Genomic DNA, 551,158 nt, shown 5'->3' with positions numbered 1-551,158 from the left:
GGCCTCCTGGTGTTGGGTTTTACTTTGCTACCATTATAACCAGCAGATCACACACACCAGCTCCACATAAAAGTTTAATGTAATCTGTAACACATACTAAATCGTTGTCAACTTAAAGGTGAGGCAACACTTTTCTGAATCAGCGGAATCTTTTTTTAATTTTTTTTGATGTTCGTAGTCTCAAGGATCTACAGTGGCACACGTCAGCCTCCACAGCCGACCGATGTGAGTCAGAACAGAGGCCTCCTGAGTCTTAATGTGGACCCAGTAGGGCGACCCTTAACCCCAACCCTGTTTGACCCCACCTCGGCTTCTCTTCTTCACTGTTTTGCATCTTACAAGTGGGAAGATGGCAGATAGCAGAAAAGGGAGGAGCAGCGGGGGATTCGGATGCTCGTTGTTAGCGGCGTTTCAAGGAAGTGCTGAGGGCCTCCGGGGAACGAGAGCATCCACATATGCACGGTTCCAATCAACCGCTCGCCTAATTAAGTCTGTGACGGCGCGCAGCCCCCCCCCCCATTTGTCCTGGAAACGCGTGAAAAGATTCCGCCATTGACGTCCTCGCTCTCGTAACATGAAATACGAGATACATCACGTCAGTGGGAGCGAAAGAGTCTCAGCACAGCACACAGTTGAAGGCTGATGTCCCCCCTCCCACCCCGATTCTTTACCCTAAGGCTGTGTTTTCAAGTCTTTGCCTCACATTCCATCACCCCCATCTCTCCCCGCTTCACCATCTCAAACCACCTTTAAAAAAAAAAAAAACCCCACACATGCATTCTGAGGCAGTTTCATGTGTCAGAGATGTGTGGAGACCCCTTTAGATGTGCACCATTGGTATTCTACACCTGTAACCACCCCCCCCCCCCCACCTCCATTATTCCCCCATTTCCAACACATTTCATACTAACACCCAAAAATTCAATTCTCTCTTAGTTGACTGTGAAACCAGGCTCAATATTCACCTGTACACCCCCTCACACACACTAATCTGCATTATCACCCTTCTTTAACCCCCCACCCCCACCCGCACACACGCATATTCTCCTCATTTCTGTCCCTCATTCTTCCAGTTTTGTCTTTGTGCTGGGGGGGGGCACGATGAGGCACCTGATGCATATTCATTTAGGGCTCCCCTTTGCCATCGGCACCTCCCCACTCCAGGGGACTACGCCAGCACTCATGAAAGTTTTATCACCCATCTCTGGCTTCGCCATCATTAAATAAGAGAGCGCAGGGGGGGGGGGGGGGGGGATTCTGATCAGGTTCTAGACCTTCCGGTATCTGGTGACTCATCTGGACCAGGTCGACGCTCTGACTCAGCTGCTGATCACGATCCAGAAATCCAGAAGAGTCGCTAGCGAGATTTCGCATTTGCGCCCCCCGACGTCGTTTCTCTGGTAGACATCTGCAGGATGGGGGGGGGGGGGGTCATCGGTCATCTTTGAAGTGACCCTGTCTGTCAGTGGAGGAGGGAGGAGTTCTGGAGAGACAGGAAGTCATCCTGGAAAATGAAAAATTCCTTCCTAAAGCTCAGCTTGTTGCCCTCCGGCTCATATTAATGATGCAATGTTAATGTTTCTATCAGTCGGCCCCACTAACCCGCCAAAGCTCTCAGTAGCAGCTGGTTGTATAACATACGTGCACGTTACATAAATTTATCCTCATGTCAGACGGAGTTAACAGGCTTGTTCTCTTAAATTTTTGGTCCCAAGGAGCGCTGCGATACTTCAGCTATTCCAGTCTCTGCTCCACCCCCAGTCTTCAGCTCCTCATCCATCCTTCCCTGAGTTGTCCACACACACCACACATGACTCATCCAGATGACTCAACCCTACCCCACCCTCCTCTCTCCCCCCACTACACACACACACACACATCTTTGTATTATCTCTCCCTGTTAACCTTGACAGAGAAACACAGAGAGGTGCTGGTATTGTAAGATGGAGACGGAGATCTGCAGCAATCTCCATGTTTTATATGCTGTAGGACCCCCCCCCCCCCCCCCTTTTTTTTCCTTTATTAATAAATCTCTTGAAATCGGCATAACATATACCACACGCCCCTGCTATGGAGACGACAAATCGCTCTGCGTTTTACCAACTTTCAGATTCAGGGCTCTCTTCTCTGCGCTAAATGTTGGCGGATGGAGACACCAAAGGTGCCATTTTCTTTCGCTGTATGTGCGTGAAATTGCAGATTTGAAATGGGCACAATTATGCACTTTTACTTTTGCGCAGTGGGTAAGAGACGAAACAATATCCCCATTAACACTATTGTCACCTAGTCTGAGAGTGCTTAAAATTAAAGTCACATATAGCTATTTTTCCACCATTTGGTTTTTAATTAAATTAGATCTTTAAACAGAGAGACTTAATACACTTGGATATCTGCGCTTAAGTGTTTAAAAATAAATGAGCAAAGAGAAACTCGTCTTGTTCCCAGTCCACTGGCATTCCAGGCCGCACCATCTCAGACGCGTCAACATGCTCTGCATGTTCTTACACTCATCCGCCGGCAGATGTCAGTGTTGGGCTGGTTAAGCTTCCAGGCAGCTCCAGTTTAATCACCCATCCGCCGGCGGGCTGGGGCCTCTCCGAGCTGACGCTGGGTCACAGGCGTGTTACAACCGCTTCAACACGGCTCTGACAAACACTGAGTGACACTTACACTTACAGGCTGTTTAGATGATTTCAAACTAAACTGTCTTTAGGCTGTGGAGGGATACGCCTGGAACGCCTGATGCATAGGAATCTTTGATCTATTATGTATTCATTTTCCACAGGGAAGAGAATTCAGACCAGCGGTCTTGTTTCATACCGCTTATCTTTTCTTGGGAAGTGGGCCTGATGTCTGCTGTCATCCTTTGAAAGTGTCCGATCTCTGTCATGTCCCATTTATAATTCACCACAATGGTGAACAAATGGGATTCATGCATCCTTAAAATCTCAGCATTCCCAGTCTGCATGTGCACTGGAAGATCTCCAGTGGATCTATTTTTAATGACACATATTGCAGGTGTGTCTTGCACCATGCATGCAGCTGCAGATTCTTGTATCAGGCCCCTTGATCCAAAGGTTTTATTACATTTATAAATTCTTGTAAGAATAATGCTAGTGAATCCTAATGATTCTAGATTAATCTCTCAGCCTTACATCCGCGGGGCTAGGGCATAGGAACATTCACCTACATTCACCCCCAATGGGATTCAAACCTAAAACCTTCTTGTTGTGCTGTAAAGGGCCATCTACTTTAGCATACATTAGCATTTAGCTACCTGCTAACTGGTCGAATCAGACAAGTAAGGCAGGGAATTGTGTTATTTACATAAAGGATATTGCTGGCCATGATCCCTGCACCGTATAATAACATATAAATTAATAAAAAGCTGAGGTCAAGTTCCGGTCAGTGACCTCTGTGGCCCTGTTGGATCATGTTACTGGATCATGTGACACAATCCCACATGCTACAAAAAAGAGCAGATTGAGGCTAGAGTGACTCTGAAGCCTCGAGACAGTGAAGGGCTGCCGCTGTGTCCGAGTCGTGCACTGTGCACAGGCACGTGCCATATGTGCGCCCTTGTGGTCTGGCCCAAGTCACGTCCTCCAGTGTGACGCTTGTGGGAATGTGGCGAGTGCGGCGAAGCCCAGCTCATAAAACTTTGCACCCTGGCACTATCCTGCTTCCCCTACAGACGGGGAACCAGTGACCACACAGGCGGTCAAAACCAGGAGCTTCCTTCTACAGCTGCATTTTCCACACGTGGGGGTCAGGACCTTTCGGCTATTGGCAACAGCGGCTTCGTCTCTGAGAGCGGTTTCACTTCAGCTTAGCAGAGGACGTCTGACTTCTTATGCAAGATGCATTCGCGAGCGGCTCTAAACGATCCAAACGTGTCGCCTTCTTTAACATTAGAGTCTAAAAACGGAATTTCCGCCTCCTTGTTGGATCCTGAAATTGGTGTTGGCGTTGGAAAAGTCCAATTTTGGAGCAGCCCCTGACTAACGTGAACTTAAAATCCAAGATGGCCGCCGTTCCTCCTGTAAGGGGTTGGTAGCAGCTAACATCTCTAGAGACAGTAACAGAGGCTTTTCTGGGGGGCAAAACATGATTGTGAGCTAATATCTAACTTCCATGATTCCAGATCGTGGTTGCGAGCACCATGCCAAATACCCCCTCCACAACATGTGGCATTAAAGTCCTCGGTGTGCTCAGAAGTAGCCACAAATGCAACATGAGAAAGTTCACACTGAAGTAAACGTAACTGAAAGCTTGTGGCTCTCAGCTGACCTCTGGTTCATTTCGAAGTAGCAGAAGTGACGCTGTGGTTTTCTGTTTGTGTTGCTATACAAACCAGTGAGGGTGGAAGTGCCTGTGCCCCGTCAGTGCACCCCCACGTTTTTAACACGTGCGCGCTATTGCTCTTCCTTTCTCAGAGGCGTCACAAAAAATAAGACGGGGGGGGGGGGTTGCTGAAATAAATCAGTGGTTGTTGGGTGTTTTTCCACCACAGGAGTCAATCATTCCTGTCATCTCTCTCTCTGTCCAGTGTAAAGATGCTAAATCTAGACGCTCCGTTCTTTGTGCGCCTTTTTTGTGAGCGTGCCAGGGCAGAAGACGTAGCCGCCGCCGGCTCCAGTGTCCCGACCTCAGTTAGATGGCTCCATTCGGGGTGCCCTCAAACTCTTGGCAGGCTCCCTCCCTGCCAGTAAATGTCACTGTCCTTCCTGGGAAGATATACAAACCTGCAGCCGTCTGCCAAGTGACATTATCTTAAATCAGCGGCGCTATCTTCTCATACCTTCTGTGTGTGTGTGTGTGTGTGTGTGTGTGCGTGCAGGATGTGGCGAGGACTCTTCACTCTATAAGCATTTCTATATTCTTGTGTCTCACATCCAGCTTCCGCGTACCCAGCCACCATCCGCCACAGCAAGCGTGCCTCTTTCCTCTTTAGGGAGGAATCTCTTTTACGTATCCTCTAGTTGATCGGAGCGGGAGCTGGGACACAGTGTGGGTACCACTGGAACCAGTTTGGCATTAGGTAATCAGCTTAACACCTTCCGCCGTGCGCCGAAATAAATTAAGCTGCCCACAACGCGGGCTCCTCTTTTTTCTCCTACTCTCCCACGTCCCTGTGGAAGTTTTTCCGCTTTTATCAGGCGTTTGGCAACGATCTTCCCATCAGCTCAAACGTGCAAAACTGTCCTTGTTTGATGACCTGAATAGAGCTGCAACTAACCCGTTTGAACCAGGCAGCTGTCGTGTTGCTTTAAGGCCTCTTGATCTGGTTTATTCACCTCTTTCCACGCCTCGGTGTTTTCATTGACTGTGAACTGTGCTCACACTTCCTATAGGCTACATGCGCACAAGTCACACGCTCACATTTTTGCTGCATGTAATCCTCCAGTACAATGCAGTCCGACATCAGGGAGACACATGTGTTTCTGCTAAGATGCCCCCCCCCCTCCCTTTTCACTCTGCTCGCCATTCCAGACGCAGCGATTGAGTCTTGAATGGATGTATGGATGTGATTGTGACGGGCTGTCAGGGGTCCGGGGCCAGATGCGTCAGATCGAGGTGTACGAATGCCAAAGCAGCTGCTCTTGGCACAACCTGAGTTTGGGGGGGGGTCTTTTTTTAAAGAAGACTTTATCCTAAATGCATAATGGACAGACGGGGGAGGGGGACGAGAGGACCTGGATCACGATTTTTGGCCCGTGAGATTAAAACAATTGTCAGCCTGCGCACGTTTATCAGAGAGACGGCTGGACTCAGGAGGAAAAGCCTTCAAACGGTACCAGCGAAGGAGGCAGATCTGGAAAAACACATCCACATGCTCGCGGACGGACAGCGCGTTACAGCCCAAATGGACGATTCGATTTGCACTTTAAAAACAACAGAGCCAGTCCGAACATCTAAAAGAAAAGTTTGAGCGAGGATGACGATGTCGTGCACTCCGACACGTACCGCTCGTCCGAGGGCTGCAGATGTCAGGCGGGGTGAAAACCACAGGAAAAGCCGTGATGTCATGTCTGTGGAGCTTCTTTCCTTCACAACCAGGTCAAGTCTTGTCAGATTTCTGAGACCAAAAGCTGCCTCTATCTTTAACTGAAGTCATTTGGGGAGAACAGATTATCTATTATATTATTACTATTATTATTATATTACCTTATCAACACAGGAAGGTGGAAACGTTGCCTTCTTTCCCCCATCTGTGTTCTAAACGTGCAGGGGAGACGACGTCACCGGTGCGCCGCCGTGATCGGCGTGGCCGGCCGCCCTGGAAGATGATGATCACCATCGTGACTCACCAGAGGAGAGAGGGAGAGAGAGGCGGTGCGAGCCATGGGTGTCGGTAGGCAGAGAAAAGAGAAAAGAAAGCTGCACCTTGGCAGCTGTTGCCAGGGTTACCGTCTCTCTTCAGCGGCGGCAGACACATAGAAACAAGGACAGGACGCTCAACAATACCTACCTGTTGGACATGAGGGGAAGAAGGTACATAAATGCCTCCTGACGTGTCGGTGCTCCCACTTTAACGTCTGGCTTTCCACCTGTCATGACTCTCCGAGTCTTTCAACACCCCTTCAAAATATTCCCAAATAAAAGAAAGGATGCAATGTGGTTCTGGTCAACCTTCTCACGGATGCACCTGCAGAGGTTGGGAGTCTGTTTGGACGGGGAGTCGGCCAAGGACGTCAGAGGAATGCCGTCAGGCTCAGCAGAAGCCAGAGGTTCTTCCCAACGTGATTAAATCTTGAAACTCCGCTGGATCCCGATTTCTTTTGCCTGACATGAGCACGTAAACAGCGTGCACGTGTGGCACCGAAAGGGACATGTGATCACGTGCTCCGCCAGCACTTTGGTGCCATCCATAGGTCCGATTTCAAGCACTTCCTGCTGTGTATAATAACTGATTAAACAATTAAAAGGAAAGACCTTGATGTGTTGGATCTTTTCATGAAATAGAGTTGAGTGTGTGTGTGTGTGTGTGTGTGTGTGTGTGTGCCCGTGCCCGCACCCACGTCTCCCTCCAAAGGTAGCACTTAACCTAATGGGGATTAGCGTTTGACTGGGGGATAAACAACCTCGCCACTTGTGTTAGCTGAAGTGCCAGACCTGCTCGAGGTCGTCCCTTTAAAAAAAAAAAAAAGAAAAGCTCACAAGTGAGTGTGTATAATCTATAGAAAACACTCTTATAGTGTGTTGATACTGAAGGTGATTTATAGGAGGCTCCACAGAGGCTACTGTGTACTATTGTTTTAATCCAGCCTGCTCCGGGTCACTGCTTTGTTGAGGTCTTTTAAAATAACTGTTGAAGTTAAAGGCAGCCATTAACTCTTGACTGATGGCTGCATCTTCGTGCCCTCGGCCACTTTTTTCTTAACTGTCTCCGGCTGCTGTTGCTCCTCTCCTCACAGATTAACCTTCATGTGCTGAGGAGTCGGTCGGAAGTTAAAGAACCAGGTTGGTCTCATTTCCACTGACCTTCCCGACTGCATTCAAAGCGCCTCTTCAACCCATCAAACCCAGGCCTCTGTGTTCTGACCACTGGAAACAGCCGTATTCCTCATCCAAAATGTGCTTTCCTTTAACATGTCCGACCGTTTGGATAAACGATCCGGACCTTCCTGACATGTAGGCTTTGGGATCTTGGGATGTATACATCTTTGTCTGCAGACGTGTCAAACGATTGCACCACCCTTATCCTGGAGGTTTAAAAGTGCGCGGCACGTCATAAATATGAAGGCCTAATCTCCGTCTCAAACCCCGTGAAAAATTTATGGCGCAGGAGACTTGGATGGATGAGGACGTGCACGCGGGCCGGCATCATTGCCAGCGTTGTTTGTTTTACAGCTGACAAAATGGGACGGTATCTGCACAGTATAAATCAGTTAGTAGCCCAGCTCGATTCACACGGGCCCGGAGGAATCTGACTTTTGTTCTGACTCACATTATGGCCGAGTCTTTCCAACATTCCTCCAAATTTGTGCAAGCGAGTTTTGAACACATTTAGGCTGAAGACCTGTGGCTATATATATATTAAAAATTGCCTTATTTGATGTATTATTTTAAGACTCACCCTCATATAATAACTGTCCCTTCCCTGCTTTTGCTAATTGTGCGTCTTGAGACGTCATCACACATGCGGGTGTCGGGTTGTGTAAACGACCGGAAGTGCAGTTCAAAGGGCTGTCAGCAGGGGGCACACTCCTCCTGTGGAGGAAGAGAAAGTTGATCTGGTGTCGCTGGCTGCCTTTTTGCAGTATCTGCCACTGACACACTGACTCTTAAACACAGCGTCGGTTTCTCTTTTTCTTTCTTTCTGCCTTCTTATCAGATCTTCCCGGCTCTCTTTGTTGCTTCTCTTCCTTTCATCCTCTCTCGTTCCTCGTCAGCCTGGGTGTGCGTTTGTGTGTGTGTGTGTTCTATCGAGTCTCAGTGACATTGTCTGGGAGATAACCAATCACAAGACATGAGCAGAGTCCAGAGAGGGCTCAGGGGCCATGAGAAACACTCGCCCACCCCTCCGCTGAGCTAGCGCTGCTCTCACCCCTGCCGACGCTCCAACACAATGTGTCACATGTGCTTAACACAAACAGAAGCGTGCACGCGCACACACTTCTTTCACATGCGTCAAACTCTTTTGAAATGCTTTTGTCTAAAGCAATATCAGGCTTTATTTTTTTTCACCATAGCCAAGGGTCAAAAGGTCACAGCTAAGCACCATGACTTGTAAAAAAAAAAAAAAAAAAGTCTGATAATGCAAATAAGACAAATGTGTCCCTTTGCCCCAGGGATCGACTTCCCCATCTCAGCCCAACTGTGCACCTTCACCACAGACGTATGTATCACGTGTGTGTTTCCCCGCAGCGACAAGGGTCAAGCCTCGGCACCGGCTTACTTCGTTCTGATTATAACAGGTTTGATGCGTGCCCACTTGCAGAGGGACACACGTCTCCATTGTCTTCATCTGGTTACCCAACAGGCAGAAACAACAGCCCTCTGTGGGCCAACAGTCTTCTCATTTGAGCTTCCTTGAGGTTGGTACGGTTATGGGGTTAAGCAGGGATTGGTGAGACCGGTTAACGTATGGGTGTGTGTCCCTTTCGGTCCCAGTAGGCTTTCCCTCCCTTTTCTTTTACATGGCCATTTTATTTTATTGAACACTAATAAAAGATGTAGCGCACCTGAATATTCATGCACGCCATGACCTGTTTTTAGCATAAAGCGGCACGGCCAGTGGATGTGTGCGAATGCCATGACCTGTATGTGAACCTTCATCTCAGGGCACTGGTGTTTCAAGAATGCTGCCACACCAAGCAGAAGTGAAACTTGTGGGTTTGTGACTTTGTGTCAGTCTTGTGTGTGAGTGTGTGAATGTGTGTGTATTTCTAAACATGCGGCTGCACATGTCTGTTCGTACCCGCACTCACACAGACAGCCAATGCTGCACCTCTGACGCCCGCCTCTCTTTTTGTTCTCCAAATCTCTCTCATTTTCTGCCTCTGTGGCAGACGAGTTCAGTTCCGTGCGGTCGCGCTTACGCACATTTTTGTAATCACTTTGGGTCTGAGAATCCGACGCACCAGAATTCACAGAGACGGCGGGGCAAGTCGGCACGTACGCAGCTCGACTAGCACACGTATGCTCTCTTTGCCCCATTGCTTTTGTTTCCCCTTTCACATGAGACGCCACGGGAGGCGAGCGTCCGATGTTGCATTCACACAAAACACTTTTACCCAACTGCTCACGAACAGAAAGGGGAAGAGAGTAATAACCGGAGGGCTAAATGATTTTCATGAAAATTAGTTTCCAGTCTCCTAGAAAATCTTGTGAGTCAGTTACTGGTTTTGCTTGAGTCATTTGACAAGCGTCAAGGTTCAACTGATCCAACTGATCTACAAAAATGATCTTGCGAAGCTATTCTGACTATTGTGAGCAAACTGCCTTTTGAATATGCAGTATTTATATATAATATTTGAGCCTGTCGGTGCTGTGGTTCATCCTGCCACCTCACAGCAGGAAGATCCTGTGGGAGAACAAGCCAAGAGAGCAGCAATGGTTAATAAGGGGGGGGGTCATATGCAACTTCCTGGGTGGATACCCAGGAAGTTGACCCCCTGCAGGTTGACCCCCTGCAGGCCCCCGCAGGCCCCATGTGACCACAAAACAGTGGTGTAGCAATTAGCACAGTCGCTAACCCCTCTGGCTCAATCCTCTAAGTGGAGGTTGCATGTTCTTCCCCTTGCGGGGCTTTTTCCAGGTCCTCTGCTCCCAGAGTCCAAAAAAACATGCACACCAGGTTCACTGGAAACTCCAGCATGGATTTATAGGCCATACATGATGTGTACATACGCCATCCATCTCTGTGCCACATTTAATCACTGTAATGAAAATATGAAAACAAAGGTATTCGGACCAGATATCGAAGGCCTTGAATTGACAGGCCGGGTATTTACTTCTCAGGGAAAGCACAGCTGAGAGTGATTCAGCCACTGATGGAGTTTCCAGCGATCGGCCTGCTCAGTTTTCCACGGCTTTGCCAGCAACCACCAACCCCTCTCTCTTTTCTGGCATCCGAGCCAACTGAGCGCGGCCAGAATTAGGCCAAGTGCGGCAACATGGGGATCAGAGTCCTCCACAGGAACTGGTGCGTGGGTGGCAGTGCCAGGGGAGTTTTTGAAAAGAGGAGGGGAAAGAAGGATGGGGGGGGGGGTCACAGAAGTGGGAGAGGAAGATTTACCAGTAAGTCGGGTCTAGCGTGATGTGATTCAGACTCCAGTAATGGGGGGGGGCGGTGGGCAAGAGGGCAAAAAAAGGATGCAGAGGGGGGCTGGCGAGGCCTGAGTGGAAAGAGGGCCTGTGTGCTGCGGAGACGGAGGAGGAGAGGTGGAGGGGATGACAAAGCAGGGAGAAGTGGACAGATTACAGACACCAGCGTCCAGGCCCAGAGCACAGGAAGTCATTCATATCAGGAAGCGCTTGCCAGCCCCCCCGTGTCCACACACACGGCTCCCCGAGGTTGGACGATCCAATGAAAGAGGAGCCGCCTGGACACACAGCGTTGGACAGGACACGACGTCCCCACACGCCAACGGCGGCATCGAGAGTTCGGCAACGCTGCCGATGGCTGAACAAAGACTTTGTGACTCTTTGTGACACACACACACACACACACACATGCTAAGCCCCTCTCTTAAGCCCATTTCCTCTGCACAGGGCATGGGAACTCCCCTGATCTCTCTCCTCCCACTTTCTTCCTCCACATCATCCCCTGTCCTCTCGCTCACCCTCCCTCCTCTCGTCCACTCTCCATCCATCTCTCTTCCCTCTTTTTTTTTAACCTCTCTCCATCACATCCTCACATTGTCCTGCCCTCGCTCGGTCACTCTCTCTGGTCCCCCCCCCCCCTCCTGGTCCTCCTGTCCTCCTCCTGCGCTCCTTTCTTCCAATGCCTTCTCCCCTCATTCTGTTTTATTTCCTGCCTACATCTGTGCCCAATTTATTCCGAGCACGGTCTGTGTTTTTTCCTGATAATTTGTTTTTGATTCCTCAGAATTAGAAAAGCATTGTGTGCACTTTCACTACGGCAACCGCACACACACACACACACAGAGACAAGCGCGTGCACACACATGCATCCGCGCACACGTATGCACACATTTTTATTGTATTATTCTATAAAAGTTCCTATAAATCACTGGTTATTAATCGGCCCCAGACGGCCACCCCCCCCACACACACCCCCCTCGCTCCCCCTCTCCCTCTCTGCACAAACACAGACCAGATGCATAGGAAATGGGATGGCAAAAAGGGCACCCAAGAGACAAGCTGCATTTTTTTTCCTCTTTTCTCCCCTTCTCCTCCTCCTCCTCCTCCTCCTCCTTCCTCCCTGAGAATGTCCATTTATGCAGCCGTGCCCAAAACAAGGCCTAAACTTTCAGATGGAAGTTTCAAAGTGACGAATCGCAATAAAAATAAAAAAATACAACGGATCAATAAATGCAGCTGATGGTTTGTTGCAGCCTCGTCGTTACTTTACATGTCCGGCCGAGCACCTTGTCCTATATTTTTACCGAACTCTTTTAATTGCTTCGCCACATTCTGGTGCGCGCCGCTATATCGTGCACAGATCTTGCACCTGTGCGGCAAGAATGATTGTAAAAGTGGTTTCTTGTCTGCCTGAGACATCTGTGGGCCCCCAAACCGACTCCTGTCTGCGTGACAGCGCTGGTTTCCCCTCCTCTCCTGTTAGCAGCCTTCCCTCATCGCGCTGCAGCGGAGCAGAAGCTCGGCACACCTGTGCACGGCGGAGAGGGGCAGGGAACCACCGGAGAGAGGGATTTGGGCGGAGTGAGTGAATTACGGAGCGGCTTTGAAGACGGAGGAAGCAAGGGATGTGGCTGTAATGGAAGAGAATGGATTCATCCCAGGCGCTGGGAGCCTGGGTGATGTGAGGAGGCTGGAGAGACGTGTGTGCAGAGTGCAGGCAGAAAATGTGAGAAATGTGCATGTTGGCTGGTTTGTCCGGCACGCAGGGACGGCCTGCGGAGTTCTGCCAAGAGAAATATGGCGCTGTGTTCCTTGCAAGAGATATAGGGGTGAGAGGAGAGAAGGGGCAAAAGACAGAGAGAGAGGGATGAATGTGTGCGTTTGTGGTTTCCGTGTGTGTGTGTGTGCGCGCGTGTGTGTGAGGGAGGTGTTTTTGGACAGGCCAGACAAAAGGTTCCCAGGGGCATTTCTCAGTCAAGAGACCTTGTGGGGAAACACATTCGCTCATGAAATATACCCTCCTTGGTCTTATGGTTAATAAACGTATATTATGTGCTATTCCGCTCCGCGTTTAGGTTTATTTTACGTGTTCCGAAAAAGATAAAATCTTAAGCTGTCCATTGAGATGCACGGAGCTGTCAAACCCGTAATGTTCTTTCGGGACGAGATAGGACGATAAGGACGAGGGAGTGAGCCAAAGCCAAGTCCCAGATGTCCACTTTCAGCTGTCCTGGATGACCAGCGGCTCGCCTGCCAACACTCGACTGAGTATCCCCACATCACTACAAATATGTAAATATGTTGACTTGGAAGGATGTCCTCTTCTGGTCCGACCTTGTAGCACTTTTGGAGAGAAGCAAGACAGTGGAGAGGAGAGAAAACAGCTCCAGAGCTCCATATAAGGTCCTGCTTTGGGCTCCAACACCAACTTCTCATCATTTTCTGCACTGCTGAGCTGTTACACAACTCGGGTAACGCGTACAGGAACCCTAACAGTCAACATTTGCTGCTTTTATACACACCTTTCAAACCGAGCGGTGAGATGTGGAGCTCAGATCAAAATGGAGCCTTTGAATAGGGAACATTTTGTTGCAGGTGCTTTTATTACTGCTCAGTTTTTTGATAGTTTTCTAATTATAATTGCAGGATTTCAATTTCACCTTAAACTTTAACCTAAAGTAATGCACTTTTAAGATATCCCAATCAACCACAACATAGAAGTTGGAATCTTATCTTCGAGGGTCTAAGGAGGCGGATGGGGGACAAAACAGGTTAAACCAGGTTATTTCCTTAATAAGTGCCCCAATGAATAACTCCAGGTTGGATGTTTGTTGTAGATTTATTTAAGATGGGAATGGCAATGGGATTTAAAATTGTGCTAATTGCCCAGTCTAACAAAAGTTGAATTCAAGGCTGTTTGGCCCTCTCTGGCTTCCGTAGCAACATGGTGGAGCACGGAGAGGGAGCGCCACTTCCTATCCTTATTAATATCCTACTTTAAACAGTGCAAAAATGCACCAATTACTGTTTCAATCTCAGGCTACAGTTGCTAATCACATTTGTGGACCTTTCAAATGTGCTATTTTTGATTTTGGCGTCCCCGTGTGATGACATCGGACGTGACGCCCCCAGCGAGGGAGCTGGTCATCGCCGGTTGTGTCACCATGCGCGTCCTGGTCCTGGCGTCCTGTGACAGACGTGTTTCAGAGCAGTCACCACTTCCCAGGCTGGGACGTGGAGCATAGAGCGAGACGGTTGCTCATCTCTGTAGCGGCACCTCCCCACAGTCAATCCTCCTGAACTCTCAGTGCCCTTTCAGACCCAGATGATTAAAAAGAGGAAAGAGAAGACAGAGAAAGACAGAAACCTCACTCATTCTCAGTTTCCAGGAGAGTACCTCTTTTACTTGGTATGTGTGGTTGTTTGACTGGGTACGTGTGTGTGTTTATTGGGGGTATTCATTCAGGCCTTTCTGGCTTGTGGGTATTTTCTTGTGGTTTGGGTCTCGGTGAAGAGCGAGGGTGAGGGTGGCGGAACACCATGGCTGCCACAGTGCCACAGACATACTGGCACCACTAAGTTCCTCTTTCCAACATACAGAACCGCCACATTCTGTGTTTGTGCTGTTGGGGGGAGGGTTGTGTGTGTGTGCGTTTGTGTGTGCGTGTGCGTGCGTGCGTGTCTATGTGTGCGTGCATGTTTTGACATCTCAGTTTAGAAACCGATGTGCTCTTTGCAGTTATTGAACATAAATGTTTCTTTAAGACCCCCACATCAGTGTATTTGGAATGCATTGTGAAGATGGTGGTGTGTGTGTGTGTGTGTGTTTGTGTGTATGTGTGTGCGTGTATGTTGGGGGGGGGGGTAATTTGATGACAATGAACTGCAGCATTGAGGTAAATACAGGTGAAGAGGTTACCCATTTACCCTTAAGTTATTTTACAGATACTATGGGTATTTGCCAGCTCTTTATCTTTTCCTCCCACTCAGTGTTCCGATGTGTGTGTGTGTGTGTGTGTGTGTGTGTGTCTCCAATCTCCATCCCTCCCTGGGGCTGGCAGCGGTGTCTGGGCACTCGTTTTACTGTTGGCCCTGAACCCAGCAGGATGTGGAGATCAGTGCTTCAGCGTGTGTTTGTGTGTGTGTGTGTGTGTGTGCGTGCATGAACACAGGCATGTGCTTCTTCTGCACACACCCCCCCCCCCCCCCCCCCCCCCTTCCATTTTTCTGATTTTGCGTCTTGGCTGACTTTTTTACCTCTCGAAGAATTTGGAAGGGCTGTGAGTTTTTTTTCCTCCTGCATGACTCTCAGCAGCACTCCCTCTCTCACTCTGCTCCTCTGTTGTTCTCTCACTCCCTCTCACCCTGCGTCTGCTGTGGCTCCGCGCTAATAGATTTCATATGTTGCTGCAGCTGACATCAGTCCTAAACTATTCTACATGTGATCTGCGATATTTCCTCAGGAAATCTGTCAGATGGCTATTAAAGGCCAATAAAATAAACCTCAATTATTGTCATCTTCACCTTTCTGTCCTTTGTATTTATCTCTTTTTATGCCTTAGACTGTTGTGCTGCTCTGGTTCTATTATTATCTGTCCTGCTTCGTAAATAGGCTTTATGAATTCCTCCCATTCATAAGAAAGAGCGCCTGTCCGACTGCAGACAGGTTGCAAATGTGTGAGCTACTGGGGAGGGGGGGGGGTCTTTCCTGCTCAGTTTTATCTTGTCTTTCATTCACTGAGGTTGATCATTGGAAAATAACCCCAGCGTACGACTGTTAGTGCTAGTGTTCCTAATAATGTATCGTGTTCAACCCTTTTTTTTTCTTCATCCGGTTTTCGCATCGTATCCGTGGAAACTTCCAGGTCTTGGCGACGATTTCAAATAAAGTGCTGCGGCTTTGCTGTAACCCAGTAATGAGCGACCCAGCGGAAGGTCATTTGACACACTAAACCTGCGTGTCTTGTTTTTCCTCTTCCTCCTCGCCGTTCCCTCCATTCCCCATCGGCCCGTGTCAGCACGCGGCCTGACGGAAACAAGCCGCCATTTTCCCGCCTCCTCCTTCTCCCTTCAAGTCCTATGCCATACGTTAGCGTCGGGGTGCGACGGGCCGGCTTGCCTGGAGCTGCCTCAACACGAGACAGCGGCGGACGCACTACCTTATAAAGACAGGTATTCGCGCTTAGCATAAAGCGCTACTGCACTGTGTAAAAGGAGACAGACCCCATCGAAGTGATACAGTACAAGTCACCGTTTTGAACGGGCGCCATGGTGTGACTGAGCACGCTCAGGTCGTGTCGCGGCGGTGGTGAAGCTAACCACCGCCACCGTCCTGTGGCGTTTAAGCGATGATGAGGACGCGCCCACGCTCAGAGGGCCTAGTTCCCTTTTTCCTCTAAGAAAAGACATGAGCCGCTTCCCCGAAAAAAACGGGCTTTGGATGCGAAGAAGCGTCGTGGTAGACCCGTCTCACCGTAGACTTATTGCGACAAGAGCAGAGTTGCGCGTCTGTGTGCGATACATCAGCGTTGCCGTTTGTTTTCCCTCTCTGTCACTGCCCGGAACAGCAGTGATGGAAAACAAACACATCAGCACTTGGCATTCTGAACTTTTAAATTGCCCTCCCTTCATCTCTCCCTCCTCTCTCTTCCCTTTCATCCCTCTCCCAGCAGTGTACTTATTCGGGTCTTTCTCGGGTCCCCTGACTCCAGGGCCCATAACTCACCCCGGAGCACCAACATCCACTCCCACCTCTCGCTTTACTTTACCCAGATGCTAAAGAAGGAATGGGGCAAATACTTTAATACGCAATTTGGTGTAGGGACCGGCAGCGAGGCTAGAAGGTGGTGCGGTAGAAGCAGAAGCCGGAGAGCAGATGGGAGATGCTTCTCTAACGTCTTCTCCGCCTGTCTGTGTTGAATTTATGTGTTTGTTTGTGCCTGGAGCCTCAACGTTGTCACTTCTGTAACGTCTTCCATATTTCCTGTTGTCACCAGCAACAGCTCGCTGCCATCTCTTTGTCTCCCCGTCACCGCCACTCTACCGTATCCCCTCATCTACCAACGCCTCCAAGGCCGCGTTTTCTCTCAATCACGTTATAATTACAGAAGTATGTGTTAACTGCACACTCAGTGATGCATGGGCTCTTCTGCTTCCAAGTTATGACTGCAGTTTGGGGGTTGGAGCTGGAATTTGGATTGGATACGTCCCCAGTGTGCTTGATGGGATTCAGGTATACATCGCGAACTACACATGGTTTTATTTGTTTTGTGCGTACAGTCTTGTGTAGCTGTTGGCCTGTTGCTAACTGGAACATAAAGGAAACAGATAGAGACATTAAATCTGCCTTGTATCATATGCTAACAAAATACCAATAGTATTTCCAGGTCGCTGATGACGTATCCAACATAAAAACTGGCAACAGGGTTGCGCATCAACGTCTGTTGCCTGCATTTAGTTTGAATGCTGAATGTCCACTTCATCTCTGTAAAACTTAAAGTGTAATCACCCCCCCACCCCAGATAAATAAATAGCATGATCGTCTGTAAAAAGGAGGCAGCCGTACAGCAGAAGGAGAGTTTTATCGCGTTAGTGGCAAGTAAATAATCTAAAATTAAAAAAATCAGCCTGCAGAGACAAAAGCATCAGCGTGACAACATTTATGATGTTTCTGGAAAAGCAATGCCAGTGGGTGGGTGGGTGGGGGGGGGGGATCTGTCTGTTACGGATCCACACAAAAATGTCTGAATATGAGGGAATTCAGCTTGTGAAATGTGACCCGCCTGCGCTTTTATACTCAACCATTGCAAACACCCGATTAACAAGAAACTGGTGTGAGTCGATTCCAGGGAAAAAAAAAAAGTTAGCTGCGATGTTCCGCGAGAGGGAGGATGCGGTCGGGGGGGCCTCTTGCTTCACTTTCCGCCAACGCTCACCGGCGTACGGGCACGGCGCCGTCATAGCGACCGAGCGCTGTAAAACAAAGGGAGTGTTTGGAGAATGGGTATGCGCTGCGTTGCTGTAAAACAGTGTGACTGAGAGGTTAGATACCATATGGCAATGAAGTCATCTGGTCTGGCCGTTCTCTGGAAGCCCCACCCGAGCCCCTATGAGACACAGGGTGCAGAGACCAAACGGGGGGATGGGGGGGGGTTGGATAAATAAAATAATCGATTATGATAACCACCATCTAAATCAAATCCCTTCCCCTCTTCCGTCCTCCCCTGCTGCACTCCCTCCACACTCCCTCACCTCTCCTGCTTATTCCACCCTACCCCAGGGTATTCTGCTTTCTTGGCAGGACGCTCAAGCGAGCCACCTGCAGACCCCCTCCCCCCTTCAATCGCACATATTCACACACAACAAAAGTCTCTCGGATCAGCCAGAAGACAAAAACCCACCTACGTTCCCATACGTGTGTGTATTTGTGTGTGTGTGTGTGTCCTCTTGAGATGCTCTTAACTCCGTTCCAAGATGTGGAATTGTACACGTGTAGTTTTTTTTTTTTTTTATCAGCGCATCAGAGCCAGGCTACATACTTCTTTTTTTTTGCGCAATTTTTTCCTTTGAATAATTCCCCTCCGTTCAGACACACAGTCCATCTGTCATGCATTCAGACCCGGGAAAACAAGTGCAGCTACCTCTGACATGAAAGAGGCACATCTGAGTCTGCCCTCCAGCGCATTAAAACGTCCCCCTCTGAGACAAAACGGGATTTTCCCTCGTATTCTTTTTACGCCGCCCTATTTCTTACCCCTTCCTTTGAATGTTTTACAGCCACTTTCTGCTAACCCTGCCAGCCATTTCCAAGTGGAAACCTAGCCGTATTGTACCGAGATCTGTTTGGCTAGCAAGTGTGAGAGGAGCTTTGATTCTGAACTTCTCCGGGTTTTCCGAGATGATTCCACGTCGTGACCTGTGGTATCCACCCTGCCATAAGTGCATTAACGCTCCTCCGTCCTTGTGACAAATGTGCAAAATCTGCACCAAGCTAGGAGGAAAATAAGCAGAAACGCCAACAGAAGACGTTCCAGGTCTGAAATGTTTAAATTCCAGGCCGTCTTCTCCCACAGGACCCCTACCTGAACACGTCGTAAACGGGCCTGCGTTGACTTACCCCGGGTCACGGGAACGAAGTGACTCGACTTAGCAAAAAAAGGCATCGCGGAGAGTCCGAGCTGATTGGGCCTTTGCTGGATCCGATCGCGCCAGATCCGTCTGGCGTGCATAGCGCAGTGTCGCAGGTCGCGGGGCTGACACGTCTGTGTTTGACTGATTATAAACCAGCGGTCACTGGGTTGTCTCAGCGTTCCCTTTACAGCCTGGGACAGACGCGCCGGCTGGTGGTTGGGCTCATCCAGCGGAGTTATAGCTCATCCTGGCCGACTGCCTCGCCTGAATGGGCGCCCGGGTTAGAGGAGATGTATACAGACGGCAGCGGCTCACCTTTATTGTGTTTACTCTGGTGTCAAGCTGCTCTTAGGTATTACTGAGAAGTCATCAAGGGAACAGTTTACACTTCCATTTATCTGGGTGTTTTAATGTAAGAGCGAGCGGCGATTCATGCCGTGCGCGCACGAACAGTAGGACCAGTATCGTTTAGCCTCCTAAATAGGAAGATTTGTTCTTAATATGCATTTTTGGACACGGCTCTCCACCGGATCTCGGTCACGGCTGCTTTTGGAGGTTTCACACAGGTTAACAAATTTAAATATAGTAAGAAGTTCAGTGTCAGAGATTTAGCATTTTTATTGAGCTGATGTCAGTGACCAACGTTTAGAAAGTGCAGTAATGCGATGCTAAGTCTGCGATGTAGTTAGCGTAGCTCCATGCATGCTAATTACCCGTTTTAACCGCCTGGAGCATCTGCAGGGAATACTTTGCAACATGCTGCCGTGTTGTCAGAATCAATTAGAAATTGCCACCTCGGCGACGCTGGCATCAGATGCGCCGCTAAACGCCAGATGTTATTGCGCTACCTTCCATGTTGGAATGTGCTGTCTTCCTAAACAAATGACAGCTACGACTGTCGGTCGATTTTGTCTTCCACAATTGAGAAAATCGTAAGCACACTCTGGGATTTTGGCTAAAAACTCTCTGGTCTAAACGTAGAACGTGAACCTCTGGGGGGTCGTGTTACTGTAATTCAAGGATTGTAATTAGAAAATGGTTATTACGCTTATATGGTGACATTATCTGAATACGTCACGACTGAATACGAATAAACACACAAGAGGAATTTTCTTGATTTCAAACACCATGGAAATGCAGAGTTTGCAGCTTTATCCTTCATTCTGTCCTCTGCTGTTTGTCTCTTGCTGCATCGTTTGCTAACCGTCTCACCATGCGGGTCTGGGCACGCATGTCCAGAGGACAGTGGGCTCTGGGACGGGAGCAGGCTCCATCACTTGTGTGTCCCACAGGGGAGAGGATAGAATGCTACAGCGGCAGCTTACATATGGAAGAGAGCTGAAGCGCTCCAAAGTAGCGTGATGACGGCATCTGCTAATGTCATCCCCGCCAGGCCCACGGCCGGGAGCGGGGCTTCCCAGTGGATCCCTGCTCCATTCAGGAAGACGCTGGATTTTCCAGGTCTGGGTGTTCGTACAGTTTTTTTTGCTCTAACTGGCCGTCAGCTCCGGAGTTGCTTTTCTAATCCTCAAGAGTGAGTAATCGCGCTGTGATTTTCGAGCTTCACCTAGCTCTGCAAACTGGTGCAGTCCACCAAACACACACTCGCACACGCACGTGCACACAGAACCAGAAGTAGTGATGCAACACGCACGGCGAAAGCAGAGCCTTGGGAACTGGTGTCACTGAAACTGCAGCCCTGCGTCTTACATCCTCTTCTGTCCTGAATGTGCGCTGGTTTTTAGTCAGCAGGTCACAGAGTTTCAGTAGGGACGCAAGCGGTCCAGCGGCCCCCGGTCGAGAGCAGAGAGCGCGGCGACGAGAAGAACGCCGCCACTTTTCTTTCTACGGAACGCGCAAAATCACTGAGTCAACGCTCTGACTGGAAGAGTGGACGAACGCCGGGGCGTGTGACAAGCGGAGGGAGTTTCTGCTGCCTCCTTTACTGTCATGTTTACCACATGACCGTGACAGAGCGTTAGCTTCTGAGCCTGTGCAGGTGCACACAATCACATGTTGACTCACCCATAAAACCTCAGATGTTGACCTCGGTTTCCATCACAGTATGTTTGTCTGCTAGCTACGCAGACGAGCCATTCCGGTTGCATTAGGAGGATTTCTTTAAAAAGAACAACAAAGAACAGCCCATTACATGTTGCGCAACGAAATACATAGATATTACAATCACTTACCAGAACTGGCATTACCCAACGATGTATCAGCATGATTCAGACGTGATGCAGCTTCTCGGATTTCAGGGCCTAAAACCAGGCAGAGAGACGACAGTCGGAAAAAAACGTCGGAATTTTGAGTGCGGTGAGTACGAAAGCCTGATGTAGGACTGCGGGACAAACAATTATCAGCCCCCCCCCAACTCTTTACATCTGTGTCGCATCATAAAGGGACGTTTCTGTGTGAGTTCAGATGGCCGCAAATCTGAGGAAGCGAACACTCGACGCCACGCCACGCGGCAGCTGGAAGAGGGAGCCCTCGTTTCCGGGTTCGATCGTCAGCCGCGATGCTTGAAATTCAGGCAAATGCGACGGTTGGGCTGTGATGCGTAGGTGCGAGCCAAGCGTGCGTCCGTCGTGGGTGGGTTGAAGTGGCCAGCCTGCTCATCTGAGGCTGTACATAATTACGCAACCTTTCAGACTAAACAAATAATAGATATTTCCTTCTATTTTTGGTTATCTTTCACTGAAACCCATGAGCAAGATGTAGATTCAGCATGGGGTGTGTGTGTGTGTGTGTGTGTGTGTGTATGCGCGTGGGCATGGGTGTGTTTTTGCCTGTAAGAGGCCCTGTGAGTGGGAGAGCCAGGCTCTGCTGGGACTCACAGCTGCTTCGTGGTGCCGTTCCAGGAAGAGCTGTTGGATTTGTTCGTGTTTACTGGCAGCCAGTTTGTGTGCCTGCGCGCGTGCACGTGCGCGCGTGCGTGTTTGTGTGCCTCAGCTCGGATGTGCGGGTGTCGGTCCAGTGGCGTTGATCTCCTCAGCCTCTCTGAGCAGCACCGGGCGTACCTGCAGCACCTTCGTTAGGACGCAGCTGACATGACAGGAGGTGATGATTTACGTCAGCTTATCGTCACCCTCACAGCTGCCTTTAGATCTCATCGCAGACACTCTAAAACTGGAGTCGTGCTCACTCATCTGCTCTTTCAATCTCTAGTTCATCAAAAGGTCAAATGATAGAATGAAACATCAAACATGCTGCGTTTTCTGTGTGTTTAGGTCGTTTCTGCAGCGCCAAGCTCTTGAACGCAGCACTGTTGGTTTCCTTCAACTCAAGTAAATTGACTAAAATGCTGTAAAAATCAGGAATCATTCAGATCAGGCAGGCTGATTTCTCCTGGTATGAATTGTTGTTCATGGGAGAACTGTTGAATGGCACCAGGGATGCCGGAACCTGCTCATGCAGATTCCTTTTTTGTTTAATTCGGCATGATGTTCACAGACTGATATCTTTCAGTTCCACCCTCCTAATTTCCAGATCATTTATATGAATAATGTTTCGCACCGAGGGAGTCGCCTTAAATGCGTTGTCGACTTCAACGCCGCTCAAAGAGTGAAAAAGCGGACCGGATTTATACGTCAAGTTAACAGCAACTCCAATGAGACTTGGCAAATTGTGTAAATCTAAGTTTTAAAACCAGATATTTTCTGTTAAAGCCTGAGCAAAATGCCTTCTCTTACAATAAGTATGAAATATAAGTTAAAAACACGTTAAAGCCAGGCTCGTTCCAGGACTTCTTCTAGCTACATATATCAGGGTGACAGAGGGTTGTGTAAATAATCCACTGAACATATGCCTGCAGTAGAAGAGCTGTGAATCTATCATGACACTGTAAGTCCACTTAGTTACTCTTCATCCCCTCATGGGTCTTGTCACATTCAGAAGGAGCAGAGCAACAGACTAAACATGGTAAGACTGGCCTTTCTCTGCAGCTCAGAGGTGTCTGGACCAGGTGCAGCCAACATGCATGCGTGCGTGTGTGCGTGTGCGTGTGTGCGTTGCACTCGTTCAGGTGATGAGCGAGAGAGGACTTGATAGCTACCAGGACATGAAGGCAGTTTGAAGTGAGAGGGTCCGACGCGTTCGCCATCAATTTGGTTCTCATGGAATGTTTCTCTTCACTTTCTGCCTGTGTTTTCTCTCAGTTTCATGTTCAAAGGAATTTCCCTTGAAACCTTCTGTGTTGCACCAAAAACCCCTAATGTGTGTGTGTGTGTGTGTGTGTGTGAGGGAGAGAGGGAGAGAGAGATTGGTCCTTGAAGTGTGTTAAAATAAGTTAGTAAGTGATCATTCACAGGAACCCGGCTGCAACAGTTGGGACGGATTAAAGCTAGTTTATAAAATAATTCCAAATATTTTTTTAAGTTCACCAAAGCTTTGCCATTGGTTGTCAACACAGTCCTCCCCATCGGCCGGCTCGGCATTACTCAAAAGAAAGGAAATTGATTATTATCGCGCAGAATATACACAAGTTCCCCAAAAACGAGAACGTGAAAATGCGGAAAGTCGGTCTGAGCGTCGCTGTTGGTGAAACCGGCTGTTTTTCTAAATCAGTTGTTTGACGTTCAAGCCCAGATTTTAGGGATCTCGACACCAGATCCCCTGTTTTCCTTCCTGATTTGATTAATTACGGCGATGCAGGATGAAGACAGTGACGGTGCAGTGAAATAAACGCGCATTAACGAGCCTCATCTCTGTCCACATTCAGTCCAAACAAAGCTCCACGTTCAGGTTTCAGGACAAGTGGTTATTTCTCGCTAACATAATAATCCAAAGAACCACCTTCATTTGAGCTCTGGCAGTGAAATGTGACGGACTTTTGCGGGTCTCGGGGCGTGAAACCTTCTCTATGTTCTTTGCGAAACACTGCTGCCATTTTTAGGTTTGCTTTCCGAGCTTTTTTCGTTGCTGCTCAGTTTCGCTGCAATAAAATGGAGGCTCAAAGACCTCACAAGTGAACACAAACATGGCTGCGTGAGCGCCCTCCTCGCGCTCGCGTCGGGGCTCTGCGAGATCCAGATTACACGAAGATAAGGCCGGCAGAGCTGTCCGCGGCCCGGCGTCCCACGTGGACCTCTGTGAAGGAAGCAGGGGGAAAGAATGGGCGCAGCGGCCGGACTCAGCTGTGTGTACGTTCAGCGGGGTTCAGAAAAAAAAAAAAAGCAGCCGTGCACGTACCCCCCCCCCCCCACCCCCCCACCCGCCCGCTCCCCTCTCTCCCTCCTTGGCTCCGCTGGCCAGCGCCACTCTGTGGGTCTCAGGGCAGATTTCTCTCACAGTTGGGAGTGCTGGGTTGTGTGGCGGCCTGTTTATACTGGAGCGTGGACTTCCTAGTGGCAGCCTGCACCTATCTAAACATCCCCCCCGGCCACTGCTCTGTGTTCCCGGCCTCGCACAGCCCCCCCTTCCCTCCCTCCTCCCGCCTCATCTCCAACCGGCTGCTCTGCCTCACACCCTCTTTCCTACTTTATCACTCCTTCAACTCACTGTCCAATCTTCTCCTCTACGTTCCCTCTCTTCCCCGTGCCCCGTCTTTTCTTCTCCTCCCTGGACTGGGTTTTTTCTCACGGCTCCTCCTGCACTTTCACCCCTGACTCCGTCCTCACGTGGATGAGAGCAAAAGCAGGACGGTGTGGTTGAGGAAAGAAGCCTTCCAAGCTCATTCACAGGAGATTACACAGTGCAAAACAATGGCTATACAGTTGGGTTTGGTTGGTCTGAACGAAAAATAACTTCAACGCGTTTCTGAGTGTTGGGAATCATTTTGCTCTTTCCGTGCATGCTGCAACAACACACTACTGGCCCACACTAGGGTATGTCGACCCAGTTAGTAGCAGTTCTGGTGCACAGTGTGTTAATACTCTCGCTCTGTGGGCCTATTTTCTAATTAGCTTTAGCATAAATGTTATTGTGGGTAATTTGTCTTTAAAAAGTGTCGTTATTAAGTCTGGATCATAACACGAAGCCAGTTAAACCCACGAGATGTGACCAGAGGGGAATGCATCTTCTCGCTATGAAAGCCAAGTGCAAAACTACCAAGATAATCTGTAGTTGCTGCCTCTTTGTTTGTTTGTACGATTATCATCTCATGTCCAAAAGTGCAGCAGCAGGATATCTGGTGTAACACAATAGCTGGATCCGTTCCCCGGGGAGCTCCGCTCTGCTCTCGGCACTAACACCGCAGGAGCGTCCAGCTCTGGAACGCTCGCGCCGAGACAAACTGAGACTACTGGTGTTTACGCGGCTCGGGCAACTGGTTGCGCTCCCACTGTTTCCAGCTTCTGCACTGGTGAGCCCCTTATCTCAGTCATGGCTTCACGCTGTTGAAGTATTAGCTCTCTCGGGGGACGCCTCCTGTTGAGGGCTGTTTGGACGACGTGAGCTGTGCAGATTGAATGATTCGTCGTGGTGTAGTTAGTCTGAGGTGAAGCATGCAAACGGCTGCGAATTCCGCGGGGACGTGTGTGCATGTTCGCGATCACCCCCGAGTGATGAATGTGCGTGTGAAGCCGAGAGCTGGAGCTGAGGTCTTGGCGAGAGCAGGGCCAGAGAAAGCCTCAGTGAAAGCGTGCCCCCGCTGACAGATGAATTGCCCTAATTAGAAACCCATAACATCCTGCCACATGGCCGCCTTATCCCCAACACACTTCCTGCTCTGGGCCAGGCTGACGACAGCCAGCCCCGCTCCTTCCGTCACTCAGAGCGAGGGAACGAATCCTCCAACAAGTTTGGTGTCTCCTCCGGCAGATGTCCTAGGCAGTCATATCTGTCAGTACCCCCCCCCCCCCCCCTTTTTTTTCTGCTTGGACCATGTGTGTGTGTGTGTGAGAGAGAGAGAGATCCAACCCCTTTGTGTCTGGGGTCTTGCTCAGCTGGCTCTGTCTCTGTCTCTATCACTTCCTCTGTTTTTGCCACTCTCAATCACACCGCCACTCTATGCCTGCGACTTGCCCCATCTCCCCCCTCCTCCCCCCCGCCGCCCAAATTGTGTCAGGATGAGGGGGGACAGAGCCCAGTTGAGGCAGTCCAGAGACCCAGCGGAAGGTAATACAGTTGATATTAGAGGCCGCTGCCACGGTTCTCCAGCGAGGAGAGCTCCTCCATGGCAGGAGCCCTGATGCCAGCTTAGATATACAACAGACCAGGAGGCAATCTGCTCTGCACATCAAGCAGGTCATAACAGAGATCCATGACCCATTAAAAACATTATGCAAAGCTTAATGGCCCTGCTGGACTATCTCTGTCCTTTAATGAGGTGAAGTGTGTCTGGCGAGTGCTGCGCCGCTCCTGTAGTTACCAGCCGCTCAACTGGTTTTACAGCTCGCCACTCTCTTAACGCTGGGTTAATAACTTTGCATTTTCTATGATCACATAGAGCTTCGTTGCGTAAAAAAAATGTGCAGGTGCGTTCCGATTCCTGTCCTGCTTGCATTCTTCTTAATGTGCTAGCAGTGCGGCGCTAAAAGAGATGCGCCCCCCCCTGCACGCCGCTAGATGACAGCTTGCTGGTCCAGTGCTGGCACAGACTGTCAACCAAGGTCAGCCCAGGCGAAGGTTTCCACTCTGCCATTGTTTGGGGAAACAATGACCTAAACCGGTGCAAATCTTTCCGAATCACTGGAATTGGCATCACAGTCGTGGGCTTTCGTTGTGTATTTTAGGACCAAAAACCAGACCAGGAAAAAAAAAAGACCCTAAATCCATTAAATGTCATCTGGCCTGCACAGACACACTCCCGTGATGCGTCGTATTAGCATCCGCAGAGCAGATTTACAGATGGCGCATCGATATGAGAGCGTATTTCAGAGCAGTGACAATATTTGTGTTGAGTGTTTTGATGTGTTTTTAAAAGATAATCAAGCACACATAAACCAGAGCAGCGTGCGCATGCTGACAGGGTAACAGAGGCGGACTTATGGCTTCATGTTTGAGGTATGCAGCCTTACATGTGTGTCAGTCAAAGAATAAGCAGGCAACAGAGAAGGGAAAAGTGGGACAGGGAAGGTTTTCGGGGGGAAAGAGCCACGAAACAATGCTGCTGCGAGCAGCTGTGGCACTCCCAGATCTCCCCCCTGATTGCTTTCAGCTGGTACTTGAACCCTGGGCCTTTTGGGTTTTGGAGGCCGGCCCAGACCCCACAATCCCCCCAGCGCCCCATCCAGCTGCCTGACCCCTCCCTGACCCCATAGCGAGGATAGGAAAATACGAGCGGTGCCAAGCCAGAGAGACTCTTTTATTTTGCCTGCTGGCATCCTGCCGGTGACCAGGGCTTACATAATGGGAAACATAGCAAGACCCAGAAGAAAGTACTCCCCTACCCCCGTGCATCCCCCTTTTTCCTCACTGATCAATCCTCCCATTTCTACCTCATATCCTTTCCCTTCTTCTTCATTTCTTTTCCAACTTAGCTACCCCCCCCCCCCCCCACCCCCTTCTCCATCCTCTTCCTTCCATGTGCACTCTGTCTCCCCTCCTGTTTGTGATATATTTTTTCGGGCCCACTCGCCCGGGCATATTTATTACAGACAGCCCTGACACAATCCTGAAGCCGAGCCACCGGCCGTGCAGCGGCGCAGGGCGCACGCACAGACACACATGTGGGGGCGCGTGAGTGCACACTCTGGTCGTGGGATATCCAGCAGCACGGACAACAGCAAAAATGAAAGGGATTATTTAATTTATCATTTTTCTTTTGATTTAACGTAGGGTGTTTTGTCCAACTATCTACTCAAATAGTCACCAGTGCATGTTTGCGACACCACTGCCATTAATGCTATAAAGGTTGAATTAGCATTAGCGTTAGCGTCATACCTACCTACTGTGGAGGTGGAGATAGCTTGAGGTTTCAAAAATGAGGATAAATGATGGTTGGATTCATGTTTGCTTTCATGTTAAATTATCAATGATTAGGCACATTTTCTGTTAGCAAGATGATAGCAGGTATTTAAGCTAATGGCAGGGCAGCACCTAGGGCAGTGTTAAGGTTGGGGTGGATTTATATTTGATGTGAGGATTTTCCATTCGAAAAACCACAGCCAGGCAGGTGCTGGAGCTCCTGACCACGAAGCGATGTGTCCTCTGCGTCATCTTTGAAAGAAACAAATGAAGTAACTGGATTAATAAAGCCAATTTCACTCCTTCCTTTACGCTGAGGCAACATCTGCTGAAATGGTCCAATCAGCTGAATGAGCAAAGCTCATGCGTGTGATTGATGCTAGCTAAAACACATCTGCTCGCATTAGCCGTGATAGACAGCAGTTTCTTTCGCATGATTAGAAAGTCCATTTGTGTCCTTACATCAACTTTTAACAAATGTGTAAATGTGCCCCGTGTTTATGCCTCTTTTTCAAGTCCCTATTTTCCACGAACCACAGGCAGCTAGTTAGATATATAGCCGATGAAATCCCCATTCTGGCTCTCAGCACTGGCTTTTCCTCCAACTGGCTGAATGTGTAATCGATACCAGAACTATTCCTATTGCTTAATGTGAGCAGTGAGTCAGGGGTGATAATTAGGGTAATAACACAGCATTGTTTGTTTTTTACTTTGAAATGAAGGTTTGCTGACCTTCAGGCTTCTTTAACACCTGTGTCCTCTTCTCTACATGTGCACTCCAAAGGGGAAGTTCAGCCGCTCCATTAGGTTGTAAAAGAGCAGAGGAGCCATGAATCCACACAAAACCAAATGAAAACTGTCCACAACTAAAAATGCCACCATATATTTATGAACTGTGAAAAGTTTTGGCCTTTCGGGTTGGAAAATATGGCCTGCAGCCACAGACTGGCTGGGGGAGTCAGGGTGTACTGAGATGTGGAATCCACTGCTGATTTGGGTTATTTTGATTGGATTTGTTGGCACGGAGATTTAAAAAGTGGCCAGCCTCATCCTATGACTTGTTGAGCGCTTTGTTAGCAACGGCTGCCCAAACTGCCAAGGCTGCTAGTAAACACCAACCCTCCAGCGGGCTCCTCGTGAATATGGCTTTATCTTTTTTCCTTACTCTTCCCTTCTCCTTCCCTTCCTTCACCTTCTCCTCACCCCATTCTCCATTACCTCCTTCTCGCCGTTCTCCTTTTTGTCTCTTACTTCGCGCAACAAATCCTCATTCCTGGGAAGGTCTCGGCAGAGCGGAATAAGATTAAGTCATGGATGGCTGTTGAGGGAAAACGCTGACCTTCTCTCCTCCCTTTTGCTCTTTCCTTCATTTTTCAGTCTCTCTTTGTTGGCAGTTTTCTCCCCTCAGCGCTCCTTTTATTCTCACTCTCCAGAATCGCCCCCAGTCTTCCAGATTGTAATAATAGTAATAACGATAATAACGGCGATGGGCCTTGTGACGGTGATGTAAAGAAACATAATATTAGAATAACAAACACTCTCTCTAACCAATGGCCATCCTCTGACCTCTGTGGACGTGAGCGTACATGGAAGTGTGCAGATGTGCTTCTGAAATCTCGGATGTGTGTGTGTGTGTGTGTGTGTGTATGTGTGCGCGCGTGCTGACGAAAAAAGAAAAGATAGAGAAAGACAGCGAGGGAGAGGGAGTTTGCTGGCATGCTGTATATACGGTCACTTCCTCTCCAGTTTAAACAGAGCAGGCTGTGCTGGCAACCTTCGCTCCCTCCTCCAAATGGTTTGCATCATGTTTAAACCCCCCTGCCATCACCCTTCTCTCTCCCTTTTCCCCTCTTTCTCTCTTCCTTACGCTATAAATCATCAAAATCCCAAACTTTTTTGTGCTGCCTGGGGGAAAAAAAACTGGACAGCTCTTTACTGTCTCCTTCCAGAAGGGCATAGGAAAAGGCTGTAAAAGCGTCTTTCGACTTCAAACGCTGCTCTTTCCAAACTTCCCTCCGTCCCGCCGACCTCCGGCTCCTCTCTTGTCCCCACCGGCTCCTCAGCGTGGACTTCCGTCCTCATCAAGTGGAGAATGAAGGTCAGCGTGTCTGGACAGAACCTCGTGGAAGCTCTGATGGGACGAGTGAAGCGTGAGCCACGTTTACGGCGACGCCTGAGTTCACAAACCTACAATTTTCATACGGCACCAGTGTGGAAGCAAAGCTCAGCTCTGGATCAGAATATCAGATCGTGGATCAAGTGATTCTGTTAGGCTGTTCTCATCTTTTCACGCTGTCTGTGAAGGGTTTTCTCTCCTTTAGGCTCCGCATCTGCAGGCTGGAGACCACAAACTGAACAGCATCCGTTCATTTAAATGAGAACAGTCCGGTGTCGTGGAGGTTCTGGGTCACCCCCACGAACAGACACGTTCTTCTGATCAAATCAATGATCTGTTAGCCAACTTAATGGTTATTATTAAAGCTGTTTAAAGATGTTTAAAGGCTTCTCAGGCATTCAAAGGGGACAGAAAAGAGTCAAGGCTAAAAACCACCGACAGTCTAGCATGTTGCGCACCTGCACACAAATCTATTTCCTCTCGTATCGCCGACCACAGCGATCTCTCACATCTTTCCCACAGCCGCGCTGTTAATCAGAATCCAGTGATCTCTAAAGCACTCTTGTATGTTTCCTCTTGATTATACTGTTTCCTTTTCTCTTCTCCTGATTCGGACTCCTGCCCAAAAGGTTTAGGATCCAAATCAGTCTCATCAGGCTCAAGCTGCGTTTTTTGCATAACCTCCCATAAAATAACCCAGAAATGCAGTTGATGATGTGCCAAAATGGATGAATCCGGAGGATTAAAGCCTCGACTTGTCAGTTCCTGGCCCATTATATCATTTTCCTTTGATTTCCTCCCTTTTGTACTTATATTCAACCAGGTACGTGTGATTAATGTTTGATGGTGCGCTGGAGTGTGTCTACGTTGAGCGCACATCTGCGCGCATGTGTGAGCCGAAGTTGGCATCACTTAAGTCATTAAACTTGGCTGTCCCTGCGCAGACCCTTTGCTTTATTTAGTCATGAAGGGGATCTCTCCAAAGCCTGAGGAGAAGCCATAAATCAGCACAAATATTTTGCGCATCGCCTTGCTGACTGGCACACACACACACACACGCACACACACACACACACGCACACACACACACACACACACACACACACACACTGCAGACAGACAGACTACATGGGTGGGCACACATTACTGTCAGCTTCAGAGATGGAACTGATGGAACTGATAAAAGAAGGCCCACAGCGCTGCAGATAAGGAGCCACGGTGAGGGCAGCCGTCTTCAAACAGAGGCGCACATGAACGCAGACGCACCCGCCCCCTGGGTGTTGGCTCTCTGCTCCATCAGAGCAGATCATATTTCAACACCTCACCTCCAGATAAAGATGCTTATTGAGGGCTTTAAAGTCTGTCTGCTGAGCTCAGGTTTGTGCTTCAGGTCACTGAAACCCACTAGCTGGGTTTCCATTACAGCTTTTCGCAAATTAAAAGAGATCTTCCTGAAATTTGGATAAAGCACAATTGCTCTTTGTGCGTGTTTCCATTGAAGGGCGTTTAGGGCGCAAGATTCTTGTTTTCCGCTCTAAGAAATAAGGACAACATTCAAAAACCTGTTGCGTGTTCGTACGGCGGTGGTTATGTTAGCAACAGTTGCCTGTTAAATACTGTAAATATTGTGTTTTATGATTGCTAATAAAATTTGGGGCCTCCTCGCTCCATATGTAGTGCACTGCCATACTGTCTCATAGATAACTGGTCACATGACTGCTTACGTCACGTCCTGTGTCACGTACATTTTCTGCACGTTTGCGACATGAAATGTCTGAAATTTCTCCTCACGAGAGCGCAACAAAACTTCGAGCGCTATTTGAGAGGTTTTCTAAATTTCGAAAACCGGCGTTTCCATTTCGAGTATTTATTGGGCTATTTATGTTTGTCACATTTCTACGGGTAATGGAAACCCAGCTAGTGTCAACAACTCCTCGTTCCTGTGACCCATTAAGAAAAAAATGAGTTCTTTGGAATGGATTCACGCTAATAAATTAGGAAGGAATTAACATGGTGAGCCGGAGTGCTAAAAGAGGAATAAGGACACACTGATTTCCATTTCAAAGGAGTTGTGGTGCCCTGCGAGCATAGCTCCTTTGAATTAATTTCTCACTCGGCAAAACTGGACTTGGATCAAACACCTCTTTGTGTCCCGAACCCACAATTTTAGAGGTCGACCCATCATCAGAGGTGGGGTTTCAAGTGACAGGTGCGCGAATGTTCCATGATTGTTATTTTGGATTGTGTGAACTTCAGAAGGATGATAGGTCGTCCTGTAAAATATAAGATCTCCCTAAAAAAAACCTGGTTGATCCACCTTTTCTAAAAAAAAGAACTACAATACCCATAATCCTGGACTATTGTAGAATTTTCGTCCTCATTTCCACCCACTCATGTAGAAAAACATTATTAGAACTTGTGACGCATCCAGAAACCACATTCATAAACCTGCCGCTGTGGCTGACTAATTTTAAAAGCTGTATGCCTCATTAAGTCCAGTGTGTTCTAACACAAACAGAAACATCTCCTTGCGACGTTCTTAAACACTGATTAATATGCTGGTGCGCGTGTGCTGTGCTTATTTGTATTTCTTTGCCAGATTCATGACAATGGAAGAATGTGTGCTTTGCGAGGCTAAAGTTTGGATTTAGTGAAACTCTGGCACTAAACTTGTCTGGTTTCCCTGTGAACTACAGGTGCTTCACATTAGAGCTCGTAAAACTTTAAAAATTATGGCCACAATTTGTTAAAGTGGGAGGGAAGGGTGAGGGGGCTACATACAAGAGCCGAGTTTGGACACAGCATCGTGGGGCTTCATGTGCAGCCTGGTGGGCCTGTGCTGTTTCCCCTGAACACTTCATCATTCCAGTCATTGACCAGGAAGGCATTATTGTTTTCCAAATGTGCTTGTGTGTGTTTTTTGCATGCTAGCTGGCACAGTCCTTGTGTGTGTGCCATGCATGCTGAGGAAGGCTGAGGAGGGTCACAGGGCCACAGGGTCGTTGAGAGTGCACCATGTAGAGAGGAAACAGGCCTTAGTCTCAGAAAGGCTGGCAACTTCCTGTTCTGAGGCGAGGGTATACAGAGGACACTGTCTTAGCTCTGGATACCCAGTTAGCAAGTTTACTGTGTAATTCAATCAGAATTGCTTCATTAATACCCTAATACCTTACCCTAACAGGGAAAGGGTGGAGGCTCTAACTAGGACAGCACTTACTTTATCACCCTGCCAGATTTTGAAATTAAAAACCAGTTTTACCGTTGTGTCTATTATTTCTACTGTTTGTGCAGGAAATCAATGCTTAAGCTCCTTTTTCAAGATGCAGCCATGCAGTTTAGGATGTGGCAGAACAGACAGCACCCTCCTCTGTTCTTGACAGGGTAGAAGTCAAAGACACGCCACTGGTGCATCTCTACTGCTGAGTTAGGCATTGGAATGGACTTTTATTTACCCTATTTCTGTGCATTTGGCCTAAATTAGAGGTTAAACCTGAAATGGTTGGACATATTTCCCACTCAGCAGAGCCGTTACCCTCGCTCTGGCTGCAGGAGGTGTTGTTTCAATTGGATTCCAGCATGACCAGAGAAAAGACCGGCCTGTTCATGGGCGCAGCAGGTATGTGGAGTTGTTCGACGGGGTAAAACCAATTTTGGATGACGGTCAGGGCACATGTGAGGGTTCACAGAGTTGAGGATTAGGCAAGACTTGATGCGCTGCAGCACTCTGGATGAGCCCCAAGTGTTAAAGTGGGAATGCAACCCAACCTCCAGACTAAACATTCATCTGGGACAATTTTTAAAAACCTGGATTATGTTCAGGATGACACTCTTTCTCCTTTCCTGCCAGTATTTTTTATTTCAATTGAATTTTATGTTATCAGTATAGCAGCTCTGTGATCAACTTGATATCAAATCTTTCATATTGCTGTTGCCATGGAAACGCTATTTCATTCTAAATTGTCGAACATGCAGTTTTTGACAATGGATAGCTTCTCCGGTATGATCAGATTTAAATGTAAGCTTTTAGAAACACATTAGAAAGTGGTACTGTAATTAAACGTTATAAAACGGACGGAGTTGGAGCCATTGCTGGATGGAACTGTGCACGTACACATCCTAACCGAGTCACGTCTATCTGTAGTTGTTGCAGAAACTGCCACAGCTGCTTATCTGCCTCATCGCTGTCAGTCCTTTATCAGCGTGATCATGTCCTCTGTGACTAAAACCACCATTTATAACATTTAGCAGATAGTGAACGCGTAACCTTTTGACTTTTAACTCTCACCATCGAGCTCAAGCGCATGTACACGGCTTTTATCTGTTGCTGTTCGCTGAGCAGCACAGACAGCAACGTTCGGCAGGTTCCAGCCGCTCTCTTTGAGCGACGTGCTGCTCAGGATTTGGTGCCGGTGCCGGATGACATCACTCGGCACCGCCGGGTGTTAGCGCTGACCCGCGTTTTACAAAAGCCTCTCTTGGTTCGGAGCGGCGTCTGCACTTCTTCCAAACGCGCCGCTGAAAAGTCCAAGTCAGAGGCGAGAGACTGTCAGGTTTTCAGCGGATTCTTCCGGACCAACCCGTGTTCCAGGTGCTTGACTGACACCTCTTTATTTGCATTTTTAAGCTTTGCTGGTTTAAAAGCAGCCACGGGCGTTGAAAATATAGCATGACCTGACGTGTGTGCCTGCAGACATTCACCTGCTTCAAGTCACTGTGAGGAATATAGGCACCTTTTTGACCTTTGACCCAACCGTGACACAATATTCACCCTGCGTCGATTTTTAAGCACCATTTAAAGGATTTCTCTGTACTGTACTGCATTTATTTTACCTTCCACCCTTGCAAGCTGTTCAGGACCTGCTGCAGACGCGTGCACGTGTCAACGCGCTGGTGTGTTTGGTGTCTGCCCCGGCAGCAGCGCTAGCAATGTACGGGTTGGTCATTTTAGTGCCCTCTAGCAAGATCAGACGAGATCAAGATCAGGCAAATTTCTGACAAGGAGGAAACCGTCACTGACACCATCACCTGATCTGTGTGTGTGTGTGTGTGTGTGTGTGTGTGTGTGTGTGTGTGTGTGTGTGTGTGTGTGTGTGTGTGTGTAATGTTGAAAGGTGCAGCAAAGCAACCACCTGATATCAAACACTATTCAGGAGGGCTCAGTGTGATGAGCTCAGCTGCTCCCCCAGCTTCCAGTGACGCCTCCCACCTCCCACCAAGAGAGTGTCGTCAAAAATCATTGTTTGGGTTCAGCACCAGGGGGGTGGGGGGGACACCAGGGGGACAAGAAACAGCTGAGGAAACAATTATTTCTGACCAATGAGCGACAAGAGATAGAGCTGTGGCATTACGAGGTAATTAAGCTATAAATTGTCATCCATGGAGGGTGCAGAGAAGATGAACTGGGGAGGAAGCTGGGAGATATGGAAACAGAAAACATGATGAAATAAATCTTTGACATGTTTGGCAGCCCTAAGGGTCTCCGTCCGCCCACTTACACCTGAGCCAGAAATACAGTTCGGGGCTGGCGGGCAGCTGCTTGGCTCAAGTGTTTCCTGCAGGGCCCACGGACACCAGGAACTGCTGCTGGCCCTCAGCCTTCGGGGGTGGAAAGTCTATGTCGTAGGCTGCGCTCCCACCTCCCTCCTCCTGGCCTGGGAACGGAAGTAGCCAGCCGCCAGGGAAAACAAGCAGACAATCAGGTAGGGCCCGAGCCCCAGCCAGAGAAAGAGAGGATAGGAGGGGGGGCGGGGCCGCGAGGTATGTCAAAGCCCCGAAAGACTCAAATGAAGCTCAAGGAAAAGGGATGGAGGTTTTTGTTTATGTGTTTGTGCGAGCGTTTCCTCATCCATCAAAGAAAGTGAAAGGATGTGTGTGTGTGTTTTCATACAGCCCAGCACGCATGTGCATGTTCTCGTCCACGTAGATTAATTAGAAGCAAAACAGGGCGAGGATGTTTTGGATGTGTGCGGTTTGCGTCTGGTTAGTGACAGCAGCCGGCAGGGGCCAGGCTGAGCTCAGGGCAGGGTGGGATAGGTGGGTCAGAGCTTTCAAAGAGTGTTTGAGTACTTCAGGGAATTTTCCCTTTAAAGGCAAATGTTTTGAACAGGGCCTGATGTTAATTAAAGGCAAGAAGAGACAAGTTTTGAACTCCGTGGTGCGTTTGTTTCTGTACCTTTACTTATTTGCAGTTACAGAACATTAGAACTGCCACAACAAGTGTTCCAGAGATCAGACCCAGTCGTCACACCAATAAATCCCAAACTGTGATTAGCATTTTGCTAATGGGGCCTCTTCTGGAAGATCGATGATCGCTTCAGTGGCACTAAACTGTCAATTCTGTCACATGGACCTTCTAATCTTCCAAACGGCGGTCTTGTTTTTGTGAAAACATAATATTTCATGTGCTGTTTAATACAGCAAACTGTTATTTCGGCCACTGTTAGCTAATATATATATTTTTTCTTTAATAATTAACATAACAGATAACTAGACACAATGATCTGGATTCCATTACGTTATTCTGAGGTGGCCCAACAAGGCAGACCATGCTCGAGAGCTCTTTATGCTTTATTTGGCCATAAATATGTCACTTGCTTCCTCTAAGTAGTGATATTGCTTTTAAGACATCAGTGAATGTACTTCATAATCCAATGCTCGTCATAAATTGAGAATCGGAGGGGTTGGTTTATAAAGCTCGCAGGAAAATCCATGGTTTTACGAGCCAAAGGGACTGATACATGATGACACCTGATACCAGCGAACTCGGCTTCGCTTTCCCACCTTGGCTCCTTTGGTCGGCACCTGTTTTCATGAGCGAGCGTAATCAAATCAGCCGCGTCTGGTTTAAATCAGCTGTCTTTTTTTCATTCCGAGGTGTTTCAGAGGCAGGTTTTACAATTACAGTGCAGCTTTTTTTAATCAAAATCGATTCCTCGAAATATATGTGTGATGAAGTGACCTCGTTGTCTGCAATAGCTCGATTGCAGCATTTCACATCCTCGCTGAGATGCTTGTTGGTACGTGCTCCACTGAGGGTCCCGGGTCACAGTGGGGCTGAAGCCGAGCTGAGAAAGGGGAAGGCAGAGGAGATGGACACGACATCCCCAGCTGGCCCGTGACATCATTCCAACAGGGACAGGAAGTGAGGGAGTTGGGAGGCTGGGGTAAAGTTGGTGACCGTCTGGGTCTCTTGGAGCTCCAGCTGGGCAAACCAGACAACACCCCCCTTCACCTCCAGGCGGTCACCCCCATTTTCCACTTCTTTAAACTACCTGTCCTCTCTGACTCACACACTTGCCATGTGATGCCATGTGTTTCCTCAAGCATTCTTCTCTTCATCTAGCCTCTCTTTTATGTGTGTGTGCGCCTCTGTGTTTATGTTTGTGCGCGCGTCTGGACCTCATCCGCTCACTTTGACCTCACATTTCCATTGAATGTGATCAAGCAGGCCCCCCACTGTCCTACACGCTGTCAGAAATATACAGAACATGAGCAGAAACACAGATATTCACTTTTTTTTTCTTTTTTTTTTTACTAAAGATAAGAGTAAATCCCCCAGAAAAATAACTTAGTTGCATTCAGGAAGCCTGAACTGGAGCTCTAACTTACGTTTTCAGAACAGATATGCAGTCTTGACTTGATTTACATGGAATCATATGCACATAAGCTTGTGTTTAGAGGCTGATGCAATGCTAAAACAACACAGTTGGCATTATGAGAACAACAGCAAATGTTCTCATTTTGGAGACAACAAGCAGATAACCCTTTTTTGTGGGGGGGTGGGGTGGGGGGGGGTTGTGATCGAGGCCTCTCACAGAGCCCAGAACATCCGCTAGATATTATTCTGCAAGGGAGACTGCGAGCGAGTCGGCTGCCAGTCACTCTGTTGGCCGTTGGTCTGCACATCTCCACTCCGAATGTGAAACACATGTTAATGTGTGGGTGGGAGTCAAGAGAATAGAGGAGAGGGTATCCATGTCTTAATATGAAAACGCCCATGTCTGTCCATCTGCAGGAACATTTAATAAGGCTTGCACACCAACAGATTTTTTTTCCATCCCCCTGCGTCTCTCATTCTGCAGCCTCACACTTGCCTTATCTCTGACCACTTTGTAGAAAAAGGTCTCCCCGCGTCCGTGTGTCCCAGAGTCCATTTCCAAATATGTAACATGGAATAAACTCAGTGGGTTGACTTCTCTGTTGTGCATCTTCAACCTTGTGTGCTTCACAGTTCAGACCGAAGTAAGGATATGGAAGTGTTTTTGAATCTAGGCACTGTATCACCCCCCAGCCCCCCCTCAAGTGCTCTATTATATGTGTCTTAGGGCTGTGCAGAACTTTTATAATGTCTGGCAGAGCGTGTAGAGAGACTGCAGATGGCAGGAGCAAGAGAGAACAGGAGGCAGGGAGAAGGGGCAGGAGGGAGAGGTGTGTGGTTGCATTAATACGGTCTGCGATTCTCGTTAGCGCTAATCAGGGGCTTCCTGTCCTGGGAGGAGCATGAGTTCACCTTCCCGAGTACCCCAGCACAACACACATACAGCAGAGACACATGGACACATGCACACTGACTGTCGGAGAACAATACACACCCCCACACACAAACACACACGCAATTCCGACCTTCCATTTCTGTTTCTCTGTTTCTGCTCCCTCACTCTGACCTGACATTTGTTTGCCTGGCTCCACATACGCTGAAACCGGCCATAAAATAAGTTGGAAGGAACCGCGAGCATCTGAAAGCGGAGCTTTTTCCACTCTCGGGGGGTGACTTACCATATGCTCAAAGTCATGTGAGACTGCCGTAAAGAGTTTACTCTCCCTCAGAATGGACGCCGTCCCAACATGAACTCCGAAAGGGTCATGAACTCAGCAGCGCGGTTTCGGAGGGAGAACTGGCATTCAGGGCGGAGACCGGCGAAGACGGGTTGGTTGGCACGACAATCCGTGGTGCAGATCACATCCTGGAATGTGGAACATAATGAATCACTTGTGAGCTGTTAATCATTTGCTGACACTGGCATATTACAGGAAAAAAAAAGTACCTAAGCCTGACAGGAATCAAGTCATCTGCATGTGTGCAAAGCGTGTAATACCATCTGTGAGCGTTTAGCAGCTCAGAGCCTGTGTGGTCATGATGGCATGTGGAATTTCTGGGCAATATGTTGACCACAGAAACAATAGAAATCAAATTCCACAATGAAAATGTCATGAGTGCCCTCACCCCTTTTCCTCTCTCTCCTCCCATCTCTTCCTTTCCTTTCTTCCAAGTTCGAAAGAGCCCAGGGGTAATATAAATTAATATATTGAAGATGTGGAAATCAGATATTGAAATCTTTACCCTCCGCCTCCTCCTGCTTCTCCCTTAAACCCCAACCCCAGCCCCATAAAGAAAGCTAGAGTGACTGAAGGAAGCTGTAGACTTTTCGCAATGCTCCTTTGACATTAAACCTTTTTTTTTCCTCCTCTGCTCCTTTCTAGCTGATAGCCTTCTTAAAACTCCGCCATCATCACCACCACCCTCTTTTTTAAAAATAAAAAAAAAATCTCTTTCCTTCCACACCTTCCCACCCTATGCTGAACCCTGGCCAGCCGGAACAGATGTGCTGCCTGAACAGATGTGAAACAGAAAGACACAGATGATGAGGACAGAGGGAGAGAGGACAGAGAGAGGCCACCTCCTGCGGCGAATGAAGGCCGAAACGGAGGAGGGAGACGGGAGAAGCAGAAAGACAGTTCCACAGGGAAGATAGGAGAGATAACGACGGGGCAAGAATAACATGTCTGTAATCAAATATGAATGGGAAAACATACAGTCTAATTTGTTTCCATTGAGACGCTGGCTGCCCTTGATACAGACCACCTACTCGGACCACACAAGACCCCAGAGTGGTCAGTCTTCACGTGTCCCCAGATTCACTACATCTGTACTTTGATGCCTCTTTTCACACCTTCAACCACAACCGAAGTCCAAAATAAGAACCGAACCCTCGAAAAGCACCTAAAAAGAAAAAGGAAAGAGAGAGAAAATGGTGTTGGGTTCAGTCGGGAGGTTAGTGGAGTCCACATGTATCCAGGCTTTTCCCTGGGCAGAACTGATTTATGTAGCAGCTCAGAGCCGTAAGCCCCGGGTCTGCACTCACATCATACTCCTGGGGGCTGTCTGATTAGAGATGGGGGAGAGAAACCATGCACTCACACGCCCCGCCATTTGGTTTTCATTACACACATGTACAGTACATGCACACGCCCAGAACGCACTCGCACCACGACACATGCACGCTTACACACAGATGCAGAAACTTGTGCAATCTCAAACGTGCACTGCCATCCCTGAATTGTATGTATGTGGTGCGTTGACAGGATGTTGCAATGCTTGAATTAAATTGGCAAAATAACTTAATGAAGCAGAACTTCTCACTAGCCCTAAATCCAAGTTCACCTTGTCATCCCCGTTCTCCATCTCATTGGGTTTTTTTTGTCTTTTACAGCACTACATAAAGCAGTAAAAGGCCTTTTGCATTTATCTCCTACTTTTGTGGCTTATATAGTTGCTTTGTTGGGTACCACCCAGTTAATGTTACAAGAAAAGTTCATTTCCGTGCATTTTGGGGGGAAAAAAACCTGTCTGGGTACAGGATGATACCCCATGCTGTTTAACAGCAAGTGCTAATATGAGAGGACTGTAAACACTCGGCTGTAATCACAGGCTGCAGCATGTGGCGGCTTGACCGCAGTGAAATGAGGGGATTCATGTTATAGGTCGAACCAAAGAGCCAAAAGGGACACAGAGACTAATTGATAACAGATAATGTTGATTTTAACAGCTGATAAATGCTTGACAGCAGCATTTAAACCGAAACAGAGCGTGTGCGAGTCATTAAAGGCTCTTTGTGGATCACGCACCATTTGCAGTGCATTGTTAAAACCTTGTTAAAAACTGTAGCCACACCGTTGCTCAAACAGTGCCGCGCTGCGGGGTGACCAGCGAGTGCCCTCGGCCCCTTCTGGAGTTGCGATCGTTCCTTAGCGGAGGGATCGCATCCTCGCCGACGGCCTCCAGACGCTTCCGCTGTTCGCTCCTTCCCCGACACTTCACCCTGAGTGACATTAAGCTCCCGCAATAGGCGGAAAGGCATCACACGCGCACAGCCTTGTCGTGCCGTGCCCCGCGAGCAGGTCATAGACATGACGCGGGAGCTCTGATGGGTAAACCAGATGCACACGTAGACAAACACAGCTACAGCCACACCAGCCTCTTATAGATGCATACAATGAGGACATACATCACAGCTGCAGTCCAATGGGACATGTCAGTAAATGAGGTCAGATAGGTTCTGCCATTGCTTCGTCGGCCATTTTTATGCATGTGGTTACGTTCAAAATCCTAAAAATGTTGATAGATGATTACTTAAATGCTCTTAAAAAGTAACATTGTTGCATCTGTTTGGAGTTTCTGAGTTCAGTTGAAGGCTCTGGCTTTACTATGCAGAAAAAACCCTCCCAAACTCTCCACAACCATGATGGATGGATGGATGGATGGATGGATGGATGGATGGATGGATGGATGGATGGATGGATGGATGGATGGATGGATGGATGGATGGATGGATGGATGGATGGATGGATGGATGGATGGATGGAATGATTGACAATTATATCATATCTGTGTCTCAAAGCGAATTTCAAGTCAGTTTTTTAAAGTTTTCCTCACAATTCCAGTGATCTTTCCCCAGGTCATGTGACCAGACCCTGAACAGGGTTAACTGTAAAGACCACACCTTCATCACCGGTTTGTCATGTGACCGACGTGTATCTCTATGGATTTCACAAAAAAATTAAATTAAATTAAAAAAAAGCCAACAGCAACAGTTTAGTCAAAGTTTAACCACAGTTTTCGGACCTGCTGAGACAGAACTAAGAATCTCCTCTCTCAAAGTTCTTAAAATTGGAAAAAGTTACTGCAGTGATGCAGAAAGAGGCAGGAATGTCTGATAGGTTCCTGCCAGAACTTTATCAATATTTGTATAGACTTTGTTTACAGACATTTACAGTCCTCCTAATCCACACAAACACATGCAATCCGTCAGATAGCCCATTTACCCGCTGTGTAAATGATTGTACAATGTAATTAGCGACAGCTACAGCAAAATGAAATCAAAAGGTTGCGTCACGCTTTAGTGATCGTGCTTAAATGGGAGTACTACGATGGACATAATGGAGACGGATCAGGCTCCCCCTCCCCCCCGTTCTCCCTCTAAGTGGGTGTCGCTGTCTGACAGGAAGTATAGTTCAGAATACTGCGTGCGTGCGTGTGTGTGGCCCGGTCCACACCAGCCGGTCAAGGCTGCGCAGCCTGCAGGAAATGACCCAAAACATGACACGGAGATTTAACCCCACGCGTCCCGTGGCGTCGTCCCCTCTCTGCTGTTAGCACCACAACCGTCCTCACCTCCGCCAGTTGCGTGTCTGTAAAAATCAGCAGCGTTTCATCGGGGGAAAGGACTTTTTTTTCTCTTTTTTCCCCCCCGTGACTAACGGCGGTTAGACGCTGACGTAACCTTTGGAGCTGGTGGAGCTGTATACGTGATCACCCAAATACACGTAAGAATATTTGAAATAGCTGAGCGGAGGTGCTCTAAATTTAGCCCGCCTTTGACTTTCCCATCGCCCCCCTCCCAACACTTTGGTCTTCCAGTCTGAAACAATGGACCCCCTATGTCCCAGCACAATCCACCCGGCAACCACACACACACACAGACACACACTCAGACGAGACGTAGCATATCTAATAATGTCAAAGTGTGTGTGTGTGTGTGTGCTCTTGAACTTACTCTGGCCTCTGGAGCCTCATAAGGAAGAGCCAAAGGTTTAGCAGCGCCTATACTCACCCCACAGCGTCGTTTCTTGCGGCGATGGGGACGCTCGGCCGACAGGAAGTCGCTCTCGAGGGGGGGGGGGGCGAAGAGATTCTCAGATGGCGGACCCTGACTGACGTTATGGGGGCAGAAATATGCCATTAGAGTGTGATATTTATGGACAGGATATCTCTGCCTGTCCGTAGACACGTTTACATCAGTCTTGTCCAACTCGGGCTGACCCGTTAACTCATCAGGTTACGTAAGCAGCCCTGTGAATGTGCAGAGGACACAATGCACCCGATTTGTGTGTATCTGTCTGTGCTCCTTCATCCTGCTGCCACTTCGTAAGGGCACGGCCGTCTACAGTAGCGCACAAACAGGAGTTGATGGGGTGATTCTGAGGTTCATCCTGTTTTGGTGTGTGGCTGCAACCTTGAAACATGTCATTTTCCTGAAGTGTCTTAGTAAAAAACAGATGGTTGTTATCATCAGCGTTTGTGAGGAAGCCTTGCTGGCAGCTCATTAGTTCATCCCGACTTTCCTGCTCTCTCCTCGCCTCCTTGTCCTCTCCTGTCAGCTGGCAGTGAAGCTGAACAAAAGATGTTCCACAGAATTAATAGCTTAAACATCTGAAATCTATTTTACTTTCTGTCGGGATTATAAAACTGTTGCAGCCCTTCCTTTTTACACAGAGCAGAGCAGGTAAGGTTTAGCTGCAAGAGAAGGGCAGATGAGAGACTAGAGACAAAGACGGGAGGCGTTTATTGCTTAAAGATTCACACCATAACTTTTCTTGTTTTAATTAAGTGTAGGATTCTGTGATAAATGGAGAAGAAGAAAATGTTTTTCTTCTAAGAGCACCAGCTCCATCCAAAGATTGCTTTAGATTACTAATCAGGCACTGATAAGAAGTCATACAAGAACTAACTCAGCTCTTTCTTCAGGGTGATGTGTAAACCACAGAAAAAGCAACTGCAGGTTACATAAATGTGTAATCAGGCCGAACAAATGTCACGTGAAACACCAGCAATCACTTTTAAAGGTTCCGAACAGTTTATACACTTAAATAAAGCTGACATCACTTCTTAGCCATAAACCAGTTTGCCACCCATAACCACTGCTGAAGGTTAGCGCTTCAGTTAGCATCCTACTTTTAACACTTTCTATTTTAATTTTTTAGCATCACAGTAGTGAAACCAGGGAAATGTATTTAAAGGAAAGCGGATCTCAGGGAAGCTTCCTAATTCCCATCACTGCTCGGTGTGAAGTCCCCCATGATCTCGGACCAGTACGGTCCTGAAGTCCCTCCAGTTCACCTTGTGGTAGCCCCTGAACACTTCACCAGTGCTGGTAGAAATCCCCTAAATTTCACCATCGTCCAGTTTTGGGCTCTTTCAGTCTTTAGCATAAGTTAATTTCTTGACTATGGACTAAAAAAGCAATCAGATCATCTGTTGAACTATAGTTTAAAGGTTTGGGAAATCCTATTACTCTACAAAGGACCTCTTAAAATGTTTTCATTTTGCTCCTAATGTGATATTAAACAGTAAATAAAACCCAATGCCAGCCTTTCGGGCTCTAAAGTGCAAATGAAACTGCAGTTCTCTGGGTTTGTCCACCATGAGTTCCTAATAACTGTCCCCTCTGCAGCCTCGGGCGTGTTTTTTTATAGGATGCTCTTGTCCGTTACCACTCCAGTCTGCCTTTGCCTCTTTTTTTTTTGGTTTCACTGTAATGTGTGCGTATGTTTGTGTGTCTAAAGGTTGTGTCCATCTCGCCGTGGCAGCGTTCCAGTAAAGCTAAGCCTGTGAGGGGTCTCTGTCTCACATCCCTCTTCAATCAAACACAAACACACACGTCCGGCCAGCCTGGCCCACGCTATCTTTCCCTGCCTCCCAGTGCCAGATGCACACACCCTGTGCTCTCCTCCTCCTCTTCCAGCATTCCTTCCCTGCCTCCTCTCCCTCTCCTCTGCTTACCCCCACCCCGCCCCCGCCCTCCGGTTCAGCACCCCTGCACATCACATTGTCTCCCGCCTCTTCATCTCTCCCCACTTCCTGTGTCCTGTACTTGTGCCCCCTACAGCCCCCCCCCCTTCCTAGTCCTGTTTCTCCGGGCTACTCTCCCGCCTCTGGACGTGACTGCGAGCACAGATAACGGGGCGGCTGCCAGCAAACTGGGGCAGAACTGACTGAAGATGTGCGTCCGTGACTCTCGACCAGACATAGCAACACAGAGGGAGACGCGGCTTCACCGGTAACCATTCGGTCATCAAACACTAAATTAAAGGTCATTGTTCTGAAGAATCTGCTCACACCCTGCTGATGCTAAACATGTTCAACATAACATGCTAGTTTTCAAGCTGCCTTGACCTGAATAAATTCAGACTTGTAATCTTCAACCGCAATGAATTATTATTAGAGTGATTAATGAAGATTATGGACTATAATGATATATTATGTTAATTGGAGAGTTAAATTGAATTAAGTTATTGTTTTAAACTGTTATGTTAATATTGATGTAGCCATAAAATAATAATCCTAATTCCAGCCAATTATCCATTTCCCCATCTGTGAAATACAATTGCATCATTAAAATTTCCGAATTCCTTTCATTCAGTGAAATCTAAGTAAAATAAATCGCGGGACATCTGCGCGTTGATTCTGAAGAGAATGCGGGTGGCGAGCGGTTCAGCCAAATAATGATGAAAGAATGAGATTTTGGAATGGGCCAAATCAAAAACTTGACCTTTAGAACTTGTTGTTCATGCAAGGAAACCAATCAACAAGCCTGAATTAAAGCTGCTGAGCACCAAGAACTGGCATAAGAGGTTCTCCAAACAAGATTTGCACAACTAATCAACATTTCCTGGAAACACTTAGTTGCAGTTATTGCTTCACGTGGAGGTCACACCAGAGCTGAACACAAAGCTCTACGTGCTTTTACCACCGAGAGAACTGCTGATGGATCATTTGACTCCATATGTAAATATTATTTGTGTGGATTTGTGTAAAAATGGAACTGAGGTCACATTGTAAGCATGTGATTCAGAGAAAGAAAGAGGAGTTGGGGGTGTGAAAGAAAGACTGAAGGAAACAAGTTGCAGCTGGTACAGGAAGTGCGCCTGGTGCCAGTGGAGGGCATGAGAGCGATCACCAGCGTTCTCACAGGAAACACCACAGCTTCATACACGTGGTGCAGCGCAGCCTCGCTGTCCAGACATGTCAAAGTATGTGTGTGTGTGCGTGCATGTGTGTGTATGTTTCCAAGTGGTTATCAGAAGTTGGAGACAGAAGAAGTTGGGCCATCCCTCTCTTTGTGTTTACTCTCAGTCTAAACAGCAGACCAGCCACTGAGGCTAATGGGGTCCTAATCTACAGCTGGACGACACACACATGTTGTCCTCCGAGCTTCCCAAACAGCCAGTAACCCCTCCGTGCCACATGACAGAATACCACAACAATGTATGTCTTTTTTTCCCATGTGACTATGTAATTGGAGCATGTAGAAACCGCAACGTTTCAACATCTTTCCAGATACATGTTGGCGGACGATGGTTTCAGAGAACATTCTTTTTTTGGGGGGTTTTGTTTTTTACACAAACATGGTGTCTCACAGAAGGACGGATGGACAGAAGACGCCGGGGATTGAACTAACAACCTACCGAAACATACAGCTTCGCCTAGAGTCGGCCTCGTTTTCGTAGCTGTTCTTTGTTGTCGAGGGTGGGAGGGGGGAATTACATCGAGATGAAAATGTGACTAAATTGATGCACAGTGTAAAGGTGTGATCGAGTGAGCACTCTCACTCACGCTCTCACTCAGACAGTAGGTGGCACGCAAAAACACCTTCGCTTTTTTCTTCCTGTTTTACATGTCATTTACTGGCTCTTGATCATCCACTGTGCACATGCACAGACACATGCAAAGTGAGCGTGATGCAGCACCATCAGGCGGAACTGAAGCTACAATCACACACACACACAATCACACGCACACACACACACACAGAGTATGTTGTGCCCACGTTCACCTTTCGCTCTCACAAGTGTGATGTCGAATGAGATCAGCTTCCGGGTTCCAGCCACAGATGTGGTGGTCCCGCCCTCACACCTTGTGTCAGAGGCAGAACACACCTCAGAGCTCATGAAGTGTTCCTTCATAATTGTGGTCAGGGCAGGTTATTCTGTAGGTGGTTGGGGAATCCTGAGATACTCGAGGCTGCGCCTTTCTTTCTTTTGCAAACCGCACATGTTGCTGCAAAACCTTTATTTCCCCGATAATGCAAAGTGTGTGTATGCATTGTGTGAGCGGAGAGGAACAGGATGGGTGGACATTTTAGGGCAGGTGCCCACATGTTAGTCAATCTTCAGGCAGGATATTGCACTGGCAGCGACACAAACACACATATTGCCCACAATATACACCCAGTTTGTCACTTGGGCCCCGGCGGGGGCTGAAGCAATGCTTCCCTCCTTGTACTTATGAACCCACTCTGCTTCTCATACCAAACAGCACTTAGCAACCTTTAAACCCCATTTCTGCGATTCTGTTTGTTATCAAATGAAAAGTTGGACAACTATATATGGTATAACCTGCCAGTAAAAACAGACAAACACTCCCTTTAGTCCGAAGTTTCAGGGTCTCTACATCTTAGGGAGATAATTACAGTAACTTTCCTTCCAGATTCCTCCATAAGAGTTGGCCTCTGCAGATGTTCTAACATCTAGACCACCTATACAACGAGTGATTTGTTGGTTCTATCCATAAGGAGCCCGTTATCAATCGTTTAGTCTTGTTAGATTTAATGCGAAAAGTTCCTCTTATTCTGCTGTCATCAACATTTATAAGAGGTAAATTGACCGCCTCCATTTTTGGAGCTCAAGTCCCAAGAGTATGGACCTTCTGCCTGTGACATCACGCCTGTTTCGCCATTGTCCCTTCAGATCCACATCAAATCTGTGGAACAGGGAGGGCTCGTATGAACGCGCAACATAATTGACTGGTTTAGACAAGATTATCTTTAGAATATCATTAGTTCCGTGCCCCCATTTTAGGGCATTAAAAACCCTTTTATTTACACCCTCAGGACAGCAGGTGAACCACACCTGGAATGTGACCTTGACTCCCAGTTAACTCCGTTCCCTCTCCTCCACAGGGCTTGGCTTTTTCTATCTGTTTTAAGTCATCCAATGCAGACCTCGGCACAACACCAGTGTATCACTGGGGAGTCGTGTTGGGAAACAAAGTGAGGGAAAGGAGGAGAGGCAGCGCAGTACCATATGTGGGCGAGAAACATGTTCTCATAAAAGCTGTTTTTCTTTTGTTTCAGCTGTGTAGCCCCACCTAAATGAGGACAGGGAGCGAGGGAGCTCACTGGACAGGAGAGGTAGATGGGGGATTCAAAGAAGAATTGGGCATAATGCGCTCTGGGCAGTCCCCAAACCAGCTGTTTTCCATTCGGTGGGAGTCCAAGCTGTGAAATGTAGCAGGGCTGGGATAGAAAGAGCTCAGGAAAAGCAGTGAAGATGAGGAGAAGCCTGTAAAGCGTGGCGTGAGAGAGAATGTGTGGACGTGGAGGCGATGATTCGTTCGTGACCTCTTGCTTTACTTTCACACACTGTATTAAAACATAATTACAGCAAAAATACAAAAACACCTGCTGCTTCAGTACGAACATAAACAGAGATTAACGCACCTCCCGGGGTCTTTTGTTAGCGTTGACAGGATAGGAACTGGAGGGGCGTGTGTGTCTCCATCCGACAGAGTTTAAATGGGTCAGCTCTCATCCTTCTCATGTCCTCTCGAGATGTCTTCCACGCTGGACAAGCGTTATCCACATTTTAACATTTTACCAAGATATTTTTCAATTCTGGGGGAAAGCTCCGGAATGTTAAACAGAATGTTTGCGCTGAGGTCAGGGGGAGGGGGGCCGACAGTTGGTGGGGTGAGCTGTCACTGTCCCCACACGTCACTGGGCTGAATCTGGACACCAGCAGAGTGACACCAGTCACTCCTTGGCTATTTATTACGTGATGCGTTCAGGGTCCTGCTGTAGGTCAGCTTCAGCAGTCAGGTGTGTGATGTCTGGGTTGCCAACGATTAGATTCACATTAATATTGTTCAGCATTTTCCAAATGTCTACTTTCTCCTCGCATCAGCAGCTCGCGTCACTTTTTTTGGGGGGAAGAACAGTTTTTCCACCTTTTAAAAAAAAGCGCATTTGTGCTTTGTGCTGACTTCTAATCATCTCTTATCGCTCCTAATTCATTAACGACGTGCAATCCATCATCTAGTCTGACCTTTTCTATGTTTCCACATTAAATAAATGAATAAATAAGCTGACATTATAGCCTGATTGAGTGATATACTAAACATTACTAAGTCACGTTTATCACTGCAACATGAGCGAGACGCCAACACACTTATGGGCTGAATAAACTGGAGCTTTGGAGGAGAGCGTGAAACCATGAATAACGTGTTTCACCCCCTGTTCAAATGGCAGAAGTTGTTCCGCGTCCTTCATTACAGCGGGCGAATATGGCGAGCTCCTGAATGTTGACGATTTACAGCACCTGAGAGGAGAAATGCTAATTTGTTCAATGTCAGGAGGGATTTCATATTAAACATCTGGAAGGCGGCTTCCAGCATCCTGGTGATAATAAGGAAACTTTAGGACTCTGCATCTGTGTGTGTGTGTGTCTGTGTGTGTGTGTGTGTGTGTTGCTGGTTTTCCTCCTGTTGACAGAGTAATGGATCTGTTCATTGTTGCATGCGGACTGTGTGTGATGTATGAGATTCATTTGAAATTCTCTGTCTTAAATGAGGCACTCACTTGTCTCCATATGGGCGAGTGCGGACTTAAAGGCAAATGGATCATAGCAAAGTTGTGCTTTTTTGTGGTCTTGCTAAATGGTCTTGATCGTGGTATTTTGTGTCACTCTTTCTTTTCATTGAACGCTAGTCTCGCATCAGGCGCAATAAATGTCTCAAAAATGTAAATAGTTGGAGGCTTTAGGGTGAAAATGAATCATTTTGGTGATCATTTTTGTTTTCTTGAACAACATATATTACATTTTATAATCTGTGTTTTGTGGCTCTGTGGCAAAGTGCTGGGCACGATAGATCAGAAAAAAAAAACAGAGATTTTGTTATGCAATTTATTTTATTGCCAAGTAGATTTTGAGTATAGCAACAAACAGAGGGGGGAAATTGACACAATTCACATTGGCTTTTAAAAATAAAAGCCTTATCAACATGATTTAATCAGGACACCATAATTAAATGAAATTTTAAAAAAAAGAAATGGTTTAAAATTTACATAAAAATGAACTATAAAACATTTTTGACATGCAATAAATACATTCATTTCACTAAAGCAAAAGAAAGATCAATATTGACAGGAAATGCAGATAGAGAGAGAAAAAAATACTGTTTGGTTTCATGTATTGCTTTCAGTATTGTGATATCAACCACAGAATACTGGACGTTGCTGGTGTTTCTTGAACGCTGCTTCATGCTCAGTGGCGTAAAAATAAGTAAACAAACCATCGAATCACTGAAAATATGCACTGCCCTGTACGTGTCCCCTCACGTGAACCACCTCCGAACCTCACGGTCTTCATCAAACCACCGCGTCTGCCTCCTGTGTGTGTGTTTGTGTGTGTGTGCAAGTTTGGCACGAGTTTCAGCAAAGCGTTGGGCTGAAGCCGTCAGCGGGATCTTTTTTTTTTTTCATTTCTTTAATAATGGCTTTCCCTACGAGAAGTGACACTCCAAACAGAGCGAGGCAGGCTAATTAAATCTGACCTAATCTGGAGGCGCAATCTGCCATCCAGCTGTGTGTGCGTGCGTGTACATGTGTGTGTGTGTGGGTGGGTGGGTGTCTACGCGAGGGTGTGTGCATCAGAGACTTTCACTCTTCCAAATTCCTGCTTGTTTTCCTCCTGCTTGTCTTTGAGTTCACACCCCTGCAGCCGATATTTGCAAATTGCAGCTAAAAGGCTTCGACTCACAAACGTTTAGTCTGCTTTATATGCCTTCGGAGCAGAGACGGAGAGACGGATCCAAGCAGACGGAGACGACACGAGCAGCCAGAAACCCCTTCCCCGTCTAACTACAAAGGGCCTCCTGTAGAGCAGCTGCTGATTGGGCGATAATTGTTGGGCCTGGAAAAGGGATGATGCCTCTTACGGGCACGCTGACACACGTATTTACATGGGGAAATAAAACCTGCCGCAATTCAACCACAAAGAGGGGGAAACATTTCCTAAAAGGTGGAAATGAGACACAACGCGGCGAGGAATAAAAGGCACGTCGAAGCCGTCGGCTGGGCTGTGACACTCGCGGCGTTTCTCCCCCCGGTTCTGCTTCTTCTCCTCTCAGCTAGTTTCTCTTTCTTGTTCTTTCCACCTCAGTGCATGACTTGGCCGGCGCGGCCCAGGCTCGGCTCAGTTGTGCAATTTCATACATGTTTACTTTGCTGGCATCTCTCTGAGCATATTTTCCCCGCTTCAACATTTCCCCTGACATTATTCTGCATTTCCTCCACTCTGATATGCCGCGTTTCATCTCCCCTTTGTGAGGGCGGAATGTCGGGACGCCGCGGGCCCCCCCGCCGTCCATGTTTTAAGGTGTGCCACGGGGTTCAGTTTTGGAAATCGATCAGAGATGGAAGAAAAAGAAAGTAGCGAACCGCGTAAACATTTAGACAACTGTCTTCTGCAGCATGAAAAGCAGCTGGAAGTAAGTGGATCGCGGGGGTGGAGGGGGGCGAGGGAGGGGGGAGGCCGCAGGGGCGGCGGGTCAGCGGTTTGCATCGAGTGTGAGAAGGGACAGGGAGAGAGGTGAGTTGGGAAACAGCGCAGGAGTGGGGAGGACGGATCCTTTGATTTCTAGAGGATCATAAACGTAATAAAAACACAATACAATGATTTTTCCAGAAAAGTGCAATTCGGGGGGGGAGCAGCTGCTTGTCATAAAAACTCTAAAACTGTAAATCTCTGGCGCTGCACTGAGAGAAAGGCACTGAGGAGGGACAGAATTCTGGATTACTAATTCAATTATTGCTAAGTCATCAGCCCTGGGTGCAGAAAAGGCACATTTGTAGAGCGACTGGAGAGGCACGTCTGAACGGTTCGCTGGTGGAGATTATTTGAGGCTAGCTTACATTTCACGAGCTCTCGTAAAAAACAAAATATGTACACTGGACAGTTGTGGCGTGTCAGCCTTGTGCTTTCCGGATAAACCACGTGGATAATGGCTTTCGCAGCGAGGCAGATGCAGAGTCGGGAGCAGAGAGCGACGAAGCGACCTGCAGAAAAACGCAAAGACGGCGGCGGGTTTTTCTGTTTTCGAGCGTCTGCTAAGTGCTTCAGTCATCCTGGCGCACATCGCAAAACACAATAAATGTCAACCATCGGAATGAGTGTAGATCAGGAACCTTCAGGCTGTCAGGGGGTCAAAGGTGATCCCCTGCAGCTGCTGGTGGAAAGCTTAAAGGTGTACCCCTGGTTTTTATTTATTTCTTTTTTAAATGCTTCAACTCTTTGGAAATCATCAAGATCATTTTTTCTACCTCTGTTTTGTTAGTGTTATAAAATTTATGGCCTTTACTGTAATAACATTCGAAAGGGATGAAAAGGACTAAAAAAGATAAAGTGCTCACTTATACATTTTTTTCGTCTGCACTATTTTAATTTTTGGATTTTTTTTTAGGGGGGGGTTAAAAATGCTGACATCATCACCAATTGTGCTAATTGAACGCCATTTTTTTTCTCCCTGTAATTTTTTTTTTTTTTTTTAAAGTTCAGTTGAAGAAAAAAAAAGATTTAATTTCAGGTAAAACGTCCCTTCGCCACCACACTGAGCTTTTTTCTTTTTTTTTTTAATTCACAAAGAGCCCAAGGGGGAAGGAAAAGAGAAGATACAGCGTGTGTGTTTTCTGAATGGAGGGTTTCAGAAGTACGGACATGCTTTCTTGCAGAGACAATGGCTCGGGTCCACCCCGCTGCGTTCTCCCTGCTCCTCGCCCTCCCCGTTCGCCATCTCTCTATCTCCCCCTGAGCAGAAACACACGGCACATCCTGCTCGAAACAACACCCCCAGCCAAAAGTTCACTTCCTGCGCCCCGGCTCCTCTCCTTCGCACCGACCCTATTCCCAAGACGTGCCATGACAGCCCACCTTACAATGAAGCGGCACTGGGACGCTCCAGCGGCTCCAGGAGCGGTTAAAACATCCCGCTGACCTCCACTCTGTCTGACACTCTCAAGCTGGAAGCCGTTTTTAAACCGTGCACGCACAGAACGCTTCTGCCGCTATCTTTGCTCTTCCCTCCTGCTCAGATTCAGAGTGACAGTGAAAACACTTGTGAAAACATGCGCGTGTTGTTTTAATGATGGGGCAGGGAAGAGGAGATTTTTATTTGAGCTCGTCGGAGGGAGCGAAGGGCTCCGAAATTCCCACGGCCGACATCCGTCCGTTCTTGCTCTTTAAACACGTACGCGCATCTGCTTGCAGCCCATAATCTCTCCTCGAAGCTTAGCAACGGTGCCGAAAACTTGAAGCGACTCGAAACTTCTGCCTCACCCAACCCCCACTGTTTTAAATTCACCTAAGGAGAAAACAACCTTCTAGCGGCTGAAACCGAGCGCCGACGCCATGTTTGCCGAAGCCGGTGGTTGAGGAGTGCACAGGTGAACAGCCAGATAAGATGCTACCAAAACGGCTTTGCCTTGGGTTATAGTAACGACATTGGTGAGAGCATCACAAGCCTCTTGGAGGACATCACAATAGATAACATATACCGCGTAGTAAAAAATAAAAAAGAAAGAAAGAAAGGGAAGCAATTAATATCACGTTATTTCTCCATCATACAACTGTAACAAGAGATATATAAACACAGAAAAACCACAGGTTTAACAAGACAAACTTGTCCTGGCAATAAAAAAAAGTGTGTGTAGGTGAGTGCATGTATGTGTGTGTGTGTTGGCATTGTTATTCAAAGTTTTAGTAAAGCTTAGCATCCCCACGCTGGGTTCAGTCCTGAGGTAAGCACCTGTTTCACGTGCGCCGTTGAAAAGTTTTTCGATTAAGTAAAGAAAAGTGACGCGGTTGATATGACTGTATGCTACAGAAAGGAAGCCCTTGAGTTACGCTTTTAAAAGGAAGATCCCAAAAGTCAGGCACATATTTGTCGTATTTTTAAGTCGTTGACTATCACAGTGTATTTATGGCTTCAGTCTTCACATTCACCCACTGAGGTTGGCGTTGGCACTATAGTGGTCAGAGCATTAAAGACCAGTAAAAGTGGTTAAAGGGAAAAAAAAAAAAAAAAAAGAAAGGTCAGCTTTTTCTGAACAAACACTGAAATGCAAAAAAATGTGCCGTTTACCCACAACCTTTAAGTGCTCTTTTGTTTTTAAGCTGCTGGTCAGCCAACACAGAAATCTGTCTCTTTTTTTCCCCCCGAGGAAGTCTGGGATTTCAGTTGCTCTCTTTTCTGAATTTTCTCACAATAAAATCAAATAGAATTTTAATTGGCGGGCTGCTAAGGGAGTGCTGGCACGCGTGAGATGGGACATTGTGCCTGCGAGTGGTCTAACTTGTCTTAGAGAAAGTGAGATCTGAAAGGGGATTAGCGAGGCGCAGCAGCTGGGAGCGTGCAGCTCGCCCTCTGGCTTCCAGGGAAGAGCCGCAAACCCCTTCTTATGTTCATATCTCTGACAGATTAGCAGCTCACTGCGTGGGGGCGTGAGTGCTGAACATGGGGCTCGCTTTGGCTTGATAGCGCTAACGTGGAGCGCAGACGGCTAACGCGCAGAGGTCAGACGAGGGGGGTCAGACGCGGAGACACAACGCAGCAGAATTAATCACAGCGCAGCTACGTGCAGAATTCCCTCTTCACACTAAATGACAGATTTCTGTGTCGTTGCTTCTGACCTGAGCTCCTCTGCTCAGCCAAATCCACCATTGTAAATATTACACAACGTTAGCGGCAACACCCAAAAGCTTTTTGCCACTTGCGAGATGAAGCTACGCTCATCGCGGACAGAAATTAGTGTGTCATCGGTTGGATATTTACAATCGGGTCCCAGTTGTGAGATCACAGGGCTGCGTTCGCTGCGTCGCAATAACAGGGGAGGAAGTTTTAGCTCAAGAGTGGTTAGCTAGATTAAGCTACAATTACTGTCACATCATATAAGCCTTCACACAAATTGGCGGGGGAGGGGTCTACTCTGAAACACAAAAAGAGACTTCACCAGACATTCTGCAGCGATTCTTCATATCATTCAGTAATTTCTTTGCAACTTTGAAGCATTAATAGCATTTGGAGAAGCTGGAGGGCGAGATTCATCAATTATCCAGTACCCCAAAAGCAGAAATAAAACAACAATGTTTTTTTTTTTTTTTTTAAAAACTCCTCCCCTTACTTTCACTCCAGAAGACTTGGCTAATACATCTGCTGAATGTCCCTCTTGGGTCTGGACTAAAACCCAGAATCTTGTCCTTGTGTGCTTTTTTTTGTACACATCTGTGCACAGGTTTGGGGTCAGATTGCAAAGTTTCCTTGCAACAGTTGCTCTTTGGGTTTCACCATAACACAAAAATAAATAAAACAAATTTGATTTGGTTTTCAATTTGTCACTTTGGCTCAACGACTGTACTTTTTTTGCATACCCGGTCCATAAATACTATAGTTCTTCGAGCGAGTGTCCCTTGGTCACAGAATAACACAGAGCTCCTTTATGAAGGAGAACTTTAAGATACACTGAATGCATAGAAAAAGGCACTTACAGTCTGCACACTTTGGTGTGCGTCAACAGACCAAATCCCATTTTTGGTCTGAGTCCGAGGTGCAGAGGAGATACTGGTTTGAGGTGAGCCCCTTTTAAATACTGCAAGCTGTGTGTGTATTGATGACTGCTGTTCATGCCGGATAGGAGGCCTTAGCTGGGGGAGTAGCGGTCGATGGTGTGGCCTTCAGCCAGAGCCTGTGGCGGTGGGGGCAGGGGGTGCCCCATGATCTCCATCTTGTCGTGGGTGAGGCCCAGGTGTTCAGAGGCCAGTTTGGAAAGTGGATAGAGGCTTTCTATGGCTTTCGCGTCCGCCACCAGTTGCTGCTGGGCTTGGATGAGGAGCTCGTTGGCCTTCTCCTGCTTCAGGCCCAGGTGCTCCGCTGTGTATTTACTCAGGGGGTAGATGCCCTCGGCAAAGTCCAGCTTCAGCTTGCCGTCCGAGGTCAGGCCCCCTCCGCTCCCTCCGCTGCTGTGCATCTTCATGTGGCTGATGAGGTTGCGTTGCTGGGCGAACTTTCCTCCGCACACCTGACACTCATACGGCTTCTCTCCCGAGTGGATGCGCATGTGCTCGGTGAGGCGGTACTGCCGGGTGAAGCGCATGCCGCAGGAGTCGCAGGCGAAGGGTTTGAGGCCGAGGTGGCTGCGCATGTGGCGCGTCATGGTGCCGCGCTGCGTGAACTTCTTGCCGCAGATGCTGCAGGGGTACGGCCGGGTCAGCCAGTGGGTCTTTTCGTGCTGACGCAGAGTGGCCGGATCTTTGTAGGATTTGTCGCAGGAAGAACAGCGGTAGGGTCGGATCATCTCCCCGATGCCGCCGGAATTCAGCTCCTCCCTGGACTTGGTCTCCAGGTGGGACAGGCTGTTCAAGCTGCTGCTGCTGTTCAGGCCCCCGTAACCGTTCGTGTTGCTGCTGGTGTTTTTGCCGCCGTTGTTGTTGCCGTTTCCGATCTCCCCACCCGAGTTGCTGTACAGCTCCTCTTCCGTGTGCGTCTCCACGTGTGCATTGAGCTGCTCTGAACTGGGGAAGCCTTTGTCACAGGGAATGCAGACATACAGATTGTCTCCGAAGCTCTCGGGCTCATAGGGCATGTGGAACCTCCCCATCGATCCAGGAGGGGAAGGGCGCCCTTCGCTGCTGCCTGTCTCCTCTGTCCCGGACCCGCTTTTGTCGTCCACACCTTCGCTCTCCTCCCCGGGCTTGTGGTGGTTATTATGTTGGTCGCCATTTTCACCTCCTTCTTCCTCCTCGTCCTCATCGTCGTCCTCAGCTGGGTAGGAGAGCGGCTCGTGCTTCACCCAGCGGTAAATCTCTTTGCCCACGTTGCCACCCTCTGTGGGCGTGTCGGGGCTCGCGGGGCACGGGTAACGATCTGTACCCTGGGAGCCTGAGCGGTGCAGATGGGGCAGGTGTGGGCCAAGAGGCTGATTGAGATGTGGAAAAGGGGGAGGGGTGAGAGCACTCGCCTGGTCGCTGGACTCCATTTTCTCTGAATGAAAGACCCTCCCATTTGTCCCCTGCAGTGGACTGGTACGGTCACTCAGGGTACCGTCACGCTCCTCATCATTGTGGGCGTTTGCCAGATGGGAGAGAGAGGAGCTGTGCTGCGTCTGAGAGTTGGGGCTCTTCTTCGAGAGATCAAGGCCATAGTTGGGGGAGCGGTTTCTCTCAGAGAGGGTGGGCCGCCCCAGCTGGGCGGCCAGAGCTGGCTGCAGGGACGGAAACACCTGAGAGCCCTGGGTGGATGTGGGAGCGTACAGCTCCCCTGCGTGGAGGGCCAGTCGATGGGGAACCAGCTCCTCGAGCGGTGGTGCTCGGTTTGTGTGGCTGTTCAGAATTCCACCTGGAGGGCAAGGCTGGATGACGGGAGTAGAGACCCTGTATCTGCCGGCTGCTAAACCCATACTGGTGGGTCCCAACTTTGGGTATGGCAGAAAAGCGGGACTTTGGCGTGGAGGGTATTTGCAATTTCTTTTCAACTTCTTTTTGCACAAAGCCACTAAATCAAGTAGCTGAAGGTAGCTGGCCGCCGCCAAGACGGCTCCGAGATTGGGCTCAGTGGGAGAGGTGGGGTCTCCGTCGCTCAGGCGGCCTGTGTAGATGTAGTCCAAAATGACCCGGAAGATCCCCGGACTGACCATTTCATGGTCGAGGTTGATGAGATTGTCGTGGACCACCAGAGATTTCAAGTAGAGGCTGCTGGCAGCCAGAATGTTCTTATGAGCTCTGAAGAGGGCGTTCTGGACCACAATGATAACGTCACACAGGAAACCCTTGGTCCTCTGGCTGTTGAGCTGCAGGAGGAGATCCCTAGCGTGACTTGGAACTTCCATGGCACCCAGCATCGTCTTCAATCTGCCACCTACAACAACAGACATCTGTCAAACGGCGTGTGGCAGCCAGCTTTTCAGCGCACAAATCCAAGAAATTCGAAAATGACACACAAAAACAGCTTTAAATGATATACGTTTGTTTTAAAAATCAAATAAACGAATCTTTAATGAGGGGAAAAAGGCTAAATTAAACAGCTGATTAAATTTGCCCTGATTTCACTCTGATGTGCTAGTTTCCTTTTATTAGAACAAACACAAATAGCACATCTTGATCAATCTGACACATGGGAAGTGCAGCTGGTTACTCAATAAGTGAACTTTTGCTAAAGGCGAGGGGTCACAGTGGTTTTCTCATTATCAGAAGCTGGGCTCATTCACTTCCTCCAGCCCGAGCTGAGGAGGCCTGAATTTAGAGAAGAGGTGACGGGCGATTTCTAAGTACTGTCTTCCTGATAAAGTACGCTCGAAGGCGCCCTGTTGTGCAGACGTTTAAACAAGCCGCTGGACGAATGTATCACGAGCGTGATGAACCGCAGGTATAAACCTGTGGGAGGAGAACACATCCTAAAAGAGGTCGCTCTTTCAGTCCCCCCCCCCCGTTTTCCTGCCCGGTCATATAAGGAACACTGGGAAGAGACTGAGAATCAGGCCTACGCGGTTTGGTGCGTTGGGTTGAAATGCCTTCCGGGGATCCAAACCCATTCCGAACCTCACCCACGCTGCAATATTAACACTAATTGTTTCATCAAGTCTAATATAAACTATGTCGGCTGCATGCCTGAAGCGCCACGTATTGTTCAACCAGTGGCATCTGGGGATAGTTTACTTGCAAGATTAAATGTCTCAAAACGTCCCTAAGGGCTTACTCATAGTGATGGGAAACAAGCAACTAAATAAATATCTTGTCATCCATCTGATCATGCTCTTCCTGACACCATTCCGTTCACTTCTTGTTTATTTCATCGGGCCCGAGGACGGGGCGCGAGAAAAAGGGAAGCGCGAGTCTAATTTTTAAAAAGAAAATACCTTGAGAAATATTTTGAAGGAAATGTGGGGAATTCTAAATTTAAGAAAAAAAATAAAAAAGAAGAAGAGAGCAGTGACGTTGCAGCCCTGCAGGCAGCACTAAAGCCTGGATGAAAAGAGGTGTCCATGTCAGACTCAGTGGCGTTTACGCTCCATCACGTCCCCAGTTGTCATTTAAAGTCTTTCCACTTCTGGCTTCTCTCTGGCTTTGATTACCGAACGCTCACATTTTACGATAAATCTCAACATCGGTCAGATCAAACATGTTTGGATATTAGTGCGCCGTGAGCCAAGCGGTTTCTACACGTTGTTCGACTCTTGCAGACGCTCCATTCCATGAGGCTGCACCCGGCCTGCTGATTCTCTGTGTGTCTGAAAGCGTGCACACACACGCACGCACACACCTTCTCTGGATTTTGTCCACACGTGATTGCAAATTGCAATTATTGGTGTAGCATTAAACCCTGATTTAGGCTCTTAGACGCAAAGGAATAAAATTAAATATAGCAGGGGGGAAAAAACAAAATGCTCTCGCAGGGTTCAGCCTCTGTGCACCTGCAACAAAGTGCGCACGCTTACATAGAAAAAACAACAAAACCAAAAAAAAAACAGCGAGTGTGTTTCGCCCTTTGAGTTTCCCACGTAGGCGAGTCTGTCGCTGCGACTAGAGGAATTGAGAATTTAACTTGGACTATAAAAAGAGAGGAAATGTGATCAAAAGAGTAAATCTGGACAGCAGATCAGCGCGCGGCCGCACAGGCATTAAGAGGAGCCTGCTGCGCTAATGCAAACACAACCAAAGACCGCGTTACGGTTTGATTTGCTGTTTCACGTGAAGTCACTTTTGCAGGCTGCACAGTCAGCAGGGAAACAGTCAGACCAGTCCTTCTTTTGAAAGGCCTTTTTTATGATCAACAACACGCTAATGGTCATGTTTGCTGCCTTCTTCGCACTGGCGTTGCTTTTGAAGCATATTTTCCTACCAAAGTGAAGCACAGAGCATTTGTACCATTTCTCTTTAACGACCCGGAGGTCAGACCGTTCACCAATGTTCACGTTCAGCAAGGAAATGCTGCAGCGGCGTCAGTTGACATGCATGAAAAGGTATTTTGCCGTCACTTCAGATAACCTTTCTCTCTTTTTTTCAATTTAATTTCAGTATTTGTGACATCCAAGCAGTGGCTGAACATGGACACTTTTATATCCCAGTAAGCAGAAGTAAACCATGAAGCACTAACAGATCAATAAATCAGGGCAGCATGCAATTTCTTGTGGGCATGTTTAAAAATAACTGGCACTTAATGAGGCATTTTAGACACACAGCAGCTTAGTTTGGGCTCAAAATGAGTCCAATTAAAGCAAAGATTTTAAGATAAAACGTTTACTGAAACAGGTTTTTGTTTGTTTGTTTTTTACCTCTATCAGAACTCCAGTAGATATTCCTCTGCAGGTCCTATGGTGACCTTTACGCTCTTCTAAAAACGCAGCATTTGGATATTTCTGGTCGTCATGAGACGTTCGCCTCGCGTTTTTCACACTTTTTGCAGCGTCAAGTTGCCGTTAAATGTCGTGGAGAGGAGGAGGGTGACGGGATCTCAACTGTTTCACTTTTCACTCACTGTTACAGTAAACGGAACGTTTTCGTTTGAAAAAAAAAAAAACAAAAAAACATAGGCATAATCGAGACCCCCCCCCCCCCCCCCCAGCAAAAAAAAAAAAATACGGCAGGAAGTAGACATTTCCACCCCAGTCGGTGTATAGGTGGGTCAGACAGCTGTCAACAGAAGCATCTCTGGCGTAAATTTGAAAACCGTACTCTCAAATCCCCTCAAATAATCCTGGAACTCATCCTCTTTTTACCCAGTTTGGGTTATTAGGCCTGTACGCGCCCCATTGCGCACGATGAAAGCTCAAGTTTATATTTCAAACCTAATATTTGTTTTACTGGATTAGGTTGAAACCTGAAAGGAGACTAAAAACTGTCCGGCATGAGTGGAGGAAAGTGCGTAAAAAAGATTCAATGTGATAAAGGTTCGAAGCGTGATCACGCTCGGATTAAGGCGGCTTTTGAAAACACACTTTTGGAGCTAAAACGCTCGCGGTAGCATCAAATGCAGGGAAGGGTCCCGCACGCACAAACCAACCTAAAGTCATTCCAATCGATTTAAATGAAATGGGAACGTGGTTGCGCGGAGCCTCCCAGCCGATACCAGGTTCACCCCGAAACGGTTCAAAATGCAGCGAAATGCGGACACGACCGTGCGCACGCTCGCCGTGTTTCGCGGATAAACCCAGAAATGTCACCATCCCCGTTAGTTCGCAGCCTCCTGGCTCTTACCTGCATACCCGATGTCTTCTGCCATCCGATCTAAGTCTCCCTTAATGATCATCTCGGCAGTCTCCAGAAGTCATATCTGACGCTTCACTTTTGAACTGCCAGCCTCCAAAAAACCATGCCAGTTTTCCGTGCGCGTCTGCCAGCGCTTTTTTTATGATTATTAATTGATATGAATTTCTTGTCGCTCCTTCGGTCCGTCCTCCCACCCACTTTCCTCCCTCTCCCTCTCTTTCTCTGCCCCTCTGCCCCTCCTCTCCGTCCTTTTTCTCATCCCCTCCTATGAAAAAAAAAAATACGTGCTTAGAGCCGCATCAGTTTCCTCTTATTTTTTCTTTTCGTTTTTTCTATTTTCCTCCCCAACTAATTTCCTTAGCTATTTTTGAGTCAGACCAATAACGCGCACCGGGATGATAATGCAGCCTCTATGCGCCATAAGTGTTTTAGCGCCCCGTGTGATGTCAGTCTATAATAAAACTAAAAGGTAACATCGAGGGCAGGAACTTTAAGTGACCTCGACATGAAATTCTCAACACATCGTCTTAAAGAGACATGCAGCCGCTGTATACATGTAGGTACACAGGCGCGGTGCGCGGTCGTGTCCGGGGAAACTTGGGGGGGGGGGGAAGGTTTAATGCTGAAAATCCGCAAAGACTGAAATTAGAGAGTCTTAAAAAATGAAAAATATACAGATATTAGTTGAATAAATCCAGAATTGTTGATGCTATTGGTGGATTTTTAGAAATTGGGACCGTAGTTCTCCTTAACATCTTCACTTAGGGGCTACAATTAGCTAAGTGGAGGTCACGTAAACCACTTTAACAGCCCTCACACACACACACACACACACACACACACACACACACACACACACACACACACACACACACCAGTACACCTGCTGTGCCTGAAGAACGGGAAAATTTTGCAATGGGAAATGCAAAAAACACAGCAAACAAGAACTATTTTATGATTATAACAACGCTTCCAGCATTTTTTTTTTTTTTTTTTTGCATTTTTTAAACTCTTTTTTTCCATTATCCGCCGTGTTTCACACGTTTTGTCTCTCAAAATCGCGGTCAGACACCTATCAAAATGAAAGCTCAAAAGCCTCCTCCTTCCCCCCGCTTTAATGCTCAGATTATCAATTATTATTAGTTTATCAAATTTTACGTTAAAACTCGAAAGCTCTTAAAACGTTTAGTCTGTCGATGCCTTTTAATATCAAACAATGATTGATGAACGCAAGTTTTATAGCCGCTGGGAGCCGATGTGTGCCAGAGGAGCTTTTTTTCCTTTTTTTATCGGATGCGTCCATGTGATCCAGATGTTTGTAGTCTGTCACTGAGAGCCGCATCAGTTCAAACTGAACACCCACTCGAAGCTGAAGGAAACGCATGTGCTGCACTAAAAAGCTGCTAAAGGATGTCATGCGCGCCTTTCCGCGGTGTCAACAGGCTCACCTCGGACTCATGTCTGGTGCTCACGGCGCACGTCTGCTCTCCTCTCCGTCAGTCCCACACCAGGAGCTCCGCGCGTAGCTCCAGCTCCCGTTCTCCCTGTCACCCACCAGAATAGCCCGTATATGCGTTTGATGAGACGGCTGACACTTCACATTGTGCCGGGGTCCGCTCGCTCCGATCCTGCCGGTGGAGAGTTTACGCGCACAGCGACACCCAACGGCGCGCACCGCGGCAGCGGGTCACAGTGGGCTCATCAGGGGGGGAAATGATGCTGATAAGATGGAAATTGGAGGGGGAAAGTTAAATAATTGAGACCTTTTTATAATATGTTTACCACGACGTTTTAAAACAAATATGTATATATATATCATCCAGGTTTATTTGAATTATTTTTAATTATGGCCCTTTTTTAGAGCGAATGTTCCTTTAAAAAATCAAATTATTCAGAGTAGTCTTCAACCTTAAAGAGAGGATATTCAGTTACAGATGACATTTGTATTTTACAAAGCAGCAAAATATAGTGAGAATGTTGAGAACATTTGCAGAAACTGCGGCCAATGTTTATGAGAGGTTCCTCCTCGAGAGGTGAAGGCCAAGATGTTTTGTGCGTGAAGCAAAACTGAGAGTCAAATGAAGCAAACAAACACACCCCGCAGAGGACACAAATTAATCTAATAAGGGCTGAGTGACACTGGATGAGTAAATATTAATAGTGTTGTTTGTACCGAAGTATATATTGTTTGCAATGACGCAGAAAAATACTTGATCACCAACATGACATCAAAACAATACAACGTCTCCAAACTTTCCATTGTTGCTCCAATCGCGACGCACTCGTCTTTGTTATTTATTCAGCAGGAAGAGCCCGTTTTGCATTCTTACAATATGTCTCTTCAAATATTTCCAGAGTCATCCCTGGGCCTTCGAAACGGCGCAGATTGAAATCAATCAAAGTAATTATTTCTCCATCGCCGAGGTCACGATATAGACAATGGACGCGGTCCAACGAACACAGTGCGCAGCAGGCTTGGGTGTTTGTTTTGATCACAACAGCAGCTGTCATTCTCATAAAGCGTCCACGCTCTTTTCCTCTTTAAATCACCAGCGTCTGAGGCGCAGGGCCCTTGTTCGCTGCAGAGGTCCGAGCGGGCCCAGGACCGCGGTGGGCGGCATTGTCTGCGACTTCCAGGTTCCGCCGATGAACTGGCGATAACCTCGGTGACAGAGATAGGCAGCGCAGTGCGGGGGGGAGGATAGGTCGTGTCGAGGAAGTGAGAGGATGTTTCGATTCAGGTTCCAAAATAGTTTTATTCCACGTTTTTAAATTTGCGTGCCAGGTGGAGGAGGGGGGGAAAAGCCTCCAGCCCATGACTGGTTCTGGTTCTGGGAGTCATGAAACGGAATTTAGCTCATTTAAAGTATCACATTCAAATGTGTGTCACAGTTTCTGAGCTGTTATGTAGATTGTAGTTTATGTTCCCCTGCAAAGGGACTTTGAAGCAGAAGAAAGAAGCTTTTTCCTGCATCAGCAGTGATTTCTATCAGGGAAAATGATTCATTCAGTTGACAGCAGCTTTTCTTTCAGTCCTGGTGCTGAGCTGGGTGGAAAACGTGCTTCATTAATGTAAAATTGGGCATCCAAGTTAGTTTGAGGGGTTAAAAAAAAAAGGAGATAGGAGAGAAAAACAAAACAATGGAAGGCAGAGTGACTGGATTTCAGTCTGGTTCTGTGTCTTTGGGTACAGCTGCATGCAGACTTTATCTGACTAATCAATCAGCCTCCGGGGCCTCGTGCAGGACATTTAACTTCAGCCTGTCAAAATATAATTTAACACACCATAATCTATAGCAGAGAAAACCCCAAATGCTGAACTCTTAATGAACCGGAGTGGAGGGGGAAAAAAGCCTCAAAATTGCTTGTTGTAAGCAATCATTCAATTAAAGCTGTGGGAGCTGAGTCCCAGTCACAGCGCGGGGAGCCCATCCCAAATGTGCTCTCCTCCAAACACCCAGGCTTGGAGCAGATAAGGCGGCCCGGACGGCTGAAATGGGCCCTCAGCCTGTAAATCAAACACCTTTTTGGCCATTCCTCCTCGTGTGACCGCCGCAGGTTTTGATATGTGACATATATCTTGCAGAAGCATTGTGGGTTGGAGGCGGCGAGCGGTCGTAGCCAGATTTCCAGACATCTGCGAGCGGATATTTTGCAGGGTCACCTCATGTTTGAAGCACCTTGTTCCAATTAGCTTCTCAGAAGGGAATATTGCAATCACCTTATTATTGTTGCTGGGGTGTTGTCAGCCAGCAGAGAGCTGGAACCAGAAACAATAAAGACTTTCTCCGCAGTAAAGCACCCGAGTGTGACGTTCCGGGTTTATTTCATTCATGATTCATCCCTTCACTCCTCTCGGAACGTCGCGGCACACATGCACGCACCGCTCTCGCTCCAGATTCCCTCCTCACCGCTGGAAATTGAATGGTAGGCTCACGCGGGCCGCTTTAATTCAACCTAATGAGCAGCTTTGCGACAGTTTTAGGGCAAAGGCGTGGAGGCCATTAGAAATGTGAGCAAATTTAAAGGGAGAATAATTGTGAACGAAACTTCTGGTTCGAGGAACTCTCGCATCTGGTTTTTTTTTTCAACGTGATCCGAATATCTTTGGCTTTGTTTCCTGACAGTTGGATTATTATTATTTCTAGAAGTATTTTGGGGAGAAGCCAGGCGAGCTCCATGCTCCTCCGTCCAGTTTTTATGCTAAGCTATGCTAATGGTGCTACCTTTGACCCAGCCACTGTTTTCAAGGAAAGCAAAGTGTACAACAATGATCATGTGATCCATCCTGATGGCCACCCCATGCTGGAACAGAGGCTTCGGCACTCCGGCGGGATACCCCCGCCAGACCACAAGTGCTATCCACGAATATCTCCAAAAACATAACAAAGGGACCAAGCTAGCGATCTGGAAGAGGCTCCTAAACGTCCCAGAACCCAAAACCAACTGTGTTCAGAGGACAGGAGACAGCAGGGAACCTCATCCCACCCCCTGAAGCCCAAACCCACCATCTCAGAAATCTTAAATATCTGTTGTCAACGTCCTCTTTGCCTCAGGAAATGTGCTCAGGTCCCCTGACGTCATCCCGACAGGTCGGAGCAGCTTTTGGCAGCAGGTTAGATGTCATAGATACCTACACACTTGTGACCTTTGACCCCTTACCCGAGTCAAACGGCCAACGGCGGCCCAAATCCCCGCAAGACTCTCCAGCTTAGGAGCGATTTGCTCCGCGCTCGCCGTTATTTATCAGCGTGCTTTATTAGTTTAGTCCCGCTGACTCTTGGACAACAGCGAGGATCTACGACTGTTTTAACTGTGTGTGCAAACATGTGTTTGTGCGAGGGCCAGCGCAGACCTGCGCCTGTGCGGCACATGGCGCTCGCCGCTCCTCACTCTCTCCTCATTTGCCTCACACAGTTCAGCCCCCCTCCCCTCCCCTCCCCTCCCCTCCCCTCCACCCACCTCCCCGCGTTCCTCTCCACCTTCCAGTCGCAGGAGGAAGAGCTCCGCTCTTGTTTTCCGCCTCCGCCGCTTCTCCGCTCTCCCTCTCCTTTCGCTCTCCGCTGACTAAATCGCTTTTCCGGCTCGATGCTGCTGAAAACCATATGGCGTGTGACATCACCGGGACAGGAAGCGAGGAGAGGGGAATGGTAGAGAGTGGGGTGGCGTCGGCAGGGGGTGGGGGTGGGGGGGGGAGAGATTGGCTTGCCAGGTTTCTGCGCGGTGATGTCAGCAGAAAAGCACTCTGGGAGGCCCGCTGGGGGGGTGAGAGCAGAGCAGGTTGGAAACTATATCCCTTCCTTTCAGATTTCACTCCCACCTGGATAATCAGGGACTGATGGAGGGCGAGTGCAGAGGCAGCACGCACCTCGACGGTGATTTGTTAAAGGTCGCGTTCCCCTTTTTTTTTGAGGGGGGGGGGGGTTACGTTGGAGCGCAGGTGCTGGATAACACCTCGGCCTTAAAATCATCGCAGGAGCCTCAGTCCAAATGTTTGAGCATCATTCCAGCCGCGCCGTAAACTCCTGCGGATCATCCAACGGCCTCTTCCTGCAGTTGCTGGCAGTCCCAATCTGGTCACCAGGCCTTCTGTCTGTCAAGCCCCCCCCCCCCCTCTCTTGTTCTCTGGGTGAACTCTCCAGCTTTGTTGTGAGATTCTGGTCTCCATACCATCAGTGTCAACCCTTCCAGCGCTCTATCAGCACACATAAACACTGGGTTAGTCACTCACGGAGTCGCCATCCCTCCCCATCACACGCTCAAGTCCCCCTCCTCTGAGGAGAGCCTGCAGCTGCGGGTTTGGAGCCGATCTCCACGCACCCCATCGCTGCCCCCTCTCTCGAGCTCCCCGGCGGCTCCTCCGGGGACACACCGCCTCAGCCAGGCCCCAGGAATTAGGGAGTCGGGACCAGGCTGAGGGGAGGGGGGAAAGGGGAGCGAGGGAGGGATGGAAGGATAACAGAAAGGAAAAACAGCTTTCTGAATGCAAATGTGTTATTAGGCAGGAGCCACGAGGACAACCCGGCGTGAGGTGTTCCCCAAAGCAATCGGTGCCCACGTTGACATTTGGTTCTAGCGGAGGCACGTCGTTGGGACAGCCACGTCACGTTCTTCTCCGTCATGCTCGCCCCACGCCGAGCCTTGCCAGAATCCGCTCCTGTCAACGTGGAGCTCCGCTCAAAGCGGCAGATTCTCCATCTGCAGGTCTGCAGCGAATTGTTGGCGGAGAAGCTGCGCATGACTCGGCTTCTTCTTCACACAGATGGCTGAATCCATTTATCATAGTGGCAATGGAGGCATCCAGGGCTCCTCTTGGACCGCCTTAGACTCCAGAGCTGAATTTCAACCCCTTTAGATTTGTGTCCGTTTTCTTCTGTTTTTAGTCATTTATTGGCTGTTTAACTGCACATTATTTCTGTAAGCAAATACGCAGCTTTAAAAAATAAATAGATTTACATGAACCGAATGCTCCGTTCAGCCAATACAGAAGGACTCGCTGTGGAGCTGAAGGAGGTCGGATTTCTAAATGGGTGAAGCGCAGAAAATAGATTTAAAACGGACAAATTATCTCGGCGCGCATGCATCTTTTATCAGTATTAATACGTCCACAGAATTAATACGTTCAGACATGGAAATCCCCCCTTTAGAAGAGTTCATCCCTGACAAGAGCTCATCGGGTCCTGGATGCTTCCTGTTATGAATTAACCCATGGCTTTTTCTGGTAGCCTGCCTCAAAACTTCCAGGATGTTTGGGCGTGTGTGAAGCCAAAGCCTGACGCGCTCGCCTCCCCTCGCTTGCAGGCCTGGTTTGCGTGCACTCGGGCCTGGTTTTCTCTCCCTCCTCACCCTCACTACCCTCTGCTTTATGGGCTGCGGTGCGGTGACCTCCTCCTCACCTCGGTGCCACCCAGCCGGTGAAGGATTCAGGCGCGCACGGCCTCTGCCAAAACCCCACAGCACCACATCTGCAATCCATAAACGCCAGCCACTCTCGCTCTGTTCCCTCGCCCACACTGCCTGTGACTCCCCCCCCCCTTCCTCTAGTTTAACTTCTAAAGTCTTTGCATCCCCTCTTTTCCGTCCATCCCTTCTTCCTCGCCGCTGGTTTTATTCATGAATCCATCACTTCCTCGCTGGATCCCTTCGCTCTCCCGTTTCTTCGCCCGCATCCAGTGGAAAAAGCTCTCACCCATTATGTCTTCAGTGGGAGCCAAGCGAGCGCGGCGGCAATGGAGTGGGAACCGCAGGACATTTCTGATGCAACCGGCGCTCAGTCACCAGCGCTACCGTCTCCCGACTGTGACCTCCTGCCAACCATGGGATCCGTTGGTCCCGCCGCAGCTGAGAGCTCATCTGTTTCAAATTGATAGTGTCGGAGGGGGGAATGGTGCACACATCTACCATGTTTGTCCATCTGTTACCTAAGACCACTCCATCGAGGGGGTATTAAATTCTCTCTCCCCTCGCCATGAACCTCTGGCCAACGCTGCAGAGTGCCCCCCCCCCCACCCCCTCCCCATAACTAGATGTATTCAACACATCCCTGTGCCCTTAAAACACGGGGGGAAAGGAAATGGAAGGGAATAAATTGAGTGTTATAACAAATTGTCCAGAGCTCCCATGCAGCTTGCCCCCGATGGGCAATAGAGGCATTACTCTTTTTCGATTGTATTATCATTTTTCATTCCAACCTTTTCTCACTGTAATCAAATCGAAATGCGCACGCTGAACTTTTGCTCCGCTTCGTTTTCTTGGCCCCCTCCATCCTAAAGTCTTCACCTTCTTTCCCAGGCAGTATTGGCATGTCTCCGCAGTCCCAGCACAACTGAGCGATGATTCATGTGGATGCGCGCACGCCAGATCAGTTTTATGATGAACGTTACGATTCCTACATCTGTTTTCTTATGCGGGGAAGCAGGAGGTCATTGGCGACGCGGACGGAGGTGTTCCAGCCTCGCGTCGGAGGTGAGGGCGCTCTGACAGGGAAAAGGGGATTTAGGTCGTTCCAAATTTGCCATGGTGATGAATCTGGGCCATTAAATATATCCATATATATATTTTTTTCCCCCCAAGTATCAAAGTGTTTTTTTGGGGGGGGGCGGGGGTGTTGTTGTGTCTCGCTTGTGCAACTTTATCTAGTTCCTACATGTAATCATTTAGTCTCTCTGTGCGGCTTGAGTGGCAGCGTATGAATTACGCAGAGGAATATTATTCACCTGCCGGTTACCGTGGAAACAGCAGTTGTTATCCATTCACAAAGTGTTGCACGACCATACACAGTCCTGGTTCTGAAACAGGGTTTTGGGGAGAATAAAGTGAAATATTTATTCATTGCCGCCACCTAGTGGCCAAAGACAGCAATGGCAATATCACGATTTCCGAGTAGATTTTTTTCAGATATTTTGTTGCCACCCATTTGCAAATCAGTTCAGTCAAAACATGCCCTAACTTCTTGTTCTCCATTATTCCATGTCCAGGTCATCCAGCTCGACAGTCCCTTCTTTCTTGACCCAGGGCAGAGGTGAGGGTACGTAGGGGTCATATGTCCAACGGGGATACACCCGCTTGTATAAATTCATCAGGACTGTGTCTTGAGAGCGTAGCTGGCTGTCGAAAACACACTTCATATGTCCGTGTGTACCTGAAAAAATACGATACAGTCAGAATTCACTTATTAGATTTATCCCAGGTTTTTTCTCTCCAATTTTCTCACCCAATGCCTCCTTGATGTGGCCTCTGCGACCCCACTTAGTTTTTAGTTCTACTGGCTTGAACCACAAAATATCATCTGACAAAGGAAGAAAAAAAGGGCATTAAATTCCAGAATAGTCAAACTTTATTGCCATCTTCTTCAAAGCATCTCACCTCTGTTGAAGAACATGTAACGGACGACGGCGGAGCGGCGGTTGATTTTGAACGGGTGTCCGCTGAGTACAATCCTCTTCAACATCACGCGCTGAGGATCACAACTGAGCAGGCTACCTGTAGCCACCAGGTCCTGGATGCCTGGAAAGATGCAGAAACCCAAATCAAGGCTCTGAGACAACAGAAGTGCACAAATCCTAAATCAAGCTAAACCGGATGAGATGCTTTTATCCTACCATCACTCCTTTGCTTAAAGAGCAGGACTCCAGCTGGAGAGAAGGTAATAGGAGCATACACTGACACCACGGTGGGGGCGTCTGGTCTGAGGAAGCGCTCCATCTTATGTTTGTCCGCTGTAGAAAGGCAGAGTTGCGCCTTAATGCGTGCGCTTATTGTAATGGCCGGATTAGGGGATACGACGGAGCACCTGTGGTGTGCTGAGAGAAGATGGGCGAAGCGCGGAACCTCCGGAACCCACAGTGAAACACCAGCTCCTCTTTAGACTTGATGGGTTCTGTATTGCTGGGGTGTCTCCTCACCAAGATGTGCATCACAGACATCTGTTTCCAAAAAGGGAAAGGTGTTGAAAACATCGACACCAACCAGCTGGTGGAGTCGGTGTGACTCGGCGTCACACTCACACACCTTCTGCTCATGAGGTAGGAGAGACACGAGGGTCAAAGGTCTGCCCGCCTGCACGCCATCCATCACAGATGAGGGTACGTCCATGATGTGGAGGGTGACGTACCAGCCCACCTGAAACACAAACAGTCTTTTATACACGTGTAATAGATGCAGGGTTACGCGTTGCCTTTTTTTCCCCTCTCACCATGGCGCCGTCCTCCTCGGCCGCAGCCTCGGCCAGAATGCGACGGCGAGTGCGTTCAAAGTTTTGGAACTGGAAGATGCGGGAATAGTTCTGTGGCAGGTTCTCCATGGGGTCCCAGGGTGAGGTGCGGAAACTTTTCAGGCCTCTGTAACGTTGGAACCTAAAGCCCATAGAAGAGTTACAGGACCAGTCCAGATATTTCTGACCCCGCCCTGCACGGCAGCGGGACTCACCTGATCCTGGCTGACGCGTCGATGGGCGTGTCCACCTCATCGGGGAACATTTCATTGGCCCGAGCCTCGCGATAACGCCTCAGGCCTTCTTCCTCTGCTGCTTCATCCATGTGCTCATCGTAGCGCTGATCTGCTCCAGTTCGCTCTGTGGGGCAAACCTCTTCTTCTTCTTCCTCCTCCTCCTCCCCCTCTGAGGTCTGGCCAGAGCACAAGGGAGGACGATTAGCATCTAGCTTTCCTGGAGCATCTGCTTCCTTTTCTTATTATTTCCAGGGTGACTGTTAATGATCACGTCCACAGACATTCACCTCACCAGTTTCTGCAAATGCATCTTTCTTTAGTTGATATCTGAGGAACTCAACCATCAAAGATGACAACTTATAGATCTATATTTACTGAAAAACCAGACCTATGAAGGGAAAACACTCAACATGGGGCTGAATCACAACCTCTCCAACACCCCTGCTGCAATAACAATAATCATTATCATTTGAAGTGCTCTTTTCCCCATTGTTATCCTCTCAGATATATTCCTGTGCACTACCATCAACATCAAACACGTTATTAACAATTACTGGTCGTAATGAACCCTTTCATAGAGAGAGTTTCCCCAGTTTCTTTCAAGCAGGGTTTGAAATAAATAAATGGTCCGCCCCTCCCTACGTCCAGACAGGAAGTTCTGTTCTCGGGACAGGAAGACGGGAGGCTTCTCTCGGGACTCCTGCTCCAAACACTATTGTTGTGGTGAGCAGCCTGGCACTACACGCCAGAGACAGACAGTGAAAAAACAAACTTTGCCTCTCAGATATGAGATGCACAGACGGTGGGTCACGTATGCAGCTCCAGACTCCACAAACAGGCCCGACTCCACATTTTAATGCTAAAATTTTGAACATTAAACAACAAAAATTCTTCAAAAGCCTACAGCATACACAGGGCAGCAGAGAGGATGAGTCAAATGTAATCGAACAATGTTATTTGGCAACAGAAACCCTCCCACTTTTAGAAGCCCGGAGAATATAATTACACCAAGGATGATGATGGTGCAGCAGCAGCTATTCTCCCATCAGATGCTACTAAGTTTAGCAATAAAAAACCAAAGTACCTGAGAACAAATATCCTCATCCTCGTCATCCATGGCCTCATCCGGCATCTCATCGTCATCATCCTCTTCCTCCTCACTGCTTTCTTCCTTCAACTCTCCGTTGTCGTCATCAACGATCCACGTGGCCTGGTAATCTGATGTTCCTTTAGGGACCTTCATGACTCGTTTGTTCTTCCTGGCCTCTGTAGGATAAAAAGAGCTGAATAGCGGTCTCGGTTTCTGTGGTTTAGGTCGGCCTAACGCAGGCAAGCATTTTAAATTTTAAAAAAATGCTGAAGTTGTAGACTGTGTGTCTGCACCTTCGGCCTCCAGCAGCTCCGATTCTGTCGGCCACGTCTGTTCTCCTTCCATGGGATCGACCTCGGCCTCAGCCTGCAGGCTCTCCCGGGTAGTCGGATCCGCCTTCATGAGCACCCGTACCGGAGCCTCATTGTCGCCTCCGTCCTGAAGGTAACACAGATGCCGCTTATTTTACCATGACTCGCACATGGAAATCACATCGTTCATGAACACAAGCTTCATCATTTGATTGTTGCCATTTCTGAACAGTTAAAGTTAAAAGTGTGAAGGTTTGAGCACCTACTTGCATGTCAACATCTCCTCCCCTGCCCGATTTATTTGATCTGCCTGTTGCCAAGTTGAGGGGCAGCGGGTCTGACGGAGCATCAATCTGGCTGAGCTGAAAGTCTCCGTGACCGCTGATGTGCACCAGTCTGTCCACCCGTAGAGGGCGCCCACGGACATACCCGGACACGCAAAGAGTGCCGAGGCCACTGGGACCACCACCGGACCCCTCACTGTGGTCGCTGGGGGTGAATGTGACACACTGAGCCAGGAGATGAGAACGTCTGGACCGGAAACCGAGCTTCCTCTGTTTCTGGCTGCCCAGGTGTCTGAGGAGGAGAGTTGCGTCTTGATCCGAATCAAGCGGGAAGAGACGGGTGTCGGGAAAGCGGACCTCGACGATCTTTGAGAGGGCTCTCCGGGCCTCCACCCTCTTCTTCACAGGGAGGTCAGACACACCAAGACACACCAGTGCTACGCAGGATAAGAACAGACAATAAAGAACATCCCCACACATCTTAGTATTGTGGTCCAAAGGAGGGAAGCAAGTTGCAGTCAGGGTTATACCCACCGTGGCTGGGGAGGCCCTGAGCAAAAAGGCAAGAGAGACAGTAGTCTCCGTAATCGTCCCAACCTTCAGCAGCATCCAGCACAAACAGGAGGCTGTCTGCAATCTTTGCCATATCCAGTAAGGAGTGCATGTCAGCTGATTAAGACCAGTCACCAGGACACGACACCATAACAAACACAAAAAAGGGAGGCGTTGTAATTCAGAGGACCGTCTCGATGTTCGTGTTACGCCTCTGCGCGAGTGCAGCTTACCCGTGTCCTGGTGTAGGAAGGTGAACCGCTGTTTAAAACGTGGCAGAATCAGCCCAAAACTGTCACCGAGTCCACTGACACACTGCTCCTGGTGCACGATGCCCCCAACGGTCTCCCGACGAAGCATTTTGGTAACACTGCTGGCGTCCGCGTCCGTGTGGAGGGACACCACGGCGATCAAGTGAGGAGGACCATCCCTGCCGCCCAGACGTCTTTTTTCTGTCAGGATCTGAAAAGAGAATAGCTGTTTTGCCAAGTGGGAATTCAAAGGTTTTTTTTTTTTTTTTTTGCATTTTTTCCCCTGTAAAATGAAAGAAACTTTTTATACCATGTCTTTTTTATTCCTGCGGAGCTGATTGGCTTTGTTCCTTCTGTCAATCTTCTTTTGTTCTTTCCTCTGTTTTTTAGTGAGGGCTGTCACTGACACTCTCCCTTTGAGAGAATCACAAGAAATGTTCGTTATAAATTTCAAAATGATATAAAGTGCAGTTTTAAATCCCAGTTGAGTTTAATATTCAATGTTGCACATTTTTATACTACTCCTAAATCGTCTATATCTAAACTCTGGGCGTATGTGTCAGCATATTACACGATATTAAAACAGAAAATAACATTATGAATTAAATGTATTATAGGAATGCTTATTTTAACACAAACTAGATCTTTTTTTATTTAGGATGAGGGTTCTGATTGATCCGTAAGGTTTAAATAGTCGTGTCAACAGCAGAAGAGGAATAAGACCGTTATGTAGACTTGACATGTTCCACAAGACGTTACTATGAAGTGACAGTACCCTGAATAGACTAGAAACACGTGCAATTGCAAAGATGAGACAAACCAAAAGTGCCACCTTAAACATCACTGCAACCCTGAATGCACCTTACCTTTATTCTCTCTTTCAACTTCCCCTTTGGTTCGGTGTTTGCCATGTTTGTGGACTTTATTTTTCTGTTTAAAGGCGCCGGGTCTGTGGCCCTGTTGTTTTTCCTCCGTCGCAGCCATGTTTAACCACGTGGGAGAGCGAAGTGGCTTAACTTCCGCGTTGGCGTGACGTCACGCAAGAAACGCGTCGCCGGACCTTCCGGAAAACTTTTACTCTTCAAGATAAAAGCCTATGTTGTGTTTTTTTGTTTCCCTTTTTTTTAAAGTTTAAATACACAAGTATTCGAATGAAATGGGTAATGGGTACAAATATTGCAAGCACGCACATGCAAATTATTGATGTAATAAATGGCAATACGTATATTTAATATTTACTTACAAAATACTTAGAACGTTTTGAATAAAACACATGAATCTGTTTGTTTCTCCAGCGAAAACAGCCAAAGAGAATCACGAATCAGAGGTGTTAAAGCGCCGCTTAGCGACCGATCAGTAGAAATGAGAATCGATTTCCGTCAGAAGATAACAGAAGTTGTTTGTGAGAAGTGCGTGCGTGATGTCACTGCACCCATGGCCTGTTGTAATATTCCACATGCACGCATTTCCCCCAGAAAAATCGCCTTCACCGTCGAACAGAGCCTCGAACCTGTGGTTTTGAATCGTACGTGTCTCTCATGTAAAGCCAGTCGTGACGTAATAAACACAGAACAATCAAAACCCGCAGTTTTTACCGCAAAGGGGATTAAAATGAATCTGACATATAATCAGAAGTAAGTGTGAAAGCCACTAAACGGCGATTAAAGCAACATGTGCAGTACTAAACTCTCACATGCTTTTCATATTTCAATGTGCGCGGGTTTTATGGAAATATTTGGAATAAGTTCGGCCGTGACGCGGCGGTTTAATGGCGATGTCCCCGCCTCTGGATGGTTTTTGGGTCAGGGAGAGTTTACTGTACCCGTGCAGGGCGGAACTGTAATGTCGTAGGAAGACGGACACTTTCGGGCGCAGCTACCGCTTTTTAGCCGCCGAGTTCTCAACAAACTGTCCGTCACCGCCAAGTAAAACTCCCCGGCCCCCCCGAACGACACCGCGGCCGTCGTTTGCGGGTATTCGGGAGGCGTTTGAACTTCCCTCACATTCTCCACGACGTATTTTTTCGCGAAGGGAGGCGGCGGTGGAGCGCACGGCAGCCATCTTTGGAGCAGCCTGGGAGTGGGATTCGACTGCTCTGGCACCCCGGACACTCCGAGGGTGGAGATTTTCTTTTTAAAAAAAAGAGGAGAAAAAAAAAAGCCTATAACAATTTCATGAACCTCTCGGTTACAATCGACTGACAGCATTGGGGCACCGGAGGGTTCGACCCAGCCAGTGACATTGATCGGCGGGGATGAATCCCGGAAAACAGTTTTACGATTGGAAACTGTTTTGAAACGCACGACAGTGAGTCCAGTGAAACCTGGCCTGTCAAGAGAGAAGGGTGAGTTCCAGCTAACTGGCTAAGCTAACGTAGCAAACATTACAGTGGTTTCCTCGCGAATCCAACTGGTTTACTCGGGTGTTTTTGCATTTCTTCTTAGTTCCTGTCGTTTCCGAAGCGACCTGCTCACGCAAACAAGCTGTAAATAGTCGCTGGTGGGATTTATCCTATGACACGTAACTTAGCTAAGATGTTTAGCTGTTAGTCAATGGTTAGATCACTGGTTGGATTTCTTTACATTTCAGACGTGGCTGTTTTGAATTACTCGTGACAGCGGGGATATCCACTAGCTCCTGTCATGTCCCATAAAAACTCTTTATGTTATGACCTTTTATTTTCGATCTTGGAGAACTATTGCCACCCAAAGTTGAACTGGATGGAATCGAACGCAGCCCATAAGGCGAGGCAGCTAGCAGAAGGAGAACCTTTCCTCACTTTAAAGAAGCTCTTATTTACCCTCAAAGTCGAAAGCACCAGCTACGACGTCAGATTATCAGATAAGTTATGGGCTTGTTAGTCTGAAACCCCCCCCTCCCCAAAACTGGAATGTTAAGGGCCTATTTTGTTGTTTTATACTGATACCAGCATTGGCTTGAATGGGGAGGCCAATACAAATTAAATGGAGACATTTACTGACACATTTCAGATCTGCCAAGTGTTGGCATTTGAATCCCACTTGGGTTCATGCAGTGTGTGTTTCATATTTGAATCTGCCAGGGTGTCTGAAGGTACGTGCACGTATGAAAGCCATTTCATTTAAGTCCACACACGTTGCTGAGGGGGGAAAAAAAATCTCAGCAGGGCCCCTTCCCACCTCCCTATAGCAGTGTGAACAGGAAATGCAGAGCAGTGAGGACATACATTGGGAATTTCAGCCCTCCAGCTTTGTTGTCCTGTCCTGCTGCATTCTTGTGAATGTGTGTGTGCACGCTGGTTGGAAAGGCAAAGGTGTTTTACGAGCGTATCGGTTATTGTTGCTCCCTTTTGTGCTCACGTGCGTGTCCCCCCCCTCCCTCCGGTTTAAATCGCCGCCGTGAGATATGACAACAAGGCTCATTCATGGGCAACAATGGCAATAAAGAGGCACAGTCTCTCATGGTAATGAGGCTTTATTTCAGAGCTGTGGCTGCATCTCTGCGGAATGGTGAGCTGTTCAGGACCTCTGGGAGACAAATGTGTGCTTGAACTGTTTCTCCCAGGCTGGCGAAGAGGTCTTGTGACTCGCGTCAACTCGGTATCTGATCATCTGAACCAATCAGGCTCTATTGAGTTTCCCCACTGAGCTGTGAGCCACTTCCTTAGTGTTTGGGGATATAGATACAGTATATAAACCCACTGTCTGGCAGAAGCAGCGTGGGAAATCGCACCTGGACCTTGCAAGCACTCTTAGAAAAGTTACATGGACAATGTTTGGTATGTTTGAGAAGATGTGTTTACTGAACTCTTACAGGTTTAACAAGTAGTCCCATCACTGGGATGCTTTGTTTCAGCTGGACGTCCCCCACAGTGAAGCGGTTAGATCTGAGTTTCTGTCTTCCAGTTGGACATATTTGGCTGTATCCTCATGACAGCTGCCGTGCCCGTTCCTGGCGGCATCGTAACTATGGCAACGGGAGACCTAACTCAGACATCTTCTCACCATTTGAAGCTGATGTCATGATTTGCGTAGCTCTCTCTTCCTAACCTAAAGAGGCCCCAGGACAGTGTGTGAGGAATACTTCTGACAGAGGTTTTTCTTACCTCATAGGGATGATAAATCATGACTAAAGTTGACTGGAGACTCTGAAATGTCCACATTTACGTCCCAAACTCCCCCAAAACTGTTAGAACTGTTTATTCTTCAGAAAAACGTAAAGTGACACAGTAAAAAGAGGAAGTGCAAGAATATACTGAATTTTCTGTCTTTCTCTTTCAGCTGAACACATATGAGACACTTGTCCTGCAGATGAGCCATCGGTGGGGGCTTTGGAGTCGCTGTCGCAGACCCAGATAGTTCCTGGCGGCAGCGACATCCCCCCCCCCGCTCCCCATTATGCCCAACAGCAGTCGGGCGGGGAGCCTGAAGGACCCCGAAATCGCCGACCTCTTCTTTAAGGAGGACCCAGAAAAGCTCTTCACTGACCTTCGTGAGATCGGACATGGCAGCTTTGGCGCTGTTTATTTTGTAAGTGAATTTATATTAAAAATAAAGATCCGCGTCATCATTTTATTAAGAAATAAAGCTCACAGCGATGCGCTCCGCCCGCCAGGCACGAAATGGGCGGACAAATGAGGTGGTGGCCATCAAGAAGATGTCTTACAGTGGGAAGCAGTCCAACGAGGTGATGTCGGCTCTCAAGAACCTCAATAACATGAGCCGCTGAGGCTTTTCACCGGTTTTCTGTTGCTGTTGCACCATCTGCCGTCCTCAGAATTTCACTGTTTTCACAGAAATGGCAAGACATCATCAAAGAAGTCAAATACCTGCAGAAAATCCAACACCCAAACTGCATAGAGTACAAAGGATGTTATCTACGGGAGCACACTGCTTGGGTAAAAGTGTAAACCACGGTGACCACCGTTATTAGCACTAAATAAATGCTAAACCATGAAACCAACCTTTGTCTGCAGCTGGTCATGGAATATTGCCTTGGTTCTGCTTCGGATCTGTTAGAAGGTGAGTTGCGAGGCTTTGTTTGGTTCTTGGGCTGTTTGTGAAGCGGCGAGATGAAACACTGCGGCTTTTTTCTCAATTCACACCCCCGCCTTTGAACGTTTCTGCCTCCAGTTCACAAGAAACCGCTGCAAGAAGTCGAAATCGCCGCCATTACTCACGGCGCTCTGCAAGGGTTGGCTTACTTACACTCCCATAACATGATTCACCGGTGAGTGTTTCAGGTCCGGGGGGGGGGTGTCTGGTGCTTCTCTGGGTTGTTTGTGAGTCTTTGAAATGATATTTTTCCCTCATGTTTGACAGTGATGTCAAGGCAGGGAATGTCTTGCTAACGGAGCCAGGGCAGGTCAAACTAGCAGATTTTGGTTCAGCATCCATCGCCTGTCCGGCAAACTCCTTCGTCGGGACGCCATATTGGTACCTTCCATAAACCTTCAGATATTAGAATTCTGATTTGCTCATCTTAATGGAATGTCTCTGTTTTGTCAGGATGGCCCCAGAAGTCATTCTAGCCATGGACGAGGGTCAGTATGAAGGAAAGGTAGACATCTGGTCTTTGGGAATCACCTGCATTGAATTAGGTGCATAACATTTATCTTGTTCATGCCTCCGCAGCATTATTGTGGGGCTACACGGGTTAATCATCTTGTTTTCTTTTCATTTGCCTCGTTTGGCAGCTGAGAGGAAGCCTCCACTGTTCAACATGAATGCGATGAGTGCCTTATACCATATAGCACAGAACGAGAGCCCTATGCTGCAGTCTATTGAATGGTGAGCTTTCAGGTCTGTGCTCTTTGTTTAATCGCCTGAATCACAATTTCTTTATTTGTGTTTTTTTTTTATTTTCCTTCGCCAGGACGGATTATTTTAGAAACTTTGTAGATTCTTGCCTTCAGAAAATTCCTCAGGACAGACCAAACTCTGAAGAGCTGTTGAAGGTGAATAAACAGTTGCGCTTCATTCCTGTAGCGGTAACTCGGCTATTGACTTGTCTTTTCCGTGCATTTCCCTCAGCACGCATTTGTCCAACGCGAACGACCAGAGTCGGTGCTGGTTGATCTCATCAATCGGACGAAAGATGCCGTGCGCGAGCTGGACAATCTTCAGTATCGCAAAATGAAGAAGATCTTGTTTCAGGAAGCTCATAACGGCCCGACAACTGAGGCACAAGATGAAGAGGAGGTCTGTCTCATGACCGGCTGCTAGCACTTTTCCCCACTCTTTGTCCATTTTTGCCACATCCAGATGGAAAAGAGTGATACAGCGCTGTGTTATGAGAGACCTTATGAATGTCTGTCGTGCCTGATGGGTTTTTTAGGAGCCGGAACACGTTGTTGGCAGGACTGGTACAGTGAACAGCGCAGGAAGCAACCAGTCCATACCCAGTATGTCAATCAGCGCCAGCTCCCAGAGCAGTTCCGTCAACAGTCTGACGGACGCGTGCGACGACAAGAGCGAGGCGGACATGGAGGGCGACCACACGGTTATGTCCGTCATACACCTCAAGCCGGTACGACGTCCCAGCTAAAGGCGTTTTAACACGCGTTGTGCTACTGCTCACACGTTCTGTCTGCCTTTCAGGAGGAACGGACGAATGACGAGGAGACGGAACCCAACAACCGGCCGACGGAGCCTCAGTCCCAACCAGCGCAAACTCCACGACCCAAGCGCAACCGCGAGCATTTTGCTACGATACGCACGGCCTCAGTGGTAATAACACACTTCATAAATGACTCATTAGATGTTTATTTAAAGGAGAAAAATGATTATACAGATGTTTAACCGAATTTCCCCCCCCCCCATTTCTTTTCCAGCTCACCCGCCAGATAAAAGAACACGAGCAGGATTCCGAGTTAAGGGAGCAGATATTAGGGTACAAGCGGATGAGGCGGCAGCACCAGAAACAGCTGATGGCTCTGGAAAACAAGCTGAAGGCGGAGATGGACGAGCACAGGCTGCGTCTTGACAAGGAGCTGGAGAACCAGAGGAACACTTTTGCCCAAGAGATGGACAAACTGATAAAGAAGCACCAGGCAGCCATGGAGAAATATGTTAGTTGTCATCTCCTTCATATCTGAGCCCTCTTTTTTTCTTTTGTCTTGGCCAGAACCAGGTGCTAACTGTGTGTGACCCTCTTACAGGCAAAAACATTCAGCAACGATGAAAAGAAGTTCCAACAGCACATTCAGAGTCAGCAGAAGAAGGAACTAAACAGTTTCCTTGAATCTCAGAAGCGGGAGTACAAGCTGCGTAAGGAACAACTCAAAGAGGTAGGTCATTGCTGAAGATGGTGTCGACTCGCCCATTGGCTAATGGAGGTCCGGAGTCACGATTGTCTCTGCTGTTTTCCAATTAGGAGCTGAACGAAAACCAGTCAACTCCCAAGAAAGAAAAGCAGGAGTGGTTTTCGAAGCAGAAGGAGAACTTCCAACACTACCAAGCAGAGGAGGACGCCAACCTACAGCGCAGGCAGAGACAGTATCTGGAACTGGAGTGTCGCAGGTTCAAACGGAGGATCCTGATCGCTCGCCACAACATCGAGCAGGATTTAGTTCGAGAGGTGGGAGCGCGTCTAATTCTGTGTCGCTGGGCTGAAGCTTTCGAGAAAAGCGCCTTTTAAAAAAAAAAATCATTTCCTGTCCGCGTACTTAGGAGCTGAACAAGCGTCAGACCCAGAAGGATTTGGAACACGCCATGTTGCTCCGGCACCACGAATCTATGCAAGAGCTGGAGTTCCGCCAGCTCAACAACATCCAAAAGACGCGGACCGAGCTGGTCCGTCTGCAGCACCAGACCGAGCTCACCAACCAGCAGGAGTACAACAAGAGGAGGGAGCGGGAACTCAGACGCAAGCATGCCATGGAGGTTCGCCAGCAGCCCAAGAGTCTGAAGGTGAGAGCCAGGCCTGCCTCTACACGTCGCTAAAATTAGCGTTCAAATGACGCTAATCCCAGTCACAACATGTCGGCTGTGAGCTGTAGAATTTGCCCACGATGAGGTTTTATGTCTGTTTATGACGGGAAAGAAAGATGCAGATTGTTTCCTTGTTTCTTTAGTCCAAAGAGCTACAGATCAAGAAGCAGTTTCAGGATACTTGCAAGATCCAGACCAGGCAGTATAAAGCACTGAGAAACCAGCTGTTGGAGACCACGCCAAAGTCGGAGCACAAGGCTGTCCTCAAACGGATGAAGCAGGAGCAGCACCGCAAACTCGCCATCTTGGCCGAGCAATACGACCACTCCATCAATGAGATGCTGTCAACTCAGGCGGTGAGCGTAGAATTAACCCTTGGCAGCTCCACTAGAATTTGGCCAGACGTCATTATTGCGCAATACCCACCTCCAGGCTTTGCTGAAGGCTCAGCCCTAATCTGGGTGTGAGAGAGAACCGAAAGCTTCGGAGCTCCACAACAGGATTTGTGATCTGTTTTTTTTTTCTCTGCAGCTACGTCTGGATGAGACTCAGGAGGCTCAGTGCCAAGCCCTACGAATGCAACTCCAGCAGGAGCTGGAACTCCTCAACGCCTACCAGAGCAAGATCAAGATGCAGACGGATGCTCAGCACGATCGTGAAAGGAAGGAGCTGGAGCAGAGGGTGTCGCTCCGGAGGGCCCTGCTGGAACATAAGGTCAGAAAAAGGATTTTCTCTTTAGCATCAGTGGTAACGTAGAGCTCTGTCCAGGCTTTGGACGGGGAAGAATCCATGACACAGCTTCCTGTTTCCCCTCTTATGTCTTCATAGTTCCTCCTGTTATTTTATGGCTTTTAAAGCTACTTGCTCATCTGTGGCATTGATGTATAATCGAGGATTTTTGGGTCCTTTAGATCGAAGAGGAGATGATGTCCTTGCAAAACGAACGGCTGGCGCGAATCCAGAGCCTGCTGGAGCGTCAGGCCCGAGAAGTTGAAGCTTTTGGTTCGGAGAGCATCCGTCTGGGCTTCAGCAACATGGTGCTATCAAATATCTCCCCGGAGGCCCTGAGCCACAGCTTTCCTGGGGCCACGGGTGGGTGGAGTCCTCATCAGCAACAATCTGGGAGCCCTCAGGGGCCACGCTGGGGCAGCAGCATTCTGAGCGCAGGGTCAAGCCACCATTATCACTCCAGTCCAGGAGGGCCATCTATGCAGCAAGGCTGGGGCCCGGGCATGCAGGGAGACGGGGGCCCGTCACCATTGGGCCATCCGTCGGCAGTGTCCCGCCTCAGCGGCGGTTTACAGAACAGCCCTCAAGCGATGGGACGGACGCCCACGGGAGCGCGCAGCGAGCAGGGCATGAGCAGGAGTACGAGCGTCACCTCTCAGATATCTAACGGATCCCACCTCTCCTACACATAGATGCCCCATCAGCCCAAGCATCAGAGGTCGTCGGCGAAGAGGTAGAGTCTGTCGACCAGGCGCCGTCTCCAGCGGACGCGTGGACGCGTGACGGAACAAATGTCGCTCAGGTCAAAAGGACTGAGAGCTGCAGTCCATCCTCACAGCAGTTCACCGGCACACGCGCAGGTCCCGGAATTAGAGTTATATAAGCAGTTTGTGTGTCAAAAGAGAATATTAGCATTTGTTTTTATTTACAGCTTTGTTCCAGTTCTAAACACACGTTTCGTGCTATACACCGCCATTGCTTTCATTTTGCACAAAGAACACTGTTTTGAAAAACAAGACAAATTTTTTTTTCCCCCACAGGTCGTTAACTATGTCCTCAGAAATGTGGTCTCGAACAATCTCAGCGAGTTCAGTTTTATTTAGCTCACCTTTTCCTTCTGCAAGCCGCTGACAGCAGACCGCACCAGAGATGCGCTGTCATCGCGCTGCCAGCCTGCTGTAATGGTCATTTTGATAAATTCGGTGGCGCCCTGTCGTCACTTCTCTACGTTCCGTGTTTGTTAGTCAGCCGCTGTGAGACTTTCAAAGGTCGGAGCCAAATAAACCAATATGCTAAGCTTAGAAACAGTGCCTTTAGCATCACAGCACAACTTGGTCTCAGATGTTTAATGTTTCTAATATTTTTGGTTTTATCCAACTGATGCTCGTGTGTACAGATCAAAAGAGTTTCTAAATACTTTTCATAGGTTCCTATATGTTAAAAAAGTTGGTTCAAGTCTCATAATCATGTATATAAAGGGGGTTTTTGGTGGTACTTGCACATGTGACAGCTGATGTCTGTTTAGATGGACGGAAGAAATCAAGATTTGTTTGCCTTCAGAATCAATCCTCATATTGATCTATTGTCTTTTACTAGTGCCTTTAAAAAAACGCTGCCTTTTTAAAGCACTTTATTCAAATTGTGTTGTTGTTTTTCACGAGGCATCCTGGAGATGAGCGTCTGGTCGGTACGCGCCGTCAGAGAGGAAAGAAGCAAAGGCGCTTTTTTCTCTCTTTCGTTCCGAGCGGAGAGCGTGCCAAGCGTTTCTCTCAATGCATTTTCCCGCGTTCCTGCAGCTCCTTCCCTGGCGCCGTTGCTCGTCGCCTCTTCGTGTTTTGCCAATTTTTGCTTGAATTCTGGACGTAAGGACGCTGCCCTCAGTCTCGTGGGCCTCTGCTGACGTTAGTCCTTTACACCCGGGAGGGTACATTAGCATCATCGCCTTGACCATGACAGCAGGTTGGCACTCCTGAGAAAATAACAGTGCCATTGGACCACTCAGAAGCTGAGGAGAGTCATCGGATCTAGCATTAACACCATGAAACGCCCTCAATAAAACACAAGGCTTGAAGCACTTAGGTTTCCCTTTGATGGTCGGAACAGATCTTTAGATCAGACCCTTTAGTTTTGTGGTTGGAGTCCTGCAACTGGCATCTGTTCAAGTTTTATTCACCGGTTTAAGAGTTTTACACATTTACGTTGAGAATTTTTACACTTTGAAAAAGGCTTTTAAGAGAAAAGTTCACACACACCCACCCCCCAATCCCAGAGCTGGAGTCGACCCTTGTTCATATGTGTATATTTTATTAAAGAAAACATTTAAAGACCTAACTCATATTATAAGAAAATAATTTTTTAAACTAACTTTATTTAACTTGCTGACCACACTGTTATCAAAGCCTTCACTCTCAAAGCTCATCAGATTGTGTGTTTGCGTGCACGGATTCGTGTTTGCCACCTCTTCTACGTGCCAAGTAACGAGCCCGCCAGCCGCCTCCTCGGCATCACCCACCACCACAGCCTTCCTCCCCCCTTTTCCACTTTGATTCTGCCACTTTTTACTGAGGCTGGTTTCTTTTACGAATGTCACGGCGTGATAGATGCTGGGGTCTTTTTCTCAAGTGGGATTTAAATTTTCCGCGTGTACATACTAATCCCACCCAGAGAGATGGCGTTAATATCATGTTACATGGTTTGGCCCCAGAACTACTTCCTTGTTTTATTGCCAGCTTACAAAAGTTCTATTCATTTGTTTTCCTGTTTGTTGACCTGTGTCAAAGAAAAGGGGAATGTTTTTTTCATGATTGGAGTCTAACCTGTAGTCGGCAGCGAAGGGTTTGAATGTTAGTCCGGTCAGGCCTCACATACATGCCAACCTAAAGTTTGTATGCACAAGTTTTCTTTCTTTTTTTCTCGCTCACTTTTATGTTCACTGTAGTGTGTGATGATGTCTAGATATTTTCAATCATTGTGAGTCATAGGATTGTTCCATCAGCTCAGATTCCCCCCCCCCCCCCCCCCCCTTTGAATTCTGATGTCAATTTTTGTTGTTTCTGACTGAACTGTGGGACTGGCCGAGTTCTTCCTCCGGCCAGATGCGATGCCAAGCCCCTCCCGTACCGCTGCATCCTTTAGGCCGCATCTTCACCGGGCAGACGGCCTAAAATGCAGGGACTATTTTAAATAAAGCACGTTGGTTCTGGCGACAGGAAAAAGATGGTGTGCGGGAGGCATATCGTGAAGAGATCACATTTCTTTGAAGATGTCAGTATTCCTCTTTGGCACATTACCACTACAACTCATAACCTGCATTATAGTGTATAGATGGGTGAACCTGTTATTGAATGTCAGAGAGACTTCAGAGATGGTAAAGTACTAATGGTGGATTTAAAGTGTGTGTATAAAGGTTCATAAAGAAGAATTTAAAAAAAATAGGATCAAATTTACTATTTTGATTGTATTATATTTACCATTGTGTTGGAAGAGGGATATTGAATCAGCTGTAATAAAGTAATTTTAGTATACATGGTCTTGTGACTTTTTTTGTTCTTTTATCTTTACGTCTGGATAATAATTACTGTTCATTTCAATCTTTAAACAAAAATTATTTAAAATAGCCGATCTCAGGATTAGAGTTTGAATTTATTGAATTTATCTCGCTCCTATGAAACTAAAGTGAACTCCCCACTCATTGGTTGGTAATTTATTTGCCAATCCTGTAGACGTCGCTCGTGAGTAAAATACGGGAATAGTAATTGTTGATTCACTTCCGGGTCGTAGACACATACTACCGGGTTAAAAATAACTTCCATCGTATTCTAGTTGACGTTAAAATGAATTACTCCATGTAGCTTTATTTTAAGCAAAAAGTTTGCTTTATTCGATTTGATGCAGTTTTTCCGACTAAATTTCTATTAATTTTGATTTTCCTGCCATAAATATGGCTCCAACGATTCAGACACAAGCCCAGCGTGAAGAGGGTCACAGGTAACGTTAGTTGTTTTTCTGGTTTATGAACTTGAATTATTGTCTTCTTTGGACACATTGTCGCAATATTTTTAGTTTAAAACCACAATAGCAGCCAAGATAATCAACCTTGCGATTAGATCGGTCAGGTCAACTATGTGCAATGTTAGCTGGCTATGCATGTTAGCTCGCTACGCAAACTAGCGTGTATTATATTAATTAATTAACTTTGTTTTGCTTCATGAAGCAGAGCTAATTTTTCTGTTTAATGAAAAGTAACGTACTTAGGAAAAGCAAAGCAGGTGGATCCAATTTAGATTTTCTAATGTAAATTGTGAGTTACCTCATAGCTGAGGAGGATTTTGTTTTGCCTTTCAGTAGACCAACTTCACATAGAACTATCCCAGAAAGGTAAGTAGAGTTATCACCATGATGCATGCATCCATTAACTACTGTGTAAAGTAATTGATGCGGTGTTTTTATTAGTATTAAGGCATGTCTGGTTTCACAAATCATGTATGTACTGTGTGTGTGTCCAGGTCAGGGGTGGTGTGTCGTGTGAAGTACTGCAACAGCCTCCCTGACATCCCTTTTGATCCGAAGTTTATCACCTACCCGTTTGACCAGCACAGGTAACGCTCAGGCTTCTGCAGAAAACATAGTAGAACAAACGTGCACAAAGCTTGACTTTAAAATGCCATCATCATGCTTGCAGGTTTGTTCAGTATAAAGCCACTTCTCTGGAGAAGCAGCACAAGCATGACCTTTTAAGTGAGCCAGACCTCGGGGTCACGATTGATCTCATCAACCCAGACACCTATCGAATAGACCCCAATGGTAAGTGAAGTTTCACCAGCTCCAGCTGTCATTTCACTGCCGTTCAACAGTCGGGACAGGGTTTTTTTTTTTTTTTTATCCCAAGGTTGTTCTAAAAAGCGTAGACCCCTTCTCATTATACAGATGCTTGTATTGCCTGAAGAACTTTAACTGTCTTTTAAAGCAAACTGTGCCTAAACGAAATAAATTTAGTGAAGCACCATTTAGCATTGTAAGCATTGGTGTAATTAATCTTTTTCAGTGCTGCTGGATCCCGCTGATGAAAAGCTGTTGGAAGAAGACATCCAGGCCCCCTCCAGTTCAAAGAGGTAGGACTACCACCTTGTCAGTTTTACGTGATTATGGCTTGATATGGAGTTTCATGTAAAGTTTTCTTTATCTTTTTAAGATCCCAGCAGCATGCCAAAGTGGTCCCGTGGATGAGAAAGACAGAATATATTTCAACTGAGTTTAACAGATATGGTGTTTCCAATGAGAAAGTGGAAGTCAAGTAAGTTACTGCAGCTAAGAATAATCTACAAATGTGTTGTTTAGTAAACCACAATGCAATTTAGATATTTGTTGTTTTTAGGATTGGTGTGTCCGTCAAACAGCAATTCACAGAAGAAGAAATCTACAAGGACAGAGACAGTCAGATCTCTGCGATCGAGAAGACGTTTGAGGATGCTCAGAAATCGGTGAATATGCGTTACGAGTTGACCGTTGACCTCAGCGTCCTTTGCTGCTTTGGCTGTCTAAAATGGTCAGATGGCAGATGCAAATCCACACATGAACCCAAATGCAAATGTAACATTTGTTAGCCAGTTGAAAAGTGAGCCTTCCCTTATTCAATTCAATTCAATTCAATCTTTATTTATATGGCACTTTTCATACACTGGGTAGCACAAAGTGCCTCACAAAGGATAATAACAACAAAGAGAAACAAGAGAATCAAGAAAAAGGACACACACACAGATACACATGCATACACACACACAAACAAGCTGAGACATGGCTGGGCACCGAGACCTGAGGCGAAGGAGACGCCACCTTTGGGGGCCCTCAGGCTGAGGGAGGTCACGGTCCGTGACCACAGGTGGTACCGCCACAAAGACCACCCAGACAGACCGGAGGCTCCTCACCAAGGCACAGAGCCCCCTAACCACCCAGGCCAGAGCCGTCCACGGGACAGCACCCCCAGCAGTAGACCGGAAACATCTCCCAGCCTGGCAGGCCCCCATGAGGAAACACTGGAGCTAAAAACTGAAGGACTAAAACAGTAAATGGGATAAAAGGTGTAAAAGCTAAAAACTGAAAAACTCAGAACTGAGGGAGTAAAACAGTAAAAGTATCAAGTAAAATAAGGATAAGACATTAAAAAAAAAAGCATAAGAACATAAAAATCTCCAATCTTATCTCCAGATCACGCAGCACTACAGTAAACCCCGTGTCACACCAGTGGAGGTGTTACCCGTGTTCCCTGACTTTAAGGTAAACTATTATTTCAGTCCGACTTTTTTAGGGTTTCTGCAAATTATTTAGCAGGAAAAACTCGCATAATAAATGTGGATGTGCGGTTAAAAACTGTTAACTTTGAAATGTCTAATTATGGTACTGCTTTTCATTTCACTCTTCTTTCATATCACCTCCCTTCTTAACCAGATGTGGATCAATCCATGTGCTCAAGTCATTTTTGACTCTGACCCTGCACCCAAGGACATATCGGCACCAGCAGGAGTGGAAATGATGTCTCAGGCCATGATCAGGTGTCTGTCGTGTGCAGTTGTATCAAAGCACAGCCGGCTGCATAAATACTATTAACACATCTGTTCTTTACAGAGGAATGATGGATGAGGAAGGAAACCAGTTCGTGGCTTATTTCCTGCCGAATGAAGACACACTTCGCAAGCGCAAGAGAGACTTTGAGGAGGGGATGGATTACATGCCTGAAGATCTGTAATTAAGGCTTTTGCTAAATTCAGCAGAGACCCTGCTGCATTGTTTAGCTTGTTTACCCATGGAGGGGTTATTGAGTTTTATTGTTGTGACTTAGGTACGATTACAAGATCGCAAGAGAGTACAACTGGAACGTGAAGAACAAAGCCAGCAAGGGTTATGAGGAGAACTACTTCTTCATCTTTAGAGATGGAGATGGCGTTTACTACAATGAGCTCGAGACGAGGTGAGACCATGAAGAGAGAAGGAGCTAACGCAGCTGCGGCGTCCCGCGTGACACCTGTTCTTGTTTCCTTCAGAGTGCGTCTGAGCAAGAGAAGAGCCAAGGCTGGAACCCAGTCGACCACAAACGCCGTGCTGGTGTGTAAACACAGAGACATGAACGAGAAGGAGCTGGAGGCCCAGGTGAGTGCAACGGATACGTCACGGAGTATTTCCTGTTACAGCCAACTGTTCTGATGGCGTACATCCTCGTTATTGAGGATTTATACTGGTGCCCTGCTGACCGTTTTGCTCCTGTTGTGTTTATTAGGAAGCCCGTAAAGCTCAGCTGGAGAACCACGAGCCAGAAGACGAAGAGGAAGATATGGATAAAGACATCCAGGAATCTGGTTAGATTTTTAACCTTCCTTCATTTTTTTCCCAATATTCCTTTTAAGCTTGTAAAGTTTTGGAGTGCACCTGTAAAAGCTTTTTTGGCGTTTCAGGCGACGATGAGGAGAAGGGCAGCGGCAGCGAAGCAGAAAACTCCGGCAGTGAATCGGAGAGGGAAGACGAAGATCGGGAACAGAGGGAAGAGGACGACGAGGACCGAGGGAAGCGCAGGCGGAAGGCGAGTGGCAGCGGGAGCGAGAGCGGCGAGGAGCGGACCAGAGAAATGCGAGACGAGATCTTCGGAAGCGACGACGATGACGACGACAGCGACAACGAGCAGAAGAACTCGGGCAGAAGCAGCGGGGAGGAGGGCAGCGGAAGCGAGGACGAAGGCGGGAACAGAGGAGGCAGCAGGAGCCGCAGCGCCTCCCCGGCGCACAGCGACCGCAGCAGCGGGCACTCGGAGAGGGGTCAGAGTGGAAGCGGCAGCGAGAGGGCGTCGGACTCCAGCGACGCAAGTGACAGTGAATAAGATTTGTTGCGAGGACAAAATGACCATTAAGCTTTGGTGTAGGTTTGTCTTCATACCACCGCAGCGGGGCTCTGACCCTGACCCCCGACCCCCGACATCAGCTCAGTCTGGGCCTGTTGTTGCGAAATCAGAGAATGACCTTTGTTTCTGGAACAAGGACAACTCCTTTCTAAACTGTTTTAATCGTGGATTGAACCTTAGTCGTCTTATGTACAGTAGTCTGTTATTGTCTGTGACATTAATTACAAAATGCCACTTTATTCTCTTTTGACGCCTATGTTACTGCTTTAAACAGGTAATAAAACATCAGTCGTTACTGCCTGCTTTCTTTACTTTACCATATCTACAGTTTAGTGGTTTAAACCCAAAAGCCTAAAATAAATGCCGAGTTTGGCTTTTAAATAGAAAATAATTCAATATCAACACAGATGACATTCACAAGGATTTGCTTCATGGTTTCAATCCACGAGCCACATGCATGATTAAAAATGAGTGTCAACTAGACAGAAATGCACCGGAAAGCCATAAATCAAGGAGGCTGGCATTCCCAAAAGAAGGGAAATATTCTTTGTCTTCCTGCGAAGAATTCCTCTACAGCTTGTCTCAACCTGTCACATTTACACAGTTGCTTCTGATCTCCTTCCCATCGACAGCAGCTTATAATGACTCCGAGAGAAAACCTTCTGAGCTCCTATCAGATTTAATGAGAACAAATTTAATTGTAGTGAGGATGAACAAATTCAGTTAAAAATTAGTTTATAAATGTCACAATAACACCTTCCCAAAGAGGTGCTATATAGAACATAATTATCAGTCAAGCTGAACAGTTCATTTAAACACCTTTACATTAAATATATGAAAGTTTAAACAATTACCATTGTTAGTTTAGTGCAACTTGACATGCATGAGGAACAGAATGAGAGAAAAATTACTTAGAAGACTTCAAATTAGCACAAATGTGTAATATTGCAAAAGCTAACCTCTTCACGACGATGTCTTTTAGAAGCGATTGTATTATTTTTCAGATAGTGGGCGGGGCCAGGTGACGTACAGCGTTTGCGTATGACGTCGCATGCACGTCTTACGTCAACTCAAAATCGAAGTAGATTTCTCCAGGCGTACACGTTATTTTCTGCATTTGCAATAAACATTTTGTACATACGTTCCTAAATATGGCTTGTTTGGAACCACATGGTCTTGCCGCTGAACGGGAATGGCCTTAAGGAATATTTCGTATGGGATCGGAATCTACGCTTCTCTCAGCTAAGCTAACGTTATTGCATCTATTAGCGAAACTTGCTACCTAAGAAGCTAGCGCTAGCAGTTCTGCTAGCCAGTCCTACCCTACCGTCGAGCTTCCGTGCATTAGCATTATAGCACATCTAGCTAACTACTTGCAACTGGAAAAGGTAAACAGCACATCCAAACACTATATTTGACTTACTATCCCTGTAGCTAGCTGTTCACTAGGCTACACCCTGCGACCTAAACTGGGGTTTGTCCTCCTTGGCCGCACCGTGAAGTACGAAGCGGCAGTTCAGCTGGGTTCATGAAAAGAATAGAAATCCAGAGCCCCTTGTCGCCAACTAAGCAAAAACAGGGACTTGGTAAATGAAGCGACCTAAAGCTTTGTGAATAACTGTTAAGCAACAGTGTTAAAATGGTTGATCGTTTCGCAGGGCAAGAATTGCGACATTTAATGGGAAAACCCTTGTGGGCGCATTCGTATGATTGGATTAAATGTGACTCCTGGACGAGACAGGCATTTTTTGAAACTGTCATATCGTTGTGTTGGACCTTCCAAAGCAGTCAGTTGAGAGGATTCCATCCAAAATTGTGACAGGTTGTTGGCGACCTCTGAGAGGCCCCGGTTGCTTTGGTCACGTGGTTATTTTCCTGTTTGCTGGGTTCTGTTTTGGAAGCAAAAACCCAGAGAACCAAACTCGTTTGCAGCTAAATGTGTGCTTCCCCCACCCAACCCTGCTTCTTGCTGCATGTGTTGCAGAATGATTGTGTTCCATATTTTGGCTAGTGGAAGCGCTATGACTTGCCTTGTGTCTGAACAGTTCTATATAAATAAACTTTCCTTTTGTAAATAAGTTGTGCTGTAATGACTGCTGCTAATGATTCAAGTAACATGTGTAAGGTGAAGCCTCTGTGATTTGGATTGCTGGTTTGACTTCAAATATGAATGTAAGGTGTGTTTGCAGTGCAGGTTTTTCAGGAACGTCCAGACCATATATGGACTTTGATTTAATATTCACAATACACTATGCTAGCACTGAAACTCCACGTGCACGGTACTTGTCAGAGCTGCTATTTGCATATCTTCTTATACTTGGAAACGTTTTTGAATTCTTTTATCTGTTTCGGTGTTTCTCTTACTAGGATACACATGATGGGACCCTGATCATGTCAAACGGTCTAAAGCCTGTTTGTGTCGTTAGCCACTGGTATTGACAAGCTCTCAACATCACTTCACAAGACATCTTCCTGACAACCAAAACGGCACTCCTGTTTGCACTTCCATCTCCCTGTGAACCATGTGAGGGGCCCCTGCTCCAGTCTGAGAGGATCTCAGGACAGTCAGGAAACCAGACCGGTTGTTGTGGGGGGGCATGACTGACCTCGTCTCTGCCTAAAAGAGCAGTCTTAGCAGCACCACCTCCTCCGCATCCAAGACATTATTGTTCTCCTTCCCGAGGAGGCGCGCCATGATGTTCAGAGACCAGGTGGGCGTCCTCACAGACTGGTTTAAGGGCTGGAATGAGTGCGAGCAGACGGTGGCGCTGTTGTCCCTCTTGAAGAGGGTCTCCCGCACCCAGGCTCGCTTCTTGCACATCTGCCTGGAACATTGGCTGGCAGACTGCACAGAGATCCACATCCTAGAAGCCGAGGCCAACAATGCAGGTAGATTCAAGTATTATTGAATATTCACGGCCGTCAAACACTGCTCGGGATATTTATTTACGAATGGATACGTCCTCCCTCTCCTCCCTCTCCTCAGCAATCGTCAGCCAGTGGCACCAGGAGCCGAAGGAGAAAGTTGTGTCTCTGCTCCTGTCCCACCTGCCTCTGCTGCAGCCCCGCAACAGCGAAGCCAAATGCGAGTACATGAAGCTGCTCCAGAAAGTGTTGAGTCACACCATCGACAGTAGCCTGTTTGTGGAGGAAAGCAGGCAGCTGCTGTCCTACGCCCTCATCCACCCCGCCACCACACTAGACGACCGCACCTCTCTGGCCATGTGGCTGAGCCACCTGGAAGATCACCTGTCTGGCGGCTACGCCCCCCGGGCCCCCTCGAGCCCCTACCACCCGCACCAGGGTTCGGACGAATGGCACACTTCTGCAGAGGCCCTGGATCCTGGAAATGCCTGGAATGAAAAATCCCGCACGTCTCCAGTTGGCCAGAACGGACACATGACGTTCCTCGGCGGAATGTCGTCCCCGATCAACAGCAATAACGCAGGTAACCTTCGCCGCAGACAGGAAGTAGTTTGGCTTTTTGCGTACAGTCCTTAAAAGTCTGCTATTTTCCTTCAGGTCTGGGTGGGCAGATGCAGCCCAGCCCCGTGAAGAAGTCCACAATTCCCTCCGGTCTTCAAGCGTGCGGCTCCGACTGGGGCAGCCAGGACGACGGGGGAAGCCGGCAGAACTTCGCCTCAACGGATCACGCGCCTCTTTCCCCCCAGAGCAGCATCGCGTCGTCGGGCAGCGAGCAGACGGAGGAACATGGCTCCGCCCGCAACACATTCCAGGAGGACGGCAGTGGCATGAAAGGTCAGGGGTCATCGCCTGAGCGAACCGGGAGCTTGCCCTGATATTTGGCGCCGGACGCAGCTTTGTTGCAACGCACGCGTTAACACCTGCGTTTCTATCCTAGATGTTCCCGCTTGGCTGAAAAGTCTCCGGCTTCATAAGTACGCGTTGCTTTTCTCCCAGATGACCTACGAGGAGATGATGATCCTCACAGAGCAGCACCTGGAGTCGCAGGTTTCTGAACTTCTGCTGCAGACGTTGTCATAGCTGTCATTTCTCACCTGTCAGCGATGCGTTGGGTCACACCGGCCCGCGGCTTTCATGCGGCAGGGACGTTTGCTTCACTGCTTGATCCCGCCTACTTTCCTTTTAGAACGTCACGAAAGGAGCGCGGCACAAGATCGCCTTGAGCATCCAGAAGCTGCGAGAGAGGCCGAGTGTGCTCAAGTCTCTAGAAAAGGTGGCTAAACTCATTTTCAATTCCACGTATGACCTTGTCGATGGCAGCTCGACACCGTCTTTGTAGCAACAGCTATTGTGCTGGTTGGCATGGAAACAGGTAGACGGGAATTATTAGACAGTTTAAAAGTCTTTTAATCACAACAGTCATCTGGTTGGAAAACTGAACACATGTTAAAGCAAATGCTAGGAAATATTTTAATTGTTGACTATATTTTTACAGCCCCGACAGGTGATAATTTGCTTGTTTGTTGCCAAACTGCTGACTGGCGCTAATTCTGTAGCATTCGATAGCTGCTGTACACAGCAGAGATGATGACGGGCAGCTAATGGGGCTCGTTTAGCTGTTTACGTCTAACTCGCTTCAGCGGCCCCATTAGGCGACTCAGCCGTGGGTTTTTTTTGTAGGCTGAAACCTCGCAGCACATCTCTCCCAGACTCATGTTCTCATTTCCTGTCAGGATATTTTGGAAGGGGGAAACCTAAGAAATGCCCTTCAAGAGCTCCAGCAGATCATCATCACACCCATCAAGGCCTTTACCCCCCCCCAGTGCAGGACAGAACGCCCCAGACCCGAGCGCCAGTCAAGAGTCGGCGCCCTCCTCTTTAGAAGTTACAAAAACGGGAGCGGATAAGGAGCCAGCCTCAGAGGGCTTCCAACCCCAAACCCCACCTCCCTGTGATGGAGACTCTTCGGCCACACCCATCTCAGAGGAGGACATAGCCGGGCAGTTCACCCGGGTCATGGGGAAAGGTGGCAGCTTCCTTCTAGACTCATGAATAGACAGTTTTACACCTGACAAGCTAAAGTACATTTAAAAAAAACCCAACAGTTATTAATGACGTAACCTCTTCCAGATGTGTGATGTGGCAGGATTAACACGCGTAAGTCTTCTTTCAGTCTGCACTCAGCTGTTGGTGTCGCGGCCAGATGAGGAGAACATCAACTGTTACCTTCAGCTCATTGAGAAGTGTCTGACCCACGAGGTGAATATTCTGCCTCCCAATAACCTCCCACAAATATAAAAGTATAAAAATGAAACCACAAACTCCAGAGGCGTCTCATCAGCTCTCGCCGGGTGTCTCTGAGTTCTTCCTGTCTGTTTCAGGCCTTCTCAGAGACTCACAAGAAAAGGTTGGTCTCCTGGAAGCAGCAGGTCCTCAAACTGCTCCGCCTGTTCCCCCGGAAAGCAATGCTGGACATGCCTGTTTATCGCCAGAAAGGGTAGAACGGCGCCGCCACACTTTCTCGTCTTGACGGGGAGCGTCTCTCAGGGTGCAGCGCTTTCACGTGTCATTGCTCTGACAGTGTTCCTCTGTTTTTGTTCGATGCACCAGCTGGACTTACGGGTCCAACTCCCTCCCCACAGCGGGTTCTGTGAGCGGAGGCCTAGCGCGGCGGGGTCAGAGGCAGTTCCCCATGACCCCCCGCGGTCTCCCGGCCGGGCGCATCGGTCTCGTGAGTCCCAGCGGAATCGGAGGAGTGTCTCCGCGCCACACGCTCACCAGTCCTGTGATGGCAGGACAGGGACGACAAGTCAGTGTTTGGAATATTTCTATTGTACAGTGGGACCTCTACTTACCAAATTAATTGGTTCCGGAAGTTGTTTCGTAACCTGAAAATTACGTAAGTAGAGACACGTTTTCCATGTAAATGCCCTAATCCGTTCCAAGCCCCCAAAAATTCGGACATAATTTTTTTTATAAATCATAAAAATGCATCAAAACATGTAACAAATTCATGTTACAATTAGGTTACCGCACAATAAATGTAGGAATTCAGTGCAAGGCTTCTGCAGGAACAAAATGAACTCTATTACAGGCTAATCTTACATTAGCCGTCATTACTAGCAACGAACGTTAACACTTATGGTAACAACGCCATCTAATGAACAAACATTCGAACACCCACAATAAATCCCGAAGACTACGAAGGCGACGCTGGGATACACACAAACTTGTACATATTGACGTCCCTCCTAGCCAATGGGATGACAGGAAGATGCTAGGCGATAGCCAATGGCAGAGCAGCTACAAGCACATTTGCGTTCGCTAAACTGAGTAGCAGCGGTAGCGTATTTTTGCCTTTCGTATCCTGAAATTTCTTTCATAACGAGGAAATATTTTCCCATCGAGACGTGTCGTAACCTGAAAATTCCGCATGTAGAGACGTTCGTAAGTAGAGGTCCCACTGGAACTGATATTGACGCTTTTATCTGCTGTCTTTAAACAACCATTTGTTCTAAAACAAAAGCAGTTTTATTACAGACATCAGTTTAAAAATGACTCACTAGAGGCTGGGCTATGTAGTAGCCAATAGGGGATTATCCCTGGTTAAGTGGCATTTGCTAAAAAAAAACGCTTTCTTTTTCTAGAGCCTGTGGTTCGCCAACCCTGGAGGCAGTAACAGCATGCCCAGTCAGAGTCGCAGCTCCGTGCAGCGGACCCACTCCCTCCCCGTGCACACGTCCCCTCAAACCATGCTCATGTTCCAGCAACAAGGTGTGACAGGAGGTTCAGCCTCCGCTGCCTATCTTTCATCCACACCACGACTTTATACGCCGCCTCGATCCGCTACAGCAGGTTCTGTACACGTTAGAAGTGAATGAATTGAAATCAGGCAGATGTTTGTTCAGATGTGGAGAACCCAGATGTGCTCCAGTCAACCTTGCCCTACATGCATGCATTTTCCGCAGCCTCTCCAGTGGGCCGGACTCGTAGCCCTGCAGATTCATCTGGAATGCTGCTGCTGTTTGCAGTAGTCGTTCTAGGACAGAGGACATATATCAGGCTGATTTATGCCGTCAGATATCTTTAGTTTCAGACTCAGCGTCCTCCGTGCAGCATGAATAATACAGCATAAATGTTTCCATCGTAATCAGTTCTGTCTGAAAGACCTTCACAAGGTCATGCAACAATAGCCCGAAATGTGGCTGTTGGAAGTTACCGTGCTGCGCGGTCCATGCTAACTTAGCCTGTTAGCTCCTCAGTTTCGGCTCGCCGCTATTTCGAAGGTGTGACCTCAAAACAACATCCGCGTGCTCATAACCTGAAGCCAATATTGGACCTGAGGCTGAAGCTGCAGCGTGTTGACGTGCACGATCACCTCTTGTGCCCGACAGCGCCGGTGGGGGCTGGTTTGGTGGGACTTAAACAGTTCCTGTGTTTGACGGCTGCGTCGCCTCCTCGTTAGCGAGGGTTCAGCGTGTGTGACAGCCAAGCGTGGGTTGGTCGCTAAAGGCAGCGTCTCCTGCCAGAACCCAGATTTAAAGATGATTATGATGCTTGTTTGGTGGTTTAATCAACCGCAGGATTTTTTTTTTTTTTTAATCAAATTGTAGGAGATTGAATACGTTTTTTTTCTTTTTCTGTAGAATGCCAAGTTCCAGGTTCTGACCCAGAAATCAACCCTACGCTGGAGTCCCTGTGCCTCAGCATGACAGAGCATGCCTTAGGCGGTGAGTGTCCTCAGCAGTGAGGAAATAAAGGCAGCACCGCTGCAGGAGCCCGTTTTTACGCAGCTTGTTGCCTTTTTTCTACATTCCCGTTGGATTCGTTAGTGTCGGATCTCCTGAAAGGCCGCAGGGTCTGAAACGCGCCGCCTTCCGTGGCGTGCGTGTCTCCGCTGACCTGAAACCTCCTTTCCGCTCTCCTCCTCAGATGGAACAGATCGAACATCGACAATATGAGCCGGAGAAAGAGAAACGAACGCTTCAGTCGAAGGCCTGTTAAGTTCTTCATCACCCAACACAAAGATATTTGGATGTTTGATGTCAGGCCAAGCAGTCACTACAAAATGACAAAAAAACATGTATATGTCCTCTAATATTTTTGTACTTTATTATATACGACTAAATTTATTAAAAGTGAGATACAGATGATTATTATATTCCAGCGAAGAGGAGAGGAGAAGGCAAACGGCTGCGTGTCACCTGCAGGACTGTGACACGGGGGTTTGCAGAGGTTTGCTGTGATCTGAGAGAAACGGTGGATTTGGTGCTCAATTTAAAGGGTTCTGCTCTTCTTTCCCTCTCGTCTCGGAGCCGGGCCGGCCGCCGCGGCGCCCTTCCCCGCACCACTCGATACGGCACTTTTACCAAATCCAACCTGACAGTTGCCGCCGCTCTGCGATTGGCGGCAGCACGCACTAAAGTTCCACGGGCAGAGACCAAACTGTCCAGAGGCGTAAAGAGGCGATTGTCTTCATCTAAATGTCTACGAAGCCAAAGAGAAGGCGGTTCGCTCCAGGAGGACGCCCGACTCGCCGGCGCTCCAGAGAATTTACTCCCGCCTCCGTTTATTTTACGCCGCGCTACGTAAATGATGATGAATCTCATTTTGCGCCGAAGGAAGCCCCGCGAGGGCCGGGCGAGATTCGCCGAGGTTTGGCGTCGGGCGCGAGGAGACGCCTAATGAAAGCAACGTGGGCCCTCCGGCCTCCTCACGATTGGCTCCAGAAAAGGACTCGACCTTTCTCATAAACGCTCCGACGCCCCCCCACCCCACCCCACCACCCGGCCTCGTGGCGGCCCTACTTCCTCACGGCCAAAGCGATGATTTAATGAATCATGGTGCTCCAACGTGTTTTGTTGTTTTCCTTGCCCTCCCGTTTGTGTCTTCTCGGAACAAAAAACCTACCGTAGTTTCAGTGTTGAGCGGCGGCAGAGGTGCATGTAGGTGTCTTAACTTTTGTATCACTATTGGTTGCATTTTGAGGCAGGGATATCATTCACTATTATTATTATTTTTCAGCAGAGCCATGGGAGGTCTGTTTAGTAAAAGGTGGCTATTTACAGATACCGTTTCTGTTTTGATGCTTATTTTCTATAACTGCATGTTTTGCCCCACTAATACAGCACTGTTGTAGGTAGGGGACAAGGTGGTCGATGGTCACCAACAGACTGAGAGCGGAAGAAGTAACGCATGTCGTATCGCCTAAATGTCACTGTTTACGTCTACCTGAGATAAAGCCCACTTCCTGTCATGTGATGTCTTGAATGCTCTGCGCGCACCACATTAAAGAACTGACGACTTCCTCGCACCTGAGCCGGCTTAGTGGAACCGGAACGGACAGGTTCTGATGGACGGGATCAGTCGGGTGGCGCTTGGACCAGGGATAGTCATTGATTTCTTCAGAGCAGGCTCTTGGATAGATCTGACTTACTCCAAAGCATCGCTCTCATGGCCGAAAGAAGGTCCTTTAAGACTCGGCGACCCTATTTTTAACCGTTTAGTTTAAATTTTTACTGACTGTTATGTTACAAATGGCTTCCCCCCCCCTTTTCATAACCCAGGTTGGCTTTGGACCGCCTGCATTGCTGACGATAGACGCGTCCCGAGCGTGCAGCAGGCACTGACAAAGCTCCTCTCAGCCACAAACGATGCGATTATGGGAAAACCAAACACTAATGACAGGCCAAGGATCATGTTTACTCTGTGTTTACATTCCACTGATGCATGACATATGTTGGGATATGCACTTCATCAATTCTATAGTGGGAGTGTGTGTTTTTTTGTTTTTTTTTAATACAGACCATCCACTTGATAGGAGGTTAAAAAGCCTGTATCTTACAGCAATTTGAAAACAAATGATGTGGCAGGTTTGGTTATTAAATTCACAAGGCTGGCTGTAGGCTACTTTGCATGTCTTTGTCTTGTACAATTTCTACTCCCGATGACTTCCCCCAGACATTTTCTAATATTTTCTGAACACTTTACATCCCTTGGTTACCTTTTCTACTGTCATTCAATGTGTGAGTGGTCTGAGATGCAGCATCCGTCGGATCATTGACAGTCCAAATAAAGAGGTTCAGTTCTTTTAAAACATCATTTTATGACTTGTGTGTTCATTGATGTTCTTCCGAATAGTCGCGTTATATCAAAATTGTAAAAAATAAATAATAATAAAACAAATGTCAGAGACGCTCCAATTTTGTTTTACTTCCGGGTTACACGAGTTTCACAGCTCATTTGTTTAGCTAGCATGCTACAGGAGCCACTGTTGCTAGCTATCTTTTGCCACCGTCATTAGTTTATCCAACAAGAAACGGAAGCTTTTTTAGTTTTTATCAAGAAATGTGACAGCAACTGCTGAGGTATGTTCACATTTTGCCCCGAGTGCTAATGAGTTGGAATAAACGCCGCTATGAAGACAGGGGAACCTTTTCTGAGATATTAACATAAATTTAGTAGCTAGCTTGCTGCCCTGTTAACCTGGTGTAGCACCAACAATTATGTTGCCAACGACAGTAGCAGCTAGCTACTGTAACAGGTTTAAAAGTGTGCGCGTCACTTTAACTGGATAACAGTCATCGAAGTGAACTAAACAATTAACATCCTTAAAGTTAAAGAAGGCTAGCTTGGTAGAAAGTGTTGGAATTATCTTTTTGGCCAGTAACTTTCTTTCGGTGTCAAACCCGGTCACATATTTTCGACACAGCGATTCTTTCTCAAGGCCAAATCTTTTTGTTCTAATGTTTGTTTATTTGTTTGTTTGTTTTTCTAAAACTTGCGACTGTTGGACTTCGAAACTTAAACTTTGCATTCACTTTTTTTAAACGCGTCCCAGTAGAATCAAAACGGCGCAGAAAAGTGGAACAAAACGGAGCTGAAACAGTAAAAAAATATAGAGAAACAGCATTTTTATGCAAACATTTCCACTCTTCAGACGGTTGCAGACCACATAGATTACGACAACTTTTGTCAGAATAGAATTATGCTGAAATGTGCTTTTTAAGATGTGCACCTGTGGTCTTCCACAGGCATGAATATGTAGAAAGTCCTATGTATTATAAAGTGCTTCATTCCAACTCTCTTTTTCGTGTTTTACAGGGTTTTTAACGTAAGCGGCGATGCGCGCTCCACATCAGTGACATGAGAGGTAGACAGGAAACATCCCTCCAGGAGTTGCAAGTCATCCTCAAGCCGCAAGGAGTGTTGCAACCGTCTCGCTGCGTCGTCCATCATGTCGTTACCGAAAGAGACGGGCAACAGAGATGAGGTTCCGGACAGAGGCGCCCGGCCCAAGGTGAGGCAGAGCCGCTCGGAAGAGAGACGCGACGCAGGCAGAGGACGGAAGAGCAGCAGGGGGAAGAAAAAGGGCTCTGCTTCTAACGCGGCGGCGGCCGAGAGGCCCGTCAGCGATGGCTTCGAGTACGGCGAGTTATTGGGTGACCTCCACACAAGGGACCAGTCCTCTTCCTCTCCTCTGAAGGAGAACTGGAGAGGGTTCGATGCAGCCACCTCATTACCTGGACCCGAACAGGTGACGTCCAGGCTGGGATTGGGACCATTTAGCTCCAGCATGGAGCCGTCTGCGCCCAGCGAGAGGGAGAGCAGAGGGTCAAACAGCAATCGCACTCTCCGACAGAAGATCCAAGATGCAATGGGGCAATGTTTCCCTATAAAAACGCACGCTGCGGCGGCGGCAGCGACTCCCCAGGCGCTCGCTCCATCAGCCGCCTCCGCCTCCGCCTCCTCGAGGCGCAAGATCCACCTCAGTGAGCTGATGTTGGACGACTGCCCGTTCCCCGCGGGCTCCGAGCTCGCTCAGAAGTGGTATCTGATTAAGCAGCACACAGCCCCCATTACCCAGCCTCCCGTGCTGGACTCCCCAGCAGGGCCCAGCACCCCCGTCTCGTCCCTGCCGACCGCCGTGGACGACGTGGACGACAGGCTGCGGGAGCGACGGCGCATTAGCATCGAACAAGGCGTGGAGCCCCCTCCCAACGCGGAGATCCACACGTTCGAGGTGACGGCCCAAATCAACCCCCTGTACAAGCACGGGCCCAAGCTCGCTCACGGCATGAACGAGCTGGCGGGGCCCGACGCCGCCCCCCTCCCCCAGCAGCAGGAGCTCCTGCTCCAGCGGCAGCAGCAGCACCAGCTCTTGCTGCAGAGGTGCTTGGACACGCTGGACGAGGTGGTGGCCTCGGCGTCCTTCCACGCGTGCAGCGCTAATTCTGACGCCCAGCCGGACGCAGAGCTGGCGGCGAGCGGCACGCCGCCCGGGGTCGACCCCCTGCAGGCGGAGCATCTGAAGCCGCAGCACGGCTACCGCGTCCACACTCAGATCGACTACATTCACTGTTTGGTCCCCGACCTGCTGCAGATCAGCAGCCTCCCGTATTACTGGGGGGTGATGGACCGCTACGAGGCGGAGACGCTGCTGGAGGGGAAGCCGGAAGGCACCTTCCTCCTGCGCGACTCCGCCCAGGAAGACTACCTCTTCTCCGTCAGCTTCCGCCGCTACGGCCGCTCGCTGCACGCGCGCATCGAGCAGTGGAACCACAACTTCAGCTTCGACGTGCACGACCCCAGCGTCTTCCACGCGCCCACCGTCACGGGGCTGCTGGAGCACTACAAGGACCCCAACTCGTGCATGTTCTTCGAGCCGCTGCTGTCCAACCCCATCCACCGCAAGCAGCCCTTCCAGCTGCAGCACATCTGCCGGGCGGTGATCAGCAGCCGCACCACCTACGACGGCATCAACGTGCTGCCCATTCCAAACGTTCTGAAAAAGCACCTTAAAGAATACCACTACAAACAGAGGGTGCGGGTCCGGCGGATGGACGCCTGACGGGAAGCCGCACGCACCCAGAGCTCGTTACTTTTCTAACCACCGCGCGTTTCCGCTCCGACGCCACTGTACTAATTTATTGTGTTCCTGCTGTAACGGCCGTACTAAACCACCCAGAAGTGTAACGTGTAGTCCCGCAGCTCCTTCTGCTGAAATAAACAGTTATTTAAATACGCCGCTCCGACGCCTCACCTGTTTTTCCAAGCGCGCCTTAATTTTCCGCGGATGGGAATGGGCTTCCCGGCGTGAGCGGAGATGATTGTAATGGCTGCTCATCCCCGGCGTGCTGAGAGGCTTCAGGAAGGACGGCTTTGTCTCCTCATTACCGAGGCAGCACGGTGCGTCGTGTGCTGTAGTAATCAGGTTTTTTTGTGGTGGGGGGGCTTTTTTATTAAAAGGAAGATGGAATCCTGACTGGGGTGGTTGCATAAATACACCGACTGAGGGTAAGAGGGGTGGAGGCCCGGGTCGGGAAATATGACGGTGCATAAACGGGAACAGCTGGAGGATTTGCCACCTTTAGAACCGTTACCCCTGGGGGGGGGGGGCTTCATGGTAAAGCACCTAACTGCCACATAATGATAAACGGGGCAGATGAGCAGCAAGAGAAGATCATTAAAGTTCAAGTCCTCCGACGCATATTAATGCTGACTGTTGACCCCTGCCAGCCCATAAATATGGATTTATATTTAAGTACTTGCAACACTGTAAACATTCCTCAAATCTAAATAATGAATAAACATGTCACAACATTAACATAAGGGCAAAAAAACCCTCCTAAAAGTTTGGGCTCAGGCAGAATTCTGCTCTGATTATTTAGCTACTCGGTGATTAGTTGCGCCGGGGTCAGTCGCTTTAATGTGACGCGTTAACGGCCTGAGCGTGCACAACGAGCCCCCCCACACACGCACACACACACGCACACACACCTCGAGATGAGTGATTGGATATGCGGGATGCAAATCGTGCGTGACAAGCCAGCCGCTCGCTAATGAAGCTGTTGGAATTTGAATTGCACTTTCCGAGGGGACGCAGAGCCGCGACCTTTGGCCGCCGTCAAACCCAGGCCTGCGAAGGGCCCCCGGAAGCTTTCTCCTAATTTAACACTTTGTTTTCAGTCGTCTTTCACATCCGGCAGCCCCCTGCTGTGCTCCATCGAGCACAGCAGGGGGCTGCAAAGAGCTTCGCTGCGCTCTGCAGCCCGCGCGCCCCCGCGGCCTGAACATGGCCGCTGGGGCGCTCATCTTGCAGGTATTCCAGGCCTTCCCCGGGGATGGGGAAGATGACTTCTCTCCGCTCGGATCCTCCGGTCCAGAGGGAGAGCAGGCTCATGCGAAGAGAAAGCTGATTGGCCACACGTGCTTAGCGTGTTTGTGTCTGTTGGCCGCCGTCTTTTTTTTCTTCCTCCCGCCGAGGGAAGAGATTTTCCTCTCAGCCTAATCTTCACAGCCGAGCAGCGCGGGGTGAAGAACAGGCCCGGACCTCTTGTAACACCTGGGGACGATTACTTTTCCAAATAATCTGCTCGGGTTGGCACAGAAGAGGCTGAAAAGGTGACAGACTCCTCGCGTGTGTGCGTATTCTTGTGCTTGCTATGTACTGAGCACTAAAACACTCATTCTACTAGCAAAGAGGGGACATTTTTGGGAAATGGGGACATTTTAACTGGGCTCCGAGGCACCAAAGGACAGTTTGAGGGGTAAAGCCTTGGATTTAGGGGTGCGGTAAGAAGAAGGGGAGGATGGTTAGGACTGGGAGAATGTATTATTCCTATGAAGGTCCTCACATGGATAGGAGTACAAGGATGTGTGTGTGTGTACTCGCATGGAAATCGGCTGTCATTAGATGCACAATGTATGTAGGTCATTAATTCAGAGGAGGGTGTATCTAACTGATTTCAGATCCTCGCAAGATGCACACGGGATGAGATTCCTCTCAACCGACTGTGAGGGGGGGGAGGGACGTGTTTTCGAGAGAGCGCCGCAGCTCAGAAGGAGAGAGATTTACGGCCAGTGAAGGAACGCGGCTGCAGCTCAGCCTTGAATATCATCGCAGCCTCCTCGCCTGTTCACAGCCGAACCCTCCTGGTCCAAACCACGCGAATGATTCTGGGTTATTAAAGTTTCCCCCTCCCCATGTTGGCATGCTTACAGCTGATGTTTTGTTTCCCTGGCAGCCAGCCTCCTGACAGCCTAATATCCCCCCCCCCCCATCCTGTTTAAACTCCGAACGCACGTCTGCTCTCAGCCCGTAAGAGGCCGATGCCGAAAAGGCACCTGTGTTCTAATTTCCGAGGAGCTGTTTTTTTTCCCTCTCCCCGCCGCCTCTGTTCTTCACCCTCCTCCACGGTGACAGGGTTCTGATGGAATAATGGGGGGGTGGGTGGGGGGGTGCTATACCTAAGCCGGTGGAAACAACACAATTTGATGGAATCGCAGGCTGAGTGACACGCACGTTGTGCGCTGTAAGTCATTAACCGGCAGCCTGGGAACGATGCCAGGATCCACGTTAGCCTGGGAATGAGGCCTTTTCTCCAGGTGCCACCTTATCGGTCTATAATATGATATTATTTTAGCGCACGTGATCATCCTGGTGCACGACGAGGACGTTCTCCTGCCTTTGTTTGTTTTGCCAGCAAGTCATTAATTAAATTGAGCTTTTGCCACGGGTGGAGGGAAACACATGCATCATGTGCAAAAGGTCTAAAACACATGTAATTGCATGAATGATGAATTATGGCCCATAACTTCTGTCCTCTGTGGCTAATTACGCCGCTGCGTTTATCAGCGCGTCACGCCGAAAATGTACAAATGAGATAAGGACGCGGCCGCCTCTGAAATAGATCCGTCTAACTGAAGTTTGGAGCCGGAATCTTTGAAATAATTGGTGCATTTGTCATGTTTTGCTGCGGCTAGCCGAGCATCTCGTCATAATTAGGCTCCGCCAGACGGGGACAAACGGAGAAAAGGAGGTAGAGGTCACGATTGAGAGCGATTTCACCACCTACACGGTGGATGTTTGTCATCCCACCCCCTAAAATCACTAATGTACATGTCGTATTTACATCCCAGCGCTTTCACGGCGATGTGATAATGTCCTCTCAGCAGGATGCCCCCCCCACCGTCTCAGGAAGTAGCCCCGGCGCCTTTGAAATGCAGATCGCCTGGTGTGTCTGCTGAAGTATCCTCGGGCATCGCTCCGAAGCCGGCGGGCACCATTTTGATGCCGTGACGCCATCAGTGCTCCAATGAAGCGCCTTATATAACGAGCGACGGGTAAGGTGCGCTAACACGTGCGTGTTTGGGTTTCAGTGGTTAGCATGTGCCTCTTAACATGACATCATTGTTCCTGTGATTAGCTTTTATTGAGAGGTATAACCAAAAGACAGACAAATGAGCACAACGCGTTATTAACAGCCCTCCGACATCAGATAAATCCGTCCGATGTGTGTGTGTGTGTGTGGGGGGGGCATTTTCGGGGAATCTTTTTGTTCATGGGAAACACATCTCCACTTGCCTCCTGGTCCTCCAGATAGCATTTCTCCCTCCGGCTGATTTCATTCCATTTCCACTTTTTGCTCTTTTTGTGTTACATTGACACAAAAGATGTTTCCAGTGTGACTTTTATCTCTAATGATCCTCTTTCACCACGACTTCCTCCAGCTTTTTAGATTTTGCTTCATGGTTTTTGGATTTTTTGGGCCTTTTTTAGCTCCTTTTTTTGATGTTTTAAGATTGTTGTCTAATGTCCGTTGTTTCAAATCATGCAGTTCGTCCTTCAGATATTTGGCTTATGTTTCACATCTCAGTCCAGGAGCTCCTCTCTCACCTTCTCTTCATCCTCCAACTCGCCTTCCTTATTTCCTGTGGCCTCGAAAAAATAAAAGGATGATGACTCAGTTTCCATTATTAGTTCAGACCCAAAATCCTGTGTTTTTTTCCCTTTTATTGACAATATCACTTAATTAATAACACACATTACCTCCACACGGCACCTGCTCACGCTGTTTAAAGGCTGAAGTTAGCTGTAAAAGTTCTTTTAGACAGCGATTTAATGTTCTCCATAGGAAGCCTATTTGTCCCGCAACAACCATTCAATAACAAGGGAGCATTCAAACAACATTTTTATAGATGTATGAGCTCTTTTTTGGACGTCCAAACCGCATCAAATTTACATAATTGCAAAGAAGAGACGGCGTGAATGTAAAACAGGCGTTTTCAGATGCCGACATCACAGCAGCGACGGCTGCAAGAGGCAAAGGAGGAAACGTAAAGCAACATTTCACTCGGATTAAACAAATATCATTACAGCGACGGTTACGTGTCCATCTGGAACCCGAACAAAAGAATAAAATAAATCACAGCAAGGTGTTCTTACAGACCAAACAACAAAAGACAAACAGCAAAAAACAGCCGCTCTGTTGGAGCCCTTGTTTTGGCTCAACTTAGACCTACAACACAATCAATAAAGTAAGACCTCTGAGCCGATGGAGGCGAGTAAGTGGTGTTTTCAACATATCATTTATTTTAAATAAGAACACGCTGAGACAGATTTCATATTCTGTGAAATTTTAATGGCCGGTGCAGCGTGAGCACCATTTCTTGATTTATTCACAGAGATTTCGAATCATTTTTGATGCAAACACGGGTGTCATGTACCATCGCGGAAGAGTCATTTGTAAACAAAGTCAATATATGTTCAAATTGATGACTACCTTGGACCAAAAAACACCACCCACAGGGAGGAGAACAGAAATCTGGACATGTGAGCTGCATTTTCAGAGAAAGTGTGCTGCAGTGAAGTGGTTCCAGACTGGTTGTACCCTCCAGTGAGTGGATAAGGTTGCTCAAAGGCGGCTTGACTGATAACCACCAACCTTATCAGACACAGCTCGACACGTACTCCCCCCTTAACCCGTGTACACAGAGGCCGGAAAACAGTGGCGTCTCCCCCCTCTACGGGGAGACAGAATATTAAATGATGTTGTTAGCTTGTCGGCTCCTCGCTTTCGCCTCCATCTGACGCCGAAATATTACAGAAGCTACAAAAACGCACGACACATAAACGCCACAGCAGACAGACGCCTCACGTTTTTCCTTCACAGTTTAGCATCTGCCCGTTAATACCCGATCTAACTCGAATTCAGTGCCGAAGCGGATGCGAAGAGCACAAATTCATTTGGGTTTAAATCAGTTGAAGGAAGATCTCTGTCGGAGGACGTGTCGGCCGGTTCCCGGAGGATTTCTGGGCTTTTCCACGGCAGGAGGAAGATTTACTGAGGGGGACTGGAACCTCGGGGAGCAACAAAGCAGAATCTAATGTCACACTGTAAAAAGCGCAGTTTAGAGGACAAAATTCCATTCCCAAGTATATAGAAGATTTCTATCTGATTTTACTCCGCAGGAAAGGAAAGCCCGGAACCTCTTCAGTCCAGAAAAACCCATAAATGGCGGCGGTGAGGCCTGAGAAATGTTATTTCTACCCTCCAATATTTCCTTGTTGTCATTTGCCTTTTTCTTCCCAACGTAGACTAGAAGAAGGTAACCTGGTGGGGTGCAGCATGGTTCTGTGGTCAAACTGTGCTGTCTGACATTTGGGTTCTGATCTGACGGGCAGAACGCAGCTCTAATTCAGTGCAACAAAGGCAATATCAACGTGCAGCCATGATCCCGCCTGGTTGGCTGCTGGCTGGTGCAGAACATTATCAGTGAGTCTTTTACTGTGTTCTGCAGAGACTTAATGGTTTATTCGCCTGTGCTATTGATTGTTGTTCAGCATAATGGAGTGTTAAATAGAATCTGAGTTAGCTGGCAGAATAAAGCATCGGCCTTACACTTGAGAGCCACGACTCTAAAATTTTACACGGACAAATGGCGGCGTTGCTCTTATTATGTTCTGGACCATGGGCCCGGTTCAGCAGTTTTCTCACTGCTGTGGTCAGACAAGACCGGTGGCGACAAATGTTCTTTTACTGCGTTTCAAATGATCCGTTCCTGAGCACTTGTGAAGCTCAGATGTGCCCATTCACACTGTCGCCAGCTTTGTTTTTTCGACATTCCCACAGTGGATGTATCCAAGTCTACCAGCGCTGGGCGTTTTCCTGGATAAATAATGCATCTTCAGAGGGAAAGTGGAAGGAAAACCACATTCTTAGTGTGAGTGACCTTTTTATACTAAAGTTTTTTACCACGTAGTTACAAAATGTGCTCTATTATTTCCAGGTGACTTTCCACCTAAAATGTCTCAGCTGCATGCTAGCTTCCCTCCTTACGGCATTCACCTGCACCCAAACGCGGAACGCCGTTCTCGGCACTTCAATTCCGAGGTCAGAGAGGCGAATAAATAGTGCGCTAAAACGCAATTATAAAAAAATGCCTTCAAGAGTTCCCTTCAGAACATTTCTGATAGAAAAAGAAAAAGAAAAGTCCAGCGCCAGAGGAAAGCATCGTCTGCTTATGTCTTCACCAGAGAGAATGATGTAGTTTTATTACTTTACAGTCAAACAGAACATTAATCGGCATTAATTATTTACAGGTTCATGATGGTCAGAATGTTATAAAGTCCTCTGGAGCAGCATCCTCAGCACGACCTCAAAGGATCGGCAGATTACTGCATCGCATTATTAGCTGTATACGTTATGTTCGAGGACGACAAACCTTTTGTCAAACTAAATTACATTTTCCCAGAAATCAAAGGAGTTGTGATTGCTGCGGCGACGGGGGACACGTGTTCAGAGGCGCCGTCACGCTCCCACGATTTTATTGCTAGATAATAAGGTGTAAAAAGCGGTTCTCTGCAAATACGCACACTTCTATTCATTTACCCAGAAGAAGACGTAGGAGATGCAGTTTTTAATAAAACGCCCAATATTGCGAACAGAAAATGCACAAAATTAAGGTTCACTGTTTACTATGACTTTTATTGACATCAAACACGGCAGGCGTAACTTTTCACACCCCCACATGTGCAGTCTCTGACAGAAAGCAGACAGTTTGTTGCAGTTCATGCAGGTTTAAATTTGAGACCTGTTGCCGGCGACAACGGTACCGAATCCCTGGATCTGATGAACCGGTCTCGCCGCTGAGGAAGACGGCTGTGAAGCCTCTCAATCATGGCGGGCTCCGAGGGCCTCGCGGGACATTAATCTCCAGCACAGCGGCACACAAAGCGAGTGCCATGATGGGTTTGGGATGGACGGACCTTGTCGTCCGCTCTTCCCCTCTCCTCCCCTCTCACTCTCAAACGTCAGCTTTTGCTCGTGTTGTTTTGGGTTTCTCAGGTATTGCGTGTTGACCTCTGACCCCACTGACCCATTCAGCTTTAGTTCTGCATCTTCACTAGGAGCAGGAGGGTATGAGCCTGGTCCTGCTCAAGGGTTCTTCCTGTTAAAAGGGAGGTATTTTTCCCAGCAGAGCGACACTCCAGCAGACGCTTTAAAACAAACGTTAATTGAAATGTTGAGATAAGGCTCAATTCCAGCTGTTTGATTTGTGAAAAATATAGAAGGGGCCTTGAACCGTCATCAAAGTGATATTTTGGAAACTGCTGCTAGGTTTGTTTTTTTCGGTCCAGGATTAAACGCGGGAACGTCTACAAACCTGAGCTCCGACCCGCTGTGGAGGTGTTTTCGGTCCAGCTCAATATTTCCCTCAGAGCGGCCTGGCTGCTTATCTCCAAACACTTCAACTTTTCCGTGTAGCGGCGGTGTGAAGGTCGCCGTTATCTGGCTGCTTGTGCCCAAAGTGTCCGATAGATTCAAATATTGTGTCAACTTCCAGCCTCGCCGGGACGGGAAGGGCGAGGGATGACAATTAAGGCCTGATTGGAGCGAATCATCCGCACTTCTTATTTTCCTAAATCTGGCATCGATGTGGTGAATAAGCGTGTGCACGCGTCCGTGCCACAAGACCTCTCCGTGTGATGACAGTCTGAAGAGTTACAAACCAATTACGCCTGCCGGGGCACTTCTGTGACGCACGGGTGAACCCTTCCCTCAGTTAATCAGATAAGATGACATTTTGATGCAGTAGTTTCACTTCTCTGACTGATGTGAAGCTGCCTGAAAGCAGCCTCCTAATCAGAACTTTGTGTCCTTCAAAAGTAGACGGAGACGCGTCCGACACCCTGTCATGCCTTTGGTCGTCTATTTGCATTTGATTCGATATATAATATTGCGGCTTCCTTCCTGTGAATGCTAATCTATCTGCGCGGTTCATACAAATGATTGCAGATCATTTTTAATTTGCCAATAATATGTTGCACCGCCGCCGCCGGGAGGCATTAACGGTCCCAGTAAGATGGTACTTTAATTAACAGTCGTGTCTGTTTATTACATGTGTCATAATGCGCAGGAATGAGAGCTCACTGCTCGTCTGTCCTCGGTGATGATCTTTAAAACCCGGATCGGGTTCAACGGGAAGGATGGGTTAAACTCTGTCCAGATCCTGGTCATTATCTTGGACAGCAAGGAGGCTCTGGGTTTCAGCTGCAGTCACGAGGCAGCAGCAGCAATCAGGAGCTCTGCTCTCCCACTTTTGTCCAGTAATTAGGAGGGAGAAGGGAGAGAAACGCCGCCATTCAACCTTCCCGCGTTTTTTTAGGCCGCGCGCTTCCAGTATTTAATAAATAAAGCTTGAGCAAAATTCTAACATAAGATCCATTTCCGTTCGAGAGAGCGAGTTGTGAGGTTTTGCTGCTTATCTGCAGCGCCGATGATTCTGCATGCCAACCGCGATGCCTGGCTCGGCGCCCTTCGCCGCGCGCACTGAGGGAATCCCAAATTCCAGCCGTTAAAGCACAGGAAGCTGTGACCTCCTTTGAAAGGCTATGAATCATCCTGTTATCTGCAGCTCCGCGGCGGCGGTGGCGGCGGTGGCGGCGGCGGGGGGGTTGGAGGGGTGGCCGGGGAATCTTTCCCGGCATGATAGAGCGTCCGGCGAGAAAGCCGCGGCCTTTTTCAGGTCGGACACGCCAGCCGCTTCACGCAAAAGAGGCGAACAGGAGGCCGAATGACGTAAAGATCGAGACTGTTTTCAGCCGGCTGTTCGCCAGGCCGAAGGAAGGAAGCGTGCGGTCGTTAGCATGCATGCTGTGATGTGTGTCTAGTCAAATTACCTCTTGGCTCCGGCGCCACGACAGCTGATTAAACGCAGGAGATCCCGCTTGGACTGATTTTCTCTTAATTGTCGGTCAGAGTCATCCGGCAACGTTCTCACGCGGTCTCAAAAGGATTCCGACTTGCTCGGGACTCTGAGCACCCGGAAACCCGAAGACTTCTATGAAAATGTCAATTAAAGGAGAACTTTTGCAGCTCCTGGAGGGGAACTCTCTGGGATCCATTAGTGCTTCCGCCTCCTCGCCGCAGCCTCATACCGGTGGGCTGGTTCACTTTGTTTGTGCTCTCCGTGTCCTCCAACGTTCCTCTGGATAGAACAGGATTTACAGCGCAGAACGCCTCCGAGTAAACACAGTTACCTGCAAAATGAATTATAGGGTATAGCTTTTTATTTTTTCGCAGCTCCAAGTTAATCCAGTTTTCCAGGTGAGTTAGGCCTCCAAACAGCCGAGACAGTTGATTGATTAAAAGAGATGTTTGTGCTCCTGGTTTTAATCAGCGTGCAGGAACATGATGTTTTCAAAGGTCACTTTCCCACCCCGGGCAGACATAATGGATATGTCACTTCTGTCTGTTTTTTCTGTCGCTATGAATAGAATTCCTCCGAGTATCCGCCACAAATCATTTCTGAATTCCTGAGCATGAAATTATGTTTTCTCTCCTGCGGAAACTTCTGCTCCGTCCTCCCGAGCACCACGAATCAAGGCTGCCGCCTGTTACTGGGCGACGTACACCCTGGACAGGTCACAGCACACCCGATGGAAATTTAGAACCTGATTTTGCATTTTTATTTGTTTATTTTTTGGGGAGTACCGACTGAAAACCCACACAATCCAGGGGAGAACATGCAAAGTCTGCAATTGAATTCCAGGATTAAACCAACAACCTTCTTGCTAAAAGTTGCTGCACTTAATTTACAAAATTAGTAAAAAGAAAGTATTCCCTTTTTTCCATTTTGTGGTCGGAAATCATCTGCACAAAACGCATCCCAATAGGAGCCCTGTGGAAAGACAGCCAACATCCCTCCGCAGGCAGTTGTTCTCGGGCCTAATGCCAAATTGAATTCAGCAAAAATGGGTTTAAGCTGGCCTTGTGCCAGAACCGCGAGTAAATCTAGCTTCTTCCACATTACGATGTTATCCTGGCTGGATTCGATACGGCTGCTGTGGCGTAATAATGACTGTTAAGAATGATACAGAAGATTTTGGATCAAATGGCTGCTGAAGAACGATATCTACATGCTCGCCTCTGTCACCTTAAGATTAGATTTTCCTTTTTTATCTTAATGACTATGAACATTCCACCAGACCTTTCTAATTGACACAGAAAGAAAAAGATAACCTTTTAGAGAGCGCAGGGTATGAGGTCATTCGTCCTCACATTAGCATTTTCAACAGCCCTTAAACTTGCGTTAGCATATAGCTTCGAACGGCATAGACCAGCGTACCGAATACCTGCGCGATTTCTTCCAATGCTAATTAATTCACTCCTGGACGAGAACCTCCACAGCCTGCTTGTGCTCCTCTCCCTCTCCTTTGATCAGCGTCTCTCAGTGGGAGGGAAAGCCAAACGCGTTACCGCAAATCCCCCAGAATGCACTCCTGTTCCATTCTCCAGAAGTGAATATTTGCTACGCTTAAAGCAAAGGTTCAAGTGAAGCGCCTGACACAGGGACGGAGCTTTCGGCCTGGTCCTGGCGTGCGTCAAACTCCCCCACAACGCGGCCCAACCGCTGCTGAAATAATTATCACCTGACATCAGCTCGCTCTGCGTGCAACCTAAAATAATCTCTAGAGAATACTGTCAACACATCGCGCTAATACAGTGTTCTGGCAGGGACAAGTGCGATGCTGCTCACGTAAGCGTGTTATTAGATATCAAGACTGCAGTTTGTATATTAGTAATGACGGGGAAGATCAGGCATTTCTCTTTCACTGTAACGTTAAGCGTATTTTCCCCTCACACTTGCACGCCCAAGAGTGAACTCTAGCAAGTGTATTTTACATGTAATTAATAAGAAAGGAACCCGGAGCGCCGACTTGCATTGACAGGCTGTGGGGTGTAAACTGTCTCGAAAGTGTCTGATTCTGGAATGTTGCCAGACAGCTGCAGGGAATGGCAGCGCCTGGTCCACGTCGGTGAGTCAGTGGCACCGGAGCCTCCAGTCCAGACCTTGTGTCATTCTCATTTAATACTTATATTAAAGTGATTACACGCACAACCCTTTTGTAAAGTTCACGCTATTGTTATTGCAACTTTAACGCGCTCGCCCCTCAGGAAATTAAGCGGCTGATGTTAACCTTTGGTGGGATAAAGATAAATCCCCGACTCAGGAAATTTTCCTTTCCTTGAGGACATCTGAAGTGGAATAAACCGATTTAAGATGCCGGAGTTGTGCGAAAATACCAAAGTGATGCCGCCAATTCAACAATTCCAAATTACTTTCTCCTTTTTTGCTCAAATGAAAGTCCATTCTCAAAGTATTATCGCAGTAATGCTTTTGCCATTATTTCTGCCTATTATTGTGGGATGCCGCAAAATAAGTGCTTTTATCTAATTTGCTGTGCTGATCCAAAAGTTCACCTCTGCATTAATGTTAAGTCCAACCATCGCTCGTCATTTCAGGCAACAAAAGAAATAATTAAAGGAATTTGAAGTTTTTCGGTAATGCACATCAACAAGCAGCCCAACGTGTTTCGGGCGCACTAATTAAAGCTGGTCTTTCAAGAGAAACAAAGGAATGACAGCGGCGTAAAAGCAAAGTGAAGTGCACCTGTGGGAGTCGCTTAAGTGTCCCCTGACACGCTGTCAGCAGCTTGTTGCTTAATGCGCAGCCGCTCGGCCCGTCGCTCTGTTGCCAGTCACAAAGGAAGGCAAACAGCTCGGGCCCAGCCGGACACGGGTCTGGAAAAGCCTACCACTGGTACTGTCACTGTCGTGGTACCACTGGACTGTCACTATTTTGCTTGTTATTTGGATATGTGCATTCCTTCCCCCTGAATCCAACAGCCTCCAAATGGCAACAATTGTTGAACCTGGGAAGCTTCTGTCACCTCTGACAGCTATTTTTCCCAGTTATCGGCCTGGAACTTTTTCCATAAATCCTGCTCAGCTCTTACAGGTTTTTCCACGATCGCAGTGATTTATTAGCATTCATTAAACTGTGTGGAAGGAGTTCTGTGTGAATACCAACCGATGGGATGGTTTAGATAAATGCAAGCATGCCTGAGGATTTATGCCTCCAATGGTGCATTTCAGGTTAAAAGCACTGAATAATAGGCTCCTTTGCTGCATGTCAGACTAAAAGGCTACAGAACCTAGTTGGGGGTGTTTTCAGCAGAGTAAATCTGACAATAGTTGGAATAAAAAACTGCTTGCAAATGCATCACTTAAAAAGGAGGAGGTCCAGCTGGAGGAGGGTGCAGACACTTACTCCAAAAACTCCTGAAGATGGCGGCCTGTGGGGCCTGATAAGCCGAGTCCAGCGGCACCTTCACTATCTCCATGAGCCGTGCTACTGTGGCCCCCAGATATCGGTCCGATAAACACGGAAAAGGCTGAGTGGAGGAGAAAAGAAGAACATCGTCCGTGATATAGTGTGTCTCCCCTACCGCCGCCGTCACGCTTTAAGATGCAGCGCAGAGAGAGTTGCTCTGCCTCTGCAACAAGTCTCATGACAGGTGTGAGGACGAGACTGTCAGATGTTGACACGGAGGAACCAACAGGGACTCTCCACAAAAGGACCGGACCTGAATATGAATAAGCAGCTGCTGTGAATGGCAGAAACAATAACCATAAAGACTCTGTCTGCAACTTTAATTACAGCCAGACATTACTTATTAATGAAGAACCACGGGCAAAAAAAATGAAATCATCTTATAATGGAAGGGGGGGGGTGGCTGCTGCCAAACTCTGATTTTAACATGGCCTGCAGGATACAGCCAACGTTTGATAAGGTTGAGCCTTTGATGGCGTCAATAGAGTCAAATACAAGCTTTTCTTCCCGGGTTAAATGGGGACGAACAGGATGAATCTCTGCTCCGTAACCCCCCCCATCCTTCACCCCTTTTTGTCGTTTTACGAGGCGTCACGCAGCTGACAAGATGCTTCAACTTCTACACCAGATGCGAAGCTTTAGGGCAGAAATGAAATTTAGCTTCATTTATAATGTCTGTTAAGAGAAACGCTCTTTTAACAGGAGGAAACCTTGAGCAGGACCAAGCTGGTATGAAAAGGGGGGTGAGTGGGGGGGGTTAACCATGCCAGTGTTTCTTGAGACAAGTTTTATTTAAGAGGGTCAATTAGTGCTTCTGGCCATGTGCATGTTGAGCTTGGGGTGTTGAACTTAGGGGATGATGACAGAGAAACCTGGCAGTGCTCCAGAAATGTCCCGGCCAAGTCCCCTAAATACCAAAAGGTATCGTTCCCATACCGGGAGTCGAACCCGGGCCGCCTGGGTGAAAACCAGGAATCCTGACCGCTAGACCATATGGGACACTGACTGGGGGGGACAAAGGTCTGTCTCCACACATGAACGCGTTTCTATAGGCTCTCATTTCTCAAGACGTGTGATTTGTTGACAAAATTCCTGGAACGACTGTGCTGAAGAACAAAGGCGTCTAGTAAAAGATTTAGCAGATGTTAAGAATATTTCATCAAAGGGGCACGAATGAATATTTATCTGCCGCACATTAATAAATTACAACAGCATTTGCACATTAACCGTCACTCCAGCTGCAAACAGCCTCGTATCTGCATCTTTATAGGCGCAGGTTCAGTCAGACATTTGTATTGTTCCTTTCCTTATCTTAAAACATTCTTTTTCCGCTGTTCTGGCTGTTCGCAGCCAAGCTGCCAACTGATCCTGTCAGCCACTTCAAATTGTGCCTCATCCCATCAAGACAGCACAGAGCAAAAATGTGCAGACTGAAATAAACATGTGACACACACACACACACACACACACACACACACACACACACACACACACACACACACACACACACACACACACACACACACACACACACACCGACAGCAGTTTTGGTTCATCTAGGAAGAATTTAGAGTAAGTTGCTGAGTTTTGGTGAGAAAAGGCTTTAAAGATTTAACGCCCAAAAACATGAAACATATTTAAATAATCAATAGCACGGTCTCTTCTTCAGGGACCGCGACCTGTTAGTTGAAGATAATAAACCGTGGCGCTGCGGCGGAGGGAATGTGCTCATCATGCATGGATGAGAAGCCCCTGCATTCAATATTGCGATTTAAACATTAATGCTGTCGTCCTTGGCTGCACCGTGATAGGTGACACATGTTAAGGTAATGATGCGACCATTCGTGCAGCTTGTCCGCGTCTAAATAAACTAGCCTTCAATGTCTAAACGCTTTTTCAGCCCCGGGAACTGAAATGACATGTCGCATTTTCTATCTACGCAATCAGATCTTAGGCAGAGAGATTGGAAAAACTTATTTCACCCTCGTTTTGATGGGGATGGGGTTTCCGGCCCCCCTGCGTTTCGGCGGGTGAATCAGGGATGCTGGTGTTGCACAAGATGAGCCCAGAAACGGGACCAGAAGGACGAGGGCGTTTGATCTCAATCTGTTCGAATAAGTGCGGTCGCGCATCCCCGCGTCTGCTATCGGCGCGGAGAATCAAATGAGATCTACAAAGCCTGGCGAGGCTGATGCGCTCGAACCATCAGCCGGGTCCAGCGAGATATCATTTACGTTGCTCTGGTGTCGGGAGATGGATGAGACCGATAGCTGATCGCCTGCGTTCCTTTTATTCTCTGTGCTTTTTACACTCTTGCATTAACAGCAGCATTAACAAGATAACATTTGGCGGGTCAGAACGTTCAGAACTTCACACACCCTAAGACTGTCGCCACATAACAGCAGCCGGCTGGTACGCGCTAGCCCAGAGCGTTAGCACAGCCACAAATGTATTGTCTTGAGAGTTTTTGTTTCATGAAAAATGGAATATGTGGGCGGCTGGGAAAAAAACTTTTTTTGGGGGAAAGGATGGTACACAATCAATCTTAGCCATCGCTTTCTCCCCAATGGTGAGATCATAATCCCTCTTAGTCAGTTTTGGGTGGAGGATTTTCCGCCTACCAGAGTGTATTTGGAGCTCCCCGCATTGCCTCATTTGCCCATTCAGCACAAATGTTACCTTTAGGATCTTGTTTTTATATGCTGCTTTCCAACTGTAAAGTCTCCAAATATGTTTCTAGCTCTTCGTCCATGAATGCAGTTTGTTTGATGAAAAGGTCCCCGTGTCTGTTGCTCCCAGTGTGGTCCTGCATTGAGATTCCAGTGTTGTAAGAGCGGCGAGCAGAGATAACAAGCGCTCTCCCTCTAATCTCACTAAGTGTGTTGGAGACAGAGACTAAAAAAAGACATCTCAACAAGGTTGCCGGATCCATCAGCTGTTTCCTTTATGCAGTATTTGTCTGCATCTTTTTTCGGCGCGGCGCTTTTTTAATAACACGGGATATAGAAACTGTTCGGCGCCGTCCCTTTCAAACCCCGTAACAAGAAGTAAATTTGATTTTGTGCAGCAAAAATTTAAATAACTCTGCCGTCAAGAGAAAGTGCAACACGCTGCTTTTCCCTCCCCCCCTTAACAAGCAAAATTAAATCATCCCCTGTTGGCGCGGCACGCTCACTGCTGCAGGAGGCTTCACTTTTGTCTTTATTTTTGACATTTTCGAAATTCAGGTCACATCCCAGCAGAGAGCATCTGAAATGGATGACCATACGATGTTGTCTGCGCTGATTAACTGCACCGCTATTAGGTGATTGCTGTGGCTGAGAAGATGCAGGGAGAGGAAGATGTCATACCTGCCGCTGGGCTCATTTAACCCCGCTGTCACTTCTTCTTCTGCTGGTAATGACGTCCCTGTTCCTCCGCTGTTTTCTTGACAAGTCAATGTAGTTCAGTGGCTGTACTTGCAAATTAAGAGTTCAGAAATGTCTCCAGCACTGCTCAACTAATGTTTAATGAGATAAAAACAGATCAGAGCTGATCTTATAATCAAATAGTTAGAATAAATATTGGCTAGATTAATGTTTCCCTATTAGGAAGGAACCCCTGGTTACATGAGAGGGTGTCTATTTCACAAAGAGGTTATTCATAAGAAAGAAAATATAGACCCTAAGCTCCTTAATTCAAGATTTAACCTCATCATTATGAGTGAATGAACTTTCAGTACTGAAGGTTAAATATTCATTAGAGAAGAGCATATTCCCCCAGATAGATGAATGGGCAGGGTTTTTTTAATAATGCCCATTTAACTGTCGTATTGAAAGAATGGACAGCACAGCTTTTTCCAGCCGTGGCTGACATGAATTTGGATTGTTTTCAAGTCTCAAAAAAGAAAAACCGTGCTTCTCATGCTTAAGAGGTATCCAAGCGCTTAATTAATTTGTTCAAGACGATAACGAACAGTTACACCGAGCTTACAAAGACTGGAAATCAAGAAATGAAGCTGTGATTGAATGTGTTCGTCAAATTAACCCAAGGTGGGATGGAACCAAGTGGAGTCGAGTCATGGAAGGTTACTAATCTGGCATTGGGGCCTTGATTAATTCCTAGTCTATTTAGACCTTCTGCATTGTGAAAAAGCTCAAAGATTAATCAAAATATGAGCGTTTCCATCAGCGAATCCTTAAACGAGCACCTTAAAGTAAAGTCTCCTGAAATCCGTTTTAAGATGCAGCACATTGGTGAGTGTTTTTGCACATTTCCATGGGTGCACCCTGACTGACAGTCTTATCATCGCCGTTGATAACAGATAAAGTAGTACTCTCAGGCCCTCACTGCAAATCTGCTGCTCCCTCATCCATTAATGCAAGCACACAAACACAGCGGTTGCTTTTAGAAGTAATTAGGACTGGGGCTTGATCAGATAAACGCTCATCTGCACGAAGCGTCTGAATCTGCTCATCTTGGGAGAATATCCAAAGTGGGTGAAATGAGGAGACGGATAAGCCAGCTTGTTTACCAGGCAGAGGAGACGCCGTCGTCTATTTATGCCAGCCAGGGCGCTCTGAAAACCCCGGAGCAATGCAGAGGGGGAGCGGGAGGGGGCAGAGGGAAAGCAGTTGTTTGACAGTGATTATCCTTTCTTAAGTAGAGGGGGTGTTAGCATTACAACACTTTCACTGAAGCCAGTCAGAGCCCTCTCACAGCTCCACTGTCTTCTGTTTGGGGGGAGGGGGGGGGGGGGGGGTCGTCTGACATTCACACAATCCCTTTTGACAAATTGAGGCCAGTGGGAAATAAAGTTGCAGTGGTGGGTGCAGAGCAGCGGAGTGAGTCTTCGGTGACCTCACGCTGTCCACAATCGCACTCCAGAAACTCATTTAGCGCGTTCCGTTTCCGACTTCGCCCCCGCCTCCCTGCCGGCCCTGGATTACAATCAGGGTGAGTCAAGGAGCCGTCCCGACCTACCAGAGTTCCACTTTATTATTTATCATTTCAACAAGTCGACATCAGCACCCTGCCGGGGAATGCGAGTCCTTGGCAGCCCAATGTGTGTGGTGCAATGTTAATCCTCCGTGACAGCTCATTGTGAATCAGAATCTTGCTCTGAAATCAGGTCCATGAACAGTAATTACATGCAGAGCCGCCAGTAGGTGACACATGTTCCTCGTGGGCAGATTGCCCCCCAATTACAGGGAGAGCTGTTTGAAAAACCTCAGTGATGCTGATGATGAGTGCGAAGCATCTTCAAAATTCTGATCCTGCCATCTATTTAAGTGTAGATGTGATTATTTTACTTTTTTCCTAACAGTTCACACGCCCAGAGGTACTTAAGAGTCTTCCTAGTTCACCTTGAAGTGGAGGAAACCGGAGTACCTAGAGAAAAGTGATGCCGGAACAGAGAGCATGCAAATCTGTGACCATTACAGCAACAATTATTAAGTTGTATTGAAGTCTGTCTTTTCCGGGCTACTGTAGAAACATGGGGGAGTAAGATTCTCCACCTGAGGAGGGGGGCCTCCAGGCAGGACCACCCGCTTGGCACCCCTACTTTGGTGCCTGAGAGGTCTGCACGAGCCTCCGAGTAAATGGGAATATGAGTGCACTCAAACGCTGACAACCTAGTTGGAATGCGGCCTCCATTTAACCCTGCTACGAACGCGATGGCTGTCTCGGTGGGGGGAGAGCAGAGCGTGATATCAGGTCATCGGGAGTTTGCAATACTCTCCTGGGTGAAGCCGAGACGGCAGTGGAGGTTCGCCGTCGGGTTCCACTCGGCCTCGGGAGACATGAGAGGCCACGCGTTGGCCAGGGTCAGGTCCCCCTGCCTGATGAAAGTGATCCTATTAATATTGTAATCCTAAGTGAATAGGAACTGTTATTATGCTAATATTATTCTACATTATAAAAGGTTATCTTTTTGACTATTGAACACTTAAATGGGAATAGGGTGAGCGTTCGCTGGAAGAGTCACAGTCACAATGTGCTCAACCTGACAGGGTGACGAAACCCTTGACAGGGTGAAGAAAGTCTTAATGTGCCCAAGTGAAACCTGAGACAACCTGAGAGAATTTAATAAAAAAAATCTGTAATATCAACTTTCACACTGTAAGACAAATTCCTTTTGTCATTGGATCTGTAAATTGGTAAATATTTGCCGTTTCACTGCAATTTTATGTCTTTCCAAGGAAAAATGATTTTCTTTCTAACTATTTATTGTTCAGTCGATATTTTTTTTTTTTTTTTTTTTAGAATGTTTGTTTTTAACTTTAAAATCTTTCCTGAAAACGTCTGTTGGTTAATAAGCAGCCAGCGAAGGGAGAAGGTTCATCGATTCAACTGCTCGGATCATTAATTTGGGCTGTTTGTGTCCACAGTTCTTAATTTATTTATTTTTGTTCCGTTTAAGAGAAAATTCTCAGAGGGGCGAGAATTCCTGCCAGCCTGGAGGAGAAGCACCAGCACACGATTTCCTCGACTCTTCCTGGACTCTTCTGGAGCCTCTTCAGGGATGATGCAGAGATCAAACATATTTTATTAAATAGAGATTTCAAGAGCACATGCCAGCAAAGTACAAGAGATGATGTAACACCAGCCGTGATGGAAAAGCCCAAACATGCATGCATCCAGAGAACAGCCGCAGTAAAGACCAGCTGACGTGACCCAAATGTCCCTCGCCTTGGCTCCGCCCATTTCCCCAGGACTATCCCCCGGGGTCAGACTGGTGTGAACATAAAAGGAAAAGAAACTACAAGTGAAACAGGAAGTAACAGGAGCAAACAGTCCCCCTGAGCACGGCTGAAGGGAGAAAGATGTTCAGCGTCTTCAGCGGCAGCCTGACCTGGCAGCTGCACCCGGATCGTGCCGGAACATGTCAGAGGTGGGATTAAATCGCTCGCGCCGGACACCTTTACAAGTATCGCTCTCTCTCCCTCCCATCTGTGTTACATCAGGAGTTACAGCAGGATTTATCTCCATCAAGGGAAGAAAACCAAGCATGCAGACACTCAGAGTTCTTGTGGTATCACAGTGGGGCCCCTGGAGGTAAAGCCTGATCCCCCTCACGCACATCAGGGGACCCCCAGTAGAGAGTGGGCTGCATTAAATTCCTTGGCACCTACATCACTCAAACCCGCTCTCCCAGATGCTGAACACAGCATTCCTGGCCAGAAGAACAAAGCCATGGATGCACTCGGAAAGTCTCCCTTCCACACACACTTCCACACACGCACCCTTGCACTTCTATCTTTGTGAGGACTTTCATAGACATAATACATCACCCAGCTTCCTAACCTAGCCATCGAGGCAACCCCCTGACCCTAACTAAACCCAATTCTGACCTCATCCTTAAAATGATGTCCTAACCCTCAGTCAGTGGAATTCTGAGGACCTCAAAAATGTCCCCACTATGGGTGCTGTGGCACGTCATGTGTAGCAAGTGCAGCAACACACACACATCGGCACCTCTGGTGTCTAGGACATTTGAGGACACGGCTAGGGTCCCCCCCCCTCCACCGAGGGCGTTTGCAAGGACAGATGCAGCGAGGAAGCTCTTAGCTGTGCCTCCTCTCACCCCTCTCATGGGCTGTTCAATGTCTCGCTGCCTGGCGAGAGTTATCGCTCCATCAACCGAACCCAGCCCGCGCTTCTTCCCACAGGCTTTGTTTAACCTTTTAACCTCGGAGATTCGCACATGCACTTTAAAGAATCTATATAAAATCTGTTTTATGTACCTCTACAGTAACTACTGTTGTTTTTTCCCCCCCTTCAGCAATATTTTATGTCTTCTTGTCTCGAGAAGTTTGATTTTGTTCTGGAGCTGCGTGTGGTTCTGTAGAATATACTACCGAATAGCAAATGAACTTGAAACTTGTAAAATAACAAGGCTGTTGTTGGCTGAATTAGAGCCTGCTGTGAGCTGCTTTGGCTTTATTATTTTGTCATCAGCAGCACGGTGTGCTATAAAGAAGCATCCCTCTCTTAAACAGCTGGTGGTCCTCATCCAGAGAATAAAGGACCTCACCTCTGGTCCCACTCTCCTTTTTAACCCTGATGCCTTGCTTTTAGTGTCCTCAGCAGACTCTTCTTAGTATTAATAATTCCATTTATTACAGCCCTTTGCTGACCAAATTAGACCCCCATTTCTGCTTCTTTTTTCAAAGTTGCCATGGAGTTTGTCAAAAGAGTTTGAAAAAAACCCTCTCGGACTCTAATGGCTTGTATCGTGGGATGGAAACATTTAGTTTGTTGGGCAGGAAATGATGAATCATGCCGCTTTTAGTACTCTTAATAAGCAGGTTTCCTCACGGAGATGCATGCCCACCTCCAGCAAAGTGCCCCAGCTGACAGGGAAGACAGATAGACTCTGCGCTATTTTCTGAAGGGATCTCAGGTGCTGGCTATGAACAGATTATGGATCAGAGAACCTTTTGGCCTTGACTTTGGCACCAGCCTTTAAAATGCAAAACACCCACTGGATGTGATAAAACTTGCTTTTGACACGGCGACACTGAAAGTAATTTGTTGTGAACAGATTCAGTGCTACATTTATGTGCTCCCTGCTAACTGTGAGATGCTAAAAACAAATCTACTGCAGTCTTTGAGCAGTTTGTATGTGATCACCTCCTGATCACCTTCTCTATGTTTAGTAATGAGACTTGCCTGAAGATCGGGATTAGCGGACATTTATTTGTGGAATAGATCTAAATACAAATTACCCACAGATACTATTAATTGTTGTAGCCAATGGTCGCTAGCTGCTATAAATAATTCACATCTTGTAGAGACAAAGTAATTAAGGTAGTTATCTAAACTCTACAATTGTTATTTATGCAGTTTTTAATTGCTAGGTTCAGTCAGTCGAGAGGCAACAATGTGCGATTAACACACTAAATCAGCAAAAAAAACAAAAACAATTTGGCCCCTTTTGTCCGATAAGTCGAATTAATTGCTCATCCATTTAAATTCTTATCATTATCTCCTAATTTCCTGGTAATTATAACTGTAAATGCATTTGTATACACATGTAATAGAATATTTTATCTTCACCCAGGGAGCTCGGCAATTTAGGCAGACCTGTGCTTGAGCAGAGTGAAATCGGCCGAAGATGAAGCAGCGATCAGGGCCAGCATGATTCTCATGGGACGTTTTTATCAACTATCCTTTCATTTTGTCCAAGGCGAGTTTAGCGGGACCGGAACTGAAAATTCGGGGGGATTAATGTCCACAGCGATAACAGGCAGGAATGTGGCTTTTGCAATTCGCACGACCGCTGAGCTGGAACGGCCTCGCTGGGTCTTTCATTTAGATTTCAGGAATGGAATTAAAAAAAATCAAATCAAATGAATGATCAGTGAGAACAAGGATGATAGCAGGAAAAAACATTCCGGTGTCACATGGTAAGAAGCTGATAGCGGAGGTGAGAAGAAACGCTTTTGATGCTAAGCACGTGGGATCTCTTTTCACATGATTTCTGTTCATGGAAACTGTAAAATTCCCATCTGCAAGTTAAGGAGCAGTTATTCAATTATTTATAGACACTGCAAATCACTATAAATCAATAAGTGGAGTTTAACAAAGAAAGCAGAATTTACCTCCTTAAGTGGAATTCTTACAGAGGAATTCCTAACAGAGGCAGTGGTATACTACACGTCCCGTCACTATTGTGTCACTTCCTGTGGCACACTACAATTCCTGCGGTATACAACGCTAACTTTCATATACCATACTTCCTGTTGTATGCCACACTTCCTGTGCTATACTACACTTCCTGTGGCATACTACACTTACTCTCATACACCATACTTCCTGCTGTACACCACACTTCCTGTGGTATACTACACTTCCTGTGATACACTACACTTCCTGTGGTATACTACCCTTCCTTTGGCACTCTACACTTCCTGTGGTACACTGCACTATACTTCCTGTTCTCCTTGCCCACAGGCCTGTATAGGTTATGGTGTCCCAATCAGGGAGTTGTCAGCAGGATTTTCAGAGTGATCAATCATGTTTGGGTACTGATGTCAGTCTGAATCCCGCTGATGGCTCCTGGTTGGGACACCATAACCTACACACATCTGTGGGCAAAGAAGGCAGGAATTGTAGCTCTGCGTACCACCGGTTTTCCACTAGAATTCCACTTGAAGGAGGTAAATTCTACAATCTTTAAACATTCTCTAAACTCCACTTAATGATTCACAGGGTTTCTTTGAAACTGGTAAATTAAGGATTTGTGGTTCTCCATCTGCTTGGAGTTAAAAAGGTTCCTTTAAATAATATTTTAGCAATTAAATACCTTCCAAGATTTCCTTATTTAAATAGCTGTTTGGCTAAACATGCGGTAAAATACCTCATTCTTAAATATATATATCCTCTGCTGCTCTGTGTCATGACTTTTCGCCAACATCAGCGCTGGATATCAAACATCTCTGCGACTTGGTTGACAAGGTCTTATTGAAATGGGCCAGGTAGTTGACGCCTAACTGTCCCTATCATGTACCTGCGTGCACGTGTGGTTTTAGAAAGAAAGGAGGGGAAACGTGCACTGTTCTGAGCAGCTGTGGCATGATAAAAAATTAAACTGCAAAACACAGATTCAGTGGCGCCGAGACACTGTCAGTGGAGATTTGATGCTGTCTTTGGAGTCCATAGATGAAAAATAAATGAACTGCGATGATGGCGCGCAATAAAATAAATGCTTAACTGATGACTGAAGCAATTACTGCCATTTAAATTAATTTACCACATATTCCTATTTAATTGCCATGCTGTGCGTGCAAACAGCATATGTCAGTGGAGCCTTGTACAAACAGATAGTAGCGACATTACCGAGCAGTTTTAATAAGGAAATCGCTCTCAAGAGAAAACATACATCAGGATGTACACAACAGGATGTATACGTATATATTGTCTCATGTATCACTTTAACTCATGCTATTACCCGACACCATTTCCGAGGCTATATTCACACATGCTGGGACAGGGAAATAAATTATTATTAAGATTAGGTTATAGCTCCTCATTTGAATAATGGTATAAAAAACCAGTCCGTCACTGCGTGCCCATGCAAATATCCACATGGCTCCCTGCGGTCATTAGCCTGAGCCAGTTTGTAAATGGCTCTCATATCTATGCTTCGCCCGGGGTGGCGTTCAGACGACAGTGACACCACCCACTAAACTGCATCAACATCCACCGACTCTGATCCGACGTGTCTCGCTTATTTGATCACATGACTGGCGCTCGGAGACGACAGCAGGCGACTGTAGTTTAGTCAGCGCTACTCACGCCGCCAGGGCCACCGTTCACAACCGTGATAATCTATGTGACGTCCTCAACATGGGAGAGCGAGGAGAGGACTTGACAAATGAAAATGTACTTCCTCTACAAGCGCAGCTCCCAATAAAGCACTCCGCAGCCAAGAGATCAGATAAGAGATTTCATTTGTCAGGACTCACTGTTACATTTTTCAAGCGGCCGTAAATCAGGCGAGTCGCTGTTTGTGGTTAAGGGCTACTTATTGGAAACGGATCGGGATAAAATATCGGTGTTGCTCCCCCCGGAAGGAGAAGGTGCTTGAATCAGCACCTTTGTGCTCGTCAGCCTTCCTTCCATGCTCCCAATTAATGGCGCCTTGATAAATCGGGCCTGGAGTGGGAATCGCAGCTCTGAAGGGCGTTTGCTCGCCTGTGGCCTTCACAGCGATCCAGCGCTGACTCACATTCATAACCTTTTCACATCTCATAACCCTTTTAATCTATTCCATATTAGCAGAGCGACCTCCGGGAGGGTCAGACACTACGTCCTTGCTGTGATCCATCTGTCACACGCTTCCATCTAATCAACAGCGAAATAGGAATTTCATCTGCCACTATAGAGTCAAAACTGAGATTGTTTTCCTAATTCTACTGTTCATAAAGTTTTGAGCTCTTTTGGCAAAGTTTAAAAAGGAAAACTTCCCCAAAGCAACTTGAATTTTGAAAATATGGAACTTTTTCCATTGAATCAGCTAACAGGAATCAAAAGAGCTGCGGGAATTCCGACGGACGTACTGGATTTGTGAATAGCCTTGTGCTATGGTCCTCAATAATCCATCTTAATTTGTTAGGTCTTAAAACAGCTTCCCTTCCAAAGCGATACAAATGTGCACAAACAAGGACAAAACAAAAAATAAATAAAGCAACTGTCCAAATTGGACAGCGGGAGGAAGCGCGGTGATTTATTTGTCCTCTGTGTGGGATAATAAACAGCCTAAGCAGAAATAGCCGACGACATTCCGAAGCATCCTGCAGGCTTCCAAGTTCAGCTTTTTTCTCCCCTCCTCGCACCACATTACTACACACACCGTGCACATGAGTGCACACGTAAATGTTTGGAAGCCTTCTGACCCGTGCTGACCTTGGGAACCGGGATTATAAAAAGGCAGTCTCGAACGGCGCTTCAAACAATTAGGAAATAATGAATATGTTTTTCTGGTTTTGAAAGAAACTTAACGATTCCTCAGTGACTCACCGGTTTTCATGAGCTTGCATAATGTGAAATACATTTAGTGATCTCACAATGCAGTGTGCAGAAGCTGAAAATTGTCTTAGTGGAATCTAATAACCGGCCCTTCTGAAGGATCCTAATCTCAAAGTCATCCCAGTTATTTAACAATACACCTATTTATTATGTTCCAAACCTGAGGCCTTCTGCCTAATCAAATCGGCGCCTCCGGCGATCACGTCCAGGCGCTCCGCAGCTCCGACTGACCAGAGGTGATGATATTAAATCATCATGGACTGAATGCAGGGCGATAAAAGAAAGCGGGCGGAGGGGAAACGGATTCAATCTGGCAGAGCAGCCGCGTTCGAATAAAAACACAGAAGCTTCCAACGACGCTGTTTAACTTTCAAGGTGATACCCAAGTCTTGTGTTGGCAGGAGACTGTTGCCAAGGTAACTGAAATACTGTTGATAAAGAATGTCAGGCAATCAAGAGGGAGCTGGAGGCACTGAAGCACACTATGATAGGGCGGCGTGTCCACCTCGGCTCTAAATAAGGATGTGGGAAAGCAGGCGATCCATCTGTGACTCTATGGATCCCGCACAGATTCATGGTGATCAGCGCTACAAGGCTGCCTGTCGTCAATCTGTCTCTATCTGTGGGACGCTGCCGCAGTGGGGAAGGAGGGGGGGGGGTGGGGGGGCGGCGGGTAAAGCAACGGTGTCAATAATGACAGACATTACCTGACTGAAATAGACTTGGGAAGGTCACCTGCAAGGCAGATGGGGCTATATGAAGAAATGTCAGTGTTATTCTGTGAAGATGGCAACTGAATATTCAGAAGTATAGTATAGCTCTGCTGCCGTCACCTTTTGGGCCTTGTTATTATCGGTTGGAATTTGGCCCGTGAGTAATTAAGATGTCAAAAAATGTGGCGTCAGATGAAGCGATTTTAAAATATGTGGGTGAATTTCTCACCAAATTTAGGTTTGTCACTGTGGAACCGGCAAAAACCACCTCGTGTGATGTCTTCCTGTCTCGCCAAGCTCAATAATTGAGAACAAGCTAGCTGTGTTAATGAGGCGTTTAAGAACGCTGACGTGAAAAATGTACAGACATTTTGTCTGGTGACACCGTGGAAACAATAGCCAATGCCATTCTGTTGGCACGGCAGCAATGCGTCCTGACTTTAAGTGTTTTATTCAGAGGTCTGAAGAATGACGTCACAGGGTTATTGGAAACAACTGTGCTCCATTTAATGCAGAACTACCTGCTTTTCCTTAATATGTAATGCAGAACTACCTGCTTTTCCTTAATATGTACTTAAAATAAATAAAATCTGTGGGCCGATCTTGGGCTTGTCTGCTTCAAAAGTGGGGGCCAACAAAGCTTCGTCCTACTCTGACCTCCAGAAACCTCCTGGAATGAACACCTCTCATTACCTTCACCTATAGAGGCTGAAAACAATGGCATAATTACCATGAGCACGACAGCAATACTGGCGCTCTTTAAAGATAATAATAATAATAACAGCCTCAGTAAAGCAATGGAATCAGTGTCACGGAGTGAGCCGTGCCACTTACGCACACACTTCATACACACACACTTCATACACACACACAAACATTTCATTTCCATTCTGTTCTGTCTAGGGTTACTCGGTTTAAGCATTTCATACACACCACTTTTTACCATAGCTCACCAGCAGGACATACTTCCTCGTTTGGGGAAGCCGAAGGACTGGACCATGATTGTATATATGGAGGGGTTTTGCGGGGTGCTACGGCACAATCTATTTTAGCGGGGGTGTTTTATTGGGGTAAATTGAACATGTATTTTACTGTGCACTGGGTGGTTGTTGGTGGTGGAAATTTGTTTTGGAAGTTTTACGCATCTTTTTGTATTTTCTTTTCGGTTGTAATTTTGAGTTTGTAAATGTATTAGTGAGTGTAATAATTTTGATAATTGGTTTCACCTGTGGGAGGGGCTACAGGTATAAAAGCCCTGTAGTAGGCCCAAGACAGGGCTTCTTGTTGGTTATTGAGTTGGTTGGTCATTGTTTTGGAGGAAAAGAAATTGTTGGAAACAGTTAAAGTGGTGGGGTGTAAGAGTGTGCAGGGTCTGTATGTATTGTATGGATTTAGCCTGGCATCTTCTGACGCCACTTTATTTTTGGGAAATTAAAATACATTTTTGGAGGAAAGAATCTCCCTCTGTCTCCTCCACCGCCGTTCATCCTTGCGACAATCAGACTACCATCATGATTGACTATCCCCGACAGACCGAGTTACCCCCCCCCCCCCCCTGTAGTGTATTGTAGTGTACCCTTGGGCAAGGCACTAAGTCCCCCAAATGTTCACCTGGAACCCTGCGACAAGCCAGGAGCTCGTCCCTACCAGATCAATAACAGATAAAGTTTCCACTGGTGTGAATGTGGAGAGCACTTGCCTCCCACTGCTCACTGACTGCACGGAACAACAGATTAGCTGCTGTATGGAACCTGATGTCCGTATGCAACATTAAAAAGGAGGATTGGAGGATAATGGAGAGTCTGGGTTGACCTGAGAGCATTTTAAAGCAGCCTGCCTACAGTCCAGACTGGTATCCACTGAACTCCTCATTTTGGCGGCTGCCAGGGGGCGTCCTCCTTTCTAAAAATGTCTGAACAAATCGATTATCTCGGGGACGCGGTCATTTCTGGACTATCAGATAAGGGTCGCTTGACTCTGGCTTGACTCCCCAAACTTTAAAGGGAGGCGTTTCATATTTCTTCTCCTTTTTAAAGCTTTTTTTATATACTGGGATATTACAAAAAAGGACGACTATTTAGGAAATGATGTTCTGAGAGACGCTGCTGCCCATTAGCTTGACTGAAAACCGTTAAAGATGCTTGAAGCGACATCACGCAGCATTTTAATCTATAATATGACAGGAACCTTGTCAAAAAGAAAAGGTTGATTTCATTACAACGTGACAGTTCGCTGCTAAAGCAGCTGAAGTGGATGCAGGGATGGGTGACGTCCTCTCTATTGCTTCCCTCCATCACTCACGCTGACTCTCTTCCGATGTGTGACAGCATGCAAGCTTTTTTCTTTCTTTTTAATTCCCATTTCATTTTCTCTGCCTTTCCGCTCTTCCTGCTCAGAACTAAAGGCATTTCTTGTTTTGATTTCATCTTCTGGACCACTTTATGGTGGAGGGTGCACACCTGGATGAGTCGCCAGTTCATCACAGAGCCCTATGTGGGTTCGGTACCTTGCTCAAGGGTACCTCGGTTGTGCTCTGAAGCTGTTCTGACATCTTTCCCTACTACCAGAACACCTTCTGTGTTTTGTCTCACACTGGGGCTTGAACTGGGAAACCTCCGCTTCTCGGGCCAGCCCCCAACAGGGAAAAACAAAATATTGTGTCACGGTTACAATTTGTATCACACTTTATTTAGACCTTCTAATTGGCTTTTTCAGTTTGAGGTTAAAATAAACATTGTCTGCCACATTAGATATGATGGTTACCGTTGAGTAATAACATATCAGTATTATTTAGGATTAACCAGCCCATAATAGGTGTGCAAACCTGTCCTTCCTGGGCCAATTAGTGTTCTCCTTTTGTTTTTTTAATCGTGTACAAGACTTTATTATCCCCTCAAAAGGGACAGATATGCTGATCTGCCGCTCCTCTGAAGTCTTGCAAAGATCCAATACTTCTTAGATGTGACCCCCCCCCAACTTTTTCTTTTTCATCTGCTCATTTGCGGACCTGAAGAAGGGTTTTAGCGGTCACGCCGTTTAAAGAGATTTCACGCTGTTTCAGCCGTTATGGCTGCGGTAATTACCCGAAAGTGGCACCGTGCAATTAAACCACAACGGGATTAAACAGCACTTGATCCTCGGCGCTGTGTTTTTAGCATGACATCATTCCAGCGTAGATCTGTTGCCTCTTATCCCATTTGTCAACCAGAACCAGATAAATATATCTCAACAATGTGCCACCAGGATCTGAATTCGAATCGTTTCAATCGAATCATTGCGTTGAAAACTTCAAACTGAATAGTACAATTTAAGATCGAAAACATTAGTGTGGAAGAGAACTAGGAGTGTGAAAATTTATTCAGTTTCTAGATAAATATGTTGGGCCCGGCCTGAAAATTCAACTCCCCGTAAAATTTCATTTCTCAAAATTTAAATTCGGTTCACAAAATTTCAATTTACTGGGGTGGAGATTCGGGTAGGAAGAGCAATCGAGCAGGCAACGGAGCGGCCACCCATAGACGGGCTCGACCATGGACGGGGCTGGGACAGAGTAGCTCTTAGGAGAACACTGAGAAAGAATGAAATCATAGTTTGATGAGAAAATATTCATCATTTTAATAGTATATTATCTAAATTTGACCTGTTGTTCTGAGGGGGGGGCGCAGCACCGCCGACCAGCCTCCAACGCTCTGGCGACGTCGTAACCGAGTAACCTCTGATTTGACTGATTAATGCGCTGGGCAGAAATGGAATCAAATACACAAATATGTAAAACAGCAATGAGCAAATTCGGATATCGCTTGAGAACACTTAACTTCTACCATTGAGATTAGCTTTTTTTTAATGCGATGATTTAAAACACAATTTTAAACAATGCTATTGTAATTCATTTGTTCCAGTTTAGCGACTCGATGCAGCTTCCAGTGGCACGCGTGTCAGCTCGTCTATATCTGTCGTATATATCTGTCAGTTATGTCCTGCCATCATGTGCGTTTCATTTTCTTTGATCCACCTGGAAATGTTTGCACAGCCTGTCATTTCCTCCAGTAACATAGGCGACGATGAGCCCTCTCCTGCATCCGTCTAAAGTGGATGTGGGTTAAGATGGTAATTTTCGGAACAGCTCTGCGGGCCTTTGAATCCAGATCCATGTTTGCTGTATTTACACACGCTGCCAACGCATGCTTTCATATCTCCTGCCAGCTGTGACTTTTGTCTTTTTGGATTTTTGTGATTCCTACCGTGCAATTTTGAGTTTGTAAACACAGTCTAGATGTTGTTTATCACTTCAGAGGTAACGCTGGGAGTTTGCTGTTGATCCTGAATGCTTCTTTTTCCAGTTTCTCCCCACACAGTCGGACTAAGTAGCTGTTTGTGAGGAAAACAAACTCCCACGACGCACTTGCTGTTGCGCAGAGCAGAGGGCTACGTCTGGTCAGGCGTACAGGCCCGAGCGGACTCGGCTTTGGCTGTAATTGTGCTCTTAGTGTCTGTTGTCTTTTCTGGGGCTGTTCAGCAACATTTTCCCTGGTGAAAAGAAAAAGAGGGATGCAAACCTTTCTTCTGGTTTGGAGTTTGATTGGTGATAATTGGTGCTTTAACAGTGGCGGCAGCTGCTTTCCTAGTTGTGTAATTACTTGTTAATGGCTGGGTAAATACTCCTGATTAACCTTATTCAGTCTCATCCACATTAATCCACCAGTTCCACAGGTCCACTGTGATATTTTCGATTCCTCACAATCAAAACCAGTGTCTCTTGTCTCTTTTAGTAGGTCTTGAACCTCAAACCAGCCTTAATGGTGCTGGATTACTAAGTCAACCCCTCTACCTTTGAGGTCCACCCTATATTAATTACATCAGGCAGTTTCTAGTATTTACAAGATGCAAAAGCCTGAATGTATCTTACATGATCAACGTTCAAGGACTTAAAAAGCCAATAAATTTAGATTATTAGTCATCTCTGGGTGACCCCTGTGAAGAGAGCGCTTTGAGCTCTGACGGCGAATGGGAAGGGGGGTGGCCGTGGCTTTGTTCACAGTCAAGGCGGCGCAACGGTCGCTTGTGAATACTAAATGATCTGTCCTAAGGGAAACGAATGGGGTATGGCACCGAACAGCCGCCATCGCTCGCCCGCTGAAAACAACACGAGGAAGTGGAACTCGGGGGCAAAACTTTTCCATTGAAGTTCCAGGGCTGTGGTGGCCCGATGGTCTACTCTGCCTCCATTTTCTCTTCCTGTGCACGCTTGACTCGTGCGTGGAAAGAGCAACAACTGCTGTTTAACCTGAAGCACTTATTGTCCAACCGAGGGATTTATGGATAAAGGACGGCCTATGTATAGCAGAGAGAGAGAGAGTTGGCTTCCTCATTCAGTTCTCATATAAAGTATCTCAACAGCCGGCGCCAAACGTGCACTTTGCAATATTTGCAAGATCAACAAACAGGTGCGTGGGAGACCAGCAGGTTTCAAACCAATAATCTTAAACAAGGTTTCCAGTGCTGAGAGCCTTCTTACTGTTGAATACAGTGCAGGGAGAGGGCCGACCGGGCCGGGTCCCTGTTGGACAGCTGCTGTAATGGAAGTCTGCACCGTCTCAATTATGGCCGAGTCCCCGATCAGTAGATGTGGAACTCGAGACTGCAATAAAGTGCCTGGTTGAAGCAGGAAGGCGCTTTTCTACCGAGACCGAGAAAGAAAACAGAATAAAAACGAACGCGAGTCACGAAGCAAATAGTGCGACAACGGCGGCGGGATATTAGAAATCGATGAGGGCAATGACGAGGGCGGAGGGGTTCGAAAGCTGCAGTACGGAACCAGAGCTCCAATCGTAGTAAGGAAATCTTCATGTAAAACCCCCCCCCCCATGAATTATTGATCATGCACGCACACCTGCATCCATTATGCAAAGCCGCGGACCCCTCAGTGCAGAGCGACATGATATGGCCTTATTTATTGTGTATGGGACAGCAGAGAGGAAGTTGATAGTTCAGTCACTCAGTGTTTCCATATTATCATTTTTTTTTAATGGTTCCAGATGAGAATTGCACAGGTGTGTGTATATAATGTCCCCCCCCCCCCCTCCCAACCACCTCCCCAGAGTGAGCAGCTCATTTACTCTGCTAAGCATTTACTAAGAGCAAAATCTCAATAGTGTGCAAACGTTGCAAAATTTAGAGAACAAAATAGTAAGCAGGAGAGGCCATTTATTAGTTACGGTCCTGATTGAACTATCAGTGAGGATTTTTTAGATCATCGGCCAATAAGAGGATGATAAATAATGCAGAACAGATTAAACCGCTCCCCTCCTGCACTCCATTACAGTTGCAGGTGCTCTTATGATGTTGGAGTGCTATCAGGCAGGCACCAGGGAAAAATTCCGGGAGTTTTAATACAAAGGCATCTTACTGGTGCTACCGAGCATTAGTCATCCTGCTTCGCTCGCTACCAGTTAGCCTTTCCGAGCTTTGAGCGTCCATAAATGAAAGGTTATGAACCCTAATTTAAAATGCAAACGCGTAGGAGAAGATAAATATCTGTTATTGGTGCAGGTCCTGAAAAACAAATTACGACGCTCTCAACCATGTCCCCCATCATAAACGCCCCCGGTGGCAGCCATTGTTCCCTGAATATTACAGTTTGCTCACGAGTGGACTGTTCACTTTAATACGGTGTTGCACCATTGAACACCAATAATGCATGAATCAGTGTCCGGCTCACCTTCTGCTCCTGCGGTGTTCCCTTGTGATTCGGACCGCTGTGACATTCACCTGCCTCCCATCAGGGGCAAAGTAACAGACCAGTAGCTCTGACCTTTCCTCGACCGGTGATTTAGCCTGCCTGTCCGCACCGATAACCCTCTATATCAGAGGCTGGCGCAGGCGGGGGGGAGGGGAGGGGGCTCAGGTAAAGCACCCCTCGGTCACCGCCACCCGTCCACCTTTGAAACCCCCACGCCCAGCACACTTCAGCCCTCCTCTGTTCTGCCTCAGACAGTGGCCATCCATCCATCCATCCATCCATCCATCCATCCATCCATCCATCCATCCATCCATCCATCCACCCACCCATCCATCCATCCATCCATCCATCCATCCATCCATCCATCCATCCATCCATCCACCCACCCACCCATCCATCCACCCATCCATCCATCCATCCATCCATCCATCCATCCATCCATCCACCCACCCATCCATCCATCCATCCATCCATCCATCCAGACTCAGGAAACATGGCTGCTGTCATGATCAGTTACAGGATTTTATTCACTGTAGGAGCTCCAAATGAACTCTGTGTTCACAGATCTTTTGTTCTGCCGGCGTTTCGGTTCTAAGACAGACGTTCTTCAGGATCGGGACTATCCCATTCGTTCACGGTCTTTTGGCAGACAGACAGAGGGAGAGAGAGAGACATAGAGACAGAGGGAGAGAGGACAGCTGCTCCAGACAGACAGCTGCAGCTCTCCCCTGACTTCAAATGCAGTTTTTCTCCCTTTTCTCTCCTAAATGCAGACACCTACTACACGTCTGCCCCCTCCCCATCCTGCTGCACTGCCGATGAAAGCTGAACCCTCCCCACACCTTCTTCACTGCAGAGAGACAGCGGCCTTCATCTCTGTAGCAGTACGCCGTCATTCCTCTCCTGGAGGCTTTTTTTTTCTCACAGCCTGATGAATAATGTGTAACAGACTGTGTGTTTATGAGACAGAGCCTGCAATCAGTCTCTGATGACCAAAGGAGAAACAATCGTCTTCCATTTAATCGGCCTCCCTTTGCCCCCTGTTCTCATCAAACTTCAAAATTTCACTGTTCTGTTGCCATGGCACCTTGAAAAATCTGCTGCTGTGATTTCCCTTTCTTTGCAAGACAGCTATTCTCTCTATTTATGTCTGCTCACCTCAGAGAAATCCACTTTGAATTTATTTGAGTCCACTTTAAGAACGGAATGTAATAATAGATTGTTTAAAAGGGGAGGGAAATGGTGAAAGGATGGAGTAAAATGTTCTGCTGGGCACCTTTTGCTGGAGTCTTTGTTAATTCTCCGTGAATGAGTAAACCCAAAGGAATAAGGGATTTAAAATCGCTCTCCTGCGAGGACAGACTGTACCCCTGATTCAGGCTGCAAGACAAATAATACAGATTAAATCGAAGCGCTTCGCCAAATTCTCCCATCTTCCCAAAAATGCCTCCCACTGCAGCGTACTAGGTAGGTTCACGCACACCTGTCATGCCTGGCTGAGTGGTTTAATCCTGCAACAACCGAGTGAATAAGGTTTGAGGAGTCTTTCACCGACTGCATCTGAAGTTTTGTTTTTTATTCAAACTTGCATTTTCGGGAGACGCAGCGGCTAATTATCGTGCACTTAAAATAGATCAAATGATGTTGTCAAAGACTGAGCTTTTCCCATAGAGGCTCCCGTGACCTTTGAACTGTTTAAGGCTTTTTAGAACTGCAAATTTAATGAGTGCATGGGTTGATGCTAAACTGACGGTAAAACACACTCGTCAACAAACAGAGTTTTGTGAGTTAAATGAAATCAGGCAAGTTAAATGATGGAAACGAATGCTGCCGTGTGTGTGTGTGTGTGTGTGCGTGTGTGTGTGTGTGTGTGTGTGTGTGTGTGTGTGAGTGAGACAGAGAGAGAGAGAGAGAGAGAGATACATACATATAAAATATGTTTGGAGCTACTGGAGATTATCATTCAAAGTCAGCCAGGACATTTATCAGTTAATTAAATCATTAAACGTCATGGATACACACTGATAGCGTCAATCTCAGATCGTGATCTGAAGAAAAAACAGGCATGTTGAATTTTTTGGCATTTACTTTGATATTTGATATTGCTTTTCTTTATACGTGGTCTTGCTGTCTGTCAGCAGCCAATAAAATAAAATCAGATTGTCGCCACACTCCTATTTTCTTTCCTTCCCCCCAAAATATAATGAGCACATGCACATTATTTTAGTGCATGACAAAGGGGGCGTTATATCGTAGGTGTCTTTTCCTTAATTATCTCCACAGAAATACAATATCCTGTCTATTTTTAAGGCTGCAGGAATTCATTAACTGTTAAACAACAGACATGATGGATGAATTCCTGCTCCAGTGTAAAGTGAGACCGAGTGCTCATTGAGACACTGAAGTCCCGCCACAGCCCGCGCAGGTGTGCGATTGTCACAAATTGTGTACAAAACCTCCTGCGTCTTGGCCCAGGAGGTTTTCATTCCATAAGAAAACATAATTTGGCGCTTTGGATGAGGTTGTTTGTACAACGTCCTCAATAAAACTTAATGGTAATGGTCAAAGTTGCTGCCTGAGTCAGTCCCCCCCTCCTTGTGTTCCCAAAGAGCAATCATCTTTTTGTACTGTCAGCTTTTAAAACAAGTGCAGCGGATCTCTTGTGACGGAACCGATATCTCACACTTTCCCAGATGGCCCCTGATGACTCTTAAAAGAGCCTCAGATTACAATTTTTAACAATAGAACATTCAAAAAAATACAACAGGGGCCACAGATCCTGAAGACGGAGGAATAATATTCACACACATACAGAGGACACTAGAGTGACCTGGGGTCAGTGACCTTTATATCACTAAAGTGACCACGCTACCACCTGTAACGGTGGTCGAACACTTTCCTTTTTGATGTATTGAATCAGACATGACACGTTGTGTTAGAGCGTCCACCCCGCCCGGTGGTCGCTGAACACGAAATTACACAAAACGCCTGTTTCTAATTCACCTCTCAGCTGTCATTTGCAGACCCCACACAGCTCCATTCTTCAGTTGTTGCTGCTAAAAACATGCGGATATACACTCGCCGGCAGTTGATTTGTCAGCTGCACATCAAATCGCGCGAAACCCCACGTTCATCCGCATGCCAAAGGTACGAAATGTAGCCTCCCTTCCCTGTTCCTACATGACAGCAGTGGCCCCTGGTGTGGTCTTCAGCTGCTGAGGCCCGTCTTCTTCACGCTTCATTCCTCGGTTGAAACCAGTTACCTAAGTCCCTTTTCTGCCCAGTTGTGATGCTGGTTTGATCTTCAGCAAGTTGCCTTAACGGCGTCTACAAGCAGTTGAACAGATGTACCTGATAAAGTGGCCGCGGGAGTTAAACACATCCAGAGACACCTTTGCACAGTGAGGAGGTGTCAAGGCTGATTCACAGTATAACTAACACTGAACCAACCTCTACGGGAGGGGGGGGGGGACTGTTACGACTGCCACTGTTGCCACTCCTATCCCGGTTCAATCCCAATCCTGATCACGCGCGCACACCGATCATTCAGAGGAACCGACGGAGCGTCACATTATAGGTCCTTTGGGCTCAGCCGGGGGGGGAATGGGAATCTCAGTTTTTAATGGAAACGGATTTGGAGCAATTTGTTAAAACGGTTCTGTGTCAAAAAAAAAAAGAGAGTGAGACGTCTCCAAGAGTGAGACGTCTAAACACTTCACAACTGATGCCAAGCTCAACAATCCTAACATGCAGTTTGTTCCTTGGCATCAGGCACACACTTGGAGGGGTATTAGTGCCTGGGTGAGGTCTGCTGGATCTGAGCGCAGCCCCTTTAATGTTGTGCACTTTACAGAACAGCGCCTCGCCTTTTTAGAAGAGGATGGAAGCCACTGACCTAATCTGCTATTATGCTTTCAAAGACCAGTGTGCAGTAATTTCATCACTTTAGAGAGTGAAGACGGTTTAACGGGCGATCTCCCAATATCACACTAATCAATCACTTTTACAATGCATTACTGCACGGGAGCATTGCAGGGAAGAGTGCAGCCTGATATAAATAGCAGACAGGTTTTCTTTCATGGCTCCTGCTCACTTTGCATCAGTATTCACTGCATGTGTCCAGTGCAGTCACCAGCCCTCGTGAGCGCACGTGCTGATTCAAATCAGGGCTCCAAATTGCAGTTTTAGAGGGCCCGGGTTTGCTGACGATGCTGGAAACCAGTCCAAATCGACATTTGGATCTAAATTTAAAGCCTTTTTTTAACGCTAATGTCATCTGTTGAGCCACAGTTAATTAGGCAGGTACAAATATTGCAACATGAGTCGGTAATCCGGCTTTGAGTGCGCACGAGTCTCTCCAAATGGGTTTCTGTCACATCTCAGGGATCCATTTAAACATTCCCCGGAGGTGCTCCACCCATGATAAACTGCCCTTTAATTACAACAGGCTGCTATTATACAATGACTAGTGTGTCAGCTAATTGTAGTTGATGTCATGTTGCTACAGATACACAGACGAGGTGAAAGTTATTTGGATGTGTTTGTAGTAGAAATGGCCTCTGTTGTTATTACAGCCTTATATTTGGGACTCTCACCTGGTGGAGCGCCTTATATTCACACTTTCCTTTGAGGAGTCTGCATGCGGGCTCAGATAGTCAGCATCCTGTGCAGTGTGTGAGACTCCTGCAGCCAAATGATTCGGATTTGACAGGATTTCGGAAGCCCACCAGTATTTTCTTTGAACACTTCCTCTGTTGTGTGCACAGGCAGACAATATGGCATGTTATCCTCTTCTTAGAGGCAGGTTGCACATTATGATGAAGGGATTGGCTCTGAGCAGTTGCGAGAGGATTACCCATTGTTGTGGGAGGAAGTTTATTTTTTTTACCCCCCCCCACACCATTTTTTGTTTCTCTGCATCAGATATAAAATGTTCAGTGATGGAGGAGCCAGTTGACTTGGCCCACACTGAAGCAAATCCGCGCGGCGCTTTCGCACGTGTGGGCGGTTAAGATGCTGCATTTTTTTGCTTCTGTCTTTCATGACTAACATTTAAGATTGAGAGGCCTTTTTAAAGTAATAATTTCAGTCAGGAGCCAGCGCGCTAAACCCGCCTCTAGGGGTGTGAATGTGCAGTCTGACCCAGCGTCCCCCCTCCACCCACCGCCCTCCTCACCGATGCGGTATCTTTTGCTGAGCCAAGAGCTCCAATCCCGAACACCTCCTGGCGCCTCCTCTTTCTTCTTATTTTAAGAAAAAAACCCAGAAAGTCTCACTTTGGCCGTTATTAGGTTACTTCGCGCGAATGACATCACGAAGCTGCAATGCTGCACCCTGCGTGAAAGGTGTCAGTCGTATCCCTCTGATGCAAACAGTTTGTCCACTGGCCACTTGGCTCCGCTCCGCTCCAGACATCATGGCGTGACAACGTATCCGTTTATATCGGGCTGTTATTACGCAGATGGACGTCGATCTGCGCAGAGGGTATCGACGCATCTCGGAGGGCTGCCTGTTCTCCAAGATTCTCCCGGCCACATCCCGGCCGGGGCAGACATCAAGCGCATTGTTCCGTGGAAGGAGCGGGGCAGACCGAGTCACGCATGAAAACTAATTGCTCGCATGGATATGCATACATGAGCAGGGAGAGCGCAGGTATCGATGCATGGGCGGGATTCCATCATTGCGCCGCACACGAGGGAACTTGTTCCAACAAATGGTTACAGTAAGAGCGGACGCGCAACTGGGTTGTAGAGCTGGAATTGCTGGAAAGCTGGTCTCCATGGAGAGTTTTCGACCTTGGTGATTTTTTTTTGATGAACTTGACGGCCGAATCTGACGCCAGCCTTCAGCCACCAGGGTTTTTTCTTTCCGAAAGGAGCTCCGGGCTGCAGTTTTTGTTTTTTTTGCGCCGTGACACAATCTCTCTTTCTTCCAACGAGCGTGAGGGTTAATGCACATTTTTTTTCAATCCCCAGCCTTTACAGTCCCGGTTCCCAGTACGACCACGTTTCGATGCTTTAACCCTTCGCATCGCGGGCACAAGCCGCGGAATCTGCTCCGGGCTTTCGGATTTTAAGGGATTTCAGAATTTTCCGTCATTACGCATCAATCGGATTGTTGTGGGATTTAAGTTAAGGGGGTTTATCCCGACACAGGTAGAGTAACGGGTGTTGTAGTCGGCTTTTCATGACACTTGGGTGTCAGACCCTCGCTCGTTACGTCTGTTTGGATTTTTGTCTGTTCTTTCCTGCGAGCGCAAACCGCTGGTGGCAAAATGCGAAGGTTTCACGCGTGGATTCTGGAATAAATGAACTCCCGGTACCGAGCTGAGAGCCGTCCATTTATCCTCCATAGAAAAGAGTGCGCGTCCGAAACCATGAGCAGCATCACCTCCCCTTCTTCATCTGCATTATTAAGCCAGTTTGTGGTAAGTAGCCTGCCTCAACACACTTCTTGCAAAAATGTGCAATTGTGTCCCGTTGCATGTGTGAATATACACACGGAGGTCAAATTAGTGCAAAACACTGGTTAAACAAAGTGTTCTATCTATCTATCTATCTATCTAAATATCTATCTATCTATCTATCTATCTATCTATCTATCTATCTATCTATCTATCTATCTATCCATCTATCCATCTATCTGTGTAAATGTACACTGAAGGTGTGAGGCTGAGGCATATGAGCTGGATTCCCGGAGAAGGAGTGCATGTGGCCCGGGCGTGTCTGGATCATCACGACACATTTGGGGCTAATACGCTTCCAAATTATCAGGAGTACTGAAATGCTCCCATCTGGGCACGGGTGCACTGGTTGCTGCAAGAGTTGTAGATTTTAAGTGTGTTCACTTGTTTATGTTCTCATATGCTTTCATGATATCGGTGATATGTATTAGTGTTCCGGGGAATTGAGACTTTGGGCATGAAACCAAGTCTTATTTGGCTGAAGGGAGCGTTGAGGCCTCGGCAGAGCTCATGTTAGTTGGCTGCAGAGCACCTTTGTTCCAGCTAAGCGGCTGATAAGGAGGCGGAAACTCTGATGCAGCATCATGGCACTGCTGGTAAACACTTGACATTGCATCCTTAGATGGATTTTCAGTCCCTGATTATCGTTGAGCTCAGCCCCCTCACCTCCAACTATTTTAGGGAGTTTTTTTAATCCTGCTTTGGCACGTTGGGTGACTTAATTTAGCAGCATCCCTCATGAGGAAATAAGGAGGGTTCCGATTGGCTGCAGGTGCGATTCTGAATCTATTAAACTGAGCTGGGAGCTGGATGTCAATATGCATACACTAAAGTCAGCACAGCAGACCTCATACAGCCGCTTTATCCGCATAACACCTTCCAAGATGTCCCATGGGGTAGATGTAGGCTCCGGCCAGGCGTGTTGGTACATCAGGACTTGCAGTGAGGACTTACTGCAGCTCGCACCATCTGTATCTACAGAGTACGCCCACCTTTCCTCTCTGTGAGCCTCGGGACTGTAGCGTGTTTGCACATGGCAGAACGCGGCCTTTTTTTAACTCTCTCCTGAGATGACTCCGTATAGCGGGAAAATGAAAGTGGTCACGGGGTCTTGGCTTCTGTTCCATATTCTGACAGATGCCGCTTTTGTCTGAGCAATAAAGCCTTCTCTATACGTCACAAAAGGTTTTTATGGCTTTGGCCCAGGGGCTCGTGGCGCCTCGCATTGCGCTCCTGCAAAGGCTGCCGTGTTTGCGGCAGGTGAACGGGGCAAACAAAAGTTATTAGGCTGGGGTTGAGCCCGAGGAAAGCGCAGATTTGACTTCTACTCAAACAGAAGATAATAAGGGCTGTTCTAAGCAGGCTTGATACCCCTGAGCCTTATTGGATTTGTAATTTGAATTAGCAGCGTATGCAGCAGCGATCCCACATGTTTAGATGTCTCATTTTATTGGCTGTGTGTTTGGCTGCTTGGATTGTCACTTTGTTTCAGGCTCCGAGCACTCGCTGTCTCGCGCTTGCCTAATGAAATCAGGTAGGACTGTCATTAAAATTAGTATGCATTATTGCCAGAGCGTCAGGCGGGCAGGAAGTGAGTGAAAGGATTCGCGTCTCTGCAAGGAATGCTCAAAAAGGAAGTGACATAGCATGTGAGGAGAGGCGTCAACTTTCCAGGCTGCCGTGTACCGGCTGGGGGCTGAGATTAATGGGTCTCTATTCGCCATTGCATTGTGTTACAGTAGACACTGGTGGCGATGGCGTCAGGTGTTAGCGTTATGAAATCAGTAGCAGGAGAGGGTTATCTGCCTCTGAAGGATCGAGAGGAGCAGCAGCAGCGGGTGCAGGTTATTGATCCGTATTCAGGTGTCTCAGAGGCTTTAGAGCAGTTCCTATAAACCTGTTTGGTGATTCAGGCCCTGCAGCATTAGCATTGTCCTCTCCAATAAGGCCACGTGGAACAATTACTTTCAGTGATCATCAAAAATGATTGCTTTTTCTAAAGAACAATTCAGTTTGCACTTGTGATGTCCCTCAGAAAATTGAAATTTGGTTATGAAATTTGGCTGTTCAGACGATGCTGGACAGGATGCTAAGCGTTGTAAATGTATCCAGCACAGACAGGAAGAGGCCATTAACATATGACTGCTCGCTATCGCTAACCCGGGTCACACAGGCGACCCACGCACGCATTATCAACCTATGGGAACGGCAGTGATATTTATTTGAGGAACTGGTCAAAGAGTGGTGTTAGAGGCTCATCTAGCACCTCTGTGACCCTTAACTAGCAGTGCCATTATTCCACAAGTTGATTACAATACCACGCGACCCGGCAGAGGTCGTGCACGTGAATTATCATCTATAGTAGAGGGTGAAAGCGCCGTTTTTCTTTTCCCTTCTCGCAGTCAAACTCCATCTTTGCTGTTGGATCATAAGCTCCCAGCAGTAGAAATTATTCATGGGACGTAGCCGCCGTTGTTCATTTCTAGCGCTGTCACAGTCGGAATCCCATTTTGTTTTCCACGTAAAATGCGTTTCCAGTTCGCAGTGGGAACATAAAGATCCTGGTTAATAACCTGCAAGTTTATGTATTATTTATTCGGCAAGCAGCTTTTAATGAAGCTTGATTTGTTTTCACTTGTCCTCACCAGAAGACGCCGCGTGGCGAGCCCAGCATATAGCATCCAGCGCAGTCGCCATTTGCCTCCAAGACTACCCACAATTCTTTGGCCCATATTTATGCATGTTTTCATTGCACAAAAGCCAAATGGGGATAACCAAATAATTATAGAGTGGCTGGTATGTAAATATTTATTATTTAGCGCAGCCTCCACATCATCAAATTTGCTGCTATCGGAACGCTACCGGCAGATGTTCAGAGCCTCTGCAGCTCTATTCTGCATGTGACTACATTGAGAGAACAGCTGTCAACTGACAATATGAGACAGTCCGAGCTTTTTTTCCCTCGTCTCTCACGGTGCATGTGTAAACGGTTACATGTTAGCGAGAAGCGTCATTTCAACCATCCAGAAGGAGCCCTAAAGAAGCTGTGATGGCACAGAATCGAAGCTAAGGAACCTTTTTTTAAAAATTTATGCAAGAGTAAAGAGCCGCGTTGCAGCCTAAACACTCGGGAAAACAGGTAAATAAGAATTCAAGAGGCATTAAACCCTTCCAGTTTTCTTGAATTATGGATCTCTGTTTGAACAGCTGCAGCAGAAAAAGCTCCAGCGGTGAGACCATTTTGATGTTTTTATGTCATTGAATGAAACGTTATTTGCGTGTCTCTGCACAGCAGTTCAATAAGGACTGTCGACTCACTGCAAAAGGGGGTGAAACCAGACCTCATCTCTCCCGCTGCATGCTGGGAAAGGCTGCGTTCCTGTGCATCATCAAAGGACGGGTAAGCGCCGAAACAAAAACAATTAGCGAGCCGCATTAGTACCAGTAAATGAGATGCGCTCTTGCTCACACCGCACCTCTGGCGATGCGCTGCCGTCGCCTTAACATACAAGAAAACACATGGGGGGGTGTAATTGGATTGTTTTGACACTCCTCATATCTGCGATCGGAGCAGCGGAGCGCTGAAGTGGAGCGGCGCCGGCTGGGCCTGAGTGTTCGCCGCGTGTTTTTGACAGTGACTGATCAACCAGGTAAGCCCGACCGGCGACAGTGCTTAAAGCCTGACCTGCTCACTGCCCCATGATAAGTGTCTCATGTAAAATGGAGCCAGGAGCTGTGAGCAGAATAGCGAATGGGGGATGTGTAGCCGGGGGAAGCGGAGGAGGGACAGAAAAACAACCTATACGGGCCGCAGCGCTAATTCTTTGAGGAATACTGTACGGTGGTGTGATATTGATCGCCCAACTGAGCCCAGTGTGAGCAGCTGGTATTAACCCGGCTTGCCATTTTCCGTATTTCGACGATCTGCTCATCGACAGTCGAGGCACAAATAATCAGCCGGGGGAAAAACATGTCACCTGCCACGGAGCATATGGAACACACTTTATACCGGCGAGATCTGCCGCGCGGCACCACTTGGCCGCTTCCCCCTGCTGATATCATCCGCCGGCATCTGTCTCTCTTCAGAGCAGCCCTCGTGCAAGTCATCCAGCCTCGGAGGCGTCGTTGCCGGAGCCTTCCCACAGCCGTTTGAGCGCGAAACAACAGCGCTGTAGTAATCTCTAGCGAACCTATGAAGCGCAGTGTTTTCACCTGCAGGTGAATTCCAGTCCGATCGAGCTATCTAAGCACTGCATTTGGCCATATTGATCAGCGTGTTCAGCCAGAAGAGCATTTCCTTTTGGCTCCTCAGGAAAGGGGCAATTAAGAGAGCGCCATACTCTCATAAAGAATTTCAAATGCACACAAACATTATCTCCTCCACAGTCCCATTAAATAATGCATAAGAGCGGCGGACTATCATGCGGCGCTCGCTTTCCATAGGTCTTATGACGACTTTGTTCTCTGCAGTTTTCGGCCGTTAATCCACCGTTTGTTCTCCCGCCGAGACTTTGCCACAAGCAGATAAAGAATTAAGAGCACGCCACTCTGATGGGGCTCTGCCCTGTCCTCGTGTATCGATCGTGCGCTCAATAGACGGCGTCCCCGCCATCACGCCGCAGCGCCCATGATCGGAGATGTCCACTACTGCTGCCAATTAACAGACGGAGGATTAGAGCGGCGCCGTCTATTGAACGGTTAAAAGCAGCGACTTACACACTCGCCTGGTTAAGACGATGCGGACATGAATCGTCCAGCCAGAACGGGACATTTGTGAATAGCATCTGTGGGATTATTACACAGTTATAAGGTTTATATATGCAGCCACGGACCCATGTTGGTCAGTGTAATCAACAAATAATCGGAACACCTCACATTGATTTCATTCTCCCGCTTTGTGAAGATCAAAGGTGAGCTAGAGGTGACCAACACTGATTACTGCAGATGTTCACAGCCTTAAATGACCCTACCCAAATGGCAGCAGCGTCCACCAACGACAGGGGAACTCCGTTGTTGTGCGTGGATATTTACAGTTTATTAGTGTTGGTGCAGGTTCAAGGGGGCCAAAACAAGACTCACGGTGCAGCTTTAAGAAATCAAAACACATTTCCAAGATATAAGTCAACACCTAATGGTAGAAATGGAGACGTCCCGCTCCACGAGGTTCGGCAGATTATTGTTTTGCAATAACCAAACTCTTATTTTTGAGGTGGCCTCGGCAGTAAAGACACATTTGTCATCCGGAATCGGAATCGCAATATCATCAGCAGCCTTTGGACGCCTGGTTTAGAAGCAGCATGCTGACACAAATGAGCTGCTGGTCCAGGTTTATGGAAATCCCGGCGTTTTATTCAGGAAGAAATGGTGATTTTTTTTAAGTGGGATGCGTTATTTTGTTAAACCTCGGTGGTTCTTATAGGCCACCGTGCTAATCAGGGCACAGTAAATGTGAGAAAGAATCGTCTAAATGAAGATAATTACCGCATGTAACCAATAAAGGGAGTGTCTGAAGGAAGCAGAGCGATGCGTCATCCGGATGTTACATATACATGAGCAGGAGGCCGCCTAAGCAGGGTGGTATTTTGCTGACACGGAGCTGCTGCAGAACACTTTTCCCCTCAGGTTAACACCGTTTTTGTCCTCTTTCCAAACTGTTCGCCATTGTTTAGGTATTAATTACAGAAGCGGCTGCTGATATGCTCTAACGTCTGGCTAATCACTTCATTTCAGCTTCTCTGGAAGGTGCGCGGCAACTGCGTCCCCTCAATATTTGGTTGCTATTACACATGCTGCAGAATGCGAACTTTATGTCTGTTAGACAGCAACCGTGTGCATGTATTAGCATAATGGGAGTAATGTTGTTTTGTCAATTCATCCAAGGTGATTCCTGTCCTTAAGCTGGAATATATATAAATAGCCATTCTAACCCTGAGTCGGATGAAGGTTCAATGGGAACCAGATCTTTCTAACAGTTTATTAGCTCTTCTTTCCTTAGGTTTCAAGTATCCTTCCACTGCATCGCAGTACAAATTTCAATTTAATCTTACCCTCTTTTGCCACAGAAATCTTATTTTTATACATCACACACATATCTCCACATCCCTACAGCCATATACTGTATAACAGCCATATATATGATTTATGTGTATTTACAGATGTGTTTTGCATTTGAGAAGCGTGTCTAATTATATTTTTTGGTGGGGCACGGACTGACAATAAGTAATCTCTGTGTGGCTTTATTCAGCCATTGCCTAAAGATCTATATTTTATGCATGATAGTATTGACTGATGGAGGCAATTTTGTGTTTGTTCTGCCGAGAAGTTGTAAAAAGATCAATGAATATACGCCAAAAACTAAAGATCAGAAGAAAAATGTTGGCTTAATGCGCTGAAGACGCATCTAAACACTGAGCTGCCTTCCAAGTCACTTTGGATGAGCTAACTTTGTTTTCTTTCCCTCTAAACCGCCCGTTTCAGAAGCTGGCACGCTTATATAAGAGGGATCAGTCAGAGGGACGGGGGGGTCCTAGCGCGGCCTCTTCTCCGCTGAATCTTTTGTGATGGGGAATGATCCGGAAGAGCGTGCTCCCAGGGCAGGTTGCCTTAGATGCGATATGAACTGGCAATGGGGAGGGGGGGGAGCTCCGCTGTTTGAAAAATCTGTAGCTGAAAGGTGGACGGACAGACGGACGGTGTGGACTCAGCCCTCAGTGCTCCTTCCTGCCCAACAGGTGAGTATCCTGCTCATAAAAGGAGGCCCAGCGTGGATGAAATGTGCAGCGGGCTAACAAACAAACAAACCAGCCCGGCGTTACTGAGGGATCACCTTGTTAAAGACTGATTATCTTTCGCCGGGGAATGGCAGCACGCCTTTTGGCCTCTGGGAAATGTGCGACTAATTGAAAATGCTCTTAGACGAGCTGGAGCGAGATCAGATCGTTAGATCGGTCTGACAAAGTGCTTTTTTCCAGCGAGGGAGAAGTGATAGATGATGACTTCATCTGACCGCCGTGGTGTGACTGGCTGTTGACTTCAAGAGTCTCATTTGTGACGGCCGGATTAACCCTTCAGGCCGCGTCGCTCACCCAGACGGACGGACAGACGGAGGATGAGCAGATTTAATTTAACTCTGCAGGACGACAAAGAGATGCTGAAAATCCATTTTCACAGGGAAAATGTGGTGTTTTTTAATTCTATGGCCTCATGTATCTGTGCTGGGATGTAGCGTCTGACTGTCAAATTTAGTCTCCTCTTGTGAATAAGATAACCTTAGCTTAAGTTAGACTTACATGATCAGCAAATATAGATATAGCTTCAGTAGAGCTGATGTTATGCTTTAATGAAAATGTTAAAGTTGTTCAGTGTATAATAACAGAGAAGGAATGATTCTATTTATCACTTCTCCACTTCTTCCTGGGGCAGCAGTAGATCCATCTGTAGGGAACTGGAACTGAAAAGTGGCGCTGGCTGGGACGTTTCCGCTGCGCTGCCAAAGTGCCCTTGAGCAAGGTACCGAACCCTGGAAGAGTGAAAACAGTGATTTCTCTCTGGGGACTAAGCTCCTCCTCGCCCACGTTTCCAACCCCACCGTCAGCTGTCGGTGACTCGGCAACGTCTTTGTTAACAATTAGTCATTAAAGATCTAAATATACATGTCGTCTAAATATCCTGGCCGCGCGTTCCACGACAAACAGGAGGAGCGCCATCGACGGGGCTCTTCTTGGCTCGTTTTTGGCCGTGTGATTCGTTCGTCTCACAGGAAGTTCTTAGAAACCCTCCAGCGGAAAGAGCGCGCGGCTCTCGGCTGGTAATAGCAGATGGATATCTCTTTGATCCACGTTCGGGGAGGAGAAGATGATTGAGCGGCTGTGATCAGGCGTTCAGCATCTCTACACCGCGCTCGTACACTTGGATCTGGACTTGTTTGTAGCGCACAGAAGCGTTTTAATAATCAAGGAAACGGAACCCTAAACCACTGTACAGTATGTTGTGTAATTGCTATAACGGAAAAGTGAGAATAAAAGGCCTTTAAATTCTAGAACAATCATGCATGTTAAAGGTTGTTAGGAAAATCAAGAATAATTCAGCCCAGTGATCGGCTCCAGTCTGGAGCTGCCATTTAATATGTTTACATCAAAGACGCACTAATGGGTCGGCTCCATAGAAAACATATGAAATTAATTTCGTTGCTGGGATACTAAGTGTCGTGCAAGAATCACTTAAGCTCGGCCCTCCCGCGGCGCGCTACCTCGCAGCCGCGGCTACATCTGTTCACAGTTTGAGGGAGTTCTCTTGATGGACTGGGACATAATGACAGTGCTCTCTCCAAACAATGCTGACGCACTCATTTATCTGAAAATAATTTGCCATTGTGGGGGGTTACCTGATTTATCTCTGAATAAAAAGGTTGATTATTTTTTGTTGGAGCCAGTCAGAGTGGAAGCAGCCTGCTTAAAAACGTGCACGGCCCTCAGTCGCGGCTTTGCGCCGACGACTTCCGTCCATTTTCCGTTGCCGGGCATTCACTCCCAATCAGGATCAAAGAGGAGGCTTTCTCAGGGTGGAGGCAAAAAGGCCCCGCGGACAAGTCGCCGCAGGGCGGGAAAACCGACCTGGACGGTGTGCGTGTGCAGAATTGAGGCCCAGAATTGAGCCGTTGCTATGGCGTGACTGTGCTAACCTCTCCTGCTGAATCAATATTTATGGCAATAGTCATGCATGCAGACACCCGGCGTGGCTGCGTCTCCTCTCCCACGGCCCCGAGAGCGAGCCAGCGCGCACGCCGCGGTGCTTTATTGCTCTTGGATGTGGGGGTGTGAATCGGTGCCACCGATTCCAGATAAATAGTTGTTTTCTCTGCTGTACTCAACTCGTTGCGAGCCGCGGGCCTCCCTCCAAAAAAGCAACCCAAAAACGCCAAACAAGCCCGTAACGCGCCGAGCAAATTAATTGTGCGCTGTTCCATCCACAGCCTTTACGTCTGTCTCCGCATTTTGACATGTCAGTGGTTTTTAGATGAGACAGCTGAACAGGCGCGATGCTTGGCAGCTGGCTGTCGCCGGAGTAGCTTTGGGGAAGAGGCTTCATCATTTGAGACGGGGGGAATCTGTTGTGCGTTTTACAGCCTTTCCGTGATATCTGCCGTGACGACGACACACAAGAAATCTCCTAAAATGCACCTAACGTGTCTGTGCGGTATGATGAGCTCCGCGCTCACGCTCGCCTCAACCCGCCTCTTGTCGGATTCCCCTCGTGTGCTGTACCCTCAATATTTTTAGCTTTCCTTCCCTTCATAGGCTTGTAGATAAGACACATCAGGGCTATTTGCTGCGTTGCCATGGCAGCAAGCGTACCTTTTCGGTATTTCTGGCGTCCTTGTGGCTCAGCTGTGTAACGTGCGTGTGATATTGATATGATGCGTCTGAATGCTGCAGAGACATGTGTCCTCTGCTCCCACCTTTACCCCCTTTATATGTTACACACGGAATGACCTTCTAGACAATCTGGTTGGAGAAGGAACATATGGGGGGGGCGAGGCAGTGCCCGAAAGGGAACCTGGAGGTAAACGTGCTGACGGATTGGCGTTTGGCAGATGGTGACATTTGAAATCGACGTTACCTCGCAATTACATGCACAACAAGGCGGTTTAAAAATGTAAAACAAGGCTTATCCGCAAACAGATGCACCTCCGTGTCTGGCTGGAGGGGCAGTGTTTCTCTCAGCGTGGCTCGGCTCTAATCAGCGGCGTAACATATGGCTGATGAGCCTGCAGCCCCGCCGCTCTGGACCGGGCGCGTCTCTGAGTAACAGCCTCCTAACGATTCCGCTGCAGGTGAAAGAGTTCCGGCGGGATTTAAAATAGCCCGATTCTGCTGGTATCGGCGACTTCATCGGCCGCCATTGATTGCTGGCTTGGTGGAAGGGTTGAATCTTTTATCCCGTGCTGATTCATGTTGCACAGACAGATTTGCATCAGATCGGCGTTTATTTCACCCCGTTGAGGCTGATGCGTTGAGATTCCTGCCGCACAACCCGCAGCGATGCACTAAGCTGCGAGCACTTGGTTCTGCCCAGCTTTGCATGTTGCGAAATGATAAATGGAACTGGCCCGAGGATACGTGTGAAATCTGATAAAGACGTGTTTAGAATAACAGCTTTGCAAATGTAAATGTTATTAAGTGCTAATTACATTCATGTTATGTATTACAAGTGTGTAATATTTTGGGGTGTGAGCTGCAGATACCGCCGAATTCTATGTTGGTTTTTTTTTGTTTTTCTGCTTTTACCAAGAGACGCTGGATCCTGGAGCAGCACTTTTCAGCCACCGGAGCAGATTCACCGACGTGCAGATTTATTAGATTGACCAACCTGAAAAATTTGGGTTTTGAAGATGAAGAATGGCACAAAAACCTGGGAGATGAGGACTTTGAAGCAGAGAAAAAGCACGCGGGAAAGAAGATAAATAAAGAGGAAAATTGCGAGTCAGCTTTGGGAACTCGGCGGACGAAACCTCGCCTTAGCGCGCAGAGCTAAAGCACAAAGCTTCTCTTAAAGTTATTAAAATACATAAAATCCGTCTTTTTTTGTTAGTGTGTCGCAGGAATTAACTTTCCCCTATGCGACGGTGTAAAACACTTTCAGTTTAGGTGTTTCATCGCAGGCTGTATTCCCCAAGACCGTCCATGAATAATTAGCTCAGTTTGAGCTTACTTGTTAAGAAGCTTAGAAATGCTATGAGCTAAAGTATAAGCTGGCTTAGCGAGGTAAGTCTTGCACACCAGCCACTGACCACATGTTCCTGTGGCACACCGCTATATTTACACCCCTTTTTAATGGACTGATGACCCAGCGGATTAAGATTTTGTTGTTAGGAGGCTAAAACTGTAAATTTGTAAAGCTAGTGCTGCAAAGGTTACAGGGTTACCCAGTTCCACTGCAGGTTACAAAACACCCAGCACCTTTTAACCATTCTTTACGATAGCGGTTCCTTCTCTTTGGTGCTGCGGTATCGACGTGCGGGTAATCAGCCGGTGCTCAGCTCTATCACTCCGTCTAAATTATGCCGGCGTCGTCAGCAGAAAAAGGAAATTTATAACGACCTTGTAGTCCCCGCTGCCTTATAAAGACACCCAGATTTTCCGGGCCATTACATCTGAGAGAGAAGAACAAGCGAGGAGAGGAGTAGCCTGATTTGAGCGGGCAAAGACCAACACGGCCTTTGGTTCCTGGCCCGTTTTCCCAGGTGTGGTGACGGATCTGCTGCAGCCAGTAGCAATTATCAGTCCCCTTCTAACTCTGATTACTAGTTTCTTCCATTAAGCGGTGCAAGAATAACAAAAAAACATCAATTTCCATTGTAGGAAATTAAGCCTTTTAACACATTGGAGCAAATGGTGCTTATCGCTGCAGTTTAGGAACCAACAATGCGCCCGTAAACGCGACTTTCTGTAATTCAGATGGATTTCTTTTTGCCCACCGTTTCTCCTACAAGATCTTTATACGTTAGAATTGCAATAAAGCCGCGCGCCCATTTGAACCTTACTTTTAATGGCAGCGCGGGATGAGATTTGAAGTAATATAAAAAGACTTTGAGGCACTTCGTGGCAGCGGGGGCAGACAACACATCCTCGAGTACAATCTCTGGGTCATTTCACACAGACTGAACTGGCAGGAGACGCCGGGAGACTCATTTTCATTTAACATACTTATTTTACAAGCGGCTAAGAGGTAATGGGCAGCGAGTCTCCATCAGCACCAAAACATTGGTTAACAAGTACCCTCGTGTCCTTTTTATCCCAGATCGCTCCCGTTGTTTTGTTGTTTAATTAATGGCGTTTAACTTCTCTTGCTGCTTTGCACGAGGCCCCCACCAACGAGGGCACATTTGGCTGAGGCTAACGTGTTCGCTCGACGCCCGCGCTATGCAATATTTACATGCTATTCTGCAGACTTTGCCGATTTCAGCCTCAATTAAAATGCATCCGAAGGAGGAACTGAAGGGATGTCACAGCGGAATTTGGAGCCTGGGATGAGTGCGTTCCAGGGCGGATCCACCATCTCGGATTGTGATTGACAGCTGTTTCATTTTACACAATTTACCAACCCAAGACGACAATGTTGGGACAAATCCTCTGTGCTGAACTGAGGCCTGACACCGTCATCTGATGGAGAAACAATCAAAAGGAGGTTGGTTGTGTATTTGGGGCAATTTTTTTCCCTGTTTATCCGCTCTTATGTGTCATCGCAGATCTGTTCTATGTGATTTGCAATCTTGCTTGCAGAGGTCTCAGCGATCAGGTTTCAGCAACTTCCTGTTTCGGGCTGCTGCAAAATCACAAGAGAGGATCACATTTAGCAGTGAGAAAAAAAAAAAATTCAACTCCCAAGCCTCTCGGTTCATTTCAGCACGCACGTTTTTGGATTTGCGGTTGAAAGTGGCGTGCTCAAAACCCCAAAGCTGCTGCTCGCTGCTCCCCAGCTTGCCCCAGCTATTGGCATTTAGTCTCGCTGTATCAATTATTAATCAAGCAGTGCTCAAGGACAGCATCTGTGCAAATTAGCATGCAGAGAGAGCGGAGTTCGCTTACCAGCCGTGACTTCAGAATTTAGAAATAAAACCGGAATGCTGGCCCCCCGTTATTAAAGCCGAGGTCATATCTTTCTATTGCACAAAATTAACTGTGTTCTGGAAAAATAAACAGTTGGAGTCTCTCTGACTGCTCCTATGAGCATGGGGGAACCTACCCACGGAAGTAAAAACCTCAATTTGAAACCGATGAGAGCTTCGTGAGGCTTCGGGGTGGAAGGTTTGGTCCCTGGCTCATCTGACATCAGGTACAAATGTCATTCGAGATCGTTCAGACATCGATGGCGTGACCGTAAGAGCAGCCATGATTACTTCTTTTCCATTTTTGAGGGGTAAAAGCAACTACAATTGACGCTTGTTGAGACATTAGACAGCCAGGGTTGGAAGATGAGGTGTTAGAATATAAAATACACTCCAGAAAGGAAATGGAACTCCAGTATTTCACATTTTCTTCACATGATATAATCTTGAACGTCCACCTTTGTGGTAGATTTTTTCTCTGTCATTTCCTGGAATAACTAAAAGGACCATTTTATATAGATCAAAGACTCAAAGTTAGCATTAAAACCTAAAAGAAAATCCCCCCATTAAAACACAGAGCGATAATGAGGGTGGAAGATGGCATGTTATTAAATTACTGTGCGGACGGCTAAAATAGAAGGTCATTTTTGATGTGCTGAACTGGTTGAAAGGCGAGCCCTTCTCATCTGCCGACACCGAGCTAATGAACGGTCACGCTAAAATGGATCCTTTACATTTGTGCTCCATTTGAGACCCGATTGGAGGCGGAGGATTCATCAGAGCGTTGCTGCTGCTCTGTAAATAAGCATAAACTTGTGCCGCTGTAATCAGATGATGGCAAAGATTCTGGAAACCCCGCCCCTTATTCCTTATTTAAATAGTCCCGCCCACACGGGCCTGGTCTTAGTCACGGTTTCATCCTGGTAAAATCTTACCGCTGATGCTTGTTCAGGGTCAAGTTGTGGGTTTCTATAAAGCGCCGACCTGATTGCATGCAACGCCGTGCAAATAAAGTTGAATTGAGTTGAATTTATCCAGTTTAGACAGACAAAAGCCGCGTCGCATCAACAGAATATTAAGCGTAAACAACAGGGAAAACATCTGCCACCTGGTGTGTCTGTGTGTTGTGTAGAAAAGCAAGGAAAGAATCCCCGACCGTCGCTCACTGACGTTCCTTTGAACTCGTGATTTATTAGGTTAGCAGCTGCCACCCTGTTTTCATAACCTCCCCACGACTCTATTTTTCATTAAACATCTAGAAATTTGAATCCAAGTTGTGCGCCGCAACGGGGATTCTTCCTGCGTTGCTGTTTTGACACATTTTTCACATCTTTCTCCCCTGATGGCGGCGCGCCTCCTCCTCATTTTCGCACTCGGAGCCACGTGACCGCCAACACAGTCGGCCCGGCGCGTATGAGGCTGGCGTCCCGCCGCTTCATCCGTCTCACAGATTAAATGATTCTCTACGCGGGCGGCTGAAACCCCAGAGACGGATGGTGTCGTTAGGCTCTCGGGTGCAAGACACTTAACCTGGCTAGTTAATCAGCCATGCTAATGATTTCTGCTGTGAGCCCATATGTAGGACTTCAGGGGCCAACAATAAGCAGTCCGCAGTCATATGTGCTGGTTAATCAGTTTAGTTGTATCGAGAGCTCACAGGTTTGCTTTTGTGTTCAGGACAGAAACGCTAATGACAGCTCCATTTTCCCAGAAGCGGCTCGTCCGCTGCGGCAAATGTCGACGAGTAAATGCAGCGTCCGCCTCATTAATGGCGAGCTAGATGCTAACAAACAGTCGGGCTTAATCAAAGTCACCCGAACCTCAAACTGGCACCAGCTGCCGCTTCGAGGAGCAGCAGGCACGGCGACGTTTTGTTCCGCCGGGCACTGGACTCCTGGAAGCCTTACAGCAGAATCCAGTCGATTTACTATTTCATTAGATTTTCCGTTGCTTTACATTTAATTTCTGCCTCATCCCTGACCAGATGGTTTTCCCTGAAGAAAAAACAAAAAAAGCCCGACAGTATTTGAAAATTGAACTGGACTGGACTGGAGTCCCTATGAGGCTTTCCAGGATTTTCCAGGAGAATTCAGGACATAAATGATGGTAAATGAAAATAAAAGCTTGGTAAAATGATTTTATTTATAGTGTTGATGAGTACAAAACGTGTCTGCAGAGTAGCTATCCGGCCACATTTGACATCTTTGTAGGTGCGAGCTGATTATATTTTCAACATTTCACAGCTCGGGCTGCAGCAGCAACTGTTTCCAATGGGTAGATTTGAGATTGCTGTTATTTAAGGCAACACTGTATAATATAACATATTTAAGCACACGCTGATAGCTACAACAGTACTTGTTGGTTTTTGGAGAGGGTTATTTCTGCTATAAAGAGTTGACCGTGTGAGATTTGAAGAGGAACCAACAGGGAAGTGCTGAAGCCTTCTTTGTTCTCCATCAAAATGTGAGCCGACAAGTTTAGTTTGAATCTCTATTCTGATTAACTCACAGCCGCAGCATTGTGAACGTGACTCACGTTTACCAAGTTTTACATGTCATCACATCAAAGGTTTGTCCAGACTTAATTGTTATTTTTTCCTTGGATGATTCCCTCGGTGTTGATTAGCTAAAAGGTTATAACATTGAAGCTGCTTCAAGCATGACCACGATGCTGTTCTGCACGGTCAAGGACCAAGAGGAAAATCAATGAGTTGATTTATTGCTTAGTTGAAATGCTTGAAAATAGTTTTATAAGACGTCTAAGAATTTTTTCAGACATTCTAAATACTCAAAATTAGACAGTCTCGTCTTTTAGTCTCGTCTTGTCTGCTGCTGACAACAAACAGATCGTCAAAAAAAGAATTCACAAGTTATTAAACACTTCGGGGATCTGGCAATTTTGAAAAGATCCATGAACAAATAATATAAATTCATTTCAAAAACCCTTTTTATGTTTTTTTCTTGGCCGTGTTCTTTTATTTGATGCAAATACTACTGGGATAACCGTCTGTATTGTACAAAGGAACATTGACGTTTCTCCATTGAAATAATGACACTATTTATGCCGATTAGAGACGATCTATGTTGAACTGAATGGTTTTTTCTGCCCAATCCTGCAGTCACAGCACAGAACCAGACAAATGAACTTGTTTTTGGTATTGTGGCGGGTTTTGAAAAAGAAAGCAGAAATGTCAGCTGTGGGGTGTGCATTGACACTTTAATTAAGTTGTTTATCACAGAGTAACCACATCGGACCCATCGGGTTCAGTGTGAAACGTGACAAAATATTGTTGAAGCACTGGTCCCCCCCACTGATGTTTGCTCTTTTATATTTGCTCCTTGTGCTAATGCTAACGGTCAAATCTTGGTATGTAGGCGGTGCCGCTCAACTGCGGCACTCTTCTACTCACAACTCCTTCATATAGCCATTCTATGCTTTTCTCTTTAAATATGTACGCCAACCAAACTCGCTTTCTCATATTGCTCCACTTTTGACCTATTTTGGACACTATAATGACGTCCCAGAGGACCCGCGAGCACTGTGAGAACTAGGCCTCTGGATATCTGGACACTATGGCAGCCTATAGAAAAGGGCATCACTGATCAAACCTAAAGTTAAATAGACTCTGCTATAATTGACTTATCTCCCTGTTAATAATTCAAGGTGCTTTTTGATGCATTGCAGCACCTCAGATTACGTAACTTTAATAACAGCTCTGCCGCGCGGCTCCTGCAAGTCGTCTGCTGCGTCTCAGAAAGGTGTCTGTACGGTGTCTGTGCTTCAAACGTGTGTGTGTGTGCTAATTCCACCATGCGTTCGATTTTGCCCCCCCCACCTCCCCACCTCCCCGTTCTCTCCACTCCCGACCGATCTCACCTGTACCCAAAAGTTTGACCGAGAGGAAGCCAAACCTGCATTTTTCTGGGTCAAGATGCGCTGGGGCCCGTTGCCATGGTGGCAGCAGGGCTGTATTTAGTGCAGTTGTTTCGCTGCTCCCGGTTCTCTGTTTTTCCAACTCAACGAGGAGGGAAGAGTGAGGACCGTTCCCACGAGGGCGAGAGGGAAAGTGGGGCAACATCTCGCACCGACGTCAAACAAAATCCTCCAGCTCACATCATGAATTCTTTAGCCTGTTTCTCATACTTGTTATCGACACTATAGCACGACCGGCAGGTCGGTGTGAGGAGAACGACTTCGGAGTTTCAAATTTAAAGCAGTTTGATCAAATTAGAGAAGCAAGTCGATCAGAAGTTCTGCTGAGAGGGATATTTGATTAGCACAAGTAGTTAGCTTAATGTGTGAAAACAGAAAGGAAAAGTTTAAGAGTAAAATATGCGAGGTTGGTACATGTTGGGAATGGTGCATTATAACAATATTTAAAACCTGACAAATGATGCACGCTGTTGTACAAGACAGAATGTCACACTTGTTTGTGTTTGACATTTTCTTTTCTGCTTTCATTTCGAAAGAAAGGGCCCTTGAGTCTATCGTTAGTATTCCTCTACAAAAAAAAGTCATTTTTGGGTGATTTTTTTTTTTTCCAAAACGATTTCCACAGTCAGCTGAAGGAAGGCTCTGATTTAACCAAAAAGATGCTAACATTAAGATGAAAAGAAGGTTTCCAGGATGTCTTTCGGTATTTGGACAATTTAAAATTTCAACCTTTGTTCACATCTGGGAACCTGCCTGATCTTCTGTGATTGGCTTGGAGAATTCTGGTGGTTCCACTGACTCACGGAGAGGTGGAACATTTGTGAAACTTATTAAATATCATGAGAATGAGCCGACCATTTGATGGCGCCCACTGCAGTTCTAACCGGTAACCTGTTCGTGCCGTGGTGGCAGAACAGCCAATCACAATTCAGGAATAACCTTTCATGTCCATTTGTAATCAGGCAGCCTGGGGAGCTTTTTTGGGGTTTCAGTATCTTGTTCAAGGACAAGATGCCACCTGAGTTACAGCCGCTCTGCATGTCCAACACAGGGAGCTCAGAGGCAGCACAAATATCTTCCACACCCACATGGTAGGACAGAAACCTGGGTGTGTGTCATTTATGTGGCAGCATTGTTGACACAAGGCACATGAAGCTACAACGACGATGACTGAATTCATTCGAGATAAAAGATACAAGGACGTCAAGTTGTCTTATTAATGAGAATGAAAATGTGTCTGCAGTGGGCACTCCGTCATCATTGTTATTATTTCAAGGCGACGGGTGGTGATAGGTCTCACTGCAACTATGGTTTTGTCCTTTCGGAGATTGACACATTAATTGGCCGCCATTTTCCTGATAGCCCAACATTGACATTGGAACCTTCCACCTGTTTAGGATTATGACAGTTTAAAACAACCAACGGTATTCAGCCTTTAACTTCTGGTGAATTTCAGAATAACGTGAGATTACAGGTTCGTTATGATTTAAATAAACACTTTTCCCACAACAGCAGCATTTCCATTATGCATCAAACGCCGTCACAGCGTACAGCTGTTAATTTCCTTCTGCAGTTTGACGAGTAAATAAATTGCGAATTAACAGCCCCGAACCGTAAATGTAAAATCAACAGAGTTGAGGGAAAGAGGAATGCTCTATGAATAATGTAAAAATGAGAACACGAGGCGGGAAATGAGCCAAGAACAGGAAGAAAAAAAAGGTAATTGTATACGGAAAGTTTTGAGAATGTTCCAGAGATGAAGATCTGTCAGATTTGCATGGAATGTAAATCGGGGGGGGGTTTGTTATTAAAGGAATCAGCTGAGCAGCATACGTTTGTTTCAGAGCGGCTCCAAATGGCGTTCTGATTACAGAAGTAAGATGTTTCAAGCCTGCGGAATGTTAGCAGTAATAAACATGTTAATATCATGGGAAGTTGTGCGGTGTCGCGCCTTCCCCTCCCTCCCGTGATTGTTGTTTGCCGTCGAGAGGACGCAAAGTTCTCGCTGACGTTCATTAACTGCTGGCAGCGAGCCGCTCCTGAATTTCCAATGATCCCCACGGTTCCCTGTGTGATATTGCCGCATTTATCATTATTTGCCAGGAGCCATTCTGCCCCAGTAATGGCGGAGTTATTGACATTGTTTCTTGTTCTTTGCTCTCTCGATACCGCCTTGATATTTCCTGCATGTGTCACATTTGTGAACATTGGCTAGAGGGGGATGGGGGGGGCTTTATCGGAAATAGCAATAGTGACGATGTTGCTGATGTTCATTGGAGACAATTACATCATCGGCAAAGAAGATGAGCTCAGAAGACATTTCAATGGTATTTTCCCTTTAATGAACACCACTTTAAACTACAACGGTGAGTCATCTGTACAGTCTACACAGGGTTTCCAGGGAAACCAGATCAATCCTGGTTAACACCAGATGCCATCACGGAACACAACAAACTGACGGGTAATAAAGAAATAAGTTGAATATAGGCAGCCAAAGGACGTACACAGACAAATTGTGTTTTTCCAATACTTGGGATTCCTTCCTGAAAGACGTTTGGGGTACGACTGCAATCCATTGGATTTCTTTGCTCGGAAAATAACTTAAACAGTTAAACAGGCCGCAAAGCTGCCAAGCTGAACTGAACGATCTTTAAATTCTGTGGATTTAACACTCATTTCGCAATAAAAGCTTCTGTAGGAAAGAAAGCTTTTAACAATGGCTAAAAGACCGAGAGGTAAAAATTTGTGCGGAAAGCTTCCCGCAAAAACGCCAACGTGTGAACGAGCCGCATTGTGTTTCTTCAAGTGCATCATAACAAAAACTCTCCAACAATTCCCAACGCCGCCGCGAACAAAGACGGCGGTGAAACAAATGATGATGGAGCAGATTTAATCTCTCACTGATGCATTGTCGGGGAGTGCGGTCATTTAACAGGCCTTACAACTTCAGCATTCATACGAGATTAATATTACTCCGCGAATGCTGCTCCCGAGACTACAAATGTAGCCTGTCATCCGGGATTCTGTCACTGCAGCTTTTCCATCTTCTCCAATTTATTGACTCTGGATGTATATGTCATTTGAAGCGGCGTGATAGACTGCTCTGCCTCTTTTTTGGCTTTTCGGAAGAGATTGACGAAGGTTACGAGCACTTTGCAGGATGCTTCTGTCTAATAAATGTTGCAGCATGTGCCTTGAAACATGTTGCTCAGCGTCCACGGGTAGTTAACATTCATTTTCAGGCCCTGAATAGTTCAGATTTTCCCTTTCGTCTCTGAAGATTTCCCAAAAAGGCCTTTTTCCACACCTTCATATCTCAGGCTTCAGATTTATAGATGATGATATCCTCACATTTTGTAACCGTGTGAATTTGGAGAGGAGTAATCAACTTTTGATGTGCTTTGGGCCGGGGGGAGAGCCGTATTACTGTGAATAATATCGGCCCCAGACAACAGAGCTGTCATCAATCAGACACTTGGCTAGATGTCCGGCACCGGTTGCCGCGTCGCTCTCTTTGTCCCCTATTTGTTGTCGCTCTCTGTGATTAATTAAAAGCACGTAGATAATTTAAACTCTCTACGCGGCTCTTTTACCGACACGCAGATCTGGTTTCCCAGGAGGTTCCAGCATGTCTTTTCATCTTTGGGAAACTGCTTTTCTCTGTCAGTGAAGAGAGCCAACATGTCACAACATACTAGCGCCATGACAGGACTGGTGTGGGATACCAAAATTGGTCAGATTTTTTTACGACGGTCCTCACTAAGGCTGAGAGAAGAGAATAAGAATTGATTTTCTGTATTTCTCCTGTGCTAAAAGTCACTCTGGCTCCCCCAGGCACCACCCATTAACCAATTCGGGGCTCCCAGTGGTCCCACGGGCCTCAAAGCTAAGCAGAGATTCAGCTTCCTGTGGAGCCCCCTAAGCTATAAAACTCCTCTCCCATTGATTCATATTGTTCATAATGAGATGATCTGAGTTTTTTGGATGATCTCATTTCACTCAGTTCAACATTTATGAAGACATCTCTTACCTACTGCCATAAATATGAGATTTTGAGGCTCAGTTACTCCCAGGTAACGAGGAAAATTAGGATGGAAAACAAAAGACAACGTGACCTACCTAATGCTAGCTACACCCTATTAACATAGGCACGGACAATTGTTACAAGCAAGTGCCAGGAAAACTGGGAATACATCAGTATTTTTAAACATACCTTAAAGTGGCAGATGTTAAATAATACACCCTTAAATAAAGTAAGTGCCATCTGATTATTAGGGTATATACATTAAATTCCAGGCAAAAGTAATCAATCCAGATTGGCTGATTCTCGAGTCACTACACAGCATTTTAGAACTAGAACATGTGAAAGAATGAATTATGATCTAACAGGAGTCGTGCTTTTAATCCCTCTTAACAATGGGTTTTTCTGTTTTTTTAACCATGTTTTCTTCAAGCCTCTCTTCATGTCTCACCAGGACATCAGAAAGGATTTTTGCTCGAGCAGCCTTTGTGGCGGAGTTTTTTTGTTTTTTTTCCATTAAATATGACTTTGAGGCCCACGTCCGTGCCGTGATCAGTGAGTCTGCAGCCACTAAGCAAATGAAGAGTGTGATTGGCGCTGAAAGGACAGCGACAGTCCGTCAAAGGACAACCCGATGAGGGTCTAGTGTCCACACTGGAGGACTGACGCCATTTTCAACATCTGAGAGCCTTTCGACATGCGGGAGCAGCAGCCAGCCTCTCAGACTTTTGCTCGATTCCATCAGCGAGCGTATTCAGCAGCAGAAGACCAGGCAGATGTGGAATTTTCCGCATCCAGAAAGTCTTCACCCGGCGACGGTTTCGTTTCTAGTCTACCTGCGTATTTTAGCGTGACTGTCACAGAACAGCTCTTGCTCTGCAGCCAGATGCCATTTTTCATCCCTGTGTGCGTCCGCTCAGAGAGGCAGCGCCTTGGCGAGAACCTTGAATCCAAGCGAGCCTGAAAGTCAATCTTGTGGGGATTTGACTTGCTTCATATCCAATCTCTCTGAGCAACTTGTGATCAACATTATGGGTCAGTCTTAAGACTGACGTGATCTTCCATCTCCAACAAGCCTGCTTGGTTATTTCCACCTAGAAAAATGGGCTGGCCAAGTTCTTTAATTTCAAATTTTTACACTTTTTATGATTTTTTTGGAAATGAAGCTGCAGTGTTGCTCTGAGTGGAGCCACCTGCCCTGGTTAAGCATTAGAACCATAAAAGCTCTCTTTCTCTATTCATCCTGTTCCTCCCAGCATTTAACCACTAATAGAATTGGTCATGATTTGGCCTTTTGAAAATGAAGCTGATAAATAAAACAAAATATTAAAGCAGACTGCTGTATTAAATCTTGCAAGTGCCTCTTTCATCCAAAACATTTTCCTCTCAGATGTATCAGTATTGCATGATCATAGTATAAGACTGCTAATTTCAAAGGAATTTGTTCATGGTTTCAAAAGTTGTCAAGACAATCTATTAGAACAAAGCAAGAGAAAAAGTGCAGCCTGTTAACAGCCAATTTCAATAAAAAACTCTGAGGAAAAACTGTTGACCTGTCAGAAGGTCAGCAGAATCACTGTGACAAATGTTTTTCCTGAAGAAATCCACTTTTATTACACTGAAAACCAGACGTGGCTGTAAACATTTAATCCTGTCTGATAGGGAAACGCCTGCGAAATACGAAAAAGCTTCCCTGAAATGTCCTGGAAATACCAGGCCATCGATCGAGAGACAGCTCTAGAAGCAGTCAAAAGCAAACATCAGCACGGACGGAGCGAGCAGGAAATTCTCGTTTCGGGGATATTTCTACGTTATGCGGGAGTGTTTATGGGGGTTTGAAGTAATTATTTACACTTTGACACAACCCATTCAGTTACTCTGAGCCAACGAGGACGCAATTGTTGGGGAGTCGCGAGAACTGATCCCTGCATTGTTAACGATGAGATTCAGCATACGCAGTCAGACATCGCTGAACAACATCCTCGACAGCGAGGACACTTGTTCTGGCAGGAGGATTTCTTCTGGGCTTCAATATTGTTCTGCCGATGATAACGTGAAGGGGAGGAGCTTATAAAGTGCCCCTAGGTTTCTTTATCAATGCCAACATTTGTGTGGATTTAGTGAGTTAAAAAAGGGAGAGAATGTTTCCAGAAAGGGTGAAGACGGGTCAGGAGGTGGCTGAACAGCCTCGTACGTGCAGATGTGGCTCAAATTTCAGGTAATAACACATTTGACAAACATATTCAAGGTTCATCAAAACAACAGATGTGCAGCTTCTAAAAATGGCATCAATTGTAGAGCTCATTGGTGCTGCAGTCAAACTGATGGCTGCTGGTACAGCCCCTCACATCAAGGAGGTTCTGGGTTCAAATCCCCGGGCTGTTCTGTGTGCGGTTCTCCTGTCCTCCCACGGTCCAAAAGCATTCGGGGGACGGGCCAATTTAAGATTTCCTTCAGTGTGAATGGTTGCTTTTCTCTATATGTTAGCCCTGCAATGAACTGATGACTTAAACCCTGCCGCTCTCCCCGAAGGCAGCTGCACCCCCTGATCCTTTTAAGGTAAATGTGGTAGAAGATGGATGGACGGAGCTTCTACACAAGACAAGCCATTTGAAAATGTGCACCGGCTGGACGCTGGGATGTTACAGTTGCACTCAGAAAATCTTCCAAACGGGTCAGATTTCAGGTCAGACACATTTCCAGGAAGTTGTTTTTACAACCTTTGGAGTAAAGTTAGCGTGTGTTTGAATGGATGTAGTGAAGGGCCAGAGTGTCATCTGCTCTTGGACAATGAGACCAACCCGGCCTTGAGAAGTCTTCATTTGTTGCTGCTTAAACTTGCCTTTGCCAGTGAATAACACCCAACTGCACTAATTAAGTGATTTCTTTTTTTCTCCTTAACAACGGCGGTGTTGATTTTGACATTTTAATTCTGTTTCAGATTAGAGTCTAGACAAAAGAGACAGACGGGTGGGATCAAACCAGTGAGCCTCCAGAACGCCTCCCTTACCTCTGCTGGCTGATTTTGCTGTTAGCCCATTTTTCAACTATCACAGCTCAGCTGTCGTCTCTGTTGACTATTCGAACTGTTCAGATACAGACTCGCCGCTCCTCTTTTGTCCTAACTCACACTGCTGCAGCAGTTCCCAAACATCCAGACTGCATTTTCTGCATGTTTGATTACATTTATAAAAAGAAAAAAGCTTTTGCATTGCTCCTAACGTAACGTTTTATCAACCAGAAATGGGTGTGGGGGGGTCGGGGGGGGGGGGGGGGGGGGTAAAAGTGGCATTTTAAACTTACTTCACAACATTGCAACAATAATAAGGAGCTTTTCCAATAATCAAAGTTTGGATGAAGTTTCGTATCACCTCCCGGCTGATGGAAACACATAAAAAGAAGTGCCTGCAACTTTGCTGACTCAGCTTTCTGTATTTACAGGGCATAATGGTTTTTAGTGAGAAAGCAGATAATTTAAAGCTTTTACCAAACTATTCCCACGAGCACCCAGCACTGTTGAGTCAAATGAAAGCACCGAAGCGTTCCGTTGCTCGTCTGCATGCTCGTGGCCTCTCTGGAGCCGCGCTCTCGTTCATATTGGCCCGTACAAAGCGACTTCAGAAAGGCACGGCTGAAGCTCGAATGAGAAAGGAAGGTAATTGACGTTGTCCGGGGTTGCACAGTCGACCTGGAGTGCGTTATGTAGCGCGCAGTCTTACAAATAGCACTTCATACTTCTTCGGGGCACATTCAGCTGATGACAGTGGCGAATTGTTGACCTATTCTCGTTTTCCTTGTCATGCTAGGCGATGTTAGCGCCGTATGGTTACTCATTCAGAACCATGCCCATCTGTTCAGCTGTCACATGGCATCTTTCCTTAGCTATGCAGCCCCTGTCGTGTTTCTGCACATAGAACTCCCAAAATGAACCTCGTATAATAAAGCGCAGCACAACTGACGTGCACGGGGGTGAGGTACTGTAGTAGCCGAGCACGAACGCGTTTTCCTTTAATTAAATTGATTGATTTTCGTATCAGCACTTTACAGCATCTACTGAACAGTCCCCATTTGTTAAACTTGGGATATGTATTTATTAAATCAGCCTGGAAAAGACCTTAATCAGCTTTAAATAAAACCCCCCTCCCCCCCAAAAGCCAGCATCATATCTCAGAGCTTTTCAAAGGCCACGCACGGCGGCGAGGGCTCTGCTGAACTGTGGATTAGGCCTGGTGACAAGGGTTGCGGCGTGCTACTCTTGTCTGGGTGATCAGTCACTGACAGCCCGCTGCTCTCTGATCGCTGCTGCCGTCACAGGAGCATGCATCACACATTTGTCAGAGCTCCTCTCCTCCGCCCACCTCCTTTTCCGCTGAAACTCAACACCACGGTCTCACCACGCGTATATTTACGTGCTCACAGGACGCCCTTACAAGACGAGCGAGGTGCACGCGCGTGCAGGCGATGGTGACAAATCCTGGCTGAGCCGGTTTCCATCTGTGAGTCATGGCGTGGAGAGTAGTACGAGTCATCTGCCTCTCACAGATGGATCTGCAGGGTGTGCAGCGGTCCTGTCTGGTGACCGTGACGGCCGGATGGTTTGATTTTCTCCTGTGGATCAAGATGGAGCGCAGATATGTGGTTCGCAAGCTTTGAGGTGCGAGTAGAGGGACTCTCCAACAAAGAGGTCGGGTTAACCATGGCGGCCCGACCGGGTCGGAGCTGTTAAATCACAAGTTCGCCCCCACGCAGCTCCGTCGACCGAATCGCCACACTGATCCCATTTGCTCTGTGTACATATCCGTTCTCCCTGCGATTCCCTTTTGCCCTCATAATGGGATTAGCTTCTGTGACACCAATCTGAAATCTAGCTTCAAGTCAGCAGGATGAGTCTTATTTCCCTGGTTATTCCCATAAGGGATGAGTCACGGCTTAAGTTACATAATTAGATTCCTCTCCCCAACCCTCAAAAATGGGAGTGATTACAAATTAATGGCAACTAGCTGGCTTCCTGCTTTGGCCCGGTCACGATTCCTCCAGCTACATAAAAAAAAACAACAACCGTCGAAACTACGTTAATTAACGCGTCTGCTGAAATATGCAAATTGGGCAGCCATCAATAATGGATGCCGTCAAGCGCGGCTCAACTTCATTACAGCGCCTCAAAGCATTTAATGTCTCCACAGAAGAGAAGCCTCCGTCTAGATCTCCCTTATTTTGGCAATAAACACCTAATGGGTTTTTCACCATGTCTGCTCAGTCTGATGGCGGTAATTGCTGTCGAACTCACCGATGAGTTTTGAATTCATTTCGAGATAAAAGATAACACCGCTCCTTTCTCCCGACTTCACGAGATTTGGCTATGCAGCATCCTGGAAGCAGTAACTCCCACCACCACACACAAACACAGACACACACACTCAATGTTATCAATTATTCTCTGTGGTTAGCTGCAGCATACATATTTTGGAATTCCCGCAACTTAATGCGCTTATAATTCAACAAACTCTTTGTGATCGCGTTTTGACCTTGTTCGCATTCATATCCAAAAGGGTCTTTTCATTCAGATTTTGAGCTCCGTATAAAGAAGCACTGGATAATCTGCAGGATTTGAACCTATTTTCCTTCTCGTGGATTACCCAACATCTGGAGGTTGAGCTCGGGTTTTGACGAAAACTCATTCATGCTGCTAACACGCTATTATCAAAAAAGGATGTATATCAGGAAATGCTGCACTGGAGATGGCAACAACCCGGAAAGTCTTGATAAGGATTCCTCAAGCGCATATTATATGCTGGAATCGTATAGAAGCTATTCAAATGGTGGCGTACAGGCACAGTATAGAGGATGATAATGCTATAGGGAGCATGAAGCCACTCAGCAGGAACCGTAGAAATTAGCTGCTTTTAAAAGGTTTCCCACTATAGCATAGAAGGCATGATTAGGACAGACATTTCTGGGTAACATTTCCATGTTGGAAGAATTCAATATGCATAAATCAACCCATTACCCTCCCCCCCTTCATATCTGAATGTTTGTCTTACAGCCTATAAACCCGTGAATGGCTGAGGATTGGTCTCCAGAGTTACCCACTGCTATTATGCCTTCCATCTCGGAGGCGTTTTACTATTCGGCTCCTCCTCGAGTTGAGAAGGACCTTTTTTTAAAAGTAAGTCTTCACGGCGGTGGCTGCGTTATGGAGTTTTGTTCTCCGTGGGGGAGGCCTTAATATTCTAACCACTTCTACCAAAATGGCTCGTGTGTGGGATTAAGTGGCAGAAAACAAGAAAAAGGATTTTGTGTGTGTTTTTGGGGGGATTAGATACAATTACAGTGACTCGAAGAGAACAGAAAGACCTTCTGAGGGTTGGTCACACACACACACACACACACACACGAGTGTCCTCTACCGCTGCACCAGTAATGGAAGATGCCAAAGAGTTGCTTTGATCAGGTCTTTCATCTTGCAGAGTCCATTCCTCGATTCTGTCCTTCCGTCCTGGACATTAGATGATCTGAACGTCAGTGAAAGATGGACCCGAACTTGGACTGTCAGGTTTCATCGTTGCGGCATGTATTTCAGAATGAAAACAAAAAGCAGTTCCATCACGTGTCATCTGCTCAGGTATCCTCGGAGGCTCGACCTGCACTCGAGGCCTCAACAGACTGACTGACGCGTTTTAGCAATTTCTCAGCATACGGTCGGTCTGACTGCAGGCCCTTTTTTTTTGATTTTTCATGTTGGCCTCTCTTCCTTTCACCGCTCTTTCTCAGAATTTGATTCACGGTGTTGACAGCAACATCAATTACACAATCCAGAGTCGTGTTCACATCCCCCCGCCCCCCCACCCCGCTTACATTTCAACTGTTGAACAATCTTTTTTTGTGTGTGTGGGGAAGGAAACGCCTGATATTTAGTCTATTGTTTAAAAAATGACGTTAGCAAGGACAACCTAGCGCTTACATGAGGGGGTGTCAACAATATTACCAACAATATTGGTACATCGTTGTTACGTTTAATCGGATGTTAGCACAATGCAGTTTCCAGCAGGATGTCGCTGTGTCAACATGGAGATCTTAGAAATTCCGTTGTATAACGGTTGAAAACCACACGGAACAGAATTCCAAGTTTGACAGCGGATAACGGCCTCATTCTAGATTCACCATCCTTTAATGCACTTTGAACCCCGACCAGTATCGATGGCGACATGTTGGTGACGTGTGTAGGGAAGAAAAAATGTGAAGCCCAAAAAGGATTGGATATTCACAGCAAGTAATTCCAATTCAAGGAATTGAGAGGGCCATGTTAAGGATGTTAGGAATTAAAGACTTGTCTTTTTCATGGGATTATCTGCGAAGGAGGAAGCCGGTATTCAGTCAGAGCTGACTGGCATGGCGAGATCAGGTCTCATCCAAGTAGAACATTTCTTCAGGCATGCGAAATACGGAGTCTTAAGTCATCTAATCCCCTTCAATATCAGCCCAGACGTCAATACGCTGGCGCAAATAGATGGGAGGAGTTTTGCTGGGTTGCCGTCGCTAATTAGCGTTTCCACTGGCAGCTCCATTTGGAAACGCACCGAGTGATGAACACGCCTGTGAGGAAACAGTAACACTCTGTGACGCCCTGACCTCTGTAAAAAATGATTGCCGCCGTATGTATTCCAGGCTCTGTTTCATTTTTAGTATCCCAATGTTGTGGCATTTTTAGAGCCTGAAGATGTTTCATTGAATAATCGGGCATCTAAGGGGGCAGAACAACCAATGGTTCTCACACACATTTGCTGAGTCATCACGCAGTCACACGTGGCTAAACAACAATTAGCACCGTTGGAATGATGACAGCTACATTTTTAACATAATTAACGTACGCAACCTGTCGTGCCAGCGTTGTAGCCGGGCTGTAGAGCAGCAGAGCTGAGCAGAGGGATACTGAAGAGCAGAACCAGCCGGGCCAGTCGATGGCTCGGAGTGGATGAATAACAAAGCCTGTTAGCGAGTTCTGCTGAAGAGTTACGAGGCTGAAGCCCCATCGCAACGCACTTGGGTGCCTTTTGTTATGCATCTTCCCGCCATAATGACTGGAAATAATTTATCAGGCAAGTTTTGACTTGTGATTAATCCTAATTAATCCGCAGCCGCCCTGTGATTAATTTGATGAAAAGATTTAATCACACAAGAGCCTTGTTAATAATAAAACTCGCCTCTGTCTGATGCCACCAGAGCATTACATACATAGTCAGGCTTGAACGCCACGTATTCAGCCTGTTCTTATTATAACTTATCAATATTTGCTGCTGCTGCTGCCCAGTTTCTCCGTGGAGCTCATTAAAGTTTCATTGTATTCATCTCATCTTACCTCACCCCAGCGTGGGCTGCTGTAGAATCGAGGCGATCCTAAAGATTCCGAGGAACACTTAAAGAATTCATGGTTTCCAACTCGCTCCTTCTGATCTGGTTTCTTTCTCTCTTTTCCGTGACCGATGGGATTCCCGGGTAATCTCGGAATAGCTTTTCGTGAACAGTCACTTATGTCGTAATGTAAGGAGACCCCGCTAATCTCCACAGAACTTGTCTGGAATCGAGGCGGCATCTCCTTAAAGTCTGCAAACCAGACTTAAAGCTCTAATCAAGACAAACTGGCTTTGGCTTAGTATGATTGGTTCATTATCAGCTGCAGCGCAATCCCGTTCTAATCCCTGCAATTGAAAGCAGCGCATGAGAAGGCAAGAAAACATTCGCGTTCATATTCCGTGAAAAATAATTTGGCCTTGTTTCCTCCTGAAATATCCTGAAAACGATTTACAGTGGCGACACGCCCGGACTTTTGTCCGATTAACCGCTGCTGATAACACCTTTCAACAGCACGCTGACGTCTGTAGCAGCGATTCAACCCTGACTTTTTCATTCCAAACCTTGACTTTCCATGTTGGAAATGTTGCCGGCAACAAAAGACATTTCTTTATTCAGTGGCGCGGGCTCTGTGCATTCAGCTTTTGATTTTTGCCAAAGAAATGGAACAGGAAGGGGCAGCCGGGGTTGTGTTTGAATATTTTTCCCACTTTTTCGCAGCTGTAGCCGTTAAAAAACACACACGCGAATAAAACTGCACACGCTAAACAGAATTTGTCTTCATTTAAATGAACTCAAAGGTCATCCGAGATGCTCATTTCATGTTGAACGCGATTACACGAACGGTTTAATAATTTGCTGATGTTTGTCCCAATTTGTTCGTGCATAGCTGCATGACGGCCGCGCGGGAATTTCCTCCATTTTTATTAATAACAGTAATCACCAGACGGCCGTTGGAACACATTTAACGGATGCCGCCTGGGCTCGACAGGAAATGACATAATCATTTTAAACAGGCGAGTCCTCAAACACTGATGTTGCACTTCAGCATTTTTTAAGTGCTATGAAAACGTAGACGTTTTGTGCTTCGAGGCAATTTGAAGCCAGAACGAACTATTGTTTTTTTGCTCTGATTGTGCCATGTCAGCAACCCAGCATTTATCATAACGCCCAGATGTCTGAGGGGAATTCTGCATTATTGTTGCACTCATATTTAGGGAGGAGTTTGGCCTCAATAAACAGGAGTGTGCGGATTGTGCTGAGAAGGTATCCGCTCTCCCAGTTCAAACCTTTACGCCGAGGCTTTGCAATTATACCGAAATTAATCAAAAGTTGTGAGTTTGATTAATTGTCCTGATTAGGCGAGCGTTTTTTTTCCTGCTATATCACATTTCCAATCGATGCTCCCCCTCTAACACCGCAGCAGACCAACGACGCTCGGAAAGAGAGACGCTTCCTGCCGACTCGCGTCGTCTCCATTTTGACTATTTGTCGTTTAAACGACTGTTTTCTTGTTTTAGTTGATTTCAGATGCCAATTTTTTGGATCTGAAATGACCAAAGAAACAACTGAGCTCATTTTCTGCACTCTCCAGAGCGTCCTTTGTCTGTCAGACATTCGCAGAAACATTGATTTTCATGTCAAACTGCTTTATTTTGATCTCGTCTTTTTTTCTAACTGGCTCCAATTCGTTTATTTGCTTTGGAAAAGAGGATTTTAAAAAAAAATTATGAGCATAATTTATTAACACCTAGTTAACCTTCACAAATAAACCATCTTATAAAATGGAAATTGGCGGAACTAAGCTAGCAAAGCATCACGGAACCTTCTGACTGTGCAAGTGAAAGTGAACAAGGGGTCTGGAAGATCATTAAACTTTAATTTCATTGCTTTATTATGAATCTCACACAAATGGTGCAGCACAACAGCTGCTAAATGCCTTCTGTTATTGTAGCATGTTAGCTCTGAGTCGACCTTAAAAAAATGTTCCCATTAGGACCTAGCTGGATCTGTCCCCGCCGAACAGTACACACCGTTAATTTGGCCAATCAGAGGTCTCGGGTTACGCAATAAATTGTAAAATATTTACATTGCTGGTCTTGCTTTTGCTAGATATTGTAAACGTACACTTAAACGTTATTTAGGTTTAAAGATCTTTACCAATCAGGGATCCGCCTCATAAATCATTAAACTTCACAATGAAAACTGTTAAAAGTGCAACGCAGTTAATGTGTCACAATGGCGACGTGTTAAAAAGCAGCTCTTGGCTGGAGTCCACCCACTGATAATTTATGTAGCAGCACCAGTGAATGTGCTGAGCACGCTTACGCGCAGAAATAGCACGGAGCCACTCAGAGGCCGCGGGTCAGCTTGTGTGTGTGTTTGTGTGTGTGTGTGTGTGTCTGTGTGTGTGTCGCTTAAATGGAAGAGAAAGCGCTTACTACCAGAGCGCAAGATCATGGGCAACAGAGACGATCCTCCCTGATTCATCGAGAAAGGACGGAAAGCTCTGATCCGAAGCACGTTCCACGTCTGCGCATCAGAGCGGCGCCGCTGACCTGCACGGCCGCAGAGGCCCGACGCCACGATGAGCCGTTACGCACTTATTTACACGAGTGGGACGATTATTCAGTTCCCTCTGTGCAGTGCCGTGTGTACTGTATGTGGAGGCGACTCCTGCTTTTATTTATTTCACTTCCCCGGCTTAACTGGAGCAATAATTAGAGCGTATATTATGTGATGCGATTCTCCGGGGCAACTTGTGTTTCTGTGCACTGTCCCCACGGTTACCGTCTGCACCGCCGCTAAATGTCTTGCCCAAGAAAGGGGTCGTATTATCCCAGTCGCTGCATCTTGTTGAAACATCAGTCCAGTTTTTTTCCTCTCTCTCTCTCTCTCTTTCACCATTTAACGCCCCCGCCGTGCGTGCGCTCTCTCCCGTGCAGTCCTCAGCACGGGCCTCTGCTCTCCCCGAGGTCGCGCCCCTTTGTCTGTAGCTCTCTCATCTCTGGAGGTCACGCTGGTCACCCTGGAGGTACTGGTGATGCTTGGCGTGCCAACTGTGTGGGCAAGCTTAGAGAAGCGTATGCTGCCTGTTAAACCGCGCTGGGCCGAGGCGGGCGAGCAACACAGCTGTTGGGTTTCTGGCGAAAATCACAACATGCCCAACGTTGGCAAACAGCAGGCAACACCTGGTGCACGCAATTAGTCTTCGGTTTGCCTTTGGTGGTATCCGTAGCGCTGTTCCAGGGAGAAAGAACTTAGCCGGGAGAGGAAACATGTTAAAGAGACACCAGAGAAATGTCGCCCCTTTACCTGATGACTTCATATCTGCGGCGTATCGCACTCGTACAGAAGCTGAAACCGCCATGGAAGCTGGTAGTGGCTCAGTGGAGCAGGACATGACAGCAGCGGCGCAGTAAGTGAGACAAAATGTCTGGAATCATTCTGCTTTTTACAGCTCGGGTGTAGCTGTCTCCTGTAACCAAACGGAACGTTGGAACATGCAGCACGGTCCTCACAAATATATGAATTTGTGAATGGCCTATTAATTTATGCAACCAACCACCTACACACCCAATTAGGTTTCATGTGTATGCATTAGATGCAGAAGGGGGGGCATTTAAAATTCCTGTTTTTCAAAATTGCTCGTAATGAAAACAAAACCTGTGACCACAGCAGCTCATGTCGAACCGGGAGAAGTGCTAGTTTAAAAAGAAATTGTATTTAACATAGCCAGAGCTTGTTGCTAACAGTTAGCCATGTAATTATTTTCATAAATAGCTCAAAAAGGCTTAGCATCCACAGTTAACCACACTTGCTAAACAACCCAACGTGGACGCTCATCTGTGCACGTCAGTGTGAAGCCAGATTGCCAACTTGGCTTGGTGCGACGAGAGTGTGTAATGTTGTGTTTTTCAGTCGGGAAGAATAATTACCTAAATGCTAGATTGATAAACGACAGCCTCGTCTCTTCGCTGTCGGGTGGCCGTAATCACACGTCTTCAGTGAGTCAGTGATGCTTCTCACGTCAGAGCGTCTCAGCAGCCAGTATTTGCAGCTCACCCAAATGGTTAAGTTGACTATCAACCAAGATAAAAATGTGGATTTTCTTCCCTTTTTTAAAGCGTGTGTGCGCTCGCCTGGAATGTTTACGGACCCTTGCAGAAGGTCCAGCAGAATAATGTGCTCTGTGAGCTGACTTTTCACATGTGTTGGATACAGAAAAGCCCGGCGGCGTGACTTTATTAAGAATTTGAGAGTGTTCTGACTGAAAGGCAGAAATGTTTCCATGACCATTCCTGGCCTCCAGTCCCGCATACCGCAGCCTGGAACATTTGCCGTTTTCGCCTCGAACAGAAATGGTTTATTTTCTTTCTAATGTCTGTTTTGTCACCGCTTGGAGTGCCCGTTAAAGCTCAGCTACCCACGATCCGATATTATCCTGTTAACTGCAGGAGCCGAGGTCGCAGTACAGTGAATAGTTCGACCTTGAGAAATGAACGGGGCTGCAGCCTTCTCAGTAGGAAAAGTAAAAACTCGGAAAGCTGCACTTTGAGGACGCGGGTGTGTATTTTTAATATTAGCATATATGCTAATAATGTACAAGACTCTCAATGCTGTCTGGAGATGTACGTAACTACATTTGTATGCTTTTGCCGCATTTCCTCGTTACCGTTTTGTCTCAATGTTTCGAGGTTTTTGTCATGATAAACGAGCTGTGTTATTGTTCATGTCAGGAAATCCTAATTTATTGTTTCCTCTGAGAGGAGTGTATATTAAAAGAAAAAACAACTCCCGCAGGCCTCGGCACTGGTTCGCCTCAGCATATGTCACACCAACGTGCGCGCGTGCTGTGGCTGCGTGGGAGTTTGACGAAGAGACGGAAGGACAGTTAGAAGGAAGCGGTGCCGTACGTATGATCACAGTTAAAGAGGCACGAACGGCTCTGCTGATGGTCGCCACTGAAGTGTGCGCGGCCGCAACGCATTTTAATCAATTCCCCGTTGCCGGATGCTCCGGGGAACGCCGGCGTAAGATGGTGGCCATGCGTTAAATTACTCCTCACATCCCTGTCTTTTCCTCCGAGATGTCCGACTGACGCTGGAAGTCCGGGTTTGATGTACCCATCACGTATTCCTCCGTGACCTTTCACCTCGCCTTTAACGATCGAGCGGAGGGTGTGATAAACGCACAGGGATGCTGGACGCTGCGTTCGGGGGTTCTTTTGTGAGGGGCTATCGTGTTTGCACGTGGGGTGTTTGTCCGAGGGAGATATATTTGCCGAGCCGCGCTGCTACGGGTCGGGCTGATAAAAATGACACGGGTGGGGGCTAATCAAGATCACCTCCGTGGTAATTAAAGCTGACAGGGGAGGACAGGAGCTATTCCTCCACCAGTGAAACAGGAGACAAGTGGACTTTGTTGCACGTTCGAGGCTCCTGTTCCAACACTGGTCGAAGGCTGGTGAATCTGATCGTTATTTGATTATGTAACAGATGCAAAACCGGCTTTTTATACAGCACCACACGGTCTAATTCTACCCGCCGATGCTCTGTGATTCATATCTGATTAATTTTATGCGCATGCACATCGGATCACAAAAACCTGCCGCCGCAGCATGAGCCAAAGAGACGTGTAGGAAGGACGTTTTTACAAAAATATCTGACGGAAAAAACATGGAAGGAAGAGATTGTGACAGGTGGTTTGGGAGAACATCAAAGCAAATGAAGCGCTAAATGAACGATTCGCGGGGACGCGTCCAGAGAGCCGCCGCGTCCACGTGAAAAATAGACACCTGTCAAATCTGTTTGTCTGTTAATCGGCAGGTAAATCACAGATGAAATGGTGCCAGACACAACAACACAGTGATTGCAGAGCAGATGAAGAATACGCTAATGGCCGAGTCTTGATCACAGTGTCCACGTTGTTGACGACTTTCCCCTGAAATCCATAAGCAACGCCGAGGCCTCCGGAACGCCGCTTCGCCTCGGAATTGGTTTTAAAATTCCTCTGCCGTAGCCGCCTATAAAGCACCAACCGGCTGTGTTAAAGCTCAGCTCGTGCCACTCCAGCCAACGATGGGCCTCAGATAGTCAGCCAGTGGTCCCCTTTGTGTCCCGACTTGCTCCAAAAACAGAGGACGCCCTTCCAAATAACACTGGACACACTCCAGACATGATGCCGCTTTTAAAGTTTACTCAAAGCAGCCACATTTCTTAAAGAGTCAATGTCAGGCTGCTTCTCACCCTCACTTTATCCACCCTTGTATCCCTATTTGTGGTGCTTTTTTTCTGTATTAAAGGCTTCTACAAGCTAAATAGACCCATAAAAATTGCTATGTCAGTGAAAATCGGAAACACATTTTCAGGGTAATCAGTTCCCCTTATTACAACATGGATTCTATGCATCCTAAATGGGAAAATCTTTAGAAATGTATAATTAATATATGATCTCTATTGCTTGAATTATTTTATGGCTCTGACGCTGTCGCCACGTTACCCAACGCTAACCCAGCGTTATTTGTGCTCACATTAAGGTGTGACCGTTTATTTTCTCTCTGCAGATCGCTTTGAAGTGAACGCCGCAAGGAGCCGCGACGACACACTGGTGAGTCCCCAGAACGAGATTTAAACGCCGCCCGCATTTGCATAATACAGCAGCACGCAGAAACCATCCAGGCTGGGGGTATTTAACAAAAAAGAAGGGAGTGGAGAGATGGAGGGAGAGAAATCGTTTCTCCAGCTTCCCAGTTTACACCAAAGGCTGCGCACGCACACACACACACACACACACACGCACGCACGCACACACTCCATGCCTACAGTTTTCTCCTCCACATACATTAGCTGAAATGAAGCGATGGAAGAAAAAAAACAAAAAAAAATGGCATCTGGCTCCTTTTTCTCCTCTTTCTCCCTCTCACACATACTGATTTAGCCACACATGCACGGGGGTGGTGGGAAGGGGGGGGGGGGGGGGGGTGCGGGGGCTTCTGCAGAGCGATACTGTTAGTTATCCTCTCACAGAGGCAGGGCCGGGCTGGCGCCACGGCTGTTTGCCTCATAGCCTGCGCAATGGGAGTTGGCTCCATTATCAGAACTGCTCTGCCACCCTGCAGCAATCCCAGCATCCTCTGCTCCCGCAGACTCAGTTCCCTATTTCAACAAGATCAATGGAGGAGAACCCCCCCCTCCTTAGCCACCAAACGCAGACCCGGAGGATGAGGAAAAGACACGTCGATGGACGCGAAAGAGTTGCAGGTTTTCAGCCCAGAGAAAAGCGCCGTTAAAGCGCCTCTCGGGTCTCAAACCAGATCCCTGGAAGGGTTGTGACGCGCTGCTGCAGGACAGAGGGAGGCGTCCTTGTTAAACACACACACACACACACAGACACACACACACACACACACACACACACACACACACGGCAGGAGCCAGTCCCAAATGTATGCTGGTTTTGCTGAAAGTCTGGTAAAACCAGATTGTAGCAAATTGGCAGGAAATTCTTTTTAAAACATCTTTATGAATTTACAAGATCGTTTCTGCTGCAGTTTTCGTCCATCTGACCTTTTTTTGAGTCGTCGCCTGTGACGAAAACGAGCGCGTCCTGTTAAGAAAAGTCAATTAAGGGATCGTCAGCTGCAGCATGACCGGGAAAAATGTCGGAGCATATCTTAAGTGTCATCAATGAGCCCCCTGTCCACTCTTATTATTCAGGAATGTATTAACCCAGGTAAAGAAATTCCTGGTTTTCTGTGTGGTTTGTGTTTCCACTGCACCTCAGTTTTCTTGAAAATCTCTTTAAATCAGTCTCATGTTGCATGGAGGAGGAGCACAAGCAGTCCGGCGCTTCAAAAATTCCAGGGAATCCAAAAAAGTCCCAACCCTTCATAGGTCCTTTTCTAAGGACAGTTTGTCCGTTTCCTCAGTAATTTTGGTGGAAATGTACCCGGTTATTCTGGGGGTTTTTAATCCCAGGAGATAATTAAGTTCCTGGAACTTTAAACTAACAGGCGTAGGAGCAAAAACCTGGTCAAAGTTAAACCTGTGACCCGGCTGCCTGAAACCATGATTCCATCTATAATTCAAGGCTTGGTCACCAACCATCGTAAAAATTGACCCTGGTAGTTTGAGATAATCTGGTTATATGAAGGGACATCGATTTTGAGCCGAGTGAGTGAAAAATCAGCCCCATTATTGCTTTAACAAAAGAAATCTAAGTGATAAATCGAAATTATAATGGTGAGAATATATTTAGCTGTTAAAAAGATGCCGGTAAAATGAGCAGAATATATGTGGAGAAGACTGGGAGGAAGTTTCCTTGAAAGTATAATTGATGTCTGATGTTTAATTAAAGTTGAGTTGATTACGTGGTCATGGGATTATGAACTAGCCTCATTTTCATGCCGGCTGGAAGCTTTTCTAAATATAAATACTGAGCAGAAGAGAGCTCAATTAATCCAGATCCGGAACCTTTCCCATCTCGCTCCTCATTGTGTCTCCGCGCGTCCTTGTTAGCGCGAACATGTTTGACTTTATAGATTTCATCTTTACGGAACAAAAACAACACGCAAATGCGTGGCTGGAGATACTGGTAACCGAAGAGAGAACGCCAGAGTGATCTTGTTTGGTGCTAATAAAGGTGTCAGAAAGCGAAATCACCGAGAAGAAATCAGGAACTAAATATAATGTGATATTTTAAAAAAAACTTGGTAATGTCTCTTTTTCCTAGAATCGAAAAGGGAAGGCTAATTAAATGAGCTAAACTGTTGTTCTGAAGTACCCGATGTTTACCTGGCGTCACAGAGCTTCGGAAAAAGGCGAAGCCATCAACAGGAGTCTGATATCGAGGGAAATTGCCGAGCTCTTGCAGAAGCCATTTTCCACTGGGAAAACACACTGAAATTACACACACAGCAGAGTATAGCTTCTTTTAAAGCATTCAGAAATTAAACTCTCGACACGCAAATAGCTGTTTTGATGTCTTTTGTTGGCATCAGCTGCTATTCTCAGGGCGCCATAATTAAAAAGGAGGAGGCTTCGGCGCGGTTTTTCTTTTTTTCCCCTCTCATGTCAGTCTGAGGAGAGGCGATCACAAAGTAGGAGCGGCGGGAACTAAACAAGATTTCACGCACAATCAAATCGTTTTCTTTACAGGACTGTGCGGTCGAGAAGATCCGTCTTCATTAGCTCGGCACTGGTGAAAAGCTTCACGACTTATGTTGTGTTTGAACGCGAATGAAACTGCAGAAACAAGAATTTATGAGGGCGCCGCCGAGCCGCCTGCTGGGCACAGCTGGAAGTGCTTCGGTTTTAATTAAAACACCTTCCGATTACTCATTTACTCATCGTGCCATTTGATTCTTTTTAAATTAGAAAATGAAAATGTGTCGTTTGACTTTCAGCCTCGTTAAAGATCACAAAATTGGACACTTTGTGAGACTTGGCAGTCCAATGATCCGCTCACAAAAAGGCTTCAGAAAGAGCGTCTCTTTAATAAACAAGAGGTTATGGCGGAGAGATAAGCAAAGTTCCCTTTCGGCACAGGTGCACACTGCGGTGGAAGCTGCCACCTCCCACGGCAACAAATTACAGACCAGATTCCAGTGACAAGCTGCAAATAGGATCTAATCCTCTTACATTCTTACATTCAAAATGCAAATCTCCGTTCTGTGCTCATTTCAATTTAGTGTAATAAAGTTGTGTTCAAACAGCAAATAAATATGCTAATGTATTGTGATATATACTAACTTGGTGTGTATTCCTTCAAGTGTCATTATAAAGAGTATTTATAGGCACATTTGCATACAGCGAAGATTCCCTCTGCCTCTGTGTTTGTCTGTATTAGCAGAGGATTACCGACTCCTTGGGTCTGGCTGCTCAAATGTGACGCGACTAGAAAAAAGGCCTCTGCTCCAGCTGGGGGCGCAGGTTTAGTCGGCCCACCTCTGAGGGTTAGGGGGTTCCAAAATTAGAAACCTTTTCTGACGGCAGCTCCCAGGTGTGAGAATATACCACTTTAAAAAAGAGTCTCGGATCAAGCGGATGCCTGCGGAGGTTAAAAATCGTGAAAACCACCTAAAAACCGCCGCACCCCTAAAGCTAAGGGAAGTAACGGATAAATAATATTTCCAATTCCCTGGAGTTCCCTGGGTTTTTGTGCTGAAGAGCACCACTTTGTGGAACATAGCCACAGTGTTCCGTACTTCCGTACTCCAAAATGGAGTAAAAGAAAAGAACTTAGTGGACAGAAGTGGAAGAATGAGGTCCAGGTGTGGAAGAAGCATCACAAATGCTGCTGGAGTTCATGTTGGCACATACGGAACCACTTGAAAAACTTATAAGAAGCTGAACCACAACAGTTTCAGCGGCTCTGGAACTTTTTGAAACACGAACCATATTTATTTACTTGGGTAAACAAATCCCTGTTGCTAAAACTTCCTGGAAACATTAGCCGCAAAGTCGCTGTCGCTTGATGAACTGATGCAGCTGATAAATATTTGAGGCCGTTGCTGGTTTGCACACTTGGCACGGAGAGGCCGTCGGACATGTGCAAACCAATCAGAGCGTTCCGACCTCTCTGCACAAATAACATGTTTACCTCACTCCAGTTACCCCCAAAACCCTTCAGTACCACATGTTCTTGCAGCTTGTTGGGCAGTTTTTTCCCCACATCGGTGGTGCATCTGTAGGTTATCCAACAAATTAAAGTCATTAAACAGAGAAAGAATTGCAACAATACCCACAAATTAGTGAGAAGAACACACGTGTGGTTCAGAAGGCACCAGAGCTGTGGAACAAATATTAGTGACACCCCTGATATGTTGCTAACGTGAGTGAATAGGTGAAGGTCAGAGTAGGACAGGTGGGGGGCATCTGGGAGAGAATCGTGGAATGAACCCACTCCGGAGGGTGGATGAAGACTTTAATCCCGATGATACACTTATGAATCATCAGAGGTTCCAAATATTGTAAGAGCGCGCCGGTTTTACAGCGTCGCCCCCGGTGATGTGAGGAAACAAAAGCGGCGGCGGCGGGATCCCTCACAGCAGGGAGCAGGTTTAACGGCTCACGCTGCGTTTTCTCGGCGCCCCTGGAGACGACGGCAGCGCGCTCAGACGGCGCTCTGCGATCAGAATACCCGCATTTTGATCACCGCCATCTATTTTCCAGCAGAATGGAAATGAGAGGTGAAGCCGGGGCGTGGAAATGTGACGGAGTGGACAAGATTGCACAACGGATGCGACGCCCCCTTTGTTTGAAATGAAGCACCTCTGATTGTGCAGCTCAACAAGGGGGGGTCGTAAATTATTCAGGCGCTCTCTGATGGCTGCCCATTTATAATTGGCCCATTAGGACTGGCTGGACACATTTCTCGCTGCTCTGCCCGCTTTAGAACGACAGAGAGGAAACATGTGACCTCCGTGTAAGATTCCGCCTTCACTCTAATGCTTAATTTATTCATTACCGTCCATCTGTATTGGGAGCCGCGATAATAAACAGCGGAGTATCGGGAGAAACGTGAAAACGGAGGATTATTACAGCCCAACAAGGTGAACTGTGGCTTCTCCGCCACCTTCACAGTCCCGTCACGTCACAGAAAAACAAAAACAGTGGAGGCAGTAGTGGCCAGCGGTGGCAGCGCCGCTTCCTGTATTGTATCAGCCGGAGGGCTTCTCACAGCACCATTTGTTCCACACTCCCTTTCATTCACGCCCATGTGTGCTCGTGCTGAAATGGCTGCCAGAAAACAGGGGTCTGAATGACCCCTCTGTGCGTTTCTCCGCAACCGCCGCTGGAACAGGCGTCGCGCATTTGTGGATGCGGTCGCTTTGTTTATTTATTTTTTTTAAATGATGCAGGAGGAGGCTGAAGCCACGCGGCCGAGCCCCTGCAGGTGCAGGACGTGGGTCGGTTCAGATGAGGATCATCAAGGCCTGAAATGAGGCCCATCAGAATTTTGTACGCTGTTAATTTTACAGGCCGTCAGTGGTGAGATGGAGTTCAAACGATCGACAGGTTAGGGTTAGGGTTAGCCGAGGGGCAGCCGATCCATCCTTCTGGGCGTGTATTACATGGACTTCCGGGGAAAGGAAACAGCTTTTAACGTCAGATTATGTCGTGATAATTTGCCCCGGCATCGTCGGAATAATGCGATTAATGCATTATTGGCACCGTAAAGCAAATCCCAGTTGGCGTATTATTATAAAGGTTTGTGACACAGCTGCTGTTGCTGACTTATTTATTTAATTCAGGTCCAGTCAAGATATGTAATATGCCGTCATGATATTAGCCTAATTAATATTTTATAAGCACACACCATATGTGCAGGTTGTGGGTTGTAAATTATGGAGATAATATTCCACTCCTGCCACACACTGTGTATGCAGAAGCTAAACTCCCCCTGACTGTTAATGCCTTTAGCATTCCTGTTAGCAGGTTTTCAGCTCAACTTTGTTTTAACGTGTCTTTAAAAAAAAAAAAAAAAATTGCTTATAAAGCCGACAGACAAGGTCAAAGTCCGCCACAGTAAAAGTCTGTTTCACAATTTTTTTTTTAACTTTAATTAATTTAATATTTAGCCTCGGTTAAATTTGCGTCATCGTGAAGCAAACTGTTTATTGACCAGAACCAAGTTAATGATTGAATTTCAAGCTTGGGCCTCATTTTCCCCCTTTAGCAAATAAAGTTGACCTTTATTACTTAGAATCACTTGAGTGTTTAAACGTCGAGAAGCAGACATGTTGGAGTCAATTAATTGGAGAACGCCATTAAAACACTCACGATTCAGTCCCTGCGGGCCTCAGCGGGCTCTTTCAAACACTCGTCCGTATCGCAAATGTGCGTTTTATGTTATTTTAGCTTGAATGATTTGGAGATTTTATCACCCAGGGACGCATGAAACGTCCGTTTTAAGATAGAAAATTAATTTAAACAGTTATTAGAATAGCGGCGGCAGTCATTTCAGACGTCCTTCTGACAGATCACCTGATACGCACATTGGATTTTGCTTAAACGCACATTTTTCCGACAACCTCAAAAGCCTAATGTGGCATAAATAACACAAAAGAAATCGTTAAAGCCCTCGATGCAGGTCAATAAGGCAGCCAGAAAGGGCTGCTCAAGTGAATTATTTAAGTCAGGTCAAACACAAAAGGTCAAAAAGAGGCAGAAGCGTTGGCTTTTCTTCTTGTATGTTTTTTCCTTCTTTACGTTCTTGACCTTCATGGTCAAAAAACAAGAGTTATCCTGAGTCCTATTACCATCAGAATTTGTCACCTATTATTAGAATTAGATTTTTTTTTAAAAAACAGTCAAGATTAACAAGTTTAGGTAATTTTACAGGGTGCAGTGGCTAAAAATTGAGTAATTCATCGTCAATTTTGGTTCTTCTAGAATTTTAAAAAGGTTTCAGTTGGTCTCACTTGATTATCTGGTCAGAAAGAAAGAAAACATCAGTCCGGGTCCATTTTCTAAATGAAAAGTACAGAAAACGATGAGCTGAGTTTGGGTCTGACCCACTTGACAGGCTGCAACTTCCACCGCCTCTCGGAGGCTCTAGTTGATGTGGTCTGTGGTGTCAGTGGGGCAATCAGAGAGCAGATGTTGGCATAGGGAGCAGCGGGGGAAATCTGCCCCTGCATCGCTCAAATTAGCAGAAGTTAGAGGCTGCTTTTGCCCCAAATCTCCTCAGTCTCTCGACAACCAGCCAGTTTCTTTGAGGTGAAAATGACGATATAAATATTTCCTCATTGGGCACTCGTGTGTCTGATGGCCTGGCAGAGGCAGCCAGGACAGGATTCATGTAAATGCATATTTGGAGGGCCTCTTTTAAGAATTTATAGTGTCACCGTCTCCCAGCAGAGGTGACTTGTTCTATCCCATCATCCATTATAGATGACCGGCTCAGCCAAGCCAGCCGTATACATATTTTTACAACTGTCAGATACACCGAGAGGACTCAATGAGGGCGAGTGAAATGAATGGATCCGTCTGAGCTGGATGGATTTCACGCAGCTGCAGTTTATCAACATGTGGAGATAAATGCGACCGGATCCACAGATCCAAAATCCAGCCGACAACGGGCATCAGAAGAGGAATATCGGACCCTCCGCTCCGCTCCGCTCCGCTCGCCCATTTGTCAGTTTGGCCGATTCCCCTCTTTCGTCTGCTGGGACAGTTGGAAATCACTCGGAAGTGGGAAGGCTATGGCCTAATGTGCAATTTTGTCCGTAAAAGCAGTTGATTCCATGATTGAAATGGAATGTTGGATCACTTTGGAGTACAGAAAGTTGCCCCGCAGTTAAACCCTTAATTAAGTCTTGGTTTCAGTATGAAAGCTGCCTTTGATTGTGCAGCCGAAGAGTAGCGAGGAGTTCGGAGTACACGGCACGTTGCTTCCAAAGCCATGAATACTTGATGCTTTGAGGCCGGCAGGATGCTCATTTTAAAGATTTTCACAGGGTTATTTTACATTTTCAAACCGTTCGGTCAGGGTTTGTAGAGAGGTCCAAGAAGTTTTTCCTCCTTTACCGCCTGTCAATTATTGAACAACCAAGGAAGCGCAGGGATATAAAGAATTATTTGTCCCCATTAGAGCGCTGATGAGAACCATGTGGGCTAAAGCAAATGTTTAAAGACCAGACGAGTTTAAAGTCCTTTTAAACACACAGACGCCCGTTTTTAAGCCACTCGCCTCCGTTTGGGGTGGGGGGGGGGGGTCTGCTCCAATAACGCTCATTTTCTTCAAGTCACTTGGTTCACGGCCCTTTTTTCAGAGAGAAGAGAATTGTGGGTTTTGCAATGCTACGTGTGCAACATAATGCTACTTGTTCTTCAAAAAAAACAGATTTTTGGGGACCGATTTAGCTAAAAATTCCATCTTTGCTGACTTTTTATACATTTTGTCAGGTTTATTTTAATGGGAAAATACACAGTATGTGAAAAATGCAACCAAAAACAACAAATATTGTTTAAACAGGCATTCAGAAGCTGATGTGCTCGGGGGGCCTCGGGTGTTTGCCGCTTTTGTCCCTTTCTGTGTTATTGCCAAGCCGATATTAACAATAACCATCGTGGAAAGTGTCCCGTTAAATAAAACCAAATATTAAAAAAGGAAACAGCAGGAACTCTTCCAGACCAAAAGGGAAGCAGAGTGTTTTTGCTGGAGAAGAGGAATGAAGCACTTGTTTTTCTAACCTGCTTGGCTGCTGCTGCAACACCACCTCCACAACCTGTCAAAGTGACAGCTGCGGCGATTCTCAGGCACAACCGGCATTATTTACAGATGGCAAACAAGGAAAAATAACTGTCTGGTCAGAGTGATTCAGAGTTAGCTCCGTCTCTTCAAATTGTCACTTAGCGAATTACTCTTGTGCTGCCGGGCTCTGTATAAAGGCTTGATTATTTTATTGGGGGAGAGAGGATAGTATAAATAACCCAACCTCTATTCCCTACCCCTCTCTCCTCCGCCAATCAGTCTTTTTTCCCCTGACAGTTAATTGTTCTATATTTTATTAGCGTCACAAATCTGCTCAGAGGTTGTTTGTACCCAGACAGGCTCACGCGTGTCATGTTTAATGTCATATTAAGCTCTTGTAATCTTCAAGGTTGAGTTTCTGGGTAAAGTTAATGATGGCAAATTTAGAAATATAATCAGAGATTAAACTACCTCAATTAGAACAGAAATTATCCTTGGAATAAATATTTTGTTAGGCGTTTAAGAATCCCAAGTAGGTTATGGACCCATTTTCCAGCCCTACGATCTTCTCGTGGACTCATGTTCCTGTTTGGACATTTTTTGTTTACGTTCACAACATCTCCGTCCTTGGGAACAATGCCACCATGCTAAAATTGTGCTGATCCCCCCCCAGAAAGATACAGAAGCAGTTTTAGGAAACGTCAGCCGTGATGCATTCAAGGACTTAAACTGTGGACACAAGTGACAATAGCATTAGTGGGTAGAGGTGAGTCAGCATATTTTATGGCCTCTATTATTGACTGACTTAGACACACTGATTACTTTTGTCTGTGTAGATTCTCAATCATCCAGGTCACCATGGTGGTGAGTCACTGGGTCTCCTGGAATTCCAGGAGACCCAGTGACTCACCACCATGTGATCCAGCAGACAAAGGGGAGACACCTCAACAGAAACTAGGTGAACGACCCGACCAACGACCCTGCTAACGACTCTCAGGTGACCACCCAGATCATTAGCATGCAGATGGTCCACAGGGGCTATATATTTCCAAGCTCTCTCCCCAGCGACTTCAGAACTGAAGAAGCCTTCTGGATAGAAGGCGAAAGAGAAGAAACCCAGTCCAGTTGACATGACATAGAAAACTACCATGGACTGATTACTTTTCCACTTCCTCCAAATCAGGAAATATTCCAAAAACGTTCCAGTAGAACTGAGGAGAAAACTTAACCTATCATTTTTTCACTCCCAACTTTGAGTACTTCACATCTTCCATTTGGTTTGGTTCACCTTGACACTGTATCTTTCAATGTGGACCAAACCCACAGGACCATGTCTCGGTTACAACCGCTGCTCGTTTGGGGCCGCTATGGCCAGGAAGGCTCATGTGATCCTCACACTGTAAGCGAACGGCCCCAGTGTTCGCTTACAGTGAAACTAAGACCCATATTTTCAGGTGGACTTTGCTTCTTCGGTCTGTTTCAGAGTTCAGATGAAATGTCCCACCTGCCCAAACTAATCACGCCTCCATGAAAATGAACTCTGGTTCCCTTTAAGGCGAAGCAAACAGTTCTGGTATAAAAGGGCCACAAGTGTTGTTCCACAGGCTGGCTGAGGACTTCAGAACTGGGCTAAGATCACATTTTTATTTGAGTCTCAAGGAGGTGATTTAAACGAGAGCCGCATGGAGTTTATCTTGAACCCCATTTAAGAGGAACCCTACAAATGTGCCTGTGGACAGATTACACATTACAATCCTTTAATAAGACAAATAAAATGGGCTTCCCATTGAAAACCTGGCAATATTGGAGGTCTTTTTTGTGTTCTAACCCTTTTTTTTTTATTACCTGGCCTTATTTTAGTGGCTTTGCCCTCTGGCAGCACCAAATTCATGAGTATCGATCGGCTGGAGAGCGTGCGGTGCGTGCACCATTCATCTTTTTTCCCTGACCTCTAATGGCAAAGGTTTGTAGAAGCTAATAAAAAGCAAACTGCAGGTACAAGCACTTTTGTGTAAATGTTTGTGTTATTTCAGGAAAATGCCTCCGTTTGTTCCAAGTGGGGGAAAACGGCTCGGACAAAACGCTGGTCTGCGTTTGGCCAATTTGACCTAAAACGCGCTCAGACGCGCTCGATCCAAAGCGCGGCGGTTTCAGCACGACCGCTCTTTCGCCGAAGTCACCGAGCTCTGCGTGTTGCAGCGCAGCAGCTGGGAACCTTGAATATGCAAGCTATTATGATTGATACCGTGCCATGTAGCGAACACGGGAGGGCCATTAATCAACGCCTCGACACGGAGGCTAAATTACTGGAAAGCCAGTGGGACGGAGCGACGGCCCCTCGGCTGTGGCTCCTCCTCCGGATCCGCCGATGATGAGCGCGATCTGGCCGTTACGGCGGCCATCACGCTCTCCAACGACCTGCACATCAACATCTGCTTCCCTGAATGAGCGACTTATTCCGCCGCTGAGTCATGGCGACATGACGGAGGTCCAGAGAACGTTGCAGAGGTGTCACGGCTCATCCGCGTTGGATCGAACCCGACACCGTCTGCGCGATTTCAAAATAATTCAAGGTATTCAAGAGCTTCCATCTTGACCGCTCTGCTGCCGTTGCTCCGTAACAAATCTGGCCGCTGTGTCCTGTACAAACACATTCACTCTCGTCTGCAGCGGATTGATTGAACATCCTTTCGTCTCCAGATGGTTATCAGCATCCGACTTAATGAGATTCCTGGAAGTTTTCTCAGAAGAGCCTTTTGTTGTTTAACAGAGCCGATAAAGAAAATAATAAAAGAATAAAGGCCATTAGATTCTTTCCCAGAACACAGAGATGTGTTCATCTTCTCGAGGTTGCCAGAAGAAGAACAGGACTCCTGGGGGGTTCTTGTAGAGCCCTCCCACTGCAGCACACATCAAAGCCAGGCTGGATATGCACAGCCCGTTTGGCCCTTCTGAGTCTGCAGCAAAGCTTCGCCAAGTTTTGCAACACAATGCTGCTTTGGACAAAATGTTGAGGATCCCCGTCAGGGCCCCAAGTGAAACCCGGAACATGATGGTTCTGAGGAACGCTCCATTTCCTTGTGAACGAGGCTCGAGAAGCTCCTTCATATCTGCGCAACAACTGGCAGGAAAAAGGGGGAAAAGCGGTCTGGAACAGGTCTTTTATCCAGGTCCTATGTTGGGCACCCACACAACCTCAATACCTCAAAAGACATTTGAGCTTTAGCCCCGCCCCCTCCAGTTTTCTGATTACTCAGACGGGACTCGGAGAGTCACGTGAGCTTTAGTGTCATGGTGTCTTCCTGCTGATCTCTCAGCGTTTATTATTCCGTATTCTCCTTGTGTTGAGTCCGTGAGCTCATTGACAACAAAAATGACCTGAATCTGTTGGTATTTTCAGCACCAAAGCTGGCAGCAGAGGAAGACTGCCTACGAAACAACTGTCTTTGTCTGGTCCAGTTACCAGAGAATCGCCCTGATCGGAAACAACTCGACAGAGTGTCCTTTGGCTAAAATAGCCCACAGAGGAATTTTTGATCCGTCTTTTCACTACACATGAGGATCTGACAGAGGGAGGAGGAAGAGAGAGCAAGAGAGGGGTGAAACGGCCTGACAGAGAGGAAAAATAGAGCAGGGAAGCGAATGTTGGATACAGTCGTCGGGATGCCGTGTTGGAGATTAAGTAGAGTACGTGTCCAGCACCAACACCGGACTTATCGCAGCGAGGCCAGGTGATTATTTGACGCTCGGAAATGAAGATAAAACCGACAAATCCGACGTCCCTCCATTGTGCGTGGGTGAATGACCACGGGGTTCAAAACAGATTCACACCCTGACGCACTCCCCATCGGCCACTCGCGCCTGTTAATGTCACGCCGTCTGTCAGGCCGGCCGTGCCACTCTCGAGTAAACCCCCCCCTGGCAGCGGGAGGCAGAGAAATAGGAAAAGGGATCGGAGTGACGTATCAAAAAGCAAAATCTTGCGTGATAAATACTTCATCGGCTGAAGGGACGGCCGACGCCGACACGCCTAAAGGCCCTCTCTGAATACAAATTGATGTACAGTGGAGCCGGAAGACGAACCTGAGTGGAGAATTGTGTTTCTGAATGCATGACGGCTCCTTGCAGGCGAATGCGAGCGATATGGTAATCTCTCCGGGGTTGCGTGCTGCTGCACTGCAGGCAGTCCTGCGATATGTCGTGTGGCTTGTTCCGAATTTTAAGGACAAGGGAGAAACCGGAGGCGTATGACCTTGACATTCGCCTCCGTGCTTATGGCTTTTCAAATGAGCAAGAAAACCTCATTCATGCAGACAAATGCAACATTCTTAATATGTTTTCTCAACCACGAGCCGTTCTTTGCTTTTGCCAGATAAATTCCCCCAAAAAAAGAAGAGAAAATGTGATCAATTTTTAATCAGCCCTCCCTCCCAGTTCTACACTTTGTTCCCTCCTGGAGCTACGTGATGCAGTGAAATATTAATGACAGGCCGCACAATCATCGGCGCCGTATCTCCACCTCGCTTTTTCTCGCGCCTCTCACGACGATTAGGCCCCGCTCTTGTTTTTTCCTAATCAGATTAGCGTTCATATCGCCGCCAAACCGAAAACCGGAGCAGGTTCCGTCAACGAGATTACGACTGTTTTCCGCTTCTGTTCCGTGCTGAGAAATGAAGCCACCTTCACTCCAGCAGCGGCTAATAGGCGATAAATGTGGCAAAAAGCGGCGAAAGCGCAGCTGTAGCGTGTCCCGACGCCGGCACGGGAGCTAACTGTGTGTTGTGTGTTCTAGGTGCGTTTGTCCTCCCTCTGACACCGGTGGGAGGGAGCTGCCACAGCTCCGTCGCTCTGACCTCCGGCTCGTTGGGATGCTGGTGTGAAACCTCTGATGGGGACCAGGGATTGAAATCTGGTGAGTTTCTTCAGGATTTTTCCCTCCCTCCCTCCCAGCTAGCATAGCGTGGCCACGCTGCACGTGTACTCCCAGTGGTTCGTAAGCAGATTGAAGATGCAGAACAATGCAAATCACTGCTGGGAATTTTAGCGCTGAAAGAACACCAGCGCTGAACTGGGTCAGCGCGGGAACGTGCTTTTCTTTCTTTAACCTCTTTATCATTTCCAGTGTACAAAGCAGAAACAGCCACACGGGCGGAGTTTTTGATCTAGAATCAGGCGTGTTTATATAGACAAGGAATCCGAGTCAGGTTGCGTGTGTGATAGCAGCTGTAGGTCGATTACGCGCATAATTTAGTAAGTCTCAAATCTGCAAATTGCCCTATGTGGGATACAGGATGGATAATAACAGCTTAATTATACACATTACTGCACAATTACATGGCTGGATCAACAGTGGGTTGACCGCAGATAAGTTGCTACCCTCCCCTGTAACAGTGGGCAGGTTAAGCCGTGGAAGTCAGTGATGAATGCTGCGCACGCTAATCTCTAAAGCTAAACATGCTAATCAATACATGTGAAGGGCTACAGACGTGGCGTATACAAAACCACAAATAGTGTGTTGAGCAGCAAAAATAACATTCTATTTAGGTTTTCCATTGGCACAAGATCCTTTCTTAAATTTTCAATTGCTAAAAAGCGAAAAATCCCTGAAGTGAGATCAGTGAGAGCGTCTCACACTCCCTTCTCTGTTCTTCAGTCTTCAGCTTGCTGCCGTGGCTCAAATTAGTTTCGCTTCTTTGTTCTACGTTGAATTAACGCTGGCTTCATGTCGTACATCCTGTTGGTGGATCCTGTCAAATGCTAACGGCGCACCCGTCACGTCGCTGGGATCGGGTCCAGCCTCATCAGCGCTCGCAGTGACACCATCGATTTTGCTCTCTCAGTTTAGCACATAAAGCAAATATCTGAAGCAGGTTTTTTGCATTTTTAACCCCGGCCTTTGCCAAAATCCTGGGAGGCGTCTCTTACAAGCCTCCAATGTGGAGGAAACATTGAAAACAAGCATTGATTGGACTAAATATGAAGCTCGCTCCAGTCAAGGCTGGGGGGGGGAGCTCAATAATAGAACTTGTGTTCAGTATGAAGTCATAACTGAAGCTGAAATGGGATATAAAACATGCTTAAAAGCCCGATGAAGGACTGATCCGCTGCAAGTAGTATTGATCCATGGTTGCGCACAAGGTCAGGTTGGCGGTAAAGCCGCGGCGACAGTTTTAACAATGACAGGAAAGCAGACCCAGGTGGAACATAATTCTGATCCAAGTCAGCAAGCGCTCCTCACACACCCCGAGAACGACTGACGTATCCTTCAGTTACACTCTGAAGCCGTATCGTACGTTCTATTTAGCATTTGCGGTGACAACAGCGCATGCTAATCAATCGTCTGTAGGAGAGTTAAAATCCAGCACTGAAAAGTCGAAGTCGGCTGAAATGAAGACGCAGGCACAAAAGGACGGCGTTAATGATCTGGGCCGCGTCATCCGAGAGCCGTCAGCTGAAAATAATTCTGCATCTGAAGTGCAGGGGGGGGGGGGGTACCTTTATCCCCTTAACATCTGCCGACTGTACCAACAATCGCTTTCATCCACAAAATGTCACCGCACCACAGCTCAACTCTATAGCCGGGTAATCCCGTGAGAAGGTGTAGCTTTGCTGATGCCGTGTTTTCAGGAAAAGGTCTCCAGCGTCCACCCCCCCCCCAGCGTCGGGTTGGCTTTGTCAAGTCGGCAGAGGTGCGGGGAGGCGCACTTCTCTGGCCCACCTCTGACCTTCTGTGCGCCGAGCTTGTGCGGTCAGGAGGGCGTCTTGCAGTGCTGAGAAGAAAGGAATCAGATGCCCCCCACTTGTTCCCCTGGATCAGCAGGGCAATGCTAATTAACCAGCCTGAATAGCCCCCCCAACCAGTTCTATTTTCTCTGTCTTTCTCTCTCTGTCTGAAAGATGCAACAACTGGCAACATGAGGAAGTAGCAAACATATGGATTTAATAGGGCATCAAGGGCAGAATGAGGAGGGGGGGTCAACTCATTAACCTTGCATATCAAGCATTCCAGCCGTGGCGCCGGTGCGCCAGAAGCCCCCCCCCCCCCCTCGTCTTGCTCTCTGCTGCCTGCATCTTGTCGGCGTGATCTCAAACAGCAGGAACACGCGGCGTTGACAGGCCGACTGGTGTAGCAGCTATTCTTGACAGCGAGCTCGCGTCGCCATGCTAAGATGTAATCTCTGCTCCTCATTCTTGTCACCGCGGCTCTAATCAGCCGCCGGAATTACGCAACGCACTCGGCGGAGGGCTCGTAATAACGAGCTGTTTTGTATGATGGGGGAATGTGCGGCGGGATCAGAGGCACCTGCGCGCGCAGAAATCTGATACGATAGACTTTTAGCTCCCTGGGAGTCGCTCGGCGTCTCGGCTGCTTGTTTCTTCTGTCTTCCAGTCGAATATCTTTTTGTCTTTGCAGATGCAGCCAAGGTTGGCAAACACGCCCGAGTCTGAGTCATTTGAAAAGCCGCATCTGACTCACAGGGTATTGATTTCTTTATACGCCGGGCTTCCTTTGTGCTATTTGTCATTATGTATGAATACACGAAGAACCTGTGTTTGTCTCAGAGCGGCGTCACGTGGCTGCAAATTCATTGGTGCGTTCGGCATCACGTGGAGCTGCAGCCTTTTTTGTGCTGGGAAAAAAAAGGATCCGTGTACAGTATGGCAAAAGGAGGAGGGAAGAAAGCTGTTTCCTCCTGTGTGGCAAACAGCTCCTCTCATCTGTGTTTGTGTAAAGTCTGGAGCTCGCTCGCTTACAACAGGAAGTGCCTTCACTTGTGTTGGACCTAAACCTGAAGAAGAAACTCTTCATGTCAATGTGAGTGGAGGGAAAGAAAAAGAAAACTGAAAATATGGGGAAAGTGCTCTTTTCTCCACGGCGCATCACATTGATCACGTGGTGCGCCTCGGACAACGGAGGAGCACAAAACCTCCACATCTTTGTGCAAAAACCTGTTCAGCCCTTTTTCATCCGCGTACAAAATGGGAAATCACTAGAATGTGTCGTCAGAACGTGAGCAGAAGACCAAGAACGAAGTAGAAATGAAGGGCAGCAGCAGTGAGCAGCCCATTTTTCAGCTCTGTTAGCACCCACATTAGGAGGGCTAATGCTAACACCATAGGCATCGCCGTGTTCAACATATACTCTGCAAATCTGTTGCTACGGTCCTAAAACAGTGTTCTGATACGCAAACACGGCGGCGCTCTTTAAAGCGATACTTGTGATTTCGTATCCGGCTGGAGGGAGCGGCTCCTACCGCCGACCGCGCGGCGACAGAAATAAATCAATCGTGCCTCCTATGGCTCTCACTCCCTGCCCTCCGCTGTGCACATGAAACGTGGTCAGCTTGAGCGTCCATCTGTGCGGCGGTCCAAGCCCCGTCCTCTCAGATCTTGTCCCAGAGACACAGGGACACGCGTTAGCGGCAGAGGAGTCGTTTGTGGTGGTCCGCGGCTCCCCCATTGTCTAGCGTGCTGGAGAAAGTGTGGGAGCCCCTAAAGAGGCCTGGCAGAGGCTCCGCTTCTATCCGCCTCACCCACGGAGCCCGACTCGCACCACTTGAGTAAACTCACGTCCAAGCTGTTACTGTAATTTGCATTGGCTCACAGGCGGAGGACAGCGAGGAGGAGGAGGAGGTGAGGTTGTGATCAAGGCAGGGATGTTAGAAGTGCTCCTGGCAATGCAGCCAGCGAGCCCGGCTGCAATTTTAGACAAGTGGCGTAAACAGCGCAGCAGAAAAGTGGAATCAGGGCACTGGAAGAAGTCATCCAAGATTAGGGTTCTCCTGACGTGGATGCTGAAACGCAGAGATGGAACGCTCCATAACCGTGTTATTGATAGTTCTCCCCCGTTATCTTGGTCCACTCAGTAATGTGGGAAATAAAGACACTTTTCAGCAGCACTGAAATGCATCAGAAGGGATGGTTTTCCCTCACCTCCACTTTAAATGAGCATTTTCTGGATCTTCCAACCATTTGCTTCTTACCCAATACTAGCTTACAGACGTACAGCGCAGACGCTAATCAATGCACGATTACTGTAACTAGAGGCAGACAGTGAGGGTTATGATAGTCGCCTACCTCGAGCTAAAAGGACAAAAATCATTCAGTTGACGTTTGTGTGCAACCTGGGCCAACTACGACTGTAATTTAGCATCGATTTGTCCTAGGGAATTGAACACACGCGAAGGTCAAAAATTCATTCATTCCTATCAAAGTGTAGAAGAAAATGATTTTTTTCCCAAGAAAACCTCAGGCTAACGTCACATCTCAAACTTTCTTTGACAAGCAGCTTCCTTGCTCAGCTCATGTCAGAGACACGTTCCCTAAAGTCAAAGGAAAATGAGTTCCAGTGGTATCAATTCATTTTAACTGTGAGCATTTACGACCCACGAGTGTCCACGAGTTGCCAATTATACTAAAAGTCACGATGCTCCTGTTCCAGCCTAGAGTTTTATGCTCTTCAGGGCGTCCGGATGAATCCGTGTCGTTTGTTTTTGCTGCCCAGGAGCCACCCTGTGTGTATCCCTAATACAGTAGAGGAATCGCCAACAGAGGTCAGACTATTCCAGATATACGCTCAACCCTTCTCTCTGATAATTCCACAGCTTTTCCCATCGTGTCAAGTTGAAGTCGGGAATTCTTTTATTTATGGGCTGGTTTTCTTGTAGAAACATGCAAATTTGCATGAAAATGTTAGATTAACCGAAATGAGAGTGCAAATACAGTATAGAGACCAGAACATAGATCTACATTGGGTGCTGTGACTAAATATCGACAGTTTAAAAGCAGAATAATTCCCCGCATCATTAACTGGGAATTCAATTTGAACAGATTAGCCCACTGAGTCCTGCAGTGTTGTCACCAACGATCGATATCCAGTTGATATGGGACTAAAATGCTGTAGGCACAAAGGAGAACAGTCTAATATTCAGCCTGTATAAATGCTACAGAGTTTTAGCTAACTAAACCCAAGCCATTTTGGTTTTAGTGCAGCAAGAATCTGAGAGAAGGCTGAAAAGATGAAGCTCGCCTTTGTTCCACCTCTGCTGGAGCTGATAAACATGCACAAAAACACTGTCACCAGAGAGCAATTTAGAAACTCCAGCCAGGCCAGCGCATGTTTATCGAGTCTGCTACGGGAAACAGACAAAATGTGCAAACTGCCCGGAGGACATTCAATCCAGATTGCCCAATACCGCTGCTCCGAAAACTTATGCAGCTGAAATCAGGGAGAGATGAACACACAAGGAGCTCGGGACATCTGCGTCGGCGCTTCTTCTCCTTGAGGTCAGGTTGATTACAGCCGTCAATACGTTGTTACGACCCTCTCGAAGGCTGGAAAGTGCCGCGGCAACACTCTGAGACGGTACAATTCAAGGTACGGTTCACTCTGCAGGGGGAGGGGGGTGCTAAACGCTAACAGCTTTGATTAATAGGTATTCATATTAGAAATGTTAGCACAAACGTCCCCATGGAAAATGAATGTGATGAAACAGAGGAAAAATTGGCACGAACGCGAACAGCATCCCACTAAAATTCGATATTTTACCCTCACAAAACAGTGACAAAACAATGGGGCCATTTCTCCAAAGTCTGGGGACCGGGGGTGTGCTCCACGCTCCAAACCAGACCGCACATGTGACATGTGGGGCCATATTTATTATTTGATCTATTATTTAAAGGCAGCCGACAGCCACGGGTGCAGCATTTCAATCTGACTGACTGGCATCGCGTCTCGGCGGCGCATAATCAGCGTGATGAAAGCCCGGGGGGGGTGTTTTGGACAGTTTGGTTGCTTTGTTAGTGTCAGTAACCGTCAGTGTTTGTGCGTGTGAAGGGATTTGCGGTGGTTTAAAGGAATGGTGATTCCGCAGCACTAACAGATGGTCTGCATTAGTGCGTTCTGACGATCTTGTTATAGAACCACCTGTTTAGCAGTGCTACTTGTATTATTAATGATCAAAGATCAGCGTTTGTTCCCGAGAAATCGTCGAAAAGGACCCACTGGATTTTATTTTTTTTTAAAACACGAAAAAAAGTAAGGCAGCGTAGACTTTTTTCTGCCAAAGATGAGAGCAGGCGGGTTTTACCTTCTGCTGGGCCACTGGGAGCTGGATCAGAGCCGCGGTGGAGCCTGGGGAGCAGGATTCAAGAGCAGGGCTGGATTCTTCAGCAGCGCCCCCCCCCCCCGGGTTCAAGGAGCGTTGGACTCATCTGCACAGAGAGGAGAGATTACACCGAGGGATGAGGCGGGATTAAAATAAAGCAGCAATTCTGCGGATAAAGTGATATTTGCGGAGGCCACGCGGCGGTGAAATGACAGCGCTCGTGGGAAACACAACACAAGACAATCACGCCGCCGCTGTGCGAGTAAACGACCCGGACTCTGCGACGCATTTCCAAATAACAGGGCCCGCAAACAAAATGTCAGAAGCGCGGCGTCGTTTGGGATCAATCTGCCCTCCCTGTCATCACCGCGGTGTGTTTGTGCTGTTGCGTTTACGAATACATCAGCTGGACTTCAGCGGCGGCGCGGATGGCCTGAGGACCTGCTGGGGTGCCGGCGGTCCTCAGCAGGTCATTTTTTGCGCAGGCGTGAGAAGAAAAAGGAAAAATGGATCTGCGGTGGGCTTTAAACCAAGAAATGACGTCAATTAATGGCGGGGACCGATCGGAGCGAAGTTCTGCAGCAGCTCAGCCAAAAGAGCAGGCCCATGTCCGGCGTATCCCATAATCCCGACAGCTGTCCGGACCTCGCCGCGCTCATTTTGCCCAGTTGTGGAGGTAATTTGGTGCGTGACGTGGAGTGACTGAGCCTCCCTGTCAAATAATCATGGACTGTGATTAATGACCCCATGCTAGGGACGATGCTAGCGGCTGTGCGCTAATCACAGCCCGCTTTGAACATGAAACGCAGAACACTTCAAACCAAAGAAAGACAAAGCTGCCTTTGATTATCTGAGTGGGATCGTGTCAAAGCTGGAATTCTAAGCAATGGCGGAACGGGCCCTAGGCAGCGCTCCTATTCCAAATGTTAACAACTGTGTTGGCCGTATCTGCTATGTTATGGCTGGTTTTCACTGACTAAATTAGCTTTAAAACGATCAGATGCGGGTAACGGATTTAGCTAGCTGTGTGTTCATTTGGCTATTAGATTTTTAAATGTTTGAGTCACTTAATATTGAAGAAGACGGGAGAAAGGTCAGGCTAGTTACCAGCTGCTGGAGTTCCTGTTCGGCCAAAAGAGCCTCAGGAGGCGTCAGCGTGCTTAAATAGGGCCAAGAGCCTAATTGGCCCGTGCCATGTGCCCGCTGTGGCAGGGGGAGGCAGTCTGTTTTGTTTCTTTGTTTTTTCATTGGTCATGTTTACAGAAGCCTGTGTTTCTCTGATCTTTTGGACTTTTCTTGGACTTCATGTAAAGTAACAAATATTCACATGCAGCCGTGGGGATTTCTTAAAAATCAGTTTTTTATTTCTAACTTCCTGTTTTAAAAAAAAACAACAAAAAAAAACACCAAGATAAGAAAATAACACATTGTATTTCTTATTTTGGATTTTTTTTTAAAAACTCAATGAAAACTTTTAATGAATAATGGAATGAAAACCAAAAATCAGACCTTTTCTACTTACGTTGCTTAAATTAGCAAGTCGATAGTCAATAGTTGACATGTTAGACTACCGTATTTTCCGGACTATAAGTCACACTTTTTTTCATAGTTTGTCAGGGGGTGCGACTTATAAATACACTATTACAGAATTTCACATGTTTGTTATTTTCACACTGACAACCACAAGAGGGCGCTCTAGGCGAAGAGCAATCAATCAAGTCTAACTCCATAGACGAGTTAGACTTGATTGTTTGGTAAACTTGCTCGGATGTTCTTTATGCTATATTTATCTGAATATCTGTTATTATGTTACGTTAACAAAGCAGACATGTACTCAGTTCATTGTGGGTCATGTAGCTGAATTTGTTACGTTAGCATACCATAACCCTATTGCTAATCCATGCTAATTGCCTTTCAAGATGAAATGTATGTTCTTGGTCTCGGATTTTATCAAATAAATTTTTCCCCAAAATGTGACTTATAGTCCAGTGCGACTTATATATCTATTTTTCTTCTTTATTATGCATTTTTTGGCTAGTGCGACTTATAGTCCAGAAAAAGATTAAAACAGCATCAATCCAACATTCAGTCGCGATGAACCGACCTGTATGTCTGCATTTACGTCACGACAATTCATTCCCAATTCCTTTTAACCTGTTTAGGAGAAAGTCTGGTGCAATTAAAGTTTATGAACCTGAAATAGTTTGTGCGTCTCGAATCTGCCTCATTGAAAGTTTTAATTTGCCTGTAATTAAGAAGAGCGTCTATGCATGCAGACATAATTATAATATGCAAATGAGGCTGCTACTTCCTTGATGCTGGGTGTCACTGTGAATCCCTGAGGGGGTGGAGCTTGGGTTCAGCCCCCCGCTGACGGCGGAGGCAGGACTGACTCCGATCTCAACCTGTCAATAATTATGCCAGAATCCAGACAAGTGTTGCGCAAGGGCAGCGCACAGTTCACCGCCTGAGCCGGCTAATTGGCGTTTATGGTCTCCTGGCGAATACGTCGCAAAAATATTCCCCACAATGCACCAGCCCGGGGGGGAAGGGGGGTCGATGTCATCGTAAGGAAAGAAAAAACAGACATTGGGATAATTTACATTCACTCACTGTCGTCAAAGTCACATTCAAAATATACAAAAAACCCAACTGTGAAAGCACAGAGCATAAAATCCCAATTATAAGTGTCTTTTGCGTCGCCTGGCATCTGGGGTTTTTTGTGGGGGGGTGGTTATGTTTACAGGTATGCCCATCTTGTGTGTTTTCCTGTGTGGGAGAATGTTTACTGTCTTATACAGTATATAATATTTGAAGCCTCATAGTTGAACATTCCGTTTCGTTCTGGTGTCGTTTTGGATAATTTTACACCGATTTACAACAAACAGTTCAATCAGAGTCGGCGTGAGACCCATTAGGGTGGGAGAGGAAACCTGGAAGCACCACCGCCCTGGTGGCTGACGGGGTCCCAACACCCCCGTGGAGGCTCCGCCCTCTTCCTGCTGCTGCTGTCATGGGAAACGTAGCTCGTTAGCTCACAGCAGATCCAGCATCCCCATGAACTGTTTATTTATTGTTGTTATTTGTGCCTCTTTCACGCCCACTCATACACACGTGCGCTGCTGAGGAGAGTCATCGGGGGTCCTCAGGGAGGGCCACTCAGCTGCTCAGCAACCGCACGTGAGGCCCCTATTTTTAGGCAAATAAACCATCTGCAATCACATCCGATGATGATGATTTTAAAGGTGAAAAATGTGTGTTTTTATTAATCAACTGTGCAGCAGGCGGACTGACAGGCAGATAAATAGATGAATAGAAAGATTCCATCAATGTTAATCCCGGAAGAGTTTTAATTGGAAATCTCATCTTCAGCACATCTGGACTGATATTAAGCAATAAACCAGGAATGGAAATGCCCTTTCCTCCAGATTCCACTCAGTTACCCCCCCACCCCTTTCTCAATAGAGAAAACCCTGCATTCTACACCAAAGTCGCCGTAGCAACCGTGTCCCCTCCCTCTCCTACAGCGGCATGCTAAAATATCAATAAAGTATTCTCGACGGTGCGGCAGAGAATGCCGCTACAGTTCTCAGAGGAGGCCTCCAGATCTGTGGCCCGTGGGAGCAACGCCGCAGAGGTCGGAGATTGAAGTTCAGCAACGCCGGGCTGTCAGGCTAATTAAAGGAAATGTGTTTGGCTAAATTTGAACCAGAGACCTTCGGCGTGGTCGAGGTTCTCGAGGTTGTTTTCAGATTGACAGCGTTTAAAAAGAGGAAACCTGGGGAATCAGACGAGACACAGCGCGCTCCCAACATTAAAGAAGTGTTGCTAAATAAATAAACCGTCTCTGGGGGTTGGAAACACTCTCACACAGCAGACCACCTACTGCGTACTTTCACACATAAAATGCCTTATCAAGCACCCCACACACACACACACACACACACACACACACTTTTTGTCCCGAAAATCCGTTTTTCGGGACAGAAAGACTGAATGCAAATTTATTTTTCTAATCTCCAATAAGGGCATTGGGTTGGGTGCATTTTTCTTAGGATTTATTAACTCTTTTACAAACTTTCCGTCTGGTTTGAGCATCTGCTCCGAGCTTTTTAATTGGACGACAGCGTTTCAAAGTTAATGAGTCTCCCTGTTATCCTCCAGATCCTAGCCTGTCAGGTCTGGAACGTGTTTGGACCCCTGACTGCTCAATTGTGAGTTGCTCCAAATTGTTGTCTTACTGCAGAAGGATGACATTGATATGAAAATCTACAAATGTGCTCATAATCCTGTTTATTGTTCACTATAATTAATGATTTATTGCCGATGTTTATTAGGGGGAAAAGGACGAGGAAAGGAAAGCAAGATTATTCAGCCTTTCCATTCATGCTATACAAGAAATTTGCTTAGCAAAATAGAGGAAAAATGTTACTTAATCACCTTTAATATTTTATTCAAAAGGGCCCAAAAGCTGAGAAAACGTGATGATCCGTACTGTCGGAAAGCTTGCGCCGAGCGTACAAAACATCATCTCCAGCCTCGCTGCTTTGAATCGAGACAAGAGGCTCCCAGATTAGCCACGGCGAATCGAGTGAGGCCTCAAAAGAAGCGAACAAGAGACTTAAATTGTGGCTAAAATCCATGGCCTGTTTAATTAAAGTCATTAACCTGGACCTGTCGGGTAGAGATCTGGCCGTTGATTGACAGGCTGGACCCAGCGGGGGTCCGAAGTGTCACCCTGTGGGGTTGCGATAGGATGTGTGGGTTGCTATCGTTCCCAAATTCCAGACCGGAACAGTAACTTGTCATCTCTTTATCAGCATTTATGGGCTATCTCATCAGGAGCGATGCTAAAGGCGACCAAGAAGGAAGTCTCTCATGGTTATTATGGCGGAGGATCACTTTTATCAGGTGCCACCGCGGGCATCTTCTCCCCGAGTTCCATGAATCAATACTTCTAATTGGAACTCAGACAGTCGGAACATCGTGAGGTCCTCCGCCGGGTGAACTCGGGTGAGCGCCAGTTTCTGTTTCCGCCACCCTGATTAACATGACAGGTGTCCATCTAATTATTTTTGTTTGTTGCGGAGGCGCGGAAAGAGCAGGAAGCGTGAAAAGGTCAAGAGGAACCGCGAGCGTTGGCGACATGTGCCCTTTACCACCTTCATTCCACCGCCGGTGCGCTAAAACCGTGCAAGTTTAATGACGAACATGCAGAAGATAGTTGTAGAATAATGTGGGGAGGTTCTACCACTCGTAGGTACAAAACGATCCCTGTCATTTTGGTAAAAATCGTGACTTCTGATGATGCCAGGAAAGCCTTTCATCTTCCCGGCTGTCATTACTTCTCATCCTCTGATTTGTAACTTCCTGTGAGGGTTCTGCGGTCTCGGTCACGCTTACCGCTCGGGTCATCCTGTACTTATTAATGAAGCGATTTCTCTTTCTTGTTTCTCCTCTTTGGTCTCACAAACAGGAGCCGGAGACACTTCAACTATGGAGCGGCTGGTTGTTTGCGTGCTGCTCTGCGCCGCTCTGGTGAAGGGCTACAGCTGCCCGGGCCGCTGCATCTGCCAGCACCTCTCCCCGACCCTGACTCTGCTCTGTGCTAAGACCGGCCTGCTGTTCGTGCCCCCGACCATCGATCGCAAGACGGTCGAACTGCGACTCACGGACAACTTCATCACCGTCATACGCAGGAAGGACTTTTTCAACATGACCAGTTTGGTCCATCTGACTCTGTCCCGCAACACCATCAGCCAGATCACTCCCCACGCCTTCTACGGCCTGAAGGCCCTGCGGGCCCTCCACATGGACGGGAACCGCCTCAACGTGATAAAGGACGATCACTTCACGGGCCTCGTCAGCCTGCGGCACCTCATCCTGGGGAACAACCAGATCCAACAGGTGGCGCCCACCTCCTTCGACATGTTTGTCTCCACCATAGAGGACTTGGACCTGTCCAACAACAACCTGCGCAGCCTCCCCTGGGAAGCCATAGCGAGAATGATCAACATCAACACGCTGACGCTTGACCACAACCTCATCGACCACATTGAGGCAGGTACGTTCACGCTCCTCACCAAGCTGGTCCGTCTGGACATGACCTCCAACAGACTTCAGAAGCTGCCCCCGGACAGCCTGTTCCAGCATGCGCAGGTGCTGTCGGACGCCAAGGGCTCCAGCTCGTCCACGCTGGCGGTGAGCTTCGGCGGGAACCCCCTGCACTGCAACTGCGAGCTGCTCTGGCTCCGCCGGCTGACCAGAGAGGACGACCTGGAGACCTGCGCCTCGCCGGAGCACCTGATGGATAAATACTTCTGGTCCATCCAAGAGGGAGAGTTCGAGTGCGAGCCCCCGCTCATCACCAAAAACATTTCCACCAAGCCGTTCGTGATGGAAGGGCAGGGGGTGACTCTGAGATGCACAGCTGTGGGTGATCCCGATCCAGATATCCACTGGCGCTTTCCCGACGGCAAACTGGTGCAGAATAACTCCCGCACCATTCTGCACGGCAACGGCACCCTCGATATTCTCATCACCACCCTGAAGGACAGCGGGGCGTTCAACTGCGTGGCGTCCAACGCCGCAGGCATCGCCACCGCCGCCGTGGAGATCAACATCATCCCCCTGCCCTTGTTCGTTAACAACACGGGCCACCTGCGCGAGGACCCCGGCCTCTCCGACATCACCACCTCCTTCAAATCCGGCAACGACACCAAGGGTTACGACAAGCAGGACAGGAGGGTGATGGTCGCCGAGCTGACCTCCTCTTCCGCCGTGATCCGCTGGCCTTCCGAGCGCCACATTCCGGGCATCAGGATGTACCAGATTCAGTACAACAGCACGGCAGATGATACTTTGGTTTACAGGTAAGTCGTCCGGCGTGGAGGCGGAGGCGAGGGGTGGCGCAGGGGTAGAGCGGGGACGCGTGAAAGGTGAGACATCTGGAGTGGCCATCTGCTGAGCGACGCGGCGGCGCAGGTCGTCGCATTGACAGATCCCAAAGAGGCAACATAATGAAACGTGTCCGGAGGTAGACGGAACACCCACGGTTTCATCTGGCGGCCGTAGGAGGCGGGGCCAAGCCTTTCTGACCCTAAAATCTATAAAATCTGCATCCCAATTCTTGTACTTGGTGCAAGGAATGCCGGCCAGTTTCTAGCCTGTGTCTGTAGCAGCGAGTGCTTCACTGTAAGTAAACATTTGTATCATTAGCAAGTGTCAGGAGCAATTAGTCAAAGCATAACGCCTGATTAGGTGTGGTTGTCTCATAACGAGCTCGGTTGCACTTGGGAAAGAGGCGTCGCTGTTATTTACTGTAAGTACAAAAGCAATAACACTGTGAAAGTCTTCAAGGTCTTTGGTGAAAAAACTGACCCCCGCGATGATTTATTGGCCGCATCGCATTGCCTAGAATGTAAAATATTAATAGATTTAGTGGATCAGGGACACATTTGCTTGATAATATTCTTCCGCTGCAGCTATGTAATGTACATTAGAGTGAAACTGCGGTTAACTGCTCCTTTGTTTCTGGATGATTCTTTATCGGATCAGATGAGTGGCTCCGCTTCACATCCGCTTTGGGCGTGGATCCTAGTGTTGTTTTGTCTTTAGTTGGTACATTATTACCTGCAAATGATAACCATCAAAGTCCCCCAGTAGGGAAAACGAACGAGTCGCTAATTGCATTAAAGTTGACCTGGAGACATTGCCTCCCGCCGTAGTGTTGGCGGTCCCGTAATCTCAGTAACCCTGGGCTGTCACGCGTTGACGCCTGCGGCGCGTCGTACGTCGCGTCCGCAGCTGCTTCTCCTCGCCACGAAACGACGTCTCGTTGCCCTTTCTTGATATATTCATGGCTCACCTCTTCTGAGAGGTGTTGAGCCATTTTATGTTTGCCTGCTGACATGAGTGATCTCCCCCGATCGTTCCGTTATGGCTCTGTTGCCTTTGAGTCGCTGGCGCTTTGGCGTGATTTAATGCACTTTATGCAGATGAGCAGAGGTGGGCGTTGTAACCATGGTGATTAATCGTCTACATCTGGACACTGCGCTGTCTTCTTGTCTCCGCAGGATGATTCCACCCACCAACAAAAACTTCCTTGTCAATGATCTGGCGGCAGGCCGAGAGTACGACCTGTGCGTGCTCGCTGTGTACGACGACGGCATCACGTCGCTAACGGCCACACGCGTGGTCGGCTGCGTGCAGTTTCACACGGACAACGAAGTCAGCCAGTGTCGCTTCATGCACAGCCAATTCCTGGGAGGCACCATGATCATCATTATTGGTGGTATAATTGTCGCTTCAGTGTTGGTCTTCATTGTCATCCTGATGATCCGCTACAAGGCGTACAGCAGCCCGGAGGACGGCAAAATAAAGGTCAGTTCCAGCATGCACTGCCAGACCAATGGCAGCCAGCAGGGGCTCCAGCGCTCCGCCTCCAAGCAGCCATCCGATGAGGGTCAGTGTGAAGCCCAGGCCCCCAAACAGTGCACAGCGTTGGTGCTGGACGGCGAGAAGAGAGAGGAGTCACCGACCGCCACTGCCGTGCTGGAGGTGGAGCTGCCGTCTCTGTCTGCAGACAGGATGAAGAGGCGGATCAGCCTGGACGCCCCGCGTTCCGGACCGCCCTCGGATGACACGCAGACGGACAGCAGCCTCACGGGCTCCACCATGTCCCTGTGTCTCATAGGCCCCAACGCTGGCACCAAGGAGGCCCCCAGGCTCAAAGACAAGAAAAACGCCCTGGCCAACGTGGGGATGCTCCCTAACGAGCTAGCACGAACTAGGCACAGATTCTCCTTCGATGGGGGGGATTACTCCATTTTTCAGAGTCACAGTTACCCGCGCAGAGCGAGGACGAGGTGGCACAGGTCCACCAACCAGCTCAACACGGAGCCATCACCCCTGGCCAACAGGAGAGTTACGTTCAGCAGCACCGAGTGGATGCTGGAGAGCACGGTGTGAGGAGGAGCAGGAGGACAGAAGCCACTTGCCCCCCTCCCCCACTTACTGGCTAAGACACCCACTTGTAAAAACATGCCATACAACACGCGTTTGTTTCTCTCGCACACAGCGGACATGCAAACTTTCTGTGAGTCGCTGTAAAGAATGCAGTCTCTTTTCATCATAATCCCAGAGAGGTTTGTCTGCCCTGTCCGTTCTTTATGCAGCAGTGCCTTATTAAAAAAAAGAAGAAGAAGAAGAAGAAGATATGTACGAATGGAGGATGCTGCTCACTGTAGACACAAACCTTACTCTCTGTCATCGTCACCCTGGTAACCAGAAGCATTTAATTGGATTTATTTTTTTGGTTAACGCCTTTTGTTTGTTTCTGTGACATGCCAAGGGAGTGTGACATTTGGATGTGACTGTTTGTGTGTTTAAAAAGTATTGAAAAGACAAAAAAAAAACAAAAAAAACACTCTAACTGTAAAGTGAAACAGCCAGGTGTCCTTGTTCTGTCCGTCATGATTTAGGTTCTCTCGATTAAAACAGACAAAAAAAACAAACTTTTTGCACAGAAGACACGAGATACGAGGACATGTATCACCACCAGTCTATACAATAATATTGATTTAAAAAAAACAGGATTTTGTGATTTCTAAGGCTAGCGCGGTGAAGACGGACCTGACGGCAAAGCTGGGATCCTCCCTGAAAAAGGATGGACTCTTGAATAATCGTGACTGTATTTCAGTCGGTACCGTATCTGGCTGGTCTAGATAAAATGACAGCAACAACAACAAAAAAAAAGACATATATGAGTATATTAAAACATTGGTGTATGTGTACTAACTATGTACAGTAAGTCATTCGTCACATGACTTTTTACAAAGCATTTGGGTGTTGGCTGCAAGTTTTTACATTAAAAACCTGTGTCATCACACCTCTCCCTATTTAGTATGTCGAAGTTTGGACCATTTATCCCCCTCGTGAAGGGTATTAAATTTTTTTTTTTCTGTGGGTTAACTGTATCCGTGGCTTTTTTTCTCCCTGCTCCTTCAGGAGGGACACAGACACAGGTGATAAATATTTGATCACAGAGTGCTATCTATAAGGCTTCTGTCAAGCAGAGGGGGGAGACGAGGGGCACGGGGGACACCGTCGGGAGACATGATGCTGAATTAAAAAATACCTGCCAGCTGCTGTCACCGCTGCTACTATACCTGTGGTGGCCGCCAGGGGGAGTCGGAGAGCTGCACCCATGCTTAAGATGCTGAACCTGATTAGCATTAGCTGCAGCATCCTGCTTTCTCTCTCAAACAGACACATCAGCAAGAAGGTTAATTAAACAGGAGCCAAGAGAAACCACCCATTCTGAGCATTAAGCTGCATAGGAGCCTTTACTGAGCCTATAAATAAATAAATACATGATATACAGCGGTTGCAAATCCGGCAGGGGTCATAGTTGTAAGCAAACTGATTCATAATTAATAGCCTGAAATGATTGTTCTGACACCTACAGCGTATTCTGCCATAAATCATGCATCTCTATTAAATATGAAGGCAAGACGGACGGAGATCTGCTCAGGTGGAAGGATATTTGTTTAAAGAAGCCTCCTTCCCCGGGACACTGAGATGAAACAGTGCAGATGGAGATGTTCTCGCTCCTCCATCTCCCGTTTGCATCCTGAGAGATTAAACCCATTAATTCATTCCAACCTCTTCCCTTATCATTTTTTTAAAAGGCGGGACTGTTATCTTGTTTCTGGCCCGGGCGATAGGTTTAAATGTCGTAAGTTTGCAGTGCATAAATAATTCAGCTGTTTTCATGCCCTCGCCTCCGACTGATGCGCCGTTTCACACAGCGGGGGAAGCATTTCTTGTCCGTCCCTATCAATAACCACCGCTCGGTCCCAAATCGGCTCGGGCAGGAGGAGGCTGGAGCCCGGCATGTTGGATTTCATCAGAGCTTTTGATGGCTACAATATGTGCTCAGACCTAATGGGGGGCGAGGATTCCCTGACGCGCTGCAAGCGTGAGGAAGTGAGGCGCCGTGGATCATCATTTGAATTGATTCAACTAGTGGGGGCAGAATAATCGTCCTTCTAGGTTGAATCCTTGTGGGAATTCAGGAGACATTCACCTTTGGATGGCAAAGCTAAGCTAATTGTGGGTGGAAATCACCATTAAATCCTCCCAGATTTGTCATAATGCGGATAAAACACACAATTTGTGTTTATCAGGATTAAGAGCTTTTAATCATGAACTCACCTTTACAAGAAGGCTCAATTCAGTGGGGTGACCTCTTGTTAATAGCTTATTAACCTTGAGAATGCTGCTGGAGAGAACTAGCATCAATACTGATCTGACCAGTCAGCTTTTATTTGCTTTTATCTGCTTCCCAGATCTGGGCAGCAGCAGCAGCAGCAGCAGTCGAGCTCTGTGCAGTGTGGAAACAGCACTTAGCCTATTGACACAGACTCAGAAAAGAGCTCCAGGCATCAAGAACACACACTCACGCGCCCTTGTGTTGTCTTCCAAGACTTTCAACATCCAAACGTGCAAAACCAGGAGGCTCAGACAGATTGGTGAAATTCTGATGCGATGACCAGCAGGTCGTGTGTGTGTGTGAGTGTGTGTGTGTGTGTGGGGGGGGGGGGGGGGGGGTCCATCACACCACAGATGTGCTTTTAATTTCTATATTTGGCTCTGAACGACTGACTTTTATTCTTATCTGCCTGTTTAAATATGTCAAGATGGAGCGCGACAATATTCCTGATAATGGTGAGTTTATTGAGGTTAACAGCCGCAGTTAGATATTTAACATTCTAATCACAGTTATTACGGCCTTTATGACTGCCTCAATCACTGGCACCATCATTACAACTAATCTCTTTGTTTCAATTGAACCCCCGACACAAAAAGCTCAAGCGCACCGATGTTCTCCTATTCGTTTTCCCCTTATCTATCCCCCCGTGCACTGCACATTGCTTTTCCTCTGAAAATTAAATAATCTAAAGACAGCCTTATTTCTAATTAAAGACTTTTACCGCTTCAATTTCAGAAGAACAAATCTGTCTTAGTCGTTTCTTAGAAAAAGCACATCAGATGTTTATTATCTCTGCGGCAGTGTGCAGCGTACAAATATCAAATGTATAAAATTACAACTTATAAAAAGGTTGCATGATGTGTCTCTTATTTATAAATACAATATCCCTAAAATTGTGGTCTTAAAAAGCCTCTTTGCGAGGCCGATGCTGAGAAGAATGGATGGAATCAGACAGATTTCCTCGAGACGTGCGAGAGAACTCCCGGAATTCTCCCATCATGCTGTGCGTGCGGCGTGGAGCCTGTGCAGAGGTGTGTGAGCGCTGGTACAGACGGGGAAGGCCGTCTGAAGTTGAGGCAAACACGAGCAGCGTTTGTACTTCGGCTGGTGGCCACCTGAGCCGTCTCAGTCTGCAGAACTACCGCGCGAGCTCTCCTCGTCTGCTTCTTTCCAGTTCCTCCTCCTCTTCTTCGCGCTCAGTCCCGAGTCGGAGTCTCTGTGGGAGTCCAGCTTTCCTTTTTTGTGATCGGAAGTCCTTCTTTCCCTCTCTTCGTCGTCACTGCTGTCCTCGGAGCTGCTCTCCTCCTCTTTCTTGCTGATTTTTAAATATTTATGATTTTTACATGGACTTTTCCTCTTCTTCCTCCTCTGTCTGTCTTTTGGAGCGCCGGTGTCGTCGCTACTGCTCAAGCTCTCCGCCTTTTTGCGCTTCTCACCGTCGGATTTCTTCTTTTTCTTCTTCTTCTTCTTTCGGGAGGATTTCTTTGATCGTTTTGGCGAGCCTGCCTCCGACTTGGACTTCTTCGTTTTGTGGCGTTTAGTCTTCACAGTGGGACTCTCTTCACTGGGGAAAGAAGAATACAGAGAAATCAGGAGGAAGCTTTACACAGACTAAACAGGATTGGGCTCATTAAAACATTAACTTCAGCCAAATTCACGTTTGCACCGTGTGCATATATACTGGAATAAAAATTGTCAAATGTGTTTAGAAGTTAGATCTTATAACTGTCTCAAAAATGGGCAGTTAAATTAATAATATTAATATATCGCCGGAATCTAAAGGAGATCAAATAAAATAAAAACAGGAGGAAGAAGAAGAATTTTCTTGCAAGACGTTAAACTTTGTGGCAAATCCTTCCAATAGATATGCCAATCTTAAGCATGTGGTTTTGCATATTTAAGGCAGAACGAAGTTTTGAGTTACCTGTCGCTTTTAAACTCCTCAGGATAAAGCTCTTTGAAGCCACTATGCCCCCACCTGTGAAACCAACAAGCCCATGAACAATTTCTTGACTTGGTTCTCTCGATTTCATGACATAATATAAGCATATTTTAACAATGTCAGAATTAGATTTTAAAATGAGCATCAACGAGTTCCAATAAAATAACAGTATGAAGCTAATGTTAAACAATAGTTGGACTATATTCCTTTTGAATAAAATACATATACATTGCTTCTTTTTAACACTGTAGATGGTGGCTACAGGTCATTCAGTACCTGTCTGGATCATTAGACTCAAACTCATACAGCTTCCTGGTCCAGTATCGAGCCTCTCTGTCATCATGTTCCGACACCCTGCTTTGACTCAGGTACCTGGGCTGATCACAGTACATACGCCGCCTGAAAAACAGCCACAGCTACAAAATCCTGGTGGCGACAGAGAAATCGCAGGTCTTCCAACTGAAAAAGGGCCAGTCTCAAATTGTTGGTGTGGCTCATATTCACCGTTCAGTTACCTCTTGTTCTCCGTGTCAGACATAGTTCGGGGATGGGACTTCTGGATCTCCCAGTCTCGCATTTTCCACATCTCTGACTCCTCCTGGATCTTTGATGTGTTACGTACATCACACACAGACACACACACAGACACACACAGACACACACACACACACACACACACAGACACACACACACAGACAGACACACACACACACACACGTGTGACAACGTGAGCTACCATATGAGCATAACACTGCTACAATTTTAAGGAACTAGACGAGATCCAAGGCTACAGGATGGTTTTAAAGCCGATCAGAGGTAACTTCTTAATGCAAGACAACGGTAAACACAAGCTATGAAAGTTTTCACCACACAATTGGCAAAACGCTGTGGCAATAACTGGTGATGAAACGAAATAAACGAAAGCATAATACGACTTGTCCAGAAGTCCGAACAGAAGTTTGACTGAATTTACCTTGTTGTGAGCATCTGTGTGACGGATTACGTTCCTTAACAAAGTCTTCCCGGACGATTGCCTTGACATGGCGACACCTAACAAGGGACAAATAAACTTTATAGACAGAAATAATAGTTCGTAAATAAATAGGATTATTAATAAGGGTGTTCAGGACTGTTTTGGAAGGATCACTACGGTACTTAGCTTGCTAGCTAGAAAATTGACATTTAGATACAATACAATCCCAGTAACTCATATCACGTATAAATGTTTGTAATACCGTGAAATTAACGCTGGTTTGATTTTTCCAACGTCGTTTAATAAACGGCTGCAAAATTCACCGTGAAAATATTTTAAAACTACATAACGCTGTTCTCAACTCCCACCCCAACATCCGGTAAAGTGAACCGGAAATACTTCACCAAAACGGAAATTGTCACGAGTGCATGTCTGTGATTGGTTCATTGAGCTGCTCATCACAGTTAAAGGGGACGTGGATTTTCACTACGACGAATTTTAACAAAATAGAATCCTGACAGCTATTATTAAGTGAAAGCTGCAATTTCCCTGAAAATTCATTAAAATGGCAACAACGACTTTCAGGCACGTTATGAACGTGTTTCATGTTTCAATTAGAAAAGTGAGATCAATGAGTTTGAATAGAGATTTATATGTTATTTTTAATTAAATTAATAAACGGAATGTGATCTGTCTGTGTGCATAACTCCAAGGACATGTTTGAAGGTATCATGTAATGATGATGATGATGTCATGCAGAATTTAAGCTGCCATCACTTTGCATTTTGTTTTGGCAGGAACTACTTTGCATTGGCCCTGATGTCACCATCTGCTCAGCCCTGCCACCTTTTCATCAAATGTTACACTGAAGCACGCAGCCAAAACTCATCTATTTCTATTTGTATCTTGCTTCCACATTACACCACATAAGAGGAATGGCACTGTGTTTGTTGTTGTGTGCATTCCAAACATACCACTGTTTGTTTTCAGATTTCAGACTTCCCTTGAGTCTGTAAATACAGATATCTTTAACATCCTCTCTGTGTGGGCATGTTGTTCTTGTCCAGGCCTGTCATTTTGCCCCCTCTAAATATTAAACACAAAGAAACCTGTCTCTTCATTTCTTTTTGTGCTCAGTGCTTATTTTAGTACCGCCACATACACAGAAAAGAACAGGAGCAGAACCCACTCCTCCTCCTCCTCCTCTATGAAAGGGGAGAGCAGGAAAGGAGGGAAGAGGAGGAGTGAGGCAGAGGGGGAGGGTAATGCAACCCAGACAGACCTATGTCTGACATCCCTACTGCCTGAAAGAAGGAAGGGCTGATACAAAGCGAGACTGAAAAGAATAGAAGAAGAAAGAGGGAGGGCAGAGGGAATAAATGCCAAAAACAAGGGATGACAGTGATGCACAAGGGCTGCATCAGTTCTTGTCCACAGGGAACAAAAAAACATTGTGTCCGTGAATGGGAGCTGGTGAGCTCTCACACATGGCGACTGCAGTGAGGACGCAGGCAGACTAGTGTGCATCTGTTCCACAGCCCTGGCGTGATCCAAAAGAGGGATCCTGCGGTCTCTGATGAGGATTTTAGAGTGTTATGATTTCAGGAGGTTGCCACTGGGGAGGATTTGAATGTGCTGTCATTTCTGATTGAGCTCAGCGTGCGACGTGGAGGCTCCTCTTGGCTGCTTCCCTTTTTACCGCTCTTCCCCTCCCTGTGCAGCGTTTGGGCTATGGTCCTGTCTGGAGGAGAAGAGCATCATCTAACAGATGGAGGGCTGCCGCGGCTGTTTGGAGGGCTGAACCTGTAAACACCAGCATGGGAGCCAAGCAGATGAAATGGTAAGAGCAGCCTTTTCCAAAAACAATAGCAACATTGGGAGGATCCAGCCAGCTATCTTTGTCTCCCCTGCATCGACAGATGCCAGCCGACAAACATGTATGTGCACCATCTTTAGCATTTGGTGCATGTGCATATTGTTTTGAGAGTGAGAAAATGAACCGTGCTGAAGTGATTTACGCCCTGAGGTGCAGGTTATTGTTCAGTGTTTACAGTGCAGCAGATGTGGGTGTGTCCCTGTGTGTGCATGGATGGTAGAGCCGAGCAGCCGGGCTCAGCGGGGCTGCTAATGACTAGCTCTGTCATTCTACTTTGAATGTTTAAGACATACCAGTACAAAAATATATGTATATATTTAGTAATACTGGCAAATATATTTTAAACAGGTCAGTTAATTCCTAAAGTAAAACCAGCTCAGTACTGGAAGACGTGTTTGCAACAATGGTTTATCTCAAATAGCATTATTGCGTTTCTGCATCAGGACGGAGTGTTAGGAAGTTGTGGTGAACGTGACATGTGTTCGGCTCATGCAGCAGACAGATAAAAGAGTGGAACTATACTTGGTAACTTTCCACCGCTGCTGTTCAAATGATGTTAATCTGAAGCTCATCCCCAGAAAATCCCAGCACTTAATCGGTGGCTTAATCCATATGTTGCAGATCTGTGAGTTTGTGAACTAAACTCGCTTACAATGGGACAATGATGGAGAGCAGATTGATACTGTCATCGTCCGTAGTAACGGGATTAGCTGGATGCAGCTGCTCTGCAGAAACACTTAATGGGATGAGCATTAGCATTTTACAAGATACTTAAAGTGACCTGGAGAAAAAAGCTTTTTTTGACCAAACTGAAGCTCCTCCAGTTAAGAGAAAGGAGCCACATCATTTATTAATGCTTCTTAATTATACATGCAAATGCTGCGCGTTTGTCGACGCTAGCAGGGAGGTTGCTGCATCAGCCTGCTGGTGGCTCTGGATCATAAATCTAGTCTAATGCTTCCTTCACCTCAACAGGTTCCATCCAGTCAAAATTGGATGGAGCAATGGCCATTTTAGTCTGAGGCACTTTAGCCTGGCCAGTATTAGCATTTAGCTAAATGCGGCAATAAATTCAGAGTGAAAAGGTTCCATTTCCCTCCTCTCTGGCCACAGAAAAAGCCACCAGTGTGAATCTTAACTCCATTGAACAAGAATGTGAGCTGATATCCATGAAAGAAAGCTGTGTAGCAAAAACTGATGGATAGCACAAGAGTTCCTGTTTACCGCCGCTTTGTTGGTGCCTCGTAATGCTATTAGATAAGCAGAAAATCTCGCTGGCTCCCATCTAAATCTCTCAGCATATGTATGAGAAGGACGTGTTTAACAAATCCACAGGATAATCTCACTGTTTAAATCTGTAGTTTTTGGATCTGAAGAGCAGAATGAGGTTTTTCTGTCCCCTTCCCTTCTCTGATACAGACGTCACAAGTGGTTTTACAGATGAGGGCTTGTTTTCCCATGCAGACAAACTGGGAAACCAGAAGGAATGCCCCGTCACGCCACGGGTCGCAGGTTACGCAAAGTACGACCCATTCTTTATAAACACATAAACAAAGAAGACTGGAGATGACAGTGCCTGTGGCGACTAGATATTATGTCATGGGGTAAAAAAAGAAGCGAATAATTCCACATCCACTCAAGCTGCACAAACTCCAGCTGCTCAGAGTCTATCGTGTTCTTATTTTAGAAAAAGGGGGCCAAAGGGCAAAAAAGGAGTTAACAAGTTAGACTTCCCTGTCAGGAAATGAACATACTATCTCTTAATCAGCCTTTGATTTGCTGTAATTACACCGGCACCACTGTGTTCCTTCCAAACGGATAGACCCGGGAAAGGTATCGCCAAATTGAATCAGCTCACATTTCCTGTTCCCCGGGGAGTCACTGCGTATCTCCATTTTATGTGTTTTTATTTACTGGCACTAGTTTGGCAGAGGACACAAACAGACTGATTCCTGCTCGTGTGCGCCATCTGTTTCAGCCTCAGCTCAGCCAGCCCTGCACACACCCCCAAAGACGAGTACGCCGTCATCCAGCCGGCCTTCGCCCCCAAATTGGAGCCGGTCCACGATCAGCCTGAGGAGCAGGGGGAACGTCGGGATGACATACCCGAGCTGACGGAGAGGAAATCTCTTTCAGGTTGGTCGGCCGCCCATCGTCTCTTGCCGAGCTTGAAAGGATGTGCCGAGTCCTGCGTTAAAGCTCTGCCCCTCATCTTCTATCATGTCCCCCGAAACTCTTCCTTCCAGTGGAGGTGCCTCTCTGCGGCCTGTGTCCCTCTCTTGGGCTTGAGGCGCCGGAGGAGGAAAAGACATGGGAGGAGCATCAGGAGCAGCTGGAGAAGGAGATGCAAGAAGCCAGGCGGATGGTGTTTCACCTGCAGGTCAGCCCTGCAACCTTGAGGGGCAACATTAGCCTGAGGACTCCAAACAAGCCCTTCGAATACATGAATCAAAATTATTCATCTGTAGTGGACACTGATCTATTGAGGATTTCATTTTCAAGACAAGATAAACACACCGCGCTTGTTTGTTTTCTTCATAAATCCATTAGCGTCCAGAAAACAAGGCAGAAAGCCGAAAATAGACTTCTTCTTTCTACATCTAAACATTATTGATTTTTACTAAAGCTCCACTTCCACAGTTAGCTGCACAAGCCAATATACTTAATATAATGTTAAGCTAAATAAAAGTGGTTGACGAATGTGCAGACACATTCCCACACACCTTAACCTTTATAACACCAAATCCATCCTGATCTCAGACATTATTGTGTTGGGTTTTTTTTCCCTTTTTAAGGGTCAAAACCAGTCTAGCAAAATTCCAAATTGGTTCCAAATTGTTGCATTTATGAGGAAAAACATCTGTCTATCCATCTTCAGGCTTTGTTGCTCCATGGCTCTCTCCCCGAGGAGGACCAGGACGGATCCGTGAGCTTAGGAGACACCCGGCCCAGCACTGAGCAGCAGCTGGTACAGCGCCCCCTCTCTGCTAACTGTGGTGAATGCTGTCTAGATGTCTCCACTCACTCTCACCTCATTCTTTCATCCTCCTCATGTCCTCCCCCGTTGAAGGTTCTAATCCGCAGCCGCCTGGACCAAAGCACTGAGGAAACCCTTGATCTGAAGGTATTGTATAAGTTCACGTAATTAGCTTAAATTTACATTCGTTACTCCAAGGGGGGAGGAATTCATTTTCTAAAGCCTCTGTTCATTTGGCAGAGAGAACTTCTGAGACACAAACAGGAGGCACGCCACCTTCAGGCCATCAAGGTGAGGCTTTGACCTTTAAATGAGAATTAAAATAAGATCAAAGCAAAGTATTCTATTTCATCAGTCCCTTTAATCTAATGGTAATAATGCACTCAGAACTGCTGGATCCCACATTCCGCCGCACAATCTGTCGGACGTTCCTTTGATCTTTCTCATTAGGATGCTCTGCAGCAACGCCTGGCTGTGCAGGAGGACGCTGTGCTGCAGCTAAAGCAGGAACTACTGAGGTGCAACATGGCCAAAGATCAGCTGGAAGGCGAAAATGTGAGACGGTCCATCACTTCCACCTGACACGACCACATTTGTTTGACCCGCACGCGTCTCACGCGGGACACCGGTGATTTATGTTTTGCAGGAGGAGCTCAAACACAAGCTGAGCGAGGGAAACAAATTCATCACAGAATATGAGGTATCTTTTCACGTCTTTGCAGTTGAATAGGTGCTAGCGTGTGAAGATGCTTCCTCCTGCCCTTTTCAACAGCAGCAGCTCGGGAGGAAGGACAGAATCCTGCAGCAGAAGCTGGGAGAAGCACAACAGCGGGCGCAGGAGGTCGGCCTTGGAAGGGTAGATGGAAAAGTGCTTTCACAACTTATGAAATTCGACAGAAATCAGGCAGATGGAGACACTTGCAGGAGAAACCGGTGTCCTGCTGCATGATGGGAACTGGACCAAAACAACACCGGCTGCATTTGGCTCAAAATAAAGCCCACTTCCTGTTTTAATAGATGACGGCTCAATCACGCGGTAGGGTTAGTTCTTCCTGAAAGATGAAGATTTGTCCTGATTGTTCATGTTCTTCATCCAGCAGTCGTTCCGACGCGGCGGCGGCGGAAGTTACGGCAACTCTTCAACGTCTCCTGCCGTGTTTCAGCCTGTAAATATGCTTCCTGGTCTCATGTGGGAGTTGGGAACCATCGTGGTCCTAACAGAAATCTGGGTGTTTGTTGCAGGGGGAAGAGTTGCAGCTGGTGCGCGAGGCCCTCCGGAGTCTGAGGGACAACTTCTCTGGCCACGACCCTCAGCACCACACCCTGGACACCCTTGAGCAAGGCGTGTCCAGCCTGGTGGACCGACTGCACTCGTTAGAAAGCCAGCGGAGACAGGACAGAGGGGTACACACACACACACACACACACACACACACACACACACACACCGCTGCATGATGAATTGCAACATATTCAGCTCTTCTTTTTCCTTCTTCCAGGAGGAGTTTAAATCTCCGGGACGCAGAGCCAACTCGACAGACCGCGACTCTTGGCCACCGAGCTCAAGTGAGACAAGCAAAATCTTTGTTTCGCTCCGAGTTTTTCATCCTCCGCAACGTCTCATCGCTGGCCTTTAAGTCAGATTGTTCCGTCGAATTCCATTTCCGCGCGCGGTGCATCGTGAGCTGATGCCCCTCTGAGCTGTGTGTGGCATGAAAACAGCCCTTTTCCCCCCCTTTTTGTTCTTCTTCTGCAGAAATGGCCCACTCACACAGCAGCCCGGGACTGGACACAACCGTCTCCACTAAAGTGCTCTACTTCACAGACCGCTCGCTCACGCCATTTCTGATAACCATCCCCAAAAGGTGAACAGAAAAAAGAAACAAAACACTTCACGATGCGTTTTGCACACATTTCCAATAAATATCAGATGTGAGACCCAAATAGAAGTGAGTCACACATAGTAGAGCTACTGCGCCTGTAAAATGTTATTTTTGTGTGTGTGTCCTATTAAAGGCTGGGCGAGGTGACGCTGAAAGACTTTAAGGCCGCCGTGGACAGACAGGGCAATTTCAGATACCACTTTAAAGCCCTGGACCCAGAGTTCGGGACAGTGAAAGAGGAGGTAGGACTGGAGGTTCAATTACAGCCTCCATCTTCCCATGTTGGCTCCAGCAGGCAAATATTATCATTATCACAGCCGCAGCCACGCAGAGGTGCCGTTTATTGTAGCGAGAATGCGAGTTCCTGTATAAAAACGCTGGGTGTCGGCCGTGCAGGTGTTCCAGGACTCCGCGGTGGTGCCCGGCTGGGAGGGGAAGATTGTGGCGTGGGTGGAGGAAGACCACGGAGAGAGGAGATAGAGCACAAACACAGGTCCTCATCCTGGAGCGGGATTGTGCTAAAAGTGAGGCCACAGGAGAAAGAAGTCTTCTAAGACCACGAACAGGGACCAATGGATGTAAAGCTTCTTATGAGACGATTAATGATGCCCATATGAATCACTCTCTACCCGATGCCGACCTCAGAAGAAAAAAAACGTGTTTACTGACATTTTTCACATGTTCCAAATTGCCAAATGTCGTTCGTTTGAATCTCGCTTAACTTTCATGGTAAATAAACATGAATTCGTGTGTGAATTTACCTTTATTTATAAAGTAGACACTTTAAAGAACCCCCCCCACCCCACCCCAACAGTGGCAAGGAAAAACCTTGGGGGGGCTCCTGCTGATGGAAGAGCAGCTAGAAGAGAGGACAGACATACATCATACAGGCAAATACATTAATGACTCAGGAAATGGGTGGATTTCAGTTGTTCTGCAGAGCTGATCTGGAGTCAGAGACGTCCACTGTCAACGTGAGTCTCTGTTTCTTCTTGTTAAAGATGGCAGATGCCGTGTCTTCGTCCACGGCTGCTGGGAGATCCAACAGTAAACAGTAGAGACCCTCCACCTCCAGCAGGATGTCATCCTACGGACAGAAACACACGCCGAGGGCCCACATCATTTTTTTATATGACGTCCGACTCTGACGCACTCTGGTTTCTGAACTGGCTCATTAAAAGTGTCCACGGGAGCGTGGAAGCGCTCACCTTGGAGATTCTCAGCTGGCACTCTGACACGGAGGAAACCTTCGGCAACTCCACTGTCAGCTCAACGCGGCGAGCGGCCCCGGCCCCATCGGTCTCCAGCTGGAGCCGGTGCCGCGGCTGCTGAGGCTGCGCGTCGGCTGTGGCGATGACCTGGATCAGATCCGGTCTCTTGCCCTCCGAAGGCCCGCGGATCATTTGCGCCGCCGCGTCCTCGCCTTCTTTCTCCGCGTTAAAGGACGAGATCTGCCGCAGAAGGTGGGCTGGGGTCTGACTCACTGTGGAGCAGAGTGTCAGGAACTGGGCTCAGACGTGATGTGTGGGCCCCAAAGAACAGCAACAGAAAGCTGCTCAGCAGCATTTCCAGGTTGTTAAACTCCATACCTTTGACCGGCTCGCTGGCGATGGGCCTCTGGCGAAACCTGAGCCGGCGGTATATTTCATCTGTGCTACTGTTGGGGCTACAGCCGATGACGGTGAAGTCTTGACATACGCTCAGCCCATAATGCTTCTGGGCAAACCTCAGTGCCAGAGCACAGACTTCCCTGTTTTCTACATTACCGTCTCGCAGCACCGCAGGGTTCAACGCCACGTCCAGCACCGTGTAGCCACCTGCGAGGTAATTGGCAGTTTGTTTTCGGCGCACATGAGAGAAGCGACGCAGCGCGACCGTGTGTTTTACCTCGACCTTCGTCGGTGCCGGATTCCAGCTCTCCCGCACACACGGGCAGAGGCCTGCTGGGATCCTGAGGTGCAGGCACACGATTCCAGCTGCATACGTTGATGTACAGGGGGCCTCTCCCGGGCTCCTGCATGAGAACACAGATGAATCATAGGTCGACCGAAATGTCGGCATGCATGTGGGACAGTTGGAGGAAAAATCCATTTTTTCCTGAGTGTTACGGCCTGAGGGTTTAAGACGCGTCACCACAGCAAAATAGATGTTTACAGATGCTATTACCTGGCAGGGAACAATAATAAAAAGTTTTTAGACTCTCTAGCAGTGATGTTGAAGATGGGAGTATTTACATATGAGATTTGTAATATAGCCTGAATTAATAGTATTTAAAAAAGAAGGAATAGGAGTTGTTGTCACTCAGAGACACCGAATCATTATTCTGATTTAAAAGGGCTTTGGAAACATTATGGGTGGAAATAAATGTGGTAAATGCATAGGTGTTTTAAAACAGTGGCTTCAAATCTGTTGAAATTGAGTCCCTGCTGACTCAAACTAATTTTTGAATTAGTGAAATAAAGAGAAACTAGCTCAAAAGTTGAAATGACGATCAAATCTTTATCGTCTAAATTATGAAGAAATGGATCCTGGATTGGATCCATTCATCTATAAAGAGGTCCTGCGTGGAGAAATCAGAGAAAGTGACCTTTGAATGTGGTTCTGGGGACTGACCAGGGCTTCGGTGCGGAGAGCGCAGTGAAGCTCGGGCGGAGACCGCAGATCCGCGCCTTCCTTCATCTGCGTCTCCAGCAGTTTGCGGTAACCTGCGGGGTCGTTTTCACTCAGCTCGTCCAGCATCGACCAAAGTTGACCAACCTGCCCTAAAAGGCCGTTTGCAACCGGTGCGGAAGTCATCGTCCGAAACGTCCGATATCAACTCGTTGGATTAAATAAATACGCAAAAAAAACAACAGAAACAACCAAAGCTATGCTAGCGGCTTCAAGAGTTGTCCGTTTCTATGGTAACGACCTAAAAGCCGTCGCGCGGGTGCCCCCTCGTGGTAGATACCAGAGATGCAGCAGCCAGTGAAAATAACCAGGCAGCTTCAAAGACACTTTATTCGGTACATAAAAAATAAAACGTAAATGCATTTATATTTATCCGGGTCGTAATATGGTAAACACTGTATAACATACATTCATTAATAAATATAATTGTCAAAAACATCCGTCACTTCCTTTGGGGCTTCCAGGGCCTTCCTCAGTAGCTCTGCAAGCAGAACAAACCGCTTCAGTCATTTCAGTCCTTTCACATCTAAAATGCCGCCGACATTCATGTGCACATGAAAGGCAATTTACCTCGATCATGTCATAAATCCAGCCCAAGAATTCAGCAACTTTGGTGTAAACTCCAGGATGGTTGGGCTCAGCGCAGCCCGAACCCCAGCTGACGACACCCACCAGCCTCCACACGTTTTCATCCTGGCACACCAGAGGACCCCCGCTGTCCCCCTGCACACACAACAGGTAGACACAAACATTCAATAATGGCTGATCCTAAACAAATCCGAGATGAAAGAATGAATGTTTAAAACGTCCCTGCGGGGGGCGCTGCTGAAAATACCGATCTGACCTGACAGGCATCGACTTTTCCCTCCGTGTATCCGGCACAAAGCATCCGTGACGTGATCTCCCCATTATACATGCAGGAGCTGTTGCACCTCTTTGTGCTTATAATGGGAACAGGTGCCTCTTTGAGGGTGTCAGGTGAGTGTGCTGAGGGAGAGGATGCAGAAGGATGCTCTTTCAGCACACTTGGCACACTCTATCATCATGTGTTAGTACACTTGCGGCATATATGAATATGATTTGGAGCATCGCCACGGCGTCTTACCCCCCTCGGGCTGCGTGTATCCCCACCCTGATATCCAGCACTGCGTGCCTCCTGGCGGATCATAATCATATTGAGGCAAGCAGACAGGTCTGATTGTATCTATATAAAGGGGGGAAAAAGGAGATATTTCTTCTCTTCCACCTGGCATTGCGGACAGCTAACAGCGCAAAAGCGTTTCTGATCGGGCAGATTTGCCACGGCTCTTCTTTCACGCTGGCCGTGAAGCCCCGCTACATGTTTATTTCATATCTGATTTGTCTCAGTTTTGTTTCCTAATTTGCTCCCCCAAGTTTTAACTTGAGCTTTGAATCAGGTCAAGTTCGCATACCGTTGCTAATTAGGCCTCCTAGGCCTCAGGCCCTTCAAACGTCGATGTTTTTTCCTTGTCTTGTTTTGCGAATTGCTTGTTTGACCCTCGCCGTGCATAACAAAGCGTCTGAAGGGCTTCGGCAGCACCTGGGTTTTATTATTCTGGCTCCTTCTTTCATTGAACTTGTATGAAGACTTGTTGCTGTAATACATCAGGGGAACTGACATTGTGTTGCAAGCATGTCTTTGTGTCCTTTTGTATAACCTTTTACAGTGTTGGTTACTATGGAAACAGTGGTGAATAGAGCCTGCACACCTGGCTTCTATAGGAGGTGTTGCCATATAGAGAAAGCAAAACGTGGCACATTTTGCGGGTCTCGTCGGGAGGCTCTCCGGACTGACCTGAGAAATTCAGCGGCGTCCGTAGCTTCATCAGAGCGATGTCGCCGTCGTGGCTCCTGTGGTTGTAGTCCTTGTTGTAGATGATCTTCTCCACGGCGTACCCCGTGTGCTCGGCCACTTTAGCCGAACCGCGCGTGACGATGCCGGCGTAGACCACCCAGCTGGACACCTGAGGTAGCCTGTAGCTAACATTTTGGATAACAGAACGGATGCTAACACGAGGGGACTGATCCGGTGGTCATCTTAGACTTGGAGAAGAGGCGTACTTGTGCACGCAGTGGGCCGCCGTGACCACCCACTGGCTGTTGATGATGGAGCCGCCGCAGGTGTGACGGTTGCTGTAGTAGAGGCTGACCTGCCAGGGCCACCTGCCCAGGGTGGCCTCCACTCCTCCAATTATCCTGGGCAGCTTTGCACGCGTTCCGCACTCTGAACAGAGAACCGCTCGTGTCAGCCTGACATCTACTGGACATTTCATTTCCCCCCAAAGAGCCGAGAAGAAGCAGGAAGAAAAAGTCTCTGTTTGCTCACCGAAACACTGCAGAGCAATGACCTTCCCTGTAACGCAGCTCCCTCTAAAAAACAGACAAACTGCGTAGCTAATGATGCGTAATTAATATCGGTGGCTGCCTCATAACCACGCTGCCCTCGGAGAAACGGCCTCACCTGAGTTGCCAGATATTTTCCAGATTGCTATTGTGCTCCGGGGTGATTTGTACGAAGCCGTCAGTGTAGTTCGGCCCGATGTCGGTGAGATTCACTCCTTTGTGCTTGGTCAGTCTGGGAGGAATTTAATGAGAGCATGGAAATAGATGTAAATGATGTCAGTCTGGTTCAGATCCACAGGCTGGCCCGGTGTGCCGTGACCCGATTGTAGGCCCTGACCTGAGGTAACCCAGCTGCCTGCACACCAGCGTTCCCAGTGAAGAATTCCACCTCTCGTAGCACACGGGCAGCCAGGCGGGCAGCTTTCCCAGCTGGATCTCCAGGAGGGAGTTCTCTGGGCTGATCCTGTAAAACACTGACCCTGATTGATTGAAAATCCCCCCAGAGATGGGTTCTCGGTCGGTCAACAGTAATGAATCTGCTACAAGAGCGAAATGATAAGGAGGCACGCACGCTAGCGGCTATGCTACTGAGGTCAGCACGAGCAGATATCAAGCCCATACATGGGGCAAAGGGTTTCTCTCTGGGGTCAACAAAAGGCAACCAGACACACAGATTTGAATCGGAATTTTGACGGCTTTTCTTTGAGAGGCCTCGTACGAGCAACTACGCAATGAGAGTATTATTTGGAATGGGCTCAGCAGGGAATTCAGACCTTTCTTGGGCTCGGACGGGGAGACGTCCTCCGTCACATTGCAGAACGGCGTCTCCTTTATGTCCCCTAGTCCCACCGGAGTGTGGGAGAAGGACGGCCTCAGCAGGAGTTTGACTGGAAGCAAAGGGGGACATAGTTGAGCAAAAAACAACTAAAAAGTTGTCAGAAATCCCAGATATATGGGGGCCAAATCTTGGCTCCGTTCTGGGGACAGTTGCAACATTACAGCAGATCAGTGGCTGCGGCTAGACATTTGTTTCCTGTCGCTGGAAACAGCGGCGCTAATTAGAGATTCCTTCTCAACACAATGACTCACCTAGAAACCAGACACCTACAGCTAAGCCTCCCAGGAGGGCGACTGCACACACAGCTGCCAGCAGCCTCACCAGCCTGCGAGCTGAAGTAACAATTATGGCCGGAGTTAATGCCTTCTAATCCCAGAAATGAGCTGTGAAAAGCACTAAATGTCAGCTGTTGTGTGTACTACATCGACACACGGTGCACAGGCGGATGTTAATAAGCTATATCCTACACATGCGTGACAGTAATGAGCAGAATAGCGAGTTTAATCTTCGCATGGACGTTTTTATGAGAAATTGTTGTTTAGGGTCCGATTATTGCTTCAATTTAGCCTCGTGAGCGGTATTTATGTGTGGTGTGTACATTTACAACGGTGTGGGATGTGTTTACTCGTACCGTGGCTCACAGACGGTATGCCTTTTAACCAACCCGGCTCTCCCTTGGTCCCCGGCACTCCTGCCGTTTCGTCCAATGACAAGCTCTGGCCGCTGGCCGCCGGGTTCTCGATCACCGATGATGCATCTCCATCCAGACTCTATCAAGAGGACATTAGGCGCATCAGGCCTCGTTCTGCCTCATCAACAACGCGGCGTAAATCCCAGATGTTGAGGCGGCCGACCGCTCCAGGTGTGCCGGGATTCAAAGCGAAACGCCTCCCAATCGCTCTCGAGTTGTTGGGACGGAACCCTTTAGAGAGAGGCTATTTTTCCGAGCAACATATGGAGCGTCTTACAGCAGGTCCAGCCTGCTGAAGACCTGCGGCCGGATGCCGCCTTGCCTAAATAAACCCTAGTAAATCTGCGCCGGCTAATTGCTGCGTTGAGTTTGGAGCTGCGACAAGTGACAGAGAGCCCGAGCAGCATAGGCGAGGGCGACAGGCAAGAGATGTGCGGCGAAGTGAGAAGGTGCGACAGAGGCGCGTGTGACACCTGGAGGGAGCGCACGCCGCGAGCGAGAACAGCCGCTAAAGCGAGAGCGAGGCTGCTGCGAGTCAGCAGGAGGGGGCTGTCGGAGCCCAGGCGGCCCCGGGTCCCTACCATGTTTCCCAGAAGAAAAGGAGGCTCATCGGAGGGCCCGCGCTGGAGGCTGAGAGGTCCGTCCCGCTCGCCGCTGATGCGCCGTTTGCCATTTGCCAGAATGCAACTCTGGACTTTCCCTTCACAAAGAGACAATGAGGTCAGCAGCGTTTGAGAATGAGGCCGTTGTTTGTTCGGGGGGGTGGGGGGGTCACGGGGGCCTGTGGAAGCCGGCTGAACCCGGGCTTTGTTGACGCGAGGGTGGGGGAGCACCTCTGGAGATACCTTCCCCGCTGACCATTGATAGGAAACCTGGGTTGCTAGGTAACAAATCTCACCTGGGCCAAAATGTGTCCATTTTCCCAGAGAAATGTTATTACCTGACAGCTCGCAGCCTGTGGGAAAAGGTCATTATTGCGGATTGTTGAAAAGGCGTCAGGGGCCCATCATCTGGCGTCCAGCACCATCATCTCTCAATCGCCGGGAACAAAACTAAGCCTGTTCGGCCGCCGCCTGCTGACAGAGGAGACTCTCTCCTCTCCCGTCTTCTCGCTCTTCTTCTCTTTTAAAAGTCAAGCAGCTTTCTGTCGATGGCGCGTCTCCCGTTCTCAAAAGCGCCCTTTGTTCGAGTTCAAACGGGAATCGTAGCCTCTAAAAATAGTTTGGATAATAATAAACCCGCAGGCGAGGAGGGGACACGCTCGGCGCGGAGATGTTGTTTCAGGGAGATCAAAGTCTGGCTCGGTGTCAGCTTCCAGGTGACACATGTTTATCTGGGGGGGATAAATCATATTCCGTCCATCCAGCGAGGACACAAAGGCTGTCTGTGTCTCCCGCTGAGGCCAGGTGAACGCCACACCTGTCAGGGACTGAATCGCCCTCCCCTAACAGTTGTCATCAGGAGTTATTCAGAAATCAAACACGCATGTGCACGGAGGTGTTACAATATTGGTATTGTGCAGAGGAACGTTGGCTCAGATTCTCGGGGCCTCGGTGTCTCCCCCTGCTGGCAAGAGCCGACACATCACTTTTTTAGGACGGGGAAAAGCGACCATTTTCTTTAGAAATTTGACTCTGTTTTTTTATGCGCTGTAGTTTTGTGTTCTGCATTCTGTTTTAATAATTTAAAAAAAACATTAAAATCAGGGAACAAATATAAAATCTTTCTTTAGAGATTCAAAGTTATTTTCTCGGTTTTGCTTCTTTCTCTCAAGCGCTGGCGCATGAAAGCGATCATGTTTCTGATTTTTTATTTTAATAGAGTGTAGGACAAACAGATACTGCATGTATCTATAGATTTTCCATGTCGTTCTTTTGGCCATACATGCAGATTTCCTGTCTTGGACATGACCTTGATGGTGTTAGCAGAGGAGGCCTCTCAGTGAGAGCTGTAATCCGTTTATTTTTCATTTATTCATGTAGCACATTTGGCGACTCCAGCGAGATCAGGCTGGCTGGAGCCCAGTTGGATACGGGTCTGCCTGCTCTCGGGGGGTGGCAGCGAAATCGGACCGGCTCCGCTCTTATCTCAGCCTGAATCCCCACTCGGGGATCCCACCATCTAAAGTGCGTAAAGCAGAAGCTGCTTTTTCATCTGTGGGTAGTGTCGTCCCCCCCAGGTCCAGCCCGTCAGGGCGGTTGGAAGCAGTTCTGCTGCATGTGGGCCGTCAGGAGACTTGTGCCATTTGATGCTGTCGGCCGTGACCTCCTGGCCGTAAGCTGTTCAGCAAGATGGCCATTAAATGTCGGTTTCCCCACAAACGCAGGCCAGAGCGAAGCTTGTTAAACGCAGCAATTAGTTTGGTCAGACGTAACAACACAGCCGACTGAGTCTTAAACCCCCACTTTACTCCTTCTGCCAGGAGTGTGTTCATATTTGTCAATTACATCTGGCTCCAGAGGCAATGGTTAGCGCTGGATCAGACACACGCGTTCTTGTTTCTGTGTACATATGGGGACCAACACATTATGGTAAAAGAAAAACAAACAAAAAAACTACAAAGTTGATCAGGTATTATATCAAGTGACATAAATATTGGTTTATGTTAATGTGAACTGCGATCGCTTGTCACAATTATGCGGAGTCAAGTGCACAGTGAAGGTCGTGGCACAGCAGTGCAGACACCAATAATGGACACCCCTCCTTGATTAACACACACACACACACAGACACACACCCTTGTTCTCCTGTTTTTGTGAGGACTTTCATAAGGATCATACATTTACCGGCCAATTACTTTGCTAGTAGAATCAATATTTTGGTACTCCTAAGTACAGGAACAAACACACACATTCTAGTTTGTCTATCTTTGTGAGGTCTTTCATAAGTATATTTCTCAGCCCACTACTGACGCTAACCTAAAACCAATTCTAACCTCAACCCTAAAACCAAGTTTAAACCCTAAAACAGTCCTTTGTAGTAAGCAGGACCAAAATGTCATCACTTTTCAAGTAGAGTATGTATTTTGATACAGTATGTAGCATACACACACGCGCACACACTGCTGCTGTCTGTGCTTCTGTTATTATGTGTTTCACCTTTAGCCAGACATTAAATGCTGTCTTCAGCCCTCCCTGCACTCAGCGCTGGGGACACGCTGCCCCCTTGCGGCAGACTTGAATAATTGATTTGCTGAGAACGAAAATAAAATTCCGCCAAACTTTCAATATTGCCTCATTATACTGTGTGTGTCAGGCCCGCTGCAGGTTACATTTGATGAAGATGGAAACTACTTTGGATATTTCGGCTTTTAATCACGGGGACATTTAAAATTGATGACAGGTTTGGCAACAGTGCGGCCTTATCATAGCCCGTTAATGGTATGCATTTGTGTCTGTATTGAAAGTGGCAGTTTGAATAAATAGCTGTCATGTATGTGTTTGCGCCTTGTCTTGTAGAGGGAGGCTAATGATAGCGGGGACGGGGAAAGCAGAGCCGCTCCCCCACCAGATGGAGGGTAATGTGGTTTGCTTTAGCTGCCCACCACGCTCACTCTAATTAAACAGAGGAGATTGCATTAGCGCAGGCTCCCACTCAATCTGCTTCTCTGCTGAACGCGGCACGCGCTGAGCCGAGGTGGGGGTGGCGTGCGCGGCGGCGGTGTGTCACCGAGGTGATTGTCGGTTGAAGTATTGAAATGCTAAATCAGGAGGGGAAGAGCACCGCCAGAGCATTAGCAGGTCAGCGGGACCGTCGAAAGGATGCCGGAGGGGAAAAAACCTCCATGTTTGATCGAGAAGAGTTCTGGTCGGCAGGGATTTCGGTTGTTCGCAAGAACTTTTCTTGCACCGTTGTTGCATCTGCACGGCCCATTTAGCTGCACTGGTGTTCGCGTGAGTACAGCAAATCCTTGCAGCACTAATTAAAAGGTAAGCCCTCGGCCCCCTGTGCAGGGGTCTATATAACATGTCTGGTGCCGATTCTTGGCTCCCTTCACATCTGGGACAAAGCCCGGGCCAGCTGTTGACCTGGTGCGGTGCCATCAGAGGTCACCGCAGAGCCGGGAATCCAGCTGTCTGCAGGTTGACCAGATGACAAACAAACTGGGTAAAGCGGCAGAATGGCAGCTTTTGTGACAGGGGCCAAAAGTCCCGCTGGAGCTGGGGCCACGTCAGGGGCGATGGAGTCAAATTCAGGAGCGCTGTAGAGGTGACGGCGATTGCTGATGCACGACAAAGACACCTGTGCTTGAGAAAAACAAAGCTCACAAATACATCATAATCATAAAAAAAAAAAGAAAGAAAGAAAACCGTTTCCAAGTTGGACACTTAACTATCACCATCTATGTTCTACTTCATTGGTTCTCCAGCTATGCTAACCCGTCTTGTGCACAACTGCGTCGTGGAGTTTTCGGAATCAGACGAGCCACGAACAAAAAGCTTCATCCGATGCGATGATTGACAGCTAAACAGGATAAGGAAGCAAACAAGTTGGTGACAGGGCGGCGGTTCAAGCGTCCTTTTCTTAGATGGTGAAAAAGCTAGCGGCTAACATTCCAGTAAACACTCCAAAATGTTTGCATGAATGCAAATCAATGGATCGAAGCTCACGCGTTTGCCCCTCTCGACTCCGCGAATTATAGTTTCATCACGGAACACGGACGCCTAAAAAAAACACAAGAGATGCATAAAATAGCAACATGTTTTATTCTTTTTCTTTTTTTTTTAACCATGCCACCAAACACCGACGCGTACAGAGTTGTGCCTGAATCCACACCGAGAAAACACTTTCACGCACTGTAGTACAAAGCTGTAATGAAGGAGGGATTTTTTTCTTTGCTTTTTATTTTCTCTTTTTTTTCCCCTGCACACATGGCAAAAAAGAACAACCCTGATTGGACACCAGGTCGAGCTTTGATCTGGCCCTGAGGTAGACGGACATCCACATCATCTAAACAATACTAATCACATCCCGCTAGGACACATCAAATAAAAGGACATTTGCATTATCACAACATAGAAAGATAAAAGAAAACCCTTTCCGAACAAAAGTGCTCTATTTCTTTTGGTCCACCGAGGAAAATCCAGTTATAGTGCATGTTCATGGAGGATAGATACAGTGAGCACGTGTTTTCATGGCACTGAGGCTTCTTAGTTACCGAGGCCGCCAAACACACGCCAAGATTTTGCTATTTTACACTCTTTCCACCGGATCTCAGTCCATCGTCACTTCAAAGGGAACCGTTTGATAAGAGTTTGAAACTTTATTTTTTTTTAAATGCAAAACGAGTATTTAGCCACTATCACAGTATGTTGCTTCCAGTTGCAATGTTCAGACAAAGTGGATCTACATGGCGGTCTATCTTTGATTAACACTGAACAAACACCCGGGAAACGACTACCGATAGCACAGATCCATGTACTCAAGCACGACGACGCTCTACTCAGAAAAGAGGCACGAGGGAGGGATGGTGATCGAGTCGGAGACTTAGAAAACACGCGTGAAGATGCTTCCCCCAAATCATATACAAAAATACAACAGATCTCTAAGGCCTGCGGAAGGCTCGCGGGAGGGAGGAACAGACTATGAGGGCTGGGACGTCACAGTTACACGAGGACTCGCACCGCCCGGCTCGCTTTGATTCATCGCCAGAATTTTCTTTTCAGAACGTAATTTTCTTCTTTTTTTTTTAGAAAAAACTTTTTTTTCCTTTCATTTTCAAATCTGCGTCCGAGAAAAGCCTTTTTCCCCCTTCGATAGGACATCTATATACTCAACTGTTTAAAAAAATACACAATTTGAGACTGACACCCCCCCCCCCAATGTTTGACCTTAATTGTCCGAAACCTTAAAACTAAATCAAAGTCAGTGGAAACGGGAACGAGGTGGCACTTCGCTCACCTCGAACGTAGCGGAAACAGACGGAAACAGACGCCTGTTTTTTTTTTTTTGGTAACAAACAAACAAACAAACAAACACAACACCGTATAAATAAGCAAATCGTTTACAGCTAAAATGGAGGCCTGCTACCTTGAAAACGATAACACCCACTGCAAGAAAGACGAGGTGAGTGAGAGATCAAGCGCGTGAGGTCACGGGTGGCAGCCGTTCAAGTAAAACATGCGGGAAAAACACACACATACACACACGCACGCACACACACACACACAAACCCAAACAAACAGCTGAAGGAAAAGCGGAAAATAAAAATTGTCAACGATTACTGCACAATCATCGGCGACCGGTGTTCCACAAATCAGTCGGATAAAGAGAGAAACCTCCTGGCGGGCCGCGTTCGACCACATCGAACCTGCACGAGGAGCGAGGAGCGGCGAGCGAGGAGCGGCGAGCTTGAGGGTGTTTTGAGGGCCACGTTAGACAGCTGCTGCTGCTGCTGATGATGATTCTGCTAATTTAGGAGTCGCAAATGTTCACAGTTTGTTGCGTTTTAAAGATATAATTTGCTGCTTTCCTCTCTAGCGATGGGCGCCGTCGCCAGGCCACAAAAATGTGACGATAATCTGATGTTTTTTCGGATTTAATAGTAAAATTTAACAGTAAAAATAACAGCCCTAATATAGTACCTGCTTGTCTCTGTAGTCAGCTTAAAAAAAAAAACAACCTTGTATCTCCCAAAATGGCAACATCCCACAGTGAATTTATCAGTTTATACGAAAAAAGCGCGATTTTATTTATTTATTTATTTTCAGACCCATGAAGAAACGTCATATCTCTGCACAAAAATCTCTGTGACGATGAAGTTACAAGGTTGGTGACAACGCTAACACATCGGGCCCGGGGGCAGGAGGCGGGGTCGGGGGGGCTCGGGGGGGGGGGGGGGTCCAAGACCTGCTCAGACGTAACAGACGTACAGGTATGTCTTTTCTATCCTCCAGTCCGCCGGCACGTCCTCCGGCTTGTGGCCCTTCATGTGCTTCTGCATGGCGGCCAGGCTCGGGCAGAAGTCCTGGCAGATGGTGCACTGATACGGGGACGCTCCGTTGTGAGTGCGCAGGTGCTTGATCATGGCCGAGTAGTCTCTGGACCGCTGGTGACACAGCTTGCACTCGAATGGCTTCTCACCTGCAAATTTCAACCAGGCAGCTTTAGCTCCTGCGCCGGGATCCGGGGGCCCCTCGGACCCCCTCAGGACGAGTCGTGAGCTCTCACCTGTGTGTACGCGGTAGTGCGTCTCCAGCTGGTGCTTGAGGCTGAACCTCTTCCCGCAGCCGTTGCACTCGTAAGGCTTCTCCCCCGTGTGGATGCGTTTGTGGCCCCTCAGCGTCCCGTCGTCTCTGAAGCAGCTCCCGCAGTACTCGCACTCGAACGGGTGGTCACCTGAAAGCAACAGTGGTGTCACGGTGGGGACGAACACCCTATCTATTAAAGGGAAACGCTCTCCTGTGCTGACGTGGTCAACCAAAGGCCGAGGCCTTCCTGCGACAACGTGGTTGCTAACGCTATGACACGATGACGCGGCTCTCGGCCGTCTGCTAACCGCTAATAAAAGCTCCGCAGGCATATGCTGCTGCGTTCTCTATACTGTAGTTAATCTAGTTCTCTCCTAGGCTGAGGATTTGACTCATCTCCAGTGACCTATGTGCCTCATTATCTCAGTGTCCACAGCAACAGCCAAGTCAGAGGATACATCGCTCTGCTCATTACAGGCCGATTCTCTCCAATCCCCCACCCCACTGTGGAGAAGATGACATTTACAAAATGTTACTTCCAAGCAGAACGGCATACAAACAAGATATGGCGCTACGGCCAAAACTCCATTCGCTTCTGTCTCTTCACATCTATTATGTATTTCTCCTGTCTAGACATCAAGCCGTCGTGACAGCTGGGAGTGTTATTTAAGGTAAAAGAAGAAAGGGGGACATCTTTTCAGTAAATATCTCTCCGTCTCCTGCGGCAAGAAGACTCACCCTCGCTAGAACACACAGACAAGTCATTTCCATTTGCTTTTCCTTCAATATTTATTTGGGTTCCCTCTATCATTTCGGGTGAACCGCACTAGAACTGACAGCTGTGAATTGCAGAAGCCCAAAGGCTGCCGAAGAACCCGAAATATAAACAGGATGAAATTGCCCGAAATATGCACCGGCCAGAACAGTACAGTGCTGTCATCGCAGAGGTGAGTCACGGAGGAGAGAAAGGAAAAGGATGCGTGCAAAATTGACTATAGGCTTAAAGCAACCTAAGGAAATTAACCCATATACCAAAATAAACCTCGCTGTCTTTGTCTCTCTCCCTCCGCTCGCGTTTGATGCCACCATACTGGCGGCTAAATAGCCCCCGAAATGATCGTTTACCCGTGTGCGAGCGCAAGTGTCGTTTCAGGGTGGTGTGGCTGGGGAAGGGGCGCTCGCAGTGGCTGCAGATGTAGCTGTGCATGCCCGCGTGGACCTCCATGTGCTGCTGCAGGGCCTTCTGGGTCTGGAAGCGCTTCGCACACAGCAGACAGAACACCGCCATGTCGGTCCCTGGAGAACGCGCAAGACACAGACACAGTTATTTCAGTACCGTACACAGACAGGGTCTTAAGTGGGAAAACTGGGTCACTTTAACTTTGTGCGAGTCCTCAGAGGGAAAAGCTTCTTTCAAAGAGCAAGTGCCTCTACCTAAACTAACTCCCCTAAAAGCCCAGAGGCGCTTTCAGCTGCGAGTCTTTATAAGTTCTATTTTAAACCATGAAAGTAATTGTTTTCTTTAAGAATTTCCCACACAATGCACAGCATGCCAATCACACAATCAATGGCTCCTTCCTGGTGCGTTAGATGTGTAATTATTCTCTTCATTCCCCATCAGGAGTCAGCTCCAGCCTGTGAAGTCCTCCGTCTCTGTGCTCAAAGAGCGGCTGATAGTAGCTCCACCCTAAATGATGCCTACACGGCGCGCTCCGTGCAGAATGTTAAGTAGTGATATCAAGCCATTAAAGGCAGGACTGCAGGAAAAAACACAATCCAGTTTAATCCTGTGTGTGACCTGGCATCTCTTTGGGGCTGCTTTCCTGTTGCACAGAGTGTGGAGCGGAATACAGATAGGCAGACGCCGGCAGGGTAGCTCCAGCCGGAGCGGCTCTGCCAGGCAGATTTGACGGCTCTTGTACAGTCGACATATGATCTGCGCAAGAGAGCGATCCTCCATTCTCTCCTGGCGTCGACGCTGACGCGGATTTCGCGCGCGTGGGGGGAATTAAGGGAAGGTTAATAAGCTGTTTGGGGGTATAACGCGCATATCCTGGAGAGTAAGCCTTTAATATGAGATTATGAAGCCCTGATTTCTCTGTCTGCTCAGGTTGCAGATCATTTACAATGCTAGCAGGTCCCATTGCTCCTGACTCAGATTCAATCAGACATCTCCAGCGGAGGATCATTAGTAAACAGAGGACTGTGCCAGCACTTCATTGGAATTCAAGTGGGGTTGCTGTGTCGCATTTAAAATGCAGTCTGATGAGGTCCACTAAATCAAATCATTTGTTACTGTTATTGAAGTGCCTTGAGGCAACTGGCAATTAAATTGGAATTAAAGTAGGGAAAGGGATACAGCACACTCATACTAAGAGGGAAGAGTGTCAGATGCTCGCTTACCTTTTGTCAGGGCGGCAGACAAGCCTGCCCAAACATCTGAAGGCATGAATCACAAACATTCACTGCAGCCATTGTTTACTTCTCTCTTTGCTTCCCACCCTTCCCATAGCAAAATCGGCCATTTTTCTAATTTGTAACTAATTATCTAACCTGCACGTGTGACCCCCCACCCCCCCAAACCTGCGCTAACAGGGTTGATCCTCTATAATCATTAACAGAGGGAAGATGGGATGAAAGACATTCCCTGACCTTAACAATCCTGCAGGGAGGCGATTCGCTAGAGTGAACTGCACCTGTTCGGAGGCTCCGGCCTGTGGACTTTAGCACAAAGGGGGCACAATGAGGTTCAGGGCCTTAGTGACCAAGCCCATTAGTCATAGGCTCCTCGCACTACTCCTACAGTCCTGCTCTTTATGCCGTCTCCTAATGACCGGGACCCTTTCTCACCCGCCGATCACAATATTTTAGCTGAAGACAAAGGAGCCTCCCTTCCAGGCCCCTGCACTCCCCCACCCCCTCTGCTCCCCTTTTATCTGCTGACCATACAGGAAGTCCTTCCACGGCCTCTCTGCCTGACTCATACCATGTGCGCTGTCCACCAGTGACGATTTATGGAAAATCTGAGATATTCCAGCACCTTCACCCTCCACTTTGAGTACTTTCTGCTGCAATATTTGTTGCTTCCAGCAGGGGGAGCGCTTTCTGTTCCAATGCACCCCAGTAGGAGTCCTCAACAGGCTGAGGAACACCTTATCCTGGTTATAGACGCTTCAAAGCTCCTTTAATCAATCAAGAAATTCCTTTTCCCTTTTTAAAAAAAGATTAAAAAGAATCTATTGTCAACGCTTATTCCATGCTGCCCTTGTATTTTCCTCCGCCTGCTCTCAAAGTTTTCATTGTCCCACTCTGTGACGGTAGCGCGTTACTCCACCGACACACTCGCTCCGATGTGTCTCCTGATCCCTCTGTCACCGGGCGACAGCGGAAAGCCGAGGAAATAAATACGACAAATATTCCGACGCAAGAATCTGACTCTTGATCTGAGCCTGACAACGGGGCTGGCAGCTCGCCTGTTTTCGGGTTTTTTTTTTCCCTCCCTCTTTTTGGCGTTGGCGCAGACGTGACGGAATATAAAAATAACAAATAATATCTTGAAGTGTAAACAAAACCTTTCGGAAGGGGCGGGGGAGGTGCAGGGAAGCTTCTGCGTGTGTTCTCGGTGGCGTTTCAACTCGTCGCGCTCTGTTAACTTTTCAAACGCACCAGGATCCGCAGTCGTGGAGTTTTCCAGTAAGCTCGGGTAATAAGTGCAAGGAGAGCTTCTTTATGGGAGAATAAGCCTTAAAGTTGGCCGTCATTGCCCCCTGCGTTCTCACCCTTAACCAGACAATGGGCCTGGGATTTGGGCTTTAAGGCACAGGATGACCTCTGACCCTTGGTCCTCAATGGAGTAAATACCATGTAATCAATGGTATTCCTCAAAGGCTGGAGAGTTGACCGAGCATTGTTTGGAGTGTGAGAGAGCCTTAATAGGGAGTGTAATCATTTACCAACTCCTCCACGTGGAAGAAAACACAAACATTTACTGTACGATTACGGGAACGTTTGTGTAAGAGCGCAATCTGATCGGCCTTTCAGGAGATCTCGCGGGTTCTCAAACGCTCGCGCGACAGAACACGACCCGTCTTCATGCATCTGCGTCCCCCGACCGAGGTGGGAGTCGGCCACGCTCTCACGCTGCCCGAGACAAAACCGTGTGTCCAGGCAACCAGATAGGATCATGGTCCTTGTTGGGGTGAAGTGTTGGAGCTAATCCCTTCATTCACAAATAAGCGCAGCCTGTTTCTTTTCAAGCGCCGAACAAAAGTTTTCCCACCCTGAGAATCTGGGAGTAAACCCACCGCGGGCCGAACAAGAGATCGCATTCAGCGATGGCTGCAAATCGGGATCATTCGATTCACGTTAATCCTCGGTGGCCAGGGTCCGCCAATTAAACCGGCCGATTAGTGAGTAATTTGCCTTTTACATTTGTGGAAATATCTGGAATCTGACCATTTACTCCAAGGCTAATTTAGTAAATAATTGGTTTTAGCGGATGATCGTGAATCCCTGCTGCGTTCAAAAGCCCAATGTTTATAGTATTACGTCAGCTATATATAATGTCATGTTTTCATGACGCTGAGGCCTGACACAGCACATTTACAGTGCGCTCTGGTTGTCAGCCCGATGGAGTGACTCAGTTTCACATGCACACTCGAGCACCTGCTAGACCTCACGTGACCCTGCTGCCTTCGTGTTCCCGTCAGTGTTTGTGCCACATGTTGCAACTCCTGTCCCGAGCCTACCTTAAACAACCCCGGTGGCGCTCGCCAGACCTCTAATCTACCCGAGTGAGGAAGGACTGACTCAATAATTGATGCAATAAGAGATACGTTGCTCACGTTTAACCACCATTCGCGGCGTTCGCTTGGTTCAGGTCAGATGGGGTTCGGCCGATAGCACATCTCTCTCCCTGAAATGGCGGCTCATCATTTGAATTTGTGCATCACGTCCGTGCGGATAAACAATCTGCGTGCGACAGCCGCGTGTTTTTCAATCAATTAAGCGCGAGTCCAGTATGAATGACAGCTGGGCACTAATGAAAGGACGCCGGGCGATGACAGACATGCAATTAAGCGTGCTAAAAGGTCTGCATTAGGAGGACTGCATTGTAGGGGCTGAGCTGTATCTGAACGAACTACAAGGCTGTTTAATTAGGGCTCAGGCTGAAGGTAATATTATTCACTTGATGAAGCAGCCTGTAAAGTGTGGAAACAGCAGCAGTGCAGCTGCTGCGGGGACACAAAAGCGGCACTATTATGGCCTTTGCCTCCGAGGCGAGGTGGCAAAAACGGTTAGCCAGCACGCTGAGCAAATACAGCCCCGTTTCTGTGCCTTGTGCAGATAAGCCAGTCTTGGGTTTTCCAAAATTAAAAGCTCAGTGCCTCAGAGTCTTGACTCGCTCTGGCGAAACAAACCCCTTTGTTGTGCGAGCCGTTCGGAGACAGATCCATTCTCTTATTTTGGGTGCTGACAAGTAGGTCAGAGGAGACTATGACAGTGCTGCAGTGAGCAGTCAACAGCAGCACATGATGTTGTTTTCCTTCCAGTTCTGGCAACACCAGCAGCTATCCACTTGCCCTCAGGAAGCGCTCACATACCTCTTACCCCCTCTACTCTTGCCACAGTGCTGTCCATCCCCAACCCCCCCCCCTTCCCAACTTCACTAACCTACGGCCATTTACCTCTGACATATTAAAATGGCAAATGAGACTGTTAGCTTGAGCCGTTTCTGCCAGACTGCTTCAGAGCAACGACCCCCAGAAGTAGTATTATTTGCTTTCCAGAGGAGGGTGGACAACAGCGCTGCAGCTGCCGGGGCCTGACAAGTGTTAATCGGCTAAGAGGAAATTTGTTTGGCTCGCTGGAAACGCCACATGGCAAATTAAAGTCGGGCCTGCACAAAAAAAAAAAAAATACTGGCTGGAAGATGGAGGGGATTAAAAGAATCCAGGTTTCTTTCTTGAAAAAAAAAAGGCTGCAAATTTCAGCACATCTGGAAGTGCTCCCCCAGCCGTTGCCGGCGTCTTTAGCTTTCAGACCTATGAGACGTGTAAGGAAGGAGGGTCGTGCGTCACGGCGGCCATGATAGGAACCGGGTGAGGGAGTAATGCCCTCCCGTCCACTGATCTGGACACGGTGCCAGGCTGAAACCGAGCTGGGGGTGTTTACACGCGGGAAAGATGAGGGTAGAATCTTCTGGGCATCGTTAATGTCCTCATCCATTAAGTATTCATAGTGCGTGTGTGTGCCACCTGGAGTTACAGTTACATGCCAGCGCCTCAGAGAGGGCGATCGGCTTTCTCCAACAGTAACAGAAAAGGTGTAGAATCAGACACGGTCAGGTGTGTTTGACCACGACGCGGCTACATTTATGCTATCGAGTTGTCTGTTCTTGATCGCCTCCATTGTCCGAAAGGCAAAAGTGTTGCCATAAAAGGCCGAGCGTTGCACATGAACCATTCCCAATTCACTCGTGAATATATTTAAATACTTTCAATCTGTTTTTTCTCTTCGCTTGTTAGCGTTTTGGTCGGCGTGTTGGCGGAGCGAAATTGGAAGCTCGAGGATTCCAGGGGTCCTCGCAAGTGGCGAAATCCCGCTGCCGCTACTGTAAACTGTCATGGTGGGATTGAAATGTGTTGGGCCTGGATGCCAGCAGATATTAGTGGGTGATATGGGAGAGGGGCCCTCCCGCCTCCCTGTGGATGAATTATTGAGCATCGTGACAGGAACAGTTTAGTCCAGGCCAGCATGACTGGCAAATTCAGATGAAGGTTCGCGTCCCGCCGTCACGGTTTACTCGACAGCTCGGCGTACACTCAGGTAAAACATGATGTGTGTGTGTGTGTGTTTTACCTGTGTGTGTTTGCCTGTGGGCTTCCAGAGCATCCTCGGAGGAGAAAGTGGCTCCGCACTGATCGCAGATCAGAGCCTCCGCGGGAGCTGTGGACAAAATTTATGAAAAGGCATCTTAATTAGGCCCAAATTACTGTTTGGAAGCACAGAGCAGGTTCGTCTTCAAGAGAAAATCGTGTGACAAAGGATGGGGGGGGGGGGGGTGGAACAAAAGGACCCCCCCTCAAACACACACACTACAAAAGTCACCAGAGGTTTGTCACACTCTTGCGCTTTTCAGGTGTTAGCATAATGCTGCCAGCACAATGGGGCAGGGAATGCGCCGTTAAAAACACAACTGGGATGAACAAAAGCAGCAGTCAGGGTGCAACAGCTCTTCTTTTTTTTTTCTTTCTTAACAACAACAAAAAAAAGAAAGCAAAAAAAAAACCACACAGAGGCGAACTGAAGAGTTTTATTTGCCGTGGCCTGTTATCAGTCTCTGAACAGTGAGCAGACTGTCTGCCTGAGAGGCCACAGAAGGACTGGGTGTTCTCTCTACAACAGACGCTCCCCGCCTACAGCATATCCATTTATCAAAAAAAGAAAGAAAAAAAACACGCACACACACACACTCAGAGTCAACACCCCAAATCCCAGCGCACGCGGTGTAACTACAGCTCCCAGTTCACCTCTGGAATGCTCCTGTCTGCCGCGATAAAGACATGAAAAGAGACGAGTGTGCGCGGCCTGCGGGAACGCCTGATTCTTGTCCTCACCTCGCACCTGCACGGACACACACACACACACACACACACACGCATGCAGGCAGGCAGGGTCGATCTGCACACACGGGCTAGCTTTCCCTGTCACATGCGCACGCGCACGTCTGCGCACAGCTGTCTGGATGTGGGTTGGCTCTCGCAGAGATGTAAATCGGTTGCAGATCCATACTGGCCCAGGGCTCATTCACTGATCTATTTTCTGCTCAGCTGGCTTTAAATGAAGTTAAAATGACTCATTAAAACACCCACAAGCTTTGGGAACTCTGAGCGCCGCAGCCTAAATGTGGTCCTCTTTCAACGCGCACAATGTCTCCGTGCACGGCGACACAAGGCTGCTGCAGCCACAACACCCCCCCCCCCCATCCCTAAGAAAAACCCAAACCTCTATATTTCCAGAAACAATAGTTCAAAACCAACTTGTTACTTTTTTGAATTGTTGTTTTTTTTTAGCCCCCCCCCCCCACCTCCAAATATAAAAAAAAGCATAAATCTTGGTAGAGAGTGCTCTTTCATACAAAGAGCAGCGCTGTAGATCCTGATGTTGTGCGACGCTGTCCAGTGTGCCGTGTTGTGCGGCGCGAGATTGTGTGATATGGGGAGGGGGGGGGGGACATAGTGCATTGTCTTGTGCAGTCAAAGGCACGGAGTGTGCTCTCATCCATAAACCATCAAACTGTCTCCAGACGCGGCTGCAATCGTCCTCCATCAAAACACTTTGTCTGGCATACCAAAATAAGAGCCAGCATCGAGCTGAATACCAAATCAGCCCATTAGAGCGGCGCAGCACTCGCTCCTTAGCAACCGGCGGGATCTAAGGCTGCTATACCCAAATACACAGTGACAAAGACAGGAGATCTGTGCCTCTTTTTTGGGTTTTTGTTGTTGTGTTATGGGTTGACACCCCAGGATGGTGTGTGTGTGTGTGTGTTTGTGGGTCTGTGTGTGTGTGTGTGTGTGTGTGTGGGGGGGGGGGGGTTAGTATTTAAAGGTGTTGCCAGCGGGGGCATAACTGGGATGTAAATATATATATCTGCATGTAAATAAATAAATCAAAGCTTGTTTTTGATGGCTGAGAGGAATGGACGGCAGCGGCTGAGAGGAGGAGGAGGAGGAGGAGGAGGAGGAGGAGGATGAAGGGACGACTCAGGTGAAGTTTAAAGAGGCAGATTTTCCCTCGGCTGTCAGCAGAACGCCCCCCCCCAGCCTTTCTGGGAGAGGAGGGTGGGGGGTGGGGGTGAGAGGACAGGGACCTCACCTGGTCTGAATTCCTTTTTTGGATTTCTATTCATTTTTGGTTTCATTTTTAGTCCCACCCCCCTCCCCCAGCTCCACCCCCCCTCCCCCCCTCACTCCTCTCCTCTCCCCCTCTATTTTGGATAAAGTAGCTGGGAGAGCAGTCAGGTCTGATTAAGTCTGCGTTTGGGTACAGTGTGTTCCTGGACACACATCTGCGAGCGAGCCATCACACACGCTTCGGAACACTGGCAGAACACCCAGGCCTGCCGGCAGCTGATGATGTCATCACTCAGAAGGGGCAGAGCTGGAGCGCTGCCAGAGCCTCCCAAAAAAAGAGAGGGAGACAGATAAGAGAGAGGGGGGGGGCAGAGAGAGAGAGGGGCAGAGGGGGGAGACAGATAGATGGAGAGAGAGAGAGGGAGAGGGAGGGGGGGGAGAGAGAGAGACAGATGGAGAGAGAGAGGGAGAGGGACAGAGAGGGGGGGAGGGAGACAGATAAATAGAGAGAGAGGGACACAGAGAGAGAGGGACAGAGGGGGGGCAGATAGATGAGAGAGAGAGGGACAGAGAGAGAGAGGGACAGAGAGGGGAGACAGATAGATCAGAGAGAGAGAGAGAGAGGGACAGAGGGGGGAGACAGATGGAGAGAGAGAGGGAGAGGGAGGGGGAGAGAGAGGAGGGAGAGAGAGGGGGGAGAGAGAGACAGATAAATAGAGAGAGAGGGACAGAGAGAGAGAGGGGCAGAGGGGGGGAAGACAGATGGAGAGAGAGAGGGACGGAGAGAGAGAGGGACAGAGAGAGAGGGACGGAGAGGGGAGACAGATAGATGAGAGAGAGAGGGACAGAGAGGAAGAAAGAGTGGGGGAGACAGATAGAGGGAGAGAGAGAGACAGATAGAGGGGGAGAGAGACAGATAGAGGGAGAGAGAGAGAGAGGTGGAGGGAGAGAGAGAAGGCACACAGAAAGGATTCAAACACAGAAGAGAGTTAAAGATACGCATGCACGGAAAAAGGGGAAAGTGTAGTCTGAAGATTCGGAGCAGCTCTGACTGGGGGGGGGCTACAGACAGGTGGGGGGGGTGGGGGGGGGTCAGACAGGTGCATGTGAGAGGCAGCAGCAGCATCAAGAGGTCGGGAACGCGCGGGAGCTGCTAAGTACCTGTGTGCGACAGCATGTGCATCCGCAGTCGCATGCTGTCCTGGAAGTGTTTGCCACAGTACTCGCAGCCGTGGCCCCGCTCCTCGTTGTGCAGCCTCCTGTGGGAAGGAAAGACACACGCACACGCACACACACACACACGCGCGCACACACACACACACACCAACGCCGGTGATCCAGACGCACTCTTGTGGAAACTTTTTTTCTCCTTCTCTTTTAACTGCATCATTGTCTCCGGGAACAAAAAGAGTGAATCACAGCGCCTGGATGCTGAAACGGAACCGTCGATAAGATATCTGGCTAATTTCGGGGCGCTGACGTGCGCGCCGGCCCCTGCCAGCCCGCACGTGCACGCGGACGTCTTAACGCGACGTGCAGACACACACTTATCCTGTAACGGCAATGAAAAGGAGAGAAGGAGACGATTCGCCGAAGCTCCCGCCGGCAGCGAGACCCATCATATCATATCACACACACGCGAGCGTGCGAGGCATCTGCACTGTTATCCTCATCTCACCCCCCCACAACAGAGGGGAGGGCCTCCCAACCGGTCCACCGTTAGAGACACGGCACGGCCAATGTAAAACAGGAGAGCCAGGAGACTGAGGGCATGCAGAATTTTCTTATTTCACGTTTTTACACGCCATTAAAGCCAATCCGGCTACTATTTGCTGCATTTCAGTCCTCATCTCTTTAATTTATTTACCTCTAAATATGTATAAGAGGCAAAAAAAATCCATTCTAATGTCATTTATTATGATTTAAAAAAAACAACCACAAATTCTGACCTCCTAGTTAAATAACTGCATATTTCTAAGCGTGGCAAACGTTTCCCTTTTTATCCACAGCCGCCTCTGAACGCAGCTTGTTGCTGCAGATACAGGTGAACGGGCAAATGTCAATCTGCAGCCTGGACGTATGCTCACTGACCTGGCTGCCGGCCTACAGCTACCTCATTACATCCTCCAGCAGCGCCACCAATGCGTTCGTCTGCCTCCGCCAGCGGGAAACGTGCACCAGTTAACGTCCAGCAGGATGTTTCCTCCCGCCCCGACGTGACGGCTGAGGAGTGGGTTACAGATCTGTACGTCTGGCTAATCTGATTAGCGATGGGCCAAATACTGCCGACCCGCAACGGTTAGCGGCGGCCGAAGCTAATGGAATTTGTCATCGAGCTCCTCCGTGACATTTGTCAACGGCGAGCGTATGAATAAATAACAACATCAACAAAAAAGGAGGAGCAGCCATCAGTTAGCTGAAGTGTCTGGACCCCGTCCCCGCTGAGAGGAGCCTCTCTGAAGGACGGGAGTGACAGATTGTTACGTGCGGCGCGCGTCAACGCAGCCAATCAAGCAGAATTTAGATAAACAGACTTTTTAAATTACAACATACGCATACGCAGCGGAGCTTATTTCCATTAAATTCCTCCACTTTTGCAAATGCGCCTGCAGGTGCCGGCGTGAATAAATCAAACTATCCTCCGACAGGTAGATTTGGGAGCGCTGCCCTGATGTCTGTGGTGCGTTCGTGTTACCTGTGGTGCTCCATGGCCTGCCTGCTGTGCAGCTGGAGGCCGCACTCGCCGCAGCAGTGCTGGTTCTGAACCTGGCCCTCGTGCCTCATCTCGGCCGCGAACTGGCCCAGCCTGCTCAGCAGCTCCCGGTGCAGCAGGCCCTGGTGCAGCAGGCCGCTGTAGGTCCTCGGGTCCAGGGGCATCCCCAGCGACGGGGCCACAGAGACGGACACCGGCAGCACGCCGTCCCCCGCGTGGTTGGAGGGCAGCGAGTAGATGGAGGCCAGGTGTTTCTCGGTGATGCCGGGGAAGCAGTCGAGGGCGTTCCCCAACACTTGGCCTCCGTCCTCGGGGCCCGAGTGGAGCTCCCGGGCGCTGGTGATCACGCTCCCTCTCAGAGGCGTCCCCGGGTCCTCGTCCCTGGGCTGGTCTGACACGCAGCTTCCCTCCGCGGTGGTGGAGGACCGACCCTCACAACCGTTGTCGTCGTCCACCTGCATGTCCTCGGACTTTATGCTCCTGCTGAGCCCCAGCGGGGCCTGGGCCAGCTCTTGGGGCTGCTGGGAGCTCTGGATGTCCACCTCCACGTCCAGCTTGGGGATGGAGTCGGGAACCGCTTTGGGCTCCGGATCGGGAGAGCTTCTCTCCGTCATGTGGAACAGGGCCAAGTTGTGCAGAGCGGCTGTGCGGCTGTGTCCGTCCTGTATGGAATGTTTGCTGGACATCAACATGTGCCGCCAGTGCCTGGCCCGGCTGTGGTCGCTGTGGTCTCCGGGGTTGTGGTTTCTCGCCGCCACCTCCACCGTCTGCTCAGCCTGGATGGTCTCCAGCACCTTCAGGCACTGCTCCTCCAGGTACTCGATCTCCAGGATCTCGGCGGCGTACAGCAGGTCGTCCAGGTCCTCAGCCGTGGCCTGGAGGGAGGCGGTGTAGGCGTACTCCAGGATCTGCTGGAAGGTCTTGGGCGACAGGAAGTCCAGGGCGTAGCGCAGGCTGCTGCGGTGGAACAGGATCTCGAACATCTTACTGGTGCAGGCCAGGATGGTGCGGTGCGCCGGGAACTCCTGGCCGTCCACCGTGATGATGACGTCACACAAGGTGCCGGCCAGACGCATCTGATTGGCCCGCTGCAGGAGCGTGCTGGGGTGAGTGGGGTTGTGGAGCTGGAGCACACCCATGTTGATCAGACCCGGTGCACCCGCGCATGAGGTGTGGCCGTCCCACCTGCTGCAACTGCCTTCAGCTGGCTGTAGGTCTGGATTCAGATGGAGGAGAGGATCGTTAGTGCCCGCCGGGCTCCCGCTGTGTCCTAAAAGTCAGTCAATTACGCGCCATCGTCCGCATCACGCACCCAACATTCTGGCGGAGGGGTATTTCACGTGCCAGACACGTTTTTTTTTTAATTTTTTATTTTAATGAAGAATCACAGACTGACAACAGGTCGATAGAAGCGCAGCAACAGTTTCCACTGCAGGTGATCACTCAGAGCGGTCACGTCGCCGGAATAATGTCTGCATACTGAGAGGTGACGGTTCAATTCATCAAACACGCACGCACGGACGCGCACAGGCACGCACACAACCCTCAACAGGTATCCTCGTTATTAGCAGATGCCTTAAAGGGGCTGATTGGTTCATTTAGGCGGCGCACGTGCGTCATTAAAAGCGCTAAAAGGCAATTATGGCGCACAGCTAAAAATCCATAAAGAAGTTATGGAACTGTCAGGCGGCTACCGGGGCGCCTCTGTGCACGGTGACAGGACCGGGCATGACGGTCAGGATGTGCCCGAACCCTCCGGTGATGCTGACGGGCTTTGCATCCTCAAGTCACCGCGACATCAGCGCGCATCAGGTGCACACGCACGGAATCAGCCCGGATCGTCTAAATCCACGGCGACAAAATTAGCTGCGCCTCGGCGACTAATTATGTCACCGGCGTCGCCTAAATATGAAAGCTTTGGAATTGTCCGCCTCTAGAATCTTTATTTTCGTGGACAGTCGACAGAGCTTCAAGTTTGCAAAACCTTCAACCCAGCCGCAGCCAAACTTGGGTTCCCTGCACACGCGTGCCGTGAAATTCAAATATCCCACTTTAAAAATAAACAGCAACAACAAAAACCCCCACACACAGCAAAATACCCCAAATCTGAATAACTGGAACGTGACTGCGCCTAAAAAGTAGTTTTTAAAGAAGGCGGAGGGAAACGGAAACGCTGAAGGTGGAGACGCGTCGGAGTTGTTTCTTACCTCTGAATCTGTGAGCGTCCGCCGCTGATTATCCAGGCAACATGATGGTTACACATTTCACAGAACCCGCTCCAAACTCAGTCCTGCTCCAAGTAAGCAAATCATCAGCCATCCGCGACAGTCAAGCGCGGGCCGGAGAAATGGCACTTCCGCCCAAGGATTTCACAATAAAAGATATGACTTCGTGACAAAAAATGCAATTTTTGATACACACATATATATACACACACACACACATATACACACACACAGACACACACATATACACACACATATATATATATATACACATACATACATACACACACACACACACACACACACACACACACACACACACACACACACACATACATACATAATACACACACATATGTGTGTATATATATATATATAATGCACTGTTTGACCATGTCGAGTGGTCAGTTTAAAAATGTTTGAAAATTCAAAAGGAGAGGCAAGAAAACACATCTATCTATCTATCTATCTATCTATATCCAAATGATTCTGCTATTTGGAGCTGTTCCTAAGATCAGAAAGAAGCTGATTCTTCTTGATATACACAAATTAGTATATCGGATATTTAAAAATGGAGACAAAATGGGACATTTTACAACAATTTGCAGACATTTTAACGTATTCTGATGAGTGAACAGTCATACGTGCATTACGTTGCAGCAGTTAAGATTCTGCATCGACTGTTTGCTTAAAAACCTGCAATTTATTTGAAAACGTCTTCCTGAAATTTTCAAAAAGCTGAAAATTGGAATGACATAATAATGCATTTAATTGCATCTACAGTATTTTAGTACAATGACAGAACTACTGGCGATTTAATTACGTTCCATGTCGACGTCCCCTCACCTTTATTTTGACGGCCAGGTCAGCTGATTTCCGGTTACACCTTTGCTGACTGCTGCTAGATTTGTCTCTCTGCTCATCATCTTTTGAGGGATATCAAGGTCTCCGTTCCTGCTCTTTCCCAGACTACAGATCTACGGGTCATGTGAACTCCCGAAAGGTTTGTTGTCCTCAAACTGCAACACAATTTCAGCACCAAACCGCCGACACTCGTTTAAACCGGGCCAGTCTCCGGAAATGAGTTTTGGAAAAGAGTGTGAATGAAACAAGATGCCGGGTCAGAGCCGCGCTTGTTGACACGGCACTGGTTGGAGGGGAGGAATGCCAAAAGCTCAAAATATCAAGCCCCCTCCGGCACTATTTAGACATCCTAGCATGGACCTTACTATTGCACAAACATGCATTATGTAACACGTGTTTATTTGTCCCTCTATCGCTGTGTACAAGCAGCCAGAGGAATTTCCAGCCCCGACATAACCTGTTTGCTGTAACCTTTCCGTAAATAGTCCAGTGTCCATGACATGGCGAGAACCGGCGACAGGTGAGCCGAAAACATGAGCGTTGCTGACATCTAGTGGACGAGTTGGGTCACTGCAGGCTGGTATTTAAGACGAGACGCGTTTGTTTTGGGTTTGTTTTTTGTGTCAAAGGAAGCGACGAGTAATTGAATGTGACAAAATGGGCCAGTACAGAATTAAATTCGGAAACCATTTTTTTATTATTATTTTGTAAATGGGTTAGCCCTCAGACTGTACACAACACATTTTTCTGAGTTTGACCCAATAAAACCCAAAGGAGCGTCCAGGCGAGGGAGCGAAGCGAGCAAATTTGGGACGTACCTCCCCGCTCCCTCCTCGGCATCCTCGAGTTTCCCAGCTCCCGGTGAGTGACTTTTGTACGAAAAAAAAAGAGACAAAAACCAAACAAAGAAATCCAAAGACCACGGTACACGACACTTCAGTAACAAATGGAGGAAGAAAAACTAAAAACAGTGTGTAGCAATGCCAGATCAAGCCCTGAAGATAACACGTGCGATTTAAGTGTTACGAGACCCCCACCCCCTCCCCCAACAAACAAACACACTATCTGTTTTTGCAGGTATAAGTTATAAAGTACGCACTGAATTCATGCCACATGTCAAAACACCTTCCTCCAGTATAGCTGGCAATATATAGTGCTGTGAGCAGAGACGGACTGTTACACACTACACGTGTTATAATGACCACAGTAGTCCATTTAGCATACTTTTTTTCTAGTAATACAATAGAGTAACTCAAAAGAATCGGCTAAATCTCCCACGACAAAGCTATGCAGATTATCATAGAAACTGATGACGAGACAATCTATTGACACACAGGCACGGTGCACGATTCTGCAGGCAGGACATGGAAAAAACTCTTTAAAGTAGTTATATATCTATATATCTCTTCTTTTTTGGAGTCAAATGAATGATAATGTGAGGCTTCGGCCTCTGGAATCAGTGCTTCTATCCACAGGTTTTAAGGGAACCGGTGACAGACTGAATACATCAGCTCATAAAACGGGCACACAGTCGTGGGGATCTCTCTCTCTCTCTCTCTCTCTCTCTCTCTCTCTCCTGCTGCAGTGGGCTGTGGGTTAATCCTGCATTATTATAGCCGTAACGGATACAGTTATAATCCAAGCGCTGAACCCGGGCTTACGTCTGGCCGAGGCCGGCGTGCCGTATCTGTGAGCCAACGGTGAAGGACAAAAGTGAACCTGGTAAACAAAACTTCACAGCCTCTTGCAGACATGCAGAACAAGCTATTTACGTGACCAGCTCGCAAAATTAAAGACGCCCGAAAGGTTGCGATGCAGTTTCACGTTTGAAAAACACGAAAATAAGAAAAATAATTTCTATACATAGTCCTTTTTTCCCCCTCTCCTCTTATATCTCAATCATTTTTATGCAATGCAATTGAAACTATACACACACACCCACACACACACACAATAGAAAGTAAAAGTCTAAGTTTTGTACATGTAACCAGGCGCCGTTAATTTCTGTTCATAAAATAACGATAAAAAAATAAAATAAATCTCTCATGATGTAAGCTCGACTCCTCGGGTGGACAGTAAACATATACCAGGAAGGGGGTGTGGCCAAAGCGCAGTGGAACCAATCAGAACATTGTTGAAAAGGTGTGTTTAAGGGCACTGGAAATCATAACTCCTGCACCGTTTCTCACTCGGCGCTGCTGGAAAAAACAAGAGTTGGAGTCGGGCCGACGTCCCCGGGCGCCATCACGCCTTGTTGGGGGCGGGGTTTGTCTGTATGATGCTGTTGTGTTCTGCGGCGATCCCGGTCCGGGCCTTCGACAGTTCCGCCTCCTCCAGTTTGCCTTTCTCGTCAGAGAAAATCTTCCTGCAGCGGAGGAAGAGAAACATGCGAAGTGAGACCCCGTCGAACGCTGAAATACAACCTCTTATTCTCAATGACATCATCCAATATGTAAGAAGACGCCTGCAGTTAAAGGGTCTTTTTTACATATTTCTTCACCACCTCGACGGCACTTTGATAAACATAGACAACGGCAGAGAGTTCCTCCAGTATCGGCTACTCTTCCTGGTGGAAATCCATCAGTTTAGCTTTACATCAGAGGGACTAACGGCTCCGGAACTGACGTGTGCTGCGTGAATGCAGCGCAGCGTCCACATCCAGAGCAGAAGAACCTCAGCCCTCTCTAACAGAGCAGCAGAGTTGGTGAGTATTTGAGAGACAAAGCATTTGTTGCTTAAATAAAGCCCCTTTCAGACATGTTGCATGAAACGGCCATTAAAGTGATGGATGCATCACAGCTGTGCTCAGACCTTCAAGGCCTGTTACATAAATGGTATCGCTGCCTGCACAACGCTGCCATCTAGTGGATGAGAAGACGAATGACGCATTACACAGGCCGCATTTACATTATTAATCCAATATTATAAGACTTGTCTCGGCAGTAATTAATAATTCTGTGCGCACACATGATTTTCTATTAACATCTGACCATGCAGGGTTATGTCAGAGGGGTGTTTTGGTGCTCAAAATGAGCCAGTTCATGAGAGACACCACAATCAGCATGGGGGATTCGTTAAAATCCCCACCACCGCTTATCGGACCAGAATGCAAAGTAAATGTAAATGCTGGATCAAACATCCATCTATCTCCGCATTTCTGCTGCGTGTCTGAAAGGGCCTTTTTCCCTCCGGTGAATGTCGCGAAATTTGCACGGCCCGCGGTTACACACAAGCGTGAGGAAACGTCATTTTCACGTGACTATCACAGCACAAGGTCGACTAACCCGCCAGCATCACTGCCACAGTTTACCATTACAATATAGCATATTGCGTGATCAATGGCAAGATGTGGTGGTGAATGAATGGGCATACAAGTTACACGTCCACGCACACGCAAACACACAGATAAACCTCTAGAGGGAGCCGTACTCATCGTTGACAGGAGGAGCGGTCTTGGCCAGAGTCTCTGAAGCCTCCACCGCTGGGCCTGTGAGGGGGAGGTCTGCGCCATCTCCATTGGGCAGAGAGGGGGGGCTCTCTAAGCTAATAAGGTCTTCGGGGATCAGTGAGGCTCTTTCGGTCCCGTTAGTCAGCTCTAGCTCTAAATCTGCATTTTTGGGTCCTGCCTCGGGGGTCAGTAAGTCGTACGTGTCGGAGAGAGGCGTGAGGAAATCGTTAGAGGCCAGGGCGTCGGTTCGAGCAGGGGCGGGGACGGAGATAATGGGAGTAATGGGCAACGGAGAGGGGGCGCCTGCTACTAGACTAGGTACTCCGGCGGTTTTGGGACGGGGCGTGTCGTCATCAGGTTGGGCACGCGGGTTGTTTACTATGTGACCACCTTCGCTGGGATCTGGGACCGACTCGGGTTCTGGTTTGGTGGATCGAGAGCCAGGCTGTGCTGGGGTCTCAGTGTCAAAGACCACGGGGTCGGGCTTGGCGGCCGGGGGGCTGGGAGCCTGTTTCTTGGGTTCGACGGAGGGAGAGGACGCTGCCAGCGGAGACACGGGGGGGCTACCCTTAGCGTGCAGAGCGGCGAGTTTTGGAGAGTGCCTACGCTTCGGTGGTATCGGTGTCCCAGGTTTCTGCGGTCTGGTCCATTCGGGGGTGACGGGAGGAGGGCTCGTTCTGTCCTGTTCTTCCGAGGCATCGCGTCCTCTCTGCTCTACTAAAGGAGCCATTTTAGCTTCTATGGTGGAAGAAGAGATGATGGGAGTTGGCAGCCCGGCGTTTGACTCTGGGGTCGGGGCCGGGGCCGGGAGAGGGCCGGGCGAGGGGTCGGACGGCTCGTTGGCGGGGGTAGACAGGCTACAAGTGAGGGTGGTGGTCTCGCTAGAGGGGCTGTCCTGAGCTGGGTCAATGGTTGCAGTGGCCGTGTCAGAGCTGGTGGCTACGGAGGAGAGGGTGTCCAGTGCCAGAGCAGCGGTGTAAGCCGCCAGCCTGAGAGAGCGGGAGAGAACAGAGACACACAGACTAGACACCAGGGTGACTGTGACAGAGGAAGGGTGGCTCCGAGCAGAGCATGCAGAGGGGTTAGTTGGCTTCAGAAGATCACACAAACAATCCACAAAGCAACTTAAAGAACAGCAACGGAGAAGCCGAACACGAGAAAGAAAAGAGAAGCCAGGTGTCATGCTGTGAGTGGACATTAAAGGCTGCGCCTCATACACACACCGACATGGAAGGCACTCGCTAGCCAAACTGACGTTTGAAGAAAAGAAGCGCCGGTCGTCCTGCAGAACAGCACAACACTACTAGAACCACCCACGAGGGTTGAACAGTACCAGTGACAATCTCATACTGGGTCGTCTCGGTTTTCCAGCCTGCCGATATGAGATGGGCGCCTCATCAAATGGGTTGGCGTGAGCCGGCCGCGGCCCGTCTGTCGTGAACTGGTATTGCTTCAACCTCAACGAAACGGAACTGAAAAGTCTCCGAAACCGGAGCCGAAAAACACAAAGTGCGCTCGTCCCTTTTACAAGGGAGGAAAAACAGAAAAGCCACACAATCGAGTGGACTCCACTCCAGAATGGACCGGTTCTGAGTCGTGGTCCAGATCAAATGGGCCTCCTGGTGAACGCCGCCGTCATTCTTTGAAGTGGAGTGCAGCGCGCAACGGATACAGAGAGGAAGCGGAAGGCGCGTGTGTTGTGGACTCACTCCGGCTCCGTGAGAGGCGTCGTCTCGTTGGGCTCCGTCGGTCCGGCCGCGTTATGATTTGCGGTGCACTCGTCCTCCGTTCGGACCTCTACTATCGGCTCTTTGGATTCATCTTTGCTGCGGGACAGAGAGCCAAAGATCCTGATTAAAACGGCGCCAGGCGAGATTGCCTGAATTTACCGACTCAATCGCGACCGCTGGCGAGCGTCCGAGTAGATTTATAGAAAAGGGAAGCAGCTCGCGCTCCAGCCCTGCTATCCTTTAACCTTGACAGCATTTGTCCTGCACTTACATGAAACACTTTCACTGAGGGGAGAAATCCATTCGTGTTATTGACTCCTATTATTCTTTCTGCTCCCGAGGAAGCCTGAGACAAACCTGCTATGCTACACAACGACCTGCCTGTCTTAATGGAAAGTAATGGACAGTTTGGGACTGCTGGCTCAACATCTGCCTTTATTTCTGGTTACACAAGCGGTGCGGCTCACATGAAGGCGGCCTTGCCCTCCTCCAGGTTGTGGCCTTTGGTCCCCGTTCCCGACTTGCCGCAGAGACACATGATGAGGCCGCACTTGTTGACGAAGTAGCAGGTGACGTCCACGGCGAGCAGGAGGAGGACGAACGCCACCACCAGGATCCCGGCCCACAGCACGATGCCCATGGAGAGCGCCGCTTCGTCGTGCACGTCTGTCGGATAGGGAGCGTGGAAAAGGACGGATCTCAACATCGGGAGCCACGTAACAACCGCTAGCGTGCCGGCGCGACCGCCAGCAGCTCCATAAAGAAAAACCCACTCACCTGTTGGGCTCTCTGAGGCCGACAGCTCAAACTTCCCTCTGGGGTGTCACTCATGAACACGACGCGAAACGTTTGAGTCAAATCCATTTTAATTTGCAAACCCAAAGCTCGATAAATGCAATCGCTCACACACGGATAAGTAAGAGGCGATCGAGATCTGCTAGATCGGCACACAGCACCCTCCGAGATGAACGTACAAAAACAGGTAGTTTGGATGACAGTGACATAGATTACATGCATATAAAACCCAAGAAATCAGCACAGACGGTTCTTGATAAGGATAATTCTGTACAGTAATTGGCTTTATTACAAACGTGTTCAGTAAGATGGTTCTGTGAGGGATTAAAAACAGTGGATGTAAACAGCCAGGCCCAGCACTCAGCCTTTACTAACACAAGTACTTTAATTAAACCTTACTTCAGCGTCGCTATACTCCTCTAATCGGTCGTTCCTCCCTGCTGTCTAGTACTGACGGCTAGCTCTGTTAGTGCTGCGAAGAGGGAGCCGCGCCCCTTTTTTCACAAGTCTGTTGTGGACATCAGAGAAAAGTGTCCAGAGACGTCAGGCCAGAGAGAGGCGGCGCCACTCTGGGACGGCGGCGTCGGCTACGAGAGCAGCAGCACGGCGGTGAGGGACAGAATGAGTGAAGCCAAAGTGTGCGTCACGGATGGACAGCCCTGAGTGGCTGGAGAAGGGGAGGGGGGAGGAGTGGGGGGGGGGCAGAGCCGGCCCAACACACCAAAATGGAAACGGGTCGGGGCGCAAATGTTCATGGAGTCCACCACACCAATGTCCAGGACCAGGCAGGAACAGCGAGAGAGAGAGAAATAAAGAAAGAAAACAGGGGGGAAATAAGGGTGGGGAGAACAGATGAAGAGAGAAAGTGAAAATGTGTCAGGTATAAAACCGAAAATAATAAAAAGGAGTGAGCGAAACGTCAGAACAGACCCAAACAAAAGCACAAAGGAAAACTACGGCATCAGCAGAGAATGATTCAATGAGGGGGTGGAAGGGAAATGATTCGATTAGCAAATGAAAAGAGGTTAGGGAAGGAAAATGCGCTGCTACCGTTTAGTTTTGCTACGGCTGATGACGAACCCTAGCGCTGCGGTTAAGGCCTGAAGTTACCGAGTGATTAATCAACAGTGAACCCAGGGTCAGTTTAAAGGTTCTATTAGCACCGGGGCAAAAATCCACACGGTTAAAGAGTCATTTCACCCTGCATGCACACATCCTGTCCCCACTGTGAGCACAAACTCAAGCTGGTTTAAAAAATGATAAAAAAAAGGAATACATTTCTATCGAGGAATCGTTCTCGATCTGATATCGATTTAGCCGTCAAATCAACCGTCTGGTTTTTGAGCTTTGAGTTTGGCGTCTGGTTAGTTCGGGCGTGGTGTGTTCGGGTACCTGGGATGGCCTCCGGCTGCACGGAGGTCCTGAAGGACATGGTTGCTGGCTGGGATTTGCCCTTGCGGTTCTCTGCCACCACGTGGATGTCGTACTCCGTGTCCCACTCCAGCCCCCTGAGGACAACATACTCGCTGTTGCTCGGCATCCGGATCTCTGGTTTCCACTCGGACGACTGGAGCTTCAGGAGACACAAAGAGGCGTTTTTGACTGGTTATTGTGACGGGCCAGGTGCCCTCTTCATACTCACTGGTTTATATCGGATCAGGTAATGTAAAATGGGCGAGCCGCCGTCGTCCTGCTTCACCCAACTGACTTTCATGGAGTTGCCTTTGAGTTCGAGCTCCCCTTCCACTTTAGGGGGGTTTGGGTTTCCTGCAGGCAAACGAAAGCAAGATGGAGGAGGGTCAAAGGCTTGTTTGAATGAAGATGAGCTGATTTTACTGAGCAAATGTTCTGTTAGTCTCCGAGTTTGTTACTCATACGACCAGAAAGGAAAGAAACGGGCGACCGAGAACCAAAGGAGATTTGTTAAGCTTGTAAAACTGGAATTTAAACACGGGCAAACACATTTAACTGTCGCCTTTTAAGGTTAAACTTTGGTGGCTGTGTTTTCTTTTCCTTCACCATGTAAAACGACACCAGACGTTCAATTACTTCTGCAGCTAATGTGTCACAACTGTTTAAGTAAAACAGGCATCCTTGAAATCTGCTGAAAGCTTTTCCCTTCATGCTCAAGTCTGAACTTTTCTGTCAAAATTGCTTTGAGGAGCGTGCAAATGATTTGTTGCAGTTTAAAATGCACCCAGACAGCGGACAAAATAAATCTTCCAGTAAAGAGGAGAGGATATACACGACAGTTGGCATCAATCCTCTGACTGTCTAATAATACTGCCCAGGTTAGCTGGCGGGGGTTAGGCTTTAAGGACGGCTGCACTGGTTAGCAACAGCTCAGCGTTAATAGGAAAATGACTGAGAACCAGAGGAAACTCAAAAGGGCTGATTTTCTGCCATCAGATTCCACTGCAGACAGAAGATTCCCCAATTAAAGGCGTCCTCTACAACGAGGACGGTAACATAAGTTGAAATGGTGGAAAACGTCGGCATCGAGCGCTCGTGACTGTCTCTCCGGCTCTCTTTCATTCACTCTGCTGAGGCAAAGCTCCGCGCGGCTGATTAATGGGGCTGGGGTGACGATTACGCAATAATGCACTGTTCAACTGAGGGTTTCTAAAGCCTTCTGTCAGAAATCTGCGGCAACGAGTACCTTCTGTAGAGTGGGAGGGGACCGTCAGAACCATGCAAGCCAACAGTCACATGAAAGGACACATAAAAGGCACAAGGAAGAAAATGCACATAACAGAACAGACAAGAAAGTGCCAGAACCTCAATATTACTGACACAGAGGCACAAAAAAGGTATTTGTTTCTGAAAAATGAGCAGAGAAATTAATCTGTTAGCGTTCCCCAATAATCTGTCCTTAATGATGCCCCGTATTTAATCACTGCTGATGGGTCTAATCCAAATATCAAATAAAAACATCACATCACACATAAGAGACAGAGAAATGCCTTTAAATGCATGACAAATGATGAATAAATCCTGCCGACGGATTCAGAAGCCACAACTCATCGTGCTATTATGACAGAGCTGTCAGCTAATGGAGGGAGGGTGATGTCTAATCTAGAGGAAATAGACGGAGCCTAGAGAGAAGGGACTGAAGTGCTACTTTAAAGTTAGCAGGTATAGATGGAGCTAGCAGCAGGGGTGATGGGGCTGCGGCTACAGCGGCTAACAGCTACTCTCTTCACTGCAGAACAAACCTGTGTCTTCAGAGAAATAATGATAAAGGCCATCTACGGACATTAAAGAGGACAGGTCAGATGATCAGAATCAGCTGTCAGCACAAGAGGCAACGCTCAGCCGAAAGATTTCCACAGATGAACGGCCGCATTTAAGGCGAAAATGCACAGATTTGGACCGAAAAGAGAAATGAAACGGCTTAAAATGAAAATGCAGGCAATTGCAGATGGTTTGATTCTAACCGTAATTAAAATGGACAGATTTTAAATGAACACTGAGGGGAAAAAAAGGTGAGTCATTTGTTGCGAAACTAGGGCCTGAGTGATATAACAGACAGACAGATGGAGCAGATCTGCAGTTTTTCAGCTCTTTCCCACTCGATGTGTATTTGTTCTACATTGCTGATGGTTTTTGACATTACTGCTGCAATATTCATTACAAATTAGAGAAAAAGCACACACACACGCACCAGCTGTGGCGTGGAGAGTGTTCCTTTATAAATAGAAATGGAACCAATAATTCATCACCTGTCACAAACAATGTGAGCAAGCTCTAACTAGAAACTCGCATGTCGGGCCAACAGGGGGCGCCAACGGCTAAATAATAAAGCCCAGGAATACGTACATAATATTCACAATTTGCAAGCAAACATCTGTACAAACACAAAAACTGCATTTTAAAGGACACTGTGATCATAACTGAAGCAAATATTGGCTGAAGTGACTCTGGAGTGATTTTTTTTATCCTTTGAGGAAAGCCAGACATGACCGAAGGTGATCAGAGTTTTAAAAAAAGAGATCAAGTTTTGATTCGACCACTTACTGACGGGTTCTGTCTTGAAGAACTCGGCTGCGCTGCTTTCCCCTTCACCCTTGCCGTTGATGGCGGACAGCTGTACCTGGTAGCTGGTCTCTGGCTTCAGCTCTCTGATGGTCACCTCGTTGATGGCGCCTGTTCCATGACAGCAGAAGTCCCCAATCGACTCGATTGTTTCGACACGTAAACTTAAACCGATGTTTATTTCCTCCAAACAGCATCACTCCTACTTTAATCTGACCTTGCTGGATGTCGTAGACGCCCTGGGCCCAGCTGCCCCGCCCCTGGATCCTCCACTGGGCTCGGTACTTCAGCACGGGAACGCCTCCGGTGGATTCAGGCTCCTCAAACTGGATCTGCGCCGTGGTGGAGAAAGCTCTCACCTCGACGATGGACGGAGCTGATGGGACCTCTGAGAAAATGTGGGAAAAATGATTGTCCATTGAAGCCAAATGGCAGCGTTCACGCTGCGTTTTGGGTGCAAATTGCACGTGATGAGTGGTCGCGTCGCCGCTGTGCTAACGAACTCAACTAAAATGGATCCACTTAAACCTGTGAGAATGGCCACATTAGCGGTATACTGGTGGGTGATCAGACTTCCCACACTGCTCTTGTGTTACCGCAGGATTTTATTCTCCCACTTTGATGCTTTAAATGAAAAGCCACATTGTGATCAACCATATGCTGCTCTGTGAGAAGACTCTGCTTCATGCAGTTAATTTACCTCATATTACGGGGTAAGAATGACATTATCTCCTTGTTTTCTCTGGTGTTTCTGCTTTCTGCGTGAGCACACAAGGCTGTTTGTGAACATACAGATGGTGAAGCGCTGCCATATAATTGAATTCATTTTACACACAAATCCTTGGAAAATGCTGTTTGTTTTAAGGAAGTCACCAAAGCTTACATTTCAAAATCCAGGGGGAATATGCAAATTATTTGGTGTTGGTTAAGTGCTTCAGTCTACAAAACAAACACTGCTCCGGGAAACCGCATATTCTAGTCAGTGTTTTGGGTTCAAATGAATTCAACTTCTGCGTGATTTTGCATGCTAGGCTAGTGGGTTTAAAACTATATGTGCTATATGTTACATTAAAGATGCATTTGAAGGCATTCACAGATATTAATGAAGCAAAAGTGCTGACCGGCCTGAATGAGCAGGAACTCCTTGGACTCTGTGCCCAGCTCGTTGGAAGCAGTACAGTTGTAGCTCCCAAAGTCATTTTCAGAACCCGGAATTATCTGAAGGGAGGAAGAAATAGAAATAAATCCACCGACAGAAGAAAGAAACGGTGTCAAAATCTACAAAGGTGACCTTTGTTTGTCCACTACGGCAGCATTTTGTGTAGCAGTGAGTTTTCCTGCAGCTGAATTATTCATTAGATTTTTTCCCCCACAATGAAGCTGCATGAAAACTCTTTACTTCAAGTCCATCCCCATGAAATCTTGATGCCAGGAGGGGGCGAAGGGGGGGGCGAAGGGGGGAGGGTGTAGGTTTATTTATTTTACGGTCTGTTACCTGCGGTTCCAAGTGCGGCGCACGGCTGTGTTTACCTGAAGGTAGCTGAGCGAAGGACTTCTGAAGATCTTGACGTTGGTGGCGTTGCCGCTGGGGAGCTGCAGCCCGTCTCTCAGCCACATTATCGACACGTCGCTGGGGTGAGCCTGAACCTCGCAGCTGATGTTCACAGCGTTTCCCTCCCAGGTGTAAACCGCAACATCGCCGTTGATTTTTGGAGCATCTAATTTTTTTTTTAAAAAAGGGTTTCATGTGACCTACAACCGAAACACGGGACGGTGGCAGGCGTCGTAAGAGAGGGCGATACTCACAGCGGACCTCCAGGTATGCAGATTGCTCGTCCTCTCCGATGGCGCTGCGAGCTGTGCAGAGGTACTGACCCGCATCCGTGTACTTGGCGTACTTCAGGGTGAGGGACGAGACGCGAGCGTCACTCCTCACCACCACATTTCCATCCAGACTCTAGAGGAGAGCAGATACTTCGGTTAAAAAAATCCCCCCATAAAAACCCCAAACGCGCAGATCGTTGCACATTCACATCTGCAGAGCACAAACACCTGAAGGAAAGAAAGAAAAAACAAAGGGATTCAAGACGTTGAGGAAAAATATTAGATGAATTAAAAGGACAGAGCTCTCTGCTCTAAAGATGTGGATACATAAGGAGCCATCTGAGGGTACACTGGGGAGATCATCCATAATTCATGTCAGAAGGCACCAAAAACCTCCGGCGGCTTTTCACATGGAGGCTTGGCAACTTGTGAAAGACGCTGACGACGTCTACGGCCCGACAGACGTAGGAGCAGCGCCTCGAACGCCACGTTTGCACCCCATCTCTGGAAGGCACTCAGGGTTTAGTGTGGCAGCAGCGTTCGCTCCGGGTCGCACGAGTCACATCTGAAACTGGGGAAATAACTGCCCACGGCTGACTAACGAGACGTGTCGACGACCTTTTTCCAGAGAAACCTGTTTATTTGCTCGGACAGGGGAACGACGTCTGGCTGCAGGTGGCACGGTGACCTTGGGGTCAACCACTATCATGTTACCGTGGCCGCAGCTGTAATATGAAACTAAACTGTCACCATTAGAGTCTGAACTCCCTCTTTGTCAGGAGACAAACCTGCCAGCTATCGTTTCAACCACACATTACACAGTATCTGAAAACCACATTTTATTCTTTGTTTTATTTCCAAAATTCATCCCCAAAGTTAATCTCAGGTGTTGTTGACTAAGATTCTCCGAGCGCCGCAGGTCTGAAATCAAGAGAAAAGCTTATTTTGTGGATGCATGGGCTGCAATTTAATATAGGCATTCTGAACGCTTCGGGGTTTCATAAATTACCCTTCGGCTGCAGGACTGAATATGTTGACTCTCCCAACCGGGTCCTTTCGTGGCTTTGATCCAAGCGGCGCACAAAGCAATCGCGCGGATGCTTTTACACATATTGAATTATATCCCAGCGCTGGTGGCTGTGTAAGAGGCACCCCTGTTAGTTTGCCTTTCAATAACAATGGACAAAGCATGTCTGGAGCATTCATTATGCAGAGCGGGTAGCAGGACCAGGGAGGTACTTATGTAACACACTGGCCTTTTATTCTCACCCTCGTGCTGCTGCGTCTGACTCCTACATCTGTGCAACATGCGCAGCAACGCACCACCGTTTACATCCGTATGCTTCGGTGCCGAGGCTGAAGAGACGGAGGGGTTCTCTGTGGCTGCAGTCACTCGTTTCCTTATTAATTATCCTGGATATCAAACCGAAAACGGATGTGCAGTGCACCTAGATTTCTGCAGTCTTATCTATATGAATAGGCTGCCTCCCTGCAGTAGTCTGATCATTATTCTCAACTACTTTCGATACAGACCCAATTTACATTTCCCTGCTAAATCCTGCCATAAAACAGGGGAGGAAGTGGAAAATAATGACGCTCAGACAGATGCTCGTTCAATAAATCACAGTAAAGAAGCAGCGGGGCTCTTTAAACGGCTCCTTCGGCTTTACCAACATTGGGATGGCGCTGCAACAAGAGAGCACAAAACCGCGGATACGCAGAGGACGCGTTTAACTCATGTCGCACCAAATCTCGGCTGGTCGCGCATACAAATGTGGCGTCCCCTCCACCTCCGCCTCCTGGGCTGCATTTCCCGGGAAAAAAAAAAACAACATAAAGAAGAGCCCAGCGTGTAACTCTCAGGCTTCATGTCAGACTTTTTGAAGCGTGAATGCCTCATCTGAAGAAAAATATCTGACAGATTCACAACCCAGAGCCAGAAATGTGCAGCTGGGATATTGTGGGGGAGAGAGAAAGAGAGAGAGACAGAGAGAGAGAGGGAGAGAGAGAAAACGCAGCCAACAGTGAACAGAAAAGAGCATCGTAAAATACAAAAGCACCCAGATCAAAAGGAAATAATTCACCTGAAGTGCAGAGCTTCCTAGAGTTAAAAATAACGCGCGTATTTTATTTTTTTTTAAAAAAAGGCAATTTAAGCAATCAAAAGTTATAAAAATACAGTGAAAGTTCACTTTGGTCTAAATATAGACCAGCAAAAGAAAGTGCGGTGCCTCTTTTATGTCACGCTTCAGGAGAGCACAACTTCCTCTTTGTTTGAAGACCAAACAGAAAAACCTGTCTCTAATGTGTCCTTTAATATGGTACATTCTGCTCTAAAAATAGAGACGGCGGAGCGGCATTTCTCACGTTTCCACAGTATGTGGTGACCAAAAGATCTGGCTGCCGCCCACTAACACGGGAAACAAACCAAACACCAAAGAAACACGTTTGTGGGCCTGATCTTTGAGAGCAAACCCTGATCTGCACCCAGGAATAAAACCGGCCCCTCGTGAAAGATAGATGTTGTAAAAAAGATTCATGCATTTAGAATACCTTGTGCTGCTCAAGTCGAGTCCATGATGCCTGTAGAGGACAGAGACAAAACAAACAACAAAAGGCAGAGCAGTTCTTAGAAAGTCATCCTGATTCAGACAAAGCTGGACTGCAGCAGTCAGCATGCCAGAGCTTCCTGCTGCTCTTGCTTGTGTAGATCAGCCACTGAGCTCAACACGACTCTCCTTTTTGACACAAACAGGGTTGTTTTAATCAATTTTTATTGCATATCTGTAAGCTACAGTAACCATTTGATGGTATTTTATTCGTTCTGGAACATTTACCTGACATTGTTATTGTTATATAGCACAATATATCCCTTGATTAAAACGGCTATTTTAAAAGTAGTCTTTTTAAAACACTGCTGTGCTTTTAATACTCAAGTGTTGCCACAGCTACATTACAAAAGAAAAGGAATGCCTTACAAAGATGATTGTTATACAAGGAGAAATCAAGCTATCAAGAGGCTACGCTAAAAAGCTGCACTGAGATGGAAATAGCTCTGCACTCTATTATGTTTGATTATTCAGTCATTAAGAACTACGTTTTACGTTCTGCTGCCACAGTTTCTAACTTTGGACCACAAACAACAAGGTGATTATTTCAATAAGAGGAAACTTCTACTTTGAGACTTTTCAAGTTAAAAATTCAATATTGGGTTCACAGGACGTTGAAAGCATCAGTAATTCTTCATCCATATTTTTCCTCACACCATAATTCATCAGTCTTAACTCACTGTTCTGCACATATTGATGGGTTTTTGTTTTTGTTTTTCAAAGAAGCTTTAATCTACTCAGATGTTGTCTGTTCAGTACAGGTAATGTGTTAGATTAACCTGATTTATTGTTCTTTATCTGTTTTAACCGCATGTTTTCCCTTTTTAGGCATCGAAGAACAAAGTTTGTGGACATTTATTGATTTATTAAACTCTTACATCACAGAAAGCCGCTGAAATGATTTGAAAGCTATTATGTAGCCATCTTTAACCAATTTTGCTTGCTGTAGAGATGTTAGAAACAATTCTTCAGGTCATGGGCTACACACACTTTTACTGATACTTTACAAATCTAATTATTTATACAGCTAGGTTATTCATAGCTTGTTGCCTTTTGTGTCCTGATCTTGTGAAGAAAACAGCAGCTTTTCATATGAAATGTGCTCTAAAAATATCTCAAATACGTTTAACGTCGGCTAACTGATTTCCTTGGTTTGGCAGGACGCTAGCTTAAACATTACGCAATGATCCTCCGAATCAAAACTAAAAATGAGATTTGCATAATTTTGCAGCTCACTAGGATACATTTGTTTTTAAACAAGATGATTAGACCCGCACAGAACACATGACTCTTTGATTCACAATTCACTGAACATCGGGCTGAAACTAAATTTGCGCTGAATAAACGTCAACTCTGACAGGTTAAATCATGTGAAAAGGATGAAAACATGCTCTATGGATGAGAGATAATGTTTAAGCACAGCAATGGGATGTGATGACCGACACAGAGATGTTAAATCATAATGAGGATAATGAGAAACTGCAATGAAAACAATAAATAACACACAAAAATATAAAAATAGTCACAACATTTTGGCACATGTACCCCCGCAAACCTATTTCACCCTTCACTATGACAGAAAATGAAAACAGCAGAGAGGCGTCATATGAAATCAGCGCCCTAATGTACGATTCCAGCAGCTCTGCATCACTCCAGCAGAGAGAAGGAGCATATTAAAGCAGGTAACTCAATAAGGCTGCACATCACAGCCTCGTGCGCAGTGGCGGCTTCTGTTTCCGCAGCTGACCGGGGTCTCCGTCACACTCTCTGTGACAGGTATTTACCAAAAAACAACAGAAGAATGCGCGGCTGCAGAACAGCAGATAACGCAAATGAAAAATCAGTTTCCTGACTGAATGCGCGGAACAATATTCTCCCCGTTCCCTCAGGGACTTATTATTTTTCCAAACCACTGTTCCTCCATTCCAGAAAAACATTGGATTCACTCTACAGTCCAACGTGAGACACATGTAAGAGAGAAATTGCCTGAGCTTTGTTACTGACCGGTCACCAGAGCTGGTGTAAAAAGCTCCGCGCTGAATCACGTAGAATCGAAACTATTAAGGCGCCAATAAAGAATTCACTTCCAGTTAGTTAATCCAGAAGAACCCTTCACCAGACTTGTTCAGACTTCAACAGCAAACAGGAAACAATTCTCAGCTACAGACGAGTTTATTTCATCAAAATGAAGAAAATGCGGGAAGAATTCAACAGTTTTCCCTCCTGATATCCAACAACAGGAGATCAGAAAAACCTTTCGGATGCTGGTGTTTGGGAATATCAGTGTATTTAGTGGAACAGTGCATGATTTATTTAATTTATCACCAGGAGGGAACTCTGAGAACAGATGTTTCACGAGGCCACAGCTGCCAGAAGAAGAAGGAGCAGCAGCTTTCAGACAAAGGAAGGATAAACTGACAGATGCGGGTCCAAAGCAGCATAACGCTTTGGCCCAGTCGAAGTACTGAACTTATTTTTAACCCAAATTTAAACTTTGTGGAAAGAATTCGACCTGTTCCGGACAGAGAAATGAGCAAAAGTCCCTCCGGGCGGAAGTGCAGAAGATGTTTTTATAATTGTTATAATTGAGGTCGTCACCGGGAGAGAAGGTTCCCTGCGTTTGTCCCTGACACCCAACATGTAACACCTGAAAGAATTTTAATGTTACACAATTTCCTCCGACTACTTGGATGTTTTGAATTGCATTTATTGAAAAAGAGCCCTTTAACACTCTATAATTACACCCTTTTGTATCATTGACTCACTATTTAACAACTACTGATTTCGACAACATGCAACTTTATTGTGCGATGGGTTGTTGAACTAGAGTGTTAAAAAGTCCGTGAACCCCAAACGAATGTTGTTTCCTGTCACACCCCCGCAGGGTGAAGTGCAGCCGCTATGATACTGACACACAGCATGACAGACGGACAGCAAATGAACAAAACACGAGACAGTAAAAATAATTAGCAGCCGTTCCCTCGCACGGCCATCCAGTCCCCGTAACTATGGCGATGTCGCTCTACAGTCAGGCTGCTAATCATTTCTGGATGGCGGCTGTGAAGAGACGCTACGGCTCACGAAGAACGCTGCAGACTAAGGTGCAAAATACGCCGCCGCCAGAGCGCAGCTGTGCGTCACGTGACGCGCCGTTCTGCACGACGCCAACAGGAGGACGGGGAGTGGAAGACGGATGGGTCCGGGAGGCCCGTTCCCTCAATGAAAGCCTGTGTGTTTGTCATGTGATCAGCGCCCACCTGCAGTGTCGGTCCTCACGCCTAACACACAACTGCCCAGACAACCTTTTACGGCCAAAGTAAGTGTGGCCCTCATTCCAGCACCTCCCGATCCAATCTGACAGCTCCGGCACCAGTGGGGGGGGCTCTGGAACCGGCGGATGTACGCCGCGGTCCTCGCTAATGCAGAGGAGGGCCATCAGCCATCCTGCTTAAAATAATCCCAGTGTAATTAGAACACAAACACCGTGAGGGGAGTTAATACGCGCTGGTTTCAGCTCTGCATCTTCTGCACTGTTCATCAAAGCACAACTTTCCTTTGTAACCAGATTAGACAGATTAAAGAACACAAATCGGCTCGGCCTCTCCTCTGTGATCAAACTGCTAAATTAATAGTTGCGACGCTCATTTGCTTCACTGCACCGAGCTGATTTGTTAACTTTTGGGGATTTTCATGAGAAACGGCAGCGCCAGATCAAACTGGTGCAAACAGGATATATAAAAAATAGGAGTGAAGAAATCTACAAACAAATCTGGAAACAGTCTGTGCACTTTTATAGAGTCTTTCAAAAAACCTCTACCCTGCTGATCTCCAGTCAGCAGCCTATCTGACAATCAGACTGCAAAGGAAAAGAAATATCTCCCTCTCCCACTTCAGGGATGATCGGGAAGAAAGAACCTGTTTCTGGTCAGCTGTCGATCACCCAGCGTGTCCTTGGATTACGGGACGACGCGTGTCGCGACGCTTTTCTTTTTTGTGTAAAACAAAATACAGCAGCCGAGTGTAGGAGGCCACGAGTGACTGGTGACGCTTCTGACGTGTGTCTGAGGGGAGATAACGGACACAACCTGGGAGGAGAGTCAAGAATTGAGCCTTTTCCAGAGCCAAAAACTGTCGTTCTGAACCAACCGCTCTGCTCGCTTGCATCGTGTGCCCCCCCCACTAATTACAAAACTATCTATTAATAACAGGTGGAGACCGTACGACTGCAGGATGTGCGATACATGGGTTTAGAAAGCCAGAAATCCCTCCTGTCCTGAAGTGCATCACACTGGTGGAAGCGTATTTTGCACTCGATGCAATGCTCCACTCGAAGCCTGTCGTATCCAACTCCCACGCCTGTGGGTGGGAGTTATTTAACGTCCAGAACTCTGGCCACAGTGGCTGCGCTTGCAATGAAAAGGTTACTGCATTTCAACAATTTGTCGCGCAGATGATTTGACCACTTCTACCAGTCAGCAGGATCCACATGTTCCCAGGCCCTGGCAATAATCAGGTTAATTTCTGCCAGCGGGGAGCGATCATTTGATAAAATCTCTCTGACTAGACTTCAAGTGGAGCATTTACTGCCCAATTTTAAAGTCATATTGACGAAAACAGACAATCTAGGCCACTATGGAGATGACAGACAGACTGAGCTGGACTTGAATTCAGGCAACCTTCATGCTGTGATGGAGAGCTTTAATAAGGCGACAGCGACACAGAAATGATCGAGTTAATAACCATGTTTGTACCCGATCTTGTGAGATAAGTTCTAGAGGTTTTCTACCACAAGATCGGCGGTCTCGCCGCACTTGGAGCATGCAACGGTTAAATGAATTACTTAAACTGACGAGATCATTCCTTGGGGTTTTTTTTTTTTTTTTTTTAAATTTCAAGTTGGGAGTTGGGAGATGCTCAATAAAAGTTGGGTTATTTGGTTACACTAGAGGCAAACTTTGCCACTGTTCCAGTACATTTCTGTGCCACGCGGGGTTTCATACCTGATAGATCCTGTTAAGATGTGCCTGTAGGAAGAAAATGTAGTGCATGTGATGGACTGGCTCCACAATTTCCTTCATGAGCTACAGAACCTCGGAAGTACTCCCCCCTCAAACGCCGCAGCTGTAAATATTCAGGCCGCGTGGGAACCTGAAGTCTCTGAAAAACCACTCATTGTTTTCTCTTCCTGCACTGGAGCGTAAATGATATAACGTGAGACCAAAGTAGAAACAAATTTAAGAGATGGTGGCACAATATGACAGAAAAAGCATTCTAAATTAGGACATATTAATGCAGAAACTTTTCAATCACCAGCATGGGCAGAAGAATGATAACAGTGATTGAAAATGCTGAAACGCTTCGTCGTTCTGGTGCAAAGTGCCTACTCCTGCAGACCGAACTGTATTTACTTTATTTATAATATACTTTTACTTTCTTTTGGCATTTGAGGAAAGTGCGAATTCAAAGGAAAAAGTCTAATTCGAGTGCACTCGACATCATTGGCTTTCTGCTGGAGTCTCTCTGAACTTGTTACATGAGCTCCACTGGGCCGTCGCTAAGGAGCTGTTAATTTAAGGGAACCATTCAAGGGTTGGGGAGGGGGAAAAAGTGGTGAAAATGTTTCACCAGCACAAATCCTGTGATTTATTTCCTACATTTTAGCTGCAGTAGCCGCCGGCTTTGTGTTATTAAAAGGTAATTATTATTACATTGGTACTATTTAATAAGAATGTTGTTTTAAAGGAGGTTAAAGATTGCTTTATTTATTCAACCAAGAATCCAACCATCATTATACTGGTGTTAATACAAGGGTGTAACAACGTTGTCCTACCTGCTCTCCTTCACTGAAGACGTTCCCACCGTAGCTCCAGCTGATGGTGGGGGTGGGATCTCCTGAGGCCTCACACGTCAGAGTGACCTGCTCCTCCATCTCTGAGGCGGTCGTGTTGAGGATATACGTGATCTTAGGTTTCACTGAAAGCACGACAGCAGAGTCTTTGGAACCGCAGCAACGTTAGGGAGCAGTCGAGAACAAGTGCAGTGAGAAGGAGCGGCGGGGGAACCAAGCTTGACTTCTAAATGACTTTAGTCTCAAAGCAGGCGGCCATCGTGTTCATTTACCTCTGGAAGAAAAGTCTGATCACAGCGCAATTAATTTAACCTGGAGAGAGCTGCAACAGTGACACTTTGATCCCATAATAGGAAACAAAACAGTAAAATATGCAGTTTCAAGGGCCTTAGAACAAATACGACACATTAAAGTAACCGCTGGGATACAAGCTGACTGGAAATGACAGTTACCTTCATCTAGAATCATGGAGATGGGTCTAAACATCTCTGAAACGCCCCAGAATTCACATCTACACTCAGGAAATGTGGCCAAACACAATTTTACTGGCACACCCAAAAGATCTAGCACCACCAACGCAAAAACGCTGAAGTTTGAATGTCAAAATCCCAAATGTGCACACCACGAAGGAAAAAAAATAAGAGAAAATTGTTATAGAGCAAGATCAAAACTGGAAACATTAATTAATGGATAAAAACGCGACACAGAGGGCAGCTCAGTTAATCCCACTTGATTAGTCCTCTAAACCCTTTAAGTTTCATCTTCACATGAAATAAGTTCAGCCCACGTTGAACAACACCTCTCGTCTAATCTCTCACAAAACAGATGATTATTCCTCGCCCTCCTACACTCTTGTAGCTCAGCTCCACACGTGGAGCATTTAAAGTGTCACTCCGCTGAACGCTGTTGCTCACCGAACACTCTCAGACTGAGTTCCTGCTCGCTTTCCCCGGCCTTGTTTTTGGCGATGCAGGTGTATTCTCCCTCATCCAGCTTCGCCACATCCAGTAACGTCATTTCGGAGCCATCCTCATTGAATCTGTACTTCTCGCCTGCCTCCAAGACAACCTCGTTCCTGCGGAATCCATAAATGTGAACAGAAAAAAGCGAAATGAATTCAAATTTCCGTCGCAGTCGATATAATCTGGGAGGATATCGTGTTTAAGGGGCTGTACTTCATGTGAGTTCCAGACGTCAATATAAACTTGACATCAGCACCTCACAAGGAAAAAGCTCCTATTGCCGCGTAAACAAGATGCTGACTATTATCCATAAGGACTGTCACGGCTGAGTCTGACATTCATGGTTATTTCAAATGTGGAAATAATAAAAGAGCAACAATTCTTTATTACAATTCTCTGTTTCAGAGGCTCCAGATTCCATCTATAAATAGATTCTTAACAGTGATTCAGGGGAGAAAAAAAAGCAGAACTATGATGCGACAGCCAACAACTCTGGGAGAAATACACAGAAAAAGCAAAGATCTCTTAAAATAAATGTGGTAAAATGATACAGTAAATGTGGTAAACACTACAGCACACCTAATAAACATTGAAACATTCCGTTTTTTTGACCTGGGTGCAGAGTTTTACCTTGTCCAGGTCACCATTGGCTCAGGATATCCATCAACAGCACATGTCAGCATTGCAGGCTGCCCGACATCTGCTGTGGCATTGACCTCTGTTTGCCAAACCCTAATGGTGGGGAGGACTGAAACAGAGACAAACACTTACCACCATGGTGAAAAACAGAGATGAGATATGTGCAGAGCAGGAGGCGGAGCGCAGCGACAATATCAGAACATTTATTTTAGGCGCACTACTTCGCTGGCCCCAGTATGGAAACAGCCCTAATTAGCACAGAACATCTTTGATACACAGTTGCTCTGGGCAACTGTTTCCATATTGATGCTGAATCTGAGCTTCTCTGAGGATATTCGGCTAACTCGTGCACTGTGGGACACCTGCTACATGGGAATGCACATGGGAACAAATGGGAGAAGAAAAGGGTGTACAGGAGAGAGGTTTACCCACCGTTCACAATGACTTTAATAACGCGGAAGTCGATCTCGCCCCGGGCCATGAGGCGTCCCTCACACGTGTACGGGCCCTCGTCGGTCTTCTTTATGCCGCGGATTTGAAGATGATTGTTACTCAGCTCCTTAAACCGAACTAAAGAAGCAAGGGGGAGTAAAGGTTGAGAGAGGTTGGTTGAACACCTGAACCATTCAAGGTCACGGTCACGTGAAGGATTATAACTTAAGGTGAAAACTTCTCTACGATCTATGAACTACAAAAATGTATTTCTGTGCTCTTGGTTCTTCAAACTCTATGAGTGCACGGACTACAGGAATGAAAGCACGACAGAAAGCTAAACTGAGCAGCAGCTCCAAACTGAACATGGCCCTAGTCTGGATTTTAAAAGAGAAGGGAGCGATTTTAATCATGAAGTGATTTAAAATAATAATACGGCCCACACATGAGTTGGTGTTATTATTTTCCTGCGGAGCAGAACCAGCAGATCCATTGGTGTGGTGATATTGCTCAGTGTCTGGGGTGGATAACAAGTTGTATATTCCAATTCAAAACCAAATTAATTTTTGTTTTCAGAGCCCTGGAGGAAAGAGGGGACCAGGAAGAAAAGCTCCAAGTTCAGAGAAAAGATTCAGGATCGTGGCTGCAGGTGGCACCTTATATTTCAAAGATTAATAAAATAAAGTTATCTTACCGTCTTTTTCCATTTGTATTTTCCTTCCTTTATACTTCCAAAGAACGGTAGGTGGAGGCGAACTGACGACATCACAGATGATGTCAGCGTTGTCTCCTTCTGTGAACTCTTGGGGGGAGGGGGCATTTCTGAAGGTGATTTTTTCTGAAAAACATGCAAAGCGGTTTTATTCATCCACTTTGGCCTTAATCTCATCTCCTACAGTTCCCATCGCTGCCCAAAACAGGCATCTTGCTCCCTCTTGCACACATTTTTGCAGAGAACATGTATTGTTCTTTAACAGAAAAGTCATTAAGAGTCCAGGCCTCACTATCAGTAGGAGTAATTCTTAATAACTGCCTGCTATTTCCTTATCAGAATCACAAGGGCGCTGGGCTCAGCAGCCAAAAAAACTATTAATTCAGAGCCAAATTTATTTCCACTAAGAAAAACTCACATCCAGTGTGTCCTAGAAGTCATTCCAGGTGATGGAGTTTCTGCTCTTGACTCAGAGAACGTGGATTTAAGCTCCCGTTTATAAAACTGCATTACAAGAAATAACAAGTGCCGAAACTTTTCGTGTCCAACTCTCGTCTGCGGGTGTCTACTAAACTGCTGAGCTCATCACATTCTCTTCAGCTGAAGATGAAAGAGGCGGTCCTGTGCCGCCAGTGGCAACCACTTTCAGAGCGTGCATGTGCGCATCTGGGACGTTGTGGGTGGACGACAAGCAAAGTCAATGGGGTGCAATGCAGCGAGATGCTTTTTCCTCCTTAAAACGTAGCTTCCCGGTTTCCTCGTCAGCTAACCGGACCCCCGGGAACAAACAACAACCTGTGCACGCGTGTGACTGCGTCTGCGCCGGCGGACGCTTCATTCAAGCCTCCAACAGGAAGTGAAATATGTGTTTGGGGAAAGTATTTTGTCTCTGATGGACGTCGGCTGATATTTGGCATTCGTGGAAAATGTAAGCCATTAATCACAAGAGCTGCACAACAGACGGGATCATTAAGCAGTCCTCTAATGGTCTTCCGACCATTTATTGAACAGATGAAAAATCCATCCTGACTTTGAAAGAAAAGGGGGAAATGCATTGCCCTTGAGCAGGCAGCGAAAAACTGAGAGTTCAATAGGCTGCACTTTTTTCTCTCTCCTCCGCTCGTAGCAATCAATAATTCAGAGCGAGGGCGAAACTCACGAAAGATTTTCACTTTGACGGTTGACTCCGCTTGCTGGTCCCCGTTGGTGGCGACGCACTTGTACACCCCAGCGTCGTCGGTCCCGGCTTTATACAGCGTGAGGATGGAGGATGACTCATCGTTACGGGTGACGGTTATGTCTGGGCTGTTCTGCTCTATTCTCTCCCCGCTTGGGCCGAACCAGTCTATGTGTTTGGCAACACCTGCAACTGAGAGCACAGGAAACAGCGGCGTTATGAAGGGGGTATGGAAAATATACGCACCTGCCATATTCCCAGAGACAGAAATGAAGATTGTTCACGCCAGCGAGGGCCGATGCCTGCGGTTCCAAGTTTAATATCAGCCAATATCAAACAGGAGGAAACAGATTTTCTGTCCCACATCTTAAGAGGTGTGCAAAATATACCAATCACAGATGGTGGCCTGACCTTACCTTCACACATGAAGAATTTGGACTCTCCGAGGCTGATCTCTCCATGAGTAGGTGTGATTTGGACTTCCAGTGAAACTACGGATGAAAAATAGAACAAATGAGAAACGTGGAAGCATAAAACAGCAGCATTAAACTGCAGAAACAATCAAATACTTGACACAGTTTCAGCAAAGTCAAGTAAACAAGAAGCTCTGCTTGATAAATGCATATTATTGTGTGATAACTCAAAATCGCGACATGTAGTAAAAAGGCAACAGCTTATCCACCAGATTAAATGTCGCATCGGCATCATTTTAGTTTGTTTAATAGCTTTGAACAACGTTGCAATTGCCCCCTCCCTGGGCTGCCACCTTATCGTGGTGGAGGGGTTTGCGTGTCCCAATGATCCCAGGAGCTCCGTTGTCTGGGGCTATATGCCCCTGGTAGGGCCACCCATGGCAAACAGGTCCTAGGTGAGGGACCAGACAAAGCGTAGCCCAGGACCCCCTAATGATGCTGAACAACATTGGTGCCAAGTTTCCCTTGCCCGGATGCGGGTCACCGGGGCCCCCTCCTGGAGCCAGGCCTGGGGGTGGGGCACGTTGGCGAGCGCCTGGTGGCCGGACCTCTGCCCATGGAGTCCGGCCAGGCGCAGCCCGAAGAGGCAACATGGGACCCCCTTCCCGTGGGCTCACCACCTGCAGGAGGGGCCAAGGGGGTCGGGTGCATTGTGTTTTGGGTAGCAGCCAGAGGCAGGGACCTTGGCGGTCTGATTCCCGGCTGCACAAACTGGCTCTAGGGACATGGAATGTCACCTCTCTGGTGGGAAAGGAGCCTGAGTTGGTGCGCGAGGTTGAGAAGTTCCGACTAGATATAGTTGGCCTCACCTCGACGCACGGCAAGGGCTCTGGAACCAGTCTTCTTGAGAGGGGTTGGACTCTCTACCACTCTGGAGTTGCCGATGGTGAGAGGCAACGAGCAGGGGTGGCAATTCTGGTTGCTCCCCAGCTCAGTGCCTGTGTATTGGAGTTTACCCCGGTGGATGAGAGGGTAGCCTCCCTTCGCCTTCGGGTGGGGGGACGGATCCTGACTGTTGTTTGTGCCTATGGTCCAAACGGCAGTTCAGCGTATCCACCCTTTTTGGAGTCCTTAGAGGGAGTGCTGGAGAGTGCCCCTTCTGGGGGCTCCCTCGTCCTCCTGGGTGACTTCAATGCTCACGTTGGCAATGACAGTGTGACCTGGAGAGGTGTGATTGGGAAGAACGGCCCCCCTGATCTGAACCCGAGTGGTGTTTTGTTATTGGACTTCTGTGCTCGTCTCAGATTGTCCATAACGAACACCTTGTTCAGACATAAAGGCGTCCACATGTGCACTTGGCACCAGGACGCCTTAGGCCGCAGATCGATGATCGACTTTGTGGTTGTGTCATCGGATTTGCGGCCGCATGTTCTGGACACTCGGGTGAAGAGAGGGGCGGAGCTGTCAACTGATCACCACCTGGTGGTGAGTTGGCTCCGATGGTGGGGAAGGATGCCGGACAGACCTGGCAGGCCCAAACGTGTTGTGAGGGTCTGCTGGGAACGCCTGGCAGAGTCCCCTGTCAGAAGGAGCTTCAACTCACGCCTCCGGGAGAGCTTTGACCATGTCCCGGGGGAGGCGGGGGACATTGAGTCCGAGTGGACCGTGTTCCGTGCCTCCATTGTTGAGGCAGCTGACCGGTGCTGTGGCCGCAAGGTGGTTGGTGCCTGTCGTGGTGGCAATGCCCGAGGGATGCCGTCAAGCTGAAGAAGGAGTCGTATCGGGCCTTACTGGCCTGTGGGACTCCTGAGGCAGCAGATGGGTACCGGCGTGCCAAGCGGAGTGCAGCTACGGCGGTTGCCGAGGCAAAGACTCGGGCATGGGAAGAGTTCGGTGAGGCCATGGAGAACGACTTTCGGACGGCCTCGAAAAGGTTCTGGACCACTATCCGGCGTCTGAGGAGGGGGAAGCAGTGCACTGTCAACGCTGTGTATAGTGGTGATGGTGTGCTGCTGACCTCAACTCGGGATGTTGTGGATCGGTGGAAGGAATACTTCGAGGACCTCCTCAATCCCACCAACACGCCTTCCAGTGAGGAAGTAGGGCCTGGGGACCTGGAGATGGGCTCTCGTATCTCCGGGGCTGAAGTTGCCGAGGTAGTTAAAAAACTCCTCGGTGGCAAGGCCCCGGGGGTGGATGAGATCCGCCCAGAGTCCCTTAAGGCTCTGGATGTTGTAGGGCTGTCGTGGTTGACTCGACTCTGCAACATCGCGTGGACATCAGGGGCAGTGCCGCTGGATTGGCAGACCGGGGTGGTAGTCCCTCTTTTTAAGAAGGGGGACCGGAGGGTGTGTTCCAACTATAGGGGGATCACACTCCTCAGCCTCCCTGGTAAGGTCTATTCAGGGGTACTGGAGAGGAGGGTCCGCCGGATAGTCGAACCTCGGATTCAGGAGGAGCAATGTGGTTTTCGTCCTGGGCGTGGAACAGTGGACCAGCTCTACACCCTCAGCAGGGTCTTCGAGGGTGCATGGGAGTTTGCCCAACCAGTCCACATGTGTTTTGTGGACTTGGAGAAGGCATTCGACCGTGTCCCTCGGGGGGTCCTGTGGGGGGTCCTCCGAGAGTATGGGGTGTCGGGCCCGCTGATACGGGCTGTCCGCTCCCTGTACGATCGGTGCCAGAGTTTGGTCCGAATTGCTGGCAGTAAGTCGAACTCGTTTCCGGTGAGGGTTGGCCTCCACCAGGGCTGCCCTTTGTCACCGATTCTGTTCATAATTTTTTATGGACAGAATTTCTAGGTGCAGTCATGGTGTTGAGGGGATCCGGTTTGGTGACCTCAGGATCGGGTCTCTGCTTTTTGCGGATGATGTGGTCCTGTTGGCGTCATCGGCCCGTGACCTCCAACTATCACTGGATCGGTTTGCCGCCGCATGTGAAGCGGCTGGGATGAGAATCAGCACCTCCAAATCCGAGGCCATGGTTCTCGACCGGAAAAAGGTGGAGTGCCTTCTCCGGGTAAAGGAGGAGATCCTGCCCCAAGTGGAGGAGTTTAAGTACCTCGGGGTCTTGTTCACGAGTGAGGGAAAAATGGAGCGGGAGATCGACAGGCGGATCGGTGCGGCATCCGCAGTAATGCGGACTCTGCACCGGTCCGTTGTGGTGAAGAGAGAGCTGAGCCGAAAGGCGAAGCTCTCGATTTACCGGTCGATCTTCGTTCCTACCCTCACCTATGGTCATGAGCTTTGGGTAATGACCGAAAGAACAAGATCACGGGTACAAGCGGCTGAAATGAGCTTCCTCCGTAGGGTGGCTGGGCTCTCCCTTAGAGATAGGGTGAGAAGCTCTGCCATCCGGGAGGAGCTCGGAGTAGAGTCGCTGCTCCTCCGCGTTGAGAGGAGCCAGATGGGGTGGCTTGGGCATCTAGTCAGGATGCCCCCTGGACGCCTCCCTGGTGAGGTGTTCAGGGCATGTCCCTCCGGTAGGAGACCCCCGGGGAGACCCAGGACACGTTGGAGAGACTATGTCTCTCGACTGGCCTGGGAACGCCTGGGGATCCCTCCGGATGAGCTGGAGGAGGTAGCTGGGGAGAGGGAAGTCTGGGCTTCTCTCCTTAGGCTGCTGCCCCCGCGACCCGACCCCGGATAAGCGGCAGAGAATGGATGGATGGATGGAACGTTTCAATTGATCTGATCACGATTTACCGCTTTGATCGGTTCTAAGTGTATAAACTTTATGTCAAAATGGGTATTACTGTCACAGACTTGCTCTTAAAAAGTCAAGCACCGAAACTATTTTTGTGAAATAAAACAACATTAGTCCAGGTTGCACCTCTACAGTGTGTTAGCCTCTGACTGTGCATGCACTGTAATCAATGTGCAACGAGACGACACAGGGGAGAACGTTGCAACCAGCAGATTTAACGGAAAATACATGGCCAACGTGCAAAGGAATGAGCGATATTTATCTTTCTTCACATCGGTGAGCTCTTTTCTATCGTATAAAACACTTTGCGGCATCTCTGCCGCCACACTACGCTCGTTTATTCCACTAACAGGGGAGCGGAGCGCAATTCACTGTAATTGATTACATGTGTGACAGTTGCTTGAGGGCTTATTCTTTCATGAGCCAAATTGTGCTTCCACGCAGGTTTTGATATTCAAAGAGGCAGGGAGTTAAAAGGCAGGTATCAGAATCACATAGTCTGTTCTATTTTCACAAGACTCACCAACAGAGAACCGACCCTATGCTAATGTGATGGAAAAGATTGGGCTTGAATTGGCCGGAGGAAATGAGTGCGGCTGGTGCCCATTTGGGCCAAAAACAAGTCCCTTGAAAGGGAGACGTTGGGCTGTTGCGCCGTGCATTCGTAAACATTTTTATCGACGTCTGAACATCTTACCAAAGTTATGGAGCAGGAAAAAAACTGAAACCTATGCAAACATGGCCAACTCTAACAAGAACCCATATAAATCCTTTTTTTCGGCCGTGCAAATTTCTGGAGCTAAGTAATGTATGTGAACCGTGCGAGCATGAAGGCAACATGATGTCACAGTTGATTATAGCTGCGGGGTGATGTGTTTGGAGGCCTACTGTTTATGATTCATGACTAAAGAACAAATCTAATGCCAGTAATTAGTGTCTCTGTGGGTCTTCAGTGACTCTTAGGGCTCCTAATTTACAGGAAGAGCGCTTATTAAACATACAATGGCATAATGCTACACCACGGCTGGCAGCATGCAGTGTTAAAAGATTCCGATCATATGGGATAGATTCATGCCATGTACAGTAGCTTAATGTTGTGTTTATGTTTACCTCTGCGGTGTCGCGAGGTTCATTTCGTCCCCCCGTAGATGATGATCTAATATTTGGGGCTAGTTAGCGCCAACTGAACACCTCTCTAAACATCCCCTTCTGTGCTTCCACATCTTGAACCTCATTAAAACATCTACGGGGCGACGGCGTGCTGTACATATGGAGGTGCTCGTATCACTGTGGATCGCAGTGCAGCTGTGCACCTGAGACAGAACAAGCTCGCGCTGCCAGATTTCCTCCCTGAGAAGCACCGGCGTGCATGAAAAGGAAATCTCTATTCAGCTGTGATTGTCTAATTCACATTTGTCTATTCGAGCAAAATGGCTTTGAGAAGCTCCTGCAGTTAGTTAAACTCTCCCATCTGCTTCATCTGCCGGCTGTTGATTTGACGCGACTGCATGTTTGTGCCCGTATCTTTTGTCGATGGGGTTGTTAATGATCACTAGTGCATTCGCTCCCATTAGGAATGGAAATGAAGATTGATTATGCATTCTATGCAGCATCTCTCTGGCGCTCGGAATCAGGCAAAATGATGAGAAAAGAGCAATAAATGGCATTAATATAAGGTATAAAACCAAACAAATGTGGCCTATCTTCCGTTTTAAGGTCTGTAGCCTGAAACTACTTTGAATCTTAATGTTCCCCAAAGGAATACACAGACCTTTTGCACAGTCAGGCAGTGACTGATAAGGTTTGAAGAGCAGAGGCTCCGTATATGGTTGAGAATATTTTTCAGAGGTTGACCTCTTTCCTGAGCATCTGAAGCTATCTGTGAAACAACGCCCCTGGCGTTGCTGCCTGTCCTATTAGATATTACCGAAGGCCCAGACCGAAGGTCGTCACGTACTTCACTGGCTGTGTGGGATTATTCTGGTCACACAGACACACACAGTTAAAAGATAATAACTGTTAAATGACTGATACAAAAAAAACTGAGGATTTCAGCCAGAAGTGGTTTAGGAACAGCACACTGACCTAATTTGGCCTGAATGGAGCTCTACCTGAGGAGGGCTCGTGCTCTACGTCGCAGACCAGGATCTTCCGGCCCAAATGCAGACACCAGAGTGTGAGCAGCTCAGCTGTGTTTGTTTTCTGCACACACGCTCACCAACTCTGAATCTGAAGTAGGTCTTATTTAGGAGGAGGGAATCCGTCCAAAACGAAAGTAAAACAATCTAGAGAGCAGGAGAAGATGCTGGAGGCACAGATGGAACCCTGAACACAGACCCAGTTAGCTCTTAGCGGTAGATCAAGCAACTAATAGGGCGTAGCTTACAGCTGCATCAGAAACTCACTTGGGACAAAGAATTCGGTCTGTCCCATGTCCAAAACCGCTGCAAGAATAGCTAAAGTCAATAATTCAAATTGATTTAATCGCAATTAAATAGGTTCTTCTGTTCAAGCCTTTATTTTAAGAATGAAAGGTGGCTGGGCCGGCGTTTCAGCCTGGAATATGATCCAGTTTTGAACTTTGAAGCTGGTGAAAAAAGAAAACACGAGAATGAGTGAAAATAACTCGACCGTGAAGAGCTGGTCTAATGGACGAGGAGCTGAATGGCAATAAATGGACTACGTGTCTGTGCGAAACGTCTCCGCTGAAATTGGATTCATTACACGATTACTAAATTCGCCGAGTCAATTAGGTCGAGTGTGTGACGCCTCGAGGGGGTTAAATCTCAGTCAGAGCTGAATGATGTGGCCAAAATATCTCACAGTTCGCCATTTCAAACTTATTAAAATGACATACCTGTCAAATGAGTATTGTGTTTTAATTTACAGGGATTATTTGGAGACTTTGGGAGAACAGGCACCTTTAATTCAGCAGTGGCTGTTTGGCAGCTGGGATCACGCTGTCCTCTCGGGGCATGTCACACACAAAGATCGCTGCGAGCTTCAGCGACTGTCAGCTTCATTATTGTCCGAGCGCTGGAGACTACGACTGCATGTGCTGACAGCGTGTCCCTGCCCTCTCAACATAAGCTGACTGTTTAAGATTTATTACTGTGTGCAGTCATTTGACATGACATCTTCACCTTTCCCACTATTTTTTACATCTTCATCCTCATCGTGGCTGACAGAGACGTCATTTTGGCTTTTAAGTGCGGGCGAAACGACACCAAAGGGAGGGAAGGGTGGGATTAAAGTCTGAATTATACACACCAACCAACAAAAAATGAAGGGAACGCCGTGATCTTCTAGGTGCACCTACTCAAATAGGCAACACTCAAAGCAATCAAAGCAACATGTTCTCCCATACTTATTATTGTATATTACTTTAAGTGCTTGAACCTGCATTATTTTTCTGATTTGCAAAGAAAGAAAGAGAAAAAAAAAGGGTCTGAAAATTAGCATTGAGATTCTGGGCATAACAGAACATTGGACACCCAAGGTGGTCATATCCGCGACTCAATACTTTTAAGTAGGAAGTGAGTTGCTGCCCATGCATCTGAACCACAGTTATTCAGCTCTAGCAGTTGCCATGGAAACATGCTTCTCCCCTCTCCCCATATCCTCCTCTCTCTCTTTCCTGTCAAGCCGCATGCAGCAGCAAAGCCTCAGAAGAAGAGCGACCGAACTAAGTGCACTGAGGAGGTTGTCAAAACATCACGCAGCCTCGACTGCTGGCTACGATTGTCTTCTGTTGCTGCTTCAGCGTCTGTAAAAGTGTACAGTATTTACAACCAGCTCCCCTTTAACACACACATCCCTGCAATTCCCACTATCCAGGCGCTGGCCTCAATCTTCTTTGCTCAATTCCCATTGTCTCTTCTGGTGTCTGCGCTAATGGAATATTTTACAAAGTTGTCAAATTTGCAGTCTTTGCGCAGTTCCTTAATTAAAATAGCTCAGTGTGACGGAGGATCATGTGACCAACTTATTAAAATGATGAGCTAAGTGGTGCCCAATGTCAACACGATGATATTGATACCGTAATAATCCCAGGTATTTAATATGAGCCATGCTGTGTGTGTGTGTGTGTGTGTGTGTGTGTGTGTGTGTGTGTGTGGTGGGGGGGCCTCAGTGCTCGGCTACACGCCCCTTCGGTGTTGGGCGTTGTCGTGTGCCGCTCTGAGCTCTGCCGTCAATCCCACCAGGAATCCTGAGCGTGCCAAACATTTGCTTGCTTTCACAGTGAGAGGCTGAGTGACAGCCATGTCTGCTAAAGTCCCAGACGCCAGTCTTGCCAGTCATGTATGGTGAAGTCAACACGTGTAAAGTCGAAGCGTGGATGTCACGATGTAAAAGAAAAAAAAAATTCACATTAGAAAAGGAATAAAACAACATTAAAGACAAACCGGACAGGTCATCCGTCCATTGAAAGGGCGCCATTCACTCGCACCTGGGGGCAAGTTACAGTCTCCAATTGCATTCCTCTGCTTAATGGGTATTTGCCTGTCTGGGTTCCATTACATCGCCTTTCATTGCAAGTCATTCTAGGCTACAAAATATTCCACATCAGTAGCCAACCAAATTTGCTCTTATTGAGACAATTTGGCGAGTGGGTGACCTGTAACAGCTGCCTCCGCCGAGCGCCACACAACAAACGGACAGCCAGGCGGGTCTGGTCTGTTACGCTGCATCCAGAACCTACATCCTTGGTAAAAAAGTAGACTAAGGCTGAACACTCAGAAATCAACACAGAACCGATAAAGCCCATCACAGATGGAGACTGAATACGATGCCGTTGTCCTTGGAGAGTAACCCGTCATTGTATCTCTAAAATACACACGCAGTGAAAGGGAAAGCTTCCAGGAGGCCGACTTGTTGGGACAAGAGTTTTCATTGCTAGACTGAATTCTACGATACAATAGACAAGAATACCGAGCCTGTGTGGCATGAACAATGACTGAAAATGGTGCATGATGAATCACCACGGCCCGTCACAAAATAGTACTGTGTCTCGCAGATGAATGCAGACAGCCGTTAGCCCGTCTGTGTTTCCCTACAAAACGCCATATAAAGCAGCAGCCTGCTTCCTACTAGCAGAAATGCTCAAGTATAAGATAAAATAATGCACATTGTTCTTCAGGCATCGCTAGCTGATACAGTATGACTTCCTTCATTATTATGCCAGTACTTAATCCACCAATCTGTCCATCTATAAATACACCACTCCGAAAAGTCCATTTGCACGCACACCTCTGTGTATTTCTGTGCATCTCAAACAGGAGTGTGATGCAAAGTGGAATGTTATTTTACCAGATGTGCGAACTCGCCAGTTTCCTAATCATTTTTAATCATATTTCCACTAATTGTTCACCCACCAAGGGCAGTTGGGTGAGACAGACAGCCACAATGACCACTCAGCCACAAGATGCCTCCGACTACACAAAACACTGGAGTCTGGCACCAACACACAGCTCTCTCTGTGTGTCCATTCAGAAGGCAGACAGGCCGGGGTGAGCCGGATAAGCCTCCCTGTGACTCCACCAGGAAGGATCAATAAGAGAGAATGCACCATTTTAGATAGAGCCAGACAGAGGCAGGGCAGGGCAGAGAGGCAGACCAGCACTTGAGTACTCATTATGTTGCGTAGATGACATAGTGTGTACAGACACTTCTGAAGATGTCCACCAATGGCGTAAGAACCATTAGAGGCTTTGAAAGATCATACTGATTGGATTAAAGCAATCACGGTAATAAAAACGGCCACGAGCGTTTTCCTGTCAAGGTTAGAGAGCTGACAACATGAACAGGAGGTTAAAATTGTGTAACAATGCACCTTTTTTTTTTTTAACCCACGTGGAAGCGCTGAGCTTTTGGACACGATCACTTGACAATCACTCACACAAAAATGTCCCTTCTCCAAGACTAACAGAGACCACCTGCCAAAAATCAAATGCCAGAAAAATATGCCAATGTAAAAGTAAATAAACAAGGGTGACCACATTGGCAAATGTGACCATGCCTCAGATGGGTTTTGTGTTTGCCAAAGTGTTAAAGATGATCGAGCCTCAGATGGTCTTCTCTCATCCAGAGTTTAAATATGTCCTCCCTGACCACTAAACAAATCAGAGGAAAGCCAAATCACATCTGAATTAAGTCTTAAATGAGCTGGACTGCTTTTATATATCTTTTATATATGATTTAAGGCTGAAATAAAACAAAAATCTGCATAAACTACTTCCCAACATTTGGATTTTACAACATTAAAGGTTAACTGTCACATCGAGCTTCCCTGTCCACTCGATAGTTCTGTCTAAATACATATAGATATAAATATGTTTTCTTGTTTAAAGCCCAGTAAATATCAACTCCTGCTCAGCCGACTGTCGTAATGTGTTTAGTCACGCCGATGATTACGTGACTTCTACAGCAGCTATATCCCTATAGTATCTAAGCATTCTTTAATTATTTACCTTTGATATTTGTGCTTTGAGCTCTGATTGCAAATACTTAAGCTTAATTTTAATGTGATTTTTAAACTGAAACCCTTCAGCGAGCGAACCAGAGGGTACTCTTGTAATACGTGCGCGGCGTTCAAGGCCATCCCCAATGTCCCTCATTAATCCATGACACATCTAATTATGCTAAGCTATAACAGCAGACATTTGTATTCTTAGGCAACGCTGCCGCCCTCTTTAACTAAAGTCCCACTTGGCAAATTGAAAATGATACTGCGGCATTTAACTTGTTTTAAGGCTTGAGTCAGCTTTTTTTTTCTCTCAGAGATCTGGGAGAAATCTTCGGGACTAGGATGATTTTAAGAAGGGGTTGCTCCCGTTAAAACTTCACTTGGGCATTCGTTTGATAGCTGGGCTTATGTGGACAGAACTGAATCAAGAACAGCTGCAGCAACAGGTTGCTCTTGAGTCATTTCATGACTGGACAGTATGAAATAAATGGATGATCTAAGTGTTAAATGGATGAATCACATGTCGCTTCTGTCCGTTACTTTAGCTGCAAATTAAATGCTAAAATCCTTGCTGGTCACAATCGGAGTGCTTTGTCAAATGTCAAACTTCACGGGAGGATCCTGAATCAACCACCTATTGGTGGAGCGACAAAAGGAAAGCGAGGAAAGCCCAAGGTTGCCTTTTTAACCGGAGATGGATCGACTAGGCGTGGTCGTTCTTCACAACAGCTCCACTGTGAGCGACAGATGGCACAGAGGTACCTTACCACACGAGCTTACACACAAATACTCCCCCCCCACCTTCTCTCTCTCTCGACCAATCCAAGACTGCACTGTAAAAATAGACACGGGGCCAGAGATGGCCTCCAGAGACTGGTGACTCTATTCCTCAGGGCTGAGAATTTTCAGACATACAAATGGAGCGTACCGTCACCATTAATCAGGCACTTAAAAACAGGGCTTTGATTCATTGGCTCTTGGCTCTAGCTGTTATTTTTGGGGGGAAGAGTGGGGTGTTAGGATATATTCCTGTGCTGCACTTCCCGCACTTTCATCACTACTAAAGAGCCTTATTTTATCTGAGTATTGTGAAGCAAATAGTCAAACCGGAAGATGAAAAGAAGGCTTGGAGGTCAGGAGTCAGGGGTCCCGTGTCATCTCTGCGCATCAGCGACACAAACTAGCACAAAAATGAGCCAAACACAGAGTTCAAAAGGAAAACCAGAAGACAAGACGGCCGAAGGGTCACAGACGACCAGCGAAAATACAGCTGCCTTTCAAGGAAAATAGAAACATAAACAAGTATTTACACAGTAGTTAGCTAGATAAATAGATATAAGGCAGGGATGTGGTAGGTTTTCAAGGCTGGCCCTTGACATATTTATTGTACACTGTGATAGAAAACGGCAGGAATGATTTCCTGCACAGTCACCTCGACCCCCCCCCCCCCCCCCCCCCAGCTGGATCGGTCTGTTTGAGAAGGTGCTGCGCTGTGAATCCAGTATGTAATAGAAAAGGTGTCTCCTTTCCAACACACCTCCAGTGGCGGGAAATGCCACCCTAGTCTAGCTTTATGTTCTCTGTGGTCATAACACACCTATAAACATTAGGCTGTATTGATTTGTCTAAATGATGTCGCAGTATTTATGAACAGTTTCCTTCCATAGGGGCAGACATGAGGGGATGCGGTAAATAGAGGTCACAGTGGCCAATTGACTTATAATTTCATTTTATATTTCATTTTATTAGGCAACAAAATTGGCCTCCGTATCCAGAGAGTCTGCAGTTCATCATCTGCATGTTTAATAATCTGAGTAACAAAAAGTTGCTGGTTTCATCCGCCTCCAGCTCATTTTCAGGTCACTATTAATCCATAAGAATGCATCATGCATATTTGTTTTATTTATGCCTCGTATGCTATCGGATTTCAAATTTTACATTCGCAGCCATTACATTTAATAGGCCCTTTGGTTGGAGCTTGGCTAACAAAAAGTCTAACGTGCACAGAAACACAGTTGTGAATGATTCAGACTGCACAAATGAAAAATATAGTAACACTTAATACACAAATGATGCGTATGACCTGACATCATCTTGCATATCCTCACTGCTTCATTGCAGAGTAACGTGTCTATCCCAGTGACGCCAACGACCCTGTGGATTCAGAGAGTGTTTTAAAAGCTCCTTCCTGCAGCCACTCGTGCGTGGATAACAGTCGCGCGCTGTTATAAACCACTGAACAGCCCTTCACATGTATATCCCCCTCTCCCCATTAATGGCCATTGTTTCAATGCTATCTCCGCCTGGAATACACACCGGTCACAAACATGTTTGAATTTTAGTCAGCAAAGTGCTTTGAGATCCACCTTATAACCGTGTTCGGCTTATAAAGAGAGAATTTCTAATTATTTAGCAATTGGTTTTGAAGTATGTGGAGATACGAGAAGAGGGCATTAACACACTGTGTAACCATATGTAACGCTCATGCATGCATGCATGCGCATCACTGACTGGGATTAAATACAGGTGGTGTAATAACTTTCCAGGTCGTGGAGTACATTTTGTATCTGTCTGATGTTCCAACCTGCGTTGGTAGCACTTTAGGAACATCTGCAGCCTCTGAGCTGAGAACACGACAGAGGTGTCAGGAAAAATAAGATAAAAATCCATTTTCATTCCAAACTAATTGTCTCTTACTACAGATTTAAATATATGGCTCTGCAAATAACAAGGCCACAAGCTGTAATTAATTCTTGAAGGACACCTTTTACTCCTATTTCTATGTTGGGTCCAATTAGAATTTACTAAAGTGATAAAATCCTTAACTGATAATGAAATAATAACCAAACCCCCAGTTCAGGAGAACCTCACAGCTGCTTAAAAAGAGAAGAACTAATCTATATCACCCATGATGCAGTGCCTTCCATATGGTAAAAGATCATAATGATCTATGTTTATGGCTCACGTGGTTGCCTCTATCACGAGAGAGAGCGAGTCTATATAAATTAACCACCTACATCACCTTGAAAACTGTCCATAAGTCCCATTAACACCCCCCACCCAGCCATTCATATGGCCTCTCATCCATCCGCTCCTATCCATCATTTTAACAGTGTGTTCGTACCCAGTGTGTATCCTGGCTTACAGCCGCACTGACGGCTAATATAAGATTCATTCGCTTCACAGACTTTGTCATCTTCCTTTGCACCGCGTAACATGCATGGAAAAGATGCACGGCGGGGTCCATGACACATCCGGCTTCAGTTGGCAGAGAGTGCAGGATGATTCCCAGGCAGTGGGAGCCAGAGTGTCACGCTGCCATGAGGTCCTGGAGACGTGACATTAAAAAAAAGACAATTTGGCAAACATGGAGGCTACACAAACAACTTGGCTTCTCCATTGTGCATTTGAGCAAATCAAGTATATATATTTTAAGGATGCTTTTAAAGTCGGACCAGGCACTTACATTTAGAACGCTCCGATCGGAAAAGACGTTTTAGCAATTGGACAGAGTTCATCACAGTCTTGCTACGTCTTCCTCCAAAAAAGAAAACGACATCTGGCTTGTAAAATGACTGTAATAACGGTGACATTTAGTTGAAACCCTGCGTTCGAGTATCTAAAAAGTGGATGGATACCCACGTTAGTGTGAGAAATGACTTGAGTCTGCCTCAGTCAAGTATGTGACCATGTCAGTGGCAGCTGAGTGATATCAGGAGCCCTTTACTCTTTTTTATTTACTACTTCCAGTTAAAATAAATATAGTCGCAGCAATTTTGGGCCTCGGAAATGTTTGTTGCCTAAAGAAACAGGTCCGAGTTAGCTGCAAAATCCGGGTTACCTGTGAAATCCAACAACAGGGCACCTCATGGTGACGTGAAAGCATCACATTACTCATGATTGAGACGTCAGGACAACAGGGGACAGAGGAGGAGAGCCACAATGCTTGTGTGTGTGTGCACTGGGGCATAGAGGGGGTGCGCCCTAATCATCACAGCCTTGCCTCTGGGCCCGTATAACCCTTGAAAGGCCTTACCAGAAGCAACTGTGCACCAATTTACCAAATTGCAGCGTCCAGCTGCACTTAAACAACAGGAACCAGCTTACGTTATTTTCTGAATTCGGAATGGACTCAGTCTCAATCTGCTGTTATAAAGCAAAGCAAAATGCCCCTGGCAAGAATTTAGCGTTCAGCTTCTTTTATGCCCTGTGAAGGAAGCGCCGCGTGTGTTCCCGGGCATTCATGCACATCATGGTGCATTCATTATTGAAAGACTATAGAATACAACAGCACCAGCAGGAAGAAATTGGACTGCGATGCCAGAGGCTTTCTTTTAATGCTGCGGCCAGAGCCTGTGTCTTATAGGTGCTGTACATTAACAGATATGACTCAGTACATCTGTGTCAGGAGGGAACTGGTGAGGGAAAATTAGGCTTCAGAAGAAGAATCTAGCTTAAAAAAAAATGGCATGTAGTTGTTATCTTCAATTCTACCTGAGCAAAATGGTGCCTTGTTTTCTAAAAAGGCTCAGGTAAGGCAGAGTAATGCTCAGCCATTATAATATTAGACGCTCCCAGACTAGAATCTTCAGAACGTAAACATCAGCGGTACGACATAAGGACGCTAACACCACAGATGTTAATTAGGGAAAAGAACTAATCCCACAGCGCTGCACCCTGCGAGCGAACCCTCAGGAAAGGGTGATTATGTTCCATCCCTCCTGCTTCACAGAGGTCACGTGCCAGTGGAACGTCATCTTTTCAGCGTCCTCAGGCGACGCGTCTCCTCTCAACTCTGCCAGACCTGGATCTGTCTGATCTAGTCCCCATCACCAAAGAGTCAAGCTGAGCAAACTGGGACCAAAATTCATCTCTCTTGCTTCTGCTAAGGAACATAAGATTTATGTGTAAAAGGATTGACTGATGTGAATAAAAAACACGTGCACGGCTGCACGCCCCTGAATCACTGGTCCATTATTTGCACTGCTCTGCAAAATGTGGTTGAATATGCACCTTTTAGAGCCCAGTAGCATCTTTTGAGGGAGGGACTTTAGTTATTTCCTCACAACCACATGATATGAAAAGGTTAAGGCCGTTTTGCTTTGGCTGCATCTCTCCGGTGGACATATTTCCAGCTCGCAGGCTTAAAATGGAAAAACAAAGCTTGGCTCGAGTTTTTTTTAAACACTTGCATACAGTAGTGGTCGTGCACAGCAATAAAAGGAAATACAGCAACCAAACATGATCTCACACACTCCCCCTGACCAACGGCGCCATGATGAACTGTCCCATTATCAGCCCCAGATATCATCCAATGGCCTCTAAACTCAAATCAAGCACAGCGATCGTCTAAACAACAACAACAAAAAAAACTTCCCTCAAATAAACTCAAAACGCAGCATGCATTTGTTGGCAGAGGCGGCATGGGCTGATTTCTATCCCAGCGAAGCTCCATCACATGCGGCCTGTGCGCTTAAATCGGCTGTGCGGACACAGCTGCGTTCCCATCCTGCTTTAAAACTGGAGCAGCGTGGTACTCCTGCCACGTCATCGCCATCATGTGACCCGACTGATGATATAACACAAGCGAAGTGGAACGATCCTACAGTAAAGCAGCAAGCCATGCTTCAGTATAATAGACAGCGATAGGGTCAGAAGCTTTATTTATAAGTATTACAGCTTAAACATGCACAGCTGATGCCTTTTTTTCCCCTATTACAGTTCTAAGTTCAAGAAAGACCACTTAGTAACTATTCTAGAGATTTGCACCGGACCTGTGGAGCTGCGAACGACAACTACAGAAGAAGATAGTTTTTAAAAAAGGGACAAAAAGGTGGCAAATATTCCCACGCAAGCTGTCAGTCATGATAAAATAGATAGATTAGATGGACAGTTCGCAATCTCATTTAATTCCCAATAAACAAAGATTGTATACTTGCAGCTCTTCTACAGTACATCCAGGAGCAACTGGCGGCAAACATGGCAGAACCAATGCAAATATGCGCATTCGATTCCCAAATCCATTAAATTATGGCAGTAAAGAGGGCCGGTGCCATCACGTGGGGCTTGCAAATATTCATTTCTGTAGAGATTGCTCCAATAAAACCAAGTGAGATTTCATTACCATCACAATACAGAGAGGATTCCACTTACCCTCCCACCATTTTCCCTTTCTGCCCGAGGAACACCCCTGCACATATTGGATTGTACATAAAGGATTAAAGGAGATCCCACGAACACCGTGATCCTGGCTCAGAGTGCTACGCCTACCATCAGCAACACACATCAAAATGACCGATTCTGGTTTCCGAGGGGGGATTGGGAATAGGGTGGAAGAGTGATGGGTGATTAAAAACGAAATTTGACACAAACTCACTCAATCATACTTACATAAGGCATTTTACCAACTTAGGGGATCTCCTTTCAAAGCCTTTATGTGGCACCGGATTACATAACAGCCGAGTCAGAGTAGAACTTGTGCTTGTTGGACTTCAGCGTGCCAGAAAGCAGATAAACCGAGAGTTCCTTTTAAAAGGAAACGATGCTCCAACTCTGCATCACTTCGCACCGTCGCCAAAACCGGAAGTGCGCGCGCAATCTGAATTCGCCGTGTACCTTTAACCGTGAAAAACGTGACTCACACCAAACAACCGTGTGTGAGCGTGCGTGCGTGTGGGCGCGCGTACGCGCAAGGAGCCCAGCATCACTCCCAGTCAACAAACACGTCCCATCCAGACAATCGGTCTCGTGATTCCCAACATGCGCATAATATCATTATTTTTTTAATCTCCCCATTTTAAACATGCGGCTACGCGCGTTGGTGCATTCGCACATGTTTAATAGTAAATGGAGAATATGTTTAATAAGACAGCAGAGGCATGGTCACGCAAGGAGAAACCGCGCGCGCACGCCACAGGGTGTGCGCGTGCACCCGTGCGCGTCTGCTGTGTTCGGAGAAAACGGGACCCTATATAAATAAGATGCCTTTGTTTGGAGGGGGGGATCATCGAGCACGTTAGTGAGCTAATTAGCATCGGTTGCAGTCGGGTTACGGCTGCACCTGCTAAACAGCGCGCCTGGAGGGGGGGGGGGGGGCGACCCGGGAGGGGGTTGGACGAACGCCTCCCGTCCACAATCACGAACGGGCAGGCAAAGGAACCACGGAGCCGCGCAAAAGCAAACCTGTTCCAGCGTCAAGGCTCACCTGTGCAGCCCACCAGAAGCAAGGCTGGGAAGAAATCCCTCAACTGGACCATCGCAACTCCCGAAAAAACGTGCGATTCTAACGGCGTAGCTGGCGTTCAGTCTCCGCTGCGGCGCTCACGGACTCCCCGTCGGTCCCCTTCAGCGGCTGGTCATGCTCGTGCGTCTGTGTTTCTGGAGCTGGTCATAACTTTGAGCACCGGCGTCAGTGATGACAGGCAGCGCGCACAGATTAGCGGCGATGAGCGCCAGAGCTCCGTTCAAAGTCTGACTGACAAGCGCGGCCTGCTCACACGCGTAGATTAATCCGCACGGGCGGAGCACGGGAGCCTCCCGTTAAATAGTGCGCGGGTCTCCGCCAGAACGGGAAATACCCGTGGCATTGCGTCATCGCGTTTGTCAAACATGCATTCTGAAGAAAAAGTTGTTGTAATGTACCTGTATTAAAACATAGATAGTAATTCGTGGCATAATTAGTCCTGAAGATATTCTTTGTGCGAAAATCCTGGGGCATTCAACTTTAATTGCCGAGAAGATGCCCTGCCGCGCTCAAATAATCGAGTTTCTCTCATTTTTTTGCATGATTATGCAGTAAATTATCACCATAATAACGTTTCCACTAAAATGTGTATGGAAAACAATCCAGGCAAAATGCAAGCACACAATTATCACATGACTTCTACCTTCAGATGTAAATTCAGATTTCTTTTGAAATTTGAATGCGGGCATGGTAATTGGTGATAATATAAAAACTCCCCCGTGCCACCAACTATGAAGCAAATGGTGTAAAATCACAAAATGCGTTAAAAAAAAAAACAACGGCATCGACACAGCAGGTGTGCCCCCCTCCGAACACACCGATGACCAAAGAGAGTCTTATGTAAGAGACTTTTATTGAGGCTGCAACCTGAATGAGAGAACAGAGAGGCAAAGGAAGAGAATGTTGTTTTGTTGGCACAGCAGGGAGGAACTGTCGCATTTGGCACCCTGAGAGAGGGGAGGGGGTGGGGGGCTCCTGCCTGTGTGGCCAGCAGGAAGGTGCAGCGGGCCAATATTTATTAAACCTACCTGAGCTAGACTTGTGCAGTACATTACTGCATTTGGGCTTTTTGCCTCTGGCTTAACCCCACGCAAGAATTCCCACGCAAAATATGGCTTTGAGAGGTGCTTTCCTCCATTTCTGTCAGTCTCAGAGGGTTGCACAGAGTTCAGCAGGGTGGTTTCAGGCCAATGGGGGAGTGTGTGTGTGTGTGTGTGTGTGTGTGTGTGTGTGTGTGTGTGTGTGTGTGTGTGTGTGTATCAGAGATAGGAAAAGTATGACTCAGCTGATGAGTCACAAATGTCCAAATATACCATGGTCTATTATTCAGTGTGCCCTTAAATCAAAAAGCGAACGCAGCCTTATTTCTGGGGGGGTTATCTTGCAAGTTTCCCAGGAACTTTTCAAGCAATATTTCCTTTCATTCCTGGTGACGATAAGTGTGAGTGCATTTATCATTCTGCTCAAAATAATTATCTGTGTCCACCGCGGCTCAAAGCTCCCGTCACACATTTGGCGTGTTAATTAATCGGAATCTTACATGCAGACGTGAGGTTTAATTAGAAACATCGACAACATCCCATCATCTCAGAAGCAGAAGCAGCAGTGTCATCTGATGTTCTATTAGTCTCATATCTACACTCCCAACTTTACTGAGCTTGCACTTAGACATAAGCTGCAACTGTCTCTTCAGTACGACTTAGAAAGCAGTACTAATGTGTTCCTGCATCAGTCTCTGACTCAGGTGCTTCACACTTGAGCTGCTCTTTCCTGTCCTCACCAAACGCCAGGGTGATGTGTTGGTCTCCACGGAGGAGCCGATCGCTCTCATCTGCCATCAGGACGGAGAGTGGCGAGTTTTAAAAAACAAAAAGCACCCTTTGGATTCTCAAGCGTTTGCTGGGTCACGCAGCAGACGGCCTGGAGTTATTTTGCAGCCTCCATCGCTTGTTTCTCTCAGCGTCTCTCTCTCTCTTTCCTCCTCCTTCTTCCAGTCGTGTCCACACAAGCATACACTCTCCAGCTCACGCCTACATGCACACAAACATGCCTAAACTATCACCACCGCGTCGTATTTTGCCTCCTTTTCTATCAATTATTGAAGCGGGGCCTCTCTGCTCTGCCTGAACACACACAAACGCCGTCCTTCCATGGAGGAGAGTTTTAAATACCCCCTCCTACCTCCGCCGCTGCAACAGAAGGCAGCGCACAGTTCTGCTCTGAGCACTGGTTTCTGGGTCATGAGAGAAAAGCAGAGGTCATCCTCGCAGGAAGAAAAGTGTGCATGCTCCTTTCGCAGCGCATCCCTCTGTGACCAATGAGATAAGCGGCGAGCATAAATGGCTGTTTACAGGCTCTCGCTAGACATCTATAATCAATTTTCCATTAGCAAGCCGGTGCACCCCAAACAGAGCTGAAGGACGACCTGCGAGTCAGTCGCTGCACTTTATTATTATCATTACTTTTTCAAAAATCACTACAGGCAACCTTTAAAGCAATCAGCACACTGGCTGCATCAAGGCTAAATGTTTCCGCCCTTTGGTTTGCTACCAAATTCTCCATCACCTTTTGTGTGGAGGTTCTGTGATATCAGGACTAAGAAGGCCGCATCACTGTGCTTGAGTGTGAGATTGTGTTGCCAGACAGTAGATCCATTGTCCGATGAGTCTGTTCTGCGAGCCACAGAGGGCTCCTTTGTGGACCGCAGATATTAATCTGCCAAGGCAGAGATGTGGAGGAGTGTGACTAAGCTCACATACAACCACACACATCAGTGAACACAGAGGCACACAGACTCAGCCATATGCATATTCATTATGTAACAGCGGCTAGAGAGGCTGCACTGTCCAAGCTCCTCCAACCCCCCCACCCAAGTTTGCATTCTTTTAAGTTGACTTACACAATGCCATGACACGGCGAGCGTGTCGTCACCGCTGCAGACATAAGCTGCCTTCGACAGATGTCACTGCAGTGTGGCTCTTTGCTAAATACAAAGACGGCTTAGCACCACTGAGTGTTTGGTTTTCCGGTGCCAGATTAGTGACAGCGCCACCTCTGCTTCATCTGCAGAAAGATTCAGATTCTGAGCAGGCCCCATGTAACCTCAGCGCTGCGCGCATTAGTGTCAGAATACTTCTCACACAGAATTCTAAAGAGCATTGCTGCAGTTTGATGCTGCGTTCCAAGAAATCATCTTGATTTTCCGCACACAAAATGTCCGTATATATTTTAGAAGGAGCGTCAGGAATTTTTGCTTCAATGGCATGAAACGTTGGAATTTTAAACAGCTCAATCCCGACTCTTTGCTACCATCTAGCGGTCGAAACTGGAATCGAAGGCTCGAATTGAACTACCGCACAACCGCTGCACAGACTTTACATGTGATAATGTCCTTCTGACAGACGGGGGCAGCATACTTCTACTTCAATGGATCTCCTCTGTAAACCTTTGTATTTCAAGATCAATAAATTCAGAATTTTCTGCTTATGCAGTACAACAGTCCTGCCTAGTTCTCTGGATTGAAAGCAGCCACATACAGTTGGGTGCATTCCAAAAATCCCTGTCAGGCTCTGTCATGGTCGTACTTTACACTCTTCACCGGCGTGATATTTTACAGTTATTCATTTTCCTTCCCTTCATGTCTGATAGGAGCAGTAATACGACTGACTGGAAATCCTCAACGTATCCTTTCAACATACCAGGCATTTATTTTTGCCTCATCCTATCTTAAGTCAAGGCAAGATTCTGTGTCACATTTTGACATTTCGAGTTTGACATTTTGAGTTTCGTTTATAGCTTCAAGAACAAAAGCCCCCGCGACACCTAACTGGGCAGGGGCCTTTCGCTCACACGGAAGCAGGGTTCAGCGTGCGCCTGCTCCTGTAACGTGCAGCGACACTTTGCATCAGATCCTCAGTCTTTCATGCTGCCTGTCGCCTTGGATTTCACTCAAGATGTGTGACAAGCCGGCAACATGCTAAAATGCTCCCTTGAACCTCCGACTATGCAGAACACTCAGGCATCAGCCTTCAAGATGCTCTTTGTGATGAGGAAAAAAGGAAGCGGAGAGAAAACAGATGAGCCTTGAACTTAAAAATGGATGATCAGTCTTCATCCTGCTGCCAGGGCTGCATTTGTTTCAGGGCGTGTGCCAATTCAAAGAGGATACTGCAGACTCACTCTGCTCGTCCGTTCATCCTTTATTCAACAGGTGTGTCGTCGTGGGTTTTCTGTTTTTGTCAAAAATAATATGGCCTTGAGCTCAGTGGGGCTCTATTCTGCAATTCAAATGGAAGTTAAGGCTGCCACGGTTCAGTGGCTGCGGTCAACATCCCAACTTGAGAGATTCGTCCTGATTAATGCTGAAAATGAAGCATCCAAACGCACGGAGCACATGCAGGGTTTTTGTTTTTTTTGTTCCTCTGACAAATGCTCAGAATCTGTCACCAAGGTCACACAAGTGGATTGTAATTTTGGTGGACAGCACTGAAATGTGAAGGTCTGCGTGAGCGAAACCCAGTTTCAGGCATTCTGGCTTCACCGTTTAAGCACATTAGAGGAGCTGCCGCACGCTTATAAGCTGATTTTGACACATATAAACACAGGTAAAAACAGCGTCCTTGGCTGTAAAAGGAAAAAAAGAGATTTTTCAAAGAAGTATTCTTTCCTTATGATACCGTACTCTTGTGACACATCCTGAAAATTACAAAAATAAATCCTTCAATGTGATGGGGGTGGGGATGTGTGTGTGTGCGTGTGTGTGTGTGTGTGGGTGTGGGGGTGGGGGGGGTGGGGGGGGTTAAAACATTTAAGATAAGAAGTGATAACTTGCCATTGCGATAAATTCCCTTTTCTATCCATCAGCAGTCACTTCCTGTTCTAGTCACATGATGATCACCTGACCACGAAGAGTGCGTTACAGATGATGCTGGATGAGGTGGAGTTTAGGGGGTTTATTACCGTTCACACACAGCCTGAACTGCACAGTCACTGCGTACAAAATGCTGCTTTTGTGGCGAACACAGGGGCAATTTAATATTCATGAAATACCCCCCCCCCCACTATAGGCGGCGAGCCGTCCATAATCTAAACCATAATCAGGCCTTGTTGTTTTTCCCACTCCCACTTTTATGAGGGCAGATTCCAGTTCCTTCCTTTAGCCTCATTTAGAAATAAGCCACAATGCCGACTTCAAACGGAATCGCATCTCGGCTGAATGCCGTTCATTCCCCCCTCCACACTTTTTTTTTGCCCTTTTATCTGCTTTGTGGAAGATGTAAGAGCAAAGAAATATTAAAGTGCCCCATTTTCTTTGACCCCACTCGCGGTCCTAAACCTTTCCATTATTTCCAGCCTTTGCTTTTCATCGGTACCGCGGCTGCTTTGCAGACTGACGCACTGAAGCCAACTGCTGCTATATGATGATTTTCAAAGCAGCTAAATCCTCACAATTAACACAAGCGTATTGTTACGTCCGGTCTGTGGACGAACCCCCTAATCTTGACCTCGCCGGTTCACTTTGGGCTCCACATTTAGATTCCTAGTGAGATTTTGTGAAGCTTAAAAACAAAACCTCCAGAGGCCAATCGGGCCGATCAAAAGCAGACGAAGACAGGTAGAAAAAGATCGATGGCGTCTATCTCAGAGAGGATGGCTGCTCCAATAAATCCCTGACAGCCCTGATCTCACTTTAGGCGAATCTCGCCGCCTCGGTTCACGTGTGGCGAAGATAGAAATGAAATCAGCCCAATGCAACCGGGCCCTCCGCTGCTCGGGTGGAGTATAAATCATCCGCGTGGCATCAGAATCCTGAGGACATGGGGGTTAATACAGTGACTGGATGACAAGATACAAAACGGAGATCGCAGGATCGAGGTGAGATGAATGTTGAGAAGTGCAAGCGTCGATAAAAATTAAAAAAGTCAAACTTTTCCCAAGTGGGTGGAAGAATAAAAAGCAGCAGAAGCTAAAAAAGAGCTACAAAATGGCAGTTTTTAGCCCTTTATCTGCTTTATTTCTCTCGTAGTGAAGGGGAAACACTTTGAATGCCTGAAATTGAAAGAAGAGGAGCCATCTCGATCCTCAAATTTCAGATCCATCTCGCTGCCGCGGAAAACACAAACGCGGCGCAGCTTTGATGATTAGCGATAGCTGGTTCCTCCGAATGATGCAGCAAATGCGGCAGCGGGACTGGAAGTGCTGGGGTGGTGCTGTGTCCACGTGTCGCCCTGGGAGCCTGACGAAAGCGTCACCTCCTGATCAATCCTGGGCTGAAACATGGCCGACAGGCGCACAGGTGTCCAAAACGCGCCTTGGCAGCTGTGAGTTTATGCAACGTCTTCTTCCGAAATGAGCGAATCTTCATCAGGTCAGTCGCTGCCTCCGGTTTTCCCGTCCTTCACTTTTGTTGTATCAGGTGCAATTACGCGAACAAAAGGCCACCACAACGGCTGGTTTTAGGGCACAATTAATACAAAAAACCCCAGCAGAAAAGAGGCGAGAAATACATCAAACAAAATACAGCCTGTTGCAGCTGACAGGCCTGAATTTAACTGCCGCTTGGTTTTTTTTTTTTTTTTTTACTGTCCATCACTCCCACCGTCTTCTGCTGACATCCAAAGGAAAAGACTTCAAGGCCTCCTCAAGACACGGGCTCCACCTCCTCCACTTACTGTGGCTATTTGCAGCAACCAGTCGAGCTGGGGCTAACAGGGTCGTCAGCGGGTACGGCAACACTTTCTGACCTGCAACAGGGTGAAATGGGCCGGGTTTTTTCTTTTTTTCCTGAAAGAAATCTGAATAAAGTTACATAAAAACTGTCAAACAGGCCTCATTGTTAAAGTTTAACCACCGCCTTTGGGACATAAAGAGCCTTTAAGAATAAAAGAGTACAATAAGGAGAACATAATCAAACACTTAAAGCCCTAATAATCTTTATTATGCCCTTGCATGTAGCGATGATTGCCCCGAGCCCGACACTGCTGTGCACCCGCAGACTGCTTCAATGGTTCCGTGATTAATACCAACTCTGCTGTAATCTGGGAGACCATTCCCGCATGAAGGGCGAGGATTATCATTCTTTTTCCCCCCATCATCTCGGAAACTAATTGAAAAGAGGCATCGCGGCTCCGTTATCTCTGCTGGCCTCCCGCTGATTCGGGGGCCCCGGATGAGATGTGAATGACAGAAAAAGTGGGGGCTTTGAGCAGCGGCTGCTTAACGGGCAGGTGCTGAACGGTAATCCGGTTTCCTGAAATCAGTCATTCCTGTAAAACGATTATATCTGCACGTCACGTTCGCTCGGTTTAGCGTTCTATTTATTCTATTTCCTTTTTAGCCCGAGAGCTGATTAATAACGACATGACATGTTCATTTGTTATCTTCACATCTGTGCTGAAGCTCAGACCCCCCCCCCCCCCCCCCCCCCCCACACACACACCCACCCACACCCTGTTTCTCCACGTGCTAGCTTCACCCATTAGCAACATGTAGCACAAATCACAGCTTTTGGTCAGGAACCAGTGGAGAAATGACACTATTTTGACCCGGGAAAAGTCATTTGCAGCATCTGTAGCCTTGGGAAAGTCTCTCGGGGAGCACATAAAACCTAGCAACAACATTTGAGGATAATGTTTTGACAAAGTCGGCTCTAATATTCCAGGATCCTCTGTCATGCTGAACTGGCGCCTCTAATGGCGACCCATACAGAGCAGAACTTATAAGGCCGCTATCGTATAATTGGCATATCTATGATCCACGGACCCAGCTGAGGAGATGCTCCAGCGGAGAATAAAATGAGCATTTTGGCTTCATCACTATTTCTCACAGTGACTGTAAGAGCAATAATTACTTTATTGGTAGGAAATTCATTTCTCTAATCTCACACAGAGGAAATATAACGCAGAGTGCATCCCTGGCCCCGTTTGTATTGCGTGCGTGCGTGCGTGCACGGGCCATAGTGATGGGTTTTTATTAAGTTCCACTGAAGGGGGAAGTGAATCTTTCATTCATTTCCACTTTCTCACTTAGCGTAGATTAGAACAGGTGAGCTGGTGCTTTCTCTGTCAGAGTCCGACTCAGAGGTGGAAACCTCATTCCAAATCGGCTTTTTGGGTGATATCAGAGACAAAGTGGACAGAGAAGAGGACTGATACAATCAATCCATCAATGATCCACTCAGCCTGTTGCATTGTCGTTTAAAAAAAAAAAATCAGACTCATTTGGTGGATTTTAAAGCTCTTTATGTATTAATAGCATATTATGTGATTAATTCCTCCATATCAGGCAGTGTTAGTGACACAATACAGGGTTCGGATGGATTACACCTGATATCTTCACTGTTGTGTCTTTAAAAATAAAACAAAATTGAATTACCGTGTGCAAAGGCAGTGTCCGTCGGTGTCCGCTGCTCATAACTCGAACAATCAGCTGTGGAAATTGGATAATGGAACCAATTGCGTCGACTTATCGGGAGGTATCTCATTCCAAATGGGGCCCTCTTTTAATTCAAACCCACCCATCTGTGCAGCGTAGCATGATCCTTTTGATACTTACCAACGTGTTTGTGGCACTGATTGATTTTTTTCCTGCCTGTGTTGTATCCCACAAAGAGAATTCACTCTGATCTGAACCCGAGTTTCATTTTCTCCTCACATTGTACGAAACGGCGACGCTCTGCTCCATTTGTCGCCTTGCCGCAGAGCTCTTGTGTTTGGGGGCCGCGCAGCCATGGGGAACCTGCCTCTCCTCGGCACGCAGCGGGACTAATGACAAACACCTGGACTCTGCATATGGAGAGATGACTGCAGGTGAAGAACGTGGTTAATGAGATTTAAGACATTTAAATTCATGGGATTCGTTCACCAAATAGAACAGACAACTGCTGTCAGAGTGGGAGGTCCTGAAGTGGTGTCGATAATTACTATCACTCCAAGCTGTTTCGGCTGTTGCATTCTAAAAATAAATAAAGAAATAATGCCTAAAACACACAGTCTCATCTTATCAAGCATAACATGTTGCAACTCAGGTCACTTTTGGGCTGTAACAGGGATGTCCAACCGCGTCCTCGAAGGTCTTAAAGGTCTTAAAGCAGCTGTGTTTTCTGTCCTCCCTGGCAAATGAGAGGATTTCATCCAAGGGAAGTGGAAACCTGTGTGAAATATTAACCCTGGTGTTGTTTTCTTTGACATAAAGGACTTAAAGGATAATATAAATATTGATATAAACCTCCTTGAATGAAGCTACGGAAGCCCTGAACGGATAAACGCATTCAAATCCGGACTCCGTCAATTAGAAATTGAGACTATTCGTTGTTTAGAGTTTAGAACGGTGTTGAAAAGAAGATTGAATTCATCATCCCTTTTGTCCCGCCACAGCCGCCGTAGAATCCCTGACCCTCTGAAGGAGGGAGGGTGGGGGTGGGTGCAGCGCCCGTTCTCACCGACAGATGAAATTGTACACGCCGGACCTTTAAATGGGTTTCAGCACTCCTGTAATCAAAAATCACTTCACTGCCTTTGGAGCTCAGATGTGGAATTATTACAGATTACGTTCTGTGTCCTATATTTTTAACCCTTTTCTCACAAATTAAAAGGTTTTTAGAAAAAACGTGAACAGGAACCTGTACTGTACTTAATTAACATGAACCGCCAATTGAACTAAGATTCAGTTCCATTAATTAAAGAGCATTTTACATAAATAACAAGTGTTTTACTGATTATTACCACAGTCTCTTAATATAGTTAAATCTCATTTGTTACCAGGAGCTTTAAGTTTGCATCCTTTTGGAATCCTGATGAGTCCAGACCCACATCCCAGAGATTCCATTCTGTCATTACTGTGTTTGGCGAGGGGGGAAATAATGCTAAATATTTATGGTTTCCATATTAGACTGATGCAGCAGATACGAACAAAAACACAGAATGTGTCTGTTCAACATGAATATTCATGTCAAAGACATTTCTGTCTTCCTGTATTAGCATAACAATGGCATTACATGTTCAAATTAGGCCACTGTAAAGTCCCCGAACAGTTCGCAGACCACCAACCGTATAATTAACCCACTAATTAAGGCTGCGGTGACGTAGGCGGCGACCTGTTCCTGCTCCTTCCATCGACACGTCACTTTCACTTCCGTATAGAGCCAAACTGTCAGCAGCCATTTATTAAAAGCAGCGTTTGGAAGGAGGACGTCTGTTTTCGTCATTGCTTCCTGGGCGATGGAATTCTGTTGTCAATCTTGTTAATATGTCGTCTGTTTCTTTATGGATTTCCAGTAAATTAAAACACCCGTCTAGCCCCCTGTTGTTGTTGTCTGTCTGCTCCTAAGCCACACGATTTTTCCCTTTCAGCTCTGTAATTGAAAAATGACATTATTTTGATGTGTGAAAGCGCAATGATTTGCATATCCAATGGGATTAGGGCTGATTTCTGCATGCGTTGTCAAGGTTGAAGCGGTGGGTGGGTTTCTCCGTGCTCGGCTGGATTGGTAATGGACGTCTGTGTCGGAATGGCAGCCTGCACTGGGAAGATCCGGATATCCCGACCTTAAGCACTTCCTCAACTCTATAGTTTGCCTCTGAGGCTCGACCCCCAGGTGACCCCTAGCTGACATATTGACCCCTGCTTTGTTAAAATCAATGGCGGCCCTGCAGACGGACCAGCCCTTTTCCTTATTCATTTCTGTTTAATTAATATGCAAATGTGCTCTAAGCCTAATGTGATTAAATGCTGTTTGCATCTTCTCGTGTGTTTCAAGTCGATTAATTCTAACATTAACAAAAACATCGTTATCTTCTCCGCGCAAAAAGGAAGTGCGCGAGACGAAAGTTAGTGTATTCACAGTGCAGCGTGGAGCAGAAATGTTCCTGGAGATTCTTCACCTCTTTTCCTCCTCCGTGCACCCCGGCCACGCTGCGCCCGGAGCCTGCAAAGTTTCGCATCCCATACTTCTTGACAGTATGGATTGTGGCGGGGGCGCTTCATCACGCAAATGTGAAAGGTGGACGCCGTTGCGATGATCGATGAGATTAACATGAGGAAACGCTGGAAAGTATATTAGTGGACAAATGTTGCAGCGACGGGCTACAATATCTACGATATTACTCTCCATTTCCCTGTTTGTTGAGATTACCGCACATGCAGCAGGCGTATAAGCATCCTCTTCTCCTTCTGCCCCTCTGCCACTCCCTGTCACCCACTTCCTCCCCCCACATGAGCCCGGTCCCGCTCAAGGTTTCTTCCTGTTAAAAGTCAGCTTGTTCTTGCCACTGCTGCTTGTCTGGGGGGTTCTCTGAAGCACCTGGAGACAATACGGACTTAAAGAACACGATATAAAGTTGAAAATCGGATAGGACCATCTACATTTTGGAAAAAACTGCAAAAAGCTCCAATATACATCATCAATTATGACTCATCAAAGCGGGCGTAAGAAGCAGAATTTTGTTAACATGAAGGTGGACGGACAAACCCAATCCTTCCCCGCTTCAGGTTTTCCTTGATAACAACTGTCGAAGTCACCACAACAGCAGGACACATCAGTATGAACGCAGACTGACTGAAAATAAAGCCGCTTTTGTATGAAAATGGAACCTGCAGCAGGTTTTCACAGGTATGGCGGTGTGACATGGAAAGGTGGGAAAGCAGTGGAGTGTGTGATTCATACCTGGAAGGCACAAAGAATTGATGACCTGCGGTGATATATTTGGAGTATAATTTCCTGTAATAATTGGCTCTGCGGGGACGAGACCGATATATACAGTAAGGCTGTGTTGCTACGTAGACTAGAGAAACATCAGCGCTGATAACTGTATGTAAAGAAACAGCAGGTCATGAGAGTACAGGTCCTTATTCTGTTACATATATGATATGTTCAGCCACATTTTCTATAGCTGTTGCATTCTTTTCGGCCTAAACCTTCTTCCTGCTCAGCCGCCGGGGTCATTTAACAAGAGTCTGATTCAATTATTCCTCAGTTCGCAACGGGAGGAAAACATCTTCATGGAGAATGGTTTCGCCGGAGCAGATTAGCATCTCAAATAATTCAATTTCCTTTAATTTGATTGATTTCATACACAAGGGCGGGGGGAATCTTCATTTAAAAGCAGTGCATTTCTAATCAAACATTAACGGAGGGAGGGAGGAAGAAAAGGGAAAAAAAGCCCTGGTGGGAATATTCTATTAGCTACTTTTCCACCAATTTTGATAGGAAGATGCTGTTGTCTGCCCTATTAAATGGCACCAATGTGTGTGTATGTGTGTGTGTGTGTGTGTGTGTGTGCAAAAATAAGCTACTTTAGTGCATGCTGAATGCACAGACTGAGCACACACCCAACAAACAGAGAATCTATGACTGGGCAGTACTACAGAGGATCCAGATGAAGCTGTTCAGCCATTGGATCCATTTCTATTCATTATTCATTCTGCTCGGGGAGACAGAGACCCTGCTCCTCTTCACAGAGAGACCTCGGTACCCCCTAAACGCTCCTGAGCAAAGGCGACGCCATTCAGAGTAGCAGAATGAACCAGAACAGCTTATTATGATGTGATTAGCAATAATTACAAATGGGAAAGAAAGTTATAAATAGATGCCGGTGATTGCTGGGAACATTTTCCCAGGGGTTGCAGGCCGGTTCTCGCCAATTCCGCAGGTGAATTGAAAGAGTGTCTCTCAGAGAGGAAGAAAACACCTTGCGGAGGGAGCATGTGAGTGGCAGGCAGAACTGGCACGCTGCCACAGATAATAACATCTGAGACAAATCTGATGTGTGGAATTCAATCTGTGGTGATAGGAATGGCGGCGGCTTCAGAGCCCCGCTCTAAATGTTATGTGCTCATCCATGGAATGAGGGCTGACACGCAGCCTCACAGAATAGATTGTGCAATTAGCAGCCTTTGTGCTGTTTTGACACAATAAAAAGAGAAAAAAAACCCCTGAAAATCAGATTCAACGTTGTCGCGCTGGCCGGCCGTGGATGGACCTCCTCTGGTGGGAGACTGTGAAGTCATGGGGGGATGGCAGAGAACAGACTGGAACGCTGTCTCACTCCAATTCAAATGCTACATTCTGATGTTATTATCATTTTTTTTCTTCTTCTCCTTCCTTGATGGATGGGATCCATGCTCCATCACTGTCGGCTGCAATTACAGCGCGCGTTGTAATTCGCGTTACGGGGGATAGGGGGCGCTCTGTGAGTGGCCATTAGACTGGCTTCAGAGCTGCGGGTTCAACTTCGCTGATTACGCCTTTAAATGTTTTAAAATCACAAATCAGCCCACGCAGTTACATTTCACTGATTGGCATAGAAGACTCTATCAATTTTATGTCTTAAAATTATGTCTTAAATGAGAAACCAGTCAATATTGATCTGTCTGCTGGATGAATGCTGAACTCAAGTAATCATTTACAATAGAGTGAGAACGCTTTCGACCATAACAACAATGAAAATAGTTGCTCGACTAGCCAGAATAAACAGCTTGTAGAGAAAAAAAAACACTATTATTTAATGTAACGGGAACGTAGTTAATGAGCCGTTGCGCATTACCCCCCAAAAGGCGTCACTATGTTATTCCCGAAATCCTCCATTTGGGAATGAAAATGCAACGCTTTCAGTTGTCAGATCACATTTAAATCAATGAAAATCCAGCGCGCCACTCTGAAACTCTGTATTTGATGTTTTACAGGCCAACATGTTGGAATATAACGCAGCCCCGATCTAAGAGGCAGCTCCCTGCTTGCGCCCTCCCTCCGCCTCTCATGTGTCTGTATTTCCATCCCATGGCCGTCTCTAGGTGATTTAGCGCCGCCAGTCTCAAGCAGGTGTCCAACATGGCGATCACGGGGAGCGGATCTCTCGCCATCTCTCTTTCCGTTTTTGTGATTTCAGCGGCGTTCCTCCCTAAAGGTGAGTCCCCCCTTTCATTTGCGCGTCTGGCACGGGCGTGTGGCTGCGTTGCGGGATCGCTAAAAAGCGGGAGAGGAGACGATGTCGGGGGGAGAAGTTGAGGCGCGTTTGCGCGCCGCGATGCGCGCCAGCTTCGCCTGGAATCGCAGCATCACTTTCGCTGTGGACTTTACGAGGTCTTGTTGCCGTTTTCAACGCTGGTTTTTCGGGGTTGTTGTCATGAGTTCCAGCAGAGGCGACAGTGGAAAAAAGTAATATTGGAGGTGGGTCATTGAGAAAGTAGCGCCAGTGAAAACAGAGTGAATGCGTGTGCACACTTTGGACCTACGGGATAAGTTGAAGGCGACGATCATCCAAATAACTCTTTATCATCAAACCGTTCAAACCCGCATCCAAATCATCTCTAAAGCACCATAGCTCGAGGTGCCAGAGGATGGGGGGAAAAACACGCATTGCAGTCCTGTTCTCTCACACTGTCCTCTGACCGCAGCCTCTAACGCCTGCCCGCCTGCGTGCGTGCGTGCTCCTCTCCAGCCCCGCAGCCTTTCGCTCCCCCCCCCCTCTCTCTTCTGTCACCGATGGTTGAGGATGAAAATCTGCCATGTCGGTGTCGCTTTCCTGGAACCAGGGGCGCGTTAAATGCGCGCTCACTGGCGGCAGCAGCGCTTGCATCAGAGTTGCATGCGTCAGGGTTTGGGGGTTTTCTTCTTCTCCTGTAAAACATCCTGAAAACCCTGTCACACGTAGAGATGGTTGGATGTCAGTTTAAGCCGCCGTTAATCCCTCCCAGCTGCTGTGAGGACGCGTTTCTTTGGCGCCGATATCCGGGTTATTGAATTGACCGCCGGTCGCAACCAAACTTTGGCGGGTTCGCGCCCCAGTTTCCCCTTCACGCACCTGATCACGGTGGCGTGTTCATCATGGATCAACAGGTCTGCGTGCACCCCGTGGCCGCGGGCTGCTTTGTCGCAGCTTTTAATGCATCACTGTTAGTTTTTGTTGGTTGTTGACATTTACAGCCTTGCCTTCTTGTCACATTAAGCTAATTAACAGCCAGAGCGATGAAGGAGTCCTGGGGAACGTGCATTCACCTTGAGCAGCATCTGGAAGCTGGCGCAGTCTTGAAGGGCTGATTTGACTGATTTGTCAGCGAACGCTGGGGGCAAAAACACGGGTCAGCGCCTCAGCGAAGCGCTTGGCGGCCTTTTCTGCCTGACGCTTTCCAGAATTGCTGCTTTTGATTTTTCCCTCCTCTGCGATTTAACAACTTTTTCACTCCCTGACACGCCAGGTGTGGGGTCCACTCGAGGGGGAAAAAAAAGGGAGCGATGGCGATTAATGAAACGACAGGAAGAGAAGAGGGAGCCGATTCTGGGCATGATTGTTCTCACAGTCACGGAGCATAAAGAGCTGCCTCGGCTGAGCATCCTGTTATGAAACGCAGAGACTTTGCATTATAACAAAGAGTCTCTTCTGCAGTATTTCTCCTCCCAGAGTCTCCTGGGGCTCGGCCCGCTGTAGTGTATCAGATGGTCGAATTCTAGCGCGTTGCATAATGCCACTTACTGCAGGCTGAAAGTCATCCGTCAGGGCTGAGCGACAGTGAAGTGGATCGATGCGAGCCGCCGCGGAGCGAAGAGGCCGAGCGGCGGCTTCTCCGGGAAACCGGGAAGAAACGCCGTTACTGCGCCCGGTCGGCCACTGGCATGTGATGAGTAATTGAAGGGGTCTGTGTTTCGATGCTAACGCCGCGGCGGGCTAGGCCTTTGGAAAAAGGGTGCTAGCAGCGTGTCACTGTGCCCCAGAGTGTATCGCCTTACATTGTGCGTCGTGAGTGTTGACACTGGCTTCTCCCCACATGTATTGTATCTGAAATATCTGTTCCTCTCCAGAGGAAATTTATTTACGCGCCCATATGCCTCTGTAGCCCAGCAGAACTCGACTCTCCTCCCTGCAGCCTTTCCAAATGTTATTCTTGATGAGGAGGGCACCTGCCAGCATCCGATGTCTGGCTTTTAGCCCCCCACAGAAGAATCACACATGGAACTGCCCTCCATGTTTTGCATTTGCAGGTTTAATACTAATAAAGAACTGTAAGTGGCGTGAAACGATATTCATTAGCGAAAGCGGCACAAATGGACTCCGGGCATCAAATGCTGATGAACGAGAAGCAGATGAGGAGAGGATCTGAGGGTTGTGCTGGAAGTGCGATGCAGACAATTGAGCAGTGGTGTCAGCGTCTGTCGGTGGCGGTGGGACGGGGGGGGGGTGCTCGTCTGCCTCCGCTATCAGTATGAAATAGCACTTATACAGGAATGTGTTTCAGGACGCATTTATTACGGCGCGTAATGGCCCATTGATATGTGCCATCCTGTGAGCCATTTCATTGGCTGTGCATTGAAATCACCCATCGTTTGTAACAATAATAAAGTCTTCTATTTAAAGGAATTGAATTTATTGCTCATTAAATTTACATTAAATTCCGCCTAATAAGGCACCCTCTAATTGCCAGATAATGCACGGTACTGCTTAATGCAGTGGCAGCTACTCAAAGTGTGAAAAAAAATGGGAGGGGCGGGCTGAGATTTGCAAGAGCAGGGATGAATTTAGGCCCAGTATGTGATGGAACAAAGGAAGCCATGTGGACTCATTTCACCAAGGACTCGGCGTCCCGCCGGCTGTGCTGCCCGGCTCAGAGAGGTTCTGCTGCCTATCTGAATGAAGGCCCAAGGACTAACTTGTATATCGATTGTATTTCAGCTATTATCATCTCGTCTCTGCACGGCGGCTTGTTAACACGGGTTCACGATCAAACTCCGAACTGTCTTTGAGAACGGCGCAGAGACGCTGGCGCCCAGGGCCCTCGCGGTTTCCGCCTGAATAGATGCGTTTTCGTTTCGCAAGTCTGTTTATACCCAGGTAAGACGTTTCTGGAGGGCAGCATTGAGGGTTTTTCTTTTTTCAAGTAAACACGGTATGGGATTGCTCCGTCAAGGTCGCAGGAGGGCTCCCGCAGATGTGTTAGCGCTTTGAATCATCAGGGTTTGCCATTTCCGGAGACAAACGTGCCTGGGGTTTCAGAATGCTGTTGAATGCCGCTCTGATCTTAAGCTGGAGGGAGAAAAACACAACTTATTTATTCATTTTGCTAATTTGAGGACACGGAAAGAGATTAGACGGGGGGAAAGCAAAGCTGCTAACAGCTAGCTACAGGTGGCTTTTCCTTAGTCAAAAGGAGAAGGTAAAGATTAGAGCAAGATAGAGAGTGGCTGGTGCTTTGGCGCGAAAGGAGCCACAGCAACGCACACCATCACGCCCATTTGTTGTTTTTGCCACTCAAGCGTGACGACTTTGCCTTCACGGCCTTTAATTATTTATAGCTTCACGTCAACGAAGAACATCCTAAATCCATTACTGTAATTCTCGACAAAACAACTTGTGCTGCCGAGTACGTGCAAAAATGTCAGCCCAATCGCAGCATTACGTAGCTGTTCGTGCTGCTAGCTGCTAGCATTTTAGCCCATTGGGACTTCACAGTGCAAAGAATCTCAGGTGAAGGATTCTTTGTCATACACACACACACACACACACACGCACACACACACACACACACACACACACATGATATTACAGGAGTGACAGACGAATGTGTAGCCACTTTACTGAAGTTTGCTCGAGATTTTTTAGTGTTTATGACTCAGACATGGGAGCTGTTGCTTTGCTAACAGAGAGTTAAGCCCATTACAGACTCTGTCAATCACCGGAGAAGTTTAAGCTCATCAAACTTCGTAACGTTATGCTGTTTGTCCCAACCGTCAAAGTGTTGATGTGTTGAATTTATGAGCATAACACAAACAAAATCCCCCCCAAAAAAGCGAGGGCTAGCACGATTGCTAGTGATTGTTGCGGAGGAGGGGAGGAGACCTGCCTGCGTAGTCAAACTCTAAAAATGTATCAGCTCGAGGGGGAATTTCTGCGATAGATTTGTCAGACAGAACGCCGAAGCGAGGTCGATGAAAAATGCGCCCGTGTTGAAATACAGTAAACAGTCAATTAGGAGCAACAGGCGGATGACGGGTCCTTTCATGGCTACGGGGACAGAAGATTCCATTCATGACGGCACTGTGGTAATGAGGAGGACAGCCCATGTCCTCTCATGAATATGACATTGTTCTTTCTGTTCTCACATCTGAGAGACTCCACGCTATTGGCCGTGACGCCTAGAGGTAGACAATAGGGTTCACGATGAAAATGCATTTTTTTGGGTGGGGGGGGGGCGAGATTGCACATTAGTATGGGTGATGGAGCAATTACAAGCCGTCATTAAGGTCGTTGAGATGCCAAAGTGCTGGACTCCGTGAATGAAGGAGCCCCTCAGGCGGATATCGTAATACTTCCATCAAACAAACAGAAAAACAAGGAATGAGATTCGGTTCAATATAAATAGCTGAAAGCGATTGCTTGCTTCCTCCTCCATCTTTTATTTTGATTTTTTTCCAGTCAAGGGTGGTTGTAGCACATCCTCCCTCTGCCAGGAAACACGGTTCTCCCGACGCTGGATGTCATTCAAATCTCGATACCTTTAAACTTTCTCTTTTACTTTAATAGACAGCACGCCGTGCTGCTGCTGCCAGATAGATTTGAAATAAAGTTGTACGGAGGGGCCGGAGGGAGAATCCATCTGCTGCGTGCTGTCGCTGCTCCACAGTTTCCTGCCACATTATGCTCTCGGAGAGCCTTTTTTTTTAAAAACTCGGTTTCATCTATGTGCAATTAAAGCACTTGCTAGCAAAGCGGCGCAGCGGCCAGGAGAGCCGGGTGCACCGCAGCGTGAGGAAACACATGCTGGACAGAAACCGAGGGTCCGGCTCAATCGCAGGGCTTTGTCGGAGCAGGGCTGCCAAATGATCGGATTAATCTGCTGCGGATTCATTTGGATTAATCATGATTAATTCCTGTTCATAATAAATTGTTTCCTTTTGTCGGAGAACAAAGACCCACAACAGAAGGAGCTATATACACCTGTCTTTTGTTTAAACAGGTGTGGTGTTGGGAAAATGAATAATTACCTTGCACGCCCGTATCCTTGGCGATCGCAATCGGTCTGCCATTTTGTCACCCTTTGGACCTCCTCCTAAGGGTGAAGGTGACTTTATGTCAGTTGATCGGTACGTCACACGTCATCGAGAGGGCCGGTTTGTTGCTTAGAGTCGTCCACTTTGATTGAGTCGGTTCTGCGTTAATCTAGATTAGCACCTGACTTTCAGAAGTGACAGACAAAACATCACATGACCGCAGGGGGGCGATCTTTCATATCCATGATTGCGGAAAAATGCAAATCGTTTGGACTGAGCAGAGCAACGAGACTCCTGATGACTCTCAGGCCAGCGCTCACATTATCAAGCCTAAACTACCTCTGATCGATGTGGAGGAGAAAAGAGGGAGAAGACTGCATCTCTAATCAATAAATTCAGTTATTGAGCTCCGGCTAATCTCCTGTTTGATCCTGGAAAAGAAATGGTCCCTTATAAAAAAGCCGCGCTGGCCTTCTGTGAGGACGCATGTCTTCGTCGCGGGCTTATTTTTTAAGGTCAGCTACTCAGGCGGTTGGGTTCCGGGGGATTTTGGGCTTGAGCCAACAAAAGCACTTTACCGCATCAGGACATCCACTTCCAAACCTGAGCAGGGTTTATTTTTCAGCGGCTCGTGCATGTCAAGGGACACAACCTCAGTCCTGACCTTCGGCTCGCTCTCCAGACTTGTTTAGGCACATCTGAGCCCTTTTAAATGACCCACGCACGAATCCTGAAGGCAGCGGCACCCAGGTGAAAGAAATAATGCTGGAGAAATGCAAAAACACTCACCCGCATCGCAAACACGGGCCGAATGTTAACACTGCAATAAAGAAGGATCCTGGTATGGCTAATAGCAGTTAGCTGCAGATGCTAGGAGGGCAGATAAGGTAACAAAGTTCTAATTTCCGAAGATTCTCTCTGCTTTCATACAGAAGCGTATTTGTACTTTCCTCACTGTGCAGAAGCCCCCTCGGATGCAGTCGCTCCCTTCCTTGTTAGAATGCTCTTTGCAGATGCATTTATGCAGGCTGAATTAAATATTATTCCCTGAAACAGCGGGATGGAGCGAGACACGGGAACAACATAAAAGCCAAGCCTTTCCAACTTTGTATGATTCTTTTCAGCCCTGCCTCCATTCAAGCCTAATGTTTCTCTAATTTTATTTAAGCAGCGCATTCTGGGATGCAAGTCAGAAAGAACAAGCAACTCTAAGAAATAACATGAAACGGACAAAGCAAACGGAATAAAAGATCTGTCCGTATAACCTATTTACAGAAAAGAGGAAGATAAAGCCTGTAAATGTTAGCGCGCTACCACAGAGGTCCAAATTATCGGGTTTTAACATTTACAGTTGAGAAATATATGAGAAGACAGTGCTAATGAGGCATGAAACATTAGTTAATGGATATTTTTTTGCCCTTGCTTTTAAGTCCGTCAATTATTCAAGAAGCTTGTGTGTCAGATTGATGCCGAATCTGTTCAGAAGGGTAGAGTCAGTTTTAGATCCGAAAAGTAAAGTTTTTTTTTTTTGGTGCCGCCTTAAAAAAAAAAGAACATTTCATTGTTAGTGTGACAAAAATGGCATTCGCGACGAGCCGTGTGACCCATTAAACAGGCTAAAACAAAGCATTCAACAGGGGAGAACAGCTACGCTCATCACGTTTTATCCTAGCGTCCCAAAAAAGGCGACGTTGGCATTGAGCTTAAGTGCCCTTAAAACCTATGAAATGTCTTCATTTCCCATCAACTGCAGACTTGCTTTTGTTGCTGCAAAGCACATTCAAGAATAATTAAAAGCTTTCCACCCTAAAAAAGTCACCTTGTGTTTAATTGTTTAGCTACTGACATTAGCTACGAGAGGCTAATAGTCCTCTTCACTAATGTATAAAAATCGTTTAACTTTGGAAATTCAGCGGTTAAATAACGTTGCTGAAGCAATCGACTCAGAGAGTAGCAACGCAAGCGATATATACGTTTACAAGGAGCTGAGCTGATGCCGTTGTTAATCACATGACTCCTGAGTGGCTTTTCTAAAACAGAAGAATTAACCTACTAAATCAATACATGTCTGGCATTTAAAAGTACTGTTAAAAATGTGACTTCCACAGGCATACACTGATATATTGTCAAGTAGCTGTTGGATTGATGGCGCTACAAAACAGTAAACCTCTTCGGAATGAAGCAACTTGGCACTTTAGATTTTTCATTTACTATGAGTACCACCTAATATGCTAAGTGCATTGCTGGGGGGACGGTTTGGCAGGAAAGTGTGTGCTCTCTGAAATTCCCTTTCCTTTTTTTGTTCTTTCTTATCCCCCCAGCAAGTCACACTTGCTCTGAAAGCAAAAGCGAAAGCAGTCGTTTAGGAACGTGGAGTGGACGCAGCAACTCCAGCCGTAAGAATTGTCCGACGCCGCCCAAGGGAAAGAGTTGCTGTTAGCTTCCTGGGGGCATCGTGCTCTTAATTTATCAGCATGACAATAGACCCATCTTAATTACTCTACGATACGCTACCATAATCTGTCATGGTCAGGCTGATCAAGCTTGTGCTAACCAAGCACTGGGACTCACTCAGCCGAACCAGCAGCCTATCGATTACTCCTCATACTTGAGTCATTGCATGCGCAGGGACACAGGAGGCAATAGAGCTAATGGAAGGGGCCTCAAAGTCACATTGTTTACATCACCAATGACAGGGGAATATATTTGAGGGGAAATATGGCTCCATTTCCTCCGACACACCAGCATTTCCGAAGCAAAGACAAGAGGCTAACCTGGCAAACCTACACTGCAGCATTGGTATCACAACATTTCACAACCGAGGAGCTCTGAGCAGTTAAATTGTTTTTTTCCCCTGTTTGTTTGAACGGAAACTCAGATTAGCGAAGCGCCAGAGTTCTCAGAATTAGCTTCTCTCCACAGTCCAGGCTGATGGTTCGTGAACCTCAGTTTCTCCGAAAGTGACTGTTTCTCCAGTTGTTCAGGGTACTCGGAGCCAACTGTAGAAAGCAGAACTAGCATAGCCTTCAAGGCTTTGGGAAGCTGTTTTAAAGGTGTTGCCTGGCAACGGTTAAAGAAATGCAATATAGTTCAATCAAATGCAGCTGGGATGGGCTCCAGTACCCTCCCCATGAACCCGAAAGGGATACAGCACTCGGCACAAAAAAAAGAATATAGTTCGCATAAGCTACACCAGGCAAACGGACTGAGTCCCTGTTGGCTGAATAACTCACATATATTGTGGCATAAACAAAAGTTTACAGCAATAAATACGATTGTTGCCTTATTTATTTATTTTTACTAGCTGAGAACTTTATTAGAACAAGTGGAACTCTTTTTTAAAACAAAAGAATCATTAAGTTACTGATTTAAAACTGACAGAAACTCTTGAATAAGCTTAACCACCAAAGAACAATGATAAAAGATTGTATAGAAGAGGTGAGTCACATGAAAGAAACCAGCTGCTGACTAACTAAAGAGGAACCAAGATTTTCCATGGTTTGTTTGGGGGTGTTGCCATTGTTGACATCACACATTTAAAAATACAGAAGAACAGAACGTGATGACAAAAGCCGCAGCAGAGACATCGAAGAGAAATAGATTTTTTAAGTGGGAATAATTATTGTATCTGAATGACTTGAGCTCGGCCGCACCAAAGTCTGGAAAGGACCACCTGAGGGCCGCGGGCCAGAGGTTTGAGATACCTGCCCTACAATATTGTTTTATGCTACAGGAAATTAGCTTATTAATGAGGAGAACAGAGAAAGTTTCTTTATTCTTTTGTTTCTATTTCTTTACTCACGTCTTAGTTTAAAGTTTTGTCCAGCTGCCACTCTAAACGTCACATCTTTGGCAGAAAGCGCTCCCTTCAGACAAATCTCGGGCCCAGACCTTCATTAGAGCTAGTCATTTGTCAAGATAAGCCGATTCCACTTGTCAGATCTTCACTCAGAATTAATTCTCTGTTCCCTTCTTCTCTTCATTCCTTTGTTCCAACAGTTGTACCAATTCTGGAAAGAAAAATAGCAGCTGCATATATAAATATAATCAAAAGTGAACTATTTTTAATGCGGCTGTTTGAGTCTGTGTGGAGGTTTTTATGGACGCGGCCATTAACAGGAAGCAGCTGCCAGAAGTTCCTCGCTTTTGTCTCCGAAATCAGAACAGACGCTGTAATCAGGTGAAGACTCACCAACACGAAATAAGACAAAGTGGCGCCTCGACCCTTTGGCACGATTCTGGGGGGGAAAATGCTTTGTGGAATAACGATGCTTTCAGGAGTCTGAAAATCAGGCCTCCTTTAGTTTTGACACACCGCCGCGCTCACATTTATTTAAATCCGCCCTTAAAGTAGATGTTTTCTAAAATTGCCTCGTCTGAAAATGACAAAGCTTTTATCCTCAGATATGCAGATTTCTTCTTCTCCCGAGCTAATTTGGAGGCTAATTAGCCTAGTGTGTCCTACCTGTGCACGTCACACTTAGTGATAATCAGTGGAGATGATCTGCGCCATGAATTTGTTTCCTCCCCACTGATCCCGGTCCGCTCTGCGGCGGCGCAACAATAAAACCCTTCCCTGTCCGCCACATCGCGCGGCAGAACCCGAATGCATCGTAAATCCAACGGGGATCTGCTTATCTCAGTTTGTCATCTCATCGCACGATGCTGTCCGGCGCCATCAATAAGGCTTCAAAGTCAATAAAAAAACAAACTGTATGAGGGCGTGCGCTTGTCTTTTATGAATTACCATCGACGCATCGGACAGATAAAACACCGGCAGCCCGCCTGAGGAAAACTTTGTGTTTTTTTTTTTTCTTCGGTAAAGTCAAACTTTGCTTTGCAGAAGAACACAGAGCTGCTGGTCTAAAAACAGATATCAATAAATGTAAACAGCTCTGGCCCTGGGATGTCATTAAAAAGAATAGCATGTCTAGACCTCATAAAACTATAACGTATTGTTATTTCCAAGCCGCAGGAGTTATTGCCCGCAAGCGCTCAGATGACATCCATCAATTTGGGGTTTTATTGGAAAATGTAGATGGGGGTACTTGGGAGATGTAAATGATTTACTTAGCATAAAGTTTTTCTCGAGCGGGCAGGGCGGTGGCGTTGTGAGCGAGGCGGGTTTTTGTAAGAAAAGCTGATTTATCCCCGTGCGGGTAACTAGCATAACTGGGCTTATTCTGGTTCAGAAATCAGAGGACTTAAGGGTTGTCAGGCGGCGTGCATGTGGAAAGGGATTGTTGCGCTTGGTTTTTATGTCGTCGTGCGTAGCCAAATGTCATCTCTTGATCTGTCTTTGTGCGCACAAACAATCGTTTTATCCCCACGGCTTCTTTGCGTCGCGTGCTCCAGCTAATATGCGGCCAAAACCTCCTCGTTTAAAATTCTCTTTGTCGTGACGCAAATGGAGAAGATAAAAACTTTGTCCACTGCGGACTGTTCGTGCAATAGCCACGAGAGCGTTTAGAGACAAAAAAGCATCGCCATTAGGTTTATTACCACCTGTCAACAGAGCGCCACAATATGCGCAGTGACAGCTAGCATAAAGAACGGAATTAACGCGAGGGGAACGTTTCAGACTCGGCCTAGTTTTTCTGCTGTGTTTTTTAAATTTCACAGCACACTTTTTTGAAAGGCTGCGGCTAGAAATTACCGAGCATTTGCATGGCGTTGTGAATCACTCTGACACGCTGGCCTCATCTTTCAGTATCTCAAATCTACATTTATTCAAATGGGTTCTGTGCGGCGAAGGTTGACACTGCATAATCCATCAAAAAATGTTCCATTCGAGGAGAAGGGCTAGTATTATTTGAATCATCAGAGAGCAGCCTCGCTCGTGGTTGAGGGCGGGGGATGTTCGACAAGAGGCTGTCGAGAGTTTTCACCCCGGGAATGAAAAATTTCAAATGTGAAATCACCTCGCGGATGAACTGAACTTACTTCTCCACACGTAATCTTTTCATGACTTCTTTAATATTTCCTCAGCAGGTTTTCTTTTTTTGGGGGGGGTAGCTGTCAAAGGAGGCAACTTTATTTTGAATCGATCGTGCTCTTTAAATGGTGTTTTAGTGTGCCAGCAATAAAAATGTAGGTTACAGAACTTTCATTTTTCCCTTTCAAGGTTATTGTATATTTAAGATTGCCTACATATGCCGGGTCTGGTAAATCAGTTAAAATCTTCAAAGAATTCTGTGCTTCTGTGTAAATCCTATACTTTAGCTTAATCTGTTGCCCTGGAAAATGGCGAGTGGAAGAGGACTGCTATTTTCAATAGCCCCCTTTCATTTATTCTGTTCAAGGCTCCGGCTCAGTACAGCTTATTACTGGATGCTTTCACTCACATGGATGTGCACGTTTGTGCGAAGTGATATGGATTCGTTCCCCTCTTTGTGCAACGTCCACTGGCACGACGGTGCGTTGAGGAAACCGTTATTAGCGTTAGCCCAGCTCGTGACTGTGTCGCATCTGAGGCGTTTGATTGGTCTAAATCAAATTCTGAGGCAGATTGGTTGAAGGACCACGTCCGGCTTTGCTTTCAACAAGAAAATGTTGCGTGACTCAGGCTGTGAATGACATGAAATAAGACAAATGGTCAAAAATGTTCCCCACTTAGTTACGTGAAAGCGTGATGTTGAGTCACATTGTAAAACGTCAGATACATTTATTGGATGCCCTTTACTCAGCTGTTGTCTAATAAACCACATAAACCAAGAAGCCAGTCAGGTGATACAGCAGCACCAATCACCCGCCATCACGCTCAGTTGTGGTTGCTGATACAAAGGAAGTTACCATATTTGGATTTGCTAGCATTGTGCAGGAGAAACAGACATGACATGGGGCAGATGTGCTACGTTAGCATGCCTAATTTGATCGACAATATATAAATATAGGATGTTTCTTTGCACTCATCTTAGGTTTTAGTAGGGAGAGAAAGGCTATAGTTTGAAAGCTGCATGAGAGCAGAAAGGATGGTTGGAAATGCACATGCACAGGTATGCTAGTTCTTTAGTAAGAAATGAAAATCCCTGTTGTAAATTGTCTTTCTTAGTTGCTTCTTTGGGTAGATGAAGTGTGCTGAGGGAACTTTCGCAGTGACTGGGATGACACGTTTAGCTTGCGGCTGCTAAATGACAGTTGGCAAGGGAGCACCTGACAAAGATACATCCATGAGAGTAAGTGAATCATTATGGAAATGCCATCGGTGTGCAATGCCTGCTACATTTGAGCCCAATTTTGGGCCATCATTCTCCTGTTTGTGACCACAAAAAGGCTGATTTAAAGTAAAACTGGGATTAAAAAAATCCCCGCTGCATTTTGTTTTTCTTCACTTTGCCAAACTGCGACAAAGACGATTGTAGCTCCAGACTCGAGCTGAAACATCCCATTTCAAAAGAGCTAACACTCAAACAGATATCGGAAGCACCATTTCCGGCCCATAATTTGTTTTCAGAAATTGCACGTTTGGGCCTCTGCGTCTTTCCGTCCGTTATAAATAGTTATAAAGTTTGACTTGTGGACTTACAGTTCACAAATTTACCATCAGACACGGAATCTTCTTCATACAACAAAGAAAAAGCTGTCAGACGGCAGCAATTATGCTAAAACAAACACTTTATTGTTCCCAAAACACCTGCTATTCCCAGAATGCTTGTAATTGCTTTGGCCTGCATTGACTAATCTGAGAAGATACAGTCATGGGAGCGCTTATAAATGATTCAAGCAGTAGGAAAAAATGGTCCTTTCTCCGTGAGCATCTTCGGTTATTACAAAAAAAATCAAAAATCTCCCAGCGGCGGTGGACTCTAAGTATATGGAGTTAATTAGTTAGTTCTAAAATAATCTCAGTCTATCACTTTCAGGTGATTTTTAATCTTATTTCACTCACTATAATGTCTAGATTCTGACAGTGAGAAGAGAAAAAAAAGGTTGAATTTCACTCAGTCCTAAAAAACTGAATTATTAATTGTAAAGTCCTGGTAAACATGTTAGTTGGCTTCACATTGTTTCAAAATTTCAATTCATACCGAGATAATGCGTCTGGACGCGGGTCTTCTTCTGTATCCAAACCAGTCGGACTGAACCGGATCTTTTAAACAGGTGCTCAAAACCACGATGAGACCCAAAGGAGGTTTTTTGGAGTTTCATGAAATATGAATGAACCAACCAGCTGTGGACTTATGGCCTTCTGGAATATTCTGCTATTGCTGCTGCTCAGTGGCTAAGGTGAAAAGTATTATGGGATACCTAGCTGTCCACACAACATAGGGTTTCGCTTGCTAACTTGCTAGCTCGCTATTGACTATTAGTCATGGTCTGAGCAATAAGGTCACAGGTCAAGGAGGAGGAGGAATGAACCACGTTTGGATGGGGACAGAAGGTCCGAGATAGAACATACCAACCTGTGTGTGTGGGGGTGGGGGTGGGAACTGAAATCTTCTGTAGTTCTGGGACTCATCTTATCGGGGGCTGGGCTACGTCCCCTGATTTAAACCGGCCTTCTCGGACTGCTCATCACAGCCTCGCGTCTTTGACGGAGATGCAATTTGCGGCGGAGCGTCTCTTCATTTCACGTCGCCAAACTGGACCGGCTCAGTCGCCGCCGCGTCGATAATTACAGAGTATTAGGCTGTCAAGACGACATCCGTCAGAGAAAACACGCCGAATCTCGTGAAAAAAACGGAGGTTTGTTTACCGCCGGGTCATAATCGCGAGGGGTATTTATGAGGGCCATCAAACCTTCAGTCAAGAGGATGACGCGTTTGAAGGTGACCCTGGGTCTAAACCCGGGGGCGGACACAGAGGGACGCCACTTCCAGACGCCCCGTCTCCTCTCTCCGAGCCTTTTAAATCATCATCTCCCCGGCCATCTGTATGATCGTTGACATGATGTATCACCTGTTAGAGCGGCGGCGTGCGCGCCACCGGCGGCAGACAGCGACAATGAGGCTGGCGGCGTGCCACCGCCGCTCTGCTTCCCGCTATTAAGCCCTCGTCTCCACGCCGCTGTGTTAAGCGTCACTTGAGCTGTCAGTTAGCTTGGGGGTCCTCTGTTTGCGCTCCTTGTTGTCTCAGTCATGTGACCGGTTGAATTCTCGATAGCTTCAGTCAGATTGGAGCAGCTTGTTAGACAGAAGAGTCTGACAGAACTTTGATTCTCCCATCTGTCCGGCCGTCCAGCGAAAAGCCGGGCTGTCACATATTTGCGCCGGCTGGTCCGATTTACGTTCAAAGAAAAACCCACACCGGACCTCGTTTGTGCGACTGTTGCGGGCCCACTTCTAGCGGGATTATCCGCGCTGGGAATCGGACGCCGGCAGTGTTCTTCTTCTATTTTGCTTGACTTTACATCCACCAAATTAAGAAATTTCGAGTTGAAAAAGAACTTAGACCAGGTTTTTTTTAACAAATTTATCTCGTGTGATCTGCCCCGGCAGGCTGCAGTGAAAGAAAACACTGATAATGAATTCCTTTTTTTTATTTTTGAAGTTGGCAGTGATGGCACAGTGGATGGCTAATTCCCAAACAAATCGGAATTACACCCTTTATAAATATACAGTCCTTTGATAGCTTAATCCATTTTTAATGTTTTCACTTGCACATTTATTTCGCGGGGCTACAAGTTGGAAGCCGACGCCGGCGCGTATTCGTCTTTGTCGGGGTGTTTTGTTTTCACCCAAACCCTATTAAAAGCACATCGGTCACGCCGTTGCCCTGGGTGACGCGTTCCTGTACACCAGGGGTGGGGAACCCCCGGCCTCCGGGCCGTATACGGCCTACGAGACCATTTCTACCGGCCCGCAACGCAATAAGATTTTTATATTTTATATGTGCACTTATACAGTGGGACCGTTCGCTAAACTCCGCGAGCTGCGAGTAGCAGCGGTAGCGTATTTTTGCCTTTCGTATCCTGAAATTTCTTTCGTAACAAGAGGAAATATTTTCCCGTTTTCTGAGATAAAACAGACGGTTATGTTATGTCCGAGTCAAGTTCAGGGTCAGTGAACACAGCATGTGATGTACGTAGTGGGCTGGACTGATTGACACGGACGAAAAATGCTTAGCGAAACACGCTAAACTCGACGAGTTGAAAGGACAGATGCGTTTGGATAAAATTAACGCTCTTTGCCGGAGTTTGGAGGCTCAACAAGCAGCTTTCACACGACCATGTACCGACAGAGAGAATATTACGCGTGCAAGTTTTGTGATGAGTGAATTAATAGCCACGAAGCTGAAACCTCACGACGAAGGAGAGTTCGTGAACGTGCCTCGTAGCCGCCGCTGTGGCGCTTGCGCCGGACCAAGTAAAATTGTTTCAAAGCGTGAATTTTTTTTCGTGAATAACTATTGAACTAAGACATATATTGTTATGATTCCAGTGACTAAAGGTATGTTTTTATGGTCAAGGAATCTAAATATGTAGTCAAAGTATATGTGGGACTAATATTTATGGTGGAAATCACAATATGCCAGGAATTGTTGCGCTTGGCGGAGGTCTGCGCTCTCCGAGTGATTTCTAGTTGTTATTATTATTGTCTTTATCTTTCTTTCTTTTCATTTATTTTCTTGATTATCTTGTTGTATTGCAGTTTTTGTAAGTAGAGGCCTCGAACAGGCCCTTACGGGTCTCTTGCCTCAACTCTGCACCTCTTTTTTTTATTGTTTTGTATGACCATGAAAACATATTTTACTTGTTTGTCATTTTATTCTATTTTTTTTGGTGATTTTATATGCATGTGTGCTAAATAAATAATTCAAACTCAAATGCAGCAATCATGAGACTCAGTAACACAGTGGTTATAGACTTTTTTTTGCATCCCTATGTGTTCATAATAGTATGGCCCTCGGAGGACTTTATAAAAATTGAAATGGCCCTCGATATGAGAAAGGTTCCCCACCCCTGCTGTACACCAATGAATGCGGAGCTGTAGATGAACTCCCGCTGTGAATTAATCTGTGGTCAAAAATAGGCCCCAACGAGTGCGAAGGAAGCGCCGAAACATTTAGAGGCGTCGGTCAGGGGGCTAATGCTTGAGCATGAACCATCGCTAGCAGGACGGGAGGATTTTTCCGTTTTTTTCCTCCTCCTCTTCCGTTCTTCCCCCACTCGCCGCGGCGTGCCGCAGTTTCTTATTACAGTTCAGGTGCGGCGCTTGTGTCTGGCCTCAGCTGGGCATTATGCTGCCCCAGATTCGTCCTTGGACTCCGCCTCTCCTCGTGACCTCGAGTGTGAAAACCGCCAGACGTTTCTTAGCGCTCCTCTGACTATTGATTAACACACTTCAACCCGGTTTGGCTATGATTAAAGGCAAGGCGTCAAACCATTTTATAAAGGTAATTAGTCACTCGTTAGCCGTATGCTTGACAAGTGCCCCCCACCCCCAGCACCGGGGAGCCTCACTATTAATCATACACACAGATCTGACCAAAAAAAGGCAATGAGACGGTAAAATACGTATTCGCAGTGACAATCAGCGAGATTATGTTGTTGGGGGGGTGTTTACGTGATGTACGACTGTGGGGAGTTTATTTTGGGTCATCTGGTCTTGTTATCAGCCTGGTGGGGCCACCTGGACGTCAGCTTGTTAGCGGTCAGAAAGCAGGGCAGCTTTTCAAAGATGATATCCCCGCCGCCGTCCCCTTCATCTCTCATCCCAACCTTCCACCCCCGTCTCCATCTCCTGTCTTCCTCCAACGTCCCCCCGGGGCCGCCGGTGACGCGTCGGGGACGAGAGAGGATAAATTACAGCCTGGGAGCCTCGGCTACCTCCCATGCTTTCATTTGCACCAGCAATTAATCAGCCATCACTGGAGAGCTCTGGCATGTCAGGCTGAGGATTTTATTAGGGATGTCCTTTATGGGCTTTAATGAGACGCATGTCTTCCTTGAGTATTTTATTTGCTGCACATCGTCCCGGCTGCTCGTAACCTTGAGGTGAGGGCTGGGCATTCTTACCCTCCGTTCAACCATCTCTGCCTTAATTTGCCTCATTCGTGGTGAAGAATCGTCTTGTTTTGTCCTTATCTCATTGCAGATGCAATTAAGCCTGATTTGCTTTGTTTGTCCCGGCCTCCGTACTGTCTTTCTGTCTGGAACGTTGCTGGCGAGTCACCAAACTGTCTAATTTACTTCGTTACCGGACGGTTGTGCTGCTTCGGGGCTAATCTATCGTCGTTACAGTAGAATGTGCGCGGTCGGTCAGATACATCAGGAGTTTACAGGGCTGTCTGCTGCGTTTATCTTCATTACATTCACAAAGTGGTCTGGAGAAAGGCAATTATTTCGGTTTTTAATTGACCGTTATTGTTAAAAGCTTTCAGTGGTTTTAGCTAGGCCCTTCTCCCCTTGATTAGTGAAGCTTTCTTAGACTAGCCATCAGACGAGTGACGGTATAAGGGTCCCCATCAACATTCCCTTCAACTTGTAATGACCTGTAATTTTGATGCTTCACAGTAATTCCCTTACCCTGAACCCATCACGTGGACTTCAATTACATGCATCCAGTCTTGGAAAAGGATGTTTATCTGCATATCTGCTGCAAACAGTTCTGTCCGAGACTGATAATAATACCTCTCGGGCATAAACGGGCTGCCAGCTAGCCAAAAAAACAGATTCCTGGTTAATAGCATTTCTCAGCAGCGCTAATTCAGTTTAAGACAAATCACATTTCTGTTTAATTACAGGCCAATTCTGACTTGTTTATTTTCTGAAGAAAAGGCAAGGAATGAAAAATCGTTGCCCTTTGGCGACTTTTCAGTCTTAAAGCAACGTCGCAATGATGAATCTGGCTGCAAGGTGGGAAAAAAACCTCGGGAGTGGGCGTCGCCCGGCGGACCCCAAACCACGGAGTCAGCCAGCAAAAGGACGCGGAGGCCATCTGGTAGCATTTTTACAGTATGGCGTGGCAGTTTGCCCACCGTGTGCTCCTGAAGGGGTCGCGTGACGGTCACGGCTAAAGAGAGTCTTTGGAATTCTCCGAGGACGCGGACATGAATATTCTCAGTCCAATTTTCCGGGTCAGATGTAAGCTCAGACGGAGCGCGCCGCCCTGATCACATCTGTCGCAGGGCGGAGCGGCGTGATCAAATCAAACGACCTTTGGAAACTTAAATGACGCCTTTGGAGCTCTGAAAGCTGCTTCTGACCCACTTGGTTTTGCGGGATGGTTTTCCAGTAGCGCATGTCAAGTAGCAACGGAGCGGCTCCAGAAGGGCTCCACGCTTAAATATATTTATGTTTCTGCAGCCACAAACAAAGACGAGCAATCAATTACAAACAGAGCAACAGAGGAACGCCGCGCAGAAATCAATGTCAGCCTAATCCAACCTATCGTCTGCATATTTAGACACAAATATTCATTTGAGAACGTCTTTTAAGTGGTGCAGCATATTTATCACGCACCCTTAAAAGAGTCTTTCAGGCAGAACTCGTTCAATCAATACGACCATCCGAGTCCAATCTTACAATCATTTTTTACCTTCTTTTAGCTGACAGCTGCGCTCGCGTTTTATTTTATACTTTGTTGGTTTGTTTTTACTGACTTTCTGTTTCAAGCGGAATAGACTCAGATGCACTGGCGAGCTAAAGAAATAAAAACCCGATATTGATGTTGGACAGATGTTTACCCAGACTGGATAACGTTCGGCAGATGGTCCGGCTGAATTAGCCTTGCATCGGACGCGATAGTGGCTAGTTCGGAAGGCTTTTTGAGAAACTAGGTGGTATCAATACAAGGAAAAAAGGAAATGAATAATAATAATTTTAAAAAAGGCAAAAGGTGTTAGGGGTGTTTTCACCCCCCCCCCCCCCCCCCATTTTTTTCTTTTTAACACAATTAATTTGTAATTGATGGTGTGACAGTGGTTCAAATCACGTGTGCGAGCACAATAATGAAACAGCTCTCTCTCTCTCTCGCTCTCTCGATTTGATAAACCAGAAAGTGCTAATTTAATCTTTGATCGAGTGCAATGTTTTATTCCTAAAGAAAGCACGTGCTCGGCTCGTGCGCGCCTGCGGTTCAGTGGTGCTTCCCTGCTCTCGTGCCCTCGGCGGCTCCCAACAGAAGAGCGAGTGCGGAGGATTGCAGACTCACTTGTGGTTAGACATAGATTTTGTTTCCCTTCTTTCCTGGAACAATAAAAAAAAGATCTCTGTGGTTTTTTCCCAGTTTCATTCAAAGACTCGGAGACTGTGGAGATAATCAGAGGCGACCGTGAGCTTGGAGTCGGCAGATTTCCCCGGAGCAGCAGCAGTTATTAAAATTCCTCTTTGCATCTTTTGTTTTTTCTTTTACAAAATCGTAAATATTTAACTTTTAAACTCACATTATATATCTAAAAAGTAAAAAAGGGAAGATTAAAAGTCAGTGAAATGACTGACGAATATACAATTTGACTCCAGTGTTGCCTGTTAGCCACCAAGGCGCATGCTAATACATTTCCCTGAGTGATTACAGTGTTTATGCCTGATCAAACTGAGGCTTGAATGGTCGCTAGATTGGCTGACTATCAACTCCGGGCTTCAATTTTTTTTAAAACTATCTTCCTGTCAAGCTACAGCAAGTAGCTACATTCGGCGTAAACACATCGTTAAAGCCCCTCCGAGGAAATTCGAAGATCACTTTAACCCTGGCCAGAAGAAGAAAAAATCAAGGATCCCAAACTTTGAACCATCGCTCCTTTTTTTGTGGTTGTTGTTTTGTATAGAAGGCAAATTTACATCTCAAGTATCAAGAATCATTCGCCGAGGACCGACCCTCAAAGCACCTCCTAAGATTCAGGGGGCAAATCTTGCAGGCAGCCCGGGCGACTTCTCCGCGCCGCCACCCACCAGCTGCTGGAGCATAAATAGTAATATATCATTACGGCCGCGCGGAGGGAAAACACCCTGTGTTTTAGTTCTTTGTGGAGTTCATGTGGCAATCAGTGGGTGTGTTTATGCAGCGCCCGCTTAGAAAAACAGGCTAAATTAGAGCTTTGTGATGCAGCCACGTTTCTCCTTTGCGAAAACAATGGCGGTTATGGAGATTTCTGTTTTTGCTCCTCGGCCGTTCGCTCCCCGGCGTCAGCGTTTACCCTCATCGGTTGCGCCGACGCTGCTATTTGATGGAATCGACCCCGACATAAATGGCATTTGTCTACTTATATACTTCTTTATAAATGATTGTGGGGAGGTTTTGGTGTGTAAATGAGGTAATATCGGTGTGGGGATGAAAGATCAATGTCTGCGTGTGATGTTGCTGCAGGTTCGGAATGAGCTCAGCGGGCCCACACATGATGCAACGGACCGCAAGTCCGCATGTCTTTGAACCCAGGCTTTTCATGGAAGCCGAGCCGATCTCTCTCTTTTTGTTTGTCGTTGTTGTGATTCTTCTCTTTGTTCAGTAGAGTCACGTTTCCCTCTGAAACGCCGCTATTGTGGTTTCCCTAATTTGCTTTATTTTATTTTTTTACATCGATATAAAATGATGTCTCTTATTTGCCATTTTCTCACTTAAAACAAACCCCAAGTGAAGAAGTCGCATGTTTTCTATGTCTGACAGTCAAATCTTCAGACGGCTAACATAAAGCTAGCACCGATGCTAGCACTGATGCTAAAGCCAAAGAAGGGACCGGTTTGAGGAATGCTGGTGATTCCATTCAAGGACTTCTTTGAGAAATGAAACATTCGATTAAGGGATGAATAGCGGTTGATCATCCCCACACCATATTTCCTGAAAGCATTTCTTCCTTTTTTTCTACCCTGACTTTAAATATTTGGCTGTCACAGCGCCTGAAAGGCTGCAGACAAATTCCTGGAATGAGTTTCATGAAGTGGCCTTTTTTCATTTTTTTTGCCCAAGTGAGTGCAACTGTTAATAAATAGACACGACAGGAAAATAAATGAAGCCGTCTCCCGAGGAAATGTTGATGTTGTTGAGGAACTTGCTGGAGTTTTGGTGGTTGGCTGCATCCGCCCATCTCACGTTTCATTAAGTGGATGCTGGAAATGCTCCTCAAACATTCACGTAAGTCACTTTTCCACCAATATTTCCAGGAACTTTTAATACCGGTAATTCTTTTTACCTGGGTAAAAATTAATGACAAACCTGACCCTTTTTTTTCTAAACTCAGGTAAATGCTAACAGTTACTGTAATGGAAGAGAATCTAAAAATGGTTTCTTCACCTTTAGGATAAAATCTTTGCTAATTAACAATTCTGCCTGCCAAAAGCCTTAAGATAAACCACAGTCGGGTCTCACAACCCCCCCATTGTTGATATGTTGATTTGTTGCAGCGGAAGAAAGCACACACGGTAGCGAGCTGAAGTCCATTTAGCATAGCTGCAACGGTGTCGTGATCGATAGCGAGAACTTTATCCGTCTCCGAGGGGGAACCTGATTTGCAGCGTAATCACCAGGCATCGAGCGGCTTGTGGAAGAGATAAAAACTCTGATCTATTCCTGGTTGTCATCCTGCGTGAAACAGAGCCGATGGTGTTTCTTAGAGGGTGGTTGGTTGGATTAGTTGTCAGGCGTCTTCGTCGCTGCTTGATGAATAAACAAAGCGATGTGGTGGAAGGGCGGGGGACGAGGCTCTAGCAGGAAGGTTCCCCTGCTCTGGCCATGCCTCCTTCCCACAGTCCAGCACCGTACAGTTGCCAGGTGACCCATTGCGGTGGATGATGGGATGGCCGGAACTCCCCCACGACCTTTATAATGCCTAAGCAGCAGTTAACAGGAAATAATAACTTCATAGCTGCTCGGTGTTAAATTGTGGCCAACGGCGGCGGCTCTCTAAAAGCTCGAGCGGCAGGGGCGCTTTTCTGAGTCATGCCGCAAATCGATGTAGAAAATTGGCCAGAACACAGCGTACACAGGGTAGAGTACGTTAGCATGCTTGCTAGCTTCTCTTGGTGGAGAAGGATTTCGGTAAAGTGATGAAAACCCCAACAGTGAAGGATGACTTCTTCCTTCTTCATCAGGCTGCTATCTGTCGTTTATTATTGATTTCCTGGAGGTCCTCTCACATGAAGACGCCACCCGGTGACTTTGGCCCTGTCCCATTCTGAATCATCTCCTCCGATATTCCACTTCTTCCCTTGCCCGTGGATTATGAATAAAATAATCATTGTTTGCTCAATGAAATTTCTACCCCACTTCCCTCTGCTGATGATTATCTTGTTTAAAGTATATCAGCTGGAAAATGTACTCTGTAATTTGAATAGCAATGATTCCAATAAATGTGTTTGGGGGAAAAAAACACAATATTGTGAGCTTTTATTGCTTTTTTTATCTTTAGAAATGTCTTCCTGCTCCCCATTCAGGGGCTCAGCATTGTATGAGGACGCCACCAGACGACCCTTCACACCTGTGAGAGTGGCCACGCTGGTGATTCTGTTCTGATTCACCAGAGAGTCATTTCCAAACGTGTGTTTGCATCCATCCATCCATCCATCCATCCATCCATCCATCTATCTATCTATCTATCTATCTATCTATCTATCTATCTATCTATCTATCTATCTATCTATCTATCTATCTATCTATCTATCTATCCATCCATCATCCATCATCCATCCATCCATCCATCCATCCATCCATCCATCCATCCATCCATCGTCCGTCCATCCATCCATCCATCCATCCATCCATCCATCCATCCATCCATCCATCCATCTATCTATCTATCTATCTATCTATCTATCTATCTATCTATCTATCTATCTATCTATCTATCTATCTATCTATCTATCTATCATCCATCCATCCGTCCGTCCATGCATCTATGCATCCATCCATCCATGCATCCATCCGTCCATCCATCAGCATTTCCTAGCTTTGACTAGAACATAATACCAGAACATAATAACTTCATCATTGCAGATGACCTCTGACCTTTTGGACATGGCCTCTGTTTTCATTCATTTGAACATCTTTCAGATGTTTCGCTATAGGCCCTGAGATTGTCTCCTCTCAAGGATGGATGGATGGATTGACAACGGGCAGCCTGAAGCGAACGCCTGGGGCCACAGCTGCTGTTGGCTGAAAGGCTAAAAAAGTGCGAGCATGTGTGTGTGTGTTGAGCATGTGGGAGATCACTTAGCCCTGCCTCGGTTGAGTACCAGCCTATAGCACTCGTTGCTCTTCTGGAGGCTATAATGAAGTTGACCAAGTGAAGGTTAGCCACCTCTCTCAGGCAAGCTTTTACCAGCGTGTTCCTCGAGGGCCCCGCTTTTTTAAACACATCTCTCTCACGTCACAGATTGATTAAACTCACCAATGTGAGTGTTTCAGAATTCGAGCGAGGATGAAAACTGGAGTGTCGCGCGCAATGACACCAACAGGGAAAAAAAGGTGTTTTTTCTTACTAAAAGCATTTTGCAGCTGTCAGAGGTTGAAACAACTCCAGAGATCCTCCTGCATCCGCCACTTTTGCACCGATATATAGTTCCTTCAAGTACAGTAAAGGACTCTTAATATTCAGTCGTGATCACTTTGTGGTGAGTTTCTTATCGGAGCTGCAATAGTGCTACTCTGGGAGTCGGAAGCTGAATGAGCTGTCGCCGCTCCGGCTGGCGGGGGCTTCTGAAGCGAGTCAGACAGATGGTTATAGATTTCAGAGCGATGGACGAAAAGTAGCTTTGCCGGCTTTCGCCAACTCCGCTTCTTTCATCCCGGCCGAGCTGCTCTTAACGGAATCGGTCCCTCGCCGGCCCGACCAAAAATGCAATTCCGCTGACTGTAGACGCTCGGAACATCAGCCCGACCACCTCGGTGTTGCCGAGCCCGGGCCGACCGAGGCAGCTCCCTGCACGCCGCTGCTTCCTCCTTCAGGCCCGAGGGGGGGGAGAGGCCCCAGTCCTGAGAGGCGACGGGATGAATGGAGGCTTTATGGAGATGAGGAAGCGTAATGGTACTCTCTCCTCGATCCCAGCGGCTGGAACAGTGGCTCTCTGTCTCTTTCATCCGAGACATGAAAGGAGGACAATAAGCCTCTCTGCCATCAACAATATGGTGTCATTTGAGGCAGATTATCCCTCTGTTTGACTAAAGGCAAATAAAAGGCCAGGAGACAATCGTCAAGAGTCAGGAGCCAAGGTTTTCACCTACCCGGAGGAAAATCCTCCATTCCGCTTTGTCTCAATTAAAAAAAATGTAATCTGTCAACGTGCCCACTCACTGTCACACATGGAAATGTTCCACATTCCAGGAAAACATTTTGCCACCTCTTCATCCTTAGTTTTCCCAGAGACAAGAAAATATAGTCCCAACAAAAGGAAATAATATTTCATTCAGAGAAACGGGAACGGTATAGTGATAAATAAAAGCCCAGGGGTTCTGGAAAGTTCTGACACGCCTTAAGGGCTACAGAATACGCTAGCATTAGCATCAGTATCCTTAAGGACCCAGGAAGTTCTTCATGGTTTCGTCTGAACTCAAACAGAGTTCACAAACACAATCTACACATCTGAACGATGCCTTGTGCTTTTGTTCATACGTTCTTTTGTGGACGGCTAGTTGCTTCTCCCCGCCCAGACCTGTCAGTTACGGCAATGAAGCGCGCCGAAACACCTTGTATAATGAAATAATGGAAACAGGTTGTCGTGTTGCAGCCGTGTCCAGCTCTGCTGTAAAACAAGAACAGTTTGTTACATCAATAGATGTCCTGATACGAGATGACAGCTAATGATTTTTTTCCCTTTGCCTTGAGATTTTTATGATCTCGCTGGATGGCAAATAGCAAATATGTTCTCCTATTCATGGTTGAATTATTGATACGAATGAGCATAAAAAAAGAAAACAGATTTTTATTTAATCATAATATTTGTCGCCATCTTTAATTCCTCTGTCAAGTAATGCGTGTTAAACATAATTCATGGTGTTTTCTTTAATAATTTTATCGCCCTGTTTAAAAAATGGAGCAGCAAATGTTGCTTGCGCCCTGGCCCGACTCTTTATCTCATTTTTTTTTACATCAAGTCGCAAATTAATAGCAAAGTGATCGTAAAAACAGAAACAGGGTGCCCACTCGGTTTAATTTCCGGCTGCCTCTGGATCCTGGAGTGAGGTCTGAAGCAGATTACTGGGAACAAGAATCCCAATTAGTTGCACTTTTTACAAAGCTAACGAGCTACAGCAGCGGCTGCTCCCCTCAGATGGTGCGGTGACAGTTGGCATTTATTCTCTGCTGATACGAGCGAGCTAGCTTCAAACTTAACCTGGTTTAAAGCCTCAAAATGATGAAACGGCGCAGAGAGAAGGAGCCAAAACTGCACCCGGTGTCCTTTAAAGCCAGTTCTTTAAAACGGCGTGATGCTTAAAAAGATGACAGCAATAATAATGACGCGCAGCATCTCTGGACCTTTCGGATGACGTGTGCGTCGATATAATAGCCGCCAGAACATGGAATCATGAGGGCAGCCGACATGTTATTGGGACAGCGCCAAACGCTCAGGGTCTCCATAGAAACTCTCCACTCTCCTCTGTTTTCCCTCCATTTCTTTATTTATTTTGTTGTCAGCAGTTCCAGCATAACTTAATTAAAGCCCAGGCAGGGCGGCGTGCTGCGTGAGATGACAGGAGCTGGAGATGATTTGTGATGGATTACTGCGATTTAGATTCCTTTTATTTACGCCACTGAAATGCGCCCGAGCCTGCGTTAAAGCCGAACGAAGGTGCGATAAATGGCGTATTGTGTTGGCTCAGAACGATTAAACAAACAATTCTCGGGGACGGCGCACGTGTTTAAAAACACAATTGATATTTTTTTGTTATGAAGGGTCTGAGCTGATGGAAATGGCGGCTGTCAGAGCTGTGCTGTGATAAACACAGCTCCTAATTGGACATCACGGGGGGGGGTAAAAGCATATCATCTTTCCTCGGACTGATTAACAAGCAAAGTTTGTTTATTTGCTGTTTTTGTCAAATCAGCCCGCTAATGCCGGCAGGTACAAGCCGGCAGAGATTTCCTGATGCTCCAATTAGCATCAACGATGCGTTCAAAGCCCAGGCGCGACTTCGATTTACACCGGTCGGTGGGATTTTTACATCCCAAACCTTCAAGGTTAGGTCCTCCAGGCTGGAAAATATGTTTTTACCGACACATCTGTCTGAAATGGATTGGGGGGGGGGGACTATCAGTCTGCCTGTCATGAAGAAAAAAATCATTTAACTTTGACTGATATCAAACACTGAGTGAGCTGTCACACGCTGTCAATCAAGCAACTGTATCAACAGCTCTGGCACTCACTCACACACACACACACACACACACTCACACACACACACACACACACACACACACTCACACACACACACACACACACATATATATATATATATATATAGTAGATTCAAGCTGTAAGATAAGGTTTTGAAGTGGATGCATTACAGTCCCGCCTTCAGCTGACTCAGAATGAGACTCTGGACTCTGTTTTGATGATCCGCTTGCAGGACGGACATTTTCAATTGTTGTCAAATGTGGCAAGTCATCGTGGGGAACTCAGCAGCGTAAAATCCTTCAGGTTCTGCAGTGGTGGGTGCACAAGATCTACCAAGGAAATTCTCCTCGTCTCCCACCCGATGTGAATCTCAACAACTTGTTTATTTGCAGCACTGAGCTGTTAGAACGGTCAACTTTTGACTGTAAACGGAACTTTTCTCCCCTTTTGTGGGTGCAATGTCGCATCGTTGCATTACTGCTCACGTTAATGAGCCTGTTTACACAAAATCCGATCATTGCCCCATTTCTTGAGTAATCAGATTATGCGTGCGACCCTGTAAACAACATGATGTGATATGTTTTATCAGATAGCAGCAGTAACCTGATTGTGTGAAAGCAGATTATAGAGTTCTCCCCAATACTCCAATGTAGCATGAATCATTAGAAAAGGTAAGAAAAAGCCTTAACCTCACATTACGGCAGCTGAAGGGCATCGCCATTTTCAACAAGGACAAGACTGAATGAAGCAGGAAGTTTGATTATTGCTTCGAAAGCATAAATAGACCAGTTTGTTTGGTTTTGTTAAAAGGAAAATCCCATTCCTGAAGGGCATGTAAACGCATCAGAGCTGATTATCTCAATAATTGGATCACTCACAGTTATCGGACTTTTACAGTCACGTAAACGGGCTCAGCGTGGAGGCCCGCTGAGTGCTGTGATGGATGGTTTATGGACGTGTACTCTTAATCATATATTTATTTTTCTGTTAAAGGTAGTCCACACAGCTGTCACTGCCTCTGAATTGCACTCAAGAAGGCATAACTGGGCTTTAGCTTTGTGCTTTTCTCCTCCTGCTAATGGACTGTCCTCAACCAGGGGTGCTATCCATCACATGCACTACCTGAAGTCTGGGGCCTCTATAAAGATTAGGACTGTTAAGAGAAGATGGATGGCCCTTGTCTGCACCAGGCATCATCCCCAAATACCTAAATTAAATCTAGAAATTCTCCAGGGGAGGCTAGATTAGCCTAGTAATGGCAGACACGAGGCAGAGCTAGCCTCACCCCCTGCTATCATTACACTGTCATATCCTGAACCGTTCATTGAATTTGTGAATATTGCCTTAATAGAAGCAGAGAGGAGAGAACTTTATAGAGATGGGAGACAACCTCACCTTGCTTCACTTTTGTTAGCGTCATTTTTAAAAGGCAAGAGCCCACGAACCGGATTTTTTTCCTCATGCCCACCTCTCCCTCCATTCTCCTTCTGCCACCGGGAATTATTCTAACAATCGTTAAAGGAGTCCATATTAGATTGACCTTTGTTTCTCATCGCACACCTCTTCTGGTCTTTTAAAAGGTTTGTTGCTCCCGTGGCCTTTTAAAGCCAGTGATTATGGATTTGTTTCCGCTCATGGAGAGACTTGGCTGGGGTGGCGGGATTTTAATTCGTCGTTAGGAGGCCCTTTAAAACACGGACGCGGGGCTTCGTGAGCCCTCCTGCGATCCTTCAAACCACCACTAGGGGCAAACAAGGACCAATGGAAAGATGAGGCGACTCTAGTTTGGATGCCAGAACCTGAAAGAAAGCAAACGTTTCCAGCGGTTCCGACTATTTAAAGGAGGCGACACATCTGCAAACGGCACCGCATCACTGGCACAGAGGTTTGTGTGGTTTGGTGGTGGTGTTGTTAGTCAACACCATTCAGGTTCATTTGCAGCGCTTTTTGTTTTTTAACTGTGAAGTTTAATTAGCTGCACAGTTGAGCAAGGTCACTGATTAAGGATTCAAGTAGGAAAGTGTCAGTGAGCAGGCGGGCTCTCAAGGCCCACCCACCCTCTCCAGGCGCACGTTGTCAGCACTGCTGTTTGCAGATTTATAATTATTTTTCCCATTTGAATTTCAGATTCTACGTTTTTCCCGATCTCTAAGATGAGAGAACTAATTTATGGATGATATATAGCACTTGCAGGTGTATAATTTTTTAAAGATTTAGAGTGGCCACTCTTCATTTTAATACATATATACTAATTAGCATCCACAGGGTGGGATCTGCTTTAGTGCATGGGGTTACAGGCCATTTTCACACACACCCACCACCTGCTGATCGTTACCCACTGGTGACGTGGCGTGGCGCTGGTGAGTCTGCTCATTCTCATTACCGTTAGAATAATTGGTTGCAACAAGCCGCGGTCTGGCCACAAACACACGTCATGGGTATGAGTGACAGCACGGCTATTCGCCGCTGCCTGCAGCACTGGCTTCCTTTTATTGCCCCCTTTTTTAATTATTATTACAGCCAAATTTGCGAGCAATTACTCTCTTTTGTTTGCTCCGGCTCTCAGTATTCAACCCCAACATTCAAAGCCACCATTTGAATAATTGTGAGTGTCTATTAAAGGCTGAAAGAAAAGGGCGGAATGGCCAGAACGTCATCGGGCACATTTAACATCATATCTATTTCCACGGCCCCCGTCGCTGCTGTCAGGGCAGGGGAATCAGCCATTTTGACATCCCAGCATGAAAAACAACGTCCATTAAGTGTCTCAGGCGCAGTGACAGCGCACAATGGGTGCTCCTCTAAATGGAACGCAGCGATCATTAACATCGCTGCGAGCCTCCCGCTGCAAAAATGGCCACCGTGCAACAGGTCCATTTACATTCATCATCTTGTCCACGCTAAATATGGACGGCAAACGTCCCACAGATGCGTTAAAAGCCCCACTGAGACACAGGCTATGTTAATACAATGGCCGCATTTATAAACGCGCCATCGCTGATGTCAAATTATTCATTTGTGATTTCATTAGACATTTTAATTCCTTTTGATATGTAGTTTGTCATTATAAGCAGTTACCAGCGTAGAAGTAACAAAAAGTTAATATTTGGATGCACAAGTGGATAATTATGTGTTGACGAGCTTGTTTGATTGCACATTTTTAAGGACAAAGTGAGGGAAAGTTTGGACCAGGCGTGCACCATTCAAATGGAATCAAAGGGTGAGTCCGAATCAAATATCCTTATTAAATATAATGAATTAGAAAGAAATGCTTCAACAGTCGAGTCCTCAGTTGGGGTTAATAAAAGTCACAATGTTGTAAATGAGCAATCAACACGGCACAGCGGTGCAGCACTGTTCTAAAAATGACCACTGAGCAGTTTTCTCCCCTCAGGGACTCGTTCTTTCTCTCCTTTCTTTCTTTTGTTTAATTGAGCAACAGAGTTTGTGAAATGACTGATGGATTCCGCGTAGAAGGAAGAGCAGCTAAAAAGGACACACGGGGCTCCTCCAAAGTGCACTTCTGAGCATTGTTTTGACTGCCAGCGTGTTCGACAGGGTGTCTTCTTTGGGGGAAAAAAAGCCAAAAAAACAAAAAGAAGCCAGTCCTCCAGCTCCTGTTCCTCATCCAGACCCGGGGAGAAGGTTGGGTGGGGGGGGGGGAGTGAGTGCCAGCGATTTTCAGTTTGAAGTGTAACGAACTGCCAGCAATCTTTCCTCCGCACTTTCTACTCCCGCATTCAAATGGAGCATCGTGGATCTCCCGCTGCCGCCACTTCACTCTCAGCTATGTGTGTTCTCTTCCCTGTTTGTCAGTGTATCATGAAAGGGTCCCCCCCCATTCCCACCCACCTCCATTAACACCACCCAGGCCTCTTGTGCACCAACTCTGGGAGACTGCAAAGGTGCGAGAGAGTGCTTCTCATTTTCTCTTCTTGGCTGTTCGGGGAGCAGATCGCATTAGCGTGCTGACGGGGAGCGAGCGCACCCGCACCATTAAACCTCCAGCCTCGGCCTCAAATGAACAATGCGGTGGAACTTTCTGCAGTGTTTGACGGCTGTACATCAGCTCCTTGGGCGGGGCCAGAGAGCATGCTAAGCTAGGCTAGCAGACCTGTGCTGGATGTGTCAGGGGAGCAGACAGTTATTATCCCAGATGAAAATCCATGCTATCCTGACGGCTACAATTAGTGTCAGCTGGGGTATTGAGTCTTTAAAAGGACTCCTGGCCTTTTGGCTCCCAGCCTGTCTGGCTATAGATGTCTCTAATGAGTCATTAGCCGCATGACCTCTCCTCTCATGAGTCCACCCCATAATGGCACACCTTTCATCTATTTTACAGAGAGGACGTCGTCGGTCATTAGCACAGCACTGAAGTCCTATTACCTTTATGTCAATGATGAATGAATGGAATGCAGCTGCCAAGAACAATATCTTTTCATATCCTGTGGTCAACCATGGGCATTTTTTTTTCTCCCAATTCAATTTCTTCTTCACCATTAAGTGTAATGGATAATGGATGGGGCCTAACTTTATTGTAACGTGTTGAATTTTATCAATCGAACCACGTGGGCAGGCTGCAAATCTGACTTGGGTCAAAAGATTTAGACTCGACAGTGACGCGATCCTCGGGGATCAAAATAGAGATGTGGCCTCCAGCCGTGGCGTCTTGACCTTGTTTTCATTCTGATGAGCTAATTACGTGATTGTGGCGCAGACTGGGAACCTGGGGCGACTTCAGAGTGCTACGTTTCAAACTGAGGGCGGTATAGATGTGGATTTACAGGGCTGATTAGCATAAGACTGCCTGAGGAAATGTCTAAACAAGCAGTGTTTGGCCTCAGCGTGAGTCTCTCTGACGCAAGTGTGCTCTTATTGATTAGAAAATTTCATATGGAACACAAGCACAGTTTCAATCAGATGTTTCTCCTGGAATGATCATTTTGTTTCTGCCTTTCTGTTGAACGGAATCGATGAAAGCCTTGATTTACTTTTGCAGAAGGATATTTGTTGGTCTGTGGTGTGTTCACCGCCAGACGTGAACCAACCTCCTGACACTCTTGGCTAGTCTTGAGAAAATCAATAAAATGCTACAATAATCACATAAAACAACACCAATTATAATAAACAAGTAATTCTATCAACTCAGTTATCCTTTTTTCCCCTGTTTTATCCACCAGATATCGCCTGTCTGCCCTTTCTTCTTCAAATGAAGTCACATGAACGCTTCATTATCTATTATATGTCTTATCATTATCTATTGCATGTGTTATTGTGTAATATAGATCCACATAAAGCAACATAATAAAGATGTTTGTGCTATTTTTTCAGAACTAGGTAGCGCTCAGCAGCTAACCCGGGTTCATCGTTAGGTCGTTCTGTCACACCTCAATCCGCGAGACCACAGGCAGAGGACAGATATTGACGCTTAAATCCTGGGAGACGCGAGGCATTTGTGGCACCGCTGAGAGGCGGTCAAAAAGCATCACGGGTCAGCAGGCAGGAGGAGTTCAAGATCACACCTCTGAGAAGGTCTTCCTCAGTAGCAGCTGCACGGCCACTGCGTGAACTCCATATGGACCAGGGCCATCTTTTTTTGGTGTTTTCCCAGAGATCAGTCCCTGTATTTCCTGGCGCTTCATACACCTGCGCGCTCACCGCGTGGCCTCCGATCCCAGTTTTACTGTTGCCATCTCGCTCTTGATGGAGCGGCTCTGTGGCCCATGTTCTGTGTCCTTGATGAAACAAACACAGAGGGTTTTTATTTTATTTTATTTTATTTTATTTTTTCCTTTTTCCAGCCTTGAGCAGAATTAAGTGCAAAGCTGCTTCTCAGTTCTCCAAAGTGCTCTGAGTCATTCACTTGTCACTACAAGCTGATCAAGGTCACAACTTAACAAAGTTACACAGGAGCAGATAACGATTTAAAATGTATAGCCACAATTTGCCAGCAGTTCCTGGTAATACAGTGTACGCCTCACAGTGGGAACGCTCGTAGTTACTGTCATGCATCTGATTAAAGAGGTTGTTGCATATTTTGTTTATTAAATCCATTACAAAATGATATGTAATGTTAATAATACAGAAGCCCAGAGCACGACCACAGTGGCTTGAAAAACTCCCATTTAACAGGGAGAAACCCTGAGCAGGACCCGGCTGACGGCTGGCAGGGTAAAGGAGGAGGAACAGGCAGAAAGGGGAGAGGAACGTATGTATACTGTAGATTAATGGGTTTCATGCCTCCATTCTACCTGGTATGTGAAGGTAAATGAATTCATACATCAGTTATTACATGGGATTGAAACATACCATCCCTCTTTTCACCTTCACTCTTCTTAAATGATGGAGATCTGTTTCATCTATTTAATCAGCCCCCCCCCCCACTCGGTGCCTCGTCACCTGCCCCCCCACCGTGGTCTCCCCTATCCTGCTTTCCTTATTGGCATATTTGAGATGAAGCTATTTCCACCTCTCCCCTCAGGGTAGATCTTCCTCCAGGCCTTAGTTACCACCCTTGTTTGGACAAATTAGAGGATCTAGAGTGCCGGATAAGTTAATCTCCCCTCTTTTGGTTACATTTGAAGCTGGGGAGGGTTAACACTCGGGGGCTGCACACCCAGAGATTGGCTAATCTGTAGGAGCTGCTCGGCCGCTCGCTGGAATATTATGCTGGCTGATTTAATGCCCTCTCTCTTTTTCTCCTAGGTAAGCACTTTCTCGCTGGCGTGTCGGGGATGGGGGTCGAGCCGGGTGTCACGGCGGTTGCCTACGAGGGCTGGGATGACTGATTGAGGTGATGTACTGCAGGCTGCCTGTTAACAACAGAATAGCTGGTAACATTGATTCTCCCACACGTTGACAAGTGAGTACTCGAGCCCCCTGGAGAATATAGAGGTCTGAGAAAGCAGCCAACAAAGTTAGCTGTCTAATATGGAAATTGTTGACTGTGTGGTGTAAAAAGACAGGACACAGTGGGTCTGTTTTGGCTTATTGTTGGGCTTTTTGTGCAACTTGTGCGGGTTTATCCTGCCGGCTGTGTGCCGTGCTTGTGTAAATATGCATCCACGGCTTTGACATTTCACCCGAACTGAAAAGCTGCATTTCTGATTTCCGCACACATCTTGCGTTTGGGTTTGTCCTCGGCCGTGTGGGTGAAGGAAGCTGGATACACTCCAGCGTGTGTTATTGTCCAGCCGTCCTTCACCATTAAATGACGAAACTTTAATTTAACTGCAAAGAACTCCTAAAAATGACGGCGCAGATGTGCAAAAAACAAACAGGAATAACAAGTTAGCATTCCAGTAACAGTGCAGTATTGACCCCCCCCCCCCCCCCCCCCCATCAGCGCAGCAGTCAGGTTCGGTGTGTCTGCTGGGTCTCCATTATGCATGAGGCCTGACCACCCTTCACCAGCTGTCACCGAGCTGACCGCTGAATCCCATCTGGACTCTTTGGGACGTCACCGTTCTCCATCAGGGCGGCTGTAAGATGAGCGCGCTGACACGGAAAAGCTCCCAGCCCATCGCGCCCCCTCACTTCACCCCCTACCTGTCCCCTTGTTCAACAGGCCCCCCCTCCTCTGCCCTCCTCCCGGACCGAGTTACCCTCAGTGGGTTCAGGAGTTGGGCCCCCGCTCTGATCTCCCAGCGGGGAAAACCAGCTTTTCTCCCTCTATGAGACTTGGTGCTACAGCCTCCGCTTCCAGCTTCCCATTCCACAAAGTCCGAACTTTGGGTTGAACTGTTTTAAAATATACAAAATCTTTGAAACAATCAGCGCAAACAAAAAAAATCCAATAAACAGAAGCATAATGACACATTAAAATGTAAATGAATTCCATATATAGTAAGTAAGAGCAAAATTCAATCGATGCAGGGCTGCTTTACATTTGATTTTGGCCATACTGCTGGTAAACTTTTAATGCTGCAATGTACAATGACCTCAGCATAGACGAGTTAAACTATTCGCATCCTTGAATGCTCTAATCTAACTTTAAGAGAGGTACAGAGTCGGTGCGTACATGCTAACATCAAGTTTATGTGTTCCCCATGGCTACAGCCCCGTGTCACCTACGCCATTAAATGTAATATTTGTTCAGAAGCCGCCACTCTTTGCATCACATTCACCACACAGAGATCAATATTGATGCTTTTTGTGGCCTGAATCTGCATTCTGTTGCAGGATGCATTGATTCAGCTTCGTCCATTTAATGTTCCCCGGGCGCCGCCTGCGATGATGATGTCATGGCTTTAATAATTAGAACCGACCGTGTTTGCAAATACAGACTATTCAGCAGGTCTAAAAGCGTCCCTTTGGAGCAGATGGTGCTGGAAGCAGGAGACCGACCTTTGCCTCACCTCAATCTGGACAGCAGCGCTCCCCCTCAGCCTGGATCAGGAGCAAAAACAGTTTTCCAGCTAGCACAATCTTCAATAGACGAGGCGTGCTTCATTAGCAGATATGTAGATGTGGCGTTCAGGAAGTGCTGTCCCTCAATCTTTTTCCAGTGTGCCGGATGGAACAGTCCTCTAATGTCCTCAGGAAGTCTGCAGATTAGCGTTAATAAGCACACGCTATGCTGCAAATACACATCACACCCGGGCTGTCACCGCAGAGACGTCTTAGGAGTAATCCTGATCAGACAGGCTTTGTCTTCAAACATCTGATTAAAGGAAATGGAGGGCTCTGCTTTATCCAGTGTGCACTGCAGCTGTGCACGTAATTACAAATACCACCATGTCCGTTGCGTTTGGAGGCCCGGCGTGCCCAGTATGCTGCGTCACGCTGTAACTTGTTAGTGCTCAGAATAAGAAATCCATCTGGATTTGAGCTGCAGTATTTCAGGTAGACGAACGGAGACTGAAGATGTGAGATCGGGCTGCAAAAATCCAGAGGCGAGACAGCGAGGAGCCACTGAAGACCCTGAAAAAAAGAAACTTGAAAAAATTGATAGCATTTCAGTGCAACATTGTGCTCTGAAACACTCCCCCCCCTCCCCCATATCAGCATTCCCCTCGCCCTCCACGTGCTTTAGCCACTGCCAACTCAGCTATTAGCACAGTAGCATCTTCAGAGGGGGGGTGCAGGCATCCAGGCTCAGAAAACTCTGTCTGACTAGGCAGATTTGTTGACGCTGCAAGTGGGAATGCGTCCTGCATAGGATAGTTCAATCTGATTAAACAGCCTTAGGTAACAATTCAGTCAAAAAAGAGGATGCATTACTGGAGGTTTCCAAAATTATAAATATAACCAGTAGAGAAGCTGCGTTATTAGTCCCTGATCTCCAGTTAGTCCCGGAGTTTAAGGTAGATCCATCCAGCACATGTTTATACAGAAACTCCTGTTGGAAGTTGGGATGTTTTTGTGTTATCTTGGATTAGCAGGTGTTCAGGTAATGCCCGCAGAGGCAGATCAACTTCACAGAGATGAGATCAGTAGATTCAGATGTAAACTTGGATCCTGAACCCTACTGAGGCTCAGTCGTTCACATGTTTGGTATTTTCAACCATGCGTCCGTAATAATAGATAAAAATAAAACCTTCATTTAACACGCAGATCCATCTGATGTGGTGTCACCAACCTGAGCTTGATAATTCCATTGGCGTTTGCAGCGCTGGCTTGAACCCTAACCCTAACCCTAATCCCAGCGGCGTGGCGTCTTATGAAAGAATGACTCTGCAGCATCAGATTGGGAGGTAAACAGGTTCCCCCTGGATTTCACATACATGCATTAGCGCGCTCCCTGGAGCACAGAGGAGACCCCGACTGGCTGTTGCCCCTGACGACCAGCCACAGCCCTGGAAAGAAAGACCTCCGAAAGGCTTCTGCTGTGCATGTTTCTAAAGCTAAAGTAGGTCCAGCTGGGTAGGATGGTGGGCAGAAGCCCCTATTTTGTGTCTACAAATGTGACAATGATGTGTCCCTTTTATTTGAGCTGTACGTATGTACATACATGTACATATATAGAGGACATTTTTGCACAGCTGATGATTAGCACACACAGATGCTGCTTCTGTAGTATTTATCTATAGAATCCAGTAATGGTCTCGTGAAAACTACCTTTTTTCCCCTGCTGAGCTTACCTTCCACGTGATGATATTATATAAACCTCATCTCTCTCCTCCTTTGTTAAAACACGACGGTGTTAATGGACTAACTTCAATTAACCCCCGGTGCTCACTTGAGCGAGAGCTGGAGATTCATATCCAGCGGAACAATAGCTTTTTGTGCCCGGCAGCTGTTGAATCTGAAACTCATTCATAATTTTGCGTCTGATGTGAAAGGTCACATTAGCATTTATGTCGATATGTAGATGCTACGCGGGGGCCCTATAGCACTCACCTTATTACTGCTGCTGCTGATCTCTCAGAAAGCTATAAAGTGCTCTCTGTCCTAATGCTAATGTTTGTCCTCTCAATATTTAGAGACACGTCTGGGCTCTTGGCCGCGTGCTCCAGACAGTAGAGTGCTGGGTTTGCTATAATTTGGGCTATTTGTTGGTAAAGAACTCAATTACTCTGCTTCTGTGGACTTGTGCTATACCATTAACATTATGACAACTCTGCAGTAAATAAGAAGCAGTTTGGAAAAAGCTGGAGGCCCGATCAGAAAAGTAGCGCATGAGTCATGTAAATGAGAGGAAAATGTGTTGTGTGGGATAATGGATTAATGCAGTAATGTACCGTAAGTAATGCAGATTAAAATCAGGAAATAAAGCTCAGCAAACAGCCCGTGTTATTAATTTAGCCTGACTCAGCTTCACAAGCAACGTTCCATGTCTGCGATTAACAAATTAATAGAAATTCGGTTCCATTACAGTTGAGTCCAAGCTTGAAAATTTGCAGTTCCTTGTCAATAGCCGCCGCCAGAACGCAGTCGCTTTTGATCATTGTCGGACGGCTGCAGGACTTTTTACCGATATAACGTTAGATTTTTCATGATTATCTCTGGTGAGGAAACACCCAGAAACATGCTGGGATGCCAGCTAACATTACCTGTTTTAGCATCTGAGTTAATGGGTGTCTGGACATTTATCCTCTGGAGCATCAGGAGGCCAAACAGGAGGTGAAGTTTCACTGCTGTTTTCCCTCGTTTCTTATTGAAGCTTGTAGGATACTTCTCTCTCACAAGGTAGTGAGTTTGTTTTCTTTTTTTTACACTTCCTGATCTAATCTATAGGCAGTGATGTAATCGCCAGACGCAGGAAGCATAAATCATAAATCTGTGGCTCTGTAGCTCTCACAGAGCTACTGCTGGCTCTTTGCTCGACTAAGGTTCAAACAGAAGGAAAGCCTGAATGCACTTAGAATGGCCTCATGTTTAAGGTTCATGTTATTTACTGTCCAAGCACTAATCAGCTTTGATGTGGGTTAAGGGTCTTCTTGGCTAATGATCTCAGTTGCTATGGCTAAAACAATAATGTCTTGGCATTGTGGGTAAATATGGAAACGGATGCGTAGAGCAAACAGTGCAGACCCCCCCCCCTTCCCCTCCTCCTCCCTTTTCCAAGCCAGCGTAAACAGGTGTTACGTTTGGGTCTAATTCTACGACTTCCCCCGAGAGCAGCCGGAGCATCAATCACGAATATCGGGGGGTGGGACTGCTAAAGACGCGTGGCTGTCAGGCGAGTTATCGCTGAAATCACGGATAAAGACGTAAAAGCCGCAGAAGTGGTAATTGAGAAATTTGAGCGCCGTCCTGTCTGAGTCGGACACGCCCTGGATGTGTCTGCGACAAGTGTTTGGAGACATTCTAATGTGGAGAGCCGATCGGTGTCCCCGAGGGTAGCTATTTCCTGATTGGGGGGTGGGGGGGCAGACAGGTGAGAGATCTGAAAGAGATGTGTGAACATAGATGAGATTTGAAGGGTGGGAGAACACGGAAGGAGACGGAGCGGCGGATGAAGTGCTGGTCGGGAGGATTATTGTCATGGTGGGGATTATTTTGTTATTTCTTCCCAACAAAGGGGGCCGATCCGAGCCAGATAGCTGACGCTCGGAGGGGTGAACGATGATGTTGGATCGCTCCGGAAGTGACAGGGCAGGGGCTTTGTGTCCGGGGCGATAAGACTGCCGCATCCAGGTGGATATGAATATCCATCTGGATTGACACGAATTCCATTTATGAAATGATCGGTCTGTCAATCCATTAATCCCCCCGCCCATATTTAGATAACACTTTAACATGCTCTTCCTGTTGAAGCTAAACCTGTCCGAAGCTAAAGCCGCCAACGGACGCACAAAGGATTATGTAGTTTTTAGTATTTTATTCAAAAACTGGAAATCCGCTGTGCGTATTGGGGCTTTATTAAGGTGTCGGCACCTATTTACTCACTGTTACTATGTAAGTGTTCTGTGAGTTTCCAGTGTGTCTTCCAGCACCGTGTGTTAAGTATGTTTTGCCATCTGGCATCTTTTCCTGTAAACCATCGACATCACAGCCTGCCGTCCTCTGATGGATTCACTTTTGAAAATGACGCCGTGCAGAAAGAGAAACTGCTTTCGCACGTCTGAACAACTTTCAGGGCCCAACATTTCCCGCTCACGCAGCGAGACGGAGGAGAGGAGAAGAAGAAGAATAAAGAGGAGAAGCCGCCTCTGCCCTTTTCTGTCATTTAAACAAACACTCTGCCCTCTTTTCAAGTGCAACACAATAAAAGGGCGGAGACGGTGCAAAGATGTGCACTTTTATCGCCACTATTATTATTTTTCCCTCCTCCCCACTTTGTATGACAGCGGGCCATTCATCCAGCCTCACACTACCGCCATTTGGAACCGCCATATTTTTGGAGACACCATTTTTGAGCATCTCAGCTAGTTTGCAGCAATCACTCAACGTGCACAGACATCTGTCTCTGACTTATCCCGTTAACTCTGTTAGTTAGGGCAGTGCAAAAAAGATTAGAGTTGCTTTTAATCCCCAAGGAGCCTTTAGTCTTTAGAATGATCAGAACCAACACCCATTTCAACTTTAAGGGAAATTATGTTGGGTTCACTTTAGACCAAGCGAAACAAATTTATAATATCTGTTTTTTAATATGACCAATTTGTGTTGTTACATAAGTGTTACATCTGAAGTTAGAAATCAAAGTAGTCCTTATTTAAAAGCAAGGATTTGTGGGAGTTTTTGCTAAACTTTCATCAAGGTCAAATCTGTTAATGGTGTTGTGACTGTCACATGGTCACCACACCAGGATGTATAAAAAAAGGTCCCTCTGGGGTGAAGTCAAAATGTAAAGCGAGATGAGGTCAAGTTAGGGACATTCAAAGTGCTTCAATTCAACCAGATTTTATTCATAAAGCATCTGTTACAAACAACCAACAGAGGCAGGAAAAAAGCTCTTTCAACAGGACAAAACCTTTTGCAGGGCGGGTTCTGTTGCTGATTGCTTGCCAAGTAAAGGAGGAGGAGGAGGAGGAGTAAGGGAGTCAGGGCAGGGGAGAACAGACAGAAGCAAAAGAACAGACTCATGCAGCATAAATGCAAATCACAAGTTTGAATAAGTCTCCAACGGTTAGCTATTATAGAAGACAGACAACACAGACGCATCCAGATTCAAAGAAGTGCACGGTGGGACCGCGGAGACCCGCTCCGGCACATCCGTGAAACACCAGTTCCGCGCGAGGTGAAGTTAATGCTGTCAGGCGTGATTCCGAGGCGAAAAGATTTATCAACGTTTCCTCGGGGGCGCCGAGGTTAGATGCATCTCCACAATCTAAGATAAATGGATCAGGTTTCCACGCCACATGCAGTTCAGGGCCCGCGTCGCTAGCGGCCACATAAACATACGCTTTCAGCCTTAAACACAGGGTGCTCGGTCTAGTGAGGCTTGTCAAAACACAGAATCTCCCCCGAGCTACCGGAGTGGCTTGGACGTGATCAATGGACAATGAAGGGGATGTTACAGAGCACTCCCTCCAGTGACCTACACTCTATTTTTTCTCTCCTGACCTGCGCCTGGACAAACGCAAGTGTTTACACTGACAGTCAAGAACCAGCAATTATGGGATTACATTAAATCGCCACCGCCAGCAACTTTTGGTCCTCACGTAGAGACGACTCAGACAGGATGGGATTTTATACAAAAACTGCATATTCTGGCTCGATTATGAGGACGTGAGAAGTCTCTGTGTCCAAAACAGGACCTGCAATTCTAATAAAAGGATAAACACAGTTGACTACTTCTCCCAGAACGGATCTCTTCTTATCTGCCGGCATAACATTTAGTAACTTAATGGTTCCTTTGGAAATTTGTGACATGTTTTTTTGTGGCTGTGATTGAAAACCGCCTTATGTCTGCGAGGCAGCGTACGCTATTGATGCTTTAGATCATTTTCTGCTCTCCAAAACTGCTTTTAAAGCTGAATCGCTGAAGCATTAAAACCCGTTGGAGGAGTTTTGTCATTGTTGTTGTCGCAAAACAACGGCACCGTCTCCAAACTGTGGACAGGCATAAAATTGACAAATCAGAAAGCCGGGCAAAGTCCAAGAATGCGACATTAAACGGGACGTGCAGGGATGGAGCCGCGCGAGGCGACAAAAACAAACTGGCGAGGAAAGGAGGCAGCGTGCGGCTTAGATACCCCAGGAGGCGCCAGTTAAATGGACATGTGAGACTAATAAGAGCAGCAGAGACAGTAAAACATGCAGGAGGGAGGAAGTGGAAGCAGGAGAGGGACGTCGGCTCTAAAGTAAAGACGGATGGTGTGAGATCTGCCCAAAACTGAGGCCAAAACAGCTCCATTTACCCCCTGGTGATAGGCAGTAAAGACTGATTTACCGTCATTATTTCAGGAGGCTCTCGGGCCAAACAAAGCAGAGCAGACAGAGCTTCTGCCTCTGTAGCTGTTCCTTAGTTCCTTATATGTTCAACTTATGCAATATTTTTTGTAATGGGCAAACATTTATCCCCATATCAGAGAGAGAAACAAAAGAGAACATAAAGAGACAGTGACCTGTCAGCAGTATGTTTAGAGAGTCCTGATCCTAAAGGTCAGTCTGTTTGTGTTTCTTAGGGAAATATTGGCAGCGTTTCCTCTCTGTTTATAAAGCTAGCGAGCTTCCGGAGCACGAGGAGGAGGGTAACGGAGATCTCCGATACTTGGCAAAGTCACCCGCGGCAGCGGGACCACACTCCATCATAGTCACAGCCACTGTCAGCTACCTGAGACCTCGCCAGCTTTTTCAATTTCTTCCAGCCTCAAAGCAATTTGCCAAGCATTGAAATAGCAGTTGCGCCGCAATCTGTGCATAATTTTATTTGCGCATCACAGTGGAGGGACCGACCTAAACGAGGATGAAGGGCGTCCGTGGGAAACTGAGCAGCGGTGCAGTCTGAGGAGCGATCCGGCTCGGCTGCCACTGGAGAATTGTCCCACGGTTGCTTTGAAGAGGTCACCAGATGGCTTGAAAGTCGCCAGCTTTTGCATCGAGAGACTGTGTGTGCGTCGCTGCTTCCTCAGCTCAGCCCGCCCAGAATTTCTGCCAGATTCTGGACGTCACTGCCTGCCCCGCTTACTCGGGGCGATAAATATTTTTATTGAAGTATTGTCTTCTGAATCATAATTGCGGTTCGTTTGGCAGCTCCGCGGTTGTGCAAAGGCGGTGCCGTTCCATCAGGATCAGCGGATTTTAAGTCAGAGCACGTCACGCACTGGACTCATGGATTTAACGTACGTCCCCGTAGATTGTTTCACTATCGACAGAAGAGTTCCTGGATTACTGCCTCTCCCGGCGATCTCACAGATCTGCCCATCACTCAGCTCTGTCTTTCAAACGGGCGCCGTTGATTCAACTAATTGCCAATGTCCCCCCGCCCCCTAAACAAGCCTGGGCGTCCCACCGAGGCTGCTAGAGAGACAAAATGCGTCGGTAAAACTGACCTCTTGTTTGCTCCAACATGGGAGTCCTGACCTTCCACAAGCATTTGAAATAACCTGGGGGACCTGACGGAGGAAGTCGGGGCCAGAGAGTGAGTTTTGCTGACACTAGCGTCCATCTGCTTTAACGACTCAACTGGGAAACCAGCTGAGCAGCAGGTGCCGCACAGTCTTTTTTAAGGGTTTTAAACACAGAATAGTCACGGACGCCGTCTTCGTTTCCCCTTGTTTATAGTAGTTTTCGGCGATCCGACATTCTCTTGGCACCAGCGGGCAGGCAGTGCACGCTGTAATATTGCTGCAGCCATGTTGGGGGCTTCAAACAGCATTTGTCAAAGATTTTCAAGTAGAGGAGTCGATGAATCCGGATCTTAAGCAAACATTCTGAGGGAATGAGACTGAGGTGAGGACGCTCAGATGTGACAGATTGCTGGTTTAGGACTGTGCCGGGTTCCCGCCACAACTTAATTCCCCACATTTTCAGAGTTGTGTTAAGCTTTCCGTCTGCAGATCGAAGCTAACTTGCAGTTTTGTTGTTCTGTGACCCGCACGCCTTTTAAGGCTGAGTGTAATCAGACGGCTGTTCTTCCCCGGATTAATAATAGCCGTGATTTCACGAGGTGCCACTGTATCAGCGCGGCTGCGTTCCAAGATGTCATTTGGCCAAAGAGCACAAACCAGAATGAATGACTGCATATCCCATTACCCCCACTGCTGGGTTTGCATTTTGTCCTCACTCAGGGCTAAACTGAAGGGTATTCATGAAAAGATGTATCTGTGGCGATGAAGGGTGGGACGTGATATTTCACCCCTTCCAGCTTCCTGCTGATTTACACCATGTCTAATCATTAGATGAGAGTGAAAACTTGTGAAATGCCGGTTGTAGCCGGCCCCATAGCTGGAAGCAGGAATAATGTAATGACATGTTAAGATTCAGAGGGAAGACCAGCAGGGTAGCGCCGACCTCTGCCCAGTTAAGTGATGGTCTCAGCTCGCCTCCATCTGCCCATTGTATTTGCCCTTGGCAACCCAACATAGTTGCTGGTGTTGGTAAGTTAATGAGAAATGTGGAAAGGTTAAGTAAACAGGAGGGGCTGGCCTAACAGGAAAATTACTCCTGCAATCAGCGCAGGGCTCCGGCTGCTCTCATCATTATATGTCTTTCATCGGCTCTGATTTTAATGATGCTTAGGTGCTATTGAATTGCAGATGAGCAGCGTGCCATGAGTGCATATTGAAGCTCCTAGCTGCCCAAAGGTTTTACCGCACTGCAAGGAGATGGGGGTGGGGGCCCAGTTTGCCATCCCTCATGGTCGAGAGCCGCTCCTTGGAGCTTCTCCTCTGGACCAACACAGCCTGCCGACTCCCCACGTACCATGATGGATGAAGGGATTGTTATTCAGCATTCTTAGGCTCCACTCGGCTGCCAAGCTGCTGTCTCCTCCGATGGCCATTGTTCCCCCCGCTCGGCTGGAGGAGTCACCTTTATCCGATTGAAACAAATGAGATATACTCAAACTGAGACATTAATTACAAAGTTTATCTCCCGGCTAAAGCACACTAATAAAGGACACTAATAAGGCATCCATCATAGCTGGACTCTGTGGATATGGCTAAGGGCACCGGCCAGAGGTCACCCGGTTTGATGAATGGCAATCACATATGATTCCACGAGATATTATTGGCATTATTTTCCCCACAAGTTGCATAAATGCCCTCAAACTATAGAGCCACATCTACCTGTATGTCCATGATAGGGAGTACTTTTTTTTTTTTTTTTTTAAATGGATGGGAATGCACATTTCTATTACATAGTTAGCTTTCAGCTTTCTTTTGCTTCCAGCCACCAGAACTCAGGGCAATCATCCACATTTGGCTTTAATGGTAGAAGACCGACTGTGAGACTGCAGAAACCCCACAGGCCCAAGAATAATCCACCAGGTTCCAAGACTCTCAGGGGCTGGAGGCACACTTGAGCCTGAATCCCAAACCTGTGGCAACGATCACCACTAAAGATCTATTACTAAGTCGACTTTGACTTGGTTTTAAGTGTAACATGCACAAAACAAATATGACTTTTGTTTTTATTCAACAGCGATCCATGTAGGTCTCTCATTTGGTTGTGCGTTAGCTCACTTTGCCTTTAAACATTTATCACTGGTTCTTCAGATGTTCAGTGGGGGGGGGGGTGGCACAAACGTGGGCCAGACTTTAGCTCAAGGCTTGTTGACACCAGTTTTGTCTCAGGTTTGATGTAAAATGGAGTCCCAACTTGTATTCAAAAGGAAAAACAAAACCAAAAAAACCACAGGCCTGTTCTAAAGACAACGCTGTTATTTTTGTTCTATTATCCTTTATGGTTTCAGTCAGCCTCATTATCTTCACCTAAGGTACAGATATTTTTCAAAAGAAGACACAATGCTGTGAAAAGAACTCTTCTGCTCTACTGCCTTCACTTCCACAGTGAGGCAAATTGTCCATGCAATGCAATTTCGGTGACCATATTGTGGCTTTTGGCAGTGACTCAGAATGACTGTCTGACATCTTCAATCGTCTGCTAAGATTGTACCAGCTGTCTCCTGTTTGCTTTCTAATGTCTTCTTTGTTAACGTTTTATCAGCTGTCTGATAACGGCATCACTGGAGGGCAGGCTCCCTCCAGCACTGGACTGCAATCATACAGATGGTACTTAGCGGAGGTCCGCGGTTTGGACGAGCCAAAGTGAAACAGACAAGACTCTGATTCGTGCCAGAGCAGCAGATTTAGGCTAGTACCACTAAAATGTTTGTATTTAAATATTTGTAAGGCTTTTTAATGTTTCATGCTATCCTTTTCTGTGCTGCGAGCAGCTGTGAATAGCAAATCTTTCCCCTTCCTCTGGGCTACACGCCACCTCTTAAGGGTGGGTTAGACACAAAGAGCTGTCACAATAACAAGCTCTAACAGTTGGATAGCTAGTGTTTATTAGCTAAGCATTTATCACTATTAATCAGGCACGTTTCCATGACAGTTTTCGCACCACAACCCGAGTGCCTTCACAGTGGGCTGGGTCAAAGTAGCATGGTGGACTCATCCAGGGATGTCACTTCCCATCTTCCCATCAGTACTTTGCAATCATGCTACAAAGGTACCCGGTACTGTTACCTAACGGGAACCCCTACAAACCGAGAAGAGCCGAGGAATTGTTAATGGGAAAGCTAAATTTGTGCCGTCTCGTGCAAGTAAGACATCATTTTTTCCCAGCCAGTTTCTTCTCGTTGCTCCACATGCAAATGTTGCTATGGTCAATCTGCCCCCACCGATGGCAACCCCAGGTCTTCATCCTGACATAAAAAATCCCTTTCTGAATCAAAATAAGAAATAAAAGCATATAAGAAGAAAGCACAAACCGTTTCTTTTCCCCATTCTTTAGCCCTTGAGGGGCGGACTGTGATTTTCTACTTCTCTAGTTTTTGCTGTGGTATTGTCTTTTTCGTACCGGCTGTTTTTCCATTAAAGACCATGAGCTTCACACGCTGACCACCACTGTTTGTTTGCAAATGTAATCGAGGCCGTCATCCGCCGCAAATTAAAGTCTCCAGCATATTTCAAGCGGAGAAGCGGCCTGCGTAATAATAACCTCCTCTTTAGCTGCACATAATGCCTGCTGTGGTTGCTGGTTGGGCTTGAAAGCACGGTGCCTTATTGTAGAGCAAAAATAATCTCCTTTCCCCCTTCAAGACAGCAGGAGCTGGCCCCTGCAGCCTGACCGAAGCAGCTCCTGCTTTTCCCAGGGACGGCCGTCTTGTTTCTGCATGTGCAGCTCATCTGTCAACAGCCAGACCCGGAGCGGCTGGATCTTTGCCTGAAGACTTTTAAAACTCTGGCGAGAGGTCATACATTGAATTAGAGAGCCAGCGGGAGGGGGGGGGAATTTTGTGTTGCTGGAGCAAAAGCACAGTATTAAACTGCGTCTCCGTGGCAGCGGCGCCTCCAGCGTTGCTGGCCCTGTCAGGCTGGACCTGGCCTGTAATGTGAGGTCTCGCTTTATTACCAGGAAATACATCTAAATTCCAGGTTTTTAAGGTCAGTCTTTAGCTAGCTTCTCAAAATTGTAAAGAGTTTACATGGTTTTAAGGTTGTTTTTTTTTAAAACCCATGCACAGATGTGCGTGCTTCTCAGCGGAAAGAGTTCACCATTGCTTGTAATCGTCTTATCGAATTCTCTTGTGAGTAAAAATAGGTTGCGCGAACGATACAGGTTGGGTGCCTTGAATGCATTTTCTCCCTCAAAATAAACTATTTTACATCCCACTCGGCGTACATCAGTGTTTACCTGCTTTGAGTCACATCCTCCGCTGAAGCATTGATTGTCTGTCTTGGTGTGATCCAGCTACCTGGTGGTCGGCAGAATGGTGTGAAAGTATTCACAGGACTCTGCGTGTGTGAGATAAACAAAAGGGATGGGGAAAGAGGCTCAGAGTCTCGTCCACGGGGGGCCTGCCAGGTACTTTGAAAGTTTGGAAATATTGAGTGCGCGTACAAGGCGAGACTCTCGCTGTGGGAGGGTTTGTCACTCACGGCCGTCACTCTTCCGCACTTTCCCAGGGAGAAACCTGTTGATGCATCTGCAGGGCTGCTACGTGGTTGGGCTGCAAGTTTATTATCCAACAAACACAATAGTCAAGGGTGACGTGAACAGAGCAAAGACCAGATTGGCTAAAATGGATTCAAATGACTTCTAATCCTACTCAATCACTGTTTACCTTGAAGGGGATTGTCTGTTATTTGCATATATTTTATGTTAGAATTAGTTTAGAGGTTAGGGATAATATAATCATTAGCAAGTGTAATAAAGAGAAGCAGTCAGTTGATCCTTCCTTGACATGACTGTTGTTTAGATATTAATGATCAGGGGAGACGATCAGGCTGAAACTGCTAAACAGCCATCGTAAAACTGGACAGCATAGTTTAGTGGTGTTGATAAGTTTGCAAGAAGAATGTGAACTTTGACCCGGCCATCTGGGAAACAACGGAGAACAAGGACTGTGCTAACATCCAATGGAACTGGAAGGAGAAGACGAGGTCATCCAATCAGAGGACAACATCGGACTGGATTAGCATCAATAATGTGTTTCTATAAAGGACTGGGTCAAGGGATAGTTAGGTGTTCAGACTTCATGCCCTGACAATTGACTTTGTTATTGTAGGGTTTTGAAACTAGAGCTCTGTAATATTTGTATCTTGAATTGATCCTATTTGCTATATACATTTTGAAATTGGTATTTTTCTCCTTAAAGTTTTCATTCAGAGAACACGTGGACCGACAGTGACACACTCGAGGATATTGCGATCCAACAACCTACAGGTTTTAGCCTCGTTATGGTTGTAGCGCTACTAAGCTGGATAGCCAGGCTCTTGCCTTTGTCCCGGTGCACCTGCATGTATTTGTAATCGATCTATTGGGGAAATCCTGTCACCTCCGCTTTGGTAGAATTTCAGTGATTCCCTGTAAAGGCTAATGGTAATTTCAGCCAAGCTAACATATTTACATGGAGTTTTAAAGTCCAGTTTTAGTCCGACAGCCATAATAATTTGTTCTTTAGGTGTCATGTAAAGCTGCTGAGGAATTTTCCCAAATTTTAGCTACGCTAACAGTGCGGTAACTAAGCCCTATTCGGGCAAAGATGTTCCCCACAGACAGTGGTTGAGATGAGATTTTTTTGTTAGCGTTTCAATAGATGTGATTGGATGGTTTAAAAAGTGCTCTCAGACCTCCTCTTAGCCCTCGTAATTCATGTGAAGTGCACGAATAACGCGGCGCAACACAGAAATACTTATTTAAAGTGCAATCGCCTGAAATTTACCCTTAACCGTGCTCGCCGCGCTCTCATTCAGCCCCGCCGACGAACAGGAAACGGTTCAACAGTCCGTACAGTCGAGCCGTTAATGCGTCACGCTTGGATAATGGAGTATTCTGGAAAACCAAACTCCCCACCCCCGGCATATACTCCCCACGTCAGGACTTGAAGTGTTTGTCATTTTACTTAATAACACGACCCCTCTGCGGGGAAAACGGAGGCGACCAGCGGAGCCGCGCAGGGTTGATGGAGGGAAAGAAGCCTGGTTTTTTTGCCGGCCTGCACGGGCGGAGGTGTGAAATCCACTTTTGTTTTGCCAGCTGACACGTTTCACAGCATTAGAAAAACATCTTTACCACTGACATATTCTTGGATCCATAATTTACAAGTAGCAGACAATTAATAAATAAAAACAGCTCCGCTCGTTCATTATTAAATCAGCTCTCTGAGTCTCGGTGCAGCGGGGTCGGCCGGGTCCACGGTCCAACCCCTCGTCGGCGTCTCGACCGTGTTCCCTCTGCGTCTGCAGGAAAATTTTTAATCTTTTCGAATTTAATTTCACCCGGAGTTTAGGGCCACAGCGGGTGCATTCGATGAATCTTGGGGGAGTTCTTGTTTTGAATAGATTGCTGTCTCCCAGGTTGTGGCATCGGTGGGTTGTTGTCTTTTGTGAGCGGTGAGATTGTTTTTCATAATATGATAATGCATTGTTTGCTTGTAAATTGACCTGTTGCCCACATCTGGCTCTTCGAAAATGACTTTGGATTTTTGGAAAGAAGCATGAATAAAAGGAATCCTCCAGCTTTTCTTTTCGGTGCCAAACTCACCCGACGCTTTATCTCACGGCTGAGAACTGCCAGCCGTTTTCTTTCATGCTCCACCAGCGCGCAGGTAAAATATGCACAAAGGTAAGAGGCATTAAAATGCAGTCGGTTAAACGATGAGATTATTAGTGGTTTATTATTAGCTGGTGTTGTTTTTGGACCGAATAACCTAAAAATTCACCTACATTCATCCCACCGCACAATCACGAGCTTGCAGGGAGCTTCCTTTAAATATGTTCTTAACACTCTGTTTAAGTCTGCTTAAGTAAAAATATTAGGGAAAAAAAACCCAGCATAGAAAGCAGATAAGACGGTCGTGATGTCTTGCGTTTAGGGTTGAACTTTTCAGTCTGCACGCTTCGACAGGCTCATTATGCAGCGTGACAGTTGATATTTATCCAGTTGCTTTTACAGTTTCGTCTGCTCTTGGAAGATTTTCCAGGAGATTGTGGCCGGGGCGCCATGATTTTTTTTTTCGTTTTTTTTGGACTGGTGATGAGCAAGGCAGCACGGGCCAATCGATTCTGTCAACCCCCCCCCCCCCCCAAAAAAAAACAAGGTATCTCTCCACGAGACTTAATTTGCCCGATGACGCCGTCATGTTGCCACTGGAACGACGTCCTCAGCTGCATTAGGGCTCTTTACGTGATCTGACTTTTGGACAGGCTTGACTTCTGTTTACCCTGATTTTGTGTTTTCGACATCACAATATTTAACACATCAACAGAGGCACATTTCGAGTTGTGTAGATCACACAGCCCCTGCAGGAGCATCCTCATTATCATCGCCGTCATCAGCGGCAGCAGTGAGTCACTACTGGCTGCACGGACGTCTGGGCTAACATAAATGCCGATTACCTTTTGACTAGCGTGTGGAGGCATCAGAGCTGTAGAATAATTGCAGTTTCTGCAGCGAGGTTACAACCTTTTCTGTCTTTCTTTTGAATTCCTCCTCGCTTCCTTCTCATCACACCACAGTGATTGGATGAGCCTTAATACATGTATGAGAGCCCGCAGCACATGTACGTTTTAGACTGGTTATATCAGCTAATCTGTCCTTGACTTTAAGCAAACAAATAGAGTGATGCAGCTAAGCTAAAGTCGGCAGCCATTATATATGTTTTAAAGCCACCACAGGGCTCATTAACAGCTCCACAGCATTAATTTGTGTAACGATACCACAGTGAGACCCACAAATAGTGAGTATTTCCACATTAAAGCCCTGCACTAGATTGTATATTGGGACTGCTAACTGTAGCTAACAGGGTTTTATGGTGCATTTGATGCTGTAGTTCTGCTCTCTATCCTCAAAGGACAACATAAATGTAGAATGACAGACGTGTCAGACTTAGCATTAATATTGACAGGATGCAAAATACAGTGATGGCCTCAATGTTGAAGACCTAACAGATCAATAGATCATTCTCCTCCAAAACATGATAATTTCCCCATAATATTCATGAGGTTTGCAGTTGGCTGCCCTCAGCACAACAAACATCAGATGAAGGGAGTTCAACTGTTTCCAACCACTTTGAAATTCAAGGCTCGGTACCTTTTGCAGCAATTATATCACATCTGTCATGTTGACATATTTCCCAAAAACTTCAACGCTAATATTCTCTCATATCGTCTCCTTAACCAAACTAAAGCCTCTCCTGTGAAACCATTTGCTTTATCTTCCTTCTTGACCCCTATTTGCTGGACGTGGGTCAAAGTCTGAACTTTGAGGAGGCCGGTCCATCATCTTTAGTGTTTCTCCAGATTCACAGGTAGTTCTGTACTTCAAAGAATGTTCATTTAACAGCTTTTCCAGTCCCAAAAAAAACTATTCAACATGCCAGCAGGTGCAATTTCCTGGCGTGGCCTCATGTGGGAGATGAAGGATGAGGAAGATCTGCAGGACTGCTCTTCAGAAGGTTCAGACGGATCTCCTCTGAGCAGCTGTCCTTTTGTTTGGTACGATCTCCTCGACCGAGTGACATTTCTTTAAAAAATTAATATACATCATCTGGTAGCTTAAATAGCATCACAACCTCAGGGAAGTAGCTCACGCTGGGATGTCGACAAGATAAATGTTTGCTCATTGCATTGTAATTATCTGAAATTAGAGCACACCAAAGGCTTTCCTCCCGACATCAGAGCATTTAGTAGGCCGGATAGATTGGCAAAAAAATTGCCTCCGGACGTTGATCAAACACTGAATTCGCATCAACTCAGACAGCCAGTATTTGCTAACTTTAAGGTTTTTTTGTAAACGGTGCTCGTATGTAAACACACTTTTCATTTCTCAGGGAAAAAAGACATCATTTTTAGGTTTTGTTCTGAGTTCGGAGGCTGGCATTTGGAGGGGAGATGAGTCAGTGCTGCATTTTAAACAAATACTGTTGACATTCACAATCACACCTTTGAGAAGTTCTGCAAATAGCCACGCAGACGGGCAGAGCGTCCCCAGAGTGAAGATGTGTCCTACTTAGCAGGCGATTAAGAGGCCCAATTTAAATCCTTTGATGAGCGGCGCTCAGCCACCATTCGGGACGAGAGGGATCATTCAAGAATTTGTCTCGATTTTGGGAATCGGAGAAACAAACAAATAAAAGTCTTATCTTTGCGAGGAGAGACATTTTATTTCATCTTGCAGGCGTCAAAGAAGACCAACACGATTGACTGAGTCTGAAAGCAGTTCCTGTGAAAATACATAAACGGAAACAAACCAAAAAACAAAAAATCTCAATGGGAATATTTGGAATAATCCCTGAGGAACAAATTTTGGAGATTTTGAGGCTTTCGGGGAATATCGGTAGAAAGGATCTCTTCTGAAGCCCCATTCGGTACAATTAGCTCTTCTTCTTTTTTTGAAAAATCTGGGCCTGTTTCAAACAGAACTGGCTGAAGTTCTGCAATGTGAGACCTTGTTGTGAAGAGTGGTTGGCTGTCTTACAGTGCCTGCAAAAAAGTGTCGCTCAGTTGAGGTGACCCCCTAAAAAACTGGAATTATTCCAGTGGTCCAGCTAAAAATGCATGTAAACATCTTAGAAAATGAATTTTAAAAGAACAAAAATGAGTTTGTTCATATTTGGATGATAAAGAGACACACCTCTTCTCTGCCATCTCAGCTGCTAACTTGCTAGCGCGCTATTGTTTATTGTTGTTGTTGTCTGTGAGGTCATAGGTCAACCTGAAGTGGCCTGATAAAAGCTGACACACTGCAATTTGGCCCCTATAATAACAGAGGCGTCGTGATTTCTCCCAATCTCCACTCTCAAATGTGAATCGGTGCAAAGTGTTTGTTGTTTTGTTGACTATTGATTAAGGAAGGTTGTATTTTGCTTGATCCGGTAAACCAGCAGCGTCACACAGAAATGTGATTTTCAGTTCCAGATCGATACAGTTACACACGCAGAAACCAAGACAACAGCACCAGCGCAACGCCAACACCGTTACCGCTGAATGTTTGCTTATTGTATCATAGGATACCACATTATTAAAGTGTGCAGCGTGAATCTATAAAGGAAGACTTTATTACAGGCATATAAGCTTCTCCCTCTATATTAATGCTTTAATGCTGCGCAGTAAAGCATGATGGGAGGGGACATAAAATCAGCATCACACGGCGCTGAATAGCTGTAATATTCGCGGGTGAGGGAGGACTCATACATCCTGGGACTGTCACCGGCTGAGCAGGAACAGGCGGTAATGTTCACAAGTCCACCTGGGGTGGGGGATGGGGGAGGAGGTGGTCGTGGCTCAATTCAGGGTTTTATTGTTAATGTCTGTTGAAGTCGGTTCAGCCGCCGCCTGAACTCACTCACTGGGGACCGCGGCTCTCTCTCCGCTTCCCTGTTTTCGCTCGCTCTGAGGAAGTCGATTTCCCCGCCAGTCGGCCGTCAACGAGACGCCCTCCCCTCGGACAGGCTGGTAAACCCACTTTTTAATCCAAACTTTCAAACAACTCAACTCCGAGCTCCTTTCTCCCCGGCTAAAAGAGCCAGATAGGATCGCCGTCCATTGTGACTGTGGGTTTTAAGTCCTCTGGAAGGTCATCTCGTGCCCCCGGCTCTCACCTCCAAAGCTGAAGTGCTCTCAGGAGCTCGGCAGAGGCTCTGACCTTCCGCTTAGAAGGTTCCTCGCCACAGAACACTCAGCCTTCCTGCGCCGGGTCAAAGAAATAAAGCTACCTGCTACCTTTGAAGCACTAAATTAAACCTCAACCCTCAAAAACCTTGAAAAAAAAATGCCATTAGCCATCCCAAAGCAACCAAATAGCATCAGCGGACCTTTAAAATCCAAGGAGTATAGAGGGAATTTTGGTTTCAGCTTCCCTGGAGTTTAAATTTAGCCATTGTCCTTCTCAAAAATGCACTACAGGCTTAATGAAAGCTCGTGCTTGTGTGAAAGAAAGGCCTGAACTTTATCCGGTGTCATTTATTCCCGCAGCAGTGCGGACGTCTTCGCTGGCACCGCAATGAGAAAAGTACATTACATTAATTTGACTAATGAGCTATCACATGAAATAAATAAATCTACAAGAACAATTGTGTATTTTATAATAAGAAGTGCTAAAGGCCACTCAGATGAAAAATTACCCCTCAAAAGTCTCGGTCTCGAGAATAAATCTGACTTACGCGCTTTGTTGACACACGGGTGGAATGTGAAGTAGATTTTAATAATTGATCACCAGGAAGTGCAGGGAGATAAGCAAAAGAAAGGCTTTTTTGTGTTTGAATTACAGCATCTTATTGATTCCCCTTTGCATTTGACACTTAGCGGAAGAGCCGCAGACTTGGGGATTATTTATGGCTCCGTCCTGACCTTAACACTTCCCCGGGAGATTAACTGCCAAATCTGCACCCCCAGAACAGATAAATCAGAAGTGACGGCAGTCATCAGAGCGGAGAGATTAGGTGTTCTCACAAGAAGATACATCATTATCAACAATAACAAAGGTGGCGCCGCATCACCTGTACGCCGGCCACTTCATTTAGGGTTTTAGCTTCAGAAATTGGCTAAAAACAAAGGCGGGAATATGCGAGAGGTCCATGAATCAGCCTTTTTATTGCTAATTTCAAGATAAATATTTTATTTTTACACCGCCTTATCTGGACTAAACTGTGTTTCTCTTACCTGTTCGCATTGGGCACTAACTCAATTCGGGCTGAAACAAAAGTGGTTGGAAGCGCTATTTTACCGCGAGGACTATCTGCCGCCGCGCCAAACTAATTCACAGCAGCCTGAGCGAGCGATCAAATGGAAATGGAAATTCTAGCGGCTTAAAGATGAATCTCAATTTTCCCCTAAGAGATTTTGAGTGTTCTGCCAAAATGTGTGATTCTGCTCTTCACGGCATTGATACCGAAGGCGAGCTGGCTGATGTCGGCCGCCTCTTACTATTAAAATTGTTTACACTTTGTCTGCGCCCGACGCGGCAGAACAATAGCGGTTGTGCTTCTTTTGTTATTGTTTTCAAATAAAACAGGCATTTCCGTGCCGACAGTTGGAATTCTCTTTTACCAACACTCAGGAGTTTATCAGGTTCCTTATTTAACGATTAGGCTGCCAGGTGATGTTTCCACTTGCCTACAGACGATACACAAGACCTCCAAAACCTCTTAGTAATAGTAATTCGAACCATATTAATCCGGCATGAGGGGCACGGCGGAGGTTTTAAGGAAAGACAGTCTGCCACAGGAGGGAAGGCGAAACGGGTTCAACTGCACGAGGAGGGGGGTGTGATCAGACACAGGTGATACACATGAGGGCGTTCAGACAGACAGATGAAGGGTTGAACAGACTAATGTGTAAATATTGTTTTACTGGATTAAGCTAGCTAGTTTTCCCCAATGACAGGGCTCAGTTTCATCAACTGGTTCTAAGATGCCCCCCCAGCACCTACACAGCTCCAATGACTCGTCTCCTTGGTTTTTAGAGGTTTCCAACAGGTGAGACTCCTTGGTACCAGGTGGTACTCTGCCAGGGGTTCCAAGCGAGCCACAGACGTGACTTCAACAGGGTGCAGGCCATTGATTGGTGTGACATCACTACAGGAGCCGTGAGAGTGGCTTGAGACTGTGCGTGGGTGGTGTTTTTCACCTGTAGCTGTAAACGAGGTGAATGGCAGCATGCGACCAGTACTGTGGCCCAACAACGAGGCACAGATGTTTTTACGCTCAACGTGACGACCCCACATGCATTGAGGTGAAACTCGACTGGAGTGAAAAAGAGCCAATAGTGAGCTGGCACTTGACGCCTCTCCTGTCTGAGATGAGAGGCGTTTTTCACCGCATTGGCTCTACGATAAATATGGGAGACATTTCTGAGCTGCCGATGATATATGCATGCCTACATCATTCCTTATTGAAAAGTGATGCTGCAGGACCACTTTGATGAATTACCGTCCGCACAAACGTTACCTGTGTGAATCTCACTCAACGTGAGCGGCAGAACTGTGAGCATGGAAGTTCCCCACACGCTCCCGCTGCCTTCTTCCTTAGACGTAAAAGCGATTGTCCGTACACAGCCAGGCGCTAACCATCACAAACGCCATCAGTGTCGTGATGCTGTTTCCCACTGTAGCGGCTGCACTGAAGAGCTACTTGAGAACAAAGCAGTGGGCTATCCTGCACTAAGAAAGCAACATTATCCGTCGTGGGGCTAGCTTCTCAAGTTTTTAGCACCCCACATTTCAAGTCAAGTCCGACTTGCTTAAATTACAGTCGGAGGCAGTTTAGAGGTGATGTCTGTTGTCTCTGTTACGACAGTTCCAAGGGAAGAGCCCTCTGTGCTCGCTGAATTCATGTTTTTTAATGAGGAGCATCTTTCCAACAACATTCCATACCGATCCCCAGGACACGGTATGAAAGGAATGAGCTATGATCAGCAACATGGATGTAAACTACCAGTGCGGCGTGAAATATGCAACAGTCACGCGCGCATCACCGCTCTTTTAAGCCGCATTTTTATCCACACAACCGACTGAAGCAATAAATTCAAAGCGTGTGGAGGCAGAGACAACATGCTGAAGTGATGAAAGAACTGGGCACCGGGAAGAAAAGCAGGGAAAAAGAGAGAGAGATAGAGAGAGATGCCAGCCAACATGAATTTTGTCACTAGGAAACACGCTGATGAGCATAAAGGCACAAAGCATAAATGAGATCGGTTCTAGAGAGTCAGTTCATCTTGTTCTTGTGAATATTCATGTTCACACATCACCTGCACGAGCAGGTATATTCAGCCAGAATAGGACTAACCGGTGTGCATGCTAATATGCGGCAGTGGTTACGAGTGTTAGCAGTGGATTACAGGTGACTGGTGTTTGGAATCTTTCTCCTCTGATACCCTTTGAATGTGCTCACTCCCTTTGAAGCCGTGTCAGTTTTAAAAATATCTCGGCCCTTTTATGTTTAACCATGCTGGTGTTTGCGCTCAAGTTTTTTTCCCCCCTGCTCTCTGTCTTTTACTCTTTTTTTGGGAGGAGAGCGAGGATGAAAGCAACAAAAACAGGCAGCATCCATCAAACGCGCACGGGGGAAAGTGAGGGAAAAGTCCTGCGCGCGTGATGAGGTGCGACTTGTTAAAATCCAAGCGGAGGCCTTGTTGTGTCCGCTCCTGGGTGGCGAAGGCGCGGCGGCAGGCTAAAGGGGACGAACGACAGGCGGAACCTGTCAGAGCTCACTCACCGACCGACATGCACGCTTTTTGGACGCTAATGAGCTTTACAGTATGTGCGGAAAAGGGCCAGGAGCTAATTCGCATGCTGAATGAGGTAGTTAATTGTTCATTGTGCATATTCCTCTACTCCCATGGCTCCTCTGATTTGGATTCATTTAGTCTTTATTTTACCTCATTATACAGACTGTCATTATTGCCTCATTGCGTGTGAGCTGTTTTGCATTCATGGAACTGACTCTGCTAATTAAATAAAAATAAAATCAAGTCTTTAAACGTTAAGGTTTTTGTGGTGAGCGGCGAAATAACTTGGCCACAGGAAGAAAAGCTCTGAGCAACAAGTCGCACCAACCCCTGCTTATTCATTTCTCCAGAACTCCTGAGCTGAATTAGCAGGCGAGCTGTTCTCCTGCTCATTACACAAATCAAATACGAGAGGCGGTCATCGGGATATCGCAGGGAGTGGGCTCGCTCGGTAGCTCAGAGCAACAGGGCCGGGCTGAGGATGCAGAGCAGCAGGTCGGCAGGTTTGTAAACCCAAGGATAAAAGGGTCTCTCATCCTGATCCTGCGGTTGCTAAGGCTCCCAAGCTCAGTGGCGAACTGACAAAATTACGTTTGTACCCTGGCAATCCCTGAATCCCTGATACACCCCCCCCCCCCCCCCAAGCAGTGGTCTTTAGGGGAAAGACTGGCAATTTCCCCCCTCAGATGCCATTTTTCCTCCATCGAAACTCCAATAACATGTGGTAATTCTAGCAGCGCCGCTGAAACCTGATCTATAATTGGTCGCATTAGAATGTGAAAGAAAAGGCTGCCGGAGTCATGATTGCATGTTTCCGACATTACGAGTGCGGGTGCATCGACTCCGTCTTGTTAATCATCATTTTGGATCCATCCCCAATGCTCCCCGAGTGACTGTGTGTGTGTTCTCGGTTGTTGCTGTGTGGGCAGCACATCCCCGAGGGTAGCACCCTATGAGAGGAGTAATGGCAATAAGCAGATAGAGGGGTGATTTGGACAGAGAGGCGTCTCTAATCTCGTGAGGTGTTAGCAGTTGTGTGCCACAGATTAGTCAACCCCTTTAATTTCCTCCATGATCGTCTCATCTGTGTTCATCACCTCCTCTGGCAGCGACCGCTGTGCAGCATCCCACATCCCTAATATTATTAGCAAATGTGTGTGTGGATATAATACCGCTGTGAAGTAAGAATATACCATCACCAGGGAGAAACGTTGCCACATCGAGCAACTTGGAGGTGAGAAAGTTGCCTCGCGGCCAGCTGTGCACGCACAATGGCCCCCTGCGAGTGTGTGTGACTCTGTCAGACCGATGGACTCCTGGATTTCTTGGCGCGCACTTGATCAGCGTGGAGTCTTTGATGTCGCCCTGTAAGATGTGTCACTTTGATCCGGAGCATAACGAAGGCACGCTTTATAGGAGACGGCAGCGGAAGATAAGGCAAACATAACATAATGTTTCTCCTCACGTTGCCTTTTATCTGTCCTCACATTCTCAACCTACTTTAATGATAAATTGGCTCATTCCCATAAGACCTAAGACACAAACGTTACCTTTGAATTGACAGTAGAATGTATGCTAATGGCGCTGGTGCGGCGCGTCCCCAAAGTATTTACAGGGGCGTCGTGGCTCTTTACGGTGAAGCAATTTCAAATTAAACCCTGTGAATTGCTGCAACCTCATGTGTCCACCCTAAGTCGTGTGGGCAGCACGCTAGCAACAAGTTGGAACTAAGGGAGTCCAACTCTGCGTGCTCACCGCCATATTATATGAGTTTCTGCTTCGTTTAGCTCGTTGTTGTTTGGGCCCATGAGGATAAAAAGAGGTAAACGTAACCTGGAAACAGTGGTGGCAGAAATAAAAACACACCAATAAAGGTTTAAGAGAAAATAAAGATGTAGAAACTTTGGAACTGCATGCGAACTTCAGATATTCTCCTAAATAGCATTTTCTTTTTTTTTGGAGGATTTCTTTTAAAGATAGCAACCAATTTCTAACCTGCAGATACAAGCGGGGGCGACGCAGAGAGAAATGGTCAAAAACCAGCATAGAATTCACACCAGCACCAATGATCTTTAAGCAAACCGGAGCAGGTCTCAGTCGATTCCAACCTTCCTTTTGGTAAACATTCCTCCTTGGATTCGCTGCCAGGTGGGTGGGAAAAGTCACTGTGGAACGTGGCTCCCTTTTTAGAGTATCCAGCTCTGTGAAGTCACAGCCAGCTCTCTGTCCCCGCCTCTCTGGCTAAACCCCCACATTTGGGTTAAAAAAAACTTGCTGATGTTGAGGGATGGTCCCAGGTTTCAAGGTTGTGGTTCTGGGGGATCCAGAACTCATTTTCCTGGATTGACCTGGAGTTACTTCAGGGGGAATAAAATAGATTGCCATACCAGATTACCACCCATTATTTTATCCAATCAAATTAAGTTGACATGTTCTTGGAATCACAGGCTTATAATAGCTTCCTCCCTGAGTTGCTGCAGTCATGCTCCATGTCCAAATTACGGTCAACAAAATCCCAAAGGCAACACAAAAATAAAACATTTGCTGACATTATTGACACCGGAGACGCAGGTGAAGGAAGAACTTGGACGAAACACTGAAAGAGCAAAACCTACTGCGCCTGCAAACACAAATAGCTCCCCCCGCAATTGGCGTAACTCGGGCTGGTCTCTCAGGTACTTGTGTTTTCCTCTAGCACGGACATAAAAAGTGCTTACTGGCAGGTGAAAATGGAGCTGGGAGTGAGAGAAATGGCAGCATTCATCTGCTGTCTTGGCCCTTTAGAGTTCAAAGTTATCTATCAGGAATGCTCCAAACACCCATGGAAAGGACACCTGGTGGGGGGGGGGGGGGTCTGCACTAGAGCCAGGTTCTGCTGGTTATCTACATGCTGAGCAACTGCTGATCGGGTTTAAACACTATCTGGCCAATCCAGATTGTCTTGTCAGGAGTGAAAGCGCCATTAAACCTCCGACCCTCATTCGGTCGTAGGGCTGCAGGAAATGGCGGCGGTCCCACTGCCAGCCGAGGGTCTTCCAGTCTCTGGCGAGGTCACGTGGAGGAGTGAGCCTAAATATCATCTTGTGTGTTATCAGCTTGTAGAAAACAGCAGCGCTCTTTGGCCTAAACCTCTTTACTTTACGCTGTGGCGTCCATCGTCCTGTCAGCCCAGCTATGGGTTGCTAACTTGTCTCGCTCCCTTTTGACCGTTATGGTCTGTGGGGGCAGAAGTGCAAGAGTGTTAAACAATGATTCGATTGCACGCATATGCTGCGGCATAGACAACGCCCCAGTTCAGCTCGGAACATACCCAACCGGATGATTCCAGCGTCTAATCTGACGCCGCGCGCTTAAGTTTGCAAAGCTGAACAGTGACAGTGAAGAAATCAGCCGAGCGGCGGCGGGACTAAAATAGATCACAAATCTGGCAAAAATGCAATTATACCGGCGCCACTCTGAGGCCCTGTTCGGATTTTACAAATGAAAAATATAACAAATAACTCTGCATACTAAAATGAGTTTCTTTAGGGCTTAATCAGTGGGAGGAGATGGAGACATTAACAACATTATGGATCACTACGACGCTATGACTGATGCTTTCTTTTCTCTCGATCGAAATGACCTCCCGTGTCCTCGGTTTGGACTTTATTCATCCAGAAATGGCAGCAGACACATTTGTAGCCAAATCTAGACAAGCACGATCTGGGTAGAACGGGTCGGATGCACAGTCACAGGTGGAACGGAGGTTGTCCCGCTGCGGATCCAATCTTCCTGTTTATCTGCAGATCATCCCTGCAGGTCTGAGGAGATAAGGCGGCGGCGGTGAGTCGAGCAAACCAACTTGGCACAACTTGTTTGCCTTGGACTCGCTGCTTCTGCATATGTTTTCTACCTTTGATCACATGCTTTTCTCTGTGTTTCCTCCCACATTCAGAAAACATACCCTCCAGTACAGGAATAAAAACCCAGCGAGCCTCGCAGGCGCCGAGGCTAATTGCGGTCCTAATATAGAATAATAAACCTGTGCTTTGCCCACCCAGCTGGTCATGATGGTTATGCGTCCTCGGGGACGGGTTTGAACGCCAACACCGCTCAGGCTCATCGCCCGGCTGCCTTTTTTTTCCCCTCTCCGTGTTTGACTTTGCATCTGTGTTCCCAGGCTGTCAGCGTGGCGCATCGGTGATGGTAACACGTGGTCCCCGCGGAGGGCGGGCTGACAGCTAGGTAATGATCAAAGAGGCCGTTCGCCGTGTCTCGTGTCTGGAGATACATCTGTACTGCCAGCGCCGCTTCTTTTTCATCGGCTCAACTCCCAAATAATGCTCACTTGTTTCTCACACGTGCGGGCGCCAGGCCGGCGCAGTCGTTTTCACACTCCGGCTACCAACACATTTCTCAGATCCAGCCTTGCTCCTCGCTTCGTGTCGCACCCTCTTCCTTCTTATAAATTGCCGAAAACGCTCGTTGGCTTCCGTGCCGAATCGCAACCGTCACCTTGACTGGGCCGCATACCCATAAAACCCGAAGCCACCCGCTCTCCGGAGCGCCGGAGCTCTCGCGGATCCCTTAACCTCCATCCCGTGTCCACGGTTACCAGTCTGGACCGCTTTACGGCTTCTTTGTTCGGGATGCAGCTTTCTGTTTAATCAAATTGAAGCAATACAGATCATTAGTGTGAGGAGCCGAGTCTCTCCTCCGGTTGGATGTTGGAAATGAAGTGTGTCCTCGAGGACGGGTGTTAAAAAACAACTCCACTTTATTGGGAAGATTAAAATTGGAGATCCATATGATTGCCGGGGGGAGGCGAATCAATCACTAATTAACCAATGCGAAGGTAATTATGTCGCCAATCAAATACATATACTCAAATCAGGTTGTGGAAGCGTGAAGAGCTGATTAAATGATCTATAAGGGCGACTCTCATACAAGATCTGCCCGCGCTCTTAATTTTATTTTTCATTTTGTTTTGTGCAGAAAAATCTCTTCCTGAGCTGCACATCTTTCTTATGAAGTCCTTGGCAGCGTTCAGCCAGGATATAACAGTCTTCCGATAGCTTGATAGCTTTTTAAGTTTTTTTTTTTTTTTTTTTTTAGAAATACTGTACAAAATGTGAGCCTTGAACTGCACCCGCCGATATTGAAAAGACTGTTATCAGTCTGTACTGAAAGATGTGCTGACCGCGGGGAAGGAAATAAATTAATAAACGGAATTTTTCGAATAATCCTTTGTCTGTTTTTAAAACTCGCCGAAAAATGCGTCGTGCAAAGTGAGTCTGGGCACGGTTCGGTGGCCCATCGTAGCTTTGCAGCGGTTCACCGTCCACTGTCCGAATCCAAAGACTCACAATCCTTTTATTTACCTTTTCTGATCGTCTCTCCCAAAACAACCTTTAGCCCAAATCAGCTGACGTGTTCGGGACCTTCTGTAGGAGCAGAAACGTAGGTTAAAGTGAAGACGATCGCTTCTCAGCTGCTTCCGGGACGTTTTCCAGATATAAACACAGAGATGTACAGGACTGTGCCAGGCTAATTGCTTGCATTTTGTATTTGACCTATTCGACTTGAGGTTTTCACTGCCATCTTGAGATGTTAATTGTATGGGACACTCTGTTGGGGCGGTGTGTGTGTGTGTGTGTGTGTGTGTGTGCGTGTGTGTGTGTGTGTGTGTGTCTCAGGAAGAGGTATATATGATACCTCTTCCAGAGATTGTGACTGATTGTGACGGATCGAGCGCTCGAATGTGCAGCGAATCAACCCAAACGTGAAGAAACATGGTAAATGTTTTGACTAGCATGATGCTAGCTCCCATATTCTGACATGAATGGCTCCAGTTTGTGGAAATAAGGTGCCAGAATTTAACCAGATTCAAGGAACTTTACCATCATACCAACAGAATTTTACACATAAGGTGATAAACAAAAATTTGCACTCGGGTCCTGGTTATAATGTTTTAGGGGCTTATAAGGGAGCTAAGGGGCCTCTAAGGGGATAGAAAATAAAATTAGGCCTTCTGTGGTCCGGATAAACTCTAGTTGCATGCGTCTCATGCATCCACAGTGCAGCAGCAACACTTCCCAACCACTAACATCCCCACAGCTGGCCGGTTTCTGTAAACTGGTTTTCTCTACCAAGCGTTTGTGGCAGTCCTCGCTACACCCTGGAAGCTGTTTCTAAGCCAGGAGAGTAAATTGACTCAAGCTGACTTTTTTACTCTGAATGATGAGATGTATTTATAGTTGTTATGATCATATGACAGATTAATTAGCACTTCAACACGCGCTGAAGTGCACTTTTATAATAAGTAAGATTTAACCGTCAGGATTGGCTGTCAAGACAAACGAAGAACAGCAAGGCTCAATGCCACAAACAGTCTTTATGTATAAGAGAAAGCAGATTTATTATCATTTTCTTTTTTACAACATTACAACGTTGAGGTTATAGCACACTTCAGAATTGCATTTATGCATTAAATATTATGCAATATTATATATGAATTAATAAAAAAAAGATACACTGACAATGGCAAGTTAGCAATTACACATTGTGAGACATGATGGCAGGAAATGTAGCAAAAATATAGCTCTCTTTTGGCTGGGCCGCGAGGATAATTCTTAAAAATGTATGTTAAGGCTCTTCACTGCTGCTCCAGTCTTCTCCTGTTGTCCTCGAGTAGCAGAGCAGTCGAGGCGGGACCTCTTTTCCAGATGCGAGTCTGGCAGCCGATCCTTCAGAAAACCCGGCTGAATCCCTGAAAGGGGGTGGGTTGCTGTGGAGGAAGGCGGGGGGTGCGGCAGATACGTAGCTGGCAAGCGTGAAAAGCTTCAAGTGATTGATAGCCATTTGTTTTGCCCGCTTAATACAACATAAACTCTCTGGCGATTCATCACCAGCATGAGGGGTTTCCACGCCGCTATTGCAAAGCCCTCTAAAAATAATTCATTTTCCGCGCGCTGCGAGCCAGGCGCTAATGTTAAATATTCATGTGGGTCCAGTTTAAATGATGTGGCCATTGGCACACAGTTAGAGCGCACTCGGCGGAAGGCAGGAAATGTCAAGCTGTGAATAAATGAAAGCGGTGGGGCCGTATATTACCCTGCCGTTGTGAATTTACTGTTGCCTCCATTTTGTATGACCGCTCCAAACAGATCTCGTTTATAATCAATACACTCAGTAAAACATGCCGCATATTGCCGCGTTGGCAATAATCCGCCCTCGTGTTTACTCATCCCTTATTCCCCGTTTGGTTGTGCTGCCTAATTTGTGGCCCATGAAGGCTAACAGAGGGCTTTTCTGGCTCTTTCTGCAGAGGCAAGCGGACGGACCGCGAGCTCCCTTCGCCTTCATGTCTTTCTGTTTGTGGTTTTCAGGGGGTAAAAATCAGAGCTTGGCGGCGAGATGTTGCGGGCGATGAGCTGAAATTGTTTTGAAATTAAAGGTCATCTTCTGCTGTGATATCAGCGAGCACCGAGGAGGGAAAGGGCAAAATCTAACAGAAGTGACTGTGCTGAGGATCCATTTAGAGGAAGTGATACAGAGAGTGTAATGTCTGCCGTGCATCATTTGGGTGGAATGTTAAATGGCCTCGTATTGATAGACACTCTCGACTCACTCATACTCTCACACGCTCAGACACACACATGCAATCTCTGACTAATGAGGCCTGGGGCTGGAGATGGTTCCATCAAGGAACCCCCCCCCCCCTCTCTTTCTCTCTTTCTTTCCCTCTCCCGCTCTTCTCCTTTTTAAAACATGCACCTGATTGATAGCAGTGATTTGAGCGAAAGAGAGGAAATGGGAAATTGAAAAATGGAGGAGGGAGATTGGAAACAACGCGCTGATTATAAACTCCGAGGAAACAAAGGGGCCTTCCCCCCCTCGCCTTTTCTCTTAGCGCCAAGGTAGCAGGTGCGGGGTTGACAGGCGCCTGATTGAGGCCCGCGGAAGACATTACAACTGCAAACGAATGGAGGGTGTTTAACGGCGCCGGGTGTGGTTAACGTTTGGGGCTGATAGATGTGATTATGAGACTCTGAGCGCCAGACAAACAGGCACAGGTGGCACGAGGACCGGCGCAAAAAAAGGGCCCCGTAATATTGTTGCCATGATGATAATCCGTCTGTACAATTAATGGTATGTCATCGGCAAGGTCATCGGCCTCGCGAATGTATTTGATATGCCTCCCGCTGCGATAATAGAGCCCCTCTGTGCCATGGACGGACACGCAGCAGGTGAGCAGACTGCAAAGGTTTCTCATTATGGAAAAAAAAAATAAAATCAAAGGGGTGTTAAAATTAGAACAACAATTACTGCATTCTAAATCCACCAGCGTGCGGAGTAACCTCAATTATCTCGATACCACTGCTATTTATCCAGGTCTTCTCGTGTTTGTGGCCTCGTATTTCAGGATAAAACGAAACAATGGCACTTTTAGAAGAGCTGAATAAATTATGCGGCACCTCTAGCAGCGTCTTGGCTGAGTCCCTGGTGGTTTAATATTCTCTGAGAGCTTCCAGACAGCGAGCGCTGGTGCAGCAGCTGTCTCTTGACCCTGCTGGGCCCTCACTTACCCCTCGGACCACCTCTTCTTCTCAGGGTGGTCTGCAGCGGTGACAAGTCTGTCAGAAGCATCCCCTAATATCCTAATTACCTATCGTCAGGGCGGCTCGCACCGTGAATAAGCAGATATCGTCGCCTGACTAGACTGGAACATGTTCAAGCGCATACACCCCCCACACACACCCACCATTGTTTCCATAAACAGCACTCAGGAGGGTTTACTTGGCCACCGTTCTATAGGTGAGGTATTACAGCGTCTCCAGAATAGCAAGAATCCCCCAAGACTCCTTGAGAGGCTTTGATTTGTATGGTTCCGTGTGTGCGTTGATCTAAGCTGCGTGTTGAATCAGAGCTTCGGTTTCCTTCCGGTGAAACAGAAAACACACACTCCTACTGCAAACTTTCCTCACTCCCAGGGACCGAGAACACACTTAACAGTGAAAATACCTCTGAGGGGCCAAAACACACATACAGACACACTGACCTCAACCTTAAAGCCATGGCTTCGCCCTCAAACGGTCCTTTGAAGACATGGGGACCAGCCAAAATGGCCCCAAGAATGTCCTCACTTTGCTAGCAGAACGAGTCTTTTGCCACTCCATATATTAAAGGACACAGACGCGCACAGACAAACAGAAACGCGGCGTCACTGGAAACAGACGAGCCAAACGAGATGTGATGTGTCACTCTGCCAGAGGTTAAGCTCTGCCTCGGCTCTGAGCGAGGATCCGTCCTCGCTGCACAGTTCCCCGGCACGTGGCTGCACTTCGGTCAATGCTCAGTCAACTAGTCCACAGAGTGACTGATTGTTCCTATAGGAAGAAGGAAATGATTGTTCCTCCCAGCCAATGTAGTTGCCTGGTGATTTATAGGCCTTTAAAGTTACTGCATTTGTCACAATCAGCATTAGTTAATAATGTGTTACTGTAATACTTTTCCTGCCTTTTTTAATGTTGATTCAAGACACAGTTTCCACTCAGACAGTCCTGTTTTATTATGTCAAATTAGCTTTTGATGGATGCGGTTTGGAGCGAGCGCTTCTCTCTCTTCGCTGCGCGCTTATTCACGCATTTTGATGGCGTTTTATTTGCTTAACAGGGGGAGCTCGTTTCCTGTCATTCGAGTCTGTGCAGCCTGCCATCCGCAGCGCTCACAAGCGTGTTACCGGCCCCCTTTTTTCTTGACACAATCGGGAGAGTCAAACGCTACCTGAAGATATCGTTAAAACTCTGCGGCTTTTTGTCCCCCCCCCCTTTTGGAACCTGCAGAGATATTTTAGTGCCTGTTGTGAATGACAGGACCCAGGCCCGCCGACAAGATTACGCGTCTTGTTCCTCTTTTGAAGGCTTATTTTAGCTTTTAATTCGGGAAAACATCTATCATCTCTGATTAATGCGCGATTGCAGATGCCCAGAGCGCTTCACAAAGATGAGGTCACCGCATTGAATGCACTTGTGCTAGTTTTTTTTTATCATCATCCGTAAGAATTTCTGAAGGATTATCCCTTAATCTTTTAGAGCAAAAGCCTCCAGATACAGGCATCCTTCTGGCTATTCTGGACCACAACACAAACCTTCCGATTGGACGTTTACAAAGCGTGTCCCATTAACACAGTGCAATTAACCTGCTCTGTGGGGATATTTGCAAACTGTCCCTGCTATTACAGTTTTATCGAGCAGGAACATGAATTCCATCATCAGTTGGTCCCCCAGATTAATATATTTTAGTTGACTCAGGGGAGAATTAATCTGGGTATTCCCTTTAGTGTTTACAGGCGAGCGTTTTCTGATATCTCGCTGACAGCTCGAGCAGAATCGAGCTGCATCCATCAGGTGATTAGCCAAAGAAACGGGCGGGGAATGTAAATAATATGTCTAAATAACAACGCATTTTCTTCCGAGACAAGCTGTCACGGGCGTGAATCCTGCTTTTATCGCAGTCAAAAGCCTCCGTCAAGCACAGGTAACTGTTTGCTTTTGAGAGCGTCTGAAAAACAATGTGAGCTCAGAGTCCAGCACAGGCCCTCTTCAAGAGTTACAATCGCATTAGGATTCACTTGGGTAAACAAGACTGATAATTTCCTCAAACTGTAAGGGTTCTGATTTAACAGCTGGCGAGATTTGATTTGTAGTTTTTCGCGTAAATGGTTCTTTGTTTAAAACATGCAACCAAGATTAAAGAGCTTTTTTTTTTACTGTTGTTGAAACAAAAAAAGAATCAGGCTCATCAGTAACATGAGAACTATTAGTTGCCATGGAGATGCATGATTGAGCTAGCATCTTTCTGCATTTAACTGTATTTCTATACATGTGGAAGCATCCGAGGCGAAGCTTGTAATTTGGTTTAATGGAGAATTGTTCAAAATAAGATTAAACGGACGATGAGCAAACGTGGTCCCCAAAGCCAACGACAGGAAACGAAAGGGCGGGACGTGTGATAGGCGTGGCATTGATGGACGGTGGGTCAGAATTGGCATGATTTACTTAAATGTACCAATTCAGACGGTCGGCGGAAGGAAAACATGGGCAGGGTATCGTCGACGCCCTCGTCCATCGTCTCATGACTACAGCGTTCCCAAAATGAGCAATAGGTGCTGCACACCTCCACAGAACATTGTAGTTTATGTGGAAAAAAATCAGCTTTTTGTATGCTGACATGGAATAAACTGCCTAATACTACCTTAACTAATAAAGCACCTTATTTCTCCCTGCTACCTTAATTTGACTTGATCCCAGAGACCTTAATGAGGCCATCCTGATCAGCATTTCCACGTCTCTGGGTTCAGTAGGGATTCATGTCCCTAAATCTGAGTTTGTAAAGTGAACTTGGACAATTCTTTCCTTTGATTTGCTTCGTTGGGGAAAAAAAAACAACCTCTGTTCTCCGCTGTTGCTGGTGTTTATCGGGTCCACTCTGCGGGAGTTTGCTTCTCCCTTCGATTTCCTTGAAGAGAAAAAGTTTGAAGCCCACCTCTGATCCATCTAATTAAATGAAAACACAGTGGGCTGCACACAGTGAGGCAGCGTCGCCCCGCGCACGCACAACCACACAGAAGTCCGTCATCCAGCTGTGTTGTGTCCTGTTACACGGCACGTTCACACGCTAGGTTGACGTGCAACAAGCTGCAGTTTATGAGCATAGATAAGCAAGGGAATGTTTTACCTGAACATTAATTTAAAGGCATCACACTAGTTCTAAGAGGAACTGCTGCCTCATTAGTGTTACCCCATTGCTTTGACTGAGCAACAGTGTGAAGATTCAGGCTCTACGCCCCTCTAACCACAGAGACATCCAGTCCCTGGAGGTTTTTCTTTGCCTTACTGTCTAAATACTCAGGGTATAATGTTTATTTTGATTAATATGAGTTGAATAAAAGGGCCAGCAATAAGGGAAGGTCATCCAAATGTCAACAGTTTCCATGAGAAGCTGCAGCCGTGTGGGTGGACACGGCTGTTCTCTTCCCTGACGCGACGCTGCTCATTGTGCGAAAGGGCGTGACGAGGCCCGGTCGGAAAAGGTGAGGAGAAAAGGGTGGACGTTATTTGGAGGAGGGTCGGCCCTGTCCCACTCGCATCCCCCCGTGACTGACAGATTAGCACAATAGCTCGACTCGCGCAAACGCCGCCGCCGAGCGTTTCCCTCCCGAAATCTGTCTGTCAGCGCCGTCTAAGCAGAGTGACAGCCATGACATCTAATCAGAGCCAGGCTGGCACCTCATAACTTCCCCTTAATGTGCTGCAGGTACAGAGGCGAGAAGGGGAGCGTGGCAGATGCCGCTATTTATAGCGCCCGCAGAGGCCACAGCAGGAAGTGGCGTGCACCGAGGGGTTAAGGACGTGCCGGCATACCACAGCGCACCCCCCCCCCCCACTGTCAGAATTCGACAAGATTATACACTGCTGTCATGGTGACATGTTTTTCTGGGTTGACACACTAACATAAAATGAGGGCACATTTACTACACATACTAGATGATGGCAAACAGGCATTTACATAATGTTGCTACAACCTGATAATTACCTGGCAATTAAAGCAACTCCAAATCTTAATTAGGGGCTGTCCTGAGGGCTGGTCGGACTGGCAGACACAGCTCAAGGCCAAAGACTGGGACAAAACGGATCGGCTGCAGATGTTTCCTGCTCAAATCCCTCTCAGCCAAGGCGCGATGGCCCCCCGAAGCCTCGTTATATTGAATAATCTTGTAATAAAGATAAAGTTTTGAGTGACAGGTGGAGGTCTCGGCGACACGGGCAGCTCCAGGTATTGCAGCAGCCTCCTCGACAATGTCCCAAAAATGTGTTTCCCATCGCGTGCAATTTGTCACTCACACGTCTTTGTCCTGGGGGAAAAGCTGACACCTGGAAAAATGCACAAAGGAGTATAACAAGGACACGTGTCACACCTTACACCCTTATTATGCCGGCAATGACAAGTTGGACAAGCAGTCGCTTTAGTGCGCGGTGGGCTCGGCACCCGGGCCGGCGCCATGCTCACTCTGAATGGAGGAGCTCCAGAATGGCAAAACAGTATGAAGAAATGTGTGTGTGTGTGTGTGTGTGTGTGTGGATGGGGGGGGCATAAAAATGGAGATATGGGCACGCAGCAGCAGAGGGGACAGAAGGAGACGCCTGTGTGTGCTGTGGGTGGGTTGTTTATGAATAGCAGACAGTGAATGATAGAAGCTCTCCCAGGGGCCCAGGGCCCCCCCGAGCACCGCTGTGGGGGACTTGGGAACGTGCCAGTCTCCCGTGCCCCACGAGATGCCGGCCTGACTGGGCACCGTTCCGAGTGGGTGCTCTCTTCTCCAGGATACACAGCGGATCCCCGGGGGGAGGCAGGGGTGGGTCGGGTACGCCGCAGTGGCTGGAATCTCAATCGGGGGACAAATGGAGGTGGAAAAACGTCGACGTTCCATCTGTACGTCCTTATTAAAAACGGTTGAGAAGGGAAAATGGCTCATTATGTCCTGATTACACACACCTGTGGACACAATACAAAGCCGGATTATTATAAATCAGTCATTACGGGGCCTTTTGTACTTATTTGAATCGGAGTGTAATTACACAAATGGGGCATTATACTAACAAATGTTTAAATGAAATAAATAAAGCCGTTTACAAATGGAACGGTTCCAGGTTGACAATCTCCTTACTCATGATCTGTCTGTCTGTCTTCTCCTTCTCCTCCGCTCCCGTCCTCGCCGGCGCCACAACAGGAGCTGCTGAAACCGTGACAGGTACGCACCCCCCTCACGCCCTCCCACCCCCCGTCCGTCCCCGCACCCCCCTGCTACCTGCTGTTCATTTGGAAGCGCTCGCTCCTGCCTGTGTCTGCTGATTGGCGGTCTGCGGCGGTCCGTTCATCTGTTCATATTTACATGAATGGCTCGTTACGGTGCCATCTTCCTTTCAGGAGCGGCCGTGCATTCACGCCGCCGCTCCACTGTTTTTATTTTTAAGTCTCAAATCAACAGCTCGCCACATGTAGCGGCAGATTTCACTTTTTAATCAGGCCACTTGGTTGCCACTTTAGTTTGTTAATTACTTCTCTAACTAGGGTTTAGGCGGTTTTCCCGCCTTAAAGTGCTTCTCAATAGCTCGCCACACAATCAAAACGCTGAGATTTAACTTTCATTGTCCTGGTGCACAATGGACGAGGGGTGAGAAGTTTTATAAAGACATCACGTAATCAATTTTTAACACCGCCACGTCTCTAAACCTCTAGATCTCTAAAGACGGTCTTGGAAAAGGTCAAATGTCGGCGGGCCGCTCATTGGTTTCTAATGCAAATGATACCTCAGGCTGAGGCTGAGATAGACTGGAGTGATCACAACCTTCCACAACGTTGTGCCAGACAGGAACATGAAGGTTAAATTTGGTCCCTAAATTATTTAGACTGGGGTTGAATCCCGTCGTTACAGTCGTCCAGTCGAATATATAAAAAAAACAGAATAAATACTTTATACACTCAGGCCAAACAAACCTGACGGAGAAATATTTAATACTCAGATAGAGAGAAAAAGGCATGTGTTATGAGTCGTGTAAATATTATTATTTATATATATTGATGTATATTTGATATGACGGTGTATGTATAATTCATGATCAGGCATAACATCAATTGGACGGCCCCATGAAATAGACCAGCCCCTGTAGCTCTAGCTGCTAAAGAAGCTAATGCTGGTTAGGATGCAAAGGGGCCAGCAGAGCCACAGAACCAGTCAGGATGCCCTCGCTGACCTCTGGCAACCACCAAACACATGTGAGCATTAGAACTGGACCAGAAAGTAAAGGAAGATGGTGGCCTGGTCTGATTGTGTTGCCGGTTCCATTAGCCGGTGTGGTATTTTGGGTAATGCTATACTGGTAAACCTTGGGTTCTATGTGGATCCAAATTTAAAACCTACCCGAGCATTGTTGAAGACCCTGTTGGGGTCGTGGATATTACATTCCCTGATGGCTGTGGACTCTTTCAGCACAAAATGTCACCCTCCCACAGAACGAAAATGGTTCTGGAGTCATTTGAGGGGCACAACAGCGAGTTTAAGATGATGACCCAGCCCCCAGATTCCCCAGATCTGAGTCTAGTCGAGCGTCTGTGGGATTTACTGGACAAACAAGTCCGATCCATGGAGGAATTGCAGGAATTAAAAGGATCCGCTGCTAACAGCTTGGTGCCAGATACCAGAGCACACCATCGGGGGTCTGGTGGAGTCCAGGTCTCCATGGATCGGGGCTGTTTTGGCAGCAAAAGGAGGACTAACACGATTTCAGGCAGGTGGTCGTATTGTTGTGCCTGATCGGTGTACGTGCATCAGAGCCGCGGTAGAAGTAGGTTAGCATCATTTTGGGGATTCAGTTAAGGTTTCATAGCATGGCTAATTAATGGATTTTTCTCACTTTGTTTAACAATTTACAAACAATTACAGTAAACCTTTGAGAAGAGACAATAAAAATGGCCAAATTAGTGGGTGTCTTTTTTCCCCCTGCGACACAGTGTAATCTAGAGAAAGTGGTACTGTGCTAATTATACCCTAAGACAGAATCCTTTTAACTCTGAAACATCCTTGAAACAGCATTTCATCATGAGGATCACGGTCTAATGACAGTGGGATAAAGACGCACAGCAGTGGAACGACAGCGTGGCATAACGAGACGTCGAAACTTTTATTGCTAATGACTGTCGATGGTACCGGTTGCCTCTTGAAAGGACACGGCTGCTGCAGACAGTGAAGACTCAGGGGAGAGGAATCGGGGGCGGGCTGTCCTGCTTTCCGCAACCTCTTTCATGTCTTTTGATGTGAAAACAAGAGAGGAAAGTTCAAAGGGAGCGCTAACTCAATCCAAAGGTGCCTGTCTTCCAACTTCTGGCCGCTAATATTGCTCCGTTCCGCCAACTTTATTCCAAATTCGGGAGGAGTAGCTGCTGTTTAGCATTTTAAGTCCAGCTGATGAGCCGGGCCGCCATGCCAGACACTTGACGCCAGATTGTGCGTCTCCGCAGAGAGCAGAGAGACTTTTGAAGGTCTGCGTTTCCCTCCGACTGTTTCATTCACTATGTTGCGATGCAGGAACCGGAGGGCAGCCATGTGTGCACATACAGGCACTTTACTCCTCCAGACAGCTGCTGGAATGAGTATGAATTTATCAGCCAGTCATCTGCGCCCTGCCTCTGCCCACAGCCTCCCTAACCCCCCCCCCCCCACCCCAAATTAATGACTGCCTCTCCTCATTTGCACCCAATCATGACCAGGATGCTGAGGCAATTGAAAATGTTTACTCCAGTTGCAAGGGAAAAAAAGGGGAAGGGGAAAAAAAACCCTCCACGCTCCACAAAGTGGCCTGTTTTCACTTTGATGGGATTGCTAATCAGAGTGACGTTATTTATGTGTGTTTTGAATTGGAGATGAGCCCAGGCTGTGATGTTGGAGGGGGACCAACCTTGCTTGGGGCTGCTAAACCTTATGGAGAATTTACCCGCTGCATTTGCTTCCTCAGTCCAACAGATTGGAAACAGAATAACCTTGCTTTCAGGCTACTTAGCTGTTTTGACTGCCAAATACATTATATTACTTCCACAAACAACACAACACACTTACATTGCTTTTGCCTTCTGTAAAGTTTATTGCATTTACTCTATAAAGAACCTCTAGGACATACTCGGTTTGAGGCGGAATTGTCACCGATTGTTATCGGCAGCATTATTTATTTTGTTTTTTTATATTTCAGGAAAGTGATTACTCACTCTGCTTCTTTCCTGATTGTGCTGAGAGTTCTACTCGTGTCCTCCAACAATATGACTACAACTATTTGTTTCAGAGCAACTCCTCTTATGCGAGCGCCCCCTACTGGATATTGAGAGAAATGCTTTTAGTGCCAACTACCTCCAGACATGGTCTGTTATCTACAGCATGCACATAAACCAGCAGCTATTTCTCCCTCCAGAGGATTTGCACACAGCCATTAGTTAGCTCTTAATTTTATTGAGTGACTGTCAGTCTTAATAAGCTGCTTGTAAAAGCAACCGAGGGACTACTTTGTGTAGGACGACGTTCTCATTCTCATAACCCTTGCGCTGTTATTTGCTAAATGCTAATGCTGCTAGGTGGAGCCGAAGCTGCTCTCCACAGACCCAGTAGCATCTCTAACAACAGAATACTGGAGCTTACAAAGTCAGAGCATGGAGATCACTACTTTGTTGCTCAAAAGAGCTTAAACTGTACCTCCGGCAAGACCCTTAAATTAAGATTCCTGGATACGTCCCTTGATCTCCTGTTCAAAAATTTAATGAGTTCTTCTTTGGACGATTCCCCATCCTCCCACAAGGTTTCTGATGGAATCCGTCCAGCAGAGGAGGTGAAAATATAAACTCTTTGGCAGCGCGATTTCGCACCTCACAATTTTTGTGCCACGGCTTTGTTGGCAAAATCTTACGGTGCAGCGATTTGTGTTCAGCCACTTTCACATACAGCATGCTAGCATCCCCTTTTTGTAGCCTTATGGTTGGTTAGTTGGTTAGTTGTGTAGCCTTATGCAGTTGTATGAGTAATTTGATATTGTTATTGCTTATTTCTTATTCTGTCCAACCTCTTTCTCCTTCCTCATTCATCTAACCACGTTAGCTGCTTCGCTACATTGTTGTTGTCTCTCCTTCATCTGTTCTTAGCGCCGGTTTGATGCTTATTTTTAGACTTTTGATGACTTCCTAACGATTCAGACACCGCTGGCCATGGTGCTGATTACTGCCCTCCGTCCTTCGATCAAGCGCTTGTTAAACTTTTCCGTTTGTATCTCAGCTCTATTTTGAAAGTCCAAATTGTCAGAAACCATGTTAATACTAGAGCCAGACAGAAATTTGCCTCTGCGTTAAAAAGTCTGATGTTTATGGTCATTAGGACGCAAATACTAAACTCTTTTGGATTCATTGTTTCAGAAGCCAAACTTTTCTTTAGGGAATTCCATATTTTTCGCTAATGGCGACGAATAGCTATTAGCTTTCTTTCAGCACAGCATAAACATGTCTACTATTTGAAGTAATTCATGCATTACAGAAAGCAACCTAAAATGTTTTAGACACAGTCTGATGTTCTGAAAAACCTTAACCTTAACTTAATTAAATTCAGCGCCACGCAGGACCTTTTAATATGAAATACGTGCCCCTGAAAATGCTCCAGAACCCTTGTATTCATGTATCTGTCCATCAGTGACGACACTTCTGTTTAGATTGGTTGGATTTGGCTCATATCTGTGGATTGAACCCGTCCAAAACCATTAACAACTGAGCGTGAACTGTGTTAAAGCCTGTCTGGGATGAGACGGCGAAGATCCGCAGCGAGCACTTGCAGGGTGCACCCGCTGCCTCCCCTTTTGTCCTGCCCCAGAGTGGAATGAAATGAGCAGTTTATTACACGAGACAGCTCTGAGAAGCTTTTTCTCCACAGGAGGTTAATTTCTTATTGCCTGCCACGTTGGCAGAGTTCATTCTGAATCATGTTAGTTTGACTGTCTGTTCTCATTAGGACTATCTGGAAATGCAGGTGCTCTTAGCCCCTCCTCCACTTTGTAAATGTCAGAATGCAGCAGAAATGTTTGACAACTCCGGCATGCAAATGCGCCTATGATGGGTTTTTTCCCCCCTTCTTTGCAGTTCCCTCCCTTTAAAGCCATTCTCCCCACGCTCTGCGGCAGCAGCCGGATAAATATAAAATAAGGCGACTTTAGTTGCTGTTTGAGAGACAAAAAAACCCTACTTTTGATGCGAGGTGTAGGTAACTGTGACGAGGTCCGAGCTCCGTCTGTGGCGACGACGCCAGCGTTCACAGAACGACTCGGGCGCTCACAGTGCGTTTATTTAAAGAGATAACGGAACAGCTGAGCACACACAACGCAGTCTGGCACCAGGCGCTCCGCCGGCTGCATGCAGGAGCCCTCTTTGACTGTCCCCGCGTTCCTGCAAGAATTCTGTTATCACCCTTAAATGCAGATAATTCAATTCCAGGCCAAAACAACCTCGGAATGCTGAGGGTGGCGTGATGTTATTTATCTGCTTTTTTCATATTTGCTCATGATCCATCCTTTCACACAATATGAACCAATGTTGTATAGCCTCCTATCAGCTGCACAGCATAAACATGTCTGCTATATGAAGGCTGCAGATGTAACAAAAGAATCCTGGTAATGCAAGATTTATTAACATTAACATCCACGAACCCCTGAGCATCGGGTTAACGTGCTTCAAATATAGAAGCCAATTCAAGATGTTTTGGATGCAAGAACTAGCACGCAGCCAAAAGGAGCTAATGCTAAATAAATCGATACCTGCCGATTCAGGCGCACCTCCTGAGATAAATTTAGAGGTGAGGTTGCGAACGCCACGGCAACAGCGGCTCGCAGCATCTTCCTGATCACAAGGTTTAACCGCAGGTGGGACCGGCCAGGAGACGAAAATAAAGACCTGGTTCAGTGGAGGTCAAAACAGGAAGGGGAGTGATGCAAAGGGAAAGGTCGGAGACTAAACACAAGCACCGTAACAGCCAGATTGCGCACGCTGTAATTAGGAGTTGGGCTCATCCTGTTGCGTCTTGTCGGAAGTGTTTCAGCAGCTTTCTGCAACCACGTGTGAGTTCATGCAGCCCAAATGTTCCACACATTTCATCAAAACAGTCAGGCGGCAGCAAAACAGCCAAACAAAAAGCAAGAACTATTAAATACAAAACTATTCAAACACTTTATCATGAGTGGGTGCAGCCTTTTTTCCCCTCTTTTTGTCCAAATCTGATTTAATCTGCAGCTCTTTCAAAAATAAAAATAAAAATATTGCACAGAAAGTCCTGAATCCATTTTTTTTTAAATAACAATCCAGGAGCCCCTACAGGAAATGTCAGTCATTATCCATCTCCAATGTTATTTTACTGGAAAAAAGAGCTCAAGGTTTCGCCAATTTTTTTTTTTTTTCTTTGTGTGACTCTAGGGTGAAGGCATGATGTTTAATACTTCACTTTTTATTTTACATTTAAAGGTTGTCACCACTTCATTGTAACACTGATTTGCAGAATCCGTAATTTTAGCCGGCAAATGTGAAGCGCCGCATGTGTGCGGGCGCGTTGGTGCTCTGAAAGGAGCATAATGAATAACCTGAATAATAACGGTTTTCTTAGACTGTCCAATATCTGCATTTTCTCGACATCCAGGCTCATTATCATGCACACCCAGTCACAGATGGCCTGAGCTTAGCCCCAGACCTTGTCAACTCTCTGAAACCTCCCCGCACGCGGCTCACACAAAACTCAGACTTCTGATGGAGCCCAGAATAGCATCTAGCCCGGCTCATGTATCTCTTTGTTCCTTTTAACTTCCTCCAATCTGCCCGTATGTGCTACTTGCCACCTCCTTACAGTCTTTCTTTGTCTCTTTCTCTTCTTACCCTCTCCTCGCTCTACCTCTGTGGGCAGCAGAGCTTACAGCCCATCTGGCACTGACTCACGAGGCCCACTCTGAGCGAAGGCAGATCAATAGTGACAAACGCTGCACATGGCTCTTATATTAAGCGGATTAGATGTGGCTGCTGACAGACAATCTACAAACATACATCCACGCCGCCCGTGTTTATAAGGAATTTAAAATATTTGCTAATCTGTTGATATCTGGTCTCAATAAAACATCTATCCCCCCCCCATGTATGTTCTCTCTGTAGTGGAGGGCCAGAACCTGGCGACTGACAACGTGACCGTGATTGAGGGTGAATCGGCCACCATCAGCTGCAGAGTGAAGAATAATGACGACTCCGTCATCCAGCTGCTCAACCCCAACAGGCAGACCATCTACTTCAGAGACCTTAGACGTGAGTCCTGGTGCCAAACACTCGTGTCCTCCGAGAGAGGAAGTCAAACTGGTTCGTTTTCAGCTCAGCGCGCTCATGCACTGGAGCCTCTGGTGTGCATGTTTTAGTTTGATTGGTAGGAGGAGGGCAGGGGACATGGCTTGGGTCCTAACATCCATTATTTTAAATTATTGTCATCTCCAATCAGCAGAAGTAAGGTGATCCAAAACCCCCAGTTTACACATTTCGGTTCATTTATCAGATTCCTTTCGGAGCGCGTACATACGTCGTGAAGCAGGACTCAGGAGCTCTGGCCTTGTCGCTACGTTGCTTCAATTTTCTACAAAATAAATGAAATAGGATTAACGAGCATCGGTGCACAAAGACACCAGAGTACCGGGGAGAAATCTAGGTGTGTTAATCCGATTTGTCGTAATCAGATAACTGCTGTTACCGACAGGAAGGGTGAAAAGACAATTTAACAGTTTATGAAACAGCCAAGCCGGCAACCATTCAGAAATCCAATCTTAAACCCAGGAAACTTTGAGAACTCGAGGAACAGGTTGGACAAAGACTGGCACCGGAGGGAAGGGGAGGAGGGTTTAAGTGGACCAGGAGGGGACTGGGACTGATTGGACACAGGTGAGACACATGAGAGTGATTTGGGGGGGGGGGGGCAAGACAGAAAACACACTCATCTGATGAAGAAGATCACATGTTCACATCTCATCAATAACCCGAAATCCAGAAATCAGGCTAAGATCAGACGTCCACTTTCATGTAAAACTCAATTATGTTAAAACACCAAATGTTTTCATCCAACTCGCCGTGCGGGAGCGGCGCCACGTGTCGTCATCGCCGCCAGTTTGTGTAGATTACAGAGGATGCGTGTTTCCATGGTTGCACGTGTCCTTGACTCTTTGGCTCCGTTGCAAAAGTCATTAAGCTGAGAATGGGGCGAGATTATTATGAGATAATACACAGTGCACCATAATGGGAATACTCGCGTGTCCTTGTCACCGTTCGATTTCACGATAATCTCTTAGATTAGGATAGTGAACGTTATGATTATGCATGAGCATATGGACTGTTACTTTCCAAGTCTGAAGGTTTTGTTGGTTTTTTTTGTTTTACTTTTCCTATCTGGGATGTGAGCCAAGATTCAAGGTGAACAAGTAGCAGCCTTCATTTCACTCATACTATATTGCATCCCAGCTGTCATTTCACAACTCGCTGCAAGATGTGTGTTCCATTTACACACTTCCCCCCAAAAGCGTCCGGTGGGGGGTGGGGGTGGGGGTGGGGGATGTCTTTGTCATCTCTGTCGTATTTGTACCAAATACCTAAAGCCGAACACGATGTAGAGGGATGACTTGAATAAGACGCCGCTCACGTTGCGCTCTGCAGCCAGGCGGTGTGTTTTCCGACGCCGGAGTAGATGCAGGCGGGGATTATGCCAGTTTAAAACAGCAACAGTGAATGACAACAATGGAGGCAGCTAATCGATTCCAGCTTTGAGCCGTTAAGGAATCTTTTCCACTGGCTTTCACAACCTTTTGCCTTTGATTCTTCATGAATCTGATCCATACAGGTCTTCAAACATGGGAATTTTCTCTGTAGTAACCACTTTTGTTGTCATTTGTAAGATTTTTTTTTTCTTAATATAGCTTTCTAGTTTCGGAAAGACTCCTGAAGTGCTATTGAGCTGCCCATTTGTGCTCTTTTGAAAGCCGTGGGTGCACTATTTTAAACCGTGCTCCTAGAGGACGCAGCAGTTCAGCTGGGACCCCCTCCGTCAGAGGTATTGTTACCTGTCAACGGGTCCAGTCGGCGCCAGAGCAGATACTTGTACACAAGCAAGTAAACAGCGGCGACAAAAAGAAGCTTCAGGAGCAGCGGCCACGCAGAGAAACCTGAAACAAAAACTGCTTTACAGTACTCATGAAGGCCAAATAAATACATTTCTATCACAGCAAATAAAGATGAGTAATAGAGGCCAAGCAGGCGCCGTTGCGACGAGCCACTTATTCTGTGAGATATATGGGAAATGGCATGCAATTTGGCACAGTTGTCACCTGAAATGGTACAAATGAGCCTTTATCAGCGGCGGTAACCTTCTGCGGACGCTGACGTGATGTCAGACCATTATTTATTCGTGGCGTCCTTCCTTAGCGGCCGTCTGGGCCGGAGCTGGTCCGTTCGCCGTTTTATGACACCGCAGCGGAACTTAGCTCGAGCTTTGCGCATGTGCACATTTATATCATATTTTATAAGAAGCAAAGTCATGAATATCATTTCTCTATTATTGATTATTTACATCCTGCGTTGCTACTGTGTATGCACTCCAAAGAATATTTGCCCTTTGAAAGACACAACTTTTGTCTCCCTCTTATGGCAATCAGAACCATTACATAAACATCTTGCATTAATGAAGCCACACACTGAGGTGGACTGTAGAGGGATCTGCTTAAAATTCACCAAGAAGAGGAAGAGATATGGTTGAAGGTAACGGATTTGTTGCAGCGGAACGCTCTGCTGTGAATCTTACATAGATATGCACCCAATGCACCTAAACATCATTGCAGAGGACCTATGACAGAGAGCCCAGGGCTGTGACTGGGCCTCATAACTCCCCAGATCCCCATCCAATCAAGCACTTACTTGCTGGGATGTCACACACACACACACACGCACACACACGCACGCACACACACACACACACAGAGGTGAAGGATTTACCTCCCTGGTAGGTGATTTGCCTATCAAAGTGCATCAGTGTCATTGTGTCACCTTCAGGAGCAACTTCTGAAGCGCCCGCAAATCATGTTTTGGGTTTCATGTCGGTAGTGCCCCCAAGACCCGCGGTAATGATCACGATGCCAAGCGTGAACCCTGAACGCAATAACAAGCTCTCGACGCTTTAAACCCGGGCTGAATGGAGTTTGCTAGTTCGACAGATGTAGAGAGGACTTGATAAAGATGGCAGGTCAAAAGAAAAAAAAAACATCAAAAGGGGCTCCCAATCAAACGGACCAAATGTGTTTATGCAAAGAAGCGCTCAGGGATGAGGGCTGATCCAAATGAAAACCAAGGGGGAAATCTCGAAAGGGAGTTCGCTAACCAACTTTGACAACATGAAAGAAAATTCAGCCCATCTACACCTGCATTAGTGTACAGATTCCAGGCTACTTTTGAAGTCCAGGTTTGCAGCCATCAGCCCCCTCGGCTGCTGTGCACTGATTGAATTCATTATGTATGTTTGAATGCCTCTCCATCGGCTGGAACGTGCCAGTTTGGCGCATCCATCCGTGACCAGCGGCAGCCCATTTTAAAGAGTTCCTAGCTTGTTAGGAGTCCTCATGAGCAGTCCTCACACTCTCCTGTCTCGGCGAGTGCAGCTGGACTGTGAAGCTGCTTTATAAACCAACTTTTATGAATCATTTTAAAACTCACTTCTCTTTTAATCAATTAAGGGGCAGCCCCCCCCCTCACCTTCCATCCCTGTCTCATTTTCTCCTCGGTGCCACTTTTTCCCCCCCTAGCATTTGCGTCCCCGTCCTCTGCATCCTCACCGTCTCTGTCTCCCATGTATCCCCCACAGCTCTGAAGGACAGCCGGTTCCAGCTGGTCAATTTCTCCGAGAATGAGCTGCGTGTGTCTCTGTCCAATGTGTCACTCTCCGACGAGGGACGCTACGTGTGCCAGCTCTACTCGGATCCTCCTCAGGAAGCCTACGCAGACATCACTGTCCTCGGTAGGTGTGATGGTGCACACGCGAACATCGCACTCCTCCGTCCGCACAAACTTTTCCCTGTGTTCTTCGCCGTCAATAGACAGCGAATGCGAAACAGCGGCATCCTTTGGTGCCGTTTCCTTCGGCAACTGAAACAAAATGTCAGCCAATTAGTCTGTTGCAGTGCTCAAAAGCATAACGAAAAGGAGCAGATGCTGAAACTGATGGCTCGGTCCACAGTGGTTTTGGCAGCTGTGTTGACTCTGTGAATCCCAGTGAATGTTGACTTGGCTGCTCCTAACGTTTCCCTATTGAGACTCAGCTGTTCCACACTTTGATTCTTTGGAGCGAAATTACTCCAGTTAAGCTTTATTATACATGCAGACATCCTGGGGGATTGAAAGGAATTAAAAGCACTTAAAAGTAATTACTCTATTTGTACAATTGAAGCCTTGCCGAAGTATTTGTCGAGCAAGGGTTGCATTGAAGGGTGCTTGAAATAAACCCCCCGCAGATTTATTGCTTTTGAGCCAGTGGAGTTCAGCAAGTTGTTTTGGTCGTGATGCAGACACTGGGGGCGAAATGAGTCTTAACGTCTCCTTTGGACACCCAACGACCAGATTAAACTGCTGAAGCAATCATGGCAGGATGTGAATCTTGAAATCTGCACGTTAACAGGAAGTGACCTGTAGCAGCAACAAATAAGTTCAGCGTGAGTTCAGGGTCGAGCCATCTTGGGTCAAAGCCTTAGGTAATAAAGTCGCGCGAATCTTTCGACCGGTTTTTAGTGGAATTTGCCAACAAACAGACATACAAAGTCACAGATGGTAAAACCTAATCGCCTTGGCTGAGACCGTAACGATATTGACTTTTGGTTTTACAAGCGACACAGACGAAGCCGCTAATTCTGTTCTCCAGGCATCCCAAATGTTTCCGGACGTGTCCAAGGGTGTCTGAAAAGTTGATTTATTTATTTATTTCAAACTCACAAATGGTTCTTTCTCTCTTTTTGCGCATGCCTCGGACTCAGATCTAAGCCATAAATAACAGGGTTTCGTTGAAGACGGCTAAACCACACGTGTGATCACCTCAGCGGTGTCTGGATAAGGCCGTGCATGTCAGCGCCTCGGCTCTGGCCTTTGTTCAACCCCTGTTTATTCCACAATCCATGTGCCAGAAAAATCCACCAACATGATTGAACAGAGCAATATTTTAAGTGGCCCTATGATTGGCTGTTTGATGGGAATTCAACGTCAACCGCTGCAGTAAATCAATGATTTGTAGACCAATAAAGGAACGTGGATGTGAAATGTTGCTTTATTGGTGTCTCCGCTGTGGGTCAGTCCCTCCAGGTAGCCCAATCATCGAGAGCCGCGACGACATGGTCAGCGAGGGCAACGAGACGGAGCTCACCTGCACAGCCATTGGCAGCAAGCCGGCCGCGTCCATCAGATGGATGAAAGGGGAGGAGGAACTGACAGGTGCGTAGACGACCAGCATCCCTCCCCGCATCTCACACGCCGCGGCCCGTGCGCTCCGACCTTCGGCGCAACAAAACACGATCGTGTGGAACGTTGCTCGCTGCTCCGCTCATTAAATGGGTTAAATTGCACGTAAAGGAAGATTTCCAACGTGCTTTTCTCCGAGCGGAGGCCTGCGGCGAGCACGTGCCGATAAAACCACCCGAACATCTGCAAACCCGGCTCATGTTTCATTCAATATACTAGAAACTAACCCACACGTGAACCACCTAGCGACTGTAGCGTATATGATCATTCCCCAGGGCCTGAGCTTCACGGCACGCGGAGGGACAGATATTACACGGCGAGGTAAAAACTATCGCATCGCACTTGTGATTAGGCGACATCATTTTTTCATCACATGCCTATTGTATAGCAAGGGTGGCTATTCATTTCAGTCCAATGTATTTACAAGCAGCGCATATCTCTGGGCTTGTTGTCAAATTATATATGTATTAGAATGGAGAGGATTCATTTATCTTGTTGGGAGATGAAATATTTAGACACAAGCGAATCTGAGGCTAAATGCCATCTGTGCCTCCAGTGTTCCCCACAGGAGTCAAAGTCAATTTCTCTTTATGAGTTGTCAAGTGTTGTGCAGGGGAGGGAGAGACAACAGAATGTTTGGATCGGTAAAATGCCACTGACATGCTGAGCTGAGCTAATCCGTAGTGGCAGCGGATACGGAAAAAAGGAGTCCTCCTGTACCCCAAGAAACACAAATCACTACTCATCACGGTGGCGCTAAACAATTCATTAGCTCCTGCGCGCATCGAGATTAAACAGCACATGCCAAACTGGGTTCCTCGCGCCGCCACGGCTGCGTGTGGGCAGAGACGGCCGGGTGAAATCTGGCGGCCAAATTTTTGACCATCCATCACGCTGGCAGGGAAGGAGACTGATGGGTCCTGGCCAGAGCGGGGGGTGGGGGGGGGGGGGGGGCGAGTGTGCTGGGTGGCAGAACGCTTGTTAGCACAAATGACATCTGCAATATTATTTTAAGTGGAGTCACGCGGCTGGGCCTCGACAGCCTGTTAAAGTGCGGGAGGGGATCAGGCGGAGGGATTTATGGGAAATGGTAAAGAAGAAAAAGCAAAGTGGCTGAAGATGTTGGACGGAGGTCACGGCTCCGGGGCGTTGTTAACCTTGGGGACTCATATTTCTAAGCTCCTTATTGTGATAAAAACATCAGGACTCACTCAGTAGGCTAATGTGGCAAAACTGCATTACCTGATGAGACAGATCGATACATTGCCATGTTACGAGCTATTTATAAAGACTTAATAAGCTCTTATTACTGGATTCTCCCTTGGATCTTAAATTCTCATTTAAGCTAGTAGGTTGTGGCAAAATATATCAGATTTTCCCGAAATTCATTATTGATCTTTTATAACGGACCTTTAATGCTTAAATGGTTATCGATAAGCCATTAATTACAGCACTTAAAGCATCTTTGTAATGCGCAAATTAAAATGGCTGTGCTGCTATTGGGTAACTTCAAGATTTAATCTAATTGGAGCTCCCTTGATTTAAGGCAGCACCAGTTCAGGCGGCGCGCATTCGACAGACGACTCAGGTTAGAAGATGACTGAAAGTAAATGTCACCCTGAAAAGAGGTTATGCCTGATTGCGCCGAGCCTGATCAGCGGTTGAAGCTCACAAGAGCGTTTGATTTGACATCTCTGCGGCAACGCTCTCCTGCATTCAAATGGGAGTCCTTCCCTGACCTGATCCACAAGTTGTTTTCCACGTCTGGAGCCGGATGACGCCGATAATTGACAAGATAATTGACAAGTGCTGCTCGACCTGTACGACAACAATCTGACTACATGTTCACGGCGTGGCGCTTCTCTCCGCCGGCGCGCCTCTGGATATTCCGAAGTTTTCCCCATCCTTTATATATTCAAAGGATTGCTGTTAGAAGAATCACAGCCAAATGTAATTGATACCAGATTTTGAATTGCGGGGTTGTTTTTCATGCCGGTGCTGAAATGAGAGCGAGCAGTGTTATTTTTCTCGACCTTGAAATGTTATTTTGCTCTCCCTACGGTATTTTGCATGATGCAGAGATGAAATGACATCACGAGATGGGGGCAGTTTAAGCAACAATGGCGCCTCTGACATTGCAAAGAAGTGGCTGTGGTTATTGCACCAAGCCCAGCAGTGGCACTAAATGAAGGGGGGGGGGTGGGGGGGGGGGATGGCCGTTTTGATCATTTTGACTAACTTTGTTTAATCTGTGGCATTTGTCCAATCCATTTTAGTGATACACGGCTTTGATTAGCACGAGACAATTATTTGGAGAGGCTGAGAGGATAATCACCCCCCTCCCGTTCGTACACCACTTCATCGGGCCGTTTGAAAGTGCCCTCGCTGACCGCGCGAACGTCACCTAGCGCGGCCCCTCCGCTCGCCACGCTGCCGCCCTGTCAATAAAACTCTTAATTTGAAAAGCCTGTCCTGTCTGTCAAGCGACAAGGTGACATTGTTCTGAGAGTGTTAGCGCCGATCCCATCTCGACACTGTGCGCTAGCTAAAGGTGTTTGGGACTCATTTAAATGTGTTAGCACTTGCAGAGTGCCTGACTGTTCCCCATCTCATTAAATCTGCATGGAATTATCAGAAAGCAATACAAAAGTCAGATTTTAGATGAAGGTGGGTTGTTTTTATGCTAAGCCTTTTTCCTTCCTGCTGCTATTATCTTCTCTGCTGGTAAAGCGCATCTGAAACAGCTCCTTCGCTCGGCAGATTGGTCAAATTTAATGCCCTCATGTGAACCGACCACTTGCCGATCCGGCGCTTTAGATTTTATGTACTGTCGGCAGGTCCAGGGCGGGTGTGTGTTACACAGGTTAATATCCATCAGGGGGCCACATATGTGTGTGTTGGTGATCATCAACTGTGGAACAACAGTCTTGCCCTCCCCGAGTCCAGCCGGGCTCCCCTGTGACAGGGCTGAAATGGAAGTGTGCTGCAGGTCAGAGTGGGGTTGTAATTATTTCCTCACTTCATTAAGTGCGAGTAAACCATCACACTCAGCACTGCGGCTAATGCGATGCCCCCGTGGCATTGTAATGCTCTCTAAATGAATGCCCCTCTGACAGCCCGGGGGCCTTGCGGGCAGCAGATTACTGCGGGGTTAGCCCCAACAATACTCAACCCTAAAGCGGCAGGAACATTCATTATCAGGCTTATACGATCCACCCGCTGGAGCAGGAACGGAGAGCTTGGGGCCCATCAGAACTCTCCGAAGTCTTGTTTTCCGGCGAAATCATAAATTAAGTGTAATGAAAGTGCTCCACTTTGACAGGTAATGTGTGCTGGATAGCAGAGACTATTTCCTTATTAAGGTCACTGCAGTTTAGAGCCGCTGCCAGAAGTTAATATTTGTTTCTTGGGGGGTTTTTTTAGCTGCCGAGCTTGTCCTCCCTCTCACGCTCGTGGTGTTTTTCTAGGTGAGGCGACAGTTGAGGAGACGTACGACAGGATGTTTACCGTGACCAGCCGGGTGAGATTTTCTGTCACCAAAGATGATGATGGAGTTCCAGTGGACTGCATCATTGACCATCCAGCTGCGAAGGACCTCCTGGCTCAAAGACACCTGGAAGTGCTGTGTGAGTGACGCGCCGCCGTATTTCTGAAGCCTGCAGGCCACGTAGGCGGAGCCTGTTTGTGCCAGAGACTCAGCAGTGGCGGCATTTTAATTAACATGGCTAAAAATGTTCATCCTATTAAAGAAACAGCAGCTGCTGTTGCTAGAAACAGTTATGGCAGCTGCACCACACATCAAACTTGATTATTTCCGGTTTAGATTGAGTTCCGTTTAAGGCCAGACGCTGCAGGTGGATAAGGAATTAAAATTTAATTAATAGATACAACAGGAAGATTTCTCCGCCAGTGCTGAACGTGAAGACAACATGTTTTGGTGTTGGGTTTGTCAGCTTTTATATTAAAGATGCAAATTAGAGCGCATCCTTTTGGATATGTGAAAACTTGTTGATATTTCCAACATTAACAATCTTACCATTAACATTAGGCATTAGTTGAAATTATTGTTTTATTTTGTTGACATGTTGCAGCCAACAGCTTTTTTACATTGGGGGATTTTTTTTAAATTATCACTCCATAAAGAAGAGAACATTGACAAAAGTCATAAAAACATATTCACAAGATGTTTTTAACATTAAAATGTGTCAGTCAGGTTGTGAATTACACGTGAAAAACAGCTGGAAAGATGTTCAGAACATAGAGATATGAAAGTGTTAAGTCTGGAATCTGGAGCTTCTAGTTTAAGAAATGCCATTTTGAGAAAACAGTTTTTAGAGATTTACTAATATTTTTTAATGGAAACCACTATTTACCAATAGGAAATCATCTAATTCGTAGCAAGAGAGGAAAACCTCTAAAACCACGTTAAATGAGCAAAACATGCAGCATCGGTAGCCTTCAGACACACTTGATCTGATTCTTTTCCGACGGAAGTGAAACAAGGAAGTGCTGGAGCGATTCACGTGATTTCGCGGGAACGAATCACCAGCCAGCGACACACAGGAAGTGACCATATTTAGACGTGCTGTGGGGGAAACAAAACCAAATTTATATCCTGTAGGAAATCTTGTGTCGGTAGTCTTGGAAGCAAAACCAGGGCTTTACCCGCCATCTCGTGTTCATTTTAGGCAAAATCCTAAACGTATCATTTATTTCTGATCAAATGCTCGAAGCAGACTTGGAGGTATGATCCAAGAGGGGGCCTTAGCGACTGGGGTCTTCACTCAACCACAGCTACGCAGTTCAGATAATTTTGAGCGCCGTTTTGTCTCCGAGCTGTTTATTCTGCTGCGAGATTGAATGGATTTAAAGTGTCAGCATTGCTCAACAGTGTTTGCCACACACGTACAAAACATTGCTTTTTTTTTTTTTTCCCAGCAGCACTTCACAGAAAATGACATCTACTTGTAAAGATGACAGCCTCAGGGGGGGAAAAAAGCACAGAAGGCCATTAAAAAACGTCATCAGCTGCACTGAAATCGCGCTTTTGTGGCAGACCATTATCCACTGATGAATCCAGCGTAGTCTGTCTTTTGGAAATGTGACCCGTGGGGTCACGCTAACGCGGCACGCCATCGTCAGCGCAGACATCCGATGAAAAATAGTGTTTTATTTCGAATGTTCAGGAAAAAAACACGCTCAACTGCGTGGTTCACTGTGGGTTAATTTGGGTCTCTGTTAAACTGTAACGTAGATAAAGCAGCTTTAAATCCAGATACTCTCCACGATGTCGCAGTGGTCATTGATCAGATCCCGTGTTCCCAGTATCCCAGCTGGGGTTTGGTCCTGAGGGATGATGTAAACACATGGCGTTAGCCTCGGCCTGGCGTGATGTTCCGATGTTCCAGAAATGCCACATTGATTGAGAAGGTACAGGCAGCTTTACAGCGTTAAGAATTGAAGAAAGGTTATGCCATCCTTTTGTAGTCTGCGTAGAATATTAATTTCTTTTAGGTGGACATCTGTTTTGTCTGACCTTTCAAGGGAAGGAAAGAGAAAGCTTGACTGGAGCTGCTTGACATTTTACTAATCTTTGGCTAGCGTTGATAAGAAGAAAAGAAATCATTTCTCTATAAAATACTAGCTTTATCGCCTGGTGATTGCCCGACTGTTTCGTTGTTGTGATGACATCACGTCTTTTCAGACAAACCAGAGGTGAAGATCGTGGTAACGTACCCCGAAGGTTTGACCAGAGAGGGCGACAACCTGGACTTGTCGTGTATCGCAGAAGGAAAGCCGCAGTGAGTATCGAAGCGGCTTCAAAAGAGACCGTTTGATTTGATGCTCTCCGTTTTAACGCGTTGTTCCCAGCGCTGATAGCACCCTCTTGGACTCAGCATTTTCCTCGTTTCATTTAAATGTTACCGGATTCATGCTGACATCATTAGACGGGATCTATCGATGCTCCTCCAGAGGAGAGAAAAATCCCGAGACCTGACCTTTATTTCTGATTTCCAGCCCAGATAGACAGCCGCTGACTGATGTGCGTGATATTTACTCTCTCCAGCCCCAACCAGATCAACTGGCTGCGAGTGGATGAGGACGTTCCGCCTCACGCTGTGGTCACCGGCTCTGACCTGTACATCGAGAACCTCAATAAGTCCTACAACGGCACCTATCGCTGCGTGGCATCCAATTCCATTGGGGAGGCCTATGACGACTACATCCTCTACGTATATGGTAGGTTTGGACCCGCGGCCACTCTGGCTTATATGTGAGATGTAAGACAGTGGTCTTTAGAAGCTCTGGGACTGAGTGGAACAGACCAGAACCTGAGGGTTGACAACAGCATTTCTCACCTAAGCATGCGTAGGACATTATTTTATGGAGCAAAGAGCCCCAAAAGGAGACGTCAGCCCAAACATTGGGAGTTCATTTTTCCCCTCGTTTTATGAATGGCAGGTTTGAACCGTTAGTGACGACTCTGAGCTGGCGGGGAGGAAAACCAGGAAATGTAATTCTTCACGGAGGATTTTTTATTGCTAAAGCATCGTTTCCGGAGCGAGTCACTCAAACGGATTTACAGTAGGTGGTCTCAGAGCAGATTCAAAAGAAAACGCCCGCAGCACGACTTTATCTACCGTCACAATACAGCGATTCCATTTGAATTGTTGATCAGGTGTAGTCGCCGGATCACAGGCCTCCTGCAACTTTTTCGTACACGCTCGTGTTCTTGTCATTTTCAGAGCCCAAACAAGTTAGCCTAGTGCTCATTTATTATTTACACCCGCAGTTCCCTCTGCACAGTACCCCAAATTGGAACAATGACATCACATCTCTCTTAAGGCTGAGCCAGAGGGCGATGGCTGGAGTTCTAAAGGAACGGATAAAGTCTGCATAGTAGAAGCTACTCAGACCTTAATATCCTATTTCTGGCAGCCAACAGGGGGTGATGAGGAAAGGTTGCAGGTGGCATCTGCAGCAGGTGCGGCCATTGTTGCCGAGTGTAGCATTTTCTCCCGTGAAGAAGAAAAAATGTTCTTTCTTTTCTCCAAATGTTCTATTTTACCTGTGTGCCAGGATGTTAGACGTCAACAGAGGGGTATCGGTGCAGATGAACGTTAGCGCTTCTGGATGTATTAGCTCAGAAAGGAAAATTGTTGGCGTTAAACTACCATCTGGCGTACACCTGACCTTCATCGTCGAGACTAATGTGTGAGCGGGATTTTACACAAGGCCGCACATTGATTTCACAGCTGAGTTGGAGTTTACAAGTTCAGAAGATGGTCTTGGAAGTCACCCCTGAATCCTGCCCTTCTCTTACTGCACAAGTAGATAAAGCTGTTAAGATGTCGGCCCAGAAAACAATGAAATATAATAAAACTTTGCAGGTTTTGAACTCTGATATCGACCTCGAATGTTAATGGCTTTTGTGCACAATGTTTACTTTACTGGATAAATATGAGTGTGCAGCTTTAAAGCCAACACAATTTCCCTAAGCTTGGGACAAACCATAATGGAGGGGGTTACGTCAACAAGTTCCTGGGCCGAGGTGCCAGAAAATCAATTAACGGAGGAAAACTGGGCTGTTTGTTTGGAGTGAAGTCTTAATTTTGTTGAGTGGGTGTCTGGAAATATTTTTTTAAAATATAACGAATTAGGGTTTTTTTTTCATCTCCTACGGCTCCACGAACTTCACTAATCACTCAGGGGAGCTCAGCTATTCCGAACTTTTCTCCAAAAGTTCCCAATCGACCTTCGTGAAACGTTGTTCTATTATTGATTATTTCCAGTTGGGGCCGACGTGGCCGTGGCTGTGCCTCCTCTGCGTCTGCAGCCCCATGGTCATTCATCATCGTGCTCTGCCAGGCAGATGATGACATCTGTTTGTTCCCCAACGGGCACATAATGATCTCTCCCAAACAAAAAGGCAACGTAGGCTGGCAAAGTAGCGCATTCGCTGCGCCACTATGACTTCAGTTCCTTAATATGGCACAGGCATCATACTCACAGCAAGATTTAGCATTCTCAGTATGCTAAATGTGCTTTGTTTTGTAAGATAAGATAAGAAAATAAATGTCAGAACTCTTAATTTAGCTTACACGTGTTTCTGCTTATTGGCTAATTGTAATTACTGCACCCCAGTTAGGAGGCGTTATTAACAACTGCTAGCTTTAGCATGGACCCTCAGCGCCACTGCAGGCTCGTCCTCTTTTTGAAAGACCGGTGACCTTTTCCAATTCCGACGTACCTCCATGTCAAATCTTGAGTGATTGTTGTTTGTGGGTTGTACACAGCTGGTTGGAAAGGCTGAGAAAGCGTCTCACTGTGTTGTTCAACACGAGTGTGTGGGTATGGAAGGCTTTGAATTCTGTTGTACTGGACAAAAGCAGTTACCTGCTGCTGCAACCCTTACAGAGCCCTTTGGCAAGGAAACAGGTCGGCTGCAGTTTGGCCCACGCTTGACTTTTTCGATCACTGGCGAGACGACAAAGATCGTTCTGGAGTGTCTCGGAAGTTCCCTCCTTCAGGGAGAAATAAAATAAATTGAGAAATCTAAATCTGAACATTGTCTTTCATTTGAAACAACTCTCAAACAACTTGTTGCTAAGCTAGCTTTGAAGCAGAGCTTCTCAGGAGGCTCCGCTAAGCAACGTTGTCATCTGTTGGGGCGCCTGTGAAACACAACCCACGGCTCAGCCGCCACGATGGTGTCATCCTACATCCGAAATTACCAGTGGGCAATTCTTGATTGTCTGGATATTACCCGTGCCACATGCCATCCCAGCCTTTGTGAAGACCCTCTTCCCTGAATGGCCAATTTCCTTTCCACCCAGATGCTGACATTTCGGATATCAGACTTCCTTTGGTCCCAGGGAGCGAAATGTAGCCACCCCCCACCTTCCCCGTGGAAATAAAGTAAAAGGAGAATCTCCTCCAGATACCCAGATACCCTCTTCCACCATCAACACCTCCTCTACCATTCTCTCCATCCGCGCCAGCATTATTCCGTCCTTGATGTTTTATCATTAGCTGGGGAGTGTGCGGTCCCCCACTGCTGCCGTTTGATGGAGTGCAGACAGTAAAGGCACGGAGACAGCCAGTCAATTTCCCCCGCTGCGACTCTCGCACAGCGAGGGGTCACGCTATCTTTCCTCGGCATTGCATCCAGGCACATGTCCTCCTGACGGGGACGGGGACCTTTCGTTGCACCTGAGCTGCCCTCCATTTTGACTTGATTATTTGGTATTTTGGGGAACGGTGGCTAATCAGAGCCCATCGCGGGGCGGCGGACGCCGCTCCCAGCTCTGGTGCCACGGCGCGGTGGGGGATCGCCAGCGCGGTTTAATTTGCAGTTTGACTTAATTATTGAGAGAGACAGCAGAAAATAGCAATACAGTTCCGTGACTGCAGCGTGTTGTGATTAAAAGTTAATTAGACAAATTGATCAAAGGAAAAAAAAAAGAACGTGTGGCTTCATTTAGACCTTTTTATGTAACAGCTGACGTTATTCTGCTTTCACCCGTCTGCTCGTCCGTCCACCGCTGTGACTGAACTGTCTGCTGAACGACTCCGACATTTACTATGGATTTTCTTGGATGGTAATGTAAAGAGAGAAAAAAAGTCTGTCAAACTTTTCCTTTTTTTTTTTTTAGTCTCGCACCATGTGCAGATGGGCACAGAGTTATTATTCCTGAAGCCCCTGGATTGATTAGTTGTCCTACATCCTGGATATACCATCCCATAATTATTCAACCAGAGGAACCTGCTAAATATCCATCTATCTACCAGCTAATTAATGCTAATTGGTCAACACTGCCGGTTTTACAGCTCTGGGATGGAATGTTCTGCCAATATTCCCCTCCACTGATCCGTATGAAATGCATAAAGATGTAATTGAGCCTCCTTCCACCAGCGTCCATGTCATCTGCGCTACTGCCACATCCTACAGCGTTATTGTGTGACACTCTCTGGCTTCGGAAGTGCTGTCTGAAATCACCCTGACAACCGGAATTCATCGGATGTGTTGTTCTTCTCCAGTATTGTTTGTGTAGAATGAGCTACGTTAAGCATGCACAAGTGTACCTGCTAAACACCGCCACTGTTAGCGCGTTAGCTCGCTAACACTGGCCTGCCCGGGCACCTGAAATCCGCTCCAGAAGCTAAATGATGTGTATGCTACGGTTTGTATAGCCTCTCATCTTCAATGAGCTCTGTCTATTTCTTTTTGCTGTCCTCCTTTATTTCTTATACATGTTCTGTTTTTTTTTTTTTTTACTCTTTTCCATCTAGATGCTCCCACCACTAGCCCCACACCCACCACCAACCCAGTCAACACGCAAGGTACTGTACGCCCCCACCTACTGGCCCTCTCAGCCATGTGTGTGTGCGAGCGTGAGTGCGCGTGTATCGGGGGAAAGAAGAACAAGGACGTGTACCTGAGGCCAAGTGGGACCGCGGGACGGCGAGTTCCAATCAGATAGTGCTGCTGATAGGTGACACGGCGACAGGCGGCGCCGGCCTGTCAGAGACACCTGTCATAGTCTCTTCCAGTCAAACATCAGATCTGAGGGACAGAAAACGCACACGTTGGGCTTTTCTGCCCTGCTATCTTATCAGCATCTGCAGCGATATCTCATCCCGGCACGTCCGTCATTTTACGACGCCCTTTCCGTCTACCCACAAATGCCACTCACATCTCACCGGTTTCAAGGCCGAAGGAGATCAATACCTATTTTCTCAAAGACAGTGGGAATTAAAGGAGCGAACGGCAGTACGTTTGTTGCAGAACGACCTCTTGGCATCGCCTGTAAACACTATTTTACATCTTAGTTTTATTATTTTTGTTTATTTTTGGAGCAAATGTGACTTCAAAAGCCCAGGTCGGGCACGCCAGGCGCCGAGGCGACCTTGGGAGCTGACATTTGGATATGCCAGAGCGCGACATTTTCATACAAAAACCTCTCTTTAAAGGATACCTGGGTTTATCAATAGCTCTTTTATAGCGACCGTAGCCGCATTCAGCACGGCAACGGCGGCTGATTGATTTCCATAAAAGTCCGGCGCAAGACTTGGCTTCCCAAATCAAAACCCGCAGGATCCCAGCAGCTTTTTCGATTATTGCCAAATTATGTCATCGTGTTTTATAAGGTGCAAGTTCCTATTTGATTCTGAAAGATCCTCAGCTCGCTGCTGCTCTTTGGCTCAGCCAGAACAGGAAGTTGCCTCTTTGGTCTCTCTCTCGCTCTTTATTCCTGTTGCATTACGCCGTGGTTTTCCACTCCGCGTTTTTCTGTTGAAACATTCCGGTAATTTCCAAAAGACAGCCCTGAAAGAGGATTTAGCGTGATTTATGCAATACATGCGGGCTGGATGTAATTGAGCTTTCTTGCAGTTCACTACTCTTCTAAATACCCTGTCACAAGGGCAATGCTAAGCTGTCTGCCTGTAGATTGCTTTGCAGCACCATAATCAGCATAACAGCAGCGTATAGCATTTTCCGCTCGCCGGCGAGGAAGCACACGGTGCATTTTCTCATTCATTCATCATGAGTGTAAATCGGCGACACCAGGGGCTGCAGCAGTGAAGCTAGTATTGTTATATACACATACCCCTAAGCTGCTGCGTGTGATCCTGATACTGAAGGTTCTGTCAGCAGGTTTCTGTCACACCCACAAAAACAACTCACCAGATCATTTTTTTCCCCACTTTTTTTCCCCCACCTGGTTTGAGGTTAGCATCAAATGCTAACCTCACTCATCTTTAACTCAGCGCCTTTGTCAGACTTGGGTTAAGGGGATCAGGCGTGAACGGTCCCTTTGTAATCGAGCCACAAACACTCCAAGAAACTTCAGTAATTGGCAACTGAAAAGTATCTCAGGGGATCCTGAGCGACAGTGGCCACCAGGGCGCCCGTGACGACTGTGAAAAAGCACAGAAATAGCCGAAAGACAACCTGGTGGTTCCGATGTGGTTGAGTCACAGCTCAGACCACAAAGGTCTGAAACATCACATCCGATCCGTCTGAAATCGGAGAATTTCACAGTCAAGCTAGGCAGGAAAAGGGCAGCGTTCCGCAGCACAAACCTGGCTGAGTGCTGTGAGATGCTCAGTTACAGGCGGAGGAGGTGAGTATTTCTGCTTATTTCAGACGTGTTTTTCCTTTTCGACGTGGAGGATATCTCTCTGAATTTAACAACAATAAAAGTGATTGCTTTTAAAAGGAGGGAGGGAGCCGCAACTGAAATCAGTTATCCTGAATTGTGGGAAAAAAAAACAAAAGAAGCAGGTAAACTCCGGTTGCCATGGTATGATATTCCTCAATTTACTGGTTGATCAAAAAAGGCTTTAATGGCCTCAATTATCCCGCTGAAAGACCCTGAATTTGTCATTTTCATGCCTCGGTGTTGTTTATAGAGTCGTTAATAGATGAGGACATTGTGAATGTTTAAAATTGGCTGGGTCCTTTTAATTTAAAAGAAAAAACACCCCCCTCTCATGCGTCGAAAGCTAAGACGCAATCGTTGGATTCGCTCTCCGTCGCCTTTGTTTACCCGAGCGAAGCCTTGGTTCAAAGTCTACAGTAAATCGGTTTTTTGCTTCTTCTCGGCGCTTTAAAGCACAAAAGCTAACATTTGTTTGTGTTCCGCGCCGTTTCATCAGAAAGTTTGGGTTCGCTTTGTCAGGTCTCGCCATGTCTGAAGAGACTTGCGCGCATGCTTGCGAGGACACGAAAGATAAGGCGCCCTTTCATATCCTTTTAGTTCTTTTTGAAAAAGTTTTCAGACCCGGCGCGCGCTCGCGTGTTTACAGAGAAAAACAACATTCTTTGTTGAGTTCTTGTATCAGAAATAGTTGACAGGTGTGTGTGCAACTGATCTAAACATTTGATTTTGATATTTAGCACTAAACACTGACGCTAATACGAATAAAGCGGAGCAATGGCTTCCACGCGGGTGACATGAGGCGCTTCGGGAGGAGAGAATTTTCCCACAATCCCCAGATCTGGAGGAATAAAGGGAGTGTGTGGTGATAATGCTCCAGCTCATCTGATGCTCAAAGATGATCCAAAGCAGGAACTTCAGATCCCGGCTAAGCCGCCAGTAACGTCCGTTCCTTCCCCAGCTTGATGGGAGCCAAAGAGAAGACATGGGACAAGGATTCATGTTGCAGACTCAATTAAGGGGCTTTCTGCAGATCACGGACCCTGGTTCGGACCTCTATCGAAAGATTTAGCAGAGCCTAAAACCCATTCCCCGGAAAGACCGGGAAGCTCCGAGAATGAAAACGGCTGTGCCGGGGGTCAACCGCCTTCGCTTTTGGGTACTTGAATCAATCAACGTGCCGGCGGTGAGGCCAGAAAACACCGTCGAGAGCACAAACCCGTTTGTAGAACCGCGCTCCCCTCAGATGCTAATGCTAAGATGGTTTATAGCGCCTTCTTTGGTGAGCCATCAGAGTTTTAACGCCCCGCCGAAAACGCACTCGTGATTTCAGGGTTATTCATCAGTCATCAAACACGAACACGTGCATTTTTAAAATAAAAAAACAACAACAATGCATTATTGAACTCCAGATGGAAGAGCGAGGATCCGTGTCTGGCAGTGTTTCCATGCCAGAGGTTGGCAGATTTCCCATCTCAAGATTCAAACTTTGCCTCATATTGACTTTAACCGAGACTGTTATGGTTTCACTATAATTAGCACATTAAACATTTACCAGCATTGTTTCGCATCTCCCTCCTCTGAAGTATTTAATCGCAAAAATAACGAGAAAAAAAATAGAAACGCTCATTAGGCATTACTGACATTCATTTACTGAATTCCTTTTTTTTTTTACCTGACCTTCTGTTGTTTTTTTTCCAAGACTTACATTTAAAGAGATGTTACTGGAAAGAAATATTGTAATAGTCTGTTTTAATTGGTCCCCTGGGGACAGACTGGTAGCACTGGCCCACCCTGACTCTAAAAAGAGTGCTTCTGTTTCTCTGCACCGTTATTGTTGCTTTCGTGGAGGAGTTGCAAATGATCACGAGAGCTCCACTTAGCACATTAGCGTTGGAAGATGGAACGTTATGTTCCAGTGAACTCACACTGTGTCCTCATTTTCAGCTGATGATGTGCAGCTCGGGTGGTGAGGAGGAGAGCGGAGACATCCGTCTTTGTTTTAATGTTCCCTCCGTTTGATCTCCACCGGGTGGACGGGGACACGTGCGCAAATGCTAACGTTGGATGCTAACGCTGGATGCTAACGCTGGATGCTAAGTGCAAACCGTCAGTGGTTACCGGCCAGGTCACGTCTGAGCATCCTCAATGCGTTGATTTGTTTCCATTTCTTACGCTGGAAAGTCCATTTGGCAGTCGAGGAAATCATCTCGGGACGATAGCGTGCTCCATTTGTGGTCGTCCGCGGCAACGCCCGGGGGGGGGGGGGGACTGTGTATCTTTGTCATTATGATAATTTCCTCTCTCAACAGCAATAAACACAAAAGCCGCAGATGTTGGCAGTCCACATCTGCTGGTGCTTGAGTGGGTCCAGCGGCAGCGAAACGTTATTACATCTATTAATTGCGTATATATAGATATGAGGGAAGGGGGGGGGCGAGGGTAGCTGTCATCATGGGTGGCAGCGGGAGAAATGATATTCATCTCACCGGGCCAGCAGCGCTGATCTCTGGCCAGTCTTGTAATTAGTCATTCCTGCACCATGACAGGAAAAGCACGTGATGGGGGGGCTGCCAGGCCTGAGCAGATTTAGTCGGCACGTGGGAACAGGTATCAGTAGCAAATCCTCTCCATTCCCCCATAAATCCCCGTGGCTGTGAACACCCTGTGAGACCGTGTCAGCGCGCTGAGTCGCACCTCCAGTGTGGACACGGGGCTCATTACAGACCTCATCAAATTCTACTTATTTCAAGAGCGAGTCCACGGAGGCTGCTGTAATAACACTTTATTCCCCATGTTCCGGTATTATGAATGCATGTATATTGAACGTTGGCGGCCTGGGGGAGGGTGTGGAGTGGGGGGGGGGGGGGTCACCCCTCCTGATCCCTGGTGCATCAGTGTGATCGACAGGCTGATCCGAACCGCAGGAAAAGCGGGAGAAGAGCTTTTGGTTGGAGGAATCTCTTCTGGCTGAGGTCAGAGAAAACCAGCGGATGCAGATTTGTCCTTCCGGGACCCGAATTTACACTTTCGCTCCATTATGCGAACGCACCGGGGACACAATGGCTCGACAATCTGTAGCTAAACTGCAACGGCCCACGGCTGACGCTCGCCATCGACTTGACAGACTTGTTATTCTGTCCTCCACGCCGGCCACATCACACCTCCTCAGATAATTAAAGGTGCAGTCCCTCCATCCGAGGCTCCTGAACCGACGACTCCCAGGCGACAGATTAAGGCGCGGCTGAAGGAGGTAATTTCAGGTTGTTCCACCTGTTCCCGGTGGTCAGCGTCCACGACTTAGGCGTCGTTTACAGGCTACATCCGAGGCGCTAGCCGGGCCGCAGCTTTACGGCTGCCGGAATTAAGTGGATAACAGTTGGTAAATGGTGAAAAGTGCAGTTAAGCCGGAGCAGTGGAGACTCACCTTCAGCTCCTCCATGCAGAGTGCAGCGTTTGACCCTCTCGGCTGGATGACCACCCTTTATTTTAAACTGAATAAATCAGTGTGCTAACTGGGTTTTTGTTTTTCCAAACATGCTGAGACTAAGAACATCTTCGGAGCGTGCACTACATTTTTCACAGCTCAGGAGTCTGCGGCCAGCGTTTCGCCTTTTCTGCCGCATTTATTATAAAGTTATAAATGTTGGCTCCCTTTTAAATGGAAAAGAAAGAGCTAATTTTTATTTTCACTTGTTTCCCTGCCTTTTCGCACTTTCCCAGGTTATCTGCTGTGTTCGATTGTAGCTATCACACATTTTTAGTCCGACACTTAAGTCTTTGTATATTTTCTTTTCTGGCAGATTTGTGCTTTTTTTTTCCACCTGTTAAGTGAAGCTGCCCCCGCTGTGTAGAGGCGGCCCAGACCTTGCATATTTTCATTGTGCATGTGTCAAGAGCAAGACAGTGGGGAGCAAGGTGAAGGCAGGAAGGGGTGGGAGGTGCGGCAGGCCATTTACTGTATTGGGCGAATGTTCATTAGCATGGAGCCGGGACCCTTCCCTCTCCTTGGGGGAACAAGCTGCACGATCTGACATCCCAGGTAAACAAACTCAACCCCGCCGTGCACACATGGCCACAAAATCACCTTTTCCCTCCGTTTTGAGCACCTCTTCACCATTAATTGGCCCGAACTTCCTTCCCGGACGTGTTCTTAGGCTGAACTCGACCCATGTCGGGCAGCGTTCTGAGGTCGAGAACCATCAACTTGACTTATTACGCGGTGGCGAGAAGTCCCGCCGATCTTTTTTTTTCTTTTTTTTTTTATCGAAATGGTGTGTGCTCGGAGCATGACTAGTGAGATTGATGGAAAATTGAGCTGCTCTCTCATGCAGCAAAGAACAGTGCGGCCGTTCCCTCGCCTGACATTCCTCCATCAGCCCAAATGTGAGCAGAAACGGACTATTGATAAACGCCTCTGAACTATTCTGAGCCTGGAAATTTAAGGGCTTCAGATTTTGCCTGGCTCTTGTGCGGCGCACAGATAAATCTGACTTAATACCAGCCGGCGATACTCCCCGGCACCTGAGGCGACCACGTATTTCTCCGCGCGGTGACGCGGGTGCCAGTTTATCTCGCAGCTTGTGTCTATTTCTGATGATTGAGCTTTATAACTTCCAGAAATGGCCTCTTAAATCACAATGTGTTTTACAGTGTGTGAATTCTCGGTGAAATTGCAGACGGGGCGTCTGCCTCTCGACGGTGGAATAACCAGCGAGACGACGTCGTGGGGACTCCGGCAGCTACAGGCCACGAAACACAGATAAGGTTCACATAACAAGCCGCAGTTGACGGGATGCGAGCCTGTAACTTAAGGAGATATCAGATGGGTATTTAAGAGTGATACCTCACCTTTGACAGAACTGGATTTGAAGATAGATGCAGTCCTGGCTCACGGTCCGTAAAGGGCTCGTTTGGCTCCATGGGCAACATGAAAAGGTTTGCTATGCAGATGGGTCGGCCGGTTAGCTACGCAACTTCCTGGTGATGCGATAGAAGGCGCGGCATTTTTTTTTAGCGGACTTTTGTCTGATTCGCTGCGCAGGTGCCCAAATTTAGTTCACTGCTCACATCTACAGCCGAGTCTTTTGGTTTGATGCTCCATTTGTCGTTAGATTCCATATGACCAGCTCGTCTTTTTAGTCGCTTTATCACTTCCGGAGTCACGGGGAAGGGACACAGGAGGGTCCACCTCTGGATGAGTCGTCAGTTATGAGCGGATTTGAGCATTTGTGGGGTCGGTACCTTGCTCAAGGGTACCTCGGCAGTGCTCTGAAGGTGTGCCAACACCTTCTCCTTATACCAGAATACCTTCTACGTATTGTCTGCACTGGGGCTCAAACCCAGAACCCTCCACTTCACACCCTGGCCCGAAACAGACTGAGCTACCACCGCCCCACCTCTGGTTTGCTCTAAATGGATCGCCGGCAAATTTTAATCACCTTGGCCAAAAACTACAAAAGTCACGGTAGAATACAAAGTAAAGTGCGAAAAGCAACAACCAGAAATGATCCAGTTTGGGGATCCAATCACGGCTCGTCTACGTGGGCTCCGTGTAGCTACATTTCCCGAGCGGCGGTCGCAGAGGGCCCATAGATGACGCAATCCCCACCCAAATCTGCTGTAAGCTACGCAGATGGGGAAGCATAAAATAGGCTTAACTGTGATGCAACAGGTTGACTTGGTACATAATCACTGCAAACAAGGTAATTACTGTGTAATTACCATGGCTGATTTTATTTCCTGCTGAATGCGAAGCTAGCTTATTCAAGCTAATGCAGTGTGTGTATAATGCGATCACTGTCACTCTTGTCAAGGGAATGACAATTTGAGTAGAAAAACAGACTTTTCTCATGTTTGTTTTCTTTTCCTCGGTAATATAAAGCAGTTTGCGCTGGTGTATTTAAGTCTCTGGGGTCAAAGATGAAATCGACAAGTTTTGACATGTTTTCACCTCGAAAAACAACAACAACAACCTTAAAATCACAACATAAAATGAGAGCAGGGAATAATAAAAATCAAGTTTAGTTCTGTACGGCATTTATTTACCTTATTAACGGGTTTAGTGACACCTTTAAATGCGAATGCAAATTGTACGTTTCAAAAACATACGCGCAGATTCAGCAGAGTTATTCATAACTATTTACATTCCAGTGCCTCGGGCGTTGTTGTTGCTGTTTTCTTTGTCTTCCTCAGCTGTCTCCGAGAGGAGCTACATTAACTGCTGCCTTATAGTTTGTCGCACGTTCCTGTCAAGAGTCTGTTTGTCGTTGCCTCCTGTACTAAACATGCACCATATGTGACGAGAAACATTTATTTTAAGGCTGCTTTTTCTCATCTTGTCAACACAATTTCAACGCTGGAAGATAGTTTGAAGTTGACATTTTTGGACACGTGTTGACGCCTCGGTGAGTCGTTACCCGGCAACATACTTGGGACATGCTAACGTGGTTAAAACTGTTGACAGATGCTTGATCACTCGCTCGTTGACAGGAACGGGGGGGTAAAGTGGGTTATAACCTTAGTCGACACGTTTTATTGCCCTCTTTTGTCGTTTTGATTGATATGCGATCCTGATTGGAGGACGGTCGCCTTGTCTCATTTCAACAGTATTTATTGGAGGAGAAAGTTCCTCCTCATTTTTTGTCCTTTTCTTACTATGAATCAAGTCTTCGTGACTTTTTATGGGAATTTATCGGAGTTCTTTTTCCTGTTTTCCAGACTCCAGGGCGGGCGAAGGCGCCCCGCAGAAGATTGACCACGCCGTCATCGGAGGAGTCGTGGCCGTGGTCATGTTTGCCATCCTCTGCGCGCTCATCGTGCTCGGGCGATACTTCGCCCGACACAAAGGTAACACACCAGAAGTGCAATCACACTCCATCGTCATGTGGAGGGTTGTTTTGTTTTGAGTGCGCCGGGACTGAAGTGTGCAGCGGAATAATGGGGCGGCACGGCTAATTTGTCTCCTCTGCGTTGTTCCTGTTCCAGGCACTTACTTCACACACGAAGCCAAAGGCGCGGACGACGCGGCCGACGCCGACACTGCCATCATCAACGCGGAGGGCGGACACAACAACACAGACGAGAAGAAAGAGTATTATATCTAAAGCGACCGGGCCAGGTGGGGATGCTGGAGGTGGTGGTGCCGGAGAAGAGCTTTTTCAAACCCCGATTGGTCACAAGAAGGCTTGAGGGCGGGATTTATACAGGAAGACGGCGAAAAGTAGGACTGGCACGGCCAAGAGGCGTTGCTGAGTCTCCTATCCGACCCTTCCTGGACTGCTGGGGCCTATTCTGTACAGTTTGATTAATTTACAGACTATTTTGTGCCTTGTTCGATTTATTTGGTTTATTCTGTTGTTCATTCACCCCATCTGATCTGTTGCTTTTGGCTTCTGGAGGTGACGTGGGCCTGGTGTTTGCCTGTGTGTGTGCTGCTTTTAGCTGCTGTGCCCAGATCTACAGAGCCGAGCCAACATTTTTGGGAGTGTATTAGTAATCCCAGTAACACATTTTCTCCTTGCAGGGGTAAATTCCTGTGCGAATCTGCCGCTGCATCCATGAAGAATTAACACGTACGGCAGCCGTCACAAATGTGAAAAACCCTGTTTTAACAGTGATACGGCTCCACAAAGGCCTCCGCCATCGGTTAAAATCCACCAAAGCTGAGTTCCACATGATGTCTAGATCAAATCGTTAATCGTTAATCGTTTAAAAAAAACAACAACATTTGCCAGTGTTTATTTTGTGCACGTGTGGCCAGGCCCTCGTCGTTCACGTCATACATGTGCGTGTTCACCAGCTCCAGTAGGATTTTAGCATAATCTGACTCAATCTGCAGCTTTCGAGGAGGATATCGTGTCCGGTTTTTGTGGGTAGATCCTAAAAGTTGTTGTGTGCTGAAACCTCATCTCAAAGCTCACCTTTAGCAGATAGCAACATTTCCATTTCTGTTTCGCTGCGAGAGTTCCGTTTGAAACAACAGGTCACCACAATGTTTTGCTTCCCTTGCTCGGGGAGTCCTGGATCGTGTGCGTCTGCTAAATGTGGAGCCATTAGCACAAGCAAACGGGGATACGAGAAGGCAGAAGGAAGCTAAATGCATTCAGTATATAAATACCATATAACGAAAAGGTTGGGCGATCACTCACCCCCCGAGGAAAATAACGTTCAGAAAATAAACTACCCTTCAATTTTCAGGGTCAAACATTCAGAAACATTGCTTTTTAACCTGATTAAACCCTGCACAACTGTCTAATTGTCTTGGTGTGCATAAACCTGTGGGAGAACCGCAGCACCACTGTGGGAAACCTTTTTCTACCAGGTTGTAACTCAGGTTTTGCAGCATCTGAACTTCGCCTCCCATTTACTTTTGGCTCAAGCCTCCATCTGCTTCTGCTCGTGTTTAACCTGCACACATGAGACGCCGGATCCGCTCATCTACGTCAATATTTATTGTTTGTGTTCAGATTTATTTTCAGTAACATTTGGACCCCATTGATTTTCTCCTCGAGCACTCACGGTTTCTAGCATGATTTGCTAGGACTGCATTGCGAGCTCTGCTTGTTTCCTGTGTTCCTTCCAGAAAATCACTGTATCAACAATTAGAATCATCAAGTAGGTTGATCAGTTATTACATGTTCCTCTTACTTCCGCTGAAGCGCGGCGTTGAGTTAGCAATGCGACAGCATCAGGCTAAAGGGTTTTTTTGGACAAAGATTCCTTATTTATGAAACTGTATGACAGTTTTCATGCGGGACCTTTTCTTTGCCCTTGAAAGGGATTTTATCCAAATTAAACACAGATTTAATAGCGATCGCTTGATTTGGAGGGTCGCCTTTGACCTGATATGACGACTTCAGCTGCTAAAGATGGCATTTTTGACCTTAGTCAGTCAGAGAAGCCCAGAAATACAAAGAGATAAAGCAGAAAGTCATGGTATTAACATATAACTTGCAAGCTATTGATGATCCCTTCACATTTCCCTGCTCCCCTTTATATCTGTGCACATCACATCCCTTCTGCAGAGCGCTCGTCTCTAGAGTAAAGTACAGGACAAGGACTTCCTTCTTTATTTAATTTCTCCGTATTTTTATCTTGTTACTGTGTCATGTTAAAGGGAAGAAACAATGTCACTCTTTCAAAGGCAAAGTATTTTCTATATCTATATTAATGACAAGAAGCAGCTGGAAAACTCCTTTCTTCTCAATGCTCATAAATATCACTTTCCTGTCCCCGACACCAGTGAAAAGGCGCTCAAACCTTAATCAGCCGCGTTCCTCTGACGTCTTTGGGGAGGTCTCCCCGCACGTCTTTGAGAAAACTCGTTTTTTCCACGTGCAAACCCACGCTCGAGCCTCGTCCCGATGTCCTTCGGCAGCCTTCGCGGAGAGCTACTACAGCCGCCGTTCTCACCGCGTATGCTTCAGGCTAAACCTGTGAGCTAGCTAGATTAGATAAAGGACCACTGCCTTAAACCCACCACTCGATACGCATCCTAAAGGAAAAACACTGAAGGACTTGGGTGAGTGCCTTCTTTAGTTTGCAGGCATGTGGAGAGCAGCTTTCATGAGCATTCCCGTAGTAATCCCGTAGTAAAACACGAGAGGAACCCGGCCTGGAATGTTGTATATTTCTTATCCCGACCAGCGATGGCAGATTCATTTAAATTCCCTCATGAACTCGTGCTCGTTTATTTATTCGGATATTTTTAAAGATTTAATACTTATTAAAAGCTACCCGCATTTCTTTCCCCTTCCCCCCCAAGAGTTCCGTCACCATGGAAACAGCCGCCTGCATGTTACTTTCTCTTCCACGGTTCGATATTTGTCTTGAATTGTGATTGAAACGTGATCGTCGCTTTTTAACGGAGGGGAGCGAACGTCATCTCGACTGTTTTCCTTTTGGTTTAGGAGACTTGATATTTAGCGCGTTTTCACTCTCAGGTTTGCGAGGCTAGTTTTAGTTCACTTCCTTTGTTTTTTCTTTTGCATCTCAGGTAGAATGCAAACTTAAGCCCCTCCCCCCCACCCCCCCGAGTAAATACTGTAGTACTGCAGCTAATCGAAGAAAAAAAAATAATGAAAAGAAAGAGAGAAATCACGAGATGTACATGTCTTTTTTCCTGGTTTGTACATGTTTACGTGTTCTTACTATGGTGCACTGTTGAAGTAAACGTCGGTTATTTTGCATAGGCCTAGCTCACCTACGAAGAGAACTAGATTTGTTAAGCGGACAAAAAAACACGTGTACAGAACCACAGTGATGTCCATCAGCGTTCCTCCTCTTCCACTGTAACACTTTGCTTCGACAGTATTGGTTCTTTCGTAACTATGGGATGTGAGCGCACTCTTTTAGCCGCCTCTTGGCGATTTCGCCCGACCGAGAGGCGGCGTATTTACCGTCTGGGAGCGGGGGGGGGTCACGTTCGGGAGGGGAGTGGCAGGGGGAAGAGGGTCCGGTTGTTTTAATAGGCTGAAATAGTTGTTTTTATCGTTGGATCTTCTATTTCTCTGATAGGTTGTTTGTTTGTTTTTCTTTTGTGTAGTGATGGAACTGTTTCTCATATGACCATGCATATTTTGTATTGGTTCACGCCACCATTTTTACAGAAAAAAGTGAGTACTTGTCTTAATAAAAATATATCAATGTTTAAAGCGTTGTGGCTGTTGTTGTGCTTCAGAGCTAACCCCCCCCCACCACCACCACCACCACTGGGCCGCTGATACTCATCAAACTAGAGGAGAAACCACACAACACTGCACCGGCAGAGATTCGGTGTGGGTGAGCAGCAGTCTGAGCTCCCATCAGCGGCTGACGTGTGGCGAGGTACCAGCGCCGGGGGGAGGGGGGAAGGGGGAAGGGGGAAGGGGGGGGCAGCAACGTTTGAAATAACAGGATGACTGACAACGACGGGCTGTTAGGGTTTCCGGCTGAACATGCTGGATGTTCGCGATGTGACAAATTGACGGGCATTTCGAGGAACAAGACTCAGTTCATAACCACGAGGAAACGCGCCGCCATGGCTCCGGCAGCGGCGCCATTTCCCATTACTTTAGGTGATCCATCTTAAGCAAAGGTCAATAACATTATTCAGACTTTAATGGGAATAGTTTAAGCGAAAACCGGCCACTTTCCAAGCCCATTGATGTATCACCCCACCCCCCCACCACCCGAGGAACATGAAAGACACCCGATTGGCTGGTGGGGGGGGGGGGGGGGGGGGGGGGGTTGCGCCTTTTTCCGCCCCGTCTGGATTAAAACGAATACATTTTTGGTCGTCGGCGGCGAGCTGAGATAGAAGACGGTGACGTTTGAGTCTAATCCCATTTAAATGTTCAACATTAATTCGGGGTGACACGCTAACGTGCAATTAGCACAATGGTGAAATTGAGAGCGAACGAACGTCTGAGCACGGCTTGTTTAGTCGGCTAATTGATTGATTGAGACTGATGGCATGTAGCACTCGGCTGAGCTGAGGTATAATTAAATGATGAGGGAGTAAATAGCGAGCGAACAAAGGCAAACGTGGCGACGGCGCACTTGTTGCGTGTCACTCAGGTTAGCTTTTAGAGCTGCATTTGGATTGAGTTTAATGCCGCGCCAGGGTTCCTACAGCGAGGCCGACCTTTAACCTTTGCCGTCTAGCGACAGGTGGACACGCTTTCCTTCATTTTTCCTCATCTTAATCCTCAACTTTGTTAGCAAAGCTTTGGATTTCAGCAGAAAACCAGGATCACGAGTCGTCTTCTGAATGGCGTTTATATGCTTGGAAAGCTGCACGCGACACGGTAAAAATATCCAGGTTGAATCTGTGGACTTTTTGCCAGGTGAAGGTTAAATTCCAACATGTTCCTGTGCAGATTTGGGTCCAGAGCAGCTCCAGCTCAGCAGAAATGTAGAAATAAAGCCGAACTTCTGCACCAGTGTCAGACAAAATTCCCTTCATGACACTAATAATCACCCATTTAAGAGCTTGGTTTCATTCTGATGAAGAAACTTGGATTTAAAAGGTCAACTTGGTGTGTATGACTATTTTTACACCCTTGATATGAAACTGCTCTTGATTATTGCTGAATGTTCCCATCACGTTCCACCAATCAGGTTCCCGCCGTCGTCAGCGCGCCGCTACTGGTTGCCAATTAAAATGCATTTTCAGGCAATTACTCCCCGTCCGCCGAGCTGAATGGTGAGATTATATCAAATCATAGCGGCTTCCGAGCATCGTCAGCTCAAAATTGTTTAAAAGAAAATATGCCAGACAGGAAGTAAATAACAGCCTGAAAGCTGATTCCAGTCCAGCCAACTAAAGCGATTATACACTGGGAGCCGCACTTTACCCTGGAATGTCAGCAATATTACCGCCTAATGTAATCAAAGTTTGGTATTTAAACGTGCTGAGTGTTGATCTAGAACCTTTGCGTGAGCTTAATTAGAAAAAGCTTTTTAAAAAAAAACAAAACTGGGTTTATCGTTTGCTAAAAACAAAAAAGGTTAAGCGTTCCAAACACTAAATCTGTAATTAGCCGCCGAGGCGAGGATTCGGGCGCCGCAACAACATCTCAAGGTGACTCTTCCCAGGCGACGTTCTCTTCCCCCCAAAATTCCAACCATCCAGAACAAGCTATTCCCGTCTTATCTCCCATCCTGCCTGTAATCTCAGCGCTGTTGATACAGGAATCATTTTCATTTAAAGTTGATTTATTTAAGTCGGGCTAGCTGCGATTACGTCCTTCAGGTGGAAGGGAGACGCTACCGTTGCGTTGGGGAACGTAGTTTACTCGCTGCAGCGCCTCAGTTGTTGTTTGCTCTCGTTTTTTCTCCGTCCATATGAAAGGGTTCTATTTTAGTCGCAAAGTCAGAGGTTCTTAGAAAAAATAAAGGTCTCTACTCAACCCGGAAGTCAGAGGGGCCCCGCAGAAACTTCGCCGCCTCAATAATTTAATGCTCCAAATCTATTTTCCTTTAATAAATTAATCAGGTAATTAAAAGTTACATGTTTTAATTAAATCAGACTGGGATTCACACACTGGGAAAGAAACGCATCATGGGATAAAGGTCATCAGTTGAACGGGCATGAACTTAATTTTAATTCCATTTAGGAAGATATGAATGCTGTAAGGGGGGGGGGGGGATTTATCTCCTCTGCTCTGTCGCCATTCAGACACGTACCATAGAAACGAGAGCTGGAGATAGCGACACCACGCACCGCTGCTCCAGTTCAGGGAGGAAATGATGAAAAGACGAATCTGGAAGACAAACTGAGCCACAGGTGTACTATTGTCTCACTGATATTAAATTTAAGAAAAGGCATTAGCTTCATTTTCACCAAAATTTCCAGGAAATTTACCAGAATTTTTTGAAAACCTTCCAATTACAGAGAGACCTGAAAAAGTACTTGAGGAGGTTAGGCCTTTTTCTTTTTGCTGAAATTCTGGAGGGAATTCATTTTCCAATTGATCACAACCCAAATTAAGTCATTCTTGGAGAAGGAATGCTGACTGTGGGTTCCACCAAACAGCACACAGCCATGCCCCCAAACGGAAAAGCACCACCCCCTACAAGGTACTTTCTGAGACGCATCAGTAAATGTTTTTGTAAATCCTGATTAATTAAATAATTTGTGATGGGGTAAAAAAAAAAAAAAAAGTGAAGGGACTGAATCTCAAACCTGGTGTGTGATTTAGCGGCCACTAGTGGCGAGAATATGAATTGCGTCACTGAATTCCTCCAACAATAACAGCCAGTTGCTTCTATGCAGAGGCTTGTTCTCATAATTAGCTGCTGGATTCTGTCCCAGTCACCACTGGGCACAAGGCAGGAATACACCCTGGACAGATGAGTCCGGCACGGACTCACACACTGACACACAGACACACACACACCAGTCACCCTTTTAGACTGACAGGAAACCTGGAAAAACTCCTCATACATGTACATAAATGAATAGAATAAAACAAGACACAAATCTGGCAAGAATGAGCATGTTTATAGTTTATAGTCTTATAGAAAAAGAACCGGGTCTGACAGCACTGGTCACACGATTAGGAGGATGGCACATCCTGTTCCAGCCTGCTGGTTCTCTGAAAGCCAGCTCTTTTTTACACGCCCCCCCCCCCCCCCACCACACCCATCCCCCCAAGCTGTGGGGGGGTCACAGGTCACATCGCTGCTGTCATCCATCCACAGATGGCAGTCGTGCTGGGGAAAAAAAAGTGTGTAAAAATCGTTCTCGGCGATGTATTCTCCATTTCCAGGCAAAGAAAAGCGAGATTTGAATGCTTTTGTTTTGTGATCGGCTGAATTTTTACCACCTGTTTGTGCCGCCTGTCACAACGGCACAACAATGGAAAAGTTGTAAAGCGCTAAAAAGCGACGGCGGCTCGTTGTTCGTGTTGTTGCCTTTCAGCGTGAAGGTTCCGGGTCTTTGAATCCCAGCCTGCGGCTTTTTCTTCCCAGTGTTAATCCAGATGGTGCCCTTGAGCAAGGCTTTAACTCAAGATCTGGATCTGGTTCCACGGCACCGACTGCCAGTTCCTCCTCGGGGATGGTTCACAGAGCGGCTGTTTGTGATAATCATGGTTCGATCTAAATGAAGAAGCCTTTTTTTTACCCACCATCATTGTCTGAAGTTGTCAGTTGACACATTAAAAGGTAATTTAACAGACAGAAATGTAATTTAAATTAGGTTTAACTGCGTCAAAAAGATAAAGGAAAAAAAACTGAGCATGACTTCAGGCGGTGGAGCCCATGCTTTTACTGCAGTTTACCACCAGGGGGCGCTCACAATGCTGTTGTCTTTTAACTTAACAGAAAATAAACTAATTGATGATTTTGAGCAAGTTTTGGGGTGTTAATTCCTCAAATATGAAACCTAATTACTGTGTTTCAATGACCACATCCATAATAGAAGAAACCTCCCGTAGAACTATTGTGGAAACCACATTATTCCCAAGCAGCATATTTTGGAGGCAGAAAAGCCCGGGACATCCACGCTCACTCCGAGCACGCTCTTGCCAAGCCTTTGTGACGCAGACAAAAACGGGAAAAAACAAGCTGCAAACACAAGAAAACTATGTGTAAAAAAAAAAAAAAAAGCCAGTGAAGACAAACAAGACTGAACATATTGTCTGTTCCAAGGTTAATTAATGTTGAGAAGTAGTGAAACTGCCAGGAATATTGCATTATTCATTAAATTTTATTCCTGGCTTCGAGTAAACAAAAAGGATGGACAAAGTTCTCCAATTATGCTGATAATTACCTTTGAACACATCATTAGGGTATGCAGACATTACTTCCTGCCCCACATAGGCCAGTTCCATCACAAACACACAACACGGAGCCTTTTTTCCTGCAGTTTAATATGAAGTTGCCTGATTTCGCTGTAACCACTGTAAATGGGGAGCTCCTCCCTGGACTTATAACGCGCGATCAGCCTCGCACTGGTGGGAGACAATAATAAATTTACTTTTAATTATAGAAACTCGGCGAGGAACAATAGGCAGCTGGGCGTATTTATATTAATCAAATTCTTCCTCTAAAAAGGCCATTTCAGAAAAGAAATTGCATATGAGCAGGATTCGTTTGCAGATGTTTAAATGAGAGTGAAGCCTTAAATGCATAAATTGTGCAATTGCTGGAGGTGGAGGCCTGCTGCCAGCCGCGCTCTCTCTTCATTTCACTTTAATAATAAATTCAAGTAATTATTTTCCTTCCTGCTCCGCTCGGGTGCCTCTTCGGGTGTAATTTACTCGTGTCTTTGCAGCCTCACTGGTCCAGGTGTAAACTAGTGGTTGTTAACCTGCAGCATCATCGATGACTGAGCCCCCACCGCCCGGCCATAAAATGCGTACATTAGCCTTTCCTCTCCGACTCTGGAGTTCATATTTTACCCGGTCAAAGATCAAATGTCATATTTGTTGCCCTAAAGAAGGACGGCTGCCCGTGCCTTTTGTGCTAATCTGAGGGCTAATCACACTGAGCACCACGTCCCTGATCTCCGCCGCCTCTCCTTCGTAAAAGCCTCTGATTTTCTTTTCAAAAACGAAATAAAAAAATCATGGAAACACTCAAATACAGCAGTACGGCCCGCAGCCGCGGCCTGATTGGTGATCTAAAGCACTAACAAGGTTCTCTCAGCGGCTGGAATTAAATTAGAATCCATTGTCATGTTAACTAGGTAATTAAGAGAGACATAGACGGGCTTTTGTTTGCTCCTCGGCGGAGAGATTGCATCTGACACGCTGCACCCGGAAAAAAAAAACAAAATCTAAAATCCACTGGTGATTATGAGACGGAAAAGGCAGCAGCTTATTCCGACTCCGTAATCAAAGAGGTGTTGAAAAGATAACAGGAGCGCACCTGCCTAAGAGTAGAAGCTGACATCCACTTGTTAAGCCCATGTGAAAATCAGCCCCTGTCGGCGTTTGACACCATGACAACTGAAGGCGTTTTGGTTCTGCCGCCACAACAAGGAGAAAAAGCATCACCGTGGAGGCCTCGGGCTCACCTGAGGTCACAGGTGACCTTTTAGAGGCAGAGATTTTACGTAGTGTGGGTTATAATTAAAGTGCAGGCCTGTCTATGTAAATGGGCCTCTGGGATCCAGTTAGCGTAGCAACGCGTGCACGCGCAGCTTTTGTCTGTCGGCCATTATGTGCAGTGCGTTACGTTAAAGGCAGCATTGGCGTCAATCCCGCAGTGGATCATTTGGGAGATTTTTTTTTGAGGATTTCTTTTTAGGATTTCTCGGAGCATTTCGCTTTTATGCGTATTCATAGGCTAAAGCCATTAGAGACACAGCGTTTTCTTCAGCGGGCTGTGATGGCGTGTTGTTGTGAGACGTGATAAACAGCCACAAAGGTTGGTTTATGGAGCTGCTAATGCGCTCTGAGGCAGAGCCCCACATGCTCTATGAGCCCAGCCAACATGATGCTTCCAATTGCAACCCTTAAAAATGTCAAGACACGGCGCTCGCGTGGCCGGAGTTGCCTCCACAAGTGCGCCGGGTGACCGTCCTCCCATAGATCACCTTCCCCTTGAGAGGTGCTGGTGTGTTCGACTTCCAGCTGCTGCTGGTTTGGCACAGCATGCCTCGCGGACGCCATCTTAGCATCTGGATGACACCAGATGCTCCTGAATAATTTCTCAGGCAGGTGAAAGTGGGTCCCCGTTCGCAGCCGTTTCACCCGTTTCAGAGGGGTTTGCACACAGGTGTTTGAACCTTGAGCAGCAGTGAAAGGAGGCGAAACCCCCGAGGGACGTACACACACACACACACACACACACACACACACATGTATAATCTGCCTCCTCCTGAAAAATAAGACCTCAGCGCGGTTCTGAAAGGCGCCGTGTCGCGGATGCATCACAATGTCCAGAAAGCTGATGGCTTTCTAACAGGGCAACGCTTCCTTCTCCGAAACGCTGAATAATACATGCACGATCCAGAGAATCCAATAGCCTATAGAACAGGGCTTCTCTCAACGTAAACCATTTTGCTAGAGGCCTTTTCTCCTTCCTCAGGTCCAGTTCCCCCATAAATAATTTGCCTCCAGCCTTCGCATGCATAAAAATTGCAACTTGTTGGTTATGAGAGGAGAACAGTGAGCGTGCACTTTGAATGCCAATGTGGCGATGAATAAACAAAGGCTCGGCGCTCCAGGAGCAACGCAGGGCTGCCAGGAGACGTTGCTTTGAGTTCACAGGCTCCCCTTAATGGTTTTTGCCACAGACCAGGCCTTTCACTCTGCTGTGAATGGGAGGCTGTTTTGATCGGCGGTGGAACACTTTAATAATTCCTAACAAAGCAACAATTCCCGAGGCACTTTGGACAACCTTGGCCAATTTCCTCTGATTATCCTCCAGCCACTCAACACTTTAAACCGAGATTGAATTGGCTTTCTGTAGTGACAGGCTTATGTCCTGTAAGGAGGAATCTCACGACAGATTTTAAGAGCGTTTACGGGGCCTTTCGCAGCTCATATCGGTGATTTACCAGGAGGGGATCTGAATAAATTCAGGACAAGTCAATCCATTTAAAGTGAAATTGCCACTTTTGTCCTGTTTTAGGGGAGCTTTTAGGAATCTTCAGCACAACAAAGGATGGGATCTTTTCAGATTACGCCCGAATGATTGACAATTTCCTGGTGCAACAGTGACACCTAGTGGTCAAAAACACGTATGATCTTTAATAGCTTCAAACAAATGGGAGAAAAGAAAATCGTGCAATTTTTTAGCTCTTCGCTGCATTTTTGATTAAATAAATGTTACTTCCCAAAGCCTCTAGTCATTTGTATTTATTGGTGTGGCACATAAATAATCTATGTTTATATGCAGTAGTATTTGCTGCAGCAATACATCACTGATATTCCTGCAAAAAACCTTCACATTAAGAAAAACAGAAGCAGCATTCTGGTCTCTGAGGGATTTACAGGCACATTTGAGCCATCTGAACATCTTTAAATGTTCTCAAATGGGATACACACACAATTTGCTCATATTCTGTTCATGCCTTCTTCCATTAGTGCACATTTATTGACATCTGCCAGGATGGACACGTAATTTAATAGCATGTTGATCCGTATCAGTCAGCCATGTCGGGAATTCTGCACCCATATTATGTTACAATGGTGTATTTGGGAGCGTATCCACATGTCAGGTGTGCAGAAATGATTTGAAATTGTGTGAGGCGGTGCGGTCGTGGTAAAAGCAATATCAGCAGCATGAGGAGCAAATATAAATATGTGGCATCACGCATCGGTGTGCACCGTCTGGGGCCCAATTTGGCCAAAAAGATGGGGAAGAAAAGTGGTTTTCTTCCACCATCTGCCATTAGGTTCATGTTGACCCCTACCCGAGTTTCTTTTGAGACTTTAGTGTCTCAGATCAGCCCACAAATTCGGATATCCAAGATAACAAGTGAATACAAAATGCAGTTCTCTCAACAGTGATTTCATTTATTAAGTAAAAAAAAATCCACACCCATTTGGCCTCATGTGTGAAAGCGTTTGCCAGCTAAACCTTAAATAAATGTTTGTGCAATCAAGGATTTGGAACAACCGACTCCTCCACAACGCTCCGGAGGAATTTAGGTCTTCACAGAATTGTTTTAGCTCGGTGACATTGGAGGTTTTTCGAGCACGAACTGTCCATTTAAGGTCACACGCAGCGTTGCGATTGGATTCAATCCAGCCGCTTCCTTATTGCCCAGCCACAAACAGAGGAAAGTTGGGTCTACACTCATCTTTAGACGTTCTGGGTTCTATTGTGACCCCCCTAGATGAGCCAGTTTTGCTCTTCCAAGTTATTTTTGGGGGCCTTCCACTCCTGGGAAGGTTGACCACTGCCCCAGTTGCCTCCATTAGTCGATAATGGCTGGTGTCACCCTTCCCACACCAACAGCTTCCTATAACTCTGGTTCTGATTCCAACAGTAGCAGCATGTGTCTGTTTTTGAGGTCCCATAGCCTCGCATGCTTTGTCCACTGGGTTCTATTTAAGTGATTTGCCTAATTGAACAGGTCTGGCAGTAATCAGACCCGGGTGTGGTCGATCAACTTGTTGTTGACTGTCGTTAACAAGGGTTGTTTTGTCGGTTTGGAGAGCTTCCAAAGTTCAAAATCAAGTCCAGCAACGACAAGAGGTTCGAAAACTGCCATGTTTGATATCTCTTTATTTGTTCGGGACTCACTAAAATCATGAATTAAGCACGTCTTAACCGAATAGCCACCTCTACGTGTTCGGAAATGAATAACACATCGGAATCTCAGCGTTAAAAGTCACCTATAGAGAAAAGAAGTTCATTGTTGAGACAAAAAACCACAACGGCATTAAATTTAGAAAAAACAAAACAATAAAAACAAAGCACACTTGGTTTCACTTGAACTCGCAGTCACGTTTGCAGGATTGGCAGCTTCGACCGTAACATAAAATGGTTACTAGAACTGCAGCTCAGAACAGAAAGCAACAAAAAAAAGAGAAACTATGAGGTTATTCTCTTCCATTTCAACCCCAAAAGTGCTAATTTAGTATTCGACAACGAGCCAAAGCAAGCAAAGGTATAGATCCAGAGGCGTCACCACACCAAGACTAGTTTCCTCCAAAGTGCTTGAAGTCTGATCAGACTGGAATAGAAAACAGGGTGTACAGTACACTGGCCACATGTTAGATGTGTTATTTATACAAATATAATACGTCTCAAATGGATGTCGTCTCAGACACGTTCCTATCCTTCAATCACACTCATAAAACCAGTTAATTTGGCTTCTTATCTCTGGCTATTTAAATAAAATATATAAGCCGCGTTTTTTCCTTTTTTTTCATGCCTCTACGGTTTTCCGGCAACTCTCGGAATTTAAGACAATTAATCTTAAATAAAATAATCTGCGTATTCGCTCGCTCCCCTCGAAAAGCCGTTGGAGGTCGGGCTTCCCCGACCGCTCCTGAAGGTCAGAATAAACGCTCTGATCCGGGAACAGACTGATGGTCTGGCAGAGGATAAAGTGCTGAACTCCTTTGGCCCTCCCCCCCCCCCGCCGATGTGGAATCAGATAAAGGTGGCGGTCAGAGTCAGTCGTAGACCCCCGCCTCAGATCTGAGCGCGCCGTGGTGAAAAGCCTCGCGCCCCAGAGCTTTGGACAGGAGTCTCTGTCCACGGGGGGACATGCAGCCCTGGCTGGGCAAGTATCCGCCCGCGGCTTTTCCAGATCTAGGTCTGGGCGCTGCGTAGCACGCGTCCACGTGCTCGTACTGCGTGGACCTGACTTTAGTGCTCTGAGTCCTCCTGGTGAGCTGAGCGGATCCGGGGGCTTCTGGATCCAGAGGGGATCTGGCGTGCTGATGGTAGTGGCGGTTTTCTCTGGTGCTTTGCGACCTGCCCGACCTCCTGAGGATGCCGGGTTTGGGGGCGCCAGAGTAGCCCACCGTGGGTCGGTCCTGCTCGTGGCTCTGCACGTAGCTTCTGCTGTTCTGTTCCAGGCCTCTCAGCTTGGTGCCGCTCCTCTCAGGGAGCGACGGGACTTTGCGGAGCGGCGGGTTGGGCCGCTCCAACTGGATCTGCCTGGATCTGTGCAGCTCCGCGCCGGACTGGTGTCCGAACCGCCTGCTGATGCCGGGGCCGGACAGAGGGGACGTAGCTCGTGTTACAGTTTGACTATCCACCCTGTTGGCGTTGAGGAGGCAAGCGTTTCCAGGGTCTGACTTGCTCCTGGTGTGAACTATATCTCTGTTCCTTGGGCTGGTTGGCAACACCAGGCTGTCGGTGGGAGACGACACAGCCGGAGACGCGGTCTTACTCCTCGATTTTCCCCCCTGTTTGAATGGAATGTACGCTGCTCTCTCAAAACCTTCCAAACCTCGGGCATCGGGGAGCAACTGCCTGTTGGGAGGAGCGACGCGGCGCGGCGAGCAGTTGTAGTAGTCTGACTGTTCGCTCGTGGAGCGCGTGGTGCAGGCCAGACTGTGTCTGTCTGTGGCCTCTTTATAGTAGCAGGGGTCATCTGCCTGGGTCATTCCAGAACAGGGACCATAGCGATAATTAACAGTCGTGCAGTCAAACTGCGGCTGGACGCTAGTCTGGTTTAGCCTCTGGTAGCGCTGGCTCGCCGTCCGGGCCACATTAAACATGTCGTTGTGTTTTCCTGCCAGGGCGTAGTGACTCACGTGGGGGGCATGGAAGGATCGGGCCCTCCTGATGGCGGGCTGTCCGACCGCCCTCTCGTCAGACCTCTGCCACGGACCCTGTTGCCTGTGGTAGCCGCTGACGGGACGCTCGTCTCCGCGGTAGCGAACGCACTGAGGGGACAGAGGGCGCTGCAAACCAAAGGTGCTGTAACGGCTTTCAGAAGACTGCCTGTACAAGCCCCTCGGCCCCACCAGGTGGGGGGGCAGGGGGTCGGGCCGGGGGCAGTGGTGCGCGGGTGTTATTCCAGCGTGGAGCTGACGATTGTGATGGACCACGTACAGGCTCTCGCCCGGGCCGAGAGGTCTGTCTTCCTCTTCGCTGTAATGGCGGCCCAGGTGACGGGGGAGGACCTCCTCGACCGAGGCGGGCATGGCGGTCTCTGCCAGGACAGCCCGGAAATTAAACACATTGATGGAGTCGGCGTTGACGTACACAGGAGAGGTGGATGGGCTCTGAGTGGGGCACACAGGCTGGACAGGCGTCGAGACGCCAACGCTCTGACAGGTAGGTTCTGCTCGCATCACCTCCCTGAACTCGTTGCCACCCCTGCGGTCGCCCCTCTCCGCACTTCCCTCGTCCAAGCTCCCCGACCCAAGCGGGCTGACGTTAGGTGTGAAATTGCCGGAGCTTTCCTGCCCGTCAGCGTCCGAGCCGCCGTATGCCGGTAGGAAGTGAAAGGGATGAGGGCAGCAGTGGCCGTCGGCGGGGTCGTGCCCCAACGTATGCCACTGGGATTCTCCAGAGCCGCGAGGAGCGGAGTACTCCTGGGGATGCCCCTCAAGTTCGAGGATCGAGGGCCGGGGCGGCCTCTCCTGGACGTGAGGAGCTTCCGATCTCTGGAGGTTGCCCCTCCTCTGGGAGCCGCCGCTGGCCTTCTGGGCGGACTCAGCCAGGACCAAAGCCAACTTGCGTGCCGCACTCATCGAGGGAGGGTGAGGAGGGAGAACAGACACTGAACTCATAAGTCTATCTGTTCCTGAGGAGGGATAAGACAAACAACGCTACAGTATGACAGGACAAACAAAGCTATGGTACGACATGATGGGAGAAGACACAGAAGCTGTCGTAAGAAACTACAAATGGCATTCATTTTAAATAAACTACCAACTACTGCTTGTGTTGGGGTGGAGAGCAGCCGTACTCACCTGGATCGGGCAGGTTCTGTGCCGACTGGGTGAGGTCCGTCAGCGCCGATGCCTGGCTCACCGTGCTGAGCGGGCTGCAGTGTTGATAAGGCGCCCTCGCCACTTTCCCGCCTTCCGCCGGCGAGTCGCGCTTTTCCAATGGCGGGGAGGAGGAAGGAAAAGGCGGCGGGGAAGAGGGCGGATGCGCCTTGGAATATTTCTTCCTGAGTGTCGGGGAGATAGGCTTATCCGGGCTGAGGTCCGGGGACTGAGAGCCGCTGATGTTGTTGTTCGGCGAGGAGATGGGTTCCGATTCGCTGGAGCAGCCGGCGCTCCTCCTCCAGGTGGCGGCGTCTCTGCCGCGCTGCGGCCCGGGCGTCACGGCGCACTGGAAAGACATGGGGTCGAAGTCCAGACTGGAGATCCCTTCGGCCGGCGGGCAAAGATCCAGATCGTCCTCCGGGACGCACGGTGCGGCTTGGACCCGTTCGGCGCCGTGGCGCCTCTCGTTGAGCGTGTGCGCTTTGATCTCCTCCTTACTCCTGCTTTTATGAGCCTCGTCTCGAGAGGCGGCAGAAATGGCTTCGCTGGTCGAACGAGGCCTGCGGGGGCAGCGAGGCGGAGGCTCCCCTGCGATCACCAACAGAACAAGATGTCACTGAGAGTCAATAACGCATCAGATTACCAGATTAACTGATGGATTACCGTCGACGGCGTGCAGGGAGGCGAGCGATTCCTCACTTTTGGTAGAACGCAAGGTGCCGCTGTTTCCTTTCCCACCTGTAACATCACAAGGTCGAGCAGAAGGATGAAACCTCATGAGATGACGCATGCAGACAGAAAGGTCAAGGCCCGACGCCCGCTTCCTGCCGGGTCGGCAAAGGCAGGGGTCTGACCTGGCAGCGCCATGCTCTTGATTTCATTGGGCTCGCTGGGGTGTCGCTTCAGTCTGCGCCTGCACACGGATTGAGACTTTCCCAGGTGGAAAAATGAGAGCCAGTTGCCGACGGGAGACTTCTTGGCTTTAACGGAAGGCCGTTTGCAGCTGCAACGCAGAGACAAAACGCGTTGAGCGATGTGGAATCACGGAAGACGCCCGACGTTCCCCCGGGGGTCCGCTCCGCCCACCTCTCCATCGGCAGCTCGATCACAGTGTGGAACTTCCCGAGCAGCGCGCCGGGCCCCTCGCCCACCTCGATGTAGTCGCTGTGTGTGAGGCAGGGGGTGGTGGCCGGAGAGCTCAGCTGCGCCTGAGTGCGGGCCTGGGCCTCCTCCAGGGAGAGCAGCTTGGTGGACGGGGAGCAGACCAGCAGGGATTTGGGTCTGGATAAGGTGTTGTTTCCTAAAATAGAAGGGTGTGAGTGTTGCGCCTCGGGATCGACCCCTCCCCGACGGGAGGCGTGGCCTCTGTTCCGACCCACCTGTGCTTTCCCGAATGATGGCGTTCAGTTTTGTACTGAACAGGGCCTCGGTGTTGTTGAGTATGAACTCCACCACCACCGACTGGATGCGCACCTCCATGAACGCCGCCGTGCCGCTGAAGCAGGCCGACTCAATCTGTCTGGACCTGGAACGCAGTCAGAGAACATCGCAACCTATTTAGCTGCTCCGGAGCGCTGGGACGTGACCCAGTTCGCAGCCACGCGAGCGCCAGCTTGCTGAAAGTCACCTGAGGAGGTTTGGGGCCCAGACGATGGCCAGGTTCTTAGTGTGCATGTTGGTGGTGGAGCTGAAGGTTGCCAGGTGGGAGAGGTGTCTCATGAGGTACTCCAGAGTCCTGGAAATGAATAAAAGATTATATTTAGTATGCAGGAATTTCATTTACAGACAATAATTTTAACATTATTCTCTTTTTGGATTGCTGCCATCCTCAAAAATACCAGCAGGGGGAGTTATATCAAAGGTAAAACATAAAAAGACCAATACTGCGATGTAATTAAAGCGTTTGCATCCCAGCTGAGGATGCAAAAACAAGGCAAAAACGCCCTTTCAAAGAAAATCGATCCCACTTCACGCCACCAGGGTGCAGGAGTGAGCTTTAAACGTGACCTGTAATGTGGAGGGGGAAGCTGCTGGATGACGTTGTGGATTTTGACCAGCCTCTCCTCATCTGTGGCAGCAGACACGGCCTCCTGTGAATATAGAGATCAGCGCGGTTTATTTGACCCTTTTTTGCATTCGGAGCAGTGGCAGAGTTTGGACTCATTTCAGCGCGCATGTCCCCTGCTGTCGCCAGCGAGCTCCAAACAATGCAATGACCCAGTTTGTTGCCTGATTTGAAAATGCAATTACTGCCGTGTAAATGTGCGTTCCCCCACACGCCCGTGCCCTCTGCACATGGTGACGAACCGGCTACGCTGATTTCCATTTTTATCCACGACATAATTCTCTGCCCCAGTTCCACGGCTCCGGCTCTTACCGAGAATCTGTCGTAGAGCTGGTAGGTGAGCAGAGGGTTGGGCAGCTCTCTGAAGTACAGCTTGCAGAGGGAGCCCACGGAGTGGATGTCCTGCCTGAAGACGTCTCTGGTCAGGTCTGGGATCTGCTCAGAGTCGAACTCGTGCCTGTGAGGGTGGGAGAGGACGGACAGAGTTCGACCACCGGCTATAGATTCGGATCTATTCACCAATGTGATGAAATAAAAACACACAAGCGCTTCAGACTCGGGGAGCAGAGGGAACAACGTCAGGATGGAGGGCGGCTCTAAAGCTGCGAGGAATACGTCACCTGAGTTTCTGGATGTTGGAGGAGATCCCAGACACCCTGTATATTCCATCCACGACGCCGTGTTTCTCGATGAATTCGGCACAGCTCTTGACAACCTGCGGGACTGCGGGAGACAGCAGCGGCGTGAGAGACGGCTTGTTTGAGCATGTCCTTACAACATGACTTCTTTTTTTTTCAAACCTCTCTCGGCAAATACTGCACGTTTTTTCCATAACGTGCGCTATTGATGCTAATGTGCCGCACAAAAAAACTGTATTGTGTCAGAATCTGCGCTACCATGAAACACTCACTAAAACCCTCCAGATATAACTGGACTGTGAATTCACCTTCATGTCCTGAGTTGTGCAGATGCTCCCCCAGGTCGCAGCCGAACACTCTCTCCCTGAGGATCCCTCGCTGGCGCAGCTTCTGGGGCGGCGGCCGGGACTTCATGAACGTCCTCAGGAACGTTATCAGCTTCCCGTGTTTCTTGCACACTGGTTCAGATAACACCAGACAATTTAAACGTGGAACGAAGTCCCTGGGAGGGAATTTCAAGTCAATTATCCAGAAGAGGCACCTGGCTTCGGCACCGAGTTCTGAACACTGTCGGGGATCTTGTCATTTATCAGTTCGACACAGTCGCAGGGAAAGAAGCCCACCTGCAGGAGACACAGCAGATGTGACGATGAGGGGGGAAAAACATGGGAAGAGAAGCTGCAGTCAGAATCAATTATTTGCATCAATGTTTGGATTCTTGTTGAAGGCATTTAGCTGGCAGAAAATCCATCTGAGCATGTCAATAAGTGTAAAATATATATTTAAAAATAACATTTATACAGGGAAAAACAGGGTGAAGCCTCATTGTGTATTTCAGCCAGCTCTGGTTGGAGTCTTTAGCTAGCAAAGCAAGCTAGCATGCATAAAATATTAATAAAGTTATAACAGCTGTTGTAAGTTATATTATGCAAAACCAGTGATGCTAAAGCGACTTCTGCTACACAAAAATAGCCCTTGCTAACGGAGCTAATGAAGCTGGCCCACCTGGAAGCCATGTTTCCCTCGCCACCATCCCGTGTCCTCTTTCGGAGGCATGTCTATGACTGACACGATATCCCCCACCTGGATGCCACGGAGAGAAAAGTCCAGTCAAAGTTGACGGAACATCAAAGGAAACGGTGATTCGCACACAGCGGTTACCTCAAACGTCAGCTCGTCGGTGGCCTGGGCCGTGTAACGCTTGGTGACGTGGGCGGCGGCGATGGCAGGAACATTGATGGAGGCCTCCTCAGACACCAGCAGATGGTTCCCCTTGTTGTCGATCTAGTAAAAGGGCATTTCATTTTACTTTTATAGCATTGCTGCTGGGCTCAGGGTCAGACTTTTAGGCCTAAAGTCGTATTAGCAGGTGGGAGAGGACCAGTGAACAGATACCTCCATCCATGTCAGCACTGGACCACAGTTGATCTTGTTGTCAGCGATGGCAGAGAAGCGGGAGAGGTAGGTGGACAACATCTTGGTCACCGACTGGAACACAAGAACGGAGTTTCACTGAGGTTTCCGAGCTGAATGGAGAGCCTGGTTTCTAATCGTCGCACGTCGCACCTCAGCCGCGTCCTTCAACGCGTCCAATCTTGGCAACTCGCTGAGCTCTGAGTAGCGGCGGTCATAGATGCATAAGTGCAGGTGTTTGTCGAGCACCCGGAAGTCCTCGTAGGATCTTTTGACGAGCCAGTTTCGGCCCTAATTGAAGCAAAAGCGGAGAGGTTCAGAGACTAGAAAAGGAAGCTCTCACCATTGTTTCCTCCGGCAGCGGAGCGTCCTGTTACCTGGCATGTAATCTGGACGAGGAAGAGCGGCTCTTTAGAGTCGGTGCCAGCCTTCGGTCCTTCGCTCTGTCCCTCCACCAGAGCCGACTGCACAGACAGAAGCCATTAGTGAGAGACTTGGGGGGCTCCATCGTCAATAATAAATGCATATAATCCAACAGCTGTGCACCAAGAGTTTTGTCACTCTGTGGTGCAGAAAAAGTGCCGCTGGAGGCTCCTCTTTGCTTGATGTACCACAACTTTGCCCAATTTCCAGCCAGTTTGTCCAGTTTTAACAATCCATTGGGACTTTTATACTGGTGGTGGGAGATTTAACTGTATTTCCTCAGCTAGCGGCACCATTTTTTTAACTCTCGCTCCTGCAGCATCACATGTATTATTCAGACACTGACAAGATACTGAAGTCAGTGCAGACTTCTTCTTCTTCTCTGTCCTAAAAGAGCCCAAAAAGCAAGAAGATGAAGGTTTTGGGGACGCAGTCAAACACACCAGCCTTCAGAAGCCTGGGAGCAAAGAGAAGTTCTGGTTATTTATAACTTAGCCATCTTCCAGATATCTTGTTACACAACATGCAACGACCTATTTACTCCTCACCAGCGAGGCAGCAGACAAAGATTGTGGAGAAACCTGATCTTGAATGAGTTTTTGAGGTTACAGCAGGAATCACAGCCTCAGCTTTGTTGCTGAACTGAACAAATAAAAATAGATCTAAAACGCTAGAGTCATTTAGAAATAAATCAACATTTCCTATCAAAGGTGTGCTCAGCAACGACTTCCTCCTCGAGGCTCCCACTTCCAAGGTTAATCCCTTCAAAATAAAGCCCGGGGCAGAGCTCAGCTCGGCCAGCAGAAGCTAACAAACATGAGAGAAACACGCGTGCGCCAGGTTACCTGCAGCTAAAGCATCTCACACCTCCTCTTTGTGCTCAGCTGCAACGCCGGACCTCCACAAAACAAACCCCGGCTGCAGAGTTCCACTGCCCCCCCCCCCCCCGGGCCCCCGCCGTTAGCCCACTTACGTAAAAAAAACCTCATCCACCAGCTTCTGCACGCGTTTGCAGCTCCATTCAAAGCAGAATGTAGGAGAAGAAGATGGTCCCCACTTTGTGTCTTAACCCTCCTGCTTCCTGCTAGGCTCTTCCCCCTCCTCCCTCTCCTGTACTCCGCATCCGCGACCCTCCCCCCCCCTCCCTTCCCTCACGACTGCTCTCCTTTCTCTGGTGACAGAAGGGGGTTTGGCTTTAAACGGGATGCTCGGGCTCATCCATCATACAGCTGCGCAAGAGGCAAATACGCCCCAGTCTGGAGGCGAGACTGGAGCTAATCTGCAGAGCGATCATGGGGGGCCGGCTGCAGACAGAGACTGTCTGATGTCCTCGTGCCGCTCTGCAGACCCTGATCGCCGCTCTCCTTTTTCTACTCCCCCCATTCTGTAAATATAGACACAAGCAAATGCATCATGGGAGCTACAGCAGGGAGAAAGGCCCTCAAATCAGGTTATGGACTCATTCAAAAGTATCAAAAGTATTTGAGATTTCAAAGCATTAATCACATCTTTGTGCGTCTGAGGGGAGGACAACAGGGAGACTGACATCCCTCTTTGTTTTGACTCGCCCCCGCTCTGACGAGGACAGCCACCATGCACAATGAGAGAGCATCCTGGGAATTATCTCCCCTCCAGCCTGCTTCACTCTAGTCCATTAAGGCTACGTCATGCATGCTTCGGCTCTCTTTTGTGTTCAGCTGCGCTGGCATCTTCTTTTGGGGGGCACGTACTGCCCCCTGTTGGTCAACGCGCAGAATAACAAGGGGGTGAACCAGGGGGTCGAGCCTCGCGGTGACGTCACGGATGTAAAATCATTGCTTTTATTCCACAGTTGATGCATCATTTTGCTCGATGGTGTCATTCTGAGGTGTAATGGATGACATAAGTCAAACTAATATGGTGGCATCACAGATTTAGTCAGGCCAGCTGCCTCTGACACCAATATGCTGTAATGCGAAGGATTAACCAACTGCTGCAACAGGCTTTCACATGAAAGGGGCTAATAAAAGCAGCACTCGTGAGATGAGGCAGCCAACATTTGATGGATCCTTCAGGTGAAATTATATGTAAACAATGGAGAAAGGGAAGACCAAGAGCTGCTGTACTGGAGCAGAGAAACCTGCTGCACGTGTGTGTGTGAGTCTGTGTGTGAAGGTTCTCAGGACTCACCTGAACATTACCAAAGTCAACGGTCTCATAGTGAAAATGGGCACACTCAGCCAGCCTGGGGAAATGACCTCTGGGGAATGTCAACCTTAAAGGAACAGGAGAGTGGAGGGGAGATGGATGAGGACCGTGTGTCAGAACAGGGTTAAAGACACAGAACGGCTGCGCCTCTTCCATCCTTTAAAAGCTTTTTATTTCCCTGAGCTGGATGAGTCCCGTTTCACGGCCCAGAGCGGCCCCGGCTTCACCTACTTCTTCACGTTCTTGACCTTCATGCTGGCTGTGCTGACGCAGGAGCGCAGGAGGGGCTCGGCTGGGTGCTCTGTGATGTCATCACTCCTCGCCTGAACACACAGAAACAGGAGACATGGAGAAAAGTTGTCATTTATTGATTAAAAAAAACACCATTCCATGCAAAGTCAGATGGAGCCTGTTACGCTTAAAGTGACTCAACAGCAGGGAGGGGCGATGACATCACTTATCTGTGACAACATTGGTATCTTAGCAACTCGGGACTTAGCATATATACTGTGTGTGTGTGTGTGTGTGTGTGTGTGTGTGTGTGCGTGTGTGTGTGTGTGTGTGTGTGTGTGTGTGTGTGTGTGTGTGTGTACCTGGGCAGTGGACATCTCCTGCAGCTCTTTTTCTTCTGGAGGAGCTTTACTGGTAGCATGAGGTAAGGCATCGTCATCGCATGAGTGAGTAGATGGTTGCACATCTCTGCACAGACAGAAGAATCTATCACATCAAAGCAGAATCATACATATGACCCCATGCCTCCACCTCCCCGGTTAATAAATCAGTAAACTGGAGGGGGACTAGACGTGTAGTTCGTTACTACAGTCACCAGAGGGAGCAAGTGAGCAGGGCGAATTCAGAAAACTCAATTTATGTCACTGCACCAACATGCAACAAAGGGCTGCTATAGTCCTGTTGGTCATAAAACATTAGTATTCTAAAAAATGTATTGTTATTTATCTTATAATCAACTCTAAATGGTCATAAATCCCCCATACACATGAAAAACTGTTGCATCTTGGACAATGAAAGAGCAAGGTGTCTTTTGTGTGCACTCAGTGAAGCGAATCTCATCTATTCATGTGCCATAAATACAGTCCTCTCACAGGGGAGAGCTCCGCAGAACCTTCACTTGCGATGCAACTCGACGTATCTGCGAGGGGAGGGGGAGGCTTCTGCAGCTCAACTTTGATGAGCAACAAGAAAGCGAGCGTGTCACCGCGGCGCAGCGTGATGAGGTCATGAAATGAGGACAATGTTGTAATCCCTGACATTTACAGTTGCAAGGGAGTTTTCAGGAAATGCTGCCATACTTGTTCGTGCACTTGTATATGCACTTGTACACTTACCGCTCAAGGACGTCACCACTTCCTGGTTCACCACTGGGTCCTGAGGCGGCATTCTCAATCACCGCAGCAACCACACTTGCAGCCTCCATGTTGCCGGTGGATGGCACGAGCCCGCTGTGGAGAAACGTGAGCGGGAGAGAGAGATGGGGAGGGGAGGGATGGAGGAAGGGAGGGAGAGATGGAGGGAGGGATGAGATGAAGCCACCTCCAGACGTCAAACCCACCGGAGGCTGCGGCGAGCGACACTCAAGGCTGCTTCCCTCAGAGACGCGCCATTATCAGGGATTACATCATCCCGGAGTGATGCTGGGAATTCATGCAAGAGTTTTTATTTATCAGTGGACTTTGCAGCACCCCAAGAGTCAGGAAATTAAACCAAATTCACACATTTGGGGATAATAGATGCATTAATGCGTCGTGATTAACCAGCAGTAAAAAGTCTGTGTGGAAAAATAAACCCTAAAAACATTTTCAATCACTATTCACTCATATTATTTACTCCTGTGTTGTTAAGGTGTGAATGTTGCACTAAAATACATTTTATTACCTATAGTATTACAAACTTGTAATTGGAACAGCAGCTAGTTTGACCTGGAGTTGGTTTGTACGTGACTCCCGACCACGTTGATGGTCTACTGAAGCAGCTTCTGTCTCTTTACTATTACTACCAGCGTGTCCTGTGTTCTGTAAACAAACAGAGGGAACGCAGGAATGTCCTGATTAAGTGTAATTAGACTCTTCCTGATGGGCCTCAACAATATTCCCACTGCATCCCATCCTCAGGCCTCAGTAATGGCCCGTAGGCACAGACCTCCTCCGGCACCTGAGCGACCCGGCGCGGCGGTGGAGGAAGTGCTTCCCTTTTAACCCGATCGCTAACCGACAGGACGAGCAGCTTGGTCAGCATCCAGTGCTGCTGCAGCAGGTTGCCACCAGCCCCCTTTGGCCTGTTGCCTCACTGAGCTGCTGTTGACTGACTCCCACAAAAACCTGCTGATTCAGCAGAATGCGAGCGGCCAGACAGGCGTGCGGGCGAGGCCGAGGGCCGCGCCGCCGTATCTCCGTGCCTCTGATAGCAGCAGCACCGTTCCAGAGGAGAGCCGGTGCATTACATCATGCCGTCAACAGAGGCCCCACTTGTTGCGGGGGATGGGGGGGATTTTGTCTTCTCTGAAAAAGACTTCCTGGTGTGTGTCAAATGTGCAGAGAAATGCAACAAAATAGGATAATATGGCGATTAACTTTGCCAACAAAGGAGAGTCCAAGCCTCACGTGCAGTGCATGATGGGCCCAGTTTAAGAGACCGCCTCACGCCACAGAGAGCCTCACGCTAGCGCTCATGGAAAAAAAAAAATCTTAAGACAGCAGCGAAGCCGATATAAAGGACCAAGGCGACACAGATGACTATTCTGAGGAGGCCTTAAAATAGCTGGAGGTGCAAAAAAAGAAAGGGGTCATGTTTGAGCGTCATTGTTGACTTCAGAAAACATGCAGGAATACAGGCGCCGCAGCATGACGGGCGGGAAAAACCCGAACAGTTCCGGTAAAACAGAAGTAATGGCTGAAGAAGTCAGCCTGTCGCCCGGATCTGCTCTGGGATCAGGAGCTGAACTCAGCCCTGATCGCTGTTGGCCTACATGGCGTTTCGCAAGGAAAATAGGGCAGCCTACACACTCTTCAGCAGCCGGTACCAGGCGGCGCGGCGGCGGCGTGAGGAACGGCTGCCTACGTGTTTGCAGCAGATGCGTCCATGAGTCACGGCGAGCGTTTCCACACGTGAGAGGAGGGAGGAAGTGAGTGTGAGGAGGAGGGAAGATATGAAAACTGTTGCTCTCTCCGGCGCGGTGCCGTACATCAGTGGTGAGGATTCATCCGCGTCCTGATCAGACCGATCACGTGACAGGTTCTAATAGAATACAGGTCCAAAGATGGGCCCCCACCCACGAGCTTCCCTCCGTCCTCGGTTGGGGTTTGAGCCTCTGGGATTCCCGGATATTTGTTCCGGCAAATACCATCAAGCAACCATCAATCCCGAACCTTATCCTCCACATTAGCCCCTTTTCAACCGGGAATGGGATTTTTGAGAAACCTCGGTGTGTTTCCTCCTGAGAGACCGTTCCCTCAGCCCCAAATGTTCCCTGGAACAAAATAAATAAATAATCTTTTAAAGTTTCCCAGAAATCTCGAGGGGCGGGGCTGCGTGCTGGAGAACGTCGATTGGAGAGGAAGAGACGTCGTCAGCCTGATCTGAACAGATTTCCAAGTAAAGGTGTGGTGGAAACACAAACACAAACTCCCAACGAATAAGCCTGGCAATAGAATTCCCTGGAAATTTTGGTGGGAAAGGGACTCATGGCAGTCGCACTGACCCAGTGAGGTGGCAGGAGGACGTCTCCGCTGTGGATCCTTCTGAAATGGATCCCGATCATGCCAAAAAATCTGATTAGACCAGGTGGACACCATCCTGGAGAGCTCGGTGTTGACCTCCCCTGTTGTGTTCCATCACCAATGAGGATCTTAATAGTTAGTCCGTTCTGCTACGTTTGGGTTTGCTGGTCATGGCTAATTGGTACCAGACTTGGTAACAGCGACAGCAAAGAGAACCCACTGAATATTTTCATGTCAAACTATATTTCTACCAGATGGAGCTCCATCTCGTGTGGGCAGCGCTGCTCCAGCCCACACAGCCTCACCGAGCAGCTTCTTCAGCAGGGGGATGTCATCCAGATCAAGGCTGCGGGAGATCGATGGAGACAGTCGAGCCAACACTCAAACAACAACCCAAAACTCAGAACATCTCCGTGCATCTACTCTCTCATCTTTTCCCGGGGATTTGACGCTGATTTCGACAGTTCGGGAAGGCCGAGGAGGTGGGGGGGATCATATCATCCCATAATCTCCTAGAAATCAACCCAGACGAGATTAACTTTATTTTACCCGGCAGCCCGCCGCAGATCAATCTCTGTCCTGCAACCTTCTGAAGGACGGCGGGCGGGAGGAGCAGCAGGGCGATTAAGTCGCCCGAAACAAAGACCCACATATTTAATCAAGCAGCCGATCTGCCACCTAAGCCTCGGGGTGAGACGCCAGCCTCTGAGCACCCTCCAAAAGGCACGGCCCATCCACCATGTCCAACAGAACACCTCTGTCCCAGTGAAAACATGCTATAGCAGAGAGACGATGACTGCTGAAGGCTAAACCTGGACTCTGTTACATCATGCGATGCCAACATGTACTCTTTTCTTTGTGCACACTTCAATAGTTCACATGTGGAGGCGGGTGCAGGCTTCCCGAGGCTGCATGACCATCTTTAAACCAGTTCCATCCTTATGAGCCATAAATCTCCTGTTTGAAAGAAAGATCAGGAATCATTTTCCAATACATCAATCGTAAATCCAACGTTTAATCAAGGCCTGGACATGATGTGAAGTGTTCCATCTGCCGCGGGGTTTATCACGTTGTGTCCTCCCGCGGCACTACTGGGAATCTGAGAAAAAATAGTACCAGAATGCTTCACACAGCCCATTTGTCCCTGAAACCGCCCGTGCATTCAGACACATTAACACCCGCTCTCCAATGGGAAGTGCTGGGCAAAGTTCCCCACCAGTGTACTCTGACCTGTTGGGCCTGACAGATCGCCAGCAGACAAAAAAAAAACAACCAAACCCCCACACGCACCCATATGGATCAGATGGTGTGAGCAAAAACGACCAGACCCGGACGTTTAAACAGCACATCGGTGTGGGATCAGCCTACCTGTGAGCGCACGGTGCTCCTGTCTGCCGTCTCCTCTATGCTGCGCAGCGCGGAGCTCCTCGGCGGACAAACATGCTGTCAGCATCGCAGTGCGGGAGCGCTTCTCTCGGACGCGGGCGCGGTCGGCAGCCGACCGCTTGAGGTAGATGTTTTCAGGGGAGAAAGTATGCAGGGGCGCGCCATCGCCGAGGCAGCGTGGGAGTCATTCCCGGAGCACCGCGACGGCCCGACCGACTGCTCACAACCTGCGCTCGTCGACGGGAGCGCGCTCTGGCGGTGTCGTGATCGCGCGCCGGATGGATTTTAGCCCCGTGGGGTTTTTTTTTTTCCAGCCCTTTCCTTAAGTCTAGATACGATGTAGGCGTACGGGTGCACAAAGAGTCCCCGTTTGGTAATGGTAACCAGTCCGAGGAGTCCAAACTGGCGAGATGTGGACTGTTAGGTAATACTCGTTACAGAATTACATAACCGCCCAGTGTAGGTGGGTGGCAACACTGAAACCTGATGAAGATCCTTCATCCTTAAATCCCAGTTTATTCTGCTCCATTGAAGGACAGTCTTTAACTGGGAGCACTGGGAATCTGGGCGTATTTGGCCCCTCGCATTGGGAAGCTTTATTGCTCAACAGGCCAATAATGATTCAAAACCCTGTGATTTTAGCTACCTTTAAAACAATGACAGTCCTCATCTTTAATTCTAAATATAGTTGGTCATACAGGTGGAATGACACCCGCCCACCCCCCATGAACACAAATCTCCCCCAAAATGTTAATAATTGGCCTTTTCCTCCTTTGTGCAGAATGAATGAGTCGATAAATCCACACACTCACCTCTGATCTCTACAGGTGACCATCACAGTGAGGCAGCTTCATAGGTAGCAGCATGTTGCACAGCCTATTGTGGGACACTTTTTTTATAATAACAATAATCACCTCATAATGTGGTGTCAGTGAAACCACAAATCTGAAATCCTGCGTGAATTCGCCGCCCTCGTCATTTCCTGAATATGCACCTGTAAAGATCTGCTGTTTGTCAAAGGGAATTTAAACAAGGGAACAAAGGTCATCCCGACAGATCTCAACCTCATTCAACTTATTTGCTTTCCTTGTTCTCGCCACACAATCCATTCCTGAACGTTTGGGCGGGGCCGGCTGCAGCGGTTTATGATTCACAGAATGGAGGAGCTCTCAAACACATGTTGTTTGGTCATGATTTATTAAATGAAATAAAAAGTGAACTATAAACCACCTTGAGCCAACTCCAGGAACAAAAACCCCGCTAGCTGCCTGTCTTCCCGCTGCCCAACACTCACACCCTGTGTCCAGCGCTTGAACTACACCCTCGTTGCCATGGCTGCCATCACAGAAGACACACTGGAGGGGAAAAAGGCCTCTTTTGTATTTTTTTATTATATCAAAATACAAAAATTTGAGAGGAAATTTTCATATGGGACTAAGCGTTGGAAATGATATGGTGACATGAATATGACACTGCTCTCATATTCTCACAGGCTGAGCACAGGTCGCGCTCGGAGTCGCAGACCCGCGCCTTGTTTTTGTTTTCTGTTTTATTTTAAATTTTTCCCTTCGAATGGCTGCAGATGGTGACTGCGTTCCCGTCTGGGATGCTTTGAAGCGTCGCGTTTCGTCCAGGTTTCTCTTTGCTCGTCGAGGAAATGAGAGATCCGTGGAGTAAGAAATGATGTCGGATGGTGACGGATCACCGGACAGCAGTGGCAAATGAGAGAAAAGTAATACAAATATTATACATAAGGCTTTGGTACAGCACCATACAGTATGAGTTAATTGCTCACAAAAAAAAGTTAAGTGAAGCTTAATACCTGATGCGCTGACATAAAATAAGACTGAAAACAAACATCAGGTTATTGTCGAAAATGAGCTAAAAAAAATGCATCTGCTTTGAAATATTTACACATGGACGCTGTCGAATGCAACAAAAAGGAGGCAAATGTGTAAAAAAACAAAACATGACAGAATAAACAAGATAATACAGAATGTAAACATGTGATGTACAGCACAGAGTTCAGTAGATGAACAGAAATGAAATGTTGTAAGTTCTCTTCTCTTTTGAAGCACTACTTGGTTTGTTTAAGTATGAGCATTAGCTAAAACAGTCAACGATGTAGTGCTTATTGTAGCCTACGATAATAATACATTCTAGCTCTTCAGTGCTGGTACACATGAAAAAAAATTAAAAATAACGGAGAATATAGAAAGTACTACATATTTCTATTTTCTGTCCGATAACAACCAGCTTGGATGTCCATGAATGATTTCTAAATAGGTGTTGTTGTTTTTTTTTCCTGTATTGTCTCTACATGCAAGATTAATACAATAACGAAAGAAAAACAAAAGAAATCAGTTTCCAAGTATCATCCTACCAGCACCTAGTGATGCACTAAAAGCTGTAAGCAGAAGGAAAGAAAATTGCTAACAGTACATCCAAAGCAGCCCTCTTAGACACTGTACATGTTTCTGCTGAACACGCAAAAAGAAAAAAGAGCCCGGAAGATGGCATCCATCGGCAAACCACACCCCCCCCCCCCCCCCCCCCCCCCCAAAAGAAACCCCACCGAGAGGATGTCCCAGGAGCTCTCTACCAGGAAAATCGGCTAAAAAACCCAAACACAAGTGCGGTCCGATGATGCTCGCTCGTGGCTATACTGTACAGTACTAGTCGGAGGTGTGGTGATGGCGAGATGACGGCGGGAGTGTGCTTTGAAAAACAGTGCTGTCAACCAAAGATCTGCGGAGAAGAAGTGCGTAGAAGAAGAAAAGAAAAGGACTGACGCCCTCAGGTTTCCCCTCCCGTGTGTCCTGCGGCGGTCGCGAATAGAAATGCTTCTCCTCTTTCGGGCCGGGTTAATATTCTCTGTGACATGACAATTATATTTCAGAGAGGGTACCTTGGAAGCACGGACAGACGTTGCAAACACACTATAGAAAAAACAGGTCATCTTAGAGTTCACTTGAAGGTCACAAGTCTCTAGCATTTGAGGTTATACTACTATTTTTCCAGTATTGTCTATCACTGTCGTCACACCATGATACTGTTATGATACGGACCTCTAGCGTCTACCAGAGCTAGCTTAGTTGCTCAAACGTACGGTGGAAAGGAGTGGCGGAAACAGGAAACGCAAAATGGGGGGGGGGGGAATCTTTTGACTTCTATTCTACAGCACCACAAAGTTAAACATAGCACCAAGTCATTTTGTTCAAAGCAACTATGCCCTAACACACGTCTGTACCCAGCTAATGTACTGTAAACACAAGTTCCTCCACAGCACGTATATTACATGACTATAGCATGTCTGCGACTCTCTTGGAAACCAAAGAAAATAACCGACACTCTCCTTCGGGTTATTTGCTTTGGACGTCGGAAGGCGAACGGTCTGGAGTGAATCTACACGTGTGCTCATGAACGGGCGCAATACAGTATTTACTTTGTTCCGGAAATATTATCATTAGTATCATTATTATTATTATTATTATGGAGGGCGACACATTTCTGCTTCTAAAGCTTTATCCAATGGGCATTCACGTACTATACATAAGAGAAAATACTACTTGTGCAGCCAGCGGGCTATGGCAATTATACATTATATGGTAACATTAAGGTTTTCTTTTCTTAGATAAAATAATGTCTGCTAAAGTATGACAAATGAGGCACCTCAAAAATGTTTTAGAAACATTATTATCCACTTAAAGCCATACTGTAAGCAAATACTTTTATATAGAATCTAATTTGTTTTTCCTGGGTCCTTCCCGTTTATTTTTTTTCTTAAGTGTTTTTTTTTGTTGTTTGTTCGTTATTTTTCATCGTACAAGAACGTCTTCCTGTAAAACACGGGTCGATTTTATCTTTACAAATACAATACATGTACAGTACATAACAAATATAGAGCTTTTTTTTCCCGTTCGTTTTATCTTACATGATGCCGATCGCCCTAAAGCGTGCACTCATCGCGTTCTCGCGGTAACGCCGGGGCCGGCGCGGTCGTTTGCGGGCTGAGCCTTGATTGGTTGGTGGCTGGCGGAGATGTCCCATGTGACTGACCTGTCTCGACGGAATGTGGGGGGGGGGGTGGGGTTGCTGTAGCTGTCTGAACGAAGGGGGCCCTAATGAGAAGATTTAGGGCCGCGTGGGACCTTGGTTGGCTGCTTGGTACGGGTCGCGCGTTGGGGGTCATTCAATGTACTGCGACATTGGGACATTCATTTCCTGTACAGCAAAACATACATTCATTATCGGTTAGTGTCGAAAGTCGGAACACAGAGAAGTAGCTAGCAAGTATTGTACAGTTGAACAGTCGGGGTGGCCGGCGTTTGAAGATTCCTCATCACTTCTCTCTGTGAATTATTTATGTTTCCCGCTACTAAAACGTCCTATTGTTCTTTCTACATACAAACTCTCACATACAGTATAGTGCTTCTTTTCCACTGACGGTATAGTTACTTGTAATTATTCGTACGGGTTTTCTGTGACTGTAATGTCTGAAAATAGCCCGTTATAAGCATATAAGCATGACTAAAGACCTTGATGTATTCTGTAGCATCCTTGGCAGAGAAAGTAAAAAAAACAAAAACATGATGGAGCCTCAAACTCCCTCAAGAACACACAAATATGAGAAGGCGAAAAAAAAAGGCCTTTGTTTTTAACGCTAGAAAGAAGTCGAGAAGAAAAAAAAAGGCACCCCAAGACGTGCCGCACCTCACGGATGTCTCCTCCATCGCCAAATACTATCGAACTCTTCCTCGGTTTCCCCGCCCTGTTCTTCCAAACCCCCCTTCAGAAGCTCCCACTTCCCCGCGGAGGCTAAGCTCCTCGCGGGCGCTAAAACCGGGCTGAGCGCCGCCCCCTGGTGGCCGGCAAAAGCCTTCGCAAAACGCCAGGCGCGACTGGTAATTAAAAGCCTAGATGCGGTCAAACATCGAGCCGACTGTTTTGGATGTGTGGCGTGCGCGAACGGAACCGCTGAAATCCTTATATGCTTCGTATGTAAAAAGGTCAAGTGCGTACAGTATACCACAAAAATTACAGCAACTCTGCATTTACTCTGAGGTATATTTTGTGGTAAGAACCCTGTGTTTAAAGACTGACACTATGTGTGTTGTAGGAAAGGTAGATTCTTCCCTGTCCGAGGACGCACCAGGTTTCACAGTACACTGTATCGCTGAAAAACCTAAAGATATGAACCCCTCTATGATCAGTGAGTGAAAAATTCTTTAGCGTGTTGTGACGTACTCAACCAACACATCTGTTATTACTGTTGGAGGAAGCGTATTTCCCTTGTTTTACTATGTATGTACATTATATATCTGTAGAACGAAGTCAGGTTCCTCGGAGACAAGCAACTTAGAAAAGCCATTGTTCTTGTCTGCAGGTGCGGTCTCCGACCTCAGGTCGTTCTGGTTCCCCCTCCCCCCGCTCCCCCCCCCTCTCACACAGGTGAGGCGGCGAGGGCTGCAGGGAGCGGCGGAGGCTGAGGTCGGGTGTTCTTCGAGGGGGGGGGAGGGAGGTCGGTTCTTTTATTGAGTCGAGTCCAATGGCTTGGCAGGCACGCGGGTCAGCGGAGGGTGCCGTAATTGGGGCCCTCGGAGTCTGCACTGGCCAGGATGCCTGTCTGGTCCTCCTCGGACTGCCTGCGCTGCAGGAGGGAGGTCAAATAGAGATAGGGGTTCTTCTTGTTCTGCCGTTTCCTCTTCCTGTGGAGGCTGAGATCCTCTCCCTCTGGGGGTGTCTGGGATAGCTGCTGGGTCTGAGAGGGGCACGCACCTATCAGGGGAGGGGGGGGGGGGGCACAAAGTAACACACCGACCACATACGTCGATCAAATGATCTGCGTCCTCTCGTTAAGAGACGAACCTGTTCCCCGCCCGGAGGTTGTGTTGTTATTGTTGTTGGCGGCCACTCCCTTCGCTTTCGTGATACAGTGTTGTAACAGTGCTGGTAAGCTCTCAGACCCGGCAGGATCGCTAGACGCACCTAGAGGTTCCCTGGAGAAGAAGAGACACAGCACAGCATAGGTTGTCCCGCGTTAATTTAGCGAAGATAGCAGTAGCATTGCTAATTCCGATCGATGCTACAGAATGACGTGATGAGCTCCTGCACTTCTAGTCAGAGTCCTTTCACTAAGATGAGAAACAAAATGTCCGCTTTCTATCTGCGTTGATGGATGGCACAGGTTAGACACAAAAAAGGGGGGAAAGAAAGTAAAAAAGGAGTTTTTCTTCAGGTGGAAGTGGTGAATTTTGGGCTGTTAAATTTCTTAAACAATCATCAAATTAAAGACCCAGGGCTGCTTCGATTTTATTGCAGTTAAAAGCATGAAAATCACTGGACAACACCCTTAGACGCCATGTTTGAGCGCGTCTACTCAGCAACTGTGCTAAAAATACCACATTTCGAGCTAGTTTCGCGCTCATTCGGCTCGGGTCTTTAAATAGTGACTGCTTCAGAAACGTGAGCAACGCTCTTCTCTTTGTCGTACAGAACTCAAAAAAAAGAAAATAATATCTACTGCTGTCGAAGAGGCACTTTTAGGTCTGAAAACACCAACAGTCTTCAACAGTGCCAAACAGGAAATGCATGATGTGCGCAAGCTAATATGAAAGCAAACCGCAAATGCTAATGTGTTTTTAAGCGACGGAAGTCAACAACAGCTACACTTGCAGCATTAATATTTTCTTTATACATCTTAAAACCATCACCGTTCTCTTTGTTATTAAAATCAAATTCAAGTTTTGAAAACTCACAAGTGTATAAGCGTAAAAAGAACCACGTGAAATATGCGGTACCGTTAAAGGAATCCCAGATTTGAGAAGGGAATAAATGCAAGTGCAGCTATCCTTAGCTTCCTCACAAAAAAGATTTGATGTAGATATAATTTAGCTAACTCTGAAGAAACTAAGTTCATTTCATGAGCAACCCATGCTCCACAAAATGAAAAATAAATTAGAAAAAAATCCATTTGTAATCATAGAAAATAAAATCATGTAAATTTAACCTGCACTGTCTCAGAGATGGCGTTACCTCGTAGCGAATACTCTGCTTTTGTTGTCCATCTCTCATAACTAGAGGCAATAAAATTAAACATTTTGGTTCACGTTCGCGAGGCTCAGAGTGGGTATTTTCTTTTGAAAGAACCGAATACGCGCTGCTGTGGAACTTGACTTAATGCGTCATTGAGTCAAATTGTCCTGTCGAACGCGTGTCTAAAAAAGGTTTAGGAACAGAACGCTTTAGAGACGCTGTCCATCACTGTCTCGCCGCTGTGGAGAGAGAGATTGAGAGTCGTTAGCAGAGAGAGGGGGACAAAGTTTCGACTATAATCAGTCCTGGACACAAAAAGAAACATTTTCATGATGACAAACTGTTAGAGGCCTTAGCTACATTTCCAATAGACATGTACACTGTACAGCACACTTTCATAAACATGAACACTGCGTACAGAGGCTTCACCATGCTGACGGGAGGAGATGGCAGGAAGAGGAAATGGCCGTTAAAGAACAGGTCACATGACAGGAAGAGGAAATGGCCATTAAAAACAGTCACATGACAGCGGAAAACGAAAGCACTTAGGACGACAAATGTAACAGAGAATTTAGTCTGAGGATTGTTATTATTTGTTTGGTTGTAGAGAGAAGTTTAGAGAATGCATGCATGGCATTTTGCACATGGAACAAAACTTTAAAGGGGAATACTCCAGTCTATCTTTCTTGTGCGTCCTCTATTGATTCAAGCTGGTTTGTTGTTTTTGTTTTCTTGGTTGTTTTTTTTTTGTTGTTTTTTTTTCTCAAACAGTCCACAAATGCTTCTCCGCAGTCCAAACCCACTCCTCCTGTTTTCTCACGAGCATACCGACTGCAGCCTGTGGCCGCAGCCGCCTCACAGGTGACAGAATGTGTCCTGCGGCTCATTTTTACCATTATTGTACTGCACTTGAATCCAGCACAGAGGCACGACCCAAAGCGATTCCCCTTTAAAGGAGAGAGTGATTAGAGCCCTCCCCCTGCTGACCCCTCCCCGCTCAGACATGGGTCCGACCCTTACCTATTGCGGCGTAGGGGACCGGGTCACAACGCTGCCCAGATAGCTGAGATCAATCAAAAACAAATCACGTAAGACCCTTACCCGCTATAAAGCAGCAGCCCTATAAGCTACCTTCCCTTTCAGGCCAGTGACAGTCCCTGCATTGTGGCTTTGGCGACTGAATGGACTGTAGCTTCTAGCGCTATGAGGTGGGTGTAAAGGGGGCGCAGGCATCTAGACAGAACTACTGGGGGGGCACTAAGGGAGTGTGAGTCTCAGCACTGCTTATCTTTGGGTGCAAATGTGTAAAACATCCAGCTGAATGTCTCATCATGTGTATCCAGGGGCCGCTGATCTATCGTGAAAAGATGCTAACAAGATTTGCATAAGAAAAGCTAAAAGGGGGCGTCCTTGTTTGACGACTTAATTTATCACTAAATATCTATAACGCTGTTAGAAAGGTTAGATTAGTGTTTTATAAAACATTATATTTCCATTTGAACTTTATAGCCGTCTTCCCGGAGGAAAAAAGGCTCTCTTTACTCCTACATTTGCAAATTCTTTTGAACAGTGGCTGCACAGCACATGCTATTAATAGCATATTAGCATTTATAAGAACTGTATTGATTATTTACTATTTATGGGTTTTTTTTTGTTATTATTCCAACTCTGCAACTACATGCGAAATGGTTGAGTCATAAAAACTAATAGTTGCACAAAAGACGGGTGACATTTCGGGACGTTGCTCCGGGTGAAAGTATTACATGGTAATAACATATATACGTGGTACAGTCATATCTCTGGTCATATTTGATTACACATCGCGGTGTTATTGCTCAAACCGTCCATGTTGGGTGCGATTTCCTGCTGACATTTGTGAGGATTACTTCAGCTGGCTCAAACATGTAGGATGAGGATTTAATTTAGTCTTCAGTTGCCACTGAGGTTTAGGAACGTCTCACTTTTATGAGCTGATGCAGTGTGTGCTAAATGCAATTACATGCCTTCTGCATATTAATTATCAATATGCATCTTAATTATGGCTAAATGGAGACATCAAATTACAGCTGGAAAAATACTGAGGAAATTTGGAATAGAGAACAGACGAGGAGAGTGTAAAGTCTCCCCTTAAAATCAATATGTGACTATTCTCTACCGGAATGGATCACCTACCCTGAGGCTGATATCTGGAGCTGGGAGGGCTCTGAGGGTAGCATCTCCTCCTCTGTCCTTCTCTGGGATGGCCTCTGCCCGAAAACATCCCTGCCCTCTGGAGGGGGAGAAGGGGACTGGGAGGGGTAACTGGCTGCTGTAGAGGCATAGGACATGTGGGCATGGTAGCTGGGGCTGGGCTGCCTGGCTCCCTGAGTGGGAGAAGTGGTCAGAGAGGACCTTCGGGAGAAACTGACTGTAGCCGAGGGCTGCAGGGTGATCTCGGGCATCTCCAGAGACCGAGAGGTGCGGAGGATGCCGGGCCGCGGAGGGGGCCTCACTAGAATATCTGGGGAGCCTGGCTGGGTGCTGAGAGGGCTTTGGGAGAGTGGAGAGAGGCGGGAGGGCTGCAGGACTAGTGGGGGTAAGCTGGGGTCTGCCCGGCGCCCCGCCCTCGGACTGAGCCAGGATTGAGGGCTACTGCTGGGGGCTGTGCTTGGGCTCCCTGCACGGGCTGCCGGGTCAGGGTAAGGCAACACTGGTACACCCACACCGTGGGCCGTGTGTCTGAGCTGGCCGAGACTCTGGGCCTGTTGCATAGCTAAACGCCTAACCGGAGGCCCCAGGGGCCTGTCTCTGCCTGGGGGAGCCACAGGGACCTCCAGCTGAAGGAGCCCTGGGCTTGTTGGGGGCAGTTGCAGGCGACTGCTGTGGGGAGGGTATGGGGGCGGGTCGGGGAGGTCCTGGGGATGTCGTAAGGGATGGTGAGGTGGATATATGAACCTTGGACCCTCTAAGCCCAGGAAGGGTAACTCATGAGGCTGCCAACTTTCAGGGGAGCGAGGAGGAGAGCTCTGCGAGTGTGACAGCGAGTGGCCAGAGGCGGTGTACTGATGGTGCTCCATCTCTCCACTCTCCTCCGGGATGGACGGGTAACCGAAAGGCCCCTCGGCGGTGCCGGGAGGTGAGGACAGAGCGGAGCTACGCGGGCTGAGTTCAGGCATGTAGAACGGAGGCGGAATCCCTGATTCAGCGCGGCTGCCTAGATACCCATAGAAGGGGCCCTGGGGGAAGCCCCTGTAGCGGGAGGCCGGGGCCTGCCCTGAGGCGTGAAGTGCACTGCCCTCTGCAAAGCTCATACCTTCCATGGGCCTGTGCAGGCGGGGGCTGTAGGTAGGGGGCTGCGTTGACTCCAGGCTGGAGGACGTTGGGGAAAGCTGGGGCCGCAGCGTGGGCATGATGGGCGGCAGAGGCCCGGGATCAAAATCATTCTCCTCGTCAGACTGCCGAAACTCTGGGTACATGTCAGACTCCTCGGCGAAGGGGAAGCCCTGGATGCGGCGGGGCGGCGGGCTGCTCTCCATGACGAACCGGCCATCGGGGCCGCGGCTTATCAGCTCTATAGGTGTGGTGACCTCCGCCTCATGCTTGGAGACGCTGTATTTCTTGCTGGCTATGGCACGCTTGGTTTTTTTGTAGAAGGAGAGCTCTTTTTCTCGTTCTTTCTGAGGACTGGGCAGCTTCTTGACGTAGAGGCCCGGTCCGTGAGAACCCTCTGAAGACAGAGAGCGGGGACGAGATGGCGGGGAACTCTCTGGACTTATCTTTCCCGAAGATAACCTGATGGAAAACGCAGACACTGGTTGAATTCTTACGAGGAGGAGGAAAAAGTGCCAAAAAAAAAACCTCGACGCTACTCCACGCGAATGCAGCTCACCGCAGTTCAACTAAAAACATGACAGAAAAAAGCAAAGAAAGGCAGCTGAAACGAGCTAAATCAAAACAACAGCTCTAGCTTAAAGTAGCGACAGCATCCTGACTGGGCAGCAGGTCATGATCAAAGTCAAAATGGTGGGATGAGAGGGGAACAATGCAGCCGTGACAACCACATCACACATCTATTGACTGGACATCTTCTTGAATTTCCATACATGGCACCAAATGGTGACATGAGGAAAGCTGATGACGTCAAACCAGGCCTCATTTGCCCACACCAGGAGCAGAAATGTCATCATTTACCAGGTCCCTGAACACACCAGCTAGACACACATTAGAGGGAATGCAGATACACAGTTTTTGTGCTGTACATGCAGCTAAGATGGAGCGGTTTAATCCCCGTAGTGAAGGTCTATGCATGCAAATAGGCCAGTCTACTGGATCGTTTCTATCCGATGCATTAACCATGCAGCCGAGCCAGTGCGGTGCACTGAATATTGGTGCAGGCAGGCACTCACAGGGGGCTGGCGGGCGGGGGCAAGAAAGTGCTCCTGGCTGGATCGTCCCAGCAGGGCTCTACCCCCGGCAAGGGGGTGAGAGGAGGCCTGCGGTGGGAGACAAATGAAATGGGCCTGGTTTATCTTTGGCCATGTCACTCACAGGAAGTTCTAAATGTTCTTTGCTTGACTAGATTGATCCCGATGACTAACCAGAGAAAGATAGAAATTTATATATGCAATGGGACTGACAGGATATTCACGCAAAAATGGGCCTCTTTTGAGCTTGAGATGCAGTCGTCCATGTGCACGAGAGTTCCAGACAGACAAATACACACATGTGGTGGATACTGTGCATTAAATGTGCAGCTACACAAACACGTTAACATGTAGAATCATGCAGAAAATGTTTAAAGGTTACACAATACAGATGGATCAAAAATCAATACACGTACTGCTGCTTGGGCACTGCTTGGGTAATATGCTTAAAATGCTGATTCGGCTACTTTGAACTCTCCTTAATCTGTCCATGAACTGCTCAAGGCTGCCACCTTGCATGTACTTTAACACCTTTACGCAAGCGCGGACAAATAACCTGCTGCATTTTTTTTTACAATTCATATATAACTTATAGCCTCTCGCCAGGCGGCTACTTTTGTTGCACGTTGCAGTTGCATTAAAGTTATTAAAGCGTGTGCAGAAGCACTTAAAAAGATGCTAACGGCGGCTAACGTGTGGCGCAGCGGAGGGGCTGTGGTGTTGACTTACGGTGACTCGATGCTTTTCCTGAAGTGTGTCACAGACAGGGGAGGATCTGAGAGGACAAAACACGCACATTTAGCATTTGTTCTACTAACGCCACATGTAAATCAGGAGCTGAACGCGCGGATGGACATCAGACGATGGGCCTCTCTTGTGTGTAAAAGCCTCAAACCGACCATACCTGACTGGAGAGACATCCAAAGTGAAACGCAAGCACACAACGACCACATAACCTCACTCACGAGGGATCTATTTGCTAACTGGGCCCATTCCTGAATCCATCCATGGTCAGACGTGCAGGACTCAATGCTAGGTGGCGAGATAAAGAGTAAGACCTACCTGGTTTACGTTTGAGTTTGCGACGATGTTGCTTATTGACGAAGCAAGCTGCTAGAGTGCTGAACAGTACGGCCGCTGCCAGGAAACATATAGTTGCAACTACGCCCGCCACCACAGGCCGCGCCAGCCCCTCGTCAGGCAACTCTGCTGGTGGGAAGGGATCTGCCGGTGGCAGCGGAGGGAGTTCAGAGAGACTGACAGCTATGATTTTTAGCTACTCTGTTTTCCTTTTTGCAGAGCGACCGACCTGTACTGGAGACTCCCACTACGTTGCTGCTCTCACTGATCAGGTCGACCATGACAGCCATTACTCGGAACTCATACCAGGAATCCTGTGGAGTGAAAAAAAACGGAGAATCTGAGGAGTCACACGGCTTTATTTTCCCCCAAAAAAGTGTCGACGACTGACCTGAACAAGGTCTCGAGCGATGTACTCGGTCTCGGTAGATGGGATGAGATCATCCAGAACCTCCCACCTCTCCCCGAGGCGGAACTCCATGATATATCGATCGATGGGCGAGGAGTGGTTCGCTGGGGGGAGCCATGTGAGAAGAACACCGTGCTGCGTGCGATTGGCTGTGAGGCACCGTGGTGGAGTAAGAAGCACCAGTGGTTCTGGGGTACCTAGAGGAGAGCCTGAGCACCAGAAACATTTCACTCAAAAATTAAACGGGCCTCCTAACTATCACTGACACAGCCTGAAGGGGACGACTGGAGCTCATAAAAAAAGAACAACACACTCTAATCGGATAAATGCTAATCCCCGCAAGCTAACTACAAGATGTGGTGATGAACCTTTGGTACACGAAAACAGTTTCCTTTTTGAACCATGAGTGGTATTTGCAAATAATCCATCACACGGCAACGATGTGACAGTTTATGTACACGAAACGTAGCTGAAGCCAAACTCTGTTTTGTTTGCAGACGCTCTCAGGGTGTGTGAGCTAGGCCAGAATGTCATTTAACCTCGTTTAACCTCTGTACAGGTAATCTTTCAACGCTCCGAACTATAAACACAACCTTTTCACAGTTGGACAATGCGTATCGGTGGACGGTGAAAGTGAGAGCCCCGTCCGACTAGATCTAAGTCCTGATTTGACGTTAAGTACTGAGTACATTTTGTACCATCAGGTGTCAGTTTAGTGCTCGGTTTTTTAAAATTCCAGGTGTCGCGTCTCGCTTTATTTGCCTCCTTAGTGCTGCGAAGAGGAATAAAAAGAACCCTTCTGATGACGTGCTCACCTGTCGTGTTGACTGTCACAACTTCGCTGAATGGGCCCGTGCCCAGCTTGTTTTGCGCCAACACGCTGAACTGGTACTCTGTTGCAGGTTCCAGCCCTGGCACCACCAACCAGGTCTGAGCACCAGAAACTGGCATCGAATGCCAGTCATGAGGACCGTAGTCTGTTCTCTTTGACCTGACAGCAGAAAAGCAGAGCAGCTGATAAAGACAATATTTGAATTCGAGTCTCTAAAAATGTACAAAAATGACTTCATTTGCTGTCATCAGCTGGGCTTATCTATTGTAGCTAATAGCGTAGCGCTACATTGTCATTAGCTTAATTGTCACACTCCTGCACTTCAGAAACAGCCCGTCTTCACTTTCGGTGTCTTGTGTTATCGTTGAAATCTGCTTTTCAATCCGCCTATGCTGCAGCGCACGCCAAACGTTGCTGATAACCTCCGCGTTGAGCATCCGCAGATCGATGCCGCTGACTTAAAGTTGAGTAGGAGCACTTACACTGGACCGTACCACACAGAGAACGTCTGTTCAAAGCCGCCATCATAACCTGGTTCCCAGGATACATTAGCAGAGGTCATTGAGGGCAGTACATGGATATTGCCGGGAGCATGTGGGCTGGTGCCTGAAGAGAGAAAAAGCGTAAGAATTTTAAGTTGCTCGCACATATGAAGCTCTTTAAAATGACCTCTTTGTGTCAAAACATAACTGCTTCTGTCTGAAACTGTTTCACTGAGCACAGATCAAATAAGCATCATTCAGTTTATTCCTAATGGTTCCCGGCGATGCTGGCTGAAGCCGTGGCCGTCGGAAGAGCGCATTTAAGATCGGCGATGCCCCCCCCCACTCCGTCCAGCAGCTACCTCACAGCTGTGCCACGTGACCAACAGGCAGTGGCTTCTCTCAGGGATGGAAAAGAGGAAGGAGCGTGTCGGCTGAGGAGCACAGCTGCCTCCACCACCCAGTGACACCTGTCAGCTGGGGGCCCGGCTGAGCGTTGCCAGCTGTGCAACTGCTATTTAGACAGTGAAGCAATGAGCTATAGATCAGGAAACACAGAGTTCACCAAGAGCTGAATTTGGAAAGAATCATAAATCAAAATAAATAACGGTCGTTCACATCTGGACTCGGGTCAGCTCCAGTGTTGGCTGGCAGCTTCCATCCGTCCACGCCCCCCCCCCCCCCCCCCCCCCCCCCCCCCCCCCGCCTGCTCGCCTCCAGCCAGTGAGCCCTCAGCCTGCCAATCTCTGTCCTGCTCCAGAGTCAGCGAGCAACCCCGGGGCCAGAGTCGGCGAGCAACCCCAGCATCAACTTTTGGGCAGATATGCATCAGTTGCAGAAAAAAAAAATGGGCAGACCTGCACTTTTCTTGGATCTCCCCAAAGGTGAAATGTGGGTGCAGACAAGCGAGGGCTGTGGTGAAGGCTGTGGATACGCCCTGAAGGATTCCAGCTACGAGTCTCCCTGGAACTTCCAGTGTTCTTCACTATCGACTGACTCGTTTTTCTCACTCTCCTGTGACCTGTACAGCATCTGGTGCATCTAGTCCAGCAATGGGTCAGCATTCTAGCAGACCCCAGCACCTTTTAACCCTTCAGTCCTCATGTGACCCAATCGAGTCAGCCTGTCTGCGCTCAACACCCCCAAGTATCTGCTTCACGGAACTTTTCCAGATCCTCCGGTGATCCCCCGTGCACATGGACCCGATAGAGTCTCTCGTGCTTACCCTGCTAACAGGAGCCTGGACCCTCCTGACTCACAGGTACCTTCGATATGACCTTCGTGACCCTCCGGGTCGTGAGCCAGTGCTGCCACTGTGCCTGGCCCCTCCGAGTCTCCATCCTGGCACAATAATCCCTCAGACCCTCCCTGCACAACTTCCCAACTAGCTTCTTTGCCCACAGTGTGGTGCTCGAATTTCCCCTTCTTGCAGTCCTCCTACTTGTCCTCTTCCCAGGTGCTTCACATGGCTCTGGCTCCCCTCACACAGATGGTAGAGCACCATCCCTCTATGCTGCGTGAATAAATTTGTCTTAACTTACAGCTAACCTTTCCCAACCCAAACTTTCATATCCTTGTTTAACATTCTTGTCATTATCTGAGCTTTATTTAATGGATTTCGGCGGGGGGGGGGGGGTGTCCTTGGTACATTGATTGTGCTCCAGCGGACAGGTGGATGCTCCACTGAAGTAGGAATTCACGATTTAAATTAAACCATTGCAGATTAGATCTAATGAAATTTTAATGACGCCCACGGGTGCGCTGCCGAGAGGTGAGCTGTTTTAAAAAAAGCGACGGCCGCACAGAAAAGAGGGATGGAAACCATCTGAAAATAACCGCAGACGGCTCCGTTTGGCTGGGAGAATCGTGCAGAGCGTAGAGCAGATCTCTTTATACCGATGACTAGGATACGTGTGCTGGCAGTGATGCTTGTGACCACGTTGGTGGCTACACACTCCCATTCTCCGTGGTCCTCCTTGCTGAGGGACAGAAACTGTAAGCTGCCGCTGGAGAGGACGTTGTGCTTACTCTTGCTCGGCTTCCCCACCTTCAGTGGACACAGAAGCAACAGTGATTATGGCGAACGGTCATTTCCACGCGCTACGCCGCCGCGTTCAGCTGCGCACCTTCCTCCAGGTGATGGTTGGTATATCCGGGTCTCCAGAAGCAGCACATGGAATAACTAGCTCTCTCCCAGCCTCCTGACGGTATTCCCCCCCAGGCCTTACATTAAAGTAAGGGGGATCCTGCGGAAACAGCGCGGGACGGCCACATTAGTCCATAACCAAATACGCGGAAAACGAAAACATGATTGACAAATCTACCTTTAGCACCAATGTGGCTGGGGGGGACATGCCCATGGTACCCAGGGCGTTGTAAGGCACACAGGTGTAGGTGCCCAGGGAGTCTTCGGTTGCCTCCGCCACCCGGATACTTCCGTCCGGCGTCAGGCTCCAGCCAGGGTACTGCAGGACAAGGACAAGGTGGTGTCAGAAGTGCTGGTTGCAGGGCTTTTTTTTACAGAACAATCCTGCAACACAGCATTAAAGTGGCACCAAGGTGACGATGATCAGAACACGGAAGTGCTAAAATGGTCGAAGATTCCCAGAAACAGATTCCAGATTGCATTCAGCACACAAAGGAGGTTTGAAGAGGGCTTTCAAAAGGTCGTCAGAAAGGTCATTTGATTAAAATCAAACCACTCCTGCGAAATACAAACGTTGATAGTCGGCGGCCGATGTTGAAAGCCGGTTTAAATTAGCTTAGCGCTCGCCGGAGCTACCTCAGGTACGGGGCAGCGAACGTTCCATCGTTTTAAATGCGCAGCAGTCTCTTTTGTTCTCTTGCAAATGAGGAGCGCGGCTACATAAACGCCTGACCTTCTCCACTCTGAGAGGATAACCATCTTTCTCCCATTTCACCGATGTCACTGGTGGGTTGGCGTCTACCGGGCAGCGGATGATGCCTGGCAGTTTCCGTGGGACGTAGATGACCGGGGGCATGTTGATCACTCTGGCAGGATCTGAACAAGAAGGAAAAGGTCAGCGTTAACGACGCGGCGTGCGGGAGCAAAATTGGGAGATTTGAGCCACTTTTCTTTCTGTCTTTTCTGTCAGACGCTGCAGGAAGAGGCTGCAGAATAGCGTGCGACATCGCAGCGCAGTGGGATTTATTGCCGCCCAAGGAAAGAAAACAAACAAACACAACCCAATCGATGACCCGCTGTGCAGCACGTTTGCAGCTGTTGAGGCCGCACGTTCATGAAGCCGCCTCTGTTTGAACAGTTGTCATTTGCGGTCCTGATGTGTGTCGTCGCGCGACCACAACAGGAAGTTCCTCTTGCTGCTGGGGCGGCACTCCCTCCTGTACGCTACTGTCCTGTGGACGTACCAGGAGTGATTCCGACACGCTTGGAAAGGGTTCAGACGATGCGGCTCGAGTGCGTTTGATGATGAAAATCGTTGCCCGCAGTGCTGAGCCCCCCCCCTTACTTCCTCACAATACAGCACAGTAATCAATGACCAGCAGCGAATTTGGGTGCAAATGAGCGAGAGTGGGAGGGGTCAGAGCTGCCGAACGGGAAGGTCAGTGTTTGATTTACCCGTCTGAGCCAGAGGCTCTGATACATTAGGTTTGGTTTCGCTAAAAACCAGAATTGAAAAAAAAAATGGTCAGAGCCGCTTCCTGCGCCCCCGCCTGCCTCGTGTGACCTTGAAATTTTAAGAAGGTTATTTCAGCTTCGCAGCATCCGGGCGCCGCTGCCAGGCTCCACACTGCTGCTGCTGCTGCTGCTGCTGCTGTCCTCCTCGCACAACTGCTCCGCCAAACCGCCTGCCCCTCCCCCTCCACTTTGTTGCTATGGCAACACTCACACTGAACAGTCAGGTGGGCCGACGCTGAGGGCGAGATGCCGAGGCTGTTGCTCGGGGTGCAGGTGTACTTGCCGGCGTCCTCTGGCTTGACCCGGAAGATGATGAGGGTGCCGTCGATGAGGATGCGCACTCGGAGCTTCAGGTCGCTGCGAGTGGGAGACACAGACGACAGGTCACACACACACACACGCACACACACACACCGACATGACAGGTCCAGCCTGTTTTCATTCTCCTCTCTGAATTACACCAACAAGCCATAAGAGAGCAGCAGAGAGCCAAAAAGCTCTGCGAGGATGACGTAAAGCACACACACCGGGTGCATCTCGCTCCTCTGGTACGTCCTTGATCTTCGCCTGAACCAGACGTGAGGACCGAGGAGGCACCGGGACGCTTTGAAACGAGACCTCTGCTGACCAGCAGCGCCCGTCACCTCTCAAGTGGATATTCAGAATTCCCTGATTCATCAAAATAACACTGGAGCGTGACGACAGATGACGGGATTTAATCTATTATTACGCTAAACGTTTAGTTATTGGTGTTTCATCCCGATCATTTGTTATGGATTTCATAAACGGAGAGGATTAGAGTCCAATAAAGGCACGTTCTCCGTCATTATTCTACCATTCAAACTGAACGCCTCATTCAAAGAACCAATGTCTTGTGACGTCAGTCGGTTATCACAATCAAAGTCATTTAGCGCGATCGATACACTCAGAACTATTATTATTAGCACTGTGATTGGCATCATTATAGCTGCCGTTATGGTAGCCCAGGAACAAGCAAGATACAACAATGAAACCGCTAAAGCAAATGCCCAGCTCAATGCTAGCACTTCTTTAGCAACTCAATGAAATATATCTGGAAGATATATAGACTGCCTTGCTTTGCCCGCAGCGAAAACAACACCAATTGGCTCCGTTCCATGAAAGCTGTCCAGGACTCGACTGGCTCCTCAGTACATTTTCTCAGTTAACAGTCATTCACTGTTTCTTCCTCCTCACTTGTTCTGTCTGTCACTTCGCTCAGCGTAAAAACCCTCCCAGGCTCTGGGGAGTCTGCAGAGGCCCTGGCTGCGTGTCAGATCATCGCCGCAGGAGGCGCGTGGTGGCACATGGCTTGAGTCACGTGATACCGTCATCAGAGCACGCTAACAGGCACTGTCAAGACAGAAGCCCCGCCAGGCTCGTTCTTGCTGGCTTCAGGGCTCCGACAAGCCTGGGAGCACACGCTAAAAATACAACCTGGACACGGGTGTCTGCGTCACAACTCTGAGACCACCAGCGCTCGCTGCGCCCCGCCATGAGGCTGATTTAATTGACCCTCCGTGCACGGTGCCTGCGATCAACCCAGGAATAAGCTAATATGTGTCACGGCTACAGCTGCAGCGCCACAGTAAACTGCTCATAACTACTTCTTAAAGTAGACGTTATCCTCCTCCCAAAACCAGGTGTAGGTCAGGTTGCCGGGATACGCCTCCGCTTGGCAGGTGAAGAGTGCATTCTGGGAGATGTTGACAGTGACGTTTTCTGGTGGAGACACGATGTATGGGGGCCCTAGGGGAAACACAGAGAACCTCTGGAAGTTACACTTGCAGACATGGTTACAAAAAAGCTGGCTTTCATTAACAACAGTCTGTCTCCTTTGTTACAATTTCAGCAATTTAGCTGCCAAGCATTTAAAGCACAAAGGGATTAAAAAGAACTAAAATGGAGTAGAGGCCATTCACTCCTAACAAATTGATTAAGCTACATTGAGAATAATTTCAAAACCATCTAGAAGGAGATACATGGGAAACGGCCTATTCGATAAGCTAACCGAAGCTAGGTGCTAACGCGAGACAAATACAGGATTGCTAAAATATTAAAACACCCCTCAATTACCTGAACAAACATAACTGGAATGGTATTTTAAAGGTCCCAGTATGAACAACAGTGTGCAAAAAACTAGATTTTCAATGGGCGACTAAGCTAATTTTACTACCCTGAGCCAGTCATGTGATCTTCGAGCCCCAGACTTCTCTTTTCCAGCATTTCCATGTCGGGGTGATGTGCTTGACAATATAAAGCTCCCAAAATCTCTTTGATCTATTCAATTTCTTCCCGAACTCATTCCTGTCAAATGGCTTTTAATGTGATTTTGGCTCACTTCACTTTACATCTACTTAAAATAGTCTCTGATTTGTTTCCTTCATGTTCTCTGCTTCCATTTTGGGGTTTGTCAGCATTTTTCCCCCCCTCCCCCCACAGAACGCGGAGAGAAAGAACACACGCTGTGTATTATTTACAATCTATCACTACGTCTGGTAAAACGCACCGAGCAGGCGGCGTTCGCCGTCAACCGCCCCAGAGTTTACGCATGCCTCGCATCGTTCGCTCCCAGAACTCCTGCTTTGCTCCGAACTCTGGACGAAAACCAGCAGAAGCCATAAAGGGTAAGCTGTCTTTCATGAGCGGGTCCAGATCCGGGCCCGCCGGGCGTTCTCGGCTTAACACATCAGGTGGGACTGCTGACGGCGCTGCGCGAGCATCTCACAGAGCAATTAGGGGCAGAATCACGACCCCGAAGACATCTGCTGGTTATTACTACTCATAAACACCAGTTTAACCACCATTCGGGGCATTTTAGAGGCTCCAATCAAGCCAGCGTGCATGTTTTTGGAGTGCGGGAGAAGATGCTTGAGCAGGGATCGAATCCCAGAACCTTCTTGGTGTGAGGCTCACCACGTTATCTATGTTTATGGTTCCAGGAACTCTGCAGAGGAACTCGCTTTGCGATGCTTTTCAGCCCCGGCAACTGCAGGAACCTGCTGGCGTTCGGGGGGGGGGGGGTCGACTGCTCCTTTTCTGACGACGTGCGTTTTTGTCCGGCGTGAATAAAAGTGCGGACGCGATTGGCTCGCCTCCCCGTTGAACGCGAACTGTTAAGCCTCTGCAGTGTCAGGAGTCTGAGAGAGCTGCAGGCTGGCATCACATCCATTTATCTGATCTGTGTCTAGCAGAAAGCCTGGTTAATGGACCGGAGACAGACAGCCACGTTCTCACACACCGCTCCTGTCGTACACACACATGCGCACGGAGCGCGGCCCCAGACTGAGCTATTGACTGGCAGATACTGACTCGGGAGGTATGTTACATACATCAGCACACCAGAGACCCGCACGGCTCGTTTTAAAACGCTGCCTCTGCCTATAAATAATGAACGCGCATCGCTTTAAAGACGCTCACGCGGCCTCCGGCTGCAGGGGGAACGCAGCACGACGTCGGAAAGATCACAGTACCTTGGACTAGCAAGCGGGTCGTGTGGAGCACCTCCCCCTGGTCACTGTAGGCCCGGCACGTGTACGCCCCTCTGTCATCTCTGGTGATGCCGAGGATGGTCAGGCTGCCATCGTGGACCTGGAGAGACAGAACGTGAGGCTCAGCGGAGGAGGACGTGAACGAATCGGCGTCGGGAGGGTTTTCCAAAGCGCGTCTGGGGGGTTCTCACTTCCTGTTTGCTGCAAAAATAAAAGGCTGTGAGTGAGACATTAGCCGATTTATCACCGAGGGATCTTTTGGCGGATTGATAAATGCAGAGCGGTGAAATCCACAGACAGCAAGCAAAGCAAATCCCAGCCTCACCGCAGAGAGCCTCCAGAGGTGAAGGAACCAGGGTGCTGCGTCAACACTCAGAGGCTCGCAGGTAACTTGGTTTTTAGGGAATAAAACCATGAACCATTTATTGCTCTTATTGATTGTAGGTTCCATCGCAACATAAAGCTGGAAATTTGCTTCGCCAGCTCCCAGTGATTCACTCCCCCGTCGCGCTATTGTGTTTTCCTCCTGGTTTTATCTTTATTTCTCCCCCGATCTCTGCAGTCTGTCACGGTGTCGGGGATAAAAACCTGTTAGCATGAGCGCCAACTCCAGCATCACCTGAACACCTAAACCCGGGGCTAAATCCAGACGGCAGAAGAGGAGGTAGCGCAGGGTTAATTTAAAAAAGAGAGAAAGAAGTGAAAAGGTGCGGACGAGGCGAGACAGAGTTCATCTCTGCTGCTTTTGTGCTGCGATGCTGAGCTGTGAGTCAGCAGACAGCTCTCCCTACCCGCATACAGTCTGTGGTTGCCATTTAACGGCACTTAAGGGCAAAAACTCGGCATTCCCGCCCAGGCTCCTCTCCTGTCCTGCATAACTGCCTTTAACACCCTTGTTTTATGGCTGCTTTTTATTCCCGCGCAAATAAATAAAGCAATAAAGCAAAGCGAGGAGGCGGAGGAGACGGCGCTTCTTCCCCCGCTGTCACCCCTCCTCCAAGCATGTCACATTCCTTCCTTTTTCCGTGACGTTACTGTGGATCCCGAAAGTGTGCGAGCAAACATACGCTCACTGACACACACACACACCTCCCGCTGTGGGAAGAGGCTCCGCAAAGTTTAAGGTTCACAGATCACACGCACCGCTCGTAAACGCCTGAACGTCAGCGTGAAGCTAGCATAGCAGCTCTCGCTGGCGATTTGCAGCTGGAGGGTAACATCCATATTAGGACTCATGTAATATTGATACAGAAGAGGGGGGATTAATAATGCATCACAATGTTGTCTAATCATTTATGGAGGAAATGGTGTTAAAAAGAGGCAACTGGAAGGCAAAATGGAAGAAAAACACACAATAAGCGGACGAGGAGGCCCCAGCCAGACGCTCCTGCGGAATCCGCTCGCCTGTCAGCGCCTGTATATTCAGAATTCCGAACAGTATTTTGACAAGCGCTCCTCGATGCGGGCGTGGAATCGAGGCTCCCGGAGCTCCTGAAGTTACTGAGTCATGTGTAATTGTGGGTTGAGTTGACTGTCATTGATTCCGTGCAAATCACACCACAAACCTGTCACTCCTATTGTGTTTACTGTTGATGTTTGTCATGCTGAAATGAGGCCCGGCGAGAGGCTGTAACAGGAATAATCAGGATAATCAGCCGTCGAGCGCGGTTAGAAATCAAACCCACCCGGCTGCTGTCATCCTCACCGTGTACTTTGCGTTGGTTACAAGCTCCTCCCCCTCTCTGAGCCAGCTGATCATTGGTTTGGGGTTTCCCTGGGCAGAGCAGCTAAGCAGAGTGCTTCCCCCTTCCTTCGCCTCCACATACTGCGGCGGCGTCGCTGTAAATGAAGGTGGGGCTGTGGAGAGAGTGAGAGTGGGGGACAGTTGACATTTTAACAGCGATGATTCAAAAGCTGCGATTTTAATCTGTGCGTGAAACAACGTCACGCTCAGCTAGTTCAGTAAACACATTATACAGCTTGTTAGCGTCCGTGTGCTAGCACCATGATGAGTTTCATTTGATTTTTTTCTGTAGCCATCGTAAACGTCTGTGTTTTTTATTGGGGGGGGGTTGGGGCTCGCTCTGGAGCTTTACCTCTTCTGTCAGGGTGTGAAACGCCGTCAGTCAGCCAAGTACCGTTCCGATTCTACGTACGTAAAGGGCCAATTACGCTCCAAGTGTACTTGCTCTGGTCAACAGATGGGACGTGTGTGGACGGGGGAAAGCTAGTCCCACTATACATCCCACTATACATCTGACCACAGGCAGCGACAGCAGCAGTGAGATGAGATGGTGGCGTCATCCTGCCCGTTTTATCGAGAACTGCTCCGCGTCCTTGGAAGTACTTCCAAGAAGTTCACAAACCCGTACTTGTGTACCCACAGTTGAGGAACCAATGAAGGTCTTATAATCTTCATTTTCATTCAAGATTGAATGTTTTCAATTCCAGCACCCATAACTCAGCAGGCTGGTTTTATCTTTTCAGGACAGAAATCCTCAGCTTTGTCGCTCACTGCGCATCTCAACCGTGATGCGTGTGTAGTACACACACACAAAAAAAACCCACCATATGGACACATTAAGGTTGTTGCATGATGAGATGAGGAGAGACAAACTACCCTGTGACACCGCTCCGCCTCCACCGATCCTTCATCTTGCTGCGGGCCGATAAACTGCACTTTCCTCAGCTGCGTTCGGCCTCTCGACAGAATATTTTAGTCATAAATCGTGGCCCCGCTCCTGCTCCAGCATGCCGCCACGGCCACACCCCAGCGTGCGGCCGCGGCATAAATAAAACGCCCATTTAGCAGATTTAGACAGCTGCCTGTCCCGTCTACCCTCTTGCTTTCTGATGCTCATTACATGATACGATACAGTAGATTAATGGGGGGCGCTAATAAACAGCGCGACAGGTTTATGCCTCTCAGATTTATGGGGTCCATGTGCCACCAGCTGCATTCGGCTGAGGACAATGCATCACTGCGGTCGCCAGGATCGGGCGTCTAGATTATAAACAGAGATTATGTTTGGAAACTGCAGCCGTTTTTTGGCAATTTAAGTGTAAAGGTGGGGCAACAGCAGGGGCATCAACCTGGGAGGCCTTTCAAGGTGGTGAAACCTGGGCAAAAACACGCCCCCCCACCTCTGGACGCGGTTAAAGAAGAGCGTGGAGCCCAGTTCCAATGTTGCTCTTCCTCTACCGCAGCGCACGCACACACGTACGCACGATGATGAGTCGGAGCGTGACGTTTCATTTTCATTCAACTTGTGCTCTTGGAAAACTGGAGCCGCACGGAGCGTCGGCATTTTGCTTTGTTTTCGAGGCTGAAACAAAGTGACGAGTTTGTTCTTTATTCCCCATCATTCCACGAGGAGCGAAGGTGGGGAGCAGGAAAAGGGAATAAAAACACTGTTGTTGCATTGTGTTGCGTTCCGCTGCATATTATAGCCTCGCTATGCTAATATTGCAACACTTTGCCTGCTCCGGAGTAATCTTTTGCCCATTATGTTGGGATCTGAGCGAGCGAAGGAGTGATTTTCCCTGCCATGCGTCCGGACCGATCTCTCGCATTCCCAATTTGTTTTTCCTTTGCTTTTGTTCTGTTGACTGCATGTCTGCTGATCTGGAGCGCTGCGGCGCAGTTGTCAACAGCGATCCGTCAAGGACCCTCGTTTATGATCGTCTCCCGTGACCCCTGCGTGTCAGACGGGCTGCGGGCAGATCTGAGCAGCGCGCTAATGCAGATGTGCCACATTTGAAATAAAACGCCGCCAACGTCCCTTTCGAGCCAACCGTGAGCATTTTGAGGAAGGAAGGGCGAGAACAGAGTCCGTTTACTACCTAAATCTGCACCGTCCAGAGGATGTCACTTGTCTCGCAGCCACAGGGGGGGACTGGAGGACAAACGGGTCACCCAAAGGTTGGGTTGGACACTTTCGTTTTGTTGTTTGGCTAATGTCCGCCCCACCCCTCCACCCAAAAAAAGCAAGGCTGCCGGCCTGGTGCATTTCATTTGATCTATGGAAGCGTGCTGATGGGTGGAAAGCGAAGAGAAGAGAGACGGACAGACGGAGGAGGGGAGGGGTGCAGGGAGACGGAGAGAGAGAGGGGCCTTAGTGTCTTCTTCAAACGCAAGGCTTTGCCATCTGACACCTGCCACCGAGTGGGCATGAATCCCCTGTCCGTTTGGCAGGAAGTTGGGGCCAGCAGACAGGAACTCAAAGGAAGAGTGTATGCAAATAGCAGCAGCCAAAGAAAATGGGTGCCCTCAGTGTCTGCGTGGGGGGCCAAATGAAAATGGCACCTGCTTCCCTCACAGACAGCCATTTAGAGGACAACAGTAGCATAAAGTCTCGATAGAAATTCCCATTCTGGAATAGAAAGAGACAGAGACAACCGCTGCCTGTGGTTGTTTGATGAATGAGCGGCTTCACATCCAAATGGAAGCGGCATAAATAACTGTACCAACAAAACAGCCGTGGCTGCAGCACAATGTCGGCTTATTGTATCTCTGCAGCTGGATCCAAGCACTTAATATGCAAAATACATACAGTGTGTGACATTTGGGGTTATTATTAGTTATGCTACATAAAGAGCTCAGTTTGCATTTAAAGACCTGACAGAGAGTAGCGGCGGGATGGGCAGCAGGAGTTGAGAGGGAATACTGATGAGCTGGCTACACACACACACAAACACACATTCTCGCTCTCTCTCACATACACACACACATTCACACACTGCTATCTTTGTGTGGACTTCCATAGACAAAATACATTCCCCAGGTTCTTATCCTAACCGTTACATCCCGACTAACGCCCAACCCTAACCTAAACACAACTCTTGACTTTAAAACTGTCTTCAACAGTCCTTTGAAGTTTTGAGGACCAGCCCCAACGGCCCCATTTCGTGAGTAGAATAAGGATTTTGATGCTCATTATGTAGTAATGACACACACACACAGACACACACATACAGATACATGAACTCCAAGTGTGCAGGTGACAGGAGATATTTCAGAACACACTTTATTGTTTCTCGACACACACGCCAGTGAACGCAGCCGAGTCCGCGTGCGCCAGTTTTCACACACGCGCGACAATTATTCACACACCGACAAACACACATGTTAAAGACGTTGATGGGTTTGGAACAGGATGGATTTGTGAGTGACGAGAACAAAAGCTCATTTTTACGGAAGAAGGTTAGAAGATCCCTCTTTAAGTTGCTGTCAAATTTGTAAGAAATCAAAGCTGAAGCCACAATGTTGTGTATTTTACATAATGTCTGATCAAGAACATCAAACAGATATCGGGCTGGTGAAAAGGTGAGAACAATAATGCCTCTTCAGCGTTTTGCTGCAGGGTTGAGACTCCAACCCGCTGGGGCGTTCCTAAAGGTTGACGCCACCTTAAACAGGACGCGGTCAACATCCCCCCAACCACACCAGCCTGTCATTGGAAGCTTCAGAACGGATCTTAAGCGGCTCCGTCACTCATTGCAGCAAGAAATCCCCTTAAGACCAGTGAGTCGATGCTCTGGTGGGACCGAACGGCTCTGAACGCTTCATGTTTTGACTTGTCTTCATTTTTCTCTCCCAAGACCGCGACGCTCACCAGCCACTGGGATTTTAAAGGCCTTTAAGATCACTTCTTTTGGCCTGGCTAGCATTAACATTGCACCCTGGAGAGGCCGTCACAGGTCACACACACGGTTCACTCGCACTTCTTTAGCATCTCTGTGCCACCCACAAAATGTCATGACGTAGATTTGTTTTTCCCCCTCCACACACCCACGAAGTGACTCAGAGGGCGCACGCTGTGGACCGGTGACTCACCGTTGACTGTGAGGTGCACCCAGCTGCCGTTGTGGAAGGTGTCGAACTGCTGTTCCAGCATCAGGACCCTGCACTCATACCAGCCCTGGTCCTCGGAGCGCACCGGGTCGATCTGGAGGGAGGCCTTCCCATGCAGAGAGGCTCTACCTGGGGACGGAGCCAGCGAGATGCTAATTATCACCCAATTAGATCGCTGAATAAACAAAGATTCATAGACTCAACTTTGTTTCCCTTTAAGGAGATTTTAAAAATCAGTCCATTAGCATAAAAATGATATTAGTAAAAAGGATGGACACTAGTTAGCATCAAGCTAAACGCATAGCTTGTATCCAAAAATGAAACATGACCCCACCGACCCTCGTCTAGTATCACTGAAACGTCGGGGGGAAAAAGGCATTCCTGAAGATGTTGAAGGTGTATTTGAAATGTTGATTTGGAAAGAAGACGCTGATGGACAAATTCAGATCTGGCTTCAAAACGAGCCAACAACCTTTCAGGGATTCATCCACCGGAGGCCTGAGCTGGATTAAAACGGAGCTTCTGCTGCGACTGCAAGGAGAGAAACCAGCCTCGCACCTCATGAAAATCATCTATTTCTTATGAATCTTCTGCTTCTCGCAGGGTTTTTTTTTTCCTGCCTTCAAAGCCGAGGATAAATTGGAATTCTAAAAGCTGCAAATCAGGAGGGATGAGAGAAGTTCAGGAAAGCGGGCGTGGTGAAACCTTCAGCTGTTAAGCTGTCTGTCTTCAGGCTCCCAGCCCTCTGCTCACATGGCTGCCTCTGACGGGCCGACAGACTCCACACGCCTGCCTCGGCTCCGCTTGATGACCGGCCTCCCATTTTTCTAAACTTTGATGTGGAGATGCTGTGAGCTCTGCTTCCTGTTGGACTGGCAGACAAACACGGCCTCCAGATTCACGGGTCTTCCGATCGGCGCCTTAATTGGGACGGACAACTGACGTATTACTTGCGGAGGATTGATGCGGTGAAGGGGAGGAGAATTCAAAAGCTCCCGTTTGTCAAGAACAGAGACAGCGTTGCTGTAAACACGAGTGTAACCACGTCAGCCCCCCCCCCCCCTCCTCCCCGGAGGAGATATGGGAGCAAAGAGAGCAGGTAGCACCTTGCTCAGGTGGAGTGAAACCTGAAAGAGGGAACGTGAAGAGTGATATTTACACATGGCGCCCATCCGCAGTTAACAGTACGCATTAGGAAATACTCCTGGGATTGGTTCAGATTTGCAGAGCCGGGGCTGCAGCGGGGTTAAAAAGATGGGAATATCTGCCTGCCGCAGCCCCCCCACCCCCCACCCCCCGCCCGACAGCACCGCCTCCTCCCGCCCACACGGACACAACGGGGGGCTGCGTGTCCTCCTCTCCGGACCGTCGCGGCTGCGACTCGATGTCCGCATAATCATTTTGGTCCTTTACGGAGGCCAAGAAATTCCGTTTCACCTCAATTCTACAAATCCAAACGGCGCTGGTGCAGAAGCTGCGGCTAAAGCTGCTGCAGAGGGAGATGCGATTTTGGTTTTTTCCAATAGCTTATCCCAAAGCAGGATGAGCTGACGCTAAAAAAGCTGATTTATCACCACGCGAGTGGGGAAAACACAGCTGTTTAACCAACGTTGGAGTTTTGAGTGGCAGAACGAACGGAGATCCCGAGCTGCACGGCGGATTTCCCACAATGCAGTTTGGGGACAAATCTTCAGTCCTAGCTAAGTTTCAGACCCTGCAGACCAGGACTGACCATCAGCCGGGCGGACTTTTACTAAACTCTGCAGCAATTCCGCAGTGTCGGAATATTTAGGATTGCCGGCCCCTCAAGTCCGGCCCCCTTCCGTGTAATCCCGCTCGCCTCCAGCAGCTGTGTGATGAAATAAGCCTGCATTTAATCGACCCGCCAATTTCATTCATACCAAGTGATAACAATTCATGGAAGCGGCCCAAATGAGCTCTGAGACCGCGCGGCCCCCGAAGAGGATCGCATAAGCCGGAGTCCAGCGATGTCGGCGTGACGCTGTCGCCGCGTGCACATGCAATTTCCCCGGAACTACTATAATCTGCGTAGTGAGGCTGGCCGTATTAACGCCACATCTGGTCGCTGGTAATTCCTCAACAGTGGACTTGACACCCCGCCGCCGAGGCTAGTCGGAGCCCGAGAGCGTGCTGCCGCTTGTCGAGGGGTCGCGAAGGCCACAGCAGCATAAGGGCCTTGTCGCTAAGTCCCGCCTGTATTTCGCCAGGTCAGGTGTGGAATTCGCTTTAAAATAAGGCAGGAAAAGCGAAGGAATCATCCTGACCTCGTTCTGACAGCTCGCCGTCTTGTCAAAGACGCCTTTCTTTGGATTGCTGCGTTCCAAGCGGCGTGGACGGGGGCCTGCGCGGCGGCGTGATTATGTGGCGATATAATGAGGCTGATTCCAGCGCTGTCAATCAACATCTTTAATTTAAAGTCAAATCAAATATGAAATGGGCTGGGAGGAGGGGGCGCCCGCTGCGGTGAATCCATAACGAGACGGTTAAACCGCTAGTCTGGCTCTGGCCAAACATAACATTAAGCTAATATGGATTCAATAAGCAATTATAATGTGGCAATTAATGGGCTCTGGTGGTGCAGGTAGGCAGCTAGCTAAAGATAAAAGCTAAGCGTCTTACCAGTGTACTCTGGATCCACATGGGGAGGGTAGAAACGGAAGTTGATGAAGAAGGGAATAGGCACTCCGAACTTGAACCATTCCACCACATACGGAGGCTGCTGGCCGTCCAGGGGAGGGGACACGTCGCACCCCAGGATCACGCTCTCTCCGGCGCGGGCTGTCACAAACCGGGGCTCCTCTCTCACTCCGTGGGCACCTGAGGAGGGAGGAAAAACAGTGTAAATAAAACAAGAGACAAAGGTGAAGGCATCCTCTTTAGAAATCGCCGGGGCTGCTTAACATCGGATAATTGGGTGTCAATTAAAAGCAGCCTAATCAATTTCCCCAAAGCACAAAGCCGCGTTTATCTCGATGTGGCCTACATGGAGGTGGAGCGCACAGGTAAAGCTTCTCCCTTTCATCGGCTTCGCTCATCCCATCACAGAACAGCCGTCACCTGCATCTGTTGGCGAGTGCTTTGTGGTTTTGCCACGCTGGACGATAAACGAGCTGCCAAAGGGGGCCTCCATTGATCACGGCTGGCTGCCGCTCAGATAAGCTGCAGCGCCGCCAGACCTGGCGATTAGCCACGGGCGCCCAGGCACGTTGCCGAGCGCTGACCTCTCCCAAGGCTGAAAGGTCGGCATACCTGTCTCTTCTGAAGACCCGCTCCGGATTTCCTCCCGCCCCCGCTCCCCCTGAACTGGCTGCATATGCACCAGTTTTGGGCGGGGGGGGGGGGGGGGAGGTGCTGATGTATCAGAAACAGCAGCTGAATAACTTGACCTGTCTAATTAACGGAACCAACCCCATTAACCGTTAGAGGAAACATGGGGAGAATTGCACCAGATTCATCTTAAAATCCAAATATTGTGACTGGGCACTCACAACAACAACAACAAACCCCTATCAGGACTCCAGCCGCCAACCCCCCCCCCCTCCAAAGGCCATGTGCGTCGCTCAGCGATTGTGTTTACCACTTTAATCTGCAGCATCCTGTGACCGAGTTAATCCACTTTATTCGTTTCAGCCAGTGCGGATTCTGGACTGAAACAGAGCAGATTTAATCAAATTACACTGAAAAGAGGCTGAATGTGGTTCTGCCAGTTATTCAGTCCTGGAATCTGCTTTGTCTTCATGTGCTGCCTTAATCTCTGCTGAGAAACCGACGCCATGTTCATGACTCTGCACATGACCCACATGTGAATGCAAAAACCGGCCCGGGTCTCAATGTTGACCCGGAACGGGATTACCGCCCAACAAATCTGTTGAGCATCGGCTGGGAGTTCATTCCCCATTTAAACTGGAGTGAAGGGAGCCGGTAGTTGGAATTGCTGAGAACATTTCTTTCTTTTCTTTTCTGCAGAATGCACAACCCTGCATTGCAATCTTGCTCCGAACCTTCGGCCTTTCCGGGCTCTTCCGCGTCCCTTCCGCATCCATTCGCCAAAACAGTATCATAAATCCACTGAGGGAGTCTGAAACTTTGATCCCACCTGAACCAATCAAAGACGGAAAATTAGAGTTTATTTGAATGTGAGAGTGTGTTCACATGAGTTTGGTTCGAACTCTATTTGGTTACCGAGCAACAATTTGTCGACTAGTTGCGTCTGACTGATATGATCGGTGCCCCCCCCCCCCCCCCTCCAATTTGAACTCTTTAATCCGGCAACTCTTCCTGCTTTCAGCTCGGATCGGAGCGTTGGGTCGGTAGAAGTGGATTAGCTGAAGGGAAAATATTACTGGATGTCACAGAAAACCTAATATTTAAGCTTCAGGATACAACTAGAACGCCACTGTTTGGGTTTAGTTCTGCGCTATTCTCTTATACTTGGATAACCGTAGAAACCACGCCGGTTTTCCGAGCTCAGCTAGCCTGCGGGAGAGGTTACAGGTTCACAGCTCAGATATGTTTTAACACACCAGCCTGAGGTCCAAGAAAATCCCGTCTCCGAAGCCCCCAAAGCTGCATTAGATATGAACCCGCAGCCCAACCGCCGAGCGTCTTCCACCGTCACTGCTGCACCAGCCTGACGGCTTCCAGGATAAAACAAAGATCAGGATCAGGTCCACACTGAGGAACACTGGAGGCTTTGTTTGGTTTCAGTAAGCAGAGTCACTTGATGCGGAGCTCAGGCTCTGGCGTAGAAATCCATTGTTTTCTCGGCAGACGGTTCGGGTTGCAGGCGTTTGTCGGCTCAGGTTTCGGCCCGGTGTTCCTCTCTCCTTCATCCTGCTGGTGGTGTGACTCCGACACGGAAAGACCCTCAAGCCCATCTCCACAAGGGCTTTCTAGTTCCCACTCAGGTTTATCCGGGGTTAAATACCTGCGCCCTCACCTGGCTGTGAAAAGGCATACAGCACCACACCAAATATAAATAGAGCTGTAAATGTAAGCCGATTGATATATTTGAGAGTTGATGGTGATTCATGATCACGTCGCCACTTTAAACGTCAAAGGACCTGGAGCGGAGACGGCTAGAAACCCTCCCGTGGAAATCAGTCCGCTAAGATCTGCATAAATCAGGCCTCTAATAAATCCGGAGGGCCGATATGTTTTATACATCTACCCTTGGTGGAGACGGGATTTACTGCTAACAATTCAATCGCAAATCAACCGCCTGTCAAATCAATCATCGGTACGACGGAACCTCGGTGTACGAAAGCAAAATACAGAGGGGGGATAATTCTTCATTGTTAAACAGGCCGTGTCGGTGTAATTCAATGTAATTAGCCCGCAATAATTACTAATCTGCGCATATTTCTTTTCTGATATTGACATAGCTTTCTCCTCCCTTTAGCACCCGACTGCTAGCAAGCTCTGCTAGTAATCTGAAAGTTTTTAGAATTCATCACAATTAGATTGATGAAACCAGTGCTAATTTTATTTTAGAAGTGACAAATAACCCAAGGGAAACCAGACTTCTCTGAAAATAGTGGAAAAGAGCTTCAACCTCCATGTGCAGTGGGTAGCACCAGCCGTTAGCAACAAACAGGAATTGGGTGGATTCTTTGAGTGCCGTCTCACTCATCCTAATTTTCGCAGTGTTCGGACGAATCCTGTCACGTCACTTTGCTTCTTTTTGCTGCGTTAATCCTGCTTCCCGCGCTGTAATTGGAGCAAATCTGCGAGCGGGCTAAAAATATCATATTCTCTCTGGCATCTACAGCTTTTAATTCCCATAACTCTGCAGAATAGTTCAGCCTCGAACCAAAATCCTTCTCTCTAAGCTCCACCTCAAGGCCTCGAACTGGTCGTAGTTAATGCATTTGTGCGATGAATCACATTTTTGCCGACCAACGGAAAACCAACGGAAGGTGCCGGGATGGAGGCTGGAGACGCTCACGAATCTCCTAAAAGCTAAACTGAACCCGTCAGTTTGAGGAACAAAGGAAGCCTCCGCTCACAACTTTGCATGGGTCACATTAACTTCATCCTGGAATTTTAGCATTTATCACAGATTTGTACTAAAAGGTCATTTTGTTGGGCGAGTTTGCGATACCGGGCGTGCAGAAGCTTGGACTGGACAAAGGCTCAAGGGCGCCAGCCACGAGGCTGGATGGGCCACTGACAGGGCGGTAATTGAATGCCAGCCTGCGCGTGCTGAAGGTCACATCAGCCAACAGCGTGCGTGTGGCTGTGTGAGGACGTCAGTGTGCATCGCATCTGTAAAGCAGAATATATGTAAGCAGAAGCACAGCAAAATACAGACTCAGCGAGTTAAGGCCCCAAACCCCCATCAGATATTATCCAACTCTTCTGTTGCCAGTAATTAAAACTGGATTATTAGTCATAAAATCACCTTTAATGTATCCACTTTAGGCTAACAGTTGATATTGTCGATGTACTTGTGTCTGATTATTGAAGTACTTCTGTTTGTCTTTTATCATGCTAGCGCTGCTAAAATAACACAATTCTAGACAAGTATTCTATAAACCCAGACTAAAAGTTTGACATCAGCAACATTAAGCTCCAGTTCTAATTGGGACTGGCGGGACTGACGACCCAACGAGAACCAGGCGGTCAGGAAAAAAGCTGGCTTTCCCATAACGCTGCAGGCCCTGTTTGTGATGAGGCTCTGCTGGGACCGAGGGAGGAGAGGTGAGGGGGCGGGGGAGGCGGCATCGGCAGGAAGAGCTGGCACATGCCCAGGATGGAGAGCGTGCCATCCGCAGCCTGAGCGCACGGAGCTGCACCGAACAGGAAGGAACATTTTCAATTGTTAATCAGTGAATAAGAGAAATCTGAGTTGAGGGATGATGCAACGCTGCTAAAAACGGGTGAGTGCGGCCCGTCGCTGTGATCAGATGTGGATAAAGCACTTCAAGTTTCAGAGAACGTCCCCGTCTCTTGAAGGAGCCGGATGAGACCTCATCTTCATCCAAAACTACCCTCCAGTCCAGAAGGAGGAGGGCTCTCAAAGCAGGTGGGAGAAAAGTGGCCCGCGAGAAGGGAATTACGGACGGAGCCCAGCTGGCTGAGAGCCCATCTGATGAAAAAAAACTGTCCCTAAACAGGTCTGCCGTTTCCAGCTGAAAGGAAGTCCTCCAAATGCACCACTTCCTGCTACCAGCCAACGGCATTTGAGCCACAATATCCTGTCAGGTCTGTTTTACCAAATCGGAAATTAGTTTAACTCATCATTTACAGAGGCTAATCCACAGGCTAATACAACAGCTCACTGCAAATTCCAACACTTCCCACATTCCCACACAACAGGGGAGTTCGGCAGAAAAGTGACGCTCGACGGGAATAACGACCGCACACATTCAGCCTAAAAAGGGTTCTGTATTCAATGAGCAACATCGCGGTGTCACGCTTTCAGTGTAAGACCTCCGTTTGAGTCGTAAATCTTGTTTGAACACTGCGCAAAGGCAGAGAATAATCTTTCCGTTTTATTCATTCGGAGCAACAAAGCGCACCATAAATCCCAGCCGCCTGCATTTCATTGGCCGGAGCAGCGTCTCAACATAACATTTTACGATGATGCAGCAAAGAGTCGAAAATAAGTCGGGAAAATCTTCGCACGGCACCGGCAACCAAGGGAAGAGCTCTTCTAGGTCGCTGCAAACCAATAACAAACCAATAAATCCCAACTGTAATTTCAAGACCGCGAACGCATCATCTGATACCACTATTGCTGACAGGACGCCAATCGGAATGGTCTGTTTGATCCCTACTTTAACGACATCACCCAAACTAAAGGACCCGCCTTAATTACGAGGACGCGGATGCATCAAATAACCCTCAACTTAGTTTAGTACCCTGTTTGCCAAGATGGCTTCTGTGACTGATTTAGCCACATGTTCAACACTTCATTTGCACCTCTGTTCAGATGTTCGCCTCTGTCTGTGCTGAAGAGACCCCCCGCGTCTTTACAGGCAAAAATAAGATCTATGTCTCTAAAGAAGAACCGACACCCATCTCCTGGTTGCTTCTGAAGTCTGACCAGTGTCCATCCCAGTGCTAGTCCCTCACAAACTTCTCTTCCTCACAGTTCCTTCCTTGTGGCAGACACCGCTTGGCTGTGTTCCACCATTTTATGCTCTCAAAATCCAGCAGGATGGGACCACGCTGGCGCTCGGCTCAGAGCTAAAGCAGATGACAGCTTTCAACACAAAGGAATATGGCCCGGAGCTCACCATCGGGTTCATCACAAGTGCCATAACTTCATATGACATTCTGGAGAGACGGGAATTCATTTTGCTGCACTTAACTCGGTGTTTATTGCTTGCTTGATCTGTACAAAACTCTGCAAAAGTAACTTCCTGGAGTATCTTCCCAGCATTGCCAGAGATGAAACTAGTGGAATATGAATAAAAATGGGTTCTCTTCTTAAATCAATGCTTTATATGGGTTGAATAAAATTGGAACTGGGGTTCAGGATGGAACTTAGCTGTGCTAGCGCATTCTCGATGCTAATACTAATGACCTCATGGTTGTACTTTTGAGTTGAGCACAAAAGACAAACATGCATCAGTGTCCTCCAGGAAACTGAGATTCCCACTTATTTCCTACCCCATTGTCCATCGATTATGCACCAAGCATGAAAAGATTAACGTTGCATCATTACATGCAAGACAGCGTGTCAGTTTCATTGTTGTCAGAACAGGAGAGGAAAAAATTAGTTGGCTTTCATTTCAGAGACAAGCTGTGGCGGTTGTTGGGGTTCAGACGTTATATTCTGGGACGCTGAACATCCGCCAGGAAGCCTGTTTGAAAGTAAATCACCTTCAGTGCAAATCTGAGCATGAGGCCACAGCTTTGCCTGTGCGGAATGGAGAATTTCTGCTCTAGACAATGCCACCCACCAGAGGGGCAGTGTCCCGAAATCAGCAGCGTTCTGCTGCATTACTGAAAGAAGGCTTCCTCACCCTGTGATCAACTTCTGCCGCGCCTGCAAGTAAAACCAGGCCGGTTCTGCACCGAGCGTGTGGGGGTCATTGGGATCAGTTACCAGGCGACAGCTTGGCACATGTCTCCCTCATCTGGACACGAGTGGGAAAGCAAGGTTAAGTCAGTACATGGGTCAATACAGACTGCTGAGGGGAGGGAAAGGGGGGGGGGGGGGGATCAGAATAAAGGGATTTTGTGGTGCGCGTGTGTGTGTGTGTGCGCGCGCGTGTCTCTGTGTGTGTGTCGCTCCAGGAAGGTCGAGGTTTTTAAATGAGGCGTTTAAATGAGCGCCGAGCCTCGCCGAGCCTCGCAGGCTGGGGCGACGCTCGGCGCGCGGGATCCATATGCGTGATTTCATTCGGCACATGGATCGCGAGCACGCAGACGAGGGCTCTATCAATCCGAGAGTGCATTTTATCTGACGCGCGATGCATTATTTAGTTACTATTCCATCTAGAGGGCTGATACGGTCACACCCCTCTCCGGAGAACTCAAATGGGACTCCTTTGCTATGATACCACCACCCCCCCCACCCCCATCAGCAGCAGCAGCAGGGAACGGCGTTGTGCCAATTTCCTTAAACGTTGATTTATTTATTTATTCCCCCCCCCCCAAACACATATACACACACGCGCGCAATCACGCAGATCTGACAGCACGGGCCTAACCCACACATCCGTCCATCAATCCACGCTCCACGGCCAGTCTTCCCTGACATCACACACATACACGCGCAGGCAGACGCACGCACACATGTGAACGATCCACTCCTCGCGCCTGCAGGCCGGAGGCAGCCTTGAAACCGTTTCACCGTGGCCGAACTTTCACATGACGGTGAGATGTTGGGGGGGGGGATGAAATAGACCCGCAGTTTATGACCCGCCGCCCGGCCCTCCTCCCGTCAAAAAAGAGAGCATGCCACACGTTTTTTTTAAGGAGCAACGCCGAGCGCGCATGGAGGCATATGCACAAATCAGATATATTGCACTTCAACTCACCTTGAGCGGCCGTTCCTCTGGTGCTGAATACACTTGCTATCAGAGTGGCCACATACCAAATCATAGTACTATTGCCGACCAGCTTCTACCACGCAAAGTGCCCCGTTCAACCAATCTCTCATATTCGACCTTGCGCCTCCGCGATCTCTTTAGCGAAAGCCCCGTCTCATATCCTGGTTTCTCTCCTCGTGTCGTCTCCCTTCATCCCTTCCCTCCCCCGTGCTTCCATCCGCATCCTCTCCCGAACAGACAGAGCACCTGCACCGCCGCGTTCGTAGTAGACGGAGCCGTTTTTACGAGCGCATAGTGAAACCAAGTGTGAGAATGCAGCCACAGGTCCGCCTCTGCCGCCATCCGATTGGCTGTCGATCGGGGCTTTGGGGCGTGTATTGGTTCTCTGTACGGCCCCGCACCCGAATGACAGCAGCGAGCGGCCGTGCGCCGATTCAAGGTGAGTTGGAGCGTGCCATAGTAGTGGAACCGCAGTATCATGCGCATTGACAGGGGGTGGGGGTGGGGGGAAGAGAGAGACGTGTCCATATCTTTAAATACATCCCCGAAACTGCCGCCCATCGTTCATTCATCCGCCCCGCACCCTCCACGCAGCTTCTGCGGGGCCGGGGTCCGCCGTCGTCTCGGCGGACATGACTCATGTGTCGCCCCCGGCGGTTCGTCATGTCGGTGTCACCGACATTATACTCATTATTGCCCTCCGGTGCCGCGTCCGGCTCTATGTAATGGGTGTGGCAACAGAAATAATACACTTCGAATGATTGTTGCGCGCGCCCGTGCGCGTCTGTGTGTGTGCGTTTTCCTCGATGGCTGCGAGGATGCAGCCTCATCATCGCACTGCCCACTGCGCACACATGGTTCCCACTGATAAGGCTGTCTCAGCTCCACTCCGTTTATTGGGGGGGGGGGGGGGGATTTTTCTTATTTATTTATTTATTTTGTATGCACGCATGCACGCACGATGCAGTCAGCAATCACCAATATCTGCCTTTCCCCCCCTTCCTCCTGAATCTGACCAGAGGGGGAATACGCAACTCAGCCGGGGTGATCGAAGAATTCAGCTCGGGACCATTTTAGGTTTTTTTTTTTAAAAAAAAAATAAATCTTTTTGTCACATTTTGTGCCTGCATTTATGTCTGTCTGTCTGTCTCCTCCCTCCCTTCTGGCACTTTTTTTGGTGGTGGGGTGGGGTGGGGGGGCTGTCATGTCTGGAATCAAAGGCTGACTAGAAGCGCAAAACATTCTCCATTTTATTTCCTGCAGTCTCCTCGGGTCCGACAGCAAAAGGGGGAGAGCCTGATAACGTCTCCACAACACGTTTGAACGCTTCCATCGCTATTTCATTTATTTATTTTTTGCAATTAGATCAGCCTTCGATATATGGAATTGGATTCCCTCATGCCGCACTCTCTTATCTGCCTGCTCCGAACCATTTGTCTGCGTTCTCAAATTGAGGAACCCGCGCCGCCGCTGCTGCGCGTTTTCAACGCAGGTGATGCGGATGAACGCAACTTTGCCAGAACAGAAGCAACACTGACATGCAGTCAAGTTTTCTGAGATGCAGTCATTCATTGAAAATGGGTATTTTGCTGCTGATGCTGCTGTCGCTATCGGCGTGATGGTGGAAGCACTAACATATGGCACTGGTTCAAACCCGTCAAACCACCCTCTGACCTCGTTCTTGCGCATATGTTTTAGCTGTATTGGCAGCATCCCCATTTTCCGTATGCTTAAGTATCAGTGATTGAATGCAAATAAAGGAGGCTGATAAGATAATAGAAAGAACAAAGCATTTTTACCGATCTTTCCATCAGTTCTGAAATTAAGGAAAGGGTTTAGGACTACAAATCAGGTTAAAATCACCTCACAGACATCTGTCACTCCCCTAAAAATAACCGTGATCCTTGAAACTGAAACAAAAATGACCCCAAACACATTGGAAAACCAAAGCATTTGCTCAATAGGGGCAATTCTAAGCTCCGCCCACTAAGTAGTTTGATTATATTTTTAAGTTTTATTTACTGCTGTGGAGAAAAGTTGATTTTAATTTGATTTGGGTCTTTGATAGCTCACCTGATGGTTTAATAAAGATAGGCTTTGATGAAAATAGAACTAGAAATAGTTCATACTACTTGATGATCAGATCCCAGTCAACTATCAAGATCGAATGACCAGAAAAAGATTGTTTTTCTGAAGGTTTTCTCAAGCTTTAATGGAATTTTGCTCTGATATTGACCAACTTAGTCATCTTAAGCAATGGGACATGAGGAAAGCTCCATAAAACATATTAAACGTCTTGTATTGATGTTTCAGTGTGACGTGTACGAAGAGAGTTCTGACCAACACAATCATGAGAAACCTCCTCTCACTGCCCCCTGCTGGTGACCCCTAATTGTACATTATGCAGTAATCATGTTGTCCTGCTGTTTAACATTTATAAAGTCCCACAAGTTTTATAAAATAAATCAAAATTCAATAGTAACAAAGGAAGCAAGATTGAAATGACAGAAATAAATCATCTACATTTTATATTTTTAATTTATATAAGCTTTCAGAGAACAAATTGGAGGGGAGCCAAAATCAGTCTTTGGTCTGGTCAAGCGTCTGACACAGCATGGTATTTTTCCATGACTGTCCGGAACCTTGAGAAGCCACTGTTGCTTACGAGGTGTTCCCATTTGAAAAAAAAAATGATTTCACTGACAGCTCCCTCGTCCCACAGAATATCGAGGAACATCCGCACGAGATCTGCAACAGAACAAAGCCAATTTTAGCAGTTGTGAGTTCTCTAAATTTTCTGCATGTTTACTGTTCTGTGGCTGTTGGCGCCCCCTACAGGTAAAGAAATGAAAGAAAAACACTTTGTGGATGCTCCATGGTGGCTTCCCCAGTTTCATTAGTTTACATGATGTATTTAGAGATTCAACCTTTTTCCCCCTATTTCGACCAGGTTTTTATCACTCTGCTCAATTTTGTGCATATAATAGAAAACACTTGCAAAATTTCTTGTTCATACCTTGACATCGCTGAGTGGAAGACACTTCTGTAGTTCATCTGAAGATGGTGTCAGAAGTGCTGGACATGGGGCTTTCTCCTGATATGAAAGACTCATATTTCCATCATGCTACACAGCAGTTGTAATTGTAGAGCTAACTCTAGTTATTTACCTCGGCTGCATTTTTCTGATGGTCTCCTCCAGCTGCTTTCAGGAGAGGGTTTCCTTAAGTTGCTCTCAGGAGCTTCTCTCCTCCCGCTCCTCTCAGGAGTTTCTCTCCTCCCGCTCCTCTCAGGAGCTTCTCTCATCCAGCTCCTCTCAGGAGCTTCTCTCATCCCGCTCCTCTCAGGAGTTTCTCTCCTCCTGCTCCTCTCAGGAGCTTCTCTCATCCTGCTCCTCTCAGGAGCTTCTCTCATCCCGCTCCTCTCAGGAGCTTCTCTCATCCAGCTCCTCTCAGGAGTTTCTCTCCTCCTGCTCCTCTCAGGAGCTTCTCTCATCCAGCTCCTCTCAGGAGCTTCTCTCATCCAGCTCCTCTCAGGAGCTTCTCTCATCCAGCTCCTCTCAGGAGTTTCTCTCCTTCCACTGCTCTCAGGAGCTTCTCTCCTTTCACTGCTTTCAGGAGCATCTCTCCTTCCACTGCTCTCAGGAGCTTCTTTCTTCCAGTTCCTCTCAGGACCTTCTCTCCTCCAGCTCCTCTCAGGATCTTCTCTCATCCCGCTCCTCTCAGGAGCTTCTCTCATCCAGCTCCTCTCAGGAGCTTCTCTCATCCCGCTCCTCTCAGGGGCTTCTCTCATCCAGCTCCTCTCAGGAGCTTCTCTCATCCCGCTCCTCTCAGGAGCTTCTCTCATCCAGCTCCTCTCAGGACCTTCTCTCCTCCCGCTCCTCTCAGGACCTTCTCTCCTCCCGCTCCTCTCAGGAGCTTCTCTCCTCACGCTCCTCTCAGGAGCTTCTCTCCTCCAGCAATTCTCAGGAGCTTCTCTCATCCCGCTCCTCTCAGGACCTCCTCTCCTCCAGCAATTCTCAGGAGCTTCTCTCATCCCGCTCCTCTCAGGACCTCCTCTCATCCAGCTCCTCTCAGGAGCTTCTCTCATCCAGCTCCTCTCAGGAGCTTCTCTCCTTCCACTGCTCTCAGGAGCTTCTTTCTTATATTTCCTCTCAGGAACACCTGTCCTTCCACTGCTCTCAGGAGCTTCTTTCTTCCAGTTCCTCTCAGGAGCTTCTCTCATCAGGCTCCTCTCAGGAGCTTTTCTCCTCCAGCAATTCTCAGGAGCTTCTCTCCTCCCGCTCCTCTCAGGAGTTTCTCTCCTCCCGCTCCTCTCAGGAGTTTCTCTCCTCCCGCTCCTCTCAGGAGTTTCTCTCCTCCCGCTCCTCTCAGGAGCTTCTCTCATCCCGCTACTCTCAGGAGTTTCTCTCCTCCTGCTCCTCTCAGGAGCTTCTCTCATCCTGCTCCTCTCAGGAGCTTCTCTCATCCTGCTCCTCTCAGGAGCTTCTCTCATCCTGCTCCTCTCAGGAGCTTCTCTCATCCCGCTCCTCTCAGGAGTTTCTCTCCTCCTGCTCCTCTCAGGAGCTTCTCTCATCCAGCTCCTCTCAGGAGTTTCTCTCCTCCCGCTCCTCTCAGGAACTTCTCTCATCCTGCTCCTCTCGGGAGCTTCTCTCATCCCGCTCCTCTCAGGAGCTTCTCTCATCCCGCTCCTCTCAGGAGTTTCTCTCCTCCTGCTCCTCTCAGGAGTTTCTCTCATCCAGCTCCTCTCAGGAGCTTCTCTCATCCAGCTCCTCTCAGGAGCTGCTCTCATCCAGCTCCTCTCAGGAGCTTCTCTCCTTTCACTGCTTTCAGGAGCATCTCTCCTTCCACTGCACTCAGGAGCTTCTTTCTTCCAGTTCCTCTCAGGAGCTTCTCTCCTCCAGCTCCTCTCAGGAGCTTCTCTCATCCCGCTCCTCTCAGGAGCTTCTCTCATCAGGCTCCTCTCAGGAGCTTCTCTCATCCAGCTCCTCTCAGGAGCTTCTCTCATCAGGCTCCTCTCAGGAGCTTTTCTCCTCCAGCAATTCTCAGGAGCTTCTCTCCTCACGCTCCTCTCAGGAGCTTCTCTCCTCATGCTCCTCTCAGGAGCTTCTCTCATCCCGCTCCTCTCAGGAGCTTCTCTTCTCCCACTCCTCTCAGGAGCTTCTCTCCTCCAGCAATTCTCAGGAGCTTCTCTCATCCCGCTCCTCTCAGGACCTCCTCTCATCCAGCTCCTCTCAGGAGCTTCTCTTCTCCCACTCCTCTCAGGAGCATCTCTACTTCCACTCCCCACAGGAGCTTCTCTCTTCCCGCTTCTCTCAGGAGCATCTCTACTTCCACTCCCCACAGGAGCTTCTTTCTTCCAGTTCCTCTCAGGAGCACCTGTCCTCCCACTGCTCTCTTGAGCATCTCTCCTTCCACTGCTCTCAGGAGCTTCTTTCTTCCAGTTCCTCTCAGGAGCACCTGTCCTCCCACTGCTCTCCGGAGCTTCTCTCCTTTCACTGCTTTCAGGAGCATCTCTCCTTCCACTGCTTTCAGGAGCTTCTCTTCTCCCGCTCCTCTCAGGAGCATCTCTACTTCCACTCCCCACAGGAGCTTCTCTCCTCCCGCTTCTCTTAGGAGCTTCTCTTCTCCCGCTCCTCTCAGGAGCATCTCTACTTCCACTCCCCACAGGAGCTTCTCTCTTCCCGCTTCTCTCAGGAGCTTCTCTTCTCCCACTCCTCTCAGGACCATCCTTCCTTAAGGTGCTATCCGGAGTGTCTCTCCTCCACCTGTCCTCAGGTGCCAGCCTGTGACCATCTCGTCTACCTTTTCTCTGATCGTGAATCAGCTCTTTCACAGTGGTAGTATACAGCGCTGCCCTTTTTTGGACTGCATAGAATGTTCTCGGACCATCTTCTGGTCTTCGAGGTATCCAGTTGTTCTGGAGATTGTAAAAGGAAATAAGGGAAATAGCCGTTCAATTCAACAAAATGTTTTCATATTCAGAAGGTGAAAACCCAAACCTGGCCAGTATTTTTAGCATGAGATGCACTTCCCCCCTTAACCCCACTAAAGTCCTCTATTTTAGATGTATTATATTAAACAATATTCACCATCTTGAGTTGCACCAAATCCTGAAGCAGGAAGTTGACCCTAGAAGAGACCTGGCCCTCTTTCATCATTTCAATGATATAGTTAAAGTACCGATCCATCTGTGGCTAAAAGGGGACATGCGGATAGAGAACTGGTAAGTCTTTTTAGCAACTCACTGCTTCAAACAATCTTTCCAAAAGTTTCAAAAGTATAAGAATCAAGAATAAATACAGTTGTTGACCTCTGTACTGACCTTGGCCTCCTCTGTGTCCAGTCGTTTTCCACAGGTGGACAGCAGCTTGCAGAGGCATTCAACTGAGTCCTCGTGACAATTATTGAGGAGTTTCTCAAGGCATTCGTGCATGATGGGTTCATTCAGTATTTCTAGTTTGAAGAGTTCTCCAATAAATCTTTTAAGACCGAGCGAACGGCGGCGAGCCTTGGTTTCCATGGCTCGATGCTCGTCGTCCTGCAAGGACAGATCACGTCTGAATTCATAAACTTCCGCGGAGGTCGGGACAGCCAACATAGTTGTAAAACATTCCAGAAATGGAAAATTTGTAGTATTTGTCAGCAGCAAACTTTCATTTTTAGTGTCAGCGACAGTCACACTTACATTTTGGGGAGCGCCAAGCTTCTTTTGTCCATTAATTAGAGCTTCATCATCATTTCTGTCTTTTAGCAACTCCTGCTGGCAACGTTGAAGCAGAAGATTTGCGAAATTCTGTGATGTGTCACCACTTTCAGGGCCCATGTTTCTCTGAGGAGCACGGGAAAAACATTTCTTTTCACATCAAATCAAGACCTGTGTTGTATCATAACCCCCCCCCCCCCTCCTGCTCCAAGGTAGCTTGGAGTGTCACCAGTCCCCCCGCACCTCTGTTAAAGAATAGAGATATATAGTTGTGTCTGGTAACTGTTTTGAGCGCATCCATGATGGATGCGATGAACTTACCCCCATCAACTCTCTGCACATATTGGCGTAGGTGGCACAGGAGGCTGGCTCTGACATCGCCTGTTCCACGATCAGATCAATGGCACCATTGAGCTTCTCTTTGGTGTTTATGTTCAGGTGTTTCACCTGTTCCATCAAGCTACGAGACCTCTCAGGAGTGATCTTGGTTAAGACGCTTTGAGGGTTCCCAAGCATCTCCTTGGTCAATTCCGCAAAGATTGCGCGTCCATGATCGCTGGTACATTCGCTCCATTGTAGTTGATGGAGCATTTTATCGTTTTTTTCAATATTTTCTAGAAACTGAAACCAGACACAGGAATGGATATGTGTTTACAGTGAAATGACAAAATTAGTCTATTGCTATGGATGGATTTTAATGACATTTTGACGGCCCAAGGAACAGCTGATTAGATTTTGGTGAATTCTGGAGGGACTTGGACCTTCAATTATCCAAAGATCATAGGCCAACATGAAAGCAAAGGTGCTTTTGATAATAAAACCACCGACTACAGTGAATGTACTATACTGACGGGGTAAGTTACAGTATGAGGAAATGGCCGACTTGGCAGAGGTGTGCACTCTTTGAGTGCTAGTTTTTTAAATTATTACCAGCAGTATTGGTAGAATTAGGACCCAAGCACTGTCCTCGCTGTGAGGGCTGTTGTTTGCTAGTGTTTATTCTGCTTAGTTGGGTAAAAATGGTTTTGCCGGGGCCTAATCGTGCTCGAAAATCTGAAATTTTGCAGACCTCAGATCTGGCATTTTTAAAAATGTTTTGGTAAAGGAAATGGGCATGCAGAAATGGCTTCCAGAAATGTCCTCACTTTGCTAGTAGAATGCAATTTTTGGTGCTCAAAAAGTGTCAACCCACACACACACACACACACAAACACACTGGATAAACATAGGCCAAGCGCCATCTTCATACAGGTGGCGCCATTTTTGCCCCACCTGCTTGATGGTTCTCGGAGAAGCCCCGAGGTAAAGTTTCACCTACACGCATGACATTTGGTGGGGTTGTGGGGCCAAAATTAAAATGTGAAACTCTAAAACCCCCCACAAAGTTTCAGAGGACCTGATTGCGTTGGCGCTGGAGAATTTAAACAGGAAGGACATGCGTTGTCAAATTGAGGTCATACGTCACATATGCAAATTGACAAATATACAAAATATACCTTTGCTGGTACAGCGCCGCCTGCTGGTTATGTGAGCATTAAACTTAGCAAAATAATGCAAAAAGTAATGAAGGGCTTTTAATGAAATTTCCAGGATAAGGGTAATGGGTAAGATAAAGTTATTTGTTATGTTCTGGGGAGTGAATGTGCAATCTCTAGCTATATATGTACTTTTTTCTCACTTAAGGGTAACGGAAAATTAACAATGTCCTAAAAGAAGCAAATGTCATTCACAATTTTGCTTTTGCGCAAAAGTAATGTGGCACTTTCTAGAGACTGAGAACTGCTCACGGTTTGTCTTGGTCTGTTGGTCCCGTTTTCTTTCATCATTGTGGCTGTCTGGAATGTGCTGGAAGTCTAATCCAAGTTTCTCTACAAGTGAAGTGAGTTTGGTTGAATCTATAAGGAACTATATCTATCAGATGTATCAGATGTATTAAATATGTTGAATTATTTAGCCTTGGTATAAAGCATTGGTCCTTTGATGTGAGTGCCTATGATCTCTGCTCTTCATCTGTTCACATTTTAATATTGCGACATTTAAGACTATTGTTTCGGCCATGTTGGGAGTTGAGCCTCCTGTCTGTACATGTCTGCCTGTGTGAATGTGTAAGCAACTATGTTTTTATGTATATTTGTATGCATATAGGTGGGGTTGAGAAGGCTTGGGTTTATTTTCTTTGTTTCTACCTGCTGTGAGTCACTTTGTGACTAAACTATGAAAATGGCCATTAAAATATTTTTTCAAATCAATCACGATGAGCTTGTGTGGTGTGAATGAGCAGTTATGATTTCTGTAAGAAAATATCTTGCAATGGAATGAGCCTGAAAGAACTGAAATGTGACCATAAGCATACATAATTCTCATTAATCTATCTACGTGAAGACTTTCAAACAAAACACATTCTCCAGCCCCTCCCTCCCGCCTTTACCATCCTGACTAAAGCCCTAAACCTTAAACATTCAGTTCAACTTCAGCCATGTCTGAACCCTCATGTCTCAACAGCCCTCTGAAGTTGCAAAGACGAGCCAAAAGGTCCTCACTTCCAGAAATGTCCTCACTTTGCCTGCAGAATACAATTTCTGGCACTCAAAAAGTAGCAAGAACACACACACACACACACACACACACACACACACACACACACACTCATACACACTTGATTTACGGAGGGATCCCCAGGCGTTCCCAGGCCAGTCGAGAGACATAGTCTCTCCAACGTGTCCTGGGTCTCCCCGGGGGTCTCCTACCGGAGGGACATGCCCTGAACACCTCACCAGGGAGGCGTCCAGGGGGCATCCTGACTAGATGCCCAAGCCACCCCATCTGGCTCCTCTCAACGCGGAGGAGCAGCGACTCTAGTCCGAGCTCCTCCCGGATGGCAGAGCTTCTCACCCTATCTCTAAGGGAGAGCCCAGCCACCCTACGGAGGAAGCTCATTTCAGCCGCTTGTACCCGTGATCTTGTTCTTTCGGTCATTACCCAAAGCTCATGACTATAGGTGAGGGTAGGAACGAAGATCGACCGGTAAATCGAGAGCTTCGCCTTTCGGCTCAGCTCTCTCTTCACCACAACGGACCGGTGCAGAGTCCGCATTACTGTGGACGCCGCACCGATCCGCCTGTCGATCTCCCGCTCCATTCTTCCCCCACTCGTGAACAAGACCCCGAGGTACTTAAACTCCTCCACTTGGGGCAGGATCTCCTCCTTTACCCGGAGAAGGCACTCCACCTTTTTCCGGTCGAGAACCATGGCCTCGGATTTGGAGGTGCTGATTCTCATCCCAGCCGCTTCACATGCGGCGGCGAACCGATCCAGTGATAGTTGGAGGTCACGGGCCGATGAAGCCGACAGGACCACATCATCCGCAAAAAGCAGAGACGCGATCCTGAGGTCACCAAACCGGATCCCCTCAACACCATGACTGCACCTAGAAATTCTGTCCATAAAAATTATGAACAGAATCGGTGACAAAGGGCAGCCCTGGCGGAGGCCAACCCGAACCGGAAACGAGTTCGACTTACTGCCAGCAATTCGGACCAAACTCTGGCACCGATCGTACAGGGAGCGGACAGCCCGTATCAGCGGGCCCGACACCCCATACTCTCGGAGGACCCCCCACAGGACCCCCCGAGGGACACGGTCGAATGCCTTCTCCAAGTCCACAAAACACATGTGGACTGGTTGGGCAAACTCCCATGCACCCTCGGAGACCCTGCTGAGGGTGTAGAGCTGGTCCACTGTTCCACGCCCAGGACGAAAACCACATTGCTCCTCCTGAATCCGAGGTTCGACTATCCGGCGGACCCTCCTCTCCAGTACCCCTGAATAGACCTTACCAGGGAGGCTGAGGAGTGTGATCCCCCTATAGTTGGAACACACCCTCCGGTCCCCCTTCTTAAAAAGAGGGACTACCACCCCGGTCTGCCAATCCAGCGGCACTGCCCCCGATGTCCACGCGATGTTGCAGAGTCGAGTCAACCACGACAGCCCTACAACATCCAGAGCCTTAAGGGACTCTGGGCGGATCTCATCCACCCCCGGGGCCTTGCCACCGAGGAGTTTTTTAACTACCTCGGCAACTTCAGCCCCGGAGATACGAGAGCCCATCTCCAGGTCCCCAGGCCCTACTTCCTCACTGGAAGGCGTGTTGGTGGGATTGAGGAGGTCCTCGAAGTATTCCTTCCACCGATCCACAACATCCCGAGTTGAGGTCAGCAGCACACCATCACCACTATACACAGTGTTGACAGTGCACTGCTTCCCCCTTCTCAGACGCCGGATGGTGGTCCAGAACCTTTTCGAGGCCGTCCGAAAGTCGTTCTCCATGGCCTCACCGAACTCTTCCCATGTCCGAGTCTTTGCCTCGGCAACCGCCGTAGCTGCACTCCGCTTGGCACGCCGGTACCCATCTGCTGCCTCAGGAGTCCCACAGGCCAGTAAGGCCCGATACGACTCCTTCTTCAGCTTGACGGCATCCCTCACCGCTGGTGTCCACCAGCGGGTTCGGGATTGCCGCCACGACAGGCACCAACCACCTTGCGGCCACAGCACCGGTCAGCTGCCTCAACAATGGAGGCACGGAACACGGTCCACTCGGACTCAATGTCCCCCGCCTCCCCCGGGACATGGTCAAAGCTCTCCCGGAGGCGTGAGTTGAAGCTCCTTCTGACAGGGGACTCTGCCAGGCGTTCCCAGCAGACCCTCACAACACGTTTGGGCCTGCCAGGTCTGTCCGACATCCTACCCCACCATCGGAGCCAACTCACCACCAGGTGGTGATCAGTTGACAGCTCCGCCCCTCTCTTCACCCGAGTGTCCAGAACACGCAAATCCGATGACACAACCACAAAGTCGATCATCGATCTGCGGCCTAAGGCGTCCCGGTGCCAAGTGCACATGTGGACGCCTTTATGTCTGAACAAGGTGTTCGTTATGGACAATCTGAGACGAGCACAGAAGTCCAATAACAAAACACCACTCGGGTTCAGATCAGGGGGGCCGTTCTTCCCAATCACACCTCTCCAGGTCACACTGTCATTGCCAACGTGAGCATTGAAGTCACCCAGGAGGACGAGGGAGCCCCCAGAAGGGGCACTCTCCAGCACTCCCTCTAAGGACTCCAAAAAGGGTGGATACGCTGAACTGCTGTTTGGACCATAGGCACAAACAACAGTCAGGATCCGTCCCCCCACCCGAAGGCGAAGGGAGGCTACCCTCTCATCCACCGGGGTAAACTCCAATACACAGGCACTGAGCTGGGGAGCAACCAGAATTGCCACCCCTGCTCGTCGCCTCTCACCATCGGCAACTCCAGAGTGGTAGAGAGTCCAACCCCTCTCAAGAAGACTGGTTCCAGAGCCCTTGCCGTGCGTCGAGGTGAGGCCAACTATATCTAGTCGGAACTTCTCAACCTCGCGCACCAACTCAGGCTCCTTTCCCACCAGAGAGGTGACATTCCATGTCCCTAGAGCCAGTTTGTGCAGCCGGGAATCAGACCGCCAAGGTCCCTGCCTCCGGCTGCTACCCAAAACACAATGCACCCGACCCCCTTGGCCCCTCCTGCAGGTGGTGAGCCCACGGGAAGGGGGTCCCATGTTGCCTCTTCGGGCTGCGCCCGGCCGGACTCCATGGGCAGAGGTCCGGCCACCAGGCGCTCGCCAACGTGCCCCACCCCCAGGCCTGGCTCCAGGAGGGGGCCCCGGTGACCCGCATCCGGGCAAGGGAAACTTGGCACCAATGTTGTTCAGCATCATTAGGGGGTCCTGGGCTACGCTTTGTAATTGCACATTATGCAGTAATCATGTTGTCCTGCTGTTTAATATTTATAAAGTCCCACAAGTTTTATAAAATGAATCAAAATTCAATAGTAACAAAGGAAGCAAGATTGAAATGACAGAAATAAATGATCTACATTTTATATTTTTAGTTTATATAAGCTTTCAGAGAACAAATTGGAGGGGAGCCAAAATCAGTCTTTGGTCTGGTCAAGCGTCTGACACAGCATGGTATTTTTCCATGACTGTCCGGAACCTTGAGAAGCCACTGTTGCTTACGAGGTGTTCCCATTTGAAAAAAAAAATGATTTCACTGACAGCTCCCTCGTCCCACAGAATATCGAGGAACATCCGCACGAGATCTGCAACAGAACAAAGCCAATTTTAGCAGTTGTGAGTTCTCTAAATTTTCTGCATGTTTACTGTTCTGTGGCTGTTGGCGCCCCCTACAGGTAAAGAAATGAAAGAAAAACACTTTGTGGATGCTCCATGGTGGCTTCCCCAGTTTCATTAGTTTACATGATGTATTTAGAGATTCAACCTTTTTCCCCCTATTTCGACCAGGTTTTTATCACTCTGCTCAATTTTGTGCATATAATAGAAAACACTTGCAAAATTTCTTGTTCATACCTTGACATCGCTGAGTGGAAGACACTTCTGTAGTTCATCTGAAGATGGTGTCAGAAGTGCTGGACATGGGGCTTTCTCCTGATATGAAAGACTCATATTTCCATCATGCTACACAGCAGTTGTAATTGTAGAGCTAACTCTAGTTATTTACCTCGGCTGCATTTTTCTGATGGTCTCCTCCAGCTGCTTTCAGGAGAGGGTTTCCTTAAGTTGCTCTCAGGAGCTTCTCTCCTCCCGCTCCTCTCAGGAGCTTCTCTCATCCAGCTTCTCTCAGGAGCTGCTCTCATCCAGCTCCTCTCAGGAGCTGCTCTCATCCAGCTCCTCTCAGGAGTTTCTCTCCTCACGCTCCTCTCAGGAGCTTCTCTCATCCAGCTCCTCTCAGGAGTTTCTCTCCTTCCACTGCTCTCAGGAGCTTCTCTCCTTTCACTGCTTTCAGGAGCATCTCTTCTTCCACTGCTCTCAGGAGCTTCTTTCTTCCAGTTCCTCTCAGGAGCTTCTCTCATCCAGCTCCTCTCAGGAGCTTCTCTCATCCAGCTCCTCTCAGGAGTTTCTCTCCTTCCACTGCTCTCAGGAGCTTCTCTCCTTTCACTGCTTTCAGGAGCATCTCTTCTTCCACTGCTCTCAGGAGCTTCTCTCATCCAGCTCCTCTCAGGAGCTTCTCTCCTTTCACTGCTTTCAGGAGCATCTCTCCTTCCACTGCACTCAGGAGCTTCTTTCTTCCATTTCCTCTCAGGAGCACCTGTCCTTCCACTGCTCTCAGGAGCTTCTCTCATCCAGCTCCTCTCAGGAGCTTCTCTCCTTTCACTGCTTTCAGGAGCATCTCTCCTTCCACTGCACTCAGGAGCTTCTTTCTTCCAGCTCCTCTCAGGAGCTTCTCTCCTTCCACTGCTCTCAGGAGCTTCTTTCTTCCATTTCCTCTCAGGAGCACCTGTCCTTCCACTGATCTCAGGAGCTTCTTTCTTCCAGTTCCTCTCAGGAGCTTCTCTCATCCAGCTCCTCTCAGGAGCTTCTCTCATCAGGCTCCTCTCAGGAGCTTCTCTCCTCCAGCAATTCTCAGGAGCTTCTCTCCTCCCGCTCCTCTCAGGAGCTTCTCTCCTCATGCTCCTCTCAGGAGCTTCTCTCATCCCGCTCCTCTCAGGAGCTTCTCTTCTCCCACTCCTCTCAGGAGCTTCTCTCCTCCAGCAATTCTCAGGAGCTTCTCTCATCCCGCTCCTCTCAGGAGCTCCTCTCATCCAGCTCCTCTCAGGAGCTTCTCTCATCCAGCTCCTCTCAGGAGCTTCTCTCCTCCAGCAATTCTCAGGAGCTTCTCTCATCCCGCTCCTCTCAGGACCTCCTCTCATCCAGCTCCTCTCAGGAGCTTCTCTCATCCAGCTCCTCTCAGGAGCTTCTCTTCTCCCACTCCTCTCAGGAGCATCTCTACTTCCACTCCCCACAGGAGCTTCTCTCTTCCCGCTTCTCTCAGGAGCATCTCTACTTCCACTGCTCTCAGGAGCTTCTTTCTTCCAGTTCCTCTCAGGAGCACCTGTCCTCCCACTGCTCTCTTGAGCATCTCTCCTTCCACTGCTCTCAGGAGCTTCTTTCTTCCAGTTCCTCTCAGGAGCACCTGTCCTCCCACTGCTCTCCGGAGCTTCTCTCCTTTCACTGCTTTCAGGAGCATCTCTCCTTCCACTGCTTTCAGGAGCTTCTCTTCTCCCGCTCCTCTCAGGAGCATCTCTACTTCCACTCCCCACAGGAGCTTCTCTCCTCCCGCTTCTCTTAGGAGCTTCTCTTCTCCCACTCCTCTCAGGAGCATCTCTACTTCCACTCCCCACAGGAGCTTCTCTCTTCCCGCTTCTCTCAGGAGCTTCTCTTCTCCCACTCCTCTCAGGACCATCCTTCCTTAAGGTGCTATCCGGAGTGTCTCTCCTCCACTTGTCCTCAGGTGCCAGCCTGTGACCATCTCGTCTACCTTTTCTCTGATCGTGAATCAGCTCTTTCACAGTGGTAGTATACAGCGCTGCCCTTTTTTGGACTGCATAGAATGTTCTCGGACCATCTTCTGGTCTTCGAGGTATCCAGTTGTTCTGGAGATTGTAAAAGGAAATAAGGGAAATAGCCGTTCAATTCAACAAAATGTTTTCATATTCAGAAGGTGAAAACCCAAACCTGGCCAGTATTTTTAGCATGAGATGCACTTCCCCCCTTAACCCCACTAAAGTCCTCTATTTTAGATGTATTATATTAAACAATATTCACCATCTTGAGTTGCACCAAATCCTGAAGCAGGAAGTTGACCCTAGAAGAGACCTGGCCCTCTTTCATCATTTCAATGATATAGTTAAAGTACCGATCCATCTGTGGCTAAAAGGGGACATGCGGATAGAGAACTGGTAAGTCTTTTTAGCAACTCACTGCTTCAAACAATCTTTCCAAAAGTTTCAAAAGTATAAGAATCAAGAATAAATACAGTTGTTGACCTCTGTACTGACCTTGGCCTCCTCTGTGTCCAGTCGTTTTCCACAGGTGGACAGCAGCTTGCAGAGGCATTCAACTGAGTCCTCGTGACAATTATTGAGGAGTTTCTCAAGGCATTCGTGCATGATGGGTTCATTCAGTATTTCTAGTTTGAAGAGTTCTCCAATAAATCTTTTAAGACCGAGCGAACGGCGGCGAGCCTTGGTTTCCATGGCTCGATGCTCGTCGTCCTGCAAGGACAGATCACGTCTGAATTCATAAACTTCCGCGGAGGTCGGGACAGCCAACATAGTTGTAAAACATTCCAGAAATGGAAAATTTGTAGTATTTGTCAGCAGCAAACTTTCATTTTTAGTGTCAGCGACAGTCACACTTACATTTTGGGGAGCGCCAAGCTTCTTTTGTCCATTAATTAGAGCTTCATCATCATTTCTGTCTTTCAGCAACTCCTGCTGGCAACGTTGAAGCAGAAGATTTGCGAAATTCTGTGATGTGTCACCACTTTCAGGGCCCATGTTTCTCTGAGGAGCACGGGAAAAACATTTCTTTTCACATCAAATCAAGACCTGTGTTGTATCATAACCCCCCCCCCCCCCTCCTGCTCCAAGGTAGCTTGGAGTGTCACCAGTCCCCCCGCACCTCTGTTAAAGAATAGAGATATATAGTTGTGTCTGGTAACTGTTTTGAGCGCATCCATGATGGATGCGATGAACTTACCCCCATCAACTCTCTGCACATATTGGCGTAGGTGGCACAGGAGGCTGGCTCTGACATCGCCTGTTCCACGATCAGATCAATGGCACCATTGAGCTTCTCTTTGTTGTTTATGTTCAGGTGTTTCACCTGTTCCATCAAGCTATGAGACCTCTCAGGAGTGATCTTGGTTAAGACGCTTTGAGGGTTCCCAAGCATCTCCTTGGTCAATTCCGCAAAGATTGCGCGTCCATGATCGCTGGTACATTCGCTCCATTGTAGTTGATGGAGCATTTTATCGTTTTTTTCAATATTTTCTAGAAACTGAAACCAGACACAGGAATGGATATGTGTTTACAGTGAAATGACAAAATTAGTCTATTGCTATGGATGGATTTTAATGACATTTTGACGGCCCAAGGAACAGCTGATTAGATTTTGGTGAATTCTGGAGGGACTTGGACCTTCAATTATCCAAAGATCATAGGCCAAGATGAAAGCAAAGGTGCTTTTGATAATAAAACCACCGACTACAGTGAATGTACTATACTGACGGGGTAAGTTACAGTATGAGGAAATGGCCGACTTGGCAGAGGTCTGCACTCTTTGAGTGCTAGTTTTTTAAATTATTACCAGCAGTATTGGTAGAATTAGGACCCAAGCACTGTCCTCGCTGTTGTTTGCTAGTGTTTATTCTGCTTAGTTGGGTAAAAATGGTTTTGCGGGGGCCTAATCGTGCTCGAAAATCTGAAATTTTGCAGACCTTAGATCTGGCATTTTTAAAAATGTTTTGGTAAAGGAAATGGGCATGCAGAAATGGCTTCCAGAAATGTCCTCACTTTGCTAGTAGAATGCAATTTTTGGTGCTCAAAAAGTGGCAACCCACAAACACACACACAAACACACTGGATAAACATAGGCCAAGCGCCATCTTCATACAGGTGGCGCCATTTTTGCCCCACCTGCTTGATGGTTCTCGGAGAAGCCCCGAGGTAAAGTTTCACCTACACGCATGACATTTGGTGGGGTTGTGGGGCCAAAATTAAAATGTGAAACTCTAAAACCCCCCACAAAGTTTCAGAGGGCCTGATTGCGTTGGCGCTGGAGAATTTAAACAGGAAGGACATGCGTTGTCAAATTGAGGTCATACGTCACATATGCAAATGGACAAATATACAAAATATACCTTTGCTGGTACAGCGCCGCCTGCTGGTTATGTGAGCATTAAACTTAGCAAAATAATGCAAAAAGTAATGAAGGGATTTTAATGAAATTTCCAGGATAAGGGTAATGGGTAAGATAAAGTTATTAGTTATGTTCTGGGGAGTGAATGTGCAATCTCTAGCTATATATGTACTTTTTTCTCACTTAAGGGTAACGGAAAATTAACAATGTCCTAAAAGAAGCAAATGTCATTCACAATTTTGCTTTGCGCAAAAGTAATGTGGCACTTTCTAGAGACTGAGAACTGCTCACGGTTTGTCTTGGTCTGTTGGTCCCGTTTTCTTTCATCATTGTGGCTGTCTGGAATGTGCTGGAAGTCTAATCCAAGTTTCTCTACAAGTGAAGTGAGTTTGGTTGAATCTATAAGGAACTATATCTATCAGATGTATCAGATGTATTAAATATGTTGAATTATTTAGCCTTGGTATAAAGCATTGGTCCTTTGATGTGAGTGCCTATGATCTCTGCTCTTCATCTGTTCACATTTTAATATTGCGACATTTAAGACTATTGTTTCGGCCATGTTGGGAGTTGAGCCTCCTGTCTGTACATGTCTGCCTGTGTGAATGTGTAAGCAACTATGTTTTTATGTATATTTGTATGCATATAGGTGGGGTTGAGAAGGCTTGGGTTTATTTTCTTTGTTTCTACCTGCTGTGAGTCACTTTGTGACTAAACTATGAAAATGGCCATTAAAATATTTTTTCAAATCAATCACGATGAGCTTGTGTGGTGTGGATGAGCAGCTATGATTTCTGTAAGAAAATATCTTGCAATGGAATGAGCCTGAAAGAACTGAAATGTGACCATAAGCATACATAATTCTCATTAATCTATCTACGTGAAGACTTTCAAACAAAACACATTCTCCAGCCCCTCCCTCCCGCCTTTACCATCCTGACTAAAGCCCTAAACCTTAAACATTCAGTTCAACTTCAGCCGTGTCTGAACCCTCATGTCTCAACAGCCCTCTGAAGTTGCAAAGATGAGCCAAAAGGTCCTCACTTCCAGAAATGTCCTCACTTTGCCTGCAGAATACAATTTCTGGCACTCAAAAAGTAGCAAGAACACACACACACACACACACACACACACACACTCATACACACTTGATTTACTTCATAATTGTCAGTAGTAGACAAAAGATGAATTCATTTAGCATCCCCATTTTCCGTATGCTTAAGTATCAGTGATTGAATGCAAATAAAGGAGGCTGAAAAGATAATAGAAAGAACAAAGCATTTTTACCGATCTTTCCATCAGTTCTGAAATTAAGGAAAGGGTTTAGGACTACAAATCAGGTTAAAATCACCTCACAGACATCTGTCACTCCCCTAAAAATAACCGTGATCCTTGAAACTGAAACAAAAATGACCCCAAACACATTGGAAAACCAAAGCATTTGCTCAATAGGGGCAATTCTAAGCTCCGCCCACTAAGTAGTTTGATTATATTTTTAAGTTTTATTTACTGCTGTGGAGAAAAGTTGATTTTAATTTGATTTGGGTCTTTGATAGCTCACCTGATGGTTCAATAAAGATAGGCTTTGATGAAAATAGAACTAGAAATAGTTCATACTACTTGATGATCAGATCCCAGTCAACTATCAAGATCGAATGACCAGAAAAAGATTGTTTTTCTGAAGGTTTTCTCAAGCTTTAATGGAATTTTGCTCTGATATTGACCAACTTAGTCATCTTAAGCAATGGGACATGAGGAAGCTCCATAAAACATATTAAACGTCTTGTATTGATGTTTCAGTGTGACGTGTACGAAGAGAGTTCTGACCAACACAATCATGAGAAACCTCATCTCACTGCCCCCTGCTGGTGACCCCTAATTGCACATTCCATCCATCCATCCATTCTCTACCGCTTATCCGGGGTCGGGTCGCGGGGGCAGCAGCCTAAGGAGAGAAGCCCAGACTTCCCTCTCCCCAGCTACCTCCTCTAGCTCATCCGGAGGGATCCCCAGGCGTTCCCAGGCCAGTCGAGAGACATAGTCTCTCCAACGTGTCCTGGGTCTCCCCGGGGGTCTCCTACCGGAGGGACATGCCCTGAACACCTCACCAGGGAGGCGTCCAGGGGGCATCCTGACTAGATGCCCAAGCCACCCCATCTGGCTCCTCTCAACGCGGAGGAGCAGCGACTCTAGTCCGAGCTCCTCCCGGATGGCAGAGCTTCTCACCCTATCTCTAAGGGAGAGCCCAGCCACCCTACGGAGGAAGCTCATTTCAGCCGCTTGTACCCGTGATCTTGTTCTTTCGGTCATTACCCAAAGCTCATGACTATAGGTGAGGGTAGGAACGAAGATCGACCGGTAAATCGAGAGCTTCGCCTTTCGGCTCAGCTCTCTCTTCACCACAACGGACCGGTGCAGAGTCCGCATTACTGTGGACGCCGCACCGATCCGCCTGTCGATCTCCCGCTCCATTCTTCCCCCACTCGTGAACAAGACCCCGAGGTACTTAAACTCCTCCACTTGGGGCAGGATCTCCTCCTTTACCCGGAGAAGGCACTCCACCTTTTTCCGGTCGAGAACCATGGCCTCGGATTTGGAGGTGCTGATTCTCATCCCAGCCGCTTCACATGCGGCGGCGAACCGATCCAGTGATAGTTGGAGGTCAAGGGGCCGAAGAAGCCGACAGGACCACATCATCCGCAAAAAGCAGAGACGCGATCCTGAGGTCACCAAACCGGATCCCCTCAACACCATGACTGCACCTAGAAATTCTGTCCATAAAAATTATGAACAGAATCGGTGACAAAGGGCAGCCCTGGCGGAGGCCAACCCGAACCGGAAACGAGTTCGACTTACTGCCAGCAATTCGGACCAAACTCTGGCACCGATCGTACAGGGAGCGGACAGCCCGTATCAGCGGGCCCGACACCCCATACTCTCGGAGGACCCCCCACAGGACCCCCCGAGGGACACGGTCGAATGCCTTCTCCAAGTCCACAAAACACATGTGGACTGGTTGGGCAAACTCCCATGCACCCTCGGAGACCCTGCTGAGGGTGTAGAGCTGGTCCACTGTTCCACGCCCAGGACGAAAACCACATTGCTCCTCCTGAATCCGAGGTTCGACTATCCGGCGGACCCTCCTCTCCAGTACCCCTGAATAGACCTTACCAGGGAGGCTGAGGAGTGTGATCCCCCTATAGTTGGAACACACCCTCCGGTCCCCCTTCTTAAAAAGAGGGACTACCACCCCGGTCTGCCAATCCAGCGGCACTGCCCCCGATGTCCACGCGATGTTGCAGAGTCGAGTCAACCACGACAGCCCTACAACATCCAGAGCCTTAAGGGACTCTGGGCGGATCTCATCCACCCCCGGGGCCTTGCCACCGAGGAGTTTTTTAACTACCTCGGCAACTTCAGCCCCGGAGATACGAGAGCCCATCTCCAGGTCCCCAGGCCCTACTTCCTCACTGGAAGGCGTGTTGGTGGGATTGAGGAGGTCCTCGAAGTATTCCTTCCACCGATCCACAACATCCCGAGTTGAGGTCAGCAGCACACCATCACCACTATACACAGTGTTGACAGTGCACTGCTTCCCCCTTCTCAGACGCCGGATGGTGGTCCAGAACCTTTTCGAGGCCGTCCGAAAGTCGTTCTCCATGGCCTCACCGAACTCTTCCCATGTCCGAGTCTTTGCCTCGGCAACCGCCGTAGCTGCACTCCGCTTGGCACGCCGGTACCCATCTGCTGCCTCAGGAGTCCCACAGGCCAGTAAGGCCCGATACGACTCCTTCTTCAGCTTGACGGCATCCCTCACCGCTGGTGTCCACCAGCGGGTTCGGGATTGCCGCCACGACAGGCACCAACCACCTTGCGGCCACAGCACCGGTCAGCTGCCTCAACAATGGAGGCACGGAACACGGTCCACTCGGACTCAATGTCCCCCGCCTCCCCCGGGACATGGTCAAAGCTCTCCCGGAGGCGTGAGTTGAAGCTCCTTCTGACAGGGGACTCTGCCAGGCGTTCCCAGCAGACCCTCACAACACGTTTGGGCCTGCCAGGTCTGTCCGACATCCTACCCCACCATCGGAGCCAACTCACCACCAGGTGGTGATCAGTTGACAGCTCCGCCCCTCTCTTCACCCGAGTGTCCAGAACACGCAAATCCGATGACACAACCACAAAGTCGATCATCGATCTGCGGCCTAAGGCGTCCCGGTGCCAAGTGCACATGTGGACGCCTTTATGTCTGAACAAGGTGTTCGTTATGGACAATCTGAGACGAGCACAGAAGTCCAATAACAAAACACCACTCGGGTTCAGATCAGGGGGGCCGTTCTTCCCAATCACACCTCTCCAGGTCACACTGTCATTGCCAACGTGAGCATTGAAGTCACCCAGGAGGACGAGGGAGCCCCCAGAAGGGGCACTCTCCAGCACTCCCTCTAAGGACTCCAAAAAGGGTGGATACGCTGAACTGCTGTTTGGACCATAGGCACAAACAACAGTCAGGATCCGTCCCCCCACCCGAAGGCGAAGGGAGGCTACCCTCTCATCCACCGGGGTAAACTCCAATACACAGGCACTGAGCTGGGGAGCAACCAGAATTGCCACCCCTGCTCGTCGCCTCTCACCATCGGCAACTCCAGAGTGGTAGAGAGTCCAACCCCTCTCAAGAAGACTGGTTCCAGAGCCCTTGCCGTGCGTCGAGGTGAGGCCAACTATATCTAGTCGGAACTTCTCAACCTCGCGCACCAACTCAGGCTCCTTTCCCACCAGAGAGGTGACATTCCATGTCCCTAGAGCCAGTTTGTGCAGCCGGGAATCAGACCGCCAAGGTCCCTGCCTCCGGCTGCTACCCAAAACACAATGCACCCGACCCCCTTGGCCCCTCCTGCAGGTGGTGAGCCCACGGGAAGGGGGTCCCATGTTGCCTCTTCGGGCTGCGCCCGGCCGGACTCCATGGGCAGAGGTCCGGCCACCAGGCGCTCGCCAACGTGCCCCACCCCCAGGCCTGGCTCCAGGAGGGGGCCCCGGTGACCCGCATCCGGGCAAGGGAAACTTGGCACCAATGTTGTTCAGCATCATTAGGGGGTCCTGGGCTACGCTTTGTAATTGCACATTATGCAGTAATCATGTTGTCCTGCTGTTTAATATTTATAAAGTCCCACAAGTTTTATAAAATGAATCAAAATTCAATAGTAACAAAGGAAGCAAGATTGAAATGACAGAAATAAATGATCTACATTTTATATTTTTAGTTTATATAAGCTTTCAGAGAACAAATTGGAGGGGAGCCAAAATCAGTCTTTGGTCTGGTCAAGCGTCTGACACAGCATGGTATTTTTCCATGACTGTCCGGAACCTTGAGAAGCCACTGTTGCTTACGAGGTGTTCCCATTTGAAAAAAAAAATGATTTCACTGACAGCTCCCTCGTCCCACAGAATATCGAGGAACATCCGCACGAGATCTGCAACAGAACAAAGCCAATTTTAGCAGTTGTGAGTTCTCTAAATTTTCTGCATGTTTACTGTTCTGTGGCTGTTGGCGCCCCCTACAGGTAAAGAAATGAAAGAAAAACACTTTGTGGATGCTCCATGGTGGCTTCCCCAGTTTCATTAGTTTACATGATGTATTTAGAGATTCAACCTTTTTCCCCCTATTTCGACCAGGTTTTTATCACTCTGCTCAATTTTGTGCATATAATAGAAAACACTTGCAAAATTTCTTGTTCATACCTTGACATCGCTGAGTGGAAGACACTTCTGTAGTTCATCTGAAGATGGTGTCAGAAGTGCTGGACATGGGGCTTTCTCCTGATATGAAAGACTCATATTTCCATCATGCTACACAGCAGTTGTAATTGTAGAGCTAACTCTAGTTATTTACCTCGGCTGCATTTTTCTGATGGTCTCCTCCAGCTGCTTTCAGGAGAGGGTTTCCTTAAGTTGCTCTCAGGAGCTTCTCTCCTCCCGCTCCTCTCAGGAGTTTCTCTCCTCCCGCTCCTCTCAGGAGTTTCTCTCCTCCCGCTCCTCTCAGGAGCTTCTCTCATCCAGCTCCTCTCAGGAGCTTCTCTCATCCCGCTCCTCTCAGGAGTTTCTCTCCTTCCGCTCCTCTCAGGAGCTTCTCTCTTCCCGCTCCTCTCAGGAGCTTCTCTCATCCTGCCCCTCTCAGGAGCTTCTCTCATCCCGCTCCTCTCAGGAGTTTCTCTCCTCCCGCTCCTCTCAGGAGCTTCTCTCATCCAGCTCCTCTCAGGAGCTTCTCTCCTCCCGCTCCTCTCGGGAGCTTCTCTCCTCCCGCTCCTCTCGGGAGCTTCTCTCATCCCGCTCCTCTCAGGAGCTTCTCTCATCCCGCTCCTCTCAGGAGTTTCTCTCCTCCTGCTCCTCTCAGGAGTTTCTCTCATCCCGCTCCTCTCAGGAGCTTCTCTCATCCAGCTCCTCTCAGGAGCTTCTCTCATCCAGCTCCTCTCAGGAGCTGCTCTCATCCAGCTCCTCTCAGGAGTTTCTCTCGTCACGCTCCTCTCAGGAGCTTCTCTCATCCAGCTCCTCTCAGGAGTTTCTCTCCTTCCACTGCTCTCAGGAGCATCTCTTCTTCCACTGCTCTCAGGAGCTTCTTTCTTCCAGTTCCTCTCAGGAGCTTCTCTCATCCAGCTCCTCTCAGGAGTTTCTCTCCTTCCACTGCTCTCAGGAGCTTCTCTCCTTTCACTGCTTTCAGGAGCATCTCTTCTTCCACTGCTCTCAGGAGCTTCTCTCATCCAGCTCCTCTCAGGAGCTTCTCTCCTTTCACTGCTTTCAGGAGCATCTCTCCTTCCACTGCACTCAGGAGCTTCTTTCTTCCATTTCCTCTCAGGAGCACCTGTCCTTCCACTGCTCTCAGGAGCTTCTTTCTTCCAGTTCCTCTCAGGAGCTTCTCTCCTCCAGCTCCTCTCAGGAGCTTCTCTCATCCCGCTCCTCTCAGGAGCTTCTCTCATCCAGCTCCTCTCAGGAGCTTCTCTCATCCCGCTCCTCTCAGGGGCTTCTCTCCTCCCGCTCCTCTCAGGACCTTCTCTCATCCAGCTCCTCTCAGGAGCTTCTCTCATCCAGCTCCTCTCAGGAGCTTCTCTCCTTCCACTGCTCTCAGGAGCTTCTTTCTTCCATTTCCTCTCAGGAGCACCTGTCCTTCCACTGATCTCAGGAGCTTCTTTCTTCCAGTTCCTCTCAGGAGCTTCTCTCATCCAGCTCCTCTCAGGAGCTTCTCTCATCAGGCTCCTCTCAGGAGCTTTTCTCCTCCAGCAATTCTCAGGAGCTTCTCTCCTCACGCTCCTCTCAGGAGCTTCTCTCCTCCAGCAATTCTCAGGAGCTTCTCTCCTCCCGCTCCTCTCAGGAGCTTCTCTCCTCATGCTCCTCTCAGGAGCTTCTCTCATCCCGCTCCTCTCAGGAGCTTCTCTTCTCCCACTCCTCTCAGGAGCTTCTCTCCTCCAGCAATTCTCAGGAGCTTCTCTCATCCCGCTCCTCTCAGGACCTCCTCTCATCCAGCTCCTCTCAGGAGCTTCTCTCATCCAGCTCCTCTCAGGAGCTTCTCTTCTCCCACTCCTCTCAGGAGCATCTCTACTTCCACTCCCCACAGGAGCTTCTCTCTTCCCGCTTCTCTCAGGAGCATCTCTACTTCCACTCCCCACAGGAGCTTCTTTCTTCCAGTTCCTCTCAGGAGCACCTGTCCTCCCACTGCTCTCTTGAGCATCTCTCCTTCCACTGCTCTCAGGAGCTTCTTTCTTCCAGTTCCTCTCAGGAGCACCTGTCCTCCCACTGCTCTCCGGAGCTTCTCTCCTTTCACTCCTTTCAGGAGCATCTCTCCTTCCACTGCTTTCAGGAGCTTCTCTTCTCCCGCTCCTCTCAGGAGCATCTCTACTTCCACTCCCCACAGGAGCTTCTCTCCTCCCGCTTCTCTTAGGAGTTTCTCTTCTCCCACTCCTTTCAGGAGCATCTCTACTTCCACTCCCCACAGGAGCTTCTCTCTTCCCGCTTCTCTCAGGAGCTTCTCTTCTCCCACTCCTCTCAGGACCATCCTTCCTTAAGGTGCTATCCGGAGTGTCTCTCCTCCACCTGTCCTCAGGTGCCAGCCTGTGACCATCTCGTCTACCTTTTCTCTGATCGTGAATCAGCTCTTTCACAGTGGTAGTATACAGCGCTGCCCTTTTTTGGACTGCATAGAATGTTCTCGGACCATCTTCTGGTCTTCGAGGTATCCAGTTGTTCTGGAGATTGTAAAAGGAAATAAGGGAAATAGCCGTTCAATTCAACAAAATGTTTTCATATTCAGAAGGTGAAAACCCAAACCTGGCCAGTATTTTTAGCATGAGATGCACTTCCCCCCTTAACCCCACTAAAGTCCTCTATTTTAGATGTATTATATTAAACAATATTCACCATCTTGAGTTGCACCAAATCCTGAAGCAGGAAGTTGACCCTAGAAGAGACCTGGCCCTCTTTCATCATTTCAATGATATAGTTAAAGTACCGATCCATCTGTGGCTAAAAGGGGACATGCGGATAGAGAACTGGTAAGTCTTTTTAGCAACTCACTGCTTCAAACAATCTTTCCAAAAGTTTCAAAAGTATAAGAATCAAGAATAAATACAGTTGTTGACCTCTGTACTGACCTTGGCCTCCTCTGTGTCCAGTCGTTTTCCACAGGTGGACAGCAGCTTGCAGAGGCATTCAACTGAGTCCTCGTGACAATTATTGAGGAGTTTCTCAAGGCATTCGTGCATGATGGGTTCATTCAGTATTTCTAGTTTGAAGAGTTCTCCAATAAATCTTTTAAGACCGAGCGAACGGCGGCGAGCCTTGGTTTCCATGGCTCGATGCTCGTCGTCCTGCAAGGACAGATCACGTCTGAATTCATAAACTTCCGCGGAGGTCGGGACAGCCAACATAGTTGTAAAACATTCCAGAAATGGAAAATTTGTAGTATTTGTCAGCAGCAAACTTTCATTTTTAGTGTCAGCGACAGTCACACTTACATTTTGGGGAGCGCCAAGCTTCTTTTGTCCATTAATTAGAGCTTCATCATCATTTCTGTCTTTTAGCAACTCCTGCTGGCAACGTTGAAGCAGAAGATTTGCGAAATTCTGTGATGTGTCACCACTTTCAGGGCCCATGTTTCTCTGAGGAGCACGGGAAAAACATTTCTTTTCACATCAAATCAAGACCTGTGTTGTATCATAACCCCCCCCCCCCTCCTGCTCCAAGGTAGCTTGGAGTGTCACCAGTCCCCCCGCACCTCTGTTAAAGAATAGAGATATATAGTTGTGTCTGGTAACTGTTTTGAGCGCATCCATGATGGATGCGATGAACTTACCCCCATCAACTCTCTGCACATATTGGCGTAGGTGGCACAGGAGGCTGGCTCTGACATCGCCTGTTCCACGATCAGATCAATGGCACCATTGAGCTTCTCTTTGGTGTTTATGTTCAGGTGTTTCACCTGTTCCATCAAGCTACGAGACCTCTCAGGAGTGATCTTGGTTAAGACGCTTTGAGGGTTCCCAAGCATCTCCTTGGTCAATTCCGCAAAGATTGCGCGTCCATGATCGCTGGTACATTCGCTCCATTGTAGTTGATGGAGCATTTTATCGTTTTTTTCAATATTTTCTAGAAACTGAAACCAGACACAGGAATGGATATGTGTTTACAGTGAAATGACAAAATTAGTCTATTGCTATGGATGGATTTTAATGACATTTTGACGGCCCAAGGAACAGCTGATTAGATTTTGGTGAATTCTGGAGGGACTTGGACCTTCAATTATCCAAAGATCATAGGCCAACATGAAAGCAAAGGTGCTTTTGATAATAAAACCACCGACTACAGTGAATGTACTATACTGACGGGGTAAGTTACAGTATGAGGAAATGGCCGACTTGGCAGAGGTGTGCACTCTTTGAGTGCTAGTTTTTTAAATTATTACCAGCAGTATTGGTAGAATTAGGACCCAAGCACTGTCCTCGCTGTGAGGGCTGTTGTTTGCTAGTGTTTATTCTGCTTAGTTGGGTAAAAATGGTTTTGCCGGGGCCTAATCGTGCTCGAAAATCTGAAATTTTGCAGACCTCAGATCTGGCATTTTTAAAAATGTTTTGGTAAAGGAAATGGGCATGCAGAAATGGCTTCCAGAAATGTCCTCACTTTGCTAGTAGAATGCAATTTTTGGTGCTCAAAAAGTGTCAACCCACACACACACACACACACAAACACACTGGATAAACATAGGCCAAGCGCCATCTTCATACAGGTGGCGCCATTTTTGCCCCACCTGCTTGATGGTTCTCGGAGAAGCCCCGAGGTAAAGTTTCACCTACACGCATGACATTTGGTGGGGTTGTGGGGCCAAAATTAAAATGTGAAACTCTAAAACCCCCCACAAAGTTTCAGAGGACCTGATTGCGTTGGCGCTGGAGAATTTAAACAGGAAGGACATGCGTTGTCAAATTGAGGTCATACGTCACATATGCAAATTGACAAATATACAAAATATACCTTTGCTGGTACAGCGCCGCCTGCTGGTTATGTGAGCATTAAACTTAGCAAAATAATGCAAAAAGTAATGAAGGGCTTTTAATGAAATTTCCAGGATAAGGGTAATGGGTAAGATAAAGTTATTTGTTATGTTCTGGGGAGTGAATGTGCAATCTCTAGCTATATATGTACTTTTTTCTCACTTAAGGGTAACGGAAAATTAACAATGTCCTAAAAGAAGCAAATGTCATTCACAATTTTGCTTTTGCGCAAAAGTAATGTGGCACTTTCTAGAGACTGAGAACTGCTCACGGTTTGTCTTGGTCTGTTGGTCCTGTTTTCTTTCATCATTGTGGCTGTCTGGAATGTGCTGGAAGTCTAATCCAAGTTTCTCTACAAGTGAAGTGAGTTTGGTTGAATCTATAAGGAACTATATCTATCAGATATATCAGATGTATTAAATATGTTGAATTATTTAGCCTTGGTATAAAGCATTGGTCCTTTGATGTGAGTGCCTATGATCTCTGCTCTTCATCTGTTCACATTTTAATATTGCGACATTTAAGACTATTGTTTCGGCCATGTTGGGAGTTGAGCCTCCTGTCTGTACATGTCTGCCTGTGTGAATGTGTAAGCAACTATGTTTTTATGTATATTTGTATGCATATAGGTGGGGTTGAGAAGGCTTGGGTTTATTTTCTTTGTTTCTACCTGCTGTGAGTCACTTTGTGACTAAACTATGAAAATGGCCATTAAAATATTTTTTCAAATCAATCACGATGAGCTTGTGTGGTGTGAATGAGCAGTTATGATTTCTGTAAGAAAATATCTTGCAATGGAATGAGCCTGAAAGAACTGAAATGTGACCATAAGCATACATAATTCTCATTAATCTATCTACGTGAAGACTTTCAAACAAAACACATTCTCCAGCCCCTCCCTCCCGCCTTTACCATCCTGACTAAAGCCCTAAACCTTAAACATTCAGTTCAACTTCAGCCATGTCTGAACCCTCATGTCTCAACAGCCCTCTGAAGTTGCAAAGACGAGCCAAAAGGTCCTCACTTCCAGAAATGTCCTCACTTTGCCTGCAGAATACAATTTCTGGCACTCAAAAAGTAGCAAGAACACACACACACACACACACACACACACACACACACACACACTCATACACACTTGATTTACGGAGGGATCCCCAGGCGTTCCCAGGCCAGTCGAGAGACATAGTCTCTCCAACGTGTCCTGGGTCTCCCCGGGGGTCTCCTACCGGAGGGACATGCCCTGAACACCTCACCAGGGAGGCGTCCAGGGGGCATCCTGACTAGATGCCCAAGCCACCCCATCTGGCTCCTCTCAACGCGGAGGAGCAGCGACTCTAGTCCGAGCTCCTCCCGGATGGCAGAGCTTCTCACCCTATCTCTAAGGGAGAGCCCAGCCACCCTACGGAGGAAGCTCATTTCAGCCGCTTGTACCCGTGATCTTGTTCTTTCGGTCATTACCCAAAGCTCATGACTATAGGTGAGGGTAGGAACGAAGATCGACCGGTAAATCGAGAGCTTCGCCTTTCGGCTCAGCTCTCTCTTCACCACAACGGACCGGTGCAGAGTCCGCATTACTGTGGACGCCGCACCGATCCGCCTGTCGATCTCCCGCTCCATTCTTCCCCCACTCGTGAACAAGACCCCGAGGTACTTAAACTCCTCCACTTGGGGCAGGATCTCCTCCTTTACCCGGAGAAGGCACTCCACCTTTTTCCGGTCGAGAACCATGGCCTCGGATTTGGAGGTGCTGATTCTCATCCCAGCCGCTTCACATGCGGCGGCGAACCGATCCAGTGATAGTTGGAGGTCAAGGGGCCGAAGAAGCCGACAGGACCACATCATCCGCAAAAAGCAGAGACGCGATCCTGAGGTCACCAAACCGGATCCCCTCAACACCATGACTGCACCTAGAAATTCTGTCCATAAAAATTATGAACAGAATCGGTGACAAAGGGCAGCCCTGGCGGAGGCCAACCCGAACCGGAAACGAGTTCGACTTACTGCCAGCAATTCGGACCAAACTCTGGCACCGATCGTACAGGGAGCGGACAGCCCGTATCAGCGGGCCCGACACCCCATACTCTCGGAGGACCCCCCACAGGACCCCCCGAGGGACACGGTCGAATGCCTTCTCCAAGTCCACAAAACACATGTGGACTGGTTGGGCAAACTCCCATGCACCCTCGGAGACCCTGCTGAGGGTGTAGAGCTGGTCCACTGTTCCACGCCCAGGACGAAAACCACATTGCTCCTCCTGAATCCGAGGTTCGACTATCCGGCGGACCCTCCTCTCCAGTACCCCTGAATAGACCTTACCAGGGAGGCTGAGGAGTGTGATCCCCCTATAGTTGGAACACACCCTCCGGTCCCCCTTCTTAAAAAGAGGGACTACCACCCCGGTCTGCCAATCCAGCGGCACTGCCCCCGATGTCCACGCGATGTTGCAGAGTCGAGTCAACCACGACAGCCCTACAACATCCAGAGCCTTAAGGGACTCTGGGCGGATCTCATCCACCCCCGGGGCCTTGCCACCGAGGAGTTTTTTAACTACCTCGGCAACTTCAGCCCCGGAGATACGAGAGCCCATCTCCAGGTCCCCAGGCCCTACTTCCTCACTGGAAGGCGTGTTGGTGGGATTGAGGAGGTCCTCGAAGTATTCCTTCCACCGATCCACAACATCCCGAGTTGAGGTCAGCAGCACACCATCACCACTATACACAGTGTTGACAGTGCACTGCTTCCCCCTTCTCAGACGCCGGATGGTGGTCCAGAACCTTTTCGAGGCCGTCCGAAAGTCGTTCTCCATGGCCTCACCGAACTCTTCCCATGTCCGAGTCTTTGCCTCGGCAACCGCCGTAGCTGCACTCCGCTTGGCACGCCGGTACCCATCTGCTGCCTCAGGAGTCCCACAGGCCAGTAAGGCCCGATACGACTCCTTCTTCAGCTTGACGGCATCCCGGGTTCGGGATTGCCGCCACGACAGGCACCAACCACCTTGCGGCCACAGCACCGGTCAGCTGCCTCAACAATGGAGGCACGGAACACGGTCCACTCGGACTCGGTGTCCCCCGCCTCCCCCGGGACATGGTCAAAGCTCTCCCGGAGGCGTGAGTTGAAGCTCCTTCTGACAGGGGACTCTGCCAGGCGTTCCCAGCAGACCCTCACAACACGTTTGGGCCTGCCAGGTCTGTCCGGCATCCTACCCCACCATCGGAGCCAACTCACCACCAGGTGGTGATCAGTTGACAGCTCCGCCCCTCTCTTCACCCGAGTGTCCAGAACACGCAAATCCGATGACACAACCACAAAGTCGATCATCGATCTGCGGCCTAAGGCGTCCCGGTGCCAAGTGCACATGTGGACGCCTTTATGTCTGAACAAGGTGTTCGTTATGGACAATCTGAGACGAGCACAGAAGTCCAATAACAAAACACCACTCGGGTTCAGATCAGGGGGGCCGTTCTTCCCAATCACACCTCTCCAGGTCACACTGTCATTGCCAACGTGAGCATTGAAGTCACCCAGGAGGACGAGGGAGCCCCCAGAAGGGGCACTCTCCAGCACTCCCTCTAAGGACTCCAAAAAGGGTGGATACGCTGAACTGCTGTTTGGACCGTAGGCACAAACAACAGTCAGGATCCGTCCCCCCACCCGAAGGCGAAGGGAGGCTACCCTCTCATCCACCGGGGTAAACTCCAATACACAGGCACTGAGCTGGGGAGCAACCAGAATTGCCACCCCTGCTCGTCGCCTCTCACCATCGGCAACTCCAGAGTGGTAGAGAGTCCAACCCCTCTCAAGAAGACTGGTTCCAGAGCCCTTGCCGTGCGTCGAGGTGAGGCCAACTATATCTAGTCGGAACTTCTCAACCTCGCGCACCAACTCAGGCTCCTTTCCCACCAGAGAGGTGACATTCCATGTCCCTAGAGCCAGTTTGTGCAGCTGGGAATCAGACCGCCAAGGTCCCTGCCTCCGGCTGCTACCCAAAACACAATGCACCCGACCCCCTTGGCCCCTCCTGCAGGTGGTGAGCCCACGGGAAGGGGGTCCCATGTTGCCTCTTCGGGCTGCGCCCGGCCGGACTCCATGGGCAGAGGTCCGGCCACCAGGCGCTTGCCAACGTGCCCCACCCCCAGGCCTGGCTCCAGGAGGGGGCCCCGGTGACCCGCATCCGGGCAAGGGAAACTTGGCACCAATGTTGTTCAGCATCATTAGGGGGTCCTGGGCTACGCTTTGTAATTGCACATTATGCAGTAATCATGTTGTCCTGCTGTTTAATATTTATAAAGTCCCACAAGTTTTATAAAATGAATCAAAATTCAATAGTAACAAAGGAAGCAAGATTGAAATGACAGAAATAAATGATCTACATTTTATATTTTTAGTTTATATAAGCTTTCAGAGAACAAATTGGAGGGGAGCCAAAATCAGTCTTTGGTCTGGTCAAGCGTCTGACACAGCATGGTATTTTTCCATGACTGTCCGGAACCTTGAGAAGCCACTGTTGCTTACGAGGTGTTCCCATTTGAAAAAAAAAATGATTTCACTGACAGCTCCCTCGTCCCACAGAATATCGAGGAACATCCGCACGAGATCTGCAACAGAACAAAGCCAATTTTAGCAGTTGTGAGTTCTCTAAATTTTCTGCATGTTTACTGTTCTGTGGCTGTTGGCGCCCCCTACAGGTAAAGAAATGAAAGAAAAACACTTTGTGGATGCTCCATGGTGGCTTCCCCAGTTTCATTAGTTTACATGATGTATTTAGAGATTCAACCTTTTTCCCCCTATTTCGACCAGGTTTTTATCACTCTGCTCAATTTTGTGCATATAATAGAAAACACTTGCAAAATTTCTTGTTCATACCTTGACATCGCTGAGTGGAAGACACTTCTGTAGTTCATCTAAAGATGGTGTCAGAAGTGCTGGACATGGGGCTTTCTCCTGATATGAAAGACTCATATTTCCATCATGCTACACAGCAGTTGTAATTGTAGAGCTAACTCTAGTTATTTACCTCGGCTGCATTTTTCTGATGGTCTCCTCCAGCTGCTTTCAGGAGAGGGTTTCCTTAAGTTGCTCTCAGGAGCTTCTCTCCTCCCGCTCCTCTCAGGAGTTTCTCTCCTCCCGCTCCTCTCAGGAGTTTCTCTCCTCCCGCTCCTCTCAGGAGCTTCTCTCATCCAGCTCCTCTCAGGAGCTTCTCTCATCCCGCTCCTCTCAGGAGTTTCTCTCCTCCTGCTCCTCTCAGGAGCTTCTCTCATCCTGCTCCTCTCAGGAGCTTCTCTCATCCTGCCCCTCTCGGGAGCTTCTCTCATCCCGCTCCTCTCGGGAGTTTCTCTCCTCCCGCTCCTCTCGGGAGCTTCTCTCATCCAGCTCCTCTCGGGAGTTTCTCTCCTCCCGCTCCTCTCGGGAGCTTCTCTCATCCCGCTCCTCTCGGGAGCTTCTCTCATCCCGCTCCTCTCAGGAGCTTCTCTCATCCCGCTCCTCTCAGGAGTTTCTCTCCTCCTGCTCCTCTCAGGAGTTTCTCTCATCCCGCTCCTCTCAGGAGCTTCTCTCATCCAGCTCCTCTCAGGAGCTTCTCTCATCCAGCTCCTCTCAGGAGCTGCTCTCATCCAGCTCCTCTCAGGAGCTGCTCTCATCCAGCTCCTCTCAGGAGTTTCTCTCCTTCCACTGCTCTCAGGAGCTTCTCTCCTTTCACTGCTTTCAGGAGCATCTCTTCTTCCACTGCTCTCAGGAGCTTCTTTCTTCCAGTTCCTCTCAGGAGCTTCTCTCATCCAGCTCCTCTCAGGAGCTTCTCTCATCCAGCTCCTCTCAGGAGTTTCTCTCCTTCCACTGCTCTCAGGAGCTTCTCTCCTTTCACTGCTTTCAGGAGCATCTCTTCTTCCACTGCTCTCAGGAGCTTCTCTCATCCAGCTCCTCTCAGGAGCTTCTCTCCTTTCACTGCTTTCAGGAGCATCTCTCCTTCCACTGCACTCAGGAGCTTCTTTCTTCCATTTCCTCTCAGGAGCACCTGTCCTTTCACTGCTCTCAGGAGCTTCTCTCATCCAGCTCCTCTCAGGAGCTTCTCTCCTTTCACTGCTTTCAGGAGCATCTCTCCTTCCACTGCACTCAGGAGCTTCTTTCTTCCAGCTCCTCTCAGGAGCTTCTCTCCTTCCACTGCTCTCAGGAGCTTCTTTCTTCCATTTCCTCTCAGGAGCACCTGTCCTTCCACTGATCTCAGGAGCTTCTTTCTTCCAGTTCCTCTCAGGAGCTTCTCTCATCCAGCTCCTCTCAGGAGCTTCTCTCATCAGGCTCCTCTCAGGAGCTTCTCTCCTCCAGCAATTCTCAGGAGCTTCTCTCCTCCCGCTCCTCTCAGGAGCTTCTCTCCTCATGCTCCTCTCAGGAGCTTCTCTCATCCCGCTCCTCTCAGGAGCTTCTCTTCTCCCACTCCTCTCAGGAGCTTCTCTCCTCCAGCAATTCTCAGGAGCTTCTCTCATCCCGCTCCTCTCAGGACCTCCTCTCATCCAGCTCCTCTCAGGAGCTTCTCTCATCCAGCTCCTCTCAGGAGCTTCTCTCCTCCAGCAATTCTCAGGAGCTTCTCTCATCCCGCTCCTCTCAGGACCTCCTCTCATCCAGCTCCTCTCAGGAGCTTCTCTCATCCAGCTCCTCTCAGGAGCTTCTCTTCTCCCACTCCTCTCAGGAGCATCTCTACTTCCACTCCCCACAGGAGCTTCTCTCTTCCCGCTTCTCTCAGGAGCATCTCTACTTCCACTGCTCTCAGGAGCTTCTTTCTTCCAGTTCCTCTCAGGAGCACCTGTCCTCCCACTGCTCTCTTGAGCATCTCTCCTTCCACTGCTCTCAGGAGCTTCTTTCTTCCAGTTCCTCTCAGGAGCACCTGTCCTCCCACTGCTCTCCGGAGCTTCTCTCCTTTCACTGCTTTCAGGAGCATCTCTCCTTCCACTGCTTTCAGGAGCTTCTCTTCTCCCGCTCCTCTCAGGAGCATCTCTACTTCCACTCCCCACAGGAGCTTCTCTCCTCCCGCTTCTCTTAGGAGCTTCTCTTCTCCCACTCCTCTCAGGAGCATCTCTACTTCCACTCCCCACAGGAGCTTCTCTCTTCCCGCTTCTCTCAGGAGCTTCTCTTCTCCCACTCCTCTCAGGACCATCCTTCCTTAAGGTGCTATCCGGAGTGTCTCTCCTCCACTTGTCCTCAGGTGCCAGCCTGTGACCATCTCGTCTACCTTTTCTCTGATCGTGAATCAGCTCTTTCACAGTGGTAGTATACAGCGCTGCCCTTTTTTGGACTGCATAGAATGTTCTCGGACCATCTTCTGGTCTTCGAGGTATCCAGTTGTTCTGGAGATTGTAAAAGGAAATAAGGGAAATAGCCGTTCAATTCAACAAAATGTTTTCATATTCAGAAGGTGAAAACCCAAACCTGGCCAGTATTTTTAGCATGAGATGCACTTCCCCCCTTAACCCCACTAAAGTCCTCTATTTTAGATGTATTATATTAAACAATATTCACCATCTTGAGTTGCACCAAATCCTGAAGCAGGAAGTTGACCCTAGAAGAGACCTGGCCCTCTTTCATCATTTCAATGATATAGTTAAAGTACCGATCCATCTGTGGCTAAAAGGGGACATGCGGATAGAGAACTGGTAAGTCTTTTTAGCAACTCACTGCTTCAAACAATCTTTCCAAAAGTTTCAAAAGTATAAGAATCAAGAATAAATACAGTTGTTGACCTCTGTACTGACCTTGGCCTCCTCTGTGTCCAGTCGTTTTCCACAGGTGGACAGCAGCTTGCAGAGGCATTCAACTGAGTCCTCGTGACAATTATTGAGGAGTTTCTCAAGGCATTCGTGCATGATGGGTTCATTCAGTATTTCTAGTTTGAAGAGTTCTCCAATAAATCTTTTAAGACCGAGCGAACGGCGGCGAGCCTTGGTTTCCATGGCTCGATGCTCGTCGTCCTGCAAGGACAGATCACGTCTGAATTCATAAACTTCCGCGGAGGTCGGGACAGCCAACATAGTTGTAAAACATTCCAGAAATGGAAAATTTGTAGTATTTGTCAGCAGCAAACTTTCATTTTTAGTGTCAGCGACAGTCACACTTACATTTTGGGGAGCGCCAAGCTTCTTTTGTCCATTAATTAGAGCTTCATCATCATTTCTGTCTTTTAGCAACTCCTGCTGGCAACGTTGAAGCAGAAGATTTGCGAAATTCTGTGATGTGTCACCACTTTCAGGGCCCATGTTTCTCTGAGGAGCACGGGAAAAAACATTTCTTTTCACATCAAATCAAGACCTGTGTTGTATCATAACCCCCCCCCCCTCCTGCTCCAAGGTAGCTTGGAGTGTCACCAGTCCCCCCGCACCTCTGTTAAAGAATAGAGATATATAGTTGTGTCTGGTAACTGTTTTGAGCGCATCCATGATGGATGCGATGAACTTACCCCCATCAACTCTCTGCACATATTGGCGTAGGTGGCACAGGAGGCTGGCTCTGACATCGCCTGTTCCACGATCAGATCAATGGCACCATTGAGCTTCTCTTTGTTGTTTATGTTCAGGTGTTTCACCTGTTCCATCAAGCTATGAGACCTCTCAGGAGTGATCTTGGTTAAGACGCTTTGAGGGTTCCCAAGCATCTCCTTGGTCAATTCCGCAAAGATTGCGCGTCCATGATCGCTGGTACATTCGCTCCATTGTAGTTGATGGAGCATTTTATCGTTTTTTTCAATATTTTCTAGAAACTGAAACCAGACACAGGAATGGATATGTGTTTACAGTGAAATGACAAAATTAGTCTATTGCTATGGATGGATTTTAATGACATTTTGACGGCCCAAGGAACAGCTGATTAGATTTTGGTGAATTCTGGAGGGACTTGGACCTTCAATTATCCAAAGATCATAGGCCAAGATGAAAGCAAAGGTGCTTTTGATAATAAAACCACCGACTACAGTGAATGTACTATACTGACGGGGTAAGTTACAGTATGAGGAAATGGCCGACTTGGCAGAGGTCTGCACTCTTTGAGTGCTAGTTTTTTAAATTATTACCAGCAGTATTGGTAGAATTAGGACCCAAGCACTGTCCTCGCTGTTGTTTGCTAGTGTTTATTCTGCTTAGTTGGGTAAAAATGGTTTTGCGGGGGCCTAATCGTGCTCGAAAATCTGAAATTTTGCAGACCTTAGATCTGGCATTTTTAAAAATGTTTTGGTAAAGGAAATGGGCATGCAGAAATGGCTTCCAGAAATGTCCTCACTTTGCTAGTAGAATGCAATTTTTGGTGCTCAAAAAGTGGCAACCCACAAACACACACACAAACACACTGGATAAACATAGGCCAAGCGCCATCTTCATACAGGTGGCGCCATTTTTGCCCCACCTGCTTGATGGTTCTCGGAGAAGCCCCGAGGTAAAGTTTCACCTACACGCATGACATTTGGTGGGGTTGTGGGGCCAAAATTAAAATGTGAAACTCTAAAACCCCCCACAAAGTTTCAGAGGGCCTGATTGCGTTGGCGCTGGAGAATTTAAACAGGAAGGACATGCGTTGTCAAATTGAGGTCATACGTCACATATGCAAATGGACAAATATACAAAATATACCTTTGCTGGTACAGCGCCGCCTGCTGGTTATGTGAGCATTAAACTTAGCAAAATAATGCAAAAAGTAATGAAGGGATTTTAATGAAATTTCCAGGATAAGGGTAATGGGTAAGATAAAGTTATTAGTTATGTTCTGGGGAGTGAATGTGCAATCTCTAGCTATATATGTACTTTTTTCTCACTTAAGGGTAACGGAAAATTAACAATGTCCTAAAAGAAGCAAATGTCATTCACAATTTTGCTTTTGCGCAAAAGTAATGTGGCACTTTCTAGAGACTGAGAACTGCTCACGGTTTGTCTTGGTCTGTTGGTCCCGTTTTCTTTCATCATTGTGGCTGTCTGGAATGTGCTGGAAGTCTAATCCAAGTTTCTCTACAAGTGAAGTGAGTTTGGTTGAATCTATAAGGAACTATATCTATCAGATGTATCAGATGTATTAAATATGTTGAATTATTTAGCCTTGGTATAAAGCATTGGTCCTTTGATGTGAGTGCCTATGATCTCTGCTCTTCATCTGTTCACATTTTAATATTGCGACATTTAAGACTATTGTTTCGGCCATGTTGGGAGTTGAGCCTCCTGTCTGTACATGTCTGCCTGTGTGAATGTGTAAGCAACTATGTTTTTATGTATATTTGTATGCATATAGGTGGGGTTGAGAAGGCTTGGGTTTATTTTCTTTGTTTCTACCTGCTGTGAGTCACTTTGTGACTAAACTATGAAAATGGCCATTAAAATATTTTTTCAAATCAATCACGATGAGCTTGTGTGGTGTGGATGAGCAGCTATGATTTCTGTAAGAAAATATCTTGCAATGGAATGAGCCTGAAAGAACTGAAATGTGACCATAAGCATACATAATTCTCATTAATCTATCTACGTGAAGACTTTCAAACAAAACACATTCTCCAGCCCCTCCCTCCCGCCTTTACCATCCTGACTAAAGCCCTAAACCTTAAACATTCAGTTCAACTTCAGCCGTGTCTGAACCCTCATGTCTCAACAGCCCTCTGAAGTTGCAAAGATGAGCCAAAAGGTCCTCACTTCCAGAAATGTCCTCACTTTGCCTGCAGAATACAATTTCTGGCACTCAAAAAGTAGCAAGAACACACACACACACACACACACACACACACACTCATACACACTTGATTTACTTCATAATTGTCAGTAGTAGACAAAAGATGAATTCATTTAGCATCCCCATTTTCCGTATGCTTAAGTATCAGTGATTGAATGCAAATAAAGGAGGCTGAAAAGATAATAGAAAGAACAAAGCATTTTTACCGATCTTTCCATCAGTTCTGAAATTAAGGAAAGGGTTTAGGACTACAAATCAGGTTAAAATCACCTCACAGACATCTGTCACTCCCCTAAAAATAACCGTGATCCTTGAAACTGAAACAAAAATGACCCCAAACACATTGGAAAACCAAAGCATTTGCTCAATAGGGGCAATTCTAAGCTCCGCCCACTAAGTAGTTTGATTATATTTTTAAGTTTTATTTACTGCTGTGGAGAAAAGTTGATTTTAATTTGATTTGGGTCTTTGATAGCTCACCTGATGGTTCAATAAAGATAGGCTTTGATGAAAATAGAACTAGAAATAGTTCATACTACTTGATGATCAGATCCCAGTCAACTATCAAGATCGAATGACCAGAAAAAGATTGTTTTTCTGAAGGTTTTCTCAAGCTTTAATGGAATTTTGCTCTGATATTGACCAACTTAGTCATCTTAAGCAATGGGACATGAGGAAGCTCCATAAAACATATTAAACGTCTTGTATTGATGTTTCAGTGTGACGTGTACGAAGAGAGTTCTGACCAACACAATCATGAGAAACCTCATCTCACTGCCCCCTGCTGGTGACCCCTAATTGCACATTCCATCCATCCATCCATTCTCTACCGCTTATCCGGGGTCGGGTCGCGGGGGCAGCAGCCTAAGGAGAGAAGCCCAGACTTCCCTCTCCCCAGCTACCTCCTCTAGCTCATCCGGAGGGATCCCCAGGCGTTCCCAGGCCAGTCGAGAGACATAGTCTCTCCAACGTGTCCTGGGTCTCCCCGGGGGTCTCCTACCGGAGGGACATGCCCTGAACACCTCACCAGGGAGGCGTCCAGGGGCATCCTGACTAGATGCCCAAGCCACCCCATCTGGCTCCTCTCAACGCGGAGGAGCAGCGACTCTAGTCCGAGCTCCTCCCGGATGGCAGAGCTTCTCACCCTATCTCTAAGGGAGAGCCCAGCCACCCTACGGAGGAAGCTCATTTCAGCCGCTTGTACCCGTGATCTTGTTCTTTCGGTCATTACCCAAAGCTCATGACTATAGGTGAGGGTAGGAACGAAGATCGACCGGTAAATCGAGAGCTTCGCCTTTCGGCTCAGCTCTCTCTTCACCACAACGGACCGGTGCAGAGTCCGCATTACTGTGGACGCCGCACCGATCCGCCTGTCGATCTCCCGCTCCATTCTTCCCCCACTCGTGAACAAGACCCCGAGGTACTTAAACTCCTCCACTTGGGGCAGGATCTCCTCCTTTACCCGGAGAAGGCACTCCACCTTTTTCCGGTCGAGAACCATGGCCTCGGATTTGGAGGTGCTGATTCTCATCCCAGCCGCTTCACATGCGGCGGCGAACCGATCCAGTGATAGTTGGAGGTCAAGGGGCCGAAGAAGCCGACAGGACCACATCATCCGCAAAAAGCAGAGACGCGATCCTGAGGTCACCAAACCGGATCCCCTCAACACCATGACTGCACCTAGAAATTCTGTCCATAAAAATTATGAACAGAATCGGTGACAAAGGGCAGCCCTGGCGGAGGCCAACCCGAACCGGAAACGAGTTCGACTTACTGCCAGCAATTCGGACCAAACTCTGGCACCGATCGTACAGGGAGCGGACAGCCCGTATCAGCGGGCCCGACACCCCATACTCTCGGAGGACCCCCCACAGGACCCCCCGAGGGACACGGTCGAATGCCTTCTCCAAGTCCACAAAACACATGTGGACTGGTTGGGCAAACTCCCATGCACCCTCGGAGACCCTGCTGAGGGTGTAGAGCTGGTCCACTGTTCCACGCCCAGGACGAAAACCACATTGCTCCTCCTGAATCCGAGGTTCGACTATCCGGCGGACCCTCCTCTCCAGTACCCCTGAATAGACCTTACCAGGGAGGCTGAGGAGTGTGATCCCCCTATAGTTGGAACACACCCTCCGGTCCCCCTTCTTAAAAAGAGGGACTACCACCCCGGTCTGCCAATCCAGCGGCACTGCCCCCGATGTCCACGCGATGTTGCAGAGTCGAGTCAACCACGACAGCCCTACAACATCCAGAGCCTTAAGGGACTCTGGGCGGATCTCATCCACCCCCGGGGCCTTGCCACCGAGGAGTTTTTTAACTACCTCGGCAACTTCAGCCCCGGAGATACGAGAGCCCATCTCCAGGTCCCCAGGCCCTACTTCCTCACTGGAAGGCGTGTTGGTGGGATTGAGGAGGTCCTCGAAGTATTCCTTCCACCGATCCACAACATCCCGAGTTGAGGTCAGCAGCACACCATCACCACTATACACAGTGTTGACAGTGCACTGCTTCCCCCTTCTCAGACGCCGGATGGTGGTCCAGAACCTTTTCGAGGCCGTCCGAAAGTCGTTCTCCATGGCCTCACCGAACTCTTCCCATGTCCGAGTCTTTGCCTCGGCAAACGCCGTAGCGGCACTCCGCTTGGCACGCCGGTACCCATCTGCTGCCTCAGGAGTCCCACAGGCCAGTAAGGCCCGATACGACTCCTTCTTCAGCTTGACGGCATCCCTCACCGCTGGTGTCCACCAGCGGGTTCGGGATTGCCGCCACGACAGGCACCAACCACCTTGCGGCCACAGCACCGGTCAGCTGCCTCAACAATGGAGGCACGGAACACGGTCCACTCGGACTCAATGTCCCCCGCCTCCCCCGGGACATGGTCAAAGCTCTCCCGGAGGCGTGAGTTGAAGCTCCTTCTGACAGGGGACTCTGCCAGGCGTTCCCAGCAGACCCTCACAACACGTTTGGGCCTGCCAGGTCTGTCCGGCATCCTACCCCACCATCGGAGCCAACTCACCACCAGGTGGTGATCAGTTGACAGCTCCGCCCCTCTCTTCACCCGAGTGTCCAGAACACGCAAATCCGATGACACAACCACAAAGTCGATCATCGATCTGCGGCCTAAGGCGTCCCGGTGCCAAGTGCACATGTGGACGCCTTTATGTCTGAACAAGGTGTTCGTTATGGACAATCTGAGACGAGCACAGAAGTCCAATAACAAAACACCACTCGGGTTCAGATCAGGGGGGCCGTTCTTCCCAATCACACCTCTCCAGGTCACACTGTCATTGCCAACGTGAGCATTGAAGTCACCCAGGAGGACGAGGGAGCCCCCAGAAGGGGCACTCTCCAGCACTCCCTCTAAGGACTCCAAAAAGGGTGGATACGCTGAACTGCTGTTTGGACCATAGGCACAAACAACAGTCAGGATCCGTCCCCCCACCCGAAGGCGAAGGGAGGCTACCCTCTCATCCACCGGGGTAAACTCCAATACACAGGCACTGAGCTGGGGAGCAACCAGAATTGCCACCCCTGCTCGTCGCCTCTCACCATCGGCAACTCCAGAGTGGTAGAGAGTCCAACCCCTCTCAAGAAGACTGGTTCCAGAGCCCTTGCCGTGCGTCGAGGTGAGGCCAACTATATCTAGTCGGAACTTCTCAACCTCGCGCACCAACTCAGGCTCCTTTCCCACCAGAGAGGTGACATTCCATGTCCCTAGAGCCAGTTTGTGCAGCTGGGAATCAGACCGCCAAGGTCCCTGCCTCCGGCTGCTACCCAAAACACAATGCACCCGACCCCCTTGGCCCCTCCTGCAGGTGGTGAGCCCACGGGAAGGGGGTCCCATGTTGCCTCTTCGGGCTGCGCCCGGCCGGACTCCATGGGCAGAGGTCCGGCCACCAGGCGCTCGCCAACGTGCCCCACCCCAAGGCCTGGCTCCAGGAGGGGGCCCCGGTGACCCGCATCCGGGCAAGGGAAACTTGGCACCAATGTTGTTCAGCATCATTAGGGGGTCCTGGGCTACGCTTTGTAATTGCACATTATGCAGTAATCATGTTGTCCTGCTGTTTAATATTTATAAAGTCCCACAAGTTTTATAAAATGAATCAAAATTCAATAGTAACAAAGGAAGCAAGATTGAAATGACAGAAATAAATGATCTACATTTTATATTTTTAGTTTATATAAGCTTTCAGAGAACAAATTGGAGGGGAGCCAAAATCAGTCTTTGGTCTGGTCAAGCGTCTGACACAGCATGGTATTTTTCCATGACTGTCCGGAACCTTGAGAAGCCACTGTTGCTTACGAGGTGTTCCCATTTGAAAAAAAAAATGATTTCACTGACAGCTCCCTCGTCCCACAGAATATCGAGGAACATCCGCACGAGATCTGCAACAGAACAAAGCCAATTTTAGCAGTTGTGAGTTCTCTAAATTTTCTGCATGTTTACTGTTCTGTGGCTGTTGGCGCCCCCTACAGGTAAAGAAATGAAAGAAAAACACTTTGTGGATGCTCCATGGTGGCTTCCCCAGTTTCATTAGTTTACATGATGTATTTAGAGATTCAACCTTTTTCCCCCTATTTCGACCAGGTTTTTATCACTCTGCTCAATTTTGTGCATATAATAGAAAACACTTGCAAAATTTCTTGTTCATACCTTGACATCGCTGAGTGGAAGACACTTCTGTAGTTCATCTGAAGATGGTGTCAGAAGTGCTGGACATGGGGCTTTCTCCTGATATGAAAGACTCATATTTCCATCATGCTACACAGCAGTTGTAATTGTAGAGCTAACTCTAGTTATTTACCTCGGCTGCATTTTTCTGATGGTCTCCTCCAGCTGCTTTCAGGAGAGGGTTTCCTTAAGTTGCTCTCAGGAGCTTCTCTCCTCCCGCTCCTCTCAGGAGTTTCTCTCCTCCCGCTCCTCTCAGGAGTTTCTCTCCTCCCGCTCCTCTCAGGAGCTTCTCTCATCCAGCTCCTCTCAGGAGCTTCTCTCATCCCGCTCCTCTCAGGAGCTTCTCTCCTCCTGCTCCTCTCAGGAGCTTCTCTCATCCTGCTCCTCTCAGGAGCTTCTCTCATCCTGCCCCTCTCAGGAGCTTCTCTCATCCCGCTCCTCTCAGGAGTTTCTCTCCTCCCGCTCCTCTCAGGAGCTTCTCTCATCCAGCTCCTCTCAGGAGTTTCTCTCCTCCCGCTCCTCTCGGGAGCTTCTCTCATCCCGCTCCTCTCGGGAGCTTCTCTCATCCCGCTCCTCTCAGGAGCTTCTCTCATCCCGCTCCTCTCAGGAGTTTCTCTCCTCCTGCTCCTCTCAGGAGTTTCTCTCATCCCGCTCCTCTCAGGAGCTTCTCTCATCCAGCTCCTCTCAGGAGCTTCTCTCATCCAGCTCCTCTCAGGAGCTGCTCTCATCCAGCTCCTCTCAGGAGTTTCTCTCGTCACGCTCCTCTCAGGAGCTTCTCTCATCCAGCTCCTCTCAGGAGTTTCTCTCCTTCCACTGCTCTCAGGAGCATCTCTTCTTCCACTGCTCTCAGGAGCTTCTTTCTTCCAGTTCCTCTCAGGAGCTTCTCTCATCCAGCTCCTCTCAGGAGTTTCTCTCCTTCCACTGCTCTCAGGAGCTTCTCTCCTTTCACTGCTTTCAGGAGCATCTCTTCTTCCACTGCTCTCAGGAGCTTCTCTCATCCAGCTCCTCTCAGGAGCTTCTCTCCTTTCACTGCTTTCAGGAGCATCTCTCCTTCCACTGCACTCAGGAGCTTCTTTCTTCCATTTCCTCTCAGGAGCACCTGTCCTTCCACTGCTCTCAGGAGCTTCTTTCTTCCAGTTCCTCTCAGGAGCTTCTCTCCTCCAGCTCCTCTCAGGAGCTTCTCTCATCCCGCTCCTCTCAGGAGCTTCTCTCATCCAGCTCCTCTCAGGAGCTTCTCTCATCCCGCTCCTCTCAGGGGCTTCTCTCCTCCCGCTCCTCTCAGGACCTTCTCTCATCCAGCTCCTCTCAGGAGCTTCTCTCATCCAGCTCCTCTCAGGAGCTTCTCTCCTTCCACTGCTCTCAGGAGCTTCTTTCTTCCATTTCCTCTCAGGAGCACCTGTCCTTCCACTGATCTCAGGAGCTTCTTTCTTCCAGTTCCTCTCAGGAGCTTCTCTCATCCAGCTCCTCTCAGGAGCTTCTCTCATCAGGCTCCTCTCAGCAGCTTTTCTCCTCCAGCAATTCTCAGGAGCTTCTCTCCTCACGCTCCTCTCAGGAGCTTCTCTCCTCCAGCAATTCTCAGGAGCTTCTCTCCTCCCGCTCCTCTCAGGAGCTTCTCTCCTCATGCTCCTCTCAGGAGCTTCTCTCATCCCGCTCCTCTCAGGAGCTTCTCTTCTCCCACTCCTCTCAGGAGCTTCTCTCCTCCAGCAATTCTCAGGAGCTTCTCTCATCCCGCTCCTCTCAGGACCTCCTCTCATCCAGCTCCTCTCAGGAGCTTCTCTCATCCAGCTCCTCTCAGGAGCTTCTCTTCTCCCACTCCTCTCAGGAGCATCTCTACTTCCACTCCCCACAGGAGCTTCTCTCTTCCCGCTTCTCTCAGGAGCATCTCTACTTCCACTCCCCACAGGAGCTTCTTTCTTCCAGTTCCTCTCAGGAGCACCTGTCCTCCCACTGCTCTCTTGAGCATCTCTCCTTCCACTGCTCTCAGGAGCTTCTTTCTTCCAGTTCCTCTCAGGAGCACCTGTCCTCCCACTGCTCTCCGGAGCTTCTCTCCTTTCACTGCTTTCAGGAGCATCTCTCCTTCCACTGCTTTCAGGAGCTTCTCTTCTCCCGCTCCTCTCAGGAGCATCTCTACTTCCACTCCCCACAGGAGCTTCTCTCCTCCCGCTTCTCTTAGGAGTTTCTCTTCTCCCACTCCTTTCAGGAGCATCTCTACTTCCACTCCCCACAGGAGCTTCTCTCTTCCCGCTTCTCTCAGGAGCTTCTCTTCTCCCACTCCTCTCAGGACCATCCTTCCTTAAGGTGCTATCCGGAGTGTCTCTCCTCCACCTGTCCTCAGGTGCCAGCCTGTGACCATCTCGTCTACCTTTTCTCTGATCGTGAATCAGCTCTTTCACAGTGGTAGTATACAGCGCTGCCCTTTTTTGGACTGCATAGAATGTTCTCGGACCATCTTCTGGTCTTCGAGGTATCCAGTTGTTCTGGAGATTGTAAAAGGAAATAAGGGAAATAGCCGTTCAATTCAACAAAATGTTTTCATATTCAGAAGGTGAAAACCCAAACCTGGCCAGTATTTTTAGCATGAGATGCACTTCCCCCCTTAACCCCACTAAAGTCCTCTATTTTAGATGTATTATATTAAACAATATTCACCATCTTGAGTTGCACCAAATCCTGAAGCAGGAAGTTGACCCTAGAAGAGACCTGGCCCTCTTTCATCATTTCAATGATATAGTTAAAGTACCGATCCATCTGTGGCTAAAAGGGGACATGCGGATAGAGAACTGGTAAGTCTTTTTAGCAACTCACTGCTTCAAACAATCTTTCCAAAAGTTTCAAAAGTATAAGAATCAAGAATAAATACAGTTGTTGACCTCTGTACTGACCTTGGCCTCCTCTGTGTCCAGTCGTTTTCCACAGGTGGACAGCAGCTTGCAGAGGCATTCAACTGAGTCCTCGTGACAATTATTGAGGAGTTTCTCAAGGCATTCGTGCATGATGGGTTCATTCAGTATTTCTAGTTTGAAGAGTTCTCCAATAAATCTTTTAAGACCGAGCGAACGGCGGCGAGCCTTGGTTTCCATGGCTCGATGCTCGTCGTCCTGCAAGGACAGATCACGTCTGAATTCATAAACTTCCGCGGAGGTCAGGACAGCCAACATAGTTGTAAAACATTCCAGAAATGGAAAATTTGTAGTATTTGTCAGCAGCAAACTTTCATTTTTAGTGTCAGCGACAGTCACACTTACATTTTGGGGAGCGCCAAGCTTCTTTTGTCCATTAATTAGAGCTTCATCATCATTTCTGTCTTTTAGCAACTCCTGCTGGCAACGTTGAAGCAGAAGATTTGCGAAATTCTGTGATGTGTCACCACTTTCAGGGCCCATGTTTCTCTGAGGAGCACGGGAAAAACATTTCTTTTCACATCAAATCAAGACCTGTGTTGTATCATAACCCCCCCCCCCCCCTCCTGCTCCAAGGTAGCTTGGAGTGTCACCAGTCCCCCCCGCACCTCTGTTAAAGAATAGAGATATATAGTTGTGTCTGGTAACTGTTTTGAGCGCATCCATGATGGATGCGATGAACTTACCCCCATCAACTCTCTGCACATATTGGCGTAGGTGGCACAGGAGGCTGGCTCTGACATCGCCTGTTCCACGATCAGATCAATGGCACCATTGAGCTTCTCTTTGGTGTTTATGTTCAGGTGTTTCACCTGTTCCATCAAGCTACGAGACCTCTCAGGAGTGATCTTGGTTAAGACGCTTTGAGGGTTCCCAAGCATCTCCTTGGTCAATTCCGCAAAGATTGCGCGTCCATGATCGCTGGTACATTCGCTCCATTGTAGTTGATGGAGCATTTTATCGTTTTTTTCAATATTTTCTAGAAACTGAAACCAGACACAGGAATGGATATGTGTTTACAGTGAAATGACAAAATTAGTCTATTGCTATGGATGGATTTTAATGACATTTTGACGGCCCAAGGAACAGCTGATTAGATTTTGGTGAATTCTGGAGGGACTTGGACCTTCAATTATCCAAAGATCATAGGCCAACATGAAAGCAAAGGTGCTTTTGATAATAAAACCACCGACTACAGTGAATGTACTATACTGACGGGGTAAGTTACAGTATGAGGAAATGGCCGACTTGGCAGAGGTGTGCACTCTTTGAGTGCTAGTTTTTTAAATTATTACCAGCAGTATTGGTAGAATTAGGACCCAAGCACTGTCCTCGCTGTGAGGGCTGTTGTTTGCTAGTGTTTATTCTGCTTAGTTGGGTAAAAATGGTTTTGCCGGGGCCTAATCGTGCTCGAAAATCTGAAATTTTGCAGACCTCAGATCTGGCATTTTTAAAAATGTTTTGGTAAAGGAAATGGGCATGCAGAAATGGCTTCCAGAAATGTCCTCACTTTGCTAGTAGAATGCAATTTTTGGTGCTCAAAAAGTGTCAACCCACACACACACACACACACAAACACACTGGATAAACATAGGCCAAGCGCCATCTTCATACAGGTGGCGCCATTTTTGCCCCACCTGCTTGATGGTTCTCGGAGAAGCCCCGAGGTAAAGTTTCACCTACACGCATGACATTTGGTGGGGTTGTGGGGCCAAAATTAAAATGTGAAACTCTAAAACCCCCCACAAAGTTTCAGAGGACCTGATTGCGTTGGCGCTGGAGAATTTAAACAGGAAGGACATGCGTTGTCAAATTGAGGTCATACGTCACATATGCAAATTGACAAATATACAAAATATACCTTTGCTGGTACAGCGCCGCCTGCTGGTTATGTGAGCATTAAACTTAGCAAAATAATGCAAAAAGTAATGAAGGGCTTTTAATGAAATTTCCAGGATAAGGGTAATGGGTAAGATAAAGTTATTTGTTATGTTCTGGGGAGTGAATGTGCAATCTCTAGCTATATATGTACTTTTTTCTCACTTAAGGGTAACGGAAAATTAACAATGTCCTAAAAGAAGCAAATGTCATTCACAATTTTGCTTTTGCGCAAAAGTAATGTGGCACTTTCTAGAGACTGAGAACTGCTCACGGTTTGTCTTGGTCTGTTGGTCCCGTTTTCTTTCATCATTGTGGCTGTCTGGAATGTGCTGGAAGTCTAATCCAAGTTTCTCTACAAGTGAAGTGAGTTTGGTTGAATCTATAAGGAACTATATCTATCAGATGTATCAGATGTATTAAATATGTTGAATTATTTAGCCTTGGTATAAAGCATTGGTCCTTTGATGTGAGTGCCTATGATCTCTGCTCTTCATCTGTTCACATTTTAATATTGCGACATTTAAGACTATTGTTTCGGCCATGTTGGGAGTTGAGCCTCCTGTCTGTACATGTCTGCCTGTGTGAATGTGTAAGCAACTATGTTTTTATGTATATTTGTATGCATATAGGTGGGGTTGAGAAGGCTTGGGTTTATTTTCTTTGTTTCTACCTGCTGTGAGTCACTTTGTGACTAAACTATGAAAATGGCCATTAAAATATTTTTTCAAATCAATCACGATGAGCTTGTGTGGTGTGAATGAGCAGTTATGATTTCTGTAAGAAAATATCTTGCAATGGAATGAGCCTGAAAGAACTGAAATGTGACCATAAGCATACATAATTCTCATTAATCTATCTACGTGAAGACTTTCAAACAAAACACATTCTCCAGCCCCTCCCTCCCGCCTTTACCATCCTGACTAAAGCCCTAAACCTTAAACATTCAGTTCAACTTCAGCCATGTCTGAACCCTCATGTCTCAACAGCCCTCTGAAGTTGCAAAGACGAGCCAAAAGGTCCTCACTTCCAGAAATGTCCTCACTTTGCCTGCAGAATACAATTTCTGGCACTCAAAAAGTAGCAAGAACACACACACACACACACACACACACACACACACACACACACACACACACACACACACTCATACACACTTGATTTACGGAGGGATCCCCAGGCGTTCCCAGGCCAGTCGAGAGACATAGTCTCTCCAACGTGTCCTGGGTCTCCCCGGGGGTCTCCTACCGGAGGGACATGCCCTGAACACCTCACCAGGGAGGCGTCCAGGGGGCATCCTGACTAGATGCCCAAGCCACCCCATCTGGCTCCTCTCAACGCGGAGGAGCAGCGACTCTAGTCCGAGCTCCTCCCGGATGGCAGAGCTTCTCACCCTATCTCTAAGGGAGAGCCCAGCCACCCTACGGAGGAAGCTCATTTCAGCCGCTTGTACCCGTGATCTTGTTCTTTCGGTCATTACCCAAAGCTCATGACTATAGGTGAGGGTAGGAACGAAGATCGACCGGTAAATCGAGAGCTTCGCCTTTCGGCTCAGCTCTCTCTTCACCACAACGGACCGGTGCAGAGTCCGCATTACTGTGGACGCCGCACCGATCCGCCTGTCGATCTCCCGCTCCATTCTTCCCCCACTCGTGAACAAGACCCCGAGGTACTTAAACTCCTCCACTTGGGGCAGGATCTCCTCCTTTACCCGGAGAAGGCACTCCACCTTTTTCCGGTCGAGAACCATGGCCTCGGATTTGGAGGTGCTGATTCTCATCCCAGCCGCTTCACATGCGGCGGCGAACCGATCCAGTGATAGTTGGAGGTCACGGGCCGATGAAGCCAACAGGACCACATCATCCGCAAAAAGCAGAGACGCGATCCTGAGGTCACCAAACCGGATCCCCTCAACACCATGACTGCACCTAGAAATTCTGTCCATAAAAATTATGAACAGAATCGGTGACAAAGGGCAGCCCTGGCGGAGGCCAACCCGAACCGGAAACGAGTTCGACTTACTGCCAGCAATTCGGACCAAACTCTGGCACCGATCGTACAGGGAGCGGACAGCCCGTATCAGCGGGCCCGACACCCCATACTCTCGGAGGACCCCCCACAGGACCCCCCGAGGGACACGGTCGAATGCCTTCTCCAAGTCCACAAAACACATGTGGACTGGTTGGGCAAACTCCCATGCACCCTCGGAGACCCTGCTGAGGGTGTAGAGCTGGTCCACTGTTCCACGCCCAGGACGAAAACCACATTGCTCCTCCTGAATCCGAGGTTCGACTATCCGGCGGACCCTCCTCTCCAGTACCCCTGAATAGACCTTACCAGGGAGGCTGAGGAGTGTGATCCCCCTATAGTTGGAACACACCCTCCGGTCCCCCTTCTTAAAAAGAGGGACTACCACCCCGGTCTGCCAATCCAGCGGCACTGCCCCCGATGTCCACGCGATGTTGCAGAGTCGAGTCAACCACGACAGCCCTACAACATCCAGAGCCTTAAGGGACTCTGGGCGGATCTCATCCACCCCCGGGGCCTTGCCACCGAGGAGTTTTTTAACTACCTCGGCAACTTCAGCCCCGGAGATACGAGAGCCCATCTCCAGGTCCCCAGGCCCTACTTCCTCACTGGAAGGCGTGTTGGTGGGATTGAGGAGGTCCTCGAAGTATTCCTTCCACCGATCCACAACATCCCGAGTTGAGGTCAGCAGCACACCATCACCACTATACACAGTGTTGACAGTGCACTGCTTCCCCCTTCTCAGACGCCGGATGGTGGTCCAGAACCTTTTCGAGGCCGTCCGAAAGTCGTTCTCCATGGGCTCACCGAACTCTTCCCATGTCCGAGTCTTTGCCTCGGCAACCGCCGTAGCTGCACTCCGCTTGGCACGCCGGTACCCATCTGCTGCCTCAGGAGTCCCACAGGCCAGTAAGGCCCGATACGACTCCTTCTTCAGCTTGACGGCATCCCTCACCGCTGGTGTCCACCAGCGGGTTCGGGATTGCCGCCACGACAGGCACCAACCACCTTGCGGCCACAGCACCGGTCAGCTGCCTCAACAATGGAGGCACGGAACACGGTCCACTCGGACTCAATGTCCCCCGCCTCCCCCGGGACATGGTCAAAGCTCTCCCGGAGGCGTGAGTTGAAGCTCCTTCTGACAGGGGACTCTGCCAGGCGTTCCCAGCAGACCCTCACAACACGTTTGGGCCTGCCAGGTCTGTCCGGCATCCTACCCCACCATCGGAGCCAACTCACCACCAGGTGGTGATCAGTTGACAGCTCCGCCCCTCTCTTCACCCGAGTGTCCAGAACACGCAAATCCGATGACACAACCACAAAGTCGATCATCGATCTGCGGCCTAAGGCGTCCCGGTGCCAAGTGCACATGTGGACGCCTTTATGTCTGAACAAGGTGTTCGTTATGGACAATCTGAGACGAGCACAGAAGTCCAATAACAAAACACCACTCGGGTTCAGATCAGGGGGGCCGTTCTTCCCAATCACACCTCTCCAGGTCACACTGTCATTGCCAACGTGAGCATTGAAGTCACCCAGGAGGACGAGGGAGCCCCCAGAAGGGGCACTCTCCAGCACTCCCTCTAAGGACTCCAAAAAGGGTGGATACGCTGAACTGCTGTTTGGACCATAGGCACAAACAACAGTCAGGATCCGTCCCCCCACCCGAAGGCGAAGGGAGGCTACCCTCTCATCCACCGGGGTAAACTCCAATACACAGGCACTGAGCTGGGGAGCAACCAGAATTGCCACCCCTGCTCGTCGCCTCTCACCATCGGCAACTCCAGAGTGGTAGAGAGTCCAACCCCTCTCAAGAAGACTGGTTCCAGAGCCCTTGCCGTGCGTCGAGGTGAGGCCAACTATATCTAGTCGGAACTTCTCAACCTCGCGCACCCACTCAGGCTCCTTTCCCACCAGAGAGGTGACATTCCATGTCCCTAGAGCCAGTTTGTGCAGCTGGGAATCAGACCGCCAAGGTCCCTGCCTCCGGCTGCTACCCAAAACACAATGCACCCGACCCCCTTGGCCCCTCCTGCAGGTGGTGAGCCCACGGGAAGGGGGTCCCATGTTGCCTCTTCGGGCTGCGCCCGGCCGGACTCCATGGGCAGAGGTCCGGCCACCAGGCGCTTGCCAACGTGCCCCACCCCCAGGCCTGGCTCCAGGAGGGGGCCCCGGTGACCCGCATCCGGGCAAGGGAAACTTGGCACCAATGTTGTTCAGCATCATTAGGGGGTCCTGGGCTACGCTTTGTAATTGCACATTATGCAGTAATCATGTTGTCCTGCTGTTTAATATTTATAAAGTCCCACAAGTTTTATAAAATGAATCAAAATTCAATAGTAACAAAGGAAGCAAGATTGAAATGACAGAAATAAATGATCTACATTTTATATTTTTAGTTTATATAAGCTTTCAGAGAACAAATTGGAGGGGAGCCAAAATCAGTCTTTGGTCTGGTCAAGCGTCTGACACAGCATGGTATTTTTCCATGACTGTCCGGAACCTTGAGAAGCCACTGTTGCTTACGAGGTGTTCCCATTTGAAAAAAAAAAATGATTTCACTGACAGCTCCCTCGTCCCACAGAATATCGAGGAACATCCGCACGAGATCTGCAACAGAACAAAGCCAATTTTAGCAGTTGTGAGTTCTCTAAATTTTCTGCATGTTTACTGTTCTGTGGCTGTTGGCGCCCCCTACAGGTAAAGAAATGAAAGAAAAACACTTTGTGGATGCTCCATGGTGGCTTCCCCAGTTTCATTAGTTTACATGATGTATTTAGAGATTCAACCTTTTTCCCCCTATTTCGACCAGGTTTTTATCACTCTGCTCAATTTTGTGCATATAATAGAAAACACTTGCAAAATTTCTTGTTCATACCTTGACATCGCTGAGTGGAAGACACTTCTGTAGTTCATCTGAAGATGGTGTCAGAAGTGCTGGACATGGGGCTTTCTCCTGATATGAAAGACTCATATTTCCATCATGCTACACAGCAGTTGTAATTGTAGAGCTAACTCTAGTTATTTACCTCGGCTGCATTTTTCTGATGGTCTCCTCCAGCTGCTTTCAGGAGAGGGTTTCCTTAAGTTGCTCTCAGGAGCTTCTCTCCTCCCGCTCCTCTCAGGAGTTTCTCTCCTCCCGCTCCTCTCAGGAGTTTCTCTCCTCCCGCTCCTCTCAGGAGCTTCTCTCATCCAGCTTCTCTCAGGAGCTGCTCTCATCCAGCTCCTCTCAGGAGCTGCTCTCATCCAGCTCCTCTCAGGAGTTTCTCTCCTTCCACTGCTCTCAGGAGCTTCTCTCCTTTCACTGCTTTCAGGAGCATCTCTTCTTCCACTGCTCTCAGGAGCTTCTTTCTTCCAGTTCCTCTCAGGAGCTTCTCTCATCCAGCTCCTCTCAGGAGCTTCTCTCATCCAGCTCCTCTCAGGAGTTTCTCTCCTTCCACTGCTCTCAGGAGCTTCTCTCCTTTCACTGCTTTCAGGAGCATCTCTTCTTCCACTGCTCTCAGGAGCTTCTCTCATCCAGCTCCTCTCAGGAGCTTCTCTCCTTTCACTGCTTTCAGGAGCATCTCTCCTTCCACTGCACTCAGGAGCTTCTTTCTTCCATTTCCTCTCAGGAGCACCTGTCCTTCCACTGCTCTCAGGAGCTTCTTTCTTCCAGTTCCTCTCAGGAGCTTCTCTCCTCCAGCTCCTCTCAGGAGCTTCTCTCATCCCGCTCCTCTCAGGAGCTTCTCTCATCCAGCTCCTCTCAGGAGCTTCTCTCATCCCGCTCCTCTCAGGGGCTTCTCTCCTCCCGCTCCTCTCAGGAGCTTCTCTCATCCCGCTCCTCTCAGGAGCTTCTCTCATCCAGCTCCTCTCAGGAGCTTCTCTCCTTCCACTGCTCTCAGGAGCTTCTTTCTTCCATTTCCTCTCAGGAGCACCTGTCCTTCCACTGATCTCAGGAGCTTCTTTCTTCCAGTTCCTCTCAGGAGCTTCTCTCATCCAGCTCCTCTCAGGAGCTTCTCTCATCAGGCTCCTCTCAGGAGCTTTTCTCCTCCAGCAATTCTCAGGAGCTTCTCTCCTCACGCTCCTCTCAGGAGCTTCTCTCCTCCAGCAATTCTCAGGAGCTTCTCTCCTCCCGCTCCTCTCAGGAGCTTCTCTCCTCATGCTCCTCTCAGGAGCTTCTCTCATCCCGCTCCTCTCAGGAGCTTCTCTTCTCCCACTCCTCTCAGGAGCTTCTCTCCTCCAGCAATTCTCAGGAGCTTCTCTCATCCCGCTCCTCTCAGGACCTCCTCTCATCCAGCTCCTCTCAGGAGCTTCTCTCATCCAGCTCCTCTCAGGAGCTTCTCTCCTCCAGCAATTCTCAGGAGCTTCTCTCATCCCGCTCCTCTCAGGACCTCCTCTCATCCAGCTCCTCTCAGGAGCTTCTCTCATCCAGCTCCTCTCAGGAGCTTCTCTTCTCCCACTCCTCTCAGGAGCATCTCTACTTCCACTCCCCACAGGAGCTTCTCTCTTCCCGCTTCTCTCAGGAGCATCTCTACTTCCACTGCTCTCAGGAGCTTCTTTCTTCCAGTTCCTCTCAGGAGCACCTGTCCTCCCACTGCTCTCCGGAGCTTCTCTCCTTTCACTGCTTTCAGGAGCATCTCTCCTTCCACTGCTTTCAGGAGCTTCTCTTCTCCCGCTCCTCTCAGGAGCATCTCTACTTCCACTCCCCACAGGAGCTTCTCTCCTCCCGCTTCTCTTAGGAGCTTCTCTTCTCCCACTCCTCTCAGGAGCATCTCTACTTCCACTCCCCACAGGAGCTTCTCTCTTCCCGCTTCTCTCAGGAGCTTCTCTTCTCCCACTCCTCTCAGGACCATCCTTCCTTAAGGTGCTATCCGGAGTGTCTCTCCTCCACTTGTCCTCAGGTGCCAGCCTGTGACCATCTCGTCTACCTTTTCTCTGATCGTGAATCAGCTCTTTCACAGTGGTAGTATACAGCGCTGCCCTTTTTTGGACTGCATAGAATGTTCTCGGACCATCTTCTGGTCTTCGAGGTATCCAGTTGTTCTGGAGATTGTAAAAGGAAATAAGGGAAATAGCCGTTCAATTCAACAAAATGTTTTCATATTCAGAAGGTGAAAACCCAAACCTGGCCAGTATTTTTAGCATGAGATGCACTTCCCCCCTTAACCCCACTAAAGTCCTCTATTTTAGATGTATTATATTAAACAATATTCACCATCTTGAGTTGCACCAAATCCTGAAGCAGGAAGTTGACCCTAGAAGAGACCTGGCCCTCTTTCATCATTTCAATGATATAGTTAAAGTACCGATCCATCTGTGGCTAAAAGGGGACATGCGGATAGAGAACTGGTAAGTCTTTTTAGCAACTCACTGCTTCAAACAATCTTTCCAAAAGTTTCAAAAGTATAAGAATCAAGAATAAATACAGTTGTTGACCTCTGTACTGACCTTGGCCTCCTCTGTGTCCAGTCGTTTTCCACAGGTGGACAGCAGCTTGCAGAGGCATTCAACTGAGTCCTCGTGACAATTATTGAGGAGTTTCTCAAGGCATTCGTGCATGATGGGTTCATTCAGTATTTCTAGTTTGAAGAGTTCTCCAATAAATCTTTTAAGACCGAGCGAACGGCGGCGAGCCTTGGTTTCCATGGCTCGATGCTCGTCGTCCTGCAAGGACAGATCACGTCTGAATTCATAAACTTCCGCGGAGGTCGGGACAGCCAACATAGTTGTAAAACATTCCAGAAATGGAAAATTTGTAGTATTTGTCAGCAGCAAACTTTCATTTTTAGTGTCAGCGACAGTCACACTTACATTTTGGGGAGCGCCAAGCTTCTTTTGTCCATTAATTAGAGCTTCATCATCATTTCTGTCTTTCAGCAACTCCTGCTGGCAACGTTGAAGCAGAAGATTTGCGAAATTCTGTGATGTGTCACCACTTTCAGGGCCCATGTTTCTCTGAGGAGCACGGGAAAAACATTTCTTTTCACATCAAATCAAGACCTGTGTTGTATCATAACCCCCCCCCCCCTCCTGCTCCAAGGTAGCTTGGAGTGTCACCAGTCCCCCCGCACCTCTGTTAAAGAATAGAGATATATAGTTGTGTCTGGTAACTGTTTTGAGCGCATCCATGATGGATGCGATGAACTTACCCCCATCAACTCTCTGCACATATTGGCGTAGGTGGCACAGGAGGCTGGCTCTGACATCGCCTGTTCCACGATCAGATCAATGGCACCATTGAGCTTCTCTTTGGTGTTTATGTTCAGGTGTTTCACCTGTTCCATCAAGCTATGAGACCTCTCAGGAGTGATCTTGGTTAAGACGCTTTGAGGGTTCCCAAGCATCTCCTTGGTCAATTCCGCAAAGATTGCGCGTCCATGATCGCTGGTACATTCGCTCCATTGTAGTTGATGGAGCATTTTATCGTTTTTTTCAATATTTTCTAGAAACTGAAACCAGACACAGGAATGGATATGTGTTTACAGTGAAATGACAAAATTAGTCTATTGCTATGGATGGATTTTAATGACATTTTGACGGCCCAAGGAACAGCTGATTAGATTTTGGTGAATTCTGGAGGGACTTGGACCTTCAATTATCCAAAGATCATAGGCCAAGATGAAAGCAAAGGTGCTTTTGATAATAAAACCACCGACTACAGTGAATGTACTATACTGACGGGGTAAGTTACAGTATGAGGAAATGGCCGACTTGGCAGAGGTCTGCACTCTTTGAGTGCTAGTTTTTTAAATTATTACCAGCAGTATTGGTAGAATTAGGACCCAAGCACTGTCCTCGCTGTTGTTTGCTAGTGTTTATTCTGCTTAGTTGGGTAAAAATGGTTTTGCGGGGGCCTAATCGTGCTCGAAAATCTGAAATTTTGCAGACCTTAGATCTGGCATTTTTAAAAATGTTTTGGTAAAGGAAATGGGCATGCAGAAATGGCTTCCAGAAATGTCCTCACTTTGCTAGTAGAATGCAATTTTTGGTGCTCAAAAAGTGGCAACCCACACACACACACACAAACACACTGGATAAACATAGGCCAAGCGCCATCTTCATACAGGTGGCGCCATTTTTGCCCCACCTGCTTGATGGTTCTCGGAGAAGCCCCGAGGTAAAGTTTCACCTACACGCATGACATTTGGTGGGGTTGTGGGGCCAAAATTAAAATGTGAAACTCTAAAACCCCCCACAAAGTTTCAGAGGGCCTGATTGCGTTGGCGCTGGAGAATTTAAACAGGAAGGACATGCGTTGTCAAATTGAGGTCATACGTCACATATGCAAATGGACAAATATACAAAATATACCTTTGCTGGTACAGCGCCGCCTGCTGGTTATGTGAGCATTAAACTTAGCAAAATAATGCAAAAAGTAATGAAGGGATTTTAATGAAATTTCCAGGATAAGGGTAATGGGTAAGATAAAGTTATTAGTTATGTTCTGGGGAGTGAATGTGCAATCTCTAGCTATATATGTACTTTTTTCTCACTTAAGGGTAACGGAAAATTAACAATGTCCTAAAAGAAGCAAATGTCATTCACAATTTTGCTTTTGCGCAAAAGTAATGTGGCACTTTCTAGAGACTGAGAACTGCTCACGGTTTGTCTTGGTCTGTTGGTCCCGTTTTCTTTCATCATTGTGGCTGTCTGGAATGTGCTGGAAGTCTAATCCAAGTTTCTCTACAAGTGAAGTGAGTTTGGTTGAATCTATAAGGAACTATATCTATCAGATGTATCAGATGTATTAAATATGTTGAATTATTTAGCCTTGGTATAAAGCATTGGTCCTTTGATGTGAGTGCCTATGATCTCTGCTCTTCATCTGTTCACATTTTAATATTGCGACATTTAAGACTATTGTTTCGGCCATGTTGGGAGTTGAGCCTCCTGTCTGTACATGTCTGCCTGTGTGAATGTGTAAGCAACTATGTTTTTATGTATATTTGTATGCATATAGGTGGGGTTGAGAAGGCTTGGGTTTATTTTCTTTGTTTCTACCTGCTGTGAGTCACTTTGTGACTAAACTATGAAAATGGCCATTAAAATATTTTTTCAAATCAATCACGATGAGCTTGTGTGGTGTGAATGAGCAGTTATGATTTCTGTAAGAAAATATCTTGCAATGGAATGAGCCTGAAAGAACTGAAATGTGACCATAAGCATACATAATTCTCATTAATCTATCTACGTGAAGACTTTCAAACAAAACACATTCTCCAGCCCCTCCCTCCCGCCTTTACCATCCTGACTAAAGCCCTAAACCTTAAACATTCAGTTCAACTTCAGCCGTGTCTGAACCCTCATGTCTCAACAGCCCTCTGAAGTTGCAAAGATGAGCCAAAAGGTCCTCACTTCCAGAAATGTCCTCACTTTGCCTGCAGAATACAATTTCTGGCACTCAAAAAGTAGCAAGAACACACACACACACACACACACACACACACTCATACACACTTGATTTACTTCATAATTGTCAGTAGTAGACAAAAGATGAATTCATTTAGCATCCCCATTTTCCGTATGCTTAAGTATCAGTGATTGAATGCAAATAAAGGAGGCTGAAAAGATAATAGAAAGAACAAAGCATTTTTACCGATCTTTCCATCAGTTCTGAAATTAAGGAAAGGGTTTAGGACTACAAATCAGGTTAAAATCACCTCACAGACATCTGTCACTCCCCTAAAAATAACCGTGATCCTTGAAACTGAAACAAAAATGACCCCAAACACATTGGAAAACCAAAGCATTTGCTCAATAGGGGCAATTCTAAGCTCCGCCCACTAAGTAGTTTGATTATATTTTTAAGTTTTATTTACTGCTGTGGAGAAAAGTTGATTTTAATTTGATTTGGGTCTTTGATAGCTCACCTGATGGTTCAATAAAGATAGGCTTTGATGAAAATAGAACTAGAAATAGTTCATACTACTTGATGATCAGATCCCAGTCAACTATCAAGATCGAATGACCAGAAAAAGATTGTTTTTCTGAAGGTTTTCTCAAGCTTTAATGGAATTTTGCTCTGATATTGACCAACTTAGTCATCTTAAGCAATGGGACATGAGGAAGCTCCATAAAACATATTAAACGTCTTGTATTGATGTTTCAGTGTGACGTGTACGAAGAGAGTTCTGACCAACACAATCATGAGAAACCTCATCTCACTGCCCCCTGCTGGTGACCCCTAATTGCACATTCCATCCATCCATCCATTCTCTACCGCTTATCCGGGGTCGGGTCGCGGGGGCAGCAGCCTAAGGAGAGAAGCCCAGACTTCCCTCTCCCCAGCTACCTCCTCTAGCTCATCCGGAGGGATCCCCAGGCGTTCCCAGGCCAGTCGAGAGACATAGTCTCTCCAACGTGTCCTGGGTCTCCCCGGGGGTCTCCTACCGGAGGGACATGCCCTGAACACCTCACCAGGGAGGCGTCCAGGGGGCATCCTGACTAGATGCCCAAGCCACCCCATCTGGCTCCTCTCAACGCGGAGGAGCAGCGACTCTAGTCCGAGCTCCTCCCGGATGGCAGAGCTTCTCACCCTATCTCTAAGGGAGAGCCCAGCCACCCTACGGAGGAAGCTCATTTCAGCCGCTTGTACCCGTGATCTTGTTCTTTCGGTCATTACCCAAAGCTCATGACTATAGGTGAGGGTAGGAACGAAGATCGACCGGTAAATCGAGAGCTTCGCCTTTCAGCTCAGCTCTCTCTTCACCACAACGGACCGGTGCAGAGTCCGCATTACTGTGGACGCCGCACCGATCCGCCTGTCGATCTCCCGCTCCATTCTTCCCCCACTCGTGAACAAGACCCCGAGGTACTTAAACTCCTCCACTTGGGGCAGGATCTCCTCCTTTACCCGGAGAAGGCACTCCACCTTTTTCCGGTCGAGAACCATGGCCTCGGATTTGGAGGTGCTGATTCTCATCCCAGCCGCTTCACATGCGGCGGCGAACCGATCCAGTGATAGTTGGAGGTCAAGGGGCCGAAGAAGCCGACAGGACCACATCATCCGCAAAAAGCAGAGACGCGATCCTGAGGTCACCAAACCGGATCCCCTCAACACCATGACTGCACCTAGAAATTCTGTCCATAAAAATTATGAACAGAATCGGTGACAAAGGGCAGCCCTGGCGGAGGCCAACCCGAACCGGAAACGAGTTCGACTTACTGCCAGCAATTCGGACCAAACTCTGGCACCGATCGTACAGGGAGCGGACAGCCCGTATCAGCGGGCCCGACACCCCATACTCTCGGAGGACCCCCCACAGGACCCCCCGAGGGACACGGTCGAATGCCTTCTCCAAGTCCACAAAACACATGTGGACTGGTTGGGCAAACTCCCATGCACCCTCGGAGACCCTGCTGAGGGTGTAGAGCTGGTCCACTGTTCCACGCCCAGGACGAAAACCACATTGCTCCTCCTGAATCCGAGGTTCGACTATCCGGCGGACCCTCCTCTCCAGTACCCCTGAATAGACCTTACCAGGGAGGCTGAGGAGTGTGATCCCCCTATAGTTGGAACACACCCTCCGGTCCCCCTTCTTAAAAAGAGGGACTACCACCCCGGTCTGCCAATCCAGCGGCACTGCCCCCGATGTCCACGCGATGTTGCAGAGTCGAGTCAACCACGACAGCCCTACAACATCCAGAGCCTTAAGGGACTCTGGGCGGATCTCATCCACCCCCGGGGCCTTGCCACCGAGGAGTTTTTTAACTACCTCGGCAACTTCAGCCCCGGAGATACGAGAGCCCATCTCCAGGTCCCCAGGCCCTACTTCCTCACTGGAAGGCGTGTTGGTGGGATTGAGGAGGTCCTCGAAGTATTCCTTCCACCGATCCACAACATCCCGAGTTGAGGTCAGCAGCACACCATCACCACTATACACAGTGTTGACAGTGCACTGCTTCCCCCTTCTCAGACGCCGGATGGTGGTCCAGAACCTTTTCGAGGCCGTCCGAAAGTCGTTCTCCATGGCCTCACCGAACTCTTCCCATGTCCGAGTCTTTGCCTCGGCAACCGCCGTAGCTGCACTCCGCTTGGCACGCCGGTACCCATCTGCTGCCTCAGGAGTCCCACAGGCCAGTAAGGCCCGATACGACTCCTTCTTCAGCTTGACGGCATCCCTCACCGCTGGTGTCCACCAGCGGGTTCGGGATTGCCGCCACGACAGGCACCAACCACCTTGCGGCCACAGCACCGGTCAGCTGCCTCAACAATGGAGGCACGGAACACGGTCCACTCGGACTCAATGTCCCCCGCCTCCCCCGGGACATGGTCAAAGCTCTCCCGGAGGCGTGAGTTGAAGCTCCTTCTGACAGGGGACTCTGCCAGGCGTTCCCAGCAGACCCTCACAACACGTTTGGGCCTGCCAGGTCTGTCCGGCATCCTACCCCACCATCGGAGCCAACTCACCACCAGGTGGTGATCAGTTGACAGCTCCGCCCCTCTCTTCACCCGAGTGTCCAGAACATGCGGCCGCAAATCCGATGACACAACCACAAAGTCGATCATCGATCTGCGGCCTAAGGCGTCCCGGTGCCAAGTGCACATGTGGACGCCTTTATGTCTGAACAAGGTGTTCGTTATGGACAATCTGAGACGAGCACAGAAGTCCAATAACAAAACACCACTCGGGTTCAGATCAGGGGGGCCGTTCTTCCCAATCACACCTCTCCAGGTCACACTGTCATTGCCAACGTGAGCATTGAAGTCACCCAGGAGGACGAGGGAGCCCCCAGAAGGGGCACTCTCCAGCACTCCCTCTAAGGACTCCAAAAAGGGTGGATATGCTGAACTGCTGTTTGGACCATAGGCACAAACAACAGTCAGGATCCGTCCCCCCACCCGAAGGCGAAGGGAGGCTACCCTCTCATCCACCGGGGTAAACTCCAATACATAGGCACTGAGCTGGGGAGCAACCAGAATTGCCACCCCTGCTCGTCGCCTCTCACCATCGGCAACTCCAGAGTGGTAGAGAGTCCAACCCCTCTCAAGAAGACTGGTTCCAGAGCCCTTGCCGTGCGTCGAGGTGAGGCCAACTATATCCAGTCGGAACTTCTCAACCTCGCGCACCAACTCAGGCTCCTTTCCCACCAGAGAGGTGACATTCCATGTCCCTAGAGCCAGTTTGTGCAGCCGGGAATCAGACCGCCAAGGTCCCTGCCTCCGGCTGCTACCCAAAACACAATGCACCCGACCCCCTTGGCCCCTCCTGCAGGTGGTGAGCCCACGGGAAGGGGGTCCCATGTTGCCTCTTCGGGCTGCGCCCGGCCGGACTCCATGGGCAGAGGTCCGGCCACCAGGCGCTCGCCAACGTGCCCCACCCCCAGGCCTGGCTCCAGGAGGGGGCCCCGGTGACCCGCATCCGGGCAAGGGAAACTTGGCACCAATGTTGTTCAGCATCATTAGGGGGTCCTGGGCTACGCTTTGTAATTGCACATTATGCAGTAATCATGTTGTCCTGCTGTTTAATATTTATAAAGTCCCACAAGTTTTATAAAATGAATCAAAATTCAATAGTAACAAAGGAAGCAAGATTGAAATGACAGAAATAAATGATCTACATTTTATATTTTTAGTTTATATAAGCTTTCAGAGAACAAATTGGAGGGGAGCCAAAATCAGTCTTTGGTCTGGTCAAGCGTCTGACACAGCATGGTATTTTTCCATGACTGTCCGGAACCTTGAGAAGCCACTGTTGCTTACGAGGTGTTCCCATTTGAAAAAAAAAATGATTTCACTGACAGCTCCCTCGTCCCACAGAATATCGAGGAACATCCGCACGAGATCTGCAACAGAACAAAGCCAATTTTAGCAGTTGTGAGTTCTCTAAATTTTCTGCATGTTTACTGTTCTGTGGCTGTTGGCGCCCCCTACAGGTAAAGAAATGAAAGAAAAACACTTTGTGGATGCTCCATGGTGGCTTCCCCAGTTTCATTAGTTTACATGATGTATTTAGAGATTCAACCTTTTTCCCCCTATTTCGACCAGGTTTTTATCACTCTGCTCAATTTTGTGCATATAATAGAAAACACTTGCAAAATTTCTTGTTCATACCTTGACATCGCTGAGTGGAAGACACTTCTGTAGTTCATCTGAAGATGGTGTCAGAAGTGCTGGACATGGGGCTTTCTCCTGATATGAAAGACTCATATTTCCATCATGCTACACAGCAGTTGTAATTGTAGAGCTAACTCTAGTTATTTACCTCGACTGCATTTTTCTGATGGTCTCCTCCAGCTGCTTTCAGGAGAGGGTTTCCTTAAGTTGCTCTCAGGAGCTTCTCTCCTCCCGCTCCTCTCAGGAGCTTCTCTCATCCAGCTCCTCTCAGGAGCTTCTCTCATCCCGCTCCTCTCAGGAGTTTCTCTCCTCCTGCTCCTCTCAGGAGCTTCTCTCATCCTGCTCCTCTCAGGAGCTTCTCTCATCCTGCTCCTCTCAGGAGCTTCTCTCATCCCGCTCCTCTCAGGAGTTTCTCTCCTCCTGCTCCTCTCAGGAGCTTCTCTCATCCAGCTCCTCTCAGGAGTTTCTCTCCTCCCGCTCCTCTCAGGAGCTTCTCTCATCCTGCTCCTCTCAGGAGCTTCTCTCATCCCGCTCCTCTCAGGAGCTTCTCTCATCCCGCTCCTCTCAGGAGTTTCTCTCCTCCTGCTCCTCTCAGGAGTTTCTCTTATCCAGCTCCTCTCAGGAGCTTCTCTCATCCAGCTCCTCTCAGGAGCTGCTCTCATCCAGCTCCTCTCAGGAGTTTCTCTCCTCACGCTCCTCTCAGGAGCTTCTCTCATCCAGCTCCTCTCAGGAGCTTCTCTCCTTTCACTGCTCTCAGGAGCATCTCTTCTTCCACTGCTCTCAGGAGCTTCTTTCTTCCAGTTCCTCTCAGGAGCTTCTCTCATCCAGCTCCTCTCAGGAGCTTCTCTCATCCAGCTCCTCTCAGGAGTTTCTCTCCTTCCACTGCTCTCAGGAGCTTCTCTCCTTTCACTGCTTTCAGGAGCATCTCTTCTTCCACTGCTCTCAGGAGCTTCTCTCATCCAGCTCCTCTCAGGAGCTTCTCTCCTTTCACTGCTTTCAGGAGCATCTCTCCTTCCACTGCACTCAGGAGCTTCTTTCTTCCATTTCCTCTCAGGAGCACCTGTCCTTCCACTGCTCTCAGGAGCTTCTTTCTTCCAGTTCCTCTCAGGACCTTCTCTCCTCCAGCTCCTCTCAGGAGCTTCTCTCATCCCGCTCCTCTCAGGAGCTTCTCTCATCCAGCTCCTCTCAGGAGCTTCTCTCATCCCGCTCCTCTCAGGGGCTTCTCTCATCCAGCTCCTCTCAGGAGTTTCTCTCCTCACGCTCCTCTCAGGAGCTTCTCTCATCCAGCTCCTCTCAGGAGTTTCTCTCCTTCCACTGCTCTCAGGAGCTTCTCTCCTTTCACTGCTCTCAGGAGCATCTCTTCTTCCACTGCTCTCAGGAGCTTCTTTCTTCCAGTTCCTCTCAGGAGCTTCTCTCATCCAGCTCCTCTCAGGAGCTTCTCTCATCCAGCTCCTCTCAGGAGTTTCTCTCCTTCCACTGCTCTCAGGAGCTTCTCTCCTTTCACTGCTTTCAGGAGCATCTCTTCTTCCACTGCTCTCAGGAGCTTCTCTCATCCAGCTCCTCTCAGGAGCTTCTCTCCTTTCACTGCTTTCAGGAGCATCTCTCCTTCCACTGCACTCAGGAGCTTCTTTCTTCCATTTCCTCTCAGGAGCACCTGTCCTTCCACTGCTCTCAGGAGCTTCTTTCTTCCAGTTCCTCTCAGGACCTTCTCTCCTCCAGCTCCTCTCAGGAGCTTCTCTCATCCCGCTCCTCTCAGGAGCTTCTCTCATCCAGCTCCTCTCAGGAGCTTCTCTCATCCCGCTCCTCTCAGGGGCTTCTCTCATCCAGCTCCTCTCAGGAGTTTCTCTCCTCACTCTCCTCTCAGGAGCTTCTCTCATCCAGCTCCTCTCAGGAGTTTCTCTCCTTCCACTGCTCTCAGGAGCTTCTCTCCTTTCACTGCTCTCAGGAGCATCTCTTCTTCCACTGCTCTCAGGAGCTTCTTTCTTCCAGTTCCTCTCAGGAGCTTCTCTCATCCAGCTCCTCTCAGGAGCTTCTCTCATCCAGCTCCTCTCAGGAGTTTCTCTCCTTCCACTGCTCTCAGGAGCTTCTCTCCTTTCACTGCTTTCAGGAGCATCTCTTCTTCCACTGCTCTCAGGAGCTTCTCTCATCCAGCTCCTCTCAGGAGCTTCTCTCCTTTCACTGCTTTCAGGAGCATCTCTCCTTCCACTGCACTCAGGAGCTTCTTTCTTCCATTTCCTCTCAGGAGCACCTGTCCTTCCACTGCTCTCAGGAGCTTCTTTCTTCCAGTTCCTCTCAGGACCTTCTCTCCTCCAGCTCCTCTCAGGAGCTTCTCTCATCCCGCTCCTCTCAGGAGCTTCTCTCATCCAGCTCCTCTCAGGAGCTTCTCTCATCCCGCTCCTCTCAGGGGCTTCTCTCCTCCCGCTCCTCTCAGGACCTTCTCTCATCCAGCTCCTCTCAGGAGCTTCTCTCATCCAGCTCCTCTCAGGAGCTTCTCTCCTTCCACTGCTCTCAGGAGCTTCTTTCTTCCATTTCCTCTCAGGAGCACCTGTCCTTCCACTGCTCTCAGGAGCTTCTTTCTTCCAGTTCCTCTCAGGAGCTTCTCTCATCCAGCTCCTCTCAGGAGCTTCTCTCATCAGGCTCCTCTCAGGAGCTTTTCTCCTCCAGCAATTCTCAGGAGCTTCTCTCCTCACGCTCCTCTCAGGAGCTTCTCTCCTCCAGCAATTCTCAGGAGCTTCTCTCCTCCCGCTCCTCTCAGGAGCTTCTCTCCTCACGCTCCTCTCAGGAGCTTCTCTCATCCCGCTCCTCTCAGGAGCTTCTTTCTTCCATTTCCTCTCAGGAGCACCTGTCCTTCCACTGCTCTCAGGAGCTTCTTTCTTCCAGTTCCTCTCAGGACCTTCTCTCCTCCAGCTCCTCTCAGGAGCTTCTCTCATCCCGCTCCTCTCAGGAGCTTCTCTCATCCAGCTCCTCTCAGGAGCTTCTCTCATCCCGCTCCTCTCAGGGGCTTCTCTCCTCCCGCTCCTCTCAGGACCTTCTCTCATCCAGCTCCTCTCAGGAGCTTCTCTCATCCAGCTCCTCTCAGGAGCTTCTCTCCTTCCACTGCTCTCAGGAGCTTCTTTCTTCCATTTCCTCTCAGGAGCACCTGTCCTTCCACTGCTCTCAGGAGCTTCTTTCTTCCAGTTCCTCTCAGGAGCTTCTCTCATCCAGCTCCTCTCAGGAGCTTCTCTCATCAGGCTCCTCTCAGGAGCTTTTCTCCTCCAGCAATTCTCAGGAGCTTCTCTCCTCACGCTCCTCTCAGGAGCTTCTCTCCTCCAGCAATTCTCAGGAGCTTCTCTCCTCCCGCTCCTCTCAGGAGCTTCTCTCCTCACGCTCCTCTCAGGAGCTTCTCTCATCCCGCTCCTCTCAGGAGCTTCTCTTCTCCCACTCCTCTCAGGAGCTTCTCTCCTCCAGCAATTCTCAGGAGCTTCTCTCATCCCGCTCCTCTCAGGACCTCCTCTCATCCAGCTCCTCTCAGGAGCTTCTCTCATCCAGCTCCTCTCAGGAGCTTCTCTCCTTCCACTGCTCTCAGGAGCTTCTTTCTTACATTTCCTCTCAGGAGCACCTGTCCTTCCACTGCTCTCAGGAGCTTCTTTCTTCCAGTTCCTCTCAGGAGCTTCTCTCATCCAGCTCCTCTCAGGAGCTTCTCTCATCAGGCTCCTCTCAGGAGCTTCTCTCCTCCCGCTCCTCTCAGGAGCTTCTCTCCTCCAGCAATTCTCAGGAGCTTCTCTCCTCCCGCTCCTCTCAGGAGCTTCTCTCCTCCAGCAATTCTCAGGAGCTTCTCTCATCCCGCTCCTCTCAGGACCTCCTCTCATCCAGCTCCTCTCAGGAGCTTCTCTCATCCAGCTCCTCTCAGGAGCTTCTCTTCTCCCACTCCTCTCAGGAGCTTCTCTTCTCCCACTCCCCACAGGAGCTTCTCTCTTCCCGCTTCTCTCAGGAGCATCTCTACTTCCACTCCCCACAGGAGCTTCTTTCTTCCAGTTCCTCTCAGGAGCACCTGTCCTCCCACTGCTCTCTTGAGCATCTCTCCTTCCACTGCTCTCAGGAGCTTCTTTCTTCCAGTTCCTCTCAGGAGCACCTGTCCTCCCACTGCTCTCCGGAGCTTCTCTCCTTTCACTGCTTTCAGGAGCATCTCTCCTTCCACTGCTTTCAGGAGCTTCTCTTCTCCCGCTCCTCTCAGGAGCATCTCTACTTCCACTCCCCACAGGAGCTTCTCTCCTCCCGCTTCTCTTAGGAGCTTCTCTTCTCCCACTCCTCTCAGGAGCATCTCTACTTCCACTCCCCACAGGAGCTTCTCTCTTCCCGCTTCTCTCAGGAGCTTCTCTTCTCCCACTCCTCTCAGGACCATCCTTCCTTAAGGTGCTATCCGGAGTGTCTCTCCTCCACTTGTCCTCAGGTGCCAGCCTGTGACCATCTCGTCTACCTTTTCTCTGATCGTGAATCAGCTCTTTCACAGTGGTAGTATACAGCGCTGCCCTTTTTTGGACTGCATAGAATGTTCTCGGACCATCTTCTGGTCTTCGAGGTATCCAGTTGTTCTGGAGATTGTAAAAGGAAATAAGGGAAATAGCCGTTCAATTCAACAAAATGTTTTCATATTCAGAAGGTGAAAACCCAAACCTGGCCAGTATTTTTAGCATGAGATGCACTTCCCCCCTTAACCCCACTAAAGTCCTCTATTTTAGATGTATTATATTAAACAATATTCACCATCTTGAGTTGCACCAAATCCTGAAGCAGGAAGTTGACCCTAGAAGAGACCTGGCCCTCTTTCATCATTTCAATGATATAGTTAAAGTACCGATCCATCTGTGGCTAAAAGGGGACATGCGGATAGAGAACTGGTAAGTCTTTTTAGCAACTCACTGCTTCAAACAATCTTTCCAAAAGTTTCAAAAGTATAAGAATCAAGAATAAATACAGTTGTTGACCTCTGTACTGACCTTGGCCTCCTCTGTGTCCAGTCGTTTTCCACAGGTGGACAGCAGCTTGCAGAGGCATTCAACTGAGTCCTCGTGACAATTATTGAGGAGTTTCTCAAGGCATTCGTGCATGATGGGTTCATTCAGTATTTCTAGTTTGAAGAGTTCTCCAATAAATCTTTTAAGACCGAGCGAACGGCGGCGAGCCTTGGTTTCCATGGCTCGATGCTCGTCGTCCTGCAAGGACAGATCACGTCTGAATTCATAAACTTCCGCGGAGGTTGTAAATAGTAGTTGTAAAACATTCCAGAAATGGAAAATTTGTAGTATTTGTCAGCAGCAAACTTTCATTTTTAGTGTCAGCGACAGTCACACTTACATTTTGGGGAGCGCCAAGCTTCTTTTGTCCATTAATTAGAGCTTCATCATCATTTCTGTCTTTCAGCAACTCCTGCTGGCAACGTTGAAGCAGAAGATTTGCGAAATTCTGTGATGTGTCACCACTTTCAGGGCCCATGTTTCTCTGAGGAGCACGGGAAAAACATTTCTTTTCACATCAAATCAAGACCTGTGTTGTATCATAACCCCCCCCCCCCCCCCTCCTGCTCCAAGGTAGCTTGGAGTGTCACCAGTCCCCCCGCACCTCTGTTAAAGAATAGAGATATATAGTTGTGTCTGGTAACTGTTTTGAGCGCATCCATGATGGATGCGATGAACTTACCCCCATCAACTCTCTGCACATATTGGCGTAGGTGGCACAGGAGGCTGGCTCTGACATCGCCTGTTCCACGATCAGATCAATGGCACCATTGAGCTTCTCTTTGGTGTTTATGTTCAGGTGTTTCACCTGTTCCATCAAGCTACGAGACCTCTCAGGAGTGATCTTGGTTAAGACGCTTTGAGGGTTCCCAAGCATCTCCTTGGTCAATTCCGCAAAGATTGCGCGTCCATGATCGCTGGTACATTCGCTCCATTGTAGTTGATGGAGCATTTTATCATTTTTTTCAATATTTTCTAGAAACTGAAACCAGACACAGGAATGGATATGTGTTTACAGTGAAATGACAAAATTAGTCTATTGCTATGGATGGATTTTAATGACATTTTGACGGCCCAAGGAACAGCTGATTAGATTTTGGTGAATTCTGGAGGGACTTGGACCTTCAATTATCCAAAGATCATAGACCAAGATGAAAGCAAAGGTGCTTTTGATAATAAAACCACCGACTACAGTGAATGTACTATACTGACGGGGTAAGTTACAGTATGAGGAAATGGCCGACTTGGCAGAGGTCTGCACTCTTTGAGTGCTAGTTTTTTAAATTATTACCAGCAGTATTGGTAGAATTAGGACCCAAGCACTGTCCTCGCTGTTGTTTGCTAGTGTTTATTCTGCTTAGTTGGGTAAAAATGGTTTTGCGGGGGCCTAATCGTGCTCGAAAATCTGAAATTTTGCAGACCTCAGATCTGGCATTTTTAAAAATGTTTTGGTAAAGGAAATGGGCATGCAGAAATGGCTTCCAGAAATGTCCTCACTTTGCTAGTAGAATGCAATTTTTGGTGCTCAAAAAGTGGCAACCCACACACACACACACACACAAACACACTGGATAAACATAGGCCAAGCGCCATCTTCATACAGGTGGCGCCATTTTTGCCCCACCTGCTTGATGGTTCTCGGAGAAGCCCCGAGGTAAAGTTTCACCTACACGCATGACATTTGGTGGGGTTGTGGGGCCAAAATTAAAATGTGAAACTCTAAAACCCCCCACAAAGTTTCAGAGGGCCTGATTGCATTGGCGCTGGAGAATTTAAACAGGAAGGACATGCGTTGTCAAATTGAGGTCATACGTCACATATGCAAATGGACAAATATACAAAATATACCTTTGCTGGTACAGCGCCGCCTGCTGGTTATGTGAGCATTAAACTTAGCAAAATAATGCAAAAAGTAATGAAGGGATTTTAATGAAATTTCCAGGATAAGGGTAATGGGTAAGATAAAGTTATTAGTTATGTTCTGGGGAGTGAATGTGCAATCTCTAGCTATATATGTACTTTTTTCTCACTTAAGGGTAACGGAAAATTAACAATGTCCTAAAAGAAGCAAATGTCATTCACAATTTTGCTTTTGCGCAAAAGTAATGTGGCACTTTCTAGAGACTGAGAACTGCTCACGGTTTGTCTTGGTCTGTTGGTCCCGTTTTCTTTCATCATTGTGGCTGTCTGGAATGTGCTGGAAGTCTAATCCAAGTTTCTCTACAAGTGAAGTGAGTTTGGTTGAATCTATAAGGAACTATATCTATCAGATATATCAGATGTATTAAATATGTTGAATTATTTAGCCTTGGTATAAAGCATTGGTCCTTTGATGTGAGTGCCTATGATCTCTGCTCTTCATCTGTTCACATTTTAATATTGCGACATTTAAGACTATTGTTTCGGCCATGTTGGGAGTTGAGCCTCCTGTCTGTACATGTCTGCCTGTGTGAATGTGTAAGCAACTATGTTTTTATGTATATTTGTATGCATATAGGTGGGGTTGAGAAGGCTTGGGTTTATTTTCTTTGTTTCTACCTGCTGTGAGTCACTTTGTGACTAAACTATGAAAATGGCCATTAAAATATTTTTTCAAATCAATCACGATGAGCTTGTGTGGTGTGGACGAGCAGCTATGATTTCTGTAAGAAAATATCTTGCAATGGAATGAGCCTGAAAGAACTGAAATGTGACCATAAGCATACATAATTCTCATTAATCTATCTACGTGAAGACTTTCAAACAAAACACATTCTCCAGCCCCTCCCTCCCGCCTTTACCATCCTGACTAAAGCCCTAAACCTTAAACATTCAGTTCAACTTCAGCCGTGTCTGAACCCTCATGTCTCAACAGCCCTCTGAAGTTGCAAAGATGAGCCAAAAGGTCCTCACTTCCAGAAATGTCCTCACTTTGCCTGCAGAATACAATTTCTGGCACTCAAAAAGTAGCAAGAACACACACACACACACACACACACACACACACACACACACTCATACACACTTGATTTACTTCATAATTGTCAGTAGTAGACAAAAGATGAATTCATTTAGCATCCCCATTTTCCGTATGCTTAAGTATCAGTGATTGAATGCAAATAAAGGAGGCTGAAAAGATAATAGAAAGAACAAAGCATTTTTACCGATCTTTCCATCAGTTCTGAAATTAAGGAAAGGGTTTAGGACTACAAATCAGGTTAAAATCACCTCACAGACATCTGTCACTCCCCTAAAAATAACCGTGATCCTTGAAACTGTTGAGAATTGTCTTTATCTTGTTGTTATGTGTTTCACCATATGTTCCTGTCTTCCCTTAGAAGTTAGGCAAGGTAGACTAAATGTAATTAAGAACAGAGACATTTGCAGGATTGTTGTTTGATCTACTGTTATCTCAGGAGCCAGTCAGGCAGGGGGTGCCAAACACTCATTGTAAACAGGACATCAGGGGGGTTGATGATGATCACATTTGCATGAAGAATGGGATCTGGCCTGGGAAAACAATGGAAGAGAAGAACTCTACCAACACCAAAGGGACTGGAGGAAGAGGACGGGGACATCTCAGCGGGGGATTGCATGGACATTGTGAATTTGCATGTGTGTGACTATAAAGGACTGGGCCAAGGGATAGTTAGCTTGTCAGACTTCATGCCCTGACAATTGACTCTGTTGTTGCTAGGGTTATGAACTGGCCCGGAGCTCTGTAATATTTGTATCTGGAATTGATTCTATTGTTAAATACATTTTGAAATTGGTACTTTACTTCTCGAAGTCTTCATTCAACGAACACGCGGATCGGCAGCTACATACAGGAGGTATTGCGATCCAACAAAACTGAAACAAAAATGACCCCAAACACATTGGAAAACCAAAGCATTTGCTCAATAGGGGCAATTCTAAGCTCCGCCCACTAAGTAGTTTGATTATATTTTTAAGTTTTATTTACTGCTGTGGAGAAAAGTTGATTTTAATTTGATTTGGGTCTTTGATAGCTCACCTGATGGTTCAATAAAGATAGGCTTTGATGAAAATAGAACTAGAAATAGTTCATACTACTTGATGATCAGATCCCAGTCAACTATCAAGATCGAATGACCAGAAAAAGATTGTTTTTCTGAAGGTTTTCTCAAGCTTTAATGGAATTTTGCTCTGATATTGACCAACTTAGTCATCTTAAGCAATAGGACATGAGGAAAGCTCCATAACATATTAAACGTCTTGTATTGATGTTTCAGTGTGACGTGTACGAAGAGAGTTCTGACCAACACAATCATGAGAAACCTCATCTCACTGCCCCCTGCTGGTGACCCCTAATTGCACATTCCATCCATCCATCCATTCTCTACCGCTTATCCGGGGTCGGGTCGCGGGGGCAGCAGCCTAAGAAGAGAAGCCCAGACTTCCCTCTCCCCAGCTACCTCCTCTAGCTCATCCGGAGGGATCCCCAGGCGTTCCCAGGCCAGTCGAGAGACATAGTCTCTCCAACGTGTCCTGGGTCTCCTACCGGAGGGACATGCCCTGAACACCTCACCAGGGAGGCGTCCAGGGGGCATCCTGACTAGATGCCCAAGCCACCCCATCTGGCTCCTCTCAACGCGGAGGAGCAGCGACTCTACTCCGAGCTCCTCCCGGATGGCAGAGCTTCTCACCCTATCTCTAAGGGAGAGCCCAGCCACCCTACGGAGGAAGCTCATTTCAGCCGCTTGTACCCGTGATCTTGTTCTTTCGGTCATTACCCAAAGCTCATGACTATAGGTGAGGGTAGGAACGAAGATCGACCGGTAAATCGAGAGCTTCGCCTTTCTCTCTTCACCACAACGGACCGGTGCAGAGTCCGCATTACTGTGGACGCCGCACCGATCCGCCTGTCGATCTCCCGCTCCATTCTTCCCCCACTCGTGAACAAGACCCCGAGGTACTTAAACTCCTCCACTTGGGGCAGGATCTCCTCCTTTACCCGGAGAAGGCACTCCACCTTTTTCCGGTCGAGAACCATGGCCTCGGATTTGGAGGTGCTGATTCTCATCCCAGCCGCTTCACATGCGGCGGCGAACCGATCCAGTGATAGTTGGAGGTCACGGGCCGATGAAGCCAACAGGACCACATCATCCGCAAAAAGCAGAGACGCGATCCTGAGGTCACCAAACCGGATCCCCTCAACACCATGACTGCACCTAGAAATTCTGTCCATAAAAATTATGAACAGAATCGGTGACAAAGGGCAGCCCTGGCGGAGGCCAACCCGAACCGGAAACGAGTTCGACTTACTGCCAGCAATTCGGACCAAACTCTGGCACCGATCGTACAGGGAGCGGACAGCCCGTATCAGCGGGCCCGACACCCCATACTCTCGGAGGACCCCCCACAGGACCCCCCGAGGGACACGGTCGAATGCCTTCTCCAAGTCCACAAAACACATGTGGACTGGTTGGGCAAACTCCCATGCACCCTCGGAGACCCTGCTGAGGGTGTAGAGCTGGTCCACTGTTCCACGCCCAGGACGAAAACCACATTGCTCCTCCTGAATCCGAGGTTCGACTATCCGGCGGACCCTCCTCTCCAGTACCCCTGAATAGACCTTACCAGGGAGGCTGAGGAGTGTGATCCCCCTATAGTTGGAACACACCCTCTGGTCCCCCTTCTTAAAAAGAGGGACTACCACCCCGGTCTGCCAATCCAGCGGCACTGCCCCCGATGTCCACGCGATGTTGCAGAGTCGAGTCAACCACGACAGCCCTACAACATCCAGAGCCTTAAGGGACTCTGGGCGGATCTCATCCACCCCCGGGGCCTTGCCACCGAGGAGTTTTTTAACTACCTCGGCAACTTCAGCCCCGGAGATACGAGAGCCCATCTCCAGGTCCCCAGGCCCTACTTCCTCACTGGAAGGCGTGTTGGTGGGATTGAGGAGGTCCTCGAAGTATTCCTTCCACCGATCCACAACATCCCGAGTTGAGGTCAGCAGCACACCATCACCACTATACACAGTGTTGACAGTGCACTGCTTCCCCCTTCTCAGACGCCGGATGGTGGTCCAGAACCTTTTCGAGGCCGTCCGAAAGTCGTTCTCCATGGCCTCACCGAACTCTTCCCATGTCCGAGTCTTTGCCTCGGCAACCGCCGTAGCTGCACTCCGCTTGGCACGCCGGTACCCATCTGCTGCCTCAGGAGTCCCACAGGCCAGTAAGGCCCGATACGACTCCTTCTTCAGCTTGACGGCATCCCTCACCGCTGGTGTCCACCAGCGGGTTCGGGATTGCCGCCACGACAGGCACCAACCACCTTGCGGCCACAGCACCGGTCAGCTGCCTCAACAATGGAGGCACGGAACACGGTCCACTCGGACTCAATGTCCCCCGCCTCCCCCGGGACATGGTCAAAGCTCTCCCGGAGGCGTGAGTTGAAGCTCCTTCTGACAGGGGACTCTGCCAGGCGTTCCCAGCAGACCCTCACAACACGTTTGGGCCTGCCAGGTCTGTCCGGCATCCTACCCCACCATCGGAGCCAACTCACCACCAGGTGGTGATCAGTTGACAGCTCCGCCCCTCTCTTCACCCGAGTGTCCAGAACATGCGGCCGCAAATCCGATGACACAACCACAAAGTCGATCATCGATCTGCGGCCTAAGGCGTCCCGGTGCCAAGTGCACATGTGGACGCCTTTATGTCTGAACAAGGTGTTCGTTATGGACAATCTGAGACGAGCACAGAAGTCCAATAACAAAACACCACTCGGGTTCAGATCAGGGGGGCCGTTCTTCCCAATCACACCTCTCCAGGTCACACTGTCATTGCCAACGTGAGCATTGAAGTCACCCAGGAGGACGAGGGAGCCCCCAGAAGGGGCACTCTCCAGCACTCCCTCTAAGGACTCCAAAAAGGGTGGATACGCTGAACTGCTGTTTGGACCATAGGCACAAACAACAGTCAGGATCCGTCCCCCCACCCGAAGGCGAAGGGAGGCTACCCTCTCATCCACCGGGGTAAACTCCAATACACAGGCACTGAGCTGGGGAGCAACCAGAATTGCCACCCCTGCTCGTCGCCTCTCACCATCGGCAACTCCAGAGTGGTAGAGAGTCCAACCCCTCTCAAGAAGACTGGTTCCAGAGCCCTTGCCGTGCGTCGAGGTGAGGCCAACTATATCTAGTCGGAACTTCTCAACCTCGCGCACCAACTCAGGCTCCTTTCCCACCAGAGAGGTGACATTCCATGTCCCTAGAGCCAGTTTGTGCAGCTGGGAATCAGACCGCCAAGGTCCCTGCCTCCGGCTGCTACCCAAAACACAATGCACCCGACCCCCTTGGCCCCTCCTGCAGGTGGTGAGCCCACGGGAAGGGGGTCCCATGTTGCCTCTTCGGGCTGCGCCCGGCCGGACTCCATGGGCAGAGGTCCGGCCACCAGGCGCTCGCCAACGTGCCCCACCCCCAGGCCTGGCTCCAGGAGGGGGCCCCGGTGACCCGCATCCGGGCAAGGGAAACTTGGCACCAATGTTGTTCAGCATCATTAGGGGGTCCTGGGCTACGCTTTGTAATTGCACATTATGCAGTAATCATGTTGTCCTGCTGTTTAATATTTATAAAGTCCCACAAGTTTTATAAAATGAATCAAAATTCAATAGTAACAAAGGAAGCAAGATTGAAATGACAGAAATAAATGATCTACATTTTATATTTTTAGTTTATATAAGCTTTCAGAGAACAAATTGGAGGGGAGCCAAAATCAGTCTTTGGTCTGGTCAAGCGTCTGACACAGCATGGTATTTTTCCATGACTGTCCGGAACCTTGAGAAGCCACTGTTGCTTACGAGGTGTTCCCATTTGAAAAAAAAAATGATTTCACTGACAGCTCCCTCGTCCCACAGAATATCGAGGAACATCCGCACGAGATCTGCAACAGAACAAAGCCAATTTTAGCAGTTGTGAGTTCTCTAAATTTTCTGCATGTTTACTGTTCTGTGGCTGTTGGCGCCCCCTACAGGTAAAGAAATGAAAGAAAAACACTTTGTGGATGCTCCATGGTGGCTTCCCCAGTTTCATTAGTTTACATGATGTATTTAGAGATTCAACCTTTTTCCCCCTATTTCGACCAGGTTTTTATCACTCTGCTCAATTTTGTGCATATAATAGAAAACACTTGCAAAATTTCTTGTTCATACCTTGACATCGCTGAGTGGAAGACACTTCTGTAGTTCATCTGAAGATGGTGTCAGAAGTGCTGGACATGGGGCTTTCTCCTGATATGAAAGACTCATATTTCCATCATGCTACACAGCAGTTGTAATTGTAGAGCTAACTCTAGTTATTTACCTCGGCTGCATTTTTCTGATGGTCTCCTCCAGCTGCTTTCAGGAGAGGGTTTCCTTAAGTTGCTCTCAGGAGCTTCTCTCCTCCCGCTCCTCTCAGGAGTTTCTCTCCTCCCGCTCCTCTCAGGAGTTTCTCTCCTCCCGCTCCTCTCAGGAGCTTCTCTCATCCAGCTCCTCTCAGGAGCTTCTCTCATCCCGCTCCTCTCAGGAGTTTCTCTCCTCCCGCTCCTCTCAGGAGCTTCTCTCATCCTGCTCCTCTCAGGAGCTTCTCTCATCCTGCCCCTCTCAGGAGCTTCTCTCATCCCGCTCCTCTCAGGAGTTTCTCTCCTCCTGCTCCTCTCAGGAGCTTCTCTCATCCAGCTCCTCTCAGGAGTTTCTCTCCTCCCGCTCCTCTCAGGAGCTTCTCTCATCCCGCTCCTCTCGGGAGCTTCTCTCATCCCGCTCCTCTCAGGAGCTTCTCTCATCCCGCTCCTCTCAGGAGTTTCTCTCCTCCTGCTCCTCTCAGGAGCTTCTCTCATCCAGCTCCTCTCAGGAGCTTCTCTCATCCAGCTCCTCTCAGGAGCTGCTCTCATCCAGCTCCTCTCAGGAGTTTCTCTCCTCACGCTCCTCTCAGGAGCTTCTCTCATCCAGCTCCTCTCAGGAGTTTCTCTCCTTCCACTGCTCTCAGGAGCTTCTCTCCTTTCACTGCTTTCAGGAGCATCTCTTCTTCCACTGCTCTCAGGAGCTTCTTTCTTCCAGTTCCTCTCAGGAGCTTCTCTCATCCAGCTCCTCTCAGGAGCTTCTCTCATCCAGCTCCTCTCAGGAGTTTCTCTCCTTCCACTGCTCTCAGGAGCTTCTCTCCTTTCACTGCTTTCAGGAGCATCTCTTCTTCCACTGCTCTCAGGAGCTTCTCTCATCCAGCTCCTCTCAGGAGCTTCTCTCCTTTCACTGCTTTCAGGAGCATCTCTCCTTCCACTGCACTCAGGAGCTTCTTTCTTCCATTTCCTCTCTGGAGCACCTGTCCTTCCACTGCTCTCAGGAGCTTCTTTCTTCCAGTTCCTCTCAGGAGCTTCTCTCCTCCAGCTCCTCTCAGGAGCTTCTCTCATCCCGCTCCTCTCAGGAGCTTCTCTCATCCAGCTCCTCTCAGGAGCTTCTCTCATCCCGCTCCTCTCAGGGGCTTCTCTCCTCCCGCTCCTCTCAGGACCTTCTCTCATCCAGCTCCTCTCAGGAGCTTCTCTCATCCAGCTCCTCTCAGGAGCTTCTCTCCTTCCACTGCTCTCAGGAGCTTCTTTCTTCCATTTCCTCTCAGGAGCACCTGTCCTTCCACTGATCTCAGGAGCTTCTTTCTTCCAGTTCCTCTCAGGAGCTTCTCTCATCCAGCTCCTCTCAGGAGCTTCTCTCATCAGGCTCCTCTCAGGAGCTTTTCTCCTCCAGCAATTCTCAGGAGCTTCTCTCCTCACGCTCCTCTCAGGAGCTTCTCTCCTCCAGCAATTCTCAGGAGCTTCTCTCCTCCCGCTCCTCTCAGGAGCTTCTCTCCTCATGCTCCTCTCAGGAGCTTCTCTCATCCCGCTCCTCTCAGGAGCTTCTCTTCTCCCACTCCTCTCAGGAGCTTCTCTCCTCCAGCAATTCTCAGGAGCTTCTCTCATCCCGCTCCTCTCAGGACCTCCTCTCATCCAGCTCCTCTCAGGAGCTTCTCTCATCCAGCTCCTCTCAGGAGCTTCTCTTCTCCCACTCCTCTCAGGAGCATCTCTACTTCCACTCCCCACAGGAGCTTCTCTCTTCCCGCTTCTCTCAGGAGCATCTCTACTTCCACTCCCCACAGGAGCTTCTTTCTTCCAGTTCCTCTCAGGAGCACCTGTCCTCCCACTGCTCTCTTGAGCATCTCTCCTTCCACTGCTCTCAGGAGCTTCTTTCTTCCAGTTCCTCTCAGGAGCACCTGTCCTCCCACTGCTCTCCGGAGCTTCTCTCCTTTCACTGCTTTCAGGAGCATCTCTCCTTCCTCTGCTTTCAGGAGCTTCTCTTCTCCCGCTCCTCTCAGGAGCATCTCTACTTCCACTCCCCACAGGAGCTTCTCTCCTCCCGCTTCTCTTAGGAGCTTCTCTTCTCCCACTCCTCTCAGGAGCATCTCTACTTCCACTCCCCACAGGAGCTTCTCTCTTCCCGCTTCTCTCAGGAGCTTCTCTTCTCCCACTCCTCTCAGGACCATCCTTCCTTAAGGTGCTATCCGGAGTGTCTCTCCTCCACCTGTCCTCAGGTGCCAGCCTGTGACCATCTCGTCTACCTTTTCTCTGATCGTGAATCAGCTCTTTCACAGTGGTAGTATACAGCGCTGCCCTTTTTTGGACTGCATAGAATGTTCTCGGACCATCTTCTGGTCTTCGAGGTATCCAGTTGTTCTGGAGATTGTAAAAGGAAATAAGGGAAATAGCCGTTCAATTCAACAAAATGTTTTCATATTCAGAAGGTGAAAACCCAAACCTGGCCAGTATTTTTAGCATGAGATGCACTTCCCCCCTTAACCCCACTAAAGTCCTCTATTTTAGATGTATTATATTAAACAATATTCACCATCTTGAGTTGCACCAAATCCTGAAGCAGGAAGTTGACCCTAGAAGAGACCTGGCCCTCTTTCATCATTTCAATGATATAGTTAAAGTACCGATCCATCTGTGGCTAAAAGGGGACATGCGGATAGAGAACTGGTAAGTCTTTTTAGCAACTCACTGCTTCAAACAATCTTTCCAAAAGTTTCAAAAGTATAAGAATCAAGAATAAATACAGTTGTTGACCTCTGTACTGACCTTGGCCTCCTCTGTGTCCAGTCGTTTTCCACAGGTGGACAGCAGCTTGCAGAGGCATTCAACTGAGTCCTCGTGACAATTATTGAGGAGTTTCTCAAGGCATTCGTGCATGATGGGTTCATTCAGTATTTCTAGTTTGAAGAGTTCTCCAATAAATCTTTTAAGACCGAGCGAACGGCGGCGAGCCTTGGTTTCCATGGCTCGATGCTCGTCGTCCTGCAAGGACAGATCACGTCTGAATTCATAAACTTCCGCGGAGGTCGGGACAGCCAACATAGTTGTAAAACATTCCAGAAATGGAAAATTTGTAGTATTTGTCAGCAGCAAACTTTCATTTTTAGTGTCAGCGACAGTCACACTTACATTTTGGGGAGCGCCAAGCTTCTTTTGTCCATTAATTAGAGCTTCATCATCATTTCTGTCTTTCAGCAACTCCTGCTGGCAACGTTGAAGCAGAAGATTTGCGAAATTCTGTGATGTGTCACCACTTTCAGGGCCCATGTTTCTCTGAGGAGCACGGGAAAAACATTTCTTTTCACATCAAATCAAGACCTGTGTTGTATCATAACCCCCCCCCCCCCCCCTCCTGCTCCAAGGTAGCTTGGAGTGTCACCAGTCCCCCCGCACCTCTGTTAAAGAATAGAGATATATAGTTGTGTCTGGTAACTGTTTTGAGCGCATCCATGATGGATGCGATGAACTTACCCCCATCAACTCTCTGCACATATTGGCGTAGGTGGCACAGGAGGCTGGCTCTGACATCGCCTGTTCCACGATCAGATCAATGGCACCATTGAGCTTCTCTTTGGTGTTTATGTTCAGGTGTTTCACCTGTTCCATCAAGCTACGAGACCTCTCAGGAGTGATCTTGGTTAAGACGCTTTGAGGGTTCCCAAGCATCTCCTTGGTCAATTCCGCAAAGATTGCGCGTCCATGATCGCTGGTACATTCGCTCCATTGTAGTTGATGGAGCATTTTATCATTTTTTTCAATATTTTCTAGAAACTGAAACCAGACACAGGAATGGATATGTGTTTACAGTGAAATGACAAAATTAGTCTATTGCTATGGATGGATTTTAATGACATTTTGACGGCCCAAGGAACAGCTGATTAGATTTTGGTGAATTCTGGAGGGACTTGGACCTTCAATTATCCAAAGATCATAGACCAAGATGAAAGCAAAGGTGCTTTTGATAATAAAACCACCGACTACAGTGAATGTACTATACTGACGGGGTAAGTTACAGTATGAGGAAATGGCCGACTTGGCAGAGGTCTGCACTCTTTGAGTGCTAGTTTTTTAAATTATTACCAGCAGTATTGGTAGAATTAGGACCCAAGCACTGTCCTCGCTGTTGTTTGCTAGTGTTTATTCTGCTTAGTTGGGTAAAAATGGTTTTGCGGGGGCCTAATCGTGCTCGAAAATCTGAAATTTTGCAGACCTCAGATCTGGCATTTTTAAAAATGTTTTGGTAAAGGAAATGGGCATGCAGAAATGGCTTCCAGAAATGTCCTCACTTTGCTAGTAGAATGCAATTTTTGGTGCTCAAAAAGTGGCAACCCACACACACACACACAAACACACTGGATAAACATAGGCCAAGCGCCATCTTCATACAGGTGGCGCCATTTTTGCCCCACCTGCTTGATGGTTCTCGGAGAAGCCCCGAGGTAAAGTTTCACCTACACGCATGACATTTGGTGGGGTTGTGGGGCCAAAATTAAAATGTGAAACTCTAAAACCCCCCACAAAGTTTCAGAGGGCCTGATTGCATTGGCGCTGGAGAATTTAAACAGGAAGGACATGCGTTGTCAAATTGAGGTCATACGTCACATATGCAAATGGACAAATATACAAAATATACCTTTGCTGGTACAGCGCCGCCTGCTGGTTATGTGAGCATTAAACTTAGCAAAATAATGCAAAAAGTAATGAAGGGATTTTAATGAAATTTCCAGGATAAGGGTAATGGGTAAGATAAAGTTATTAGTTATGTTCTGGGGAGTGAATGTGCAATCTCTAGCTATATATGTACTTTTTTCTCACTTAAGGGTAACGGAAAATTAACAATGTCCTAAAAGAAGCAAATGTCATTCACAATTTTGCTTTTGCGCAAAAGTAATGTGGCACTTTCTAGAGACTGAGAACTGCTCACGGTTTGTCTTGGTCTGTTGGTCCCGTTTTCTTTCATCATTGTGGCTGTCTGGAATGTGCTGGAAGTCTAATCCAAGTTTCTCTACAAGTGAAGTGAGTTTGGTTGAATCTATAAGGAACTATATCTATCAGATATATCAGATGTATTAAATATGTTGAATTATTTAGCCTTGGTATAAAGCATTGGTCCTTTGATGTGAGTGCCTATGATCTCTGCTCTTCATCTGTTCACATTTTAATATTGCGACATTTAAGACTATTGTTTCGGCCATGTTGGGAGTTGAGCCTCCTGTCTGTACATGTCTGCCTGTGTGAATGTGTAAGCAACTATGTTTTTATGTATATTTGTATGCATATAGGTGGGGTTGAGAAGGCTTGGGTTTATTTTCTTTGTTTCTACCTGCTGTGAGTCACTTTGTGACTAAACTATGAAAATGGCCATTAAAATATTTTTTCAAATCAATCACGATGAGCTT

At 47.6% G+C, this 551,158-nt stretch overlaps 16 protein-coding genes, 9 long non-coding RNA genes and 1 other non-coding gene across 57 annotated transcripts; 8 read left to right on the top strand and 18 right to left on the bottom strand.

Moving 5' to 3' along the window:
* Positions 1–49,871: 49,871 nt before the first annotated feature.
* hic1 (hypermethylated in cancer 1) lies at positions 49,872–62,834 on the bottom strand. 3 transcript variants are annotated; one of them, XM_029843449.1, is made up of 2 exons: positions 62,683–62,834; positions 49,872–57,887 (listed from the first exon to the last, which is right to left on the bottom strand). In XM_029843449.1, the coding sequence occupies exon 2, from the start codon at positions 57,868–57,870 to the stop codon at positions 55,675–55,677; it is 2,196 nt and encodes a 731-aa protein (XP_029699309.1). In that variant the 5' UTR covers positions 57,871–57,887; positions 62,683–62,834; the 3' UTR covers positions 49,872–55,674. The 3 variants fall into 3 exon arrangements, with proteins under 3 accessions (XP_029699309.1, XP_011606824.1, XP_011606826.1); XM_011608522.2 differs by lacking the exon at positions 62,683–62,834 and adding an exon at positions 61,223–61,430; XM_011608524.2 differs by lacking the exon at positions 62,683–62,834 and adding an exon at positions 60,301–60,511.
* Positions 62,835–69,533: 6,699 nt separating this feature from the next.
* Positions 69,534–74,741, bottom strand: tsr1 (TSR1 ribosome maturation factor). Its single transcript, XM_011608525.2, has 15 exons — positions 74,537–74,741; positions 73,981–74,084; positions 73,653–73,881; positions 73,402–73,536; positions 72,850–73,304; positions 72,566–72,710; positions 72,267–72,448; positions 71,162–71,358; positions 70,929–71,088; positions 70,745–70,855; positions 70,527–70,659; positions 70,336–70,452; positions 70,100–70,240; positions 69,948–70,022; positions 69,534–69,875 (listed from the first exon to the last, which is right to left on the bottom strand). The coding sequence occupies exons 1-15, from the start codon at positions 74,652–74,654 to the stop codon at positions 69,697–69,699; spliced, it is 2,481 nt and encodes an 826-aa protein (XP_011606827.2). The 5' UTR covers positions 74,655–74,741; the 3' UTR covers positions 69,534–69,696.
* A 750-nt stretch (positions 74,742–75,491) lies between these two features.
* Positions 75,492–85,833, top strand: taok1a (TAO kinase 1a). Its single transcript, XM_011608526.2, has 20 exons — positions 75,492–76,014; positions 77,930–78,178; positions 78,264–78,335; positions 78,445–78,546; positions 78,625–78,670; positions 78,782–78,878; positions 78,971–79,084; positions 79,157–79,248; positions 79,345–79,438; positions 79,524–79,605; positions 79,682–79,849; positions 79,986–80,177; positions 80,249–80,377; positions 80,482–80,718; positions 80,809–80,937; positions 81,024–81,227; positions 81,320–81,559; positions 81,724–81,936; positions 82,112–82,294; positions 82,492–85,833. Exons 2-20 carry the CDS (start codon positions 78,047–78,049, stop codon positions 82,999–83,001), a joined length of 3,036 nt encoding a protein of 1,011 aa, XP_011606828.2. The 5' UTR covers positions 75,492–76,014; positions 77,930–78,046; the 3' UTR covers positions 83,002–85,833.
* Positions 85,834–86,075: 242 nt separating this feature from the next.
* Positions 86,076–90,490, top strand: paf1 (PAF1 homolog, Paf1/RNA polymerase II complex component). Of its 2 annotated transcripts, none has more exons than XM_003968513.3 (14): positions 86,076–86,296; positions 86,657–86,686; positions 86,815–86,907; positions 86,991–87,112; positions 87,354–87,420; positions 87,501–87,602; positions 87,684–87,789; positions 88,514–88,582; positions 88,754–88,857; positions 88,931–89,047; positions 89,145–89,273; positions 89,347–89,452; positions 89,580–89,658; positions 89,755–90,490. In XM_003968513.3, the coding sequence occupies exons 1-14, from the start codon at positions 86,250–86,252 to the stop codon at positions 90,171–90,173; spliced, it is 1,590 nt and encodes a 529-aa protein (XP_003968562.1). In that variant the 5' UTR covers positions 86,076–86,249; the 3' UTR covers positions 90,174–90,490. The 2 variants fall into 2 exon arrangements, with proteins under 2 accessions (XP_003968562.1, XP_011606829.1); XM_011608527.2 differs by having other exon boundaries at positions 86,654–86,686.
* A 758-nt stretch (positions 90,491–91,248) lies between these two features.
* samd4b (sterile alpha motif domain containing 4B) lies at positions 91,249–100,220 on the top strand. Its single transcript, XM_003968514.3, is given in 14 exon segments — positions 91,249–91,582; positions 92,562–93,083; positions 93,181–93,642; positions 93,717–93,953; positions 94,057–94,166; positions 94,306–94,392; positions 94,853–94,932; positions 94,934–95,145; positions 95,293–95,378; positions 95,501–95,616; positions 95,730–95,928; positions 96,767–96,893; positions 97,766–97,849; positions 98,052–100,220. Coding segments are annotated over 13 exon segments (2,025 nt in total). The 5' UTR covers positions 91,249–91,582; positions 92,562–92,887; the 3' UTR covers positions 98,081–100,220.
* Positions 100,221–100,357: 137 nt separating this feature from the next.
* Positions 100,358–103,142, top strand: socs9 (suppressor of cytokine signaling 9). Its single transcript, NM_001122864.1, is given in 2 exon segments — positions 100,358–100,486; positions 101,223–103,142. A coding segment is annotated over 1 exon segment (1,614 nt). The 5' UTR covers positions 100,358–100,486; positions 101,223–101,355; the 3' UTR covers positions 102,970–103,142.
* A 13,365-nt stretch (positions 103,143–116,507) lies between these two features.
* Positions 116,508–116,579, bottom strand: trnae-uuc (transfer RNA glutamic acid (anticodon UUC)). Its single transcript has one exon. It is a non-coding gene; the product is annotated as a tRNA-Glu (tRNA).
* Positions 116,580–140,802: 24,223 nt separating this feature from the next.
* Positions 140,803–205,968, top strand: lrfn1 (leucine rich repeat and fibronectin type III domain containing 1). The gene is given in 6 exon segments (XM_003968521.3): positions 140,803–141,975; positions 177,487–177,530; positions 190,915–191,034; positions 202,707–204,102; positions 205,306–205,656; positions 205,658–205,968. Coding segments are annotated over 3 exon segments (1,893 nt in total). The 5' UTR covers positions 140,803–141,975; positions 177,487–177,530; positions 190,915–191,034; positions 202,707–202,726; the 3' UTR covers positions 205,824–205,968.
* Positions 205,969–209,262: 3,294 nt separating this feature from the next.
* On the bottom strand, positions 209,263–211,836 carry nkapd1 (NKAP domain containing 1). Its single transcript, XM_011608528.2, has 6 exons — positions 211,683–211,836; positions 211,421–211,497; positions 210,963–211,051; positions 210,724–210,846; positions 210,430–210,483; positions 209,263–210,069 (listed from the first exon to the last, which is right to left on the bottom strand). Exons 2-6 carry the CDS (start codon positions 211,487–211,489, stop codon positions 209,631–209,633), a joined length of 774 nt encoding a protein of 257 aa, XP_011606830.2. The 5' UTR covers positions 211,490–211,497; positions 211,683–211,836; the 3' UTR covers positions 209,263–209,630.
* Positions 211,155–212,533, top strand: LOC115251559 (uncharacterized). The gene is made up of 2 exons (XR_003890103.1): positions 211,155–211,263; positions 212,218–212,533. It is a non-coding gene; the product is annotated as an uncharacterized lncRNA (long non-coding RNA).
* A 145-nt stretch (positions 212,534–212,678) lies between these two features.
* On the top strand, positions 212,679–218,912 carry dixdc1a (DIX domain containing 1a). 4 transcript variants are annotated; one of them, XM_029843897.1, is made up of 15 exons: positions 212,679–213,260; positions 215,275–215,432; positions 215,543–215,676; positions 216,175–216,264; positions 216,367–216,420; positions 216,514–216,564; positions 216,724–216,828; positions 216,920–216,973; positions 217,049–217,129; positions 217,374–217,439; positions 217,516–217,677; positions 217,773–217,839; positions 218,030–218,138; positions 218,290–218,398; positions 218,553–218,912. In XM_029843897.1, exons 1-15 carry the CDS (start codon positions 213,238–213,240, stop codon positions 218,634–218,636), a joined length of 1,347 nt encoding a protein of 448 aa, XP_029699757.1. In that variant the 5' UTR covers positions 212,679–213,237; the 3' UTR covers positions 218,637–218,912. The 4 variants fall into 4 exon arrangements, with proteins under 4 accessions (XP_029699757.1, XP_029699755.1, XP_029699756.1 ...); XM_029843895.1 differs by having other exon boundaries at positions 217,371–217,439; XM_029843896.1 differs by having other exon boundaries at positions 217,046–217,129.
* A 100-nt stretch (positions 218,913–219,012) lies between these two features.
* pih1d2 (PIH1 domain containing 2) lies at positions 219,013–221,097 on the bottom strand. Its single transcript, XM_003968524.3, has 5 exons — positions 220,770–221,097; positions 220,044–220,170; positions 219,746–219,973; positions 219,365–219,639; positions 219,013–219,243 (listed from the first exon to the last, which is right to left on the bottom strand). The coding sequence occupies exons 1-5, from the start codon at positions 220,950–220,952 to the stop codon at positions 219,082–219,084; spliced, it is 975 nt and encodes a 324-aa protein (XP_003968573.2). The 5' UTR covers positions 220,953–221,097; the 3' UTR covers positions 219,013–219,081.
* A 42-nt stretch (positions 221,098–221,139) lies between these two features.
* Positions 221,140–226,149, bottom strand: tmprss5 (transmembrane serine protease 5). 6 transcript variants are annotated; one of them, XM_029843894.1, is made up of 14 exons: positions 225,660–226,135; positions 225,301–225,419; positions 224,660–224,798; positions 224,280–224,360; positions 223,964–224,077; positions 223,528–223,669; positions 223,309–223,422; positions 223,174–223,217; positions 222,909–223,071; positions 222,643–222,827; positions 221,932–222,030; positions 221,671–221,813; positions 221,397–221,549; positions 221,140–221,307 (listed from the first exon to the last, which is right to left on the bottom strand). In XM_029843894.1, the coding sequence occupies exons 2-14, from the start codon at positions 225,301–225,303 to the stop codon at positions 221,299–221,301; spliced, it is 1,389 nt and encodes a 462-aa protein (XP_029699754.1). In that variant the 5' UTR covers positions 225,304–225,419; positions 225,660–226,135; the 3' UTR covers positions 221,140–221,298. The 6 variants fall into 6 exon arrangements, 5 of the variants coding, with proteins under 5 accessions (XP_029699754.1, XP_029699750.1, XP_029699751.1 ...); XM_029843890.1 differs by having other exon boundaries at positions 222,909–223,217; positions 225,660–226,139; XM_029843891.1 differs by having other exon boundaries at positions 222,909–223,217; positions 223,528–223,663; positions 225,660–226,139.
* Positions 226,150–229,402: 3,253 nt separating this feature from the next.
* On the bottom strand, positions 229,403–246,799 carry zbtb16b (zinc finger and BTB domain containing 16b). Its single transcript, XM_011608532.2, has 8 exons — positions 246,552–246,799; positions 245,688–245,867; positions 243,463–244,696; positions 241,929–242,026; positions 238,771–238,857; positions 233,035–233,205; positions 231,890–232,057; positions 229,403–231,802 (listed from the first exon to the last, which is right to left on the bottom strand). Exons 3-8 carry the CDS (start codon positions 244,617–244,619, stop codon positions 231,573–231,575), a joined length of 1,911 nt encoding a protein of 636 aa, XP_011606834.1. The 5' UTR covers positions 244,620–244,696; positions 245,688–245,867; positions 246,552–246,799; the 3' UTR covers positions 229,403–231,572.
* A 443-nt stretch (positions 246,800–247,242) lies between these two features.
* On the bottom strand, positions 247,243–288,866 carry ncam1b (neural cell adhesion molecule 1b). 15 transcript variants are annotated; one of them, XM_029844453.1, is made up of 23 exons: positions 288,569–288,866; positions 271,197–271,271; positions 270,763–270,972; positions 269,586–269,729; positions 268,892–269,029; positions 268,451–268,568; positions 267,773–267,933; positions 266,841–266,983; positions 266,011–266,034; positions 260,955–260,984; positions 258,384–258,534; positions 258,108–258,295; positions 257,699–257,795; positions 256,795–256,965; positions 256,560–256,688; positions 255,758–255,790; positions 255,202–255,204; positions 254,185–254,309; positions 253,935–254,115; positions 252,215–252,413; positions 251,727–251,843; positions 249,999–251,006; positions 247,243–248,934 (listed from the first exon to the last, which is right to left on the bottom strand). In XM_029844453.1, the coding sequence occupies exons 1-23, from the start codon at positions 288,618–288,620 to the stop codon at positions 248,814–248,816; spliced, it is 3,618 nt and encodes a 1,205-aa protein (XP_029700313.1). In that variant the 5' UTR covers positions 288,621–288,866; the 3' UTR covers positions 247,243–248,813. The 15 variants fall into 15 exon arrangements, with proteins under 15 accessions (XP_029700313.1, XP_029700314.1, XP_029700316.1 ...); XM_029844460.1 differs by having other exon boundaries at positions 248,800–248,934; positions 249,981–251,006; XM_029844454.1 differs by lacking the exon at positions 255,202–255,204.
* Positions 288,867–302,320: 13,454 nt separating this feature from the next.
* On the top strand, positions 302,321–407,912 carry cadm1b (cell adhesion molecule 1b). Of its 3 annotated transcripts, XM_029844115.1 has the most exons (11): positions 302,323–302,508; positions 372,784–372,804; positions 379,761–379,907; positions 383,488–383,640; positions 384,963–385,100; positions 388,595–388,753; positions 390,832–390,928; positions 391,195–391,367; positions 395,421–395,471; positions 404,012–404,140; positions 404,279–407,912. In XM_029844115.1, exons 1-11 carry the CDS (start codon positions 302,433–302,435, stop codon positions 404,395–404,397), a joined length of 1,263 nt encoding a protein of 420 aa, XP_029699975.1. In that variant the 5' UTR covers positions 302,323–302,432; the 3' UTR covers positions 404,398–407,912. The 3 variants fall into 3 exon arrangements, with proteins under 3 accessions (XP_029699976.1, XP_011606837.1, XP_029699975.1); XM_029844116.1 differs by lacking the exon at positions 372,784–372,804 and having other exon boundaries at positions 302,321–302,508; XM_011608535.2 differs by lacking the exon at positions 395,421–395,471 and having other exon boundaries at positions 302,321–302,508.
* An 8,314-nt stretch (positions 407,913–416,226) lies between these two features.
* Positions 416,227–432,380, bottom strand: LOC101076654 (rho GTPase-activating protein 32-like). The gene is made up of 22 exons (XM_003968528.3): positions 431,967–432,380; positions 428,211–428,324; positions 427,458–427,563; positions 427,096–427,187; positions 426,847–426,931; positions 424,632–424,718; positions 424,408–424,545; positions 424,237–424,329; positions 424,003–424,125; positions 423,847–423,924; positions 423,383–423,464; positions 423,150–423,299; positions 422,824–422,926; positions 422,516–422,660; positions 422,146–422,228; positions 421,766–421,873; positions 421,518–421,663; positions 421,225–421,438; positions 420,993–421,141; positions 420,802–420,876; positions 420,118–420,726; positions 416,227–419,948 (listed from the first exon to the last, which is right to left on the bottom strand). The coding sequence occupies exons 2-22, from the start codon at positions 428,297–428,299 to the stop codon at positions 417,859–417,861; spliced, it is 4,845 nt and encodes a 1,614-aa protein (XP_003968577.2). The 5' UTR covers positions 428,300–428,324; positions 431,967–432,380; the 3' UTR covers positions 416,227–417,858.
* A 3,569-nt stretch (positions 432,381–435,949) lies between these two features.
* Positions 435,950–469,564, bottom strand: igsf9ba (immunoglobulin superfamily, member 9Ba). 5 transcript variants are annotated; one of them, XM_029843880.1, is made up of 21 exons: positions 469,266–469,564; positions 461,890–462,087; positions 459,232–459,378; positions 455,101–455,252; positions 453,378–453,495; positions 451,512–451,653; positions 450,098–450,243; positions 449,105–449,247; positions 448,550–448,690; positions 448,352–448,471; positions 448,122–448,272; positions 446,226–446,349; positions 445,727–445,902; positions 444,894–445,120; positions 444,732–444,816; positions 444,485–444,646; positions 444,152–444,197; positions 443,405–443,491; positions 441,192–442,790; positions 437,853–437,983; positions 435,950–437,762 (listed from the first exon to the last, which is right to left on the bottom strand). In XM_029843880.1, the coding sequence occupies exons 1-21, from the start codon at positions 469,327–469,329 to the stop codon at positions 437,554–437,556; spliced, it is 4,368 nt and encodes a 1,455-aa protein (XP_029699740.1). In that variant the 5' UTR covers positions 469,330–469,564; the 3' UTR covers positions 435,950–437,553. The 5 variants fall into 5 exon arrangements, with proteins under 5 accessions (XP_029699740.1, XP_029699741.1, XP_029699744.1 ...); XM_029843881.1 differs by having other exon boundaries at positions 444,894–445,108; XM_029843884.1 differs by lacking the exon at positions 469,266–469,564 and adding an exon at positions 468,246–468,348.
* A 2,261-nt stretch (positions 469,565–471,825) lies between these two features.
* On the bottom strand, positions 471,826–472,620 carry LOC115251589 (uncharacterized). The gene is made up of 3 exons (XR_003890129.1): positions 472,445–472,620; positions 472,294–472,371; positions 471,826–472,025 (listed from the first exon to the last, which is right to left on the bottom strand). It is a non-coding gene; the product is annotated as an uncharacterized lncRNA (long non-coding RNA).
* Positions 472,621–482,048: 9,428 nt separating this feature from the next.
* LOC115251590 (uncharacterized) lies at positions 482,049–482,679 on the bottom strand. The gene is made up of 3 exons (XR_003890130.1): positions 482,535–482,679; positions 482,384–482,461; positions 482,049–482,115 (listed from the first exon to the last, which is right to left on the bottom strand). It is a non-coding gene; the product is annotated as an uncharacterized lncRNA (long non-coding RNA).
* A 9,440-nt stretch (positions 482,680–492,119) lies between these two features.
* On the bottom strand, positions 492,120–492,791 carry LOC115251483 (uncharacterized). The gene is made up of 3 exons (XR_003890037.1): positions 492,606–492,791; positions 492,455–492,532; positions 492,120–492,186 (listed from the first exon to the last, which is right to left on the bottom strand). It is a non-coding gene; the product is annotated as an uncharacterized lncRNA (long non-coding RNA).
* Positions 492,792–501,507: 8,716 nt separating this feature from the next.
* Positions 501,508–502,453, bottom strand: LOC115251486 (uncharacterized). The gene is made up of 3 exons (XR_003890041.1): positions 502,268–502,453; positions 502,117–502,194; positions 501,508–501,848 (listed from the first exon to the last, which is right to left on the bottom strand). It is a non-coding gene; the product is annotated as an uncharacterized lncRNA (long non-coding RNA).
* A 9,802-nt stretch (positions 502,454–512,255) lies between these two features.
* Positions 512,256–512,927, bottom strand: LOC115251482 (uncharacterized). The gene is made up of 3 exons (XR_003890034.1): positions 512,742–512,927; positions 512,591–512,668; positions 512,256–512,322 (listed from the first exon to the last, which is right to left on the bottom strand). It is a non-coding gene; the product is annotated as an uncharacterized lncRNA (long non-coding RNA).
* Positions 512,928–521,689: 8,762 nt separating this feature from the next.
* LOC115251495 (uncharacterized) lies at positions 521,690–522,609 on the bottom strand. Its single transcript, XR_003890055.1, has 3 exons — positions 522,444–522,609; positions 522,293–522,370; positions 521,690–522,024 (listed from the first exon to the last, which is right to left on the bottom strand). It is a non-coding gene; the product is annotated as an uncharacterized lncRNA (long non-coding RNA).
* Positions 522,610–532,112: 9,503 nt separating this feature from the next.
* Positions 532,113–532,784, bottom strand: LOC115251491 (uncharacterized). The gene is made up of 3 exons (XR_003890052.1): positions 532,599–532,784; positions 532,448–532,525; positions 532,113–532,179 (listed from the first exon to the last, which is right to left on the bottom strand). It is a non-coding gene; the product is annotated as an uncharacterized lncRNA (long non-coding RNA).
* Positions 532,785–545,263: 12,479 nt separating this feature from the next.
* LOC115251481 (uncharacterized) lies at positions 545,264–545,935 on the bottom strand. Its single transcript, XR_003890033.1, has 3 exons — positions 545,750–545,935; positions 545,599–545,676; positions 545,264–545,330 (listed from the first exon to the last, which is right to left on the bottom strand). It is a non-coding gene; the product is annotated as an uncharacterized lncRNA (long non-coding RNA).
* Positions 545,936–551,158: the final 5,223 nt, after the last annotated feature.

Source organism: Takifugu rubripes, chromosome 11 (genome assembly GCF_901000725.2).
Source record: "Takifugu rubripes chromosome 11, fTakRub1.2, whole genome shotgun sequence".
In the NCBI taxonomy this organism is placed as follows: Eukaryota; Metazoa; Chordata; class Actinopteri; order Tetraodontiformes; family Tetraodontidae; genus Takifugu; species Takifugu rubripes.
The sequence above is the reverse complement of the archived record's forward strand: the minus strand, read 5'-3'. Positions and strand labels throughout refer to the sequence as shown.

Coding starts and splice junctions, on each gene's coding strand:
- hic1 (XM_011608522.2), bottom strand. CDS start 61,274: ATGATCATTAAGGGAGACTTAGATCGGATGGCAGAAGACATCGGGTAT. Junction 57,888..61,222: donor AGAAGACATCGGGTATGCAG/GTAAGAGCCAGG, acceptor CTGTTGTTGTAG/GTGGCAGATTGAAGACGATG.
- tsr1 (XM_011608525.2), bottom strand. CDS start 74,654: ATGGCTGCGACGGAGGAAAAACAACAGGGCCACAGACCCGGCGCCTTT. Junction 71,359..72,266: donor ATGAGGATATTTGTTCTCAG/GTACTTTGGTTT, acceptor TGCTCTGGCCAG/ACCTCAGAGGGGGAGGAGGA. Junction 70,453..70,526: donor CTTCTCTCAGCACACCACAG/GTGCTCCGTCGT, acceptor GCCTTTCTACAG/CGGACAAACATAAGATGGAG.
- taok1a (XM_011608526.2), top strand. CDS start 78,047: ATGCCCAACAGCAGTCGGGCGGGGAGCCTGAAGGACCCCGAAATCGCC. Junction 79,439..79,523: donor ATGCTGCAGTCTATTGAATG/GTGAGCTTTCAG, acceptor TTCCTTCGCCAG/GACGGATTATTTTAGAAACT. Junction 80,178..80,248: donor CCGTCATACACCTCAAGCCG/GTACGACGTCCC, acceptor TCTGCCTTTCAG/GAGGAACGGACGAATGACGA.
- paf1 (XM_011608527.2), top strand. CDS start 86,250: ATGGCTCCAACGATTCAGACACAAGCCCAGCGTGAAGAGGGTCACAG. Junction 86,297..86,653: donor CAGCGTGAAGAGGGTCACAG/GTAACGTTAGTT, acceptor TTTGCCTTTCAG/TAGACCAACTTCACATAGAA. Junction 87,603..87,683: donor AATGAGAAAGTGGAAGTCAA/GTAAGTTACTGC, acceptor TGTTGTTTTTAG/GATTGGTGTGTCCGTCAAAC.
- nkapd1 (XM_011608528.2), bottom strand. CDS start 211,489: ATGTCAAGGCAATCGTCCGGGAAGACTTTGTTAAGGAACGTAATCCGT. Junction 211,052..211,420: donor ACACAGATGCTCACAACAAG/GTAAATTCAGTC, acceptor AACACATCAAAG/ATCCAGGAGGAGTCAGAGAT. Junction 210,847..210,962: donor TCTGACACGGAGAACAAGAG/GTAACTGAACGG, acceptor GCTGTTTTTCAG/GCGGCGTATGTACTGTGATC.
- dixdc1a (XM_003968523.3), top strand. CDS start 213,238: ATGGGAGCCAAGCAGATGAAATG. Junction 216,265..216,366: donor CCAGCACTGAGCAGCAGCTG/GTACAGCGCCCC, acceptor CCCCCGTTGAAG/GTTCTAATCCGCAGCCGCCT. Junction 217,440..217,515: donor CTCCTGCCGTGTTTCAGCCT/GTAAATATGCTT, acceptor TGTTTGTTGCAG/GGGGAAGAGTTGCAGCTGGT.
- pih1d2 (XM_003968524.3), bottom strand. CDS start 220,952: ATGACTTCCGCACCGGTTGCAAACGGCCTTTTAGGGCAGGTTGGTCAA. Junction 219,640..219,745: donor CGCCAGCGAGCCGGTCAAAG/GTATGGAGTTTA, acceptor TCTGCTCCACAG/TGAGTCAGACCCCAGCCCAC. Junction 219,244..219,364: donor GCCAGCTGAGAATCTCCAAG/GTGAGCGCTTCC, acceptor TTCTGTCCGTAG/GATGACATCCTGCTGGAGGT.
- tmprss5 (XM_029843890.1), bottom strand. Junction 223,670..223,963: donor CCCGTCCGAGCCCAAGAAAG/GTCTGAATTCCC, acceptor TCAATCAATCAG/GGTCAGTGTTTTACAGGATC. Junction 222,828..222,908: donor GCGGCCCACTGCGTGCACAA/GTACGCCTCTTC, acceptor CCAAAATGTTAG/CTACAGGCTACCTCAGGTGT.
- zbtb16b (XM_011608532.2), bottom strand. CDS start 244,619: ATGGGTGTGCTCCAGCTCCACAACCCCACTCACCCCAGCACGCTCCTG. Junction 238,858..241,928: donor GCACATGCTGTCGCACACAG/GTACTTAGCAGC, acceptor TTTTGTCCACAG/CTCCCGCGGAGGCTCTGATC. Junction 231,803..231,889: donor GCACTACCGCGTACACACAG/GTGAGAGCTCAC, acceptor TGAAATTTGCAG/GTGAGAAGCCATTCGAGTGC.
- ncam1b (XM_029844453.1), bottom strand. CDS start 288,620: ATGGTCCAGTTGAGGGATTTCTTCCCAGCCTTGCTTCTGGTGGGCTGC. Junction 271,272..288,568: donor GCTTCTGGTGGGCTGCACAG/GTGAGCCTTGAC, acceptor TTTCATCCGTAG/TTTCACTGGAAGTCCAAATC. Junction 267,934..268,450: donor CCAATGGTGACCTGGACAAG/GTAAAACTCTGC, acceptor TGGATTCCGCAG/GAACGAGGTTGTCTTGGAGG.
- cadm1b (XM_029844115.1), top strand. CDS start 302,433: ATGGCGATCACGGGGAGCGGATCTCTCGCCATCTCTCTTTCCGTTTTT. Junction 302,509..372,783: donor AGCGGCGTTCCTCCCTAAAG/GTGAGTCCCCCC, acceptor GCGCCACAACAG/GAGCTGCTGAAACCGTGACA. Junction 388,754..390,831: donor AAGACACCTGGAAGTGCTGT/GTGAGTGACGCG, acceptor ACGTCTTTTCAG/ACAAACCAGAGGTGAAGATC.
- LOC101076654 (XM_003968528.3), bottom strand. CDS start 428,299: ATGGAGGCTGCAAGTGTGGTTGCTGCGGTGATTGAGAATGCCGCCTCA. Junction 427,564..428,210: donor AGTGGTGACGTCCTTGAGCG/GTAAGTGTACAA, acceptor CTGTCTGTGCAG/AGATGTGCAACCATCTACTC. Junction 423,925..424,002: donor CCGACGAGCTGACGTTTGAG/GTAACCGCTGTG, acceptor CGTGGCATCCAG/GTGGGGGATATCGTGTCAGT.
- igsf9ba (XM_029843880.1), bottom strand. CDS start 469,329: ATGATTTGGTATGTGGCCACTCTGATAGCAAGTGTATTCAGCACCAGA. Junction 455,253..459,231: donor GGTGCACCTCACAGTCAACG/GTGAGTCACCGG, acceptor CTCTCTCCACAG/CCCCACCTTCATTTACAGCG. Junction 448,273..448,351: donor CAACCATCACCTGGAGGAAG/GTGCGCAGCTGA, acceptor TGTCCACTGAAG/GTGGGGAAGCCGAGCAAGAG.